The sequence below is a fragment of the Dicentrarchus labrax genome, unplaced genomic scaffold (assembly GCF_905237075.1).
Source record: "Dicentrarchus labrax unplaced genomic scaffold, dlabrax2021, whole genome shotgun sequence".
Classification (NCBI taxonomy): domain Eukaryota; kingdom Metazoa; phylum Chordata; class Actinopteri; family Moronidae; genus Dicentrarchus; species Dicentrarchus labrax.
Genome location: NW_026136707.1, coordinates 28,292,144 through 28,868,859, shown reverse-complemented (window position 1 = coordinate 28,868,859; position 576,716 = coordinate 28,292,144). Strand labels below are relative to the sequence as shown.

General features: G+C 42.6%; 10 protein-coding genes, 3 long non-coding RNA genes and 1 other non-coding gene across 28 annotated transcripts; 5 read left to right on the top strand and 9 right to left on the bottom strand.

The window, feature by feature from the left end:
* The first annotated feature begins 196,316 nt into the window (after positions 1-196,316).
* On the top strand, positions 196,317-299,039 carry LOC127367422 (IgGFc-binding protein). Of its 3 annotated transcripts, XM_051407229.1 has the most exons (37): positions 196,317-196,321; positions 196,441-196,477; positions 212,641-212,691; positions 212,812-212,945; positions 213,584-214,242; positions 214,906-215,339; positions 215,423-215,586; positions 215,870-216,046; positions 218,918-219,143; positions 220,260-220,505; positions 222,535-222,636; positions 225,802-225,949; positions 226,966-227,086; positions 227,749-228,081; positions 231,733-231,904; positions 239,054-239,151; positions 242,147-242,277; positions 243,373-243,542; positions 247,964-248,178; positions 248,296-248,490; positions 249,961-250,149; positions 251,441-251,877; positions 252,193-252,311; positions 252,900-253,096; positions 253,772-253,910; positions 256,706-256,888; positions 259,731-259,876; positions 262,244-262,590; positions 263,225-263,448; positions 263,675-263,816; positions 266,543-266,879; positions 267,406-267,522; positions 267,947-268,048; positions 275,139-275,334; positions 276,046-276,309; positions 290,288-290,430; positions 297,865-299,039. In XM_051407229.1, exons 2-37 carry the CDS (start codon positions 196,453-196,455, stop codon positions 298,099-298,101), a joined length of 7,320 nt encoding a protein of 2,439 aa, XP_051263189.1. In that variant the 5' UTR covers positions 196,317-196,321; positions 196,441-196,452; the 3' UTR covers positions 298,102-299,039. The 3 variants fall into 3 exon arrangements, with proteins under 3 accessions (XP_051263189.1, XP_051263188.1, XP_051263187.1); XM_051407228.1 differs by lacking the exon at positions 196,317-196,321 and having other exon boundaries at positions 196,369-196,477; XM_051407227.1 differs by lacking the exons at positions 196,317-196,321; positions 196,441-196,477 and adding an exon at positions 204,364-204,409.
* Positions 299,040-306,323: 7,284 nt separating this feature from the next.
* On the bottom strand, positions 306,324-315,111 carry LOC127367461 (dysbindin-A). 3 transcript variants are annotated; one of them, XM_051407341.1, is made up of 10 exons: positions 314,923-315,100; positions 314,007-314,060; positions 313,416-313,466; positions 313,214-313,274; positions 312,086-312,218; positions 310,878-311,010; positions 309,014-309,036; positions 308,637-308,783; positions 308,044-308,172; positions 306,324-307,435 (listed from the first exon to the last, which is right to left on the bottom strand). In XM_051407341.1, exons 1-10 carry the CDS (start codon positions 314,925-314,927, stop codon positions 307,167-307,169), a joined length of 1,005 nt encoding a protein of 334 aa, XP_051263301.1. In that variant the 5' UTR covers positions 314,928-315,100; the 3' UTR covers positions 306,324-307,166. The 3 variants fall into 3 exon arrangements, with proteins under 3 accessions (XP_051263301.1, XP_051263300.1, XP_051263303.1); XM_051407340.1 differs by having other exon boundaries at positions 314,795-315,099; XM_051407343.1 differs by having other exon boundaries at positions 307,266-307,435; positions 307,962-308,172; positions 314,795-315,111.
* A 2,638-nt stretch (positions 315,112-317,749) lies between these two features.
* LOC127367434 (uncharacterized) lies at positions 317,750-346,535 on the bottom strand. 2 transcript variants are annotated; one of them, XM_051407281.1, is made up of 8 exons: positions 346,091-346,535; positions 344,632-344,753; positions 342,942-343,641; positions 342,023-342,161; positions 341,253-341,425; positions 323,950-324,102; positions 323,476-323,699; positions 317,750-320,759 (listed from the first exon to the last, which is right to left on the bottom strand). In XM_051407281.1, the coding sequence occupies exons 2-8, from the start codon at positions 344,674-344,676 to the stop codon at positions 319,542-319,544; spliced, it is 2,652 nt and encodes an 883-aa protein (XP_051263241.1). In that variant the 5' UTR covers positions 344,677-344,753; positions 346,091-346,535; the 3' UTR covers positions 317,750-319,541. The 2 variants fall into 2 exon arrangements, with proteins under 2 accessions (XP_051263241.1, XP_051263242.1); XM_051407282.1 differs by having other exon boundaries at positions 342,023-343,641.
* A 2,353-nt stretch (positions 346,536-348,888) lies between these two features.
* Positions 348,889-355,237, bottom strand: LOC127367494 (uncharacterized). The gene is made up of 3 exons (XR_007885492.1): positions 355,052-355,237; positions 352,746-352,825; positions 348,889-352,628 (listed from the first exon to the last, which is right to left on the bottom strand). It is a non-coding gene; the product is annotated as an uncharacterized LOC127367494 (long non-coding RNA).
* On the top strand, positions 355,231-366,289 carry LOC127367435 (uncharacterized). The gene is made up of 8 exons (XM_051407283.1): positions 355,231-355,755; positions 359,206-359,318; positions 361,758-361,861; positions 362,436-362,610; positions 362,712-362,820; positions 363,895-363,980; positions 364,150-364,220; positions 364,507-366,289. Exons 1-8 carry the CDS (start codon positions 355,294-355,296, stop codon positions 365,898-365,900), a joined length of 2,514 nt encoding a protein of 837 aa, XP_051263243.1. The 5' UTR covers positions 355,231-355,293; the 3' UTR covers positions 365,901-366,289.
* trnas-aga (transfer RNA serine (anticodon AGA)) lies at positions 359,035-359,116 on the bottom strand. Its single transcript has one exon. It is a non-coding gene; the product is annotated as a tRNA-Ser (tRNA).
* Positions 366,290-368,414: 2,125 nt separating the features above from the next.
* LOC127367446 (aldehyde dehydrogenase, mitochondrial) lies at positions 368,415-396,193 on the bottom strand. The gene is made up of 13 exons (XM_051407306.1): positions 395,954-396,193; positions 390,764-390,868; positions 387,191-387,331; positions 380,871-380,950; positions 380,469-380,580; positions 377,973-378,101; positions 376,768-376,881; positions 374,917-375,019; positions 373,955-374,139; positions 373,223-373,387; positions 371,987-372,144; positions 370,100-370,214; positions 368,415-368,844 (listed from the first exon to the last, which is right to left on the bottom strand). The coding sequence occupies exons 1-13, from the start codon at positions 396,176-396,178 to the stop codon at positions 368,812-368,814; spliced, it is 1,665 nt and encodes a 554-aa protein (XP_051263266.1). The 5' UTR covers positions 396,179-396,193; the 3' UTR covers positions 368,415-368,811.
* Positions 383,867-387,143, bottom strand: LOC127367483 (uncharacterized). Its single transcript, XR_007885479.1, has 2 exons — positions 386,035-387,143; positions 383,867-384,643 (listed from the first exon to the last, which is right to left on the bottom strand). It is a non-coding gene; the product is annotated as an uncharacterized LOC127367483 (long non-coding RNA).
* LOC127367484 (uncharacterized) lies at positions 389,219-393,825 on the top strand. The gene is made up of 2 exons (XR_007885480.1): positions 389,219-389,555; positions 393,651-393,825. It is a non-coding gene; the product is annotated as an uncharacterized LOC127367484 (long non-coding RNA).
* Positions 396,194-398,823: 2,630 nt separating the features above from the next.
* rbm42 (RNA binding motif protein 42) lies at positions 398,824-415,942 on the top strand. 3 transcript variants are annotated; one of them, XM_051407328.1, is made up of 13 exons: positions 398,826-399,138; positions 400,070-400,126; positions 404,561-404,696; positions 404,865-404,934; positions 405,842-405,931; positions 406,083-406,145; positions 407,859-408,013; positions 409,723-409,893; positions 410,134-410,268; positions 411,537-411,654; positions 412,014-412,111; positions 413,734-413,830; positions 415,704-415,942. In XM_051407328.1, exons 2-13 carry the CDS (start codon positions 400,071-400,073, stop codon positions 415,814-415,816), a joined length of 1,302 nt encoding a protein of 433 aa, XP_051263288.1. In that variant the 5' UTR covers positions 398,826-399,138; position 400,070; the 3' UTR covers positions 415,817-415,942. The 3 variants fall into 3 exon arrangements, with proteins under 3 accessions (XP_051263289.1, XP_051263288.1, XP_051263290.1); XM_051407329.1 differs by lacking the exons at positions 413,734-413,830; positions 415,704-415,942 and adding an exon at positions 413,410-413,712 and having other exon boundaries at positions 398,824-399,138; XM_051407330.1 differs by lacking the exon at positions 405,842-405,931 and having other exon boundaries at positions 398,827-399,138.
* Positions 415,943-416,735: 793 nt separating this feature from the next.
* ppox (protoporphyrinogen oxidase) lies at positions 416,736-446,444 on the bottom strand. 6 transcript variants are annotated; one of them, XM_051407322.1, is made up of 14 exons: positions 446,331-446,406; positions 444,659-444,718; positions 444,226-444,316; positions 442,682-442,816; positions 441,763-441,878; positions 429,509-429,641; positions 428,924-429,068; positions 428,017-428,210; positions 426,490-426,550; positions 426,076-426,194; positions 421,979-422,092; positions 418,195-418,344; positions 417,916-417,958; positions 416,736-417,601 (listed from the first exon to the last, which is right to left on the bottom strand). In XM_051407322.1, the coding sequence occupies exons 3-14, from the start codon at positions 444,307-444,309 to the stop codon at positions 417,465-417,467; spliced, it is 1,431 nt and encodes a 476-aa protein (XP_051263282.1). In that variant the 5' UTR covers positions 444,310-444,316; positions 444,659-444,718; positions 446,331-446,406; the 3' UTR covers positions 416,736-417,464. The 6 variants fall into 6 exon arrangements, with proteins under 6 accessions (XP_051263282.1, XP_051263283.1, XP_051263281.1 ...); XM_051407323.1 differs by lacking the exon at positions 444,659-444,718 and adding an exon at positions 445,433-445,527 and having other exon boundaries at positions 446,331-446,399; XM_051407321.1 differs by lacking the exon at positions 444,659-444,718 and having other exon boundaries at positions 446,331-446,444.
* Positions 446,445-448,267: 1,823 nt separating this feature from the next.
* Positions 448,268-509,774, bottom strand: dyrk1b (dual-specificity tyrosine-(Y)-phosphorylation regulated kinase 1B). Of its 2 annotated transcripts, none has more exons than XM_051407292.1 (13): positions 509,034-509,774; positions 470,377-470,543; positions 466,346-466,465; positions 463,603-463,791; positions 462,752-462,899; positions 462,309-462,458; positions 461,711-461,847; positions 460,946-461,092; positions 460,264-460,404; positions 458,573-458,693; positions 456,668-456,850; positions 455,059-455,162; positions 448,268-451,879 (listed from the first exon to the last, which is right to left on the bottom strand). In XM_051407292.1, exons 2-13 carry the CDS (start codon positions 470,443-470,445, stop codon positions 451,364-451,366), a joined length of 2,025 nt encoding a protein of 674 aa, XP_051263252.1. In that variant the 5' UTR covers positions 470,446-470,543; positions 509,034-509,774; the 3' UTR covers positions 448,268-451,363. The 2 variants fall into 2 exon arrangements, with proteins under 2 accessions (XP_051263252.1, XP_051263251.1); XM_051407291.1 differs by lacking the exon at positions 509,034-509,774 and adding an exon at positions 483,978-487,788.
* A 998-nt stretch (positions 509,775-510,772) lies between these two features.
* On the bottom strand, positions 510,773-520,323 carry fbl (fibrillarin). The gene is made up of 9 exons (XM_051407345.1): positions 520,156-520,323; positions 519,145-519,261; positions 518,460-518,606; positions 518,162-518,256; positions 517,759-517,929; positions 517,186-517,318; positions 516,350-516,462; positions 515,706-515,851; positions 510,773-511,885 (listed from the first exon to the last, which is right to left on the bottom strand). Exons 1-9 carry the CDS (start codon positions 520,163-520,165, stop codon positions 511,861-511,863), a joined length of 957 nt encoding a protein of 318 aa, XP_051263305.1. The 5' UTR covers positions 520,166-520,323; the 3' UTR covers positions 510,773-511,860.
* Positions 520,324-522,719: 2,396 nt separating this feature from the next.
* Positions 522,720-555,475, top strand: sacm1lb (SAC1 like phosphatidylinositide phosphatase b). 2 transcript variants are annotated; one of them, XM_051407298.1, is made up of 20 exons: positions 522,720-522,874; positions 523,371-523,468; positions 524,762-524,836; positions 524,968-525,095; positions 525,975-526,124; positions 528,504-528,563; positions 529,323-529,356; positions 529,713-529,814; positions 532,398-532,483; positions 532,800-532,886; positions 532,999-533,067; positions 534,090-534,169; positions 534,281-534,379; positions 534,481-534,619; positions 536,743-536,812; positions 536,933-537,005; positions 539,590-539,683; positions 549,729-549,821; positions 549,909-549,966; positions 550,549-555,475. In XM_051407298.1, the coding sequence occupies exons 1-20, from the start codon at positions 522,786-522,788 to the stop codon at positions 550,683-550,685; spliced, it is 1,821 nt and encodes a 606-aa protein (XP_051263258.1). In that variant the 5' UTR covers positions 522,720-522,785; the 3' UTR covers positions 550,686-555,475. The 2 variants fall into 2 exon arrangements, with proteins under 2 accessions (XP_051263258.1, XP_051263259.1); XM_051407299.1 differs by lacking the exons at positions 522,720-522,874; positions 523,371-523,468 and adding an exon at positions 523,514-523,998.
* The last annotated feature ends 21,241 nt before the right edge of the window (positions 555,476-576,716 follow it).

The window sequence follows — 576,716 nt, the reverse complement described above, 5'->3', positions numbered from 1 at the left end:
GAAAAAGCTTGTTTTCTCAGACTGAGAAGCTCATTCGGCACACTTAGGTGGAAAAACACCAAAGTCCCACAGAATTGCATGTGAAACAAGAAAAAGCCAGAATTACATGGGAAACGCAAAAAAGTCACTTTTAAAAGTTTTGTGCATTACAGCCTAACTGAGTGAGAGAGCCACACCAAACCACTCTATAATGTACAAGTCGCCGCTGTGAAGCTTCCTGAGGTGGAAACTGGCAGATAGGTGCTTCTGGAAGAGAATGGCAGCTTGTGTGAAAAAGCTTGTTTTCTCAGACTGAGAAGCTCATTCGGCACACTTAGGTGGAAAAACACCAAAGTCCCACAGAATTGCATGTGAAACAAGAAAAAGCCAGAATTACATGGGAAACGCAAAAAAGTCACTTTTACTAGTTTTGTGCATTACAGCCAAACTAAGTGAGGGAGCAACACCAAACCACTCTATAATGTACAAGTCGCCGCTGTGAGGCTTCCTGAGGTGGAAACTGGCAGATAGGTGCTTCTGGAAGAGAATGGCAGCTTGTGTGAAAAAGCTTGTTTTCTCAGACTGAGAAGCTCATTCGGCACACTTAGGTGGAAAAACACCAAAGTCCCACAGAATTGCATGTGAAACAAGAAAAAGCCAGAATTACATGGGAAACGCAAAAAAAGTCACTTTTAATAGTTTTGTGCATTACAGCCAAACTAAGTGAGAGAGCCACACCAAGCCACTTCATCCATCACTTCAAGTATGCCACTGTGAAGCTTTGCAAGTCCAGAATGAATTATTCTGTGGTCAAGTGTGCCCTCTTTTGTCGAAAAAGCGTAACTGCATTTTGAACACAGAAAAAAAAAACACTCTGTAATGTACAAGTCGCTGCTGTGAAGCTTCCTGAGGTGGAAACTGGCACATAGGTGCTTCTGGAAGAGAATGGCAGCTTGTGTGAAAAAGCTTGTTTTCTCAGACTGAGAAGCTCATTCGGCACACTTAGGTGGAAAAACACCAAAGTCCCACAGAATTGCATGTGAAACAAGAAAAAGCCAGAATTACATGGGAAATGCAAAAAAGTCACTTTTAATAGTTTTGTGCATTACAGCCAAACTAAGTGAGGGAGCAACACCAAACCACTCTATAATGTACAAGTCGCCGCTGTGAGGCTTCCTGAGGTGGAAACTGGCAGATAGGTGCTTCTGGAAGAGAATGGCAGCTTGTGTGAAAAAGCTTGTTTTCTCAGACTGAGAAGCTCATTCGGCACACTTAGGTGGAAAAACACCAAAGTCCCACAGAATTGCATGTGAAACAAGAAAAAGCCAGAATTACATGGGAAATGCAAAAAAGTCACTTTTAATAGTTTTGTGCATTACAGCCAAACTAAGTGAGGGAGCCACACCAAACCACTCTATAATGTACAAGTCGCCGCTGTGAAGCTTCCTGAGGTGGAAACTGACAGATAGGTGCTTCTGGAAGAGAATGGCAGCTTGTGTGAAAAAGCTTGTTTTCTCAGACTGAGAAGCTCATTCGGCACACTTAGGTGGAAAAACACCAAAGTCCCACAGAATTGCATGTGAAACAAGAAAAAGCCAGAATTACATGGGAAACGCAAAAAAGTCACTTTTAATAGTTTTGTGCATTACAGCCCAACTAAGTGAGAGAGCCACACCAAACCACTCTATAATGTACAAGTCGCCGCTGTGAAGCTTCCTGAGGTGGAAACTGGCAGATATGTGCTTCTGGAAGAGAATGGCAGCTTGTGTGAAAAAGCTTGTTTTCTCAGACTGAGAAGCTCATTCGGCACACTTAGGTGGAAAAACACCAAAGTCCCACATAATTGCATGTGAAACAAGAAACAGCCAGAATTACATGGGAAACGCAAAAAAGTCACTTTTAATAGTTTTGTGCATTACAGCCAAACTAAGTGAGGGAGCAACACCAAACCACTCTATAATGTACAAGTCACCGCTGTGAAGCTTCCTGAGGTGGAAACTATCAGATAGGTGCTTCTGGAAGAGAATGGCAGCTTGTGTGAAAAAGCTTGTTTTCTCAGACTGAGAAGCTCATTCGGCACACTTAGGTGGAAAAACACCAAAGTCCCACAGAATTGCATGTGAAACAAGAAACAGCCAGAATTACATGGGAAACGCAAAAAAGTCACTTTTAATAGTTTTGTGCATTACAGCCAAACTAAGTGAGAGAGCCACACCAAGCCACTTCATCCATCACTTCAAGTATGCCACTGTGAAGCTTTGCAAGTCCAGAATGAATTATTCTGTGGTCAAGTGTGCCCTCTTTTGTCGAAAAAGCGTAACTGCATTTTGAACACAGAAAAAAAAAACACTCTGTAATGTACAAGTCGCTGCTGTGAAGCTTCCTGAGGTGGAAACTGGCACATAGGTGCTTCTGGAAGAGAATGGCAGCTTGTGTGAAAAAGCTTGTTTTCTCAGACTGAGAAGCTCATTCGGCACACTTAGGTGGAAAAACACCAAAGTCCCACAGAATTGCATGTGAAACAAGAAAAAGCCAGAATTACATGGGAAACGCAAAAAAGTCACTTTTAATAGTTTTGTGCATTACAGCCAAACTAAGTGAGGGAGCAACACCAAACCACTCTATAATGTACAAGTCGCCGCTGTGAGGCTTCCTGAGGTGGAAACTGGCAGATAGGTGCTTCTGGAAGAGATTGGCAGCTTGTGTGAAAAAGCTTGTTTTCTCAGCCTGAGAAGCTCATTTGGCACACTTAGGTGGAAAAACACCAAAGTCCCACAGAATTGCATGTGAAACAAGAAACAGCCAGAATTACATGGGAAACGCAAAAAGTCACTTTTAATAGTTTTGTGCATTACAGCCAAACTAAGTGAGAGAGCCACACCAAGCCACTTCATCCATCACTTCAAGTATGCCACTGTGAAGCTTTGCAAGTCCAGAATGAATTATTCTGTGGTCAAGTGTGCCCTCTTTTGTCGAAAAAGCGTAACTGCATTTTGAACACAGAAAAAAAAAACAGTCTGTAATGTACAAGTCGCCGCTGTGAAGCTTCCTGAGGTGGAAACTGGCACATAGGTGCTTCTGGAAGAGAATGGCAGCTTGTGTGAAAAAGCTTGTTTTCTCAGACTGAGAAGCTCATTCGGCACACTTTGGTGGAAAAACACCAAAGTCCCACAGAATTGCATGTGAAACAAGAAAAAGCCAGAATTACATGGGAAACGCAGAAAAGTCACTTTTAATAGTTTTGTGCATTACAGCCAAACTAAGTGAGGGAGCAACACCAAACCACTCTATAATGTACAAGTCGCCGCTGTGAAGCTTCCTGAGGTGGAAACTGGCAGATAGGTGCTTCTGGAAGAGATTGGCAGCTTGTGTGAAAAAGCTTGTTTTCTCAGCCTGAGAAGCTCATTTGGCACACTTAGGTGGAAAAACACCAAAGTCCCACAGAATTGCAGGTGAAACAAGAAAAAGCCAGAATTACATGGGAAACGCAGAAAAGTCACTTTTAATAGTTTTGTGCATTACAGCCAAACTAAGTGACAGAGCCACACAAAACCACTCTATAATGTTCAAGTCGCCGCTGTGAGGCTTCCTGACGTGGAAACTGGCACATAGGTGCTTCTAGAAGAGAATGGCAGCTTGTGTGAAAAAGCTTGTTTTCTCAGCCTGAGAAGCTCATTCGGCACACTTAGGTGGAAAAACACCAAAGTCCCACAGAATTGCATGTGAAACAAGAAAAAGCCAGAATTACATGGGAAACGCAGAAAAGTCACTTTTAATAGTTTTGTGCATTACAGCCAAACTAAGTGACAGAGCCACACAAAACCACTCTATAATGTACAAGTCGCCGCTGTGAGGCTTCCTGAGGTGAAAACTGGCACATAGGTGCTTCTGGAAGAGAATGGCAGCTTGTGTGAAAAAGCTTGTTTTCTCAGCCTGAGAAGCTCATTCGGCACACTTAGGTGGAAAAACACCAAAGTCCCACAGAATTGCATGTGAAACAAGAAAAAGCCAGAATTACATGGGAAACGCAGAAAAGTCACTTTTAATAGTTTTGTGCATTACAGCCAAACTAAGTGACAGAGCCACACCAGGCCACTTCATCCATCAGTTCAAGTATGCCACTGTGAAGCTTTGCAAGTCCAGAATGAATTATTCTGTGGTCAAGTGTGCCCTCTTTTGTCGAAAAAGCGTAACTGCATTTTGAACATAGAAAAAAAAACACTCTGTAATGTACAAGTCGCCGCTGTGAAGCTTCCTGAGGTGGAAACTGGCAGATAGGTGCTTCTGGAAGAGAATGGCAGCTTGTGTGAAAAAGCTTGTTTTCTCAGACTGAGAAGCTCATTCGGCACACTTAGGTGGAAAAACACCAAAGTCCCACAGAATTGCATGTGAAACAAGAAAAAGCCAGAATTACATGGGAAACGCAAAAATATCACTTTTACTAGTTTTGTGCATTACAGCCAAACTAAGTGAGGGAGCAACACCAAACCACTCTATAATGTACAAGTCACTGCTGTGAAGCTTCCTGAGGTGGAAACTGGCAGATAGGTGCTTCTGGAAGAGAATGGCAGCTTGTGTGAAAAAGCTTGTTTTCTCAGACTGAGAAGCTCATTCGGCACACTTAGGTGGAAAAACACCAAAGTCCCACAGAATTGCATGTGAAACAAGAAAAAGCCAGAATTACATGGGTAATGCAAAAAAGTCACTTTTACTAGTTTTGTGCATTACAGCCAAACTAAGTGAGGGAGCAACACCACACCACTCTATAATGTACAAGTCGCCGCTGTGAAGCTTCCTGAGGTGGAAACTGGCAGATAGGTGCTTCTGGAAGAGAATGGCAGCTTGTGTGAAAAAGCTTGTTTTCTCAGACTGAGAAGCTCATTCGGCACACTTAGGTGGAAAAACACCAAAGTCCCACAGAATTGCATGTGAAACAAGAAAAAGCCAGAATTACATGGGAAACGCAAAAAAGTCACTTTTAATAGTTTTGTGCATTACAGCCAAACTAAGTGAGAGAGCCACACCAATCCACTTCATCCATCACTTCAAGTATGCCACTGTGAAGCTTTGCAAGTCCAGAATGAATTATTCTGTGGTCAAGTGTGCCCTCTTTTGTCGAAAAAGCGTAACTGCATTTTGAACACAGAAAAAAAAAACACTCTGTAATGTAGAAGTCGCTGCTGTGAAGCTTCCTGAGGTGGAAACTGGCACATAGGTGCTTCTGGAAGAGAATGGCAGCTTGTGTGAAAAAGCTTGTTTTCTCAGACTGAGAAGCTCATTCGGCACACTTAGGTGGAAAAACACCAAAGTCCCACAGAATTGCATGTGAAACAAGAAAAAGCCAGAATTACATGGGAAATGCAAAAAAGTCACTTTTAATAGTTTTGTGCATTACAGCCAAACTAAGTGAGGGAGCAACACCAAACCACTCTATAATGTACAAGTCGCCGCTGTGAGGCTTCCTGAGGTGGAAACTGGCAGATAGGTGCTTCTGGAAGAGAATGGCAGCTTGTGTGAAAAAGCTTGTTTTCTCAGACTGAGAAGCTCATTCGGCACACTTAGGTGGAAAAACACCAAAGTCCCACAGAATTGCATGTGAAACAAGAAAAAGCCAGAATTACAAAAAAAAAAAAAAAAAGTCACTTTTAATAGTTTTGTGCATTACAGCCAAACTAAGTGAGAGAGCCACACCAAACCACTCTATAATGTACAAGTCGCCGCTGTGAAGCTTCCTGAGGTGGAAACTGGCAGATATGTGCTTCTGGAAGAGAATGGCAGCTTGTGTGAAAAAGCTTGTTTTCTCAGACTGAGAAGCTCATTCGGCACACTTAGGTGGAAAAACACCAAAGTCCCACATAATTGCATGTGAAACAAGAAACAGCCAGAATTACATGGGAAACGCAAAAAAGTCACTTTTAATAGTTTTGTGCATTACAGCCAAACTAAGTGAGGGAGCAACACCAAACCACTCTATAATGTACAAGTCACCGCTGTGAAGCTTCCTGAGGTGGAAACTGTCAGATAGGTGCTTCTGGAAGAGAATGGCAGCTTGTGTGAAAAAGCTTGTTTTCTCAGACTGAGAAGCTCATTCGGCACACTTAGGTGGAAAAACACCAAAGTCCCACAGAATTGCATGTGAAACAAGAAACAGCCAGAATTACATGGGAAACGCAAAAAGTCACTTTTAATAGTTTTGTGCATTACAGCCAAACTAAGTGAGAGAGCCACACCAAGCCACTTCATCCATCACTTCAAGTATGCCACTGTGAAGCTTTGCAAGTCCAGAATGAATTATTCTGTGGTCAAGTGTGCCCTCTTTTGTCGAAAAAAGCGTAACTGCATTTTGAACACAGAAAAAAAAAAACACTCTGTAATGTACAAGTCGCTGCTGTGAAGCTTCCTGAGGTGGAAACTGGCACATAGGTGCTTCTGGAAGAGAATGGCAGCTTGTGTGAAAAAGCTTGTTTTCTCAGACTGAGAAGCTCATTCGGCACACTTAGGTGGAAAAACACCAAAGTCCCACAGAATTGCATGTGAAACAAGAAAAAGCCAGAATTACATGGGAAACGCAAAAAAAGTCACTTTTAATAGTTTTGTGCATTACAGCCAAACTAAGTGAGAGAGCCACACCAAACCACTCTATAATGTACAAGTCGCCGCTGTGAAGCTTCCTGAGGTGGAAACTGGCAGATATGTGCTTCTGGAAGAGAATGGCAGCTTGTGTGAAAAAGCTTGTTTTCTCAGACTGAGAAGCTCATTCGGCACACTTAGGTGGAAAAACACCAAAGTCCCACATAATTGCATGTGAAACAAGAAACAGCCAGAATTACATGGGAAACGCAAAAAAGTCACTTTTAATAGTTTTGTGCATTACAGCCAAACTAAGTGAGGGAGCAACACCAAACCACTCTATAATGTACAAGTCGCCGCTGTGAGGCTTCCTGAGGTGGAAACTGGCAGATAGGTGCTTCTGGAAGAGATTGGCAGCTTGTGTGAAAAAGCTTGTTTTCTCAGCCTGAGAAGCTCATTTGGCACACTTAGGTGGAAAAACACCAAAGTCCCACAGAATTGCATGTGAAACAAGAAACAGCCAGAATTACATGGGAAACGCAAAAAAGTCACTTTTAATAGTTTTGTGCATTACAGCCAAACTAAGTGAGAGAGCCACACCAAGCCACTTCATCCATCACTTCAAGTATGCCACTGTGAAGCTTTGCAAGTCCAGAATGAATTATTCTGTGGTCAAGTGTGCCCTCTTTTGTCGAAAAAGCGTAACTGCATTTTGAACACAGAAAAAAAAACAGTCTGTAATGTACAAGTCGCCGCTGTGAAGCTTCCTGAGGTGGAAACTGGCACATAGGTGCTTCTGGAAGAGAATGGCAGCTTGTGTGAAAAAGCTTGTTTTCTCAGACTGAGGAGCTCATTCGGCACACTTAGGTGGAAAAACACCAAAGTCCCACAGAATTGCATGTGAAACAAGAAAAAGCCAGAATTACATGGGAAATGCAAAAAAGTCACTTTTAATAGTTTTGTGCATTACAGCCAAACTAAGGGAGGGAGCAACACCACACCACTCTATAATGTACAAGTCGCCGCTGTGAAAATTCCTGAGGTGGAAACTGGCAGATAGGTGCTTCTGGAAGAGAATGGCAGCTTGTGTGAAAAAGCTTGTTTTCTCAGCCTGAGAAGCTCATTTGGCACACTTAGGTGGAAAAACACCAAAGTCCCACAGAATTGCAGGTGAAACAAGAAAAAGCCAGAATTACATGGGAAACGCAGAAAAGTCACTTTTAATAGTTTTGTGCATTACAGCCAAACTAAGTGACAGAGCCACACAAAACCACTCTATAATGTTCAAGTCGCCGCTGTGAGGCTTCCTGACGTGGAAACTGGCACATAGGTGCTTCTAGAAGAGAATGGCAGCTTGTGTGAAAAAAGCTTGTTTTCTCAGCCTGAGAAGCTCATTCGGCACACTTAGGTGGAAAAACACCAAAGTCCCACAGAATTGCATGTGAAACAAGAAAAAGCCAGAATTACATGGGAAACGCAGAAAAGTCACTTTTAATAGTTTTGTGCATTACAGCCAAACTAAGTGACAGAGCCACACAAAACCACTCTATAATGTACAAGTCGCCGCTGTGAGGCTTCCTGAGGTGGAAACTGGCACATAGGTGCTTCTGGAAGAGAATGGCAGCTTGTGTGAAAAAGCTTGTTTTCTCAGCCTGAGAAGCTCATTCGGCACACTTAGGTGGAAAAACACCAAAGTCCCACAGAATTGCATGTGAAACAAGAAAAAGCCAGAATTACATGGGAAACGCAGAAAAGTCACTTTTAATAGTTTTGTGCATTACAGCCAAACTAAGTGACAGAGCCACACAAATCCACTCTATAATGTACAAGTCGCCACTGTGAGGCTTCCTGAGGTGGAAACTGACAGATAGGTGCTTCTGGAAGAGAATTGCAGCTTATGTGAAAAAGCTTGTTTTCTCAGCCTGAGAAGCTCATTTGGCACACTTAGGTGGAAAAACACCAAAGTCCCACAGAATTGCATGTGAAACAGGAAAAAGACAGAATTACATGGGAAACGCAAAAAAGTCACTTTTAATAGTTTTGTCCATTACAGCTGAACTTTGTGAGAGAGCCACACCAAACCACTTCATGCATCAATTTCATAATGCCACTGTGAAGCTTTGCAAGTCCAGAATGAATTATTCTGTGGTCAAGTGTGCCCTCTTCTGTCGAAAAAGTGTAATTTCAGTTGGAACACAGAGAACCACTCTATAATGTACAAGTCACCGCTGTGAAGCTTCCTGAGGTGGAAACTGGCAGATAGGTGCTTCTGGAAGAGAATGGCAGCTTGTGTGAAAAAGCTTGTTTTCTCAGCCTGAGAAGCTCATTCGGCACACTTAGGTGGAAAAACACCAAAGTCCCACAGAATTGCATGTGAAACCAGAAAAAGCCAGAATTACATGGGAAACGCAGAAAAGTCACTTTTAATAGTTTTGTGCATTACAGCCAAACTAAGTGACAGAGCCACACAAATCCACTCTATAATGTACAAGTCGCCACTGTGAGGCTTCCTGAGGTGGAAACTGACAGATAGGTGCTTCTGGATGAGAATTGCAGCTTATGTCAAAAAGCTTGTTTTCTCAGCCTGAGAAGCTCATTTGGCACACTTAGGTGGAAAAACACCAAAGTCCCACAGAATTGCATGTGAAACAAGAAAAAGCCAGAATTACATGGGAAACGCAGAAAAGTCACTTTTAATAGTTTTTTGCATTACAGCCAAACTAAGTGACAGAGCCACACCAAACCACTCTATAATGTACAACTCGCCGCTGTGAGGCCTCCTGAGGTGGAAACTGTCAGATAGGTGCTTCTGGAAGAGAATGGCAGCTTGTGTGAAAAAGCTTGTTTTCTCAGCCTGAGAAGCTCATTCGGCACACTTAGGTGGAAAAACACCAAAGTCCCACAGAATTGCATGTGAAACAACAAAACGCCAGAATTACATGGGAAACGCAGAAAAGTCACTTTTAATAGTTTTTTGCATTACAGCCAAACTAAGTGACAGAGCCACACAAATCCACTCTATAATGTACAAGTCGCCGCTGTGAGGCTTCCTGATGTGGAAACTGGCACATAGGTGCTTCTGGAAGAGAATGGCAGCTTGTGTGAAAAAGCTTGTTTTCTCAGCCTGAGAAGCTCATTCAGCACACTTAGGTGGAAAAACACCAAAGTCCCACAGAATTGCATGTGAAACAAGAAAAAGCCAGAATTACATGGGAAACGCAGAAAAGTCAATTTTAATAGTTTTGTGCATTACAGCCAAACTAAGTGACAAAGCCACACCAAACCACTCTATAATGTACAAGTCGCCGCTGTGAGGCTTCCTGAGGTGGAAACTGGCACATAGGTGCTTCTGGAAGAGAATGGCAGCTTGTGTGAAAAAGCTTGTTTTCTCAGCCTGAGAAGCTCATTCAGCACACTTAGGTGGAAAAACACCAAAGTCCCACAGAATTGCATGTGAAACCAGAAAAAGCCAGAATTACATGGGAAACGCAGAAAAGTCACTTTTAATAGTTTTGTGCATTACAGCCAAACTATGTGACAGAGCCACACCAAACCACTCTATAATGTACAAGTCGCCGCTGTGAGGCTTCCTGATGTGGAAACTGGCACATAGGTGCTTCTGGAAGAGAATGGCAGCTTGTGTGAAAAAGCTTGTTTTCTCAGCCTGAGAAGCTCATTCAGCACACTTAGGTGGAAAAACACCAAAGTCCCACAGAATTGCATGTGAAACAAGAAAAAGCCACAATTACATGGGAAACGCAGAAAAGTCACTTTTAATAGTTTTGTGCATTACAGCCAAACTAAGTGACAGAGCCACACCAAACCACTCTATAATGTACAAGTCGCCGCTGTGAGGCTTCCTGAGGTGGAAACTGGCACATAGGTGCTTCTGGAAGAGAATGGCAGCTTGTGTGAAAAAGCTTGTTTTCTCAGCCTGAGAAGCTCATTCGGCACACTTAGGTGGAAAAACACCAAAGTCCCACAGAATTGCATGTGAAACAAGAAAAAGCCAGAATTACATGGGAAACGCAGAAAAGTCACTTTTAATAGTTTTGTGCATTACAGCCAAACTAAGTGACAGAGCCACACCAGGCCACTTCATCCATCAGTTCAAGTATGCCACTGTGAAGCTTTGCAAGTCCAGAATGAATTATTCTGTGGTCAAGTGTGCCCTCTTTTGTCGAAAAAGCGTAACTGCATTTTGAACACAGAAACAAAAAAAAAACACTCTGTAATGTACAAGTCGCCGCTGTGAAGCTTCCTGAGGTGGAAACTGGCAGATAGGTGCTTCTGGAAGAGAATGGCAGCTTGTGTGAAAAAGCTTGTTTTCTCAGACTGAGAAGCTCATTCGGCACACTTAGGTGGAAAAACACCAAAGTCCCACAGAATTGCATGTGAAACAAGAAAAAGCCAGAATTACATGGGAAACGCAAAAATATCACTTTTACTAGTTTTGTGCATTACAGCCAAACTAAGTGAGGGAGCAACACCAAACCACTCTATAATGTACAAGTCGCTGCTGTGAAGCTTCCTGAGGTGGAAACTGGCAGATAGGTGCTTCTGGAAGAGAATGGCAGCTTGTGTGAAAAAGCTTGTTTTCTCAGACTGAGAAGCTCATTCGGCACACTTAGGTGGAAAAACACCAAAGTCCCACAGAATTGCATGTGAAACAAGAAAAAGCCAGAATTACATGGGAAATGCAAAAAAGTCACTTTTACTAGTTTTGTGCATTACAGCCAAACTAAGTGAGGGAGCAACACCACACCACTCTATAATGTACAAGTCGCCGCCTGTGAAGCTTCCTGAGGTGGAAACTGGCAGATAGGTGCTTCTGGAAGAGAATGGCAGCTTGTGTGAAAAAGCTTGTTTTCTCAGACTGAGAAGCTCATTCGGCACACTTAGGTGGAAAAACACCAAAGTCCCACAGAATTGCATGTGAAACAAGAAAAAGCCAGAATTACATGGGAAACGCAAAAAAGTCACTTTTAATAGTTTTGTGCATTACAGCCAAACTAAGTGAGAGAGCCACACCAAGCCACTTCATCCATCACTTCAAGTATGCCACTGTGAAGCTTTGCAAGTCCAGAATGAATTATTCTGTGGTCAAGTCTGCCCTCTTTTGTCGAAAAAGCGTAACTGCATTTTGAACACAGAAAAAAAAACACTCTGTAATGTAGAAGTCGCTGCTGTGAAAGGTGGAAACTGGCACATAGGTGCTTCTGGAAGAGAATGGCAGCTTGTGTGAAAAAGCTTGTTTTCTCAGACTGAGAAGCTCATTCGGCACACTTAGGTGGAAAAACACCAAAGTCCCACAGAATTGCATGTGAAACAAGAAAAAGCCAGAATTACATGGGAAATGCAAAAAAGTCACTTTTAATAGTTTTGTGCATTACAGCCAAACTAAGTGAGGGAGCAACACCAAACCACTCTATAATGTACAAGTCGCCGCTGTGAGGCTTCCTGAGGTGGAAACTGGCAGATAGGTGCTTCTGGAAGAGAATGGCAGCTTGTGTGAAAAAGCTTGTTTTCTCAGACTGAGAAGCTCATTCGGCACACTTAGGTGGAAAAACACCAAAGTCCCACAGAATTGCATGTGAAACAAGAAAAAGCCAGAATTACATGGGAAATGCAAAAAAGTCACTTTTAATAGTTTTGTGCATTACAGCCAAACTAAGTGAGGGAGCCACACCAAACCACTCTATAATGTACAAGTCGCCGCTGTGAAGCTTCCTGAGGTGGAAACTGACAGATAGGTGCTTCTGGAAGAGAATGGCAGCTTGTGTGAAAAAGCTTGTTTTCTCAGACTGAGAAGCTCATTCGGCACACTTAGGTGGAAAAACACCAAAGTCCCACAGAATTGCATGTGAAACAAGAAAAAGCCAGAATTACATGGGAAACGCAAAAAGTCACTTTTAATAGTTTTGTGCATTACAGCCAAACTAAGTGAGAGAGCCACACCAAACCACTCTATAATGTACAAGTCGCCGCTGTGAAGCTTCCTGAGGTGGAAACTGGCAGATATGTGCTTCTGGAAGAGAATGGCAGCTTGTGTGAAAAAGCTTGTTTTCTCAGACTGAGAAGCTCATTCGGCACACTTAGGTGGAAAAACACCAAAGTCCCACATAATTGCATGTGAAACAAGAAACAGCCAGAATTACATGGGAAACGCAAAAAAGTCACTTTTAATAGTTTTGTGCATTACAGCCAAACTAAGTGAGGGAGCAACACCAAACCACTCTATAATGTACAAGTCACCGCTGTGAAGCTTCCTGAGGTGGAAACTGTCAGATAGGTGCTTCTGGAAGAGAATGGCAGCTTGTGTGAAAAAGCTTGTTTTCTCAGACTGAGAAGCTCATTCGGCACACTTAGGTGGAAAAACACCAAAGTCCCACAGAATTGCATGTGAAACAAGAAACAGCCAGAATTACATGGGAAACGCAAAAAAGTCACTTTTAATAGTTTTGTGCATTACAGCCAAACTAAGTGAGAGAGCCACACCAAGCCACTTCATCCATCACTTCAAGTATGCCACTGTGAAGCTTTGCAAGTCCAGAATGAATTATTCTGTGGTCAAGTGTGCCCTCTTTTGTCGAAAAAGCGTAACTGCATTTTGAACACAGAAAAAAAAACACTCTGTAATGTACAAGTCGCTGCTGTGAAGCTTCCTGAGGTGGAAACTGGCACATAGGTGCTTCTGGAAGAGAATGGCAGCTTGTGTGAAAAAGCTTGTTTTCTCAGACTGAGAAGCTCATTCGGCACACTTAGGTGGAAAAACACCAAAGTCCCACAGAATTGCATGTGAAACAAGAAAAAGCCAGAATTACATGGGAAACGCAAAAAAGTCACTTTTAATAGTTTTGTGCATTACAGCCAAACTAAGTGAGAGAGCCACACCAAACCACTCTATAATGTACAAGTCGCCGCTGTGAAGCTTCCTGAGGTGGAAACTGGCAGATATGTGCTTCTGGAAGAGAATGGCAGCTTGTGTGAAAAAGCTTGTTTTCTCAGACTGAGAAGCTCATTCGGCACACTTAGGTGGAAAAACACCAAAGTCCCACATAATTGCATGTGAAACAAGAAACAGCCAGAATTACATGGGAAACGCAAAAAAGTCACTTTTAATAGTTTTGTGCATTACAGCCAAACTAAGTGAGGGAGCAACACCAAACCACTCTATAATGTACAAGTCGCCGCTGTGAGGCTTCCTGAGGTGGAAACTGGCAGATAGGTGCTTCTGGAAGAGATTGGCAGCTTGTGTGAAAAAGCTTGTTTTCTCAGCCTGAGAAGCTCATTTGGCACACTTAGGTGGAAAAACACCAAAGTCCCACAGAATTGCATGTGAAACAAGAAACAGCCAGAATTACATGGGAAACGCAAAAAAGTCACTTTTAATAGTTTTGTGCATTACAGCCAAACTAAGTGAGAGAGCCACACCAAGCCACTTCATCCATCACTTCAAGTATGCCACTGTGAAGCTTTGCAAGTCCAGAATGAATTATTCTGTGGTCAAGTGTGCCCTCTTTTGTCGAAAAAGCGTAACTGCATTTTGAACACAGAAAAAAAAAACAGTCTGTAATGTACAAGTCGCCGCTGTGAAGCTTCCTGAGGTGGAAACTGGCACATAGGTGCTTCTGGAAGAGAATGGCAGCTTGTGTGAAAAAGCTTGTTTTCTCAGACTGAGGAGCTCATTCGGCACACTTAGGTGGAAAAACACCAAAGTCCCACAGAATTGCATGTGAAACAAGAAAAAGCCAGAATTACATGGGAAATGCAAAAAAGTCACTTTTAATAGTTTTGTGCATTACAGCCAAACTAAGGGAGGGAGCAACACCACACCACTCTATAATGTACAAGTCGCCGCTGTGAAGCTTCCTGAGGTGGAAACTGGCAGATAGGTGCTTCTGGAAGAGAATGGCAGCTTGTGTGAAAAAGCTTGTTTTCTCAGACTGAGAAGAACATTCGGCACACTTAGGTGGAAAAACACCAAAGTCCCACAGAATTGCATGTGAAACAAGAAAAAGCCAGAATTACATGGGAAACGCAGAAAAGTCACTTTTAATAGTTTTGTGCATTACAGCCAAACTAAGTGAGGGAGCAACACCAAACCACTCTATAATGTACAAGTCGCCGCTGTGAAGCTTCCTGAGGTGGAAACTGGCAGATAGGTGCTTCTGGAAGAGATTGGCAGCTTGTGTGAAAAAGCTTGTTTTCTCAGCCTGAGAAGCTCATTTGGCACACTTAGGTGGAAAAACACCAAAGTCCCACAGAATTGCATGTGAAACAAGAAAAAGCCAGAATTACATGGGAAACGCAAAAAGGTCACTTTTAATAGTTTTGTGCATTACAGCCTAACTGAGTGAGAGAGCCACGCCAAACCACTCTATAATGTACAAGTCGCCGCTGTGAAGCTTCCTGAGGTGGAAACTGGCAGATAGGTGCTTCTGGAAGAGAATGGCAGCTTGTGTGAAAAAGCTTGTTTTCTCAGACTGAGAAGCTCATTCGGCACACTTAGGTGGAAAAACACCAAAGTCCCACAGAATTGCATGTGAAACAAGAAAAAGCCAGAATTACATGGGAAACGCAGAAAAGTCACTTTTAATAGTTTTGTGCATTACAGCCAAACTAAGTGACAGAGCCACACAAAACCACTCTATAATGTACAAGTCGCCGCTGTGAGGCTTCCTGAGGTGGAAACTGGCACATAGGTGCTTCTGGAAGAGAATGGCAGCTTGTGTGAAAAAGCTTGTTTTCTCAGCCTGAGAAGCTCATTCGGCACACTTAGGTGGAAAAACACCAAAGTCCCACAGAATTGCATGTGAAACAAGAAAAAGCCAGAATTACATGGGAAACGCAGAAAAGTCACTTTTAATAGTTTTGTGCATTACAGCCAAACTAAGTGACAGAGCCACACCAGGCCACTTCATCCATCAGTTCAAGTATGCCACTGTGAAGCTTTGCAAGTCCAGAATGAATTATTCTGTGGTCAAGTGTGCCCTCTTTTGTCGAAAAAGCGTAACTGCATTTTGAACACAGAAAAAAAAAAACACTCTGTAATGTACAAGTCGCCGCTGTGAAGCTTCCTGAGGTGGAAACTGGCAGATAGGTGCTTCTGGAAGAGAATGGCAGCTTGTGTGAAAAAGCTTGTTTTCTCAGACTGAGAAGCTCATTCGGCACACTTAGGTGGAAAAACACCAAAGTCCCACAGAATTGCATGTGAAACAAGAAAAAGCCAGAATTACATGGGAAACGCAGAAAAGTCACTTTTAATAGTTTTGTGCATTACAGCCAAACTAAGTGACAGAGCCACACAAAACCACTCTATAATGTACAAGTCGCCGCTGTGAGGCTTCCTGAGGTGGAAACTGGCACATAGGTGCTTCTGGAAGAGAATGGCAGCTTGTGTGAAAAAGCTTGTTTTCTCAGCCTGAGAAGCTCATTCGGCACACTTAGGTGGAAAAACACCAAAGTCCCACAGAATTGCATGTGAAACAAGAAAAAGCCAGAATTACATGGGAAACGCAGAAAAGTCACTTTTAATAGTTTTGTGCATTACAGCCAAACTAAGTGACAGAGCCACACCAGGCCACTTCATCCATCAGTTCAAGTATGCCACTGTGAAGCTTTGCAAGTCCAGAATGAATTATTCTGTGGTCAAGTGTGCCCTCTTTTGTCGAAAAAGCGTAACTGCATTTTGAACACAGAAAAAAAAAACACTCTGTAATGTACAAGTCGCCGCTGTGAAGCTTCCTGAGGTGGAAACTGGCAGATAGGTGCTTCTGGAAGAGAATGGCAGCTTGTGTGAAAAAGCTTGTTTTCTCAGACTGAGAAGCTCATTCGGCACACTTAGGTGGAAAAACACCAAAGTCCCACAGAATTGCATGTGAAACAAGAAAAAGCCAGAATTACATGGGAAACGCAAAAATATCACTTTTACTAGTTTTGTGCATTACATCCAAACTAAGTGAGGGAGCAACACCAAACCACTCTATAATGTACAAGTCGCTGCTGTGAAGCTTCCTGAGGTGGAAACTGGCAGATAGGTGCTTCTGGAAGAGAATGGCAGCTTGTGTGAAAAAGCTTGTTTTCTCAGACTGAGAAGCTCATTCGGCACACTTAGGTGGAAAAACACCAAAGTCCCACAGAATTGCATGTGAAACAAGAAAAAGCCAGAATTACATGGGAAATGCAAAAAGTCACTTTTACTAGTTTTGTGCATTACAGCCAAACTAAGTGAGGGAGCAACACCACACCACTCTATAATGTACAAGTCGCCGCTGTGAAGCTTCCTGAGGTGGAAACTGGCAGATAGGTGCTTCTGGAAGAGAATGGCAGCTTGTGTGAAAAAGCTTGTTTTCTCAGACTGAGAAGCTCATTCGGCACACTTAGGTGGAAAAACACCAAAGTCCCACAGAATTGCATGTGAAACAAGAAAAAGCCAGAATTACATGGGAAACGCAAAAATATCACTTTTACTAGTTTTGTGCATTACAGCCAAACTAAGTGAGGGAGCAACACCAAACCACTCTATAATGTACAAGTCGCTGCTGTGAAGCTTCCTGAGGTGGAAACTGGCAGATAGGTGCTTCTGGAAGAGAATGGCAGCTTGTGTGAAAAAGCTTGTTTTCTCAGCCTGAGAAGCTCATTTGGCACACTTAGGTGGAAAAACACCAAAGTCCCACAGAATTGCATGTGAAACAAGAAAAAGCCAGAATTACATGGGAAACGCAAAAAAGTCACTTTTAATAGTTTTGTGCATTACAGCCAAACTAAGTGAGAGAGCCACACCAAACCACTCTATAATGTACAAGTCGCCGCTGTGAGGCTTCCTGAGGTGGAAACTGGCAGATATGTGCTTCTGGAAGAGAATGGCAGCTTGTGTGAAAAAGCTTGTTTTCTCAGACTGAGAAGCTCATTCGGCACACTTAGGTGGAAAAACACCAAAGTCCCACAGAATTGCATGTGAAACAAGAAACATCCAGAATTACATGGGAAACGCAAAAAAGTCACTTTTAATAGTTTTGTGCATTACAGCCAAACTAAGTGAGGGAGCAACACCAAACCACTCTATAATGTACAAGTCGCCGCTGTGAAGCTTCCTGAGGTGGAAACTGGCAGATAGGTGCTTCTGGAAGAGATTGGCAGCTTGTGTGAAAAAGCTTGTTTTCTCAGCCTGAGAAGCTCATTTGGCACACTTAGGTGGAAAAACACCAAAGTCCCAAAGAATTGCATGTGAAACAAGAAAAAGCCAGAATTACATGGGAAACGCAAAAAGGTCACTTTTAATAGTTTTGTGCATTACAGCCTAACTGAGTGAGAGAGCCACGCCAAACCACTCTATAATGTACAAGTCGCCGCTGTGAAGCTTCCTGAGGTGGAAACTGGCAGATAGGTGCTTCTGGAAGAGAATGGCAGCTTGTGTGAAAAAGCTTGTTTTCTCAGACTGAGAAGCTCATTCGGCACACTTAGGTGGAAAAACACCAAAGTCCCACAGAATTGCATGTGAAACAAGAAAAAGCCAGAATTACATGGGAAACGCAGAAAAGTCACTTTTAATAGTTTTGTGCATTACAGCCAAACTAAGTGACAGAGCCACACAAAACCACTCTATAATGTACAAGTCGCCGCTGTGAGGCTTCCTGAGGTGGAAACTGGCACATAGGTGCTTCTGGAAGAGAATGGCAGCTTGTGTGAAAAAGCTTGTTTTCTCAGCCTGAGAAGCTCATTCGGCACACTTAGGTGGAAAAACACCAAAGTCCCACAGAATTGCATGTGAAACAAGAAAAAGCCAGAATTACATGGGAAACGCAGAAAAGTCACTTTTAATAGTTTTGTGCATTACAGCCAAACTAAGTGACAGAGCCACACCAGGCCACTTCATCCATCAGTTCAAGTATGCCACTGTGAAGCTTTGCAAGTCCAGAATGAATTATTCTGTGGTCAAGTGTGCCCTCTTTTGTCGAAAAAGCGTAACTGCATTTTGAACACAGAAAAAAAACCACTCTGTAATGTACAAGTCGCCGCTGTGAAGCTTCCTGAGGTGGAAACTGGCAGATAGGTGCTTCTGGAAGAGAATGGCAGCTTGTGTGAAAAAGCTTGTTTTCTCAGACTGAGAAGCTCATTCGGCACACTTAGGTGGAAAAACACCAAAGTCCCACAGAATTGCATGTGAAACAAGAAAAAGCCAGAATTACATGGGAAACGCAAAAATATCACTTTTACTAGTTTTGTGCATTACAGCCAAACTAAGTGAGGGAGCAACACCAAACCACTCTATAATGTACAAGTCGCTGCTGTGAAGCTTCCTGAGGTGGAAACTGGCAGATAGGTGCTTCTGGAAGAGAATGGCAGCTTGTGTGAAAAAGCTTGTTTTCTCAGACTGAGAAGCTCATTCGGCACACTTAGGTGGAAAAACACCAAAGTCCCACAGAATTGCATGTGAAACAAGAAAAAGCCAGAATTACATGGGAAATGCAAAAAAGTCACTTTTACTAGTTTTGTGCATTACAGCCAAACTAAGTGAGGGAGCAACACCACACCACTCTATAATGTACAAGTCGCCGCTGTGAAGCTTCCTGAGGTGGAAACTGGCAGATAGGTGCTTCTGGAAGAGAATGGCAGCTTGTGTGAAAAAGCTTGTTTTCTCAGACTGAGAAGCTCATTCGGCACACTTAGGTGGAAAAACACCAAAGTCCCACAGAATTGCATGTGAAACAAGAAAAAGCCAGAATTACATGGGAAACGCAAAAATATCACTTTTACTAGTTTTGTGCATTACAGCCAAACTAAGTGAGGGAGCAACACCAAACCACTCTATAATGTACAAGTCGCTGCTGTGAAGCTTCCTGAGGTGGAAAGTGGCAGATAGGTGCTTCTGGAAGAGAATGGCAGCTTGTGTGAAAAAAGCTTGTTTTCTCAGCCTGAGAAGCTCATTTGGCACACTTAGGTGGAAAAACACCAAAGTCCCACAGAATTGCATGTGAAACAAGAAAAAGCCAGAATTACATGGGAAACGCAAAAAGTCACTTTTAATAGTTTTGTGCATTACAGCCAAACTAAGTAGAGAGAGCCACACCAAACCACTCTATAATGTACAAGTCGCCGCTGTGAAGCTTCCTGAGGTGGAAACTGGCAGATATGTGCTTCTGGAAGAGAATGGCAGCTTGTGTGAAAAAGCTTGTTTTCTCAGACTGAGAAGCTCATTCGGCACACTTAGGTGGAAAAACACCAAAGTCCCACAGAATTGCATGTGAAACAAGAAACATCCAGAATTACATGGGAAACGCAAAAAAGTCACTTTTAATAGTTTTGTGCATTACAGCCAAACTAAGTGAGGGAGCAACACCAAACCACTCTATAATGTACAAGTCACCGCTGTGAAGCTTCCTGAGGTGGAAACTGTCAGATAGGTGCTTCTGGAAGAGAATGGCAGCTTGTGTGAAAAAGCTTGTTTTCTCAGACTGAGAAGCTCATTCGGCACACTTAGGTGGAAAAACACCAAAGTCCCACAGAATTGCATGTGAAACAAGAAACAGCCAGAATTACATGGGAAACGCAAAAAAGTCACTTTTAATAGTTTTGTGCATTACAGCCAAACTAAGTGAGAGAGCCACACCAGGCCACTTCATCCATCACTTCAAGTATGCCACTGTGAAGCTTTGCAAGTCCAGAATGAATTATTCTGTGGTCAAGTGTGCCCTCTTTTGTCGAAAAAGCGTAACTGCATTTTGAACACAGAAAAAAAAAACACTCTGTAATGTACAAGTCGCCGCTGTGAAGCTTCCTGAGGTGGAAACTGGCACATAGGTGCTTCTGGAAGAGAATGGCAGCTTGTGTGAAAAAGCTTGTTTTCTCAGACTGAGAAGCTCATTCGGCACACTTAGGTGGAAAAACACCAAAGTCCCACAGAATTGCATGTGAAACAAGAAAAAGCCAGAATTACATGGGAAATGCAAAAAAGTCACTTTTACTAGTTTTGTGCATTACAGCCAAACTAAGTGAGGGAGCAACACCACACCACTCTATAATGTACAAGTCGCCGCTGTAAGGCTTCCTGAGGTGGAAACTGGCAGATAGGTGCTTCTGGAAGAGAATGGCAGCTTGTGTGAAAAAGCTTGTTTTCTCAGACTGAGAAGCTCATTCGGCACACTTAGGTGGAAAAACACCAAAGTCCCACAGAATTGCATGTGAAACAAGAAAAAGACAGAATTACATGGGAAATGCAAAAAAGTCACTTTTACTAGTTTTGTGCATTACAGCCAAACTAAGTGAGGGAGCAACACCACACCACTCTATAATGTACAAGTCGCCGCTGTGAAGCTTCCTGAGGTGGAAACTGGCAGATAGGTGCTTCTGGAAGAGAATGGCAGCTTGTGTGAAAAAGCTTGTTTTCTCAGACTGAGAAGCTCATTCGGCACACTTAGGTGGAAAAACACCAAAGTCCCACAGAATTGCATGTGAAACAAGAAAAAGCCAGAATTACATGGGAAACGCAAAAATATCACTTTTACTAGTTTTGTGCATTACAGCCAAACTAAGTAAGGGAGCAACACCAAACCACTCTATAATGTACAAGTCGCTGCTGTGAAGCTTCCTGAGGTGGAAACTGGCAGATAGGTGCTTCTGGAAGAGAATGGCAGCTTGTGTGAAAAAGCTTGTTTTCTCAGACTGAGAAGCTCATTCGGCACACTTAGGTGGAAAAACACCAAAGTCCCACAGAATTGCATGTGAAACAAGAAACAGCCAGAATTACATGGGAAACGCAAAAAAGTCACTTTTAATAGTTTTGTGCATTACAGCCAAACTAAGTGAGAGAGCCACACCAAACCACTCTATAATGTACAAGTCGCCGCTGTGAAGCTTCCTGAGGTGGAAACTGGCAGATAGGTGCTTCTGGAAGAGAATGGCAGCTTGCGTGAAAAAGTTTGTTTTCTCAGCCTGAGAAGCTCATTTAGCACACTTAGGTGGAAAACACCAAAGTTCCACAGAATTGCATGTGAAACAAGAAACAGCCAGAATTGCATGTGAAACAAGAAAAAGCCAGAATTACATGGGAAACGCAAAAAAGTCACTTTTAATAGTTGTGTGCATTACAGCCAAACTAAGTGAGAGAGCCACACCAAACCACTTCATCCATCACTTCAAGTATGCCACTGTGAAGCTTTGCAAGTCCAGAATGAATTATTCTGTGGTCAAGTGTGCCCTCTTTTGTCGAAAAAGCGTAACGTCATTTTGAACACAGAAAAAAAACCACTCTGTAATGTACAAGTCGCCGCTGTGAAGCTTCCTGAGGTGGAAACTGGCACATAGGTGCTTCTGGAAGAGAATGGCAGCTTGTGTGAAAAAGCTTGTTTTCTCAGCCCGAGAAGCTGATTCGGCACACTTAGGTGGAAAAACACCAAAGTCCCACAGAATTGCATGTGAAACAAGAAAAAGCCAGAATTACATGGAAAACGCAAAAAAGTCACTTTTAATAGTTTTGTGCATTACAGCCAAACTAAGTGAGGGAGCAACACCAAACCACTCTATAATGTACAAGTCGCCGCTGTGAAGCTTCCTGAGGTGGAAACTGGCAGATAGGTGCTTCTGGAAGAGAATGGCAGCTTGTGTGAAAAAGCTTGTTTTCTCAGCCTGAGAAGCTCATTCGGCACACTTAAGTGGAAAAACACCAAAGTCCCACAGAATTGCAAGTGAAACAAGAAAAAGCCAGAATTACATGGGAAACGCAAAAAAGTCACTTTTAATAGTTTTGTCCATTACAGCCAAACTAAGTGAGAGAGCCACACCAAACCACTTCATCCATCACTTCAAGTATGCCACTGTGAACCTTTACAAATCCAGAATGAATTATTCTGTGGTCAAGTCTGCCCTCTTTTGCCGAAAAAGCGTAACTGCATTTTGAACACAGAAAAAAACCACACTGTAATGTACAAGTCGTTTGGTGTTTTTCCAGCTAAGTGTGCCGAATGAGCTTCTCAGGCTGAGAAAACAAGCTTTTTCACACAAGCTGCCATTCTCTTCCAGAAGCGACTATCTACCATTATAGAGAAATCATGCAATTTTGTGGGACTTTGGTGTTTCACATGCAATTCTGTTGGGCTTTGGTGTTTTTCTACCTAAGTGTGCCGAATGAGCTTCTCAGGCTGAGAAAACAAGCTTTTTCACACAAGCTGTCATTCTATTCCAGAAGCACCTATCTGCCAGTTTCCACATCAGGAAGCTTCACAGCGGCGAGTTGTACATTATAGAGTGGTTTTCTGTGTTCAAAATGCAGTTACGCTTTTTCAACAAAGGAGGGCACACTTGACCACAGAATAATTCATTCTGGACTGTCAAAGTTTCACAGTGGCATAATTCAAGTGATGGATGAAGTGGTTTGGTGTGGCTCTCTCACTTAGTTTGGCTGTAATGCACAAAACTATTAAAAGTGACTTTTTTGTCTTTCCCATGTAATTCTGGCTTTTTCTTTTTTCCCATGCAATTTTGTGGGACTTTGGTGTTTTTCCACCTAAGTGTGCCGAATGAGCTTATCAGGCTGAGAAAAGAAGCATTTTCACACAAGTTGCCATTCTCTTCCAGAAGCACCTATCTGCCAGTTTCCACCTCAGGAAGCTTCACAGCGGTGACTTGTACATTATAAAGCGGTTTTCTGGGTTCCAACTGCAGTTACGCTTTTTTGTAATTTTTGCTTTTTTCATTTTCACATGCACATGCCAGTTTCCACCTCAGGAAGCTTCACAGCGGTGAATTGTACTTTATAGAGTTTTTTTGGTGTGGCTTTCTCACTTAGTTTAGCTGTAATGGACGAAACTATAAAAAGTGAGTTATTTGTGCTTCCCATGTTATTCTGGCTTTTTTCTTTTTCACATTAAAGTCTGTTGGATTTTGGTGTTTTTCCACCTAAGTGTGCCAAATGAGCTTCTCACAGTCAAAGAAAGGAAAATTAATGTAGTACACCTTAAGTAATGTATTTATGTTGAAAATACTAAATAAATTCATTTTTAGTAATAAAAAGAAGAGAGTTACATTACATCTTAACAATAAGAAAAGTTTTCGGAATATTCAAAATTGTTTAATAAAATTTAATCAACACACTTTTAAAAAAAAAATTTAGTTTTTCCCAACACGTTTTCCGTCCACCTGTCATATGCGCACTGCGCAGTAACACTCGGCAAGGAAAGAGCGGCGGCCATTTCTGGACGATTTACCTTTCTGCATGGTGTGCCCTTGCAATCTTTCGTAGACTTTCTGGTAAGTACATTAATTAACATGTAAAAACGATGTATAAACTACATAAGATGGTGATTATTTCTTCTGTACGATCAATCATAGTTATATACAGTGTGCAATTTGTGAAAAAACAGGAAGGCGGCATACTTTTGAAACTTTTTTATTCATGCAAATACAACATAAATAACAGCGTGCATATATTTAAGCAACTACAAAGAACTTGCATATTGTGAGGACTTTATTGGCTGGCTGAGTGTTACACGCCTTCTGATTGGTTGCCTAAGTGTCAAAGGCCTCCTGAATGGCTGCCTGGGTGTTACACGCTTCCTGATTGGCTGGCTGAGTGTTACACGCCCCCTGATTGGCTTTCTGAGTGTGATAGGCCTCCTTATTGGCTCGCTGAGTGTTACATGCCTCCTGATTGGCTGGCTGAGTGTTAAACGCCTCCTGATTGGCTGGCTGAATGTCAAAGGCCTCATGATGGGCTGCCTGAGTGTTACACACCTCCTGATTGGCTGGCTGAGTGTGAGACGCCTCCTTATTGGCTGGCAGAGTGTTACAGGCCTCCTGATTGGCTGGCTGAGTGTTACACGCCTCCTGATTGGCTGGCTGAGTGTAACACATCCCCTGATTGGCTGTCTGAGTGTTAAACGCCCCCTGATTGGCTTTCCGAGTGTTACACGCCTCCTGATTGGCTAGCTGAGTGTTACACGCCTCCTGATTGGCTTGCTGAGTGTTACACGCCTCCTGATTGGTAGCTGAGTGTTACACGCCTCCTGATTGGCTGGCTGAGTGTTACAAACGTTCTGATTCGCTGGCTGAGTGTCAAAGGCTTCCTGATTGGCTACCTGACTGTTACACCCCTTCTAATTGGCTGTCTGAATGTGACACGCCTCCTTATTGGCTGCCTGAGTGTGACACGCCTCCTTATTGGCTGGCTGAGTGTTACAGGCCTCCTGATTGGCTTCCTGAGTGTGACACGCCTCCTGATTGGCTGGCTGAGTGTTACACGCCTCCAGATTGGCTAGCAGAGTGTTACACGCCTCCTGATAGGCTGGCTGAGTTTACACGCCCCCTGATTGAATAGCTGATTGTTACATGCCTCCTAATTTCCTTCCTGAGTGTGACACGCCTCCTGATTGGCTGGCTGAGTGTTACACGCCTCCAGATTGGCTAGCAGAGTGATACACGCCTCCTGATTGGCTGGCTGAGTGTTACACGCCCCCTGATTTGCTGGCTGAGTTTTACATGCCTCCAGATTTGATTAGCAGAGTACTACCGACTCCTGATTGGCTGGCTGAGTGTTACAACGCCCCTGATTTGCTGGCTGAGTTTTACATGTCTCCTGATTGGCTAGCTGAGTGTTACACGCCCCCTGATTAACTGGCTGAGTGTGACACGCCTCCTTATTGGCTGGCTGAGTGTTACAGGCATCCAGATTGGCTAGCAGAGTGTTACACGCCTCCTGATTGTCTGGCTGAATGTCAAAGGCCTCCTGATTGGCTGCCTGAGTGTTAAACGGCTCCTGATTGGCTGGCTGAGTGTGACACGCCTCCTTATTGGCTGGCTGAGTGTTACAGGCCTCCTGATTGGCTGGCTGAGTGTTACACGCCCCCTGATTTGCTGGCTGAGTTTTACATGCTTCATGATTGGCTGGCTGAATGTCAAAGGCCTTATGATTGGCTGCCTGAGTGTTACACACCTCCTGATTGGCTGGCTGAGTATGACACGCCTCCTTATTGGTTGGCAGAGTGTTACAGGCCTCCTGATTGGCTGGCTGAGTGTTACACGCCTCCTGATTTGCTGTCTGAGTGTTACACACCCCCTGATTGGCTGTCTGAGTGTTGCACACGTTCTGATTCGCTGGCTGTGTTTTACATGCCTCCAGATTGACTAGCAGAGTACTACCGACTCCTGATTGGCTGGCTGAGTGTTCAACGCCCCCTGATTTGCTGGCTGAGTTTTACATGTCTCCTGATTGTCTAGCTGAGTGTTACACGCCCCCTGATTAACTGGCTGAGTGTGACACGCCTCCTTATTGGCTGGCTGAGTGTTACAGGCATCCAGATTGGCTAGCAGAGTGTTACACACCTCCTGATTGGCTGGCTGAATGTCAAAGGCCTCCTGATTGGCTGCCTGAGTGTTACACGGCTCCTGATTGGCTGGCTGAGTGTGACACGCCTCCTTATTGGCTGGCTGAGTGTTACAGGCCTCCTGATTGGCTGGCTGAGTGTTACACGCCCCCTGATTTGCTGGCTGAGTTTTACATGCCTCATGATTGGCTGGCTGAATGTCAAAGGCCTCATGATTGGCTGCCTGAGTGTTACACACCTCCTGATTGGCTGGCTGAGTATGACACGCCTCCTTATTGGTTGGCAGAGTGTTACAGGCCTCCTGATTGGCTGGCTGAGTGTTACACGCCTCCTGATTTGCTGGCTGAGTGTTACATGCCCCCTGATTTGCTGGCTGAGTTTTACGTGCCTCCAGATTGATTAGCAGAGTACTACCGACTCCTGATTGGCTGGCTGAGTGTTACACGCCCCCTGATTTGCTGGCTGAGTTTTACATGTCTCCTGATTGGCTAGCTGAGTGTTACACGCCCCCTGATTAACTGGCTGAGTGTGACACGCCTCCTTATTGGCTGGCTGAGTGTTACAGGCATCCAGATTGGCTAGCAGAGTGTTACACGCCTCCTGATTGTCTGGCTGAATGTCAAAGGCCTCCTGATTGGCTGCCTGAGTGTTAAACGGCTCCTGATTGGCTGGCTGAGTGTGACACGCCTCCTTATTGGCTGGCTGAGTGTTACAGGCCTCCTGATTGGCTGGCTGAGTGTTACACGCCCCCTGATTTGCTGGCTGAGTTTTACATGCCTCATGATTGGCTGGCTGAATGTCAAAGGCCTTATGATTGGCTGCCTGAGTGTTACACACCTCCTGATTGGCTGGCTGAGTATGACACGCCTCCTTATTGGTTGGCAGAGTGTTACAGGCCTCCTGATTGGCTGGCTGAGTGTTACACGCCTCCTGATTTGCTGTCTGAGTGTTACACACCCCCTGATTGGCTGTCTGAGTGTTGCACACGTTCTGATTCGCTGGCTGAGTGTCAAAGGCTTCCTGATTGGCTACCTGACTGTTACACCCCTCCTAATTGGCTGCCTGAATGTGACAAGCCTCCTTATTGGCTGCCTGAGTGTGACACGCCTCCTTATTGGCTGGCTGAGTGTTACAGGCCTCCTGATTGGCCAGCTTAGTGTTAAACGTCTCCTGATTGGCTGGCTGAATGTCAAAGGCCTCCTGATTGGCTGTCTGAGTGTTACACGCCTCCTGATTGGCTAGCTGAGTTTTACATGCCTCCTAATTTGCTTCCTGAGTGTTGCACGCCTCCTGATTGGCTTTCTGACTGTGATAGGCCTCCTTATTGGGTCGCTGAGTGTTACATGCCTCCTGATTGGCTGACTGAGTGTTAAACGCCTCCTGATTGGCTGGCTGAGTGTAACAAGCCTTCTGATTGGCTGGCTGTGTGTTACAAGCCTCCTGATTGGCTTCCTAAGTGATACACACCTCCTGATTGGCTGGCTGAGTGTGACACGCCTCCTGATTGGCTGGCTGAGTGTTACACACATAGTGATTCGCTGGCTGAGTGTCAAAGGCTTCCTGATTGGCTGCCTGAGTGTTACACGGCTCCTGATTGGCTGGCTGAGTGTCACACGCCTCCTGATTGGCTGGCTGAGTGTTACACGCCCCCTGATTGGCTTTCCGAGTGTTACACGCTTCCTGATTGGCTAGCTGAGTGTTACACGCCTCCAGATTGGCTAGCAGAGTGTTACACGCCTCCTGATTGGCTGGCTGAATGTCAAAGGCCTCCTGATTGGCTGCCTGAGTGTTACACAGCTCCTGATTGGCTGGATGAGTGTGACACGCCTCCTTATATGCTGGCTGAGTGTTACAGGCCTCCTGATTGGCTGGCTGAGTGTTACACGCCCCCTGATTTGCAGGCTGAGTTTTACACGCCTCCTGATTGGGTAGCTGAGTGTTACACGCCCCCTGATTAGCTGGCTGACTGTGACACGCCTCCTGATTGGCTGGCTGAGTATTACACGCCTCCAGATTGGCTAGCAGAGTGTTACACGCCTCCTAATTGGCTGGCTGAATGTCAAAGGCCTCCTGATTGGCTGGCTGAGTGTTACACGGCTCCTGATTGGCTGGCTGAGTGTGACACGCCTCCTTATTGGCTGGCTGAGTGTTACCGGCCTTCTGATTGGCTGGCTGAGTGTGACACGCCTCCTTATTGGCTGGCTGAGTGTTACAGGCCTCCTGATTGGCTGGCTGAGTGTTACACGCCCCCTGATTTGCTGGCTGAGTTTTACATGCCTCATGATTGGCTGGCTGAATGTCAAAGGCCTTATGATTGGCTGCCTGAGTGTTACACACCTCCTGATTGGCTGGCTGAGTATGACACGCCTCCTTATTGGTTGGCAGAGTGTTACAGGCCTCCTGATTGGCTGGCTGAGTGTTACACGCCTCCTGATTTGCTGTCTGAGTGTTACACACCCCCTGATTGGCTGTCTGAGTGTTGCACACGTTCTGATTCGCTGGCTGAGTGTCAAAGGCTTCCTGATTGGCTAACTGACTGTTAAACCCCTCCTAATTGGCTGCCTGAATGTGACAAGCCTCCTTATTGGCTGCCTGAGTGTGACACGCCTCCTTATTGGCTGGCTGAGTGTTACAGGCCTCCTGATTGGCCAGCTTAGTGTTAAACGTCTCCTGATTGGCTGGCTGAATGTCAAAGGCCTCCTGATTGGCTGTCTGAGTGTTACACGCCTCCTGATTGGCTAGCTGAGTTTTACATGCCTCCTAATTTGCTTCCTGAGTGTTGCACGCCTCCTGATTGGCTTTCTGACTGTGATAGGCCTCCTTATTGGGTCGCTGAGTGTTACATGCCTCCTGATTGGCTGACTGAGTGTTAAACGCCTCCTGATTGGCTGGCTGAGTGTAACAAGCCTTCTGATTGGCTGGCTGTGTGTTACAAGCCTCCTGATTGGCTTCCTAAGTGATACACACCTCCTGATTGGCTGGCTGAGTGTGACACGCCTCCTGATTGGCTGGCTGAGTGTTACACACATAGTGATTCGCTGGCTGAGTGTCAAAGGCTTCCTGATTGGCTGCCTGAGTGTTACACGGCTCCTGATTGGCTGGCTGAGTGTGACACGCCTCCTGATTGGCTGGCTGAGTGTTACACGCCCCCTGATTGGCTTTCCGAGTGTTACACGCTTCCTGATTGGCTAGCTGAGTGTTACACGCCTCCAGATTGGCTAGCAGAGTGTTACACGCCTCCTGATTGGCTGGCTGAATGTCAAAGGCCTCCTGATTGGCTGCCTGAGTGTTACACAGCTCCTGATTGGCTGGATGAGTGTGACACGCCTCCTTATATGCTGGCTGAGTGTTACAGGCCTCCTGATTGGCTGGCTGAGTGTTACACGCCCCCTGATTTGCAGGCTGAGTTTTACACGCCTCCTGATTGGCTAGCTGAGTGTTACACGCCCCCTGATTAGCTGGCTGACTGTGACACGCCTCCTGATTGGCTGGCTGAGTATTACACGCCTCCAGATTGGCTAGCAGAGTGTTACACGCCTCCTAATTGGCTGGCTGAATGTCAAAGGCCTCCTGATTGGCTGGCTGAGTGTTACACGGCTCCTGATTGGCTGGCTGAGTGTGACACGCCTCCTTATTGGCTGGCTGAGTGTTACCGGCCTTCTGATTGGCTGGCTGAGTGTTACACGCCTCCTGATAGGCTGGCTGAGTTTTACACCCCCCTGATTGGCTGTCTGACTGTTACACGCCTCCAGATTGGCTAGCAGAGTGTTACACGCCTCCAGATTGGCTAGCAGTGTGTTACAGGCCTCCTGATTTGCTGGCTGAGTTTTACACGCCCCCTGATTAGCTGGCTGAGTTTTACACGCCTCCTGATTCGCTAGCAGAGTGTTACACGCCTCCTGATTGGCTGGCAGAGTGTTACAAGCCTTCTGATTGGCTGGCTGTGTGTTACAAGCCTCCTGATTGGCTTCCTAAGTGATACACACCTCCTGATTGGCTGGCTGAGTGTGACACGCCTCCTGATTGGCTGGCTGAGTGTTACACGCCTCCTGATTGGCTGGCTGAGTGTTACACGCTCCCTGATTTGCTGGCTGAGTTTTACAAGCCTCCTGATTGGCTCGCTGAGTGTTACACGCCCCCTGATTAGCTGGCTGATTGTGACACGCCTCCTGATTGGCTGGCTGACTGTGACACGCCTCCTGATTTGCTGGCTGAGTGTTACACGCCTCCAGATTGGCTAGCAGAGTGTTACACGCCTCCTGATAGGCTGGCTGAGTTTTACACACCCCCTGATTGGCTGTCTGAGTGTTACACGCCTCCAGATTGGCTAGCAGAGTGTTACACGCCTTCTGATTGGCTGGCTGAGTTTTACACGCCCCCTGATTAGCTGGCTGAGTTTTACACGCCTCCTGATTTGCTAGCAGAGTGTTATACGCCTCCTGATTGGCTGGCTGAGTGTTACACGCCTCCTGATTGGCTGGCTGAGTGTTACACGCCTCCTGATTGGCTGGCAGAGTGTTACAAGCCTTCTGATTGGCTGGCTGTGTGTTACAAGCCTCCTGATTGGCTTCCTAAGTGATACACACCTCCTGAATGGCTGGCTGAGTGTGACACGCCTCCTGATTGGCTGGCTGAGTATTACACACATAGTGATTCGCTGGCTGAGTGTCAAAGGCTTCCTGATTGGCTGGCTGAGTGTTACACGCCTCCTGATTGGCTGGCTGAGTGTTACACGCTTCCTGATTGGCTAGCTGAGTGTTACACGTCTCCTGATTGGTAGCTGAGTGTTACACGCCTCCAGATTGGCTAGCAGAGTGTTACACGCCTCCTGATTGGCTGGCTGAGTGTTACACGCCCCCTGATTTGCTGGCTGAGTTTTACATGCCTCTTGATTGGCTAGCTGAGTGTTTCACGCCCCCTGATTAGCTGGCTGACTGTGACACGCCTCCTGATTGGCTGGCTGAGTGTTACACGCCTCCAGATTGGCTAGCAGAGTGTTACACGCCTCCTGATTGGCTGGCTGAATGTCAAAGGCCTCCTGATTGGCTGCCTGAGTGTTACACACGTAGTGATTCGCTGGCTGAGTTTCACAGGCTTCCTGATTGGCTGCCTGAGTGTAACACGCCTCAGTATTGGCTTGCTGAGTGTTACAGGCCTCCTGATTGGCCGGCTGAGTGTTAAACGTCTCCTGATTGGCTGGCTGAATGTCAAAGACCTCCTGATTGGCTGCCTGAGTGTTACACGCCTCCTGATTGGCTGGCTGAGTTTGACACGCCTCCTTATTGGCTGGCTGAGTGTTACAGGCCTCCTGATTGGCTGGCTGAGTGTTTCACGCTTCCTGATTGGCTGTCTAAGTGTTACACGCCTCCTGATTGGCTGGCTGAGTGTGACATGTCTACTTATTGGCTGGCTGATTGTTACAGGCCTCCTGATTGGCTGGCTGAGTGTGACATGTCTACTTATTGGCTGGCTGATTGTTACAGGCCCCCTGATTAGCTGGCTGACTGTGACACGCCTCCTGATTGGCTGGCTGAGTGTTACACGCCTCCTGATTGGCTGGCTGAATGTCAAAGGCATCATGATTGGCTGCCTGAGTGTGACACCCGTCCTAATTGGCTGCCTGAGTGTGACATGCCTCCTGATTGGCTGTCTGAGTGTGACACGCCTCCTGATTGGCTGGCTGAGTGTTACACGGCTCCTGATTGGCTGACTGAATGTCAAAGGCCTACTGATTGGCTGCCTGAGTGTTACACACGTCCTGATTGGCTGGCTGTGTGTTACACGCCTCCTGATTGGCTGGCTGAGTGTTACACGGCTCCTGATTGGCTGACTGAATGTCAAAGGCCTACTGATTGGCTGCCTGAGTGTTACACACGTCCTGATTGGCTGGCTGTGTGTTACACGCCTCCTGATTGGCTGCGCAAGTGTTACACGCCTCCTGATTGGCTGGCTGAGTGTTACATGCCTCCTGATTGGCTGGCTGAGTGTTACACGCCTCCTGATTGGCTGGCTGAGTGTTAAACTGCTCCTGATTGGCTGGCTGAATGTCAAAGGGCTCCTGATTGGCTGTCTGAGTGTTACACGCCTCCTGATTGGCTGGCTGTGTGTTACACGCCTCCTGATTGGCTGCGCAAGTGTTACACGCCTCCTGATTGGCTGCCTGAGTGTGACATGCCTCCTTATTGGCTAGAAGAGTGTTACACGCCTCCTGATTTGCTAGCTGAGTGTTACACGCCCCCTGATTGGCTGTCTGAGTGTTACACGCCTCCTGATTGGCTGGCTGAGTGTTACACGCCTCCTAATTGGCTGGCTGAGTGTTACACGCCTCCTGATTGGCTGGCTGAGTGTTACACGCCTCCTGATTGGCTGGCTGAGTGTTACACGCCTCCTGATTGGCTGGCTGAATGTCAGAGGCCTCCTGATTGGCTGGCTGTGTATTACACCCGTCCTAATTTGCTGCCTGAGTGTGACACGCCTCCTTATTGGCTGCCTGAGTGTTACATGTCCCCTGATTGGCTGTCTGAGTGTGCCACGTCTCCTTATTGGCTGACTGAGTGTTACATGCCTCCTGATTGGCTGGCTGAGTGTGTACGTCTCCTGATTTGCTGGCTGAATGTCAAAGACCTCCTGATTGGCTGGCTGAGTGTGACACGCCTCCTGATTGGCAAGCTGAGTGTTACACGCCCCCTGATTGGCTGGCTAAGTGTTACATGCCCCCTGATTGGCTGTCTGAGTGTTACACGCCTCCTGATTAGGCTGGCTGACTGTGACACGCCTCCTGATTGGCTGGCTGAGTGTTACACGCCTCCAGATTGGCTAGCAGAGTGTTACACGCCTCCTGATTGGCTGGCTGAATGTCAGAGGCCTCCTGATTGGCTGCCTGAGTGTTACACACGTAGTGATTCGCTGGCTGAGTTTCACAGGCTTCCTGATTGGCTGCCTGAGTGTAACACGCCTCAGTATTGGCTTGCTGAGTGTTACAGGCCTCCTGATTGGCCGGCTGAGTGTTAAACGTCTCCTGATTGGCTGGCTGAATGTCAAAGACCTCCTGATTGGCTGCCTGAGTGTTACACGACTCCTGATTGGCTGGCTGAGTTTGACACGCCTCCTTATTGGCTGGCTGAGTGTTACAGGCCTCCTGATTGGCTGGCTGAGTGTTTCACGCTTCCTGATTGGCTGTCTAAGTGTTACACGCCTCCTGATTGGCTGGCTGAGTGTGACATGTCTACTTATTGGCTGGCTGATTGTTACAGGCCTCCTGATTGGCTGGCTGAGTGTGACATGTCTACTTATTGGCTGGCTGATTGTTACAGGCCCCCTGATTAGCTGGCTGACTGTGACACGCCTCCTGATTGGCTGGCTGAGTGTTACACGCCTCCTAATTGGCTGGCTGAATGTCAAAGGCATCATGATTGGCTGCCTGAGTGTGACACCCGTCATAATTGGCTGCCTGAGTGTGACATGCCTCCTGATTGGCTGTCTGAGTGTGACACGCCTCCTGATTGGCTGGCTGAGTGTTACACGGCTCCTGATTGGCTGACTGAATGTCAAAGGCCTACTGATTGGCTGCCTGAGTGTTACACACTCCTGATTGGCTGGCTGTGTGTTACACGCCTCCTGATTGGCTGGCTGAGTGTTACACGGCTCCTGATTGGCTGACTGAATGTCAAAGGCCTACTGATTGGCTGCCTGAGTGTTACACACGTCCTGATTGGCTGGCTGTGTGTTACACGCCTCCTGATTGGCTGCGCAAGTGTTACACGCCTCCTGATTGGCTGGCTGAGTGTTACATGCCTCCTGATTGGCTGGCTGAGTGTTACACGCCTCCTGATTGGCTGGCTGAGTGTTAAACTGCTCCTGATTGGCTGGCTGAATGTCAAAGGGCTCCTGATTGGCTGTCTGAGTGTTACACGCCTCCTGATTGGCTGGCTGTGTGTTACACGCCTCCTGATTGGCTGCGCAAGTGTTACACGCCTCCTGATTGGCTGCCTGAGTGTGACATGCCTCCTTATTGGCTAGAAGAGTGTTACACGCCTCCTGATTTGCTAGCTGAGTGTTACACGCCCCCTGATTGGCTGTCTGAGTGTTACACGCCTCCTGATTGGCTGGCTGAGTGTTACACGCCTCCTAATTGGCTGGCTGAGTGTTACACGCCTCCTGATTGGCTGGCTGAGTGTTACACTCCTCCTGATTGGCTGGCTGAGTGTTACACGCCTCCTGATTGGCTGGCTGAATGTCAGAGGCCTCCTGATTGGCTGGCTGTGTATTACACCCGTCCTAATTTGCTGCCTGAGTGTGACACGCCTCCTTATTGGCTGCCTGAGTGTTACATGTCCCCTGATTGGCTGTCTGAGTGTGCCACGTCTCCTTATTGGCTGACTGAGTGTTACATGCCTCCTGAATGGCTGGCTGAGTGTGTACGTCTCCTGATTTGCTGGCTGAATGTCAAAGACCTCCTGATTGGCTGGCTGAGTGTGACACGCCTCCTTATTGGCAAGCTGAGTGTTACACGCCCCCTGATTGGCTGGCTAAGTGTTACATGCCCCCTGATTGGCTGTCTGAGTGTTACACGCCTCCTGATAGGCTGGCTGAGCGTTACACGCCTCCTGATTGGCGGAGTTTTACACACGTTCTGATTGGCTGGCTGAGAGTCAAAGGCTTACTGATTGGCTACCTGAGTGTTACACCCCTCCTCATTGGCTGCCTGAGTGTGAAACTGCTCCTTATTGGGTGCCTGAGTGTTACACGCCTCCTAATTGGCTGGCTGAGTATTACACCCCTCCTAATTGGCTGGCTGAGTGTTACACGCCTCCTGATTGGCTGGCTGAGTGTTAAACTGCTCCTGATTGGCTGTCTGAATGTCAAAGGGCTCCTGATTGGCTGTCTGAGTGTTACACGCCTCCTGATTGGCTGGCTGTGTGTTACACGCCTCCTGATTGGCTGCGCAAGTGTTACACGCCTCCTGATTGGCTGCCTGAGTGTGACATGCCTCCTTATTGGCAAGAAGAGTGTTACACGCCTCCTGATTTGCTAGCTGAGTGTTACACGCCCCCTGATTGGCTGTCTAAGTGTTACACACCTCCTGATTGGCTGGCTGAGTGTTACATGCCCCCTGATTTGCTGTCTGAGTGTTACACGCCTCCTGATTGGCTGGCTGTGTGTTACACGCCTCCTGATTGGCTGCGCAAGTGTTACACGCCTCCTGATTGGCTGCCTGAGTGTGAAACGTCTCCTTAATGCCTGGCTGAGTGTGAAACGCTTCCTGATTGGCTGGCTGAGTGTTACACGCCTCTAGAATGGCTAGCAGAGTGTTACACGCCTCCTGATTTGCTAGCTGAGTGTTACACGCCCCCTGATTGGCTGTCTGAGTGTTATACAACTTCTGATTGGCAGGCTGAGTGTTACATGCCCCCTGATTTGCTGTCTGAGTGTGACACGCCTCCTTATTGGGTGCCTGAGTGTTACACGCCCCCTAATTGGCTGGCTGAGTATTAAACGCCTCCTGATTGGCTGGCTGAGTGTTACACGCCTCCTGATTGGCTGGCTGAGTGTTAAACGGCTCCTGATTGGCTGGCTGAATGTCAAAGGACTCCTGATTGGCTGGCTGTGTGTTACACGCCTCCTGGTTGGCTGCGCAAGTGTTACACGCCTCCTGATTGGCTGCCTGAGTGTTACATGCCCCCTGATTTGCTGTCTGAGTGTGACACGCCTCCTTATTGGGTGCCTGAGTGTTACACGCCTCCTAATTGGCTGGCTGAGTATGACACGCCTCCTGATTGGCTGGCTGAGTGTTACACGCCTCCTGATTGGCTGGCTGAGTGTTAAACGGCTCCTGATTGGCTGGCTGAATGTCAAAGGCCTCCTGATTGGCTGGCTGTGTGTTACACCCGTCCTAATTGGCTGCCTGAGTGTGACATGCCTCCTGATTGGCTGGCTGAGTGTGACACGCCTCCTGATTGGCTGGCTGAGTGTTACACGGCTCCTGATTGGCTGACTGAATGTCAAAGGCCTACTGATTGGCTGCCTGAGTGTTACACGCGTCCTTATTGGTTGGCTGAGTGTTACATGCCTCGTGATTGTCTGGCTGAGTTTTACACGCCTCCTGATTGGCTGCGCAAGTGTTACAGGCCTCCTGATTGGCTGCCTGAGTGTGACATGCCACCTTATTGGCTAGAAGAGTGTTACACGCCTCCTGATTTGCTAGCTGAGTGTGAAACGCCTCCTTATTGCATGCCTGAGTGTGAAACGCCTCCTAATTGGCTGGCTGAGTGTTACATGCCTCCTAATTGGCTGCCTGAGTGTGAAACGCCTCCTGATTGGCTGGTTGAGTGTTACATGTCCCCTGATTGGCTGTCTGAGTTTGCCACGTCTGCTTATTGGCTGACTGAGTGTTACATGCCTCCTGAATGGCTGGCTGAGAGTGTACGTCTCCTGATTTGCTGGCTGAATGTCAAAGACCTCCTGATTGGCTGGCTGAGTGTGACACGCCTCCTTATTGGCAAGCTGAGTGTTACACGTCCCCTGATTGGCTGGCTAAGTGTTACATGCCCCCTGAATGGCTGTCTGAGTGTTACACGCCTCCTGATAGGCTGGCTGAGTGTTACACGCCCCTGATTGGCTGGCTGAGTGTTAAACGGCTCCTGATTGGCTGGCTGAATGTCAAAGGCCTCCTGATTGGCTGTCTGAGTGTTAAACGGCTCCTGATTGGCTTGCTGTGTGTTACACGCCTCCTGATTGGCTGCGCAAGTGTTACACGCCTCCTGATTGGCTGGCTGACTGTGACACGCCTCCTTATTGGCTGGCTGAGTGTTACACGCATCCTGATTGGCTGGCTGAGTGTTACACGCCTCCTGATTGGATGGCTGAGTGTAACACGCCTCCTGATTGGCTGGCTGAGTGTTAAACGGCTCCTGATTGGCTGGCTTAATGTCAAAGGCCTCCTGATTGGCTGTCTGAGTGTTACACGCTTCCTGATTGGCTGGCTGTGTTTTACACGCCTCCTGATTGGCTGGCTGAGTGTTACACGCCTGCTGATTGGCTGGCTGAGTGTTAAACGGCTCCTGATTGGCTGGCTGAATGTCAAAGGCCTCCTGATTGGCTGGCTGTGTATTAAACCCGTCCTAATTTGCTGCCTGAGTGTGACACGCCTCCTTATTGGCTGCCTGAGTGTTACATGCCTCTTAATTGGCTACCTGAGTGTTAAACGGCTCCTGATTGGCTGGCTGAATGTATAAGGCCTCCTGATTGGTTGCCTGAGTGTTAAACGCGTCATGATTGGCTGGCTGTGTGTTACACACCTCCTGATTGGCTGCGCAAGTGTTACACACCTCCTGATTGGCTGGCTGAGTGTAACACGCCTCCTTATTGGCTGGCTGTGTGTTACATGCCTACTGATTGGCTGCCTGAGTGTGACACGTCTCCTTATTGGCTGACTGAGTGTTACATGTCTCCTGATTGGCTGGCTGAGTGTGACACGCCTCCTGATTGGCTGGCTGAGTGTTAAACGCCTCCTGATTGGCTGGTTGAGTGTTACATGTCCCCTGATTGGCTGTCTGAGTGTGCCACGTCTCCTTATTGGCTGACTGAGTGTTACATGCCTCATGATTGGCTGGCTGAGTGTGTACGTGTCCTGATTGGCTGGCTGAATGTCAAAGACCTCCTGATTGGCTTGCTGAGTGTGACGCGCCTCCTTATTGGCAAGCTGAGTGTTACACGCCCCCTGATTGGCTGGCTAAGTGTTACATGCCCCCTGATTGGCTGTCTGAGTGTTACACGCCTCCTGATAGGCTGGCTGAGCGTTACACGCCTCCTGATTGGCTGGCTGACTGTGACACGCCTCCTTATTGGCTGGCTGAGTGTCAAAGGCCTCCTGATTGGCTGGCTGTGTGTTACACCCGTCCTAATTGGCTGCCTGAGTGTTACACGCCTGCTTATTGGCTGCCTGAGTGTTACACGCCTCCTGATTGGCTGGCTGAGTGTTACACCCCTCCTAATTGGCTGCCTGAGTGTGAAACAGCTCCTTATTGGCTGCCTGAGTGTTACACGCCTCCTAATTGGCTGGCTGAGTGTTACACGCCTCCTGATTGGCTGGCTGAGTGTTACACAACTCCTGATTGGCTACCTGAGTGTGAAACGCCTCCTGATTGGCTGGCTGAGTGTTACACGCCTCCTGATTGGCTGGCTGAGTGTTAAACGCCTCCTGATTGGCTGGCTGAATGTCAAAGGCCTCCTGATTGGCTGCCTGAGTGTTAAACGCGTCCTGATTGGCCGGCTGTGTGTTACACACCTCCTGATTGGCTGCGCAAGTGTTACACACCCCCTGATTGGCTGGCTGAGTGTGACACGCCTCCTTATTGGCTGGCTGTGTGTTACACGCCTCCTGATTGGCTGCGCAAGTGTTACACACCTCCTGATTGGCTGGCTGAGTGTGACATGCCTCCTTATTGGCTGGCTGAGTGTTACATGCCTCCTGATTGGCTGGCTGAGTGTTACACGCCCCCTGATTGGCTGTCTGAGTGTTACACGCCTCCTGATTGGCTGGCTGAGTGTTACACGCCCCCTGATTGGCTGTCTGAGTGTGACATGCCTCCTTATTGGGTGCCTGAGTGTTACACGCCTCCTAATTGGCTGGCTGAGTGTTACACGCCTCCTGATTGGCTGGCTGAGTGTTACACAACTCCTGATTGGCTACCTGAGTGTGAAACGCCTCCTGATTGGCTGGCTGAGTGTTACACGCCTCCTGATTGGCTGGCTGAGTGTTAAACGGCTCCTGATTGGCTGGCTGAGTGTTAAACGCGTCCTGATTGGCTGGCTGTGTGTTACACACCTCCTGATTGGCTGCGCAAGTGTTACACACCTCCTGATTGGCTGGCTGAGTGTGACACGCCTCCTTATTGGCTGGCTGTGTGTTACACGCCTCCTGATTGGCTGTCTGAGTGTGACACGTCTCCTTATTGGCTGACTGAGTGTTACATGCCTCCTGATTGGCTGGCTGAGTGTGACACGCCTCCTGATTGGCTGGCTGAGTGTTAAACGGCTCCTGATTGGCTGGCTGAATGTCAAAGGCCTACTGATTGGCTGCCTGAATGTCAAAGGCCTACTGATTGGCTGCCTGAGTGTTAAATGCGTCCTGATTGGCTTGCTGTGTGTTACACGCCTGCTGATTGGCTGAGCAAGTGTTACACGCCTCCTGATTGGCTGGCTGACTGTGACATGCCTCCTTATGAGTGTTACACCCCTCCTAATATGCTGCCTGAGTGTGAAACGGCTCCTTATTGGCTGCCTGAGTGTTACACGCCTCCTAATTGGCTGGCTGAGTGTTACACGCCTCCTTATTGGCTGGCTGAGTGTGAAACGCCTCCTGATTGGCTGGCTGAGTGTTACACGCCTCCTGATTGGCTGGCTGAGTGTTACACGACTCCTGATTGCCTACCTGAGTGTTACACGCCTCCTGATTGGCTGGCTGAGTCTTACACGCTTCCTGATTGGCTGGCTGAGTGTTACACGACTCCTGATTGGCTACCTGAGTGTTACACGCCTCCTGATTGGCTGGCTGACTTTTAAACGCCTCCTGATTGGCAGGCTGAGTGTTAAACGGCTCCTAATTGGCTGGCTGAGTGTTACACGCCTCCTGATTGGCTGGCTGAGTGTAACACGACTCCTGATTGGCTACCTGAGTGTTACACGCCTCCTGATTGGCTGGCTGAGTGTTACACGCCCCCTGATTGGCTGTCTGAGTGTTACACGCCTCCTGATTGGCTGGCTGCGTGTTACATGGCCCCTGATTGGCTGTCTGAGTGTGACACGCCTCCTTATTGGGTGCCTGAGTGTTACAAGCCTCCTGATTGGCTGGCTGAGTGTTACACGACTCCTGATTGGCCACCTGAGTGTTACACGCCTCCTGATTGGCTGGCTGACTGTTACACGCCTCCTGATTGGCTGGCTGAGTGTTACACGACTCCTGATTGGCCACCTGAGTGTTACACGCCTCCTGATTGGCTGGCTGACTGTTACACGCCTCCTGATTGGCTGGCTGAATGTTAAACGGCTCCTGATTGGCTGGCTGAATGTCAAAGGCCTCCTGATTGGCTGGCTGTGTGTTACACCCGTCCTAATTGGCTGCCTGAGTGTGACACGCCGGCTTATTGGCTGCCTGAGTGTTACACGCCTCCTAATTGGCTGGTTGAGTGTTACATGCCCCCTGATTGGCTGTCTGAGTGTGACACGTCTCCTTATTGGCTGACTGAGTGTTACATGCCTCCTGATTGGCTGGCTGAGTGTGACACGCCTCCTGATTGGCTGGCTGAGTGTTAAACGGCTCCTGATTGGCTGGCTGAATGTCAAAGGCCTACTGATTGGCTGCCTGAGTGTTAAATGCGTCCTGATTGGCTTGCTGTGTGTTACACGCCTGCTGATTGGCTGCGCAAGTGTTACACGCCTCCTGATTAGCTGGCTGACTGTGACACGCCTCCTTATTGGCTGGCTGAGTGTCAAAGGCCTCCTGATTGGCTGGCTGTGTGTTTACACCGGTCCTAATTGGCTGCCTGAGTGTGACACGCCTGCTTATTGGCTGCCTGAGTGTTACACGCCTCCTGATTGGCTGGCTGAGTGTTACACGCTTCCTGATTGGCTGGCTGAGTGTTACACGACTCCTGATTGGCTACCTGAGTGTTACACGCCTCCTGATTGGCTGGCTGACTGTTAAACGCCTCCTGATTGGCTGGCTGAGTGTTAAACGGCTCCTAATTGGCTGGCTGAGTGTTACACGCCTCCTGATTGGCTGGCTGAGTGTTACACGACTCCTGATTGGCTACCTGAGTGTTACACGCCTCCTGATTGGCTGGCTGAGTGTTACACGCCCCCTGATTGGCTGGCTGAGTGTTAAACGGCTCCTGATTGGCTGGCTGAATGTCAAAGGCCTACTGATTGGCTGCCTGAGTGTTAAATGCGTCCTGATTGGCTTGCTGTGTGTTACACGCCTGCTGATTGGCTGCGCAAGTGTTACACGCCTCCTGATTGGCTGGCTGACTGTGACACGCCTCCTTATTGGCTGGCTGAGTGTCAAAGGCCTCCTGATTGGCTGGCTGTGTGTTACACCGGTCCTAATTGGCTGCCTGAGTGTGACACGCCTGCTTATTGGCTGCCTGAGTGTTACACGCCTCCTGATTGGCTGGCTGAGTGTTACACGCTTCCTGATTGGCTGGCTGAGTGTTACACGACTCCTGATTGGCTACCTGAGTGTTACACGCCTCCTGATTGGCTGGCTGACTGTTAAACGCCTCCTGATTGGCTGGCTGAGTGTTAAACGGCTCCTAATTGGCTGGCTGAGTGTTACACGCCTCCTGATTGGCTGGCTGAGTGTTACACGACTCCTGATTGGCTACCTGAGTGTTACACGCCTCCTGATTGGCTGGCTGAGTGTTACACGCCCCCTGATTGGCTGTCTGAGTGTTACACGCCTCCTGATTGGCTGGCTGCGTGTTACATGGCCCCTGATTGGCTGTCTGAGTGTTACACGACTCCTGATTGGCCACCTGAGTGTTACACGCCTCCTGATTGGCTGGCTGACTGTTACACGCCTCCTGATTGGCTGGCTGAATGTTAAACGGCTCCTGATTGGCTGTCTGAGTGTTACACGCCTCCTGATTGGCTGGCTGAGTGTTACACAACTCCTGATTGGCTACCTGAGTGTGAAACGCCTCCTGATTAGCTGGCTGAGTGTTACACGCCTCCTGATTGGCTGGCTGAGTGTTAAACGGCTCCTGATTGGCTGGCTGAGTGTTAAACGCGTCCTGATTGGCTGGCTGTGTGTTACACACCTCCTGATTGGCTGCGCAAGTGTTACACACCTCCTGATTGGCTGCGCAAGTGTTACACACCTCCTGATTGGCTGGCTGAGTGTGACATGCCTCCTTATTGGCTGGCTGAGTGTTACATGCCTCCTGATTGGCTGGCTGAGTGTTACACGCCTCCTGATTGGCTGTCTGAGTGTTACACGCCTCCTGATTGGCTGGCTGAGTGTTACATGCCCCCTGATTGGCTGTCTGAGTGTGACATGCCTCCTTATTGGGTGCCTGAGTGTTACACGCCCCCTAATTGGCTGGCTGAGTGTTACACGCTTCCTGATTGGCTGGCTGAGTGTTACACGACTCCTGATTGGCTGGCTGAGTGTTACACCCCTCCTAATTGGCTGCCTGAGTGTGAAACGGCTCCTTATTGGCTGCCTGAGTGTTACACGACTCCTAATTGGCTGTCTGAGTGTTACACGCCTCCTGATTGGCTGGCTGAGTGTTACACAACTCCTGATTGGCTACCTGAGTGTGAAACGCCTCCTGATTAGCTGGCTGAGTGTTACACGCCTCCTGATTGGCTGGCTGAGTGTTAAACGGCTCCTGATTGGCTGGCTGAGTGTTAAACGCGTCCTGATTGGCTGGCTGTGTGTTACACACCTCCTGATTGGCTGCGCAAGTGTTACACACCTCCTGATTGGCTGGCTGAGTGTGACACGCCTCCTTATTGGCTTGCTGTGTGTTACATGCCTCCTGATAGGCTGTCTGAGTGTGACACGTCTCCTTATTGGCTGACTGAGTGTTACATGCCTCCTGATTGGCTGGCTGAGTGTGACACGTCTCCTGATTGGCTGGCTGAGTGTTAAACGGCTCCTGATTGGCTGGCTGAATGTCAAAGGCCTACTGATTGGCTGCCTGAATGTCAAAGGCCTACTGATTGGCTGCCTGAGTGTTAAATGCGTCCTGATTGGCTTGCTGTGTGTTACACGCCTGCTGATTGGCTGCGCAAGTGTTACACGCCTCCTGATTGGCTGGCTGACTGTGACACGCCTCCTTATGAGTGTTACACCCCTCCTAATTGGCTGCCTGAGTGTGAAACGGCTCCTTATTGGCTGCCTGAGTGTTACACGCCTCCTAATTGGCTGGCTGAGTGTTACACGCCTCCTGATTGGCTGGCTGAGTGTGAAACGCCTCCTGATTGGCTGGCTGAGTGTTACACGCCTCCTGATTGGCTGGCTGAGTGTTAAACGGCTCCTGATTGGCTGGCTGAATGTCAAAGGCCTCCTGATTGGCTGCCTGAGTGTTAAAAGCGTCCTGATTGGCTGGCTGTGTGTTACAAACCTCCTGATTGGCTGCGCAAGTGTTACACACCTCCTGATTGGCTGGCTGAGTGTGACACGCCTCCTTATTGGCTGGCTGTGTGTTACACGCCTCCTGATTGGCTGCGCAAGTGTTACACACCTCCTGATTGGCTGGCTGAGTGTGACATGCCTCCTTATTGGGTGCCTGAGTGTTACACGCCCCCTTATTGGCTGGCTGAGTGTTACACGCTTCCTGATTGGCTGGCTGAGTGTTACACGACTCCTGATTGGCTGGCTGAGTGTTACACCCCTCCTAATTGGCTGCCTGAGTGTGAAACGGCTCCTTATTGGCTGCCTGAGTGTTACACGCCTCCTAATTGGCTGTCTGAGTGTTACACGCCTCCTGATTGGCTGGCTGAGTGTTACACAACTCCTGATTGGCTACCTGAGTGTGAAACGCCTCCTGATTAGCTGGCTGAGTGTTACACGCCTCCTGATTGGCTGGCTGAGTGTTAAACGGCTCCTGATTGGCTGGCTGAGTGTTAAACGCGTCCTGATTGGCTGGCTGTGTGTTACACACCTCCTGATTGGCTGCGCAAGTGTTACACACCTCCTGATTGGCTGGCTGAGTGTGACACGCCTCCTTATTGGCTTGCTGTGTGTTACATGCCTCCTGATAGGCTGTCTGAGTGTGACACGTCTCCTTATTGGCTGACTGAGTGTTACATGCCTCCTGATTGGCTGGCTGAGTGTGACACGTCTCCTGATTGGCTGGCTGAGTGTTAAACGGCTCCTGATTGGCTGGCTGAATGTCAAAGGCCTACTGATTGGCTGCCTGAATGTCAAAGGCCTACTGATTGGCTGCCTGAGTGTTAAATGCGTCCTGATTGGCTTGCTGTGTGTTACACGCCTGCTGATTGGCTGCGCAAGTGTTACACGCCTCCTGATTGGCTGGCTGACTGTGACACGCCTCCTTATGAGTGTTACACCCCTCCTAATTGGCTGCCTGAGTGTGAAACGGCTCCTTATTGGCTGCCTGAGTGTTACACGCCTCCTAATTGGCTGGCTGAGTGTTACACGCCTCCTGATTGGCTGGCTGAGTGTGAAACGCCTCCTGATTGGCTGGCTGAGTGTTACACGCCTCCTGATTGGCTGGCTGAGTGTTAAACGGCTCCTGATTGGCTGGCTGAATGTCAAAGGCCTCCTTATTGGCTGGCTGAGTGTTACATGCCTCCTGAATGGCTGGCTGAGTGTTACACGCCCCCTGATTGGCTGTCTGAGTGTTACACGCCTCCTGATTGGCTGGCTGAGTGTTACATGCCCCCTGATTGGCTGTCTGAGTGTGACACGCGTCCTTATTGGGTGCCTGAGTGTTACACGCCTCCTAATTGGCTGGCTGAGTGTTACACGCTTCCTGATTGGCTGGCTGAGTGTTACACGACTCCTGATTGGCTGGCTGAGTGTTACACCCCTCCTAATTGGCTGCCTGAGTGTGAAACGGCTCCTTATTGGCTGCCTGAGTGTTACACGCCTCCTAATTGGCTGGCTGAGTGTTACACGACTCCTGATTGGCTGGCTGAGTGTGACACGCCCCCTGATTGGCTGCGCAAGTGTTACACGCCTCCTGATTGGCTGGCATAGTGTTAAACGGCTCCTGATTGGCTGGCTGAATGTCAAAGGCCTCCTGATTGGCTGCCTGAGTGTTAAACGCGTCCTGATTGGCTGGCTGTGTGTTACACACCTCCTGATTGGCTGGCTGTGTGTTACACGCCTCCTAATTGGCTGGTTGAGTGTTACATGCCCCCTGATTGGCTGTCTGAGTGTGACACGTCTCCTTATTGGCTGACTGAGTGTTACATGCCTCCTGATTGGCTGGCTGAGTGTGACACGCCTCCTGATTGGCTGCGCAAGTGTTACACGCCTCCTGATTGGCTGCCTGAGTGTGAAACGTCTCCTGATTGGCTGGCTGAGTGTGACACGCCTCCTTATAGGCTGGCTGTGTGTTACACGCCTCCTGATTGGCTGCGCAAGTGTTACACACCTCCTGATTGGCTGGCTGATGTGTGACACGCCTCCTTATTGGCTGGCTGAGTGTTACACGCCTCCTGATTGGCTGCGCAAGTGTTACACGCCTCCTGATTGGCTGCATGAGTGTGAAACGTCTCCTTATTGCCCGGCTGAGTGTGAAACGCTTCCTGATTGGCTGGCTGAGTGTTACATGCCTCCAAATTGGCTGGCTGAGTATTACACGCCTCCTGATTGGCTGGCTGAGTGTTACACGCCTCCTGATTGGCTGGCTGAGTGTTAAACGGCTCCTGATTGGCTGGCTGAATGTCAAAGGCCTCCTGATTGGCTGCCTGAGTGTTAAAAGCGTCCTGATTGGCTGGCTGTGTGTTACAAACCTCCTGATTGGCTGCGCAAGTGTTACACACCTCCTGATTGGCTGGCTGAGTGTGACACGCCTCCTTATTGGCTGGCTGTGTGTTACACGCCTCCTGATTGGCTGCGCAAGTGTTACACACCTCCTGATTGGCTGGCTGAGTGTGACATGCCTCCTTATTGGCTGGCTGAGTGTTACACGCCCCCTGATTGGCTGTCTGAGTGTTACACGCCTCCTGATTGGCTGGCTGAGTGTTACATGCCCCCTGATTGGCTGTCTGAGTGTGACACGCCTCCTTATTGGGTGCCTGAGTGTTACACGCCTCCTAATTGGCTGGCTGAGTGTTACAAGCTTCCTGATTGGCTGGCTGAGTGTTGCACGACTCCTGATTGGCTGGCTGAGTGTTACACCCCTCCTAATTGGCTGCCTGAGTGTGAAACGGCTCCTTATTGGCTGCCTGAGTGTTAAATGCGTCCTAATTGGCTGGCTGAGTGTTACACGCCTCCTGATTGGCTGGCTGAGTGTTACACAACTCCTGATTGGCTACCTGAGTGTGAAACGCCTCCTGATTGGCTGGCTGAGTGTTACACACCTCCTGATTGGCTGGCTGAGTGTTAAACGGCTCCTGATTGGCTGGCTGAATGTCAAAGGCCTCCTGATTGGCTGCCTGAGTGTTAAACGCGTCCTGATTGGCTGGCTGTGTGTTACACACCTCCTGATTGGCTGCGCAAGTGTTACACACCTCCTGATTGGCTGGCTGAGAGTGACACGCCTCCTTATTGGCTGGCTGTGTGTTACACGCCTCCTGATTGGCTGCGCAAGTGTTACACGCCCCCTGATTGGCTGTCTGAGTGTTACATGCCCCCTGATTGGCTGGCTGAGTGTTACACGCCCCCTGATTGGCTGGCTGAGTATTACATGCCCCCTGATTGGCTGGCTGAGTGTTACACCCCTCCTAATTGGCTGCCTGAGTGTGAAACGGCTCCTTATTGGCTGCCTGAGTGTTACACGCCTCCTAATTGGCTGGCTGAGTGTTACACGACTCCTGATTGGCTGGCTGAGTGTTACACCCCTCCTAATTTGCTGCCTGAGTGTGAAACGGCTCCTTATTGGCTGCCTGAGTGTTACACGCCTCCTAATTGGCTGGCTGAGTATTACACGCCTCCTGATTGGCTGGCTGAGTGTTACACGCCTCCTGATTGGCTGGCTGAGTGTTAAACGGCTCCTGATTGGCTGGCTGAATGTCAAAGGCCTCCTGATTGGCTGCCTGAGTGTTAAAAGCGTCCTGATTGGCTGGCTGTGTGTTACAAACCTCCTGATTGGCTGCGCAAGTGTTACACACCTCCTGATTGGCTGGCTGAGTGTGACACGCCTCCTTATTGGCTGGCTGTGTGTTACACGCCTCCTGATTGGCTGCGCAAGTGTTACACACCTCCTGATTGGCTGGCTGAGTGTGACATGCCTCCTTATTGGCTGGCTGAGTGTTACACGCCCCCTGATTGGCTGTCTGAGTGTTACACGCCTCCTGATTGGCTGGCTGAGTGTTACATGCCCCCTGATTGGCTGTCTGAGTGTGACACGCCTCCTTATTGGGTGCCTGAGTGTTACACGCCTCCTAATTGGCTGGCTGAGTGTTACAAGCTTCCTGATTGGCTGGCTGAGTGTTGCACGACTCCTGATTGGCTGGCTGAGTGTTACACCCCTCCTAATTGGCTGCCTGAGTGTGAAACGGCTCCTTATTGGCTGCCTGAGTGTTAAATGCGTCCTAATTGGCTGGCTGAGTGTTACACGCCTCCTGATTGGCTGGCTGAGTGTTACACAACTCCTGATTGGCTACCTGAGTGTGAAACGCCTCCTGATTGGCTGGCTGAGTGTTACACACCTCCTGATTGGCTGGCTGAGTGTTAAACGGCTCCTGATTGGCTGGCTGAATGTCAAAGGCCTCCTGATTGGCTGCCTGAGTGTTAAACGCGTCCTGATTGGCTGGCTGTGTGTTACACACCTCCTGATTGGCTGCGCAAGTGTTACACACCTCCTGATTGGCTGGCTGAGAGTGACACGCCTCCTTATTGGCTGGCTGTGTGTTACACGCCTCCTGATTGGCTGCGCAAGTGTTACACGCCCCCTGATTGGCTGTCTGAGTGTTACATGCCCCCTGATTGGCTGGCTGAGTGTTACACGCCCCCTGATTGGCTGGCTGAGTATTACATGCCCCCTGATTGGCTGGCTGAGTGTTACACCCCTCCTAATTGGCTGCCTGAGTGTGAAACGGCTCCTTATTGGCTGCCTGAGTGTTACACGCCTCCTAATTGGCTGGCTGAGTGTTACACGACTCCTGATTGGCTGGCTGAGTGTTACACCCCTCCTAATTTGCTGCCTGAGTGTGAAACGGCTCCTTATTGGCTGCCTGAGTGTTACACGCCTCCTAATTGGCTGGCTGAGTGTTACACGCCTCCTGATTGGCTGGCTGAGTGTTACACAACTCCTGATTGGCTACCTGAGTGTGAAACGCCTCCTGATTGGCTGGCTGAGTGTTACACGCCTCCTGATTGGCTGGCATAGTGTTAAACGGCTCCTGATTGGCTGGCTGAATGTCAAAGGCCTCCTGATTGGCTGCCTGAGTGTTAAACGCGTCCTGATTGGCTGGCTGTGTGTTACACACCTCCTGATTGGCTGGCTGTGTGTTACACCCGTCCTAATTGGCTCCCTGAGTGTGACACGCCTGCTTATTGGCTGCCTGAGTGTTACACGCCTCCTAATTGGCTGGTTGAGTGTTACATGCCCCCTGATTGGCTGTCTGAGTGTGACACGTCTCCTTATTGGCTGACTGAGTGTTACATGCCTCCTGATTGGCTGGCTGAGTGTGACACGCCCCCTGATTGGCTGCGCAAGTGTTACACGCCTCCTGATTGGCTGGCATAGTGTTAAACGGCTCCTGATTGGCTGGCTGAATGTCAAAGGCCTCCTGATTGGCTGCCTGAGTGTTAAACGCGTCCTGATTGGCTGGCTGTGTGTTACACACCTCCTGATTGGCTGGCTGTGTGTTACACGCCTCCTAATTGGCTGGTTGAGTGTTACATGCCCCCTGATTGGCTGTCTGAGTGTGACACGTCTCCTTATTGGCTGACTGAGTGTTACATGCCTCCTGATTGGCTGGCTGAGTGTGACACGCCTCCTGATTGGCTGCGCAAGTGTTACACGCCTCCTGATTGGCTGCCTGAGTGTGAAACGTCTCCTGATTGGCTGGCTGAGTGTGACACGCCTCCTTATAGGCTGGCTGTGTGTTACACGCCTCCTGATTGGCTGCGCAAGTGTTACACACCTCCTGATTGGCTGGCTGAGTGTGACACGCCTCCTTATTGGCTGGCTGAGTGTTACACGCCTCCTGATTGGCTGCGCAAGTGTTACACGCCTCCTGATTGGCTGCATGAGTGTGAAACGTCTCCTTATTGCCCGGCTGAGTGTGAAACGCTTCCTGATTGGCTGGCTGAGTGTTACATGCCTCCAAATTGGCTGGCTGAGTATTACACGCCTCCTGATTGGCTGGCTGAGTGTTACACGCCTCCTGATTGGCTGGCTGAGTGTTAAACGGCTCCTGATTGGCTGGCTGAATGTCAAAGGCCTCCTGATTGGCTGCCTGAGTGTTAAAAGCGTCCTGATTGGCTGGCTGTGTGTTACAAACCTCCTGATTGGCTGCGCAAGTGTTACACACCTCCTGATTGGCTGGCTGAGTGTGACACGCCTCCTTATTGGCTGGCTGTGTGTTACACGCCTCCTGATTGGCTGCGCAAGTGTTACACACCTCCTGATTGGCTGGCTGAGTGTGACATGCCTCCTTATTGGCTGGCTGAGTGTTACACGCCCCCTGATTGGCTGTCTGAGTGTTACACGCCTCCTGATTGGCTGGCTGAGTGTTACATGCCCCCTGATTGGCTGTCTGAGTGTGACACGCCTCCCTTATTGGGTGCCTGAGTGTTACACGCCTCCTAATTGGCTGGCTGAGTGTTACAAGCTTCCTGATTGGCTGGCTGAGTGTTGCACGACTCCTGATTGGCTGGCTGAGTGTTACACCCCTCCTAATTGGCTGCCTGAGTGTGAAACGGCTCCTTATTGGCTGCCTGAGTGTTAAATGCGTCCTAATTGGCTGGCTGAGTGTTACACGCCTCCTGATTGGCTGGCTGAGTGTTACACAACTCCTGATTGGCTACCTGAGTGTGAAACGCCTCCTGATTGGCTGGCTGAGTGTTACACACCTCCTGATTGGCTGGCTGAGTGTTAAACGGCTCCTGATTGGCTGGCTGAATGTCAAAGGCCTCCTGATTGGCTGCCTGAGTGTTAAACGCGTCCTGATTGGCTGGCTGTGTGTTACACACCTCCTGATTGGCTGCGCAAGTGTTACACACCTCCTGATTGGCTGGCTGAGAGTGACACGCCTCCTTATTGGCTGGCTGTGTGTTACACGCCTCCTGATTGGCTGCGCAAGTGTTACACGCCCCTGATTGGCTGTCTGAGTGTTACATGCCCCCTGATTGGCTGGCTGAGTGTTACACGCCCCCTGATTGGCTGGCTGAGTATTACATGCCCCCTGATTGGCTGGCTGAGTGTTACACCCCTCCTAATTGGCTGCCTGAGTGTGAAACGGCTCCTTATTGGCTGCCTGAGTGTTAAATGCGTCCTAATTGGCTGGCTGAGTGTTACACGCCTCCTGATTGGCTGGCTGAGTGTTACACAACTCCTGATTGGCTACCTGAGTGTGAAACGCCTCCTGATTGGCTGGCTGAGTGTTACACGCCTCCTGATTGGCTGGCTGAGTGTTAAACGGCTCCTGATTGGCTGGCTGAATGTCAAAGGCCTCCTGATTGGCTGCCTGAGTGTTAAACGCGTCCTGATTGGCTGGCTGTGTGTTACACACCTCCTGATTGGCTGCGCAAGTGTTACACACCTCCTGATTGGCTGGCTGAGAGTGACACGCCTCCTTATTGGCTGGCTGTGTGTTACACGCCTCCTGATTGGCTGCGCAAGTGTTACACGCCCCTGATTGGCTGTCTGAGTGTTACATGCCCCCTGATTGGCTGGCTGAGTGTTACACGCCCCTGATTGGCTGGCTGAGTATTACATGCCCCCTGATTGGCTGGCTGAGTGTTACACCCCTCCTAATTGGCTGCCTGAGTGTGAAACGGCTCCTTATTGGCTGCCTGAGTGTTACACGCCTCCTAATTGGCTGGCTGAGTGTTACACGACTCCTGATTGGCTGGCTGAGTGTTACACCCCTCCTAATTTGCTGCCTGAGTGTGAAACGGCTCCTTATTGGCTGCCTGAGTGTTACACGCCTCCTAATTGGCTGGCTGAGTGTTACACGCCTCCTGATTGGCTGGCTGAGTGTTACACAACTCCTGATTGGCTACCTGAGTGTGAAACGCCTCCTGATTGGCTGGCTGAGTGTTACACGCCTCCTGATTGGCTGGCATAGTGTTAAACGGCTCCTGATTGGCTGGCTGAATGTCAAAGGCCTCCTGATTGGCTGCCTGAGTGTTAAACGCGTCCTGATTGGCTGGCTGTGTGTTACACACCTCCTGATTGGCTGGCTGTGTGTTACACCCGTCCTAATTGGCTCCCTGAGTGTGACACGCCTGCTTATTGGCTGCCTGAGTGTTACACGCCTCCTAATTGGCTGGTTGAGTGTTACATGCCCCCTGATTGGCTGTCTGAGTGTGACACGTCTCCTTATTGGCTGACTGAGTGTTACATGCCTCCTGATTGGCTGGCTGAGTGTGACACGCCCCCTGATTGGCTGCGCAAGTGTTACACGCCTCCTGATTGGCTGGCATAGTGTTAAACGGCTCCTGATTGGCTGGCTGAATGTCAAAGGCCTCCTGATTGGCTGCCTGAGTGTTAAACGCGTCCTGATTGGCTGGCTGTGTGTTACACACCTCCTGATTGGCTGGCTGTGTGTTACACGCCTCCTAATTGGCTGGTTGAGTGTTACATGCCCCCTGATTGGCTGTCTGAGTGTGACACGTCTCCTTATTGGCTGACTGAGTGTTACATGCCTCCTGATTGGCTGGCTGAGTGTGACACGCCTCCTGATTGGCTGCGCAAGTGTTACACGCCTCCTGATTGGCTGCCTGAGTGTGAAACGTCTCCTGATTGGCTGGCTGAGTGTGACACGCCTCCTTATAGGCTGGCTGTGTGTTACACGCCTCCTGATTGGCTGCGCAAGTGTTACACACCTCCTGATTGGCTGGCTGAGTGTGACACGGCTCCTTATTGGCTGGCTGAGTGTTACACGCCTCCTGATTGGCTGCGCAAGTGTTACACGCCTCCTGATTGGCTGCATGAGTGTGAAACGTCTCCTTATTGCCCGGCTGAGTGTGAAACGCTTCCTGATTGGCTGGCTGAGTGTTACATGCCTCCAAATTGGCTGGCTGAGTATTACACGCCTCCTGATTGGCTGGCTGAGTGTTACACGCCTCCTGATTGGCTGGCTGAGTGTTAAACGGCTCCTGATTGGCTGGCTGAATGTCAAAGGCCTCCTGATTGGCTGCCTGAGTGTTAAAAGCGTCCTGATTGGCTGGCTGTGTGTTACAAACCTCCTGATTGGCTGCGCAAGTGTTACACACCTCCTGATTGGCTGGCTGAGTGTGACACGCCTCCTTATTGGCTGGCTGTGTGTTACACGCCTCCTGATTGGCTGCGCAAGTGTTACACACCTCCTGATTGGCTGGCTGAGTGTGACATGCCTCCTTATTGGCTGGCTGAGTGTTACACCCCCTGATTGGCTGTCTGAGTGTTACACGCCTCCTGATTGGCTGGCTGAGTGTTACATGTCCCCTGATTGGCTGTCTGAGTGTGACACGCCTCCTTATTGGGTGCCTGAGTGTTACACGCCTCCTAATTGGCTGGCTGAGTGTTACACGCTTCCTGATTGGCTGGCTGAGTGTTGCACGACTCCTGATTGGCTGGCTAAGTGTTACACCCCTCCTAATTGGCTGCCTGAGTGTGAAACGGCTCCTTATTGGCTGCCTGAGTGTTAAATGCGTCCTAATTGGCTGGCTGAGTGTTACACGCCTCCTGATTGGCTGGCTGAGTGTTACACAACTCCTGATTGGCTACCTGAGTGTGAAACGCCTCCTGATTGGCTGGCTGAGTGTTACACACCTCCTGATTGGCTGGCTGAGTGTTAAACGGCTCCTGATTGGCTGGCTGAATGTCAAAGGCCTCCTGATTGGCTGCCTGAGTGTTAAACGCGTCCTGATTGGCTGGCTGTGTGTTACACACCTCCTGATTGGCTGCGCAAGTGTTACACACCTCCTGATTGGCTGGCTGAGAGTGACACGCCTCCTTATTGGCTGGCTGTGTGTTACACGCCTCCTGATTGGCTGCGCAAGTGTTACACGCCCCCTGATTGGCTGTCTGAGTGTTACATGCCCCCTGATTGGCTGGCTGAGTGTTACACGCCCCCTGATTGGCTGGCTGAGTATTACATGCCCCCTGATTGGCTGTCTGAGTGTGACACGCATCCTGATTGGCTGGCTGAGTGTTACACACCCCCTGATTGGCTGGCTGAGTGTGACACGCCTCCTTATTGGCTGGCTGTGTGTTACACGCCTCCTGATTGGCTGCGCAAGTGTTACACACCTCCTGATTGGCTGGCTGAGTGTGACACGCCTCCTTATTGGGTGCCTGAGTGTTACACGCCTCCTAATTGGCTGGCTGAGTGTTACACGCTTCCTTATTGGCTGGCTGAGTGTTACACGACTCCTGATTGGCTGGCTGAGTGTTACACCCCTCCTAATTGGCTGCCTGAGTGTGAAACGGCTCCTTATTGGCTGCCTGAGTGTTACACGCCTCCTAATTGGCTGTCTGAGTGTTACACGCCTCCTGATTGGCTGGCTGAGTGTTACACAACTCCTGATTGGCTACCTGAGTGTGAAACGCCTCCTGATTGGCTGGCTGAGTGTTACACGCCTCCTGATTGGCTGGCTGAGTGTTAAACGGCTCCTGATTGGCTGACTGAGTGTGACACGCCTCCTTATTGGCTGGCTGTGTGTTACACGCCTCCTGATTGGCTGTCTGAGTGTGACACGTCTCCTTATTGGCTGGCTGAGTGTGACACGCCTCCTGATTGGCTGGCTGAGTGTTGAACGGCTCCTGATTGGCTGGCTGAATGTCAAAGGCCTACTGATTGGCTGCCTGAATGTCAAAGGCCTACTGATTGGCTGCCTGAGTGTTAAATGCGTCCTGATTGGCTTGCTGTGTGTTACACGCCTGCTGATTGGCTGCGCAAGTGTTACACGCCTCCTGATTGACTGGCTGACTGTGACACGCCTCCTTATGAGTGTTACAGCCTTCCTAATTTGCTGCCTGAGTGTGAAACGGCTCCTTATTGGCTGCCTGAGTGTTACACGCCTGCTAATTGGCTGGCTGAGTGTTACATGCCTCCTGATTGGCTGGCTGAGTGTTACACAGCTCCTGATTGGCTACCTGAGTGTGAAACGCCTCCTGATTGGCTGGCTGAGTGTGACACGCCTCCTTATTGGCTGGCTGTGTGTTACACGCCTCCTGATTGGCTGTCTGAGTGTGACACGACTCCTTATTGGCTGACTGAGTGTTACATGCCTCCTGATTGGCTGGCTGAGTGTGACACGCCTCCTGATTGGCTGGCTGAGTGTTAAACGGCTCCTGATTTGCTGGCTGAATGTCAGAGGCCTACTGATTGGCTGGCTGAGTGTTACACACCTCCTGATTGGCTGGCTGAGTGTGACACGCCTCCTTATTGGCTGGCTGTGTGTTACACGCCTCCTGATTGGCTGCGCAAGTGTTACACACCTCCTGATTGGCTGGCTGAGTGTGACATGCCTCCTTATTGGCTGGCTGAGTGTTACACGCCCCCTGATTGGCTGTCTGAGTGTTACACGCCTCCTGATTGGCTGGCTGAGTGTTACATGCCCCCTGATTGGCTGTCTGAGTGTGACACGCCTCCTTATTGGGTGCCTGAGTGTTACACGCCTCCTAATTGGCTGGCTGAGTGTTACACGCTTCCTGATTGGCTGGCTGAGTGTTACACGACTCCTGATTGGCTGGCTGAGTTTTACACCCCTCCTAATTGGCTGCCTGAGTGTGAAACGGCTCCTTATTGGCTGCCTGAATGTTAAATGCGTCCTAATTGGCTGGCTGAGTGTTACACGCCTCCTGATTGGCTGGCTGAGTGTTACACAACTCCTGATTGGCTACCTGAGTGTGAAACGCCTCCTGATTGGCTGGCTGAGTGTTACACGCCTCCTGATTGGCTGGCTGAGTGTTAAACGGCTCCTGATTGGCTGGCTGTGTGTTACACACCTCCTGATTGGCTGCGCAAGTGTTACACACCTCCTGATTGGCTGGCTGAGTGTGACACGCCTCCTTATTGGCTGGCTGTGTGTTACATGCCTCCTGATTGGCTGGCTGAGTGTGACACGCCTCCTGATTGGCTGGCTGAGTGTTGAACGGCTCCTGATTGGCTGGCTGAATGTCAAAGGCCTACTGATTGGCTGCCTGAATGTCAAAGGCCTACTGATTGGCTGCCTGAATGTCAAAGGCCTACTGATTGGCTGCCTGAGTGTTAAATGCGTCCTGATTGGCTTGCTGTGTGTTACACGCCTGCTGATTGGCTGCGCAAGTGTTACACGCCTCCTGATTGACTGGCTGACTGTGACACGCCTCCTTATGAGTGTTACACCCTTCCTAATTGGCTGCCTGAGTGTGAAACGGCTCCTTATTGGCTGCCTGAGTGTTACACGCGTCCTGATTGGCTGGCTGTGTGTTACACACCTCCTGATTGGCTGGCTGTGTGTTACACCCGTCCTAATTGGCTCCCTGAGTGTGACACGCCTGCTTATTGGCTGCCTGAGTGTTACACGCCTCCTAATTGGCTGGTTGAGTGTTACATGCCCCCTGATTGGCTGTCTGAGTGTGACACGTCTCCTTATTGGCTGACTGAGTGTTACATGCCTCCTGATTGGCTGGCTGAGTGTGACACGCCCCCTGATTGGCTGCGCAAGTGTTACACGCCTCCTGATTGGCTGGCATAGTGTTAAACGGCTCCTGATTGGCTGGCTGAATGTCAAAGGCCTCCTGATTGGCTGCCTGAGTGTTAAACGCGTCCTGATTGGCTGGCTGTGTGTTACACACCTCCTGATTGGCTGGCTGTGTGTTACACGCCTCCTAATTGGCTGGTTGAGTGTTACATGCCCCCTGATTGGCTGTCTGAGTGTGACACGTCTCCTTATTGGCTGACTGAGTGTTACATGCCTCCTGATTGGCTGGCTGAGTGTGACACGCCTCCTGATTGGCTGCGCAAGTGTTACACGCCTCCTGATTGGCTGCCTGAGTGTGAAACGTCTCCTGATTGGCTGGCTGAGTGTGACACGCCTCCTTATAGGCTGGCTGTGTGTTACACGCCTCCTGATTGGCTGCGCAAGTGTTACACACCTCCTGATTGGCTGGCTGAGTGTGACACGCCTCCTTATTGGCTGGCTGAGTGTTACACGCCTCCTGATTGGCTGCGCAAGTGTTACACGCCTCCTGATTGGCTGCATGAGTGTGAAACGTCTCCTTATTGCCTGGCTGAGTGTGAAACGCTTCCTGATTGGCTGGCTGAGTGTTACACGCCTCCAAATTGGCTGGCTGAGTATTACACGCCTCCTGATTGGCTGGCTGAGTGTTACACGCCTCCTGATTGGCTGGCTGAGTGTTAAACGGCTCCTGATTGGCTGGCTGAATGTCAAAGGCCTCCTGATTGGCTGCCTGAGTGTTAAAAGCGTCCTGATTGGCTGGCTGTGTGTTACAAACCTCCTGATTGGCTGTCTGAGTGTTACACGCCTCCTGATTGGCTGGCTGAGTATTACATGCCCCCTGATTGGCTGTCTGAGTGTGACACGCCTCCTGATTGGCTGGCTGAGTGTTACACACCCCTGATTGGCTGGCTGAGTGTGACACGCCTCCTTATTGGCTGGCTGTGTGTTACACGCCTCCTGATTGGCTGCGCAAGTGTTACACACCTCCTGATTGGCTGGCTGAGTGTGACACGCCTCCTTATTGGGTGCCTGAGTGTTACACGCCTCCTAATTGGCTGGCTGAGTGTTACACGCTTCCTTATTGGCTGGCTGAGTGTTACTCGACTCCTGATTGGCTGGCTGAGTGTTACACCCCTCCTAATTGGCTGCCTGAGTGTGAAACGGCTCCTTATTGGCTGCCTGAGTGTTACACGCCTCCTAATTGGCTGTCTGAGTGTTACACGCCTCCTGATTGGCTGGCTGAGTGTTACACAACTCCTGATTGGCTACCTGAGTGTGAAACGCCTCCTGATTGGATGGCTGAGTGTTACACGCCTCCTGATTGGCTGGCTGAGTGTTAAACGGCTCCTGATTGGCTGGCTGAGTGTTAAACGCGTCCTGATTGGCTGGCTGTGTGTTACACACCTCCTGATTGGCTGCGCAAGTGTTTCACACCTCCTGATTGGCTGTCTGAGTGTTACACGCCTCCTGATTGGCTGGCTGAGTGTTACACAACTCCTGATTGGCTACCTGAGTGTGAAACGCCTCCTGATTGGCTGGCTGAGTGTTACACGCCTCCTGATTGGCTGGCTGAGTGTTAAACGGCTCCTGATTGGCTGACTGAGTGTGACACGCCTCCTTATTGGCTGGCTGTGTGTTACACGCCTCCTGATTGGCTGTCTGAGTGTGACACGTCTCCTTATTGGCTGGCTGAGTGTGACACGCCTCCTGATTGGCTGGCTAAGTGTTGAACGGCTCCTGATTGGCTGGCTGAATGTCAAAGGCCTACTGATTGGCTGCCTGAATGTCAAAGGCCTACTGATTGGCTGCCTGAGTGTTAAATGCGTCCTGATTGGCTTGCTGTGTGTTACACGCCTGCTGATTGGCTGCGCAAGTGTTACACGCCTCCTGATTGACTGGCTGACTGTGACACGCCTCCTTATGAGTGTTACACCCTTCCTAATTTGCTGCCTGAGTGTGAAACGGCTCCTTATTGGCTGCCTGAGTGTTACACGCCTGCTAATTGGCTGGCTGAGTGTTACATGCCTCATGATTGGCTGGCTGAGTGTTACACAGCTCCTGATTGGCTACCTGAGTGTGAAATGCCTCCTGATTGGCTGGCTGAGTGTGACACGCCTCCTTATTGGCTGGTTGTGTGTTACACGCTTCCTGATTGGCTGGCTGAGTGTTACACGACTCCTGATTGGCTGGCTGAGTGTTACACCCCTCCTAATTGGCTGCCTGAGTGTGAAACGGCTCCTCATTGGCTGCCTGGATGTTAAATGCGTCCTAATTGGCTGGCTGAGTGTTACACGCCTCCTGATTGGCTGGCTGAGTGTTACACAACTCCTGATTGGCTACCTGAGTGTGAAACGCCTCCTGATTGGCTGGCTGAGTGTTACACGCCTCCTGATTGGCTGGCTGAGTGTTAAACGGCTCCTGATTGGCTGGCTGAATGTCAAAGGCCTCCTGATTGGCTGCCTGAGTGTTAAACGCGTCCTGATTGGCTGGCTGTGTGTTACACACCTCCTGATTGGCTGCGCAAGTGTTACACACCTCCTGATTGGCTGGCTGAGAGTGACACGCCTCCTTATTGGCTGGCTGTGTGTTACACGCCTCCTGATTGGCTGCGCAAGTGTTACACGCCCCCTGATTGGCTGTCTGATTGTTACATGCCCCCCTGATTGGCTGGCTGAGTGTTACACGCCCCCTGATTGGCTGTCTGAGTGTTACACGCCTCCTGATTGGCTGGCTGAGTGTTACATGCCCCCTGATTGGCTGTCTGAGTGTGACACGCCTCCTGATTGGCTGGCTGAGTGTTACACACCCCCTGATTGGCTGGCTGAGTGTGACACGCCTCCTTATTGGCTGGCTGTGTGTTACACGCCTCCTGATTGGCTGCGCAAGTGTTACACACCTCCTGATTGGCTGGCTGAGTTTGAAACGGCTCCTTATTGGCTGCCTGACTGTTACACGCCTCCTAATTGGCTGTCTGAGTGTTACACGGCTCCTGATTGGCTGGCTGAGTGTTACACAACTCCTGATTGGCTACCTGAGTGTGAAACGCCTCCTGATTGGCTGGCTGAGTGTTACACGCCTCCTGATTGGCTGGCTGAGTGTTAAACGGCTCCTGATTGGCTGGCTGAGTGTTAAACGCGTCCTGATTGGCTGGCTGTGTGTTACACACCTCCTGATTGGCTGCGCAAGTGTTACACACCTCCTGATTGGCTGGCTGAGTGTGACACGCCTCCTTATTGGCTGGCTGTGTGTTACACGCCTCCTGATTGGCTGTCTGAGTGTGACACGTCTCCTTATTGGCTGACTGAGTGTTACATGCCTCCTGATTGGCTGGCTGAGTGTGACACGCCTCCTGATTGGCTATCTGAGTGTTGAACGGCTCCTGATTGGCTGGCTGAATGTCAAAGGCCTACTGATTGGCTGCCTGAATGTCAAAGGCCTACTGATTGGCTGCCTGAGTGTTAAATGCGTCCTGATTGGCTTGCTGTGTGTTACACGCCTGCTGATTGGCTGCGCAGGTGTTACACGCCTCCTGATTGACTGGCTGACTGTGACACGCCTCCTTATGAGTGTTACACCCTTCCTAATTGGCTGCCTGAGTGTGAAACGGCTCCTTATTGGCTGCCTGAGTGTTACACGCCTCTTATTGGCTGGCTGAGTGTTACATGCCTCCTGATTGGCTGGCTGAGTGTTACACAGCTCCTGATTGGCTACCTGAGTGTGAAACGCCTCCTGATTGGCTGGCTGAGTGTGACACGCCTCCTTATTGGCTGGCTGTGTGTTACACGCCTCCTGATTGGCTGTCTGAGTGTGACACGTCTCCTTATTGGCTGACTGAGTGTTACATGCCTCCTGATTGGCTGGCTGAGTGTGACACGCCTCCTGATTGGCTGGCTGAGTGTTAAACGGCTCCTGATTGGCTGGCTGAATGTCAAAGGCCTACTGATTGGCTGCCTGAATGTCAAAGGCCTACTGATTGGCTGCCTGAGTGTTAAATGCGTCCTGATTGGCTTGCTGAGTGTTACATGCCTCCTGATTGGCTGGCTGAGTGTTACACGCCCCCTGATTGGCTGTCTGAGTGTTACACAGCTCCTGATTGGCTACCTGAGTGTGAAACGCCTCCTGATTGGCTGGCTGAGTGTGACACGCCTCCTTATTGGCTGGCTGTGTGTTACACGCCTCCTGATTGGCTGTCTGAGTGTGACACGTCTCCTTATTGGCTGACTGAGTGTTACATGCCTCCTGATTGGCTGGCTGAGTGTGACACGCCTCCTGATTGGCTGGCTGAGTGTTAAACGGCTCCTGATTGGCTGGCTGAATGTCAAAGGCCTACTGATTGGCTGCCTGAATGTCAAAGGCCTACTGATTGGCTGCCTGAGTGTTAAATGCGTCCTGATTGGCTTGCTGAGTGTTACATGCCTCCTGATTGGCTGGCTGAGTGTTACACGCCCCCTGATTGGCTGTCTGAGTGTTACACGCCTCCTGATTGGCTGCGCAAGTGTTACATGCCCCCTGATTGGCTGTCTGAGTGAGACACGCCTCCTTATTGGGTGCCTGAGTGTTACACGCCTCCTAATTGGCTGGCTGAGTGTTACACGCTTCCTGATTGGCTGGCTGAGTGTTACACGACTCCTGATTGGCTGGCTGAGTGTTACACCCCTCCTAATTGGCTGCCTGAGTGTGAAACGCCTCCTTATTGGCTGGCTGAGTGTTACACGCCTCCTGATTGGCTGGCTGAGTGTTACACAACTCCTGATTGGCTACCTGAGTGTTACACGCCTCCTGATTTGCTAGCTGAGTGTTACACGCCCCCTGATTGGCTGTCTGAGTGTTACACACCTCCTGATTGGCTGGCTGAGTGTTACATGCCCCCTGATTTGCTGTCTGAGTGTTACACGCCTCCAAATTGGCTGGCTGAGTATTACACTTCTCCTGATTGGCTGGCTGAGTGTTACACGCCTCCTGATTGGCTGGCTGAGTGTTAAAAGGCTCCTGATTGGCTGGCTGAATGTCAAAGGCCTCCTGATTGGCTGCCTGAGTGTTAAACGCGTCCTGATTGGCTGGCTGTGTGTAACACACCTCCTGATTGGCTGCGCAAGTGTTACACACCTCCTGATTGGCTGGCTGAGTGTGACACGCCTCCTTATTGGCTGGCTGTGTGTTACACGCCTCCTGATTGGCTGCGCAAGTGTTACACGCCTCCTGATTGGCTGCCTGAGTGTGAAACGTCTCCTTATTACCTGGCTGAGTGTGAAACGCTTCCTGATTGGCTGGCTGAGTGTTACACGCCTCTAGAATGGCTAGCAGAGCGTTACACGCCTCCTGATTTGCTAGCTGAGTGTTACATGCCCCCTGATTGGCTGTCTGAGTGTTACACACCTCCTGATTGGCTGGCTGAGTGTTACATGCCCCCTGATTTGCTGTCTGAGTGTGACACGCCTCCTTATTGGGTGCCTGAGTGTTACACGCCTCCTAATTGGCTGGCTGAGTATTACACGCCTCCTGATTGGCTGGCTGAGTGTTACACGCCTCCTGATTGGCTGGCTGAGTGTTAAACGGCTCCTGATTGGCTGGCTGAATGTCAAAGGCCTCCTGATTGGCTGGCTGTGTGTTACACCCGTCCTAATTTGCTGCCTGAGTGTGACACGCCTCCTTATTGGCTGCCTGAGTGTTACATGCCTCCTAATTGGCTGCCTGAGTGTGAAACGCCTCCTGATTGGCTGGTTGAGTGTTACATGTCCACTGATTGGCTGTCTGAGTGTGCCACGTCTCCTTATTGGCTGACTGAGTGTTACATGCCTCATGACTGGCTGGATTAGTGTGTACGTGTCCTGATTGGCTGGCTGAATGTCAAAGACCTCCTGATTGGCTGGCTCAGTGTGACGCGCCTCCTTATTTGCAAGCTGAGTGTTACACGCCCCCTGATTGGCTGGCTAAGTGTTACATGCCCCCTGATTGGCTGTCTGAGTGTTACACGCCTCCTGATAGGCTGGCTGAGCGTTACACGCCTCCTGATTGGCTGGCTGAGTGTTACACACGTTCTGATTGGCTGGCTGAGAGTCAAAGGCTTACTGATTGGCTACCTGAGTGTTACACCCCTCCTAATTGGCTGCCTGAGTGTGAAACGGCTCCTTATTGGCTGGCTGAGTGTTACACGCCTCCTGATTGGCTGGCTGAGTGTTACACAACTCCTGATTGGCTACCTGAGTGTTACACGCCTCCTGATTGGCTGGCATAGTGTTAAACGGCTCCTGATTGGCTGGCTGAATGTCAAAGGCCTCCTGATTGGCTGCCTGAGTGTTAAAAGCGTCCTGATTGGCTGGCTGTGTGTTAAACACCTCCTGATTGGCTGGCTGTGTGTTACACCCGTCCTAATTGGCTGCCTGAGTGTGACACGCCTGCTTATTGGCTGCCTGAGTGTTACACGCCTCCTAATTGGCTGGTTGAGTGTTACATGCCCCCTGATTGGCTGTCTGAGTGTGACACGTCTCCTTATTGGCTGACTGAGTGTTACATGCCTCCTGATTGGCTGGCTGAGTGTGACACGCCTCCTGATTGGCTGCGCAAGTGTTACACGCCTCCTGATTGGCTGGCATAGTGTTAAACGGCTCCTGATTGGCTGGCTGAATGTCAAAGGCCTCCTGATTGGCTGCCTGAGTGTTAAACGCGTCCTGATTGGCTGGCTGTGTGTTACACACCTCCTGATTGGCTGGCTGTGTGTTACACCCGTCCTAATTGGCTGCCTGAGTGTGACACGCCTGCTTATTGGCTGCCTGAGTGTTACACGCCTCCTAATTGGCTGGTTGAGTGTTACATGACCCCTGATTGGCTGTCTGAGTGTGACACGTCTCCTTATTGGCTGACTGAGTGTTACATGCCTCCTGATTGGCTGGCTGAGTGTGACACGCCTCCTGATTGGCTGCGCAAGTGTTACACGCCTCCTTATAGGCTGGCTGTGTGTTACACGCCTCCTGATTGGCTGCGCAAGTGTTACACACCTCCTGATTGGCTGGCTGAGTGTGACACGCCTCCTTATTGGCTGGCTGAGTGTTACACGCCTCCTGATTGGCTGCGCAAGTGTTACACGCCTCCTGATTGGCTGCCTGAGTGTGAAACGTCTCCTTATTGCCTGGCTGAGTGTGAAACGCTTCCTGATTGGCTGGCTGAGTGTTACACGCCTCTAGAATGGCTAGCAGAGTGTTACACGCCTCCTGATTTTCTAGCTGAGTGTTACACGCCCCCTGATTGGCTGTCTGAGTGTTACACACCTCCTGATTGGCTGGCTGAGTGTTACACGCCTCCTGATTGGCTGGCTGAGTGTTAAACGGCTCCTGATTGGCTGGCTGAATGTCAAAGGCCTCCTGATTGGCTGCCTGAGTGTTAAACGCGTCCTGATTGGCTGGCTGTGTGTTACACACCTCCTGATTGGCTGCGCAAGTGTTACACACCTCCTGATTGGCTGGCTGAGTGTGACACGCCTCCTTATTGGCTGGCTGTGTGTTACACGCCTCCTGATTGGCTGCGCAAGTGTTACACGCCTCCTGATTGGCTGCCTGAGTGTGAAACGTCTCCTTATTGCCTGGCTGAGTGTGAAACGCTTCCTGAATGGCTGGCTGAGTGTTACACGCCCCCTGATTGGCTGTCTGAGTGTTACACACCTCCTGATTGGCTGGCTGAGTGTTACATGCCCCCTGATTTGCTGTCTGAGTGTGACACGCCTCCTTATTGGGTGCCTGAGTGTTACACACCTCCTAATTGGTTGGCTGAGTATTACACGCCTCCTGATTGGCTGGCTGAGTGTTACACGCCTCCTGATTGGCTGGCTGAGTGTTAAACGGCTCCTGATTGGCTGGCTGAATGTCAAAGGCCTCCTGATTGGCTGGCTGTGTGTTACACCCGTCCTAATTTGCTGCCTGAGTGTGACACGCTTCTTATTGGCTGCCTGAGTGTTACATGCCTCCTAATTGGCTGCCTGAGTGTGAAACGCCTCCTGATTGGCTGGTTGAGTGTTACATGTCCCCTGATTGGCTGTCTGAGTGTGCCACGTCTCCTTATTGGCTGACTGAGTGTTACATGCCTCATGACTGGCTGGATTAGTGTGTACATGTCCTGATTGGCTGGCTGAATGTCAAAGACCTCCTGATTGGCTGGCTGAGTGTGACGCGCCTCCTTATTTGCAAGCTGAGTGTTACATGCCCCCTGATTGGCTGTCTGAGTGTTACACGCCTCCTTATAGGCTGGCTGTGTGTTACACGCCTGCTGATTGGCTGCGCAAGTGTTACACGCCTCCTGATTGGCTGGCTGACTGTGACACGCCTCCTTATTGGCTGGCTGAGTGTTACACGCCTCCTGATTGGCTGGCTGAGTGTTACACCCTTCCTGATTGGCTGCCTGAGTGTGAAACCGCTCCTTATTGGCTGCCTGAGTGTTACACGCCTCCTAATTGGCTGGCTGAGTGTTACACGCCTCCTGATTGGCTGGCTGAGTGTTACACAACTCCTGATTGGCTACCTGAGTGTGAAACGCCTCCTGATTGGCTGGCTGAGTGTTACACGCCTCATGATTGGCTGGCTGAGTGTTAAAGGCCTCCTGATTGGCTGGCTGAATGTCAAAGGCCTCCTGATTGGCTGCCTGAGTGTTAAACGCGTCCTGATTGGCTGGCTGTGTGTTACACACCTCCTGATTGGCTGCGCAAGTGTTACACACCCCCTGATTGGCTGGCTGAGTGTGACACACCTCTTGATTGGCTGGCTACGTGTGATATGCCTCCTTATTGGCTGGCTGAGTGTTACATGCCTCCTGATTGGCTGGCTGAGTGTTACACGCCCCCTGATTGACTGTCTGAGTGTTACACGCCTCCTGATTGGCTGGCTGAGTGTTACATGCCCCCTGATTGGCTGTCTGAGTGTGACATGCCTCCTTATTGGGTGCCTGAGTGTTACACGCCTCCTTATTGGCTGGCTGAGTGTTACACGCTTCCTGATTGGCTGGCTGAGTGTTACACGACTCCTGATTGGCTGGCTGAGTGTTACACCCCTCCTAATTGGCTGCCTGAGTGTGAAACGGCTCCTTATTGGCTGCCTGAGTGTTACACGCCTCCTAATTGGCTGCCTGAGTGTTACACGCCTCCTGATTGGCTGGCTGAGTGTTACACAACTCCTGATTGGCTACCTGAGTGTGAAACGCCTCCTGATTGGCTGGCTGAGTGTTACACGCCTCCTGATTGGCTGGCTGAGTGTTAAACGGCTCCTGATTGGCTGGCTGAGTGTTAAAACGCGTCCTGATTGGCTGGCTGTGTGTTACACACCTCCTGATTGGCTGCGCAAGTGTTACACACCTCCTGATTGGCTGGCTGAGTGTGACACGCCTCCTAATTGGCTGGCTGTGTGTTACACGCCTCCTGATTGGCTGTCTGAGTGTGACACGTCTCCTTATTGGCTGACTGAGTGTTACATGCCTCCTGATTGGCTGGCTGAGTGTGACACGCCTCCTGATTGGCTGGCTGAGTGTTAAACGGCTCCTGATTGGGTGGCTGAATGTCAAAGGCCTACTGATTGGCTGCCTGAATGTCAAAGGCCTACTGATTGGCTGCCTGAGTGTTAAATGCGTCCTGATTGGCTTGCTGTGTGTTGCACGCCTGCTGATTGGCTGCGCAAGTGTTACACGCCTCCTGATTGGCTGGCTGACTGTGACACGCCTCCTTATGAGTGTTACACCCCTCCTAATTGGCTGCCTGAGTGTGAAACGGCTCCTTATTGGCTGCCTGAGTGTTACACGCCTCCTAATTGGCTGGCTGAGTGTTACACGCCTCCTGATTGGCTGGCTGAGTGTGAAACGCCTCCTGATTGGCTGGCTGAGTGTTACACGCCTCCTGATTGGCTGGCTGAGTGTTAAACGGCTCCTGATTGGCTGGCTGAATGTCAAAGGCCTCCTAATTGGCTGCCTGAGTGTTAAAAGCGTCCTGATTGGCTGGCTGTGTGTTACAAACCTCCTGATTGGCTGCGCAAGTGTTACACACCTCCTGATTGGCTGGCTGAGTGTGACACGCCTCCTTATTGGCTGGCTGTGTGTTACACGCCTCCTGATTGGCTGCGCAAGTGTTACACACCTCCTGATTGGCTGGCTGTGTGTTACACGCCTCCTGATTGGCTGCGCAAGTGTTAAACGGCTCCTGATTGGCTGGCTGAATGTCAAAGGCCTCCTGATTGGCTGGCTGTGTGTTACACCCGTCCTAATTTGCTGCCTGAGTGTGACACGCTTCTTATTGGCTGCCTGAGTGTTACATGCCTCCTAATTGGCTGCCTGAGTGTGAAACGCCTCCTGATTGGCTGGTTGAGTGTTACATGTCCCCTGATTGGCTGTCTGAGTGTGCCACGTCTCCTTATTGGCTGATTGAGTGTTACATGCCTCATGACTGGCTGGATTAGTGTGTACATGTCCTGATTGGCTGGCTGAATGTCAAAGACCTCCTGATTGGCTGGCTGAGTGTGACGCGCCTCCTTATTTGCAAGCTGAGTGTTACATGCCCCCTGATTGGCTGTCTGAGTGTTACACGCCTCCTGATAGGCTGGCTGTGTGTTACACGCCTGCTGATTGGCTGCGCAAGTGTTACACGCCTCCTGATTGGCTGGCTGACTGTGACACGCCTCCTTATTGGCTGGCTGAGTGTTACACGCCTCCTGATTGGCTGGCTGAGTGTTACACCCTTCCTAATTGGCTGCCTGAGTGTGAAACCGCTCCTTATTGGCTGCCTGAGTGTTACACGCCTCCTAATTGGCTGGCTGAGTGTTACACGCCTCCTGATTGGCTGGCTGAGTGTTACACAACTCCTGATTGGCTACCTGAGTGTGAAACGCCTCCTGATTGGCTGGCTGAGTGTTACACGCCTCATGATTGGCTGGCTGAGTGTTAAAGGCCTCCTGATTGGCTGGCTGAATGTCAAAGGCCTCCTGATTGGCTGCCTGAGTGTTAAACGCGTCCTGATTGGCTGGCTGTGTGTTACACACCTCCTGATTGGCTGCGCAAGTGTTACACACCCCCTGATTGGCTGGCTGAGTGTGACACACCTCTTGATTGGCTGGCTACGTGTGATATGCCTCCTTATTGGCTGGCTGAGTGTTACATGCCTCCTGATTGGCTGGCTGAGTGTTACACGCCCCCTGATTGACTGTCTGAGTGTTACACGCCTCCTGATTGGCTGGCTGAGTGTTACATGCCCCCTGATTGGCTGTCTGAGTGTGACATGCCTCCTTATTGGGTGCCTGAGTGTTACACGCCTCCTTATTGGCTGGCTGAGTGTTACACGCTTCCTGATTGGCTGGCTGAGTGTTACACGACTCCTGATTGGCTGGCTGAGTGTTACACCCCTCCTAATTGGCTGCCTGAGTGTGAAACGGCTCCTTATTGGCTGCCTGAGTGTTACACGCCTCCTAATTGGCTGCCTGAGTGTTACACGCCTCCTGATTGGCTGGCTGAGTGTTACACAACTCCTGATTGGCTACCTGAGTGTGAAACGCCTCCTGATTGGCTGGCTGAGTGTTACACGCCTCCTGATTGGCTGGCTGAGTGTTAAACGGCTCCTGATTGGCTGGCTGAGTGTTAAACGCGTCCTGATTGGCTGGCTGTGTGTTACACACCTCCTGATTGGCTGCGCAAGTGTTACACACCTCCTGATTGGCTGGCTGAGTGTGACACGCCTCCTAATTGGCTGGCTGTGTGTTACACGCCTCCTGATTGGCTGTCTGAGTGTGACACGTCTCCTTATTGGCTGACTGAGTGTTACATGCCTCCTGATTGGCTGGCTGAGTGTAACACGCCTCCTGATTGGCTGGCTGAGTGTTAAACGGCTCCTGATTGGCTGGCTGAATGTCAAAGGCCTCCTGATTGGCTGCCTGAGTGTTAAAAGCGTCCTGATTGGCTGGCTGTGTGTTACAAACCTCCTGATTGGCTGCGCAAGTGTTACACACCTCCTGATTGGCTGGCTGAGTGTGACACGCCTCCTTATTGGCTGGCTGTGTGTTACACGCCTCCTGATTGGCTGCGCAAGTGTTACACACCTCCTGATTGGCTGGCTGTGTGTTACACGCCTCCTGATTGGCTGCGCAAGTGTTACACACCTCCTGATTGGCTGGCTGAGTGTGACATGCCTCCTTATTGGCTGGCTGTGTGTTACACGCCTCCTGATTGGCTGCGCAAGTGTTACACACCTCCTGATTGGCTGGCTGAGTGTGACATGCCTCCTTATTGGCTGGCTGAGTGTTACATGCCTCCTGATTGGCTGGCTGAGTGTTACACGCCCCCTGATTGGCTGTCTGAGTGTTACACGCCTCCTGATTGGCTGGCTGAGTGTTACATGCCCCCTGATTGGCTGTCTGAGTGTGACATGCCTCCTGATTGGCTGGCTGAGTGTTATACGCCCCCTGATTGGCTGTCTGAGTGTTACACGCCTCCTGATTGGCTGGCTGAGTGTTACATGCCCCCTGATTGGCTGTCTGAGTGTGACACGCCTCCTTATTTGGTGCCTGAGTGTTACACGCCTCCTAATTGGCTGGCTGAGTGTTACACGCTTCCTGATTGGCTGGCTGAGTGTTACACGACTCCTGATTGGCTACCTGAGTGTTACACGCCTCCTGATTGGCTGGCTGAATGTCAAAGGCCTCCTGATTGGCTGGCTGTGTGTTACATGCCCCCTGATTGGCTGTCTGAGTGTGCCACGTCTCCTTATTGGCTGACTGAGTGTTATATGCCTCCTGATTGGCTGGCTGAGTGTGTACGTCTCCTGATTGGCTGGCTGAATGTCAAAGACATCCTGATTGGCTGGCTGAGTGTTACATGTCCCCTGATTGGCTGTCTGAGTGTGCCACGTCTCCTTATTGGCTGACTGAGTGTTACATGCCTCCTGATTGGCTGGCTGAGTGTGTACGTCTCCTGATTGGCTGGCTGAATGTCAAAGACCTCCTGATTGGCTGGCTGAGTGTGACACGACTCCTTATTGGCAAGCTGAGTGTTACATGCCTCCTGATTGGCTGCCTGAGTGTGACACGCCTCCTTATTGGCTGGCTGAATGTTAAACGGCTCCTGATTGGCTGGCTGAATGTCAAAGGCCTCCTGATTGGCTGGCTGTGTGTTACACGACTCCTGATTGGCTACCTGAGTGTTACACGCCTCCTGATTGGCTGGCTGACTGTTAAACGCCTGCTGATCGGCTGGCTGAGTGTTAAACGGCTCCTGAATGGCTGGCTGAATGTCAAAGGCCTCCTGATTGGCTGGCTGTGTGTTACATGCCCCCTGATTGGCTGTCTGAGTGTGCCACGTCTCCTTATTGGCTGACTGAGTGTTACATGCCTCCTGATTGGCTGGCTGAGTGTGTACGTCTCCTGATTGGCTGGCTGAATGTCAAAGACCTCCTGATTGGCTGGCTGAGTGTTACATGTCCCCTGATTGGCTGTCTGAGTGTGCCACGTCTCCTTATTGGCTGACTGAGTGTTACATGCCTCCTGATTGGCTGGCTGAGTGTGTACGTCTCCTGATTGGCTGGCTGAATGTCAAAGACCTCCTGATTAGCTGGCTGAGTTTGACACGACTCCTTATTGGCAAGCTGAGTGTTACACGCCTCCTGATTGGCTGGCTGTGTGTTACACCCGTCCTAATTGGCTGCCTGAGTGTGACACGCCTGCTTATTGGCTGCCTGAGTGTTACACGCCTCCTAATTGGCTGGTTGAGTGTTACATGCCCCCTGATTGGCTGTCTGAGTGTGAAATGTCTCCTTATTGGCTGACTGAGTGTGACACGCCTCCTGATTGGCTGGCTGAGTGTTAAACGGCTCCTGATTGGCTGGCTGAATGTCAAAGGCCTACTGATTGGCTGCCTGAGAGTTAAACGCGTCCTGATTGGCTTGCTGTGTGTTACACGCCTCCTGATTGGCTGCGCAAGTGTTACACGCCTCCTGATTGGCTGGCTGACTGTGACACGCCTCCTTATTGGCTGGCTGAGTGTTACATGCCTCCTGATTGGCTGGCTGAGTTTTACACCCCTCCTAATTGGCTGCCTGAGTGTGAAACGGCTCCTTATTGGCTGCCTGAGTGTTACACGCCTCCTAATTGGCTGGCTGAGTGTTACACGCCTCCTGATTGGCTGGCTGAGTGTTAAACGCCTCCTGATTGGCTGGCTGAGTGTTACATGCCTCCCTTATTGGGTGCCTGAGTGTTACACGCCTCTTAATTGGCTGGCTGAGTGTTACACGCTTCCTGATTGGCTGGCTGAGTGTTACACGACTCCTGATTGGCTACCTGAGTGTTACACGTCTCCTGATTGGCTGGCTGAATGTCAAAGACCTCCTGATTGGCTGGCTGAGTTTTACATGTCCCCTGATTGGCTGTCTGAGTGTGCCACGTCTCCTTATTGGCTGACTGAGTGTTACATGCCTCCTGATTGGCTGGCTGAGTGTGTACGTCTCCTGATTGGCTGGCTGAATGTCAAAGACCTCCTGATTGGCTGGCTGAGTGTGACACTACTCCTTATTGGCAAGCTGAGTGTTACACGCCTCATGATTGGCTGGCTGACTGTTACACGCCCCTGATTGGCTGTCTGAGTGTTACACGCCACCTGTTTGGCTGGCTGGGTGTTACATGCCCCCTGATTGGCTGTCTGAGTGTGACACGCCTCCTTATTGGGTGCCTGAGTGTTACACGCTTCCTAATTGGCTGGCTGAGTGTTACACGCTTCCTGATTGGCTGGCTGACTGTTACACGCCTCCTGATTGGCTGGCTGACTGTTAAACGCCTCCTGATTGGCTGGCTGAGTGTTAAACGGCTCCTGAATGGCTGGCTGAATGTCAAAGGCCTCCTGATTGGCTGGCTGTGTGTTACGTGCCCCCTGATTGGCTGTCTGAGTGTGCCACGTCTCCTTATTGGCTGACTGAGTGTTACATGCCTCCTGATTGGCTGGCTGAGTGTGTACGTCTCCTGATTGGCAGGCTGAATGTCAAAGACCTCCTGATTGGCTGGCTGAGTGTTACATGTCCCCTGATTGGCTGTCTGAGTGTGCCACGTCTCCTTATTGGCTGACTGAGTGTTACATGCCTCCTGATTGGCTGGCTGAGTGTGTACGTCTCCTGATTGGCTGGCTGAATGTCAAAGACCTCCTGATTGGCTGGCTGAGTGTGACACGACTCCTTATTGGCTGGCTGAGTGTTACAAGACTCCTGATTGGGTGCCTGAGTGTTACACACCTCCTAATTGGCTGGCTGAGTGTTACACGCTTCCTGATTGGCTGGCTGAGTGTTACATGCCTCCTGATTGGCTGGCTGAATGTCAAAGACCTCCTGATTGGCTGGCTGAGTGTTACATGTCCCCTGATTGGCTGTCTGAGTGTGCCACGTCTCCTTATTGGCTGACTGAGTGTTACATGCCTCCTGATTGGCTGGCTGAGTGTGTACGTCTCCTGATTGGCTTGCTGAATGTCAAAGACCTCCTGATTGGCTGGCTGAGTGTGACACGACTCCTTATTGGCAAGCTGAGTGTTACACGCCTCCTGATTGGCTGGCTGAGTGTTACACGCCCCTGATTGGCTGTCTGAGTGTTACACGCCTCCTGATTGGCTGGCTGGGTGTTACATGCCCCCTGATTGGCTGTCTGAGTGTGACACGCCTCCTTATTGGGTGCCTGAGTGTTACACGCCTCCTAATTGGCTGGCTGAGTGTTACACGCTTCCTGATTGGCTGGCTGAGTGTTACACGACTCCTGATTGGCTACCTGAGTGTTACACGCCTCCTGATTGGCTGGCTGACTGTTAAACGCCTCCTGATTGGCTGGCTGAGTGTTAAACGGCTCCTGAATGGCTGGCTGAATGTCAAAGGCCTCCTGATTGGCTGGCTGTGTGTTACATGCCCCCTGATTGGCTGTCTGAGTGTGCCACGTCTCCTCATTGGCTGACTGAGTTTAACATGCCTCCTGATTGGCTGGCTGAGTGTTAAACGGCTCCTGATTGGCTGGCTGAATGTCAAAGGCCTCCTGATTGGCTGGCTGAGTGTTACATGTCCCCTGATTGGCTGTCTGAGTGTGCCACGTCTCCTTATTGGCTGACTGAGTGTTACATGCCTCCTGATTGGCTGGCTGAGTGTGTACGTCTCCTGATTGGCTGGCTGAATGTCAAAGACCTCCTGATTGGCTGGCTGAGTGTGACACGACTCCTTATTGGCTGGCTGAGTGTTACAAGACTCCTGATTGGGTGCCTGAGTGTTACACGCCTCCTAATTGGCTGGCTGAGTGTTACACGCTTCCTGATTGGCTGGCTGAGTGTTACACGACTCCTGATTGGCTACCTGAGTGTTACACGCCTCCTAATTGGCTGGCTGACTGTTAAACGCCTCCTGATTGGCTGGCTGAGTGTTAAACGGCTCCTGAATGGCTGGCTGAATGTCAAAGGCCTCCTGATTGGCTGGCTGTGTGTTACATGCCCCCCTGATTGGCTGTCTGAGTGTGCCACGCCTCCTGATTGGCTGCGCAAGTGTTACACACCTCCTGATTGGCTGGCTGAGTATGACACGCCTCCTTATTGGGTGCCTGAGTGTTACACGCCTCCTAATTGGCTGGCTGAGTGTTACACGCTTCCTGATTGGCTACCTGAGTGTGAAACGCCTCCTGATTGGCTTGCTGAGTGTTACACGCCTCCTGATTGGCTGGCTGAGTGTTAAACGGCTCCTGATTGGCTGGCTGAGTGTTAAACGCGTCCTGATTGGCTGGCTGTGTGTTACACACCTCCTGATTGGCTGCGCAAGTGTTACACACCTCCTGATTGGCTGTCTGAGTGTGACACGCCTCCTTATTGGCTGGCTGTGTGTTACACGCCTCCTGATTGGCTGCGCAAGTGTTACACGCCCCCTGATTGGCTGTCTGAGTGTTACATGCCTCCTGATTGGCTGGCTGAGTGTTACACGCCCCCCTGATTGGCTGTCTGAGTGATACACGCCTCCTGATTGGCTGGCTGAGTGTTACATGCCCCCTGATTGGCTGTCTGAGTGTGACACGCCTCCTTATTGGGTGCCTGAGTGTTACACGCCTCCTAATTGGCTGGCTGAGTGTTACACGCTTCCTGATTGGCTGGCTGAGTGTTACACGACTCCTGATTGGCTACCTGAGTGTTACACGTCTCCTGATTGGCTGGCTGAATGTCAAAGACCTCCTGATTGGCTGGCTGAGTGTTACATGCCCCCTGATTGGCTGTCTGAGTGTGCCACGTCTCCTTATTGGCTGACTGAGTGTTACATGCCTCCTGATTGGCTGGCTGAGTGTGTACGTCTCCTGATTGGCTGCCTGAATGTCAAAGACCTCCTGATTGGCTGGCTGAGTGTGACACGAATCCTTATTGGTAAGCTGAGTGTTACACGCCTCCTGATTGGCTGGCTGAGTGTTACACGCCCCCTGATTGGCTGTCTGAGTGTTACACGCCTCCTGTTTGGCTGTCTGGGTGTTACATGCCCCTGATTGGCTGTCTGAGTGTGACACGCCTCCTTATTGGGTGCCTGAGTGTTACACGCTTCCTAATTGGCTGGCTGAGTGTTACACGCTTCCTGATTGGCTGGCTGACTGTTACACGCCTCCTGATTGGCTGGCTGACTGTTAAACGCCTCCTGATTGGCTGGCTGAGTGTTAAACGGCTCCTGAATGGCTGGCTGAATGAAAAAGGCCTCCTGATTGGCTGGCTGTGTGTTACATGCCCCCTGATTGGCTGTCTGAGTGTGCCACGTCTCCTTATTGGCTGACTGAGTGTTACATGCCTCCTGATTGGCTGGCTGAGTGTGTACGTCTCCTGATTGGCTGGCTGAATGTCAAAGACCTCCTGATTGGCTGGCTGAGTGTTACATGTCCCCTGATTGGCTGTCTGAGTGTGCCACGTCTCCTTATTGGCTGACTGAGTGTTACATGCCTCCTGATTGGCTGGCTGAGTGTGTACGTCTCCTGATTGGCTGGCTGAATGTCAAAGACCTCCTGATTGGCTGGCTGAGTGTGATACGACTCCTTATTGGCTGGCTGAGTGTTACAAGACTCCTGATTGGGTGCCTGAGTGTTACATGCCTCCTAATTGGCTGGCTGAGTGTTAAACGCTTCCTGATTGGCTGGCTGAGTGTGACACGACTCCTTATTGGAAAGCTGAGTGTTACACGCCTCCTGATTGGCTGGCTGAGTGTTACATGTCCCCTGATTGGCTGTCTGAATGTGCCACGTCTCCTTATTGGCTGACTGTTACATGCCTCCTGATTGGCTGGCTGAGTGTGTACGTCTCCTGATTGGCTTGCTGAATGTCAAAGACCTCCTGATTGGCTGGCTGAGTGTGACACGACTCCTTATTGGAAAGCTGAGTGTTACACGCCTCCTGATTGGCTGGCTGAGTGTTACACGCCCCCTGATTGGCTGTCTGAGCGTTACACGCCTCCTGATTGGCTGGCTGGGTGTTACATGCCCCCTGATTGGCTGTCTGAGTGTGACACGCCTCCTTATTGGGTGCCTGAGTGTTACACGCCTCCTAATTGGCTGGCTGAGTGTTACACGCTTCCTGATTGGCTGGCTGAGTGTTACAAGACTCCTGATTGGCTACCTGAGTGTTACACGCCTCCTGATTGGCTGGCTGACTGTTAAACGCCTCCTGATTGGCTGGCTGAGTGTTACATGCCCCTGATTGGCTGTCTGAGTGTGCCACGTCTCCTCATTGGCTGACTGAGTGTTACATGCCTCCTGATTGGCTGGCTGAGTGTGTACGTCTCCTGATTGGCTGGCTGAATGTCAAAGACCTCCTGATTGGCTGGCTGAGTGTTACATGTCCCCTGATTGGCTGTCTGAGTGTGCCACGTCGCCTTATTGGCTGACTGAGTGTTACATGCCTCCTGATTGGCTGGCTGAGTGTGTACGTCTCCTGATTGGCTGGCTGAATGTCAAAGACCTCCTGATTGGCTGGCTGAGTGTGACACGACTCCTTATTGGCTGGCTGAGTGTTACAAGACTCCTGATTGGGTGGCTGAGTGTTACACGCCTCCTAATTGGCTGGCTGAGTGTTACACGCTTCCTGATTGGCTGGCTGAGTGTTACACGACTCCTGATTGGCTACCTGAGTGTTACACGCCTCCTGATTGGCTGGCTGACTGTTAAACGCCTCCTGATTGGCTGGCTGAGTGTTAAACGGCTCCTGAATGGCTGGCTGAATGTCAAAGGCCTCCTGATTGGCTGGCTGTGTGTTACATGCCCCCTGATTGGCTGTCTGACTGTGCCACGCCTCCTGATTGGCTGCGCAAGTGTTACACACCTCCTGATTGGCTGGCTGAGTATGACACGCCTCCTTATTGGGTGCCTGAGTGTTACACGCCTCCTAATTGGCTGGCTGAGTGTTACACGCTTCCTGATTGGCTAGCTGAGTGTTACACGACTCCTGATTGGCTGGCTGAGTGTTACACCCCTCCTAATTGGCTGCCTGAGTGTGAAACGGCTCCTTATTGGCTGCCTGAGTGTTACACGCCTCCTAATTGGCTGTCTGAGTGTTACACGCCTCCTGATTGGCTGGCTGAGTGTTACACAACTCCTGATTGGCTACCTGAGTGTGAAACGCCTCCTGATAGGCTGGCTGAGTGTTACACGCCTCCTGGATTGGCTGGCTGAGTGTTAAACGGCTCCTGATTGGCTGGCTGAGTGTTAAACGCGTCCTGATTGGCTGGCTGTGTGTTACACACCTCCTGATTGGCTGCGCAAGTGTTACACACCTCCTGATTGGCTGGCTGAGTGTGACACGCCTCCTTATTGGCTGGCTGTGTGTTACACACCTCCTGATTGGCTGGCTGAGTATGACACGCCTCCTTATTGGGTGCCTGAGTGTTACACGCCTCCTAATTGGCTGGCTGAGTGTTACACGCTTCCTGATTGGCTACCTGAGTGTGAAACGCCTCCTGATTGGCTTGCTGAGTGTTACACGCCTCCTGATTGGCTGGCTGAGTGTTAAACGGCTCCTGATTGGCTGGCTGAGTGTTAAACGCGTCCTGATTGGCTGGCTGTGTGTTACACACCTCCTGATTGGCTGCGCAAGTGTTACACACCTCCTGATTGGCTGTCTGAGTGTGACACGCCTCCTTATTGGCTGGCTGTGTGTTACACGCCTCCTGATTGGCTGCGCAAGTGTTACACGCCCCTGATTGGCTGTCTGAGTGTTACATGCCTCCTGATTGGCTGGCTGAGTGTTACACGCCCCCTGATTGGCTGTCTGAGTGTTACACGCCTCCTGATTGGCTGGCTGAGTGTTACATGCCCCCTGATTGGCTGTCTGAGTGTGACACGCCTCCTTATTGGGTGCCTGAGTGTTACACGCCTCCTAATTGGCTGGCTGAGTGTTACACGCTTCCTGATTGGCTGGCTGAGTGTTACACGACTCCTGATTGGCTACCTGAGTGTTACACGTCTCCTGATTGGCTGGCTGAATGTCAAAGACCTCCTGATTGGCTGGCTGAGTGTTACATGTCCCCTGATTGGCTGTCTTAGTGTGCCACGTCTCCTTATTGGCTGACTGAGTGTTACATGCCTCCTGATTGGCTGGCTGAGTGTGTACGTCTCCTGATTGGCTGGCTGAATGTCAAAGACCTCCTGATTGGCTGGCTGAGTGTGACACGAATCCTTATTGGTAAGCTGAGTGTTACACGCCTCCTGATTGGCTGGCTGAGTGTTACACGCCCCCTGATTGGCTGTCTGAGTGTTACACGCCTCCTGTTTGGCTGTCTGGGTGTTACATGCCCCTGATTGGCTGTCTGAGTGTGACACGCCTCCTTATTGGGTGCCTGAGTGTTACACGCTTCCTAATTGGCTGGCTGAGTGTTACACGCTTCCTGATTGGCTGGCTGACTGTTACACGCCTCCTGATTGGCTGGCTGACTGTTAAACGCCTCCTGATTGGCTGGCTGAGTGTTAAACGGCTCCTGAATGGCTGGCTGAATGTCAAAGGCCTCCTGATTGGCTGGCTGTGTGTTACATGCCCCCTGATTGGCTGTCTGAGTGTGCCACGTCTCCTTATTGGCTGACTGAGTGTTACATGCCTCCTGATTGGCTGGCTGAGTGTGTACGTCTCCTGATTGGCTGGCTGAATGTCAAAGACCTCCTGATTGGCTGGCTGAGTGTTACATGTCCCCTGATTGGCTGTCTGAGTGTGCCACGTCTCCTTATTGGCTGACTGAGTGTTACATGCCTCCTGATTGGCTGGCTGAGTGTGTACGTCTCCTGATTGGCTGGCTGAATGTCAAAGACCTCCTGATTGGCTGGCTGAGTGTGACACGACTCCTTATTGGCTGGCTGAGTGTTACAAGACTCCTGATTGGGTGCCTGAGTGTTACATGCCTCCTAATTGGCTGGCTGAGTGTTAAACGCTTCATGATTGGCTGGCTGAGTGTTACATGCCTCCTGATTGGCTGGCTGAATGTCAAAGACCTCCTGATTGGCTGGCTGAGTGTTACATGTCCCCTGATTGGCTGTCTGAATGTGCCACGTCTCCTTATTGGCTGACTGAGTGTTACATGCCTCCTGATTGGCTGGCTGAGTGTGTACGTCTCCTGATTGGCTTGCTGAATGTCAAAGACCTCCTGATTGGCTGGCTGAGTGTGACACGACTCCTTATTGGAAAGCTGAGTGTTACACGCCTCCTGATTGGCTGGCTGAGTGTTACACGCCCCCTGATTGGCTGTCTGAGCGTTACACGCCTCCTGATTGGCTGGCTGGGTGTTACATGCCCCCTGATTGGCTGTCTGAGTGTGACACGCCTCCTTATTGGGTGCCTGAGTGTTACACGCCTCCTAATTGGCTGGCTGAATGTCAAAGGCCTCCTGATTGGCTGGCTGTGTGTTACATGCCCCCTGATTGGCTGTCTGAGTGTGCCACGTCTCCTCATTGGCTGACTGAGTGTTACATGCCTCCTGATTGGCTGGCTGAGTGTGTACGTCTCCTGATTGGCTGGCTGAATGTCAAAGACCTCCTGATTGGCTGGCTGAGTGTTACATGTCCCCTGATTGGCTGTCTGAGTGTGCCACGTCGCCTTATTGGCTGACTGAGTGTTACATGCCTCCTGATTGGCTGGCTGAGTGTGTACGTCTCCTGATTGGCTGGCTGAATGTCAAAGACCTCCTGATTGGCTGGCTGAGTGTGACACGACTCCTTATTGGCTGGCTGAGTGTTACAAGACTCCTGATTGGGTGGCTGAGTGTTACACGCCTCCTAATTGGCTGGCTGAGTGTTACACGCTTCCTGATTGGCTGGCTGAGTGTTACACGACTCCTGATTGGCTGGCTGAGTGTTACACGCCTCCTGATTGGCTACCTGAGTGTTACACGCCTCCTGATTGGCTGGCTGACTGTTAAACGCCTCCTGATTGGCTGGCTGAGTGTTAAACGGCTCCTGAATGGCTGGCTGAATGTCAAAGGCCTCCTGATTGGCTGGCTGTGTGTTACATGCCCCCTGATTGGCTGTCTGACTGTGCCACGCCTCCTGATTGGCTGCGCAAGTGTTACACACCTCCTGATTGGCTGGCTGAGTATGACACGCCTCCTTATTGGGTGCCTGAGTGTTACACGCCTCCTAATTGGCTGGCTGAGTGTTACACGCTTCCTGATTGGCTAGCTGAGTGTTACACGCTTCCTGATTGGCTGGCTGACTGTTACACGCCTCCTGATTGGCTGGCTGACTGTTAAACGCCTCCTGATTGGCTGGCTGAGTGTTAAACGGCTCCTGAATGGCTGGCTGAATGTCAAAGGCCTCCTGATTGGCTGGCTGTGTGTTACATGCCCCCTGATTGGCTGTCTGAGTGTGCCACGTCTCCTTATTGGCTGACTGAGTGTTACATGCCTCCTGATTGGCTGGCTGAGTGTGTACGTCTCCTGATTGGCTGGCTGAATGTCAAAGGCCTCCTGATTGGCTGGCTGAGTGTTACATGTCCCCTGATTGGCTGTCTGAGTGTGCCACGTCTCCTTATTGGCTGACTGAGTGTTACATGCCTCCTGATTGGCTGGCTGAGTGTGTACGTCTCCTGATTGGCTGGCTGAATGTCAAAGACCTCCTGATTGGCTGGCTGAGTGTGACACGACTCCTTATTGGCTGGCTGAGTGTTACAAGACTCCTGATTGGGTGCCTGAGTGTTACATGCCTCCTAATTGGCTGGCTGAGTGTTAAACGCTTCCTGATTGGCTGGCTGAGTGTTACATGCCTCCTGATTGGCTGGCTGAATGTCAAAGACCTCCTGATTGGCTGGCTGAGTGTTACATGTCCCCTGATTGGCTGTCTGAATGTGCCACGTCTCCTTATTGGCTGACTGAGTGTTACATGCCTCCTGATTGGCTGGCTGAGTGTGTACGTCTCCTGATTGGCTTGCTGAATGTCAAAGACCTCCTGATTGGCTGGCTGAGTGTGACACGACTCCTTATTGGAAAGCTGAGTGTTACACGCCTCCTGATTGGCTGGCTGAGTGTTACACGCCCCCTGATTGGCTGTCTGAGCGTTACACGCCTCCTGATTGGCTGGCTGGGTGTTACATGCCCCCTGATTGGCTGTCTGAGTGTGACACGCCTCCTTATTGGGTGCCTGAGTGTTACACGCCTCCTAATTGGCTGGCTGAGTGTTACACGCTTCCTGATTGGCTGGCTGAGTGTTACACGACTCCTGATTGGCTACCTGAGTGTTACACGCCTCCTGATTGGCTGGCTGACTGTTAAACGCCTCCTGATTGGCTGGCTGAGTGTTAAACGGCTTCTGAATGGCTGGCTGAATGTCAAAGGCCTCCTGATTGGCTGGCTGTGTGTTACATGCCCCCTGATTGGCTGTCTGAGTGTGCCACGTCTCCTCATTGGCTGACTGAGTGTTACATGCCTCCTGATTGGCTGGCTGAGTGTGTACGTCTCCTGATTGGCTGGCTGAATGTCAAAGACCTCCTGATTGGCTGGCTGAGTGTTACATGTCCCCTGATTGGCTGTCTGAGTGTGCCACGTCGCCTTATTGGCTGACTGAGTGTTACATGCCTCCTGATTGGCTGGCTGAGTGTGTACGTCTCCTGATTGGCTGGCTGAATGTCAAAGACCTCCTGATTGGCTGGCTGAGTGTGACACGACTCCTTATTGGCTGGCTGAGTGTTACAAGACTCCTGATTGGGTGGCTGAGTGTTACACGCCTCCTAATTGGCTGGCTGAGTGTTACACGCTTCCTGATTGGCTGGCTGAGTGTTACACGACTCCTGATTGGCTGGCTGAGTGTTACACGACTCCTGATTGGCTACCTGAGTGTTACACGCCTCCTGATTGGCTGGCTGACTGTTAAACGCCTCCTGATTGGCTGGCTGAGTGTTAAACGGCTCCTGAATGGCTGGCTGAATGTCAAAGGCCTCCTGATTGGCTGGCTGTGTGTTACATGCCCCCTGATTGGCTGTCTGACTGTGCCACGCCTCCTGATTGGCTGCGCAAGTGTTACACACCTCCTGATTGGCTGGCTGAGTATGACACGCCTCCTTATTGGGTGCCTGAGTGTTACACGCCTCCTAATTGGCTGGCTGAGTGTTACACGCTTCCTGATTGGCTAGCTGAGTGTTACACGACTCCTGATTGGCTGGCTGAGTGTTACACCCCTCCTAATTGGCTGCCTGAGTGTGAAACGGCTCCTTATTGGCTGCCTGAGTGTTACACGCCTCCTAATTGGCTGTCTGAGTGTTACACGCCTCCTGATTGGCTGGCTGAGTGTTACACAACTCCTGATTGGCTACCTGAGTGTGAAACGCCTCCTGATTGGCTGGCTGAGTGTTACACGCCTCCTGATTGTCTGGCTGAGTGTTAAACGGCTCCTGATTGGCTGGCTGAGTGTTAAACGCGTCCTGATTGGCTGGCTGTGTGTTACACACCTCCTGATTGGCTGCGCAAGTGTTATACACCTCCTGATTGGCTGGCTGAGTGTGACACGCCTCCTTATTGGCTGGCTGTGTGTTACACGCCTCCTGATTGGCTGCGCAAGTGTTACACGCCCCCTGATTGGCTGTCTGAGTGTTACATGCCTCCTGATTGGCTGGCTGAGTGTTACACGCCCCCTGATTGGCTGTCTGAGTGTTACACGCCTCCTGATTGGCTGGCTGAGTGTTACATGCCCCCTGATTGGCTGTCTGAGTGTGACACGCCTCCTTATTGGGTGCCTGAGTGTTAAACGCCTCCTAATTGGCTGGCTGAGTGTTACACGCTTCCTGATTGGCTGGCTGAGTGTTACATGCCTCCTGATTGGCTGGCTGAGTGTGTACGTCTCCTGATTGGCTGGCTGAATGTCAAAGACCTCCTGATTGGCTGGCTGAGTGTTACATGTCCCCTGAATGGCTGTCTGAGTGTGCCACGTCTCTTTATTGGCTGACTGAGTGTTACATGCCTCCTGATTGGCTGGCTGAGTGTGTACGTCTCCTGATTGGCTGGCTGAATGTCAAAGACCTCCTGATTGGCTGGCTGAGTGTGACACGACTCCTTATTGGTAAGCTGAGTATTACACGCCTCCTGATTGGCTGCCTGAGTGTTACACGTCTCCTAACTGGCTGGCTGAATGTTAAACGGCTCCTGATTGGCTGGCTGAGTGTTACACGCCTCCTGATTGGCTGGCTGAGTGTTAAACGGCTCCTGATTAGCTGGCTGAATGTCAAAGGCCTCCTGATTGGCTGGCTGAGTGTTAAACGCGTCCTGATTGGCTGGCTATGTGTTACACGCCTCCTGATTGGCTGCGCAAGTGTTACACACCTCCTGATTGGCTGGCTGAGTGTGACACGCCTCCTTATTGGCTGGCTGTGTATTACACGCCTCCTGATTGGCTGCGCAAGTGTTACACACCTCCTGATTGGCTGGCTGAGTGTGAGACGCCTCCTTATTGGCTGGCTGAGTGTTACACGCCTCCTGATTGGCTGGCTGAGTGTTACACGCCTCCTAATTGGCTGGCTGAGTGTTACACGACTCCTGATTGGCTACCTGAGTGTTACACGCCTCCTGATTGGCTGGCTGTGTGTTACACGCCTCCTGATTGGCTGCGCAAGTGTTACACACCTCCTGATTGGCTGGCTGAGTGTGACACGCCTCCTTATTGGCTGGCTGAGTGTTACACGCCTCCTGATTGGCTGGCTGAGTGTTACACCCTCCTAATTGGCTGGCTGAGTGTTACACGACTCCTGATTGGCTACCTGAGTGTTACACGCCTCCTGATTGGCTGGCTGACTGTTACACGCCTCCTAATTGGCTGGCTGAGTGTTAAACGGCTCCTGATTGGCTGGCTGAATGTCAAAGGCCTCCTGATTGGCTGGCTGTGTGTTACACCCGTCCTAATTGGCTGCCTGAGTATGACATGCCTCCTGATTGGCTGGCTGAGTGTGACACGCCTCCTGATTGGCTGGCTGAGTGTTACACGGCTCCTGATTGGCTGGCTGAATGTCAAAGGCCTACTGATTGGCTGCCTGAGTGTTACACGCATCCTGATTGGCTGGCTGAGTGTTACACGCCTCTAGAATGGCTGTCTGAGTGTTACAAACCTCCTGATTGGCTGGCTGAGTGTTACATGCCCCCTGATTTGCTGTCTGAGTGTGACACGCCTCCTTATTGGGTGCCTGAGTGTTACACGCCTCCTAATTGGCTGGCTGAGTGTTACACGCCTCCTGATTGGCTGGCTGAGTGTTACACGACTCCTGATTGGCTACCTGAGTGTTACACGCCTCCTGATTGGCTGGCTGAGTGTTACACGCCTCCTGATTGGCTGGCTGAGTGTTAAACGGCTCCTGATTGGCTGGCTGAATGTCAAAGGCCTCCTGATTGGCTGGCTGTGTGTTACACCCGTCCTAATTTGCTGCCTGAGTGTGACACGCCTCCTTATTGGCTGCCTGAGTGTTACATGCCTCCTAATTGGCTGCCTGAGTGTGAAACGCCTCCTGATTGGCTGGTTGAGTGTTACATGTCCCCTGATTGGCTGTCTGAGTGTGCCACGTCTCCTTATTGGCTGACTGAGTGTTACATGCCTCCTGATTGGCTGGCTGAGTGTGTACGTCTCCTGATTGGCTGGCTGAATGTCAAAGAACTCCTGATTGGCTGGCTGAGTGTGACACGCCTCCTTATTGGCAAGCTGAGTGTTACACGACTCCTTATTGGCTACCTGAGTGTTACACGCCTCCTGATTGGCTGGCTGTGTGTTACACGCCTCCTGATTGGCTGCGCAAGTGTTACACACCTCCTGATTGGCTGGCTGAGTGTGACACGCCTCCTTATTGGCTGGCTGAGTGTTACACGCCTCCTGATTGGCTGGCTGAGTGTTACACCCTCCTAATTGGCTGGCTGAGTGTTACACGACTCCTGATTGGCTACCTGAGTGTTACACGCCTCCTGATTGGCTGGCTGACTGTTACACGCCTCCTAATTGGCTGGCTGAGTGTTAAACGGCTCCTGATTGGCTGGCTGAATGTCAAAGGCCTCCTGATTGGCTGGCTGTGTGTTACACCCGTCCTAATTGGCTGCCTGAGTATGACATGCCTCCTGATTGGCTGGCTGAGTGTGACACGCCTCCTGATTGGCTGGCTGAGTGTTACACGGCTCCCTGATTGGCTGGCTGAATGTCAAAGGCCTACTGATTGGCTGCCTGAGTGTTACACGCATCCTGATTGGCTGGCTGAGTGTTACACGCCTCTAGAATGGCTGTCTGAGTGTTACAAACCTCCTGATTGGCTGGCTGAGTGTTACATGCCCCCTGATTTGCTGTCTGAGTGTGACACGCCTCCTTATTGGGTGCCTGAGTGTTACACGCCTCCTAATTGGCTGGCTGAGTGTTACACGCCTCCTGATTGGCTGGCTGAGTGTTACACGACTCCTGATTGGCTACCTGAGTGTTACACGCCTCCTGATTGGCTGGCTGAGTGTTACACGCCTCCTGATTGGCTGGCTGAGTGTTAAACGGCTCCTGATTGGCTGGCTGAATGTCAAAGGCCTCCTGATTGGCTGGCTGTGTGTTACACCCGTCCTAATTTGCTGCCTGAGTGTGACACGCCTCCTTATTGGCTGCCTGAGTGTTACATGCCTCCTAATTGGCTGCCTGAGTGTGAAACGCCTCCTGATTGGCTGGTTGAGTGTTACATGTCCCCTGATTGGCTGTCTGAGTGTGCCACGTCTCCTTATTGGCTGACTGAGTGTTACATGCCTCCTGATTGGCTGGCTGAGTGTGTACGTCTCCTGATTGGCTGGCTGAATGTCAAAGAACTCCTGATTGGCTGGCTGAGTGTGACACGCCTCCTTATTGGCAAGCTGAGTGTTACACGCCCCCTGATTGGCTCGCTAAGTGTTACATGCCCCCTGATTGGCTGTCTGAGTGTTACACGCCTCCTGACAGGCTGGCTGAGCGTTACACGCCTCCTGATTGGCTGGCTGAGTGTTACACACGTTTTGATTGGCTGGCTGAGAGTCAAAGGCTTACTGATTGGCTACCTGAGTGTTACACCCCTCCTAATTGGCTGCCTGAGTGTGAAACGGCCCCTATTGGCTGCCTGAGTGTTACAAGCCTCCTAATTGGCTGGCTGAGTGTTACACGCCTCCTGATTGGCTGGCTGAGTGTTACACAACTCCTGATTGGCTACCTGAGTGTGAAACGCCTCCTGATTGGCTGGCTGAGTGTTACACGCCTCCTGATTGGCTGGCTGAGTGTTAAACGGCTCCTGATTGTCTGGCTGAATGTCAAAGGCCTCCTGATTGGCTGCCTGAGTGTGACAGGCCTCTTTATTGGCTGGCTGAGTGTTACATGCCTCCTGATTGGCTGGCTGAGTGTTAGACGCCTCCTGATTGGCTGGCTGAGTGTTACACGCCCCCTGATTGGCTGTCTGAGTTTTACACGCCTCCTGATTGGCTGGCTGAGTGTTACACGCCTCCTGATTGGCTGGCTGAGTGTTACACACGTTCTGATTGGCTGGCTAAGAGTCAAAGGCTTACTGATTGGCTACCTGAGTGTTACACCCCTCCTAATTGGCTGCCTGACTGTGAAACGGCTCCTTATTGGCTGGCTGAGTGTTAAACGCGTCCTTATAGGCTGGCTGTGTGTTACACGCCTCCTGATTGGCTGTGCAAGTGTTACACACCTCCTGATTGGCTGGCTGAGTGTGACACGCCTCCTTATTGGCTGGCTGTGTGTTACACGCCTCCTGATTGGCTGCGCAAGTGCTACACGCCTCCTGATTGGCTGGCTGAGTGTTACATGCCCCCTGATTGGCTGTCTGAGTGTGACACGCCTCCTTATTGGGTGCCTGAGTGTTACACGCCTCCTAATTGGCTGGCTGAGTGTTACACGCTTCCTGATTGGCTGGCTGAGTGTTACATGCCTCCTGATTGGCTGGCTGAGTGTGTACGTCTCCTGATTGGCTGGCTGAATGTCAAAGACCTCCTGATTGGCTGGCTGAGTGTTACATGTCCCCTGAATGGCTGTCTGAGTGTGCCACGTCTCCTTATTGGCTGACTGAGTGTTACATGCCTCCTGATTGGCTGGCTGAGTGTGTACGTCTCCTGATTGGCTGGCTGAATGTCAAAGACCTCCTGATTGGCTGGCTGAGTGTGACACGACTCCTTATTGGCAAGCTGAGTGTTACACGCCTCCTGATTGGCTGCCTGAGTGTGACACGCCTCCTTATTGGCTGGCTGAATGTTAAACGGCTCCTGATTGGCTGGCTGAATGTCAAAGGCCTCCTGATTGGCTGGCTGTGTGTTACATCCGTCCTAATTGGCTGCCTGAGTGTGACACGCCTGCTTATTGGCTGCCTGAGTGTAACACGCCTCCTGATTGGCTGGTTGAGTGTTACATGCCCCCTGATTTGCTGTCTGAGTGTGACACGTCTCCTTATTGGCTGACTGGGTGTGACACGCCTCCTGATTGGCTGGCTGAGTGTTAAACGGCTCCTGATTGGCTGGCTGAATGTCAAAGGCCTACTGATTGGCTGTCTGAGTGTGACACGCCTCCTGATTGGCTGGCTGAGTGTTACACGCCTCCTGATTGGCTGCGCAAGTGTTACACTTCTCCTGATTGGCTGGCTGACTGTGACACGCCTCCTTATTGGCTGGCTGAGTGTTACACGCCTCCTGATTGGCTGGCTGAGTTTTATACCCCTCCTAATTGGCTGCCTGAGTGTAAAACGGCTCCTTATTGCCTGCCTGAGTGTTACACGCCTCCTAATTGGCTGGCTGAGTGTTACACGCCTCCTGATTGGCTGGCTGAGTGTTAAACGCCTCCTGATTGGCTGGCTGAGTGTTACACGCCTCCTGATTGGCTGGCTGACTGTTAAACGCCTCCTGATTGGCTGGCTGAGTGTTAAACGGCTCCTGAATGGCTGGCTGAATGTCAAAGGCCTCCTGATTGGCTGGCTGTGTGTTACATGCCCCCTGTAGGACCTTGTCCTCGTCTTCCTCTACAAGAGACGCTTTATCTGTCTCTTAATTCAACAATCATCATATTATTTTGATTTTGTTCCACCAGGAGAGTTTTCAAGGCCTCCTCTTTCCCTTTGACCTTTTTGACCCAGGAGGGGAGGTGAGACTGTGGCGCCGACAGTCTCCTGCACAGAGAGCCTGGTTCTTTTCAGATTCTCAGATGGGATCTCTAAGGTGTCAATATGTTTTATCCTCTTTAACAGAACACTGACTTCTCCACAGATCAGAACGACACCCTACACCTAAAGTGGATTGTGTGTGATAACATAAATGCCTTTTTGATTGTAAATCAGGGTTAGATATCCCTGAAATGTGTTTACATCTCTTTTAGTCTGACAGGTCCACCTCCAGAGAGAAACTCCTCTGGAATCCACATCTGGCATTCTGACACCCCTTCCTCTAAAGTGTAAATTACGATGTTTTCTTTTGATAGTGGACATTCCAATCTAGGAAGCAGTAACAGCAGTTGCACAGATATAGATTTAGTTCTGTTGGAGTATTATGGTAAAATTTCATCTCCTCCTAATTAACAGATTGCCATCCAGCATGAGAAGGACGCAAATGTAATGTTTGTCTGATGTTTCTGTCATCAGATTGGACTAAGTTACAAAATCATGTGTAAAATCTCTGAATGTTTGATGGAGCCACAGTGCCACCTTTTGGTAAGGTTCTGGTATAGCGTAAGGTACTTTCAAAACGAACTTTGTTTGATAACTGTATAGTAATACAATAAGTAAATGCCTGACACATATTTGTTATAACAAGGATTAAGCTGGCACTATACAAATTATGTACAGTCCATCAGTGCTGTTTTATGTGTGTGTTTAATGATTAATGATTTAATGACTTTAATCAGTTCCACTTTTCTTTTACATTAAGTAATTTCGGTTATGTTATGTTAAAACATGTGAACTATGTATTAAGTCATGGTGGGTTCTGTGAACGGTGAATTATGATCTCGAAAACCTTGAGTTCCGCCTCAAGAATAAAAGCTATAAGAGATAGACTCCGGTCACTCTTCACTCTTCTTTTTGCTCTCTCGCTTTTCTTCTCTCTCTTGTATCAACTCGTTATTTATTCTCGCTTTTTCTTTAATATCCGTACTTTATTTTACTTCGTTTGCGACACGTGTTAATTTTTCCTCAAGTAATAACTTGCCGTGCTGAAGTACTTTTCAAGTACTTCCCTCAGCCTGTTGGATCAGTGACGCAAAACCGCAGTTGAGCTGAAAGCCAAGGGCCTGGAATCATTCCAAGTTCCATCTACAAACAAAGTAGGCTGACTCTCCGGTACACGGCCGGATTCACACACATGAAGAAGAGCTGGTGTCTGTCTATAAGCTTTGATTCCCATCTTTTAAGTTTAAGAGAATTTTGGATTAGGGCCTCTCAGTTCTAAAATTTACTCTCGTAATATTTTAAACTTACTGCCGCATCGCAAAATCCACCATCGCTCCTGAATCACCTAATAGTAATAATTCATATATTGTCCACATATTCTGTTACTTGTTGTCATTTGTTTGTTTATCATTTCATGCTATTTACTCTGCATTAGTTTAATTCAATTCAATTCAATTCAATTCAATTTTATTTGTATAGCGCCAATTCATAACAGAAGTTATCTCAGGACACTTTTCAAATAGAGCAGGTCTAGACCGAACTCTTTAACATTAATTACAGAGACCCAACAGTACCACCATGAGCAAGCACTTGGCGACAAGGGCAAGGAAAAACTGCCTGTTAAAAGGCAGAAACCTAGGACAGATCCTCCGGCTCTAGGTGGGTGGTCGTCTGTCTCGACCAGTTGGGGTGAGAGAGAGAGAGAGAGAGAGAGAGAGAGAGAGAGAGAGAGAGCGACAGACAGACAGACAGGTGCACAGCAACAACAGTATTGGCAATGGCAGTCAAGCAGGACCATGGCAGGAGGCTCCACCAGGATCCATGAGAACCTGCGAGACGAGAAAGCACAAGAACTCCGGGGAAGAAGTGAAGTTAGTAACATGCATTAAAGGGACATGAATGAGTGCAGAAAGAGAGAGGAAGAGAGTAGCTCAGTGCACCATGGGAAATCCCCGATAGTCTAGGCCTATAGCAGCATAACTAAGGGATGGTTCAGGACTCACCTGATCCAGCCCTAACTATAAGCTTTATCAAGAGGAATGTCTTAAGCCTACTCTTGAAAGTGGTGAGGGTGTCTGCCTCCCGAACCACAACTGGAAGCCGGTTCCACAGGAGAGGAGCTTGGTAACTGAAGGCTCTGGCTCCTGTTCTACTTTTAGAGACTATAGGAACCACAAGTAGCCCAGCATTCAGAGAACGTAGTGTTCTAGTGGGGTAATAGGGTACTATGAGCTCTTTAAGATATGAAGGGGCCTGACCATGAAGAGCTTTATAGGTGAGGAGGAGTATTTTAAATTCAATTCTACATTTTATAGGGAGCCAATGCAGAGTAGCTAGTACAGGAGAGATGTGATCTCTTTTTCTAGTTCCTGTCAGTACTCGTGCTGCAGCGTTCTGAATTAATTGGAGCGTTTTAATGGACTTATTGGGGCAACCTGATAATAAAGAGTTGCAGTAATCCAGCCTTGAAGTAACAAATGCATGGATTAGTTTTTCTGCATCTGTCTGTGATAGTATGTGTCTAATTTTTCTAATATTACGTAAATGAAAGAAGGCAGTCCTAGAGGTCTGCTTTATGTGGGAGTTAAATGACAAATCCTGATCAAAGAGAACTCCAAGATTCCTGACAGTGGTGCTAGAGGCCAAGTTAATGCCATCTAGAGTGACTATATCTTTAGACAATGAGTCTCTAAGGTTTTTGGGGCCAAGAACAAGAATTTCGGTTTTTTCTGAGTTTAACATCAGAAAATTGCAGGTCATCCAGGATTTTATGTCCTTAAGACATGTTTGTAATTTAGATAATTGATTAATTTCATTGGGTTTGATTGATAGATATAACTGCGTATCATCTGCATAACAGTGAAAGTTAATGGAGTGATTCCTAATAATGTTGCCTAAAGGGAGCATATATAAAGTAAATAGTATTGGTCCAAGTACAGAACCTTGTGGAACTCCATGACTAACTTTAGTATTTATGGAGGATTCATCGTTAACATGTACAAACTGAGTACGATCTGATAAGTATGACTTAAACCAGGTTAGGGCAGTTCCTTTAATGCCAATTTGATGCTCAAGTCTCTGTAAAAGAATATCATGGTCAATGGTGTCAAATGCAGCACTAAGATCTAATAATACAAGTACAGAGACAAGTCCATTGTCAGAAGCAGTCAGAAGGTCATTATTAACTTTAACCAGAGCTGTCTCTGTGCTATGATGAACTCTAAATCCTGACTGAAAATCCTCAAATAAACTATTGTTATGTAGAAAGTCACACAACTCTTTGGCGACTACTTTCTCCAGAATCTTAGAGAGGAACGGGAGGTTAGAAATCGGTCTATAGTTGGCTAAAACCCCTGGGTCAAGAGTAGACTTTTTAAGAAGGGGTTTAATTACAGCTACTTTAAAGGACTGTGGTACATATCCTGATAATAAAGAAAGATTAATCATATCCAGTAAAGAAGTGCCAATTAAGGGAACAACTTCTTTAAGCAGCCTAGTTGGGATCGGGTCTAACAGACAGGTTGATGGCTTCGATGAAGAAATGATTGAAGTTAACTGATGAAGATCGATAGCAGAAAAACAGTCTAAATATACATCTAAGTTTACATTGACAGAAGTCCCTGAACTTGGAGAGCCACTGATAACTGTTGATGGCAGTTGGTGATTAATTTTTTCTCTAATAGTAATAATTTTATTATAGAAGAAGCTCATGAAGTCATTGCTACTTAAGTTTATGGGGATATGTGGCTCGATAGAGCTGTGACTCTCTGTCAGCCTGGCTACAGTGCTGAAGAGGAACCTAGGGTTGTTCTTATTTTCTTCTATTAGTGCTGAGTAATAGGCTCCTCTGGCATTACGGAGGGCCTTTCTTAAATCTTAAGATCATCTTGCCAATTTGAGCGATATTCTGATAATTTGGAAGAGCGCCATTCCTTTCAGATTTCCTAGCTATTTGCTTTAACTGGCGGGTTTGGTGGTTATACCAAGGTGCTAGTCTCCTATGTTTTAATAATTTCCTTTTATAGGAGCGATAGAGTCTAATGTTGATCGTAGTGAGCCTGTAGCACTATCGACAAGATTATCAATTTCAGAGGGACTAAAGTTGTTATAGGACTCTGTTAAATTCAGACATGGCATTGAATTAAACACTGAAGGAATCTCCTCCTTAAATTTAGCTACAGCACTGTCAGATAAACATCTGCTGTAGGAAGTTTTGCCTAATGGCTTATAATCTAATAGTATGAATTCAAAAGTTACTAAATAATGGTCAGATAGGAAAGGATTATGTGGGAAGACTATTAAATGTTCAATATCAATGCCATATGATAAAACAAGGTCAAGAGTGTGATTAAAACAATGAGTTGGTTTATTTACACTCTGACAGAAGCCAATTGAGTCTATTAATGATATAAATGCATTACTAAGGCTGTCATTGTCAACATCCACATGAATATTAAAATCACCTACAATAATTACTTTATCTGATTTAAGGACTAAGCTTGATAGAAACTCTGAAAATTCAGATATAAAATCAGAGTACGGTCCAGGAGCGCGGTACACTATAACAAATAGAACTGGCTGCAGTGTTTTCCAGTTTGGGTGAGAAAGACTAAGAACAAGGCTTTCAAATGAATTATAATTTAGTTTAGGTTTAGGGTCCATTAAAACGCTCGAATCATATATAGCTGCTACTCCACCTCCTCGGCCTGTGCCTCGAGGAATGTGAGTATTAATATGACTGGGGGGTGGATTCATTTAGGCTAACATACTCCTCGTGGGACAACCAGGTCTCAGTAAGACAAAGTAAATCAATATCATAATCTGATATTAATTCATTCACTAGAACAGCTTTAGAGGACAGAGACCTGATATTTAACAGCCCACATTTCATTCTCTTATTTTGTGCTACTGAGGAGTTGGTTTTAATTTTTATTAGATTTTTATGTTGAACTCCTCTTGTTTTTATTTCTTTAAATAGTTTAGGTGGTCGGGGGACAGACACAGTCTCTATGGGGTTTTGGGTGGGTGACTGTTCTAAAGAAAGCGCAGAGGGTGTGTAAGACAGCAGCTCTGCTTCCTGGTCCTAACTCTGGACTGTCAGGTTTTAGAAATAAACTTCGCCATATTTCTAGATAAGGCCGCTCCATCCAAAGTGGGATGGATGCCGTCTCCCTAATCAGACCAGGTTTTCCCCAAAAGGCTTCCAGTTATCAATGAAGCCCACATCGTTTGCTGGACACCACCTCGACAGCCAGCGGTGGAATGACGACATGCGGCTATACATGTCTCACTGGTCACATTGGGCAGGGGTCCGAGAAACTACGGTGTCCGACATTGTCTTAGCATAGTTACACACCGACTCCACATTAATCTTAGTGACCTCCGATTGGCGTAAACGGGTGTCGTTACCGCCGACGTGGATAACAATCTTACTGTATTTACGTTTATCTTTAGCCAGCAGTTTTAAATTTGATTCAATGTGCCCGCTCTGGCCCCAGGGATACATTTGACTATGGCCGCTGGCTTCGCTAACTTCCGTTTCTGACTATGGAGCTGCCAATAACCAGGTTGGTTCCTCAGCGGGTGTATGCTGAGAGGGGAAATGTATTAGAAACGTGAGCGGTTGGTGGTGACCTGTGGGCTTCGCCGTTCTAGTCTTCCTTCGCTCAGTCACCCAGCCTCCTGTCTTCCCGGCTGCTCGGGAACTACCGGGGAACTACAGAGCTAACAGAAGCTACCTTCGGTCGGCCGCACCGGCTACCGGGGGCTGGCTAACTATAGCGGCTAAAGATATCTCTGTGGTGCGGTGCCGTTCCTCTAACTCACTAAGCCTCGCCTCCAGCGCAGTAAATAAACTACATTTAATACAGGTACCATTATCTTTAAAGGAGGCAGAGGAATAACTGAACATCTGACACACTGAGCAGGACAGAGGAGAGGGGAGGGAGAAGCCATAGCTAACTGCTAATGCTAATGAAACTAGAGTGTATGAAAACTTTGAAGTAGTGAAAGTCCCTAAAAGAGGGAGAAACTCCAAGTGTTTAAGTAGAACTAGTCTACGTTTAAATGTTAAGCGGGTAAATAACCGCTGTAACGAGTAAAACTAATTTATATTTAGCGTTAATAAACATATATAACCATATGTCCTTGTTGGTGCAGGTTTGATTTGATGCGGGGAAATCGATGAATCGTGTAAAAGAAATCACTACTTCAGAAATATGAGATTAAATATAGATTTTGAAACTTAATAAATTGATTTAAAATTGATTTGATTAGATCGGCGGAATAATTTCCTCCGGATTATTCCAGTAGCTAAACAAGGAGGTGGTGCCCCATTTACGAGTGTATTATTAATCACTAGTGATTAAATACTAATAATAATGAAAAAGTAGTGTATCCCCTACACCCCTGATTGGCTGTATGAGTGTGCCACGTCTCCTTATTGGCTGACTGAGTGTTACATGCCTCCTGATTGGCTGGCTGAGTGTGTACGTCTCCTGATTGGCTGGCTGAATGTCAAAGACCTCCTGATTGGCTGGCTGAGTGTTACATGTCCCCTGATTGGCTGTCTGAGTGTGCCACGTCTCCTTATTGGCTGACTGAGTGTTACATGCCTCCTGATTGGCTGGCTGAGTGTGTACGTCTCCTGATTGTCTGGCTGAATGTCAAAGACCTCCTGATTGGCTGGCTGAGTGTGACACGACTCCTTATTGGTAAGCTGAGTATTACACGCCTCCTGATTGGCTGCCTGAGTGTTACACGTCTCCTAACTGGCTGGCTGAGTGTTACACGCCTCTTGATTGGCTGGCTGAGTGTTACACGCCTCCTGATTGGCTGGCTGAGTGTTACACGCCTCCTAATTGGCTGGCTGAGTGTTACACGACTCCTGATTGGCTAGCTGAGTGTTACACGCCTCCTGATTGGCTGGCTGTGTGTTACACGCCTCCTGATTGGCTGCGCAAGTGTTACACGCCTCCTGATTGGCTGGCTGAGTGTTACACGCCTCCTTATTGGCTGGCTGAGTGTTACACGCCTCCTGATTGGCTGGCTGAGTGTTACACCCTCCTAATTGGCTGGCTGAGTGATACACGCCTCCTGATTGGCTACCTGAGTGTTACACGCCTCCTGATTGGCTGGCTGACTGTTACACGCCTCCTAATTGGCTGGCTGAGTGTTAAACGGCTCCTGATTGGCTGGCTGAATGTCAAAGGCCTCCTGATTGGCTGGCTGTGTGTTACACCCGTCCTAATTGGCTGCCTGAGTATGACATGCCTCCTGATTGGCTGGCTGAGTGTGACACGCCTCCTGATTGGCTGGCTGAGTGTTACACGGCTCCTGATTGGCTGGCTGAATGTCAAAGGCCTACTGATTGGCTGCCTGAGTGTTACACGCATCCTGATTGGCTGGCTGAGTGTTACACGCCTCTAGAATGGCTGTCTGAGTGTTACAAACCTCCTGATTGGCTGGCTGAGTGTTACATGCCCCCTGATTTGCTGTCTGAGTGTGACACGCCTCCTTATTGGGTGCCTGAGTGTTACACGCCTCCTAATTGGCTGGCTGAGTGTTACACGCCTCCTGATTGGCTGGCTGAGTGTTACACGACTCCTGATTGGCTACCTGAGTGTTACACGCCTCCTGATTGGCTGGCTGAGTGTTACACGCCTCCTGATTGGCTGGCTGAGTGTTAAACGGCTCCTGATTGGCTGGCTGAATGTCAAAGGCCTCCTGATTGGCTGGCTGTGTGTTACACCCGTCCTAATTTGCTGCCTGAGTGTGACACGCCTCCTTATTGGCTGCCTGAGTGTTACATGCCTCCTAATTGGCTGCCTGAGTGTGAAACGCCTCCTGATTGGCTGGTTGAGTGTTACATGTCCCCTGATTGGCTGTCTGAGTGTGCCACGTCTCCTTATTGGCTGACTGAGTGTTACATGCCTCCTGATTGGCTGGCTGAGTGTGTACGTCTCCTGATTGGCTGGCTGAATGTCAAAGAACTCCTGATTGGCTGGCTGAGTGTGACACGCCTCCTTATTGGCAAGCTGAGTGTTACACGCCCCCTGATTGGCTCGCTAAGTGTTACATGCCCCCTGATTGGCTGTCTGAGTGTTACACGCCTCCTGACAGGCTGGCTGAGCGTTACACGCCTCCTGATTGGCTGGCTGAGTGTTACACACGTTTTGATTGGCTGGCTGAGAGTCAAAGGCTTACTGATTGGCTACCTGAGTGTTACACCCCTCCTAATTGGCTGCCTGAGTGTGAAACGGCTCCCTATTGGCTGCCTGAGTGTTACAAGCCTCCTAATTGGCTGGCTGAGTGTTACACGCCTCCTGATTGGCTGGCTGAGTGTTACACAACTCCTGATTGGCTACCTGAGTGTGAAACGCCTCCTGATTGGCTGGCTGAGTGTTACACGCCTCCTGATTGGCTGGCTGAGTGTTAAACGGCTCCTGATTGTCTGGCTGAATGTCAAAGGCCTCCTGATTGGCTGCCTGAGTGTGACAGGCCTCTTTATTGGCTGGCTGAGTGTTACATGCCTCCTGATTGGCTGGCTGAGTGTTAGACGCCTCCTGATTGGCTGGCTGAGTGTTACACGCCCCCTGATTGGCTGTCTGAGTTTTACACGCCTCCTGATTGGCTGGCTGAGTGTTACACGCCTCCTGATTGGCTGGCTGAGTGTTACACACGTTCTGATTGGCTGGCTAAGAGTCAAAGGCTTACTGATTGGCTACCTGAGTGTTACACCCCTCCTAATTGGCTGCCTGACTGTGAAACGGCTCCTTATTGGCTGGCTGAGTGTTAAACGCGTCCTGATAGGCTGGCTGTGTGTTACACGCCTCCTGATTAGCTGTGCAAGTGTTACACACCTCCTGATTGGCTGGCTGAGTGTGACACGCCTCCTTATTGGCTGGCTGTGTGTTACACGCCTCCTGATTGGCTGCGCAAGTGCTACACACCTCCTGATTGGCTGGCTGAGTGTTACATGGCCCCTGATTGGCTGTCTGAGTGTGACACGCCTCCTTATTGGGTGCCTGAGTGTTTCACGCCTCCTTATTGGCTACCTTAGTGTTACACCCCTCCAAATTGGCTGCCTGAGTTTGACACGCCTCCTTATTGGCTGCCTGAGTGTTACACGCCTCCTGATTGGCTGCCTGAGTGTTACACGCCTCCTGATTGCCTGGCAGAGTGTTACACGCCTCCTGATTGGCTGGCTAATTTTACAAGCCCCCTGATTGGCTGTCTGAGTGTGACACGCCTCCTGATTGGTAGCTGAGGGTTACATGCCTCCTGATATGTTGGCTGAGTGTTAAACGTCTCCTGATTGGCTGCGTGAGTGTTACACGCCTCCCGATTGGCTGGCTGAGTGTTGCACACCTCCTGATTGGCTGGCTGAGTTTGACACGCCTCCTGATTGGCTGGCTGATTGTAACACGCCCCTTGACTGGCTGGCTGAGTGTTACATGTCTCCTGATTGGCTGGCAGAGTGTTACACGCCTCCTGATTGGCTGGCTAATTGTTACACGCCCCTTGATTGGCTGGCTGAGTGTTACATGCCTCCTAATTGGCTAGCTGAATGTGACACGCCTAATTATTGGCTGCCTGAGTGTTTCACGCCTCCTTATTGGCTACCTTAGTGTTACACCCCTCCAAATTGGCTGCCTGAGTTTGACACGCCTCCTTATTGGCTGCCTGAGTGTTACACGCCTCCTGATTGGCTGCCTGAGTGTTACACGCCTCCTGATTGCCTGGCAGAGTGTTACACGCCTCCTGATTGGCTGGCTAATTTTACAAGCCCCCTGATTGGCTGTCTGAGTGTGACACGCCTCCTGATTGGTAGCTGAGTGTGACACGCGTCCTTATTGGCTGGCTGAGTTTGACACGCCTCCTGATTGGCTGGCTGAGTGTTAAACGGCTCCTGATTGGCTGGCTGAATGTCAAAGGCCTCCTGATTGGCTGGCTGTGTGTTACACCCGTCCTAATTGGCTGGCTGAGTGTTACACGCCTCCTGATTGGCTGGCTGAGTGTTACAGGCCTCCTGATTGGCTAGCTGAGTGTTACACGCCTCCTGATTGGTAGCTGAGTGTTACACGCCTACTGATTTAATGGCTGAGGGTTACATGCCTCCTGATATGTTGGCTGAGTGTTAAACGTCTCCTGATTGGCTGCGTGAGTGTTACACGCCTCCCGATTGGCTGGCTGAGTGTTGCACACCTCCTGATTGGCTGGCTGAGTTTGACACGCCTCCTGATTGGCTGGCTGATTGTAACACGCCCCTTGACTGGCTGGCTGAGTGTTACATGTCTCCTGATTGGCTGGCAGAGTGTTACACGCCTCCTGATTGGCTGGCTAATTGTTACACGCCCCTTGATTGGCTGGCTGAGTGTTACACGCCTCCTAATTGGCTAGCTGAGTGTGACACGCCTCATTATTGGCTGCCTGAGTGTTTCACGCCTCCTTATTGGCTACCTTAGTGTTACACCCCTCCAAATTGGCTGCCTGAGTTTGACACGCCTCCTTATTGGCTGCCTGAGTGTTACACGCCTCCTGATTGGCTGCCTGAGTGTTACACGCCTCCTGATTGCCTGGCAGAGTGTTACACGCCTCCTGATTGGCTGGCTAATTTTACAAGCCCCCTGATTGGCTGTCTGAGTGTGACACGCCTCCTGATTGGTAGCTGAGTGTGACACGCGTCCTTATTGGCTGGCTGAGTGTGACACGCCTCCTGATTGGCTGGCTAATATTACAAGCCCCCTGATTTGCTGTCTGAGTGTGACACGCCTCCTGATTGGTAGCTGAGGGTTACATGCCTCCTGATATGTTGGCTGAGTGTTAAACGTCTCCTGATTGGCTGCGTGAGTGTTACACGCCTCCCGATTGGCTGGCTGAGTGTTGCACACCTCCTGATTGGCTGGCTGAGTTTGACACGCCTCCTGATTGGCTGGCTGATTGTAACACGCCCCTTGACTGGCTGGCTGAGTGTTACATGTCTCCTGATTGGCTGGCAGAGTGTTACACGCCTCCTGATTGGCTGGCTAATTGTTACACGCCCCTTGATTGGCTGGCTGAGTGTTACATGCCTCCTAATTGGCTAGCTGAGTGTGACACGCCTAATTATTGGCTGCCTGAGTGTTTCACGCCTCCTTATTGGCTACCTTAGTGTTACACCCCTCCAAATTGGCTGCCTGAGTTTGACACGCCTCCTTATTGGCTGCCTGAGTGTTACACGCCTCCTGATTGGCTGCCTGAGTGTTACACGCCTCCTGATTGCCTGGCAGAGTGTTACATGCCTCCTGATTGGCTGGCTAATTTTACAAGCCCCCTGATTGGCTGTCTGAGTGTGACACGCCTCCTGATTGGTAGCTGAGTGTGACACGCGTCCTTATTGGCTGGCTGAGTGTGACACGCCTCCTGATTGGCTGGCTGAATATTACAAGCCCCCTGATTGGCTGTCTGAGTGTGACACGCCTCCTGATTGGTAGCTGAGTGTTACACGCCTCCTGATTATTCTGGCTGAGTGTGACACGCGTCCTTATTGGCTGGCTGAGTGTGACACGCCTCCTGATTGGCTGGCTGAGTGTTACATGTCTCCTGATTGGCTGGCTGAGTGTTGCACGCGTCCTGATTGGCTGGCTGAGTGTGACACGCCTCCTCATCGGCTGGCTGAGTGTTACATGCCGCCTGATTGGCTGGCTGAGTGTTACACGCCCGCTTATTAGCTGGCTGAGTGTTACACGCCTCCTGATTGGCTGGCTGAGTGTGACACGCCTCCTTATTGGCTGGCTGAGTTTTAAATGCCTCCTGATTGGCTGGCTGAGTGTTACACGCCTCCTGATTGGCTGGCTGAGTGTTACACGCCTCCTGATTTGCTGTCTGAGTGTTACACGCCCCCTGATTGGCTGTCTAATTGATACATGCCTCCTGATTTGCTGGCTGTGTCTTAAGCTGGCTGAGTGTTACACGCCTCCTGATTGGCTGGTCTGAGTGTTAAACGCCTCCTGATTGGCTGGCTGAGTGTCAAAGGCCTCCTGATTGGCTGGCTGAGTGTTACACGCCTCCTGATTGGTAGCTGAGTGTTACACGCATCCTGGTTTGCTGGCTGAGTGTTACACGCCTCCAGATTGGCTAGCAGAGTGTTACTTGCCTCCTGATTGGCTGGCTGAGTGTCACACGCCCCCTGATTACCTGGCTGAGTGTTACACGCCTCCTGATTGGCTGGCTGAGTGTTACACGCCCCCTGATTTGCTGTCTTGAGTGTTACACGCCTCCTGATTGGCTGTCTGAGTGTTACACGCCTCCTTATTGGCTGGCTGAGTTTGAAAAGCCTCCTTATTTGCTGGCTGAGTGTTACAAGCCCTCTGATTTGCTGGGTGAGTGTTACACGTCTCCTGATTGGCTATCAGAGTGTTACACGCCTCCAGATTGGCTAGCAGAGTGTTACACGCCTCCTGATTGGCTTGTCTGAGTGTTACACGCCACCTGATTTGCTGGTTGAGTGTTACACGCCTCCTGATTGGCTGGTCTGAGTGTTTCACGCCTCCTGATTGGCTGGTTGAGTGTTACATGCCTCCTTATTTGCTGCCTGAGTGTTAAACGCCTCCTGATTGGCTGGCTGAGTGTGAGACGCGTCCTTATTGGCTGGCTGAGTGTTACACGCCACCTGATTTGCTGGTTGAGTGTTACATGCCTCCTGATTGGCTGGTTGAGTGTTACACGCCTCCTGATTGGCTGCCTGAGTGTTAAACGCCTCCTGATTGGCTGGCTGAGTGTGACACGCGTCCTCATTGGCTGTCTGAGTGTGACACGCCTCCTTATTGGCTGGCTGAGTGTTACATGCCTCCTGATTGGCTGGCTGAGTGTTACAAGCCTCCTGATTGGCTGGCTGAGTGTTACACGCCCCCTGATTGGGTGTCTAAGTGTTACTGGCCTCCTGATTGGTAGCTGAGTTTTACACGCCCCCTGATTTGCTGTCTTAGTGTTACACGCCTCCTGATTGGCTGTCTGAGTGTTACACGCCTCCTGATTGGCTGGCTGAGTTTGAAAAGCCTACTTATTTGCTGGCTGAGTGTTACAAGCCTCCTGATTGGCTGGCTGAGTGTTACACGCCTACTGATTGGCTGGCTGAGTGTTACACGCCTCCTGATTTGCAGATTGGCTAGCAGAGTGTTACACGCCTCCTGATTGGCTTGCTGAGTGTTACACGCCACCTGATTTGCTGGTTGAGTGTTACACGCCTCCTGATTGGCTGGTTGAGTGTTACACGCCTCCTGATTGGCTGGTTGAGTGTTACATGCCTCCTAATTTGCTGCCTGAGTGTTAAACGCCTCCTGATTGGCTGGCTGAGTGTGAGACGCGTCCTTATTGGCTTGCTGAGTGTTACACGCCACCTGATTTGCTGGTTGAGTGTTACATGCCTCCTGATTGGCTGGTTGAGTGTTACACGCCTCCTGATTGGCTGCCTGAGTGTTAAACGCCTCCTGATTGGCTGGCTGAGTGTGAGACGCGTCCTTATTGGCTGGATGAGTGTGACACGTCTCCTTATCGGCTGGCTGAGTGTTACAGGCCTCCTGATTGGCTGGCTGAGTGTTACAAGCCTCCTGATTGGCTGGCTGAGTGTTACACGCCCCCTGATTGGGTGTCTAAGTGTTACTGGCCTCCTGATTGGTAGCTGAGTTTTACACTCCTCCTGATTGGCTGCCTGAGTGTTACACGCCTCCTGATTGGCTGGCTGAGTGTGACATGCCTCCTTATTGGTAGCTTAGTGTTACACTCCTCCTGATTGGCTGGCTGAGTGTTACACGGCCCCTGTTAGGCTGGCTGAATGTCAAAGGCCTCCTGATTGGCTGGCTGAGTGTTACACGGCCCCTGTTAGGCTGGCTGAATGTCAAAGGCCTCCTGATTGGCTGCCTGAGTGTTACACGCCTCCTTATTGGCTTCCTGAGTGTTACAACCCTCCTAATTGGCTGCCTGAGTGTGACACGCCTCCTTATTGGCTGGCTGAGTGTTACATGCCTCCTGATTGGCTGGCTGAGTGTTACACGCCTCCTGATTGGCTGGCTGAGTGTCAAAGGCCTCCTGATTGGCTGGCTGAGTGTTACAAGCCTCCTGATTGGCTGGCTGAGTGTTACACGCCTCCTGATTGGCTGGCTTAGTGTTACACGCCCCCCTGATTGGCTGGCTGAGTGTCAAAGGCCTCCTGATTGGCTGCCTGAGTGTTACATGCCTCCTGATTGGCTGGCTGAGTGTTACACGCCTCCTGATTTGCTGGCTGAGTGTTACAAGCCTCCTGATTGGCTGGCTGAGTGTTACACGCCTCAATGATTGGGTGTCTAAGTGTTACTGGCCTCCTGATTGGCTAGCTGAGTTTTACACTCCTCCTGATTGGCTGCCTGAGTGTTACACGCCTCCTGATTGGCTGGCTTAGTGTTACACGCCTCCTGATTGGCTGGCTGAGTGTTACATGCCCCCTAGTTAGGCTGCCTGAGTGTCAAAGGCCTCCTGATTGGCTGGCTGAGTGTTACACGGCCCCTATTAGGCTGGCTGAATGTCAAAGGCCTCCTGATTGGCTGCCTGAGTGTTACATGCCTCCTGATTGGCTGGCTGAGTGTTAAACGCCTCCTGATTGGCTGGCTGAGTGTCAAAGGCCTCCTGATTGGCTGGCTGAGTGTTACATGCCACCTGATTGGCTGGCTGAGTGTTACACGCCTCCTGATTTGCTGGCTGAGTGTTACACGCCTCAAAATTGGCTAGCAGAGTGTTACTTGCCTCCTGATTGGCTGGCTGAGTGTTACACGCTTCCTGATTGGTTGGCTGAGTGTTACACGCCTCCTGATTGGCTACCTGAGTGTGACACGCGTCCTGATTGGCTGGCTGAGTGTGACACGCCTCCTTATCGGCTGGCTGAGTGTTACACGCCCCCTGATTGGCTGGCTGAGTGTTACACGCCTCCAGATTGGCTAGCTGAGTGTTACACGCCTCCTAATTGGCTGGCTGAGTGTTACACAGGTTCTGATTGGCTGGCTTAGTGTCAAAGGCCTCCTGATTGCTGCTTGAGTGTTACAACCCTCCTAATTGGCTACCTGAGTGTTACACGCCCCTGATTGGCTGTCTTAGTGTTACAGGCCTCCTGATTGGCTAGCTGAGTGTTACACGCCTCCTGATTGGCTGTCTGAGTGTTACACGCCTCCTGATTGGCTAGCTAAGTGTTACACGCCTCCTTATTGGTAGCTGAGCGTTACACTACTCCTGATTGGCTGGCTGAGTTTTACACGGCTCCTGATAGGCGGGCTGAATGTCAAAGGCCTCCTTATTGGCTGCCTGAGTTTTACACGCCTCCTGATTGGCTACCTGAGTGTTACAACGCCCCCTAATTGGCTGTCTGAGTGTGACACGCCTCCTGATTGGCTGGCTGAGTGTTACATGCCTCCTGATTGGTTGGCTGAGTGTTAAAGGCCTCCTGATTGGCTGCCTGAGTGTCAAAGGCCTCCTGATTGGCTGCCTGAGTGTTACAACCCCCTAATTGGCTGACTGAGTGTGACACGCCTCCTGATTTGCTGGCTGAGTGTTACATGCCCTCCTGATTGGCTGGCTGAGTGTTACAAGCCTCCTGATTGGCTGGCTGAATTTTACAAGCCCCCTGATTGGCTGTCTAAGTGTGACTGGCCTCCTGATTGGTAGCTGAGTTTTACACGCGCCCTGATTTGCTGTCTTAGTGTTACACGCCTCCTGATTGGCTGTCTGAGTGTTACACGCCTCCTGATTGGCTGGCTGAGTTTGAAAAGCCTACTTATTTGCTGGCTGAGTGTTACAAGCCTCTGATTTGCTGGGTGAGTGTTACACGTCTCCTTATTGGCTGTCTGAGTGTTACACGCCTCCAGATTGGCTAGCAGAGTGTTACACGCCTCCTGATTGGCTTGCTGAGTGTTACACGCCACCTGATTTGCTGGTTGAGTGTTACACGCCTCCTGATTGGCTGGTTGAGTGTTACACGCCTCCTGATTGGCTGGTTGAGTGTTACATGCCTCCTAATTTGCTGCCTGAGTGTTAAACGCCTCCTGATTGGCTGGCTGAGTGTGAGACGCGTCCTTATTGGCTTGCTGAGTGTTACACGCCACCTGATTTGCTGGTTGAGTGTTACATGCCTCCTGATTGGCTGGCTTAGTGTTACACGCCCCCTGATTGGCTGTCTGAGTGTTACACGCCTCCTGATTGCCTGGCTGAGTGTTACACGCCCCCTGATTGGCTGTCTTAGTGTTAAACGCCTCCTGATTGGCTAGCTGAGTGTTACACGCCTCCTGATTGGCTGGCTGAGTGTTACACGCCTCCTGATTGGTAGCTGAGTGTTACACGCATCCTGATTGGCTGGCTGAGTGTTACACGCCTCCAGATTGGCTAGCAGAGTGTTACTTGCCTCCTGATTGGCTGGCTGAGTGTCACACGCCCCCTTATAAGCTGGCTGAGTGTTACACGCCTCCTGATTGGCTGGCTGAGTGTTACACGCCCCCTGATTTGCTGTCTTAGTGTTACACGCCTCCTGATTGGCTGTCTGAGTGTTACACGCCTCCTGATTGGCTGGCTGAGTTTGAAAAGCCTACTTATTTGCTGGCTGAGTGTTACAAGCCTCTGATTTGCTGGGTGAGTGTTACACGTCTCCTTATTGGCTGTCTGAGTGTTACACGCCTCCAGATTGGCTAGCAGAGTGTTACACGCCTCCTGATTGGCTTGCTGAGTGTTACACGCCACCTGATTTGCTGGTTGAGTGTTACACGCCTCCTGATTGGCTGGTTGAGTGTTTCACGCCTCCTGATTGGCTGGTTGAGTGTTACATGCCTCCTTATTTGCTGCCTGAGTGTTAAACGCCTCCTGATTGGCTGGCTGAGTGTGAGACGCGTCCTTATTGGCTTGCTGAGTGTTACACGCCACCTGATTTGCTGGTTGAGTGTTACATGCCTCCTGATTGGCTGGTTGAGTGTTACACGCCTCCTGATTGGCTGCCTGAGTGTTAAACGCCTCCTGATTGGCTGGCTGAGTGTGAGACGCGTCCTCATTGGCTGGATGAGTGTGACACGTCTCCTTATCGGCTGGCTGAGTGTTACAGGCCTCCTGATTGGCTGGCTGAGTGTTACAAGCCTCCTGATTGGCTGGCTGAGTGTTACACGCCCCCTGATTGGGTGTCTAAGTGTTACTGGCCTCCTGATTGGTAGCTGAGTTTTACACGCCCCCTGATTTGCTGTCTTAGTGTTACACGCCTCCTGATTGGCTGTCTGAGTGTTACACGCCTCCTGATTGGCTGGCTGAGTTTGAAAAGCCTACTTATTTGCTGGCTGAGTGTTACAAGCCTCTGATTTGCTGGGTGAGTGTTACACGTCTCCTTATTGGCTGTCTGAGTGTTACACGCCTCCAGATTGGCTAGCAGAGTGTTACACGCCTCCTGATTGGCTTGCTGAGTGTTACACGCCACCTGATTTGCTGGTTGAGTGTTACACGCCTCCTGATTGGCTGGTTGAGTGTTACACGCCTCCCTGATTGGCCGGTTGAGTGTTACATGCCTCCTAATTTGCTGCCTGAGTGTTAAACGCCTCCTGATTGGCTGGCTGAGTGTGAGACGCGTCCTTATTGGCTTGCTGAGTGTTACACGCCACCTGATTTGCTGGTTGAGTGTTACATGCCTCCTGATTGGCTGGTTGAGTGTTACACGCCTCCTGATTGGCTGCCTGAGTGTTAAACGCCTCCTGATTGGCTGGCTGAGTGTGAGACGCGTCCTTATTGGCTGGATGAGTGTGACACGTCTCCTTATCGGCTGGCTGAGTGTTACAGGCCTCCTGATTGGCTGGCTGAGTGTTACAAGCCTCCTGATTGGCTGGCTGAGTGTTACACGCCCCCTGATTGGGTGTCTAAGTGTTACTGGCCTCCTGATTGGTAGCTGAGTTTTACACTCCTCCTGATTGGCTGCCTGAGTGTTACACGCCTCCTGATTGGCTGGCTGAGTGTGACATGCCTCCTTATTGGTAGCTTAGTGTTACACTCCTCCTGATTGGCTGGCTGAGTGTTACACGGCCCCTGTTAGGCTGGCTGAATGTCAAAGGCCTCCTGATTGGCTGGCTGAGTGTTACACGGCCCCTGTTAGGCTGGCTGAATGTCAAAGGCCTCCTGATTGGCTGCCTGAGTGTTACACGCCTCCTTATTGGCTTCCTGAGTGTTACAACCCTCCTAATTGGCTGTCTGAGTGTGACACGCCTCCTTATTGGCTGGCTGAGTGTTACATGCCTCCTGATTGGTTGGCTGAGTGTTAAACATCTCCTGATTGGCTGGCTGAATGTCAAAGGCCTCCTGATTGGCTGGCTGAGTGTTACACGCCCCCTGATTGGCTGGCTGAGTGTTACACGCCTCCTGATTTGCTGGCTGAGTGTTACACGCCCCCTGATTGGCTGTCTGAGTGTTACATGCCTCCTGATTGGCTGGCTGAGTGTTAAACGTCTCCTGATTGGCTGGCTGAATGTCAAAGGCCTCCTGATTGGCTGGCTGAGTGTTACATGCCAACTGATTGGCTGGCTGAGTGTTACACGCCTCCTGATTTGCTGGCTGAGTGTTACAAGCCTCCTGATTGGCTGGCTGAGTGTTACACGCCCAATGATTGGGTGTCTAAGTGTTACTGGCCTCCTGATTGGTAGCTGAGTTTTACACTCCTCCTGATTGGCTGCCTGAGTGTTACACGCCTCCTGATTGGTAGCTTAGTGTTACACGCCTCCTGATTGGCTGGCTGAGTGTTACACGGCCCCTGTTAGGCTGGCTGAATGTCAAAGGCCTCCTGATTGGCTGGCTGAGTGTTACACGGCCCCTGTTAGGCTGGCTGAATGTCAAAGGCCTCCTGATTGGCTGCCTGAGTGTTACATGCCTCCTGATTGGCTGGCTGAGTGTTAAACGTCTCCTGATTGGCTGGCTGAATGTCAAAGGCCTCCTGATTGGCTGGCTGAGTGTTACATGCCAACTGATTGGCTGGCTGAGTGTTACACGCCTCCTGATTTGCTGGCTGAGTGTTACACGCCTCAAAATTGGCTAGCAGAGTGTTACTTGCCTCCTGATTGGCTGGCTGAGTGTTACACGCTTCCTGATTGTTAGCTGAGTGTTACACGCCTCCTGATTGGCTGCCTGAGTGTGACACGCGTCCTTATTGGCTGGCTGAGTGTGACACGCCTCCTTATCGGCTGGCTGAGTGTTACACGCCCCCTGATTGGATGTCTGAGTGTTACACGCCTCCAGATTGGCTAGCAGAGTGTTACTTGCCTCCTAATTGGCTGGCTGAGTGTTACACAGGTTCTGATTGGCTGGCTTAGTGTCAAAGGCTTCCTGATTCGCTTCTTCAGTGTTACAACCCTCCTAATTGGCTACCTGAGTGTGACACGCCCCCTGATTGGCTGTCTTAGTGTTAGACGCCTCCTGATTGGCTAGCTGAGTGTTACACGCCTCCTGATTGGCTGTCTGAGTGTTACACGCCTCCTGATTGGCTAGCTGAGTGTTACACGCCTCCTTATTGGTAGCTGAGCGTTACACGACTCCTGATTGGCTGGCTGAGTTTTACACGGCTCCTGATAGGCGGGCTGAATGTCAAAGGCCTCCATATTGGCTGCCTGAGTTTTACACGCCTCCTTATTGGCTACCTGAGTGTTACAACCCTCCTAATTGGCTGTCTGAGTGTGACACGCCTCCTTATTGGCTGGCTGAGTGTTACATGCCTCCTGATTGGTTGGCTGAGTGTTAAACGTCTCCTGATTGGCTGGCTGAATGTCAAAGGCCTCCTGATTGGCTGGCTGAGTGTTACACGCCCCCTGATTGGCTGACTGAGTGTTACACGCCTCCTGATTTGCTGGCTGAGTGTTACACGCCCCCTGATTGGCTGTCTAGTTGTTACATGCCTCCTGATTTGCTGGCTGAGTGTTACACACCCCCTTAAAAGCTGGCTGAGTGTTACACGCCTCCTGATTGGCTGGCTGAGTGTTAAACGTCTCCTGATTGGCTGGCTGAATGTCAAAGGCCTCCTGATTGGCTGGCTGAGTGTTACACGCCTACTGATTGGCTGGCTGAGTGTTACACGCCTCCTGATTTGCTGGCTGAGTGTTACATGCCTCAAGATTGGCTAGCAGAGTGTTACTTGCCTCCTGATTGGCTGGCTGAGTGTTACAAGCCTCCTGATTTGCTGGCTGAGTGTTACACGCCCCCTGATTGGGTGTCTGAGTGTTACACGCCTCCTGATTGGTAGCTGAGTGTTACACGCCTCCTGATTGGCTGCCTGAGTGTGACACCCGTCCTTATTGGCTGGCTGAGAGTGACACGCCTCCTTTTCGGCTGGCTGAGTGTTACACGCCCCCTGATTGGATGTCTGATTGTTACACGCCTCCAGATTGGCTAGCAGAGTGTTACTTGCCTCCTAATTGGCTGGCTGAGTGTTACACAGGTTCTGATTGGCTGGCTTAGTGTCAAAGGCTTCCTGATTCGCTACTTCAGTGTTAAACCCCTCCTAATTGGCTACCTGAGTGTGACACGCCCCCTGATTGGCTGTCTTAGTGTTAGACGCCTCCTGATTGGCTAGCTGAGTGTTACACGCCTCCTGATTGGTAGCTGAGTGTTACACGCCTCCTGATTGGCTGGCTGAGTGTTACACGCTTCCTGATTGTTAGCTGAGTGTTACACGCCTCCTGATTGGCTGCCCGAGTGTGACACGCGTCCTTATTGGCTGGCTGAGTGTGACACGCCTCCTTATCGGCTGGCTGAGTGTTACCCGCCCCCTGATTGGATGTCTGAGTGTTACACGCCTCCAGATTGGCTAGCAGAGTGTTACTTGCCTCCTAATTGGCTGGCTGAGTGTTACACAGGTTCTGATTGGCTGGCTTAGTGTCAAAGGCTTCCTGATTCGCTTCTTCAGTGTTACAACCCTCCTAATTGGCTACCTGAGTGTGACACGCCCCCTGATTGGCTGTCTTAGTGTTAGACGCCTCCTGATTGGCTAGCTGAGTGTTACACGCCTCCTGATTGGCTGTCTGAGTGTTACACGCCTCCTGATTGGCTAGCTGAGTGTTACACGCCTCCTTATTGGTAGCTGAGCGTTACACGCCTCCTGATTGGCTGGCTGAGTTTAACACGCCTCCTGATTGGCTGTCTGAGTGTTACACGCCTCCTGATTGGCTAGCTGAGTGTTACATGCCTCCTTATTGGCTACCTGAGTGTTACAACCCTCCTAATTGGTTGTCTGAGTGTGACACGCCTCCTTATTGGCTGGCTGAGTGTTACATGCCTCCTGATTGGTTGGCTGAGTGTTAAACGTCTCCTGATTGGCTGGCTGAATGTCAAAGGCCTCCTGATTGGCTGGCTGAGTGTTACACGCCCCCTGATTGGCTGGCTGAGTGTGACACGCGTCCTTATTGGCTGGCTGAGTGTGACACGCCTCCTTATCGGCTGGCTGACTGTTACACGCCCCCTGATTGGCTGTCTCAGTGTTACACGCGTCCAGATTGGCTAGCAGAGTGTTACTTCCCTCCTGATTGGCTGCCTGAGTGTTACTTGCCTCCTGATTGGAAGCTGAGTGTTACACGCCTCCTGATTGGCTGGCTGAGTGTTACATGCCTCCTGATTGGGTGTCTGAGTGTTACATGCCTCCTGACTGGCTGCCTGAGTGTGACACGCGTCCTTATTGGCTGGCTGAGTGTGACACGCCTCCTTATCGGCGGGCTGACTGTTACACGCCCCCTGATTGGCTGTCTCAGTGTTACACGCGTCCAGATTGGCTAGCAGAGTGTTACTTCCCTCCTGATTGGCTGCCTGAGTGTTACTTGCCTCCTGATGGGTAGCTGAGTGTTACACGCCTCCTGATTGGCTGGCTGAGTGTTACACGCCTCCTGATTGGCTGGCTGAGTCTTACACGCCCCCTGATTGGCTGTCTTCGTGTTACACGCCTCCTGATTGGCTAGCTGAGTGTTACACGCCTCCTGATTGGCTAGCTGAGTGTTACACGCCTCCTCATTGGCTGGCTGAGTGTTACACGCCTCCTGATTGGCTGGCTGAGTTTGAAAAGCCTATTTATTGGCTGGCTGAGTGTTACAAGCCTCTGATTGGCTGGCTTAGTGTTACACGCCCCCTGATTGGCTGTCTGAGTGTTACACGCCTCCTGATTGCCTGGCTAAGTGTTACACGCCCCCTGATTGGCTGGCTGAGTGTTACACGCCTCAAGATTGGCTAGCAGAGTGTTACTTGCCTCCTGATTGGCTGGCTGAGTGTTACACGCCTCCTGATTTGCTGGCTGAGTGTTACACGCCCCCTGATTGGGTGTCTGAGTGTTACACGCTTCCTGATTGTTAGCTGAGTGTTACACGCCTCCTGATTGGCTGCCTGAGTGTGACACGCGTCCTTATTGGCTGGCTGAGTGTGACACGCCTCCTTATCAGCTGGCTGAGTGTTACACGCCCCCTGATTGGATGTCTGAGTGTTACACGCCTCCAGATTGGCTAGCAGAGTGTTACTTGCCTCCTAATTGGCTGGCTGAGTGTTACACAGGTTCTGATTGGCTGGCTTAGTGTCAAAGGCTTCCTGATTCGCTTCTTCAGTGTTACACCCCTCCTAATTGGCTACCTGAGTGTGACACGCCCCCTGATTGGCTGTCTTAGTGTTAGACGTCTCCTGATTGGCTGGCTGAATGTCAAAGGCCTCCTGATTTGCTGGCTGAGTGTTACACGCCCCCTGATTGGCTGGCTGAGTGTTACACGCCTCCTGATTGGCTGGCTGAGTGTTACACGCCTCCTGATTTGCTGGCTGAGTGTTACACGCCCCCTGATTGGGTGTCTGAGTGTTACACGCTTCCTGATTGTTAGCTGAGTGTTACACGCCTCCTGATTGGCTGCCTGAGTGTGACACGCGTCCTTATTGGCTGGCTGAGTGTGACACGCCTCCTTATCAGCTGGCTGAGTGTTACACGCCCCCTGATTGGATGTCTGAGTGTTACACGCCTCCAGATTGGCTAGCAGAGTGTTACTTGCCTCCTAATTGGCTGGCTGAGTGTTACACAGGTTCTGATTGGCTGGCTTAGTGTCAAAGGCTTCCTGATTCGCTTCTTCAGTGTTACACCCCTCCTAATTGGCTACCTGAGTGTGACACGCCCCCTGATTGGCTGTCTTAGTGTTAGACGCCTCCTGATTGGCTAGCTGAGTGTTACACGCCTCCTGATTGGCTGTCTGAGTGTTACACGCTTCCTGATTGGCTAGCTGAGTGTTACACGCCTCCTTATTGGTAGCTGAGCGTTACACGCCTCCTGATTGGCTGGCTGAGTTTTACAAGCCTCCTGATTGGCTGTCTGAGTGTTACACGCCTCCTGATTGGCTAGCTGAGTGTTACATGCCTCCTTATTGGCTACCTGAGTGTTACAACCCTCCTAATTGGTTGTCTGAGTGTGACACGCCTCCTTATTGGCTGGCTGAGTGTTACATGCCTACTGATTGGTTGGCTGAGTGTTAAACGTCTCCTGATTGGCTGGCTGAATGTCAAAGGCCTCCTGATTGGCTGGCTGAGTGTTACACGCCCCCTGATTGGCTGGCTGAGTGTTACACGCCTCCTGATTTGCTGGCTGAGTGTTACACGCCCCCTGATTGGCTGTCTAATTGTTACATGCCTCCTGATTTGCTGGCTAAGTGTTACACGCCCCCTTATAAGCTGGCTGAGTGTTACACGCCTCCTGATTGGCTGGCTGAGTGTTAAACGTCTCCTGATTGGCTGGCTGAATGTCAAAGGCCTCCTGATTGGCTGGCTGAGTATTACACGCCTACTGATTGGCTGGCTGAGTGTTACACGCCTCCTGATTTGCTGGCTGAGTGTTACACGCCTCAAGATTGGCTAGCAGAGTGTTACTTGCCTCCTGATTGGCTGGCTGAGTGTTACACGCCCCCTGATTGGGTGTCTGAGTGTTACACGCCTCCTGATTGGTAGCTGAGTGTTACACGCCTCCTGATTGGCTGCCTGAGTGTGACACGCGTCCTTATTGGCTGGCTGAGAGTGACACGCCTCCTTTTCGGCTGGCTGAGTGTTACACGCCCCCTGATTGGATGTCTGATTGTTACACGCCTCCAGATTGGCTAGCAGAGTGTTACTTGCCTCCTAATTGGCTGGCTGAGTGTTACACAGGTTTTGATTGGCTGGCTTAGTGTCAAAGGCTTCCTGATTCGCTACTTCAGTGTTAAACCCCTCCTAATTGGCTACCTGAGTGTGACACGCCCCCTGATTGGCTGTCTTAGTGTTAGACGCCTCCTGATTGGCTAGCTGAGTGTTACACGCCTCCTGATTGGTAGCTGAGTGTTACACGCCTCCTGATTGGCTGGCTGAGTGTTACACGCCCCCTGATTGGGTGTCTGAGTGTTACACGCCTCCTGACTGGCTGCCTGAGTGTGACACGCGTCCTTATTGGCTGGCTGAGTGTGACACGCCTCCTTATCGGCTGTCTGAGTGTTACACGCCCCCTGATTTGCTGTCTTAGTGTTACACGCCTCCTGATTGGCTGTCTGAGTGTTACACGCCTCCTGATTGGTGGCTGAGTGTTACACGCCTCCTGATTGGCTGGCTGAGTTTGAAAAGGCTACTTATTTGCTGGCTGAGTGTTACAAGCCTCTGATTTGCTGGGTGAGTGTTACACGCCTCCTGATTGGCTGGCTGAGTGTTACACGCCTCCTGATTGGCTAGCTGAGTGTTACACGCCTCCTGATTGGCTGGTTGAGTGTTACACGCCTCCTGATTGGTAGCTGAGTGTTACACGCATCCTGATTGGTTGGCTGAGTGTAATGTAACCCATATGGTTACTAAGCCCATATATGTTGTTTGAATGTAGTTCCCATGCCCCACCACTAGTGGCAAACCAGCCCGTATTAATTTTTACTGTCATTGAGCACGTCATGCTCACGCCCATATACCGAGTCATGCTCACTGCGGATACACCGATCCGAGAGCAGCACACCTGCTGAGTGAGCTGCCGGACCTAGGTATGAAAAGTGATAAACTCACAAATTCACAAATAATCTTCGCACAGTGTGTTGATAAACCTTTCGTTATTAGGAGAGAGTCTGTGAATGTTGAGAGAAAGAGAGGAGCAGCTACGACCGTGTAAGCCCCTTGTTGGACTCCGGTAAGCACAGAGCTACATGCTAAGATGCTAGGCTTCGGTATTAGCCTGTTTATATTAGCCCATTTGAAGATGTTGCTTACTGAAACACTTTAATAAAACCAGTCGGAGTTATTATCCAATGTTTTTACCCACTGTGGTACTATTGTATCATTGTGTTATGTGAGAAAAACAACTTTAAAGAGATCGTTAGCTGCCGTGCTAATGCTAATCGCGGTTAGCTCCGCTATGCTAGTTCAGGTAGCCTGCCACGTGGGCAGTATGGATGCTAATGGTGTAGCCGGCCAAGCTACTGGGCCATTACTATGTTGAATGAAGTAGAGATGGAATATGATGATAAGCTGTAAAATGCTGTTCTATTGTACTGTTTTGTGTACATAAGGTGATTTATCGCATTGTGGTTATTTAATAACTCATGATGATTTAAAAATAGTGAATTAATAAAATTCATTTATGGTTTAAAAGGAAGTTAAAAGATAAATATTCATTTAAAAAGCTGTTTAAAAATATTAACGTTGTTTAAAAAGACAATTAAGTCTATTTATGTAAAAATATGAGTTCATAATGAATAGTTGTGTTAAAATAACTACTATAAGTGTGTACACTATCATTTACAATGATTTAAACTGTGTATGTACTGAATTTGATTATAAATATTCAGAGAATCAGAGCAGGAGAAGTAGAGACTCAATATAAATATGGTATTAATGGAATGTGCTTTCTGCACCGTGTGTGTAGATTGGTTTTATTTTCTGCCGGATCAGGGATTGATCAGCACGAATTCTGAACCTTTTGGTTCAGTGGCGAGCCAGGCGATCGACAGGGATGGAGAACGGGATCCACTCTGAGGACCACAGACTTCTACTCATTGCACCCTGACACAGATAAGAACGTTCACCACAAAATCTACCCGGGTAGTAGGAGGAACTGATAGATATATACACACACCAAACACAGAACTGAACTTCTTTCTTCTGATACAGAAGAAAAGACCACTTTTATTTGAACTTTGTTTTATTTATTTTTTTTATTTTTATAAAAGAGCTCTATTTTGTTTTGGGGTTTTCCATTTTATGTGCTGCGAAATAATATTGTTGGATGCAATAAATGTTCACTGTTCAACTTTCATTCGAGTCCAACTTTCTGAACCTAGAGAATGTGGGTTCTTTCTAACATTGAGGTTAAAAGTGCTACATAAAACTTGGCGAGCCAGCCAGGAGTTGGTTTAAATTCTTGAACGTGAAGTTGAGCAGTGTGATATTTTGTTGCATTTTTTCTGTAAACATTAATACCACTTAATTTACATACATTTACATTGTGGTACAAAACCAAACATGGATACAGTTACAAGGGAAAATGTTAAAGTACCTAATTCACTGCTAGTTTGTAATGTAACTGGTTGTGAGGTAGACAATGAAGTATTTGAGTACTTGGGACAGTATGGTAAGATCGAGAGGGTAATTAAAGTTACCAGCAGAGAAGCTAAGTTCCAGAACACAGCTATAGTGGAATATAGTTCAGGTGGAGCTATTGAGCATCTTAAAGACACATTACCTATTGATAGGCCCTCCAGTAACCCGGATATTGTCCACCACATTGAGCTCTTGTCAGAACTGTACACAGCAGACAGAGGTTCCACTTTAACGCAGACTTACTTAAGTGAACTGAAAGGTGTCGCTCAGCTTAGTGGAGCAGATTTTGAAAAAGTTTTGCTAGGTGAGCTAGCTAGGATTCAGGAGTACACAAAACCTGAAAGAACTGAACCAGAAGCATCAGTAATTGATCAAGAATCTCAGCATGCTAGTCCCATACACACAATTGATTTAAATCCTATTGATATAGGTGACAATCACTCTGCTGAACGTAGTACACCCCCACTCGAAGTAGGTGCAGCGGTATCATCCCCATCTAGAATCCCGACCCAGTACTTACCTTCTGAGCATCTCTCCACTCCAGAGATACAAAAAGTAGTGGTTGAGCATGTCATCAAGAGCAGTGATCTTCCTCTCCACTATCATGGCAATGCCCGACTCAGACCCTTCTCAGGAAGAATCCCCTGTCACAGTGCAGAGTCAGATTATGACACGTGGCGCAGCAACGTTGAGTTTTTTCTTGCGGACCCTGCCATGTCTGCCACGCATACAACGAGGAAAATGGTTGAGAGCCTCTTCCCGCCTGCGGCCACCATTGTGAAACATCTTGGGCCCAACGCTTCTCCCCAAGAATATCTTGCCCTCCTTGACTCTGCTTATGGTATCATTGATGATGGCGATGAGCTTTTTGCAAAGTTCTTAAACACAAACCAAGACTCTGGAGAAAAGCCTTCTGGCTATTTGCAGCGCTTGCAGACAATCTTGAGCAAAGTCATCAGACGAGGTGGGTTAGCTGCTAGTGATTCAGACCGCCAGCTGCTTAAGCAGTTCTGTAGAGGCTGCTGGAATAATGGTCTACTTACCGGTCTTCAGCTTGAACAGAAGAAGAATAACCCCCCTCCCTTTTCAGAATTACTTCTTTCAGTACGCTCTGAGGAGGACAGACAAGCTGCCAAGTCCAGCAGGATGAAGCAGCATTTTGGGGCTAATAGAACAAAAGTTCAGTCAAACACACTCTCAGTGGAAGACTACGCCACTGATGATGACGAAGCAACGGCTACCCCCTCTGACCCACGAAAACTTGAAAAACAAATGGCGAAGCTACAAGCCCAACTAGCTTCTCTGAAAGCATCCTTAAGCTCAAACCAAGCGTCTGCTAAGCCAAGTAAGAAACAAAAAGCTATGCCCAAAGCCCCTGCTGAAGGAAATCCATCGCTTTCTCCAGAACCAAAACTTACCAACAGGAAGCCCCGCCCATGGTACTGCTTCAGGTGTGGCGAGGACGGCCACATCGCGCCTTCCTGCAACAATGAAGCAAACCCTGAATTGGTCGAAAAGAAGCGCAGAGAGCTAAAGCAAAAACAAGAAGCCTGGGAACAGAGTTTAAACTGAATGCAGTTCCTGCTGAGGGACAACCAGGAACTGGAACTGAGAATGACAGTCCCAACCCAAAACTCAGGACAAAAACATTCATTTGCTCACACAGAGTAGACCCCCAAGCTAAGCTCCCTCGAGGGCTTGTAGGACAGAAATGTGTAGCAGATGTCAGTGTGTCAGGAGTTAACACTAGGTGTCTCCTAGATTCAGGGTCCCAGGTGACCACAGTGACCGCTTCTTTTTCTAAAACTCACCTGTCAGAGCACCCCATTCAGCCCATCCAAGCCCTGGATGTTGAAGGTGCTAACGGTCAAAATGTCCCCTATTTAGGCTATGTACCCATCACTCTCAAGTTCCCCAGAGAATTTGTTGAAGCTGAGCCCGAAATTTCGACTTTAGCCTTAGTGGTGCCAGACCGCAGTAGTAATTGTGACTTACCTGTACTCATTGGCACAAATGCACTAGACATTTTATATGAAGAACATTGTACTAACAAAAACCCAAGTGACTCGTCCCCTGTCTATGGTTATAGGCAAATCATTCGTGTACTCAAGCTCAGAAACAAAGTTAACTCTACAGGGAGAGTAGGGTTAGCAAAGCTAAAAGGTAAAGTACAGCAGGTCTTACCTGCTAAAGAGAGAGTCTGTTTAGAAGGGTATGTGAAGGTTGACATCCCCAGTGACTGTGTTATGGTCGAGCAGCCTCAGTCCTCTGCCTTACCTGGTGGGGTGTTTGTAGAGTGCTGCCTCGTCACCTTGCCCCACCGCCGTCCTCACAAGCTATCTCTATGGATGAGAAATGAGAACGAGCACGATGTCACACTTCCCTCAAACTGTGTCATTGCTGAGCTCCACACACCCGAAGAGATCCATGACAACTTACCTGACTCAAACAAACCTGCTGACCCTGTGAAATGCTGTGCTGGCATTCCCAAACCAGCCGAGGAACCAAACCAGTCAAGCTTCACCATTGACTTTGGTGACTCACCCCTTTCAAAAGAGTGGAAGGACAGAGTAACCTGTAGTTTGCACGAGTATTGTGATGTTTTTGCCTGCAATGAGACTGATTTTGGGCATGCAACCAAAGTAAAGCACCACATCAATCTGAAAGACGACAGACCATTCAAACAAAGACCCCGACCAATCCACCCAAACGACTACGAAGCTGTGAGAAAGCATTTGCGTACACTGCTAGACGCAGGAGTGATTCGTGAGTCCGAGTCCCCTTACGCTTCTCCAATTGTAGTAGTTCGTAAAAAAAATGGAGAGGTCCGTCTTTGCATTGATTATCGTAAACTGAATTCACTGACAATCAGAGACGCATACGCATTGCCCAATCTTGAGGAAGCTTTTTCAGTTCTCGCAGGATCTAAATGGTTTTCAGTAATGGATCTAAAATCCGGATATTACCAAATAGAGATGGAGGAATGTGATAAGCCAAAGACCGCTTTTGTTTGTCCGTTGGGGTTTTACGAATTCAATCGCATGCCCCAAGGCATCACAAATGCCCCCAGTACTTTCCAGCGGTTAATGGAGAGGGTCATGGGTTCCATCAATCTGAAGGAAGTACTGGTATTTTTGGATGACATCATTGTGTTTTCCAGCACGTTAGAGGAGCACGAAATCCGGCTCAAGCACATCCTCCAGCGGCTGAGGGAGAACGGCCTGAAACTCTCACCCAAAAAATGCCATTTCTTCCAGAGCTCAGTGCGGTACCTAGGCCACATCGTTTCAAGCAGAGGGGTAGAGACTGACCCAGACAAGGTCAGTGCTCTCCGCACCTGGCCTACACCCCAAACCCTTGGCGAGCTCAAATCCTTTTTGGGCTTCGCAGGATATTACCGTCGCTTTGTCTGTGACTATTCAAAAATAGTCAAACCCCTGAATGATCTCACCGGCGGCTACCCACCTTATCGGAAGGGCCCCAGAACACCTAGCCCTGGAGGCTACTTCAACCCCAAAGAACCCTTTAACGAGCGGTGGACGCCTGAATGTCAAAGGGCATTCGACATGATCATTGAAAAACTTACCTGCGCCCCTGTCCTTGGTTTCGCAGACCCAAAACTACAATACGTGCTCCACACTGACGCCAGCACTTCCGGTCTAGGGGCTGCCCTGTACCAAGAACAGGAAGGCGAAATGCGAGTCATCGCTTATGCGAGCAGAGGTCTTTCATCCAGTGAAAAGCGATATCCCGCACATAAGCTCGAGTTCCTAGCGCTCAAGTGGTCGATTGTGGAGAAGTTTCATGATTACCTTTATGGTAATACATTCACTGTCATAACGGACAACAATCCCTTGACGTATGTTTTGAAGTCTGCCAAACTAGACGCTGCCAGTTATCGCTGGCTAGCAGCTCTTTCGACCTTTGACTTCAACATAAAGTACCGTGCTGGTAAAAGCAACCAGGACGCGGACGGCCTCTCAAGACGGCCGCATGACAGTTCGGCTGACGATCCTGCATCTCTTGAGGAGAAAGAGCGAATCAAAAGATTCACTTCACACCATCTTTCCTCGTCTTCTGACCAACAAGACTTACCTGTAGACGCAGTCGCTGTCTTGTGTCAACACCGTCTTCTAGCCGAGGCAGACAACGACCTACCTTCCATCACCTTGGTCGAGTCCCTTGCTATCCATCCTGATGCAATTCCAGACTCCTACGAGAATGATGATGTGTTAGGTTGTTCCACCATACCTACCTACGATCCCGAAGAGCTCCAGCAGCATCAAAGGTCTGACCCGATCATTGGACAGGTTGTCCAAATCTTGGAGGGCGGAGACGAAGCCAACCTTGTCCCTGACTCTCCGGAGCTCAAGCTGATGCTCAAAGGAAGGAAAAGGTTGGAGATGAGAAATGGTCTTTTGTACAGAACACGTCAGTCTGGAGATGATGTTACTTACCAGTTTGTGGCCCCAAAGTCTCTTCGTGCTTCCATTCTGAAGTCCTTACATGAGGATATGGGACATATGGGTTTGGATAGGACCCTGGACTTGGTTAGAACAAGGTTCTATTGGCCGAAAATGGCAGCGGATGTGGAGAAAAAGATCAAGTCATGTGGACGTTGTGTCAGAAGGAAGACGCAACCGGGAAGATCAGCACCTCTTGTGAACATCCATACGACTCGCCCTATGGAATTGGTGTGCATTGACTACTTGTCGCTAGAGCCCGACAGTCACAATACAAAAGACATTTTGGTCATCACAGACCATTTTACTAAATATGCGGTCGCCATACCGACCAAGGACCAGAAGGCTACAACAGTCGCCAAAACTCTTTGGGAGCAGTTCTTCGTTCACTACGGCTTTCCCGAGCGGTTGCTGAGTGATCAGGGAAGGGATTTCGAGTCCCAACTCATCAAAGAACTCTGCGCCTTAGCAGGCATCACTAAGGTGCGCACTACGCCCTATCACCCTAGAGGAAACCCCGTAGAGAGGTTTAATCGAACCCTGTTAGGCATGTTGGGAACCTTAAGGGACAAAGAGAAAAGTCATTGGCGAGATTTTGTAAAACCACTTACCCATGCCTATAACTGCACCAAGAACGATGTCACAGGTTTCAGTCCATACGAATTGATGTTTGGACGCCAACCTCGATTACCTGTTGACATTGCCTTCTGCTTACCTGTGAAAGATGGCTCTCCCAAATCCCATTCTCAGTATGTCAAACACCTGAAAGCACGCCTCGAGGAGAGTTACCAGATTGCCACTAGGAACTCACAAAAAGTTGCTGACCGGAACAAGCGCCGTTTCGACAAGGCAGTGCGAGAGTCGACGCTAGAGGAAGGAGATCTAGTGTTGGTGAAAAATCTGAGGTTCCGGAGTAAACATAAGCTTGCAGACAAGTGGGAGTCTACCATGTACAAAGTCCTGGAAAAAATGGGAGACCTACCTGTGTACAAAGTACAGTCCATCAGTGGTGACGGTCCCATCCGTACTTTACACAGGGACCTGCTGCTTGCTTGTGGTGACCTCTCTGAAGAGGAGGAAACTGAGCCTGTCAAGTCTAAGGTCTGCAGGCCAAGAACTAGACAGAGCCCCCCTGAACCCTTGGAGGAACTCTCAGAATCTGAGGATGACTTGCTCATCTATCCTGCCCAGTCCTCTTTTGCCCCTGAAGAAAGGTTCAATCAGGTGTGTGAGATTCCAAGGTGGAAACAACCAAATGAAAACCCAGAGGGAGAAGGCTCACTGACTAGGCCATCGGGTTCCTTGACCTCCCAGCCTCAGGATGGTCCTGATGACAGCAATCTCCCTGCTGAACCTGTCGGAACACCTCCTGAGTTGGTAGAAGGAGAGGAGGCTGAGGTCATGGTTGAGCAGTCCCTTGCTGGAGAGGACAATACACGAACGGATATGACAAACAAACTGGATGTGACGAATGAAACGGATATGGCAAATGGAAATGAACTGGACACTGAGACTGATGTGGAAAAGAATCCTGTGGAAGTTCTACAAGGTCCTGAGCCAAACCACACTCAGGCATCTGAGACGTCTGACAAAGAAAAGGAAAGTGAAAGTGAAACAGGAAGAAACCCACCTGAATCAACACGAAGGTCAGAAAGGTTACGACAGCCCCCTGATCGGTTTCACTACATTCAGTTGGGCAAACCTTTAATATCTTTTGCACAGAGTATTTTACACAGCTTTAACCAAGCACTAGACACTATTTATTATGACAACCCCCATATGAACGAGAGACTAGCTCATGAAGGGACTCATGTCGATTCAAGAGGGGAGGGTGTAACCCATATGGTTACTAAGCCCATATATGTTGTTTGAATGTAGTTCCCATGCCCCACCACTAGTGGCGAACCAGCCCGTATTAATTTTTACTGTCATTGAGCACGTCATGCTCACGCCCATATACCGAGTCATGCTCACTGCGGATACACCGATCCGAGAGCAGCACACCTGCTGAGTGAGCTGCCGGACCTAGGTATGAAAAGTGATAAACTCACAAATTCACAAATAATCTTCGCACAGTGTGTTGATAAACCTTTCGTTATTAGGAGAGAGTCTGTGAATGTTGAGAGAAAGAGAGGAGCAGCTACGACCGTGTAAGCCCCTTGTTGGACTCCGGTAAGCACAGAGCTACATGCTAAGATGCTAGGCTTCGGTATTAGCCTGTTGATATTAGCCCATTTGAAGATGTTGCTTACTGAAACACTTTAATAAAACCAGTCGGAGTTATTATCCAATGTTTTTACCCACTGTGGTACTATTGTATCATTGTGTTATGTGAGAAAAACAACTTTAAAGAGATCGTTAGCTGCCGTGCTAATGCTAATCGCGGTTAGCTCCGCTATGCTAGCTCAGGTAGCCTGCCACGTGGGCAGTATGGATGCTAATGGTGTAGCCGGCCAAGCTACTGGGCCACTACTATGTTGAATGAAGTAGAGATGGAATATGATGATAAGCTGTAAAATGCTGTTCTATTGTACTGTTTTGTGTACATAAGGTGATTTATCGCATTGTGGTTATTTAATAACTCATGATGATTTAAAAATAGTGAATTAATAAAATTCATTTATGGTTTAAAAGGAAGTTAAAAGATAAATATTCATTTAAAAAGCTGTTTAAAAATATTAACATTGTTTAAAAAAGACAATTAAGTCTATTTATGTAAAAATATGAGTTCATAATGAATAGTTGTGTTAAAATAACTACTATAAGTGTGTACACTATCATTTACAATGATTTAAACTGTGTATGTACTGAATTTGATTATAAATATTCAGAGAATCAGAGCAGGAGAAGTAGAGACTCAATATAAATATGGTATTAATGGAATGTGCTTTCTGCACCGTGTGTGTAGATTGGTTTTATTTTCTGCCGGATCAGGGATTGATCAGCACGAATTCTGAACCTTTTGGTTCAGTGGCGAGCCAGGCGATCGACAGGGACGGAGAACGGGATCCACTCTGAGGACCACAGACTTCTACTCATTGCACCCTGACACAGATAAGAACGTTCACCACAAAATCTACCCGGGTAGTAGGAGGAACTGATAGATATATACACACACCAAACACAGAACTGAACTTCTTTCTTCTGATACAGAAGAAAAGACCACTTTTATTTGAACTTTGTTTTATTTATTTTTTTTATTTTTATAAAAGAGCTCTATTTTGTTTTGGGGTTTTCCATTTTATGTGCTGCGAAATAATATTGTTGGATGCAATAAATGTTCACTGTTCAACTTTCATTCGAGTCCAACTTTCTGAACCTAGAGAATGTGGGTTCTTTCTAACATTGAGGTTAAAAGTGCTACAGTAACACACGTTCTGATTGGCTGGCTGAGTGTCAAAGGCTTCCTGATTGGCTACCTGAGTGTTACACCCTTCCTAATTGGCTGCCTGAGTGTGACACGCCTCCTTATTTGCTGCCTGAGTGTTACACGGCTCCAAATTGGCTACCTGAGTGTTACATCCCTCCTAATTGGCTGCCTGAGTGTGACATGCCTCCTGATTGGCTTCCTGAGTGTTACATGCCTCCTGATTGGCTGGCTGAGTGTGACACGCCTCCTCAGGGCCGGCCCAAACCTCCATGGGGTCCTAAGCAAAATTTGATTTTGGGGCCCTCTATCACTGTCAATAATAATGATTATTGATCATTCACACACCTACTATAAACGTATTCTACTTATTCTACTCTGTCATTACGCATACACTTGTAAAACTAAATGTGAGAACTTTTTGTTGTAGTTAGATTGTAATCCACAGTGATTAATGCCATGGAAGCAGACACCAGATTTGCAAATTTATAGAAAAATCTTTCAATTAATATTTAGCAAAGTCAGCAACTCCCCCTACTGGCCACACAGAGAATCAATACATAAAACCTCAAAGAGCAGCCCGGCATGTCTTACCCATCTATGGTTTTTAATCTGAAATGGTAGTAAATTCAGCTACAAGAGCAGCCTGGGGTTGATTAACACTTAATATTCAAAATGATATAGTACTAAGTGGGATACCGAATGTCATCTAGGCCAATTAAAAGTAACAAAATAAACTAATCATTTACTGTAAACACAATCTGCTTTATTATTATTTTTTTAAATAAACTGCAACACCAAATGTACAAAAACAGACAGTATTAAATAAAATAAATTAAAAAGATATCAGACAATACTTAAATAATGATGTAAATCAACAGGCACCTAAAACAAGGTAACACAAATGGTAAATATAATTTGCATATAATTTATTTTTTGAATATGTGAGCCAGCTCCGCTCTACTTTTTCCCCATTTACTAGGTTTCTGTATGTGTAATGTTAGTGGAAGCTTCGGCCATTGTGTCTTTTTGGGAATGTGAATGTGTCCTTTATAGGCAGTGGCCCTCTTAATACCTGTTCAGTCCTTTCTGAGTCTGACAGGAAAGAGGGACACTCAGCTGGGTCAACTGGCGGAGCTGCTGATCCCTGCTCCAAACTGGATGCTGAAGAAGACACATCAATCTCCATGACCAAAGATGAAGGACCTATAGGGAAATTAAAATAATATTTTTGGACAAAATTATTCATCTCAGAATATTCTGCAGTACACTGAGCAATTATAAAGGTTGTTCTGTTGTTAACTTACCAGGTACAGCTGAGGTTGCAGAGAGGACAGTGGGCACAGTGGATGGAGCAGAGGATAGAGATGGACCTGAGATGAAAAACATGTCCCTTGTCATATGATTATATCTTATATTAGTATATCTTTATGAGATCATTTGACTAGAAATTAAATATATATGGTAACAGTTTCTGATCACCTGATTCATCAGCCTTGGCTGCTCCTGAGGAGGTGGATTGCCCCTGGGCTGAGTCAGTGCCTCCTCCTAAATACTTTAACAGTGCTCCTGGGGAAGTTTCATATAACGTATGAGCATAATAGGGGGTTGATGTAAAAGGAATATGTTTATTTACTCACATAAATTACTGTGCTCTGCAGCAAACAATTGCAAACAACATACCTCAAACTATAAGTTAACTAAATGAATTCATTAATGTAAAACCATATTGCTAACAAACGTCACCGCGTTTGTAATTAACGTTAGTTATTAAACATTTGCTATCAAACGTTATCAAAAACGTTGTTTTGATGCCAAAAAGTGACCCAGAATAATATATATACACTGAGAATCAAATTATTCAAGTATTACACAAACACAACAACGTTAGCTTGAATAGTAACGTTAAACTAACGTTATCTAACCTAGTAAGACGTTTTGAACTAATGTTAGCTAGCAAATTTTCTATTATAGGCTAATGTATTTGGCAGAAAATATCAATAAATGTTACATTACCAAGACATACCTTTCTCGTTGTTTCTCCTCTTTCTCTTCCTTCCTCTCCCTCTTTCGGCCCCTAAAGGTAACGTTAAGTCCTTTCTTGCCACTTCATTCACCTGCTCCTAGCTCCTAGATGCTCAGTGCACACGGCACTGCACGGTTGGGAGCTCTGCACACGTTACTAACGGAGCTCTGACAGTTCGAGCAGAGAGTCAGTAGGATCTACACTCTGTTAACATCATATTGAGTGTGACACGCCACCTTATTGGCTGGCTGAGTGTTACATGCCTCCTGATTGGCTGGCTGAGTGTGACACGCCTCCAGATTGGCTAGCGGAGTGTTAGATGCCTCCTGATTGGCTTGCTGAGTGTTACACGCACCCTGATTTGCTGGTTGAGTGTTACACGACTCCTGATTGGCTGGCTGAGTGTTACACGCCTTCTGATTGACTGGCTGAATGTCAAAGGCCTCCTGATTGGCTGCCTGAGTGTTACACGCCTCCTGATTGGCTGCCTGAGTTTTAGATACCTCCTAATTGGCTGCCTGAGTGTGACACGTCTCCTTATTGGCTGTCTGAGTGTTACACGCCTCCAGATTGGCTAGCAGAGTGTTACACGCCTCCTGATTGGCTTGCTGAGTGTTACACGCCACCTGATTTGCTGGTTGAGTGTTACACGCCTCCTGATTGGCTGGTTGAGTGTTACATGCCTCCTAATTGGCTGGCTGAGTTTTACACGCCTTCTGATTGACTGGCTGAATGTCAAAGGCCTCCCGATTGGCTGCCTGAGTGTTACACGCCTCCTGATTGGCTGGCTGAGTGTTACACGCCCCCTGATCAGCTGACTGAGTGTTACACGCCTCCTTGTTGGCTGGCTGAGTGCTAAAAGCCTCCTGATTGGCTGGCTGAGTGTTACACGCCTCCAGATTGGCTGGCTGAGTGTGACACGCCTCCAGATTGGCTAGCGGAGTGTTAGATGCCTCCTGATTGGCTTGCTGAGTGTTACACGCACCCTGATTTGCTGGTTGAGTGTTACACGCCTCCTAATTGGCTGGCTGAGTGTTACACGCCTTCTGATTGACTGGCTGAATGTCAAAGGCCTCCTGATTGGCTGCCTGAGTGTTACACGCCTCCTGATTGGCTGCCTGAGTTTTAGATGCCTCCTAATTGGCTGCCTGAGTGTGACACGTCTCCTTATTGGCTGTCTGAGTGTTACACGCCTCCAGATTGGCTAGCAGAGTGTTACACGCCTCCTGATTGGCTTGCTGAGGGTTACACGGCACCTGATTTGCTGGTTGAGTGTTACACGCCTCCTGATTGGCTGGTTGAGTGTTACACGCCTCCTAATTGGCTGGCTGAGTTTTACACGCCTTCTGATTGGCTGGCTTAGTGTTATACGCCTCCAGATTGGCTAGCAGAGTGTTACACGCTTCCTGATTGGCTGGCTGAGTGTTACACGCCCCCTGATTAGCTGACTGAGTGTTACACGCCTCCTTGTTGGCTGGTTGAGTGTTACACGCCTCCTGATTGGCTGGTTGAGTGTTACACGCCTCCTAATTGGCTGGCTGAGTTTAACACGCCTTCTGATTGACTGGCTGAATGTCAAAGGCCTCCTGATTGGCTGCCTGAGTGTTACACACCTCCTGATTGGCTGGCTGAGTGTGACACGCCTCCTTATTGGCTGGCTGAGTGTTACACGCTTCTGATTGACTGGCTGAATGTCAAAGGCCTCCTAATTGGCTGCCTGAGTGTGACACGTCTCCTTATTGGCTGGCTGAGTGCTAAACGCCTCCTGATTGGCTGGCTTAGTGTTACACGCCTCCAGATTGGCTAGCAGAGTGTTACACGCTTCCTGATTGGCTGGCTGAGTGTTACACGCCCCCTGATTAGCTGACTGAGTGTTACACGCCTCCTTGTTGGCTGGCTGAGTGATAAACGCCTCCTGATTGGCTGGCTGAGTGTTACACGCCTCCAGATTGGCTAGCTGAATGTCAAAGGCCTCCTGATCGGCTGGCTGAGTGCTAAACGCCTCCTGATTGGCTGGCTAAGTGTGACATGCCTCAAGATCGGCTAGCAGAGTGTTACACGCCTCCTGATTGGCTGACTGAGTGTTACACCCCCCCTGATGAGCTGACTGAGTGTTACACGCCTCCTTATTGGCTGGCTGAGTGCTAAACGCCTCCTGATTGGCTGGCTGAGTGTTACACGCCTCCAGATTGGCTAGAAGAGTGTTACACGCCTTCTGATTGGCTAGCTGAATGTCAAAGGCCTTTTGATTGATGGCTGATTGTTAAACGCCCCCTGATTAGCTGGCTGAGTGTTGCCCGCCTCCTGATTGGCTGGCTGAGTGTTACACGCCTTCTGATTGGCTGGCTGAGAGTTACACGCCCCCTGATTTGCTGGTTGAGTGTTACACGCCTCCAGATTGGCTAGCGGAGTGTTAGATGCCTCCTGATTGGCTTGCTGAGTGTTACACGCACCCTGATTTGCTGGTTGAGTGTTACACGCCTCCTAATTGGCTGGCTGAGTGTTACACGCACCTGATTGGTCGCTCAGTGTTACACGCCTCCTTATTGGCTGGCTGAGTTTTACACGCCTCCTGATTGGTCACTGAGTTTTACACACCTCCTGATTGAATGGCTAAATGTCAAAGGCCTCTTGATTGGCTGCCTGAGTGTAACATGCCTCCTGATTGGCTGGCTGAGTGTGACATGCCTCGTTATTGGCTGGCTGAGTGTTAAACGCTTCCTGATTGGCAACCTGACTGTTACACGTCTCCTTATTGGCTTGCTAAGTGTTAAATGCCTCCTGATTGGCTGTCTGAGTGTTACACGTCCACTGATTGGCTGTCTGAGTGTTACACGCCTCCTGATTGGCTGTCTGAGTGTTACACGCCTCCTGATTGGCTGGCTGAGTGTTACACGCCTCCTAATTGGCTGCCTGAGTGTGACACGTCTCCTTATTGGCTGGCTGAGTGTTAAATGCCTCCTGATTGGCTGTCTGAGTGTTACACGCCTCCTGATTGGCTGGCTGAGTGTTACACGCCCCCTGATTGGCTTTCTGAGTGTTACATGCCTCCTGATTGGCTGCCTGAGTGTTACACAAGCTATGGAATGGCGCCGGCGACAACGGCAGCCTGTCATGGCAGCTCCTTTCATTGTTGTAGTTTTAGTGTGTTTTCAGTGTGTTTTTACTATTTTGAACTCTTTTCTTACTTTCTTACTCTCTTATTAGTTTGTTCATGTCGCCTAAATACTTTTTTGGCGTTTTTGAGCACTTTTTTTTTTTTGTTTACGCTGGTCTCCATGGCGACGGGGAGTCGCATTATTTTCACCCGCGGCCAGATGATCGCCCTGAGGCACCCTAGCATCCTGACCGGAGAGAGACCCTCCATACCGGAGCAGCTGAGGAGGAGACGGTGAGGCTGCAGAGCTGGGGTTAAACGGAGGATGAAGAAGAGGAGCTTTAAACTCTACATCCCTGCAATCATCGAGCAGATACCGGACTCCATCGTCACCATTCCCGGCTTCCAGACGGTTTGAGCCGACAGGGACACCACCGCGACCGGCATGAAGAAAGGAGGGGGACTGTCCGTGCTCATAAACAACAGGAGGTGTAACGCCGGGCACGACTGTGTGAAAGAGCGTCTGCAGCCCGGACATCGAGCTCATCGCCGTCGGACTTCGTCCGTGTTGTCTGCCACGGGAACTTTCCAGTGTTGTCGCCATCACTGTCTACATTCCTCACAGTGGTCTTCATAATCACCATCACTGTTTACATTTATGATGTCCTATTTATTCTCCTGTACAGCACTTTGGTCAACTTTGGTTGTTTTTAAAGTGCTTAACAAATAAAGTTGGATTGGATTGGATTGGATACACGCTTCCTGATTGGCTGGCTGAGTGTGACAAGCCTCGTTATTGGCTGGCTGAGTGTTAAACGCTTCCTGATGGCAACCTGACTGTTACACGTCTCCTTATTGGCATGCTAAGTGTTAAATGCCTCCTGATTGGCTGTCTGAGTGTTACACGTCCACTGATTGGCTGTCTGAGTGTTACACGCCTCCTGATTGGCTGTCTGGGTGTTACACGCCCCCTGATTGGCTGCCTGAGTGTTACACGCCCCCTGATTGGCTGCCTGAGTGTGACACGTCTCCTTATTGGCCGGCTGAGTGCTAAACGCCTCCTGATTGGCTGGCTTAGTGTTACACGCCTCCAGATTGGCTAGCAGAGTGTTACACGCTTCCTGATTGGCTGGCTGAGTGTTACACGCCCCCTGATTAGCTGACTGAGTGTTACACGCCTCCTTGTTGGCTGGCAGAGTGATAAACGCCTCCTGATTGGCTGGCTGAGTGTTACACGCCTCCAGATTGGCTAGCTGAATGTCAAAGGCCTCCTGATCGGCTGGCTGAGTGCTAAACGCCTCCTGATTGGCTGGCTAAGTGTGACATGCCTCAAGATCGGCTAGCAGAGTGTTACACGCCTCCTGATTGGCTGACTGAGTGTTACACCCCCCTGATGGGCTGACTGAGTGTTACACGCCTCCTTATTGGCTGGCTGAGTGCTAAACGCCTCCTGATTGGCTGGCTGAGTGTTACACGCCTCCAGATTGGCTAGAAGAGTGTTACACGCCTTCTGATTGGCTAGCTGAATGTCAAAGGCCTTTTGATTGATGGCTGATTGTTAAACGCCCCCTGATTAGCTGGCTGAGTGTTGCCCGCCTCCTGATTGGCTGGCTGAGTGTTACACGCCTTCTGATTGGCTGGCTGAGAGTTACACGCCCCCTGATTTGCTGGTTGAGTGTTACACGCCTCCAGATTGGCTAGCGGAGTGTTAGATGCCTCCTGATTGGCTTGCTGAGTGTTACACGCACCCTGATTTGCTGGTTGAGTGTTACACGCCTCCTAATTGGCTGGCTGAGTGTTATACGCACCTGATTGGTCGCTCAGTGTTACACGCCTCCTTATTGGCTGGCTGAGTTTTACACGCCTCCTGATTGGTCACTGAGTTTTACACGCCTCCTGATTGAATGGCTAAATGTCAAAGGCCTCTTGATTGGCTGCCTGAGTGTAACATGCCTCCTGATTGGCTGGCTGAGTGTGACATGCCTCGTTATTGGCTGGCTGAGTGTTAAACGCTTCCTGATTGGCAACCTGACTGTTACACGTCTCCTTATTGGCTTGCTAAGTGTTAAATGCCTCCTGATTGGCTGTCTGAGTGTTACACGTCCACTGATTGGCTGTCTGAGTGTTACACGCCTCCTGATTGGCTGTCTGAGTGTTACACGCCTCCTGATTGGCTGGCTGAGTGTTACACGCCTCCTAATTGGCTGCCTGAGTGTGACACGTCTCCTTATTGGCTGGCTGAGTGTTAAATGCCTCCTGATTGGCTGTCTGAGTGTTACACGCCTCCTGATTGGCTGGCTGAGTGTTACACGCCCCCTGATTGGCTTTCTGAGTGTTACATGCCTCCTGATTGGCTGCCTGAGTGTTACACAAGCTATGGAATGGCGCCGGCGACAACGGCAGCCTGTCATGGCAGCTCCTTTCATTGTTGTAGTTTTAGTGTGTTTTCAGTGTGTTTTTACTATTTTGAACTCTTTTCTTACTTTCTTACTCTCTTATTACTTTGTTCATGTCGCCTAAATACTTTTTTGGCGTTTTTGAGCACTTTTTTTTTTTTGTTTACGCTGGTCTCCATGGCGACGGGGAGTCGCATTATTTTCACCCGCGACCAGATGATCGCCCTGAGGCACCCTAGCATCCTGACCGGAGAGAGACCCTCCATACCGGAGCAGCTGAGGAGGAGACGGTGAGGCTGCAGAGCTGGGGTTAAACGGAGGATGAAGAAGAGGAGCTTTAAACTCTACATCCCTGCAATCATCGAGCAGATACCGGACTCCATCGTCACCATTCCCGGCTTCCAGACGGTTTGAGCCGACAGGGACACCACCGCGACCGGCATGAAGAAAGGAGGGGGACTGTCCGTGCTCATAAACAACAGGAGGTGTAACGCCGGGCACGACTGTGTGAAAGAGCGTCTGCAGCCCGGACATCGAGCTCATCGCCGTCGGACTTCGTCCGTGTTGTCTGCCACGGGAACTTTCCAGTGTTGTCGCCATCACTGTCTATATTCCTCACAGTGGTCTTCATCATCACCATCACTGTTTACATTTATGATGTCCTATTTATTCTCCTGTACAGCACTTTGGTCAACTTTGGTTGTTTTTAAAGTGCTTAACAAATAAAGTTGGATTGGATTGGATTGGATACACGCTTCCTGATTGGCTGGCTGAGTGTGACAAGCCTCGTTATTGGCTGGCTGAGTGTTAAACGCTTCCTGATGGCAACCTGACTGTTACACGTCTCCTTATTGGCATGCTAAGTGTTAAATGCCTCCTGATTGGCTGTCTGAGTGTTACACGTCCACTGATTGGCTGTCTGAGTGTTACACGCCTCCTGATTGGCTGTCTGGGTGTTACACGCCCCCTGATTGGCTGCCTGAGTGTTACACACCTCCTGATTGGCTGGCTGAGTGTGACACGCCTCCTTATTGGCTGGCTGAGTGTTACACGCTTCTGATTGACTGGCTGAATGTCAAAGGCCTCCTAATTGGCTGCCTGAGTGTGACACGTCTCCTTATTGGCTGGCTGAGTGCTAAACGCCTCCTGATTGGCTGGCTTAGTGTTACACGCCTCCAGATTGGCTAGCAGAGTGTTACACGCTTCCTGATTGGCTGGCTGAGTGTTACACGCCCCCTGATTAGCTGACTGAGTGTTACACGCCTCCTTGTTGGCTGGCTGAGTGATAAACGCCTCCTGATTGGCTGGCTGAGTGTTACACGCCTCCAGATTGGCTAGCTGAATGTCAAAGGCCTCCTGATCGGCTGGCTGAGTGCTAAACGCCTCCTGATTGGCTGGCTAAGTGTGACATGCCTCAAGATCGGCTAGCAGAGTGTTACACGCCTCCTGATTGGCTGACTGAGTGTTACACCCCCCTGATGAGCTGACTGAGTGTTACACGCCTCCTTATTGGCTGGCTGAGTGCTAAACGCCTCCTGATTGGCTGGCTGAGTGTTACACGCCTCCAGATTGGCTAGAAGAGTGTTACACGCCTTCTGATTGGCTAGCTGAATGTCAAAGGCCTTTTGATTGATGGCTGATTGTTAAACGCCCCCTGATTAGCTGGCTGAGTGTTGCCCGCCTCCTGATTGGCTGGCTGAGTGTTACACGCCTTCTGATTGGCTGGCTGAGAGTTACACGCCCCCTGATTTGCTGGTTGAGTGTTACACGCCTCCAGATTGGCTAGCGGAGTGTTAGATGCCTCCTGATTGGCTTGCTGAGTGTTACACGCACCCTGATTTGCTGGTTGAGTGTTACACGCCTCCTAATTGGCTGGCTGAGTGTTATACGCACCTGATTGGTCGCTCAGTGTTACACGCCTCCTTATTGGCTGGCTGAGTTTTACACGCCTCCTGATTGGTCACTGAGTTTTACACGCCTCCTGATTGAATGGCTAAATGTCAAAGGCCTCTTGATTGGCTGCCTGAGTGTAACATGCCTCCTGATTGGCTGGCTGAGTGTGACATGCCTCGTTATTGGCTGGCTGAGTGTTAAACGCTTCCTGATTGGCAACCTGACTGTTACACGTCTCCTTATTGGCTTGCTAAGTGTTAAATGCCTCCTGATTGGCTGTCTGAGTGTTACACGTCCACTGATTGGCTGTCTGAGTGTTACACGCCTCCTGATTGGCTGTCTGAGTGTTACACGCCTCCTGATTGGCTGGCTGAGTGTTACACGCCTCCTAATTGGCTGCCTGAGTGTGACACGTCTCCTTATTGGCTGGCTGAGTGTTAAATGCCTCCTGATTGGCTGTCTGAGTGTTACACGCCTCCTGATTGGCTGGCTGAGTGTTACACGCCCCCTGATTGGCTTTCTGAGTGTTACATGCCTCCTGATTGGCTGCCTGAGTGTTACACAAGCTATGGAATGGCGCCGGCGACAACGGCAGCCTGTCATGGCAGCTCCTTTCATTGTTGTAGTTTTAGTGTGTTTTCAGTGTGTTTTTACTATTTTGAACTCTTTTCTTACTTTCTTACTCTCTTATTAGTTTGTTCATGTCGCCTAAATACTTTTTTGGCGTTTTTGAGCACTTTTTTTTTTTTTGTTTACGCTGGTCTCCATGGCGACGGGGAGTCGCATTATTTTCACCCGCGACCAGATGATCGCCCTGAGGCACCCTAGCATCCTGACCGGAGAGAGACCCTCCATACCGGAGCAGCTGAGGAGGAGACGGTGAGGCTGCAGAGCTGGGGTTAAACGGAGGATGAAGAAGAGGAGCTTTAAACTCTACATCCCTGCAATCATCGAGCAGATACCGGACTCCATCGTCACCATTCCCGGCTTCCAGACGGTTCGAGCCGACAGGGACACCACCGCGACCGGCATGAAGAAAGGAGGGGGGACTGTCCGTGCTCATAAACAACAGGAGGTGTAACGCCGGGCACGACTGTGTGAAAGAGCGTCTGCAGCCCGGACATCGAGCTCATCGCCGTCGGACTTCGTCCGTGTTGTCTGCCACGGGAACTTTCCAGTGTTGTCGCCATCACTGTCTATATTCCTCACAGTGGTCTTCATCATCACCATCACTGTTTACATTTATGATGTCCTATTTATTCTCCTGTACAGCACTTTGGTCAACTTTGGTTGTTTTTAAAGTGCTTAACAAATAAAGTTGGATTGGATTGGATTGGATACACGCTTCCTGATTGGCTGGCTGAGTGTGACAAGCCTTGTTATTGGCTGGCTGAGTGTTAAACGCTTCCTGATGGCAACCTGACTGTTACACGTCTCCTTATTGGCATGCTAAGTGTTAAATGCCTCCTGATTGGCTGTCTGAGTGTTACACGTCCACTGATTGGCTGTCTGAGTGTTACACGCCTCCTGATTGGCTGTCTGGGTGTTACACGCCCCCTGATTGGCTGGCTGAGTGTTACACGCCTCCTAATTGGCTGCCTGAGTGTGACACGTCTCCTTATTGGCTGGCTGAGTGTTAAATGCCTCCTGATTGGCTGTCTGAGTGTTACACGCCTCCTGATTGGCTGTCTGAGTGTTAAATGCCTCCTGATTGGCTGTCTGAGTGTTACACGCCCCCTGATTGGCTGTCTGAGTGTTACATGCCTAATATTTGCTAGCTGAGCGTTACACGCCTCCTGATTGGCTGTCTGAGTGTTACACCCCTCCTAATTTGCTGCCTGAGTGTGACACACCTTCTAATTGGCTGCTGAGTGTTACACGTCTCCCTATTGGCTGGCTGAGTGTTAAATGCCTCCTGATTGGCTGGCTGAGTGTTACACATCCCCTAATTGGCTGCCTGAGTGTAACACGTCTCCCTATTGGCTGTCTGAGTGTTACACGCCTCCTGATTGGCTAGCTGAGTGTTACACGCCCCCTGATTGGCTGTCTGAGTGTTACACGCCACCTGATTGGCTGGCTGAGTGTTACACGCCCCCTGATTGGCTGTCTGAGTTTTACACGCCTCTTGATTGGCTGTCTGAGTGTTACACGCCTCCTGATTGGCTGTCTGAGTGTTACACGCCTCCTGATTGGCAAGCTGAGTGTTACACGCCTCCTGATTGGCTGGCTGAGTGTTACACGCACCTGATTGGTCGCTGAGTGTTACACGCCTCCTTATTGGCTGGCTGAGAGTTACACGCCTCCTGATTGGTCGCTGAGTTTTACACGCCTCCTGATTGAATGGCTAAATGTCCAAGGCCTCCTGATTGGCTGCCTGAGTGTTACACGCCTCCTGATTGGCTGGCAGAGTGTGACACGCCTTGTTATTGGCTGGCTGAGTGTTAAACGCTTCCTGATTGGCAACCTGACTGTTACACGTCTCCTTATTGGCTTGCTAAGTGTTAAATGCCTCCTAATTTGCTGCCTGAGTGTGACACGTCTCCTTATTGGCTTGCTGAGTGTGACATGCCTTCGTTATTGGCTGCCTGAGTGTAACACGCCTCCTGATTTGCTTGCTGAGTGTTACACGCCCAATGATTTGCTGGTTGGGTGTTACACGCCTCCTGATTGGCTGTCTGTGTGTTACACACCTCCTTATTGGCTGGCTGAGTGTTATACGCTTCCTGATTGGCTAGCTGAGATTTACACGCCTCCTGATTGGCTGTCTGAGTGTTACACGCCTCCTGATTGGCTAGCTGAGATTGACACGCCTCCTGATTGGCTGGCTGAGTGTTACACGCCTCCTGATTGGTCGCTGAATGTTACACGCCTCCTTATTTGCTGGCTGAGTGTTACACGCCTCCTGATTGGTCGCTGAGTGTTACAAGCCTACTGAGTGGCTTGCTGAGTGTTTAACGCCTTCTGAGTGGCTTGCTGAGTGTGACACGCCTCCTTATTTGCTGGCTGAGTGTTACACGCCTACAGATAGGCTAGCAGAGTGTTACACTCCTCCTGATTGGCTGTCTGTGTGTTACACGCCTCCTTAGTTGCTGGGTGAGTGTTACATGCCTCCAGATTGGCTAGCAGAGTGTTACATGCCTCCTGATTTGCTTGCTGAGTGTTACACGCCTCCTGATTGAATGGCTAAATGTCAAAGGCCTCCTGATTGGCTGCCTGAGTCTTACACGCCTGCTGATTGGCTGGCTCAGTGTGACACGCCTCGTTATTGGCTGGCTGAGTGTTAAACGCCTTCTGATTTGCTGGTTTGGTGTTACACGCCTCCTACTTGGCTTGCTGAGTGTGACACGACTCCTTATTGGCTGGCTGAGTGTTACATGCCTCCTGATTGGCTGTCTGAGTTTTACACGCCTCCTGATTGGCTGGCTGATTGTTAAATGCCTCCTGATTGGCTGTCTGAGTGTTACACGTGCACTGATTGGCTGTCTGAGTGTTACACGCCTTCTTATTTGCTGGCTGAGTGTTACACGCCTCCTGATTGGCTGCATGAGTGTTACACGCCTCCTAATTGGCTGGCTGAGTGTAACACGTCTCCCTATTGGCTGGCTGAGTGTTAAATGCCTCCTGATTGGCTGGCTGAGTGTTACACATCCCCTGATTGGCTGTCTGAGTGTTACACACCTCCTGATTGGCTAGCTGAGTGTTACACGCCTCCTGATTGGCTGTCTGAGTGTTACACGCCTTCTGATTGGCTTGCTGAGTGTTACACGCCACCTGATTGGCTGTCTGAGTGTTACACGCTTCCTGATTGGCTAGCTGAGATTTACACGCCTCCTGCTTGGCTGTCTGAGTGTTACACGCCTCCTGATTGGCTAGCTGAGATTGACAAGCCTCCTGATTGGTTGGCTGAGTGTTACACGCCTCCTGATTAGTCGCTGAGTGTTACACGCCTCCTTATTTGCTGGCTGAGTGTTACACGCCTCCTGATTGGTCGCTGAGTGTTACACGCCGACTGATTGGCTTGCTGAGTTTTTAACGCCTTCGGAGTGGCTTGCTGAGTCTGACACGCCTCCTTATTGGCTGGCTGAGTGTTACACGCCTACAGATAGGCTAGCAGAGTGTTACACGCCTACTGATTGGCTAGCTGAGTGTTACACGCCTTCTGATTGGCTTTCTGAGTGTTACACGCTTCCTGATTGGCGAGCTGAGGCGTGTAAATGCCTCCTTATTGGCTGGCTGGGTGTTACACGCCTCCTGATTGGCTGTCTGAGTCTTACACGCCCCCCTTATTGGCTTTCTGAGTGTTACACGCCTCCTGATTGGCTAGCTGAGATTTACACGCCTCCTGATTGGCTGGCTGAGTGTTACACGCCTCCTGATTGACTGGCTGAGTGTTACACGCGTTCTGATTGGCTGGCTGAGTGTCAAAGGCTTCCTAATTGGCTTCCTAATTGACACCTCCTTATTGGCTGCCTGAGTGTTACATGTCTCCTTATTGGCTGGCTGAGTGTTAATGCCTCCTCATTGGCTGCCTGAGTGTAACACGCCTCCTGATTTGCTAGCTGAGTGTTACACCCCTTCTCATTGGCTGCCTGAGTGTGACACACCTCCTTATTGGCTGGCTGAGATTTACACGCCTCATGATTGGCTAGCTGAGTGTTACACGCCTACTGAGTGGCATGATGAGTGTTTAACGCCTTCTGAGTGGCTTGCTGAGTGTGACACGCCTCCTTATTTGCTGGCTGAGTGTTACACGCCTACAGATAGGCTAGCAGAGTGTTACACGCCTCCTGATTGGCTAGCTGAGTGTTACACGCCTCCTGATTGGCTGTCTGAGTGTTACACGCTTCCTGATTGGCTGCCTGAGTGTTACACTTCTCCTTATTGGCTGGCTGATTGTTAAATGCCTCCTGATTGGCTGTCTGAGTGTTACACGTGCACTGATTGGCTGTCTGAGTGTTACACGCCTTCTTATTTGCTGGCTGAGTGTTACACGCCTCCTGATTGGCTGCATGAGTGTTACACGCCTCCTAATTGGCTGGCTGAGTGTTTAACGCCTTCTGAGTGGCTTGCTGAGTGTGACACGCCTCCTTATTTGCTGGCTGAGTGTTACACGCCTACAGATAGGCTAGCAGAGTGTTACACGCCTCCTGATTGGCTAGCTGAGTGTTACACGCCTCCTGATTGGCTGTCTGAGTGTTACACGCTTCCTGATTGGCTGCCTGAGTGTTACACTTCTCCTTATTGGCTGGCTGATTGTTAAATGCCTCCTGATTGGCTGTCTGAGTGTTACACGTGCACTGATTGGCTGTCTGAGTGTTACACGCCTTCTTATTTGCTGGCTGAGTGTTACACGCCTCCTGATTGGCTGCATGAGTGTTACACGCCTCCTAATTGGCTGGCTGAGTGTAACACATCTCCCTATTGGCTGGCTGAGTGTTAAATGCCTCCTGATTGGCTGGCTGAGTGTTACACATCCCCTGATTGGCTGTCTGAGTGTTACACACCTCCTGATTGGCTAGCTAAGTTTTACACCCCTCCTTATTGGCTTTTTGTGTTTTACACCCCTTTTTTTTGGTTTTTTAGGGTTTGCCACCTGATTGGCTAGCTAGATTGAAACATTGGTTGGTGAGGGTTTAACCCCCCCTTATTGTGGGGTTTAAAATTTTGGGGGGGAGTTTAAAACTTTTGTTTAGTGTTACATGTCTCCTTATTGGCTGGCTGAGTGTTAATGCCTCCTCATTGGCTGCCTGAGTGTAACACGCCTCCTGATTTGCTAGCTGAGTGTTACAGGCCTCCTGATTGGCTGGCTGAGTGTTACACCCCTTCTCATTGGCTGGCTGAGTGTTACATGCCTCCTGATTGGCTGGCTGAGTGTGATACGCCTCGTTAGTTGCTGGGTGAGTGTTACATGCCTCCAGATTGGCTAGCAGAGTGTTACACGCCTCCTGATTTGCTTGCTGAGTGTTACACGCCTCCTGATTGGCTGGCTGAGTGTTACACGCCTTCTTATTGAATGGCTAAATGTCAAAGGCCTCCTGATTGGCTGCCTGAGTCTTACACGCCTGCTGATTGGCTGGCTCAGTGTGACACGCCTCGTTATTGGCTGGCTGAGTGTTAAACGCTTCCTGATTGGCAACCTGAGTGTTACACGTTTCCTTATTGGCTTGCTGAGTGTTAAACGCCTCCTGATTTGCTGATTTGGTGTTACACGCCTCCTACTTGGCTTGCTGAGAGTGACACGCCTCCTTATTGGCTGGCTGAGTGTTACATGCCTCCTGATTGGCTGGCTGAGTGTTACACGCCTCCTGATTGGCTGTCTGAGTCTTACACGCCCCCTGATTGGCTTTCTGAGTGTTACACGCCTCCTGATTGGCTAGCTGAGTGTTACACGCCTACTGAATGGCTAGCTGAGATTTACACGCCTCCTGATTGGCTGGCTGAGTGTTACACGCCTCCTGATTGGTCGCTGAGTGTTACACGCCTCCTTATTGGCTGGCTGAGTGTAACATGCCTCCTGATTGGTCGCTGAGTGTTACACGCGTTCTGATTGGCTGGCTGAGTGTCAAAGGCTTCCTAATTGGCTTCCTAATTGACCCCTCCTAATTGGCTGCCTGAGTGTGACACCTTCTTATTGGCTGCCTGAGTGTTACATGTCTCCTTATTGGCTGGCTGAGTGTTAAATGCCTCTTGATTGGCTGCCTGAGTGTAACACGCCTCCTGATTTGCTAGCTGAGTGTTACACGCCTCCTGATTGGCTGCATGAGTGTTACACGCCTCCTAATATGCTGCCTGAGTGTAACACGTCTCCTTATTGGCTGGCTGAGTGTTAAATGCCTCCTGATTGGCTGTCTGAGTGTTACACGCCTCCTGATTGGCTGGCTGAGTGTTACACGTCCCCTGATTGGCTGCCTGAGTGTTACACTTCTCCTTATTGGCTGGCTGAGTGTTAAATCCCTCCTGATTGGCTGTCTGAGTGTTACACGTCCACTGATTGGCTGTCTGAGTGTTACACGCCTTCTTATTTGCTGGCTGAGTGTTACACGCCTCCTGATTGGCTGCATGAGTGTTACACGCCTCCTAATATGCTGCCTGAGTGTAACACGTCTCCTTATTGGCTGGCTGAGTGTTAAATGCCTCCTGATTGGCTGTCTGAGTGTTACACGTCCCCTGATTGGCTGCCTGAGTGTTACACTTCTCCTTACTGGCTGGCTGAGTGTTAAATCCCTCCTGATTGGCTGTCTGAGTGTTACACGTCCACTGATTGGCTGTCTGAGTGTTACACGCCTTCTTATTTGCTGGCTGAGTGTTACACGCCTCCTGATTGGCTGCATGAGTGTTACACGTCTCCCTATTGGCTGGCTGAGTGTTAAATGCCTCCTGATTGGCTGGCTGAGTCTTACACATCCCCTGATTGGCTGTCTGAGTGTTACACGCCTCCTGATTGGCTAGCTGAGTGTTACACGCCTCCTGATTGGCTGTCTGAGTGTTACACGCCTTCTGATTGGCTTGCTGAGTGTGACACGCCTCCTTATTGGCTGGCTGAGTGTTACACGCCTCCAGATTGCCTAGCTGAGTGTTACACGCCTCCTGATTGGCGAGCTGAGATTTACACGCCTCCTGATTGGCTGTCTGAGTGTTACACGCCTCGTGATTGGCTTGCTCAGTGTTACACGCCCCATGATTTGATGGTTGAGTGTTACACGCCTCCTGATTGGCTGTCTGAGTGTTACACGCTTCATGATTGGCTAGCTGAGATTTACACGCCTCCTGATTGGCTGTCTGAGTGTTACACGCCTCCTGATTGGCTAGCTGAGATTGACAAGCCTCCTGATTGGTTGGCTGAGTGTTACACGCCTCCTGATTGGTCGCTGAGTGTTACACGCATCCTTATTTGCTGGCTGAGTGTTACACGCCTCCTGATTGGTCGCTGAGTGTTACACGCCTACTGATTGGCTTGCTGAGTTTTTAACGCCTTCGGAGTGGCTTGCTGAGTGTGACACGCCTCCTTATTGGCTGGCTGAGTGTTACACGCCTACAGATAGGCTAGCAGAGTGTTACACGCCTACTGATTGGCTAGCTGAGTGTTACACGCCTTCTGATTGGCTTTCTGAGTGTTACACGCTTCCTGATTGGCAAACTGAGATTTACACGCCTCCTTATTGGCTGGCTGAGTGTTACACGCCTTCTTATTCGCTGGCTGAGTGTTACACGCCTCCTGATTGGTCGCTGAGTGTTACACGCCTCCTGATTGGCTGGCTGAGTGTTACACATGTTCTGATTGGGTCGCTGAGTGTCAAAGGCTTAATGATTGGGTACCTGAGTGTTACACCCCTCCTAATTGGCTGCCTGAGTGTGACACACCTCCCTATTGGCTGCCTGAGTGTTACACGCCCCCTGATGAGCTGGCTGAGTGTTACACGCCTTCTGATTGGCTGGCTGAGTGTTACACGCCTTCTGATTCGCTGGCTGAGTGTTAAATGCCTCCTGATTTGCTGGCTGAGTGTTACACGCCTCCAGATTGGCTGGCTGAGTGTTACACGCCTCCAGATTGGCTGGCTGAGTGTTACACGCCTTCTGATTGAATGGCTAAATGTAAAAGGCCTCCTGATTGGCTGCCTGAGTGTTACACGAATCCTGATTGGCTGGCTGACTCTTATCGGCCTCCTGATTGGCTGGCTGAGTGTTACACACGTTCTGATTGGCTGGCTGAGTTTTGAAGGCTTCCTGATTGGCTACCTGAGTGTTACACCCCTCCTAATTGGCTGGCTGAGTGTTACATGCCTCCTGATTGGCTGGCTGAGTGTGATACGCCTCCTTATTGGCTGTGTGAGTGTTACACGCCTCCAGATTGGCTAGCAGAGTGTTACACGCCTCCTGATTTGCTTGCTGAGTGTTACACGCCTCCTGATTGGCTGGCTGAGTGTTACACGCCTTCTGATTGAATGGCTAAATGTCAAAGGCCTCCTGATTGGCTGCCTGAGTCTTACACGCCTGCTGATTGGCTGGCTCAGTGTGACACGCCTCGTTATTGGCTGGCTGAGTGTTAAACGCTTCCTGATTGGCAACCTGAGTGTTACACGTTTCCTTATTGGCTTGCTGAGTGTTAAACGCCTCCTGATTTGCTGATTTGGTGTTACACGCCTCCTACTTGGCTTGCTGAGAGTGACACGCCTCCTTATTGGCTGGCTGAGTGTTACATGCCTCCTGATTGGCTGGCTGGGTGTTACACGCCTCCTGATTGGCTGTCTGAGTCTTACACGCCCCCTGATTGGCTTTCTGAGTGTTACACGCCTCCTGATTGGCTAGCTGAGTGTTACACGCCTCCTGAATGGCTAGCTGAGATTTACACGCCTCCTGATTGGCTGGCTGAGTGTTACACGCCTCCTGATTGGTCGCTGAGTGTTACACGCCTCCTTATTGGCTGGCTGAGTGTAACATGCCTCCTGATTGGTCGCTGAGTGTTACACGCGTTCTGATTGGCTGGCTGAGTGTCAAAGGCTTCCTAATTGGCTTCCTAATTGACCCCCTCCTAATTGGCTGCCTGAGTGTGACACCTTCTTATTGGCTGCCTGAGTGTTACATGTCTCCTTATTGGCTGGCTGAGTGTTAAATGCCTCTTGATTGGCTGCCTGAGTGTAACACGCCTCCTGATTTGCTAGCTGAGTGTTACACGCCTCCTGATTGGCTGCATGAGTGTTACACGCCTCCTAATATGCTGCCTGAGTGTAACACGTCTCCTTATTGGCTGGCTGAGTGTTAAATGCCTCCTGATTGGCTGTCTGAGTGTTACACGCCTCCTGATTGGCTGGCTGAGTGTTACACGTCCCCTGATTGGCTGCCTGAGTGTTACACTTCTCCTTATTGGCTGGCTGAGTGTTAAATCCCTCCTGATTGGCTGTCTGAGTGTTACACGTCCACTGATTGGCTGTCTGAGTGTTAAACGCCTTCTTATTTGCTGGCTGAGTGTTACACGCCTCCTGATTGGCTGTATGAGTGTTACACGCCTCCTAATTGGCTGCCTGAGTGTAACACGTCTCCCTATTGGCTGGCTGAGTGTTAAATGCCTCCTGATTGGCTGGCTGAGTGTTACACATCCCCTGATTGGCTGTCTGAGTGTTACACGCCTCCTGATTGGCTAGCTGAGTTTTACACGCCTCCTGATTGGCTGGCTGAGTGTTACACCCCTCCTCATTGGCTGCCTGAGTGTGACACACCTCCTTATTGGCTGGCTGAGATTTACACGCCTCATGATTGGCTGTCTGAGTTTTACACTCCTCTTGATTGGCTGCCTGAGTGTTACACTTCTCCTTATTGGCTGGCTGATTGTTAAATGCCTCCTGATTGGCTGTCTGAGTGTTACACGTGCACTGATTGGCTGTCTGAGTGTTACAAGCCTTCTTATTTGCTGGCTGAGTGTTACACGCCTCCTGATTGGCTGCATGAGTGTTACACGCCTCCTAATATGCTGCCTGAGTGTAACACGTCTCCTTATTGGCTGGCTGAGTGTTAAATGCCTCCTGATTGGCTGTCTGAGTGTTACACGTCCCCTGATTGGCTGCCTGAGTGTTACACTTCTCCTTATTGGCTGGCTGAGTGTTAAATCCCTCCTGATTGGCTGTCTGAGTGTTACACGTCCACTGATTGGCTGTCTGAGTGTTACACGCCTTCTTATTTGCTGGCTGAGTGTTACACGCCTCCTGATTGGCTGCATGAGTGTTACACGTCTCCCTATTGGCTGGCTGAGTGTTAAATGCCTCCTGATTGGCTGGCTGAGTGTTACACATCCCCTGATTGGCTGTCTGAGTGTTACACGCCTCCTGATTGGCTAGCTGAGTGTTACACGCCTCCTGATTGGCTGTCTGAGTGTTACACGCCTTCTGATTGGCTTGCTGAGTGTGACACGCCTCCTTATTGGCTGGCTGAGTGTTACACGCCTCCAGATTGCCTAGCTGAGTGTTACACGGCTCCTGATTGGCGAGCTGAGATTTACACGCCTCCTGATTGGCTGTCTGAGTGTTACACGCCTCGTGATTGGCTTGCTCAGTGTTACACGCCCCATGATTTGATGGTTGAGTGTTACACGCCTCCTGATTGGCTGTCTGAGTGTTACACGCTTCATGATTGGCTAGCTGAGATTTACACGCCTCCTGATTGGCTGTCTGAGTGTTACACGCCTCCTGATTGGCTAGCTGAGATTGACAAGCCTCCTGATTGGTTGGCTGAGTGTTACACGCCTCCTGATTGGTCGCTGAGTGTTACACGCATCCTTATTTGCTGGCTGAGTGTTACACGCCTCCTGATTGGTCGCTGAGTGTTACACGCCTACTGATTGGCTTGCTGAGTTTTTAACGCCTTCGGAGTGGCTTGCTGAGTGTGACACGCCTCCTTATTGGCTGGCTGAGTGTTACACGCCTACAGATAGGCTAGCAGAGTGTTACACGCCTACTGATTGGCTAGCTGAGTGTTACACGCCTTCTGATTGGCTTTCTGAGTGTTACACGCTTCCTGTTTATTGGCTGGCTGAGTGTTACACGCCTTCTTATTGGGTACCTGAGTGTAAAAAACTCTTAATAATTCGATAAAAATGAGTTCCCTATTGGCTCCTGAGTGTTACACGCCCCTGATTGGCAAACTGAGATTTACACGCCTTCTGATTCGCTGGCTGAGTGTTAATGCCTCTGTTTGCTGGCTGAGTGTTACACGCCTCCAGATTGGCTGGCTGAGTGTTACTGCTGGCTGAGTGTTACACGCCTCCTGTTTGGAAATGTAAAAGGGATTCGCTCCTGAGTGTTACACGCCTGTTGGCTGGCTGACTCTTATCGGCCTCCTTTTTGGCTGGCTTGAGGTACCACCTTTCTTTTTGGCTGGCTGGTTTTTTTTTCCTTCTTTTTTGACTGGCTAGTTGTTACCCCTCCTTATTGGCTGTGTGAGTGTTACACGCCTCCAGATTGGCTAGCAGAGTGTTACACGCCTCCTGATTTGCTTGCTGAGTGTTACACGCCTCCTGATTGGCTGGCTGAGTGTTACACGCCTTCTGATTGAATGGCTAAATGTCAAAGGCCTCCTGATTGGCTGCCTGAGTGTTACACGCCTGCTGATTGGCTGGCTCAGTGTGACAAGCCTCGTTATTGGCTGGCTGAGTGTTAAACGCTTCCTGAATTGCAACATGAGTGTTACACGTTTCCTTATTGGCTTGCTAAGTGTTAAACGCCTCCTGATTTGGTGGTTTGGTGTAACACGCCTCCTACTTGGCTGGCTGAGTGTGACACGCCTCCTTATTGGCTGGCTGAGTGTTACATGCCTCCTAATTGGCTGGCTCAATGTTACACGCCCCCTGATTGGCTGGCTGAGTGTTACACGCCCCCTGATTGGCTGTCTGAGTATTACACTCCTCCTTATTGGCTAGCTGAGTGTTACACGCCTCCTGATTTGCTGTCTGAGTGTTACACGCCTCCTGATTGGTAGCTGAGTATTACACGCCTCCTGAGTGGCTGGGTGAGGGTTACACACGTTCTGATTGGCTGGCTGAGTGTCAAAGGCTTCCTGATTGGCTACCTGTGTGTTACACCCCTCCTAATTTGCTGCCTGAGTGTGACACGACTCCTTATTAGCTGCCTGAGTGTTCCACGCCTCCTAATTGGCTGCCTTAGTGTGACACATCTCCTTATTGGCTGGATGAGTGTTAAATGCCTCCTGATTGGCTGGCTGAGTGTTACACACCTCCAGATTGGCTAGCAGAGTGTTCCATGCCTCCTGATTGACTTTCTGAGTGTTACACGCCCCCTTATTCGCTGTCTGAGTGTTGCACGCCTCCTTATTGGCTACCTTAGTGTTACACGCCTCCTAATTGGCTGCCTGAGTTTGACACATCTCCTTATTGGCTGGCTGAGTGTTAAACGCCTCCTGATTGGATGGCTGACTGGTAAACGCCTCCTGATTGGCTTCCTGAGTGTTACACGCCTCCTTATTGGCTTGCTAAGTGTTAAACGCCTCCTGATTTGCTGGTTTGGTGTTACACGCCTCCTACTTGGCTGGCTGAGTGTGACACGCCTCCTTATTGGCTGGCTGAGTGCTACATGCCTCCTGATTGGCTGGCTGAGTGTTACACGCCTCCTGATTGGCTCGCTGAGTTATACACGCCTCCTAATTGGCTGGCTGAGTGTTACACACCTTCTGATTGACTGGCTGAATGTCAAAGGCTTCCTGATTAGCTGGCTGAGTATCAAAGGTCTCTTCATTCGCTGACTGAGTGTTACATGCCTCCTTATTCACTGGCTGAGTGTTACACGCCTTCTGATTTGCTGGCTGAGTGACAAACGCCTCCTGATTGGCTGGCTGAGTGTTACATGCCTCCTGATTGGCTGCAGGAGTTTCATACACCGCCTTATTGGCTAGCTGAGTGTTACACGCCTCCTGATTGGCTGCTTGAGTGTGACACGTCTCCTTATTGACTGGCTGAGTGTTACACGCCTCCAGATTGGCTAGCAGAGTGTTACACGCCTCCTGATTGGCTTGCTGAGTGTTACACGCCCCCTGATTTGATGGTTGACTGTTTCACGCCTCCTGATGGGCTGGCTGAGTGTTACACGCCCTCTGATTGGCTCGCTGAGTTTTACACGCCTCCTAATTGGCTGGCTGAGTGTTATACGCCTTCTGATTGACTGGCTGAATGTCAAAGGCCTCCTGATTAGCTGGCTCAGTATCAAAGGTCTCTTTATTCGCTGACTGAGCGTTACATGCCTCCTGATTCACTGGCTGAGTGCTACACGCCTTCTGATTTGCTGGCTGAGTGACAAACGCCTCCTGATTGTCTGGCTGAGTGTTACACAACTCCTATTGGCTGCAGGAGCTTTATAGACCTCCTTATTGGCTGCCTGAGTGTGACATGCCTCCGTATTTGCTGGCTGAGTGTGACATGCCTCCTAATTGGCTGGCTGAGTTTTATACGCCTCCTGGTTTGCTGGGTGAGTGTCAAATGCCTCCTAATTGGCTGCCTGAGCGTGACACGATTCCTGATTTGCTGGCTGAGTGTGACATGCCTCTTTATTGGCTGGCTGAGTTTTACACGCCTCCTTATTGGCTGGCTAAAATTATTACTATTAGAGAGAAAATGAATCACCAACTGCCATCAACAGTTATCAGTGGCTCTCCAAGTTCAGGGACTTTTGCTAATGTAAACTTAGATATATATTTAGACTGTTTTTCTGCTATCGATCTTCATCAGTTAACTTCAATCATTTCTTCATCGAAGCCATCAACCTGTCTGTTACACCCGATCCCAACTAGGCTGCTTAAAGAAGTTGTTCCCTTAATTGGCACTTCTTTACTGGATATGATTAATCTTTCTTTATTATCAGGATATGTACCACAGTTCTTTAAAGTAGCTGTAATTAAACCCCTTCTTAAAAAGCCCACTCTTGACCCAGGGGTTTTAGCCAACTATAGACCAATCTCTAACCTCCCCTTCCTCTCTAAAATTCTGGAGAAAATAGTCGCCAAAGAGTTGTGTGACTTTCTACATAACAATAGTTTATTTGAGGATTTTCAGTCAGGATTTAGAGTTCATCATAGCACAGAGACAGCTCTGGTTAAAGTTAATAATGACCTTCTGATTGCTTCTGACAGTGCTGCATTTGACACCATTGACCATGATATTCTTTTACAGAGACTTGATCATCAAATTGGCATTAAAGGAACCGCACTAAGCTGGTTTAAGTCATATTTATCAGATCGTTCGCAGTTTGTACATGTTAACGATGAATCTTCAATAAATACTACAGTTAGTCATGGAGTTCCACAAGGTTCTGTACTTGGACCAATACTATTTACTCTATATATGCTCCTTTTAGGTAACATTATTGGGAATCACTCCATTAACTTTCACTGTTATGCAGATGATACGCAGTTATATCTATCCATCAAGCCCGATGAAATTAATCAATTATCTAAATTACAAACATGTCTTAAGGACATAAAATCCTGGATGAGCTGCAATTTTCTGATGTTAAACTCAGAAAAAAAATAAATTCTTGTTCTTGGCCCCAAAAACCTTAGAGACTCACTGTCTAAAGATATAGTTACACTTGATGATTGATTCAGTTACCAAGCTCCTCTCCTGTGGAACCAGCTTCCAGTTTTTGGTTCGGGAGGCAGACACCCTCTCCACATTCAAAAGTAGGCTTAAGACATTTCTCTTTGATAAAGCTTATAGTTAGGGCTGGATCAGGTGAGTCCTGAACCATCCCTTAGTTATGCTGCTATAGGCCTAGACTATCGGGGGATTTCCCATGGTGCACTGAGCTCCTCTCTTCCTCTCTCTTTCTGCACTCATTCATGTTCCATTAATGCATGTTACTAACTTCACTTCTTCCCCGGAGTTCTTGTGTTTTCTCGTCTCGCAGGTTCTTATCGATCCTGGTGGAGCCTCCTGCCATGGTCCTGCTAGATTGCCATTGCCAATACTGTTGTTGCTGTGCACCTGTCTGTCTGTCTGTCTGTCTGTCTCTCTCTCTCTCCCTCTCCCTCTCTCTCTCTCTCTCTCTCTCTCACTCCAACTGGTCGAGGCAGATGACCACCCACCTAGAGCCAAAGGATCTGTCCTAGGTTCTGCCTTTTAACAGACAGTTTTTCCTTGCCCTTGTCGCCTAGTGCTTGCTCATGGTGGTACTGTTGAATCTCTGTAAATAATGTTTCAAAGAGTTAGGTCTAGACCTGCTCTATTTGAAAAGTGTCCTGAGATAACTTCTGTTATGAATTGGCGCTATACAAATAAAATGTAATTGAAGGGAATTGAATTACACGTCTCTTGATTGGCTGGTTGAGTGTTACCTACCTCCTGATTCGCTTGCTGAGTGTCAAAGGCCTCCTGTTTGCTGGCTGACTGTGACATGCCTCCTGATTTCCTGGCTGAGTGTTACAAGCCTCCTGATTGGCTTCCTCAGTGTGACACGCCTCCGTATTTGCTTCCAGGGTGTAACACGCCTCCTTATTGGCTGGGTAAGTGTTACACGCCTCCTGATTTGCTGGCTGAGTGTCAAAGGCCTCCTGATTCGCTGGCTGAGTATCAAAGGTCTCTTTGTAGCGGCCCCTTGGATTTATTGATCAAGACGCAGAGAGTTTCAAACGGGTGTCGATTTATTTCTTCCTCTCAACGAGCACCATGCACCATAAGCACCATGAACACCGTGAAAACTACAGAATAAAACAGAAGAAATACAAAATGCTTCTCTGTAGTTTCACAAATAATTTGCACATAAATCATGTTCACATATTAATCATGTTTACACCCAATACAAATCATTTTAACTAATAATGAAATATGAAATGAAATATGTTTTTAACTATTATGACTGTATGACTGAAATGTATCACGTTTCTTTTAAATGAAATACAACATATTATAATTGTTCACAAAAAGAATATATTGCTTTTATCCTGATGACATGAGCAATTAACTCAAAAACAAATTAAGTAATGACATTCTCTTTTTCCTTAAACAAAATCCTATCTGATAATTATACACACTCCACATTTTTCATACCTCATTCCGCTCTCCAAGGGCGCTAATCAAAGAGTTTCCGCCATCAGCTAGCATGGTCTCTAGCTCGACACATCCTCACAGTTCGGAGCTCTTAGAAATAACAGGTACGAACAATACAAAAATAATAAAGTAACTCACAATGTAAACTCTTTCCTTACAGGATTCAAATTGGATGAACATGATGAATAACTAATGTGTTTACAAGTTTTTACCGTTCCTCCGACAATGCATGAGCACCACATTGTGAAGAGAGAGTAGCAGGAAGTTTAGCGTCACAAAAACATCAGAAGAAGAAAACGGCGCTTTTCAAAATAAAAGCAGAACAGACCACAAGGTGGCACTGTAGAACTACAATGTCTTGTTAACACATAAAAAATAATACTGTGTAGGAGAATATTAATGCAATTTATCAGACATTCACACTCCCACCAAATCCTAGTACGATGAATGAACAAATACAAATGAATTGTACAGGATTTCTGGACTCTAAGAAATGAATAGCCTCACGTTAAGCTATCAGAGGTGCAACTATATAGCATCATGCATAATAAAGCAGTGTGTGCAGTGTTGTCAATCGCTTTCTTCTAATCAGTTCTCAAGGAGGAGCACCAATTTTTGGATTAGTCTCTCAATAACTGAGGGCTTGGAGGGAAGATCTTGTTTTTTGTGAGGTTTTCCTCTCCCCAACTCGACAAACTAAGCCATCGCTGCTTTGAACAGTCTCAATCACTCGTCCAAGTTGCCACTGATTTCTTGGGAGGTTATCGTCTTTATAATGACAATATCATTCACTTTGAGGTTGCGCTGAGGTAAGTGCCATTTCTGTCTCATGGATATGTTCAGCAGATACTCCTTTTTCCAGCGGCTCCAAAACTGTTCGATAAGATACTGAACTCTTCTCCACCTCTTTGTCGCATACAGGTCCTCCTTGACAAATACTCCAGGAGGAGGAAGAGCAACTTTAGATTTCATCATAATGAGGTGATTTGGTGTTATAGGCTACAGTGCCTGAGGATCATTGATTCCATCCACTGTTAATGGGCGGCTGTTAACAATAGCCATGGCCTCATATAGCAGTGTTCTGAGGGAAGTGTCATCAAGTCGAGCTGGGCACTGTGCAAAGGTGGCATTCAGCACATTTCAAACAGTTCTGATCTGGCGTTCCCAGACACCGCCTGCATGACTGTCAGAGGGAGCATTGAAGACAAATTCGCACTGCTTCTCGGTCAGGAAGATTTCCAGTAGCTTAGTGTCACATTGTTTAAGTGCTTCCTTGAGCTCATTTCTGGCACCAACAAAATTAGAGCCTTGGTCACAGTGTAGTGGTTGAACAGCTCCTCTCAGTCTAATGAAGCATCTCAATGAGTTGATGAATGAGTCTGTTGACAAATCTTCGAGCATTTCGATATGAACAGCTCTAGAGTACAGACATGTGAAAATCAAGCCGTATCTTTTGTATTCTTTGCGGGATTTCTTCACAATGAAAGGGCCGAAACAGTCCATGCCGCTGTATGTGAAAGGTGCTGAGGCTTCGATGCGTTCTTTGGGAAGTTCGGCCATTTGCTGCCTCTCTGTCAGCCGTCGCAGTTTCCTGCAAAACACACAAGTGTGTATCAGCTTAGCAACCAGCTTGCTCCCACCAATTACCCAGAATCCATTGGCCCGAAGCTCCATTAAAGTCTGGCTTCGACCCTGAGGGCAGCGTGGAAATGGGACACAATCAGCTTGGTGATGTGGCTGTTATTTGGTAAGATGACTGGGTGTTTGACTTTGTGACAGAGCGATGACTGTTTCAATCTCCCACCAACACAGAGGAGTCCTTCAGACCAGATAGGATCGAGACGGAAAAGAGAGCTTGAGTTTGGAAGGTCTTTTTTACCCTGAAGCATCTTTATCTCATGGGGGAAGGCTTGCTGCTGTACGATCTTAATCACTTCGTCAGCAGCCTTCTCACGCTCCTTAACAGTCACATACTGACTGTGTTGTTTCTGTTTAGACCCCAGCCTCTTGATTCTTGCAACCACCTTAAGAATTGTTGTCCAGTAAACTGACTCAGACGCGTGAAGATGTCATTGCAGTTTTTGACTTCAGTTGCAAGCACCTGAATTGTCTTGACTTCAGGATCACCAACGAGTAATTCTGATGGAGCGCTGGGTGTTAGATGTAATTCACGCTCCCAGAGAAACTTCGGTCCTCGCAGCCAGTTTGTTGAATGAATGTCTGAAGCACGAAGCCCTCGGGATGCGTGATCGGCCGGGTTTTCTGCGGTGTCCACATAGTGCCACTGACTGGAATCGCTGTTATCCCTTATCAGCTGAACGCGGTTTGCAACAAATATGTGGAACCTACGTGCATCATTGTCAATGTACCCAAGCACAACTTGTGAATCTGTCCAGAAAACCTCTTCATCAATCTTTATGTCAAGTTCACCTTTTAACATTTTGTAGAAACCACAGCTGCCGCGAGTTCTAGTCTCGGGGTGCTTGTGACCTTTGAGGGTGCAACCCTTGCTTTCGCCAACACGAGACTGCAATGGACTTCATCCTTGTCATTTTTGTACCTGAGGTAAGAACATGCATCGTATCCCACGCAGCTGGCATCCAAAAAATGGTGCAACTCTACTCTGACAATGTTGGAAGTCATATGGGTGGTAACATCTCGGAATTGAAACCTCTTTCAACTTGTGAAGACCATTTATCCACTCCTCCCACCGTGGCCTCATATCTTCTGGGAGTTGATCATCCCATCCAATGCCTCTGTGACACAGCTCTTGAAGTATACGCTTTCCAGTTAGGCTGAATGGAGCGATGAATCCAAGTGGGTCATAAAGAGAGGCAATGACAGACAGGCAACAGGCTGATCTTTCAAGCTGATGTTAAAGCTGAAAGTGTCTTTTTGGTGTCGTTTTAATCGACCATTGAATGCACGCTCTGATAGGATTGGATCCAGTCCTAGAGGTTCGATAGTTGCTGCTCTTTCTGAGGGATCTAAGCAGGTGAGGGCTGCTTCCTCATTTGAGTTGAATTTATGAAAGGCGTAGGCCTCCTTTTTGCACAACTCCTGTGACTCAGTGATCAGTTTCTTGGCTTCCTCGACAGATGGGACGCTGACTAGCCCGTCATCAACATAAAAGTTTTTCTCCACAAATGTTGATGCCAGTGGATAGGTAGCTTTGTGTTGAGTTGGCAGATGTTTCAAGCCAAAATTGGCACATCCTGGAGACGAGGCGGCTCTGAAGAGATGAACCGCCATCCTGTATTCCTGTGGTTCCTTCTCCAAATCTCCACCTTTCCAGCAAAGGAATTTCAGATAGTTCCGGGATTCAGGAGTGACGGAAAACTGATAAAACATTCTTTCGATATCACAGATGATCGCTACGGCCTCCTTCCTGAAGCGGCAAAGAACTCCTACCAGAGCATTTATAAGATCAGGCCCAGTTAGTAGAGCGTCGTTTAGAGAAACACCATGGAATTTGGCCGAACAGTCGAATACGACTCTCAGCTTGTCTGGTTTTCTGGGGTGATAGATGCCGTGATGCGGAAGGTACCACTCCGTTTCTCCCTCAGATGTTGTAGGGGCGGGCTCTACATCACCTTTGTTAATTGTTTCTTCCATGAATGTTTTGTATTGATCATAATATTGTTTATTGGTCTTTAATTTCTTCTTAAGACACTGCAGGCGAACTGTGGCTAGCCTCTTGTTGTTTGGTAGGTTGGGTGGACTGTTGCCCTTGAAAGGGAGGGGCATCTCATAATGTCCGTCTTTCTTCTGCGTGATGTTGTCACTGAGGAACTGTATGAAATGAACATCATTCTGGGACACATATTTGTCTTCATAAGTTCTCTCTGTGAAGTCTGATTCTAGGGCCTTTAGAACATCTGTCGACGATGGAATTGGCAATTCTTTTACTGTGAGCCGATGCACAAATTCAATTCAATTCAATTTTATTTGTATAGCGCCAATTCATAACAGAAGTTATCTCAGGACACTTTTCAAATAGAGCAGGTCTAGACCGAACTCTTTAACATTAATTACAGAGACCCAACAGTACCACCATGAGCAAGCACTTGGCGACAAGGGCAAGGAAAAACTGCCTGTTAAAAGGCAGAAACCTAGGACAGATCCTCCGGCTCTAGGTGGGTGGTCGTCTGTCTCGACCAGTTGGGGTGAGAGAGAGAGAGAGAGAGAGAGAGAGAGAGAGAGAGCGACAGACAGACAGACAGGTGCACAGCAACAGCAGTATTGGCAATGGCAGTCAAGCAGGACCATGGCAGGAGGCTCCACCAGGATCCATGAGAACCTGCGAGACGAGAAAGCACAAGAACTCCGGGGAAGAAGTGGAGTTAGTAACATGCATTAAAGGGACATGAATGAGTGCAGAAAGAGAGAGGAAGAGAGTAGCTCAGTGCACCATGGGAAATCCCCCGATAGTCTAGGCCTATAGCAGCATAACTAAGGGATGGTTCAGGACTCACCTGATCCAGCCCTAACTATAAGCTTTATCAAAGAGGAATGTCTTAAGCCTACTCTTGAATGTGGTGAGGGTGTCTGCCTCCCGAACCACAACTGGAAGCTGGTTCCACAGGAGAGGAGCTTGGTAACTGAAGGCTCTGGCTCCTGTTCTACTTTTTAGAGACTATAGGAACCACAAGTAGCCCAGCATTCAGAGAACGTAGTGTTCTAGTGGGGTAATAGGGTACTATGAGCTCTTTAAGATATGAAGGGGCCTGACCATGAAGAGCTTTATAGGTGAGGAGGAGGATTTTAAATTAAATTCTACATTTTATAGGGAGCCAATGCAGAGTAGCTAGTACAGGAGAGATGTGATCTCTTTTTCTAGTTCCTGTCAGTACTCGTGCTGCAGCGTTCTGAATTAATTGGAGCGTTTTAATGGACTTATTGGGGCAACCTGATAATAAAGAGTTGCAGTAATCCAGCCTTGAAGTAACAAATGCATGGATTAGTTTTTCTGCATCTGTCTGTGATAGTATGTGTCTAATTTTTCTAATATTACGTAAATGAAAGAAGGCAGTCCTAGAGGTCTGCTTTATGTGGGAGTTAAATGACAAATCCTGATCAAAGATAACTCCAAGATTCCTGACAGTGGTGCTAGAGGCCAAGTTAATGCCATCTAGAGTGACTATATCTTTAGACAATGAGTCTCTAAGGTTTTTGGGGCCAAGAACAAGAATTTCGTTTTTTTCTGAGTTTAACATCAGAAAATTGCAGGTCATCCAGGATTTTATGTCCTTAAGACATGTTTGTAATTTAGATAATTGATTAATTTCATTGGGTTTGATTGATAGATATAACTGCGTATCATCTGCATAACAGTGAAAGTTAATGGAGTGATTCCTAATAATGTTGCCTAAAGGGAGCATATATAAAGTAAATAGTATTGGTCCAAGTACAGAACCTTGTGGAACTCCATGACTAACTTTAGTATTTATGGAGGATTCATCGTTAACATGTACAAACTGAGAACGATCTGATAAGTATGACTTAAACCAGGTTAGGGCAGTTCCTTTAATGCCAATTTGATGCTCAAGTCTCTGTAAAAGAATATCATGGTCAATGGTGTCAAATGCAGCACTAAGATCTAATAATACAAGTACAGAGACAAGTCCATTGTCAGAAGCAGTCAGAAGGTCATTATTAACTTTAACCAGAGCTGTCTCTGTGCTATGATGAACTCTAAATCCTGACTGAAAATCCTCAAATAAACTATTGTTATGTAGAAAGTCACACAACTCTTTGGCGACTACTTTCTCCAGAATCTTAGAGAGGAACGGGAGGTTAGAAATCGGTCTATAGTTGGCTAAAACCCCTGGGTCAAGAGTGGACTTTTTAAGAAGGGGTTTAATTACAGCTACTTTAAAGGACTGTGGTACATATCCTGATAATAAAGAAAGATTAATCATATCCAGTAAAGAAGTGCCAATTAAGGGAACAACTTCTTTAAGCAGCCTAGTTGGGATCGGGTCTAACAGACAGGTTGATGGCTTCGATGAAGAAATGATTGAAGTTAACTGATGAAGATCGATAGCAGAAAAACAGTCTAAATATACATCTAAGTTTACATTGACAGAAGTCCCTGAACTTGGAGAGCCACTGATAACTGTTGATGGCAGTTGGTGATTAATTTTTTCTCTAATAGTAATAATTTTATTATAGAAGAAGCTCATGAAGTCATTGCTACTTAAGTTTATGGGGATATGTGGCTCGATAGAGCTGTGACTCTCTGTCAGCCTGGCTACAGTGCTGAAGAGGAACCTAGGGTTGTTCTTATTTTCTTCTATTAGTGCTGAGTAATAGGCTCCTCTGGCATTACGGAGGGCCTTTCTATAAATCTTAAGATCATCTTGCCAATTTGAGCGATATTCTGATAATTTGGAAGAGCGCCATTTCCTTTCAGATTTCCTAGCTATTTGCTTTAACTGGCGGGTTTGGTGGTTATACCAAGGTGCTAGTCTCCTATGTTTTAATAATTTCCTTTTTATAGGAGCGATAGAGTCTAATGTTGATCGTAGTGAGCCTGTAGCACTATCGACAAGATTATCAATTTCAGAGGGACTAAAGTTGTTATAGGACTCTGTTAAATTCAGACATGGCATTGAATTAAACACTGAAGGAATCTCCTCCTTAAATTTAGCTACAGCACTGTCAGATAGACATCTGCTGTAGGAAGTTTTGCCTAATGGCTTATAATCTAATAGTATGAATTCAAAAGTTACTAAATAATGGTCAGATAGGAAAGGATTATGTGGGAAGACTATTAAATGTTCAATATCAATGCCATAGGATAAAACAAGGTCAAGAGTGTGATTAAAACAATGAGTTGGTTTATTTACACTCTGACAGAAGCCAATTGAGTCTATTAATGATATAAATGCATTACTAAGGCTGTCATTGTCAACATCCACATGAATATTAAAATCACCTACAATAATTACTTTATCTGATTTAAGGACTAAGCTTGATAGAAACTCTGAAAATTCAGATATAAAATCAGAGTACGGTCAAGGAGCGCGGTACACTATAACAAATAGAACTGGCTGCAGTGTTTTCCAGTTTGGGTGAGAAAGACTAAGAACAAGGCTTTCAAATGAATTATAATTTAGTTTAGGTTTAGGGTCCATTAAAACGCTCGAATCATATATAGCTGCTACTCCACCTCCTCGGCCTGTGCCTCGAGGAATGTGAGTATTATTATGACTGGGGGGTGGATTCATTTAGGCTAACATACTCCTCGTGGGACAACCAGGTCTCAGTAAGACAAAGTAAATCAATATCATAATCTGATATTAATTCATTCACTAAAACAGCTTTAGAGGACAGAGACCTGATATTTAACAGCCCACATTTCATTCTCTTATTTTGTGCTACTGAGGAGTTGGTTTTAATTTTTATTAGATTTTTATGTTGAACTCCTCTTGTTTTTATTTCTTTAAATAGTTTAGGTGGTCGGGGGACAGACACAGTCTCTATGAGGTTTTGGGTGGGTGACTGTTCTAAAGAAAGCGCAGAGAAGTGTTTAAGACAGCAGCTCTGCTTCCTGGTCCCAACTCTGGACTGTCAGGTTTTAGAGATAAACTTCGCCATATTTCTAGATAAGAGAGCCGCTCCATCCAAAGTGGGATGGATGCCGTCTCTCCTAATCAGACCAGGTTTTCCCCAAAAAGGCTTCCAGTTATCAATGAAGCCCACATCGTTTGCTGGACACCACCTCGACAGCCAGCGGTGGAATGACGACATGCGGCTATACATGTCATCACTGGTCACATTGGGGAGGGGTCCAGAGAAAACTACGGTGTCCGACATTGTCTTAGCATAGTTACACACCGACTCCACATTAATCTTAGTGACCTCCGATTGGCGTAAACGGGTGTCGTTACCGCCGACGTGGATAACAATCTTACTGTATTTACGTTTATCTTTAGCCAGCAGTTTTAAATTTGATTCAATGTCGCCCGCTCTGGCCCCGGGGATACATTTAACTATGGCCGCTGGCTTCGCTAACTTCACGTTTCTGACTATGGAGCTGCCAATAACCAGAGTTGGTTCCTCAGCGGGTGTATCGCTGAGTGGGGAAAATGTATTTGAAACGTGAAGCGGTTGGTGGTGACCTGTGGGCTTCGCCGTTCTAGTCTTCCTTCGCTCAGTCACCCAGCCTCCCTGTCTTCCCGGCTGCTCGGGAACTACCGGGGGATCTACAGAGCTAACAGAAGCTACCTTCGGTCGGACCGCACCGGCTACCGGGGGCTGGCTAACTATAGCGGCTAAAGATATCTCCGTGGTGCGGTGCCGTTCCTCTAACTCACTAAGCCTCGCCTCCAGCGCAGTAAATAAACTACATTTAATACAGGTACCATTATCTTTAAAGGAGGCAGAGGAATAACTGAACATCTGACACACTGAGCAGGACAGAGGAGAGGGAGAGGGAGAAGCCATAGCTAACTGCTAATGCTAATGAAACTAGAGTGTATGAAAAACTTTGAAAGTAGTGAAAAGTCCCTAAAAGAGGGAGAAACTCCAAGTGTTTAAGTAGAACTAGTCTACGTTTAAATGTTAAGCGGGTAAATAACCGCTGTAACGAGTAAAACTAATTTATATTTAGCGTTCACTGACAGAGCTACAGCACCAAACAGTGTACACAGAGCAGGAAGTAAACCGGAAGTGAGTCAGTACGCTTACTCACTTCCGGTGAGCTCTGACTTCCTTGTCTGTCTAGGTGGGGGTTTGATGAGCCTATGATACTCCATCCTAGTTCTGATCTCTGTGCAAATGGTTGATTTTTGTCACCAATGATAACCTCAAGAGGAAGTAGTGCTGTCGGGCAGTCACATCCAATCAGGAGCCCTACATCACAGTCTTGAAGGAGTGGTAGCTTATCTGCCAAGTGTCTGAGATGAGGCCACAGTAATGCTGTTTCCTTTGTTGGGACGTAAGACTTGTCCACTGGGATAAAGTCACGGCTGTAGGCCTGCTGTATTTGGATGTGGTTCTTAGAGTGCAGTCCTCGAACTTGTAGACCATGGATGTTCTTGCTAGATATGATTGTGTCAATAGCCGTCATAGTACTAAGTTTCAGTTTTACTGGTTGGGCATCAACATTCAGTTTGTCAAGTACATCTTCTAAGACAAACGTTGAGTCACTCTGTGTGTCCAGTATTGCATATGTAAGTACTTCTCTGTGTGGCTCTTGTATTGAAGACACAAGGACTGGGACGATACTTGAGGTAGCAGAAGCACGTTGTGTTGATGTATGGGATACGACCTTATGCGTTTCCAAGCTTGCGTGGTCTTCTGTGGAAGTGGAGCTATTCGTTGTTACTTCCACAGGTCTTTGTTTCCTGTCTTCGTGCAAGCAGGTTGGGTGACGACGGCTGCATACGTTGCATGTGTGTCGCCTCTTACAATCTTCGGTCATGTGACCCTTCCTCGGGCACCCAAAGCAGAGCCGATTTTCATGGATGAATGCCTTTTTGTCTGCACCACTCTTCGCTGCGAAGGTGGGACACTTGGTGATGTTATGAGCTTCACTTTTACAGACGGAGCAAGGTGATTTTGGTTTACTGCCGTTTGTTTCTTGTTTCTCCTGAGCAAAACTTTGTGTATTTGTGTTGAGAGCTTTGGCTCTCTTTCATCTGTGGCCTTGAAATTTATCAACAATGGAGAATAGGGTTGCAGGCTATCCGTGCCTCTTTGCTCAGGAACTTTGTGAAGCATGCAAGATCTGGATAGCTTCCAGATGTGTCAAGTTCCTCTACAACAATTCGATTCCACTTACGCACGATCCATTCTGGTAGTTTTTTGAGCAACTTGTGGTTTTCCTCACAATCGTTAAGGATAGCTAGTCCTTTGACGTGTGGGATCACCTCAGTGCAGCCTTGGAGGAAGTCAGTGAACTCTTGTAGTGCTAGTGGGTCATTTGTGTTGATCTTTGGCCATCTCATGAGCTTATCTAGGAAGGCCTTTTGTATGATGAACGGGTTCCCATATCTGTCCTGTAAGACTTTCCATGCTCCATTATATGCGTTCTCTGAATCTCGATAAAAGAAACCTTCTACAGCTTTACGCGCCTCTCTAGCAAGATAATTTTTGAGATAAAACATCTTCTCACTTGGTGGCAGAGGTTTGCTGTCAATAAGAGCTATGAATGACATCGTCCAATCTGTAAACCTTAAAGGGTCACCACTGAACGTGGTTGGTTCAGGGACCGGCAAGCGGTTCATGCTTAATGAGCTGGCGATTGCTTGGGCTAGTCTGTCAGACTCCTGGGTCATTGTCACTTCAGGAGCAGCTTGGTGAGGTTGGAATGATGCAGCATCTGGATTTAATCGAGGTTTAGTTTCCATTCTGTAGCAAGCAGAGTTAGTTCTGTCATTAATCGCCTCATCATGGTTCTCAAAACCTTCAAAATCGTCATATGCTCTCACACGAGCTGCTGCTATAGCAACGTCTTTTTCTGCTTGTAACTGCTGCAATTTTGCTCTCTCTTGTTCCAACTGTTGTTTTCCACCTCTTTTTCTTTCATTGTTTTACAGTTTTGCCTCTTTAAGTTTCCATTCACCCTCTAACTTGTGAAGATGTGCTTGCTGTGCTTGGATTTCTTTCATGGCTTTTGATTGTTCCAGCTTAGCCGCAATCTCTGCTTGTGCATCTACTCTACTGCTGTGGGTACTGGCTGAGTTGGAGTGGTTGCTCAATCACTCCGGTGACTCTGCTGAGCTTACCGTTTCAGTTTTGGTGTGGCCAAAGACGGACCCATATTCATCTTTGTTTAATATTGCTCTTACCCTTTCCTTCTCAAGTTGGTCATTATAATCTTGATTAATAGTCTCTAGACGGTTACTTATGAGGTCACAAATTTCCTTTGTTAGTGTAACACAGGCATCCATTTTTTTTACAATCTCTGGTGTGGTGTTACTTTTACGTAGGATAGGTTCATACTGCTGGCCTAAGTCATCATGCTTTGCTTGAATGTCTTGCTGTAATTCATTAAGGTCTTCTGATGAACAGAGGGTTTTTAGTTTTGTCCTAGTCTCCCTTGCTACCAGCTTCTAAGAGTCATAGGTCTTGTTAAATGCTTTCTCACGTTTTTTGGTGTCTTGGTCATGCATCTCTTGGCCTTTCTCTGTTCACTTTCTTTCACGTGAACTGGACCTGAATGGTATATCTTTAAGATCGTCTGTATTCTCTGTCGGGAGTGACATCTTGTTTGTTTTTGCTGCTGCTTTAAGTCGAGTGTAGCCTTTGATTGTCCTATGCCTGAATTTACACTTGTAAGCTGTAGTTATCTTTTACCACAGAGTAATATTTATGTCAAGCATTAACAGATTATGGACATCCAAAAGGATTTTTAGCATAAAACAGTAACAACAAACTTCACCCTTCAAACCTTTTCATAAATAGACATGACACAAGCACATAGGCCAGTTTCTTGAAATAGTCACCATTTTTAGAAGTGTTAGGAACTGAGAATTAGCTCGCAAATTATTTTGACCTTACAATACCATGTTATTATTTAAGTCACTTCAGTTATGCTGTAAGCTTGCGTGTGTAGAAATTGTCCTTTTTTAGCCTTTTTGCTCCTTGGCATCCAGTGTCTCTTTTTGCATCTGTAGTTAAGCATGCCGTCCATTTTAAGTCCTGCCTGGGTGCAGGAGTTGGATGCAAGCAAAGTAAACTGGCTGGTATCAGGTTGGTAGTTGGACCTCGGATGTGATGCCGTCAGCTTCTCACCAGGGGATGGCAGGGCTGCTGCAGCGATGAGTTTTCACTGTAGCAGCCCCTTGGATTTATTGATCAAGACGCAGAGAGTTTCAAACGGGTGTCGATTTATTTCTTCCTCTCAATGAGCACCATGCACCATAAGCACCATGAACACCGTGAAAACTACAGAATAAAACAGAAGAAATACAAAATGCTTCTCTGTAGTTTCACAAATAATTCGCATTGTAAATCATGTTCACATATTAATCATGTTTATACCCAATACAAATCATTTTAACTAATAATGAAATATGAAATGAAACATGTTTTCAAACTATTATGACAAATGTATCACATGCTTCTTTTAAATGAAATACATATTATAATTGTTCACAAAAAGAATATATTGCTTTTATCCTGATGACATGTGCAATTAACTCATAAACAAATGAAGTAATGACATTCTCTTTTTCCTTAAACAAAATCCTATCTGATAATAATACACACATTTTTCATACCTCATTCCGCTCTCCAAGGGCGCTAATCAAAGAGTTTCCGCCATCAGCTAGCATGCTCTCTAGCTCGACACACCCTCACAGTTCGGAGCTCTTAGAAATAACAGGTACGAACAATACAAAAATAATAAAGTAACTCACAATGTAAACTCTTTCCTTACAGGATTCAAATGGATGAACATGATAAATAACTAATGTGTTTGCAAGTTTTTTCCGTTCCTCCGACGATGCGTGAGCACCACATTGTGAAGAGAGAGTAGCAGGAAGTTTGCCTCCAGATTGGCTATCCGAGTGTTACACACCTCCTGATTGGCTGACTGAGTGTTTCATGCTTCCTGATTGGCTGGCTGAGTGTTACATGTCTTTTGATTGGCTGGTTGAGTATTACCTACCTCCTGATTCGCTTGCTGAGTGTCTACGGCCTCCTGGTTGGCTGGCTGAGTGTTACACGCCTCCTGTTTGGCTGGCTGAGTGTTACACGCCTCCTGATTTGCTGGCTGAGTGTCAAAGGTCTCCTGATTTGCTGGCTTAGTGTTACACGCCTCCTGATTTGCTTGCTGAGTGTTACATGCCTCCTGTTTTGCTAGCTGGGTGTTTCACGCCTCCTGATTTGCTGGTGGAGTGTTATACAACTACTGATTTGGGGGCTGAGTGATCATCCAATACATATATACATACATATATCATCCAAATTTCTTTCCAGTTAATGTCGTTTACAGTCAGGCCCAACCCTAACCAATTTGGCGCCCTATGCAAGATTTGAGGTGGCACCCCCCTTATATCGCAGTAAATTCAACTGCCAGTTATATACATACATATACTCACGTGAGAAACTGAACAGCTTTGTCTTTGACATTTTATTTTATTTTTAGAGAAACAAGTTGCTCAATCAAAACAGTTAACAAGAAAATAATAAATTAGAAATAAATAATACAAGAAATGTAATGTAAATATCCTACACAAAGTATCAAATTGAAAATTTATAAAAACTGTAAACAAGTTTCAGATTAGAATATATTTAGTCTTATTGTCATTACAGTGAAATGCTGATTAGCAGAATGCAAAGAAGCAGTAAACTGCAGTATAATATAACATATGGGAATGTATTAACATTAATTATGTGCACTTTAACATGGATGTAAAGTTTAACAATATAAACACACTTTAGACGATACTTAACTGTAACACAATAAACAAACAACAAGGCTTACAACTCTAATATATAAAGGTGTGTGAAAGGAATAGCATTTTACTGACTGTTACAAGCAGAGCAAACATTAGCTAACCAATAATAAATAAAAATAAAAATGTAGACAAATGTAAACACCTGGGGCCCCATGTACTGAGACTTGCGTGGATTTCCTACTAGAATGTGGTGTACAGTACAGAAAGTTCAGTACGCACAAAAATATTCAGATGTATCAAAACGTGCGTATGCAGAAACCCACGCACATTGTCTTTGTACATCGCAACCAACGTGAAATTGAGCGCACATGCACGAGCACAACGCTCCACCCTGTCCCCTCCCTCAATTACACCGATTTGAATATGCTAATTAGTATAAATAGGCCTAGATAGTGCTGTCTTTAGGAAAATGGCAAAAGCCAGGGAAAGAAATTTTACGAAGTGTGAATTGGAGGTGCTGCTGACAGAGGTAGAGGCACAGGCAGTAAACTCGGTAGGGTCGGAGAACCGCACGGCAGCGGAGTTGAAAAAGAAGTGGTCAGATATGAAGACATATCGCCAGAGCCTTCAGGCCACAGGTGGTGGAGTCCCTGTATTACGGTTGACTGATATACTGTACTGTTGTATTGTGAAAGGGTTACTGTACGTACAAGACGTGACGTCACCACGCTCCCAGTGAGCACTAGTAGTTGTTGTGTGTGAGCCATGCTGATTAGTGATGGATCGGTTGCGAACGATCCGGCTCTAAGAGCCGGCTCTTTGAAGTGAACGACGGGAGCCAGCTCCTGATTGGGAGCCAGCTCCTGATTGGGAGCCAGATCCAATTTTTTTTTCTGTTAATACCACGTGATTGGTTAAGATGTGTGGCGGCGTCTGTGTATCTACACTCAGCAGGAGGGGGGAGGGAGGGGTAACAGACGCACAGTGACCATGTGAACAGGTGGGAGGGAGGCTTGACAGAGCGAGAGAACTTGCTACATAGACAGAGACTACACACTGGAAAGGTGAGGAAAATGAGTGACAGAAAACGTAGTACAGTTTGGACATATATGTCCATATATGTGATAGACTGTTCAAAGGCAGAGTGTAGACTGTGCAAAGTTCAAAATTTCATATTGAGCAGCTTTTTGTCTAATTGAGATGGGTCTTTGTTTTTGTATTTTATAATTTATTTTTGTAGCACTCTGTTCCATGTTGAGTATATTAATAAATCCATATAAATAATAAACATGATATGATGTATGTATTTACATTAGATATTCATTTTACACATAATTTGGTAATAAATTAATTTAAGCAACAAAAAATCTGAGGAGCCACCTGGGAGCCGAAAGAGCCGGCTATTTTAAGTGAGCCGAGCCAAAGGAACCGGTTCTCTAAAAAGAGCCGGAATTCCCATCACTAATGCTGATGAGACGGCGGCACATCGGTCCGCACTTCATTGTTAACTGTTAAATAAATATGCCAAGAGCCTAAAGATTATTTGCGTGTGTTCTACTTCCTCCATATGCAGTAGAGGACTGCGCGCTGCAGTAAATAACCCCTTAACATAAATAATCTGCAAATGATTTAAAATTGTGAAATTGATAATAATAATAATAATGACTTTCGCATGCAGTGCAACTGTCCCTAGAGCAATTATTAATTTCGGCTATGCGATTTCAATGCATCGCCTCTGAGTGTCGCCAACTGACAACTGACATAAGCAAAAAATATGTCAGTACGCCAGCAATGAAGCTGCCGTGGAGGACCGCACATTCTCACGTTCATTTCACTTTTAGTACATCCGAACGTGAATGTGAAAAATGGCGTATGCACGAATTTTGTGCGTACCCAACGTTAATACATGAGGCCCCTGCTGAATAGATCTAATCTTTACAAATGTCCCTGAGAAATATAAGGTGGGAGTTTTAGTTTTTTTCATAACAGCTATTATTCAATTCAATTTTATTTGTATAGCGCCAATTCATAACAGAAGTTATCTCAGGACACTTTTCAAATAGAGCAGGTCTAGACCGAACTCTTTAACATTAATTACAGAGACCCAACAGTACCACCATGAGCAAGCACTTGGCGACAAGGGCAAGGAAAAACTGCCTGTTAAAAGGCAGAAACCTAGGACAGATCCTCCGGCTCTAGGTGGGTGGTCGTCTGTCTCGACCAGTTGGGGTGAGAGAGAGAGGAGACAGACAGACAGACAGACAGACAGACAGACAGGTGCACAGCAACAACAGTATTGGCAATGGCAGTCAAGCAGGACCATGGCAGGAGGCTCCACCAGGATCCATGAGAACCTGCGAGACGAGAAAGCACAAGAACTCCGGGGAAGAAGTGAAGTTAGTAACATGCATTAAAGGGACATGAATGAGTGCAGAAAGAGAGAGGAAGAGAGTAGCTCAGTGCACCATGGGAAATCCCCCGATAGTCTAGGCCTATAGCAGCATAACTAAGGGATGGTTCAGGACTCACCTGATCCAGCCCTAACTATAAGCTTTATCAAAGAGGAATGTCTTAAGCCTACTCTTGAATGTGGTGAGGGTGTCTGCCTCCCGAACCACAACTGGAAGCTGGTTCCACAGGAGAGGAGCTTGGTAACTGAAGGCTCTGGCTCCTGTTCTACTTTTAGAGACTATAGGAACCACAAGTAGCCCAGCATTCAGAGAACGTAGTGTTCTAGTGGGGTAATAGGGTACTATGAGCTCTTTAAGATATGAAGGGGCCTGACCATGAAGAGCTTTATAGGTGAGGAGGAGGATTTTAAATTAAATTCTACATTTTATAGGGAGCCAATGCAGAGTAGCTAGTACAGGAGAGATGTGATCTCTTTTTCTAGTTCCTGTCAGTACTCGTGCTGCAGCGTTCTGAATTAATTGGAGCATTTTAATGGACTTATTGGGGCAACCTGATAATAAAGAGTTGCAGTAATCCAGCCTTGAAGTAACAAATGCATGGATTAGTTTTTCTGCATCTGTCTGTGATAGTATGTGTCTAATTTTTCTAATATTACGTAAATGAAAGAAGGCAGTCCTAGAGGTCTGCTTTATGTGGGAGTTAAATGACAAATCCTGATCAAAGATAACTCCAAGATTCCTGACAGTGGTGCTAGAGGCCAAGTTAATGCCATCTAGAGTGACTATATCTTTAGACAATGAGTCTCTAAGGTTTTTGGGGCCAAGAACAAGAATTTCGTTTTTTTCTGAGTTTAACATCAGAAAATTGCAGGTCATCCAGGATTTTATGTCCTTAAGACATGTTTGTAATTTAGATAATTGATTAATTTCATTGGGTTTGATTGATAGATATAACTGCGTATCATCTGCATAACAGTGAAAGTTAATGGAGTGATTCCTAATAATGTTGCCTAAAGGGAGCATATATAAAGTAAATAGTATTGGTCCAAGTACAGAACCTTGTGGAACTCCATGACTAACTTTAGTATTTATGGAGGATTCATCGTTAACATGTACAAACTGAGAACGATCTGATAAGTATGACTTAAACCAGGTTAGGGCAGTTCCTTTAAAGCCAATTTGATGCTCAAGTCTCTGTAAAAGAATATCATGGTCAATGGTGTCAAATGCAGCACTAAGATCTAATAATACAAGTACAGAGACAAGTCCATTGTCAGAAGCAGTCAGAAGGTCATTATTAACTTTAACCAGAGCTGTCTCTGTGCTATGATGAACTCTAAATCCTGACTGAAAATCCTCAAATAAACTATTGTTATGTAGAAAGTCACACAACTCTTTGGCGACTACTTTCTCCAGAATCTTAGAGAGGAACGGGAGGTTAGAAATCGGTCTGTAGTTGGCTAAAACCCCTGGGTCAAGAGTGGACTTTTTAAGAAGGGGTTTAATTACAGCTACTTTAAAGGACTGTGGTACATATCCTGATAATAAAGAAAGATTAATCATATCCAGTAAAGAAGTGCCAATTAAGGGAACAACTTCTTTAAGCAGCCTAGTTGGGATCGGGTCTAACAGACAGGTTGATGGCTTCGATGAAGAAATGATTGAAGTTAACTGATGAAGATCGATAGCAGAAAAACAGTCTAAATATACATCTAAGTTTACATTGACAGAAGTCCCTGAACTTGGAGAGCCACTGATAACTGTTGATGGCAGTTGGTGATTAATTTTTTCTCTAATAGTAATAATTTTATTATAGAAGAAGCTCATGAAGTCATTGCTACTTAAGTTTATGGGGATATGTGGCTCGATAGAGCTGTGACTCTCTGTCAGCCTGGCTACGGTGCTGAAGAGGAACCTAGGGTTGTTCTTATTTTCTTCTATTAGTGCTGAGTAATAGGCTCCTCTGGCATTACGGAGGGCCTTTCTATAACTCTTAAGATCATCTTGCCAATTTGAGCGATATTCTGATAATTTGGAAGAGCGCCATTTCCTTTCAGATTTCCTAGCTATTTGCTTTAACTGGCGGGTTTGGTGGTTATACCAAGGTGCTAGTCTCCTATGTTTTAATAATTTCCTTTTTATAGGAGCGATAGAGTCTAATGTTGATCGTAGTGAGCCTGTAGCACTATCGACAAGATTATCAATTTCAGAGGGACTAAAGTTGTTATAGGACTCTGTTAAATTCAGACATGGCATTGAATTAAACACTGAAGGAATCTCCTCCTTAAATTTAGCTACAGCACTGTCAGATAGACATCTGCTGTAGGAAGTTTTGCCTAATGGCTTATAATCTAATAGTATGAATTCAAAAGTTACTAAATAATGGTCAGATAGGAAAGGATTATGTGGGAAGACTATTAAATGTTCAATATCAATGCCATAGGATAAAACAAGGTCAAGAGTGTGATTAAAACAATGAGTTGGTTTATTTACACTCTGACAGAAGCCAATTGAGTCTATTAATGATATAAATGCATTACTAAGGCTGTCATTGTCAACATCCACATGAATATTAAAATCACCTACAATAATTACTTTATCTGATTTAAGGACTAAGCTTGATAGAAACTCTGAAAATTCAGATATAAAATCAGAGTACGGTCCAGGAGCGCGGTACACTATAACAAATAGAACTGGCTGCAGTGTTTTCCAGTTTGGGTGAGAAAGACTAAGAACAAGGCTTTCAAATGAATTATAATTTAGTTTAGGTTTAGGGTCCATTAAAACGCTCGAATCATATATAGCTGCTACTCCACCTCCTCGGCCTGTGCCTCGAGGAATGTGAGTATTAATATGACTGGGGGGGGTGGATTCATTTAGGCTAACATACTCCTCGTGGGACAACCAGGTCTCAGTAAGACAAAGTAAATCAATATCATAATCTGATATTAATTCATTCACTAAAACAGCTTTAGAGGACAGAGACCTGATATTTAACAGCCCACATTTCATTCTCTTATTATGCCCCTCCATAACATGAACTGACGTTAAAACGAGGTAACGTTATGTATTGATTAGCAAACTGTGTTAGGCAAAGGTTACTATCGTTCTGCAACAGACAAATCATTTCATGACATTATCTTTACTCTACCTCTGTCTTGGTCGCGTTTTTCCTCCTTTTCTTTTTTTCCTTCCCTGGGCACCGGAAAGTTTTGGTCATTTTGACATTATTAATGGTTTCTAGGGTCACGTCAGAAAACTCAACCATCTCTCAGAGAACAGGTAGAGTCTAATCAGTCAGAGAAAGGGGGGGCTTAATAAAGTCTTATTATTATTTAATAGGCTTTGCTATGCACTTACATTAACGTGGGCTTATTTTTTTCATACTAAGAAATAATAGCACCAACTAGTTTTAGTATAAAAATATTGGAAGGTTGTTTTTTTTTCCCACATTGTGGCACCACCTAGATGGATTGCGCCCTTAGCATTTGCCTATACTGCCTATGCCACGGGCCAGCACTGTGTTTACATATCGGTTCCAATAAAACATCAGAATCAGAATCAGAAATACTTTAATAATCCCAGGGGGAAATTACTTAAAAAAACATAACATTTGGAATAGATACAATTTCTTTCTGAAACAAGGCACGAATGTTATTATTATTTCGAGGAAGTTTAGAATAACAGATTTTTCCAACAGGTGATTCAGCCACAGCGAGGGGGGAGAAAGGATGCTGGTGATTGTTTTCATGTTGCTTTTTGTGTAACTTTCTACTGATGTGTCAACGTTAGCTCAGCTTGCTAGTTGAAGGCCGGTCTTCTCTGTTCAGGTGTGTGTGTTTTGCTGTATGTAAATTTACGTGATGGACATGCACCGGAGGTAAAGACAGCTATTTGTAAGGCAGAAAAGTTCAAACTGTAGGAATTCATTTGTTTAGTAAGGCTGTGTAACTTTGAGTAGCACGGAGAAGCTGTAGTGCAGTCAACGTCAACTGGCGGTCCACGGGCCAAATCCGGCCCGCCAGAGATTTCCATCCAGCCCTCAGAATATTACTGAATTCAGGAAAAAGTGTATGTTTTTATATTTCTTTATTGTTAAATCAAATGAAAGAAACGCCTTCTGAAAAGTAGCTTGTGCCATAGCCTGCCTTCATTCAAAAATGATTATAAACTTGTTGCTCTCATTTAACATCTTTTATTGTTTTACATGCCTATTTTATCCATAGTCGTTTTTAACAAATGTCAAAATTGTCCTTGCCTGGACTTTGCGCACAATTGCGATGTCTCAATACCAACCATCAACAGAGCATGGTAATTGCAAGCCTTGCACATCAGCAAATAGTTCTAATGACAAATAAAAGCGACAGGCCTCAGTTATTAGAAATGTTACTCTTTACATCAAATTAAAGTAGCCGTGGAGTAAGAGGTCATCATGAGAAGCTTCAGATTCCTGCACAAATTTTCAGAATAAACGGTGCTGTGTGCTTGAATTCCCCCGATGAAGTTAATTAATTTCATTGTTTTGTCCATAACCTCTTTAAGATCGCCACTTAATTTTACGCACAGCACACTTTGGTGAATGAGACAGTGAAATGCATTAATGCTGGGAGCGACAGCCTTAATTCTGCTCACTAGTCCCCTGTTTCTGCCAGTCATGGCAGGAGCACCATCTGTGACAACCAGGTTGACTTCTTCAAATGACACTCCATGCTTTTGAAATAGTTCCTCCAGCTTACCAAAGATAATAGCGCCAGTGGTCAGGCCCTCCAGTGGAATCAAGGCCAGCAGCTCCTCTTGAAATTTTTGCCATCAAAATATCTGACGAAAACGCACATTTGTGAAATGTCAGTATTGTCGGTGGACTCATCAATAGCCAGTGATAGGTATCTGGCTTCTTTGATCTCATCAATTACAAGTCGCTGGACATCCTCTGCCAAAACATGGACACGGCGAGCAGCAGTTTTAGCAGACAGAGGTATCTGCTTAACAGACGCAATCATCCTGTCCATAGATTTGTCAGTGGCAAGTTCCTCCAGAACAGCCACCATGCATTCCTTTAAAACCTCAGCATCAGTAAATGGCTTGTTATGCTTGGAGAGTACCCAGGCAGCCTGCAGAGATGCACTTGTTGCCCTCTCTTGTTCAGTTGAGGTTCGGTTAATAATTCCGCTGGCATGGGAGTACTGAGATTTCAAAGCAGCAATTTTTCTCTGACGGGCCTCCGACTGTTCAGGATAGGACTCCTTGAAGCTTGCATTCTTTGTGTTGTGGTGATGCCTCAGATCGTATTTTTTAGCAACAGCGACAGTTTCGTTGCAAATGAGGCACACAGGTACAGCATTTCTAAAAGTTGGCACTATGAATACATACTTATCAGTCCATTCTTCATTAAAGCTACGGTTCTCTGCATCAACTTTCGGCTTAAGGCTCTTTGAGAGTGCCATTTTTCATGCAAATATATTCAGAAGGCCTTTCTTCTGCCAGTGTTCTCCACAAACTACGACCCTGCATGTGACAGTGATGGACAGCTTGACAGCCTCACAAATATGAAGCCTAAAATATCGCTATCGCCCCCTAGTAGCTTGCTGCAGTACAGGTAATATGAGTCTGTTAACACTGACAGAGGCTAAATAATAACATAAATTTGGAATGAAAATTAGTATGTCAAATAATAACATATTACTTGAGATACAATACTATTTTTTGTTATTTTACAAGCATCTGGCCCTCACAGTGTCTGCAGAGAAAAATTCTGGCCCGTGGACAAATGTAGTTGATGATCCCTGCTGTAGTGGCCGCAAAGCTCCATTACTAGCTGACACTTCAGTATACAATAAACCATATACCTTGATGGAGGACATGATCTGCACAGCTCACATGAAAGTTATGGCTTTGTTACTTGCAACATACACACAATTTATATTTCTGTGTAACTGGAATATGAATTAAACATGAATTGTTTATTTTAGGTTTTTTTAGATTTTTAAGAAGAGTTTGCGTAATTTTAAACACATTCAAACTTTATTATGTTGACAGATAAATTCAATTCAATTCAATTTTATTTGTATAGCACCAATTCATAACAGAAGTTATCTCAGGACACTTTTCAAATAGAGCAGCTCTAGACCGAACTTTTTATAACATTATTTACAGAGACCCAACAGTACCACCATGAGCAAGCACTTGGCGACAAGGGCAAGGAAAAACTGCCTGTTAAAAGGCAGAAACCTAGGACAGATCCTTCGGCTCTAGGTGGGTGGTCGTCTGTCTCAACCGTCTCAGGGAAGCTCATCTGCATGTTCGTCATCCTCATCGGGGTCTTGACCTGACTGAAGTTCGTGGTGTCTGGCACTTTGGAGAGGTGTTCTCTTCACGGATGAATCCCGGTTTTCACTGTACAGGGCAGATGGCGTCTGGATCGCAGTATACGACAGCGTGTTCCAGGTCCTGCCAATATCCAGCAACTTTGCACAGCCATTGAAGAGGAGTGTACATTCATTCCACAGGCCACAATCAACAACCTCTTCAACGCTATGCAAAGACGTGTTGCACTGCATGAGGCAAATGGTGGTCACACCAGATACTGACTGGTTTCCGGACCCCCCCCTCCAATACAGTGAAACTGTACATTTTTGTGTGGCATTTATTGTGGCCTTAATCAGACTTCCTCCTACCATAACAATCACTAACCCCCAACCCAAACTCAATATCTCCCACAAGAGATAAAACAACTACAACTGTATTATTTGACTAAAACAACTGTTTTGTGATAGCAAAGCCTCACTCGAAACTAAATTTAAAACCATTTCACCTGTGTTGTTTGACCAAAAGAACATATTTTTTGACAATACTGTCTGACTGAGCTGAGACTCCGGTTACAAAAGTAAAATCACCAAAACTATGTTTTGTGACCAAAAGAAGCTGTTTCATTAGATTGCAATCTGACTTAGCTGAAACTCAGTCCAATTGTTTTAACCAAAACAAGTTATTTTTGTTACATTTATCTGTCTGAGTTTAAACACAGTACAATTACAAAACCTCTAAAACAGTGTGAGTACCAAAATAAGTTGTTCTGTCATATTGCAGAGCTGGAAATTTTGTAGGGTTACAAATCTAGATCTAATTAATTTTTTTTTCTCCAATTTTAATTGTATAGCATGTGCATTTGTTTAAGAAAGCATACAAAGTATGATCTTGTCTTTCTGTAAGGTTTTATTCAAGTCATCCATGTATGGGATGACTACGGTAAGCGTACTGACTCACTTCCGGTTTACTTCCTGCTCTGTGTACACTGTTTGGTGCTGTAGCTCTGTCAGTGAACGCTAAATATAAATTAGTTTTACTCGTTACAGCGGTTATTTACCCGCTTAACATTTAAACGTAGACTAGTTCTACTTAAACACTTGGAGTTTCTCCCTCTTTTAGGGACTTTTCACTACTTTCAAAGTTTTTCATACACTCTAGTTTCATTAGCATTAGCAGTTAGCTATGGCTTCTCCCTCTCCCTCTCCTCTGTCCTGCTCAGTGTGTCAGATGTTCAGTTATTCCTCTGCCTCCTTTAAAGATAATGGTACCTGTATTAAATGTAGTTTATTTACTGCGCTGGAGGCGAGGCTTAGTGAGTTAGAGGAACGGCACCGCACCACGGAGATATCTTTAGCCGCTATAGTTAGCCAGCCCCCAGCAGCCGGTGCGGTCCGACCAAAGGTAGCTTCTGTTAGCTCTGTAGATCCCCCGGTAGTTCCCGAGCAGCCGGGAAGACAGGGAGGCTGGGTGACTGAGCGAAGGAAGACTAGAACGGCGAAGCCCACAGTTCACCACCAACCGCTTCACGTTTCTAATACATTTTCCCCACTCAGCGATACACCCGCTGAGGAACCAACTCTGGTTATTGGCAGCTCCATAGTCAGAAACGTGAAGTTAGCGAAGCCAGCGGCCATAGTTAAATGTATCCCTGGGGCCAGAGCGGGCGACATTGAATCAAATTTAAAACTGCTGGCTAAAGATAAACGTAAATACAGTAAGATTGTTATCCACGTCGGCGGTAACGACACCCGTTTACGCCAATCGGAGGTCACTAAGATTAATGTGGAGTCGGTGTGTAACTATGCTAAGACAATGTCGGACACCGTAGTTTTCTCTGGACCCCTCCCCAATGTGACCAGTGATGACATGTATAGCCGCATGTCGTCATTCCACCGCTGGCTGTCGAGGTGGTGTCCAGCAAACGATGTGGTCTTCATTGATAACTGGAAGCCTTTTTTGGGGAAAACCTGGTCTGATTAGGAGAGACGGCATCCATCCCACTTTGGATGGAGCGGCTCTCTTATCCAGGAATATGGCGAAGTTTATCTCTAAAACCTGACAGTCCAGAGTTAGGACCAGGAAGCAGAGCTGCTGTCTTACACACTCCTCTGCGCTTTCTTTAGAACAGTCACCCACCCAAAACCCCATAGAGACTGTGTCTGTCCCCGACCACCTAAACTATTTAAAGAAATAAAAACAAGAGGAGTTCAACATAAAAATCTAATAAAAATTAAAACCAACTCCTCAGTAGCACAAAATAAGAGAATGAAATGTGGGCTGTTAAATATCAGGTCTCTGTCCTCTAAAGCTGTTTTAGTGAATGAATTAATATCAGATTATGATATTGATTTACTTTGTCTTACTGAGACCTGGTTGTCCCACGAGGAGTATGTTAGCCTAAATGAATCCACCCCCCCCCAGTCATATTAATACTCACATTCCTCGAGGCACAGGCCGAGGAGGTGGAGTAGCAGCTATATATGATTCGAGCGTTTTAATGGACCCTAAACCTAAACTAAATTATAATTCATTTGAAAGCCTTGTTCTTAGCCTTTCTCACCCAAACTGGAAAACACTGCAGCCAGTTCTATTTGTTATAGTGTACCGCGCTCCTGGACCGTACTCTGATTTTATATCTGAATTTTCAGAGTTTCTATCAAGCTTAGTCCTTAAATCAGATAAAGTAATTATTGTAGGTGATTTTAATATTCATGTGGATGTTGACAATGACAGCCTTAGTAATGCATTTATATCATTAATAGACTCAATTGGCTTCTGTCAGAGTGTAAATAAACCAACTCATTGTTTTAATCACACTCTTGACCTTGTTTTATCATATGGCATTGATATTGAACATTTAATCCTTATATATACATAATCCTTTCCTATCTGACCATTATTTAGTAACTTTTGAATTCATACTATCAGATTATAAGCCATTAGGCAAAACTTCCTACAGCAGATGTCTATCTGACAGTGCTGTAGCTAAATTTAAGGAGGAGATTCCTTCAGTGTTTAATTCAATGCCATGTCTGAATTTAACAGAGTCCTATAACAACTTTAGTCCCTCTGAAATTGATAATCTTGTCGATAGTGCTACAGGCTCACTACGATCAACATTAGACTCTATCGCTCCTATAAAAAGGAAATTATTAAAACATAGGAGACTAGCACCTTGGTATAACCACCAAACCCGCCAGTTAAAGCAAATAGCTAGGAAATCTGAAAGGAAATGGCGCTCTTCCAAATTATCAGAATATCGCTCAAATTGGCAAGATGATCTTAAGATTTATAGAAAGGCCCTCCGTAATGCCAGAGGAGCCTATTACTCAGCACTAATAGAAGAAAATAAGAACAACCCTAGGTTCCTCTTCAGCACTGTAGCCAGGCTGACAGAGAGTCACAGCTCTATCGAGCCACATATCCCCATAAACTTAAGTAGCAATGACTTCATGAGCTTCTTCTATAATAAAATTATTACTATTAGAGAAAAAAATTAATCACCAACTGCCATCAACGGTTATCAGTGGCTCTCCAAGTTCAGGGACTTCTGTCAATGTAAACTTAGATGTATATTTAGACTGTTTTTCTGCTATCGATCTTCATCAGTTAACTTCAATCATTTCTTCATCGAAGCCATCAACCTGTCTGTTAGACCCGATCCCAACTAGGCTGCTTAAAGAAGTTGTTCCCTTAATTGGCACTTCTTTACTGGATATGATTAATCTTTCTTTATTATCAGGATATGTACCACAGTCCTTTAAAGTAGCTGTAATTAAACCCCTTCTTAAAAAGTCTACTCTTGACCCAGGGGTTTTAGCCAACTATAGACCGATTTCTAACCTCCCGTTCCTCTCTAAGATTCTGGAGAAAGTAGTCGCCAAAGAGTTGTGTGACTTCCTACATAACAATAGTTTATTTGAGGATTTTCAGTCAGGATTTAGAGTTCATCATAGCACAGAGACAGCTCTGGTTAAAGTTAATAATGACCTTCTGACTGCTTCTGACAATGGACTTGTCTCTGTACTTGTATTATTAGATCTTAGTGCTGCATTTGACACCATTGACCATGATATTCTTTTACAGAGACTTGAGCATCAAATTGGCATTAAAGGAACTGCCCTAACCTGGTTTAAGTCATACTTATCAGATCGTTCTCAGTTTGTACATGTTAACGATGAATCCTCCATAAATACTAAAGTTAGTCATGGAGTTCCACAAGGTTCTGTACTTGGACCAATACTATTTACTTTATATATGCTCCCTTTAGGCAACATTATTAGGAATCACTCCATTAACTTTCACTGTTATGCAGATGATACGCAGTTATATCTATCAATCAAACCCAATGAAATTAATCAATTATCTAAATTACAAACATGTCTTAAGGACATAAAATCCTGGATGACCTGCAATTTTCTGATGTTAAACTCAGAAAAAACCGAAATTCTTGTTCTTGGCCCCAAAAACCTTAGAGACTCATTGTCTAAAGATATAGTCACTCTAGATGGCATTAACTTGGCCTCTAGCACCACTGTCAGGAATCTTGGAGTTATCTTTGATCAGGACTTGTCATTTAACTCCCACATAAAGCAGACCTCTAGGACTGCCTTCTTTCATTTACGTAATATTAGAAAAATTAGACACATCCTATCACAGACAGATGCAGAAAAACTAATCCATGCATTTGTTACTTCAAGGCTGGATTACTGCAACTCTTTATTATCAGGTTGCCCCAATAAGTCCATTAAAACGCTCCAATTAATTCAGAACGCTGCAGCACGAGTACTGACAGGAACTAGAAAAAGAGATCACATCTCTCCTGTACTAGCTACTCTGCATTGGCTCCCTATAAAATGTAGAATTGAATTTAAAATACTCCTCCTCACCTATAAAGCTCTTCATGGTCAGGCCCCTTCATATCTTAAAGAGCTCATAGTACCCTATTACCCCACTAGAACACTACGTTCTCTGAATGCTGGGCTACTTGTGGTTCCTATAGTCTCTGAAAGTAGAACAGGAGCCAGAGCCTTCAGTTACCAAGCTCCTCTCCTGTGGAACCAGCTTCCAGTTGTGGTTCGGGAGGCAGACACCCTCACCACATTTTAAACACATTCAAACTTTATTATGTTGACAGATAAATTCAATTCAATTCAATTTTATTTGTATAGCACCAATTCATAACAGAAGTTATCTCAGGACACTTTTCAAATAGAGCAGGTCTAGACCGAACTCCTTATAACATTATTTACAGAGACCCAACAATTCCCACCATAAGCAAGCACTTGGTGACAGCGGCAAGGAAAAACGTCCTTTTAAGAGGCAGAAACATTGGACAGACCCCTCAGCTCTAGGTGGGTGGTCGTCTGCCTCGACCAGTTGGGGTGGAGAGAGAGAGAGAGAGAGAGAGAGAGAGAGAGAGAGACACAAAGAGAACCACTAAACCTGTGTTATTTGACCAAAATAAGGTTTTTTATTAGATTACAGTCTGACTGAACTGAAAACTCAGTCCAGTTAGAAAAGTAGAGCTAAAACCACAACAAACTGAGCTGAAAACTCAGTTACAAATCTAGACTTAAAACCACTAAAACTTTGTTATTTTACTAAGACAATATATTATAGTCTGACTGACTACAACTGTGTAATTCTAGTCTAGTTAGAGAACTGGAGCTAAAACTTTGTTATTATTTGTTACAATTTGTTAGTACAATCTGATTTAGTTATTTGTCCAAAAGAAGTTATATTAAAACCACTAACTTACTACGATTTTTATTCATACATATATATTTATTTATTAGAGCTGGGCAATAAGGTGTTTTTTAACAGCAGTATTCCCTTTACACAGTAGCAGTTAAAATAATTCTTGCACTGTGCTTGCTCACTTTATTTAAAATGTTCTAGTGCTGTGCCAGCAAAATGTCTCTGTTTTCATTACAGACTGTCCATCAAAATAATGCACTGTAACTCCAAGGTAATTATGGCTACCCAGCGATGTCCACTATTCTCCAGTGAGAGCAACAGTTGGTGCACGTTGTAACACTGTCGCTTTCGTAATACTCTCCTTTTCATACAACTCGTGCATTCTTCTTGTGATGGTGGGTCTTGAGGGAGGCTCAAACATCATTCATTGCAATCCTATCTTTCACAATCGGCCTGCAGTTTGAAGCTATCCACTTCGCTATGGCATTTGTAAGCTTGTCTTGCTTTTGTTTATCTATACTTCTCCCACACGCTGCGTCCAACGTAGTCTGCCTTAGCCTCCCCCACTCCCCTCCTGTGACCCATGGTTTGTCTGGATGTGTATTTAGAGCCAGTGAGCAACGGACTCTCAAAATAATAGTATTAGTAAAAAAAACTGCGTTAACGCAAGATAAAATAATTGTCAGTCATTAAAAAGGTACAGTCTCTTGGTATCCATATCGACAGCACATTTACCTGGCAAGTCCATGCTGACAGCCTGTGCTCCACATACAGCAGAGGTTTTACTTGAGTACTCTGAGAAGGCTCAGAGTGTATCGGGTTGACCAAAAGTGGTAACACTTTATAATGAGTACACACTATTAAGCATTAGTTAAGCATGAATAAATAATGAATTCATCATTTATTACGCATGAATACACATTAGTATGTAGTTTATAAACACAGTTAAAAATGTCTTATTCATCATTGATAAGCACATTAGTTATGGATTAGTAAATACTGAATTCATCATTTATAAAGCATGATTCTGCTGTAAATAGTCATTACTATGTGGTTTATAATCACAGTTATAAATGTTTTACTCTTCATTGTACTGTACATTTCTGCATGCACTTGCACATCCACTATGCAGACGTGTATTAATGATTAGTGACTGTGTTAGCAGATGTTCTATAAAACTCACAACAAATTCATTTTCTAATGATGGCCTATAAACAGTGATTAATGCAGGAATTCACAGTTACAAAGCACTTACTACTCGTTAATTAAGTATTTTGCACGAGCTTATCTAAAGTGAGCACTATCTATGGCTTATTAAGCATTTACAAATGAGATATAAAGGCTGACAATGCCTCGAGACTCACAAAATGTTCAGTTATCTTAACAGACGAAGAAGAGAAACAACACAAAGGGATATAGAACATATTCAATTGATATTTACTGCAACTTCCCAACATATTGTATGAAGACGAACAAGGGTGGTTTATGAAGACATGCTATTGTTGTGATCTTATCTGTTTGGGACGTGTACGTTGAGCTCCCGCTCTCAGCACGTCATCAACGTGATGACGTGCTGAGAGCGGGATGTTACGTCAGTGCAGCAAAGAGGAGCATGGAGAAGCACATTGGAGTCTGCGGCCGTCAGCGGCTCTAGAGGTGAGTATGTGTCTTTGTTTGGTAGCACACATTATGGTTGAAAGATAACGTTAGCTTATCACTTGACACTAATGACTAACGTTACTACCGTTACTACCATTACCGACCCGCCCGCGGTGGCTAAGCCGACCTGCCGCTGCTAGGCACTCACCTCGCCCGGCTAGACGAGACTAGGCTAGGTCGGCCTAGCCACCGCGGGCGGGTCGGTAACGTTAGTAACGTTAGTAACGTTAGTCGGGGAGCGAGGGCAAACACCTGCAGCTGCTGACAAGCTAACGTTATCTTTCAACCATAATGTGTGCTACCAAACAAAGACACATACTCACCTCTAGAGCCGCTGACGGCCGCCGACTCCAATGTGCTTCTCCATGCTCCTCTTTGCTGCACTGTCAGAAACTTCTGAGAGTTAACGTAAATATGACGTAACATCCCGCTCTCAGCACGTCATCACGTTGATGACGTGCTGAGAGCGGGAGCTCAACATATACGTCCCAAACAGAGAAGATCACAACAATAGCATGTCTTCATAAACCACCCTTGTTCGTCTTCATACAATATGTTGGGAAGTTGCAGTAAATATCAATACAATATGTTCTATGTCCCTTTGTGTTGTGTCTCTCCTTCGTCTGTTAAGATAACTGAACATTTTGTGAGTCTCGAGGCATTGTCAGCCTTTATATCTCATTTGTAAATGCTTAATAAACCATAGATAGTGCTCACTTTAGATAAGCTCGCGTAAAATACTTAATTAACGAGTAGTAAGTGCTTTGTAACTGTGAATTCCTGCATTAATCACTGTTTATAGGCCATCATTAGAAAATGAATTTGTTGTGAGTTTTTATAGAACATCTGCTAACACAGTCACTACTCATTAATACATGTCTGAATAGTGGATGTGCAAGTGCATGCAGAAATGTACAGTACAATGAAGAGTAAAACATTTATAACTGTGATTATAAACCACATAGTAATGACTATTTACAGCATAATCATGCTTTATAAATGATGAATTCAGTATTTACTAATCCATAACTAATGTGCTTATCAATGATGAATAAAACATTTTTAACTGTGTTTATAAACTACATACTAATGTGTATTCATGCGTAATAAATGATGAATTCAGTATTTATTCATGCTTAACTAATGCTTAATAGTGTGTACTCATTATAAAGTGTTACCCCAAAAGTTTATGTATCTGCTCTATGGAGAGCCTTATCAGATAGGGTGGGAGGGAAATTATAACAATTAACATGTGTATTACATTTAAACTACACTTAATATAATATAGGTGATTTTAAAAGAACATTATGTATTCAATGCTTGTGTACCATTTAAAAACAGCTGACACCCAGAAAATGTGTTTGCTACATAATTAGTGGACTATTGTTAGATGTATAGAGTGTGATGGAAACTGCTAGACAAGAAAAAGTAAGACCAATGCATAGCACGGGTCAATTACATGAAAGGGAAGTAAAACAGTTGTGTGGCTCAATTAGGGCCCAAGAAAAATTTCCCTGAAGGCTGTTTTATATCTGTGCACAGCAACTGCCTACCTGTAAGAGAGTTCCACCAAAAAGCAGAGTGTAAAAAGAGGTTTTTGCTGGCTTCAAACCCTACTGCAGTCACCCTCTGCCAGCTTTCCCTTATTGCAATTACTAACATTGTAATAACTAACAGTTAACAATTAAGTATATCTTATTGTTATAATATATAATAATTGTATGTTTTCATGTTAGAGAAAGGACATTAGAGATTAGAAATGTTAGACAAAAGAAACCTTACTTCTCACCAGGTGCTCATAGAGTTTCCTAATTTCCTGTAATATCACTGATTTAACAAATAATGTTACATTTCTTTTTTCTTAGCTTTGATCATAAGGGTTTAGGAATGACCTGAAACCTTACCTTAACCCTATGTTAAGTAACATCTAAGATATTGAATGAATTCACTGCAGGGAGACTGAAACGCAAAAAAGATATATTTGAATAATCAAAAATAACCAAATGGAAATTAGTTTGAATGAGAGGCCTGTTCATTTATTTGTGATGGGACTGGGGTTGAGGATCTTGCTCAAGGATACTTCGACAGGTGGTGGCAGGTGCCAGTAATGGAACCAACAACCTTACAATTGGTTGATGACTCATTCTACCTCTGAACCACAGCTGCACTAATCTGTTGTTGATGTTATCCTTTATTTGAAGTAGTTATTCATTTAATCTCTAAACCACCCTGCCATCCTAGATATGAAACACAACATATTTAAAGACACCATTCACTCTCTTGCTATACTAAAACCACTGCTTCTCTTAGTTTTCAAAAGCTAATGCTACCCTCACTGATTCAGCACATGAATCAACATCATCACAGTGTTGTGTTGTGACTCTGAGAAGGAAGTGGCACTCTCCTTTGTCCTATGTTTACAGCAGCGAATGAAAAAGCCTGTTAGCCCCTTCACTAATGCATAGAAAGCAAAAGGTTTAATGTGGTTAAAGCAGGAAAGTAGGTAAAACAGTCACTGTTCTATGAATGAATGTGGGTGATTCTTACAGTATCTGCTGTCCACAATGGCTTTATATTGTATAAAAAGCTTCTCCTTCAGTTCATGGAGTCCCTGCTGCATCTGTAGTCATGGACGGATATGTTAAGTTGTTTTAAGCACCAGAGCGCAGTGTCTTTATGTACAACTGTTTGTTGAGTAGGCTGCAGGCTGCTACAATATAAACATACAGAGCTCTATACACATCAGACTGGTTGGATATAACTCCATATTCTGCTATTTTATGAAGGAGACATCCAGTTACCAGGGCTTATCATAGCCTCATTCAACCTTCGGTTTTGGCAAATATAGCATTTCATGTTTTATCTGTGAAATACAATGCAATGCAAAGGCTGTTGTGTAACATTAATGACTTACTACTGGATCACCATGAGGTGAGATACAAGATAATTATTACTAAAAGAGCACCATTCTATATATTCAATTTTCATTCTATATATTCAAAGTTTTATTCCACATATTCAAAGTTTTATTCCACATATCCAAGTTTCATTCCATATATTCAGACTTTCATTCAATATATTCAGACTTTCATTCCATATATTCAAGTTTCATTCAATATATTCAATATTTGAGTTACATAACAACTTTTTATTTGTGTTCTTCCTAATTGTCCTTGAAATAGTGGTCAAGAACCCCCCCACCCCCAACACAAAAATTTGGCCACTGATCGAAATTTGATGTTGTTGATTTGAAGTTCAGTACGCTAAAAAAGTCTGGTCAGCACAAGTCCGGTGCTCAGAAAAGGAAAGAAAAGAGAAGAGAAGAAGAAAATAAAGAGGCCTTAGAGATTTTAAATATTTAAAAAAAGGTGGTGACGGTGAAGCTGGAACTGGTAAAGTTAACGTAGAGCAAGGTAAGAAACAGCGCAGCCAACGTTTACCAGCCTTGTAATGTAACCTAACAGGCCAGCTCTAATGTTAACGTCCATCAGCTTGTATAAAAGCCTGACACAACACGTTATCTTTGACAGAAACAGTTGAGTTTGGTAGCTCCGTCAGAGAGGATGAGACAGAGAGGAGAGTGATCCAGCTGCAGGCAGGTGACAGAGAGAGTAATGTGGGAGGGGCCCGCATAACTTTTTTTCGTCGCGAAGGCATTTTCTCCGTGATTGATTATTCTTGGCTTTCGGTGAAGCGAGCGGTGGAAAAACAGGTAGGCGACAGTACTGTTTTGTACAGTTTCTGCACAAAGTATGAGTTGAAAAGGCATGTTGTTGTCACGTCAGGGCCCTGATTATGTTGCACAGACATTTTAATTGCATTTTGTGTCTGTTAAGAGGAGCAAAAGGCACTCTTTAGGATATGCCCCCAAAAAGTGTATTATAACTAACTGGGAGCTCTGGCCATTAGCTGCAGGATCTCCAGTTTGCCAGAACCAATTCTGGTCATTGTTTTTCCTATCGACAGTACTCGGTGACCTCTAGTGATCAAGACTAGGGTAAAAATCTGCCGAAGTTCCCCTTTAATTTCAGCAATCCTGCATTATGGCCAACTAGAATGACCAACTCTGATAGAGTGAACCTCGTACGCATGATGGCGCCTTTCTCAGAGAGGGCAAAGGAATTGCTAGCAGATGCAGAGGGCAGGGAATTCCCAAACTATCTGACATATTCCACATCCCACAATGGAAGGGAAAAAATCGATAGGGACTGGATAGTATAGCAGCTCAAAATAGGCCTTATTTTGCCTACCATGCTTGCTGTTCTCCTTTGAAGTAGAGAAAAAGTCAACTATTGCACTAAATTTCAGAAATTTACAGAAAGCTTTATGAGAGATTTCCAGAACATGAAAGAAACCGTGCACACAAACATTGTTATTGGAAGGAGAGGCAGAGGAGAGGGAAAGGAGAGATCTGGGCATGGGGGGGCCCATCTAAGATTATCTCGTCCCGGGCCCAGGCAAGACTGTCAGCTGGCCTGTTATATACATATAGTATATAAGTATATACCCTGCTACTGCAGACCAGACTTAAGGACAGCTTCTTACCTCAAGCTGTAAGTCTGCTTAATTCACCCTTAGCACTTCATTGTGTAAATTTTTTTTGTTTTTTAATGTAATAACAATAGGGACTTTGACAGCATGGGAAAATCACAAATGACTATATTGGAACAGGGGGAATCGTTTTGTGCAGTTATAATGACGGGACAGTTATCCATTCATCCATGTGATACAAGCATGGTAGCCAGCTTATATAGAGGGTGGATTAGTATGCATGACCTAGTGTACTTAAGCAGTGGGCTTACCCATCTCCACCTTTAGTACATGTTTGTTTTACATGCAGTCAACTCATGCCACGTTGTTTGGTGATACAAAAAAGAAGAAAAGAACAAGCAACAAATGAACTGCCTTTTACAACAGAGGCAGAATGTAAGGGGGATGCAGCCAGGGCCAGAAATGGATGTAAGGTTAAAAAAAAAAGAGATAAGAAATTTACAGAAGAATATTTTACTGTTGGTCATTAGACAGGTATGTGATTCACAAGGAGAGCAATTTAGAGTACTGAATCTTGAATTCAAAGTGATGAAGTGCACAGCAGGTAAAAGGATTGCAGACAAAAGGTATCTTCCTGTCATAAGCACTCATGAAAACAGAAAACAACTACTAATTGTCTAGCACAAGTAGTGCTCAATTGTGGAGTAAGAACCGTGACTTTGATTATGGCATTGAAAAAAATATAATATGTAAATTGGTATTGGAGTTTAGAATTGTGATGAACTGAAAAGAAAGGAAAAAATTGCCGAATCTTCATACTGACAAGATGCTGAGTTGGGTACAGCCCCATGGCAATGAAAAACTTTGGAAAACATAATTGAAAACTGGAAAAAGTACATAGAAAATGTCACTCCTCTGGAGCAAGTATGTTCTGTCTGTTTCTCTCTGTTGCTCTTTCACATAGAACAGGACTAAAATTCCATTTTAGCTGATGTTATTCTGGTCTGGCAGAGGTCGGCGGTGAAGTCAGGTATCATAGCTAACATTACAGTTTTTCTCAATTGTTTACACACAAATACTGGTACTTGAGACGCAATGACCACAACATGTAACTCATGCACCAACCCCCTGAACCAATTCTGCTAAACTACAAGCACAATTCCTGCTTTACACTCAAATTGCGGTTCTAAAACACACTTTTTTCAAAACACTACACACAATTCTCTGAATTTGGCACAATTTTCATGAATAAAAATATCTTGTTTTCACAAGGAACACACTGTCATTCAAAATTCTAAAGTTCATTGCCCTACTATGCACACTGACTCATCACATGGGCAAACACTTGTCACACAGTTTTAAAATTAGCAATCAGAGCTTTAGCATAAAAGGGCAACAGGTGAGCTCTTTTGTTTTGGAGCAATGGATGCCAACATTGGAAACAGAGGCAGAGCCAGAGCCAGAGGAGTGAGAGTAAGAGTAAGAGGAGGAGGACGGGGAGGACGAGGACGAGGAAGGCCATGGACCGTAATCTCTGATGAGATCCGAGCCACTTTAGTTGACCATGTGGTCAACCATGGTCTAACAATGAGGGAGGCTGGGTAAAGAGTACAGCCAAATTTGAGCAGGCACACTGTAGCATCCATCATCCAGACTTTCCAAAATGAGAATAGGTAAGAAATCTACTCTCACTAGAAAATTGCAGTACTGCATATCAATACAGTACTCAGTGAGTACAGTAGTACAGTATTGCCTGTGGACTGTTCTGTAGGACTGTAAAAAATAAAGTATGTTTCAAGTATTTGGGAAATGTATTCCTACACAGTATTCCTACACAGTATTTACAGTATTTTACTATTTGTATGGCAGAACTGAAAGATTACCAACACAAGGTGGTCGGGAACATCTTCTCTCTCCTGAACAGGAAACTGAAATCATGAACATGGTCCTAGAAAATAACGGCATAACATTACGGCAAATGCAAAGAAAAATAATAGAAAACAATGAGATATTACAAAATATTGATAGGGTAAGCTTATCAACACTGGACCGTGTCTTGTGCAGAAATAATCTGAGGATGAAGCAGGTCTACAGGGTGCCATTTGAACGCAATTCAGAAAAAGTCAAAGAATTGCAATATATCTATGTGCAAGTGAGTCCTATACAATCCCACAATTGATGCATACACTCAACACTGTATAAATTATACATATTTCAGTATTGTAATCATAATGATTGTGCTTCACAATAGTGACCACTCCATGTCTATTTCTGATATTGTCATGTGTGTTTCAGAGAGTCCTTGAACTAGAGGTGGCTGCAGTGGAGCACCAGTTCATCTTCATTGATGAGGTTGGATTCAACCTCACAAAAACACGAAGGAGGGGAAGGAATATCATCGGCCAGCGTCGGCGTCATCCATCACCATACTACCCTTGGCCCCTACAACACTGCCTATCTGATCACATTCCTGGACACCCTACTCAACACACTCATTCAACCAGATCAGATAGACGGCCCAGAGCAGCTCAGGTAGGCTTAGGCTTAAGTTTCCACCGGGCTGCTCTGGTTTGTAACTGGTTCAATGCCCACCCACGCTTTTTAGTTGTTTATCTCCCTCCATATTCTCCATTCCTCAATCCTATTGAGGAATTTTTTTCTGCCTTGAGATGGAAAGTGTATGACCGAAATCCACAAACGCGTATACCCCTTCTCCAATCTATGGAAGACGCATGTGGAGATATAGCAGTTGATGCGCTTCATGGCTGGATTCGCCATGCGAGGTGATATTTCGCCCGCTGCTTGGCCAGGGAAAATATTGCTTGTTATGTGGATGACATGCTGTGGCCAGACCGAAACAGAAGAGAGGATGCAGCATAGTTTTTTTGTTTTTTTTGTTTTTTTACTGTAACTGTATACAGTAAATTCTTCTGTTTTGTATGTAGACCACTGTATGTGCAACTTTGTGTTGGTTGGGATGTACACTGTGTACATTGTTTTTGTGGGAAAAATAAAATATATTTGTTACCGTGTATTTGTGTGTTCTGAGTATAAAAACAATATTCTCAAATATTTTACAACACACACGTATGTACTGTCTGTAGTAAGTGTACAAACAAAGGCCTAAGTCATTATGATGAATGGAGAAGAAGTGTTTTTCATTCATTATAGTGTTTTACATTGAGCACATCAGTGTTCAACTGGTTCTTATAAATGTCTATTCATATGATGGTTTGTGTGTGTCATTTGAAAACAAAATACCATTTTGAGAAGAAATAACATTGTTTTGAATGTAAAGTTTCATTTTGCAGGAGAATTGAGGGGTTTTGCCCATTGTGTATGTGTTTTTCTATTTGTGTGTAGAGTTCTGAGAGTATGAGGCATGCTTTCAGAAAATGTGTGAAAAGAAAAACTGTAAGCTATGTGAAAAACAACAGCAGAGAAACAGACTTACTTCTGGTTCGGAAATTCTCATGAAAGCTGTGAAAATGCTGTAGGCGTGTCAGAGATGTCAGTATGATTTTGGGTGGAGTTTAGCATTTGCAGTTCAGATGCATTGCATTAATCCACTGGGGAGACATGTAGAGTCATATTGTTTTTATTACCTTTCTGTGCAAGTACAACTTTTTGAATCACTTTTTTACACTTAAACCTAAATTTTAAGTCAAGCAGTTATTGGTTTGGGTTTGACCTGCCCTTTCAGAGTTGAGATGGTTACTTTAAAAATGTATTCCTATACAATTACTAATTACCTTTTAAAAATATAGTCAGTAACCTAATCCAAGTAATAACAATATTAAAGTAATGTAATTTGATTATTTCCTCTTACTTTTGGATTAAACAAAGATTTTTCGCATAGAAAAAATGTGCCTTCTGCTCTGTGTATTTTTAAAGATTCAGGCAGTAGCTTGAAAACCTTTTCCATCACTGGAAAGCAGAACTATTTTTTTCTGGTAAAGGCCGTTATAATGAATTAGCGACTGTCAGATTATCTATGGTTTCACTCGAGACTAAAGTGGTGTTGTGAGACTACTGAGGACTCGTGCATGTAGTATATTGTTTTCAAATGTATTGCAAAATTGTAATTCTGCTAAAAATCTCAATTCTTACTAAATGTAACTGTAAACTCATTACATATTTTTTTCTGTAACTGTAATCGATTACAGCCTGAAGTGGTCATAAATTGACTTGTTATCCTGCTTTAAACCACCTTTTCATGATACACTCTTTAGATCTTGGTGGTTTTTAACAATATATTTGAACCAGATGAGGGATTTTATTCTTCTGATTTATGGATCTTGATATATCTTGATTTAGATCGATAGATAGATAGTGTGGTATCCGAAGGCCTATAAATTTAAGTTACAGTTTGTTATAAGTTCAAGTGATATTTTTGTCAACATATGCAGTGTTAGTAAGACATGAGGTTCAATGTCGTAATTCTTACTATGAAATGTTTAGGCTAGGGGCCTCTCAATGGCCTCTGACCTTTATCTTAATAAATCCCCCATCTCCCTGTTTTACCTCACATATCTGTACTAGAACCAGATGTTTCTTTACTATTTTCTTGAATAAACAATAGACCTATATAAAGCCTATGTTCGACGCATATAGACAGAGTTGTTCATTTGGCAGGATGCTCTCCAAGCTCCCGGGGCTTGAAATGATGCTGTACCTTTTTGTAATAAACCTTTATATACAATCAAGATGGTGTCAGCGGACTTCTCTTCAATACATCTTCACATCATCGCTACTTAATATACCACAATAGATAGATAGATAGATAGATAGATAGATAGATAGATAGATAGATAGATAGATAGATAGATAGATAGACTTTATTAATATTATGGGTCATCATAGCAGCCAGGTACATTTAAATACAATAAAATACAACAATAGAATAATAATAATAATATATTGTATAAATATGATATATAATCACATACACTGAAAAAAATAACTCATAAGATTTACTTAAAAAATATATTGTAAGTATTTGCACGCAAATGATTCAAGTAAAATTTAATGCTTCAATATCAAGCAACACTAACTTGCCAGTATCAAGTAAATTTTACTTACCATAAAACATAACAGTTGTGAAGATATTAAGTAACATTTACTTAATTACATCCAGTTTTAAGTTATATTTATTTAAACAAATTAAGTAAAGTCTACTTGTTTTTCATAGGCAAGAACATCATTTTCCTCAAAATTTTAAGTAAATTTTATATATCTGTAGTATTTGCTGTTATGACGTAATTTAGTAGATTTTAATTATTTGCTTGTGCTTGACATTTTAATTTACTTGGTTGCATTACGTTACATTACTCACTAAAATTAGGTAATCATTGCCAGTTTTCTTTTGATAAATGTTACCAAATAAATTTAACCAATACTCTATGCATTTAATATATATTTATCACATATCACACAACTAAATTACAATGTTTATTTTTCATTTTAAACACACAAACATGCTCTAAACAACTTCAGGGAGAGGGTCAGGATAGAAACAACTGAAAGTGTAGAATAATGAAACACAGGAACACACACGTCAACAGTGCAGGCATAACCAGTGGTGTAAGGATTATGTATACCTGAATGTACAAGTACTGCATTAAAAGTAAACGTGCATTATATTGTATTGCATTAATATGTACGAACAGTAAATTAAAGATATATCTCTAGCAAAAGGTAAAGGTAAAGTAAGACTAAATATATTTTTTAAAGAAAAATATCCAAATTTATATCATACTACTGAAAGGTTGGTATGACTGGTAAACAACAAATACACAGTATTACACATTATACACCACATCCAACATAGATCTGGTAACATAGTCACTTCTCAAATATGCAATTAAAATCTTACAAACCTACACTCTGAAACAGTGCAATTTCAACATTTAAACCAGTCCTCTAGACTAGTGCACTTTTAAGAATGCAATTAAAACATTAATAAAATCAACAGAATAAATTAAAAATTAACAGCTTAAGGTGTCTAACCATTCTAGATGAAGAATAAAATCTTTACTGTAATTAACAGATACCTTATTTGACAAAAAATTAAAAACATTTATGACAGGCAACTTCCCACTAGTAAACCAAGATGAACTGGAACACTAATTCTTGGCATTTCTTCACAAGGGTCCATGCATGATGCTACGTCCTCAACAAGGGTCCATGCATGATGCCACATTTTTCTCCTCTAGGATGACAAAGTCATGACATGCATTTAGGAAAGCAACTTCAACTTCAAGGTGTTTACTTTTGGGGACAGTTTAAAGCCATCCAGCTCCAGCAAGAGTTTTCGGAAAACTTCAAAAGTGTATCGCAAAGTGGGAGGGTATGCCAAGTTAAGGGCATAAATTAGTCCCATGAGCAGTGAGCAAGCTTTCGCAGTACTGTTGCACCCTGGCAAAATCTCATGGCCTTCGACAAGGATGGAGACATCAACTGGATCCTCATCAGCACCATGGACGACGAGTATTTTGAGGATGTGGTTACTGACATCACTTCGGCTGTCCTCCTGCATACAATGTACAACAAAAAAGAAGAATGTTATTGAGAAACAAATAATAGAACTGCATGAATCATTAAAAGTGACTTCATTATCAGGGAAGAATGAACACAAGAATATCTCTGTTCCTTTGTCTGCTTTCCTCTTAAATTTAACATTAAATTAACCTGGGTCATTAAACATTATTTTTAAATGATTAAAATCATGCTATACCAAGCAGTCTTCAAAAAGTTCCTCTTCCTTCTCGCCAAGGTACAGTATAAGGCTGCGGATAACGGTTTCACGCCTCATCTCAATGCTCTGTTTCTGTGAACAGATTAAGAACATGAACATAACCATTATACATAAACAATTAACTGTCAAGTGAAAACACAAGTACATGTGTTTGCTCTTGTCTTGACCCAGAGCGTGCAAGGGCATTGAACCAAGTGTGAGGCTTGTGCTGTATATGTGTATGTGTGTGAGAAAAAAAGTAGGCCCATCTCCCTGTAAAACATATGAATAAGCAAAACAAGTACACCTGACTCAGTCTGTCCAGGAGCGGCCTCATCTGCCTCATCTGATCATCAGCGTAATAAGTTTTGGTATGTATTCATCAAGTTTGTGCATGAAGGTTCGCTCCAGGGGAATGGTAGTTATTCTCCTGAATTTCTCCTTGATCTGAATGGACAAAAGATTTACAAGTACATCAATATTTTTATATAAATTTACATGTTCGAAAAGAAAATTAATTATTATAACAGCTCAATAAAGCAAGTGAAATGTTTAAGGCTTTATAGATTCACCTACCTCGGATTCACAAAACAAAGCAGGCCATCTCTCTTTGAAGTCAGCAGCAGCAGGACTATCACTCACAACCTCGAGTCTTCGATAGGAAAATGTGTTGGCCATTTTTTCTTAAATTAGTTTAGCGTTGTTCTTCTTCTTAACCTCGTTAAGGAGCTCCTGTCTGTCCCTCTCCAGACTGTCATTGGTTTCTCCACTTGGATGTGGAGGAAGGAAGTTCACCTCGGCTTTCTTCGGTTTCTTGCATTTTTTTGCAGGATGTCTCTCGCCAGGGGCCTTCCTTTTGATGTGAAGCTCAGGACAAGGGACATTGCGCCTTTTCAGTTTACTTTGGTAATTGGCCATCTTCATTTTGAGACGATTCTGCCACCCGTATGTGCCTGAATATGAGGTTCCAGGGTCCCTCAAGCATGGGTGCTTGTCTAGTAGAGCTTCTACAACTTCCAGTTGTTGAAGAGCACTGGGATAGGCCTGGTAGTGGCAGATTGCTTCTGCAGGTTTCTCTAGTATGTCAGAGTAGATACTTGGATCCTGAAGGAGTGAACCATCACGTTTATAAGCTTGATTTCCAGCTTCAAGAATCATTTCGACACCATATGAAAAGATGGGTATCACAAAATTGGTTGGCCAAGGCTCTGATCGATACTCCGCTGAAGGTTGTAAAATAATGGTGTCAGATGAGCTAGCTGAGGAACTCTCATCTTGAGGAGGCTGATCCAGCGCCACTGGATTGGAGGAAGCTGAAGGCTCACGGATAGGAGTCAATGTCAAAATAACAGATGGTTCTGTTTGAACTAGTTTGATTGTGTCCTTGTCATTAACCACATCGGTTGATGTTAGTGTGAAGAATTGATTATCGAAATCTTTGTCCATGTGCATTACAGTATAAGTCCCTTCTAGTTGAAAATGATTCTGCGCAGCTGACAAAAGTTCATCTACAGTGCTAGGGATTCCATCTGGTAGGGTTAACTTGTAAACTTGTGTCTCTTCAATAACAACACGTAGTTGAGTTGGGGCAGACATGATCACAGTCTTGGGCAAGCAGAACTGCAAGAGAGAAAAAAAGAAGACATGGTGTGATAAAACAACAAATAATAAACAAAATACTAAAAAACAAATAATATATTTTCACATCCTGATTAATACATGCCCTACACAAATCAGACAAAGTATAAAATAAATATTTTTACAAAAGAGGAATTATTTAGATTTTTGATTTAATGAAAAGGTGATAACTTTTTTTATGTTGATTATTGAGGCTGTAAAGAAAGAGTGGTGCTGGTGTGCACTATGACATCAATAATAAACTTAAAGTAGAACTATCACTATCAGGAGCCATATACCAACATCATGCCAACACTGTAACTGGTGCCCTGAAATTCTGCCTGGTTGGTCAAATTAACACCTGTCTCCTCAGGAAATTTCTGTGATAGAAATTCCTGTACGTTCTCATTTACAACTTCTAATGGAACTCTTGACATCTTTGATACAGACACGGCAGGCTTTTTTACAACTGAAGCATGGAGATGGCATGCGATCATGGACTGGTGTTTGTTTGCCATAGACTAAAATGTTACGAAAGCAACTAGTCTGTCTTACAATCTTCTTAAAGAAGCGGTGCTTTCCTTCAAACCTCATTGTCCATAAGGACACTAGTGGGCCAAATGATTTAATGAGCTGGGGATAGTGCTCTACAAATTGGTGTTTTGGGATCAGGTTTGTGGAAGAACACTGGTAAATCTATGTCTGTGCTCAGAAATCAGGCTATCGAGGAAACCAATGCTTTCATCTGTGTGAGTAGGTGACATAACCAGCTCAACAAGATCTTTCGTGTCATCAACAACTGCCATGCTTGTTCTTCTTCCTGTACTTTGGAGCCAATCATAAGTGGAAGTAGCCTCAATAAGCACCAATTTTCAGTTGCATTACCACCAATGGTTTTACGGGAGGCAAAGGTTGGTGGTATGGCTTGGGGACAATTTGTCCTGTCTTTCCACTTGTATGGAAACTGTTTGATTATTCTATTGAGCTCTTCAAGAGATAAATATTTTTTCTTTATCAAAATATCTAAACACAATGCCAGTTCTAAAGGTACAATACCCTCAAGTAAATCATGAAGTACATCAGGTGGGTAACCTGTTGTCACATGAAAATGATTTAATCTTTCAGGAATTGTACAGTCTTTTAACTCCACGACTATTAGTGTTACTAGCGAATGCTGCTTCAATGTCCAACTTGTGATGCTCTTTTGTTCTACCTGGGAATGCTCCTGTCCTGACCTCAAATGAAACTGGGATCTCTCGCCTACACAAAATCTGCAAATGTGTGACCCACTGAAACTTTCAATAAACCTCCCAACTGAGTGGGCACCAAGGTTATCAGCAATCACAGAAAATACAGTGCCCTTTATTATTTTTCCTAAACAGGGGACAAAAAGACCATCTTCTTCAAGTCTTTTCAAATTACTTAACAATGGATCTAGCACTTGGGGATAACCAAATTTCTTAATGTCGTCTGCCTTGCACAAAACAGATAAGTAAAGAGAAGATAATGTAGACCTCAATACAGATGGAATATCAGCAAACACCCAGTAAACACCTGTTACCTTGTGCTTCTTACGAGAGGTTCCTAATGGATTGCATATTTCGAAATCATCACAGTAAAGTAGAAGTGAAAGCCTAAACTCTTCTCCACAAAGAAATGTGTTTTCCTTGAAGTGGGTACCATCATGAAAACTAGTGTACTGACATGAAGAACCACAATGTTTTACACTTTTCAAAACCTTCTCCTGGATGTCACTATTTTTCAGAACTTGTGACAAGGATTGCAAAATAGGTATATACTGAAAGGTCTTTCCTTCTTTCGCATCTAGTATATACTCAACAGGTTCAACAATAGAGAAATGTTCTTTTAAATAACGATTTCTCTTGTATGCCGTGCCAAGAGGACCTTCTTCACTAAAGGCTACACTAAGAGGATTTAACTGGCACAGGCTTTTTACTAAATCTGTGATCACCGCTTCTTCAACAGTGCAGTTATGGTTTTGTAATGTATTATGGACAATATTTTTAATAACAGGTGCGGATGCTGAACAAGTAATAAATTGAAGCTCCTCTACAATCTCATCTATACATCTTCTAGGCACACTGAATATACAATCTAATTTAAGCAATAAGGAACCAAGCTCATCAACAATAACCTGGACTAAATCTACACCCTCTTGGACAAATGTTTCATCAGAAGTAACTTCACTTTCAATCAAACTACTATCCTCTGTTACCTCACTTGCCTGACTTGAATGTGTCTGGAATACAGTATTTTTAAAATCTTCAATTCAGTGAGGATTGTGCTTCCTACTTTTATGTGAAGCAAAAGTTGAATATATATTCGTACTGTAGTCACAATCTTTAAAAACACAATTAACAGTTTCGTGCTTTTTCAGATGAGTCCCGAGGTGTTCAAAATATTGCTTCTGTGTTAAAACTACATAAATTACATACAAGACACGAAAATCTGCCCTGACTGTTGATTCTGTGTATGATTTCTTGACTAATGTGCATGAAGTGCCCCCCAACTTTTAAATAAACAAGGACAATCTGAGTACAAGCAGGGTAGTGACCGTCCTTGACCAGTGTGTGGATGCTTCAACCTAAAATGTTTTATCAAATCTAAATGTTTTGATGACCTAAAATTGCATCTTTTGCATGACCATCTCATATCTCATATATCTATTCTCACATATCTCTTATCTCTATTCTCACTCTGATATCCTACTCTTTCTCCCTGGATTTCTCCTCCTCCTTAGACCTCAACCCCAACTGTCCACAAAGTGCACTGGCTCCTCCAAAGGGCACCCTGAAAGTGAAGACACACAATTTGTGGTATTAAAACAATGGTCTAAAATATTCAGCCACAATTTTAATATTATGTTATGATGGATGAATAAGGGAAAATAACAAAACAATATTATATCATGCATACATTATTTTATTGTTGCCTGAATGAGAATAATTTCTGATTTGCTTCCTGTTGATAGATAAAAAAATATTTTAATAAACTGTATCATGATCAAACGTAAATGAACATTTTGTTTTGTCTATGCTAAATAAAGCAATTAATACATGACATTTCAACAGATTTATTTGGGAGTAGAACTTGTAATGAACAATCGATTCTTTCATTGAACTACAAAAACATGAATGCTGAGTAAAATTGGTATCGAAAGTATCGGTCCGCACGGTCACGAAGTTGCTGTGGGCTTCACACCGCAAGGCACAGCCATGCTACTAGCCGTGCTAACTAGCTTCTTGTCAAAAAAAGAAAAGAAAGAAAACTGCCAGCGGAGTTTCTTTGTATACCAATCATTGGCGTCCTCTTGAGCTGATGTCGACAAACTACCTTCCACCTTCCGTGTTTAAACTCAAGAGAAACAAAAGCTATCGCAAGCCAAAGTATTCACTATTACACCTATTTTTAACACGTTTTCGATTATTTTGCGCCGTTTAAATGCCGTGAGATCGTCTCCCCTCTCTCACGTTCACTCTGCGTTGTGTTGTTAGTGATGGACGCCACAACCGTCCTGGTTTTCAATGTTTTTATTGCTGATCAAATAAAAAAAAGCACATCAGGCATGGAGCGAGCCAGGCGCGTCACAACTACTGCCGAACACAGGTAACCACACTTAACACTGGACACAAAATGGGATAGCCCGCACGTGACTGATAACATTAGTTATAGCGTACTGCACCTGCAGCCACGCTAACTTACTTCAGTGTCTCCACCAAAAGTTTTACAGAGAACAAAACCATGTTCTACTATGCTGCCGTCAGTTGATTAACGTTATACCGTTACGTTGGTGCTTTTTTATATCCTAACTTTAGTTATTTTTATCTGGAAAAACTGCAGCCCTCCCACTTACATGCCAGCACGGACCAATGTGGCGTAATGCTAACTTTAAATTAACTTATGAACAGTAACATATCTTGCGTCAAACTATCAAAATACATGCAGACTTATATATTATCACAAATTTAAAACAGAACGGTAATAACTTACCTGTGAAATGACTGTCGTACGTACTACACCCAAAAATTGTCTCTGCTACACCTTGCTCTGTGATCCTGTAACGTCCGGAGCGGGAGCCAGTCCTGTTGTAGTGTGCGCATGCGTCGTGCATGCGTTTCAAAATACACTACACTTTCAGAGTAAAGTTTATGTAGTATTTCTAAGTTTATGTACACACAACTATTAAACATTTAAATAGTATGAGGAAACCGAAGTAATGTATTACGTTAATAAAATGTTTAATTTTACTTAAGAAACTCTAGTTCTCACTGAATCTTAAAAATACAAGGTAGAAATTATGACAGTTACTCTAATAGAGTTTACTGCACCAAAAAGTCACTTTTTTCAGTGTATGATATGAAGTTTATGTTTTAGTCCAGTTCTGTAATTGTGGATCTGACAGAGGCAGACGATTTTCTGTATCGTTCCTTAGGGCAGCGGGGTTGAATGAGTCTGTTGCTGAAGCTGCTCTTTAGCCTGTCCAGTGTCGTGTGGAGGGGGTGAGAGGGGTTGTCCATGATTGCCAGCAGTTTTGCCAGCATCATCTCCTCCACCACCTCCTCCAGGGTGACTTAGATCTTAGGGCCAACGACAGACTCGGCCTTCTTAATGAGTTTGTTCAGTCTGTTGGTGTCCTTTGCCTTGATGCCTGCACCTCAGGACACAAACAAGATGGTGCTCGCCACAACAGACTGATAAAACATCTGCAACATCGTGTCTTGTAGATGGCCTCTGAATTTGTGGACCAGTCCAGTTTAATCAAATTCCATTCAATTTTATTTGTATGGCGCCAATTCATAACAGAAGTTATCTCAGCACACTTTTCAAATAGAGCAGGTCTAGACCGAACTCCTTAAACATTTACAGAGACCCAACAGTTTATTGTCCAGTGTGACACCCAAGTACTTGTATGCAGACACCATATCCACGTGTCCCACCGATACTGACAGGAGAGGGCAGAGGGTTGTTCCTCCTAAAATCCACCACCATCCCCTTTGTCTTTGCTACGATTAGCTGCAGGTGGTTCCCCCCCACACCACTTCACAAAGCGGTCGACCAGGTCCCTGTACTCAGCCTCCCTCCCACCCTCAACACACCCCACGATTGCCAGGTCATCAGAGAATTTCTGAAGATGACACGACTCAGTGCAGTACTTAAAGTCTGCAGTGTAGGTGGTGAAGAGGAAGGGAGACAGTACAGTTCCCTGGGGGGCCCAGATGTTACTAATCAGACAGTCAGACATGCAGTTCTTTAATCTCACAAACTGTGGTCTGCCCGTCAGATAGTCATCGACCCATGTGATGAGGGGAGCACCCACCTGCATGTTCTCCAGTTTGGCCTTCAGCAGTCTGGGCTGGATGGTGTTGAAGGCGCTGGAGAAATCAAAGAACAATGACGCGGACTGAGGTGTTGGGTCTGTCCAGTGAGGAGTAGGCCTTCTGCAGCAGGTAGATCATGGCATCATCAACCCCCACATGGGGCTGATATGCGAACTGCAGGGGGTCTTGCGATGCGCACACTAATGGTCTGAGGTGTGCCAGGACCAGTCTCTCCATTACCTTCATGACATGAAAGGTCAGTGCTACTGGCCTGTAGTGTAGTGTCGCGACCGCCACGCGCAAGTATAAATAGTTACGGCGCTCCCGTGACATCACAAAGTCGCGCTACAGGTCAGGAACGGCGAGTATATAAGAGCCTTTAGAGTTGAACCTATTGAAGAACTGGTTCAACTCGTTGGCTCGTTGTTCTTTCCCCCCAGCTGCTTTACGCATCTTTAACATTTGCTTACAGCAGGTCCAAGGTCTTATTGTCTCTGGTGGTGCATGTGACAAACTGGTAGAAGGTTGGGAGTGTGGATGACAGAGAAATGGGGTTGAAGTCCCCTGCGATTATGATGAAGGCCCCATGGTGTTTTGTATTTAGTCCTGCAGTCACAGTGTGGATGACGTCACACGCTGCTTCTGCTTTCCCAGAAAGAGGAATGTAAACAGTGACAGCGATAACACTGGAAAATTCCCTCAGCAAATAAAATAGACATAGTCCGACAGCGACGAGCTCGATGTCCGGGCTGCAGATACACTCTTTCACAGAGACTCGCCTGGGCTTACACCACCTGTTGTTTACGACCACGGCAAGTCCCCCTCCTTTCTTCTTGCCGGTCCTGGCGGTGTCTCTGTCAGCTCAAACTGTCTGGAAGCCGAGAATGGTGACGTTGGAGTCCGGTATCTGCTCGTGTAGCCACGTTTCCATGAAACACAAGATACTACACTCCCTGTACTCCCTCTGTGTTCTGGTGAGCGCTTCCAGTTTCTTTCTTTCTTTTCTTTCTTTCCAGGCACTTTATTTGCCAAAGTGCCTTACGTTTCCTGTGATGACTGCAGAGATGTAGGGTTTAAACTTCCTCTTCTTCATCCTCTCTTCTTCATCCTCCATTTAATCCCCGCTCTGCAGCCTCGCTGTCTCGTCTTTAGCTCCTCTGGTATGACGGGTCTCTCTCTGGCCAAGAGTCTCGGGTGCCTCAGGGCAATCAGCTGGTCGCCGGTGTAAACAATGCCTGCGGTGTTGCAGGCATGGCTCCCAGTCATCCGGAGACACCAAAGTGCAATCAACAGTGGTAAAAAGTGCCTGAACTACTGAAAAAAGCATCTCTGCGTTGTGTGGTGCGAAGATGCACAGAGCAGTGTATAAAAATAAAAAACAAGCTACAAAACAACTAAAAACACTTAAAACTGACAGTAATACCCGGAGCTACTACAACAGGCTCCCGCTGGGACGGCACCATTTTGCAGAGAAACAAACTGAACTAACGTTAGTGGCAGCTTGGCTCGCACCTCCTGGATCTGCCAAAGAGCATCTAACAAACTTTTAAGGTGAAACTGCTCAATTCAGTGTTTTCTCCAGTTTTAGTCAACGGGTCTTGTTTGTTTTTGGAGAGGAGGAAACCTCTATGGATAATTTGGCCCCTCGCACTATTTCACACTGTCATAAAACTTGTCTTTTGTTATTATCCTATTTTTAATAGGACAAAGGGTGAGGGAGTTTTAACTTTGTGCCTTATTGCAATATTGCAATTTAAAAACAAATTTTACGAGGACCTTACTTTACATGTACAGCCTGACAAAGGTGAAAGGCTGGAAATGGGAGGGCCTTGAAAAACACTGTCTTGAATATCCTGTGGGGGTTATGAATGGTAACAGTAACTTGAATGACAACTTGGCTTGCTCTGGGATGAAGTGTTAAATGGACTGATGAACTGACAGATAAACAGCTGAGGGTGCTAAGCTAGCAGAGCAAAAAGACTACTTCAACAACAGATTTCAAGAACTGTCATCTCAGCTAGGCAGAATCAGATGACAGAGACGAGTGAGGACAGAAGAGAAGAAATGGAGGAGAGAGATTACAGTGACTCAAGAATGGGTGAAGAGACAAACAGGGGAGAGCAAGCAAGAAGTTGGTTCAGTTATTTGGCAGATGTCTGTGTGACTGTCTTGTCAAACACATCCACGTCAGGCTTCCACATTTACCATTCTCACTGTTATTCCTACAGTAATCGTACAACAAACATAAACACACCAATATTCAATATGCTTTTCATTCAGCCAGAACGGAACACCAGCATGTGGTTTTTCCGCTCTACATGTCTCCCACACCCTAACACCCACACACTGATATAAGTGTTCTTCCATCCTGCCTCCTTCTATCAGAATCCTTCATGGTCAGCAACAGGTACAGTTGGATACCTCTGGTGATACTTGTTGTGGTTTGGGACATAAAGTACAGGTGTTGTTTGCCATAGACAAGAATGTCTAAAGTTTTATTTCTTATTTATTTCTGAACTCTTTGAGATACGTTTGAGGATGTATGTGCAGCACTCTGGATCAGGCATGTAGTTTTTCATTTTTTATGGTCTAATATTACCCGTGCATGTAGTATAGTGTTAAAATGTCTTTATCTTTATTTTAAAATGTATTGCAAAATTGTAATCCTGCTAATAATCTCCATTTTAACCATGTGTAACTAGTGTAGGTTTTTTTGTTATATGATGAGCTGCTGTTAACTTCACATTATTGCTGTTAATGGTAAAAATCACAGCTGTACAGCTATTGCAACTATTACTAATGCTTGTACTATTTCTACCAGATCTAACACTAACTTATTTCTGACTTGCCATAATGTTAGTTTATCTGTTATTACAATTAATTATCAAAATGAAAATTTTATATTCCTGTAATTACATATTGAGAACACATCAAATGCAGTGATTTAGGGTTCAAAATATCGGCAAGATATTGAGGTCCAATTGCTTGATTATTCAAGTTATCTCTAAATGATTTTACCCTTTAAAATATAAACAATAAAGTTATCAGCATTATCAGGCTGTAATAACATATTAGTTTGATTCATAATACAGACATATGTAATACATTTCTGATTATTCAAAACACAATTGAAGGATGTATTTATTATACGTGCTGATTAAAAAATAATACATTATGACGTAGTATTTAACAGAATGTAAAACATTTTAATCCTTTAAGGGCCAAAGTTGCAAAATTGTGACACGACACGGTACTGAATCAAACAGCTGTTTTCTCCGAATAGAGTGTTATATCTCATTCATACTCCCCTCCTCTAGTTGGCAGACATCCTGTACTTAGACCTTAGCTCAGAAATATGTCATGCTTCAATGCAAAATGTTCGAGGAAGTCCCATCCAAACTGTTGGGTGAGAAACCGGACATAGTGTACCACGGCACTATTTATGCTGAAGCGGTATTGCTGGATTTAGGAGTTATTGAGACAAAATAAACGAAAATGATAAGCATGACGCTTAGGGAAGTTATGGGTCTCCTATTTGCTGATCCTGATTCTGAAGGGGAAAATCTACCTTTGGGAGATGACGGTCGTCACAGTGCGTCTTTGCATAGCAATGGCAAAAAAAAAAAAAAAAGTCACTAAATTAGTTACTCAGTTACAAATTATAAAAGTAACTAGTTACTTCAGAAAGTAACTATTGCATTACTTTCAAGTACATTTTTAAATGCTTAAATGTGACCCCACCTCCACCCCTCTTCAACTGAACTCAAAATACATGTGCATGTTCAATTATTTATGATAAATCTGAATATTATAATGAGATGGACATTTAATACAAAACATTATTAACAGAAACAATGTACACAAGTCTAAACTATTTTAATGTTGCTGTGGGACAAAGTGAGACTAGCCTCCAATCAAATGCCATGTATGTAGATATTATGTTTATATAGTGGTTCGATACAAATAACACAATAGATGTTTTGGAACTTTTGATATTTATTGCCCCTCAACAGGCCACAACTGGGCAAAATTAAATTATGCTTGTTAAGCACTATACCAAAAATAAATAACAAATATATACACTCTTTGTAGTGCAAATAAAACAAAAAAAAACTTCAGACAATTGGTAGATATACTGTACTTCAAGTATTTTCTTCCTCGAAAAAGTAGAACAGTGTAACAATATGAGGTGCTTTCAATCTAACTGAAAAGTACAATGTATAGCAAAAGTAAGGAATCCAAATATAAACAGGTAATACATAAGAAATAAAAAATACATCTTGATAAAAATAAATCTCTTTCTCTGGCCATTGACAATCTCACTTCAAGAGGCTGCAGCCAGCCAACAAATAAATCTAAATTAAATTATGCCCTTTAAGCAATGTACCAAAAATGTATAGAAAAAATATATACACTCTTTTTAGTGCAAATGTAATAAGATACAACACAACTCGCCATACCTGTCTCTCGTTGACTGACTCGCTTGTGTTGTTCGTTGTGTGTCCGACTATGCGTGCTTTCGAACACCCGCCCAACTCTTCCTCTGATTGGCTTACCATGAAATTTTACCCAACCTCAGCCAATCGTCAGCATTTATGCACTTGTCTCGTGTACTGCCCACTAACAAAGAAAGAACAGTAAAAAAAAAAGTATTTGCCTCTCGGCTCAGGGATCTAGTTGGTCTGATAAAAAAAACAGCTTCAATTATAGTAACGCGCCACATTTTTTGGCAGTAACGGTAATGGTGTTATTAAGATGGGAAGAGTAATCAATCAGATTACTCGTTACTGAAAAAAGTAACGCCGTTATTTATAACGCCGTTATTTATAACGCCGTTATTCCCATCACTGAACATGACAAATGGATGGAGGGGGGTGAATCTGATGAAATAAGTTCAACTCTCTATCAAAATATCAGGTATTTCATGGAAATTACATAATCCAATATGGCTGCCGCCATATGATGTCATAATATGCAAATTAGATGGGGAAATTTACTCCCTAGATAAACTTTAGGTCATTCTCAATATTTGTCTCAATTACACTCTGTCTCTATCTCAAACCACTTTCAAGCCAGAGCCTTCTGAAATTTAGATGTCAAAATCTAGTATTTTTAAAAATAAAACCCGGCGCCTAAAGGATTAACAATTTTTTGTAATTAACAACCTGAACCAAAATAGTAATAGATTTTCCTACATTATTATTATTGAAGACAGTCAGGAACACTTTTGTCATAATAACTTTATTCCAAAGCAGAATTTTCCATTTGCCCTCCTTGCCCTTCCACATGCCCACGTGGAAAACCTTAAGGCAGGGAGAGCACACCTCCCTGCCCTTCCATGTGCATCTTCCCTCAGCATCACCGTCACCTTTGAACACCACCTCCAGAATCGACTACTGCAACAGCACCCTGTACGGCACACCATCCAAAACCTTAAATAAACTCCAGTACATCCAGAACTCTGCTGCTCGTCTGCTCACCCACACCCGCACCCGTGACCACATTACCCCTGTCCTCCAGAACCTCCACTGGCTCCCGGTCCCACAACAAATTCAATTCAAAATCCTCCTCCTCACACACAAAGCCCTCCATAACCAGGCCCCTTCCTACCTCACTGACCTGCTCCACCGCCACAATCCATCCCGTAGCCTCTGCTTATCTGACGCAAACCTCCTGTCTCCACCACCCAGGACCAAGCACCGAACCTGGGGCGACAGAGCCTTCTCTGTTGCTGCCCCCTCCCTCTGGAACTCTCTCCCCAAACTGCACCGACCTTACAGCGTTTTTAAAATTGCTTTTAATGTTTAGCTTAGTCCGATGTGTTTTTAGTGTTTTTACTATTTGATGTTGTTTTTCGCTGCTTTTATGATTTAATGTAAAATGTCTTTGAGTATTCAGAAAAGCGCTTACAAATAAAATGTATTATTATTATTATTATACATGGAAAAGTTTAAGACAAGGAGAGCGGCAGCAGAGACCCCCCAGGGTACAGAACAGAGCAAGCATCAATGGCAATCAGAAAATGACATTGATTAATTAGATACAAAATAAAAGGAGGAGCTGGCATGGAGGTGGGTTGCAAAACGGCTTGTAGAGGAATCAGCAAAGAAAGGCAGGCTAAAGCAGCTTAAATAAGGTGCCCTGAATGATATTTGCCAATTGGATGCTTGAGGGAATCAGCTGAGCTGTCAGCTGACTGTGTATGGTTTCCAATAGGAAGCTTAGCAGGAATCAGCTGAGCCATCAGCTGATGTGTGTTTAAGATTAGCTTTAATCAGTTGATATAGCTGGAATTGAGAGCTGAGCCTTACTTCGTGGCCTGCCTGAACTTATGCTATGCTTAATTTTTGCTGTCTTTTTACAAAACTTGGGAATTGCACTTTTTTTAGAAACTGCATTTTGAATAAGCTGGAGTTTTTTGAATGCCTTTTAATGGAGCCCTGTCAAAAGAGGACTGTAGCAGTCAATATTGCTAGAATGTTCAGTCACTACTATTTGTGTAGTTGTTGCTACTGTTGTTGCTGTGCACCTGTATGTCTGTCTCTCTTTCTCTCAAATTCAATTCAAATTGGGCTTTATTTGTTAAGTTCACTTGTGACTTGGACCCCAAAGCAAAGACACACTCTCTGGTGAGTGGGAACCGAAGATATTTTAATAGAAATCCAAAACCGGAACTGAAGCGGGCAGGTGAGGCAGGGAGCTGGCTGGCAGGAGGATGTCTTCAGCAGACTTGCACAGGCAAAACTAGACTCGGGAAAGTAGGTGAACATCATGCCGGGTTGGAGCATGGAATCTTCTGACAGCGAGCAGGAGTGGAGACCGGGCTAATGAGTGAAGGGAATGGGCTGAGTGAAAACAGGTGTGCCAACAGGAGGAAGCCAGCCACACCCCCTGCCCCACACAAGCTCTGCAAGAAAACAGAAAGGGGAGGGCGAACAGAGAGAGGACAAAAAGAAAAGCACAACAACAAAGGCATAATAAACCAAACCATAACATTATTGGCATGAAAGTTTTTTAAAAAACAATATGCCAAAGCAAAGCATTCAAATACAATACAATAAATCAAAGATATATACATTATGAACATTATATTAGTTATACAGTGTGTGTCTGTGTGTCTGTGTGCCTCGATCATTCACTGTCCCTCGGGTTGTGGCATGTTAATATATACTGGGCAGCAAGGTGTGCCCGCTCTCCTTCTCCAAGGAGTATTTTTAATTTGGAGAGGTCGTTCAGCTCTTTGAAATCTGGTACTAAAGAGCTGAACTTGTTCAAATACATTTTTCTAGTATTATTTAATTTTGTACATTGTAGGAGAAAATGCATCTCTGTCTCAACCTCACCTGTCGAACAGTGACCACATTTTCTGTTTTCTTTTGGTTGCCATGATTTTTTGTGTCTTCCTGTTTCGATTGCCAGTTTGTGGTCACTGAGCCTGTACTTGGTTAGGATCTCTCTCTGCTTTCTATCTCTGACAGTAGAGAGATATTCTGCTAATTCATAATCTCTTTTAAGGGCAAGATAACATTCCAATCTACTTTGGCTTTTAGTTGTTTCTTCCCAAGCTCTGATGACTGAGTGGACCCCATACTTCACTACCGTACAGCGCAATGGGCTGGATGACACTATCAAATATTTCAAGCCAGATTCTTATTGGAATATGGAAATTATAAAATGTTCTCTTAATTGCATATAGAGCTCTTCGAGTTTTTTCTTTTAGTGCATTCACTGCCATGTTGAAACTCCCTGATGCTGTTATGGTTACCAAGGTAGGTATAACTCATGCTGTGTTCAATGACATGATTATTGATGGTAAATTGGTGTTTGTTCTCATGACACCTTTTGAAAGATCATGACATTGGTTTTCTTCATGTTTACTGCAGGGCCCAGTTCTGACAGTACTTTTCTACTACGTCCAGCTGTAGCTGTAGTCCTTGTTCAGTAGGAAACAGTAGGACAAGGTCATCAGCATAAAACAGAGACTTCACCTCTCTATCTAGTAGGGAGAGGCCCGGAGCAGCACATTTATCTAACTCAACAGCCAGTTCATTTATATACACATTAAATAAAGTCGGACTTAGATTGCAACCCTGCCAAACGCCTCTTCTCTGGGGGAAGAAATCAGTTAGTTTGTCTCCAATTTTAACAGCACACATGTTTTCCAAATACATCGATTTAACCAGATCATCCATTTTGCCACCTATACCACATTTTAAAAGTCTCTAATAGAGCCCTTCATGCCAAATAGAGTCGAAAGCTTTCTTGAAATCAATAAAGCAGGTGAATATTTTTCCAGTCTTAGTTTGTTGTACATGTTTGTTGATTAAAGTGTGAAGGGTATATACATGGTCGGTGGTGCGGTGTTTTGGGAGGAAGCCAATCTGGCTTTTACTTAAGATTGACTGATCCTCGTGGAAGTCTAGTATTCTTGTATTAAGAATACTACAGAATAGTTTACCTAGACAGCTGCTGACACAGATGCCACGGTAGTTATTAGGGTCTGATTTGTCCCCACTTTTATGAATTGGGGAAATGAGCCCTTTGCACCAGATGTTGGGAAAACATCCTGCCTGTAGTATAACATTGAACAAATGTAACATTGCACCCTACATTTCTGGGGTGCTGCTTTTGAGCATTTTGTTTCTAATGCTGTCTGGACCACAAGCTTTTCTTGGCCTCAGACATTTTATCTGTGTGGTTATTTCTTCCCAAGTAATTTCAAAATCAAGGGGGTTTTGGTTTCAAAATGTGATCTCCAGATGTCACCGTTTTGGATGGGTAATGTCTGCTGTTGCTTTGTGTTGAACTTGTTCCACATATCCCAGAATTGATTTTGGTTAATGGCATTCTCAATATCATCAAGTTTCAATTGGGTATAATTTAGTTTTTTGTTCCTAATTATGTATTTATATGTATTTAAAATTTCATTGTATCGAATGTGCAGGGCTGGGTTTGCTATTTTTCTCAGCTCTTTTCTGATTGTTTTGCATTCTTGATCAAACCATTTGTCAGTATTTTGCAGGTCTCCGTCTTTGCTTTATGAGGTCAGCCCTAATAGCTGCCTCATGGAATATCATATTGATATCATCAATGGCCTTGTTTACCCCATCTCTGGTAGGGACATATTGATTTTGAGTATATATTGATATGTAATTCATCAGATCAGGGGAGTTTAAAACCTTGATGAATTTGTCTCCACTGTCTGGGGCCCATCTGTAAGAAGGATTTAATTTATACAGCTTACTGGGTTCCCTTTTTGTGTCACTAATTTGACCTGACAATTTAAAGAACACATTAATTTGGTTGTGGTCTGAAAGGGGGGATTGCTGTCTGACAGTGAATTCACTGATAGTTGAGGGGTCCATGTCAGTGATTGCATAGTCTACAACACTAGACCCAAGAGCTGAGGAGTATGTGAACCTCCCTAAAGAGTCCCCTCTGAATCTCCCTGCCACTTTGATTTAATATTGAGTCAAGGTTATTCCGACGGGGGATGTTTGGTATGGTAAACAGGGGGGCCTGTCCGAATACATGGTTGTTGCCCTGTGTGTCAATCATATCAGGTTCAATTCCTGTACGTCCATTCAGATCTCCAGTTAGAAGTACATTTCCCTGGGCCTGGAAATAGGCGATTTCTGAATTTAGGGTGTCAAAAATGTCCTCTTCAAAATAAGGAGAATCCACTGGGGGTATGTAAATTGCACAGAGGTATAGATCCCTATCGGTTATGCCTAGGGTTTGATCTAACCTCAACCAAATGTGCGATTTTACTGGTGAGATCTGATTGCAAAGATCTCCTTTATACCACACCAAAATCCCCCCCGATGTTCTGCCCTTGCGTATGTTTTTTAGTTTTATGGAGGGCACCATGACTTCATTATATCCTGGGGGACAGTGAGTGAGCAAATCATCTTGACACCATGTTTCTGTCAATACAATGATATCAACGTCTTTGATAGATTTCATGAACTGAGGGTTTCCACTCTTCAGCTCAAAGGTTGAGGAGACCCTGAATATTCCAATAGCTTATATGAAATGAACGCATCAAAAAAGAAAACAATCAAAATGAACCTGTATAGTGAGACAAATATTTAAAAAACCTTCTATCTATACATTTATAATAATAATTTATAGCTCTGCTGTTGTGGGTGGGGAGGGGGACGTGTTGCTCCATGGCTCTGCGAGGAGGGGGAAAGTGGCCTCAGCTGGTTCTGTTTCACAGTGATGAGGGGGTGGGCGTGTGGGTAGTGTGGGGTCTGGGCTGAGCTGGTGTGTCTCCTCACAGCAGGGGGGATGATCCGGGCCTGGTGATGGGGGGGAGGAGGTCTGTGATGGTCTCTGAAGCTTCTGGTAGAAGAGAGGGTGGAAGGGCTGCTTCCTAGGGCTGTGTCTTTGAGGGTCTTTGTAAAGATATTCACCTTCTCTCTGTGTAGATGGAGTCCATCATAGAGGTCCCAGGTGCCAATGGTTGGATGGAGGGCCAGGTGGACGTTGGGTAAGGTGGCACAACCTCTTCTGATCTCCATATTGATGTCATGGATGACGTGAGGAGGGGTGTCTGTCCTAGGCAGCAGGGTGGAGATCACGATGCGGGTGTTAGGGAATTCCTTGGTGGCCTGCTCCGCCATCTTCCTCACTGCCTCAGCAGTGTCCCTTCGGAGGTTGTGCAGGTCGTTTGTTCCTGTGTGGATCACCAAGCATTGAGGGCTCTCGAGGGTCTCCTTTCTCAACAGCTTTATTGCCTGGCCTGTGGTGCTGCAATGTTTAGACAGCACTTTCTAAGAAGGAAAAAGCTTGTTGGTGTCCAGGAATTTCCCATTTGAGTCAGCCAGCAGGACCACTAGTGGGGCTTGTTCTTCAGGCTGAGTGGATGGCAGCTGGGATGGACAGAGTTGGCTGTTGGGAGCTGGCTGTGTGGGTGTTGGTAGGGTGCAGAGCATAGATGGTGGGACAGAGACAAGGCAGGGGTTTGGAAGACTAGCAGGGAGAGTCTGTGTCTCTGTCTCTGTAGTTGTCTTTGTGGGGACTGTTGAGAGTTGGTCTGTCAGCTGTCGGACTTGCCTGGTGAAGTTCCTTTCTCTGTTCTCAGTGTCCTCCTTCACTTTGGCTAACTGAGCCCGGAGCCCACTGTTCTCCTGTTTTAAAGCCTCTACACTTCCTCTTAGCTCAGATGTCGAGGCCTGGTTGTCTGTCTTGAGCTGCTGGAGCTCCTCTTGAAGCTGCTGCACAATGTTGTCTAGGGGGGCAGACAAGCTGGCCTGGGTCAGATCTTTGAATTCGGCAAAGTCCAGCTCCAGCAGGGCCATACTCTCCTTCAGCTGGTTGGTGGAGCTGGCAGGTGTGGGAGGGGCAGAGATGGACAAGGTGGTGGGGTTCTCTGTTGGCCTCTCATCGTCTTCACTGTCACATGGAACATTGCACCTCTTGGTGTCCACCTCAGCTTTGATCAGGGAGAAAACTTCGTCCCCCTGGACCATCACCTTTCCCTTTGTGTAGTAGGTGATGGTGAGCAGGGGGTCATCCTTGTTCATGTGTTTATCCTTACAAATCTTCAATGGGCCTCCTGAGCCGATGCCCTCACTGGAGATGTAAGGATATTTCATGCACAGACTTTCCTTCAAGATGTATATGGAGTCTGTGAAGAATATGAGGTTGTTCTTCTTCCTCCCTTCTTTGTGTAGTGCATAGTCCGTGAACAAGACTTCTTTGTTCTCCTGAAGTGTCTTTTCCTTCAACTTCTCCCTGGCTGCTGCACTCTTACAGAGAGCAGGCTATTTAACCTCCCTGCTCTCTGTTCTCTGCTTGGCTGTTTCCATGGCGACCGCTTTGTTTGTTTACTAGTGGGCTAACTCTTTACTGTTGCTAGCTTTTTTAGCATTTAAACACAGTTATTAATGTTATGATTTTTGGTTTGTTCTTTTCTTCCCCTTCCTATCTTCATAAAACACCCTTTCTGTTATCTTACTTAGTCTGGTTCCTCCTTAGAAATGTTCTACACTGTGGCAGGTGGTAGCTTACAGCAGTTGATACACAGTTGCCAGCTAGCTTTTGACAGTCAGCTGGTTGTTTTCATTTAAAAAATATATCCAAAAATGGTATTTTCTTTCTTCTGTTTTGCTGATAAAGTATTTACCTTTTCTTTAGAGTCCTTTTTGAAGAAAATTCTATGTTTTTTTTTAAAAAATGTCCCACTGTTTAGGTCCATGTTTGAGATGAAATCAGAGCACATTTTTCATGCAGCCTTCTCTCTATCTTTATATATCTGTCTTTCTCTATCTCTCTCTCTCTCTCTCTCTTTCTCTCTCTGCAAGGGGTCGAGTCTCCGTCTCTCTCTCTCTTTTACCCCAACTGGTCGAGGCAGACGATCACCCATCTAGAGCCGAAGGGTCTGTCCTAGGTTTCTGCCTCTTAAAAGGCAGTTTTTCCTTGCCCCCGTCGCCAAGTGCTTGCTTATGGTGGTACTGTTTGGTCTCTGTAAATAATGTTATAAGGAGTATGGTCTAGACCTGCTCTATTTGAAAAGTGTCCTGAGATAACTTCTGTTATGAATTGGCGCTATACAAATAAAATTGAATTGAATTGAATTTAATAGAAATAAGAGCGGGAGTTTTTCCAGGTCGGCATTTAACAGGAAGTCCCTGAGTTGGCCTGTGACAACAAGCTGATCTTGTTACTGCTTTTATGTTTATGTATTTCAACTAATTTTTAAGTTTTTTAAGTAGACTAAGATCAGAAAGGTCTTAGTCATAGGACTTTAGAGTCTAATTAGGGACCGAGCCAGCGACCGCTGGAGGTCCCTATTGTTTTTGCTTCGTTTCTTATTATTATTATTTTAAGCCCCTTTGGACTGCATTTTCCCCCCCTGAATATATACCAAAAGTCAATTTTATTTGGCAAAGTTGTCAGGCCTGGTGAAAAATTTGATATTCTGTGTGTCTTTTTCGGGTCGGCCACTAGGTGGCGCTACTATTTTGGGAAGTATTTTCACTTTTTGGTTACTTAATAACTTTTGTATATTTTGTCGCACATTCAAAAAACTTATATCCACGCGTTCGGTGAATGATGCTGAATCTCTCCATATAGGCCCCACCCACTTATATCCACGCGTTCGGTGAATGATGCTGAATCTCTCCATATAGGCCCCGCCCACTTCCGCCTATAATTTTTTTTCGTTAGAGCGCTAAATGGCCTTAAAGTACCTTTTCGTGGTCCTCCTACACACTTTGTCCGATTCACACGAAATTTTTCACCTAGCACCTGGGGACCGCCCTGGCAAAAAACGTAATTTGAACCTTTTTGAAATTTCAAAAAATAAGCGCACTATAAAATTAAGACTTCCTGTAGATTTTTCATCAAAAAAGGAAGAGGACCATTTCTTAACATTGGTATGTTCGATTGACATCAAACTTGGGTCCATAGTTCCTCATGTCCTCCTTAGGCACCGTGCACAATTTCAGACCATTACCACTAGGTGGCGCTCTTTAAAATGAAGGACTTTATATCTCTGCAACGGCAGGTGTGATTAAAATGAAACTTGGTAGGATGCTTGCCCATGGGTCCCTGAGGCTCACCTAAAAAGGAAAAAAAATCAGGCCACTGGGTGGCGCTCTGGTGGCAGGATAAATCACTGTGCGAATACCGTAATAGTTATGAATATCAAATTCACAGGGCACGTGTAGAGTAATGCCTGAAGCTCACATACCAAAAATCGTGTCGTGTGTGTAGCGCCCCCTACAGGATAAAAAAACAGCAGCCCCGGCGCCACATTTCACCGATATGTACGAAACTTGGTAGGCATGTTTAACATGCTGAGACGTACAAAAAAGCCTCTTGGACCCATACCCGACACCCCACAGGAAGTCGGCCATTTTGATTTAAAGTTTCGATTTCGGCGAACTTTTCGCGTTGTATTTGAATGAACTCCTCCTAGGGAATTTATCGGATATGCTTCAAAATTTGTGAGTACACTCAAAAAATGGTCCTGATTAAAAGTTGTGCTATTTGTGCATGTACGTTGAAGGGCGTGTCCGTGGCGTGGCATCAAAGTCAGCCATTTAGATTTTTTTGGTCATTTTCTGTGATTTTTCGCGTTGTATTTGAACGAACTCCTCCTAGGGAATTTATCGGATCTACTTCAAATTTAATCAGCGCAATCTAAAGACATTCATGATTAAAAGTTGTGCTAATTACGACATTCCGTCAAACGGCGTGTCCGTGGCTTGGCATCAAAGTCAGCCATTTTGCATTCAGTGCTCATTTTCTGTGATTTTTTGCCTTGTATTTGAACGAACTCCTCCTAGGGAATTTATCGGATCAACTTCCAATTTAATCAGCGCAATCTAAAGACATTCATGATTAAAAGTTGTGCTATTTACGACATTCCGTCAAACGGCGTACCCGTGGCGTTGCGTTGAATTTCGACCATTCACCATAAACAGATAGTACTCCACTTCAGTGTACAGTCCCACCCTGAACACGTCCTCATAACTTCAGCGTTCATGATCCAATCTCAATGAAACTTCACGTGTTTGATAACAGTCCCACTCTGAACACGTCTACATGACAATATTCAGACATAGTGATAGCGCCACCTACTGGCAATAAGAAGTAAGCGCTGCGTGGCGATTTTGGGCTGCGTTACGATTTTGAGCTGCGTCACGTGAAAGGACCGTGCCGGTGACGACTTGTCGAATTCAGTGGATTCGCCATGAAATAGCACTCATAACTTCAGTGTGCATTGTGCAATCTCCAGTAAACTTCATATATTCTGTAACAGTCTCGCCCGGAACACGTCCTCGTAACTTCAGCGTACGTGGTCCAATCTCAATGAAACTTAATGTGTGTTACAACAGTCCCGCCCTGAACTTGTCTACATGACAATATTAAGACATAGTGATAGCGCCACCTACCCGCAACAGGAAGTAAGCGCTGTGTGGAGATTTTGAGCTGATTTACGTGAAATTTCATGTTTTGGTCCGCACGTGTAACGACGGCATGCGACGCGGCCGCAGCACGCCCCGAGTTGCGTGGAGTGCGAGGTCCCGCTCAACGCTGCTTGCAGCTTTAATTCAATATTTGGGTTTAATTTAGGTTAATTGCTAAAAATGTCCAGATGAAGACATTAATTTTGGTATTACATAATGCACCATGTTATTAAATTTTACCACAAAATGTAATAATTTATTTCAAAATGCTGGGAAATGTATAACATATTTGTCATTTTGTGTTTCATAAGATATGCCAAACAGTGGATCTTCAAACCTACAAGGTTTCAGTCTTGTGTATTCAAAGTCTGTTTGTTTTTTTATTTTTACTTAGACCTCCCTGTTTTTACTTCATCCTGCTTTGGATGTCTTTCCATCACCTCACTCTGGGCTGCTTCTGCATGTGTTTTGTCCAGATGAAAAAAAAAGTCTGCATCCTCAGTCATATTATACTCCTATTTAGCAATGTATTTTGTATTTTTATGTCAATCTGATCTTTCCTTCTTTCTGTAAAACGAAATGTGACGCGTGCTTACATCAGCATTTACTTACTGATTTAGATTAATAATATCATGACATTCACCTGTTAATAAATATTGAACTTTTAGCGACACAGAGAAACAGCGACATTTAGCCATCTGGAAAATTACCTTGCTACCGCTGTCACCAAACTGTCCTGAAGTTGTGTTCACTGGGAGGCAGCTGAGCCCCAATCGATTACATGCTAAAAGCAGCTATATTAGTCGGAGGACATCAGAGGGAAAACCAGAATATATTTCCTCCATTGAATATGATCCAGTTACACCCAAATCACTGATAAAGTTGTGCTTTTATACAAGTGATAACACTGTGTTTTTATACAATATTCAGTGAGGTCCAGCCCCCCAAAACACTCTTACACTCAGGTAGCAAGCCATACTGTTGCTAATCAGCTAACTAATTAACCTTTGCTCTGCGTGCTAAAAGTTGATTATTGATTGACAGGTGAATGTCATAATATTATTGGTCAAAATCAGTTAGTACATGCTGATGTAAGCACCAAGAGTGAACCTCTCATCTTGTCACCCATTGGTTAGTGGAGTACCATTTTGAAGCCTCGAGTTTATTATTTTGGCTGCCACCATGTTAGATGGAGCCAGTACAAGCGGAGGTGACTAAGGCGCCCGGTATACTCGCCGCAGTCGACATGTCGCGCAACAATGTGACTTCAAAATGATGTAGATCTCGCTGGTGCGCCAGGATTTTGGCCCGGTCGCGCGATGTCGCGCCTCACCGCAAACAGGAAGATGGACGATCTGTACGATCCTTTAATGAAGGAACACAGAGATGCCCTAGAGGTGCCAGAATTCATGGCGAGAAATCGCCATGAATGTTGGAAAAGAGGAGGACATATGCTGAAAAATTTGGAAGAACCTCCGCAACCGATTTTGAAAAAAAAAAAAAATTATTTTCTTCTTCTTCTAGTGAGTAGAAATAGCAAAGTCGGTAGCCTTTCCTCACTAGCGACATCTCTGTTCAGGAGAAGACTGCAACTAGGGCTGATACCACCACGCGCAAGTATATAGTCACGGCGCTCCCGTGACGTCATGTTGTCATTGGTCTGCGGCGAGTATACCAGGTGCTTTACTGCGGGTTGATCTGCACTCACTGTCTGTGCAGTTGTGACTTGTCAGTAACAGGAAACAATGGCAGCTCGCCCAGTCACACACAATCTCGTATTACAGCTAAACAGTACACTAAAATAAGACACATTTAAGACTTTGATATAAAAATACAAAGAAATTTAATTTTTATAATTTTTGTTTCTCAACTATTACTGTAGACTAACAATAATTGCTATTGTGGATTAACCACAAACCTTGGTAGTGTATAAGCAGTGAAGCTCCCACACACACACACACACACACACAGCATATACATATACAAACGCTGCAAAACATTTAATAAAAAAAAAAATTCAATTAAGTTCAACAATTTTTGTTGTAATTGTTTTAACTCGCTGATGATGGAGATTTTTGAGGTTGTAATTTATTTAGTAGTTTGTATTTAGTCCATCACATTTATATGAATAAGGGCACTGTCGGGCTCTACGACGTAGGGTGTTAGAGTGGTCTAACTGTAATAGTTTAATCAATAATGGTTATCAAAAATTATAATTATCAAAAGATAATAGAAAATGACTTTAATTAATATTAAAGATCCTCGGGGCACCACCCTTAAATAAGGGAACGATAACCAATAATCGATTGATCGGTCTCATAAAAATTACACTAAACTATTAATTCAGAAATCAGATTAATAATAAACTACACCCAAAATCATTAATAATAGCTAGAGTGGGAGCTTTGGAGTTCTACATAGAAGAGGTTGGTATCACTCACTCTTGTACGAAATTATATAGGCCAGCATATGTAAACACAAACATTTATTAACCAGATATAATAAAATGTGTGTGTGTGTGTGTGTGTGTGTGTGTGTGTGTGTGTGTGTGTGTGTGTGTGTTTATGGGGGTCATAAAGGGCTTATGTCCTGTGTCCTCCGACCAGATGTTTCAGGGTGTGAAACACGGGTTGGTGAGAGACAGAGCAATAGAGATGCGGGAGGTTTTGAATCGCTCTCCACGTGTATATACCTAGACCAAATATGTGAAGCATTAAACTAACATCACCTTAGACTACAGTTACTACAGTAACCTCAGTTAATCACATCAACGTCACAATACCACAGTAACCTAAATAAAACACATCAGCAACATTAATTAACATTAACAATAATTAAACAGTCCTTGTTTAGCCGTTAACTCTGTTAATTGTCTGTCTATGCCCAGTACGTTACCAACAGTCCAATGGAGATGAAAAAGAGTTTCGGGTGAGCAGCATAGGTCAGCCAGTGGTCCTGTGAGCCAGGCTGATCAGAATCTGAAGTCCAAAACTGTCTCTGTTGTGCGATGTCCGCTGGTGCAGGTATCGCAGGAAAAAGCAGACTTTTGTGCCGTGCTAAAATCCTTTTGTCGTGCGTCGTCGGTGTGTCAGGCCGAGGTCTCTGACCAATGACGGGCTGGTGTTTGGCTGTTTTATTGCCTTTATGACACACCCTGGCCGCATTCCGGGACCCCTCCGCAGAGGGGTCTGTTATCTGGTGGGCGTGTTCCCTTTGTCTTTAGACTACTACAAGAAAAGTTTTATGGCTTACATACAGGAGAATTCCTTATTTTCTGAGCACATAGTCAGATTCCAACATGTTCCTTTGTGTTTCAGTTAAACACTTCAAATGAACAAGTTCATATTGAAAGATATCCTTGGATCCCAACAGCACTCTAAACAGTATTTATATAAGAAATACATGTCAAGAAAGAAAAAAAAATGTCTTGAGTGCAGTGACTTAGTGCAAAACAATACGTGGTGAAAAAGTTAGTGTTGCGCATTGTAGTATAACTCTCATGCATCCTGCTGTAAATATATGCCCAAATTTCCAATAGAACAGAATAAAATTACACATGATCTGTCTTTGTTTTGATATCGGCATTATACATCAGCCATTGCCTCTGCCTTTAAGTTTCAGCTTTCACACTACCATAGACATATTTGCTTCTAAAGCATTTCAGAATTGTGTGTGTGCTGTAAAATTGGGAAACACTGAAAACTGCCCAATGAAATATGCTGGTTTTTGTTAAGAAAATATGCACAACACATAATGTTCAACATTATGTACAAATATATTTATTTCTCTTTTTCTTTCTTAGCTATGAAAATAAAACTTCTCATGATGTGCTTGGCTGCTGCACTCATGGCAGGTATGACTGTCGCAGGCCAGTAATATTATTACTGAGTTCTATCATGGTTTATTTAAGTTTATAAAACCTCTCTTCTCTTCTCTTCTCTTCTCTTCTCTTCTCTTCTCTTCTCCTCTCCAGTATGTCATGGTTGTGCTACAGGAAAGGAGTTCATCACAACATTTCTTCCTAACTACCAGCGTACTGCTGAAAAAGACCACCGTCTCCATGTGGTTTTGACTGCTCACGGGTCTGAAGCCAGTGTTCATATACAGGTGACTGATATTTTTAATCAAAGGTCGACACTGCAACACTGCAACACTGCAAAAAAAGGTTTTACAGGTTTAATTTTTAAAATCCTTTTGCACGTTTCCTGAAACCTGTCTGTTCGAATCAAACTATAGCCTCAAAACTATTTATCTGTGCAAACAATGCTTTAATACATACAGCCACTACTGAGCAGTCATTATACACTACATCAATTACATGTAGTACATGTACACATGATTACATGATTTTGTAAATTAAATTTTTGTGCTACACACTAACTTGGAAATTTCTGAACTGCATTGTTATACGTTTTTTTTTATCATATGTGGACTGCTCATATGATTGTATTTTCTTCCCTTTGATAAATCAGGACTGATATTTGCATAAAAGACATGGTTACCTCCTACATTGTGTAGTACTATATAACAATAATTGTCTGCACCGGTACGCTGCAGACAATTATTATTTGTATGTTATGGAGCTAACTTAAATAACTCAAGACCAGAAATGACCCAGGATACCTACAGCGTGATTATTCAAAGCATAGGGCCACTGAAAAGCTGTATTTAAGTTGGGAGTGACAGTGGGCTGGTATGTTTTAAGGTTGCCTCTGATTGTTTAACAAATCCAGGCTAATCTGCAGGTGGCTTCAGTGGATTTCTCCAGGCAGCTGACCCTCTCTGCAGGTGAAAGCCGGTGGGTTTCTCTTCCATGTGGATCTGAGCTGCAACAGCAGTTTGTTACTCCAAACTCAGCAGTACGAATCTCATCTAGTGCTGAAATCTCTGTGGTCTCTTTCAACCGTCGCCACGCCACGGGAGATGGCACAGTGGTTTCCCCAACAGCAGAGCTTGGTACTGACTACTTTGTGTTCACACCCTCAGGAAGCATTAAGTACATGGACAGGCTACTGGCTATCGTTAATGGCAATAGCTACAACCAGATCACCATCTTACCTGGTGCTGATGTGTTGCTAAGAGGTGGATCTAGGTGGCAGCGTGGAAAAGCAGTGACTGTTATCCTGGCACCCTATGCATCCTACCTTGTACGAAGTCATAAAACATTGACAGGCATGCGGATTCAATCTCAGAATCCTGTAGCGGTCTTGGCAGGCCACCAGTGTCTGTCTTTGGGTTTGAAGTGTGAACATGTGTATGAACAGCTTCCTCCTTTGGCAAGCCTTGGTAAAGAATACATGGTACCCACGACCAGCAACTGTAAGGCCATAAACTGGGCAGTGATAGTAGCTACTGAAGACAACACTGAGGTGACACTGCACAAGGGAAAACTCTTAAACAAACAGTTAAGTTTCTATTATATTATAATTCTATTATATTCATTCTAATATACTGTTGAAGCCACATGGTCTGGTATGTCCACCTATCCATCCAAATGCACACATACTCATCATCCATTTATCCATCTAACATATAATGACACTGTGTACGCTGAAAAATATAATGTAATATAAATGTTTTAATACATCAATTAACTCTCCTAAAGCACATGTGAGAAAACTGTCCCATTTCATGTTTTCCAACATGCAAAGGGAGCTCAATGCAGTGCAACAGGAAAATACAACCAAAACACAAGCAAATGCAGAAACATCTTCATCACTTTATCAACACACATGAGAAACAGTGCACAGACACACCACAGAACTGAGTTACATTAAAAGTTTCCATGCTGGTAATTACAAAAGGCCTAGTGCTCAGCATGCTGTATGTCCTGTAATACTGGAAGCACACAAACTAAAATAAACATGATTTGCTAGTTTCACAACATCATTGACAAGTAGCCGAAGAGTCCTGAAACTTCTGTTGTGTTCTTTTGGATGTAATGTGCTTCTATGTCTTTCCATCTAATTATTTATTATAAATGAATCAAATTATTTTTCTCAGTTCATCTAAACTCAAACTACACTTCTAATCTAACCAACTAATTATATTACACTTACACCAACAGGAAACTAAGGATGGCTGGAGATGTCACCTTGCAGAAAGTGATCTTCAAACATCCACTGGTTGTCGAGAGTGACAAGAAAGTAATGGTGCTGCTTCTTAGCAACAATAAACCAAATGACCCTTTTCTGATAACGCTGACTCCTACCTGCAAGCTTGCTACTGATTGGGCAGTTGAGACAGTGGGCGGGATTCCCAGTACTGTTGCCATCCTGTCAGAGAGGGAGGGGGCAGGTAGTGTGAAGGTGTGTCTTAAGGCTCGGTGCCTTTCACCTAAGTGGATAAACTTCTTGTCAGATAAGCGCTGGGTGTGGTCCAATGTACCAGTGGGGAAAGAGCAGAGTCATGTGACAGTGGAAGGTGATGCCCGTATGGCAGTCTACGTCTACGGTGGGAAATACCGCCATGCGTATGGCATTGCTGGAATTTGTTCTGAAGGTATACATACAAACTCACGTAGATTCCTGCTATAGTGCAGATACAGTATATGTATGTCAAGGGTGTGTTTATATTTCCTGTAGGTCACTCCACCCCTGCACCACCCACTGATCCATGTGAACAGGTAAAATGTCAAGTAAAGGAACGCTGTGTGAACGGAGCGTGTGTCCATATTTCCACATCAACCTGCCGTGTGATAGGTGACCCACACTACTTGACATTTGATGGCAGACGCTATGACTTCCAGGTAGAGTTGGCAGAGCTCACTGTCACTATTGCTTATACCAACTCTCATGCACTGTGCTGTCCACTTAGCAGGGGGTACAATTGGACAGTGTTGGACGATTGCGATTATCTATAGTTGTATAAAATTAAGTTTTTTTGTTATTTTGCTTGTCTGCTGGGTTAGCTATGGTCTGATACTGTAAATCCAACTCACTGTTCCTGATTCCTTTGTGGCTTTGAGAGATGAGGAACCAAAAATGTTTTTAATTTTCTTTGCTTCAGTTGTCTAATAACATGCCTTTCAGGGTTCCTGCACTTACATTATGGCAACAGTTGCAAAGACGGCATCTGACATTCTGCCTTTCACTGTGATGACCAAGAATGACCACAGAGGTAATCGGCGAGTTTCATTTGTGAGGACTGTAACTGTCAGTGTTCACAAGCAGACGATTGTCATAGGCGGAAACAGAAGACAAATACAGGTAAGAGATTCTATATTAAATCTTAATTTAATATTTAGTTTAAAAATAAACTAAACTAAACTATTAAGGTAACAAACTATACTTTTCATTAATATTTATGCAAATGTTACTTATATTCACACACATGTTTAAGTCACTTTTTAATTTTTACAGTATAGTCTATTGTCTATGTTTTTTGTCATTCTTAATGTGTGGCTCTATGCCCAGCAAAAGACATCCATCAGCTCTGTTAAGAATGTTTGCTCAAGAAATTTCTGATAATGAAAAGGAAAAATAATTATTTTATATAAAAGGACAACAAACATTATCTTCAGTTGTCATTCCTTATTGCAATGTGTCCACTTTGTGAAAACCCCTAAAATGATGAGATGAGAATGAGCTCTAATTTTACTTCCACTTGCTATACAATAACACTATTGTAGCTTGCTCAGCCAATAGTGGTTGGCCTGGCAATAAAGATGCTAGCAGGTGCTAATGCTAGCTTAGCTACCCTATAAGTCACATGAGCCTTGCAGGTCATGGGGGGACTTTAAATATTTCTCTGTTTAGAAATCATTTGCTGAGTTTTGTGCTGTGTGCTTGACAGACTCATTGAGAGTGACTTGTCGAGATAGCTACGCCCAAAAGCACATGTCTATTTTACTCTAAATTGGACCATAATTTACTCAATGAACATCATAATGTATCGAAGAAGACTTGAAACTACAATTGAGACCATAAACTCATTAGCAAACTGTTTACTACGGGAGGCTGTGGCTCAGAGGCAGAGCGGGTCGTTCCTTAATCGGAAGGTTGTGGGTTCGGCTCCTGGTGCCACATGTCGAAGTATCCTTGAGCAAGATACTGAACCCCAAATTGATGCCGTGCATCGGTGTGTGAATGTGTATGAATGTTAGTTTCTGTTCGATGGACAGGTCCATTTACCATTTACTAAGCTAATAAATCAAGTGAGAAGTCAGGACATTTCTCTATTAGAGTGCATGGTATAATTTTTTTTATTGCAGCCAATGGAGCTATCCATGTCGTCTTTACATAGAATTCAGGTTGCAGACACCTCTGCGTCAATTAAATAACCCATAAAAATGCCAAGAAGAAATCTATCCTCACCTTCTTTGTTTTGCTGCCCCTCAGTTGATGTCATGCCTCCCACACCATATCAAGGCCATAAGTCTGAAAAAGATACAAACCAAAATTATAAGATTTGAAAATGTAAAAATCTGAATCTGAATACATAATATCGACAACTGAAAATTAAATAAATAATCAAATTTCAACGTAGTGTAAAAGTGCTTTGAGTGGTCGGAAGACTAGAAAGGCGCTATACAAGTACAGGTCCATTTACCATTTACCATTTCCTGATATTTTCTGGGCAATCATGAAAGAATTTTCCAAACAAAAGAATTTACAAAACGACAACAGAAATACAGGGAAATGGATAAAATGCACAAACATAAAAACTCTCACAATATCTGAATATTGTCACATAGACGTGTTCAGGGCGGGACTCTTATCAAACATGTGAAGTTTCATTGAGATCAGATAATGTACACTGAACTTGTGAGGATGTGTTCAGGGTGGGACTGTTACAGAATGTGTGAAGTTTAGTGTAGGTTGGACATTGTACACTGAAGTTGAGTACTGTCTGTTTTGTAGTAAATGGTCGAAATTCAACGCAACACCACGGGCGCACTGTTCGATGGACTGTTGTAAATAGCACAACTTTTAATCATGAATGTCATTAGATTGATCCGATAAATTCCCTCGGAGGAGTTTGTTCAAATACAATGCACATCAAAATTTCCCGCCATGCCACAGACACGCCTCCTTCACCACAGTCAACACATATCATCAACAATGTGTTTTGCATTTTCTAAGTAAATTTCAGGTGGATCTGATCATCCTGCTAGGAGTAGAACATGAAAGTATAAAACATGATACTTCCCATTGCCACTAGGCGGTGCTCTCACTATTTCTGAATATTATCAAATAGACGGGTTCAGGGCGGGACTCTTATCAAACATGTGAAGTTTTGTTGCAGTCGGATCATGTACGCAGAAGTTATGACGAATCCCTCTTTCATGACGAAGGTTTGAAATTGCATGCCATGGGACGCCACGACACGGAGACAATGTTTGACGAAAAAAACTGAATAGCACAACTTTTAATGATGAATGTGTTTAGATGGCTGTGTCTAAATCTGAAGTCGGTCCAATAAATTCCTAGTTAGTTAGGAGTTAGTTCAAATACAACATGTGTAAATCGCCAAAATTGCGTACCAATTTTCGTACATGGCGACCTTACGTGTCGGCCTTACGTGTCTTATTTTCGCTCCGTTTGAAATTTGTGCAATTTTCCATGACTTTTCGAGCATGTTGCGGCCGCCAAATATGCGGTCGAAGGCGGCAAAAATAATAATTCCTTGCATTACAATAGGGCCTTGCACTGGTCAGTGCTCGGTCCCTAATAAGAAAAAGAAGAATTCCTTCAGTTACAATAGGGCCTTCGCACATTCAGTGCTTGGGCCCTAACTAGCATTGCCAAACCTTAGTACATGAGGGGGAGTTTGGTGTGGGGCTGGTGGACTGTGCTGGCAGAAACATATCATGAGTAATAGTGAAGACAGGTTTTAATGGCCATTGCTTACACCAGAATTAATATGATTGGACAAAATAGGTAGCTAGTAGTCAAGTGGCTGGTGAAGCATGAATGATGCAGCTGATGCCAATTAGCTAATAAAGCACAACTTCACAGTTCTGCTTGAATGTTGTGAACTTTTTAGAATTTCTGGTGCTTTTCACAAACTATCAACAGAAATTTCTCACAAGCTGACCTTGTGTTGCAATACAGTTACAGTTTTGTTATTACCTACAGGTGAATGGAGAACTCCAGTACTTGCCTGTCAGTTTGTTGGGTGGCCAGGTCTCCGTAAAGCAGAGTGGAGCCTATGCTTCCCTCAACACTGACTTTGGTCTAACTGTAAAATATGACTGGAACATGAGGCTGTATATCACAGTGCCATCCTCCTACTATCAACATCTCAGAGGCCTCTGTGGAAACTATAATGGGGACAGGAAAGATGACCTGCCTGAACCAAAAGGTGCGAGAGGGGCTTGAAAGGACAGTAGAAACAGAAGTGGTTGGATGGAACAAGTTGACGGCAGTAGCTTCACTAGTAAAAGTCGGTGGAGATTTATAAGTGACTGAGGACAATATTGCTGTTAAAGAAAATGCAAAAGCAACAGAGTGGTATATAAACATGACATGACTGCTGTTGTGCTGCTGGATACAATATCAAAATTTGCCATATACTTGATATATATCAATACAAATGTAAATTAATGAATTAATTTAATAAAGAAAGAAATAATAATTTGATAAAACAGGAGTAGATCAGAAAATGTGGCTTCTCACTAAAATATCAATTAAAGCCACATATTGTTTTGTATGGGTTCCAAGCACATCATTTGACATACAGTATATGTGCCATCTGTGTGAATAGACAATTAATTTGCAGATAAAACTGGCTTACATATATGTAAATGGGAAGCATTTTTGTACAGTACATGTTTGTGCAACCTCAATTTTGAACATATTTGAAACTGTTTTTTTACAACATTTTATCTCCAGAATCTAAACAAGTTGTTAATTAATATTGGTAGCATTTGTACAAATCATTCATCATTATTTGAGTTAACTGATTATGCAAATGTTGCTTGTATTGAAGCAAAGTTTCTTCACTGTAAGATATGTTGCAAAGAGAAATAAAATATTAAAAAATATATTTTAAGGCCCTCCCACAAACTCAATAACACCTGCTGACTGAGACATGAACAGAGATCACATTCATTTTAGAAAAAACATTAAGAAATTGAACTTTTGGTGCATGGTGTGTGTTGGGGATTAAAATGTTTTAAAGGGCCAAAATGTAATATAGCCTTCAATTTTCTGTCATGATCTACAATACATATTACTGACAAACTACTACAGTATGCTCTTTTCCACTCATGTTGGACATCATGCTTCCCAATTTCAATTTAATATCTCAATACACTTTAGAAGTAAATACCTTTAAAAGACATTATACTAAAATAAATGTAATCTGAAGTTCTGAACTGAGCTGAATGTCATCTTAAATTGTTCACTCACCCAGAAGTCCAAATTGTGTGATTTGGAATCATTAAAAAGCTTTCAGCAGCTGTTTTGTCTCTTACAGGATCCCGTTTCTCAGCTGTGCTGAAGATGATCCAGCAGTGGAAAGTGAATGATTCTGATTTGTTCTGTCATGATAACTGTGCTGGTCGCTGCCCCACATGTTCACTGCAGCAGCAGGCCCACTTCCGCCAACCCAAACTCTGTGGGATTCTGACAATGGCAGATGGACCATTTTCAGCCTGTCACAAAAAAGTTGACCCCACTTTGTACTTGGACAACTGTGTTTATGATGTCTGTGTCAATAAAGGTAAGTAATAACTGAAGCTCACAATTTTGGCACACTGTTTTGCTAGATGGAATTCACTTAGTACCTTTACATTGTAACAGGTAGTAAATATCTAGCTTCTGGAGTTGTGAGAAACCTACTATGGAAGCCCATTTCCACGTATATGAGGGAAAAAAAGGATTATTTATAGAAACCTTTTTAAAATAACTTAGTATCTCAATATTTTGACTTAGTATTTCAAAAAAATGAGAAACTGTCAAAATTTTTTGACTTAGTATTTCAAAAAAATTAGAAACTGTCAAAATTTTTTGACTTAGTATTTCAAAAAAATGTATCTAAATATAATGAGAAGCCTAAATTAGAATAGGCCTGTATGTTGTTTCCTCATATGCTCCAAAGCAGAAGAAACAAGTGAATGAGACAAAGTTTGGTAGACCAAATGGATACTGTCATTGAAGACTACTTCAGATGTGGATTCACAAATTGCTTTAGCCGTTTTGGAGGAATACATAATATCAGAATCAGAATCAGAATCAGAATTTGTTTATTGCCAAGTAGGTTTTTATGCCTACGAGGAATGTGACCTGGTGCAGTTGGTACATAAAAATATATACATATACAAATACAAATATACAAATATACAATTATTCAAATTTAAATCACACAGAAATCACACAGAAATCACAAAGGAAAATAAAGTACTTTCAAAAAATAAATAGATAAAGATAAGAAGAGAAAGAGAAAGCTGAGCAGAAGAACGTAGGTGCATTAATGTAATGCATACTGTATATACAGGGTGGGTATAAGAGTCAATGACAGTGGGTAATCTGGGCCTTGTTAAGGAGGCCAGCTGCCGACGGGAAGAAACTGTTTTTATGGCGAGACGTTTTAGTCCTGATGGACCGCAGCCTCCTGCCAGAGGGAAGTATCTCAAAGAGATTGTGACCGGGGTGGGAGGGGTCAGCCACAATCTTACCTGCACGCTTCCTGGTCCTAGAGGTGTACAGGTCCTGGAGGGATGGCAGATTGCAGCCGATCACCTTCTCAGCTGATCGAATGATACGCTGCAGTCTGCCCTTGTCCTTGGCAGTGGCAGCAGCGTACTAGATGGTGATGGATGAGGTGAGGATGGACTCGATGATGGCAGTGTAGAAGTGCACCATCATTGTCTTTGGCAGGTTGAACTTCTTCAGCTGCCGCAGGAAGTACATCCTCTGCTGGGCTTTCTTAGAGAGGGAGCTGATGTTCAGCTCCCACTTGAGGTCCTGGGTGATAATGGTACCCAGAAAGCGGAAGGACTCCACAGAGTCAACTGGGGAGTCACACAGGATGATGGGGGCGGGTGGGGCTGGGTTCTTCCTAAAGTCTACAACCATCTCCACTGTTTTCAGAGCGTTTAGCTCCAGGTTGTTCTGGCTGCACCAGGTCACCAGATGGTCAATCTCCCATCTGTAGGCGGACTCATCTCCACCAGAGATGAGCCCAATGAGGGAGGTGTCATCCGCGAACTTCAGGAGCCTGACGGACTGGTGACTGGAGGTGCAGCTGTTAGTATACAGGGAGAAGAATATCAAACGAAGTCTCCGGACCCTTGAGAGAAAGTTAAGAAGAAGAAGTGTATGTATGATTACGTATAAAAAGATTGAAAACGTTTTTCATTATTTTGAGATACAAAGTCAAAATGTTGAGATACTAAGTCATTATTTTGAGGAAGTTTCTCATTATAATGACTTTTTTTGGGCGGCTGTGGCTCAGTGGCAGATAGTCCATAGTCCATAGTAACCACATGTCCACTAGTTAAAAAATAAAGTTGCTATTCTTCTGTGCATTCACTGTCACTATAACTGTTGCCCGACATAGAAAAACCCTTCTGGATTTGATGCAATCGGATATTGCTTTATCATTTACTTTTTTGCAGGATTGGATATTTTCAGTGGAATAATGGCATATCTTTTTTTTTTCAGCAGTTACACTACAGTCTACTAGTCTCTACTACATTTTTAATTATTTAATATTAATTATGTGTTAATGGGTCTGTTTTTTTGTCCAGGTGCAAGACAGATTCTCTGTGACAACTTGAAGAGTTATGATGATGCCTGCCTGTCAGAAGGAGTAAAAGTCAGCCCTAAGTGGAGAAAGGTTTCCAAATGTTGTAAGTCAGTTAGCAAAATATTATTCCTTGTCACAACACTGTCACAACTGCGAGTGCTATAACTATCATAAACCATGATGCAAAATGAAGAGGCTCTAGTTTCACAACAGTGTTTAAAAGTCAAGGTAGATCCAGTAGTAAAGGACTGAAAAGGTGGGGCTGATTAAATAAGCTCTGTCGAGGTACACTCATCCCATCATTTGAAAAGAGGGATGAAAAAATATGACACCTATATAGTAAGGTTATTATTGTCTACCTGGAAGATGCACACCCTAACTGAAGTACACTCTCATGGTATCTGTGTAGCAGAGTGATGAGAATTTTTCCTCCTTACTCACAGAGATGCTGGGCCCTCTGTTCCATGATTTAAAGATCACAAATGCAAAAAAAATACTTTTACCAAAAAGATCTTCCCGAAATTAATTTAGAATTCAATTCAATTCAATTTTATTTGTATAGCACCAATTCATAACAAAAATCTCAGGACTTTTCAAATAGAGAAGGTCTAGACCGTACTTCTTATAACATTATTTACAGAGACCCAACAGTTTCCACCATTAGCAAGCACTTGGCAACTGTGGCAAGAAAAAAACTTCATTTTAAGAGGCAGAAACCACACATGGCAAAAGCCGTCACGGACAAAAACTAAGTCATTGACATGCATATGCCGATGCACATCGGAAGCAAATTGGGGTTCAGTTAATCTTGTTCAAGGAAACACCAACAAGCAGCGGGATGAGCCAGGGATCAAACAACCAACCTTCTGATTAGTGGATAACCCGCTCTACCTCCTGAACCACAACCCCACCACTGGCCCCAACTAGCTAGTGGCAGCAAGTGACTCCCTGTGAGAGAATAGGTCTCTGTTGCAACAATCCCCTGATACTTTTATCAGAGCGAGAGAGAGTGCAGTCATGTGCTGTTTCCTGTCAGACAGGAAGTCTGTGATCTACCTGCAGGTGGAGTCAGGCACTGTGAGCTGGGAGAGCTTGTCCTGTAACAGAGCTGGGATGCTGGTGTTGAAAGCAGAGCTGAGGTCCACAAACAGGATCCTAGCAAGAAGAGGAGTTATTAACAATTCATATTTTAACTTTTAATTTTTGTTTGGCATGTCAAATAAAACACAGTTACGTTTCACTATGTCACTGATTTCTGGCTTAATGCCCCCTCACAGGGGGATATGGGATTGTTCCCCCCATAGCCTCTGATCTGCGAAGTCCAGTGTGTGTTTTGTGGACCTTTGTGAGTCTGGCTAGATATTCTGCCAGTCTGTGTCGGGATTCTGATAGAGTCTCTCCTGCGCCTGAATCCTGGATGGATTCTGTTGGTTGCATCTGTTGTTGTTGAGGCTGTTGCGGCTGCTTGTGGTGCCGGGTGGTCTTTTCATAGTGCCGGCTGCTGTCTTCTGGGTAGAGCCGAGTCCAGATCAGGATCTAGTTTGAGGCACTGAGACGTAGAGGTGTTTAGTGATGATTAGATAATATACTATTCTGCTCTGAGAACATTTCCTTTTTTCTTTCTTTTGCTTTGTTCCTCTATCCCTTCTCTTTTAGTTTTTACATTTGTAAATGTTTTATGCTAAAGCTGTCAGTGTTTGGAAATCTACTTTCTTTAACCCACATGTCAAGTTGGTCAGTACTTTGTTTACAGTTGGTTATAACTGAATGTCAAAAGGAGTAATAACGATGGAGCTATTGCTATTGGTTGAACTAATTTTCCCATTTAATCTCTTAAAACAAATTCCCCAAAAGGGATTCAGAATCATGCCTTTGTTGTTCTCTCAAAGTGATGTTGGTTTCACAACTTTTCTTTAAATTTAGAATTTGTCCATCTTCCAATTTACATGGACCTTGAAGCTCACTGTTTCAGAAAATACTTTTACAGGTCCAAAATGAATGTCCTTTTAATGTCCTCTTTTCTTTTCCTCTTAATTTTCTGCAGTTAAATATTCACTCTCTCTCCTTCCCCCCCCCCAATCCTTTCACACACATGCATGCAACTTAATGCAGCAGACCAATCCTTTACCTGCCCTGCTCACACATCTGTCACAACTCACACTCTAGTTGGTGAGAATCGATTACCCTGGGCCCCCCTGAATGCATTTACCAGAAAGACAGTCATCTAGGCCACCTGGTTCTTTGGATCACTGCGGTGAGCGAGCCTCAGTTCTCAGGCGTCAGGCCCTCACTTCTATACCCTTGTTTGGCGGGGAGGTTGAGGTCAGAGTCCAAGACTCTAGCCATGCACAGTCTTTACCTTCAGCCCTCAGTGACCGAAATCCTGTCACAGGAGTGATCCTGCCGACAACGCCAAAATGTGGTGGCAATTTGTTTAATAAAGCATACAAAGTATGATCTTGTCTTTCTGTAAAGTTTTATTCAAGTCATCCATTAATGGTTTCAACGCAACAGTCACACACTGTCATATTTGAAAGTTCGAAAGAGCCAAGATTGTAAAAAGTAGTATGGTTTAATCCCTGTTGGAGCATCACTCTAACACAGTTACACATTCCTGAGTTCTGGGACAGTAAACAGACAGATAGTGTGGTGCGATGATCATGTCCTTGGCTTCTTAGTGAAGTCTCAACATCCCACTGTTTACTTGAACATAGAGTGTAATTAGAAACAGGGCTAGAGGTTATATGCATATAATAGCCTCTTTAACAGTTGCGTATGGTTTTACAATGACCAGGTCAAAGAGTTGTTTAGGTTCTTAAAAATGTCCATTACAACACATAATAATTGGAGACAATAATGTTATAATATACTTATATGGCTTTATTGAAAGTTGCTGGTCCAATATGCAACCTCTACATGTGTGATGAGACTTGAAGCCACCAGTGCACATACACGGAAAATGGACAATAGGAAACATCTTGTGTCCAGCAGGAAAACTTTTAAATGAATAACATTTGCATATTCATAGATGAGGTAGAAGGAGTAGATGTCTTTTGAAGGATTTTAATGTTGAAATTATACTTTTTGCATAACATATCAGACACATTATTGTTGTGTGTGAGTATGTGTCTTATTACATATCTGGAGAGGAGTTTTAGTTAACATATACTGACTTTACCTGTCACCTTTTAATCAATTACATGTGGATATAAAAACTACACAATGGGAGCGTGATTAACAAAATGATCTGCCCTCTCCCTTGTCCCAGTCCTTTCCTGTCCAGCAGGTAGCCACTATGAGGCGTGTGGTTCAGCTTGCCCTGGCTCCTGTGTGTCCCCAGACAGTGAAGCGCAATGTAAAACACTCTGTGTGGAGGGATGCCAGTGTAATAAAGGACTGGTGCTTAGTGGAGACAGGTAACATAGCAATGATGCTACTCTTACTAATATGAAAATACTTACCCAAAAAGCCTTTAGAAGTTAAAGATTTCAGAACATTTATGCATGAAAACAGGTTGCCAGGTTTATGTTATGCAATCCTATATCCATACTAAGGCAGGCCATTGGTTTCCCCAAAAGACACCAGGTTCTTCGTGATCTTAACGTAACCCAAAATGTTTTTTAGTGTTCAGACAAAAATACATACAATTCTGAAGCATGACACAAAAGACAAAAGACAAGACAAGACAAGACAAGCAGCCATTTTGATCAGTAAAATCAAAGAAGTTTTAAGTCACTGTAAGTCACTGGTTTTCATAGAGAACCAGTGACTTACAGTGACTCCTCTCCTTGCTCAACTCAGTTTTCAGGGAAGCTGGCAAGTGCTGAGGACTCTCTGCATTTTATATCTGCATCATGATACAGATTGATTGGCTTAACCTGACAATTACATTTTAACCATAGCCCTGCTGTTTTGCCACTGAGATGCACCAGACCCTTTGTAGATAAAAGAGATGCAAAGAAGCTAGCAATCAATCACTGAACAACAAGTACAGCCACCACAACTAGTCACATTGTGGTCACAGGCGTTGGCTGAAGTTTCATGAAATGATCATTCTAGGGCTCCCTCGGGATAAATAAAGTATCTATCTATCTATCTATCTATCTATCTATCTATCTATCTATCTATCTATCTATCTATCTATCTATCTATCTATCTATCTATCTAGAGTTGGTCAATGCATTAAAACACACACATTTATTAAAGAGAACAATATGCCTGAAATCAACAATAGAATTCACTGTGAAAATATACCTAAAACATTACTGGACAACAGCAGAAGTCATACACAGGAAAAAGATCCTCAGTTAGCAGAACTGACTTATTAGCTGGTTAAGCCATAAAATACAAGAGCACAGTCTTGGGTGTGTGTTTCATGCATGTGGTGTACTCTATGTTTAATTACAATTAATTGTATGTTTGTGTATTTCAGATGTGTTTCTAAGTCTAACTGTGGATGTCAGTATCTGGGCAGATATTATCCATCAACCACTATTTTCTGGGGTGATAACACCTGCACCACCAGGTGTCAATGCCTTAATGGGAAAGCTGAGGTGTGTGTGAGAGAGAGACATATTTAAGGTCTCAGGATGATCTGTGTGAAGACCTATCACTATCAGTCACTATGCACAACACATATTGTGTACATAAGCTGCAGTGGACATGGCTTCAAATCCAACTTTCTTCTCATCCCCTCTTATTGTCTCATCTCATATACCTTACCATGTCTGTGTGGGCATTGGGAGTCCAATAAAACATGTTCACGAGCAAATTATGTTATTATACATGCAGATACTAACTGCTACTCCTACAGTGTAAGTCTTTCCGCACACCAGTGGTAAAACACTGCCCTTCAATCCACTTCCGGAAATTCTCTCACAATTTGAAGTCGGGTTTCATAAAAGATTACTGCAGTGCTAACTTTGAAAAGGAAGTTTAAGCTGTTCTGAAATATGTGGATATGGCTACCAATAGACGTCACATTACAGTAATTATTTCTCAGATTATATTACACATCATTGTCTGTTGAGGATGACCAAATAAGTTATTTTATGTGTTTATTATATATAATATAAAATAAAGTTGTTTAAAAAAGTTAACAAAAGCTCTCAATCAAGGTACATGGAGGTCCATAATAAGACATTTTTTCAGTATTTGGTGCAGTTCTTGTTTTCATTTATAGTGATCTGAAATTTTGTTCTGTTCTCCCCTGAAGTGCACATCAGTTACCTGTATGAAGAACGAGCACTGTGCCTTGAAGGGGGGTGTAAGGGACTGCTACCCAGAATCCTACGCATCATGCCAGGGCACTGGAGACCCCCACTACAGAAGCTTTGACAATCGGAGATTTGATTTTCAGGGCACTTGCACCTATATCCTGTCACAGCTCATCAAGGGATCAGAGCAGAGCCTGGTACCATTCCAAGTGCTGGTCCAAAATGAGAACAGAGGGTCTAACAAGGCTGTGTCCTTCACCAAGTCTGTCTCTATTAGTTTATTTGGTAACTTCACTGTCAGCATGAGTCATACCAGTCCAGGACAGATACTGGTAAGATCAATTGTCCTACTAGAGTGTTTACTTCTAGTTCTCCTCACCATATTTTTATAGTATCATATCAAGTAGAAACAGTCCAAAGAAACTTTTTTTGGTTCAATTCAGTTTACATTGAAAAATGCATTTTTATTTATTTAATAGTCATCCATGACCCTGTCACCGGTTCACCGCTTTTCCTTCCTTGTACTACTTTTGATGTAATGACATGTACAAATATGGGGAAAAAAGACCATCAATATGGGCTAAATTACAAACATATTCTAAAAGTGTGTCTTACTCCAGCAGGTGTTTTATTCCAGTGATTCCAAGTGATAGCTTACATTTAGCTTATGGGATCCTAGTCTCTTTCGTAGTAATATGGGTAATGGGTTATCCCAACAGTAATACTGTTCAGGCTGCAATGGTGGTTAGCAGCTTTGTGTGTTTGTATGCCAGCTCTCAGGAGAGTTTGAAGCACTAAAAATAAAGGAAAACTAATATATACTATAAAGCTAAGAAAGCAAACATTGTAAAAAAAAAAAAGACTCAAAGAAGTTGTAGTAGTCTGGTGAATAGATCAGACTTAAAGTAATACATATAATTTTTAGTGTTATTTTGGAACACTGCATGCAGCCTCTGTGCTGGGGGTATTGTGCAATAGCAGCAAGATCATAATTTCAAACCAACAACAGCGTTCTCTGTGCTTCTGAACTGAGTTAATTGAACCTCACTGTTTCAGTGAGTTAAGGACAACACTACCACTCTGCTCTTTGTATTCTTGATTTTGAGAAGAAGGCCCATACCTTTTCACACTCTTCATCAAGAACTAGTGAATTTATGAATTTTAGCCAAAGCAAAGCACTTTTACAAAGATTAAATGTTTTAAATGTGCCTCTCATTAGCCTGTGCACTAAGCAATGGTGTTGGAGCTGCCATTCAAGGCACTGGCATTATTTTTGCTCAAGGACATGGATATGGGGACAGTAGAAACTCAGGATCAAACCACCAACCATTGGTTTAAAAGAAGTCCTGCAATCCTGAGCCACAGCATACCTGTTTATCCTGTTTATCTAAAGCCGGTAACACTTTATAATGAGTACACACTATTAAGCATTAGTTAAGCATGAATAATGAATTCATCATTTATAACGCATGAATACACATTAGTATGTAGTTTATAAACACAGTTAAAAATGTTTTATTCATCATTGATAAGCACATTAGTTATGGATTAGTAAATACTGAATTCATCATTTATAAAGCCTGTTTCTGCTGTAAATAGTCATTACTATGTGGTTTATAATCACAGTTATAAATGTTTTACTCTTCATTGTACTGTACATTTCTGCATGCACTTGCACATCCACTATTCAGACATGTATTAATGAGTAGTGACTGTGTTAGCAGATGTTCTATAAAAACTCACAACAAATTCATTTTCTAATGATGGCCTATAAACAGTGATTAATGCAGGAATTCATGAATTGAGGCAGTTACAAAGCACTTACTACTCGTTAATTAAGTATTTTGCACGAGCTCATCTAAAGTGAGCACTATCTATGGCTTATTAAGCATTTACAAATGAGATATAAAGGCTGACAATGCCTCGAGACTCACAAAATGTTCAGTTATCTTAACAGACGAAGGAGAGACACAACACAAAGGGATAGAACATATTGTATTGATATTTACTGCAACTTCCCAACATATTGTATGAAGACGAACAAGGGTGGTTTATGAAGGGCATGCTATTGTTTTGATCTTATCTGTTTGGGACCTGTACGTTGAGCTTGCAATCCCGCTCTCAGCACGTCATCAACGTGATGACGGTGGGAGGCGGGATGTTACGTCATATTTACGTTAACTCTCAGAAGTTTCTGACAGTGCAGCCGAGAAGCACATTGGAGTCGGCGGCCGTCAGTGGCACTAGTGGTGAGTATGTGTCTTTGTTTGGTAGCACACATTATGGTTGAAAGCTAACGTTAGCTTGTCAGCAGCTGCAGGTGTTTGCCCTCGATCCCCGACTAACGTTACTAACGTTACCAACCCGCCCGCGGTGGCTAAGCTGAAAAACACCTGCAGCTGCTGACAAGCTAACGTTAGCTTTCAACCATAATGTGTGCTACCAAACAAAGACACATACTCACCACTAGTGCCACTGACAGCCGCTGACGGCCGCCGACGGCCGCCGACTCCAATGTGCTTCTCTATGCTCCCCTTGGCGGTCAGAAACTTCTGAGAGTTAACGTAAATATGACGTAACATCCCGCCTCCCACCGTCATCACGTTTATGACGTGCTGAGAGCGGGATTGCAAGCTCAACGTACACGTCCGAAACAGATAAGATCACAACAATAGCATGTCTTCATAACCACCCTTGTTCGTCTTCATACAATATGTTGGGAAGTTGCAGTAAATATCAATACAATATGTTCTATATCCCTTTGTGCTGTGTCTCTCCTTCGTCTGTTAAGATAACTGAACATTTTGTGAGTCTCGAGGCATTGTCAGCCTTTATATCTCATTTGTAAATGCTTAATAAGCCATAGATAGTGCTCACTTTAGATGAGCTCACGCAAAATACTTAATTAATGAGTAGTAAGTGCTTTGTAACTGCCTCAATTCATGAATTCCTGCATTAATAACTGTTTATAGGCCATCATTAGAAAATGAATTTGTTGTGAGTTTTTATAGAACATCTGCTAACACAGTCACTACTCATTAATACATGTCTGAATAGTGGATGTGCAAGTGCATGCAGAAATGTACAGTACAATGAAGAGTAAAACATTTATAACTGTGATTATAAACCACATAGTAATGACTATTTACAGCAGAATCATGCTTTATAAATGATGAATTCAGTATTTACTAATCCATAACTAATGTGCTTATCAATGATGAATAAAATATTTTTAACTGTGTTTATAAACTACATACTAATGTGTATTCATGCGTTATAAATGATGATTTCATTATTTATTCATGCTTAACTAATGCTTAATAGTTTCTACTCATTATAAAGTGCACTATCCAAATATACTCACTAGAGCACCCAGTGTGTGTTAATCCACAGCTGAAAATAGTCCCCAGCAAATTAAAAACCACAGTGCCAAGCCTTTTAACAAATAATTGAACATCTTTTTAATGAAACTATATTTGTGTGCTGTTTTCAAGACTTACTTCTTCAAAAGGAGCCAATGGGCTTGGGGCTGAGAGCCACAGACAGGGTAGAGAAGCCAGACTGTATTTAGACATAGACTACAAACTACAGACTACAGATTTGTTGACAATAAGGAAAAGATAGACTAACCGCTGTTGTTGTACTTTAACATCATCTCATAATAGTACATAGGGGGAAAAAAACGACATACCAAAGGGACAGCATTTTGTGGCAACACATGGTAGCTGGGCTATAACGTTTCTATGAGAAGCAAAAGCACAAAGCTCATATAATGTCACATTTCTTTCTTACCTTTTAGAAAGAAAGTAAGTAGTATCTAAGTATATCTTAAATATTATTATCAGTGCTGTGGAATCACTGAATCTGATGTTGTAGGATAAGGTGTAAAAGCTGTGCCTTTTGCAATGATGAAGCACATGCTGGTACATACCAATTCTGTCTATATATTTTTTGTAACATGTCCATGACTGCCCCCTCTCCAGGTAAACACTCAGTCAGTGAACCTGCCCTACTCCATGGAAGATGGCAAGCTTTCCTTGTTCCGGCGGGGTTACTTTGGCATTGTGACGACATATTTTGGTTTGACGCTCAGGTTCAACTGGAACAGCCACATCAGCTTGACTTTACCTAGTTCATACTCTGGTTCTACAACTGGTAAGTTGGGTTTGCCTCACTTGTAGTTGTTTTGTTTATTCAGATTTTTTTATTTTTTAATCAATCAATATAAGACAGTAGCACTGTGTTTATAAAGCATACATGCAAGCTATGTCAATATGGTTTATAGCAGTTTATGACAGCAGTTGAAATGCTGGGGCCTGTATGAAGCAAGATCAAGATGTTACTCTGTTACTTTGAGCTAAACCTACTTTTTTCCAGTATCACAAAGCTACCAGAGTATTTATCACCATGATAAACAAGGTGAGTCACCATGGTAACCTATGCTGCATGGCTAACCTGTTCCAGACCAAATTGATGTCAGAAAGGTATCAGAACACACAGTGCATCCCAGTTTGTTGTGTACGGGGCTGCGTATCCGCAGACAAGTAAGGGTGGCCAGCTGTTCATAATGTTATAGATGATCAGAGTAAGTTTTAGGTTAACCATATCTGGAGGTAGGTTTGAAGTGGAATAGTAGTGAAAATGCATTGTGCTTTCTTAATATACTAAATCAGGGGTCTGCAAGTAAGTTTTCAAAAATGGCGGGCCAGAACACAATCAAAAGATCATTTGAATTCCATTCAATTCAAATTTAATGTATAGCACCGATGCATAACAGAACAGGACACTTTTCAAAAAGAGCAGGTCTAGACCATACTCCTTATAACATTATTTACAGAGACCAAACAGTTCACACTATGAGCAAGCACTTGGTGACGGCGGCAAGGAAAAACTACCTTTTAAGAGGCAGAAACCTCAGACAGACCCTGGCTCTAGGTGGGTGGCCGTCTGCCTCGACCAGTTGGGGTTAAAGAGAGAGATAGAGGGAGAGGGAGAGAGAGAGAGAGACAGAAAGAGAGAGAAGAACAGAGGTAACGACAGAAGGACAGAGACAGAGACAAATGTGCACAGCAACAAAAGTAGCAGCAACTACACCAATAGTAGTGACTGATGGTGATGATGAACATGAAGAAGATGATGACGATGACAGCAACAACGATGGGGGACAATCAGCAGTGATTATAGTAATAATAGTAACTGTAGTAATAATAATAGTAACTAGAAAATTCCTAAAGAAATTTTGATTGTGCCTTGCTCCGGCCCATATGTTAATACCATGTCTTGCTCTCTAGCACGCTAGCGCTAGCATATTAATGCCATGTAATCCTCCCTATAGCATATTGATAACCTGTCATCCTCCTTAGCTAGCGCTAGCATATTAATACCATGTCATTCTCTTTAGCTAGCGCTAGCATATTAATACCATGTCATTCTCTTTAGCTAGAGCTAGCACACATAAACACATTAACCAAAGCTAACGCTTAGCTATGTGCTAATCGCTAGCTATGTGCTAATCGCTAGCTAAGCGCTAATCACTAGCTAAGTGCTAGCTTTGGTTAATGTGTTTAATTGTATTATGCTCCTGAAGGAGTGCTAATGTAAATTAAGGAACAGCTCATAGTAGGGTAAAATATTTAAGGTGTATTGTTCTTATTTTGTGTTAATATTAAAATCATTCAGCTTTAAATTGTTTGCTTGTTAGCCACCTTCTAATTATCTTAAGCTAGCCAGCTAGCGCTAGCTTATTAATGCTTTGTCAGCCTCTGTAGCTAGCTGTGTGTGTGTGTGTGTGTGTGTGTGTGAGAGAGCCAGGCTTTGGTTGTCATGGCAATCAGGGGAGCCCACAGCAGCTGCGCGCGCTCTCTCTCTCTCTGTCTCTAGCTCTTGAGAGAGACAGAAACATTTAAAATGAATCCCCTCTAACCCAGGCCAGGAACGACCGAAATGAAAACCGAAAAGACTGTGAGCGTCGTCATCTTGTTGACTATAGGACTGCCGAGTTTCAGTGGCTAAAGTTAAAAAATGTGACCTGGGGAGATTGAGAGAGAAGAGGTTCAACGAGCGTCTTTCAAGATTCCTCCTCTGCATTTTAACATGGGAGTAGATGGGGCCGTGAGAGGGTGTTGCTGGCGCATCAGTGCGTCTCCCGCCAAAACTATTTGTCTGACAGCTTCAGCAGTGGTATCACTGCGACCCCAACGAATTTACCTACGTTTCTATCTACAAATTATTTCTGTAGAGTGACATTTGTGGCCTTGAGAGCAGTTTACAAATTTATTTTTCCACACATTTTTCTCTCTCCCCACACTCTAGTGATGATGTCACGCACTCTGGCAGTTGAACATTCTCGCAATACACACCCATTCATTTTTTGGACCGGTTTTTGGCGATTTACCGGCAAACCGTTTGGCGAAACGCTTAGAAAAGTCATAGCACTAATGTCCTCACCGAGCCGCACGTTTTGATACCTTTTTTTAAGCTGCGGGAGGAGTAGCACGCCGAAAAACGTACGGAAGAATAATAAGCCCGAGGGATAGTAGTATTGTGCTTGCTTATGCAAGGCACAATAATTAAGCTGCAAGCAGCATTGAACAGGCCCTCAATCCGATAAATTCGGATCATATATGTTTTAAGATAATCCTAAAACATATAGAAAGGCCCTCCGTAATGCCAGAGGAGCCTATTACTCAACACTAATAGAAGAAAATAAGAACAACCCCAGGTTCCTCTTCAGCACTGTAACCAGGCTGACAAAGAGTCACAGCTCTATTGAGCCACATATCCCCATAACCTTAAGTAGCAACGATTTCATGAGCTTCTGTTATAATAAAATTATTACTATCAGAGACAAAATTAATCACCAGATGCCCTCAACAGGTATCATAGGGTCTACAAGTTCAGGAACTTTAACTAATGTAAAATCAGATATATATTAAGACATGCCATCGATCTTCCTCAGTTAACTTCGATAATTTCTTTAATCATCCTTCTTTCGTTCATCACAGCACAGAGACAGCTCTGGTTAAAGTTAATAATGACCTTTTGATTGCTTCCGACAATGGACTTGTGTTTGTGCTTTTATTATTAGATCTTAGTGCTACATTTGACACCATTGACCATGACATTCTTTTACAGAGACTTGAGCATCAAATTGGCATTAAAGGAACCGCACTAAATTTAGGTCATACTTATCAGATCGTTCTCAGTTTGTACACGTTAACAATGAACCTTACATAAATACTACAGTCATGGAGTTCCACAAGGTTCTGTACTTGGACCAATACAATTTACTCTATATATGCTTCCTTTAGACAACATTACTAGGAATTACTCCATTAACTTTCATTGCTATGCAGATGATACACAGTTATATCTATCGATCAAGCCCGATGAAATTAATCAATCATCTTAATTACAAACATGTCTTAAGGACATAAAATCCTGGATGAGCTGCAATTTTCTGATGTTAAACAAAAAAAAAAAATGAAATTCTTGTACTTGGCCCCAAAAACCTCAGAGTCTGCCTCCCGAACCAAAACTGGAAGCTGGTTCCAGAAGAGAGGAGCTTGGTAGCTGAAGGCTCTGGCTTCTGTTCTACTCTTAGAGACAACAGAAACCACAAGTAGCCCTGCATTCAGAGAACGCAGTATTCTAGTGGGGTAATAGGTTACTATGAGCTCTTTAAGATATGAAGGGGCCTGACCATGAAGAGCTTTGTAGGTGAGGAGGAGGATTTTAAATTCTATTCTGAATTTTACAGGGAGCCAGTGCAGAGAAGCTAATACAGGAGAAATAGGATCTCTTTTCCTAGTTCTTGTCAGTACTCGTGCTGCAGCTTTCTGAATTATTGGAGCGTCTTAATAGACGTATTGGCCTGATAATAAGGAGTTGCAGTAATCCAGCCCAGAAGTAACAAATGCATGGATTAGTTTTCCTGCATCCGTCTGTGACAGGATGTGTCTGTGATGGTTAATGGTGTCGAATGCAGCACTAAGATCTAACAATACAAGTACAGAGACAAGTCCATTGTCGAAAGCAATTAAAGCCTCTTGGAGCTATACCCCAAACCCAACAGGAAATGCGCCGTTTTGGATTTAGCTGTCATATTTGGCGTTCTATTTTCTCCGTAGGAAAATGTATCAGCTCGACTTCACATTTGGACACAGTCATCTAAAGACATTGCTGATTAAAAGTTGTGCTATTTGTGACTGTGCATTAAACAGGCTGTGGCTCAGAGGCAGAGCGGGTCGTTCCTTAATCGGAAGGTTGTGGGTTCGATCCCCGGCTCCTGGTGCCACATGTCGAAGTATCCTTGAGCAAGATACTGAACCCCAAATTGCTCTGAATGAGTTAGTTTCTGTTCGATGGACTTTGCCATCACTGAGTGAATGTGTGTGAAAGGGTGAATGTGGCGCGTAGTGTAAAAGCGCTTTGAGTGGTCGGAAGACTAGAAAGGCGCTATACAAGTACAGGTCCATTTACCATGAAACAGGAAGTTGTCGTAACTTACCCAAGACACGTACAACCGACATGTATGGAAATTGTTACGCATGTGTATCATAATCGGACAAGCTAGGACCCATAACCCAAACCCAACAGGAAGTCGGCCATGTTGAATTTTGTGGTGATTTTCAGCGTTCTTTTTGCGTTGTATCTGAACGACATCCTACTAGGGAATTTATCAGATCAGCTTCAAAATTGGTCAGTACAGTTAAAAAATATTGCTTTTCAAAAGTTGTGCTATTTGTGACTATACATAGAACCACGTGCCTGTGACGACATGTCGAATTCCGCAAATTGACCGATAAACAGATAGTACAGAAAACTTCAGTGTACAATGTCCAATGTCCACTAAACTTCAAATATTCTGTAACAGTCCCACCCTGAACACCTCCTCACAACTTCAGTGTACATGGTCCAATCGCAATGAAACTTCACACGTTTGACATTTTTTATACTTCCATGTTCTACTCCTAGCAGGTTGATCCGATCCAGCTGAAATCTAGTCAGGAAATGCAAATCATGTTGTTGATGATATCTCATGATTGTGGTGAGTTTTTGTCAAAGGTGTCCATTTGTCGATGGCGTGGTGTAAAATTTTGATGTACCGTCAGAACACACAAAGTTGCTATAACTTAAGTATACATTGTCCATTAGTCTCCAAACTTAATTTGCCTGATAAGAGTCCAGCCCTGAACACATCTATGTGATAATATTCAATAATAGTGAAAGCACCACCTAGTGGTGAAAGGAAATGCCATTTTTATGCTTTTATGTATATCTTCCAGCAGATTGACCAGAACCAGCTAAAATTATGTCAGAAGTTCCTTAGGAGGATGACAATGACATTTTATGAATCTTAAGAATTTGCATTGAACCATGTTACCATGGTGATGCTGCAAAAATCTGCTTTTCTGTCAACATTTGAACAATTTTTGGGGGGCTAAACATGCATGAAAACTCATGAAACTTTGCACAAAAAAGCGAAGTCATGGCGAAGGCTAAGGTATTGTCTTGGTCCCGTGGATGGGTGTTGCTAAATGGCTTAGCCACGCCCCCAGAATCAGACCCCAAGACACGTATGGCCGACATAAACGGAAATTGGTAGGCATGTGTATCGTGATGGGACAAGCAAAAAAGCCTCTTGGACCCATAACCCAAACCCAACAGGAAGTCAGCCATTTTGAATTCTGTGGTAATTCTTAGCGATTTTTTTGCGTTGTATTTGAACAAACTCCTCCCAGGGAATTTATCCGACCAACATCAAAACTAGTCAGTACACTTAATAAATAATGCTGATTAAAAGTTGTGCTATTTGTGACTTTACGTTAAAGGACGTGTCTGTGGCGTGGCGTCAAAGTTGGCCATTTTGAATTTTGCGGCCATTTTCAGCATATTTTTGCGTTGTATTTCGAACTCCTACAAGGGAATTTATCAGACCAACTTAAAAAATTGGTCAGTACAGTTAAAAAATGTTGCTGATTAAAAGTTGTGCTATTGGTGCATGTACATTAAAAGGCTTGTCTGGGCGCCCGGTTAGCTCAGTGGGTGGAGCTGGCAACCCATGTACTGAGGTTGCGTCCTTGCTGCAGCAGCCCAGGGTTCGAATCCGACCTGCGGCCCTTTGCTGCGTGTCATCCACTCTCTCTGCCCCCTATCCTGTCTATCTCTAGCTGTCGCTATCATAAAGGCAATAAAAGCCACAAAAAATACTTAAAAATAAAAAAATAAAATAAAAATAGGCTTGCCTTTGGCTTTCCATCAAAGTCGACCATTTTGAATTATTTAGTCATTTTCTGTGATTTTTCGCGTTCTATTTGAACGAACTCTTCCTAGAGAATATATCTGATCAATTTCAAAATTGGTCAGTACAATCAAAACAAACTGTATATGAAAAGTTGTGCTATTTGTGACTGTACGTCGAACCGTGTGCCCGTGACGACGTGTCAAATTCGGTACTCAACTTCAGTGTACAATGTTCAGTCTCCACTAAACTTCACATATTCTGTAACAGTCCCACCCTGAACACGTCCTCATAACTTCAGTGTACATGGTCCAATCTCAATGAAACTTTGATAAGAGTCCCGCCCTGAACACATCTACATGACAATATTCAGATACAGTGATAGCGCTACCTACTGGCAACAGGAAGTAAGCGCAGCATGGCAGCTTTGATCTGATTTACATGAAATTTTGAACGCGTAAGTCTTTTGCACAGTGTCTGAAACGCGTGACGATGTTGAGCGGTCTCCCTTCGCTTCCAACGATGAGGGCTTGGGTGGGGGGCAACCGCCGTGCAGGCCCCAACGTAGGTTGATGGCGAGGTCCCGCCCAATAATGCTTGCAGCTTTAATTCAGATTGTGACCATATTTCATACTTGGTTGGACTCTCAATTGGTGAAACTTGTGTCTCAAAATAGGGTTTTATTATTAATAATAACTAAAAACAATGCAATATGCAAAGCAATGTTCGTGAAATCAGACATTTTAGGCTGCTACAACCCTGTGAAAAAACTGTAAGTTTTTAGGTTTGTGTTCACATATACATTAAAAGAATTAAATTTAGAAAAATAAAAAGACATGTTGATCCTGCTTTGGAAATGTTGTTATAGTTTAAATGCCAAGGCTAACCATGTCTTCATTCCAGCTCTGTACTTGCATGCACAGAGGAAAGAAAGCAAATCGGTGTATTTCTACAAATGTTTAAGTATTCCTTTAACAGTGGTTCCATAAAAGATGTGAAGTGAGTTGTTTATCTAATTTGTGATTACTGTTGTTTGGTTGTTGCCTGTGTTTCTTTATCAGGATTGTGTGGAAATTACAATGGAAAACCTGCTGATGACTTACTTAAATCTGATGGCACCCAGGCTAAGCACATAAATGCTTTTGGACACAGCTGGAAGGTGTGTATATAGTTGAGAAAATACTTTTTTGTCGGTCTAAAAACACAAAACAAGCACATACTCCATCCAAGCCCAGGCTCAGTGATGCACATATACATTAAGTATACAGCTCTTTCTCCAGCTCAATACATCAGAAAACATGTGTGCCTACTGGGTGAACAGGTGGGCAGGAGAATAAAGTCATGCATGCAACTCCAAACTGAAAAAGGTACATTTCAGTCATAAACTTTCATCAGAAGCATTTGTTAGTGCTCTGGCCCTCTATGTTAGTAATATTGGCTGTGGGGGTCAAGAAGGACCACGGCTGCAGACACAGTCAGGACAACCTGTGAGACGAGAAAGCACAAAAACTGGAAAAAGTGAAGTTAGTAACATGCATCAATGGGGCATGCATGTGTGCAGATAGAGGGAGAGGAAGAGAAGAGCGCAGTGCATCATGAGCTCTGTATGGCTGTTCCTGCTACACTGAGCTGTAGTCAGTGTGTCATTACATCCTGCATTACAGTCTATGCAGCCATGAGGTCATGCCCCCTACAGTGCTTGTCCTGTGCACTCCTTTGTTGCATTTTTAGGGACAGCGCCAGTGTCAACACTGTGAGGTCTCTATTGTTTTTGCTAAAATGATTAGGGCCCGAGCACTGACAAACGCATATTTGGAGGCTTTCCCGTGCTCGAAAACTGTGTGACACACATGTCAGTCGTGGCAACATTTTTTATATTCTATGTGTTGCTTTCGGGTTGGCCACTAGGTGGCGGTACTATCATGAAAAGTGCGTTTGGGCTAATAACTTCTGCATAGTTTGTTGCATGTTCAAAAACCTTATATCCACAGGTTCGGTGAATGGAGCTGAATCTCCCTATATAGGCCACGCCCACTTCCACCTATAGTTTTTTTTTTCCGCGGAAGCACGAAATGTCCATAAATCAATTTTTCTTGTTCCTCCTATGTGCTTTTTCCGATTTGCTCAACATTTTTCACGTAGCACCTGGGGACCGTTCTTGCAAAAACTTTCAAAAAATAAGCACGCTATAAAATTAACACTTCCTGTATATTTTTTGTCAAAAAAGGAAGTGGAGCATTTCTCTACATTGGTATGTCCGATTGACCCCAAGCTTGGGTCCATAGTTCCCCATGTCTTCCTTAGGCATCGTGTACAATTTCAGGCCATCGCCACAAGGTGGCGCTCTTTAAAATGAAGAAGTTTATATCGCTGCATCAGCACGTGTGATTAAAATGAAACTTGGTACGACGCTTGCCCATGGCTCCCAGAGACTCGCTAAAAAATCTGGTGGCAGGGTAAATCACTGTGCAGAGACTGTAATAGTTATGAATATGAAATTCACAGGGCACGTGTAGACTGGTGCCTGTAGCTCACATACCAAAAGTAGTATTTGTAGCGCCCCCTACAGTATTTAAAAAAAGCCATCAAAGTTGGCCATTTTGAATTCCGTGGTGATCATTTTCGGTGAATTTATTGTCTTGTATTTGAACAAACTCCTCCTAGGGAATGAATCGTATCTACTTCAAAATTGGTCAATACAGTCAAAAAACATTGCTTATTAAAAGTTGTGCTATTTGTGATTGTACGTTGACCGTCAAATTCTGCCATGTTGAATTTCGCAGCCATTTTTGGTGATTTTTTGCGTGTGCATGTACATTAAGGGCGTGTCCGTGGCGTGGCATCAAAGTCAGCCATTTTGATTTTTTTGGTCATTTTCTGTGATGTTTCGTGTTGTATTTTAACTCCTCCTCCTAGGGTATTCATCGGATCTTCTTCATAATTGGTCAGTACAGTCAGAGTATGTTGCTGATTAAAAGTTGTGCTATTTGTGCACGTACATTGAAGGGCGTTTCCGTGGCGTGCCGTCAAAGTTGGCCAGGTTGAATCGAATGTCAAACTGTGATGCCATTTCCAGCATTTCAGGGCTTCAGTTTTAACTAACTCCTCCTACAGATTTTATCGGATTGACTTCAAATTCGATCACTGCAATGTAGACACATTGGTGATCAAAAGTTAATCAAATATTCACTGTGCGTCAAACGACGTGTACGTGGCGCTGAACTTCCACGTTTCGCAGTTATGAGTCTTGCTATGAAAGCGTAAGTCTTTTGCACAGTGTCTGAAACGTGTGACAACATAGACCTCAGCTTCTGGCGATGAGGGCTTGGGAGTGGGGTGACGTGGCGTGGCGTGGCGTGGCGTGGCGTGGCGTGGTGTGGCGTGGCGTGGCTTGGCGTGGCGTGGCTTGGCGTGGCTGCGGCAGGCGACCGCCATGCAGTAGGTTGATGGCAAGGTCCCGCCCAGTGCTGCTTGCAGCTATAATATATATTTGATGTAATAACTCAATAAAATGTAATGAATATCCCGACATATTGTAATAAACTATTAAGAATTGTGGTGGCTATTACAAAATATGGAAGTAAACTTTGGAGTTAATTTTTATAAGCTGAATCTTTTTGATATTTTTTTGGGGAGCCCTGTCAAAATACCATTGCAGTCATCTACCCTGCTAGAAATAAAAGCGTGAATAAGCAAGAACAAATATATGTTTTTCCACGTCGGCATTTGAAATAAAGTCCCTGAGTGTGGCTGTGTCTAAGATAATAAGTTGATCTTGTTACTGCTTTTATCAAGATCAGAGTGAACGATAACAATCAATTTAATTTAATTGTTAAAAATATTCACTTGAGTACAATTAAAGATTAATTGAAGTTGGTTGGTGACATAATGCACCATGTTATTACATTTTCATCATAAAAAAGGGCATTTAATAACCACCACAATATGTAATGAATTATTACAAAATGTATAGGAATGTATTACATATTACATTCATACAGTTTATATGCAATGTATTACAAGGGAATTTGTGGAATTTGTGTGTACAGTTGAACATATATGAACTCACAATAACAAAGAACATCTTTATATTATTATTATTCATTTTTTAAGCAGATAACCTCTGCATATTTTCACAATGTCATTGAACTCAGGCAGGGGGAGATCCTGGCTGCACTAGTGACTGTCCTGATGGTAAATGTCCTGAGTGTGAGCCTTCACTGCTACTGCATTACCAACAGGGGCACTACTGTGGCATCATCGCTGACAAGTCTGGACCGTTTAGGTGGGTACTTCTGCACAGTTGCCATGGGATACATTAAAAGATTGATGAGTAGTTAAAGCAGTTTAAAAGAAGAAAAATTGAATTATAATTGATCATACTGGTCATAGTAAAACTGCAAACCTAATTAAAGCTGTATGTGGCTATGAACTTGTGAAATCAGAATTTACAAAATAATTTAAGAATTGTTAGAAAACACAGAACAGGGTGCACCACGAACCGAACCACGCTTAGGCAGGCAGGGAAAACAGCACAACAAAACACTCAATACTAATTATGACTCAGGGTCATAACAATCTTCACATAGTTTATGTTGTGAAATGGTTGTAGTTTCTATTATAGGCACAAAAAATACTTGCTGATGTTTAGAAAAAGCTCATGGTTTGGGTTGAAATAAGTTGTTATGTAACCTAAGTAAGTTAAATAAGTCAATGTTGACTTTGAGTTTCACACAGAACACAACATCCATCCTCCCCAACTTCGTCCCCATGCAGACCTTTTTGCTCTTTATACTACTTGACATCGGCCTTTGCCCCCATCACAATTACTACCACTAGAGGTTTACTACCACTAGATGTTGCCGCCTAACATTAAATGTAAATATGGATTGTAGTCATGCAACATACATGGTTGGAAGTTTACAGCCTGGTACCTAGTTCATGTTCATGACAACTGTTCAGGCGACACATTTATATATAACTCACCCGTTTAAATTATGATGGTTTAAAGTTAAGCATAATTAATGGTCGCTTTAAGTGACAGGTGATATTCACAACAGCTCTTCAGAAACCTATGGATGATGTTATACAATATGATATATGACCATTTTTGTGGTGAAGATGGGCTAGTTAATTAAAATACACCATGTCTCATCTCTACCTTTGGAATTCAGATTAAATTAATTATATAACCTCCTCCTGGGTGAAAAAACAACAATATACATTTGCTTGATAAGAAATGTGATACATTTTAAAAAACAATAGCTAGATGAAGTTAGGTATATTGACCATCAATGCTCATTCCTAAAACTGATGAAATGGTGTCTACAGACTGTGCCCTCTCTTTCTCTGCTCTGTTTCTCTGTCTCTGCTCATACAGGCAGTGTCACAGTAAACAGGACCACACTCCCTTCCTCAGAGACTGTGTTTTTGATTTGTGTATGTACCAAGGCCATTCCTCTGCCCTATGCAACAGTCTGTCAGCTTTCAGCACCTCTTGTCAAGAAGTAGGAGCTACAGTGGAGAGTTGGAGAACTGAACAGTTTTGTCGTAAGACATGCACACACACAAACATTGTGAAAATTGTGAACTACACTGCCCATTTGTCCATCCATTTGTCCGTGCATCCAGGAGTAACTTTTGTTTTATTAAGAATTAAAGGTCCAGTGTGTAGGATTTAGTGGCAAATTGCTGTGTAGTTGCAGATTGAAATTGAAAGCTTTATACCTGCAGTGGGTTTTGCCGCCTGTTAGGTCCCGTTCTTTGCATCTACACTGACTGTTGTGGATTACTGAGACTGAACGAGTCCAGACCAAGTCTGTTCCGGTCTGAGGAGATCTGGATACGTGAGGACAACAAACTGGAATCGGAATCTGTGGATGTTCGTCTGTAGCTAGCTGCTACACCTTCAAACACAACCTCATTTGGCCATCCATGAAAAAGCTACTTAACCTCCCACTTTTCTATAGCAATACATAGTTCCTACGGGCACTGCACTAGTTTGTCAGAAATAACAAGCGACCTGTCTTCTTCAGAAACTTTGTAAAAGTCCCACATAATTGACGCAGTGTTGTCTGTTTTCAAACGTAAGCACACTGTGCTGCATTCACGGTGTAACGGAAATTCCCTGTTCCCACATTTGGTAGTCGTTCTTTCGGCCTTGTTAAGTTTGTGTTTCTATTGTTTATTTGTAACATGTGGAAAAATACTGTGAATATCAATTCAAGTCAGCAACTACCGAAATTATGACCGATAAGAAGTTTTTTTCCCACATTGAGGGGGTATTCTTGAATTTTCCCAGTCAGAAAGAGTTTTGCTGATTGTGTCAAATTCACTTGAACGCAACATTCACTGCGGGTCTCATAGTGAGAGCGGGGCACTGCCGTGCTGACAAAATTATATATGTTATCGGGGCTATTTGTCATGATATCGGACTTATCGGAATGACCTAATAATTTCCTGTTATCGGCCCGATTACTATCAGCCCGATAACTATCGTGCACCCCTAGTCAAAACAAAATGCCGAATATCGGCGCCTATAATCGGCCCGGCCGGAACCTCTCTTTCTTACACCGTGGGTGTAACCGTCTGCTGCTGAAGGAGCTACTCAGGGACCCCACAGTGTCATGTAGGGGGTGAGAGGTGTTGTTCATGATGGATGTCAGCTTCACTAACATCCTCCTCTCACCCACTTCCTCTATGGAGTCCAGAGGACAGTCCAGGACAGAGCTCGCTCTCCTGATCAGTTTATTGAGTCTCTTCCTGTCCCTGTCTGTACTGCCCCCTCTCCAGCAGAGCACAGCATAGAAGATGGCTGAAGCCACCACAGAGTCATAAAAAGTCTTGAGGAGAGCCCTGCTTACTCCAAAATCCTCAGTCTCCTCAGCAGGTGGAGGCGAATCTGGCCCTTCTTGTACAGAGCATGGGTGTTGTCAGTCCAGTCCAGTTTGTTATTGAGGTGAACACCCAGGAATTTGTCATTTTCTACCACCTCAATGTCCAATCCCTGGATGTTCGGTGTGAAATGGGATGTTTTCCTCCTGAAGATAACAATCATCTCCTTCGTCTTGCTAGTGTTTAGCTGAAGCTGGTTGAGCTTACACCAGCTGACAAAGTCCCTGATGACAGTCCTGTATTCCAGTTTGTTCCCCTCAGAAACGCATCCAACAATGGCTGTGTCATCTGAGAACTTCTGGATATGGCAGTGTGTGGAGTTGTGGGTGAAGTCTGAGGTGTATAGGGTGAAGAGGAAGGGAGAGAGCACTGTACCCTAAGGGGCACCTGTGTTCCAGAGCACAACGTCAGACACACAGTATTGAAGCCTCACATACTGTGGTCTGTTGGTGAGATAGTCTATGCAGCCAGGTGTTGGTCCACTCCCACATTTTCCATCTTCACTCTGAGCAGTGATGGCTGGATAGTGCTGAAAGCACTGGAGAAGTCAAAAAACATGACCCTCAATGTGCTTCCGCTGTCCTCCAGGTGCAGCACGGATCTGTGCAGCAGGCAGATTACTGCATCATCCACCCCAATACCAGGCTTGTAAGCAAACTGTAGGGGGTCCAGCTGTGTGCCCACCAGGGGTCGCAGGTGTCTCAGGATGATCCTCTCCATGGTCTTCATCAGATGGGAGGTCAAGGCAACAGGCCTGAAGTGGTTATGCTCCTTAGGTTGCGGCGTCTTCGGTAACAGGACCACACGGGATGTCTTTCACAGGGCTGGGACTTTCTCCAGACTCAGGCTAAGATTGAACAAGCGCATGACCACACCCCAGAGCTGGTCTGCACAGTCCTTGAGCAGTCTTGGGCTGATGCCATCCGTGTCCGCGGCCTTCCTTGCCTTGATCTTGATCAACTGTTATGGAGAGCGGGGTGGAGGATGACTGGGGTGGGGGTATGGTGGGTGGTGAAAGTCTCAGGGGGAGTAAGAGGGGGGTGGTGAACTGGTGAGGGGGAGGGGGTGAACTTGTGGAGGTCAGGTGTTGAAGATGGCAGGTTAAGGAGTGGAGGGGCAGGGGGAGCTGGCCAGGGGAGTTGTGAAGTGGGAGCAGGGTGGGTAAGGGAGGGAAAGGAGGCAGAATCAGACCTGTTGAAAAACATATTAAGTTTATCTGCCCAGTCCTTGTCCCCGCTGGCTTGGTTTCTTCCCACTCCTTTACCATGGCCTGAGATGTTCTGCAGCCCTCTCCAGACATCCCTGGTGTTGTTGGGCGGCTGTGGCGTAGACGCAGAGCGGGTCGTCCCCTAATTGGAAGGTTGTTGGTTTGATCCCAGGCTCCTGGTGCCACATGTCAAAGTATCCTTGAGCAAGATACTGAACCCCAAATTGCTCCCGATGCCATGCATCAGTGTGTGAATGTGTATGAATGTGCTAGCTTCTGTTCGATGGGCTTTGCCATCACTGAGTGAATGGGTGTGAAAGGGCGAATGTGGCCCGTAGTGTAAAAGTGCTTTGAGTGGTCAGAAGACTAGAAAGGCGCTATACAAGTGCAGGTCCATTTACCATTCTGTTCTAGCCGCTTCTCCAGTTTCCTCCTTCCCCTTCCTGATCTTTTGCCGGAGTTCCTTCTGGACCCTGCGCAGCTCCTCTTTGTCCCCCGATCTAAAGACAGTCTTCTTCTCATTCAGCAGGGCCTTAATCTCAGAGGTCACCCAGGGTTTGTTGTTGGGAAACACCTTATCAACTTGGAGGGCACAGTGTTCTCCACATAGAAATTAATATAGTCCATAATGCAGTGGGTCATACTGTCAGTGTCATTTCCGTGGGCTGCAGAGTGCATCCCAGTCTGTTATCTCAAAGCAGTCTCTGAGCCTAGCACTGGTCTCCCCAGACCACTCCTTCACAGGCCTCTTCTCAGGTTGTCGTTTATTCACCACAGGGGTGTAGTCTGTGACCAGATGGACAAGGTTGTGATCTCAGCGACCAAGCTGGGGGGAGGGGGATGAGGCGTATGCATCCTTGATGTTTGCATACAAGTCCAAAGTTGTATTGACCCTGGTTTGGCATTTCACGTGTTAAGGTGGGGAGAGCAGAGGACAGGGAAGCATGGTTGAAGTCACCGGAGAGGAGGAGGAAGGATTGGGGATGCTGGTTTTGAAGCTGGGAGACGACAGTGTGGATCTGATCTGTACCTGCAGCAGCGACGGCTGAGGCAGGGATGTACACAGTTACAGCAATAACATGTGAAAACTCTCGGAAGGTAGTACGTCCGCATGATGTTTGCATACAAGTCCAAAGTTTTATTGTCCCTGGTGTGGCATTTCATGTTCTGGGTTAAGGTGGGCAGAGCAGAGGACAGGGAAGCATGGTTGAAGTCACCAGAGAGGAGGAGGAAGGATTGGGGATGCTGGTTTTGAAGCTGGGAGACAACAGTGTGGATCTGATCTGTAGCTGCAGCAGCGGCGGCCGAGGGAGGGATGTACACAGTTACAGCAATAACATGTGAAAACTCTCAGAAGGTAGTACGTCCGCATGATGTTTGCATACAAGTCCAAAGTTTTATTGTCCCTGGTGTGGCATTTCATGTACTGGGTTAAGGTGGGGCTCAAGGACACTTTGACATGCAACAGGAGGAGCCAGGGATCGAACCACCAATCCTCTGATTAATGGACATTAATGGCTCTCTCAACCTCCAGAGCCACAGAAATAGCGGCAATGCTCCCTAAACTGAAATGTCAATTTTAATGTACATGAACATCTAAATGCCTTTACAATCTTTAAAATAAATAAGACAGTAAATGTGACGATCTTCTCAATTGATTCTGCATAAGGTGACGAACAAGCATCTTTCCCAAAATGTCCCTTAAATGTTCTTAGCTTCTTATCCCTCTGTTGTTTGGCCATCTGTCTTGATAGTCTGCTGTCCTTAATGTTTGAATCATGAAAGCTCTGAAAATCCTGACAAGCTAAAACACAAGTATGTTAATAATGTTTGTAAGGAACATTATCATTTATGTGTGTCACTCTGCCAGCTCCATCGTGTGGTGCAAACAGTCACTATGAGCTGTGTGCCTCTCCGTGCCAACTTACCTGCAGTGGTCTTACGCCCCCGGAGGGCTGTGATGCCAGTGCTTTCTGCACAGAAGGCTGCGTGTGTGATGATGGATTCATGTTGAGTCATGACAGCTGTGTACCTCTAGCAGAGTGTGGTTGTCAGTATGAAGGACAGTATTATCAAAATGGACAGGTACTACAGTGGCAATAATATAGCAAATGCCACTTCTACTTGTACAATTAATGCTGCTATAACTACAGCTTCTGTCACTAATATTACTGCTTCTGATATTTCTTCCTCTTTCCTCAGGTGTTTTATCCAGGAGAGTCCTGTAACACTCGTTGTGTTTGTTCAGATGGTGGAAAAATACAGTGTGATCCTAAATTTCATTGTTCAGCCAATGAAAAGTGTGTTGTGAAACAGGGTTTTGCCTATTGTTCTCCCAGAAGTGTTGGTTCCTGTTCTGTGAGTGGGGTCCAAACAGTCAGGTCCTTTGATGGACAGGTAAAGTATTTTTTTCCTGAATAATAAAAGTAAGAATATTATGAGTGGTGTGTAACAACACGATAGTGATTTTTAAAATACAGATTTCAATAATAACCTTTTTAATACTTTTCATAATTATTGTATTATGGAAATAGGTTATTTCATAGATTATAATTTTTTGGTTTATATTTATATTATCTATTTCAAAAATTACATTGTTTATCAGACATCATGAATTGTTTGACACATGTAACAATATGCAGTTTTTCATGTTGGATTTAACAAAACAATAGGTTAATAAACGTATAAATTAGGTTGCCACACACATACACAGACTCTTTTCTTAGTCTTAGTCATAGAAATTACTCTATGGTCATTCTTCCATAATATCTCTTCTTGTAGAAGTTTCTTCAAAACAATTTTTCAAACTGAATAAAATAATCTCCAGATTTATTTGGCTCTGGAAAAAACCCAAGCTTAAACTTGAAATGCTGAAACTCCAAAGCAAAGAAGGAGGAATGGCTCTACCAGGTTTTAAAGATTACTTTTTTTTCAGCCATTAAACCTTTAATAGTATTTAACATGTGTTTCCCAACATATCACGCCATGTGGAAAGATATCAATGACTAGAGCATAACTCGGCGTCTGTGGCTCAGAGGCAGAGCAGGTCGCTCCTTAATCAGAAGGTTGTGGGTTCGATCCCCGGCTCCTGGTGCCACATGTCGAAGTATCCTTGCGCAAGATACTGAACCCCAAATTGCTCCCGATGCCGTGCATTGGTGTGTGAAAATGTATGAATGTTACTTTCTGTTAGATGGACTTTGCCATCACTGTGTGAAAGGGTGAATGTGGTACGTAGTGTAAAAGCACTTGAGTGGTTGGAAGACTAGAAAGGCGCTATACAAGTACAGGTCCATTTAACTAGAGCATAAATTATAAATAATTCAACAATCCTTGGTTCAAGCCTAATAAAATGCATTACAGATTTATACCGTGGATCTTAAAAGGGATAACAACATTCTATTCCCTTACAGAAAGGGGACAATTAGAAGAACCTGAAGAAAAAACATGGTCTTGATGAATCGGATTTTTATAGATATCTGTAAATCAGTGTGGCAATATTTTGAAGATAACATATAACATTATGGAAAAACAGACTTTGATCAGCCAATACTGAAAATATACTTCTAAGATTGCTATCTCTAAATTTAAGGACTTATGACCAAAAAAAAAAGCCACACACATGAATAAATGAATACAGATTGCAAAAATGGTAAAGAGAAAGTAATCTTTCAGTATAAAATGAATACTGGCTAGATGTGTGTAAATTTCTATGGGATTTTTGATGCAACACAGATACCTAAATATAGATAAGGAGGAACGTTGATTCATAATTAAGTTATCTGTACCTTTAAGACAATCACAGTGGATGTTCTGACATTATATTTTATAATCTCTCCACCTTTCCTCGCTCCTCCCATCCTCTAGGAATATCCCCTGTGGGGAAACTGTGTGTTCAAATTGTCAGAAGTGGAGGAGAACGAAGGAGGGATGGCAGCCTTCTCTATATTGTTACAACAGCAAACCCATAAGGATGATGTCCTCTCTCGCAGTGTTGAGCTCCTAGTTTATGACATGGAAATCACTATGGAGACTGGGGTTGTTTGGGAGATTAAGGTATGTGTGAGGTTTTTTATTGGCTGGGTGTAAAACACTGAATAAAGCAGTTCCACCCTTCTCCAGCACTGTTCAGCAGACAAAGTTGAGCTGAGCTGCTGTAAACATTAGCTCAGCCTGTTTCTCTGATAACTTAAAAGGTCCAGTGTGTGATCGATTTTTAGAAATGGAATATAATGGGGTGCCTGGTAGAGCTGGCGTCGTCGATGTTGTTTCATTTATATCTGATTCTGTGCCGGTTAAATTTACACAAATGCTGTGATGGTTCATGTGCACAGCGGCACAGACAATAACCAACTTCTGTCACAGCCACAGAAGCTAAATCATCTTATCGCCATGGATTTGTTTTACAGTGAATGAAGAAGACATAACAATTAACAATAAAAAAATTTGGTCCTCTATTAAACATACTGCTGACACCAAAAGTCAACAGATTAAACACATGCTGGGAGAGAGAAAAATAAAGAGAAGGGAAAGGGAAGCTGCTGTGTGAGAGGGAAAAGCAAGGTGGTCACATTAAAGAAGCTTGTGAGTAAACGCTAAAATAAGTTGAAAAATGAAGTGGAATTGAAAAACATTTTTTAACAAACAATTTAATTTTCCATGAAAGAAAAATTAGAAAATTACTCACGATTGGTGTCAATTATAGTTCTAGAAGCAGGACTGACTTTTAAAATCTGAATCGGCTGTACAGGATTCAAACCCATAGGAAGCAAGGACTTAGCTTTGGTAGATGGGGTGCCAGCTCTACTAGGTGAGCTACCAGGGCACCTGTTTATAGACATTTTAATGCAGACATGTTACATATTATAGCTTTGATTGAAAACAGCTCAGTCTTATTCCTAATATTCCTTATTTCTAAGTCCATTTGGTTGGTTTAAAATTATCTGCCCTTTTAACTCTTAATGGGTGAGTTGAAGTGTTACACTTCTACTAAAAAAGAATAGTAATATTTCTGTTGTACAACAGGGAGGGCAAGGGGCAATTATAAACTTGATCTTGATACAAATAAACCACATTCTAATAACATCTGATGTGGTTACATTTGATTTCTGTGAGGCTTGCGGGGGGATCTTGCGATGATGCTGTGGTGAATCCTACGTAGACCATTTCATTTTGAGAGGAAGAACACTAGCCCTCAGTACTGGACACATCTTCATAAGCTAACGCGGCTCCTAAAATGGGACAAAGCCAACGTGTACATCTGAAAATACTTGTGTGTGTGTGTGTGTGTGTGTGTGTGTGTGTGTGTGTGTGTGTGTGCGCATGCCTGCTTTTCTTTATATTTCAGGTTGATGACATTAGAGTCCCCCTTCCTGTGTCGCTGGCTGATGGAAAAGTACGGGCACATCAAAATGGCATCAACATCATCATTGAAACTGATTTTGATCTGACGCTGTCCTATGACACTGTGGCAGCTGTTTTCTTACAAATCCCATCGACCTATCGCAACTCACCAAGTGGTCTCTGTGGCAACTATAATGGTGAACTGTCTGATGACCTGGCATTAGCCAGTAAGAAGCCAGCAGACGTAGCAGCGGTGTGGGTAGTAAAGAAGGACAACACTACCTGTGAGACGAGCTGTGGGGCCAGTTCCTGCCCTGAGCCAGATGGACAAAAGGTCCCTGAAGCCAAAAAGGCCTGTGACATCATCAAAGCTCAGCAAGGCCCATTTGCAGGCTGCCACGCAACAGTGCCACCCCAGCCAGATTATGACGCTTGTGTCAGGTAAGAAAATATCTGAAAATACATCTAATGTGAAAGTGATACAGTTAAATCTGATAAAGCTCCTGCTTTCTGAGCATGGAGACAAGGCAGTGACTTAACATTTTTGCACTGACCCATTGTATTTACTGTATTTGTGTACAGTTTTTCTGTAAAATGAGGGATTGTTAACATTTCTTAGCATATCCCTTTCACTCTTACTTGCAATCAGAGTGGTTTAGGTAATCTGGATAAGCTATTAGCTGTTTGATCAAATGACCGCTTTCTTGTCTTGACCAGTCAGGTGTTTCCTGTAATTAATTGAAAGTTTGTTTTCAGGGAGCTATCCACAGGTAAAGGGGGCACAGAGGTCCTGTGCCGTCACATCCAGAATTATGTTACCGCCTGTCAACTAGCTGGTGCCAAGATAAGCAAATGGAGGAGCGACAGCTTCTGTGGTAAGTCTGATCTGACTTGCTGATGCTCACTGGTGCTGAATGTGGCTTAACCTATTTTAGAAAACTTTTGTTGTTGTTCCCCCTTTTGTGTTGTCACATTTGATACATATAATGTCTGATACATAACCTCTCAGACAAGGACATGCTAGATACTACTGCATGCCATTGTTTTGAGATGCTACATCATTATTTGAAAACTTTTCTCATTATTTTGAAATTTTTTCATTACATTGGCTGATTGGGTTAGGGTAATGCCTATTTGCAGATGGTAGAATGGATCTCAGCCTATAACATATAATAATCTGGGCTGGGCTCTTTAGTTCATCAACAGGGGATGGATGTGGTTCAGTAGGTTGAGCAGGTTGTCAAGGGTTGGTGGTTTGATTCTCTAGTTTCCCCCTGTCTGTATGTCTTTAAACAAGACACTGAACCTTAAGTTGTTCATTCACTAGAGCTGTAGGATGACCCAGTATGCTCTATCTTGATAAAATATTTTTTCCTGCTCTAGAAAGATTTGTTGGTTTTGGCTATTTGATTTTATTATATTGATTTGAGTGCTCAGTGTCTGGACCTTTCTTGTCCTTGCAGCTGTGACGTGTCCAGCAGGGAGTCACTATGAGCTGTGCGCCACTGCCTGCTCCTCCACCTGCTACTCTCTGCAGAGGTCAGAGCCCTGCCCAGTGTGCCAGGAGGGCTGCCAGTGTAATGACGGCCTCATGTCTGATGGAGTCGACTGTGTTCCTGTGGCGAACTGCGGCTGTGTAGTGGATGGACAATATTATAAGGTGATTACCGTCATCCACATCATAATGCTTATTCAGTATAGTATAGCTTACTAAGCGGGTAGCTGTTTAGTTGTCCCCAGCTAAAGATTTTCCTAGTTGACAAGTAGTTTTTCAAGCCGTTAGGTGACTAGTTGTTGAACATCTTTGATATTAATTTAATTATTGAAATAGATAGATATTTTTAACAATGGCCTGCTAAAGGCTAACGACAAAACAGTAATTATTCTGAGTGTGTCAAAACAACTAGCAAGGAGACTAAACATTTAGTTAATGTAGTTTAAACTGCACTAATCTTAGAGGCTATGTTGCTTGCATGCCCCTCTCTGGCTATGTTGTGCATACTTGCCTCAGAAGCAGGCTAATGTGGTAACAAACCTCTCCCAGTACTTCGAGCTCGCAGTCCGGGTACGGTCAGCTTATAAGAATGCTAATAAGCTAGCAGCAGCAAACAGAAAGAGACTTCCTGTGTTATAAGAAAAAAGGTTTGTGCTGCAACAGTCCCCTGATACTTTCATCCTGGTGACAAGGTGCAGCTTGAACAGAGTTGAACATTGTTTTTGGTTTTCTGTGACTATCTGACTAATGGAAATTTAGTTGACTAAGTTTAACAGTTTAGTGGGCAACCCTAAATATTCACAATTAAATTTATTTAGATTTTTATTTATATCTTTTCAGTCGAGTAAAACAGTATTCCTGGAAAACTGCTCAGAGCGCTGTCTCTGCCAGTCTGGACAGTTCAGCTGCAACTCCACAAACTGTCAGGAGGGGGAGGAGTGTCGCAACAAGGATGGAACAGTTGGCTGCTATTCCACAGGTAATTCAAGATTCAAGAGGTTTATTATCATATGTACAGTATAAACACAAGGCTAGCACGCACAATGAAAATCTTACTTTGCCCGACTCCCCAAGGTAACACACAAGTACAGTAAGAACATAATAATCAAAAAAATATAAAATTTTCAATATTACAATTTTCTATATAAAATATAACAAAAATATAACATATAACTTACAACTTAAAAGTGCAGAACATTTGTACCGTAGACAAAGAAAGAAACCTGAGTAGAAAGGTGCTCTGTGCCTCACAGTTACACTTCAGGTGCTGAGTGACATCACATCACAGTGGGAGTAATAGACTTACTAAGTGACTGTGATCTTTTAATGCTATCTGACCCCAACTGAGAGGTGTTTTAGGCGTTAAGGCGTTTTCTGTTTTGTTCTCCCATGTATGTAGGTAGAAGCAACCAATTACATTAACTGTTGTTACTGTAACAAAATATTTTTTTTATATCTCTATAAGTAGTATTAAAAATATGATTTCATGGCAGCTTTACTTAAAAAATTGGTATGAATGTTGCGTTGTTGCAGATTTCTAATCTTTGTTTGCCATGAGATTGTGGGAGAAAGTGAAAATTGCAAAAATAGTAGATATTTTAATAGATTTTTTTGTATAATTCATAAAGAATCGAAGGCAACTTGTTCCAGTGAGAACAAAATCATTAGTTTTTAGGGGTGGTATAAAAAATGTATTAATGTAGGAATCGTGTTTCTTATCTTTTACAATCCTGAATCAATTTGCAACTTCCAAAGACCTTTTTTCAACATTTTCTGTTGCAGTTGCAGCAAGCAATGTACCTACTGGCTAATTGTCCTTGCTAATGTTAGTCCGATCATATTGAATGAGTCATGTCAAAGGCAAGGCTTTCTGAGCACAAAGCAGGCTGGAGCAGATCTTGAAATTAGCAACCCTATGTACTGAATCAGCAGTCGTTTTGAATCAAACTTTGATTCTAAGAATCAAAATCGAATTAAATCCTGAAATACTAAAGCGTCACACCCCTAGCAGTTTGGTGACATATGGCTTAACGTTTTGCTTGGGGAATCATGGATCCATTCAGAAGAACTGGATGCAGAATTGGCGGTGGGGTCTGTTCATTCCTATGGAAGCTACTCAGTGGCACATGCAGCCAAATAAGGTTCAACAAATTACCTGGATCTTCCAATTATGCTTCGGCATTGTGTGGCCTATAGCGCACTTTATAAATTGCAATTACTGGACAAATTTTCAAGGACACACAAAATTCAAAAGGATTGGTTTAATTTTGAGGGACTAGTATTTTGTACTACAATTTAAGTCACATCTGTTACAGAGTGCAAACAAAAGTCACATATAAATGTCCTGATTGACTGTGTGAGAAAGAAAGGAGCAACATCAGCAGTTGTAGCAGAAAAGAACCTGCTGGTGTCTGTGGCTGCAGGAGGGCAGAGCTCCAGAGAGCTCCATGTCCAGAGAGGTGACACTTAGGCAGTAGTTGAGGCTGTAAGGACTTGGGAACTGGTCCAGCATGGACCACAGTATGAAGTTTTGACTGGTAGCTCAAGAAGGTGCCACATAATTTTCACACAAAAATTAAGTACTTTTTAAAATATAAATAAATAAAATAAGGACAAAGATAGAAAGATCCGAACTTTACAGGACAGATATTTACAATGTGCAGGACAGAAAAACCAACGGGAGTGCATTAATGTAATGCATATATACAGGGTGGGTTAAAGACACAGTGTCAATGGGGGTTCCGGGCCTTGTTAATGAGGCCAGCTGCAGACGGAAAGAAACTGTTCTTGTGGCGACCGCAGCCTCCTGCCAGAGGGAAATGTTTCAAAGAGTTTGTGTCCAGGGTGGGATGGTCAGCCACAATCTTGCCTGCACGCCTCAGGGTGCTAGAGGCGTACAGGTCCTAGAGGGATGGCAGATTGCAGCTTCTCTTGCTCCTCCTCCTTCTCCTTCTCAGCGAATCAAATAATACGCTGCAGTCTGCCCTAGTCCTTGGCAGTGGCAGCAGCGTACCAGACGGCGATGGAAAAGGTGAGGATGGACTCGATGATGGTGGTGTAGAAGTGCACCATCATCGTCTTTGGCAGGTTGAACTTCTCCAGCTGGATGTGCCTGGATGTGCAGCTGTTTGTGTACAGGGAAAAGAGCAGAGGAGAAAGAACGCAGCCTTGGGGGGATCTGGTGCTGACGGTCTGGGAGTCAGAGACATTTTTCCCCAGCTTCACATGCTGTTTCCTGTCAGACAGGAAGTCTGTGATCCACCTGCAGTTGGAGTCAGGCACAGTGAGCTGGGGGAGCTTGTCCTGTAACAGAGCTGGGATGATGGTATTGAAAGCAGAGCTGAAGTCCACAAACAGGATCTTGGCATAGGTTCCTGGGGAGTCCAGATGTTGAAGGGTGAAGTGCAGGGCCATGTTTACTGCATCATCTAGAGACCTGTTGGCCGGGGGTCCAGGAGTGGGTCCATTATGGCTTTGAGGTGGGAAAGCACAAGGCACTCAAAAGACTTCATGACCACAGAGGTGAGGGCAACAGGTCTGTAGTCATTGAGTCCTGTGGTCCTTGGTTTTTTGGGGACAGGGATGATGGTGGAGATCAGCCAACTAACATTACTTTTCTTTCTTTTCAGACATTCAATGCCACGTCCATAGTTGGTCCACAGACAGAACATTTTACTAGGAGCCTGTCTGTGTCTGCTACTCCTCAATGTTTAATAAACTGAATAAATAATTTTTAGACTCAAAGGATAATTGACCAATACGTGTGTCTTCCAGACCCTTGTTCTGAGGTTGAATGCAGGGTTAAGGAGCACTGTGAGGCATCAGAAGGCCAAGGAGTGTGTATTCCTGATTCCAAGGCCTTATGTTGGGCTTTTGGTGACCCACACTACACCACATTTGATGGCTGGAGCTACTCATTCCAGGGAACCTGCACTTACATCCTTGTCAACACCACAGGTTTGCAGTTTGCTCTATCCATTACTTCAGTTTTCTTTAGAAGTATCAAAGACACACAGACACATAACCCTAACCAGGTGACATGTAGCGTATTTTTGTAGAGGCATAAATCAAAGATTTTTCATGTGAAGCATGGGAAGATACCACTTAAGTAAAATATATATAAATTGGTACAAACAACAAAATTTGATGCACTTTGTCGTCTGTTGTGAATCATGTTTTTCCAAATCAACCAAAGCTGGGCTACAGGATATACAAAACTCAATAAATAAATTGCATGACACATACACATATCATGCAGTTAATAAAAATGGACACACTTCGAGCACCATGGCAACTCACCTGCCAGAGAGTCACAGATAATTGAGGCGGAGTAGTCGGAGGACATCAGAGGGTAAACCAGAAAACATTTTTTTTATAAACAATTATTCAGTTTCACAAGAAAAATTTGTGATGTAGATGGTGGTGTGTGACTTACTGCCGTAAAGCGCTACGCACTTGTTCCAACCTAGAGCCAAAAGAACACGTGTATTCAATTCAATTCAATTCAATTTTATTTGTATAGCGCCAATTCATAACAGAAGTTATCTCAGGACACTTTTCAAATAGAGCAGGTCTAGACCGAACTCTTTAACATTAATTACAGAGACCCAACAGTACCACCATGAGCAAGCACTTGGCGACAAGGGCAAGGAAAAACTGCCTGTTAAAAGGCAGAAACCTAGGACAGATCCTCCGGCTCTAGGTGGGTGGTCGTCTGTCTCGACCAGTTGGGGTGAGAGAGAGAGAGAGAGAGAGAGAGAGAGAGAGAGCGACAGACAGACAGACAGGTGCACAGCAACAACAGTATTGGCAATGGCAGTCAAGCAGGACCATGGCAGGAGGCTCCACCAGGATCCATGAGAACCTGCGAGACGAGAAAGCACAAGAACTCCGGGGAAGAAGTGGAGTTAGTAACATGCATTAAAGGGACATGAATGAGTGCAGAAAGAGAGAGGAAGAGAGTAGCTCAGTGCACCATGGGAAATCCCCCGATAGTCTAGGCCTAAAGCAGCATAACTAAGGGATGGTTCAGGACTCACCTGATCCAGCCCTAACTATAAGCTTTATCAAAGAGGAATGTCTTAAGCCTACTCTTGAATGTGGTGAGGGTGTCTGCCTCCCGAACCACAACTGGAAGCTGGTTCCACAGGAGAGGAGCTTGGTAACTGAAGGCTCTGGCTCCTGTTCTACTTTTAGAGACTATAGGAACCACAAGTAGCCCAGCATTCAGAGAACGTAGTGTTCTAGTGGGGTAATAGGGTACTATGAGCTCTTTAAGATATGAAGGGGCCTGACCATGAAGAGCTTTATAGGTGAGGAGGAGTATTTTAAATTCAATTCTACATTTTATAGGGGAGCCAATGCAGAGTAGCTAGTACAGGAGAGATGTGATCTCTTTTTCTAGTTCCTGTCAGTACTCGTGCTGCAGCGTTCTGAATTAATTGGAGCGTTTTAATGGACTTATTGGGGCAACCTGATAATAAAGAGTTGCAGTAATCCAGCCTTGAAGTAACAAATGCATGGATTAGTTTTTCTGCATCTGTCTGTGATAGTATGTGTCTAATTTTTCTAATATTACGTAAATGAAAGAAGGCAGTCCTAGAGGTCTGCTTTATGTGGGAGTTAAATGACAAATCCTGATCAAAGATAACTCCAAGATTCGTGACAGTGGTGCTAGAGGCCAAGTTAATGCCATCTAGAGTGACTATATCTTTAGACAATGAGTCTCTAAGGTTTTTGGGGCCAAGAACAAGAATTTCGTTTTTTTCTGAGTTTAACATCAGAAAATTGCAGGTCATCCAGGATTTTATGTCCTTAAGACATGTTTGTAATTTAGATAATTGATTAATTTCATTGGGTTTGATTGATAGATATAACTGCGTATCATCTGCATAACAGTGAAAGTTAATGGAGTGATTCCTAATAATGTTGCCTAAAGGGAGCATATATAAAGTAAATAGTATTGGTCCAAGTACAGAACCTTGTGGAACTCCATGACTAACTTTAGTATTTATGGAGGATTCATCGTTAACATGTACAAACTGAGAACGATCTGATAAGTATGACTTAAACCAGGTTAGGGCAGTTCCTTTAATGCCAATTTGATGCTCAAGTCTCTGTAAAAGAATATCATGGTCAATGGTGTCAAATGCAGCACTAAGATCTAATAATACAAGTACAGAGACAAGTCCATTGTCAGAAGCAGTCAGAAGGTCATTATTAACTTTAACCAGAGCTGTCTCTGTGCTATGATGAACTCTAAATCCTGACTGAAAATCCTCAAATAAACTATTGTTATGTAGAAAGTCACACAACTCTTTGGCGACTACTTTCTCCAGAATCTTAGAGAGGAACGGGAGGTTAGAAATCGGTCTATAGTTGGCTAAAACCCCTGGGTCAAGAGTAGACTTTTTAAGAAGGGGTTTAATTACAGCTACTTTAAAGGACTGTGGTACATATCCTGATAATAAAGAAAGATTAATCATATCCAGTAAAGAAGTGCCAATTAAGGGAACAACTTCTTTATAGGGTGCAGAGTATGAATGACAGCGGCAGCATTCACCCTATTACAGCTCAGTGTAACATCAAAAGGATTTTAAAGCTGGTATTTTAAAAGATAGGAAAATTACAATAGGGGTTTTAACGTAGCAGTTCGATTCCAACCTGTGGCCCTTTGCTGCATGTCATGCCCCCCCTCCATCACCAGCACTGAATAAAGGCAATGAAAGCCAAAATAATCTCTTTTTTATAGTTGACATCATCTTGCCAACATTAACATGAATTATTCCTACTTTCTCAGGTCTTGATCCCTCCCTGCCAGAAGTAACTGTGACTACTAAGAATGAGCTCCGTGGTAACGCTGAAGGTTCCTTTGTACGTTCAGCTACTGTGGAGATGTTGGGCTACCATATAACCATTCCAAGTGATGACAGGGGTGTCGTATTGGTGGGTCTAACTTCTTCTACGACTTCTTCCTCTTAATGTGACCTAGTGCTACTCAATGCACAAGTGCCAGAATAATCTGGAACCAGAGACTGCTGTATCAAAATATAGAATTTATTTATACTGCATAAGAAGTTAGGAAAGGGAGCAAATATAATTCATACATTAAATAATAATAATAATAATAATAATAATAAATCATACATTAATCAAAACTAAGTCAACAAAAGAAAACTCAAAACAGCTTATTTCAGTTAGTGGGTAGGTTATGGTTTTCACAGATGGATGATTTTTTCTATACAAAAAGAATATTAAAGAAATACATACATTTGAATAATTACTTACAAAAACTACTAATAAGAATTAAATTAGATCATTTAACTTACATCATTAATGCATCCACAATCTGGTGTTATTTTCTCTTTTCTTTCTTCTTTCTTCCTTGCATTTAAACACATTAAATCATATTTTAAAGGTGAACAAGTCTATGTTAAACTCACAGCAGGTTCTCTTTGTTCTTATCTGTGTGGTTTGGGGGGAAAAGAGGGAAATTAGATCTGAAGGGTGGAGCTTTATAATCTTGGGGGAGGGGTTTAGAAAAAAGTGGCTCAGAGCCCAATCAATAAATAAGTTAAGGCACACTAAAATGCATATGGGAATAACAGTGATTGGCTCTTCTGATAATGTCATTTTAAAAACTAAAAAGAAACAAAAGCAGATTCAAAATACAAAAATAATAATAACATTTTACAAAACATGTGCAATATGGAGAAAATGTTATACCTTGCTTAAATGGAAACACAGTCCCCTCCCTCAGTTGGAGACTGGAATCTATATTTATAAATAATCATGTTAATATTGTATTAAAAATGCGAAAACCCTATTTAAAACCATCCCAGCATTGCTTGAGCATACCTATTCGTTGGCTGGTGTGTTTTAACAATCACTCCAAGCTTTAGACCCTCACCAACATGAAGGATCTAATAAGTAACAGTTTTAACAAATCTTTAATTCAACAAAATAAACTAAAGAAATATTTCACTATTCTAAACATACAGTATTGACATTGTGTTTTTAAAAATGGAGCCTACCAAATCAAACACCAAACAAAGGCTGGTCTCAGCTGCTCTCTCAGGTGTGTCTCACTGCAGGAGGAAAAGTGCCAGGTGAGCTTCCCTCCCCTTTTTATAAACTCTGCCCCTTTGACTGGGTCCTAGTGTTTGCTACGTATTGCCTTCCCTTCCACATTAACAATGCACAATTCTTAGTTACACTTAAATCTGATTAATTCTTTCTCACGGAGTGACAATTTGACAAGGAACAGGATGAGTTGGGGACGGAACCTTCTGATTAGTGGACAACCCACTCTATCACCAGAGCCACAGCCACCCAATATACACAGACAACCATATACAAAAAATTCCATTTCACCTGACTTGCATAGCTTAAAAATAGATGTAGTCTTGATGCAGCCTCAGATGGCCGTTGGCAACGGAAGTTGCCACTTGAGGTGACCAGAACATGAGGAGATGGGACATGGGAAGAATCCTTCAAGATAACCACCCATCAGATCATCATCATCTCAGAGCGCACAAACCAAACACTGGCTCTAGACAGGAGAGCAATATATGGTCTGTCTTTGGGGGAATGATTGTAGTGGATGAGAACCAAAAGGCACTGGCAGAAGGGGATAAGGGAATCTGTGGGGGGATGAAGCAGATAGCAGGGGCTGGTGGTGAATGTGGCTGCATTATGTTTGTTTCTGTCACACCTACAACCACACTGGGCACTGCTTAAGTCTCTCCCTCCGACCACCCACCTAGAGCAGAGGGGGCTGTCCTAGTTTTCTGCTTCTTAAAGGGAAGTTTTGCCTGCCGCCATCGCCAAGTGCTTGCTCATGGTGGTACTGTTGGGTCTCTGTAAATAATGTAATAAGGAGTTCAGTCTAGGCCTGCTCTATTTGAAAAGTGTCCTGAGATATATTCTGTTATGAATTGATGCTATACAAATACAATTGAATTGAATTAAACTGAATAATCTGGCAGGTGGGCAGGCGGGATGATCCTAAACAAACAGGAGAGCAGGAGTAGATATACTGCAAGGTTGTTTTGTGGATTGTGTAGTTTGAGCAGGTATGGAAAGTCAGTACCATTGACAACCTTCCGATAAGTGGACAACCGCTCTACCTCTGAGCCACCGACGCCCCGACCCTTAACTATGCCCACTGCTCCCAATTTGTATAGGATGGGTCAAATGCAGAGGGCAAATTTTGTTTCAGGTATATGCTATATGTACTGTGAAATGACAATAAAGACTTATTATTGTTATAATTAGATTTCAGTACCACATACTCTCTCTTTCTCTCTTTAGGTGAATGGTATTAAGACAGTTCTTCCTGTCTTTCTTGAAGGGGGCAGCATCTCCATATCAGAATCAGGAATAAAAGGCATACTTCAGAGTGATATCGGCGTTGAAGTCACTTTTGATTGGTCCACACTTGTCATGGTGTCCATCAGCAGCAGTTATTATGGCAATGTTGCTGGCCTCTGTGGCAACTACAACGGCAACAAGGAGGATGAGGTAACAGCTGCCGGAGGCAACATAGCTGTTAATGTGACAGAGTGGGTAGGGACATGGAGCATTAATGATGGCGACCCATTTTGTTACCATTACTGTGAGGGCCTTTGTCCTCAGTGCTCTGAGGAAGACCGCATAAGGTAATGTTGTGTCATTTCTTTATAATAACCTAAATAATAACCAGTAAGATAAGGACTGTGTAAGTTATCTTGCATTGATGAGAGTGTGGTACATTGTAGAATTATATTTCTAAAAAGGAAAAGAAAAGAAATTCGGGGAAAAAAAACATTGAAAAAGAAATTGTTTGTCTAGAGTCACTTTTTATAGTTGGAATGTAACAACATTTGTCATTTTTTATTGATTGCTCAATATCAAGCAGATGGGTCTTTAATATGAGAGAACAACTAAATAACTTTATAAGAAGTACAGTATAGACCTGCTCTAACACAAGTCCCATTTGGTCACCCTTTATTCTGTTTCAACGGTGGTATGAACCAAAAGAAACAGATTTTGCAGTGATTTAATTACAATAAATGGATTGAAATGATGCCAATTCATATCAAAATGTATCTCTGGACACTTTTCAGATAGAGCAGGTCAAGACCATACTCCTAATAAAATTATTTAAGAAACCCAACAGTTTTCCTGAGCTATGAGCCACAACACTAGCATGGCTGTTAAAAACTAAATTGATACCCAGTTATCATATTTTCATGCAAGTAAATTGACCATAAAAGTCAAATATTGCATCTTTTATCCTCTGTTCCTCTTCAGGTTCACAGGTCCAGAGTACTGTGGGATTCTGAGCGATAAGAAGGGACCATTCTCTGGTTGTCATAGTAACCTGCCAGTAGCAGAGTTTGTGTTAGACTGTTTGTATGATGTCTGTATTAATGAAGGACGGCTTGAAGTACTGTGTGAGGCCCTGAGCAGTTACATGACAGAGTGCCAGGAAGCTGGAGTGTCAGTATTACCATGGAGACAACTAGCCAACTGTTGTGAGTTACTGTACATACAGTACACTTATATAGACTAAAATACCACAGACAGACATAAAGGTACTCACTTATGTGATTCTGCCATAGTGTGCATTATTTTGAGATAATCTCAAACTTTAAGCTAGTTTCAGCCAGCATTTATGAGATAGTAATAATCTTATTCATCATTAACATCTCTCTGTTTTTCCTTTTTCTAATATTTTTCTCACCCCTGTTGAGCATGCAGCTGTTACCTGTCCAAGCAATAGTCACTACAAAGTTTGTGGTTCAGCCTGTCCATCCAGCTGTAGTCCTCAGCCAGAGCTGTGCCCTAAGGTCTGTGTGGAAGGCTGCTTCTGTGACACAGGATATGTGCAGAGTGGAAGAGAGTTAGTATAACATTTTTCACCAAGTATTTAAGGATATAATATTAATATAACAAATGTCTTCCTCAAAGACCTCTTTCCTGCACTCACATTGACATAATTCTGTTCCGTTTTTTGTTTCATCTCATGCAAGAACTGATACAATGACTGCAAATCATAATAATTACAATTATTATTATTAATGCCTGAGCACAAAATCGTGCAAGGCCTACCGTATCTGTAGGAATTATTAGGGCCCGAGCACAAAATCGTGCGAAGGCCCTGTTGTATCTGTAGGAATTATTGTAATTATTATACAGACATTTCAAATGGCTTTTAGGAGGCTTTATCATATTTGAAAAGTCCTGAAAACCTGCACGCAGGTCAGTCGTGGCGAAACTTGGTAATTTTATGTGGCTCTGACATATGCACGTAAAAATGGCTCGACAGCACCCCCTATTGAGCAGCCCCAAATGTTTCACCTATGAGTATGAAAAGTGGTACACATGTAGATCACGTCCTGACGTACAAAGAAATTACTCTTGGGGCCATATCCCAAACCCAAAAGGAAGTCGGCCATTTTGGATTTAGCTGCCATTTTTGGCATTGTATTTTAACAACCTCCTCCTAGGGAACTTATCGGATCAACTTCACATTTGGACACTGCCATCTAAAGACATTCATGATTAACAGTCGTGCTGTTTGTGACTGTGTCAAATGGCAGGAAACAGGAAGTTGTCACAACTTCAGTGTACATGGTCCAATCTCAACGAAACTTCACACATTTGATAAGAGTCCCGCCCTAAATGCCTCTATGTGATAATATTCAGTCATACTCATAACGGCCCTTACTGGCAACAGGAATTAAATGTTTTATACTTAATGTTCTACTCCTAGGTTCATCAGATCCAGCTGAAATTTGGTCAGAAAATGCAAAATATATTGTTGATGATATGTGATGAATGTGGTGAGTTGTTGTTAGCGTGGCGTCAAACGTGTACGCTCATGAATTTGGTGGGTAAAAGAGTCAGTGACAAAGGCGGTACCAGGCCTGGTTAATGAGGCCAGCTGCAGATGGGAAGAAGCGAGAGGTTTTGGTCCTGACGGACCGCAGCCTCCTGCCAGAGGGTAGAATCTCAAAGAGTCTGTGTCCAGGTGGGACGGGTCAGCCACAATCTTGCCTGCACACTTCAGGGACCTAGAGGGGTACAGGTCCTGGAGGGATGGCAGAGCATTCGCTGTGCCTCCTGCATGTTGGCCTGCGGTGGAATGTAAACACCGACCAGAATGACTGAAACGAACTCACGGACACACCTTTGCCCACAATGTCCAAAATTTCAAAGGAAGAAATAGAAAGAGTTTCAGGTATCACAGCCGAAAACTGAGTTAACAAACAAAACAAGAATAAACAAAGCGCACCAACACACCGAGGCGACTGTCCATAGCGCTATCTTAGATGTAAATGGCTCGATAGCGCCCACTACAAACTTGAATATAAATAAATATAAATTTGAATATAATGTAAAATTCTGCCGCTATTTCCAGGCCTTGTTTTCATTAGAACTGGGACACTAGTTAAATACTAGTTATTTAACTACGATAATAATTGGATGGGGTGTGTTGTTGACATTTTTAAAAATTGTTTACTAAAACCTTTTTTATTGAATGCAGTTTTAATATGCTATGCATTAGTTAAAAGGTGTGTGTTTACATATTCTTAATCATTTTGAAGCTCTTCATTTTTATTATGGTGAAGCAGGGTAACTTAACAGGATTCAGGGGCCCATAAGCACATTTTTCCCCTTTGCCCCCATTAGTTAATCTGGTCACAGGATAATATTAGACTTTTGATTTGTGAGATACCAGTCGGAATTATTAAGGTAGATGTATTAAAGTAAAACTAAAACGCAAAATATCCAATCCAATCCAATCCACTTTATTTATATAGCATGATTTTAACAAAAACAAGGTTTCCAAAGTGCTGCACAAAAAGATTCAATGTTCAATTTACTGTTATTTGTATAGCGCCAGTTCATAACAGCTTTTCAAATAGAGCAGGTCTAGACCGAACTCCTTATAACATTATTTACAGAGACCCAACAGTACCACCATGAGCAAGCACTTGGCGAGAAGGGCAAGGAAAAACTGCCCGTTAAAAGGCAGAAACCTAGGACAGATCCTTCCGCTCTAGGTGGGTGGTCGTCTGCCTCGACCAGTTGGGGTGAGAGAGAGAGAGAGAGAGAGAGAGAGAGAGAGAGAGAGAGAGAGAGAGAGAGAGAGAGAGACAGACAGGTGCACAGTCAAACAGGACCATGGCAGGAGGCTCCACCAGGATCAATGAGAACCTGCAAGACGAGAAAAGCACAAGAACTCCGGGGAAGAAGTGAAGTTAGTAACATGCAGTAATGGGACATGAATGAGTGCAGAAAGAGAGAGGAAGAGATTAACAGAGTAAATAGATAACACAATAGAAGCACAATAGAAAGATGAAGTACACATTAGAAAAATAAAAGCAATAAAATAAATAAGTAAAATAAATAAAATGCACTGCCCGCACACAAGAAAATATATATGTATACACCTAAAATCAACATAAAATATTCAGCTGTCAATTTGTTGACAGTCTGTGAAGTCATTGTTTCATCACACCTCCATAAAGCATTTGTTATAAAGGAAATGGAGAAGTCATGAAAAATCTTCAACTTGGACTGGGAATACTTATTCTCTTACTAACCTTTTTTTTTTGTCAGGTGTGTTGTCAAGGAGACTGGCTGTGGCTGTAACCATGATGGCAGATATTACCTGCCCGGTGAGGTGTTCTGGGCTGACACACAGTGTGACAAGAAGTGTGTGTGTGATGCAGCAACACAAAAGGTGCAATGTGAGCGGACTGCCTGTCGAACCGGACAGATATGTGGTGTCGTAGATGGAGTCCGAGGCTGTTACCCAATCAGCTTTAAGATTTGCACTGCACACGGAGATCCACACTTCTACACCTTTGATGAACGCAAGTTTGACTTTCAGGGCAACTGTGTCTACAAGCTGGCCAGTGTGTGTGGAGATAGCAAAGGTCTGACGCACTTTGAGGTGAGCTGACACTATGCACCAGACTTTTTTTGGGATTGCATTGCGATTTTTTTCACAAAATTTGAAGGCAACTTGTTATTATTTATACAGACTAAAATACTACAGATAGACATAAAGTTTCTCACTTGTGTGATGATTGTGTGTATTATTCTGAGATGGTTTCAGCTGACTCCGTTTTGGGATTTTTTTGGAGCGAAAACAGAAAAAGTATAAATATTTTCATTTTACAGCAGAAAAAGATTGGAGCAAAGATGCTGATGAATTGAAAGATAAATTGATAAAAGACATTTCAATATGTTTGTCAAAAATGTAACTTTTTTAAACCAGCATTTATCCAGCCCAGCACAGAACAAGCCTTTCTACAATCACAAACCTATTGTGATTGTAGAAAGGGGGTATAAGTCAAAAGAACAAAATATTACTCTTATAATAATTAAAAAATCAAATGTATTGGTCTTCTTCATTCCTTCCATGTTCCCCTCTCCTGCCTTCTATCTGTCTCTACACTACTTTTGGTGAATTGTAGGTGAACCTGGAAAATAACAACCGTGGCAACAAAAGAGTGTCATACGCTAAAGTGGTGACTGTTAAAGTCTATGGCAACACCTATACACTTTCACTGGACTATCCAGGCAAAGTGCTGGTGAGAAACATGCATAAATACACATGCACACACACATACCATGAGTGTTAACAGAGTCAGCCCACTACCAAGCACATTTATGTTGCTGCGCGCCTTTGCGCATGCTAGTGCTTCATTTGCATTCATCCATGAATTGAAGTGAATTGAATTGAATTGAAAATGTGGATCACAAATGAGATATCACTGGAAAGAGCATGTCCTTTACACAACACTATGGGTTTCATTACTGTATGGTAATTGAAGTGTAGAGGAGACATACACCAGCCATAACATTATGACTACCTGGGCACCCTGGAATTAAAATCCAATTTTTGTGTGCACAATATAATTACAGTGACTGTGACAGTGATTTATATGTATGTTTGCTGCCTCTCTCTGTGTGTGTGTGTGTGTGTGTGTGTGTGTGTGTGTGTGTGGTCTGTAGGTGGATGGGCTTGAAAAGTCTCTACCATTCTCATCCAATCAATCACTGGTCCAGGTTTATCGCAGACACAGACTGGCTGTCCTTGAGACACACTTTCTTAAGGTATAAACACACACATCCACATATACAGTAAACCGTAATTTAGGTGCATCCAACCCAACTACACTAACCTTGGTCTTAACCTTAACCTGATTATATCCAAATACATATTTTTTTAACAGAGCGTATTTAAAATGGACTTTGAATCTGAGAAAAGTCTCTGATTTTTTACAGGTCACATAATTGCCTCCAAATAGCTGCATAAGCTACTGTTGTACATGTCTGACTACAATGAGTGTACAGAAGGTGCTGACAGTTTAGAAATGATGATAAAGGGTAAAAACTCGAACAACACTTCTGGTATTAAAGGTGGGCTCAGTTGTTCTGGAGTGTCATTCCCAGGTTGTCGCTTTCGGTTATGGTAAGCAGGAGAGAAACAAAGTGAGTGGGTCAGAGCAAGCCATACCACATTGTCAAATATCTCTACTCAATAATCAATCTTCAAGTCACCAACCCAAAGTCAGCCTTTGACGAACCTGGGAATGATACTCAACAATCAATTATCTTTATTCAGGATGACTGACCCTATCTTCAAGACCAGGGATTAAATTGAGATTTGTTATGTATGGAAGCTGTGCAGTTTCAAGGTTGGCATGGATTTTGTTGAGAGATTTCAATACATGCTAGCTTGTTTGACAGTTTAACTTAATCAATCATTTGAAGCTAGCTTAATGTAACAGTCAGCTAACAAAGACTGACGGCAACCTGCTACAAACTGCTAAAAAAGTATCATTTTGCAAAACTGCTAAGGAGGGAAAAACAACAAAACAAGAAATGCCTGTGAAAGGTATAGTTTTTGCAAGTTGTTATACCACCATATTTAGGCCTATGTCCATTACCGCTACAAAGAAAACATATTTTCGACATTATTTGAATATTAAGACCAAAAAAAGTGTAAAAATTTATACATTGTTGGGTGCCTGGTTCGCTCAGTCGGTAGAGCTGGCGACCCATGTACGGAGTTGCTGCAGCGGCCCAGGTTCGAATCCGACCTGCGGCCCTTTGCTGCGTGTTATCCCCTCTCTCTGCCCCCCTTTCCTGTCTATCTTTGGCTGTCACTATCGAATAAAGGCAATAAAAGGCCAAAAAAAAAACTATAAAATATAAAAATATATATATATATATACATTGTTGAAGATGTGCAAAGTTGTGCATCCCCTGATGATACAGAAGAGCATAGGTCTATGTGCCCAATTAACTCCCTGATTAAGACCAATTTAGTTGTGAAAATAACACATTTTGGCTTGTGGCCCTTGTAAATAATTCTGTTACAAGACATTTTATAAAATAAAGGTTATTAAGCTGAGCCATTAAGGTGGCAATGGCAATTTTCTGATAAAAAGCACAAATAAGTGCATATGGAAAATCACTTTCAAATTTGTGAAACGTGTGCACCAGACAATTTTGTTCTTATCACAATGCCTATGTTAGTGAATCAGAATCAATATTTTAAGTTTATTGGAGATTGGACACACACTGAAGTTATGAGCACTATTTTATGGCGAATCTGCTGAAATGGACAAGTTGTCACTGGCACGCGGTTTAATGTACAGTCACAGCTCAACTTTTCAATCAGTTTGTATGACGACAGAATTCAAAGTGGCCAACTTTGACCTCACGCCACAGACACGCCGTTCAACGTACAGTCTCAAATAGCACAACTTTTAATCAGCACCATTTTTTGACTGTACTGACCAACTTTGAAGCAGATCCGATAAATTCCCTAGGAGGAGTTTGTTCAAATACAAGGCGAAAAATTCACCGCAAATGCGCACGGAATTCACTATGGCCAACTTTGAGGGCACGCCACGGACACACCCTTCAACATAGATGCACAAATAGCACAACTTTTAATCAGAACCATTTTTTGACTGTATTCACAAATTTTGAAGCATATCCGATAAATTCCCTAGGAGGAGTTCGTTCAAATACAACGGCAAAAGTTCGCCGAAAGTGAAACTTTAAATCAAAATGGCCGACTTCCTGTGGGGTTTCGGGTATGGGTCCAAGAGGCTTTTTTGTACGTCCCGGCATGTTTCACGTGCCTACCGAGTTTCGTACATATCGGTGAAACGTGGCGCTGGGGCTGCTGTTTTTTTATCCTGTAGGGGGCGCTACACACACGACAAACACGATTTTTGGTATGTGAGCTTCAGGCACTACTCTACACGTGCCCTGTGAATTTCATATTCATAACTATTACGGTCTCCGCACAGTGATTTATCATGCCAAAAGAGCGCCACCTAGTGGCGTATTTTTTTTCCTTTTTAAGGGAGCCTCAGGGAGCCATGGGGAAGCATCGTACCAAGTTTTATTTAAATCACACATAACTATGCAGAGATATAAATGTTTTACTTTTAAAGAGCGCCACCTTGTGGCGGTGGCATCAAATTGTTCAAGACTATGCACAATGCCTAAGGAAGACATGGGGAACTATGGACCCAAGTTTGGTGTCAATCGCACATACCAATGTGGAGAAATAGTCCACTTCCTTTTTTGACGAAAAATCTACAGGAAGTCTTAATTTTATAGCGCGCTTATTTTTAGAAATTTCAAAAATGTTCAAATTACTTTTTTTACCAGGGCGGTCCCCAGGTGCTAGGTGAAAAATTTTGTGCAAATCAGACAAAGCGTGTAGGAGGAACATGAAAAAGTAATTCACAGACATTTCGCACTGTAGCGAAGAAAAATTATGGGCGGAAGTGGGCGGGGCCTATATGGGGAGATTGAGCTCCATTCACTGAACGCGTGGATATAAGTTTTTTGAATGTGCGACAAACGATGTGGGAGTTATTAAGTATCAAAAAAGTCGTTGCTATTTCCTTAATAGTAGCGCCACCTAATGGCCGACCCATAAGTGATACATAGAATATCAAATTTTTCACCAGGCCTGACAACTTTGCCAAATAAAACTGAGTTTTAGTATATGTAGGGGGGGAAAAACGCAATCAATGTTCCTAAAAATAATAATAATAGGTAAGAAATCGAGCAAAAACAATAGGGACCTTGCCGGTCGCTGGCTCGGTCCCTAATTATGAAAAACTATACAAAATAAATGTATATAGTAAAACATTAAAATGTTAATAACCTATTTATCTAGATATAATATAATGAATAATGATAATAATTATTTAAGTATAAATATTAAAATCATAAAATTATAAATCACTACATAAAAGTCAGACTGAATAGATGTGTTTATTTTAGTGTAAAAATATAAAAACTTCTCCCAGGACCTGAGCTCATACGATCTCATACTTGGTGGCGATTTTAATTGTTGGCTCGATCCTGTGCTCGACCGATCTTCTCCAAACCCTGGTTTAATGAGTTTCCTAGACAACTATGGTGCCACAGAAATTATGGCGATATCTCCATCCAAACGAGAGGGAGTACTCATTCTTCTCTCATTCCCACCATACCTTCTCTAGGATTGACTATTTTCTTGTTGACAATCAACTGATCCCATGTGAGTATCAGAGTATAGTGATATCTGACCATGCCCCGGTGGTACTGCCCATGACTCTGCAAGACCTCCCGTTTGTAGAGAGACATTGGTTTTAATTCAACTCTACTGTCCAATAATGACTTCGTCAAATTTATGGAGGAGCAGATAACCCTCTTCTTTGATACAAATACATCATCTGAAACGTCCAACCTGACCATTTGGGATGCTTTGAAAGCCTACCTTAGGGGACAAATTATTTATTTTACTGCAAATATGAAAAAGAGAGCTCAGAAAGAACGACTAGAGTTATCTAATATAATTAGAACCCTGAACTATACAAAAAACGTGTGGGACTCCTAAACTACTTTTACCTCCTCTCAACGCATTCAGTTGAACACCAACTATTGCGGAGCAAGAGTCTGTTTTATGGTCATGGCAACAAATCTGGTAAAATGTTAGCCAATAAGCTGAAGGGATTTAAAGCAAAACAGCACATCTCAAAAATCCAGATGGATGACGGTAACATCAACTCAGATCCCTCTAAAATCAATGACACATTTACAGACTTTAACACTTCTGATCTCCCAAATGACAACACACTGATGGAAAGTTTCCTAAGTGTGTTGTTTACATCTCCCCACCCTTACCCATGACAATAGGACTAGGTTGGACGAGCCTATATCGCAGGGGGAGATAGCAGCCGCTATTTTCAATTCAATTAAATTTTATTTGTATAGCGCCAATTCATAACAGAAGTTATCTCAGGACACTTTTCAAATAGAGCAGGTCTAGACCGAACTTTTTATATCATTATTTACAGAGACCCAACAGTACCACCATGAGCAAGCACTTGGCGACAAGGGCAAGGAAAAACTGCCTGTTAAAAAGCAGAAACCTAGGACAGATCCTTCGGTTCTAGGTAGGTGGTCGTCTGTCTCGACCAGTTGGGGTGAGAGAGAGAGAGAGAGAGAGAGACAGACAGACAGACAGACAGGTGCACAACAACAACAGTATTGGTAATGGCAATCTAGCAGGACCATGGCAGGAGGCTCCATCAGGATTGATAAGAACCTGCGGGACGAGAAAGCACAAGAACTGCGAGGAAGAGTGAAGCTATCTCCTCATTGCAATCTGGGAAATCTCCAGTTTTTCAAAACGTTTTCTTTGTTACTTTCCCCTCACCTAAGTTCAGTGCTATCAGAATCCTTCAACGGGGCAAACTGCCAGCATCACTATATGAGGCATGCATCACTCTTATTGTAAAGAAGGGTAAGGACCTAACGGAGTGCTCCTCCTATAGGCCAATCTCCTTATTAAATAACGATTTTGGCAAAAGTTTTGGTCCCTACCATTGATCATATCAGAGGATCAAACTGGCTTTGTAAAAAAACTGCACCTTATTTCAATATACGTAGTTTATGTGACATTTTGTACTCACCCTCTGAGGCAGTTCCAAAATGTGTCCTTTCTCTAGACGCAAAGAAAGCGTTTGACCGCATGGAGTGGAAATATTTATTTGCAGTCTTAGAAAAATTTGGCTTTGGACCAAACTACATTAGGTGGATTAAACTGTTATTTACAAGACCAACTGCTTCTATCCGTACCAACTCTCAACGGTCCCAACCTTTCAATCTTCATAGAGGAACCCGTCAATGATGCCCTTTAAGCCCATTGCTTTTTGATCTGGCCATAGAGACTCTAGCAGCATTTCGCAGCTGTCAAATATTTCAGGGATTTTGAGGAAAGGAATTGAACATGAAGTGTGTGGTGTATTTTCGTGGCTGCCAAAAGTTGGTCTGTGGATGACTGAAAAAGAAAAGGTCTGCCACTCTTCTTGCTTTAAGTTAGGAGTAAATGTTCAGACTCTACTAAATCACGTGAAAGAGCGCTTGATGCAGTCCTTCATTCTGTCCAACCCTTTCTTTCAACCTTCACTATCTGATTCTGTATTCCAAGAATGGCACAGAAGGGGCATCGATAAGTTCAAAGATCTTTTTATTGGTAATCATTTTGCATCATTTGCACAATTGTCTGAAAAGTTCAGCCTACCAAATGCATTTTTCAGATACTTGCAGGCGACACACTTTCTCCATTCTCAGATACCTAGTTTACCTGAAGCAACCACTGTGACCACTGCCGATGTGTTGCTTGGTCTGCACCCATCGCGCAAGGGCTTAATATCGGCCATCTATGACAAATTGATGGGCATAAAACGGGCTCCTCTGGACAAAATTAAAACTGCTTGGGAGCAGGATTTGAACCTCTCACTGTCAAACGATATATGGGATTACATTTTCACGCTGCTAAATTCAACATCTCTCTGTGCACGTCACTGCCGGTTACAGTTTAAGGGGGTGCACAGGGCTCATATATCTGAAGTCAAATTATCTCATATGTACTCAGATGTTGATTCCTTGTGTGACAAATGTAAGAGAGGTGAGGCTTCACTTACTCACATCTTCTGGACGTGTCCCAGCCTGGAAAGATACTGGAGAGATGTTTTCCAAACCATGTCCCTCATTCTTAATCTTGAGCTAGAACCCAACCCACTTATTGCCCTTTTTGGCACCACTGGTGAGGATGACACACCCCTAACCCCAACCAAAAGTCACACACTGTCCTTCCCCTCTCTTTTGGGTAGCCGAGCAGTACTACTAAGATGGAGAGATGCTGCTCCGCCCACACAAGCTCAGTGGCTTAGGGACATCATGTCCTGTCTAGACCTTGAAAAGATCCGCTACTCAGTTCAGAGGGTGTGGGGGCGGCTGTGGCGCAGAGGCAGAGCGGGTTGTCCCCTAATCGGAAGGTTGTTGGTTCTATCCCCGGCTCCTCCTGTCACATGTCGAGGCATCCTTTGAGCAAGATACTGAACCCCGAATTGCTCCTGATGCCATGCATCGGTGTATATTCATACACCGATGCATTTGACTGGAGATTCTCAAAGTTTTTTTTTAGTTTCTCAAACAGAAACTAACTCATTCGAGTTAGTTTCTGTTTGATGGACTTTGCGATCACTGAGTAAATGTGTGTGAAAGGGTGAATGTGGCACGTAGTGTAAAAGCGCTTTGAGTGGTCGGAAGACTAGAAAGGCACTATACAAGTACAGGTCCATTTACCATTTACTTTTTAGAAAAACTTTGAGAATCTCCAGTCAAATTGAAGGATTTTCCTTTCCTCTGTTCTTTGCTTGTCTCTCTGTCAGTTACATAGTCTATATCAATCAATGTCTAAATTTGCCTTCTTCTACTTATCTATCTTTATTTATCTATTCATTCTGTTTTTTTTTTATTATTGTTATTTACTTATCTTGCAATTTAATACTTGACTTCCAACTGTTTCCTACAATACTCCAGGAACAATACTCAGTAGGAAATATGGTTTGTAGATGTGGCTAGTGGGAGGGGAGCAGGATTTGTGTTTTATCACTTTTATACTTAATACTGTTGTCTATTAAAGCTTGTGATATTATGTGCCTAGACAGCTGGGGTTTCATCATTTAATGCATACACATGGTCTGAGACTATACTACACTACTATCCAGTGTCTGTCAGTGATGTGTTTTTACCCTTAAATACTGCTAATATGTTTCACCTTGAACCTTTAAACATTTATAGAAGTTCTCTTTTATATATTTATATACTGTTCAAGGTCTCCTTTGACTTCGCAAGTGCAGTGAGGGTGGAGCTGGCATCTAGTTATCAAAATGCAACCTGTGGTCTCTGTGGAAACTTTAATGATGATCCTGCTGATGACCTAATGCTGCCCAATGGACAGCTGGCTTCCAATGCCAATGAGTTTGGAGTGAGCCAGTGGCTGGCAAACGTAAAGGGCTGCTCCCATGAGTGTAAGCAGCTGATAATAGTGTTATTTATCTTTAATATTGTGCTGTGCATGGTTAGTCTTGATGGCAATCTTACTAGGCTAAATGTAGTAACATTTTAGTGACACTTTTATAAAATTTTATAAATTTCTTAAATGCTATTGAACTCAAACTTATCTGTACTACAAGAACTTGTACCCACTTTCCACAAACTTAAACCTAGTGCTAGTTCTGGGCTGGTGGAACCAGTTGGCTTTTCCATGGGCTAGAGAGCCGATATAAATCATTACATAAGGCTAAGCTAGCTGGCTAGCTAGCTAGCTGTCGGTGAACTAACATTACCCCAAGCAAGCATGCTTTTTTCTCGCATCAATGTTACTAACCTCAAACATTACATTAATGTTACAAACATTAATATAACTAACCTCAAATATAACATTAATGTTACAAACAGCTATGCTTGCTTGGGTTATGTTAGCTGAGCCGGTTCTTTGCCTGTCGAAATCCAACATAAAAAGAACTGGTTCAAGATTAGGCACCAGCTCTGAACCACTGCCTTTGTGGATATGGGGTAGGTGTCAGTGAATTACCTACAATTTCGATTTTTATAGCCTCACCCGCTGCATATTATGTAGGCAAAATCAGATGTATAGAATTTATACACTTCATTTGCACACACAAACATGACTGTAATGTATAATGCTTTTAATAATATTGATGTTTTCCTGCTGCCAGGTAAAGACTGTGCTCAGCCTCTCCCTCCTGACTTCACACCACCAAGCTACACATCAGTTTGTGATGTTATAACAGCAAAGGATGGACCCCTGGCTGACTGCGTCGGCCGAGTGGATTCCAGGCAGTACCACGACGACTGTATCTATGACATGGTGCTTAATGATGACAAACAGAAAGCAGCTTGTGACATCATCAGCGACTATGTGGAAGAGTGTCAGAGAAAAGGAGGCTGTGTGAAGTCATGGAGGACGAGACACTTCTGTTGTAAGTGCTTTCTAAATGTGTATTTGGTAGGTTTTTGTCGTGCTCTGTCATAGATAATATGATTATGTTGGGGGAAGGAGCGTGACGTAATTGCATTGCACTGAGAGTGTGTCAGCTTGCGTGGCTGCTGCAGAGCTGCTACTGCCCCACTAGAACCCTACTTTAAAATACCAAAACTATCCTCTTTGAAATACTTCCCCCTGGCAATAGGCTGCGGTCTATCAGGACCAAAACTTCACACCACAAGATCAGTTTCTTTCCGTCTGCAGCTGGCCTTATAAACAAGGCCTGGAACCCCCACTGACACTGACACTGACTCTTAAACCCACCCTGTATATATGCATTACATTAATGCACTCCCGTTGGTTTTTTATCCTGCACATTGTAAATATATTTCCTGTACAGTTTGGATCTTTCTATCTTTATCCTTATCTTTATTTATTTAAATTTTTAGAAAGTATTTTATTTGCTTGTGATTTTTATGCACCAGTGCACCAAGACAAATTCCTTGTACGTGTAAAAACGTACTTAGCAATAAACCCGATTCTGATTCTGATTCTGATCCCTTTGATTTCTAAATACTTAATATGTACATAGAGCTATCATGGCATTGTGGCAACATGTTTTCTACTCCCCTGCTGTCGTCCATCCTGGATTGTTTGTGAACAGAAAACCTATTGTCTATTGTTGCCCCAGCTGGTGGAACACATATGTCTTAATATTAGGGCTGTCAATCGATTAAAAAATGTAATCTAATTAATTACATACCCTGTGATTAATTAATCTAAATTATATATAATTTTTGCTGTGAAAGTATTTTAAATATTTCAATTCAAATGAATCAATGAATAATCAGCATTAGAGACATTAAAGTTCAAAAACTATTTTATTATTATTTTCACAGCTCAAATAATGGCCATAATAATCTACAATATGACCTAATATGCTGAGGAAATGAATTCAAAAGTGCTTCAGGAAGAAGTTTTTTTTGTCACAAAACCCACTGTCTGCGAGGCAAACAATTCAATTCAATTCAATTCAGTTTTATTTGTATAGCGCCAATTCATAACAGAAGTTATCTCAGGACACTTTTCAAATAGAGCCGACCGAAGTGATGCTTCTCTGTAACATATGAGCAACACAAGGCATGTGCTCATATGGAAGTTTCTCGCGGCAGCAATCATGTTTCAGGCGCTGTCTGTGCCAACTGTGGTGATCTTTTGTTGAACTCCCAATGCCTCCGCCACAGACAGAAACTGCTGGGCGCAGGCATCGGCGTAATGCCTGTTGCTGTTTTTAGCATTAGTAATGCAAATGACTGGAGTTTCCACTCACAGTCAATGGTGTGTGCCGTAACACCAAGGTAATTGTTTAGTGTTTTTTTTAAACTTTGTTTAATGGGGTTTTTTTCACAACAGAACAAAGACATACAGACACACTCAGAACAGAATTCCCACCCCAAAAAGTAAATAAAAAAATAATAATAAAAAAAAAAAAAATGAGTAAATCTAAGACAATGCATGTTAAATTTGTTGTAAGAGAGGACATATATACACATGATGACAGAGAGAGAGTCTTACCAAAGAAAAAAAAATTAGAAAAGTACATACAGAGTAAAATCCAAGCGGGTTGTCACCTAAATAAAGTGAAGCCAGCGGTTATCCTAATTAGATTGTTTCATGCAGCTCTGATTTCTCTTCCACGTATCTCAAAAAAGGTTGCCAAATCTCATAAAATTTGCCAGATGAACCTCTAAGTGTATGTTTTATTTTTCCAATTTCATATAAAATAAAATACTCCTGATCCATAGTGTGTGGGATGGAGGGATGGCATCTTTCCATTTCAGAAGGATTAGGCGGCGGGCAAGCAAAGTACAGAAAGCCAGAAAGTCACACTGAGAGTTATTCAAACTGTAGACAACAGAAGGTACTCCAAAAAGGGCTATGACGGGACAGGGGGCTATAGACACCTCTAGGAGTGTTTTAAACATCAAAGTCCAGTAAGTCGTCAGCTTGGGGCAGCTCCAAAATGTGTGTCAGTATGAGGATGGGTTCATTTTACAACGATTGCACGCTGGATCTATGTCTGGGAATCTCTCTGATAACTTCTCTTTGGTCCAGTGAGCCCGATGCAATATTTTACACTGTAGTATTCCGTGCCTTGCACAGATAGGACTCTTTTTAATATTGCATCCCAAGTTTCATCATGTATGATCTCACCTATATCCTGCTCCCATCTATGTATAATAGTGGCAAGGGACAGGGTTCTTTGGGATGAAAGTGCACTATATAGGTTAGATATTATACCTTTAAACGACTGGACAGGTGCCAATAGAGAGTCAGTATCAGAGCTTGGGGGAATTTCTGGAAAGTGAGGCAGCTGTTTACGCATGAAATCACGCAACTGTAAGTATCGAAAGAAGTGTGTATGTGGGATAAGAAATTTAGTGCGCAATTGCTGAAAAGAGGCAAAGAAACCATCTATAAAAAGGTTATGCTGTGTGCGCAATCCCCTGTTTTGCCACTGCAGAAACACACTGTCCTGAAGGGAGGGAGGAAACATGATTTGCATGGATTGGGGATTTCAATGAGAAACTATGCCATCCATAGTGCCGGCGAACCTGCTTCCATATTTTAAGTGTTGTTCTGACCAAAATATTTCTTGTATACAGGGCGGTGTCTGAGGCTAGAGGTGCATAGATTAATTCTGACAATGTGGACGGGGCACAGAATCTAGCTTCAAGAGTGCACCATGAGGGGGCGTCGGCACCTGGATCCTCATATAGCCAATGGAGAACAGGTCGAATATTAGCAGCCCAATAATACAACTGAAAATTGGGCAGAGCCATACCACCTAGCACCTTTGGATATAGTAAATAGGCTCTGCTCAGTCGCAGACTTTTATTATTCCAGATGAAGCTGGACATAAGTCCCAGATAGCAAAACGTGATTGAATCAACATTGAGACAACTTTTATTTTTAGCACACACCTTTTCATCTGGTGGGCTGTGGCTCAGAGGCAGAGCGGGTCGTTCCTTAATCAGAAGGTTGTGGGTTCGATCCCTGGCTCCTGGTGCCACATGTCGAAGTATCCTTGAGCAAGATACTGAACCCCAAATTGCTCCCGATGCCATGTGTATGAATGTTAGTTTTGGAAGACTAGAAAGGCGCTATACAAGTACAGGTCCATTTACCATCTTGTAAGGTTTCCTGTCTGGCTTGGGTGGAGAATTATCTATTTGCCCTGAAACTCCAGGGGACACAAACATGGCAAATGTCCTTCAGAAATAGGACCACACTTCAACATGAACAAACATCTTAATGAATTATCTGGCTACCTTTGCCCTGAAAATCCAGGGGACACAAACATTATAAATAGGACCCCAGTTCAACATGAACTGAACATAAGAGCATAGTAGCTTTAAATATTCAACTCATTTGTCCTTCTTTGCCTTTTCTTTTCTTGGTACCCCGCCACTCCTCTCATCAGATCATATTTTCGGCGTTGGTCACTATTGGTGACTAATGCCAAGCGGGTAATCTTAACAGATCAGAGAGAAAATGGTTAGTTTGCTAAAATGTACAATGTGCCGTGTCAAATGGACAGAGTATTGCATTTAAAGGGATAGTTCAGATTTTTTTGACATGAGGTTGTATGACATCCTCACCATCATTTTCAGGCATCAGCAGTGACTTTTCCCCCACTGCATCCTGTGAGCGGAGTTCTGGCCGGTTTCGGTGTTGCAGAAAGTAGTTCTGGCTAGTTGCTGGGGTCACGGAGAGAGGTCTGTTGACTCTAGCTCTGCCAAGAAGTTTCCACAAAAGCCTAAATGAGATAACACAAAACATCAACTATGTATAAACTATGAATATGCTATAACTCAGACAAAGCGCATTTAAAATCTGTCCACCCTGAGGTAGTAATGTGAAGTGGTTCACTTTCCATTATAAGGCTGATCAAATGACTGAGTAGCTTCCTCTAGAGGCTAAAAGAAGGGAACACAAGACAGGAATAGAGCTTTAACTTTTCAACACATATCACATGACTGATATGTTTGCATGTATTGACAGAGGAACTAAATGCTTGCTCACATGCAATTACATTTTGTTTCTGCCATTGTAATAAGAAATGACATACCACTGCTTGCATCTGGGGTTGGTAGAGAGGGGTACTGGTTGGAGTCTGGCAGCACTGTATTAACAAATAAGTAGAATTATATATGGCAATAAATAACAATAAAAATATTATATATATATTATAATAATTATTTTATTACTCAGGCTCTTACAAAATATTTTAAAAGATCTTAACTTAACAAGAAAGAGAAAAAGACAGAACAATAATTTCCCGTGTCCTTTCCAGTTGCAATGTTCAGCTATACTATAGCTACACTACAGGTAGCCCTGTTGAGGGATTTTTCAGTAAAGGCTTGTTGTTTTCACCATTTCCCCAGGCTAAATCCCCCCACAACATGCCTCACTGTAGTAAAAGTTTCCATAACGTTATTCACTAGAGGTGGGCGATATATATCGTTTACAATAATATCGTCATTGTTGTTTTGACGATGTGCAAATTTCCATTATCGAGTATTTAAATTACTTCGACAAAAACAATGAAACGCCCGCGGAAACTCCTCACATCCATTAATACACGGTGCAGCAGCGCTCTCTACAGCATGGCAGGATTCAGTCACACAACTAGTGGGCCTACGTGATCACATGACATGATCACATGACCTCTCGCTAGCATCCTCCTTGCAACAGTTTAGCAGCGCGTTGTGATGGTAGAGAGAAAATGCAAGCACATCCAGTCCCTGAAGCTACCGGTATGTCAGATGATTTAGTGCCGAGACGTGGGTCCTATGGGCTTCAGCGTTCAGAGCGCTAAGCGCCTTCAGCGGTAAAAAGATGTCAGCGGAGACGTTTTTTTTAGCGCAGCGCTCAGAGTGCTTCAAGTTGAAATCTGTTCAACTTTTAACACCGCTGGGCGCTCGGAAAATGAGTTTTTGAGCGCTCTCAGCGCTGTAAACGCGTTTGGTGGACACAAGTACAGCTCAGACAATTCTAATCACATTTTAAAGGATATCGACTGATTATCGTTATCGCCAAAATCCCAAAAAATATTGAGATATTATTTTTTGCCCATATCGCCCACCCCTATTATTCACTCTAACGTTACACCGGAACTACTACATGCAAAGCCAATTGATCCAGTCTATATACACTAGCTAGCTATTAGCTCCATGCCGCTAGTTTTCTTAGTTCACCATTATAAATAAACAAACTGCTTCACCGTGGTGCTGGTTACAACATTGCTTATGTAACTATTAAAAATGCTAATAATACTGAATGGGACAATAAATTATATTCCATAAGGACTTACCAGTTTGTCTCACACACAGAAGGACGAAGTTTATCTGCCGTTCTGTGCTCAAATTCCCGCTACAGTTTGAGCTGAAGTCCCGTAAGATCTCGCTGGTATCGTGAGCCCCTGTTCCCCCCTCTCCTCCCCGCACCCCATCAGCACCATTGAAACGATGTGGATTCATTGTAGGGCATTTCAACATTGAAAAATCATCACCTATATTACATTGATTCAACAGTTTTTCAAACGTTGAAATGGTAACTATAATTAAACATTGAATCAACATAGATTTTTCAAAAATAACCAATCTGACCAAAATCCAACATTGAATTAATGTCTTTTTCAATTCAATTCAATTTTATTTGTATAGCGCCAATTCATTACAGAAGTTATCTCAGGACTCTTTTCGAATAGAGTAGGTCTAGACCGAACTCTTTAAAACATTATTTACAGAGACCCAACAGTACCACCATGAGCAAGCACTTGGCGACAAGGGCAAGGAAAATCTGCCTGTTAAAAGGCAGAAACCTAGGACAGATCCTTCGGCTCTAGGTGGGTGGTCGTCTGCCTCGACCAGTTGGAGTGAAAGAGAGAGAGAGAGAGAGAGAGAGAGGCAGAGAGAGAGAAAGAGAGAGAGACAGACAGACAGACAGACAGACAGACAGGTGCACAGCAACAATAGTATTGGCAATGGCAATCTAGCAGGACCATGGCAGGAGGCTCCACCAGGATCGATAAGAACCTGCGAGACGAGACAGCACAAGAACTCCGGGGAAGAAGTGAAGTTAGTAACATGCATTAGTTGAACATGAATGAGTGCAGAAAGAGAGAGAAAGAGAGGAGCTCAGTGCACCATAGGAAATACCCCGATAGTCTAGGCCTATAGCAGCATAACTAAGGGATGGTTCAGGACTCACCTGATCCAGCCCTAACTATAAGCTTTATCAAAGAGGAATGTCTTAAGCCTACTCTTGAATGTGGTGAGGGTGTCTGCCTCCCGAACCACAACTGGAAGCTGGTTCCACAGGAGAGGAGCCTGGTAACTGAAGGCTCTGGCTCCTGTTCTACTTTTAGAGACTATAGGAACCACAGGTAGCCCAGCATTCAGAGAACGTAGTGTTCTAGAGGGGTAATAGGGTACTATGAGCTCTTTAAGATATGAAGGGGCCTGACCATGAAGAGCTTTATAGGTGAGGAGGAGGACTTTAAATTCTATTCTACATTTTACAGGGAGCCAGTGCAGAGAAGCTAGTACAGGAGAGATGTGATCTCATTTTCTAGTTCCTGTCAGTACTCGTGCTGCAGCGTTCTGAATTAATTGGAGCGTTTTAATGGACTTATTGGGGCAACCTGATAATAAAGAGTTGCAGTAATCCAGCCTTGAAGTAACAAATGCATGGATTAGTTTTTTCTGCATCTGTCTGTGATAGTATGTGTCTAATTTTTGTAATATTACGTAAATGAAAGAAGGCAGTCCTAGAGGTCTGCTTCATGTGGGAGTTAAAAGACAAATCCTGATCAAAGATAACTCCAAGATTCCTGACAGTGGTGCTAGAGGCCAAGGTAATGCCATCTAGAGTAACTATATCTTTAGACAGTGAGTCTCTAAGGTTTTTGGGGCCAAGAACAAGAATTTCGTTTTTTTCTGAGTTTAACATCAGAAAATTGCAGCTCATCCAGGATTTTATGTCCTTAAGACTTAACTTAAGACTTTTGCTATCTGGGGTGTGTCTAGGCATTTTAAGAATGACATGGGGATATACACTGGCAGACATTGAAAAAGATAACTAAATTTGGACAACACATTCATTTTTATAGCATTTATTCTAACAGCAAGTGACAGATGTAGAGGCATCCAACGTTTAAGATTCTGTTCTACCTTAGTTACTAGTGGGTTGAAATTTTCCTTGAAGAGTTATACTGTTTGTAATTTGCACCCCTAAATATGTAAACTGATCACAAGTAACCTTAAAGGGAAGTGTGTGAAAAGAATAAGTGTGGGCAAGGGAATTGATAGGAAACACCTCACTTTTCTGAAGGTTTATTTTGTACCCTGAGATTTTACCGAAATTCTCAAGGATGGAGAGGGCCCTGGGCATAGAGATGTCCAGGTGCGAAACATACAGTATCATATCATCCGCATAGAGCGAGATTCTTTGCTCTAGCCCCTCTCTGAAAAGGCCAATCATTGTAGTGTCCTGCTTTATTGCGATTGCTAAAGGCTCTATGGCCAATGCAAAAAGTAACGGTGATAGGGGGCAGCCTTGCCTTGTTCCACGAGAAACCGCAAAACGCTCAGAATACATCCATTGGTACAGACTGATGCTACTGGCATGGTATATAATAGTCTAATCCATTTAATACATTGTTTCCCAAAGCCAAACTTATCTAATACATAAAACAAATATCATTTATCATGATTCAGACCCTACCATCCCAGAGCTTATTATGTCCATGGATGCCGAAAAAGCTTTCAATAGGCTGGAGTGGGGGTATTTAAGAGTCGCCTGATATTAAAAAAAGAAAATCTATCTTTTATAAATCCTGTTTGGTCAGGGGAAATTATCTGGGGTAAAATCGCAGTGCTAACACCTTGGCTAAAATCTTGACATCTACATTCAGTAGTGAGATTGGACGGTAAGATTCACAATGGCTAGGATCCTTATTCTTTTTCAAGATTAGGGATATAGATGCCTCTCTTAAAGATTGGGGTAGTACACCTAACTCAAGGGATTCATTATACATGTTCAGCATGTGAGGGATTAGGTGGGTGGAAAATTTCTTAGAATCTTGTAAGAACTCAGATGGGTTCCCATCTGGCCCCGGACTCTTGCCACTCTGAAGTGTTTTAATTGCCACATTCAGTTCTTCAGCAGTAATAGGATTTTATAATATGTTCTTGGACTCTTCACTAATAGTGGGCATGTTCAAAGTTTGAAAAAAACTGTCAAATGTGGGACAAGAATCATGCTCAGAAGAATAAACGGAACTATAGAAATCCCTGAACATATAATTTATTATTTTATCATCATATGTATAACCCTCAGCTGTTTTCAATCTTTGTGATAAATTGTGAGGCAGCTGCTTGTTTAAGTTGATGGGCAAGAATCTTACTGGCTTTGTCGCCAAATTCATAATATTTATGTCGGGATCTCCAGAGCATATTCTCTGCTACACTGGTTGATAAGGTGTCAAATTTATTTTTCTCAAGCAGAAGCTCCTTCAATAAGTCAGGTGAGGGGGAGCTTGTGCATGTCAGTTCTAATTGTGAAACCCGGGCAGTTATGTCTGACAATTTTTGATTAGCTTGCTTTTTATTATAAGATATGTGAAATTATCTGGCCTCTCAGGTACGCTTTTAGTGACTCCCACAGAGTTGTACAAGAGATGTCCGGAGAGGAATCAACCTTGACAAAAAATCCTATTTGGTCAGCTACAAAGTGCACATCCTGGGACAATGTAATGGAACTAAGTCTCCAGCGAGGTCTAGGAGTGTTGTGAGCAAACCTAAAAGTGGCTGTAAGGGGGGAGTGGTCTGATATAACTGTGGCATTGTATAAACAGGCTTCGGCTGATGAGAGTAAACAATTATCTACTAAAAAATTAAAGCTGCAAGCAGCGTTGAGCGGGACCTCGCACTCCACGCAATTCGGGGTGTGCTGCAGCCGCGTTTGCGGGCCATCGTTACACGTGTGGACCAAAACATGAAATTTCACGTAAATCAGCTCAAAATTGCTACGCAGCGCTTACTTCCTGTTGCCGGTAGGTGGCGCTATCACTATGTCTTAATATTGTCATGTAGACAAGTTCAGGGCGGGACTGTTGTAACACACGTTAAGTTTCATTGAGATTGGATCACGTACGCTGAAGTTATGAGGACGTGTTCAGGGCGAGACTGTTACAGAATATATGAAGTTTACTGGAGACTGGACATTGCACACTGAAGTTATGAGTGCTGTTTTATGGCGAATCCGCTGAATTCGACAAGTCATCACTGGCACGGTCATTTCACGTAACTCAGCTCAAAATCGCCACGCAGCACTTACTTCCTGTTGCCAGTAGGTGGCACTATCACTATGTCTGAATATTGTCATGTACACGTGTTCAGGGCGGGACTGTTATCAAGCATTTGAAGTGTGGAGCCGATTGGACAATGTACACTAGCGAATTTGTGTTTTGTGGCGGTCCATCAAAATTTCTCGCCACCCCACAGACACGCCCCCTCACAACAGTCAACACATATCATCAGCAATGTGTTTTGCATTTTATAAGTAAATTTCAGCTGGATCTGATCATCCTGCGAGGAGTAGAACATGAAAGTATAAAACGTGATACTTCCTGTTACCAGTATGTGGCGCTATCACTATATCTGAATATTGTCATGTAGACGTGTTCAGGGTGGGACTGTTATCAAACACGTGAAGTTTCATTGAGATTGGATCATGTACGCTGAAGTTATGAGGATGTGTTCAGGGTGGGACTGTACACTGATGTATATGATATGAGTACTATCTGTTTGATGGCCAATCGGTGGAATTCAACACGTCGTCACGGGCACACGGTTAAACATACAGTCACAAATAGCACAACTTTTGATAACCAATGTATGTAGATTGAAGTGATCGAATTTGAAGTCAATCTGATAAAATCTGTAGGAGGAGTTAGTTAAAACAGAAGCCCTTAAATGCCGGAAATAGCATCACAGTTTGCCATTCGATTCAACCTGGCCAACTTTGAGGGAAAGCCACAGACACGCCCTTTAACGTACAGTCACAAATACCAAAACTTTTAATCAGCACCATTTTTTGACTGTACTGACCAATTTTGAAGCAGATCTGATAAATTCTCTAGGAGGAGTTCGTTCAAATACAACGCAAAAAAACGCTTATAATAGCAGGAATAGAAAAGGGAGAGAGAAACATACCTGTCTGCTGTCAACATATCTAACGGCAGTTGTACAGTTTCATAGCCTTCAAAAAGTGATGTCCAAAGGAGACGACCAGCACAAAACATCTGTGATGCATGGCTTGTTTTAATTAGCGGCTGTATTTCTTACCCCGATGAAGAAGATGCAGGTGTTTCATTCGCTTGGGTCGGCAACGTGTGTCTCACGGTTAATGAAGTCCAGTGCCAGGGTGGGATCCTCGAAAGTACGTTCTTTACTTCCCAGGAGAGTGACACGGAGTGTAGCCGAAAATCGTAGCCCGTACTTTGCTCCCTCTATGGATCTCAGCCTCCTTTTCACGTCTCCAAAGGCTGTCCTTTTCTTCATCACCGTGGTGGTGTAGTCAGGATAAATATGGAGCATCTCCCCTTTGTACATCAGGGGGCCCTCAGTATCTCATCCCTCATGTGTGTAGTGCACGTGCCTGATAAACACACGCGGGGGTTCCCCGGGTTGTGGTTTTGCTCGTAGTGATCTGTGAGCTCTGTCCAGCAGCGGAGCGGAGTTGAGACACAAACTGCGTAGGCTGACCATTCTCCAGCCCTTCCTCAACACCAGTAAGCCGCAAATTGTTCCGTCTGGAACAGCCTTCCAGGTCTTCACATTTTGCCTGCAGCTCCCTCACACCACCTTGAAGTTGGGACACTGAGCTCCGCCAGTAGTGCAGTCGCCAGGATAGTCGACAGCTTTCTCCAGCTCCTTCAGTCAGGTATCATGTGATGCTAACGAGGCCCGCAGGCTAGTGACCGCCGCGGATAGCTCGCTCCTCACCGAGTCAATATCCACTTTGATATCATCCCGCAGAGTCTGAAAGGCCGCCCCAATCTTTGTGCAGACAGAATCAGAGTTGAGCGAGTCAGAGAGCATCGTCGGTGTTAGCATATTGCTGCTAGTCGAGGCCTCAGGGCTAGCCGAGCTAGCCGCAGCGGCCGCCGCCGTGCCTGACTGAATGCTGCGTTGTTGTTTTGCCGACTGGTTTCGAGTATTTGAAGCCTCCATTATGGTCTCAAAACAGTTTCAACTTGTTGTTTGACGTTTAAATTACTTTAAGACATATGAGTTAGGTCTTGGCACTTGTTTTGACAGAATTATATTAAGTTTTAAAAATCGACCTTGTAGGAGCTTGCAAGAGACGTGTCTACATTCTAGCTTGCGCCACACCAAGGTAATTGTGATTGCTAACTGAAGTCCAGTGATCCCCTGTCAGCGCGTTATATTCTGCTCCCACCAGTACATCTCGTTTTGGGTTTTTTTTCAGTGTTGTACAGCTGCTGGATTTTTGACATAATCGTGTTTCGTGATGGCGGGTTATATGTAATGTCTGAAGAGGCTATTTGCAAAACCTCTGCTAACCCCCGTCTTCTATCACCGAAACTGGACTGCAGGACATTGCGATCCATTTAGCAAGGGAATTGCTCGTTCACATACAGATTTGCTAAGTTTACATTTCAGTGTTTGCTCCAGTGTGGTTTGAAGATGAGGTTGACTGTTAGAGTTGGTATCACGGGACGTGCTAGGTCGTAGGCCTACCTCCGGATTAACTCCTGGATGCTTTGCATTGATGTGGTACTTTAGAGTTGACGAACTCCGGTGATATGCAAATTCCTTGCTACAGACATTGCAGAGGACTTTATTTTTATTAACACTTCCATCAGGCCGTTTTTTATAAGTAAATGTTCCAATCAATGATCCAGGCAGCGCGTTCTCGTCTCCTTCCTTCATTTTACAGTCTAATGGTGGTGAGTGACTGACTGGAACGACTCCGGGTTAAAGGTCAATACGGAATCGATTAATCTGCGTTATTTTCTTTAATCCGTTATTTTTTCTCAAATTAATTAATCGAATATTTTGACAGCCCTACTTAATATTTAGTATTATCATTTTATAACACACCCTGTTTCGTTCAGAAACAGTCTGTTTTGTAAGTCAGAGCCACTGTGTGTAGAATTTGAAAATTTCCAACTTTGGTGCCCATTCAACACCAACTGCCAATATTAAACATCTCTAAATTAAACCTTGGCATTCAAATATCTTAAGTCTCTTTATTACCCTCAACTAAGTGCTTCCTTTATTTCATGACCTGAGGGTTCCAGGTGTGCTTATTGCTGCCACAGTCACAGCTGTAGTCAGGCAGGTCAGATATGTATGCTGAGTCAGTAAAATGCCATGCAGCTACAAACCGGCACACACGTGTACATTTACATAACCAGTACATACAATTCCTGGACTTCTGCTGTACTAAGGGCCAGATTGTACACGAAATGAACACGTTTGTTTGAAGGGTTGTCAGACCTGTCTGTAGTAACTTTTGCTTTCTGATGTGACCTGACCCCCAGTCACACTTGAAGGTAGGGTGAAAAGCCAAGTCATACAGAGGGTGGATATTGCACATTTTCAGATGGAAGACATTCATAATGTTGCCCTAGTTTTCCACATTAAAAAGTTGCTTTTAAGAGAGGGGGGTTGAGGGTTTCTAAAGTTGTTCTATCTGACAAGCACTTCTGATGAAGTATAGATGAGAGTAGCCCATCCAAGCACTTTGTCCTTGCGTCCACTTTTGGCTGAAAGCAGTCCTGGTGGTAAATTTAATTGCATAAAATAAGAATACTGTATTGTTTTTTGCTATTAAGAGCCCAAATACTATGGCCTCTCAGGCAAACAGTTATGTTATGTTGTTGCTGATTAACGGCTGGCTTTGTTATATAGGTAAAAAAAGAAATAAAATAATAATAGAAATAGTGCTAGTCTCCATCAAAATGGAGGAACCTGACGTATACAACTACCTTACTGAATGTCGTGTTTCTGACATCTGTCACTTTTCCCGTCCTTAAGATTGTCTGTTTTGGTCATTTGTCTAATGTGATGTTACTTTAAACTAATTATATTGCTATAGGGAAGCAGAACTGCTGTGTCTGTTTTGGATAGCAGTTTGTTAAACAACCTTTTGCTATGAGCTCAGAGAAGTAGATAACAGGTTGGTTTTATCTCCACTTCCTATGTTACTTTATACTGTTTACAAGGTTCATTATTAGAAGGTAGGCCAGCTCAATTTATGTGAATTATTAAGGTTAAGATATCGTCTGGTCTTTTGAGTGGATAGAGTGTCAATCCAAACTCCATTTTAAAAGCAGGTGTTTTATGATAGGGTGTTGTTTTTACAGACAAAACTTCACTAAAGACACCTTTTTCATTTGCTTCAATCTACAGGCACAACTGGCACACATGTCATTTACTCAGTAACATCATTAACTAACCTGTGATTAAGTGTTTACCACAGACACATTAGTGACTGCCAGTGCCCTACCATTATTATTCTCTTTGTTGATGGCGTGAAGCCACAGAGCTCTTCTTTTCTGCCTTTTGCTCTTCAGGGAAGCAAAGAAAATCATGAACTGGTATTTTTTTATTCTTTGATTTGTCTGTGATGTAGCAGCTTTTAGGAATTGTGCCAATAGGCACTCACACCTAAAAGGGGGGGTGGTCATTCTGAAGACAGGAAAGTGACGTATGCCTGCTTTCATCTACTTACTTACTTACTTGCACCTTTATATATACACAGAGAGAACACACACATTCACAAAGACATATGCTCACAATTGAAGTGACATGATCACATTGTATTTGTGCGTGCAATCTGAGTGATATTGTGTTTGTATGTGTGTGTTTCAGGGATGCAGTGTGCAGCAAACAGTATGTACAGCATCACAGCTCCTGGCTGTCCAATCAGCTGCTCCTCTCTGTCTCCACCCGTTCAGTGTAAAACCCCACCCAGTGAAGGCTGTGTCTGTAACCCTGGTTTCCTGCTGAGTCAGGTAATATTTTCCACACTTTCCTGTCTTCTTCCACTTATGTCTGATTTTGTTCCTCTACTACTCGCTGTTCTTCTTTAAATTATTCTTTTATCTAGGGCTGTCCTGAGCCCGTCCTAAAGACTGGTATCTGGGCCGATCTGGGCATATTTTTATGGATTGCTATCAGCTAAATAAAGCTGATCAAATGCTGAACTCCCAGACAGCTCTACAGTGCAAATTAGATGAAAAATGATTGCGTATCTGTGCGGTTGTGGTTGCTTTCACTGGTTGATAAATGACAAAGTCTGTGACAACAGATAATATCAGCTGTCACTAATTAATGTTAATTCCAAAAGTATCTTGAAGACGAGCAAAAATCAAACCTGTCTGTAGTGTGACTAGATAAGCAGGGTTGAATTTCGGGACAAGGGAGTTGGTGGTGGACGTAGTAACAGCATTAAGAAGACACATGAACCATTTATAGAAGAAGAAGAAGAAGAAAAAGAAGAAGATTTATGCACAGGTGACAGGTATGTTATAGTCATTTTAAATATCTTTTCAACTGCTGAGATTGTCATTAAATTGTAGGAGCTGTAGGATTCCTCCCACAGTGGCCGCTGCACTCCATAATCTAATTTGAAACAGGTCCAATCAGGGCCAGACTGGGACAATAATTCAGGCTGGGAATTTGATAACATCCCAGGCCACCACCACCCGATTAACACAAAACACCAAGAGTGAGTTAGGTTGGGCGCCTACTGATGTGAGAGTGTAAAATAATAAAGCAAAGGCTCCACATGCGCCCACACACAGATTTTTGTTTCTTTCCCCTACAAAATAAATGTTTCTGTCTAAAATCACATAACTGAAATTATGTTCACCTGCATTATGCAGGTGTTAATTTACTACTACACTTCAAATGTGCAGGCTGCACATTTAACAGTGTAGATACACCATCATCCACCTAAACTTGAGACCATATACTAATCATCATAAGTGAAGCACAAATTATTCTAAAAGCATAGCCTGCATGTTTGGTTTGTACTTGAATTTTACCTGAAGGTTCCTGGTCTGACTCTTCAATGCTGCTATCCACCACTGCCATGACAGTGCTGCTAACTGTGCTGACACTGCTCCCTTCTCCACCTTTGTAAAGAAAAATCCAAAAGCCACCAATAATTTCACAGCTATTCAAATTCACTAATTGACCATTTCTATATGCATTGGCTATGTTCATATAACAACAAATATGTTCTTAATCTCAATGGGATTTTACCTGGTTAAATAAAGGTTAAATGAAATAATATAATACAAGGATTTCAATATTCATATAATTTATTATGTTGTGTCTATGTTAGTTAACCATATTCTAAAATTTGCAATATCCTTTGTTACAACTTAAAACATTAGTTTTATTAAGTCAGTTTTAGCCCCATCAGCTTCCACAAAGTGGATCTAACCTCCTCATGAAACTAGTCGTGCTGGATAGGCTATGGTTGTGCGTCTGTTGTCACCACTATTCAATTCAATTCAATTCAATTTTATTTGTATAGCGCCAATTCATAACAGAAGTTATCTCAGGACACTTTTCAAATAGAGCAGGTCTAGACCGAACTCTTTAACATTAATTACAGAGACCCAACAGTACCACCATGAGCAAGCACTTGGCGACAAGGGCAAGGAAAACTGCCTGTTAAAAGGCAGAAACCTAGGGACAGATCCTCCGGCTCTAGGTGGGTGGTCGTCTGTCTCGACCAGTTGGGGTGAGAGAGAGAGAGAGAGAGAGAGAGAGAGAGAGAGAGAGAGAGAGAGCGACAGACAGACAGACAGGTGCACAGCAACAACAGTATTGGCAATGGCAGTCAAGCAGGACCATGGCAGGAGGCTCCACCAGGATCCATGAGAACCTGCGAGACGAGAAAGCACAAGAACTCCGGGGAAGAAGTGAAGTTAGTAACATGCATTAAAGGGACATGAATGAGTGCAGAAAGAGAGAGGAAGAGAGTAGCTCAGTGCACCATGGGAAATCCCCGATAGTCTAGGCCTATAGCAGCATAACTAAGGGATGGTTCAGGACTCACCTGATCCAGCCCTAACTATAAGCTTTATCAAAGAGGAATGTCTTAAGCCTACTCTTGAAAGTGGTGAGGGTGTCTGCCTCCCGAACCACAACTGGAAGCCGGTTCCACAGGAGAGGAGCTTGGTAACTGAAGGCTCTGGCTCCTGTTCTACTTTTAGAGACTATAGGAACCACAGTAGCCCAGCATTCAGAGAACGTAGTGTTCTAGTGGGGTAATAGGGTACTATGAGCTCTTTAAGATATGAAGGGGCCTGACCATGAAGAGCTTTATAGGTGAGGGGAGTATTTTAAATTCAATTCTACATTTTATAGGGGAGCCAATGCAGAGTAGCTAGTACAGGAGAGATGTGATCTCTTTTTTAGTTCCTGTCAGTACTCGTGCTGCAGCGTTCTGAATTAATTGGAGCGTTTTAATGGACTTATTGGGGCAACCTGATAATAAAGAGTTGCAGTAATCCAGCCTTGAAGTAACAAATGCATGGATTAGTTTTTCTGCATCTGTCTGTGATAGTATGTGTCTAATTTTTCTAATATTACGTAAATGAAAGAAGGCAGTCCTAGAGGTCTGCTTTATGTGGGAGTTAAATGACAAATCCTGATCAAAGAGAACTCCAAGATTCCTGACAGTGGTGCTAGAGGCCAAGTTAATGCCATCTAGAGTGACTATATCTTTAGACAATGAGTCTCTAAGGTTTTTGGGGCCAAGAACAAGAATTTCGGTTTTTTCTGAGTTTAACATCAGAAAATTGCAGGTCATCCAGGATTTTATGTCCTTAAGACATGTTTGTAATTTAGATAATTGATTAATTTCATTGGGTTTGATTGATAGATATAACTGCGTATCATCTGCATAACAGTGAAAGTTAATGGAGTGATTCCTAATAATGTTGCCTAAAGGGAGCATATATAAAGTAAATAGTATTGGTCCAAGTACAGAACCTTGTGGAACTCCATGACTAACTTTAGTATTTATGGAGGATTCATCGTTAACATGTACAAACTGAGTACGATCTGATAAGTATGACTTAAACCAGGTTAGGGCAGTTCCTTTAATGCCAATTTGATGCTCAAGTCTCTGTAAAAGAATATCATGGTCAATGGTGTCAAATGCAGCACTAAGATCTAATAATACAAGTACAGAGACAAGTCCATTGTCAGAAGCAGTCAGAAGGTCATTATTAACTTTAACCAGAGCTGTCTCTGTGCTATGATGAACTCTAAATCCTGACTGAAAATCCTCAAATAAACTATTGTTATGTAGAAAGTCACACAACTCTTTGGCGACTACTTTTCCAGAATCTTAGAGAGGAACGGGAGGTTAGAAATCGGTCTATAGTTGGCTAAAACCCCTGGGTCAAGAGTAGACTTTTAAGAAGGGGTTTAATTACAGCTACTTTAAAGGACTGTGGTACATATCCTGATAATAAAGAAAGATTAATCATATCCAGTAAAGAAGTGCCAATTAAGGGAACAACTTCTTTAAGCAGCCTAGTTGGGATCGGGTCTAACAGACAGGTTGATGGCTTCGATGAAGAAATGATTGAAGTTAACTGATGAAGATCGATAGCAGAAAAACAGTCTAAATATACATCTAAGTTTACATTGACAGAAGTCCCTGAACTTGGAGAGCCACTGATAACTGTTGATGGCAGTTGGTGATTAATTTTTCTCTAATAGTAATAATTTTATTATAGAAGAAGCTCATGAAGTCATTGCTACTTAAGTTTATGGGGATATGTGGCTCGATAGAGCTGTGACTCTCTGTCAGCCTGGCTACAGTGCTGAAGAGGAACCTAGGGTTGTTCTTATTTTCTTCTATTAGTGCTGAGTAATAGGCTCCTCTGGCATTACGGAGGGCCTTTCTATAAATCTTAAGATCATCTTGCCAATTTGAGCGATATTCTGATAATTTGGAAGAGCGCCATTTCCTTTCAGATTTCCTAGCTATTTGCTTTAACTGGCGGGTTTGGTGGTTATACCAAGGTGCTAGTCTCCTATGTTTTAATAATTTCCTTTTTATAGGAGCGATAGAGTCTAATGTTGATCGTAGTGAGCCTGTAGCACTATCGACAAGATTATCAATTTCAGAGGGACTAAAGTTGTTATAGGACTCTGTTAAATTCAGACATGGCATTGAATTAAACACTGAAGGAATCTCCTCCTTAAATTTAGCTACAGCACTGTCAGATAAACATCTGCTGTAGGAAGTTTTGCCTAATGGCTTATAATCTAATAGTATGAATTCAAAAGTTACTAAATAATGGTCAGATAGGAAAGGATTATGTGGGAAGACTATTAAATGTTCAATATCAATGCCATATGATAAAACAAGGTCAAGAGTGTGATTAAAACAATGAGTTGGTTTATTTACACTCTGACAGAAGCCAATTGAGTCTATTAATGAGATAAATGCATTACTAAGGCTGTCATTGTCAACATCCACATGAATATTAAAATCACCTACAATAATTACTTTATCTGATTTAAGGACTAAGCTTGATAGAAACTCTGAAAATTCAGATATAAAATCAGAGTACGGTCCAGGAGCGCGGTACACTATAACAAATAGAACTGGCTGCAGTGTTTTCCAGTTTGGGTGAGAAAGACTAAGAACAAGGCTTTCAAATGAATTATAATTTAGTTTAGGTTTAGGGTCCATTAAAACGCTCGAATCATATATAGCTGCTACTCCACCTCCTCGGCCTGTGCCTCGAGGAATGTGAGTATTAATATGACTGGGGGGTGGATTCATTTAGGCTAACATACTCCTCGTGGGACAACCAGGTCTCAGTAAGACAAAGTAAATCAATATCATAATCTGATATTAATTCATTCACTAGAACAGCTTTAGAGGACAGAGACCTGATATTTAACAGCCCACATTTCATTCTCTTATTTTGTGCTACTGAGGAGTTGGTTTTAATTTTTATTAGATTTTTATGTTGAACTCCTCTTGTTTTTATTTCTTTAAATAGTTTAGGTGGTCGGGGGACAGACACAGTCTCTATGGGGTTTTGGGTGGGTGACTGTTCTAAAGAAAGAGCAGAGAAGTGTGTAAGACAGCAGCTCTGCTTCCTGGTCCTAACTCTGGACTGTCAGGTTTTAGAAATAAACTTCGCCATATTTCTAGATAAGAGAGCCGCTCCATCCAAAGTGGGATGGATGCCGTCTCTCCTAATCAGACCAGGTTTTTCCCCAAAAGGCTTCCAGTTATCAATGAAGCCCACATCGTTTGCTGGACACCACCTCGACAGCCAGCGGTGGAATGACGACATGCGGCTATACATGTCATCACTGGTCACATTGGGGAGGGGTCCAGAGAAAACTACGGTGTCCGACATTGTCTTAGCATAGTTACACACCGACTCCACATTAATCTTAGTGACCTCCGATTGGCGTAAACGGGTGTCGTTACCGCCGACGTGGATAACAATCTTACTGTATTTACGTTTATCTTTGCCAGCAGTTTTAAATTTGATTCAATGTCGCCCGCTCTGGCCCCAGGGATACATTTAACTATGGCCGCTGGCTTCACTAACTTCACGTTTCTGACTATGGAGCTGCCAATAACCAGAGTTGGTTCCTCAGCGGGTGTATCGCTGAGAGGGGAAAATGTATTAGAAACGTGAAGCGGTTGGTGGTGACCTGTGGGCTTCGGCGTTCTAGTCTTCCTTCGCTCAGTACCCAGCCTCCTGTCTTCCGGCTGCTCGGGAACTACCGGGGGATCTACAGAGCTAACAGAAGCTACCTTCGGTCGGACCGCACCGGCTACCGGGGGCTGGCTAACTATAGCGGCTAAAGATATCTCAGTGGTGCGGTGCCGTTCCTCTAACTCACTAAGCCTCGCCTCCAGCGCAGTAAATAAACTACATTAAATACAGGTACCATTATCTTTAAAGGAGGCAGAGGAATAACTGAACATCTGACACACTGAGCAGGACAGAGGAGAGGGAGAGGGAGAAGCCATAGCTAACTGCTAATGCTAATGAAACTAGAGTGTATGAAAAACTTTGAAAGTAGTGAAAGTCCCTAAAAGAGGGAGAAACTCCAAGTGTTTAAGTAGAACTAGTCTACGTTTAAATGTTAAGCGGGTAAATAACCGCTGTAACGAGTAAAACTAATTTATATTTAGCGTTCACTGACAGAGCTACAGCACCAAACAGTGTACACAGAGCAGGAGTAAACCGGAAGTGAGTCAGTACGCTTACCGTAGCGTCCAATCCAAAGCCAATCTTGGCAAAGCCAAGCCACCACTAGTGTTTAATGTCTTACCTGCTCCCTTAATGTCATTATAAACATGTATTTTACAGCACTTCGCCGCATCTGTGGCCAGTGCTTTTAGCTTTGTAAGCCTCTCCCTCTCTGCTCCACCTTTCCTCTTGGGCTGTCGATCTCGCTCAATTTTTCAAGCATGTAGAACTACAGGAGGGGGGCACAACTTGGTGTGTGTGTGTGTGTGTGTGCCTGTAGTGCTGTACAGAGAGGCTCAGAAAAAGAGTGGAGGTGTGCCAAACGTTGCTGCTCAGTCTGTGTGAGCTTCAGCAAGGCAGATACCCTAATGAGCCGCACGGCGGATTGTTTATTTAAAAATCAAGCGCACCAGTTCAGCAGCCAGGCCACCGGGAAACGTCCCTGTGCTCCCGATGGCCAGCCCGCCACTGGGTCCAATTACATCACCAGTCCGTTTAGATTGGCATATTTCATGAAAGAAGGATTTATAGCCTACATTAATGATTAGGGGCGGCTGTGGTGCAGAGGCAGAGCAGGTCGTCTCCTTATCAGAAGGTTGTTGGTTCAATCCCCAGCTCCTCCTGCCACATGTCAAAGTATCCTTAAGCAACATACTGAACCCTGAATTTTGTGAATGTGTATGGATGACTAGTTTCCGTTCGATGGGCTTTGCCATCACTGAGTGAATGTGTGTAAAGCGCTTTGAGTGGTCAGAAGACTAGAAAGGCGCTATACAAGTACAGGTACTTTTCTATATTCTAACATATTTTCAATTTGATATGAAGATAATATCAAAGTCCAACTTGTGTAACTGTACAATGTTGCACACAAATTATAAATTCCCACAAATAATACAGAGAGTGATATCTTTGTTCTCAATTGGGCCATTTAACTGTTTACTAGTTAAACAGAGGTATCACCTTTTGTTCAATAACTTCATTATTACATTAGTAAATTCTGTCAAAACTGCTGCATATTATATAATACCAAGTGCTTAATGCATTTCCTTCTTTCTAGTTAGTCTGGCATTGAAAGCACATGCTTCTGAGGCACATGCTTTAGTAAGAATAGATATAGCCAGAATAATTACATTCAGAAGGACTATGTACAACAATGTGACTTGTCCTGATTGTTGAACCTTCTAGGATCGCTGTGTGCCACTGGCTGAGTGCGGCTGCCACTTCAATGGTCAGTACATTGTTTCTGGACAGAAATTCTACGTTGACGCTGAATGCCAGAGCTTCTGTGTCTGCCGTGGAGGGGTGGTGACCTGTAAGAACAAACCCTGCAAAAGACAGCAAAGATGTGGAGTGCAGAAGGGAGTAAGAGCTTGTTACGCCAAAAGACGTTTCCCCTTCAGACATCATGGGAGAAAAGGATAGATACATGCAGAGTGCCATCTTCTCTTAATTAAAGCAATTCTTTAGGGAGCAATGTTGTGTTTAGACTCTAAGCCTTAATTTTTCAATTATAATTATAGATTTTTCTGTGGTAACAGTCCATGTATTTAATTCATTGATCTAAAATGGTGTTTCACAATTAAAGATAGAAATAGCTCAGTTGTCAAAAATCTGATCTTAAAGGTTATTAATAAAAATAATACATAATATAATGTTTCTTTTAAGTCACTCTGCTTACAAACTGCTGTTATTGCATTAACAATTAATGTTAATGTAACCTGAAATAGATTGTTACATAGTACTTTAACTACTGTGTATTGCTGTTGCAGCTAAAACTACTTCAACATACACTCAGTCAGTTTATTCAGGTACACCTAGCTGATAATGATAAACTAGTGCAGTCTCATATAACAGTCCTGCAATAAATCATTATCTTTCCTAAGGTCCTAATGTTGTGTTTTCGTTGAAACTGAGAGGTATTGATTCAATTCTATGGTCATTTTGGAGGTTGCTGTTTGTGGTGATGTTGAATTATATTGGATGTACTGTTGTTGTAACTGTACTGAGAAGTGTTTCTATTATTTTGTCCACACCATTTATATCAAAAGATCTAAAATGATGATGAAGAATGAAGTTTCGACAGCACCTTTATAAAATTCAACATCATACAGTGTGTAACAATAATTTTATCATGTGACTTAGTATCTTATAAAATAAAAGTTTTTATACTCTGTTTATTTTCAATTTAAAATGTTATTGCTAGTCTTTACAAAACCAATGAAGATTTTTACTACTCTGTGGAGGACTACAGTAACATTTTGTAATCAGCTTCATTAGTCTGTTCCTTCCACACATATAGTATACAGTAACGTGTACATCTAAGTGTTTCTAATGATCATTAAACGTATTTCAGCAGCAAACATTTGTTGTGTCTGTGTTTGACTTACATTCCTATTGACCATCAACTTACACATAAAATTTAAAAGATACTTAGATACTGATCACTGAGCATGTCGACTGTGAGCTGTACAGTGTGTTGTAAAATGGCAAAGGAGAAGCAGGTTGACAACAATCACTGACAACAGTATCACCATAACGGGTTAGAGGTAGAGCAGGTCATCCACTAATCAAATTGCTCCTGATGCTGTGTGTATGAATGATACGTTTCCGTTTCTGGTTTCTGGTTTCTGGTTGGCACCTTGCACGGCAGACACTGCCATCAGTGTGTGGGTGTGGCATGTAGTGTACAACGCATTGAGTGGTCGAAATACAGTCCATTTACTATTTACCATAATGCAGAGGAAGAAGAAAAGAATGCTGTATAATGACTGCAGCTTTAGCCATGTGAACATGGAAAAAACCTACAATGCATTTTTTTTCCCATATCCATCCAAGTTATGATGCAGAAACCTTCTTGGACTTGGAGTTCTGCACAAAATTAAAACAAATTAAACCTGTGAATTCAATTTTCAATTCAATTCAATTCAATTTTATTTGGACACTTAAAAATAGAGCAGGTCTAGACCGTACTCCTTATAAAACTATTTACAGAGACCCAACAGTTCCCACCATGAGCAAGCATGAGCAAGGAAAAACTTCCTTTTAAGAGGCAGAGACCTCGGAGAGACTTTAGGTGGGTGGCCGTCTGCCTCGACCAGTTGGGGATAGAGAAAGAGAGAGACAGAGACTGAGACAGAGACAAAGACAGAGAATGGGGTAAAGACAGAAGGACAGATAAGAGGTAACGACAGAAGGACAGAATTCTGTGTGACTTTGTAAATTTCACAAATCATAGCATTCCCCATGCAAAACAATGAGCCATACATGTGGCTCAGAGGCAGAGCAGGTTGTCCACTAATCGGAAGGCTGTTGGTTGATAAAGCTTATAGTTAGGGCTGGATCAGGTGAGTCCTGAACCATCCCTTAGTTATGCTGCTATAGGCCTAGACTATCGGGGGATTTCCCATTGTGCACTGAGCTCCTCTCTTCCTCTCTCTTTCTGCACTCATTCATGTTCCATTAATGCATGTTACTAACTTCACTTCTTCCCCGGAGTTCTTGTGCTTTCTCGTCTTGCAGGTTTGCATCGATCCTGGTGGAGCCTCCTGCCATGGTCATGCTAGATTGCCATTGCCAATGCTGTTGTTGCTGTGCACCTGTCTGTCTGTCTGTCTCTCTGTCTGTCTCTCTCTCTCTCTCTGTCTCTCTCTCTCTCTCACCCCAACTGGTCGAGGCAGACGACCACCCACCTAGAGCCGAAGGATTTGTCCTAGGTTTCTGGCTTTTGACAGGCAGTTTTTCCTTGCCCTTGTCGCCTAGTGCTTGCTCATGGTGGTACTGTTGGGTCTCTGTAAATAATGTTTTAAAGAGTTCGGTCTAGACCTACTCTATTTGAAAAGTGTCCCGAGATAACTTCTGTTATGAATTGGCGCTATACAAATAAAATTGAATTGAATTGAATTAAATTGAATCCCCGGCTGCTCCCACTGTGTGTCAAAATTTTCTTGAGCAAGATACTGAACCCCAAATTGCTCTTGATGCTTTGCCATGTGTGAAAGGCGAAAGTGATAGTGTAAAAGCGCTTTTAGTGGTCGGAAGACTAGAAAGGTGCTATGCAAGTACATATCCAATTACCATTACCATTACTATTACATCACCAAACCACCAGTGATTGTATTCTCACTGAAACAAGTTACCTTAGATTTTCTAATTATTAACTATTTTTTGCAATTTTCACCCTCCCCCACAATTTCATTGCAAATATTGCAATACGCATCACACATTTAGTTTGTTTTTTTAAGAGCTGAAATGACATCAGGCATTTTAGGCCACATTAATCCTTCAAAAAATATTATAAACAGGTTGGTTCAAAGCACTAAACCTTGCATTAAAACCTGCAGTGGTTTTCTGCAAAGGCATTGATGTTCATCCTCTGTTCAAGTAACAGTATTAGTAGTCATAATAACACAGATTTTTAGGGAATGAGCCAGTGTCAACACTGGGAGGCCCCTATTGTTTTTGCTATGTTTCTTAGGGACCGAGCCAGTGTCAACACTGGAGGTCCCTATTGTTTTTGCTATGTTTATTATTATTTTTCAGAACATTGACATCATTTTTGACCCTCTGAACATATATGAAAGCTCAATTTTATTTGGCAAAGTGGTCAGGCCTGGTGAAAAATTTTATATTCTATGCGTTGCTTTCGGCTCAGCCACTAGGTGGCGCTACTATTAGGAAAAGAGGTCTCCCTCGGCTTCCGGCGATGAGAGCTTGTGCATGGGGCGACGTGGCGCGGCCCCAACGTGGGTCGATGGCGAGGTCCCGCCCAACGCTGCTTTCAGATTTAATTAGGGACCGAGCCAGCGACTGCTGGAGGTCCCTATTGTATCTCTAGGAATTATTATTACGCCGCGCCCACATCGAACAGCGTGGGCTGGGCGTCCAATTTCAATCCTTCGCCATGAAAAGATAACGTTGTCATAACTTCTGCGTACATGATCCGACTGCAACGAAACTTCACATATTTGATAAGAGTCCCGCCCAAGCCCCCCAGAATCAGCCCCAACGACACGTAAGACCGACATGTATGAGAATTGGTACACATGTGTATCATGATGGGACAAGCAAAAAAGCCTCTTGGACCCATAACCCAAACACAACAGGAAGTCGGCCATTTTGAATTCTGTGGTCATTGAATTCATGTCGCATATCAGCCCCATGTAGGGGTTGATGATCCACTGATCTACTAGACAGACACAACACCTCAGTCCATGTCATGTACTTTGATTTTTCCAGCGCCTTCAACACCATCCAGCCCGGACTGCTGAAGGCCAAACTGGAGAACATGCAGCTGAGTGCTCCCCTCATCACATGGGTCGATGACTATCTGACGGGCAGACTGCAGTTTCTGAGATTATAGAACTGTGTGTCTTACCGTCTGATTAGTAACATCGGGGCCCCCAGGGAACTGTACTGTGTCCCTTCCTCTTCACCACCTACACTGCAGACTTTAAGTACTGCACTGAGTCGTGTCATCTGCAGAAATTCTCTGATGACACAGCTATTGTGGGGTGTGGAGGCTGAGTACAGGGACCTGGTTGACCGCTTTGTGAAGTGGTGTGGGGAGAACCACCTGCAGCTGAACGTGGCAAAAACAAAGGAGATGGTGGTGGATTTTAGGAAGAACAAGCACCTGTCCTCTCCTGTCAGTATCGGCGGGACTGATGTGGATATGGTGTCAGCTTATAAGTACATGGGTGTCACACTAGACAATAAACTGGACTGGTCCACAAATACAGAGGCCATCTACAAGAAGGGTCTGACCGGGCTTCACTTCCTGAGGAGGCTCAGGTCCTTCAATGTCTGCAACGGGATGTTGCAAATGTTCTATCAGTCTGTTGTGGCGAGCACCATCATCTTTGCTGCGGTGTCCTGGGGTGCGGGTATCAAGGCAAAGGACACCAAAAGACTGAATAAACTCATCAAAAAGGCTGAATCTGTTGTTGGCTTGAAGCTTGTCACCCTGGAGGAGGTGGTGGAGGAGAGGATGCTGGCAAAACTGCTGGCAGTCATGGACAATACCTCCCACCCCCGCCACACAACACTGGACAAGCTAAAGAGCAGCTTCAGCAACAGACTCATTCAACCACGCTGCTCTAAGGAACGATATAGAAAATTATCTGTTATAATACTGTATAACTCATCTGCCTCTGTCAGAGCCACAATCACAGAACTGGACTAAATCTACCTGTGGAACATATACTATCATATGTGATATGTGTTATTGTTATTATTGTGTGATATTAACCATGTTGATATTATATATCATATTTATAAAATTATTTTTTAATTATTATTATATTAATAATATTATATTATTATTATTACTATTATTATTATTATTATTATTATTATTATTATTATTATTATATATCATATATAAGAGGCAGAGGCTCAGAGGCAGAGCAGGTTGTTCCTTAATCGGAAGGTTGTGGGTTCGATCCCCGGCTCCTGGTGCCACATGTCGAAGTATCCTTGAGCAAGATACTGAACCCCAAATTGCTCCCGATGCCATGCATCGATGTGTGAGTGTGTATGAATGTTAGTTTCTGTTCGATGGACTTTGCCATCACTGAGTGAATGTGTGTGAAAGGGTGAATGTGGCACGTAGTGTAAAAGCACTTTGAGTGATCGGAAGACTAGAAAGGCGCTATACAAGTACAGATCCATTTACCATTTATGTATATCTTTTTGTATAGTCAAGTATCTATTATACATATGCTTTATATCATATCATATCTTGTGTGTATATATATATGTGTACATATATATATTGTGTATTTATATTATAGTATGTATGTATGCACACCTTGCACAGGCTGAATATATGACACATGTTTACATCATATCAATATTAATGTATAATATCTATGTGTATACATGTATATCTCTTCAGTCATCATATTATATATACATATTATTATTATTATATTATTATAAATATTATTATTATATTATTATAAATATTATTATTATTATCATTATATACTGTTATTATTATATACTGTTATTAACAATAACACTACCATCATGTCATCATTACTATTACCACCATCTTGCAACTACAACTCTTTGCACCTTACCTACCTATTAATTTTTTAAAATCTTTTCTAAGTATTTTATTCTATTGCTGTATTTTATTCTATTGTTGTATTTTATTCTATTGTTGTATTTCATTGTATTTTAATGTACCTGGCTGCTATGACGACCCAATTTCCCTCTGGGGATTAATAAAGTCTATCTATCTATCTATCAATCTATCTATCTATCTATCTATCTATCTATCTATCTATCTATCTATCTATTTTCTGAGATTTGCACACGTTGTATTTGAACGAACTCCTCCTAGGGAATTTATTGGATCAACTTAAAATTTAATCAGCACAATCTAAAGACATTCATGATTAAAAGTTGTGCTATTTACGACATTCTGTCGAACGTGGCATGGCGTCCAATTTCGATGATTCGCAATGAAAAAGGGAGTTGTCATAACTTCTGCATGCATGATCTGATCTCAATGAAACTTCACGTTTGATAAGAGTCCCACCCTGAACATGTCTATGTGATAATATTCAGTAATAGTGAGAGCGCCACCTAGTGGCAACAGGAAATATCACGTTTTATACTTTCATGCTCTACTCCTAGCAGGATGATCAGATCAAACTGTAATTTACTTATAAAATGCAAAACAAATTGTTGATGATATGTGATGAATGTGGTGAGTGGGCATGTCTGTGGCGTGACGTCAAATTTTGATGTCACGCCACAAAACACTAGTTTGCTGTAACTTGAGTGTACATTGTCCATTTGTCTCCAAACTTCACTTGTCTGATAAGAGTCCCCTCCTGAACACATCTATGTGATAATATTCAGATATAGTGATAGCTCCACCTACTGGCAACAGGAAGTAAGCACTGCGTGGCGATTTTGATCTGATTCATGTGAAATTTTCAGGTTGTGCTCGCACGTGTTATGGCGGCACGTGACGCGGCCGCAGCACACACTGAGTTGCGTGGAGTACGAGGGCCCGTTCATCGCTGCTTGCAGCTTTACTTATTATTATTCTCTTCACGTATGTGTAAAAATATGGAGAAATATATATACGATTTATAATGATGGGAAGGTGGGGCTGGAGTGGCTTGGCGGAGGGAGGTTGTAGGCGGTGGCTCCCTGCTTGGCCCTGTGGCTGTGCGGCTCAGGTGGGGGCAGGGCTTTCTACCCTCAACAAAGGGAGACTGCTACTCCTCAATAGACAGACTCCTCAGCAGTCAGAGAGCGGTCCTAACAGGAAGAAATACAAGAACTGCACTGGGCAGGTGTTGTCCCCTGGGTCTGGGCACAACTCAATTTATTGTCTTCTTTAAAACTGAAACCATTTTCTTTTTTTTTAACGTATATTTGTGGGTAGGCTGATCCCGCTTTTCTCCCGCTGTAGCTTTTGGCCGTATTGCTGGGGGGCTGAGTGGTGAGGGGCCTCTTGCCTCCTCCTATTTGAAATATGATTAAATGTAAAGTATTAGAATGATTAATAATAATAATAATAATAATAATATATATTAAATATATAATATTAATTATGATGTTTATTTAATATTTAATTACCATAATGTGTATGTGTGTAAGTTAAATAAATAAGTGGAACAAATATTTCTTCCACTTAGACACCTATTTGGTTATTTATTTAATACACGATACAATTATTGACATTATAATTATTGTCTTATAATATATACTTTTTTCACTCTCCTTTTGCCCTTTAATTATGTTAGTCCTCTTCTCCATACCCCCACAGACACTTTCATGTTTTGTCTTGCTTTATGTTGCTTGTATGTGTATTCAGTTTAATGTCGCACAGTAATCACTTGTCACCAATGTATCATGTATGTCTCCAATAAATAAAATAAAAAAATCCTCTCACATCTACACACACAGGTTAAGAAAGCACATAAATGAATGCATTTTGCAATTATATGTTTTTAATTAATTACAAGCTTAAAACCAAGAGCACAACTTGTTTTTTTTTTTATTTAACAATAAATAAAAATATAGAAAATACATTAAAAAAAAAACCAAACCCCTCCTCTTCTTGGGCATAATAGCACACATATAAGGGATATTCACTGATATTATTCTGTTGGTTAACATTTTTCTGTAAAATGCATTCCAAGACAATTATTTTAAAAGATATTTTAGTGAATTAGCTGCAGAGTGCCTATTGTTTAAACTAGTATTTTTTAGCCCCATCAATTCTGGCAGCTTATAAATCCAGATAAACTTTTTTTTAAGGCTAGGGGACACATAGCCATGCATTGTCTCACTAGAGCTCACTGGAGGCTGGAAGAAATCACTGGAAGTCACGTGCCCCTGAAAAAGGGTGAGAGACCCACACAAGTTCATCATAGTTGATAATACTGCATTGCAATAAGGATACAGACGTTTCATAAAAGAGACAAGTGTATAACACAGATCTGTATGTATTTGTCACTGAGAACAGACTTCACTCTGCAAAAGCCTACACTCTGAGCCATGGGGACATACCACACCTCCCTCCCTCTGGGTACTAGGAGGATAGGCAACACAGAGTCCTGCATGGGCCTGCTGGAGTTTTGTGGAATTACAAATAAACCTCACAAGACACAGCTCAGTGATATACAGACATATTGATATTTTTATTGAATGGGTAAGGAACAGACTTGTTTATCTAATTGTCAGACTAAAACAGTTTAAATAAAACACAAAGCAGAAATGCTAAAGTATTAGTCGAGTGTCTTTTTGTCAGTAAATCCAATGAAAAGGCCCAAACCAATGTGTTTGTGAGTCTTAATACTGACTGTGAATTTTAAACAGGTATTCTACAGTTTACCTAAAAATTATCACAACTGAGAGTGAAATAACTATCGCCATGATAACTCTAAAGAATTGTAAAACCCTTACTCATAGTCTTAGAAACAGCTGTGCAGTGTTTTGGTCTCTGATAAGCCTTTAGATTTGTCACACAAACCAATGTTTTTGCATGTGAAAGCAGCTCAGCCCCTTGCATATTTGCAGAGCTGTTTTTGGTATAAATGTCTCATCATTGATGTTTTTAATAGTTTTGGGACACCAATTCAGCTTGAAGTATTGGATATAGCTTTGAATAAACTGACAAAACTTTCATTTTTGTTTTTCTTGGTATTTGATTACAAAAAGAAAATCATTGAATATCATCCACCTTATCATTTATAATGAAAGACTAATCAATTGCTGGGTATAGTGAAACAATGTATCCGTTAGTTTGCATTACTGACTCTGATCACATTTTCTCACAGCACAAGTATCCACACCTTATAAATTCAGGATTTGTCTTAAAGCATTGGTTTCAAATCATATCTGTTTTTGACATCAGACTTCAGTGGGAAGAGGCACTTTGATGTTGGCTGGAGATAGGAGCTGTGTCAAGTCACAGTAGTACCCAGTATTTAAGGAGTTTCAAGGGCCTGATTGTTGGGTTACCCAGAGGGCACGTCCCCACTAGGGTCACTCTCATCACAGCCCTGCACTGTGCCAACATCCTGTAGTCCAACCAATGACATGTCTGATTGAATGTCTTCCTCGTCTGACTGCACCAAAGGCTCATCACTCTCCTCACTGGCGACTTCCTCTACTTGCTCCCATACTGCATCCTGGTTGGACAGTTGGTTGATTGTGGGAGGGGTTTGGGTCACTTGGGTCATTTGGCTTCTCACAGATTCAGAGGAGCAGGACTCAAGGTCTGGACCTGTTAGAAAAGACAACTCTTATTTCACTGAGTAACTAAAGCTTAATTTGCTGTGGACTAGTATCTGTAGACCTAATTTGATTGAGGAGTTTCCCTGTCACATCTGATTTTTGAATAGAGCATTCACACAAGAGATAGATCAGGTCACGTTTTTTTGTCCCACCGCTGTACAATTCAGCAGGTGTTTTTCATTGCAGTAGTTGATCCTCCCATAATTTATGTCCCACCCGTAGAAAAGATTTGTATATTAAAAGTTACTGAGGAAAAAGCCAGTGACGAAATAGCACAAATTAGCCATAACAACTTCATAAGCCTGCAAAATGGTGATGGATGTGTATCCTTCAGGTTCTTGTGGTGTTTTTCTGCCAAAAAATGAATGATACAGTTTTACTGACCACTGCAGAGCAGGAATACCCAACAAGAGCTGCAGTTTTGGAGATGCTCTGACCCAGCCGTCTAGCAATAACAATTTGGCCCTTGTCAAAGGTGGTGCCATGGTAACCAGATAATGTGTGATTCACTTCACCTGTCAGCGGTCATAATGTTATGGCTGATCGCTGTATGTCTTGAATTTTCTTCAGGTTGTAGAGAAACTGAGTTGGAGTTACCAGAGGTCAGTGATGATCCAGTACTGATGTCATCACCAGTGGAGTTGAGGAAGTCATCCAAAGCCTCCTGGTCTGATATGTTAGTTACAGTCATCTCATCCAGGGCACACAGATCAGCTCCTGTTGGCTCTACAAACACACACTTAATTAACACAATTAATATTACATGCAATTTACGCATATATATTTAAATACTCAACCTACACTGAAGGAATCCTAATCGGAAGAAGCTGACTGCAATGATGACCATGGCAGTGAAGACAACAACAAGTCTTTTGTTATTGTTCTGATGTAGGAGACTCAAGTAGTTATTTTGATAAATACCTTTACACTATATTTACTTGCTTTGTCAAAGTAACTCTTCTCTAACACCTCTGACACAGGCCTGCTTTTCTCAAGTCGGGAGATTTATTTTTGAAAAGCTGCAGCATTTTGTGGATGAATGCAGATGCATTTTCAAACATTAGTGTGAAAATGGTGAGCATATCCCTGTAACTTTACCTTGCCATAAAAATCTGTATTTCTACTAATGATTTTATAGGCTAATAATTACAGTAAGTAAAACATTGTTGCTGTAAATAATAGTGACTTGCCTCTGTGCTGCAGATATCCGGTGGACAGGTATTGCTTCATGTCTTGGTTAAAGGCTTCTTCATACACTTTTTGTCGTTCTTTCAGTTTCTGCTGCATGCCCTGCTCCAGCTCTGCCAGCTTCTGAGCATGCTGAGAATTCAGTTCCACTACAAACAGAAGACACATCATTTTTAGAACATCCTCTAATATCCATAACAAGGATGGGGCAACATATTAATCCTATGATGATTTCCTAAATTTATTTTGAAGTCCTGGGGGGAGCCCGCATCTTTCCCGTCATTCCAAAATCCGAAGCTTGTCACCATGGCTTGTCCATTGTATCCCCACAAAAAAAGTTACACCAGATGTGTGGAAATATGACAGTACAGCAGCTCACCTTCCAGTACGTCCAACTCCCTCCTGTTACAAGATAAACATAAGACAAGTTCCCATGAAAACACAAACATCATCAGACAAATTAGCTTTATGTCAATCTATTACTCTGACTAAATGAACAGTATCAAGAAAACTGGGTCCAGTCAAATGGTCTTTTTCATGCTTTTTTAGTAGGAAGATTCCTAATGGAGTGAAAGGACACAAAACTATTTGAGTGATAGCCATGATAAGAGCTGTTCCAATTCTCTAAACACTAAGGAAAGGTTTCCTTTATTATCTCATTTAGCATAGGATACTCTGAACCATCATTTAGATATCAAAGGAAATAATGCCAACCCACAATTCCTTGCAGCAGCATTTAAAAAGCAGCCCACTTACGAATATGATCAATATTACCAAGAAAGGACACACGTTAACTTCTAAGTTACCAATGTTTTTATCTTATGTCATAACTTGTTAATATGCTTCTATATTTTGAACTTTGAACATATGATACATTGGCTGCAAATAATAAACCTATTATAGGTGAGCTACTTGTTATGAAATGTTATGTAATGTATAAAGATTATTATATTAAAATGATCCAAGTGAAGTTTATAAGTCAATGCATAACGTAGCATTAGCATTAGTTATTACTCATTTTGGGCTTTGTATTGCCAGCCTTTAGGAATATAATTGAAATATTTGAATTGTTCTTCACTCCCAGATGCTGAAACTTAAGAATGATCAGAGTCAGAATGAGTTTTCACATAATGGAATCTGCCTCGGTATATTGGTACATAACAATAAGCATAGGACAAGGAACAGTTTGTGCAGGACTGTGCCAAAGTTCACAGTATTAAGTATGAAGAATATTTGCAATGTGCAGTAGAAGATTATGAAATGTACAGTTGTAGATTTGTAGGCCTATTAAACACATAATAACTGATGTACATCACCTACATGAAATAACGCAGTAAGAGTGCAAAGTATCTAAAATGCGCTTTTTGTAGTCTTATCTTCAGATTGTTGTAGTTTCACTACAGCTGACACACATCATCAACATCCACCGTCGCATTATTACGTAGATAAAGTGTAGTTGGATTCTCTCAGTACCGCGGTTGTCTTTTCTTAATTCCTTTCTCTTTCACATCTTTCCTTGACGTCATGACGTTTTTCCCTCGAGGTCAAGGAAAAGTGTTTAGAAAGGACATTGGATCTACTTTTGACAATTCGACTGGACCCACTTATTGATGATGACATAACATCAAAGCGGAGAGGCTCCAAGTTGAATCTGGCATATTCATATTTGTATGCCTAATTGTGTCAATTGGAATTGGGAGAAATCCTCTCTTCACAAGCGTTCATGTCTCAAACTCAGTCTTCCTGCAGGTTTTGATGGGGGTTTGATTTTGCTTTCTAACCAGCATAAGATGCTGCAGTTCACTTAAGAGAGTTTTCTTGGTCTTCCAGATCTTTGAGTGAGGGTTGTGTGTGTGTGGCCAGAAAACAATTTTTAACGTGACATTTAGCTGACATACAGGAAACACAAGAAAGGACTTGTGGAAAATTGCAACAGCAAGAAAATGGTTAAGTATGGTGATTTTTCTGCTATTCAGTGAATTCAGGTGGTAATTGGGGAAACAAAATTACATACATGATTAGTACAGTTTTGTCTGAAGTTCCAAAGGCAGCTTTAGTCAGAAGTTCTGCCAAAAAATCTCTTTTAATAATCCTGCTGTCTACACTATTTCATTTCAAGTGCATAAAAAGAGATGTTCTCTTTGGTATACTACTATACCACACTATCTCACATTCAAAAATTATTGATTGAAAAGAGAAAAAAATCTGCCTCATAAGACACCTGTGAGTAAGTGATCTGATACCTCTTCTTTTTCTTATAGACTTCAAGTTCGTTGATATGATGTTGTTTGAATGTCTGTTGTTCACACTGACAACACAGAGTCTCCAGGTATACCAGTCTGCTCTCCATCTCCTCAAAGTCACCTTCCAAATGTGCTGGAGACAAATCACACACACACACACACACACACACACACACACAATACAGTTTTTTACAATCTGAAAACAGAATTTTGAGAAACTAATTTTGTTAAAAATTTGTTAAAAAGTAAAATTCAATTTCAAACCATAAGATTCCATTTCTGTGAATACAATTTCAAATGTGCCATAAAATACTCGGGTTGAACATTTCAAATTCAAATTGATAAACACATGCAGCAGAAGCTGAACACAAATACAACACAGTTGTCATTTTTTACACAGGACTCAAAACTGTTCATCCTACATTCATACACAATTATACAGTGATGCAGAGCATCTTTGACACTGCGGTAGAAGCCCAAACTTCCAACTTTCTGATTAGTGGATGACCCTCTCTGTATGATTCAACATCAACCAGTGATTCATAAAGGTTTGCCCTCCACCAGTATAGAATACTGAATAAAAAAGTTCTTATCTGCAACTTTGACTAACAATAAGCAGCTAAGTTACCTTGCTCGTAGCAAGACACAAAAACTTGAGCTGGAGCTGAGCTGATGCTGAAACATGGCAGTGGGGTGCCAGCCCAGGCTTGTGGGAGCTGACCAAACTGTGCAGACTGGTCTACTCATGAGGTTGGCAGCAATAGCCATTATGACAAAAAATAATGCATTATTTGAACATTAAAGCATGTAAACCTGTTAAAGTAGAACCCCCAAATATGAAAAGACAACCTTCTAAAGGAAAAGTATTTAATGTCAGGTATGAACTTCTTTCTCTAGTTCTTTATTTTCATGTGAACAACTGAGGGCACTACTAAGAGGGTTTTCCAGGAAAGACTGAAAGGGAAAGTCCGCAATATTATGCCCATATAAATTATATATCTCTCCTGCCGCTAATATCTAGCTGTTTGAAAAAAACAAAACACTTTTGATTTCCAACCAAAATATCTATAATTAAATGAAAATGACATCCAATAAAACTGCTACTATGAAAATGATGAAATAACATTTCATAATATTGAATTGAGTTTCAATTATTTCTTCAATAATCATTGAACTTTTATTGGACAGGAATGAAACAGACTCCATACCTATGTTAGCTGTGATGGCATCAAGTTCACTGATGAAGGCCGGCAAGCTCTGCAGCTGTTCTTGTAGTTGTGTCAAAGCTGTTCTTCTTCTCTCCCAGTGTGCTGAGAGCATCACTATGTCCCCATCTACTGCCTGACAGACACAGAGGGGCAGATTTAAGACAGCTGTAGTAAATATAGCAACAAAGCAATCACTATTAAGTCATTCGCTATTACATTTAAAGCATTATAACATAACGTATCCTGTCAGTGTTCAAGTTACTGACATTTGAAAACGCTTACTCCTCTGTGTGTGTGAAAGTCTGCTAAAAGATACAGACATTTTCTCATAAGTAGGGAAGAAAAAAGCAGTAACCACAGTCAGCTGATCAAGTGTTGCATATGACTGAAGCTTACTACACTGCTTTACAAAGCCAAACCACAGTAACTACAATTTTGGTCAAAATTAAGTTATGGCTGAAATAAGTTCTCTTCCTCTATCTTTGAGAAAAAAGTATGTAGAAGTTGCAATAACTACAATGTCCAACAATAAAATGCCTGAAAAATCTGTATCTTTCTCTAAACATTGGCTGCAGTTACTGTGGTCTGTGACAACTGTTTATGAATGAAACTTCAGCAGGCACATGCACACATTGACCTCAAAGGGGGCTTGAGCATGTGCACTTTGAAGGGCCTTGAATATTGTCTTTTGTGTATTTATGTTAGGCATGTGTATTTATGTTGTCTTTTCTGTGATGTTGCAAATTAAGCTGATGTGATGCCAAAACAATTTAAGACTGGATCTGACAATCTTGAATTTGGAAGTGATAAAGCTGTGTTTTTGTGCAGTAATCAGTGAGGCCCGACCAGAAACACTCTGCTACGGTGGAAAACCATGCTGTTGCTAGCTAGCTAACTAGCCCTTTGTCACTAAAAGTTAAAGATTTATGGATAGATATGATTATCTTATCGGCTGAAATTGGTTGGTTCATGCTTACGTAAGCATGCGTCACATTTTGGTATAACATTGTTAAATATGGGTGCAATATGTCAGGTTAAAATTTTCATTTGTTCTAGAATTTAATGGTATCTAAAGAAGTGGTGTTGTTGCAACTCTAACAGAGCAGAACAGAGAAATACTGATCTTACCTCTGCAGCCTGAGCACAGTCTTTGGTTCTTTTATGGAGCAGAAACCAACTCTCCTCATACCTACAGAAACAAATTTTACAACATAAACAAATCCTCTATACATCAAAGCTTTTTGTAAATTCAATGTGTGTGTGTGTGTGTGTGTGTGTGTGTGTGTGAGAGTGAGAGAGAGAGAGAGAGTATATGTGTGTGTAGAGAGACCTGCTGAGGATTTCCAGTCCAGCACTGAAATGAGGAAAGCTTTCTTCAAACCTGAACAATAAACAGGAGAATTGCAGAATGTTTCTGGGGGCAGTATCGAAGACATAATGACCAACAAGGTTATCAGGAATTAGTAAGAGATGCTTTGCTGAAGCAACGATGCAAATCATAATGTTAGTGAGAAATGTAAAAATGTTTTAGATTCATTATGCTCACATAAAAAGTCCACTAAAAGTGCAATTCAATGTGTGAAGTAATAATCAGTTTCAATAGGGCCACCATCACGGATGCTGCTCAGGCCCCTTATAACACTATGTACAGTTGACCAGCAGTAAATATAATTTAAATGCATGTTTCACAACAAGACTAGCTAGCTATCCAGCCATGTCACTGTTCCCAAGTAAATGTCAAGATTTTCAAATGAAAGGGCATGTGTAATTTACTATTAAATTCTGTGCTTTTGTGTACTGAAAGCTGTCGCTGGCTGATCAGGCTAATTATCATATTATGTTTCTACATTTCTAATGTCAGTATGCTGTAAATGGTTGCCCTCACAATCAACACACATACACACAACTGTTTTTTGCGCACCTGGGTCGCCGCCTGATTTTGGTGTCTCTTGATTTGTCTCCAAGGGTCTTAAAGCTTGGGGGGTGGAGAGAGAGAGAGAGAGAGAGAGAGAGAGAGAGAGAGAGAGAGATATTTCACACTTGCTTTGCCACTTAAGCCCCTCTGAATTGAATTCAACTGAAAATTGAGAGATTATGAAAGAGAGAGAGAGAGAGAGAGAGAGAGAGAGAGAGAGATTGACAACTAACGTATAAAAGTTGGCAGTTGTAGAACATAGCGGCTTTTGTACACAAAGCTAAAAGACTAACTTATATAACGTTAGCAACGGATTTTGAACAACCCTTTCAGCAACAGTACTATACACACACGGCAGCGAGGTCAGAGTGAGCAGGGAAATCAACGAAAAAACAGTGATCACATGATCGTCAGCTGAAAATAATAACCAGGAACAGCTACGACAGAGCAAGTTAGGAAGACTAAACAGAAACTCGAACGTAGTTAACACTGACAATACATAACGTTATAACTAACGTTAACTAACGTTATATTTAAATTTAGGGAGGGTAACAAGACGAGGTGCACCATAAATTGACGCTACAGCTATCCACAAAGACAACGTAAAGGAAGAAATATGTTTGTAACTTAGCTGGCATATCCACTATAGCTGATAATCACACCTCTACAACTGAAAGAAGGTTTACACGTAACGCTACATGGCATAACGCACACATCACAGGCTAGTTAATTATAGCTGAGGTATGAGGTTTGCCACAGCTAGCAGGGGTTGATACATCGGAAAGTAGACCAACCCCGTTGTGAAATCCTGCTGGACCATATGAAGTCTTTCTCTGAAGGTTTCAAACATGACTCTTTTCAATTTCAGCTTGCCAACAACACTGAAGTGTTAACAAGTCACTCTGGCCTATTTGCTCTGTACCGCATTCGTTGTGTTTTTAAAGTGTTTCTATTCGTCCTGAACCAAAGCCTCACAGGCAGCCCCCCTACTCGTCTTCGTCTATAGACCTCGGTGACTCCTACACAGCAGGCTCAGAGTTAATACAATGCGTTATAGAAGATTCAGGATGGGGTTACGTAAGCTGTAGCAAACAGGAAATGACTTTTACGCAACATGAGAAAGCCTGCATGAGAGGAAAAGTCTGCCTGAAAGACTTTCCTTAGGGCAAAAATCACATGTCACACCTTCTTTGGTTTTACTGGCAGGCTACAAACCGACGTTAAAGATGCATGCCGCCACCTACTGCACCGGAGCTCTACATAGCGTTTGATTTGTCCATTGTATAGCCTAACTCATAACTTTATAATAAAGTTAGATAATACATTTCATTTGAGTATTTTAATAAATCCATTCTAACCTGAGTTTGTTGGTGCCCTATACTCTTCCCCACTTCCACCACCCTGTCTCGGCTACTGTAGAAATGTGGCGGTTTAACACATCTCATTCTAAGTTAACAAAAGACAACAGTTCTCATTTTCAGGTGATTATACATTAATGTAAACATACCTATGAATATTATATTACATTTCTGGCAGTAGAGCCTCCTAAATGTTTGGTTAGCATTTTCAGGAGGGTATTTAGTTTGGTCAACACTTTGTGCAATGTGTGGAAATAGTCTCTGTTTAAATTAGGTAAATGCTCTTGGCAGATATACACAAAGTGATTTTATTGTAATTTTTTATTCAAATCATTCACATTTATACAGACTTTTGCAGTTAGCTTAGATGTCACTGCTCAAATAGAAAAGGCTATTCCTACCTATGTCTGTCACTCTTCCACTAATCCAAGTTCCATAGCCGTTGTTCGTCCACATGAAATGTCAGTATCTGCGTGGAGGAGCACACATATATTGGACATTTTTGGACTTTGGAGATTTGCAGCACAGCTAATACATCTAGAATAGTGGAGATACTCAGTAAAGTGGTACTCCACTCCATGTTTTTCAAATGAACTTCAAACCACTGAGTCCCTGGTGAAACCCAACACATTTAGCCAACAAATGCACTACAGTAGTAAATGTTAAAGAATAATGGCAGATGGTTATTTTTATGCACCCATAAAAGACATAAGGATTGTATGAAACACTGCTTGCTGTAATATGAGTGAGAATTAATTAGTTGTTCAATAAACTGGTAATCACAAGTCACTGTATCAAGAAGCCAGATCGTTCAATTGTTTGCAGTGACTTATTTGTCTATCGATACTTAGCAATATGTGCCTATCTAACCTGATAGCTAGCTCATTAATTAGTGATCAATGATAAGACAAGGGGTACTTTTAATAGCAGAAAGCATTACATGCTTAAAAAGGAGAGATGTGGTAACTTTTTCAAAATACCAACCAAGAGAAAATTGCTGATACGTAAAACACTAGTAAAAAGCATACCTTTGTTCAATTCAATTTTTATTTGTACAGCGCCAATTCATAACAGAAGTTATCTCCGGACAATTTCAAATGGTCAATTCAGGTCTAGACCGAACTCCTTATAGCATTATTTACTGAGACCCAACAGTACCACCATGAGCAAGCACTTGGCGATGGCGGCAAGGAAAAACTGCCTTTTAAGAGGTAGAAACCTCGGCAGGCCCCCGGCTCTAGGTGGGTGCTCGTCTGCCTTGACCAGTTGATGTGAGAGAGAGAGACAGACAGAAGGCAGAGTTAATGACAGAAGGACCACAGCCACCCCGTCATCATATCTCTCCTGTATTAGCTTCCCTGTAAAATTCAGAATACATTTAAAATCCTCCTCCTCACCTACAAAGCTCTTCATGGTCAGGCCCCTTCATATCTTAAAGAGCTCATAGTACCCTATTACCCCATCTAGAACACTGCGTTCTCTGAATGCTGGGCTACTTGTGGCCTAGGCCTAGACTATCAGGGGATTTCCCTGATGCACTGAGCTCCTCCCTTCCTTTCTCTCTCTTTCTGCACTCATTCATGTCCCATTAATGCATGTTACTAACTTCACTTCTTCCCCGGAGTTCTTGTGCTTTCTCGTCTCGCAGGTTCTTATGGATCCTGGTGGAGCCTCCTGCCATGGTCCTGCTTGACTCCCATTGCTAATATCACTGATGTTATTGTTATCATTATTATTACTATTATTACTATAATCACTGCTCATTGTCCCCCATCAATGTTGTCGTCGTCGTCATCATCAGTCACTACTATTAGTGTAGTTGTTGCTGTGCACCTTTGTCTCTGTCCTTCTGTCTTTACCTCTCTGTCTCTCTCTCTCTCACCCCAACTGGTTGAGGAGGATGGCCACCAACCTAGAGCTGGGGTCTATCCGAGGTTTCTGCTGTTTCTGCCTCTTAAAATGTAGTTTTGCTTGCCGCCGTCGCCAAATCCTTGCTCAAGGTGGGAAATGTTGGGTCTCTGTAAATAATGTTATAAGGCGTACGGTCTAGACCTGCTCTATTTAAGTGTGCTAGAGGCCAAGGTAATGCCATCTAGAGTAACTATATCTTTAGACAGTGAGTCTCTAAGGTTTTTGGGGCCAAGAACAAGAATTTCGTTTTTTTCTGAGTTTAACATCAGAAAATTGCAGCTCATCCAGGATTTTATGTCCTTAAGACATGTTTGTAATTTAGATAAATGATTAATTTCATTGGGCTTGATCGATAGATATAACTGCGTATCATCTGCATAACAGTGAAATTGTGTAATTATTGCATTATTGTATTATATCTCTCTACAAACAACAACCGACAAATCCTACTTATTCCCCTTTAAAGACTAACTCATTCAATCCAGTGAATCACTTTATTCAAATTGAGCATTTTGTTCCAGAAATTTCTGTTTTTAGGGTGATTACATCATAAAATATCACAGAAGGAATTTGAAAACGTAAAAAATAAATAAAAAACACATTCGGTACAGCCCTAAACCCATACTAGTATCCTTATATTTCTACAAATGTTAATCAATTGATGCACATGGAGGTAAGCATGTAAAATATCAATACCGACTCCCGCTACACTCCAAGTCTGTCGTTTTGTTATTTTTTTCATGTTTAGTAAAGCATACACAAAAACTTCTTATCGGTACTTGCGTACAGGCATAAAAGGCTTCAGTGGCAGGGGGAAATAAAATAAATAAAATCAGTAAATAAAAACACCACCACTTTTTGACCAGTAGATATTACAGTAGATGTTACACAGGCTGGTGAAGACTAGTGCTAGACCAATGAATTGGTTGGATGATTAATCTGGCCGATTATTTGGTATTTTGAGATTATTGGCATTGGCCAATGTCTGCACTAACAAGGTCGATAGACTAAAAATTTCTTCAGAGACATCTGTAGGCAGCTTTGTCAGTGTGGCTGTCAGCGCTTTGTGAGTTTTGGGAAGGTGGGGAAAAAGCTGGTGTCAAGCCCTGTACTATAACTCTCATGCATCCTGCTGTAAACATATGCATGTATTTCTTATAGGACAAAATCAAATTACACATGATTTTTCTTTGTTTTGATATCAGCATCATATATTGTCCACTGGCAGCCTTGCTCTCAAAATCTTGGCATTGGCATCAGCTAGTGAAACACCCATATCAGTCAACCACTAGTGATCAGTTTGGCTGGTGGCTGTGCAGCTGGTTTTACACAGACAAATGGTTCTGGTGGCTTTAGTTCAGAGAAGGTGTGCATAGAATGGAAGAATGTTTCCATGTGCTTTCCTGCCACTGATTTCTTAGAGTATAGGTTCCATTTTTTTCTTTCTTAAGTCTTTCTGAAAACAATACTCACATGCCCATATGCACATTAGAACAAATCTGTAATCATTTCTCCTGTTCATACTGTTAAAATAAGGGGGGGGCACTGTCCAGGTAACCAGAAAGGAGGAATCTTGAATAAAAATGGCTTCAAGTTTGGAAAATCTCCACTTCATTTGTCTTACTTAGACTCGCTTTTTTTAAGTCAGGTGTATGAGGTACTTAGTGTACATAGTGTGTAACCTGCAGTAAACAGACATTAGTGTGAGTTTGGAGAAGCAGACAGGGGTCCCGGCAGGAGACTCAGTATGAAAGAAAAAACTATAATTCTTTAACTTTAATTCTGGTGAGGCTTCTAGGTGAGAAATCCCTAGGACTTTTATGTAATCGATTGTTGAACAGAGTATTCCTGTTAAAATGAAATGACAGTAAATAGGTATAGTAACATGGCTGTCAAAAAACTCCAGAGCAATGGCATCTTGCCTTGGCCATGGCATCTTTCTCTAGGTAAGCTACTGAAAACTGTTCAGCATACTGACTGAAGTTAAACTATGTGCTTTGATAAAACCTCATCAATGTGATATAATAATACAAAAATATCAAGCTGTAATTTCAGATTCAGAAGAGAAGCATCTGAAATCACTATACTGTCCATTATCTATTTGACATATAGAATTCAAATTCTATACAAAATCCCCAAATTATGGACAGATTTAGCATACATTACACAGTCACTATGTCACTTTCCAACCAGCCAGCAACCATCATCATGCCTTGACTTCAACATTAATTCTCAATATAGCAAATAGTGAATCTGTAGGTGAAGGTGAATGTTAGCGCTTCTGAAGGATTCTAGGGCTGGTCCTGGTCTTAATGGCTGAGGTAGGCGACTTGGTTTGGGTAAGGGCCTTTGTGGAGCCCTTGGAAGTGCTACAATTGTTACTGACAGTTGCACTCAAGTCCTCTGTGGTGCCCTTGGAAGAGTCCTTTGCAGCACCTTTGGAATTGTGGATGGAGTAACTGCAGGCTGGTGAAGTACACTTGGTAATGTTCTTACTATTACCTTTGTAAGTACCCTTAGCAGTGTGCTTGGCAGAATAATTTGCTGGTTGGTCAGTGTGTACATGCGCAGATGTCACTGAGCTGATATCAGCTTCAGTTACAGTAGTCCTAGCAGTAGCAGCTCTTGCAAAAGTCCTGGAAACATTAGTCCTGATATTTGGCTTAGGGATTGTGGATGACGCAGACTGCTTTCTCTGAAGCCTTTTTTCTCTCACATGTCTGCATATGACCTTACTGACAGGGCTGAGGTCATAGTTTGTGATGACGTTGGTATTGCTCTCCAAACTTAACTTTCCGACATTTACCTTGTCCTGTAGGTCTTCGCTGATACAACTGCCCCTCTCTAGTGTCATCTCTCCAATGTGGCCACATTTGTCTTGTTTAAATACTTCATCATGACTACCAGTGATTTTATCCATGTGGTTAACATACACCGCTCTCACATCTTTCTCACTATCGGCTTCCGTCTGTGGAATCTCAGCAATATGACAGTCACTCTCCAAAAGGACATCACCATCATTGTATTGCAATGTCCTGCACTTGTTTAAAGAGTTGTTGTCCAAAGGAACCCGATTCAGAGGGCTGGTGTCTGGTGGGAGGCCTCTCCTCCTTCTGGACAACCTTAGGACTCCAGGGTTTTCACTTAGCTGTCTGATGACAGAGCCATTATTCAATGGTATTTGAGCTGGACTCCTGATTAAATTTCTTCCTGAGTTCTGGAGACTAATGAAGGTCTTGGGGTTGCTACAATAGTTAGGGACCGGCCGGTGGTGGGGAGGAAGGTGCTGACTGCGAGGCAGCTCTTGGTTGCTATGCCGGGAGAGGTGTTTGTTGTTAATTTCCCGGGGTCTGCTTTGGGGATGGCCTAATTTACAGGTACTGCTAGGCCTGGGGGATTGTCTGCTGCCAACCCCTGTGCAAGGCTTTACGGGAGGAATGGATCTGACATAGGAAGTTCTTTGTTCAGAGAATCCTGTCACCATGGCAACCTGCAACAGAAAGAGACCATGATAGCTTGTGTTAAGTGCTGGGAATAACTACACACACAACAATGCATAGTGTATAGAACAATGCATAGTGTATATACTTTAATTTATAGTTTAATATCTTCTAATATTAATAATATTAGTAATATTTTTATTGTGATATTCTTTGTTTGTGTTTTTGCACTACTTTGCCCTATTGCTGCTGTGTCAACCTGAAAAAGGGGGATAAATAAAGGAATATCTTATCTTATCTTATCTTATCTATCTATGATATACATCACGATATTCAGCCAACGATACGATTCGATACGATTCGATACACTTACATCATTTTGTGAAAGATTTTAAAGGGACAGTATGATTTAGGTGACATCTTGTAAGTGTTCCATTGACTTGGATTGAATTAATTGAACTGAAAACTGAAAGCATCAATTACACAATATATGGCTCTGACTGGACAGAGAGTCTACAGCTTGCAAATGCTGGACAAAATGAATCAAAGATGTGGTGAGAAAATTAGTTTCATTTATTGAAACAGTGCAAACTGAAGCTTACAAGCCTTTGAAAAGTAAATAAAGTGCAGTATTACAATGAACAATGGAGAGTTAAAAAGTGCAGCAAGTGGCCTGTTCTGAACAGATTCTTTGACAGCTTTTTTAGCTTGACACTGAACATATGAGGTAGCCAGTCTAGCCACCAAGTAAACATAGTACCATGGCTTCTCCAAAACAGCCAATAATTCAAGTCACTAAGAACAACATTTAAACATTTAACTTAAAATGTACCTGTCTTAGCCGAGTAGTTTAAGGCCTGTAGGCCTACAAGTATGTGAGGTAGCCAGTCTAGCCACCAGGAAAGTAAAAATAAACCATGGCAGCCAATAATTCAAGTCCATTGCCTTATACAACCTCTTATTTAAAAGGGTCCAGTGTGTTACATTTAGGATCTATTATCAGAAATGGAATATATTATTCATGGACATGTTTTCATTAGTGTAAATCACCTTAAAATAAGACTTGTGTTTTAGTTACCCTAGAATGAACTGTTTTTATCTGCAGAAAAGTCATGTGTGGCAAGTAGTGTAAAAGCGCTTTGAGTGGTCGGAAGACTAGAAAGGCGCTATACAGGTACAGGTCCATTTACCATTTACATTCAAAACCATTACTGCTTTTTCTTTTATCATTTAATAGGTGGCTGTTAAAAGATAGATAGATAGATAGATAGATAGATAGATAGATAGATAGATAGATAGATAGATAGATAGATAGATAGATAGATAGATAGATAGATAGATAGATAGATAGATAGATAGATAGATAGATAGATGTGTTGTAGAGTGCCAGTATAACGGCTCACACACAGAAGAAAAAGGCAGTGGTATTATAGAATTGCCCGATAATATAAATTAATAAAGAAATACAAAGTCTGCAGTCTGTCAGTAAGTCAACAAGTACTGCCATCAATAAACAGCAGGCATCATGTATGTATGCTGCATCAACCTATCAAAATGTAGCTATTGAATAAAAAAATATATTTCTCACATTGATCTACAATTGTATCTGCTGTATCACAATATGGCAAATACAATTAAAGCCATTTATAAATTAACCTTTTAGTTTATTAGTGCACAAATGAAATGATAAAACATTTTTGAGATTATTTTGAATTGTATGACTACTGTCAAATGTTGGTGGGTTGTATTGTTTTGTGTCATCAAGAGTTGTATCACCCTTAACAGTTGAAAGAGACTTTGTGCCTTGAGGATGTTGCCTTATACGACCTGTTATTTAAAAAGGTCCAGTGTGTAACATTTAGGATCTATTATCAGAAATAGAATATATTATTCATAGACATGTTTTCATTAGTGTAAATCACCTTAAAATAAGACTTGTGTTTTAGTTACCCTAGAATGAACTGTTTTTATCTGCAGAAAAGTCATGTTCTATGCAGTGTGGCACGTAGTGTAAAAGCGCTTAGAGTGGTTGGAAGACTAGAAAGGCTGTGGCTCAGAGGAAGAGCGGGTCGTCCACTAATCGGAAGGTTGGTGGTTTGATCCCCAGTTCCTCCCGCCACATGTCGAAGTATCCTTGAGCAAGACACTGAACCCCAAATTGCTCTTGTTGTGAATGCGTTAGTTTTTGTTCCATGGCCTTTGCCATCCCTGAGTGAATGTGTGTGAAAGGGTGAATGTGGCACGAAGTGTAAAAGCACCTTGATGGGTCGGAAGACTAGAAAGGCGCTATAAGTACAGGTCCATTTATCATTTACCATTCCAAATAAAACAAGGTATTAATATAAATAATATAAAGTGTTATGTTTTGTGTGTGGCCCATGTAGTCACATATCTTAGTGCTGATTTTGAATCACTGGGTCTCATAACATGAAAGCTTCTAAACAATAAAATAATGTAAAAGTAATTGTTGGTCATTGTCAATGATAAAATCCTGTTAGCTTAAGTTTTGATCATACTGGATGCTGGATGTTTTGTGCTGTGGATAAACTGCTAGTAGACCCTGCATCCAGGTCTTTCCATGATAGCCCTTTGCTTTTACTGTTTATGTTCTGCAATTTTAAATGTGTGATCAACATGATAAAGAGAATACTGCTCCACAATTCACTGAACTCTCCAATGTGTACTATTTTCAAATTCAGTCTTCATAATTGATGATACAACAAGACATCTTTCAAACAGAGAAGCATGTAGAAAGGATTATCAGACCTTGTTTGTCCTCCTGAACTGTAGGGAGAGCTCGCTAGGTCTCAGGAGGTGTCCCTCAGCTTCCTCTCTCCTGTCTTCCTCCATCCCCTCTTTCCTCATCCTCTGCAGTTCCTCCTCTCTCCTCTCCCTCTCCTTCCTCCTCTGTGCCCGGGAGGTTAGAGGGCAAAAGGAGTTGACCGCTGCAGAGCCTCCACTCCCTCTCAGAGATCTAGAGTCTTGCTGTACTGCAATGCGAGAGAGATACAGAGGCACAAACACAGACAGATGGAGAGGCAGAAAAATATATTTATCTGAGATACAAACAAAGAAACAAATGTGAGTGCAGCATTTTGTTTGATAAATTAATCCTCTATTTCATTTAAAGTTTCTTCAATCATTAAGAAATTACACACTCAAAAAGATTGATACGATGATATGTGTACTTAACTAAATACTCCCCCCCAGCCCTGAATTACTCTCCTCACAGATAAGTACCTCTTGCTACTCTACTGAAAATGCTCATGTTCTTCTCCTCAGTAGCAGTCCTGTGATTGGTCGAAAGACAGGAAGTAACATGCTGAGTGCCACCTGGCTCTTTTGCTTGTCCACTCGCTAGGAAGGCCATGTTGCTGGGCAGTGCTGCCGAGCCTGAAAAGAAAAAGGATATGCCTTCATTCATTTTAATGTAAAAAAATTGAAAAAATTATTTCCAGATGTACTAACATGAAATAACAGAAAGTATGGACCTGGGTTTTACTTTTCCATTACCCTAATTTGAATAACTTTCTACAAACAATAGTTTTCAGTTGATCGACCAATGTTATCCATGGCGGTTTCAATGGGTGATGCTCATTGATTATGTCCAGGAAAAACAAAGGAATTTCTTAAGATGTACCACTATATAAATATATATATAAAATATACTATATCTATAAGTAGATATAAATACACTAAACATTATATACATTTGTGAAAATCTGGAGTTGTGTGCAATAGTGACAAAGCCCAGTGGGCTGAAGCAGCAGACAGGTACTTGGATCACCAGAAGGGCTGTAAGTTTGGCAGTTACAGAAGCAAAAGCCTGGGAGCGGGAGGAGTTTGGAGATGAAGATTTAGGGGAAGCCTCACCCATATCCCTGGCAGAGGTTGCTGAGGTAAATGGTAAATGGTAAATGGACCTGTCTTCCGACCACTAAAAGTCCTTTTACACTACGTGCCACATTCACCCTTTCACACACAGTGATGGCAAAGCCCATCGAACAGAAACTAATGCATTTATACACATCCACACACAGCATCAGGAGCAGTTCGGGGTTCATTATCTTGCTCAAGGATAATTCGACATGTGGCAGGAGCAGCCGGGGATCGAACCAACAACCTTCTGACGACCCGCTCTGCCTCTGCGCCACAGCCGCCCGTAGTCAAGAAGTTCCTTAACACCAGGTGCGGATGAGATTGGCCCTTTATCAGGCTGCCCCAAACAAGTCCATCAAGACGCTACAATTAATTCAGAATGCTGCAGCACGAGTACTGACAGGAACTAGGGAAAGGAAAAGTAAATATTTCTCCTGCATTAGCCTCTTTGCACTGGCTCCCTGTAAAAGTCAGAATAGAATTTAAAATCCCCTTCACCTACAGAGCTCTTCATGGTCAGGTACATTCATATCTTCAAGATCTCATAGTACTCTATTACCCCACTAGAACACTGCACTCTTTAAATGCAGGGCTACTTGTGGTTCCTTTAGTTAAATTAAGTTGAGTTTAGTTAAAAGTAGAACCAGCTGTGCTTGCACATAGTGGGAACTGTTGGGTCTCTGTGAATAGTGTCCTGAAATAACCTTTGTTATGAATTGGCACTATGCAAATTGAATTGAACTGAAATGGCTCTGGTTATTGCCGGGGTGTCTTGGCAGCGGAGGTGCAGTTGTTCCCATTCTTAAAAAGGGGGACCGGAGGGTGTCCTCCAATTATTTGGGAATCATACTCCTCAGCCTCCCCGGGGGAAGTTTTTCCAGAGTGCTGGAAAGAAAGTCCAACCATCCAGTCTACATTTGTTCCTGTAATGGGCGTGAGAAATTCCTCAGAGGCAGCAGAGTCCACGTCCTCCGCAGCAAAAGAGGAAGATGAGCAGGAAGAGGCAGCCACACCGGTGCCCCCCCCCCACCACCAGAGGATCAGAAGGTCCATCAGCAGATGGGCCCGCAGAAGGCGGGAGTGAGGACGGGGCAGGCTGGTCAGGATGCAGACGGTGAAAGTCAAAAATGAGCCGAGGATCCACAATGAACCGAGCCGGCACCCAGGAACGCTCCTCCGGACCGTACCCCTCCCAATCCACAAGATACTGCATCCCACGTCCACGGCGGCGAGAGCGAAGGAGGTGCCTGACAGCATACACCGGACCGCCATCAACGAGCTGAGGAGGCGGAGGAGGCGGCATGGGAGGAACCAGAGGACTCTCTCGGACTGGCTTGATCCTGGAGACATGGAACGTCGGGTGAATCTTCATGGACCGGGGAAGCCGAAGACGTACCGCCTCAGGGTTGATGATGCGAGCAATGGGAAAGGGCCCAACAAACCTGGGAGCCAGCTTGCGGTTCTCCACCTTTAGGGGCAAGTCACGGGAGGAGAGCCAGACCCTCTGGCCAACCTGGTAGGCGGGAGCAGGCGTGCGGTGCTTGTTGGCGGCAGCAGCGTAGCGGTCAGCAGACCTGAGGAGAGCAGTACGTGCCTGGTCCCAGGTGCTCCGGCAACGGTGAACAAAGGCTTGTGCCGATGGGCAGGCAGTCTCCCTCTCTTGGTTGGCAAATAGTGGAGGCTGATAGCCATAGGCGCACTTGAAGGGAGAAAGTCCAGTAGAAGAGCAGGTGAGGGTGTTGTGGGCATATTCTACCCAGATCAGTTGTTCAGACCAGGAAGCAGGGTTGTGGTTGATCAAGCAGCGAAGAGTGGTTTCCAGGTCCTGGTTCATTCTCTCTGTCTGCCCATTGGACTGGGGGTGGAAGCCAGAAGACAGACTGACAGAGGCCCCAACTAGACTGCAGAACTCCTTCCAGAACATGGATGTGAACTGGGGCCCCCGGTCGGAGACAATGTCAGTGGGCAGTCCATGGAGACGAAAGATGTTCTTGAGAACCAGTTCAGCTGTCTCTTTGGCAGAGGGAAGCTTGTGAGGATGGCAGTGTGACCTTTGGAAGTAGGTAGGCCAGTTACAAAGTCCAGGGAGATGTGTGACCATGGGCAATGAGGAACAGGTAATGGGTGCAGGAAGCCGGCTGGTGGACGACGAGAGGTCTTGTTCTGGTTGCACACAGGACAGGCGTTGACATAGCCTCGGACGTCCTCCTCCATTGATGACCACCAGAAGCGCTGCTGCAGGAAGTCTCGGGTCCGCTGAATGCCAGGGTGGCAGGTGAGCCGGGAAGCATGCCCCCACTGGAGCACATCGGAGCGGAGGTGAGCCGGAACAAACAAACGGTCAGGGGGACAGGAACTAGGACCAGGCTGGTCCTCAGTGGCGGCCCGCACCCTCTCCTCTATCTCCCAAGTGACCGAAGCATCAAGACAGGAGGCTGGGACGATGGTGGAGGGCTCAACCGTTTCATCAGGACACTCAGGAAACTGCCGGGAAAGTGCATCTGGTTTGATGTTACGAGACCCGGGTCGATAGGACAGTGTGAAGTTAAACCTGTCAAAGAACAGTGACCAGCGGGCCTGTCTGGAATTCAGTCTCTTGGCAGATCGAATATATTCCAGGTTGCAATGATCAGTCCACACAATGAATGGCACCTTGGCTCCCTCTAGCCAGTGGCGCCACTCCTCCAAGGCCAGTTTCACCGGCAGAAGCTCCCTGTTACCAATATCATAGTTCCTTTCCGCGGGAGTTAGGCGGCGAGAGAAAAAGGCACAGGGGTGGACCTTCTGGTCGACGGTGGATCGCTGTGACAGAACCGCCCCCACCCCCACGCTGGATGCGTCCGCCTCCACAATGAACTGGCGATCAGGGTCGGGGATCTGGAGGATGGGAGCAGTGGAAAAGCGAGTCTTGAGGGTGTCGAAGGCGCCTTGTGCTTCGTCAGTCCAGCGGAAGGATGTCTTGGATGAGGTGAGGGCCGAGAGGGGAGAGGCAATGGAGCTGAAACCTCTGATGAAACGCCGGTAGAAATTGGTAAACCCCAGGAAACGCTGCAGTTGCTTGCGTGTCTCCGGAACTGGCCAGGAGGTCACTGCAGAGACCTTAGCTGGATCCATCTGCAAGCAGTCCTTGGCAATGATGTATCCCAGGAAGGAGACTGAGGGTACATGAAATTCACATTTCTCTGTCTTGACATACAGGGAATTGTCCAAGAGGCGGCGGAGGACAGATCTGACGTGAGTGACATGCTCCCCCTGGTTACGAGAAAAATCCAGGTAAACGAAGACAAACTTGTTTAGCATATCCCGGAGCAGGTCGTTGACCAAAGTTTGGAAGACGGCGTTGGTCAAACCAAAGGGCATCACCAGATATTCATAATGTCCAGTTGGTGTGTTGAAGGCCGTCTTCCACTCATCTCCCTCCCTGATGCGAACCAGATGATAAGCATTCCTCAAGTCGAGCTTGGAGAACACTGTTGCCCCCTGCAGCAGTTCAAAGGCTGTGGAGAGGAGTGGGAGGGGGTAGCGGTTCTTAACTGTAATATCATTAAGTCCACGATAGTCTATACAGGGCCGCAGAGACTTGTCCTTCTTATCCACAAGGAAAAACCCTGCACCAGCAGGTGAAGAGGAAGGACGGATGATCCCTGCCGCTAAGGAGTCTTGTATGTACTCCTCCATGGCCTTTCTCTCAGGAGCAGAGAGAGAGAACAAGCGTCCCTTGGGAGGCGAAGTGCCCGGGAGTAGGTCTATGGCACAGTCATAGGGGCGGTGAGGTGGCAGAGAGGTGGCCTTAGCTTTATTGAACACCTCTCTCAGGTCATGATAAGCTGCTGGAACTCCGATGAGATCTGGGGCTGGAGCAGGAACAGGAGAAGCAGATGACAGCGATGGTATCCTGAGGCAGGTCCGCTGGCAGGTCTCTCCCCACTTCTGGATGGAACAGGTAGTCCAATCAATGTTGGGGTTGTGCCTGCGAAGCCAGGGATACCCCAGGATGACAGGCTGGCTTGGTGTAGACAGGAGCAGGAACTGGATGGTCTCACTGTGGCCCCCCGGCAGGAGCATGCGCACAGGGTTGGTTTGTGATGTAACCCTCCCCAGCACATGTCCATCCAGGGCGCTGGCTGAGATGGGCAATGACAGTTTCTCTGGGCGAAGACCAAGCCGGAGAGCGAGGGCCTGGTCCATAATGCTCTCGTCGGCCCCTGAATCGACGAGGACGGCGATGGAGTGGGAGCCAGAAGGCAGCAGGAACTCACCAGTGAGGCTGGGCCTTTTAGGGGAGGCAGGACCAAGGATGGAGCTCACCAGTATGCCTCCGTTCACTGGTGAGCTCTGGCTTTTACTGGACACCGGCTGACAAAGTGTCCTGGCTGACCGCAGTACATACAAAGGTTCAGTCTCTGCCTTCTCTCCCTCTCTTCAAGTGAGAGGCGGGTGTGACCCAGCTGCATAGGCTCAGGATCTTCCACACTTACAGGAGCGGTTGAGGCAAACGAGGAGGAGGCAGGAGTTACGGGAGACTTGGAATGGAGGGAGCTGTGTGGCCGGGCAGAACGTGACTGGAACTCAGAGCGTCTCTCCCTCCTGCGAGCCTGGATGCGCAGGTCGAGACGGGTGGCGAGCTCAATTAGACCCTCCAGGGTAGACGGCAGTTCATAAGCTACAAGTTCATCTTTCATGTACCCAGCCAGCCCCCGCATAAAGACATCACGGAGAGCGGCCGGGTTCCAGTCACACATGGGGGCCTTGGTGCGGAAGTCTATGGCATAATTCGTGACTGAGCGGCTCCCCTGGATCAGATCCAACAACTCTCGTCCAGCGTCGGCCCCCAGAGATCCGGTTCCGAAGACCCTCCTGAGCTCGTTGGCAAAGGACTGGAAAGAGTGGCAGGCAGAGGTCCCCCTCAGCCACTCAGCGGTGCCCCAAAGACGCGCCCGCCCAGTGAGATGGTTAATAGTATAAGCCACCCTGGCTTCCTCGGAGGAAAAGGTGAGCGGCTGCAGGGAAAAGATGATGGAGCAGTTGCAGAGAAAGGCGTTACAGGTGACAGGATCGCCATCATAACGCTCAGGTGCTCCCACATTAGGTTCACGGGGCGAAGGGAGAGGAGCACCAACTCCTGCTGAGACAGGTGGCGGAGCAGCAGCGCTTGCCGAAGCCGGTGAAGAAGATCCGGCCTCCAGCAAAGCCGGTGATTGCTCCAGAGCCTGGGTGCGGGTGTGGATGTTCGCCATTTCATCCCGCACCTGTGCCAGGCCCCGCCGATTCTCTGCTGAGGCAGCCGCAGAGGCAGGCAGGTGAACAGGAAAAGTACTGGCAGAACTGGCAGTAGGACGGAAAGCCAGGAACGGATCATGACAGTTCCATCAGTCAAAACACTGTGGTGTAGACAGTTTGGTGTTGAATATTGAGAGACATTTACCCGGGTTCATTCTCAATAACTTTTGCGTGAGATCATCAATACACAGTAGAAATATTCAGGAATCTGACAGAAATGATTCATTTAATAATCTGGGGTGGAATTTACAAGCTACCCACCAACATTAAAGTGATGTACATTCATCAATAATTGTAATACAACAATATAATTAAATAATTTAAAATGGGTCACTTGGCATTATGAGTACAACCAGAAGTAAACAAAGAAAAAACCCCGCTGGACATTACACCAACACAGTACCTCTTTGGTACGGAATTGGACAATTTTTTCAATTCAATTCAATTTTATTTGTATAGCGCCAATTCATAACAGAAGTTATCTCAGGACACTTTAAAAATAGAGCAGGTCTAGACCGAACTCTTTATAACATTATAACATATATATTACAAGACACTGGACACCACATGCAGGAAGAGGATTATCATAATGTCTTATATAGCAAAGAAATGCATCTTGCTCAATTGGAATCAACAAAGACCCCCATCATTTAATCTGTTTAAACAAAACCTAAATGAAACTTTAAGACTGCAACAACGCACATACGCCCTAAAGAATAAGGGGGATGCCTCCCGAAGGATATGGGAACCGCTTATGGACCTCTGACACTACCATATCATAACAGGGTTTGGCATGTTTACATAACATTCACAAAGGATGAACTGTGATCTGTGACCATGGACTGATTTGATTTAATTTGCTGTATTTTATTTTCATTTTTTATTTTTTTTCTCTTCTGTCTGTTATGTTACTGAAATTATAAAAATAAATAAAAAGATAATTGAAAAAAAAAAAAGAAGTAGTTTATGAACTTAACTTTGAATAATTTGAGACTGCATGAATAGCAAACAGGTTTGGAGAGTATGAGTACATGTGATATAAAGATATACCTAATGTAACTACTGTAAATACATTTCTTTTTTACCAGTCTCTTCAGGTTGACTGCGTACCGCCAGTTTACCCTTTGGGCCAGGGGGCATCTGGGGAGGAACAACCGGGTTCCCATTTCAGCCTGTGCTGCCAGCGTCATCAGGGCTGTTATTCCGTCCACGGAATATTATGGTTTCGAGTACGCCTTTGATGAATTTTAATTGTTTAATGTTTGCCATTAAATAGTTGTTCAATGTGCATTTATATTATTTAGTTGTTTGTTTTTGGGGGGGGTGTTTGCATCCTTAACAACAATGTAGGATAGTATGAATAATGTGTCTGTTTTATGCAATGCATAATGGAAAATGGTTATTGCTGAAGGCTCAGTTGCTCTTATACACAAATAGAATTAATAACACAAATTTACCATCAAACAAATAATAATTTATAAGCATATTGATTTAATGACTAGAGCTTCTATGACACTGAACTGAGCTATGACTTGGTGCTAATATTGTTATTGCTTATGTTATGGGAAATTCAAACTCACAACAACCTCTGAAAAAGACTAATTCCAGGTGGGATAGAGAAACTGAACTACAAAATTAAATATTTACCATATATACATAGGTGATTTTAACAGTAAGAATAGAATGGATGGTGGATAAGAACAATCTAAAAACAGAAATGATCCCAACAATAAAAACCATCTACATTATATCAATAACATTCTGTAGGGTTCCTACAGAAATGCAAATCCATAGAACTCTGTATTCCTTATATTCCTTATTATATTATTATGTAATTTCATTTTTGAAAATGAATAGAAACCCTGGATTATTATTTTGTCAATTTAATGAATTTATTAAGGAACTCATCATTTAGTTTTGTCCATTAATTTAGTTCTTCGTCAGTGACCTGTTTTACGGGCTGTGAGGGTGCAAATCTGCTCAGATGCTTGTCAACAGACAGCACTTTGTCTGTTTTTTTCACACCTTTGTGCTGGGCCAGGGTGACAAGCTGGATGTCGATTTATCACTCCTGCCACAATGTTTTTCCAGAAGGTATAATCCTTGTCCACCTTCAGCTGGGTCACCACATACTGTTGAGCAGCCTTGAAGTACTTGTGTTTATGTTGCTCCTCACCTTCCTTTGTTTTGGCTGTCTTCCTGTTCACATTACTGTTGTGATCCAGTGCAGCAACCCACAGATGTGCTTCAAAGCTATCCTGCAGAGACTTCTTTCTTTTTGTGGCGTACTTTGTGTACAAGGAGTGAAGACTTTTCAGCTGTCCTCTGTGAATGCCCAGTGTGGATTTTTCCAGTTTCTTCAGGAGCTGCTTGTCAAGCACTATCTTCTGCAAGTGCTGAAAGCTAGTTAGGGCGGAGCCATGGACACATACTCTCTTCCTCAGGGGTGTGGGTAGGGTGCTCACACTTGGTCATTGTCTCACCAGACACCCAGTAATGCACATTAGTAATAGGGCTGTAGCGATACACTTATCTTACGATGCGATACAATACACGATATTCAGCTCACAATATGATATATATATATTGCGATATTCAGCCAACGATACAAGCCTACAAGCCTTTGAAAAGTAAATAAAGTGCAGTATTACAATGAACAATGGAGAGTTAAAAAGTGCAGCAAGTGGCCTTTTCTTAACAGATTCTTTGACAGCTCTTTTAACTTGACACTGAACATATGAGGTAGCCAGTCTAGCCACTAGGTAGGTAAACATAGTACCATGGCTTCTAGCCGCATGGTGAGGACATAGAGGGACACATTGTCTGACGGAGTACCTGAACTTCTGCGCAGACGTGGTCTCCCCTGTCGAGACTGTCCGCTGTTACCCTAATAACAAGTCATGGGTAACGCGGGAAGTCAAGGCTGTCCTCAACAAGAAGAAGGCTGCCTTCAGGAGCAGGGACAGGGAGGCCATGAAGGCAGCACAGCAGGAGGTGAAACACTGTGTGAAGGAAGCTAAGGACAGCTACAGGAGAAAGGTGGAGCAGAAGCTGAGAGAGAACAACATGAGGGAGGTCTGGGAAGGTGTGAGGACCATCACAGGTCACAACACAAAAACCAGAGCTACAGGGGGACAATGGAGAGGGCAAACGAGCTGAATAACTTCTTCAACAGGTTTAACCAGCCCTTGTCACCCCCACCCTCACCGCAGCCATCTCTCCTTCTTCCCTCTACACACCTCCCCCCTGACACCACAACACCCCCCTCCTCCTCCCCCACCTCAACACAATCCCCGCCTCACATCACCACAGACTAGGTCAGAGGACAGCTGAGGAAGCTCCGGCCCAGGAAAGCAGCAGGCCCGGAAAAAGTGTGTCCGAGACTACTGAAGACCTGCGCTGCAGAACTGGGGGAACCACTAAAACGGATCTTCAACCTTAGCCTGCAGCTAGGGAGAGTGCCCACCCTCTGGAAGACATCCTGCATCGTTCCGGTTCCCAAGAAGAACAGGCCCAGCGAGCTGAATGACTTCCGACTGGTGGCACTCACTTCACACTTGATGAAGACGTTGGAGCGGCTCTTCCTCCGCCTCCTCAGACCCCAGGTACAACACGCCCAGGACCGCCTGCAGTTTGCGTACCAGCCAAATGTTGGTGTGGAGGATGCCATCCTCTACATGCTACATCGAGTCCACTCCCATCTGGATAAGGGAAGCCGCACAGTGAGGATTCTCTTCTTGGACTTCTCCAGTGCCTTTAATACCATCCAGCCCCCTGTGCTTCAGGACAAACTGAACAGGATGGGAGTGGACCCCTATCTGGAGGACTGGATCAAAGATTACCTCACTGACAGGCCACAGTACGTCAGGCTGAAGGACACCACGTCTGACACTGTGGTCAGCAGCACTGGAGCCCCCCAGGGCACAGTGCTGGCCCTTCTTCTCTTCACCCTGTACACCTCAGACTTTTGTTACAACTCGGAGCTGTGTCACATACAGAAGTACGCCGATGGCACAGCCATCGTTGGATGTATCACGGGTGACAGAGAGGAGGAGTATCGGAGTCTGGTGGGAGACTTTGCTCTCTGGTGTCACACTAACTGCCTACAGCTCAACACCTCTAAGACGAAGGAGCTGGTCATTGACTTTGGGAGGTCCAGACCAAGACTAGTCCAGACCAGTCGTGCTAGAGGGAGCTGAGGTGGAGGTTGTGCAATCATACAAATACCTCGGGCTGTGGCTGGATAATAAACTGGACTGGACAACACACACCAGCCACCTGTACGGGAAGACACAGGTTGTACTTCCTTAGGAGACTGTGGTCTTTTTTTACCAGTCTGTAGTTACCAGCGTCCTCTTCTACACTGTGAAGAAGGACACCTCCAGACTGGATAAACTGATCAGGCGGGCCAGCTCTGTGGTCGGCATGAAGCTGGACTCACTGGTGATGGTGGCAGAGAGGAGGACACTGGACAAACTGCTGGACATTATTGACAATGCCAGCCACCCCCTGCACACCGTCATCAGCAACCAGAGGAGCCTGTTCAGTGAAAGGCTGCTCCTTCCCAAGTGTAGGACCAACAGACTCAAGAACTCGCTTGTCCCTCATGCCATCATACTATACAACTCCTCACTCAGGGGGAGGAGGAAATAGGGTAAAGAGGACAGAAGGAAAGGAGTGGTAGCCACTCACTGTGCAATAATAATCTACTCACATACATACCTGGACACTCTTCTTTTGTGTGCAATAACTTAATCCACCTTTTATTTTATATACAAGTGTTTTGTAAGCTGCTGGAAATTCAATTTCCTTGCGGGAGTCATCCCAAAGGGATCAATAAAGAGAAGTCTAAGTCTCTAAGTCTAAGTCTATTCTCTTTAATCTCCTCGCTCTGACTGCGTAAACAGGAAGAGGAAGACGTCGGTGTCTGTGTAAAGGGAGTATCTAGACGGGTTACTTGCTAGAAATGCTGTACAGCGACACTAGCGGCTGGCTAACCTAATAGCTCTTCCTGCAAAGCGAACGGGGGGAAATGGGCAGCGAACAGAGTGCCAGGCGGAACACGGGGGATTTGAATGAGAATGTATCTGATACTCGCGGCTGAAATATTGATACTTTCTGGGGAAACAAAATATCGGTATATATATCGCAGGATCGATAAAATTGCTCAGCCTTAATTAGTAATGTGATGAGATCCACTTCTCTTTCAGCTTCATCACACTTCCCTCACATGTTGTGACACAAAACCAGAGGTGGTTTGAGATCATTCTGATCCACTCAAACAGCTCCTCGTTGTGACACTGCAGCAGTCGCTTTTTGACAGACTTCACAATGTGCCAGAGGTCATACTCATGCTGTATGGATTTATATTCCAGGCTGATGACTCTCTGCACTGATGGGTTGCAGTCGGTTGCCAAAACAGATATGGTGACATCATACTCTTCCAAGTGGGAAAGGCACCTCTCCCGATCTTCTACCTCAAGCAAATAACTGTTCTTCACCTGTGTGACTTTTACGGTTTCCTGTGCCACCAGGTTCGACTTGATGTCCAGGAGTAATTATGTTCCATATGAGGCGTTGTGACCTGGACTGTCATATCTGGAGTCTCCTGACACAATGAGCTGCTCATCACATAGGAGGTTCAGTACAGGCTCACTGTGTACTGTCCAGACATTAATGACCTCTGGGATGACATAGGCCTTCTGTATGTTGAACCACTACTTTTTGGAGATGGTTTCCAGACCAATGGTGTCACATACCTCCATGAATGGACTGCACTTGTTTCCAGTGACAAATACAGCAGCAGGGAAAGAAACATTGCATTCCATTATACCTCTAATTAAAGGCTGAGAATGCCACGTATAATCATGGCCATCAATACATTCTGTGTTAACCCTAAGCCCAAATCCAATTTTGGACACTGTAGGTTGTCTTATCAAACATTTACCTTGCCAATGGCACACGTGAAAGAGCTTTAATAATTCCACTGTCGTCAAAATGCTTTTTCTCTCCTGTGAGACATTGGCTTCTTCATCATCAACATCACTGACACTTTGATCCTCATCACTGATGCTTCCCTCACCACTAAGCTCAAACTCATCATCAGAGGCATTATCTTGACTCCTCCTCCATTAGGAATTCTTCCTCAGAATCTTCACAGTCCTCACTGCTAAGGTCAAGATCTTGCTGAGATGATGATGCCCTAGCTAGCGAGAGGCCTTCTGCAGATGTGCAATAGGAGTGGTCATTGTTTATTATTTTTTTGGTCAGTACGTCATCTGGTGCCTGTGCTGATGTATTGCTTATTGCCTCCCTCTTCTCTATCATGTTCAAATGCGTAAGTCTGTGTGCTGACTGACTTTCTAAAACCTGACAGTCCAGAGTTGGGACCAGGAAGCAGAGCTGGTGTCTTACACACTTCTGTGCGCTTTCTTTAGAACAGTCACCCACCCAAAACCCCATAGAGACTGTGTCTGTCCCCCGACCACCTAAATTATTTAAAGAAATAAAAACAATAGGGGTTAAACATAAAAATCTAATAAAAATTAAGACTAACTCCTTAGTAGCACAAAATAAGAGTATGAAATGTGGACTGTTTAATATCAGGTCTCTGTCCTCTAAAGCTGTTTTAGTGAATGAATAAATATCAGATTATGATATTGATTTACTTTGTCTTACTGAGACCTGGTTGTCCCACGAGGAGTATGTTAGCCTAAATGAATCCACCCCCCCCCAGTCATATTAATACTCACATTCCTCGAGGCACTGGCCGAGGAGGTGAAGAAGCAGCCATATATGATATGATATATGAGTGTTTTAATGGACCCTAAACCTAAACTAAATTATAATTCATTTGAAAGCCTTGTTCTTAGTCTTTCTCACCCATCCTGGAAAACACTGCAGCCAGTTCTATTTGTTATAGTGTACTGCGCTCCTGGACCGTACTCTGATTTTATATCTGAATTCTCAGAGTTTTTATCTAGTTTAGTCCTTAAAGTAATTATTGTAGGTGATTTTAATATTCATGTGGATGTTAACAATGACAGTCTTAGTAACGCATTTATATCATTAATAGACTCAATTGGCTTCTGTTAGAGTGTAAATAAACCAACTCATTGTTTTAGTCACACTCTTGACCTTGTTTTATCATATGGCATTGATATTGAACATTTAATAGTCTTCCCCAGAATCCTTTCCTATCTGACCATTATTTAATAACTTGAATTCATACTATTAGATTATAAGCCATTAGGCAAAACTTCCTACAGCAGATGTCTATCTGACAGTGCTGTAGCTAAATTTAAGGAGGAGATTCCTTCGGTGTTTAATTCAATGCCATGTCTGAATTTCCTATAATAACTTTAGTCCCTCCGAAATTGATAATCTTGTTGATAGTGCTGCAGGCTCACTACAAAGAACATTAGATTCTATCGCTCCTATAAAAAGGAAATTATTAAAACACAGGAGACTAGCACCGTGGTACAACCACCAAACCCGCCAGTTAAAGCAAATAGCTAGGAAATCTGAAAGGAAATGGCGCTCTTCCAAATTATCAGAATATTGCTCAATTTGGCAAGATAATCTCAAAACCTACAGAAAGGCCCTCTGTAACACCAGAGGAGCCTATTATTCAGCACTAATAGAAGAAAATAAGAACAACCCTAGGTTCCTCTTTAGCACTGTAGCCAGGCTGACAGAGAGTCACAGCTCTATTGAGCCACATATCCCCATAAACTTAAGTAGCAACGACTTTATGAGCTTCTTTTATAATAAAATTATTACTATTAGAGAGAAAATTAATCACCAACTGCCATCAACAGTTATCAGTGGCTCTCCAAGTTCAGGAACTTTAACTAATGTAAACTTAGATATATATTAAGACTGTTTTTCTGCTATTGGTCAATAATTTCTACATCGAAGCCATCAACCTGTCTGTTGGACCCGATCCCAACTAGGCTGCTTAAAGAAGTCGGCACTACTTTACTGGATATGATTAATCTTTCTTTATTATCAGGATATGTACCACAATCCTTTAAAGTAGCTGTAATTAAACCCCTTCTTAAAAAGCCCACTCTTGACCCAAGGGTTTTAGCCAATTATAGACCAATCTCTAACCTCCCCTTCCTTTCTAAGATTCTGGAGAAAGTAGTCGCCAAAGAGTTGTGTGACTTTTTATATAACAATAGTTTATTTGAGGATTTTCAGTCAGGATTTAGAGTTCATCACAGCACAGAGACAGCTCTGGTTAAAGTTAATAATGACCTTCTGATTGCTTCAGACAATGGACTTGTCTCTATACTTGTATTATTAGATTTTAGTGCTGCATTTGACACCATTGACCATGATATTCTTTTACAGAGACTTGAGCATCAAATTGGCATTACCGCACTAAGCTTAGTGTTTAAGTCATATTTATCAGATTGTTCGCAGTTTGTACATGTTAACGATGAATCTTCAATAAATACTACAGTTAGTCATGGAGTTCCACAAAGTTGTGTACTTGGACCAATACTATTTACTTTATATATGCTCCCTTTAGGCAACATTATTAGGAATCACTCCATTAACTTTCACTGTTATGCAGATGTTACGCAGTTATATCTATCAATCAAGCCCAATGAAATTAATCAATTATCTAAATTACAAACATGTCTTAAGGACATAAAATCCTGGATGAGCTGTAATTTTCTGATGTTAAACTCAGAAAAAAACGAAATTCTTGTACTTGGCCCCAAAAATCTTAGAGACTCACTGTCTAAAGATATAGTTACTTTAGAAGGCATTACCTTGGCCTCTAGCACCACTGTCAGGAATCTTGGAGTTATCTTTGATCAGGATTTGTCATTTAAATCCCACATGAAGCAGACCTCTAGGACTGCCTTCTTTCATTTACGTAATATTACAAAAATTAGACACATCCTATCACAGACAGATGCAGAAAAACTAATCCATGCATTTTTTACTTCAAGGCTGGATTACTGCAACTCTTTATTATCAGGTTGCCCCAATAAGTCCATTAAAAAACGCTCCAATTAATTCAAAACGCTGCAGCACGAGTACTGACAGGAACTAGAAAAAGAGATCACAGCTCTCCTGTACTAGCTTCTCTGCACTGGCTCCCTGTAAAATTTAGAATAGAATTTAAAATTCTCCTCCTCACCTATAAAGCTCTTCATGGTCAGGCCCCTTCATATCTTAAAGAGCTCATAGTACCCTATTACCCCACTAGAACACTACGTTCTCTGAATGCAGGGCTACTTGTGGTTCCTATAGTCTCTAAAAGCAGAACAGGAGCCAGAGCCTTCAGTTACCAAGCTTATAGTTAGGGCTGGATCAGGTGAGTCCTGAACCATCCCTTAGTTATGCTGCTATAGGCCTAGACTATCGGGGGATTTCCCATGGTGCACTGAGCTCCTCTCTTCCTCTCTCTTTCTGCACTCATTCAGGTCCCATTAATGCATGTTACTAACTTCACTTCTTCCCCTGAGTTCTTGTGCTTTCTTGTCTCGCAGGTTCTTATCGATCCTGGTGGAGCCTCCTGCCCGGTCCTGCTAGATTGCCATTACCAATACTGTTGTTGCTGTGCACCTGTCTGTCTGTCTGTCTGTCTGTCTGTCTCTCTCTCTCTCTCTCTCTGTCTGTCTGTCTCGCTCTCTCACTCAACTGGTCGAGACAGACGACCACCCACCTAGAGCCGAAGGATCTGTCCTAGGTTTCTGCCTTTTAACAGGCAGTTTTTCCTTGCCCTTGTCGCCAAGTGCTTGCTCATGGTGGTACTGTTGGGTCTCTGTAATGTTATAAAGAGTTCGGTCTAGACCTGCTCTATTTGAAAAGTGTCCTGAGATAACTTCTGTTATGAATTGGCGCTATACAAATAAAATTGAATTGAATTGAACTGAATTGACTGATTGACTGTCAGGGTTACGACACTGCCTCTCTCCTGCTCTCTCTCCTGCTCTGGCTCCTCCTTTTAAGTACTACAGGGACTATGTCAGATTTCAAAAAATGTTTATTTTAAAAATATGTCGTTAATGTATGTAAATTAATGTATTGACAGACGGTGAGCACTCAGGGTTTAAAAAGATATAATTCAAAAAGTAAATAATTGTGCCTTACGTTGTTTTCGTGATTATTACGAAATATTTTTATTTGCCACTAGACACTTGTCACGACTTTTCAGCTGTTGTACCATGTGAAACAATCAACACATGGTAAAAAACTTTATTGCACCCATTGCAAGAAGAAACAAGAGGGAAAGTAGATAATGGAATTGGAGATAAAGTTTGTGGATTATCTTTGACGTGACCCTGACGTGGAAAACGTAGAGTCACTGTAAGAAATAACGTTATTTATTTGGATGTTTGCTGTGATGACCTCTGCTGAGGAATGAAAAAATGTATGGTGTGGAATAACTCGATTTTGAGGTGCATACTTTCAGGCCTGGGTGTTTGTGATGGTTGCAGCTGTTTGTTTTTTTCCTGACAGTCGTTTTGGCTGCTATATTGTGTAGCTGCTATATTGTTAAGCCATCCCCCAACAGATAAATCCTGTGCAGCAGAGATGCTATGGAAATCTTTCGACTAGAGGACATGATTCAGACTGGTTGTCGGGAGGTTGATGCTAGTACCTGTTAACGGATGTGGATTGCTAGATCCCTACCTGTCTTCCCTGCCCGGCTGGCGCGTTCTAGCGCCCTTTCCCTACGGCAGACTGATGCCTCTGTACTACTATGTGTTGGGCGGTCAGTAGAGTCCGGGTTATAGTAGGTAAAGTTAAAACAGACGGAGCAGCTTCAGGTTTAAGTCTGTTGGTCTGGTGAACCACTAGTTTACCGCACTCAAAGGTCTTCTCCTCTATATAATCTTCCACCCGAAAATGGTCGCTGCAAACGCCGGAGTCATCGCTCATGGGTAGGCTCGTTCTCTTCAGTGCCGCTAGCCAGCGCAGCAGCACCGTTCTCTGTTTCAGCGGCACTTTATGAAAATTTACTGTTTTGTCCTTGGCTTTCACCCTATAAAACTCATTTTTACAGCCTGGAGCAATACAATAGTGGCCTCCCTTTTGTCTTCTTCTGTGCTGTGGCTCTTCAGTCTCCATCTTTAAGTGTCTTTGTCTTTCCGTGTCTCTGTCATTCAGTGTCTGTCTTTCCGTGTCTCTGTCATTCAGTGTCTGTCTTTCTGTGTGTCTGTCTTTCACTCTATGTTGGGTCTGTGGAACATATACAACCAACCCTCTGATGTTGTAGGTCAGAGTGCTACAAGATGGCGGCGCCCTTGCCTCAAAAAACAAAACAGGACTCCTTTTTTATCTAATATGCTTACATTTGTCACTTTTGTTATAAAATTATTGAGTAGAGGTTAAATCCATTTAGTAAATCAGCTTACCTCTCAAACAGAGAAAAGACAAGAAGTCCTCAGTCTTGGGTCGACGTCTAGTCAGACAGGAGACTACAGCCAGGTTGTGGGTGTGGTTACTTCGTGCTGAAGTCATCAACACTGGTGGTCCTGGAGAGCTTGGAGGCGACTGGGCAAACTTCCTCTGTGCTTGCAGCCTTGGTCTGCACATGCATGTGCATCAGTTTATTAGGAACACCTAGCTGAAACGAATGTAATCTAATACGTCCTAGTAGAATCAGTCCTGTAATACATCCTAACCTCATGGAGTTTTTGATTCAACTGTATAAAGTGTTTATTGCATTAAACTAAACTAAACTATTATTTTGTCCATCCCATTTATATCAATGGCTAAATAAGAGAAACACATCTGTGTCTCTAATTCAGTACAATTGCACAGCACCACAGACTTTCTAATAGCAGGACTATTAAAACTACAACTGGCAGGGTCAAATTTTTTCTTTTAGAGAATATCACAAATGCAATCACAGTTTTTCCCTGCCCCTGATGCCAAGTGCTTGCTCATGGTGGGAATTATATATATGTATATGTATGTGTGTGTGTTGTGTGTGTGTGTGTGTGTGTGTGTGTGTGTGTGGGCGCATGTATATATAGATATATATATATATATATACACACACACACACACACACACTTGTGTTGGACGACACAAGTAGTTATCATGACTACTGCTTGATTTGCATTTGTCATCTGATCAGCACATAGGAATGAACATGCAAAAACACACTACAGCAGCAGACCTCTTGGTGGCAGGGTCATCCTTGTCATGATGGATGCTAGCAGGGCAGCACTGTTGAGGGTGTGTTCGTGAGTGCCAGCTCCAGCTTGGACTAGCTGACAGGAGGGACTGACACCGGTTGATGCCATTAACCAGGGAGCCTGGAGCCACAGAACAGTTGAAATGTGAGTTACTTACATGAAACAATTTTAGTACTTTGAAAAATGATCTACACATACAATGTCAATGTATATCTGCATGGATAAAACTATAACAAAAACAGCAAATGACATACTAAAAATAATGACAGGAAAGAGCTGGTGTTAACAGCTAAGCGAATATCAAAGCCTCATTTCATGGACACTTCAAATAAACCAAAGAAGTACATAAGCTTCAGCCCCAAATACATCTAAGTTGCAGCTGTGTATGTTTGTTGAACACAAGCAGTCAATTAGACAAGCTGGAAAACAGACTTATTTTAAGAAAAAAATATGGTTAAAATTAAATGTAAAAAAAAACAACTGTACATTGTAAACCTCAATCACAGCTTACAGACTCACTTCCTGACTTAACTGACAGAATTTACTTAATGTAGTTGTATGCACAGTTTTCCTGTGCAATGAGGAATTCTTAGTGAAATTACAAGTATGTTCACTTTCTGTTTGACCTCCAAGTAAAGTGGTTTGGATAGTTTGGATAAACCGTTGCCTAGTTTCCAACCTATCTGACACGTCATGTTTTATGTCACGTCAGACTCTTTTTAGTTATGCCACGATGTTCCCATATCTCAAACTTAGTGAGTACAAGGCTGTGATTACTGATTTATAAAAAAAATTAAAATAAGAGCAGGTAACTATCTGGAATTATCTTTAGAAGGAACTTCTACAGTAGCGGCAGTACTACTTAATTACTAACAGAGGAGGAGTATTGATGGTACTGACCACTGAGGCTTGTGGGAGTGTGTGACCTCAGTGTCCTGGACGGGACAGGAGTGCTCAGCAGTGTCTGTGTGTTTCTCACTGAGTGTTTGTTTTGAGTACTATGCATGTGTTTTGCAGTTTCTATATATGTCGAGTTCAGCAGCGACAGTCTATTTTGTGATTTCTGTGAGCGTGTCCTGGTTGATACAGACTTCTTCAGGAACATGTGTGTATTTTCTTGTAGGTGTGTGTGCTGTTCAGTGTGTGTAATTTTCCCTGTACACATTTTTGATTTTACTTGCATGTTCTGTAGTGTGTGAGTACATTTATTTTTTGGTGTGTGCGAGTCCTGAGACAAGTTTGTTTTTTGTCCTTTGTTGTTGTGTTCATGAGGGCGTAGGTGTTTGGACATGTGCATAGTTTGTGCACTGTGTGTGTTTTTTCGTGTGTGTACATTCTGTGGTCTGTGTGTGACTTTTTGTTGTGACGTGTGCACACTCTGTCTTGTCTGTATGCTTTTTTGTCTGTGCGTGTTAGGTAGTGTCTGCGTCTTTTGCAGTAAAAGTGTATTTTTTGACACGCGTTTGTGTGTGTGTGTGCGTGTGTGAATGTGTGAGTGATTGTGTGTGGTGCGGTGTGTGTCTCTGAATTCCCTGAGGGACAGGAAAAGAACTTTCCGGACCAGACGTTCTTCACACCATGGCATCCCATCACTGATGTCCTGCAGAGTCAGACACAAACACCATCAGCTTTGTTCACACTGCCAGCTGTGGATTATTTCTGCTCAAATTATATAAATTTCATCAAACATGATCATACTACAGTAAAATGTACAAAATATCTTTTCATGCACAGTGCTTCGCCGTCAACTCTCTCTGTCTATGTCACTGTGCTGTGTGTATGCATGAGCTCAGCCCCTGGTCAGAGGCAAGCTTGGTTGCAGGCAATTTTTTTTCTTAATGGTAAAATGGTAAATGGTCCTGTGCTTGTATAGCGCGTCTTCCACCCAAAGCGCTTTTACACTACATGCCATATACACTCTTTCACACACACTGACTCAGCGATGGCAAACCCTATCGAACAGAAACACATTCATACACATTCACAGCAATTTGGGGTTCAGTATCTTGCTCAAGAATACTTCGACATGTGGCAGGACGAGCCGGGGATCGAACCAACAACCTTCCAATTAGTGGACAACCTGCTCTGCCTCTGAGCCACAGCCGCCCAGCAGAGCTATTCACCTGTATTATTAAGGAAAAGTATTGGATCGGGGATCGGGATCGGTATCCGCAGAAACTCAAGTATCCTTGAGCAAAAGACTGAACCCCAAATTGCTCACGATGCTGTGCATCGGTGTGTGAGTGGGAGAATGTGGCATGTAAGTGATAAAGCGCTTTGAGTGGTCGGAAGACTAGAAAGGCACTATAAATGGTAAATGGACCTGTACTTGCATGGCGCCTTTCTAGTCTTCCGACCACTCAAATCGCACACTACATGCCACATTCACCCTTTCACACACATTCATACAGTATGCCACATTCACCCTTTCACACACATTCATACAGTGATAGCAAAGTCCATCGAACAGAAACTAACGCATTCATACACCGATGGAGCAATTTAGGGTTCAGCTCAAGGATACTTCGACATGTGACAGGAAGAGCCAGGGATAATGTTTAAAATAAAAGTAGAAAGAAACTTCACTTACATATTTTTTCTTGATGATATTCCGTTTGGGTCTGTCTGTACTCATCTTGCCCAGTAGACACTAAGGGGCACATGAATTATGGAAGCCTCGTTCCTTTGAATTTGGCTGTTTTGCTTTCTTTTCTGAAAGAAAACATTAGCAGTGTTCAAAATAAGATCACAACACAAAATATCAATATTCTGTCCCATAGTGTTAGGTTTTTTTTAAAAGTGGTAATACTTCCTTCAAGTACCGCCTTACTGGCTCTGTACAATATATTTGAAATTTCAGATAGACATGGTGGAAAAAAGCATGATGTAAAAACAAAGCAGAAGTCCACACAAACTAAGTAGGAAGCCTCAAGAATTGAAAACAGTTTGATAAAAAACTCTTGCCTCCTTGTTCACTTACTAGCCAAGTAAGTATAATGACCATGGCCATTTCTATGACAACTGAACAAACTCCCTCCACTGGGAGTTTGTTCAGCTAGTAAGTGGACCTTAAGTTACACGAGGTTTTTTTGTTAAAATAAATACATCATCTAGCTATTACCTAGCTGTAGATAATGTAAACTAGCTGCCAGCGAGTTTTGGGATTTTTCTTCATCAGTACAGTCAGTATCATGATATCTAACCATAATCAAATCTAAATGTGATTTACAATAGGAAATATAACCTTATGTTAAAAAAAAAAATACTTTCCAAATGCAGAGTTCTGATTCATGTACTTTTCATTGAAATTCACATTAGAAATTGCCCTTTAACCAGCCTTGCTCAAGGGCACCAAGATGGAAGCTGGTGATGTGGGATATCAGCAGGATATTGATTGCATCTTAGTTTTCCCATGTCTATAATCATCTATGTTAACATATATATATATATATATATATATATATATATATATATATAAGAAAAAATCACTGATTCAATTCGGCTGCACATACTGACTAATAATGCAAGCTGCGGAAAAAGTGATTGTGTTAATAACCTTAAGGCCTACAGACCAAGTCATTCAATTACCAAATAACCCTCCAGATCAGGTGTTACATGTAGATTTAACAAAAATGCAGTTATAGCCTATACACTAGCACAACATTTGAATGGATTTACATAATGCCGCGTATTTATGCTCGAATTAGTCCTCATTTGTGCTTAATTAAGTATCAGGAAGAAGCTTCCTCATTAAATTGTATGCCGTTACTACAACCAACTAGCGACGAATTCGCCACCAGTTAAATTAATATAGTCAGATTTATCTGGAACAACGGCCTACAGCCAGCTCAGCCAGAGCCGCTCATCAACATTTGAACAGATATTAGTGAAGGGTGTACCGGTAAATGTGGATCGCAGTCTACAATTCTGACTACGCTGTAACGTTACATGAATACACATGTTGTACACAAACATTACAACGGACATCTCTATTATAGTCATATTAATCCTTGAACAAAGAAAATATGAAACAATAATCGATCACCCACCTCCAACAGGATTACCACCGGCCTACATCATGAGCACACCAACAACCTGAGGGAATGGCACACGGACTCACACATTTTACCAAACCCTGAAGCAATGAGTCACGTAAAATATCCAACCGGTACCGGAGTCACCTTACTGAGCCTTTAGACTCGGTGTGCCGCTTTAAGTCGGCACCTGCAGGGGTGTTCAGTGCAGGAAGGCAAGCACCACTGCGGTTCTGTGAGCCGCCGTTTAAGAACCAAGCCAGCCCAGGTTATATTTCAGTGCGCATGTATTGTTTTAACTACGGTTGGTTTAGGCAACGATTGATTTGCAGTTGGCTAATTATGCGTTTACCACGTGACAGGGAAATCACTCATGGTTCATCCTCGGGGTTGGCCTCGCTCAAATTCCATTTGTCCAATACATCGTTTGTCACCCCGTCGGGACACCGAAACAAGTATGCTCTGCTTTGCCGTAGTTACCAAGAACCGTCCCTGTAGCCGACGTTTAGATCCTAATGCGCTTCTATTCGTGCAATTAAGGTACAGGCGTTGCGCAGGGGCAGATCTAGAGGGGTGGCCTAAAAATGCCTGGCCACCCCATCTTCCATCCCAGTTTGTTGTCAAATACTGTCAAGTTTAACACAATAATTGGGGCCCGAGCACAAGCAATCCTGCAAAGGCCCTATTGTAATTGTAGGAATTGGCTATTATTTTATTGCCTCTTACCCGCCCCCCCCCCACAATCAGCCCCCAAGACACGAATGTCCGACATACACAAAAATTGGTATGCATGTGTAACATGCTCAGACAAGCAAAAAAGCCTCTTGGCGCTACACCCCAAACCCAACAGGAAGTCGGACATTTTGGATTTAGCTGTCATTTTGGGCGTTGTAGTTTTCGTGATCGGATTAACTTCAAATTTAATCAGCGCAATCAAAGACATTCATGATTAAAAGTTGCGCTATTTACAACATCTAGTCAAATGGCGTGCCCGTTGCGTCCAACTTCGACGATTTGCCATGAAAAAGGAAGTTGTCTTCACTTCAGTGTACCAATCCAATCCAATCTCAACGAAACTTCAAGTGTCTGATAAGAGTCCTGCCATGAACACATCTATGTGATAATATTCAGTAATAGTGGTAGCGCCACCTTGTGGCAAAAGGAAATGTAATGTTTATACTTTTATGTATTTCTCCAAGCAGATTGATCAGATCCAGCTGTCAGAAGTCTCTTAAGATGACGATGATGACATCTTGTGAATCTTAACAATTTTCACTGAACCATGTTTCTATAGCGATGCGGGGCTAAACATGCCCGAAAGCAAAAATTCAGTCATGGCGAAGGCTTATGTATTGCCTTGGTCCCGCAGATGGGCGTCGCAAAATGGCTTAGCCACACCCCCCAGAATCAGCCCCCAAGACACGTACGACCGACATGTATGAAAATTGGTACGCATGTGTATCATGATAAGACAAGCAAAAAAGCCTCTTGGACCCATAACCCAAACCCAACAAGAAGCCGGCCAATTTGAATTCCATGGCAGTTTTTCCTTGCCCCCTGCTCTATTTGAAAAGTGTCCTGAGATGGTGTGTTTGTGCCCAACGTTGCTGCTCAGTCTGTGTGAGCTTCAGCAGGCAGATACCCTAATGAGCCGCACAGGGGATTGTTAATTTAAAAATCAAGCACGACCCGAACCGAGCCTTTCGGCAATCGCCGAGCGGGCCAGTTGGCCCAATGGCCAGCCCGCCACTGATTCAATCAAGAAAAAATAATCAAAAAAATGAATGCAGTAATATCAGAGAAAGAACTAATTTACCCATCAGGTAAAGACTTTACCTTCTTTTCATCCCCACACAACATACACAAAAATGTATTATTTCTTGATAGTCAGAATGGATAGCAGGAGGGTGCAAAAACTGTCACATTGGAACAATGGATCTTTCCAATCACTGCCCATTGTATCCGTCTTTAGCAAGGCATATAGAAAGAAGCTATAATGCCCTCACAAGGAGTAGTCCTAATCCACTGCTAGACAGTTAACAGACCATTGTAGTCCTCCAATAAACACAAGGCGTAACTTTTCTTGTTGGTTTAATAAGGAGCCACAATTAATCATCTGTAAAACTGCAAAAACACAAAATACAAACATAAATCTATATTTTAGCAATTCTATTACACTATTATACTACACAGTGTACATAATATAACAAATGCTGCATCAGAGTGGGCTAACTATTACTACAGCTATGCCAGCAACCAATTAAGGAATCTCTTGATCTCTTTTTTAGAAATAAAATGTATACAGAGAAAATATATGATAGATATAACATTGAAAACTTAAAAATCCACAATACTCATGGACAAATAGTGTCCAAGGCAACAATGTGAAAGCTAACTGCAGCAGGAGAGGCAGGCCCAGGTGCTCTCTGTCTTGGCTAGTTACACAAAGAGAAATACCCTGCTCTGCAACTGTTGCTGCTAAATTAACCAAAAGGGAGCACTGCAGTGCATAAAATTATGTTAATACTCAAACAAAAGGCAGAATAGAAGCTTACACATTGGAGATTTAATTCTAGCATATTGAATAAACTAAGAATTGAACAGTTTGGTAAAGAAATATGCGAAAATAATGACAATGGAGAGGTGTCTCCACCTGTGATCTGGAATGCCTGTAAAGCAGTAATGAGAGGGAAGCGATAGCAATGACATCCTCCCTTGAGAAACAAAGAGCAGAAAAACACCCATTCATCTCAATAGATCTGTTAAGTTAGATGAAGGTGTGGACCCAAATGAAAGACAGATTCAGAGTTAAGTGTAGTTAAGTTGCTTTATTTCCAAAAAGTGTGATGGAGATGATAATGAGAGGGTTGAGGAGATGTCTTACTGAAGATAGCAGGCTTGCAGGCAGGTACAAAGGCAGGCACGAAGGCAGGTGAGGTGTAAGAATTGAAGACTGAACGATCTGGCAGAGAATAGATGGCATACTGGGGTAGATACATTCATCAAGAAGGCCCAGCAGAGGTTGTACTTCCTGCACCAGCTCAGGAAGGTCAACCTGCCTAATTTCTTTTCTTTTTAAAACATAAAACATAAATACTATTCTAATACGTCCCCCCCACGCCCAGATCTCTCCTTTTCCTCTGCTCTTCCTCTCCTTCCAATAACAATGTTTGTGTGCACGGTTTCTGTCATGTTCTGGAAATCTCTCATAAAGCTTTCTGTAAATTTCTGGAATTTAGTGCACTAGTTGACTTTTTCTCTACTTCAAAGGAGAACAGCAAGCATGGTAGGTAAAACAAGGCCTTTTTGAGCTGCTATACTATCCAGTCCCTATCGATTTTTTCCCTTCCATTGTGGGATGTGGAATATGTCAGATAGTTTGGGAATTCCCTGCCCTCTGCATCTGCTGGCAATTCCTTTGCCCTCTCTGTGAAAGGCGCCATCACGCGTACGAGGTTCACTCTATCAGAGTTGGTCATTCTAGTTGGCCATAATGCAGGATTGCTGAAATTAAGTGTGATCTCTGATCCATTCTGCTCAGACTCTCAGGCAGGGCAGCGGGCCCCTCCCGCTCCACTGTGACTCTCTCTCTCTCTCTCACCTGTAGCCTGACTGTCCCTCCGTTGCGGGGCAGTGGGCCCCTCCCGCGTTACTCTCTCTGTCACCTGCCTGCAGCTGGATCTCTCTCCTCTCTGTCTTATCCTCTCTGACGGAGCTACCAAACTAAACTGTTTCTGTCAAAGATAACGTGTTGTGTCAGGCTTTTATACAAGCTTATGGACGTTAACATTAGAGCTGGCCTGTTACGTTACAAGGCTGGTAAACGTTGGCTGCGCTGTTTCTTACCTTGCTCTACGTTAACTTTACCAGTTCCAGCTTCACCGTCACCACCTTTTTTTTTAAATATTTAAAATCTCCAAGGCCTCTTTATTTTTTTCTTTTCTTCTCTTTTCTTTCCTTTTCTGAGCACCGGACATGTGCTGGCCGGACTTTTTTAGCGTACTGAACTTCAAATCAACAACAACATCAAATTTGATCAGTGGCCAAACCATTTTTGTGTTGGGGGTGGGGGGGTTCTTGACCACTATTTCAAGGACAATTAGGAAGAACACAAATAGAAAGATGTTATGTAACTCAAACATTACACTTTTTTTCCCCACAAATAGGGCTATTTAAAAAAAATGTAAAAAATGATTCCATAATTTAATAAGGGCCCAGTTCTGGCCCCCCGCCCCTACCCTGGGCCCGGGACAACAGACCTGTTTGTCCCCCCCTATCGGCGGGCGTGCGTCTACCTATGCTGCGCATACTGTATGTACTACAGTAGTCATATCTACCTAGCCCATGTACATAAAGATACCTGCACGTAAAATATTTATTTCAGCATCCATTGCACTATTGTCTACTGTCTACAAATGTTTGTTTATATATATGTATAAACGTGCACTTAAGTCTATGTCTTTTTTGTTGAACTTGTTCTATTTATTGATGCTGTTAGTCTGTGTTTGTACATTGAGAGCAACGTAATTGGTAATGGTAAATGGACTTGTACTTGTATAGTGCCTTAATAGTCCGCTGACCACTCAAAGCGCTTTTACACTACGTGCCACATTCACTCTTTCACACACATTCACTCAGTGATGGCAAAGCCCATCAAACAGAAACTAACACATTCATACACATTCACACACTTATAACAAAAGAAGAAATGTACTCTGCTATATCCAGATTGAAAGCTAACAAGTCCCCAGGCACAAACAGATTCACTTTGGAATGTTATAAAAGTCTAAAGAGGCCCTGACACTTATTTTACTGAGAACATTCAACTGGGTTCTGACAAAAGGGGAAACTCTAGCATCATGGAAAGCCATTATTTCAATTATACCCAAGGGGGGAAAGATACATTGGAATGTGCAAACTACAGACCAATTAGTGTTCTAATATCTTGACTGCAAATTGTTTACATCAATCATTGCTAAAAGACTACCCAAAATAATTCATATGGACCAAACAGGTTTTGTTCTGTCACGTCACACTCATGATAACATAAGAAGATCCTTCCAAATCATAAGACAAAATCAAAACAAAATACAGACTATGCTGTTGACTCTGTTAGATGGACATTTCTGGGGTTATGGAGACATTTGGGTTTAATCAAGAAATTATTTAAAAACTAGAAGCCTCAAGCAGGCTCAATCAAATCAGCTCAATTAAAAATCAATGGAGAGCTTACTGGCTTTTCTGTTAGAGAGATCTACAAGACAGGGTTGCCCACGTAGTTTTGTTTTTTGATTTTCCTTGAACCAGTGGCACAATGGATTAGATAAAACAATACCATTAAAGGCATAAAATTGGCTGCAGGGGAACAAAAACTGGCCCTATTTGCGGATGATATTCTTGTGTACCTGTCGAGCCCAACAGATTCTCTATTTGAGCTGATGTCAGTGCTTGATGAATACGGGTCATACTCAGATACTTAATATCCACCATAATCCTCCTGAGTATCTTCGCTCTAGCTATCAGTTGGGCTGGGACAAGAAATTTGTAAAATGTATTTTTGCCTATTGACTTACCTAGATTAGAAGAAATTATTTAAATTTTTTTTGTGGAGTGGGATAAAGTTATCTCTAGATGTAACTGGACTGGAAAACAGAGTAAAATATAAGATTTTATATTATATATGGATTAGCCTTTCTATGTTTGAGGGTCTACTATCCCACATTAACTTGTTATCTTTCAGACCCCAACAACCCCTGGGTAACAGGCCCCCTAAAGATTTGGAAAAAAAAATATTATATAGTTTTATATATATACTTTATATAGATAGAAAGTTTCTGTGCTTTCTCGTCTTGCAGGTTCTCATGGATCCTGGTTGTGCCTACTGCTATGGTCCTGCTTGACTTCCAGTGCTAATATTATTATTATTATCTCCACCAGAGATGGGCCCAATGAGGGAGGTGTCATCTGCAAACTTCAGGAGCCTGATGGACTGGTGACTGGAGGTGCAGCTGTTGGTGTATAGGGAGAAGAGCAAAGGAGAAAGAACACAGCCTTGGGGAGATCTGGTGCTGATGGTTTGAGAGTCAGAGACATTTTTCCCCAGCTTCACGTGCTGTTTCCTGTCAAGCAAGAAGTCTGTGATCCAGCTGCAGGTGGAATCAGGGAGCTGGGAGAGCTTGTCCTGTAACAGGATCCTGGCATAGGTTCCTGGGGAGTCCAGATGCTGGATGGTGAAGTGCTGGGCCATGTTTACTGCATCGTTTAAAGACCAGCTGGCTCTGTAGGCGAACTGCAGGGGGTCCAGGAGTGGGTCTGTGATGGCTTTGAGGTGGGAAAGCACAAGGCATAGAAAGGTTTGCAGTTAATGAAGAAAGATTAAAGATTAGGAGAGCAGTGCTGTTGGATCACTGTCACATCATTACACCAGCTACTGTTGGTGTTAAAACAGATACATCCACCCTTTGTTTTGCTGGAGAGTTCTGTGTCACGATCCGGAGTTGGAAGCCTGCCAGCTGCAGCGCAGAGTCCGGTATCGATCCACACAGCCACGTCTCTGTGAAACATAAAACAGAAGATGAGGAAAAGTCTGTTTTTCCCTAGAAGTAGCTGAAGTTCGTTGGAGAGGAATATTCCAGGTAACGGTGTGCGATGTCTGTGTTGGCGGACACACCGGCATATTTTCCTCTCCTCCTGCTTTTCACTGCGCGAGCAAAGGTGAGCGCACCTTTGACCACTATTTCCAATAATTCCCTGGAAGAAAGAAGAAAAGTGGGAAAGAGATCAGCTGGAGTTATTCCCCTGATGTGCATGAGCTCCTCTCTTGTGAAAGTGCTCCGGGTATCACAGACGAAAACTGAATTAACAAACAAAACAAGAAAAAACAATGCACACCAAGACACCGAGACGACTGTCCGTGGCGCCATCTACAAAGTCTATAGGAATGCTCGGGTAGTAAAGGAGGTGGGGTTGCCATGTATGGTAAAACTAGGCTCATTAGCTCTGTAACTCTGTCAGTCACTAAAGCTAAACAATTTGAGGTCTTGGCCATCAAAGTAGATGTATCAAAGGATTCTTCCATCACTGTGGTTGGCTGCTATTGACCCCCATCTGCCACTAATGATGTTTTCAAATCTATTTCAGATATTTTACATGATTTTAATGGCTTTGAAATCATCCTTATGTTTGATCTAAATTGGAAGTGGCTTTCATGTAACTGTAAAGATTGTTTTAAAGAACTTATTGACTCCTTAAACCTTGTGCAGCTCATTAATACACCAACAAGGCCAAATCCTAAAGCACAAAAAAATCTATCTGGCTTGATTTAAATATAACAAATACACCTCACAAATACAACTCAACTGGCATATTTTGTAATGATGTCAGTGATCATTGTGCGATTGCTTGTGTCAGGAATGCCAAAATCCCTAAAAGCCCATCTCATTTTTAAAAGATATTTTAAAAGCTTTGAAGCGCAGGGCTTTTTTGTATGATTTGTACAACAGTGATCTTAGCAGAGTTACTCTGATTCCGGATGTTGAACTGGCATAGGATTATTTTCGTTAGATTGTCCTTTCTCTTTCTAATAAAATAATGAATTCCCATTAAGAAGTTTAGGATCAGTGGTAGGGACGATCCCTGATTCTCAGATGATCTTTCTGAGCTAATTCACTTAAGAAATAAGTGCTAGATATTCAAATTCTTCTGCTGATTGGACTACATTTAAAACCACGAGGAACAAGTGCAACTCAATGACCAGAAATTCCAAATCAGAGTTTTATCTAAAATCAGTTACAGAGAATAACCCATCAAAATTATGGAAATTAATTAAATCCTTGTCAAGTACACATGTTGCTTCAGACCTCCCTAATCACAGTCAGGTTGGCTCAGATGAAATATAGGACAAAGCTGCCATTGTAAATGGCAAATGGACCTGTACTTGTATAGTGCCTTTCTAGTCTTCTGACCACTCAAAGGTCAAACAGAAACTAACATTCATACACATTCACACACTGATGCATGGCATTGGGAGCAATTTGGGGTTCAGTATCTTGCTCAAGGATGCTTTGACGTGTGGCACCAGGAGCTGGGGATTAACCCACAACCTTCTGATTAAGGAACGACCCACTCTGCCTCTGAGCCACAGCTGCCCTTGTGGCAGTCAGTTTAACAAACACTTTATTCATGCTGAGTCTATATTTGACAACTCTAAATTAAATACATCAGTCCCATGTTCCACCACTACTGCAACTGATGGAAATCTGGATTTGTTTGATTTTAAATGCTATGCAAGTACAGGTCCATTTACCATATATTCATTTTGGCTGAATGTTAAATATATCCTGACAGACCTAATGTTAAATGCACCCCGATTGGCTGAATGTTAAATAGGGTAAGATAAGATAAGATGTTCTTTATTGATCCCCCATAAAAGAAATTCAAATCAGACACAGTAGCTCAGTTGGTAGAGCTGGCGTCCCATGTAACAAGGCTGAGCTGCCCATGGTTCAAATCCAACCTGTACCCTTTGCTGCGTGTCATCCCCTCTCTCTGCTCCCTGTCTGTCTTCAGCTGTCACTACCTTAAGACAATAAAAGCCCCAACAAATACTTTTTAAAAAGTACATAAGTTGTGTGGTGGTCACGGTGTCCACATCCCTGCACATTGTTTATAGATAAAAGCTAAACTAAGGCAAAAGAATAAAAAACTAAAACTACCAACACTGTCAGTCCTATTTAAAACAACAATATACAGTGCTAGTTAGAAGGGATGAAAAGAAAGTAAAGCTTAAAAGAAGGCCTAAAATGTTAAATGCTTTCTGATTGACTTCTTGTTAAATGCATCCTGATTGTCTCAATCAGGAATAAATAATAATTGATTGGCTTGTAAAATGGAAAAAGATTGACATGTTGAAATATCAATACATATCAATAAGTGTAATATTATGTGCCTGAGTAGTGGGAAGAATTTGCAACCCACCTGCCAATTTTGGTGTTTATAGATCCAACAGTTTTTGCTGCACAAATACCTTTAGCTGAGAACAGAAGAAGAAGAAGAAATACAAGAGGGCTCCAGCAGGACCACTAAATATTCTAACCCGGCTGTTCCACTTCAATCAGCAGGGTAGCAGGTGTGATAATGAAGGTGAGACGTAATATCAAACAAGAGCAGGCTCTCCACTGTTCCTCCAGCACTCGCCCTGTTGCTCCTGTTTTCACATCATGCCAGTGTTCCCGTGGCTTCTTTTGACATTTTTCCGTGGTACACTGGCAGGTCCGGTTCAGCGCGCGGCATGGTCTGAATGGGGAAATCCGGTAAAGACAAAACAGGATGGAGTCCCGCGCCCTCCATTCTACCATCTGCCCGTGTTCTTACAGGCACCAGGGCCACTTGTGGCACGAGACCTGTTTCGACCGGGACTTCATAAAAGACCGCTTCCCGCCGGATTGACTTCGCTGCTGTTACCACCAACACAACAACACCAGAGCGTCCGAGGGACAGGTGCTCGTGCTGTGGAAGTCTGGTGTGGTATTGATAAAATCTCTGTGCGCATGGACCGCCTTCAGCTGCGTGCTTGGACCGTGCCATCCCTGTTCCGACTGGGCTCATGCGAAGCCAGCAGAATCAGCCCCCGCTTCCTGTATTTTCACTACAAACTGACAGATTGTGATGGAGAATCTAAGGTCGGGATTCCACTAAACGTCAAATATCTCTTCACTTACTTTGCACACTACTTCTGTGGTTTCTAACCATTCTGATAGAGCTATAAGTAATTTGAGTACAATGTTATCAAAATATTTGCTGAAACTTTTATGTCCTGGCCATAGGGTTATGGTAAGAGTTATGCAATCTGGCATTGCAAGAATCCACTGAGCCTGAATGAAAACCAGAGCCAAGAAAGGTTCAAAGACACTTTGAGTTGATGGCTTGACCATAGTTGATTGTTGAGTCTCATTCCCAGCGTCAGTATTTAACATAAATAACCTGGGAATGTCACTCAACAATGAATATTTGTGAAGTTTTGTTTGTCTTCTACCATTTAATACAGATTTTACATCTAAAACAAGAGACTCTACTTTTTTTCACTAGCTAGAATTGTGTTCTCCCAAAATATCTACTATTTTTACCATTGATCAACATAAAAAAATATGACTAAATGAGGTATTTTCACTAAAACCCTATGAACATTTTCATCTTAAAACTTTAATTTTAATGTACTACACCATCCCTAACTTCAGTTTTGGCTCCTTATAGACTGGCAAGGTACGACCACTCTTCAGCACTGCCTCCAAAACCACTTAATCTAACTAATACAGGTGCATCTCCAATAAATTAGAATATCATGACAAAGTTCATTTATTTCAGTAATTCAATTAAAAAAGTGAAACTCATATTATATAGATTCATTACACACAGAGTGAAATATTTCAAGCCTTTATTTCTTTTAATTTTGATGATTATGGCTTACAGCTAATGAAAACCCCAAATTCAGTATCTCAGAAAATTAGAATATTTCATAAGACCAATACATTTTAATACAGAAATGTCAGCTTACTCAAAAGTACACTACTCACAAAAAATTAGGGATATTTGGCTTTCGGATGAAATTTCAGAATGTAAATAAAATGCACTATAACCTTTCCAGGTGATCTTAATTTGACCTTCTACTTAAATGCCCTACTTTCATGATATAATATCACTGTAGCATCAACTTTTTCCATTTTCCATAAATTTCACCTGAAAGTGGAATATCCCTAACTTTTTGTGAGTAGTGTATGTGCATATATATGCACTCAATACTTGGTCGGGGCTCCTTTTCCATGAATTACTGCATCAATGCAGTGTGGCATGGAGGCGATCAGCCCGTGGCACTGCCGAGGTGTCCTGCTGGAAAATGAAATCCGCATCTCCATGAAGCTTATTAGCAAAAGGAAGCATGCTCTAAAATGTCCTGGTAGATGGCTGCGTTGACTTTGGACTTGATAAAACACAGTGGACCAACACCAGCAGATGATATCTGACTGTGGAAACTTCACACTGGACTAAAAGCAACTTGGGTTCTGTGCCTTTCCACTCCTTCTCCAGACTTTGGAGGAAGATCTTGATTCCCAAATGAAATGCAAACTTCACTTTCATCTGAAAAGGGGACTTTGGACCACTGAGCAACAGTCCAGTCCTTTTACTCCTTAGCCCAGGTAAGACGCTTCTGACAGTTGTAGCCCATGTCCTGGATACATCTATCATACATGGATCATATGTGTGTGTGTGTGGTGGCTCTTGATGCACTGACTCTAGCCTCAGTCCACTCCTTGTGAAGCTCCCTCAAATTCTTGAATGGATTTTGCTTGACAATCTTCTCAAGGCTGCGGTTATCCCTGCTGCTACCACACCTTTTCCTGCCACTCAACTTTCTATGAATATGCTTGGATACAGCACTCTGAACAGCAAGCTTCTTTAGCAATGACCTTTTGTGGCTTATCCTCCCATAAGGAGGATGTCAATGACGGTCTTCTGGACAACTGTGAAGCCAGCAGTCTTCCCCATGGTTGTGTATCCTACTAAACCAGACTTAGAGACCGTTAAAGGCTCAGGAAACCTTTGCAGGTGTTTTGAGTTAATAAACTGATTTAGAGTGGGAAATTGTGAGTCTACAATATTGAACTATTACGAATATTCTGAGATACTGAATTTGGGGTTTTCATTAGCTGTAAGCCATAATCATCAAAATTAAAAGAAATAAAGGCTTGAAATATTTCACTCTGTGTGTAATGAATCTATATAATATAGGTTTCACTTTTTGAATTGAATTATTGAAATAAATGAACTTTGTCATGATATTCTAATTTATTGAGATGCACCTGTATGTGCATTACCCTTACTATCTGCCATTTTAATTTGAGGGTATGAAGTTTGTACGGAGCCCCTAAAGGGACATGGGGGGGGGAAATGAAACGTTTCTAGTGCGCACTAGATCCTATCCATATTGTGGTGAATCAACACATGGCTAATTTTAATATTCAAATGAGTATTAAACTAATTTGTCTGTAAGTAAAAAATGTAAATTAATCTGTAACCTTTTTTGTTACAGTCCGCATTTAAATGCCTGTCCTCTTTTTGAGAAAATAACAAACAGTCCACCTTTTGACACATTACCTTGTTAGTTTAATAGGTATTGGCTTAAAATGTGTGTCAAAATAAGTAATTTCATTGGTTACATTTTCGTGTTGTGACCTATTAACACATGGCTAATTTTAATATTTAAATGAGCCATGTGCTGATTTGCCACAACACTTGATCCATATATAGTGCTCACTAGATACAGATCTAGTGCTCACTAGAAACGTTTCATATATATATATATGCTATCTATATATATATTTATATATATATATATATATATATATATATATATATATATATATATATATATTTTTTTTTTTTTTTTTTTTTTTTTTTTTTTTCATGTCCCTTTAGGGGCTCCATAAAGTTTGGGTATTTAAAAAATAAATTCATAAAATAAAAATCCATTAAATAGTGGCCTAAAAAAATCCCACAATAAAACAACTAAAGTTATTGTTGTGCTACTCTACAGCTGTTAATATTGATGAAAAAATTATGATTAGTAGGTGACCAAAATATAAATGTTCTGCTCACTATTGATTTAACTATGGAGTGTATACAGTTAGTAGAAGTAAATTAGTGAACAAAGGGGTTGACTTTGGACATAGCCCAGGGCTGTGAGGGAATTTTGTACCAAAAAAGGAAAATATTCACTTTATTTTACTAACATGGACTGCTGAAATTCTCATTAGTTTCAGATGAACTTTGTAACTTAGTGGCTGCTGTGCTTGAGTGAATGAATGGGAGTAATGCCCCAATGGGTTAATACAATTCCTCCATCCTTGTCTCTTTCCCACATCTCTCTTCTGGAGAGAGAGAGAGAGAGAGAGAGACTGACTTCGCGTTGTCGGCAGGATTCAAACCTGGGCGGGGAGACCCCAATTGATTTCTAATCCATCGCCTTAACCACTCGGCCACAACTACTTCTACTACTATCTAGATGAATTTCAACTGCTTTAAATGTATATGGAATAAAAAAAATTACTTCATATTTAATCTCTCAAATTTCTCAGGTTGTTGGTGGTCAGCTGATGTATACCTTTTCACTGTACTATACTCCACCTCCACAAGGCTACGTCATCAGAGTTCTACCACTTAACCTCCCCGTCCACTGCCATTACAACAGGTAATGAACACCTCCCAAACACTGTCATTTAAAAGGCTGTCTGTGACTACCTGTCTACTCTGTTTCAGGGTTTTAAGTAGCACTTGGCTAAGAATGCTCTCTCTTGTCCCCGCTCCATTCTGTGACCAAAGTCCACTCGCTTTGTTAGGTTTCATGATCCATTTAAAAAAAATAATAACACCACTCTTTGACTCAAAAACTCTGAAAATTGAGTATGTAATACCTGTAATGTAATATTTGACTAAATGTGACAAAGTAAGTTTTCATGAAAAACAAATTCTGCTCTTTTTAACTGAATTAGAGATACACCACCGTTCAAAAGTTTGGGGTCACCCAGACAATTTCATGTTTTCCATGAAAACTCACACTTTTAGTCATCAAATGAGTTGCAAAATGAATAGAAAATATAGTCAAGACATTGACGAGGTTAGAAATAATGATTTTTATTTGAAATAATAATTTTGTCCTTCAAACTTTGCTTTCGTCAAAGAATCCTCCATTTGCAGCAATTGCAGCCTTGCAGACCTTTGGCATTCTAGCTGTCAATTTGTTGAGGTAATCTGAAGAAATTTCGCCCCACGCTTCCTGAAGCACCTCCCACAAGTTGGATTGGCTTGATGGGCACTTCTTACGTACCATACGGTCAAGCTGCTCCCACAACAGCTCAATAGGGTTGAGATCTGGTGACTGCGCTGGCCACTCCATTACAGACAGAATACCAGCTGACTGCTTCTTCCCTAAATAGCTCTTGCATAGTTTGGAGGTGTGCTTTGGGTCATTGTCCTGTTGTAGGAGGAAATTGGCTCCAATCAAGCGCTGTCCACAGGGTAAGGCATGGTGTTGCAAAATGGAGTGATAGCCTTCCTTATTCAAAATCCCTTTTACCTTGTACAAATCTCCCACTGTACCAGCACCAAAGCAGCCCCAGACCATCACATTACCTCCACCATGCTTGACAGATGGCGTCAGGCACTCCTCCAGCATCTGTTCACTTGTTCTGCGTCTCACAAATGTTCTTCTGTGTGATCCAAACACCTCAAACTTAGATTTGTCTGTCCATAACACTTTTTTCCAATCTTCCTCTGTCCAATGTCTGTGTTCTTTTGCCCATCTTAATCTTTTCCTTTTATTGGCCAGTCTCAGATATGGCTTTTTCTTTGCCACTCTGCCTAGAAGGCCAGCATCCTGGAGTCGCCTCTTCACTGTGGACGTTGAGACTGGCGTTTTGCGGGTTACATTTAATGAAGCTGCCAGTTGAGGACATGTGAGGCGTCTATTTCTCAAACTAGAGACTCTAATGTACTTGTCCTCTTGCTTAGTTGTGCACCGGGGCCTCCCACTTCTCTTTCTATTCTGGTTAGAGCCCGTTTGTGCTGTTCTCTGAAGGGAGTAGTACACACCATTGTAGGAAATCTTCAGTGTCTTGGCAATTTCTCGCATGGAATAGCCTTCATTTCTCAGAACAAGAATAGACTGTCGAGTTTCAGAAGAAAGTTCTCTTTTTCGGGCCATTTTGAGAGTATAATCTAACCCACAAATGCTGATGCTCCAGATACTCAACAAGCTCAAAGGAAGGCCAGTTTTATAACTTCTCTAATCAGCACAACAGTTTTCAGCTGTGCTAACATAATTGCAGAAGGGTTTTGTAATCATCAATTAGCCTTTTAACACGATTAGCTAACACAATGTACCATTAGAACACAGGAGTGATGGTTGCTGGAAATGGGCCTCTGTACACCTATGTAGATATTCCATTAAAAATCAGCCGTTTCCAGCTAGAATAGTCATTTACCACATTAACAATGTCTAGACTGTGTTTCTGATTAATTTAATGTTATCTTCATTGAAAAAACAATGCTTTTCTTTCAAAAATAAGGACATTTCTAAGTGACCCCAAACTTTTGAACGGTAGTGTACCTCCAGCAGGCTCTCCATGCCCAGGGCTGACTTCCTTAACACTGGGTCTCCAGCAAGCTCCAGCGTGCATGCAGGAAGGGTGGTTGGTGTGGCACAATGCCACACACGGGAGGACAGCAGAGAGCAGGCACTCATGAAGCCTAATACAACTCTGTGGTTTATAAGTGAACTGTGGCTTATGAATTACTTGGCTTATTAAATTATTTCTCAAGTAAATGCAATATGCTTCTGTAATATCTGTTCTCAATGTGAGAATAGATATTTACCGCTCAATGTCAGTTGCTACAGATGTAAAACACACTAACATTAGCATTTTATTAAGTGACATCATTTGTATGTTGGGTTCAGGCTTTATGAAGTGCCTCAGTGTTGTTCTTTCTGATAGAACCTGTTTCTATTTAAGTGTCTGAACCACAAAATGTCCTCTGACATAAGGGCTTTTATCAGCCTCTGGAGTGATGAGTGATATGAGAGATCTCAAGTTTCCTTTTTGTCATGAGAAAATCCTTTCTTCTGTCTCAGGTTTCATTACTCTTACCAAGTTGGCTTCAGACCTCACGTTCTGCACTCGACCTTTATGAAGAACATCAGGAGTAAACTCAGCTTCAGCCTCTCTGTTTGCAATGGTAACCTATGCCTACAGTATCTAAAGGATTCAGTGTTTTTGCACAAGATGACATGTTAACTGTAAATATCTGAAATGATCTGCTCAAATTTGCCATCACGTCTTGTTTCAACAAGAAATAACTTCTTACTCATTTAACAATGACTTGATGTGAACTGTTCACATTAGAGCTGCAAGTGTTGAAAGTTCTACGGTGATTCTACAGTTACGTTATTTAGCCATTCTGAAACTAATTCAACTCAACACTGTTAGTGTAATTCTACAGCTTCCAGTTTTCAGACCAAATAATTTTCCTGTAACTTCGGCTTTAATATATTTCGAAGCAATCCCGAAGTCATTTGTAATTTATCATTTTGAATTTATTTTTAAAAAGGTGTAGCCTGGAAAATGTGTGTATTCTATGTGGGTACAAGTTGAACTGTATAAATATGAAAGCATAAATCCAAGCTAATACAGTGAAATCCTATAGTATAGTTTGATCATGACAATAAAGACAAAATACAAAAGGAAACACAATTTCAGTCAATGTGTTTTGTTTGCCTTGAATATGAACGTGTATGTTTGTGTTTTAACAGCCAAGTGGGAGCCCCTTCCTTCAGGCCACTGGTTCTTTTTGGGGGATCCGGTGTATTTTGTGGCCCAGACAGGAGCTTTATTGGCTGGGGAGAGGCTTTACGTTGACTCATGCTATGCCACAAGCTCCACAGACCCAAACTCTGTGCCCAAAGTGGATATTATTTCTAACTATGGGTGTGTCTCTAGTAAGAAGTCACACATTTGTATTCACAGTACTTAGTTTGTCACCTTATACATCTTGATTGATGTGTTTGTGCTCTGATTTTTGATTACAGCTGCATGACAGACAGCAGGAGGGAAGGCAGCAGCTCCAGGTTCCTGATGGGAGAACGCAGAGTGTTAAAGTTCTATGTGGATGCATTTTTCATCGGAGCAGTCTCTCAAGTAAGCTCAAAACCAGGCCTCTGCTCCGGTTGATGTTCGTCATTAATAATTACCTGAAGTCACCAACATCATGCAACAACAGAAAGTTTATGCTATGAGACACAAGGAAATTTCCAAATCCAGTGTTGGGCAGTAAGACATGCACTAGCAATAATATTACTTTCCTCAGTAACTAGCGATGTAACTAATAATACATTTCAGTAATATTAGTTTACAACCTGATTGTTAACTTACTTTGTTGTCACCCCCCTACTGATTTGAAATCCAATCACATCAAAACGCTTACATTCAGCGGTTGTAAATATTTCCAATACTTTGAATTTAACAAACAAAACTGGATTTTAATCATTGAATTTGGGAGAGAAGGGATGCAGTTACCAATTTTATGGGGAGTATCAGAAAAGTAATAAAACTTGTAGGGTAACTAATTACTGATAGGAGATATAAGTAAAGTAATATTACTGAAAAGAGTAACGAATGAGTAAAACTTTCCTGATTTTGTTTTTATCCTTGTGCTAGTGCTTATTTTTGTTGTTTTTATCATAGCCTGTGTGCCACGGTTTGTATAAGCATTTTAAAGAAATGTTTACATGTTGTTCCTGATTATATAACCATTACCTATTAGGTAACACCAATGATTATTCCTAACCTGATTTATTTAAATAATGAAGAAAAGCTTAACTTAAACATTCATAAATTCATCTTAAGGAAACATTTCTTATTTAAATTATACAAAAACTGTTTGCAAAATGTCTCTACCAGAAATAAAAATGTAACTACACACAGTGAAAGTCATAATGACGAGTCAAGCACTATACAGTGTCCATTTTTATTTTCGTCACATTTAGTGTTTGGGGCAGCTGTGGAGGTAGACTGGGCCACAAATGAAAAGGTTGTTGGTTCGATCGCCGGCTCCTCCTGCTACATGTTGAAGTGTCCTTGAGCAAGATACTGAACCCCAAATCACTCCTGATGCTCCACCATCAAACTAGAAAGGCGCTATATAATTACAGTCCATTTACAAGTAGAGACAGCAGTGTATTATGTTTTTTTTTACCTGCTGTTTGTGCATAGGTGCTGTACCTCCACTGTTCAATGTCAGTCGGTCTCACCACTACCCACAACTCAAAGTCGTGCAACTTCAACAAGGCTGCTGGAAGGTAAACAACCAATGCTATTAAAATATCCTTTACAAGTGTAACACAGTTGGTACTTTAATGTAAAATGACAATGTAGAATGATAATGATATTCAGATGAAAGGAATATGAATCAATATGAAAACAAATAATTTCAACACTTTATATGACTGCTTTTTATAATGTGTTTAGGTGGGAGGAGCTGGAAGCCCCACCCCCAGTATGCTCCTGCTGCGATTCCACGTGTACTAACATACAGGATAGTAAGTTCTGAGAATGTAGTCATATGGAACAAACAAAGGGCTGTCTACACCAAGAACTATAACTATATTTTGGTAAAATAAAAAAATTAAAAAAGGGTATCTGTATGGCTCCACTTTTATTTGCATAGTGCCAAAGTATAACAAAAGTCATCTCAGGACACTTTTGTTCAAATGGAGCAGAGACCCTATAGACACTGAATACCATTGGCAGTATGTCTCAGGTAAAATTATGTTGTGTTTTTTACTTGTTTCAACTTGTTTACTTTTTTTTTTTTTTCCCCCTCAGCTATGAAGAACACAGTCAGTAGTCCAGGCTGGTTCATTGGACAAAAGGACGAAGAGAAATCAAGGATGAGGGCGGTGTCTTTCCAAGCAGAGGAGGGAAGAGAATTGTTTGATCAAGAAGAGAGAAGGGAAAATAGTATAGATGAGCACCTTAAAAATGTCCAGACCTTTCCACAGGAGTCAGAGATTGGACATGAGGAGGAAAAAGTAGAAGCCATTCCTGAGAAGCCTTCCGTGCTCCTTGTTGCCAGAAAAAAATGGAGGCACGGTGTTGCTGTCAGCCAGCAAGGAAAGAAAGAAAAGGAGGAAGGTGAGACAGAAGAGGTAGTGAAGGAAAAGGTAGACAGCCAGCAGAAAGAAATAAAAATGGATGACATCAGTATTTCTGACCAGACAAAACAAGAGGGAAATGAGACGTTTCAGGCCAGGGAGGAGGTCTCTAGCACCAAAAATGGCTCAGAGAATGGTTTATCCAGTGAGAACAGAAGCACTAATGCTTTAAGACATGATTTTGGTACCACCACTATTACAAGAAATTCCAGTTTTGGTATTTATTCTGATAATGGAAGTAATCATGGTTTTGCTGAAAATATTTCTACCACTGTAATTCCTATGATTAAACCTTGTACTGATGGTGATAAAATGAGTTGTAGTGCCACCAACAGTACAATCAGTGTTTGGGATTCAAGAGTTCATGAGAGTCTGCATGGCAATAGACTTGAGCCATTATCTGCCAGCAGTAACATTGAAATTGACTATGCTGGTTTTCCTGATATCAGAAAGTCAAGAAAGAGCAGACTGGAGTCAGATACGTCTGACACACTCCCGTGGTCAAAACAGGTCAAGTCTGCTAATAACTCAGTGGACACCAAGTCCAACAGGATACCAGGACAATCAGGCATTAGCAGTAAAGGACCACATGGAGGAGGAGATGATGATGATGATGATGATGATGATGATGATGATATGCTTCACAGTCTACAGATCAGAGGGTTGGAATCAGGCTGGTCTGCTCACCCAGCTGCATCCAGGGATCCAATCTGTATAGATAAGTTAATTTGTGAGTCTGATTTTGATTCTGGAAATGAAGGTGAAGCTCTTCATCGGAGTCAGTTAACTGGAGCAGCAAAGACAAATAAGGAAGTACAAGAAGTTCCTGGTAACATTACAAGACTACACAGTTCTGATTCTGTTAGTTCAGAGCAAATGCATCAAGACAGCCCCAGTCATTCTGCTGTGGTGGCAGTTACTACAACTCTGCATGGCTCTGACAGCAGTCAGATGTCTGTCAGGGATTCAGCTGAGTCAGGATGGGGCCTGCAGATTTTGGGGTTTGTGGCGGAGCAGCCAAATGAGTTGAAACAGGAGGCAATGGATACTTCTAACAAGAGATAAGATTACTAGACTTATACTTAGAAATTTTTTGTTTTGTGTTTGAGAAATAGATTGAAATACTTGTACTGCGATCCAATTCAATGGCCTGTCAAAACATTAAGCTTATCAAATACATTTTTTGACTTCATATGCTGCGCTGTTGTATTGGAATGTGTTGTACAGGTGTTTTTATTGAGGTATGTCAATGTAGCTAAGGGAAAGGGAGCCAGATGAGATGAGATGAGGTTAAGGCGTAGTGGGGTCATGAGTTGAATTTGTACAAAATCTGGACCTAGGGCAGATATTCAGGCAAACCTTATCAGGACTAGAGCCGACTAAATAGTTTCATAACCTGGTGTTCACCTGGCTGTATCCATGTTGACAAATAAACTCCTCTGACCAAGCCTTTACCTATTTTTGCCTTTTTTCATTAGTGTAGTCCAGTATGAAATGATTTACATATACTGTATTGGGAAAGTTTTTTGTTTTTTTGTCTGAAATGACTATATTCTCATAGCAGTCTGAATGTATGTTTGCTATTTAAATGCTGTGTTTTGGAAAGAGTTAATCTGCCTAACTGGGTGGTCCACAGTTAACTATAGCCATAAGAGCACTCATTCAATCTGTTCTTAGTCAATACTGAATCACAATTGTTGTAAATACCTTTTTTAATGTAAAGATAAAAATGTTTGAACATAGTTAGCTCAGAATGTTTGAAAATCCTGAAACCACACCCATGTATGCATACTTAATGCACATCAATAGACTGACTAGCTATGGTGGCAGGTGTGGTTAATAATCACAATCAGGGTGATAATCATCCAAAAACAATCCAAATTGCTGTAGGTAATTTTTATAAAGATTTTTTCAAATATTTGCTGAAATGTTAACTATATCCTGACAGTAGTACATAAACCAGATAATCCATGAAAAAATCTGGTTCCTCTGGCTGATTCTGATTCTGATCCTAATGGCATATGCAAGAATCCATAAGCCTTAATGAAAACAACCAATCAAAGTTAAGAAGGATAGACACTGGGTTGGAGGCTTGAAGAGAGTTGATAGTTGAGTCTCATTCCCAGAGTCCTAAAGCATCTGTATTTGATGCCCTAGGACTGAGACCCAACAATCAACTATCTTCCTTGGCCACTGCCATCAGTGTATGCATGTATGCGAATGGGTACGGCCATGTAGTATACAGCGCATTGAGTGGTTGAAAATACTAGAATAAGTACAGTTTACCATTTACACCAGCAGTAGGTACACTGAAACCTTATCTGCAGGCTCACACAAGAACGACAGCTGCATGGAGTTTTGTCATTTTCAAGTTCTTCATGTCAACACATCTTGGGTTGAGCTGGGATGGGATGACGGAACGGGTGTTCTTATTTTCCTCCCCATCGGAAGCTGTGGGACTTTATCTATTAGCCAGCAGAGCAGCGTGGTAGCCTCCCCGTTGCTCTGTGGGAAATGGGGAGTGGATGTCACATGGCTGAATTCCCAATCCTGCGAACTGTCTAAAGGGCTCAGATGTAAAGTGTAGTCCGTAGTCTGAGCACACAACTTCAGGTATTTTATGACACGCAAAGATGGACTTGAAGTACTAAATCACAGCTTCAGATGTTGTGGATGATAGTTTGGCCACTTCAAAGTATCTTATAAAGTAGTCCATAATGATCAGGTAATATTTGTTTTCAATCTGAAACAGATCTGCTCCTACAGTGGACCATGGCCTTGGTCGGAACTCAGTAGGCATCATTGCTTCTCTGTGGTTTGTTTTCTTATGGCTAAAAGTGTCACAGTTCATTTTTGTCAGCTCTCTTAGGCCTGGCCATTACACGGATTACTTAGCTCTCTCTCTGCATTTTGTTATTCCCAATAATGGCCCTCATGCAGCTTGGACAACACGTCTGCACTGAGTGCTGCTGGGATGACTATCCTGCTGCCATATAATAGCAGACTATTTTAGACTGTGAGCTCACCTGAGAATGGTAGATAGGGCTGGAACAGTCTTTTAATCAAGAACTTGTTTGGCCATCCTTCAACACAGTACTTCTTTAACTGCTGTAGTATGGCGTCATCTTGATGTCTCTGGATTTCAAAGGCTCGCTATGACAGAGTCAACATACAGGTTGATTTCCTCCTCCTTCTCAATCTGGGAATATTGCTGTTCAGTGCTGGTGTGGTCTCTCGAAGCATATGACATAGGTTTTCACTTGGTGTCTGCTTGCTGCTGGAGAAGCACTGCGCCCATCCTGTAGGACGAGTCAGCAGAGACAAGCGTTTCAGCATTTGTGTCATACAATTTCAAGCCCTGGGGGTGTTGTCACTTCTGTGATGCTGTCAAAGGCCCGCCGCTGTTGTGATCCCCAGGCCCACATGTTCGACTTTCTCGACAGGTCTCGTGAGCGGATGCGTTTTCTTTACGTTTGTCACATTTAAATAAAAGTAAAAGAACAAGAAGCCGTGATGAAAATTTTCACTGAAACATAAGTTAGTTCCAGCTTTAATAATACACAAAGATAACAGAGCAAGGCGAGTTCCTCAAATGCATTTATTGTGAAAATTTTGAGATCTTAAAGCCCATGTATTACAAACAGAGACTGTGACTATATAGTTTTTAAGATTACCTCAAATCAGGTGGAAAATGTAAATTTTCTATATTCTGGTATGGGTATTTGAGAGATCATTGGTAAGTAATGTATTCAAAGGTTGGACAATTCTATCCACTATTTTATTTAAAGATGTACATTTTTAGCCGGTCCAAAAAATAATCTATAGTGCTGAAATGAATGGGACTGATTCAACAGGTATGCATTATGGATATGTGACAGAAAGCAGTAGGAAAACTGCACAGATCACAGGAAAAGCACAGTAACTCAGTTGATTCTTGGTTGACAGCAATCAGTTGTTGATTGGGCTCAATGCACATCTAAGAATTCTTCTGTGGCACCTTGATGGTCACCTGGCAACAGAGACAAAAAGGATTTCAGGATTTTAAGATGTAAAGAATATTTATTTATTTTTAAGTATTTTATGCAGCTTTTATTGCCTTTATAATAGTGACAGCTGAAGACAGACAGGAAAGGGGGGCAGAGAGAGAGGGGAAGGAAGCATTTAACATTTTAAGCCTTCTTTTAATCTTTACTTTCTTTTCTTCCCTTCTAACTAGCACTGTATATTATTGTTGTAAGTAAGACCAACAGTGTTGGTAGTTTTAGTTTTTTATTCTTTTGCCTCAGTTTAGCTTAGTTTTTTATCTATAAACAATGTGCAGGAATGTGGACACCGTGACCACCACACAACTTCTGTACTTTTTTTTTTTTTTCACTTTCTTTTTAAAAGTATTTTTTAGGGCTTTTATTGCCTTTATGATAGTGACAGCTGAAGACACAGAGAGAGGGGATGACACGCAGCAATGGGCCGCAGGTCGGATTCGAACCCTGAGCCGCTGCAGCAAGGACTTGGCCTACATAGGACACCAGCTCTAACGACTGAGCTGACCGGGCACCCATGTAAAGAATATTAATTTAGTAGTTATCAGTGTATAATAATTTATTGAAATAAACACAGTACTAATAGTAATACAGAATTTTAACTTTCAATTTCAGGCTTATATTGTAGTGATAAGTGTAATGTTAAACAATCAGATAAGCTAGACTTATAAAACACAAATCCTTTCAAATACATTAGTGTTCAATCTAGTTGAGGTTCAATTGGATTTTTTTCTTTTTTTTGGACAAGGTATAGTTAGGTTAGGTTAAATTTAGCATGTTTTAAAATAAGTAGTTATACATGAATTAATATTAAATAAGTATACCATTAAAGATTCATATCAGATTTGGAAAAAGCTTTTGTTGGCAGATTAATCTTCACAACCTTGTGAAACCGGAAAAAGAGATCTTACCAGAGTAAAATATGAAAAGTTGAATAATGCATACAGTACTTGACACACTAAGGCAACATATCATTGCACATCCTATTTTGATTTGTATTTATTTTTTGGTAAAAGAAATGTAATATAGATCATTTCATATTAATTGGGCTTAACACACTTCATTTTAAACTAATCTTGCTGCACAGTTATTTATTTAAGTTATTGTATAAAAACAGAAAAGATAATCAAACTTCCACAGCAATACTGACTCTGGAGGTCTTGATTCAGAGAAATTCATCTAAGCTTAAAACATCTATATAAATGGTTTATTTCTAGTAATTACCGTTTTTATTTCTGTGTAGTTGTCAAGACCGTATTCTCCTAGCTCTCTGCCATTGCCTGAAGCTTTGTAACCTCCAAATGGAGCCTGAGCCCCAAACACGTCATAACAGTTAATCCTGCAGAGGAAAACACACAGATGACATTAATAATAAATAAACATAAATGTGGTAAATATGTACTGGGAACGTAAAAATGTATGGGAACCTCAACACTAGGTTACAACTCAAACAACATCTGAACATGGAACAATGAGTACCAATTTAAACATACAGGCCTTTATCATTAGGGAGAAAATACTTTTTTTAACAAGAATCAAAAGTGCTTTAAAATTGATTTTTTTCTAAAATGCTGCCTTGAAACGTGCAGCAACAAGGTATGCATATAAATATACACTGATCAGCCATAATCCTGATTGGGTAGGATATATTAAACCTCAAAGTTGATGTGTTAGAAGCAGGAAAAATGGACAAGCTTAAGGAGCGACTTTGAGCAACTTTGACAATGTGATGGCTAGATGAAGCTCTTACGAGGTGTTCCCGTTCTGCAGTGGTCAGTACCTATCAAAAGTGGTCATGCATCACAATTTGGCCCTTGCCAAAGACGCTCAAATCCTTACACTTAACCATTTTACCTGCTTCTAAAACATCATCTTTGAGGACAAAATATATCCCACCCACTGACAAGTGCCATGACAACGAGTTAATCAGTGTTATTCACTTCACCTGTCAGTGGTTATAATGTTATGGCTGATCATATAGCACCTTTCTAGTCTTCCAACCACTAAGAGTGCTTTACACTACATATTCACACATTAGGAGCAATTTGGGGTTCAGTATCTTGCTCAAGGACACTTAAGCACCACCCAAAGCATACATTAAAGTATAAAACAGTCTACAGGGACTAATCCTAACCCTAGCACATGACTGACGCGTTGCACTGGCAACATCTGGCTCAACAAGCTGACACAGATGAGTCAGATATATAAATGTTAAGGGATCTTCATCGGGGTCTTAATAATTTACACATCCACCATGGGATCTTCTATGAATGATGATGTCATTTTCCAAAAGAACTGATTGGTCAATAGGCTGTGCTTTTATAAAAATAAAAAACGTTTTTGTTACCTTAGAATGAATCATTTATATCTACAGAGTGAGTGGGCCCTCTTCTGCAGAGTCTGCCATGTTGAACTGAACTGAACTGAAATGTTTATTCCGTAGCCCATAACAAATAAATCAAACACTGGCTGCAGATAGGGCCCAACACTGAAACTACACTGCCAGATGGCACCTTAATCCTACACACTGGTTTAAGTGTACACTATATGTAGAATATTTACCATAGTGTCATATCTCTTTATAATGCTGCCTTTGACAAAAACTGTCATTCTACCTTGCACAACACCAGAGTAGCTAGTCTACTCAATTGGTTAGTTTGTGTGTGACTGTGGTGTTTTAAAAGGGTTAGTTTGATCCCAACTAACGTGTTAACTAATGAGCAAGGCAGCCGTAGAACAGCAACTTATATGTTGTGCGAGTTAAAATGACTGGTTTTGTTAAAAGTGTCTGGGAGAGCACAGACTCAGTTCCCTCGTCAAAAAGGGCTGCCTGACAGCAAGGACAAAGGGTGAAAATATTACAAATGCCAAAATGCATTTTGCTGTTGTCTTATCAGATAATGATAAAATAAAATCTTATGTGAAAAAGTTTGCACTGAAACTATACTATAAGAGTATGGGTTTTATTTGACTACAGTAAGACTGAAGACTTAAAGCCATCTAAATCTTGATTTAAAAAAACACAATGAGGTTGACTTAATATAATAAAAACTAACAAGGACATTTATCCCAGGACTAAAAAAAAAATAGCAGACAAAATCAGTACTATACCAGATTGTGCCGGCACGGAGCCCATTGGAGACATAGTTGGCCTTATCAATGTCCTTAGTAAACACAGCGGCTGCTAGACCATATTTAGTATCGTTGGCTCTCGTCACCACCTCCTCCAGTGTTTTAAACTTCAAGATCTGCATCACTGGACCGAAGATCTGCAAGAGAAGACATGACAGAATAGAATAGAAACAAAAATTTAGAACGTAAATTAAATTACATCTTACATACATACAACATAATTTAACATGAGATGCGAAAGCAAACTATTGGAATAAACATTTCCACCTTTTACATATCCACCCCTTTCATCCACACACCCACAGGAACATACAAAATATGTCCTCTTTGTGGCACAACAACGTCTGCGCCTATACATGCAGCGGCCGGTAGCTCCTTCAAACTTGCTACAGTTTTGTTTTAATCTGCATCTCCCCCCCCCACACTTTATTGCTGAAAACATCTTTAAATGATGTCTCGTGAGATTTGATTTCAAAGGGCTACGCCAAATTTGTTGATCAGGAAATTTGGCAACCCCTGCTGCTGGTAGGCTAGCACCTTCAAACTTTTGCTTCAGGTGTTGTCACCCCAGGAGGAGAGGAAGAGAGCCGGATAGGAGCCAGGCTGGCCCAGCTTGGATTTAAGGCTGCTCCTGGCTAATGTCCGGTCTGGACGAAATGGGACTCCTGACCAAAGAACAGGAAATCAGAGACTTCTGTGCCCACATCTTTACAGAGACCTGCTCCATCAACATCCCGGATCCTCGATGGGCCAAGAGATGCATCATCTGGCTGTCGATAATACTTGCTGCTCAAATGCAGTCAAAGTGGTCCAGCTTTAGCTAGCCACAGTACATAAATAGGGTTTTTTTTTTTTAATTAACCGGACATTACTATTGACTGCACCGCCATCAGCCTGAACTACTGCTGCTACTACTACTACTACATTGTAAAATTACAATTAAATTATCTTGTACAAAAATGAAATTCAAGGTTTGAGTGATATTTTATTGTCATTCACAACAAGGCGGGAGAATAAAATTTAGCTATAGCAAAAAAGAAAGATAATTAATTCATACAAACTAATAATATTTTCAAAAAGAAAATATTAATTTGCATAATTAATTGTTGTGGAAGAATTCAATAGCCTCACTGTACAATATGTATTGTATTTCGGTTTATTTCTTTCTTTGCTTTCTTTTTATTTAGGCATTTTAAATCTTCAGTACAATCCTACCTCCTCCCGGGCAATGGTCATGTTGTCCTCGACGTCTCCAAATACAGTAGGTTGGATGAAGTATCCTCTGTCCGCAGCCACTCCTCCTCCACACATAAGCTTGGCTCCCTCTCGCTTCCCACTGCTGATGTAGCCAAGAATCTTGTTGAACTGCTCCTGATCTACCTGCACAGGTTAGAGAGTACATGCCAGGGAATTCACACTTTAGCACTGGATGTTCCTGGTCCAATATGCAACTTATACAGTGGCAACTTATACAAGAATGGAATTTACAGTGAAGTAGGATACATTTTGTGTCCAGCAGGAAAACTTTAAAAATGTACACAATTTGGATTTTTGTGATGGGGTAGAAGGAGTAGATTTTAATGTGGAAATTATTTTTTCTCAGAAAAAACATATCAGACACACATTATGTTAGCCCTCTTTACACTACTGGTGTACTGATTGACATTTATATTTATATATTTATTTCTTTATATTATCATTGTTTAACTTATACTTAGTTAAATAAATATTTAGTTAAAAAGTAATGCGTTGTCATCTCCTCTTTGTCCTACCCTTGAGCCAGGCTTTGACAGTATATAAAAAGGGAAGTGTTTCTTACTTAAGCACCTTTCTAGTCTTCCAACCACTCAAAGCACTTTATACTTCACGTCACATTTACCCATTCACACACTGATGGCACATAAAGTCGCTGTGAGTGTACCAGTGAGTGACAGTGGTGTGTGTTACCTGAGGTCCCTGCTCAGTCTTTAAGTCAAAAGGGTTTCCCACCACTCGTCTCTTAGCTCGTTCAACACTCCGCTCCACAAACTCATCATAGATGTCTGCTTGGACGTAGGTTCGGGAGCCTGCACAGCAACACTGGCCTTGGTTGAAAAACAAAGCAAAGTGGGACTGCTCCACTGCATCTTCCACTGAAAGAGGAAATGACAAAGACAACCTTAATTCTCATAAGGAAGATTCTTAAAAATAAACAATACTAAAACACTTCTCCACCATTATGTCAATGTGTCTTATTATGCATTTCAGGACTTTAAAGAGCTTTTGATAGCAAGTGAAAATCTTGTTTTTACTGACATCCAGTGGTTTAATTTCTCACCTTACTGTAGTGATGGAGAAGTGTACTCAGTTTGACAGTACACTGTGATCACTGTTAGGTAACAATAATCAACATAATAATCAATGCCATATATATGGATTTATATATCCATAATGCATAAGACTGAAGTCAAGATTTGAGGGGTTGACAGTACATTTAAAGTGTAACTAAATCCCTAAATTATGCTACATCTCTCCCTCCAAGCAAATTTTAAAAATACAGCGAAGGATGACGGAGGAGAAGACGGCCTTATGGCTACAGAATGTGTGATGTGGTTGTTAGCATCAACCAGAGGGACAGTAACCACTGAAAAGTTTAGCAGGGATACAGTTGCGGGTAGTCAGAGCTAACCAAGCTAACCAGCCATGAGCTAGTCTTCTGACACCAGGCGATTGGTAAGCGTTAGGGCTGTGCGTAAAATTTCAATAATATTCCAATTAATTGTGCAGCCCTAGTAGGCACTGAGTAGAGAGTAGTTCATGGGATTTCTAAAAGCAAAGTATGCCTGGATGGTAATTCAGCCTCTGAAAGCACAGTAAAAACAGTAGCATACAGTATCTTTCCACTTTAGAAACACAGACAGAATACATACTGTTGGCATCAGAGAGGATGATATTAGGACTCTTTCCTCCCAATTCCAGAGTGACTTTCTTCAGGTTACTACTGCCTGAAGCCTGCTGAATTAGATGACCTACCTGATGGACATACAGACAGGATGCAGGTGAGTTGTGACATTTCTCTCTTCTTGCATTTACTTCTTTTGCTTCATTCAGTGAGATAAATAAGATGTTTGTCCTTAACTCAAATTCATGTCTATTTCTTATTTTTAAAATGTGTTAATTAATCATCATTTGCTCTTTTTTCTCTCTGACAGTCACAGCTGACTCATAGCAAAGATAACATACAGGCAGAGAAGCACAGTGACCACACATACTGTATATACAGAGTGCCTAGAAACAGTATTCAAGCCTCACCCAGATAAAACACAAAACTCTTCACCCTTTAAATCAACTTAGTTTAAGATAAAGTAAAAATTACAGTTCAGTATACAGTCTGTGTCAGAGGTTTCATTCTGGCCAGCGGGATGTGTGAAAATTACAGAGAAGACAGAGTTAAACAAGGCGAACAAAGCACAATGCTTTATTGAACTTTATTCACCAACAACTGTAACTCACACTGTACATTTACTGCTAGACCTGATAACTTACCTCTCTGCTCTTCTGCCGTTAACCGCCCCGCTCACTTACGCTCTCTCTTTCTCGCTCTACCACACACACGTTACGCTGCTCTATTCCTCTTATAACACTCATTAGTCAAAATGACTTTGTCAAAAAGGAGACTAAACTTAGCAAACCAAACAGTGAGTAAACCTACTTCATGTAAAATGCTGCTTCAGACACTTTTGCTCTGTCAAAATGCATACTTACTGTGTCTAAATATGCATTTTGACAGATGCACAGATGTGAAAATGTATGTAAATTTTAAATAATTTCTAGATCTTGACAAGTTGTGAAAATTTTCACAGAACCGTTTTCTTCAGTTTGCAAAAGTGTCTGAAGCAGCATTTTACATGAAGTAGGTTTACTCACTATTTACTGAACATTGTGCACTAATATGTCAGTCAGCAGCTTTAGTACAAAATAGTTTGGTTTGGTGGAACTCTATTGCTCATGCACTGCCACAACTTTCATGTATTTTTATGTATACATTTTATACATTTATAAGGATAGGTTAAGTAGAATAACTGAACCTTTCCTAATAGCTCCCACTTTAGTTTGTATGCTGCAGTGAGTCAGTTCAGGTGGTCAGGATTACTGCACAGATGTTAAAATGTATGTACATTTAAAATAATTTCTAGATCTTGACAAGTTGTTTTAATTATTATTAACTGTAAGAGAAATTTACCCTGATCTCCACATCCACTGATCTTTAAATTGTAATGCACATGTGTAAATGAAATTAATATAATATATTGTTGAAATTGCACTTATTAGCAAATTCAGGTTGTTCATAATGTTTTGTGAAAAGGTTTATTAAATGTGATCATTTTCAGAATGTATTACTATTTAATTGCAATAAAACAAAGAGAATAATAAGGGGTTGTTGCTATTTATAGGTAATTATGCCTTAATTTTACTGGTCCAGCCCACTTAAGGTCAAATTGGGGTGTATGTGGCCCCTGAACCAAAATTAATTTGACACCCCTGGTCTATGTGGATAGTTGCATATCAGCAATTTATAATGGGCTGTGAGTGAACCTCCAGGAATGAAGTGAGTCTGAATAGTCGCTTTTCTGTCACAGAGTAATCTGTTACAGAGTAAAAACAAAACTCAGATGAAAAAGTCCTGAATAACTGCATGAACAAAAGAAAGGCGTTAAATCAGCAATTGCAACAGAGTAGAAGCTGCAGAGTGCAGAGCTCTGTGCAGACAATTGTCCCACCTCTGTGGAGCCAGTGAAGGCCACCTTGTCAACATCCATGTGCCTTGCAATAGCAGCGCCAGCTGATGGTCCCATGCCAGCCAAGATATTCACAACACCTTCGGGAAAACCCACCTGGAAACAGAACCACAACAACATCAACAAAAGCTTGAGAGAATTTGGTCATTATTTAGTTCATCTTTGAATCTCCTGTCTGACGAAATCTCAACAAAACACGATATTTTATATGTCAGTTCATTCAAAATATAATGTCATCTTCACCATATCATTATTAGAAATTATCTGAAAAAGGTAATCAAATGCAAAAAGGAGCATTCTGAGTGTATGATGTGTCCATTGGAGTGCACTGAAACACAAAAGGCCCCTTCTACAGCCTGTGTTTGATTTGTCCATTCTGGGCTACTGGAGAAACATGGAAATTCAACATGACTCGGACCCCATAGAAGGCCACCCGCAGTGTCTGTAAAAAAACAGCTCATGTATTGTGATTATATTCCATTTCTGTCATTAGATCCTTCTAAATGTTACACACTAGACATTTAAGAAGGGACATATTTGTGCAATGTGGCCATATTTCTTCTTGGTAAAACTCTAATTTCAGCATTATCAATGAACTGCAGTCTTCTCAGACAAAGAGAAGAAGAGATAAGTAGGCTATTGTAGTAACTATCCGGAGATCAATGCAAGGACAGATTTTTCCACTGCAAAACTGCTCAAATAGTACAAATAGTTTCAAGAACCTTTATGTTAAAGTTTTGAAGGTTCATTGCTTGTATCAAGCCTTTGTAACTCTGATTGTATTTGTAGTGGCCTAAATCTTATGCTGTAGTAGAATTATTTGATTACCCAGCTTTTACATAGTTCTAACATTTTCCACATCTGATTAGGGAAGTCAGAGGAAATCTTTCATTCCCCATAATACTGAGGCTAACAACTTTTATACATCACCCTGATAAACAAAGAGAGAGTTTAAAATCATACAATCTTAGATAGCATTTTCTAATTTGGGAACACAGCAGACCAGTGCAAGCTCTGGAGAAGAGAAAGACCATTAAAATCAAAGGCTAAATAAGAACAGAATTTTCTACTTTGAGTCCATCTTTTTACCCACTGAATGGTCAAGTGTAAATATTGTATTTGTAAAAAAGAAAATACTTTTCTGGTAAAGTCACATTAATTGATGTAGTATAAATTATGAAAAGTACCTCTTTAATCAGGCTGGCTACATAGAGTGCTGTGAGTGGTGTCTGCTCTGCAACTTTCATCACCACAGTGTTCCCAGTCGCAAGGGCAGGGCCAAGTTTCCAGGCCTGCATCAAAAGGGGAAAGTTCCACTGCAGGGAGAGAAGGAGAACTTTATTTCTATTTCCATTTCCATTTGAATTCCGTGCTCATACAAACTGTAGACGAAAAGTTGAGCTATTTGTGACTGTACGTCAAACTGTGTGCCAGTGTACTCATAACTTCAATGTACAATGTCTAATCTTCACTAAACTTCACATATTCTGTAACAGTCCCACACTGTACATGTCCTCATAACTTCAGTATACATGGTCCAATCTCAACAAAACTTCACATGTGATATGAGTCCCACCCTGAACATGTCTACATGACAATATTCACATATAGTGAGAGCGTGACCTACTGCTAACAGGAAGTAAGCACTGCGTGGCAATTATGATCTGATTTACGTGAATTTTTCATGTTGTGGTCCGCACGTGTTACGACGGCACGTGGCGCGGCCGCAGCACACCCCGAGTTGCGTGGAGTGCAAGGTCCCGTGCAACGCTGCTTGCAGCTTTAATTCTAGTTTGTTTTTCTTCACCATTTTTAGTTCATTATCACACGACTAGACTACAAACTGTAGTGTGACTCATTGTTTATAGTTTCCGATTGCTCTGATCAATATTCATTACCCACATAAGAAATGTGACATCACTTTTTTTTTTAGGAGCCTAATGCAGGCAATTTTCATTGAACTGACTTTTTTTTAATCACTGTGCACCTTGGATGATTTCAGCGTTCTGGCTGTGTTATGGCTGCGTTCACATCAACTTGAGCCCTTTGTGAAAAAATGCAGCCCTTTCTAGAGTAGAATTTTTGCTGCAACACAACGTCATTCAGTACAGCAATCCATTAGCCAATCAAGTACAAGCAAGCGTGTGATTGCTGTGTGTGCATCCTAGTAGATTACTTTGTAACAAGAACACTATTTCTACCATTTACCTCACAATCATCATCATGAAAGATTAAATGTTACCTTGTTGTGAAATCCTGTCTGCGTGCACAAACTGTTATCTTATCAGACGCAACTGTTTTGGCATCTGATAAGCCCTTAAATACATTAATCTGCAACTCCAACTGTCATCAGCTGACAGCTTGTTTAAGAGTTCTGTCCCTTACAAATTAACCATGAGAGACATAGAAACAACTGAAGAACTCAATGGAAGATAAACATCAACAACATCTGCAGAGAAGTCTGGGCAACACTGTATTAACATAACAAGCTATTGTGCCTTAAAGTACAACCTACAGTATCATCAAAAAGCAACCTCTGTGCAAATAGTCCCCACTGATGGCATGTGCTGTTTGTTCTTATGTGTGGGTTGGAGGGACTACAGCAGATAGGCACAGCTACTGCTTCCCAAGTTAAGATACTTCCAGTGACACTGAGTAAAGAAGCCTTAAGTTGGGGGAAGAGGCATGCATGTTTACATACCATATCTCTACAAACTAGTGTAGACATAATTCAAGATTGAGCAAGTCAACTAGCTGAAGAGGAACATGATTTGTCTCTATACAGAAATCTAATTTGGACCTTCAATTTGCATTTCAGGTGTGTCACATGGGTCATACTGTTATCTAGTCAGATACCTAAATATCTATAACATTCTACAATTTTAATTTCTGAACAGAACGGCTCTGAACATGGGCAGTAAGTAGGGCGCTCTTTAGTGACCTTACTATGTAATTTGCATTAGAGTGAACCATAAAAAAAAGTAGAGTGAAGTAATAAAAGTATATGTGAAATAGATTTTTCCCAAAGATGGTTTCGGTCATTTTAGGTAGTTCTTATCTTATCTGCCAGGCATATGGTCGGGAATTTGATATCGCAGCACCAAACCCTGATCACTACTGCGCAGACTCTGAATGACAAAAGATGGTAGTGGCCATATCCAGAATATTTTGGCTTAATTTTTGTACATTGGGAGGAAGTGTGAGACACGATGTCCATCTGTTTTATGTCAATGGAGCTGAGTGAGTGATTGGATCTCCATGCGTCCTCAGTGCATCTTGGGTGTATTCACACCTGCACATAGAGCTGTCCGCTTGAGATCGGCTCAGCCAAGACGCACTTTACACCAGGTCTAAACTGTTCCTTTTGTACAGAGATCTGATATGTATCAAAATCCGACTGTAGGTTTGTAATGGCGAGATTAGGACCTCATGCGTTCACTCAGTTTCCCTCCCTCACTGTCTAGTCTCTAGATAGTCTTTTTAAGGAAACTATGCTATGCTAAATTTAGTTTCCTCTTGTAGTTGTCAGTCAGCTGTGAAAAATCTGCAATGGTCATTTGTGTGCACTTCCATCCTCTCCATCCATGTTTTGTATATTTATTTTTATTTGATGGGATGTACAATATTTTAAACTTTTTCTCCCTGCTATTTTCTCCCTCCATCCCACTCCCCACCTCTCTCACCGGTATGATCTGTCCACAGACTCCAATAGGTTCATGTCTGGTGTAGCAGAAATAATCTCCATCGATGGGAATTGTCTTTCCTTCCCATTTGTCAGCCCAGCCTGCGTAGTACCTAAACACAACAACAACTGGTTTAGACACCTTAACAATATCTGTGCTTACACCAAAAGTGTTTTTTTAACTTCATCTTATTAATGTCTTACCTGTGAGATTACGGTAAAGAGCTAGATGTAACAGTATCGACCACCAAGAAAAAGGCAGCTGAAGGCATCAGTAAGATACTTCTTACTGATACTGATGCAGGGCAATGTTCTATTAGGGTTGTATTTTGGACTTTGTTTCCCTGTGGCCACACAATGAAGCTTTAAAATGCCATAAAAACCTGTGTTGTGCATTTGTTACCTGAAGCATTTCACCACATTGGGCAGGTCCACAGTGTAAGAAACAGCATATGGCTTCCCATTGTCAAGGGTTTCCAGCTCCTGTGTCAACAATAGCAAGTTTACATGTAAAACACTAATTCAAGTTTTGCAATATTATGTGAAATGTATTTCCAAATTTAAAAAATGCTGAAATTCGTCTTAGGCAGGTATAGAAGAGACCTGTTGAGGAAGTGTTTCCCTGACAATCTGGAAGAAGATATGATATAATATAAATAATGTATATGATTATTAGCGGGTCGTTCTTTAATCAGAAGGTTGTGGGTTCGATTCCCGGCTCCTGGTGCCACATGTCGAAGTATCCCTGAACAAGATACTGAACCCCAAATTGCTCCTGATGCCGTGCATCGGTGTGTGAGTGTGTATAAATGTTAGTTTCTGTTCGATTGGGCTTTGCCATCACTGAGTGAATGTGTGTGAAAGGGTGAATGTGGCACGTAGTGTAAAAGCGCTTTGAGTGGTCGGAAGACTAGAAAGGCGCTATACAAGTACAGGTCCATTTACCATTTACCATTACAGTATTTGCCTCACCGGAGAAATATTTTAGCAGAGAAAGTTTAAATTTGCTGGCCTCATTCTAATACTACTATTTCATCATATGCACTGATCAAACATCCTATGGGAAGTAAGCAGGTATGATTTATGTATAAACATTCACTTTGTTACACACAAAGCTTGATAAAATTACTTAATGTGGGGGGTGAACTTTCAAATAAAAAAATATATATTTAGGCCAAATTAGCATATTATTGTTTTTTCGATGATTGGGGGACACATCATCCAAATCCACATGATGTGCAAATAACACAAAAGGAAAAACGACAAAATCTTAACTTTTGTTTTATGTGGTTTCAGCGAAAGGACTGCCTAACAGCAAGTGTAGCTAGGAATTCACTTTTCTGTTTCCCATGTTTGCTTTTTGGAGGAGACACCGCTTGGACCCAACAAGGAATTGTGGATTTGAAACATTTATCCAACAAAATTAGGAAACATGAATACAGCAAGAGCCACATTGGAAGTAGCGTAACGTTGTCATTGCTGGGTAAAGTGAACATCGCCTGTCAGCTTGATGAGGACCACCGCATCGCTGTACAGAGACACAACGAGCTCGTAAAGAAAAACAGGAATTCACTATCCCGGATTGTGGACTGTATTACATTTTGTGGGGGACACGAGCTTGCTCTACGGGGGTCCGATGAATCTCCCACTTCACTCCAGCGGGGCGTGTTTCTGGACCTCGTCGACCAGTTCCCTTTTTTAGACAGTCAATTAGCCGATCACAACACACTGGTTGCAAAGAACACATCTAAGACTAGCCAAAATTAGTTGCTTGACTGTATGTCAGATATTTATGGACAAAAACTGGCGGATGTGGCTGTGCAAGCTGACGAGACAACAGATATGGCCTGTGTAAGTCAGTGCGTGTATGGGCTCAGGTACATCACTATAGCCTACGATGGTGGAAAGATTCCTCACTTTCTCCCCGTAAGTGGACAGAACTGCTGCTGGACTCGAAAAAGTGCTGCTGGAGAAGCTGCAGCCATATAAGTTGGAGAACAAACTGATCGTGCAGACATATGACGGGGCAGCTGTAATGAGTGGTGCATAATCTGGCCTACAGGCCAGGTTAAAGGAAACATTCCCTCACGCACACTCTGTGCACTGCTATGCCCACCACTTAAACCTGATCATGCAACAGGCCTGCTCATCTCGCACACGCGTCAGAATATTTTTTGCCTACATCTCAGCTTTTGCGACGTTTTTCTCCAAGTCCCCCAAAAGAACTCCAGCCCTGGATGGAGTGTGTGGCAGGAGGATCCCAGAGTCAGAACAAACACGGTGGAACTTTAAAAGTCGCACCGTTCACACCATGTTTGACCACCAGGACACTTTGAAACGGACCACAGATTCTCCCAAAACAAGACAGGCCCTGGAGAATTTTCCGTGCTCCATATCTTAACTGAAGGACAAGCTGACCACATATGACAATTGGCCACATCCAGATGCGGACACAGCATGGATGCGGCGCTCTAATAATGTGTCAGCCGCACAGTGCTGTGACATAATGGTCAAGCAGTCAAAGGCTCGCTTTGAGAAAGCCAGGCACTTGGTGTCTTTGAAACTTATTGACCCTCAACTCTTTCCGCTGGTTAAGAACACCTGCAGAAGCAGCTGGACTGGATTGCATGTGAACATTACCCAATGATCCGCAGAGAGAAAGAAAGGTGAAAGGTAAGCTGATAGTGATGTACAGCAGTGTGGAGTTTGCGGGCCTAACGTCCGCAATGTCACTTTTGAGGATGCTGACTGAGAACAATCTTCAGAGCACTTTTTCTGAAACACTGAAAGTAACGCAAATAGCCATCACAACCCCCATTACATCTGCAGAGTCAGAGAGGTGTTTAGTACACTGAAGAGGATCAAATACTTTCTAAACGCACTGGCTATGCTGTCCTTCTAGTGGGACCAAAAATCACCGGACTTCAAGATAGATAGATATATACTTAATGACATGGTGATTAACCTGTTTGGGTCACAGAAAGGCCGCCGATGTGAGCTGCTTTTAAAATAACGTATGCCCAAGCACTGAAAAAACTCTCTTCTACAAATACTGTCATTTTTACTTTTGTCAGGCTCTACGACGTAGGGTGTTACAGTGGTCTAACTGTATTAGTTTAATCAATTAATGGTTATCAAAAATTTGAATTATCAAAAGATAATAGAAAATGACTTTAATTAATATTAAAGTTCTTCGGGGCACCACCCTTAAATAAGGGAACGATAACCAATAATCAGTCTCATAAAAATTACACTAAACTATTAATTCAGATATCAGATTAATAATTGAATTAATAATTACAACCAAAATCATTAATAATAGCTAGAGTGGGAGCTTTGGAGTTTTACATAGAAGAGGTTGGTATCAGTCACTCTTGTACGAAATTAAATAGGCCAGCATATGTAAACACAAACATTTATTAACCAGATATAATAAAAGAAAACAGAGGAAAAATACACAATATACAATCTAACTTAAAAGGAGAAAGGAGTGTGTGTGTGTGTGTGTGTGTGTGTGTGTGTGTGTGTGTTTGTGTGTGTCTGCGTGTGTGTGTGTCTGTGTGTGCATGGGGTCATAAAAGGTCCTCTGACCAGATGTTTCAGGGTGTGAAGACTGTGTTGTTGAGAGACAGAGCAATAGAGAGGCGGGAGGATTTGAATCCCACCCCATGTGTATGTGCTTAGACCGGGTATGTGTGTGTGTGATTTTTAGATAAACGTGCCGTAAAAAGGTAGTTAGTGTATTCAAAGACGATGTCTGTGTGAAGCATTAACCTAACATCACCTTAGCACTGTCTCAAAGACTACAGTTACTACAGTAACCTCAGTTAATTAAATCAACATCACAATACCACAGTAACCTGAATAACACACATCAGCAACATTAACAATACTTAAACATTCCTTGTTTAGCCGTTAACTCTGTTAAGTTGTCTGTCTATTCCCAGTACGTTACCAACAGTCCAATGGAGATGAAAAACAGTTGCTGGTGAGCTGCGTGGGTCAGCCAGCAGTCCTGTGAGCCAGGCTGATCAGAATTGGGGTTCTGAAGTCCAAAGAGTCTCTGCTGTACGATGTCCGCTGGTGCAGGCATCGCAGGAAAAAGCAGGCTTTTGCGCCATGCTATAATCCTATTGTCATGCGTCGTCGGTGGGTCAGGCCGCACCGAGGTCCAAACTTATCACCGGGGGGGGGGTGTGAGCAGGAGCGAAGGTAGATGGGAAGAGAGAGAGAGATGATCATCTCTCTGGCTTAAATAGCCGTGATGACAGGTCTGGTGTCAGAGCGAATCTTGACCAATGTTTGCCGTTTTATTATTATTTAACACACACCCTGGCCGCATTCCAGGAAGGAATTACTATTATTCAGACATTTCAAATGGCTTTTTGGAGGCTTTATCATATTCGAAAAGTCCTGAAAATCTGCGCACTGGTCAATCGTGGCGAAACTTGGCAAATTTTATGGGTCTTCGGGGAAAAAATGGCTCGACAGCGCCCCCCCTATTGAGCAGCCCCAACAGCACAGTTCACCTATGAGTATGAAAAGTGGTACACATGTAGATCACCTCATGATGTACAAAAAAATACTCTTAGAGCCATATCCCAAACCCAACAGGAAGTCGGCCATTTTGGATTTAGCTGCCATTATTGGCGTTGTATTTTAACGGACTCCTCCTCAGGAATTTATCAGCTTGACTTCAAGTTTGGACACTGCAATCCAAAGACTTTCACGATTAAAGAGTTGTGCTGTTTGTAACTGTGCGTCAAACGAGGTGCCCCTGGCGTGGTGCCAAAATTTGAAGCTTATCCATGAATCAGGAAGTTGTCACAAGTTCTGCGTATATTGTCCAGTCTCAGCGAAACTTCACACGTTTGATAAGAGTCCCGCCCTGAACACGTCTACATGACAATATTCAGTCTTACTTATAGCAACCCTACTGGCAACAGGAATGAAATGTTTTATACTTTTATGTTCTACTGCTAGCAGGTTGATCAGATACAGCTGAAATTTGGTCAGAAAATGCAAAACATATTGATTGATGATATGTGATGAATGAGGTGAGTTGTCAGTGAAGGCCGTGCCGTGGCATGGTGTCAAACGTGGACGCACATGAATTTGCTGTAACTCGAGTGTACATTGTCCAATCGACTCCAAACTACACTGATAAGAGTCCCGCCCTAAACACATCTATGTGATAATATTCAGTAATAGTGATAGCGCCACCTAGTGTCCCCCCTCCTTCACCACAGAGACAACTCTCTGCCTCCAGGAGAGGGACGTCAACAGACTCTTCAAGAGGCAGAACCCCCGCAAAGCAGCCGGACCAGACTCTGTCTCACCATCCACCACTCACACACAGCACTGTGCTAACCAGCTGTCTCCAGTGTTCACTGACATCACCTCACTGGAGACATGTCATGTGCCAGCCTGCTTCACAGCCTCCACCACCATCCCCATCACCAAAAAAAAACCTCAGGACTCCATGACAACAGATCTGTCACCCTCACCTCTGTGGTCATGAAGTCTTTTGATATACATATACAAGTACAGGTCAATTTACCACCAACCTGCAGTTCCCCTACAGAGCCAACAGGTCTGTAGATGATGCAGTAAACATAGCACTTCATCCTCCAGCATCTGGACTCCCCAGGAGGAGTTTTACGCTCTAAAAACAGTGGAGATGGTTGTGGACTTCAGGAAGAACCCAGCTCCCATCATCCTATGCGACTCCCCAGTTGACCTTGTGGAGTCCTTCTTCTTCCTGGGTACCATCATAACCCAGGACCTCAATCTCACCAAGAAAGCCCAGCAGAGGATGTACTTCCTGCTTCAGCTGTGGACGATCAACCTGCCAAAGACGATGATGGTGCATTTCTACACCGCCATCATCATCATCGAGTCCATCCTCACCTCTTCCATCACTATCTGGTACGCTGCTGCCACTGCCAAGGACAAGGGCAGACTGCAGCGTATCATTTGATCTGCTGAGAAGGTGCTTGGCTGCAATCTGCCATCCCTCCAGGACCCTAAGGCATCTTTTTCTTTATCTTTATCTGTCTTTATTTATATAGTACTTGATTTTTTTGTAATTCTTGTGAACCAATGGAAATTCCTCATATTTGTAAAACTTACTTGGCAATGAACCTGATTCTCACTTTATAAACCTTGTTATAAGTTGTCATAAATGATTATAAACATTTATAGAGCTTTATAAATCCTTAAATTATAAATTATAATAATCCATTATAGACAGGACCTTAAAGGGTTACAGTAAAAACTTAATTGGCAATAAACCTGATTCTGATCAAATGCACAAATGTCAGCGAGGCCTCTTTAGTGTGCAATAGCAATATTTTCTTAAAGGTAGTTCCATCTTTATAGTTCCATCTGTTAAATTATTCAAGTAATTTCTAATTATGTAAGCATTTTTATTCTATTCAAGCAAAAGAGTAGTATTTCATCGTAGTTAGTTTTGATTCTTTATCTATCTTTTATTTTCTTGACTGAAAGAAAAAGCAGTAATTTAAATACTGGATGTATTGTGTGGATGTATGTTTTGTGAATATTATCTGATCATTAATGTCAATAGTAAAATATGTAAAATATGTGTGCACGTTCTTGTGAACATACCTTGTGGAGCAACAACAAATCATTAAATTAATAAAATCAGCACTCCCCCCCAAATGCTGTTGTGTAATGTTTTGACATTTAATAATGACTCACAGCAAGATAGGCAGCATCCCTCTCAATGGCATCAGCCAGTCGGTAAAGAAGCAGGCCACGATGAGAGGCATCCATCCGTCGCCATGGTGACCCCAACCTAAAGGCATCACGTGCTACTTTCACCGCCTTGTCTACATCTGCCTGGAAACATAACACCACAACGTGATTAAATTAGTTAGTTGGTGGTTTTAAAAGGAATACTACTGTGAAAATGGCTTTTTCAGATCATTTGAAACTGTGCGTAGAGATAGATTTAGCAAACTGGCACAGCACTTAATTGACATCGGAGTCCAGCCTGTCGTGTGGATGCAGCAGCATCAAAGTGGGTAGCAAAAATTGTTGATCGACTTAACTTAATTATGATTTGAATTGATGTTTTTACATGTTACACTTCTAATTACCCAAGTAAAAATATGTGTGTTGCACAGGGTCGGGTCGTGGGTATTATACTAACAGGTCCAGATTTGACTTGGAGATAGATGTGGATAAAGGGTTGGTTCCGGTACTGAGCTCTGCAAATGCAGGTTTGAAAAATTGGAGCCATGCAGAGCTCTGCTTTCGAGTATCAATCGGTGTAGGTTAAAGCAGACCGATTATGCTCATTTCCAGCTCTGTATTCTTAGTCTGAGACTCCACTATTCAATTCAATTTTATTTGTATAGCGCCAATTGATAACAGAAGTTATCTCAGGACACTTTTCAAATAAAGCAGGTCTAGACCGAACTCCTTATAACATTATTTACAGAGACCCAACAGTACCACCATGAGCAAGCACTTGGCGACGGGGGCAAGGAAAACCGGACAGACCCTTTGGCTCTAGGTGGGTGGTCATCTGCCTGGACCAGTTGGGGTGAGAGAGAGAGAGAGAGAGAGAGAGAGAGAGAGAGAGAGAGAGAGAGAGAGAGAGAGAGAAACAGACAGAGGAGGGAGAGAGACAGACAGACAGGTGCACAGCAACAACAGTAGCAACAACTACACTAATAGTAGTGACTGATGAAGAAGATGATAATGACGACAACAACGATGGGGGACAATGAGCAGTGACAATAGTAATAATATTAACTGTAGTAATAATAATATTAATAATAATAATAACAATAATATCAGCGATATTAGAAATGGCAGTCAAGCAGGACCATGGCAGGAGGCTCCACCAGGATCCATGAGAACCTACGAGACGAGAAAGCACAAGAACTCCGGGGAAGAAGGGAAGTTAGTAACATGCATTAATGGGACATGAATGAGTGCAGAAAGAGAGAGAGAGGAAGAGAGGAGCTCAGTGCACCAGGGGAAGTCCCCCGATAGTGTAGGCCTATAGCAGCATAACTAAGGGATGGTTCAGGACTCACCTGAGCCAGCCCTAACTATAAGCTTTATCAAAGAGGAACGTCTTAAGCCTACTCTTAAATGTGGAGAGGGTGTCTTCCTCCCGAACCAAAAGTGGAAGGTGGTTCCACAGGAGAGGAGCTTGGTAAGATAAGATAAGATAAGATAATTCCTTTATTTATCCCCCTAAGGAGAAATTCATTTTGACACAGCAGCAATAGGGCAAAGCAGCACAAAATCACAGTCAATATTATTCATATTAGAAGATATAAAAACTATAAATTAAAGTATATACACTAAAACTAAACTAAAACTAAAACTACTAAAGTGGAAATCAAATATAAACAGTGCAAAAGGTTTGCACGTTGTAGGTAGGAGTTCTAAACCAGTCTTTATCTGCTGGGGTTTGAGGAACTGGGAGCTGTGGAGTTGTGGAGTCTGACTGAAGGCTCTGGCTCCTGTTCTACTTTTTGAGACTATAGGAACCACAAGTATCCCTGCATTCAGAGAACGCAGTGTTCTAGAGGGGTAATAGGGTGCTATGAGCTCTTTAAGATATGAAGGGGCCATACCATGAAGATCTTTGTAGGTGAGGAGGAGGATTTTAAATTCTATTCTAAATTTTACAGGGAGCCAGTGCAGAGAAGCTAGTACAGTGTGAGATTAGTTTTTCTGCATCCGTCTGTGAAAGGATGTGTCTAATTTTTGTAATATTACGTAAATGAAAGAAGGCAGTCCTAGAGGTTTGCTTTATGTGGGAATTAAATGACATGTCCTGATCAAAGATAACTCCAAGATTCCTGACAGTGGTGCTAGAGGCCAAGGTAATGCCATCTAGAGTAACTATATCTTTAGACAGTGAGTCTCTGAGGTTTTTGGGGACAAGTACAAGAATTTGTTTTTTTCTGAGTTTAACATCAGAGTTTCTCTCTCTCTCTCTCTCTCTCTCTCTCTCTGTCTCTCTCTGTCTCTCTCTCTCTCTCACCCCAACTGGTCGAGGCAGACGACCACCCACCTAGAGCCGAAGGATCTGTCCTAGGTTTCTGCCTCTTAACAGGCTGTTTTTCCTTGCCCCCGTCGCCAAGTGCTTGCTCATGGTGGTCTGTTGGGTCTCTGTAAATGTTATAAGGAGTTCGGTCTAGACCTGCTCCATTTGAAAAGTGTCCTGAGATAACTTCTGTTATGAATTGGTGCTATACAAATAAAACTGAATTGACTTGAACAGGTCCCTTTACCATTTACCCTATATATATATATATATATATATATATATATATATATATATATATATATATATATATATAACAGAAACTAAGAAACTTAAAAAAACCTTTAAAGAAAGGTACAATTCAAATGACCATGGATTCCAATGGTGAAAAATAGTTAAAACATCAAATTCAAAAGTGTCAAAAGTACAATCCACTTAACTGCACTCATTCATGTCCCATTAATGCATGTTACTAACTTTACTTTTTCCCTGGAGTTCTTGTGCTTTCTCATCTTGCAGGTTCTCATGGATCCTGGTGGAGCCTCCTGCCATGGTCCTGCTTGACTGCCATTGCTAATATCACTAATATTACTGTTATTATTATTATTAATATTACTATTACTACAGCTACTATTATTACTATTGTCACTGCTTGTTGTCCCCCATCGTTGCTGTTGTCATCGTCATCATCTACTATTGGTGTAGTTGTTGCTACTGTTGATGCTGTACAACTGTCTGTCTATCTGGCTGTCTGTCTCTGTCTCTCTCTCTCTGTCTCTCTCACCCCAGCTGGTTCGAGGCAGAAGACCACCCACCTAGAGCCGAAGGTTCTGTCCTAGGTTTCTGCCTCTTAGGCAGCTTTTCCTTGCCCCCGTCGCCAAGGTCTTGCTCATGGTGGTACTGTTGGGTCTCTGTAATTAATGTTTTAAAGAGTTCGGTCTAGACCTGCTCTATTTGAAAAGTGTCCTGAGATAACTTCTGTTATGAATTGGCGCTATACAAATAAAATTGAATTGAATTGAATTATCCTCTGGTGATTCATATATCAATATTCAAACCATAACTAAAAAGACAACGTTGGTGACGTGCTTTTAACTTTTCTTTTCGTTGAATTAAATTTTATTTGGACGTTAATTTGCAGTTTAATGTTACTTTGCAGTTCCAACAAATGTTTACCACAAGTGCTCCCACCTTTGCTGGAGAATAAATCAATTTGAATTAAAGCTGTATGTATGAGATCAGAAATCAGATTTGGTTACCTCATCAGCCTCTGCAATTTGACAGATAACTTCACCAGTTGCTGGGTTGATGGTAGGGAAAGTTTTCCCACTCGCTGCATCCTGCCACTGGTTGTTGATAAATAGCTGAAATATTAAAATGGATAATTACAAAGGTTTCACAACATTGTATTCACTGCTGAATAAAACAACTTAACAGGAGTTATTGAAAGACAGAAATTTTAAAACTTCAACTTTCATTTTTTAAATAAACAAGAAATCACATACTTCCACCTCTGTTCATCATGCTACTGTGAATCTTCCCCCTGCAGAGCAATAAACTCTTATCTTCAATAAGGTCTTAGTCTGACCTCTTGCCATATAAAGATGAGGTTTTGTCTTAGAATTGCCACACCTGACATTTCTCGAAACTTTTGCACTAAGCTTTTAGGGAGGTTTTAACCCCAGACCCTAATGGCCCATGACTGACAGCGGCTCCAAAAAAGGTTGGTATTCTTTACAATATCAAATTAACCATTAATCATTAATAATAGAATATTGTATGTAAAATGCACTAATAAAACTTAAAAAAAAAGTAAGACCCCAGATTGTCTCTATATTGCCCAAACACCGGACCCCATGCACATAAAATGTGTCCTGGCCCCTGACTGTGATGAGCTTTCAAAAGTGTAGTGAAAGAAAAGAAAAGAAGGGGTAACAGAATGTGACCCGATTTTTCACAAAGAAAGGTGGGTATAGTCTGTAAGTGGTGTGGCTCAGGAGGTAGAGCGAGTCATCCACTAATCAGGTTGCCGGTTCAACCCCCCAGCTCCTTCTGCTGCATGTTGAAGTGTCCTGAGCAAGATACTGAACCTACAACAATGGATTAGTTTTTGTTTGTGATGGGTGCCAACACTGTATTAAAATGGGGGAATGTGTCATGTAGTTCAAAAGCGTGTTGAGTGGTCACAAGACTAGAAAGGCACGATACAAGTACAGACCACTTACCATTAACCTGTTAGCAAGTGTTTACATTTTATTCCTCTTTTAGCTGACATTTAATCAATGCAGGCAAATCTTTAGCAACTATTTATACTAAATCATGTGTCCACAATATTTATTGGCAATAAATCTTATACCATTGGAAAGCCTGTTTATTTCCCTTTTAAATGGTGCCACATTTGTAAGGAACATGCATGCATTGTCTTTGCTGTTAACTCTTGTTTGGTGTTGTTTGGTGGATTGGATGATTGAAGTCTGAAGAAACATGTTGGCAATTTAACAATTTATTAATTGAACAAACAGGAGCCTCAGTAGCGTTACTGAGGTAAGTTAAATATATATGATACTGAGGTTAGTTAAATATAAATATATATTATATATATATATATATATATATGATTTTTGAATGCATTGCACTGACACACCGTCTAATCAAATGTACAGATTTTAATAAAGTAACATCCTGAACTTTCTCTGGATTGTTCTCACCAATTTTGAAGTTGTTCTGATCAATTCACTAGGAGTTTGTTAAAATAGAAACTTATCGTAAATGGCGTGACAGTTTGACATTAGATTCAAAATGACCGACTTTGATGGCATGCCACGTACACGCCCTTCAACGTACAGTCACAAAAAGAACAACTTTTAATCAGCAATATTTCTGACTGTACTGAGAAATTTTGAAGTAGGAGATTCAAGGAGATTGTTCAAATACAATGCAAAAAAATTGCCGAAAATCAACACAAAAGTCAAAATTGATGGCATGCCAACGGCTTCAACGTACAGCCCAATATTAAATCAGCAATGTTTTTTAATTTTCTATATATTGTTGTATATTGAAGTATAATGTACATATCTTTACGCACAATATGGTATACAGTGTTATACACGGATCAGCTATAACATTATGACCACCTGGGCACCCTGACTGGTCTATGGCTACGCAGCCCCATACAACAAACTGTGATGCACTGTGTGTTCTGACACCTTTCTGTCAGAACCAACAGTAGCTTGTCTGTTGGATCAGACCACATGGGACAGCCTTGACTCCCCACATGCATCACTGAGCCTTGACCACCCATGACCCTGTCACTGGTTCCTTGGACCATTGGTCATAATGTTATGACTCATCAGTTTATGTTGTAATATAATGGACATATTTCAATGTTCTTATTTTTTTTATTCTTATACTGTCTTGTCTAGCAACTTTAGCAACTGTAGCAATCAATTTTCCCCAAGGGAACAATTAAGTATTTCTGATTCATTCTGATTTCTGTTTTAGCAAGACTACCAGCTGGGTCCGTGTATGTTTTGGTCATTGGATTTTCCTTTCAGAAACGGATATTAAAAAACAGAAAACGAGTGGTTATTTGTTTTTTTTTTTTAAATACAAAAATTAAAATTGAAATACAAGGCGTTTTTCTTTTTCATGGTCAAAAAGGGATGAGCGAAATTTAAAAAATGATTCGATTTTCATTTTCTATTTCATATAACAAAAAATAAAATCACTAGAAAACAGAAACGGAAAAAAGGCCTGTTGTTTCATATTCTGAGACCGGATGTTGTCATTTACAGGACGGTGCTGTGTAGAAGAAACAGTAGGCTAGTAAACTGCGGTCAATCCAGCCGTGAGTCCGATCTCCGTGGTCAAATCAGCCGCACTTAAATTTAGAGTGTACAAGTATTCTCAGCATTATGGTAAATGCGGAGAAACGCCGTATTTACTTCCGGTTTTCAAAATAGAGGTATTTAGAGCCGTAAGCTATAATTAAAATATGTTACATTAAAGTGTTGTGCCCCTGATGAAAAAAAAACCACTTTATATCAAGTATCTTTACTGCACCAGTGTGGAGAAATGCCAAAATAAAAGTCTCATATTTGGTCGAGACAGACGACCACCCACCTAGAGCCGAAGGGTCTGTCCTAGGTTTCTGCCTTTTAACAGGCAGTTTTTCCTTGCCCTTGTCGCCAAGTGCTTGCTCATGGTGGTACTGTTGGGTCTCTGTAATTAATGTTTTAAAGAGTTCGGTCTAGACCTGCTCTATTTGAAAAGTGTCCTGAGATAACTTCTGTTATGAATTGGCGCTATACAAATAAATAAATTGAATTGAATATTTATGCCTCCAGAGATTGCATATTTGAGGTACTGTAAAAACATATTGCTCAGTGTTTCCTGGCTACTGACTTTTACACATATGAGACTACAAACATACTTAATATCAAGCATTTTTACTTACCAATTTGGACCTCCAAGTGGTATTTTCATATATTTGAGCTACTGTAAAAACACTTTGCTCAATAATTCCTGGCTATGGATGATATATTTGACTTCTACACATCTAAGACTACAAGTATACTTAATATCAAGCATTTTTACTGTACCAATGTGGAGAAATTGAAGAATAAAAGTCCCATATTTATACTTCCAGATTCCATATTTTCTTATATTTGAGCTACTGTAAAAATATAAACTGTATGTGGAACCACCTGCAACAGCTGTCACACTGAATAATATAAAAAATAATATGTGAGGAAGAGACAGTAGGTACAATGGTGTTTTGAAGTTAAAACTAATTATTTTTCCCTTTTACCTACAAATGGACACAGCAGAGCTGCAAAATAAGAAGAATGTGGACTGGCATTGCATTTTGTGTGAAAAGTAAACAAATTAGAATTGTGTAGGATTTTGTGTTTAGTGTTTAGTGTTTATATTATCAAGATGTTATTAAACATTTGTGTGAAATTTTGTCATGATTACTGCAGCATTATTGAAGTATAATGAAAATGCTTCACCCATAGCCTGGAAATATTGAGCAATGTGTTTTTACAGTAGCTCAAATATATGAAAATACCACTTGGAGGTACAAATATGGACTTTTATTGTTGAATTTCTCCAAACTGGTACAATAAAAATGCTTGACATTAAGTATGCTTGTAGTCTCATATGTGTAAAAGTCAAATATACCATCAGTAGCCAGGAGACACTGAGCAATATGTTTTTACAGTACCTCAAATATGGTCAAATATGCAATCTCTGGAGGCATAAATATGAGACTTTTATTTTGGCATTTCTCCACACTGGTGCAGTAAAGATACTTGATATAAAGTGTTTTTTTATTCATCAGGGGCACAATGGTGTACAAGTATTCTCAGCATTATGGTAAATGCGGAGAAACAGCGTATTTACTTCCGGTTTTCAAAATAAAGGTATTTAGAACAGTAAGCTATAATTCGAACCTACATTTAAAATAAAATATGTTACATTTAAGTGTTTCATGCGCCCCTGATGAATATAAAACACTTCATATCAAGTATCTTTACTGCACCAGTGTGGAGAAATGCCAAAATAAAAGTCTCATATTTATGCCTCCAGAGATTGCATATTTGACCATATTTGAGGTACTGTAAAAACATATTGCTCAGTGTTTCTTCTTCGTTTTCTGTTTTTTAATACCCGTTTCTGAAAGGAAAATCCAATGACCAAAAGATACACGGACCGAAGGCCCATCCAAAACTGAAATCCTGGCACTGTGCCTGCTCCAGCTAAACGATTTACTTGGCACATTCACGAGTTGTTGGTTGAAAAAACAACAATTCAGACCTGACAGGAGTCAGGACGCAGTGGTTTCCTGGCACAGAAGAGAACCAGACCCTCCAGAAAAACCAACCACTTTTTAACAAGAAGGACGCACTGTTAATAATTAACGTTATCACCTCACCACGTGAATCATTTCAAAGTAGGATTTCGCAATGGTTGTTTTTCTGGATTGCTTTCTACAAAAAAGTTCTTTAGTTACTTCACTATGCTGCACACCTGATACAGTGTTTGTGGTAACTGTTTTGGTACAGCATTGTAGCTCCAGTACACAAAGAAGGAAAGAGAAAGACAAGAAAACAGCTCTAAAACCCCTTACACAACACACAAAAGGAAACAAACACGTCCAGTTGAGTTCAGCTGTCCCTCGTTTCGTTAGCAGGAACTAATGCATATAACTGGTGCGTCTGGATCCTAGACGTCAGCTTTAATCGCGAACGTTTTCCATGCCGAAGAAGTCATTGAACGTCACTTGAAGTAGTGAAAATTAGCTAATCGCTGGAGCATTTACACTGTCAAACAGTGTAACGGTTGATCCGCGGCGCAATAAAGTAACGTTAACGTTACACACTTGTTGATTGCGCAGTTGGCCGATGTCCAGCTCTTACGGTCTGTGTGGCTAACTAACGTTATACCTTGTTATAGTGAACGTCGGGCTGGGTGCTGGGTGTCGGGATGGCAACCGCAGAGTAGTGACACACCGATAGTCGGTTCAGTCTGGGAAAAGTCCGAGACAGCACGGTACGGATCATCTTGTTCTTCTTGCACACCAAAGGACACTGACACCGTCCGCTTGCAGCCAAGGCAACGGCTAACTGGGCAACCCTACCCCCCCCTTCTGTTGCGTCATTACGCAACATTACGAATAGACGCCCATTTTTTTTTTTTTTTCTTCTTCTTCTTCTTCTTCTTCTTCTTCTTTTAGATTTGATTGGCGGCTGGCATCCAGCTTATAGGTGCATTGCCGCCACCTACCGGACAGTTTTTCTTCTTCTCTACGTTGCATTAATTAAAAAATGTAATTTTAATTCAGATATAAGTGTCTTTTTAATAAAACCCCAAGAATTATGTTTATTTATACCATGTGTTTAATGTTTACATGAGACAAAAAATGGCTGCAGACGGATGAGCTTTTTTTATGTTATATAGCCTACTGTCAATGGTTATGACGCACACAATATCTTGTGTAGGCTTTATGAAGACATAGTTCTAACACAACCCAGTTAGATAAGACCACATGGAGTTAATGTACTAAGCAATGGTTAGTTTGTCGTACTTGTTTCACTAAAGTAACAAATAATGCTGAAATTAATTTAAGAATTTAACAAAAAATCAGTTAAATTGTACTTAGCATACAACATTCTGAACCATCTGTGTTTTGTGGCCACTGAAGTAAAGTGGGGGGCCCTTTTCACTTCGTCATACTTTTATTTTTATATTTATATTTATATTTTTTATTTATGTATTTATTTGTTTTTTATCATTTTAACAATCATACATACTTAATAGTTTTTTTGTCAGGTTCAGTGTTTTCTTCTCATTGTTCTATTAGCTCTTTGGTTGTTTGAACTTTTCTAATGCAGGACAAAACTGTTTATTAGAGAGTAAAGGCTCTGTGAATATAGCTTTTGTTCATCTCTTCCAAAGTTTAGCTATTAAATAATCATCTAAACTTTAAAAAAAACTATTTCATTTAGTTTTCTTCACAGATATGAATTAAATGCTCAGATATAAGCCATAGTTTTCTTCCATATCTTAAAATTAAGAAGGCTTGTGACCCCCTGTGAAGCTTTGGCGACCCCCAGGTTGGGAACCACGGATTTATAGTCATCCATTAGCAACTTTTAGGGAAGTACTTAATACTTGTTTCTTAATCAACTAGTCTTTCACTATTTATTAGCTATGCTAATTACTCATTAACTAATGGTTCACTACCAGCTGGTTCCTCATTCATTCCTCATTTGTTCCCGGGTGGGACGGCAGTAGCTAACCTGCAGGGACTTGGCTTGGGAACCAGCGGGTCGCCGAGTCAAGTCCAGCACAGATCACAGTATGGAGTGTGGACTGGCAGCTGGATCCCTAACTATAAGCCCTGCATGTGCATGATTGTTTTTCGGCCGTGTGTAAAGTAAGAGTGAAAAAAGAATTTCCCCTTAATAAAGTAGCCTATATCTTCTTTTTCTTAACTACTCAAAATTGTGCATCCCTTATTGTAAAGTGTTACTGAGAACCATATTTTCAACCATCAAATTTACCATATTGTCATAATTGAACCACAACAGAATAATGCATCCATAGTGCTTGGCTGTGGGTATAATTCTATTTATATCTATAGATTTCAATAGGGATAATGCATTTTATTATCTTTTATTTTGGTAACAAACACATTTTGACAACATACGACCTTTACAGATTGTTATCACTTGAAATTGTTTATCTTTCCTTTTCAGTGTTCATGAATAGACTCCCAAAAACTATTGTCCGATATTGTCGACAAGGTATTGACCCATAACAATATTGTTATGGGTAAGCCCCATAACAATATATTTTACTTTTTTCTACTAAAACAGATAATGCACTAAATCCTACCTTTTTTTCCTTCCTATGCGTTTTATTTATTTCATTATTTGTGTTTTGCCTATTTCGGTTATCGTTAAAGGGCGGCTGTGGTGCAGAGGCAGAGCGGGTCGTTCCTTAATCCCCAGCTCCTGGTGCCACATGTCGAAGTATCCTTGAGCAAGATACTGAACCCCGAATTGCTCCCGATGCCGTGCATCGGTGTGTGAATGTGTATGAATGTTAGTTTCTGTTCGATGGACTTTGCCATCACTGAGTGAATGTGTGTGAAAGGGTGAATGTGGCACGTAGTGTAAAAACGCTTTGAGTGGTCGGAAGACTAGAAAGGCGCTATACAAGTACAGATCTGTTTACCATTTAAACTATGGTGTGTGTGTTTTTTTTTAAATGAAATAAATTAATTTAAAAACATATAATACTATCAAAATATTACAAAATTTCGAATACAAGTACTTAAACTATGAGATCGCTGGATATTTGAATGTATTGTTTGATTCTGTATTGTGAATAACTTTGTAAAGTCTGTTTCAAGATGAGGTGCATAAATGAATCATTGATCATCCTTCTTCATTTAAAAATAATGATTGAAGTATTACTGTGATAATGCTTAACATGTACATGTATTGAATCAGTGGCAAGGGTGCTATATATCGCCACAACCGTGTGTGATGGCCACGCCTAAATGAGAACTGTTCTGATACTGTTGCGACATGATCACTTTTTCCATTTTGCTCTTTATTTAATTGACAGATCTAATGAGTGATGGAGCGGGCACAAGCAAACGTACGAACGGATAATTACTGTGTGAGTGGAAATGAAGCTGTGCCCACAATGATTTAGATGTATAAAGCAAAACCAGGAGTGCCCTCATGGGGGGAAAAATATCGCCTCCGGTACGCTAGGTGGCGAACTTTAACATTTGAGATTGCAATTCGCCAAAAAACGCAAAGAAGACGATGATACCCCTAGGTCGTACAATGCAGTTAACTTAGCTTGTTGATAATTATTTAATTTGTAAACATGTTTATTCCTCGTATGTAATTAGCAGTAGCGTAGAAATCAGTAAAATAATTTCACAGCGGTAAACGCTAACTTTAGTGATACAGTAAAGCTAGGCTTATTGCTAGTTTAGCAAGCTTCTAGCTAACGCTACCTAGCTTAGTTAATAGCCCTAACGTGTTAGGGTAACTTGGCCAGCAAGAGGCAACAATTCATATCGAAAGCGTCGGAATTGTAGATAAAGGTAAGTTTATCTTATCACGATCGTGCAAACAATGTTAGATTAAAACACACTATGGTCCACGGTGCTTTAGAAATCGCAATGCAAATGACTAATAATGTCACTTTTCAGTGTAAATCACTTAACGTTAAGGAAGTTTAAAGCTAACGTTATAACGTTTATGCAGAGTTATATTATTAGGCTAAAGAATAAGAGTGGGGCCTTTCGCTAATGTCGTGTTCTTTGTTTTGAGAAGGAAGTGACATAAAAGGAAGTTTTGTCCTCAACTTCTTTCATTTGAGAGAAGTACATAACACAGCTGTGGGTCCGATCTGCTTCATTCGAAAGCTCCGCTGGATCAGGGGCCCGGAGCACAGTCTGCTCCCTCTTTTTATACGTTTGTTATTCTGGGTGTCATCCTTTCTGATTGCTACATGAATCACTACTCTCATTGAACCTTGTTTTGGGCAGAGGCAGTTCTCTGTAAATAATTATTTAAAGACCATTGTCTATATTTTGCTGCACTGTGTAATATCATAGAGTAAACACAAAAACAGATCACTTCCCAGGCTTGAGGTACTACTCAGAGTTGGATCCAAGGGCAAAAGGTGCACTTGCTTGTGCACCATTAGTTATTGATTCTTTGATTTGATTGAGTGAGTGATTATAGCTCAGTATGTTTATATCAGGGAGACTGTTCAGAAATCCTGCAGACTAAGGTCATAAAGATGAACAGGAAGGATTTGTGATCGTGTCAGCAGAATATCTCTTTGTATAGTGTTCTTTAGGTTTTCACCACACCCTGTATAACACACAATTTTCACATATGTTTTGTTAAAAAAATATCTCACACTAAGAGGTTATTTTATCTTGTATCTGAAGTATCCAGTTGCTGCATTGTTCTGTCATTTCACTATATTCATAGCTGTCTTTGATCAATGTTTTTGTCTTATAGTATGACGCTCAAGTCAGGAGAGGAGCGTCTGAAAGAGATGGAGGCTGAGATGGCTCTGTGAGTACCACCTCTTAAGTTTGGCTAGCTCATCCATATCACAACATCCTAACATAAACACTTAACTCTGGAAACACAAGTTACAGAGTTTAAATTTTGTTGCTTCAACATGTATCAATCCTTTGTAGCTGCACTCTTTCAGTGGGATTTTAAGAAGAAATAAAAGCTGCAAGCAACAATGAACAGGCCCTCGCACTCCATGCATGTCGGGGTGTGCCTTGGTTGGGTTATGCACCAGTACATCATGCTAACACCAAGCTATGAAAATGGAAATCTCATCAAAATGCCACACAAGACTTATTTCACCTTGCCAGTAGGTGACACTATGACAGCGACTGAATATTGGCACTTATATGTGTTTAGGCCAGGGCTCACAAATTTGTGAAGTTTGGGTTCAACTGGAGAATCTGTACTGCAGTTAGGTTTAGCGTCGGTGTTTCCATTGTCATGTCAACGCTGATTTTTGAAGGGGCGTCACAGACACACAATTTGAACCGAATGTAAAGATTTTGATAACGTGTCTTCCTGAACTTCTCTTAATTGTATTCACCAATTTTAAGGTCATTCTGATAAATTTCCTAGGAGTTTGTTAAAATAGAAGCCCGGAAATTGCCAGAAATGGCGTCGGAAATTGAGATTAAATCCATAATAGCAGACTTCCTGTTGGATTTAGCATATGACTCCAAGAGGCTTTTTTGTAGACCCTGACATATTCCCATATGTACCAGTTAAATGGGATGCTGGGGCTGAATTTCTAAGTGTTTTATTTTACAACAATGCCTATATCATGGAAAAATGTAATCTTTCACACCATGTCACAGCTTAAAAGTTGTGCTCCTCATTGAATTTTCATTTTTATTCATGAGTAGCACAAATTTTAATCCTGGAGGTCTTTAGAATGGGATCACCAAGTTTGAAGTCGTTCTGATCCATTCCCTAGGAGGAGTTTGTTTAAAATAGAAGGCCTGAAATTACCAGAAATGGTCACAGTTTGAGATTAAATTTAAAATGGCCGACTTCCTGTTTTGGTTAGGATATGGCTCCAAGAGGCAATTTTCATACATGTCCATGAAACAGGACACCGGGGCTGCCTTTTTGAAAGTTTGTAGGGGGCGCTATGGAGCCATTTTGACACACCCACATGCGAGACCCAGATGAAATATAAAATTCTGACATGTTGGAGTCAGAGTCGCTACAGCAACACGTCTGATTAGACGATGTACACTCAAGTTATACCAAATGAATGCGTTCTGGTGGTACATAAAAATTTGATGCCACGGACATGCCGTTCAACAACAACTCACCATATTCATCAGATATCAACAATATGATTTGCGTCTTCTTACCAGACTTCAGCTGGATCTGATCAATCTGCTAACGTGATAGTTTGAAACATGACATTTCCTGTTGCCAGTCAATGGTAAATGGACCTGTACTTGTATAGCGCCTTTCTAGTCTTTCGACCACTCAAAGCGCTTTTACGCTACGTGCCACATTCACCCTTTCACACACATTCACACAGTGATGGCAAAGCCAATCAAACGAAAACTAACTCATTCATACACATTGGGAGCAATTCGAGCCACAGCCAAACCAGTAAGGGGCACTTTGAGTATGACTGAATATTGTCACGTGGCTGTGTTCAGGCTGGGACTCTCATTAGACATGTGCATTATGGTGCAGATCGGACAAAGCCTTTGCGTGGTTAGTGTTCGGGCCCTAATTGAGATTTCTCACTAAACTAAGTTCTGGTTGGTTTATCGGATACAGAATTGAACACCAACTCACAACGCTGTTTATTCACCATCAGTTATTAGAGTTTTTGTCCACTGTTACCAAACTAACTACAGGTTTACAGCTTCCTGTCTCGTGCTGGAGAGAGAGGCTACCCGTGTCTGCTCTCACTGGCTGTAGCGTCTTGCATGGCTCCCCTAGTCATCTCCAACACAGATATTTAGCTTGCTACATATTTTTCTGGTGTCGGTGGGGCATCAGCTAGCTCTTGTTGAGTCTGCATGTCATGTCGTTGAACAATTCACACAACTCGATCCTCCTCACGGCAGCTAGTGCCAATTTGCCTCTGACCTGTGGGCATTTGTCTGCGTTCTCCCTAAATAGTCAGGAAGTGAGAAATTAGAACTAAATTCACGTTGTGTAAATTGGGCTTAAATGGAACAGAAGCTTAATAAGTATGATTGGGTGTTATGAAAAAGGTCTGTTACCAAAATGTTACTTGTTAAATCACCTGTGTTTATTTAAGTTGACTGAGCCTACAGTTGGACTAGGTTGTTAGTGGGCTGTGTACAGTTTCACTTGACTAAATGGACTCACTATAGGAAGCGTTGAACCCCCCCTTCCATTCACTGTTTAATCTCTCTGGGAATTAATGCTTAGCTTTTGTCATCTGCACCATTTTTAAAAAAAAATTGTTTTTGGTCCATTTATTATTATTATTACGCTTAGGATCTTTCACTGCATTTTTGACTCCCTGAACATATACGAAAAGTCTATTTTATTTGACAAAGTTGTCGGGCCTGGTGTAATCTTGGATATTCTATCCGTCACATTCAGATTGGCCAGTAGGAAGGCCACTAGGTGGCACTACTTTTAGGCAAAGTTCGATAGGCTAATAACTCCTGCATCATTTGTCTCACATTCAAAAACCTCATATCCACGCATTCGGTGAATGGAGCTGCATCTCCCTATATAGGCCACGCCCACTTCGTCTAGATTATTTTTTTGCTAGAGCGCGAAATGTCTTAAAACTACGTTTTCGTGTTCCATCCATGCGCTTTTGTCCGATTCGCATGAAACTTTGCACGTAACATCTGGAGACCGTCCTGGCAAAAAAAGTAATTTAAACTATTTTGATATTTCAAAAAATAACCACGTTATAAAATTAGCACTGTTGATTTTTCGTCAAAAAAGGAAGTGGGGTATTTCTCCACATTGGTATGTCCGATCAACACCAACCTTGGGTCCATAGTTCCTTATGTCTTTATTAGGCATCGTGCACAATCGTGAACAGTTTGAGGCCACTGCCACAAGGTGGCGCTCTTTGAAAGGAGAATGTTTATATCCCATGGCTCCCTGAGGCTCCCTAAAAAAGGTGTCAACAGTCCACCACCGGGTGGCGCTCTGGTGGAAGATAATTAGCTGTGCGGAGACCGTAATAGTTATGAATATGAAATTCACAGGACACGTGTAGACTGGTGCCTGTAGCTCACATACCAAAAATCGTGTTTGTCATGTTTGTTTTTAAAAAGCAGCCCCGGCGCCACGTTTTGCCGATATGTATGAAACTCGGTAGGCACGTGTAACGCGCCGAGACGTACAAAAAAGCCTCTTGGACCCATGCCCCAAAACCCACAGGAAGTCGGCTATTTTCATTTTTAATTTTCACTCTCGGCGGCATTTTGTGGTCATATTCACTTTTTGGGCTTGTATTGGAAGGAACTCCTCTAGGGAATTTATCGGATCTGCTTCAAAATTGGTCAGTACAGTCAAAAAATGTGCGAATGAATGCCGTGCTATTTGCGACTGTACGTTGAAGGGTGTGTCCGTGGCGTGCCGTCAAAGTTGGCCATTTTGAATCGAATTTCACACTGATGCCATTTCTGGCATTTCAGGGTTCTATTTTAATTAACTCCTACAGGTTTTATCGTCTCGACTTCAAATTTGGTCAGTACAGTTAAAAAATGTTGCTGAATGAGCGCCTTGCTTTTTGGGACTGTACGTTGAAGGGCGTGTCCATGGTGTGCCGTCAAAGTTGGCCATTTTGAATTCCGTGGTCTTGTATTTGAACAAACAAACTTCTAGGGAATTTATCAGATCTGCTTCAAAATTGGACCGTACATTCAAAAAATGTTACTGATTAATTTTGTGCAATTTGCGACGTATGTTGAAGGGCGTGTCTGTGGCGTGCCGTCAAAGTTGGCCAGCTTGAATCGAATGTCAAGCTGTGATGCCGTTTCCGGCATTTCAGGGCTTCAATTTTAACTAACTCCTCCTTCAGATTTCATCGGATTGATTTCAAATTCGATCACTGCAATCTAGACACATTGGTGATCAAAAGTTAATCAAATATTAACTGTGTGTCAAATGGCCTGTCCGTGGCGTGGCGCTGAATTTCCAAGTTTCGCAGTGATGAATTTTGCTATGAAAGTGCAAGTCTTGGCACGGTGTCTGAAACGTGTGACAATGTAGAGCGGTCTCCCTCAGCTTCCAGTGATGAAGGCTTGGGCGTGGGGTGACGTGGCATGGCGCCCGAGTTGCGTGGAGCGCGAGGTCCCGCCCCAACCCTGCTTGCAGCTTTAATCTGTCATTCTTTCTTTTCTATTTGTTTTTTAGTTATATAAATAAAAATTTTTAAAATCTGTTGTCTCCAGCCTGGGTAAAACAGTCAGCCTTGTCCTTATACCTCTCTTACTGTAGTTTTGAGCAGGAGGTCCTTGGTGGTCCAGTACCAGTATCGGGAACCCCACCTGTTATGGAGGCAGTACCTGTAGCTCTTTCTGTATCTGCAGTTCCAGTAGTGCGACCCATTATAGGCACCAACACCTACAGACAGGTTTGTACTATTCTAGTAGTATCCAGGTGGTGATCACTACCCACTCTCTACTCTTAAAAGTGCTACTGATGGAGGAAATGACTTGAATTTTTTTCTATTCCATTGCATACCATTCACCCTGTTTGTAACATTTCTCTGCCTCACACTGTTTGCCGTTCTTTCTCTTAGGTCCAGCAGACATTAGAAGCCAGAGCTGCTACTTTTGTAGGTCCTCCACCACCAGCCTTTGTGGGACCAGGTGAACATAAACTCTCACACATAATGACTAGGGTTTGACAATAATACACTATGTATTATATACTCTGTCCATCATCATTTAGAGTCATTTCAAGTTAAACTGTCAGCTCATGTTTTGTAACAATACACAATAGGGCTGTCACTTCAAGTTCAAGTCAAGTTTGTACGAATCTGAAATGACCCGGAATGAATTAGAATAAATAATCTCAAAATGCATAGTATGAAATCTCTAACTCTGAGACTACACAGGAAAAATTTGCTCTTACCATACTAATGAGTCACATATCTTTATATATATATCTTGCTAGCTTATTGATGATTTTTACAAGCTTCTGGCAAGGGCCCTGCTGAGTGCGTCAAATAGTAGACACAGTTGTACACCCTTGCTCTTTTAGTCTGTGGTGCCTCCACTCCATTGCGTCACTTGGGTGGCAAGCTAATTTTATCAGGTCAGTCTTCAGATATGTTGTCGTTGTAGAGTTAGACAGCTGCTTTGTATGAAGACGACAGAAGCACACTGCTTCTCAGACACTTTTGCGTCACGATTGTCCGCTCAGGACAGCTTTGCTCAATGCTTTGCTCACTAGTGTCCTTACCAGTGTGCTCCCTATTTTCATGGTAAACAACATATTAGCACTTTTAATTTTGACACCATGGCCACTGCCAAAGATCTAATGCGATTCTGTGAATCCTTCCCTTGCTGTCCACAGCTATCAAGCAGCTACCCCATGTTTCTGTTGGTAACATTTATCAATGCATTTCGCAAAACTCTGCTGTGAACAGCAAGGAGAACGCATGAACAGGGACTTTTTATTTCTTCTGTAACAGCAAACACAACACACAGCCTTTCAGTAACTATTGTGCTTATCTGTTACAGCTGACTAAAGTAACTTTATTACCATTTATAGCATGCACCTCCCACAACAAACGTGCTAGTCTACATCACATTAGGGTTCAGGTTACACCTTCCTTAAAAGGGGGCTGGTGGCTCTTTGCAGGTGAGAAAAATCAGCTGTTTAACAGTTTGAAATAAGTTATTGTCACATTTTAATTATTTAAATTTGACCATATGGCCCTAGTATGGTGCATTCCAAATCAAATTGTGGGTTTGGAGAATTACACTTACTGTGTGACTTGTGTCTGTCCCAGTTCCTCCAGTACGTCCTCCCATGATGAGACCAGCCTTTGTCCCCCATATACTGCAGAGACCTGGTAAGGTTACCTTTAGACTGCTAGTTTACTGGTTTATTCACTTTTCACTATTCATAGAAATGTGTTGGTGCACGTTGTAGTAATAATAATAGTTAAAGCTGCAAGCAGCAATGAATGGATCCCCGCACTTGTTGTGCTGCGGCCACGTCACGTGCCGGCGTAACACACGTGGACCACAACATGAACATTTCTGGTAAATCAGATCAAAATCGCCCCCCAGTGCAAAGTTGATCCGATAAACTTTTTGGGAGGAATAATAATAAGAATTCCTGCAGTCACGGCCAGTGCTCGAGCCCTAATTAAAACTGCAAGCAGTGATGCGCACTCGTTGCACATTGGGGTGTGCTGCTGTCAGGTCAAGCACCAGTACATCATGGCAACACCAAGCTACGAAAATTTCACAGAATTCACATCACAATCGCCACACAAGGTTTACTTCCTGTTGCCAGTAGTTGACGCTATGACAGCAACTGAATATTGACAGCTAGATGTGTTTAGGCCAGGGCTCTTAACTAACTTTTGAAGTTTTGAAGTTTAAGTCCAAATGGAGAATCTGTACTGCAGTTAGGTTTAGCAGTAGGGTTAGGGTTTCAATTGTCATTTTTGAAGGCACGCCAGGGACACACTGTATGACCGAATGTAAAGATTTTAATAATGTAACATCCTGAACTTCTCTGGATTGTACTCACTAATTTTGAAGTTGTTCTGATCAATTCACTAGGAGGAGTCTGTTAATATAGAATCCTTGAAATTGCCTAACATGGCGTCACAGTTCGACATTCGATTCAAAATGGCCGACTTTGACGGCAAGCCACGGACACGCCGTTCAATGAATATTTATGAGGAGCACAACTTTAAATCCTTAGGTGTTTAGAATGTGCTCACCACATTTGGAGTTGTTCTGATAAATTCCCTAGGAGAAATTTGTTAAAATAGAAGCCCTGAAATTGCCGGAAATGGCGCCAGTTTGACATTTGATTCAAAATGGCCTACTTTGACAGCACGCCACGGACACGCCCTTCAATGTAAAGTCACAAAAGCACAACTCTTAATCAGCAATATTTTGTGACTGTACTGACCAATTTTGAAGTAGATCCGATAAATTCCCTATGAGGACTTTGTTCAAATACAACGTGAACATTTTCTGAAAAATTACAGCGAAATTCAAAATGGCTGATTTTGACAGCAAGCCATGGACATGCCGTGCAACATACATTTACAAATAGCACAACTTTTAATCATGACTGTACTGACACATTTTGAAGGAGTTCATTCAAATACAACGCGAAACAATAGCCGAAAATGACCATGTTGTTGATGATATTTCGTGATTGTGATGAGTTTTTGTTAAAGGGCATGTCACCACCTACTGGTAACAGGAAGTAAGCGCTGCGATGCGATTATGATCTGATTTCCTTGAAATTTTCATGTTGTGGTCCACACATGTTACGATGGCACGTGACGCGGCCGCAGCACACCCCGAGTTGCGTGGAGTGCGAGGGCCCGTTCATCGCTGCTTTAATTATATTTGAATCATATTTCTGTCAATACTATATTCAATGTTTTTTTCATTTACAAAATATTGACTACATGGAAATAATATTTATTAAGTTTGTGATATGACTGAATTTAGAGAGTGAAATGATCTTTGCTCTTATCTGGTAACCTGCTTGATTGAGGAGTATATATTTTAATATAATACTGTGTTGATAGGTGGTCAGAGGCTGCAGGTGATGCGTGGTCCTCCGATAGCACCTCCTCTGCCCCGACCTCCTCCACCTCCTCCCATGATGCTCCCTCCCACCCTGCAGGGCCAGACACCTCAGGGTCCTTCTCAGCCTATACAGCACATGGCTGCGGTACCTCAGGTCAGAGCTCAAAGACACAAACAGGGTTGGCACGACTTTAACCCAGGCCATTGCTCTATGTGCACAGTATCGCTTTATGTCTTAACTGTGATATTGTCAGCAATTACTGTTCCTATAAACAGAAATAATACAGGTGTAAATTTACTATCCCTCTTGTGTTAACATTTATAATAGGCTCAAACACTAGTTACATATTGTAACTCCATATTCTATGAGTATAGGCACAGCCCTCAAAGGTTCTATTCAATTCAATTTTATTTGTATAGCGCCAATTCATAACAGAAGTTATCTCATGACACTTTTCAAATAGAGCAGGTCTAGACCGAACTCCTTATAACATTATTTGTCACTAGTGGCTTCATGTAGTGACTTTTAGTCTACACCCACTTACAACGTAGACCCCACCTCAGAGCCATAGGGCCCATAGCCCCATAGAATCTGCAGTTATGTAAGTAACTTTCTAGTTACTGTTGTTGCTGTGCACCTGTCTGTCCGTCTGTCTCTCTCTCTCTCTCTCTCTCTCTCTCTCTCTCTCTCTCTCTCTCTCTCTCTCTCTCTCTCTCTCCCTCTCCCTCTCTCTCTGTCTCTCTCTCTCTCTCTCTCTCTCTCTCTCTCTCTCACCCCAACTGGTCGAGGCAGACGACCACCCACCTAGAGCCGAAGGATCTGTCCTAGGTTTCTGCCTTTTAACAGGCAGTTTTTCCTTGCCCTTGTCGCCAAGGTCTTGCTCATGGTGGTACTGTTGGGTCTCTGTACATAATGTTATAAAGAGTTCGGTCTAGACCTACTCTTTTTGAAAAGTGTCCTGAGATAACTTCTGTTATGAATTGGCACTATACAAATAAAATTGAATTGAAATTCATTTAGGCTTTGTTCTCAAAGGTTAATGCTAGTGGGATGCAGGTGTGTCCTTCTGCACCAGGTCCATCCGGTAGCCACAAGCAAAAACACACGCGCACACACACTTGGTGACAAATCAGTTTCCTGTCCTGTCACAGTATATCATACATGCATAGATGGCACAGAGATAGTACAATACCTATGGCGTGAGGGAGAGCGCACAGTTAGAGCACCCCAAATTAACAACTGACAACTCTGACAAAACACTCAATACAGTGAGTCATAGAAAAACGTTCTCAAATCAAAACATCTTAAAGGTCCAGTGTGTAGGACTTGCTTTGTGCAGTGTAGTTGAATATTGCAACACCCTCACCTCAACCCTCCTTTCCAAGTGCGAATGAGAAACTGCAGTGGCCGTAAAACGTTAGAAAAATGCGAACGCCTCTATCTACAGCCAGTTTTTGGTTTGTCCCTTCTGGGCTACTGTAGAAACATGGCAGTTCCAGCTGCCGAACTGCTGCTTCTGTAGATAAAAACGGCTCATTCCACAGTTCTTATTTTTAATTGATTATACACTAATGAAAACATAGTTATGCATATTATATTCTATTTCTGCCTTTAGAAATGTTACACACTGAACCTTTAGCTTAACCATCTCATATTCTGCTTTAGTACACCTTAAGAACAAATATTACCGGGACCACTACAGAAAATTGCAGATGAACACTAAATGTCTGTGAATTCACATTCTAGACACTACTAATGACAAAACACATCCAGCTAAATACTAGTCTTGTTTCCACATTGGTTAACTTGAGACCTACCTTGTGTCTGTTAAATTCTTGTGTCTGTTGGCGTGTGTCACTCAGGTCGGTGAGATGGTTGCGATGGTGTCTGCCCCGAACTCGAGACAAGGACCCCCGCCTCCGATTAAACCAACACCATCAATCATCCAGGCTGCACCAACTGTGTACTCTGCTCCTCCTGTCCCCCCTGGACATAAAAGAAATGATGTTAGAGCTCAGAGACAAGCCAGAATGGTATTTTCATTTTGACTTATATCTAACAATACAATGTCTAGGTGCTCTGTTGAAGTATTATGTTCTGAGAGCTTTTTGTGCACTTGTCTCTTTCTTCTTGTGATTTTATGTTCTGCTTTTATTTCCTGGACGTGTGTTATAACACTAGTGACAGTGTGACTACATGAACAGGCAGAGTACTAATATTGTACTATTAGGTGGTCTGAGCCAGTCTTACTGTGTCTAATGTGGATCTTTCAGGAGGAACTGGCAGCCCGGGTTGCAGAGCAGCAGGCAGCAGTGATGGCAGCAGGTCTACTGGACAAGAAGGAGAGTGAAGACAGCAGCACCGTAATTGGACCTAGCATGCCTGAGCCTGAGCCCCCCCACACTGAGGTACATTTAAAAGCAGTAGTCTGCTTTTTTGGAGAGTCAGGAAAGGCAGGGGAGGAGAGAGGGGATGATATGCAGTTAATGCCACAGGAAGGACTCAACTTTGACACATGGTACAGGTTCTTACCAGTGAGTAGTTTCACCTCTTTGTCCTATTTCCTGCCTAAAATTAAATAATATTATAATGGTAAAAAAGACATTACTAGATGAGTCATAGCTCTGGAGATTGCCATTTTAGGTGAACTTAAATTGTGGTGTCCACACATGATTTTAAGCTAATGTCCTGGTTGACATTTTATATAATACAGTTAGGGTTCAGGTTACATCCTGCTAAATGAGAGGACAATGCCACCTGCGGTTATAAATTTGTACCAGCATTGGGTAGTAATAGTACAGATTTGCTGTTATACCACAAGCCTGAACCAGCTCTGGGCGATTGAGACATGTAATATGATGCACCGTGACACTGCAGTGCCGGTGTTTTAGCCTTTATGCTTTGGAAAGGATTTAGTAAAGATGCAAACTGCACTATATGGCCAAAAGTAATTAGACACAAACATTACCACCACATGTGATAGTTGAACATATCATCGGCGGCTGTGGTGCAGAGGCAGAGCGGGTCGTCCCCTAATAAGGTTGTTGGTTCGATCCCCGGCTCCTGGTGCCACATGTCGAAGTATGCTTGAGCAAGATATTGAACCCTGGATTGCTCCCAATGCCGTGCATCGGTGTGTGAATGTGTATAAATGCGTTTCTGTTCGATGGGCTTGAGTGAATGTGTGTGTGAAAGGGTGAATGTGGCACGTAGTGTAAAAGCGCTTTGAGTGGTCGGAAGACTAGAAAGGCGCTATACAAGTACAGGTCCATTTACCATTTACCATCTAAAAACTATGGGTGTTATATATATGTTACATATTGTGCTTCTGTAACAGCCTCCACTCTTTTGTGAAGGCTTTCCACCAGATTTTGAAACCTGCCTGCAGGGATTATAATATACAACTAATAATTTACTAATGCGTGGCCAAATGTATTAAATAAACATGGACTAGTGCCATGAAACTGTGCATATGTAACCACTGTGTATTGGTAGTTGGTTAGCAGGCATGCAGAGTGTATAAAATATTGGGATTTACCTAAGATGGCTAAAGTTTGTTTTAAAACAATAACAACACGTGTAAAAATATACTTTTCCCTTTGAAAAATATGTATTTGTGACTTTTAGGTAATTGTGTGTGTGTGTGTGTGTGTCTGTGTGTCTCTCTCTCTTGTAGCCTGTGGAAAGTGCTACAGAAGACAAAAAGAAAGCAAAGGTGGAGAAGGTGAAGAAGTGTATCCGTACTGCAGCAGGGACCAGCTGGGAGGACGCCAGTCTGTTGGAGTGGGACGCAGGTACAAACTGCTGGAGGGGCCGAAGGACTGTGATAAAGTCATCAGTCAAAACAGCCTTAGACCCCTTCTAAAGATTATTTAACATAAAATGTCAGCATTTTGTCAATTGTTTCTAGCAAAGCCATCACTAACACTGTCCTCTGTTGTTTTTACCATCCTCTCTTGTACCTTGTTTGGTCTGATTTATGATTGATCGCAGTTCTTTAACCGCACACACCATTGTTTAAATTTACTTGGTGATTTGATGATAAAGCTTTTCTTTATTGATTACCTGCTGCAGGATAAAGGTAACATTGTCTCAATCTTTGATAATGTTCTTGTCATGTTTACGTGAATCCTGTATCCTCTCTTTGTTGCAGATGATTTCCGTATATTCTGTGGTGATCTTGGTAATGAGGTCAATGATGACATCCTGGCCAGAGCCTTCAGCAGATACCCGTCTTTCCTCAAAGCTAAGGTTGGCTTGTATTTCTGCTTAGTTTGAAGTCATTAGTGTCTTAAAGTGATTACAAGAGTCAAAGAAAATTGTACAGCCATGGTCTTTGTAGTTTTTAATCATCATTCCTATACTTTCTGAGGACATTTAAATGGACACCCATTTCTGCCAATTTAAAAAAAAAAAAGAAGGATCCGGGAAATCATTATGAGAAACTTTCTCAATATTTTGACTAAGTATCTGAAAAGATTGACTTAGTAGCTCAAATAATGAGAACTTCCTCAAAACAAAGACTTAGTATGTCAAAATATTGACAAACAGTCTTCATATTTTGAGACTCTCTACCTGATAATTTGAGACAGACACAGAGGTACATTTCATTATACTACATCAATAAAAATTTGAGTAATGCAGGATTGGCGGCTATGGCTCAGAGGCAGAGCAGGTCATCCACTAATCGGAAGGTTGAAGTATCCTTGAGCAAGATACTGAACCCCAAATTGCTCCAGATGCTGTGCATCACTGAGTGAATATGTGTGAAAGGGTGAACAGTGTTTCCTCTAGGATTTTTTTTAGCAGTGGGGGCAGGCCCGTCCGAACACCCCCCTCCCGTCATGCCCCCCGTCCCGTCGGCAAACGTTTCCTGTATGAAACAGAAGTGACACTTGGCTGCGACACAAACAAATATATTTACCGTTTTGATGTATCCAGATGTTTCAGGATGTTGAGCTGAGAACTGACAAGTTGAACGTTGTCCAATTAAAACGGACCCACCGCGGTGACGTTTTTGGTGGAGCTGCGAACGTTTTGACAATAAACTACATCAACACAACAGTATGTGGAGTTAAACTGGACAGCCCCAATAACCTCTGAATAGTTCTACTTGTTGTTAAATTGCAGCCAACAAGGGTGCATTATGTCGGCAGGATCATTTAAAAGGCAACCGTGACTACATTGTGCGTCTGCCCCATTTCTGATACCATGGCGGCAGAAATTTAACAGCGGCAGGCCGCAGCTCCAAAGTCAACATAGAGGAGACACTGGTGAATGTGGCACGTAGTGTAAAAGCGCTTTGAGTGGTCGGAAGACTAGAAAGGCTATACAAGTACAGGTCCATTTACCATTTACCAAGCTGCTTACTTCAAAAACAGGATATATATTTTATTGTATTGTATTACTTTATTAATCCCACAACGGGGAAATTCCCTTGTCACAGCAGCAATTACTTGAAATAAATAAATACAGATATAAAAAACTATGATAAAAACTAAAACTATGGTATGGTGGTAATTTGAAAAAGAAACTACAACCTTCATCAGGTGTTGCAGATTCTGACAGCGGCAGGGATGAAAGACCTTCAGAACCTCTCCTTCTTACACCGTGGGTGTAACGGTCTGCTGCTGAAGGAGCTACTCTTAACTATTCAACAATGGGGCAATAATGTTTGGGTAATGCCTAATTTGAGGATCATAATAGATGTTTAACAATGTTCTAAATTTGTCATAGAAATTGACATTCATAAAGGTGTTAATAATGTTCCTTTCAATACACAGTGGACAATGGTGTACAAATGAAACACTGCTGTAGGTATAAAAGCTGTGTATGTGTGGTGCACAAATGAAATCATTGATTGTTGTCATCAGGTGGTGAGAGACAAACGCACAGGAAAGACCAAAGGCTACGGCTTTGTCAGCTTCAAGGATCCAAATGACTACGTCAGAGCCATGAGAGAAATGAACGGTCAGTCTCTTTACAGACACACTAAACCTCTTTCAAACTTCTTTGTCTAATGTATTTTATCCTTTGTTAATATGTTCTATTTTATTATATTTTATGTATTCTAGTATATTCTATATATTCTATTCAGTGTTTCCCAACCTTTCTCCCTAAGGGGAGCTCATTTTTATCGTTAAACTGACACCCCCAACTAATATTTTATGGATATTTAGGGCCCGAGCACAAATCATGCGAAGGCCCTATTGTATCTGTAAAGGTTATTATTATTTTAGTAACAATTAAATCGCATATTTGGAGGCTTTCCCATGCTCGAAAAGTCATGCACATTCAAAAACATTATATCAACGCGTTCGGTGAATGGAGCTGCATCTGCCCATATAGGCCACATCAACTTACTTCGCCTGTAATTTGTTTATGTAAGAGCGCGAAATGTCTGAATAAACTCCTTTTTCGTGTTACTCCTGTACGCTTTGTCTGATTCGCGCAGAATTTTTCACGTAGCATCTGGGGACTGTCCTGGCAAAAAAAGTAATTTGAAGAATTCTGATGTTTCAAAAAAATAAGCATGATATAAAATTAGGACTTCCTGTAGATTTTTCGTCAAAACAGGAAGTGGGGCATTCATCCTCATAGGTATGTCCGATTGACACCTAGCTTGGGTCCATAGTTCCCCATGTCTTCCTTAGGCATCGTGCACAATTTCAGGCCATCGCCACAAGGTGGCGCTCTTTAAAATGAAGTTTATATCTCCGCATCGGCACGTGTGATTAAAATTAAACTTAGTACGACGCTTGCCCATGGCTCCCTGAGGCTTGCTAAAACATATGTCAACAATCTGCCACTAGGTGGTGCTTTGGTGGCATGTGCAGAAACCGTAATAGTTATGAATATGAAATTCACAGGGCATGTGTAGAGTGGTGCCTGTAGCTCACATACCAAAAATCGTGTTTGTAACTACTCCTAGGAAATTTAGCGGATCTGCTTCAAAATTGGTCAGTACAGTCAAAAAATGTTGCTGAATGAACTCTGTGCTTTTTGTGACTGTACATTGAAGGGCGTGTCCGTGGTGTGACTTCAAAGTTGGCCATTTTGAATTCCGTGGTCTTGTATTTGAACAAACAAACTCCTAGGGAATTTATCAGATCTCCTTCAAAACTGGATAGTACACTTGAAAAATGTTACTGATTACAAGTTGCGCTATTTGTGACTGTACGTTGAAGGGCGCGTCCGTGGCGTGCCGTCAAAGTTGCCCATTTTGAATTCTGTGGTCATTTTTGGTGAGTTCTTGCCTTCTATTTGAATGAACTCCTCACAGGGGACTTATCGGATCTACTTCAAAATTGGACAGTACAATCAAAAAATGTTGCTGACTGAACGCCGTGCAATTTGTGACTGTACGTTGAAGGGCGTGTCCGTAGCGTGCAATCAAAGTTGGCCATTTTGAATCAAATGTCTAACTGTGAAGCCATTTCCGGCATTTCAGGGCTTCTATTTTAACTAACTACTCCTACAGGTTTTATCGGCTCAACTTCAAATTCGATCACTGCAATCTAGACACACTGGTGATCAAAAGTAAATCAAATATTTACTGTGCATCAAACGGCGTGTCCGTGGCGTGGCTCAGAATTTCCCATTTTTGCAGTGAAGAATCTCGCTATGAAAGTGGAAGTCTTTTGCACGGTGTCTTAAACATGTGACAATGTAGAGCGGTCTCCCTCAGCTTCCGGCGATGAAGGCTTGGGCGTGGGGTGACGTGGAGTGGGGTGTGAGGTCCTGAATAATATTTATCTTTGGCTGACAGCCTTGGATATTTCTGTACCAGGGTGTAAATGTGACTGGTTAATTGCTGCCTTTGTGAATCCCTCTCTTTGTGCAGGGAAGTATGTTGGAAGTCGTCCTATCAAACTGAGGAAAAGTATGTGGAAGGACCGCAACATCGAAGTAGTTCGCAAGAAACACAAAGAGAAGAAGAAACTTGGCCTCAGATAGTGTTTATGGCACTGTGTATGTTGTGCTCCCCAGTGGACAGGCAACATGACTTTTATTTTGATCTGTCCAGATATATTTGTATAGGTGATTTCTTTTTTCTTCATTAAATAAAACCATTGTTCCTAAGTTGTTGACATGGTCATTGTTAAATTTGACTGGGTGTGTTTATTTGGTCATTTTCAGGTTTGTATTTGGTGGGGTTTACATGCTTCAATGTTTACAGGGTTGCCACGGGTCTGGAAAGTATGTGAAAATGCTTGATTTAAAATAAATAAATCAAGACCTTGAAAGTGCTTGCATTTACAAGATACTGAACCCCAAATTGCTCCCAATGCTGTGTCATCGGCGTGTGAATGGGTCAATGTGGCATGTAGTGTAAAGTGCTTTCAGTGGCCGGAAAGACTAGAAAGGTGCTTTGTAAGTGCAGTCCATTTAGGTTCTGTTATTTCTGTGTATTCGTGTCTTTTCAGGTAGGCCTATTTTCTCTAAATTTTGCTTACTTAAAACCAAAACTCTCAGATCACAGTAGGTATAGCTACCAAATTTTACACTGATTACTGGCTTACACTGAGCAATAATGGTTTTCAGCCTTTTTTGATATCTTTCATCTTTTGAGGCATTCTATGTGAAAAAGATGTTTTTCTGCATATATGACATTTTCCAACACACTAAAACAAACTATATTTTGACAAATACCTTTGACTATAACCAGCTATAGATGCATTCTTTTTCTCATACTAGCCATTTCTGCAGCACCTCTATTCATCCCATCTGACACACTCCATTTTCACCACTAAAGGACCCCAAAAAGCATAATACAGCCTCTGTAATACATTTGTTATATGTATTCTCATTAGAACTAGGCCACTGTTGCTCCTTCTGTAGTGCCTCCCACCGGACAGCATTGAAGTCAGTTCAGTCATTTCAAGTTAATTTTATTTATATCAGTGTGCAACCTTTTTGACCTTTGAACATTTACATTTATTTGTCATTAGTCTGGTCTTAGTTGATGTCAATAAATGCAGGTCATATATGCTCAGAATAAAACCTTCATGAAATCTTTACTACAGAACAGACAGGTGAGGAAAGAAGATTAAAAGCACTTTATAGGCAGAATAAGGCTTAAAGGTCCAGTGTGAAGAAATTGACTATAATATTGATAGCTGTGTTTTCATTACCTAAGAAGGAGCTGTTTTATCTACAGAGGTAGCGGGTCCTTTTCTACAGAGTTCGCCATGTCAAACTGCAATGTTTCATGTACAGCAGTCCAGAAGTGACAAACCAAATACTGGCTCTACATACAGACTCTGGCAAGTTTCACAGCCCCTTTAGTTTCTCCTAGGTGCTTGGAATGGGAGGGTGAGGCGATGGGCTTGTAATCTGCAACTACACCTTTAGGTGCCACTATATCCTACACACTGGACCTTTAAAAAGTGCAAGTCACATCAGTAGGCAACAGATGTACTGGCAAGCAATAATAATAATGTCAGCCTGTGAAGATAATATTTGAAAGTAAAATCAAACTAAAATTATGGTAAAGACTCCCTATTCAGCATCTATAGTGACTAGTCTTGACATTTCCTGGCAAGTCTTAAAGCTGTTCAAACCACTACACCCTGCAGAATGACATTAGTGCTGACCAGCTCCATCAAACTCCAGTTCCCAACAACTCCGATACAGCTGTCTGTCCATTAAAGATGACATCATTCACTGATACGCCATCATAGGAGGAACCAACCAGAGATAGTGAGAGATTATTCTGCCTTATGAAGCTACGCATAGACTCTGAAAAGACAGAAAGACGCAGTCAGTAAGGAAATTTATGATTCATTTACAGCTGAATTCAAATCTACTGTTAGCCAGCAACAGTGATACACAACTCAGACAAATTTATTTATTATACAATTTAAATTACTTTCTATGTAAAAGTGCAACTCCTTGTGCGTGGGATGTCTGTGAGTGACACGCTGATGAGTTAACTGGCTGTTGGGTGTTAACTTGTAAGGCATCACAAGCACATTTCAACACTCTGAACACTTTACTCCAAATTATGTTTCTCTAAACCTTGTAATTTTGGGGATGTAGAAGTCAGTACTTACTTAATTTCTGAAAGTGTCCTTTATAATACTGAGGTATACAGTCCTGACGAGAGAAAAACATCCAACATTTAAGCACTATTATAACATGCCAATAATACAGTCAAGATATATTATTAGTTTGTGGTTAGGGGACATAAATACATATATGTCCCCTATATACAGTTTGCTAATAGATGACAAATATATTAAGTTACAACTTCATAAACTGTATCATATCAGATGTTACCAGAGAACACTCACACACTCACTCTCTCTCACACACACACACTCCTGTCATACCCTCTGCAGAGCAACCCGACTCCAGCTGGGGGCCTTGGTGACTCCCAGATGGCAGCGCACTGCCTCATTGGCTCTTGCTAAAAGATGCTCCTCTGTTACTGCTTCTGGGTCCCCAAACACTTCTTGGAACCAGGCTCCACCCATCATCACCTGGAAGACATGGTCATGACTTTGGGTCAGAGGAGTGGACTCACTTTAATGGACCAGAGCCTTAGGACTGGAAAGGGTCTTCACTGTAAGAGTTGCATACCTGCTGTCACTGTATATCGTTACAAGCCAAGTGCTGATGCTTTTAACGATATACAGTTGCAGTGCTATGAGAGACAGTATTTGAAAAAAAAAAAAAACCCATCAAGCTAATTTCTAGCATTAACAGGAAGCTATTATCAGTGAAACAGCTTTGAGCTGCAGAACTATATAAAAGGTGATAATACCGTTGTGTGCTTAAAATAATAGCAGTGTGTTTAAAAACGTTATGTGTTGGGAACACTGCACATTATATTCTACATCAAAACATGAAGAAAAATGTATCAATATTTTTATTACTCTACAGGGCTGTTCAAAAAAATAGCAGTGTCTGCATTTTTCATTACGAACTCAAATATTCACTGTATAAACTGTATAAAATCTAGTTGATTTAGCATTCCTATGAATCACTAAACTAAACTAATATTTAGTTGTATAACCACTGTTTCTGAGAACTGCTTCACATCTGTGTTGCATGGAGTTGAGGTATTCCAGCCCAGGATGATTTGACAACATTCCACAATTCCTCTGCATTTCTCGGTTTTGCCTCAGAAACTGCATTTTTGACTAACTTTAATTTTGTTGGTCTGGAACCAAGATGCTGCTCGCTTACTGGTGCGTTTGGGGTCGTTGTCTTGATGAAACGACCATTTCAAGGGCATTTCCTCCTCAGTATAAGGCAACCTGACCTCTTCAAGTATTTTGATATATGCAACTGATCCATGATCCCTGGTATGCGATAAATAGGCCCAACACCATAGTAAGAGAAACACCCCCATATCATGATGCTTGCACTACCATGCTTCACTGTCTTCAGAGTGTACTGTGGCTTGAATTCAGTGTTTGTTTTATCAGTCCACAAAATGTTTCTCCATTTCTCTTTATGCCAGTCGATGTGTTTTTTGCAAATTGCATTCTCTTCAGCACATTTTCTTTTTTTTTTTACAGTGGGACTTTGCGGGGGCTTCTTGCCGATAGATTAGTTTCACACAGGCGTCTTTCAATTGTCACAGTACTCACAGGTAACTTCAGACTGTCTTTGATCACCCTGGAGCTGATCATTGGCTGAGTCTTTGCCATTCTGGCTATTCTTCCATCCATTTGAATGGTAGTCTTCTATTTTCTTCCACGTCTCTCTTGTTTTGCTTTCCATTTTAAAGCATTGGAGATCATTTAAGCCGAGCAGCCTATCATTTTCTGCACTTCTTTATACGTTTTCCCCTCTCCAATCAACGTTTTAATCAAAGCACGCTGTTCTTCTGAACAATGTCTGGAATGACCCATTTTTCTCAGGTTTTCAGAGAGAAATGAATGTACAACATGTGCTGGCTTCATCCTTAAACAGAGGCCACCTGATTGACCCCTGTTTTTTCACAGAATGAATGACCTCACTATTTGAACTCCACACTGCTATTATTTTGAACACGCCCCTTTCAATTAATTATTCAATTACACAGACTCAGGAGCATGCATATCATGAATGTTGGGTTTGTTGGTTTTCTATGACTCTACTGGTAAATTATTTGCCATGTAGTAATATAATTTCTACCAAAAACAGTGATTGATCTGGCTAGGACAGAACACAACTGTATGTTAGATATTTCTTGTTTTTTTTTTGTTTGTTGCGCTGTCCCCAGGTGGCTAAAAAATGATGAAAGCTGCAGTATGTAACTTTTATAAAAATACTTTTTTGTCCTATTTGCTGAAACTTTCACTATATCCTGACAGTAGTGCACGAGACAGATAATCTGTGGAAAAAATCTGGTTCTGGGGAGCCCAAATGGCTCATCTGGTGGAGCTGGCACCCCATGTGCTGGAGCTGGGTCCTTGCTGCAGCAGCCCAGAGTCTGAGTCTGACTTTCAGCCCTGTGCTGCACGTTGTCCCCATTTCCTGTTTATCTTCAGCTGTCCTATTCAATAAAAGGCAATAATGGTATAATAATGGTTCCTCTGGCTCCTCCTAGTACTCCTAATAATATTTGAATCCACCAGTCCTGGACGATAACACCCAATCAGAGCCAAGGAAGATAGTTGATTGTATTTGATTCCCTGAGACTCAACAGACACATACAGACATACAATTATCTTTCTCGGCTAATTGGTTGTTCTTGTTCAGGCCTGGTGCCATTAGAAGAACTAGAACGAGCCAGAGGAACCAGATTTTTTTCACGGATTATCTATCCCATGCAGTACTGTCCGGATATAGTGAAAGTTTTAGCAAATATGACGTATAAAAAATAATTTTTCAAAAAAATTACCTACTGCAGCTTTAACTGTGATGAGTCTTCTGATTTGCAAACAGTGTGTAACATTTCGGATGATCTATTGGAAGGAATGGAATATAATATTTTAATTAGCTATGTTTTCATGTCATACATTAAAATTAGTGCTGGGCAACGATTAAAAATTAAATCGCGATTAATCGCAGTTACGCAAAATTCTGTAATTAATTCAAAAGTAGTGTATTCCGCACTTTTATTTTAAACGTACTGCTATATTAACAAACGTGCAATAACATTTGGTTTGCACTTATACACAACTTTTCACTTTAAACAAATAAGGTGCTTTTTAACAGCAGTATCCCTTTAAACGATAGCAGTTCAAATAAGTGTGCTGACTTTATTTGAAATGTTCTACTGCTCTGCCAGCAAAATGTCTCTCTGTTTTCATTACAGATCATGTGAATGCAGCTCCCATTGTCCATCAATGTAAGGCACTTTAACTCCAAGGTAATTACCCAGTGATGTCCAGTAGTCTCCAGTGAGAGCAACAGTTGGTGCACGTTGTAACACTGTCGCTTTTGTAGTACTCTCCTTTTCATACAACTTGTGCATTCTTCTTGTGACGGTGGGTCTTGAGGGAGGCTCAAACATCATTCATTGCAATCCTATCTTTCACAATCGGCCTGCAGTTTGAAGCTATCCACTTCCCTATGGCATTTGTAAGCTTGTCTTGCTTTTGTTTATCTATACTTCTCCCACACGCTGCGTCCAACATAGTCTGCCGAAGCCTCCCCCACTCCCCTCCTGTGACCCATGGTTTGTCTGGATGTGTATTCAGAGCCAGTGAGCAACGGACTTTCAAAATAATAATAATAATAATAATAGTAAAAAAAACTGCGTTAACGCAAGATAAAATAATTGTCTGCATTAATTAATTAATGCGTTAACACAATAATAACGCGTTAACTTGCCCAGCCCTAATTAAAATCATTCAAATGTAGCACAATGCTACATTTGAACCATTTTAATGAATGTTTGCTGTTAAACAACTGAAGATCTAAAACATGCAGTTAGTGTAACAACAAACCATATGATATGTTTTATTAGCATATCAGAGACCTTGTCCAAATGAACTGGTCAACATGTAGTGAGTTGTGCTAATACTTGTCACATTACATGACAATTCTTTACAATAACAGCTGCTTAATGGCAAAGTGGAGTAAAAGTATACTATATTTATATTTATATTTTATTTAGGAAATGTAGTGAATGAAGTAATGAAGTATGCATTTATGAGAGAGAGTGTGTGTTTGTACCGTCAATCTAGTAGTCTGTCCATTAGGTCTGTTGTGTTGAGGGAAGGGTACAGAGTCATAGACCACCCCTAATATACCCAGATCCTCTGATGATGGAAGGAGGTGACCAAAACCCTGACAACACACAGATGGTTGCATATTAGAACCAGCTTTAACCTTTTCAGCAGTTTGAGCTAGAGTAGCTCATCTGTTGGATCAGACCACATCGGCCAGCCTTCACTCCCAACGTGCATCAATGAGCCTTCATGACCCTGTCTCCGGTTCACTGCTTTTCCTTCCTTGGACCACTTTTCATAGGTACCGACCACTGCAGGCCGGGAACACCCCACAAGAGCTGCAGTTTTAGAGATGCTCTGACCCAATCGTCTAGCCATCACAATGTGGCCCTTGTCAAAGTCGCTCAAATCCTCACACTGTCCATTTTTCCTGCTTCTTACACATCAACTTTGAGGACAAAATGTTCACTGGCTGCCTAATATATCTCACCCACTGACAGGAGCCATGATAACCCCATAGAGACTGTGTCTGTCCCGCGACCACCTAAATTATGTAAAGAAATAAAAACAAGAGGAGTTCAACATAAAAATCTAATAAAAATTCAAACTAACTCCTCAGTAGCACAAAATAAAAGAATGAAATGTGGACTCTTAAATATCAGGTTTCTGTCCTCTAAAGCTGTTTTAGTGAATGAATTAATATCAGATTATGATATTGATTTACTTTGTCTTACTGAGACCTGGTTGTCCCACGAGGAGTATGTTAGCCTAAATGAATCCACCCCCACAGTCATATTAATACTCACATTCCTCGAGGCACCGGCAGAGGAGGTGGAGTAGCAGCCATATATGATTTGAGCGTTTTAATGGACCCTAAACCTAAACTAAATTATAATTCATTCGAAAGCCTTGTTCTTAGTCTTTCTCACCCAAACTGGAAAACACTGCAGCCAGTTCTATTTGTTATAGTGTACCACGCTCCTGGACCGTACTCTGATTTTATATCTGAATTCTCAGAGTTTTTATCTAGTTTAGTCCTTAAAGTAATTATTGTAGGTGATTTTAATATTCATGTGGATGTTAACAATGACAGTCTTAGTAACGCATTTATATCATTAATAGACTCAATTGGCTTCTGTTAGAGTGTAAATAAACCAACTCATTGTTTTAGTCACACTCTTGACCTTGTTTTATCATATGGCATTGATATTGAACATTTAATAGTCTTCCCCAGAATCCTTTCCTATCTGACCATTATTTAATAACTTGAATTCATACTATTAGATTATAAGCCATTAGGCAAAACTTCCTACAGCAGATGTCTATCTGACAGTGCTGTAGCTAAATTTAAGGAGGAGATTCCTTCAGTGTTTAATTCAATGCCATGTCTGAATTTAAGTCCTATAACAACTTTAGTCCCTCTGAAATTGATAATCTTGTCGATAGTGCTGCAGGCTCACTATGATCAACATTAGACTCTATCGCTCCTATAAAAAGGAAATTATTAAAACACAGGAGACTAGCACCGTGGTACAACCACCAAACCCGCCAGTTAAAGCAAATAGCTAGGAAATCTGAAAGGAAATGGCGCTCTTCCAAATTATCAGAATATCGCTCAATTTGGCAAGATAATCATAAAACTTATAAAAAGGCCCTCCGTAATGCCAGAGGAGCCTATTACTCAGCACTAGTAGAAGAAAATAAGAATAACCCTAGGTTCCTCTTCAGCACTGTAGCCAGGCTGACAGAGAGTCACAACTCTATTGAGCCCCATAAACTTAAGTAGCAATGACTTCATGAGCTTCTTTTATAATAAAATTATTACTATTAGAGAGTAAATTAATCACCAACTGCCATCAACAGTTATCAGTGGCTCTCCAAGTTCAGGGACTTTTACTAATGTAAACTTAGATATATATTTAGACTGTTTCTCTGCTATCAACCTGTCTATTAGATCCGATCCCAACTAGGCTGCTTGAAGAAGTTGTTCCCTTAATTGGCACTTCTTTACTGGATATGATTAATCTTTCTTTATTATCAGGATATGTACCACAGTCCTTTAAAGTAGCTGTAATTTAACCCCTTCTTAAAAAGCCCACTCTTGACCCAGGGGTTTTAGCCAACTATAGACCAATCTCTAACCTCCCCTTCCTCTCTAAGATTCTGGAGAAAGTAGTTGCCAAAGAGTTGTGTGACTTTCTACATAACAATAGTTTATTTGAGGATTTCCAGTCAGGATTTAGAGTTCATCATAGCACAGAGACAGCTCTGGTTAAAGTTAATAATGACCTTCTGATTGCTTCCGACAATGGACTTGTCTCTGTACTTGTATTATTAGATCTTAGTGCTGCATTTGACACCATTGGCCATGAGAGACTTGAGCATCAAATTGGCATTAAAGGAACCGCACTAAGCTGGTTTAAGTCATATTTATCAGATCGCTCGCAGTTTGTACATGATAACAATGAATCTTCAATAAATACTACAGTTAGTCATGGAGTTCCACAAGGTTCTGTACTTGGACCAATACTATTTACTTTATATAGGCTCCCTTTAGGCAACATTATTAGGAATCAGTCCATTAACTTTCACTGTTATGCAGATGATGCGCAGTTATATCTATCGATTAAGCCCAATGAAATTAATCAATTATCTTAATTACAAACATGTCTTAAGGACATAAAATCCTGGATGAGCTGCAATTTTCTGATGTTAAACTCAGAAAAAAACGAAATTCTTGTTCTTGGCCCCAAAAACCTTAGAGACTCACTGTCTAAAGATATAGTTACTCTAGATGGCATTACCTTGGCCTCTAGCACCACTGTCAGGAATCTTGGAGTTATCTTTGATCAGGATTTGTCATTTAACTCCCACATAAAGCAAACCTCCAGGACTGCCTTCTTTCATTTACGTAATATTACAAAAATTAGACACATACTATCACAGATGCAGAAAAACTAATCCATGCATTTGTTACTTTAAGGCTGGACTACTGCAACTCTTTGTTATCAGGTTGCCCCAATAAGTCCATTAAAACGCTCCAATTAATTCAGAATGCTGCAGCACGAGTACTGACAGGAACTAGAAAAAGAGATCACATCTCTCCTGTACTAGCTTCTCTGCACTCCCTGTAAAATGTCGAATAGAATTTAAAATCCTCCTCCTCACCTATAAAGCTCTTCATGGTCAGGCCCCTTCATATCTTAAAGAGCTCATAGTACCCTATTACCCCTCTAGAACACTACGTTCTCTGAATGCAGGGCTACTTGTGGTTCCTATAGTCTCTAAAAGTAGAACAAGAGCCAGAGCCTTCAGTTATCAAGCTCCTCTCCTGTTGAATCAGCTTCCAGTTGTGGTTCGGGAGGCAGACACCCTCACCACATTCAAGAGTACGCTTATCGATCCTGGTGGAGCCTCCTGCCATGGTCCTGCTAGATTGCCATTGCCAATACTGTTGTTGCTGTGCATCTCTCTCCCTCTCTCTCTCCCTCTCTCTCTCCCTCCCTCTCTCCCCCCAACTGGTCGAGGCAGACGACCACTCACCTAGAGCCGAAGGATCTGTCCTAGGTTTCTGCCTTTTAACAGGCAGTTTTTCCTTGCTCTTGTCGCCAAGTGCTTGCTCATGGTGGTACTGTTGGGTCTCTGTAAATAATGTTACAAAGAGTTCGGTCTAGACCTGCTCTATAGATAAGATAACTTCTGTTATGAATTGGAGCTATACAAATAAAATTGAATTGAATTGAATTGAATAACCAGTGTTATTTACTTCACCTGTCAGTGCTCATAATGTTTTGCTGATCGGTGTATACTGCAGTAGTTTATGTCTTTTTTGTTGAGCTTGTTTATTTATGCTCATTCTGTGTATATACATTGAGAGCAATGTAAAACCAGAGTCAGTTCCTTGTATGTGTGCACATACCTGGCTAATAAAAGTGAATCTGATTCGGATTCTGTTAAGTTTCACAGCTGCCGTATTTCTACACCCTTGGAAGGCTGAGTTGTATTCAAATGGTTGCAATCTGTAACTTCACTGCTATCCACTGAATCCTACACACTGGTCCTTTAAAACATAAAGTGTGTGAGTCCTACTGTAGTACTCACCGTTACAGGCAGGATGGAACCCTCATACTCCAGATTTACAACAGCAACGGTTACCGTGGAGATGTGCTGCAGCTGTTGGATGAGAGGTTCACAGGAGGAGGGCAGGGCTGAGGAGAGGGCTGGGGTTCAGGTAGGGGGGTGCACAGAGAAACAAGACTTCATAAAAACAAAAATGTTTTTCTTTTGTTTTTCTTATTGATTATTTTAGAATGAGTTCTAACAGCAAGTGTGAGACATTTAGAATTAACATTTTAAGTTAAAATATACAGATAACCTTTTAAATTGGGTAATTTCCAGTTGTATTAAATACGTTATGCATATTGAAGGACATTAAGAGAGCTGAGAGCGTATTCTTCTCTGTCCCTGCCATGTAAAACAAAACATTCCCATCATATTTTGTAAACCACCACTTGCCTTTAGCAGGTAGTGCAGAGATGATGTGGTCAGCTGATATAACTCCATCCTCCAAATGGACCTACACACACAGACAGACACATGTATTATGAAAGCAGCCAAATAACACAAGAATGAAAATAAAAAAGCCAAGCATGTTTTTGTTTTCCAGCCTGGTAGATCCACTTAGACATGCTGACATTTAGCAGGTGTATGGCACATCACACTAGCCTTTGTCCAACTGTTCACCATCAAGAAGGCAGGTCTTAGATAATACGAGCCTGTCAGAAGGCAGACGCGTAAAGGAGGGGAAGAGACAGAGGCTAGATGAGGGTTCCCACTCTTTTTAAGAAACCATTTTCTAGGACCTTTTCCAGGAGTTTTGCTTGCTTACAAACCGGTAGGCCTAGCACTGACTTTAGCTCTAGATTTATCCTTCCTTTTTAATGATGAATTGTCTCAAGTTCATGATGACGCTGCAAGTCTGTTCTACTCTGCATCTGGTGTGAATAGATTGACTCACATGGCTGAAAGGAAATGGGAAAAATTAAAAAGTTTTTACATTCCACTTCACGTGTGGTTAACGCACTTTAAGTGCCATACCGTGTAGCTATGCATATGCACCTAGGTTTATGTAAGCAATCTGAGTAAGGGGCTAAAATTCAATAATCATTTTTCAGGACAACACAGATTATTTCTAGGATATTTGGTCATTTTAATACGAACTAGAAACAATAATTTATCGTATAATCTTGAGAAAGTGGATAAGTGAAAAGTTTCACCCGTGTTGTTAGAGGAAAAGTCAAGGGATCACAGAATAAGGATTCATTGTCTGTGGACCACAAATGTTTCAGTGTTTTCAAATAACCCCATAGCTCTCAAAACATTCACTAAAAAACTAAAATGTCACTAAAGAAAAGTGAATCAAAGATGATGTACATCATCCTCTGGAAAGCATGAACCTTTTACAAAGTTTAAATTAGGGTTCCCACTCTTTGTAAGAAATAATTTTTCAGGATATTTTCCAGAATTGATGATGTAGATATGGCCATCTAAAGCATTTTCACTGGACTTCTCTGAGAATTCCGTTCACAGGATTTCTGTTCTGTATCTGGTAATACTTAGGTGATACTTACTAAGCAGTCTGAGTGAGGGGTTAAAATACAAGTGAAATTTCCAGGACAAAATAGTTTATTTCCAGGATATTTGGTAATTTTAATCGATTTTCAGGTGTTTCCATTACTGGAAAATTAGTCTCTTCACTTCCAGTTTTTCCAGGATGCATGGGAACCCTGTTCAGTCTACTTAACAGTTGTTCAGTGGTAGACTGACCAACACCACCATCCTAGACCCACAGTGTTAGCACACCTTAAATGGAGTCATACATTTTAGAACTACAGTTGAGTTAAAATGCATAATTTCCATTATAAACATTATTTCCATTACAAGTTCTGCAGGCAGAGGGAATAACACACTATGCTAAATTAGTTAAATTTTAACATCACATTTGTACAGTCAAGTTCAGGTAAATTTAGTTTCCACACTAACCTTCCAACCCAAGGCTGAAGGACTGATCTGTTTAACAGCTGCCTCCCTGTGAAGCTGCACTTTTCCACTGTGTTGAAGGTACTCAGTGATGGCTTCTGGGAGGGATTCCATTCCCCTGCTCAGGGACCACTGGGCCCATGACTCTTTAATAGATCTCTGTGCCAGAGGGCCAGGAGGGACCACAGGAGTGGGACCTGTTGGTTTTCACACAACAACTTTAGTCCTGTCAGAGCACACGGATTACAGACAATATGGAATAACCATTATTCTTCACTATTCACTATTTGGTTCTGATTACAGGTCCTACAAGCTGACTATTCTGCTTTTTTCTGGCTCTGGCATAAAATGGTGAGAGCAACATTCTCAATCCCACCTACAAAGCTATGATTGGTCTACAACTGGGGAACATTTGTCAGTGAGCACAACACCAGAACTACTGGCATCACAGAAAAATCAGAGCTGCTAGTGATTCAGAGGTCTGGTGCCAAGCTAATGAATTACTGCATATCCTAGCAAAGTGCATTCATGCCCTGCACCTGTAAGTGACTTACCAACTATCATCAGGAAGAAGCCAGTGTTAAGATATTACAACAGGAGGAATGTGCTCAGTTGAGCTTGTTGTTAGAACAGAGTTGTCTAAGGGTCTTTTTGTAAGGACAGACAATAGAGTGTTGCAGCAATCCTGTCACTAAAGTACTCACAATGTTCAAAAAGGGTACTCCTTTTTGATTCAAATTACTTCCACCTGCTCGGGAACCCTACCACAAATATTTTTACTAAATGATGCCTATTTATATGTAGGGAGAGAGTCTTGTTTGTCAAGATTAACTCAGCAAGTGTTATGGGTCATTCTACAAAACTGTGTAATTTGTAAGAGTCTAAAACAAAAAGGTTTGCTGGAGTGTACCTGAACCCAGCAGCATGCCCAGTGTCAGGGAACCTCTGTGCTGTTCTGCGTTGTAGAGGACAGGAAAACAAGAACGTACACTCAACTTCCTGCAGTCCCCTGCAAACACGCCACGACACAAACTGTCCACAGCTATGTCAGCCAGCTAGACACACACAGGAAGAATTTTTTTAATCGCAAGAATTATAGTATCTTTCATCCAAGTATGGTGTAAGAAATTGTAAAAAAAAAAACCCATTGTTTTGTGATATTGTATCAATTCTCAAAAACACTATCTAATTCTGTTATTGAACCCCTATCACTAGTCAAAACCGAGCTATTCAGAACTGCTTTTAATGTGTAATTTGTTGTGTGTCATTCACAAACAGAATGAATGAACAAACGAATGAATGAATGAATGAATGAATTCAAAAGATAATCTCTGCCTTCACTTCCTACATGACATCTCTCCCAGGCAGAAATTGTGTAACTACTACATACAGAATATAGGATATCTATAATGCAATACTGCCATTCAGGAAATGCTGTGGTTCATAGCTGTATATCCCAATCACAATAAAGAAAGTTCTGAGAGCTTCCTCACACCTCCTTTCCCAGCCTCCTAGTAACAAATGAATGGATGGACTCGTCGTCCTCCTTGCCTTTCTTCACCAGTATCTCCATGGCAACACTCAACAGGAGGGGACGAGAGAAGGGTGGGACAGTCCGCAAAAGTCCACTGAAAAAAAGACAAAGAGACAGACAGAAAGAGAAGGAAACAGATATACAAATAGTTAATGCAAAAAACTAAATTATCATAATGTGGGAATTCCTGTAGTTATAGCTGAACTGAAACTAAATACAGCTCATACTCACATTTTACACAAAATATTCCTTCACAAATAAAATAAACTCAGTGGCCTGCAGGCCAACACACATGACAGAGAAGACACAACCGTAGCAGACCTTTGTGATAATAGTGTGTGCGGCTGACAAAAGAATAAAGTTGTCTTGTTCATTAAACCCTGCTGTTGGTCTGTGTCCTGAGAGAACCCTCCATCATATATCTATCAATTAAGCCTGATGAACCTAAACATGCTGCAATTTTAATGTTTATGTTAAACTCAGACAGAACTGAAGTTCTTGTACTTGTCCAGCACCGCCATAAGGGATCTTGGAGTGATCTTTGATCAGGATATGTCCTTTAACTTTCACATAAAACAAACCTCTAGGACTGCCTTTTTTCACTTACGTAATATTGCAAAAATCGGACACATCCTGTCACAGACAGATGCAGAAAAACTCGTTCATGCATTTGTTATTTTAGGCTGGATTACTGCAACACCTTATTAACAGGCTGCCCCAATAAGTCCATTAAGACGCTACAATTACACTGAAGTAAATTAGAAACGCAACAATTTTGTTTTTGCCCCCATTCATCATGAGCTGAACTCAAAGATCTAAGACTTTCTCTATGTACACAAAAGGCCTATTTCGCTCAAATATTGTTCACAAATCTGTCAAAATCTGTGTTAGTGAGCACTTCTCCTTTGCCGAGATAATCCATCAACCTCACAGGTGTGGCATATCAAGATGCTGATGAGACAGCATGGGTATTGCACAGGTGTGACTTAGGTTGGCCACAATAAAAGGCCACTCGAAAATGTGCAGTTTCACTGTATTTGGGGGGTCTGGAAACCAGTCAGTATCTGGTGTGACCACCATTTGCCTCATGCAATGCAACATATCTCCTTCGCATAGAGTTGATCAGGTTGTTGATTGTGGCCTGTGGAATGTGGAATCTCATCACGGTATCTCTGTGCATTCAAAATGCCATTAATAAAATTCAATTCAATTCAATTTTATTTGTATAGCGCCAATACATAACAGAAGTTATCTCAGGACACTTTTCAAATAGAGCAGGTCTAGACCGAACTCCTTATAACATTTACAGAGACCCAACAGTACCACCATGAGCAAGCACCTGGCGACGGGGGCAAGGAAAAACTGCCTTTTAAGATGCAGAAACCTAGGACAAATCCTTTGGCTCTAGGTGGGTGGTCGCCTGCCTCGACCAATTGGGGTGAGAGAGAGAGAAGTTCCAAAAGTCCGCTAGAGAAGGCTGCATGAAAAATGTGCTCCTGAATTCTAAACATAAACAGTGGGACATTTTGCAAAAAAACCATTGCATTTTCTTCAAAAAAGGACTCTAAAGAAAAGGTTAATGCTTTATCAGCAAAACAGAAGAAAGAAAATACCATTTTTGGATATATTTTTTAAATGAAAACAACCAGCTGACTGTCAAAAGATAGCTGGCAACTGTGTATCAACTGCTGTAAGCTACCACCTGCCACAGTGTAGAACATTTCTAAGGAGGTACCAGACTAAACAAGATAACAGAAGAGGTGTTTTATGAAGATAAGGAGGAGAAGAAAAGAACAAACCAAAAATCATAACATTAATAACTGTGTTTAAATGCTAAAAAAGCTAGCAACAGTAAAGAGTTAGCCCACTAGTAAACAAACAAAGTGGTCGCCATGGAAACAGCCAAGCAGAGAACAGAGAGCAGGGAGGTTAAATACCCTGCTCTCTGTAAGAGTGCAGCAGCCAGGGAGAAGTTTAAGGAAAAGACACTTCAGGAGAACAAAGAAGTCTTGTTCAAGGACTATGCACTACACAAAGAAGGGAGGAAGAAGAACAACCTCATATTCTTCACAGACTCCATATACATCTGGAAGGAAAGTCTATGCAAGAAATATCCTTACATCTCCAGTGAGGGCATTGGTTCAGGAGGCAGATTGAAGATTTCTAAGGATAAACACATGAACAAGGATGACCCCCTGCTCACCATCACCTACTACACAAAGGGAAAGGTGATGGTCCAGGGGGACATAGCAAACTTGAAATCCTTTGAAGAAGTTTTCTCCCTGATCAAAGCTGAGGTGGACACCAAGAGGTGCAATGTTCCGTTTGACAGTGAAGATGATGAGAGCCCAACAGAGAACCCCACCACCTTGTCCATCTCTACCCCTCCCACACCTGCCAGCGCCACCAACCAGCTGAAGGAGAGTATGGCCCTGCTGGAGCTGGACTTTGCTGAATTCAAAGAGCTGACCCAGGCCAGGCTGTCTGCCCCCCTAGACAACATTGTGCATCAGCTTCAAGAGGAGCTCCAGCAGCTCAAGACAGACAACCAGGCCTCGACATCTGAGCTAAGAGGAAGTGTAGAGGCACTAAAACAGGAGAATAGTGTGCTCCGGGCTCAGTTAGCCAAAGTGAAGGAGGACACTGAGAACAGAGAAAGGAACTATCTCTGTCCCACCATCTCTGCTCTGCACCCTACCAACACCCACACAGCCAGCTCCCAACAGCCAACTCTGTCCATCCCAGCTGCCCTCCACTCAGCCTGAAGAACAAGCCCCACAAGTGGTCCTGCTGACTCAAACGGGAAATTCCTGGACACCAACAAGCTTTTTCCTTCTAAGAAAGTGTTGGCACCTGGGACCTCTACGATGGACTCCATCTACACAAAGAGAAAGTGAATATCTTTGCAAAGACCCTCAAAGACACGGCCCTAGGACGCAGCCAATCCACCCTCTCTTCTACCAGAAGCTTCAGAGACCATCACAGACCTCCCCCCCCCCATCATCAGCCCCGGATCATCCCCCCTGCTGTGAGGAGACACACCAGCTCAGCCCGGACCCCACACTACCCACATGCCCACCACCTCACCACTGTGAAACAGAACCAGCTGAGGACACTTTCCCCCTCCTCAGTCCCTGCCCAACAACCCCTTATACAGCATCGGCAGCAGAGCCATGGAGAAGCACCTCCCCCTCCCCACCCACAGCAGCAGAGCTATACTGCAGCTGTAGCCCGGCCTGCTGTCACAGCCCCACCCCATGCTACCTGTGAGCTGAGAGACATCAGGGAGATGCTGCACACCCTGTGCACCTGGCTTCTGTCCAGCTAAGATATATTTACTCAGAGCACTTTCCCATTTGAGTGACAAAACAACATGGACATATATTTGTTAGTTAGTAATAGTAATAGCAATAGTAGTAGTCAGTACAATGGTAATATTATTGAAAATAGTACATCTCCATGGAATTAATATCAAATTATTATTATAAATATATAGACAGAGCTGAAGAGTGGAAACCCTGAGTTAATGAAATCTATCAAAGACGTTGATATCATTGTATTGACAGAAACATGGTGTCAAGATGATTTGCTCACTCACCGTCCCCCGGGATATAATGAAGTCATGGTGCCTGGATCAGGTGAGTCTTGAACCATCCCTTAGTTATGCTGCTATAGGCCTAGACTATCGGGGGATTTCCCATGGTGCACTGAGCTCCTCTCTTCCTCTCTCTTTCTGAACTCATTCATGTTCCATTAATGCATGTTACTAACTTCACTTCTTCTCCGGAGTTCTTGTGCTTTCTCGTCTTGCAGGTTCTTATCGATCCTGGTGGAGCCTCCTGCCATGGTCCTGCTAGATTGCCATTGCCAATACTGTTGTTGCTGTGCCTCTCTCTCTCTCTCTCTCTCTCTCTCTCTCTCTCTCTCTCTCTCTCTCTCTCTCTCTCTCTCTCTCTCTCTCTCTCTCTCTCTCTCTCTCTCTCTCTCTCTCTCTCTCTCTCTCTCTCTCTCTCTCTCTCTCTCCCCCAAAACCAACCAAAACCCCCTTAATTTTCTAAATTACTTGGGAAGAAATAACCACACAGACAAAATGTCTGAAGCCAAGGAAAGCTTGTGGTCCAGACAGCATTAGAAACAAAATGCTCAAAAGCAGCACCCCAGAAATGCAGGGTGCCATGTTATCATTTGTTCAATGTTATACTACAGGCAGGATGTTTTCCCAACATCTGGTGCAAAGGGCTCATTTCCCCCATTCATAAGAGTGGGGACAAATCAGACCCTAATAACTACCATAGCATCTGTGTCAGCAGCTTTCTAGGTAAACTATTCTGTAGTATTTTTAATACAAGAATACTAGATTTCCTTGAGGATCAGTCAATCTTAAGTAAAAGTCAGATTGGCTTCCTCCCAAAACCCCGCACCACCGACCATGTATATACCCGTCACACTTTAATCAACAAGCGTACAACAAACTAAGAATGGAAAAATATTCACCTGCTTTATTGATTTCAAGAAAGCTTTCGACTCTATTTGGCATGAAGGGCTCTATTACAGACTTTTAAAATGTGCTTCTCCGGGCCTCTCCCTACTAGATAGAGAGGTGAAGTCTCTGTTTTATGCGGATGACCTTGTAATACTGTCTCCTACTGAACAAGGACTACAGCTACAGCTGGACGTAGTAGAAAAGTACTGTCAGAACTGGGCCCTGGCAGTAAACATGAAGAAAACCAATGTCATGATCTTTCAAAAACACCCCAGGTGTCATGAGAACAAACACCAATTTACCATCAATAATCATGTCATTGAACACAGCATGAGTTATACCTACCTTGGTATAACCATAACAGCATCAGGGAGTTTCAACATGGCAGTGAATGCACTAAAAGAAAAAGCTTGAAGATCTCTATATGCAATTAAGAGAAAATTTTATTATTTCCATATTCCAATAAAAGTCTGGCTTAAAATATTTGATAGTGTCATGCAGCCCATTGCGCTGTACGGTAGTGAAGTATGGTGTCCACTCAGTCATCAGAGCTTTACCCATATGGACAAACATCCAACAGAATCTCTACATGCAGAATTCTGCAGATACATTTTACACGTACACAGAAACACACGCAACAAATGCATGTAGAGCAGAATTAGGCAGATACCCACTGATAATTAACATTCAGAAGAGAATGCTCAACTTTTTTAACCACCTGAAATCCAGCCCCAGAGACACCCTCCAGAGCTGAGCCCAGAAAAGAGTCCCCTATGTCAGTTGGTACTGAGGCTAACTGCCCCCTCTCAGACACACTCTGACCAGCCTCACAACAACAGTAATCAGAGTAAAGCAAATTACAGCACAATGTAAAGAAAGCTATCTGGACCATTGGGAAGAAACAACTAAAAGCCAAAGTAGACTGGAATGTTATCTTGCCCTTAAAAGAGATTATGAATAAGCAGAATATCTCTCTACTGTCAGAGATAGAAAGCAGAGACAGATCCTAACCAAGTACAGGCTCAGTGACCACAAACTGGCAATCGAAACAGGAAGACACAAAAAATCATGGCAACCAAAAGAAAACAGAAAATGTGGTCACTGTTCGACAGGTGAGGTCGAGACAGAGATGCACTTTCTCCTTCAATGTACAAAATTAAATAATACTAGAAAAATGTATTTGAACAAGTTCAGCTCTTTGGTACCAGATTTCAAAGAGCTGAACGACCTCTCCAAATTAAAAATACTCCTCGGAGGGGAAGAGCGGGCACACCTTGCTGCTTAGTATATATTAACATGCCACAACCTGAGGGACAGTGAGTGATCGAGGCACACGCACACACAGACACACACACACACACACGCGTCACGTGCCATTGTTACACGGGCGGACCAAAACATGAAATTTCACGTTTTTCAAATTTCAGCTCAAAATTGCCACGCAGCGCTTACTTCCTGTTGCCAGTAGGTGGCGCTATCACTATGTCTTAATATTGTCATGTAGACAAGTTCAGGGCGGGACTGTTATAAAACACGTGAAGTTTCATTGAGATTGGACCACGTACGCTGAGGTTATGAGGACATGTTCAGGGTGAGACTGTTACAGAATATATGAAGTTTATTGGAGACTGGACATTGCTGTTTTATGGCGAATCGGCTGAATTTGACAAGTCGTCACTGGCACGGTCATGTCACGTAACTCAGCTCAAAATCGCCACGCAGCGCTTACTTCCTGTTGCCAGTAGGTGGCGCTATCACTATGTCTGAATGTTGTCATGTAAACATGTTCAAGGCGAGAGTGTTATCAAATGGTGCTATCCATTTGTCTCGTGAACTCGGAGCCCGAGTTGTTCTGCCGCGAGAACGTGACGTCATTGCCTGGCTTGTACCACTTATAGCGTTCCAGTTGTCTTTAGGCATTATGAGTCGGAAAGAGGTGTAGCAGCTGTGTTGTTATTGCTTGTGGCTCTTCTAAACAAGCTCAATGTGAGATAATGTTTTTCTACAGAAACACATTTCAAGTAATTCCGTTATTGCACGCACAGCAACACCGTGCAATGCATAAATTGGTGACCGGACTAAAGCAGCAATGTAAACAAGTGTGTAGGAGCATTTGAAATTGACATTAAAATGACCAACATAGTACAAATACAAAGAAAATACATGGCGCTGCCATCTTTGTTTTGCGGGTCGTACCTGCCCCCCCCCGTCCAGCTTGGGGTACTGTGAGGTACCCCGAGCTGGACGGCTGAAATTCCGATCAAAAGGGGGTGTGTCTCGGTGAAATGTCGCGAGATAGCTGCGAGATTTACACTTTCCAACTCGGGTTCCGAGTTCACAAGACAAATTGATAGCACCAAAACACGTGAAGTTTCATTGAGATTGGACCACGTACGCTGAAGTTATGAGGACGTGTTCAGGGCAAAACTGTTTCAGAATATATGAAGTTTATTGGAGATTGGACATTGCACACTGAAGTTATGAGTACCATTTTATGGCGAATCTGCTGAAATCGACAAGTTGTCACTGGCACACGGTTCAACGTACAGTCTCAAATAGCACAACTTTTAATCAGCACCATTGTTTGACTGTACTGACCAATTTTGAAGTAGATCCTTAGGAGGAGTTCGTTCAAATACAACGCGAAAAGTTCGCCGAAAGTGAAAATGAAAATGAAAATGGCCGACTTCCCGTGGGGTTTCGGGTATGGGTCCAAGAGGCTTTTTTGTACGTCCCGGCATGTTACACGTGCCTACCGAGTTTCGTACATATTGGTGAAACGTGGCGCCGGGGCTGCTGTTTTTTTATCCTTTAGGGGGCACTAGAAACACAACAAGCACAATTTTTTGTATGTGAGCTTCAGGCACCACTCTACACGTGCCCTGTGAATTTCATATTCATAACTATTACGGACTCCGTACAGTGATTTATCATGCCAAAAGAGTGCCACATTTTTTTTGTCCTTTTTAAGTGAGCCTCAGGGAGCCATGGGCAATCATCGTACCAAGTTTCATTTTAATCACACGTGCCGTTGCAGAGATATAAACTTCTTCATTTTGAAGAGCGCCACCTAATGGCGATGACCTGAAATTGTGCACGATGCCTAAGAAAGACATGAGTAACTATGGACCCAAGTTTGGTGACAATCGGACATAGCAATGTGGAGAAATGGTCCACTTCCTTTTTTGACGAAAAATCCACAGGAAGTGTTAATTTTATAACGTGCTTATTTTTTTTAATATCAAAATTCTTTGAATTACTTTTTTATTAGGACGGTCCCCACATGCTACGTGAAAAATTTTGTGAGAATCGGACGGAGCGCATGGGAGGAACACGGAAAAGTAGTTTATGGACATTTCGCGCTCTAGAAAAAGAAAAATTCTAGGCGGAAGTGGGCGGGGCTTACATGGGGAGATTCAGCTCTATTCACCGAACGTGTGGATACAAGGTTTTTGAATGTGAGACAAACTATGCAGAAGTTATTAGCCTAAATGCATTTTTTATGATAGTAGAGCCACCTAGTGGCCAACCTGAAAGCGATGCATAGAATATGCCCATTTTCACCAGGCCTGACATCTTTGCCAAATAAAATTGAGTTTTCGTATATGTTCAGGGGGGCAAAAATGCAGTCAAAGGGGGCTAAAAATAATAGGTAAGAAGAAGAAATCGAGCAAAAACAATAGGGACCTCCAGCGGTCGCTGGCTCGGTCCCTAATAATAACACTAATATCAGTGATATTAGCAATGGCAGTCAAGCAGAACCATGGCAGGAGGACGACGAGCATGCAGATGAGCTTCCCTGAGACGGTTCCTGACAGTTTGTGAAGAAATTCTTTGGTTATGCAAACTGATTGTTGCAGCAGCTGTCCGGGTGGCTGGTCCCAGATGATCTTCGAGGTGAAGATGCTGGATGTGGAGGTCCTTGGCTGGTGTGGTTACACATGGTCTGCGGTTGTGAGGCCGGTTGGATGTATTGCCAAATTCTCTGAAACGCCTTTGGAGACGGCTTATGGTAGAGAAATGAACATTCAATTCACGGGCAACAGCTCTGGTGGACATTCCTGCAGTCAGCATGCCAATTGCACGCTCCCTCAAAACTTGCGACGTCTGTGGCATTGTGCTGTGTGATGGAACTGCACATTTTCGAGTGGCCTTTTATTGTGGCCAGCCTAAGGCACACCTGTGCAATACCCATGCTGTCTGATCAGCATTTTGATATGCCACACCTGTGAGGTGGATGGATTATCTCGGCAAAGGAGAAGTGCTCACTAACACGGATTTTGACAGATTTGTGAAAAATATTTGAGAGAAATAGTTTGTGTACAAAGAGAAAGTCTTAGATCTTTGAGTTCAGCTCATGATGAATGGGGGCAAAAACAAAAGTGTTGCGTTTATAATTTTGTTCAGTGTAATTCAAAACGCTGCAACGAGTACTGACAGGAACTAGGAAAAGAGATCGTATTTCTCCTGTATTAGCTTCTCTGCACTGGCTCCCTGTAAAATTCAGAATAGAATTTAAATCCTCCTCACCTACAAAGTTCTTCATCGTCAGGCCCCTTCATATCTTAAAGAGTTCATAGTACCCTATTACTTAGACTTAGACTTAGACTTAGACTTCTCTTTATTGATCCTTTTGGGATTCCAGCAGCTTACAAAACACTTATACGGTATAAAAAATACAGTATAATATAAACAATAAACTCTTAGCTAAATACAGAAAGTATGTATTATTATACCTATATATTATTATAGCTCTGCATTATATAAAATAAATATTTACAGTGAGCTCACTTGGATGTGTGTATGGTATTTCTAAGGACACTACAATACTTTACAATGCTTGGTCAGTTTAGGCACGGACCACAGTACAGAGTGCGGACAGTAGTACTTTACTGTTCCTATGTTCTGTTGTAGCTATGACTCTCTAAATAACAGATTTGTCTCCCAGTCTTCTGTCAAATGTAGTCAAAGTTAAAACAGAGTAACTGGAATATTCATAACACGCTCACATCAAGATCAACACACCCAGCTTTGCCCCCAGGTTAAAACACACCACCGCAGTGCTATCAGCTCTTACTGCCAGCTTACAGACATGAAGCTAGAGAACATATATATTTTCTCCTTGTGTTGTCATTTTATCTTTGATGCCTTTTTTCTGGTTCAGATTTTTTTCCCCACATTTGTGTATTGTCAATACACAACATCCATCTATCTGAAAGGACAGATCACCCACTTTTAAATAGTAAATGGACTCTACTTGTAAAGTGCCTTTCTAGTCTTCGCACCACTCAGTGCTTTTACGCTACATGCCACATTCACCCATTCAAACACATTCACACACAGATGGCAAAGGCCATTACAAACAGAAACTAATTCATTCATACACCGACACACAACATCACTATACAAGCTGATGCCACTAACATGAGAACCACGCTTGCATAGACAAACAAACCTACATACATATGGGAGGAACTCAAAAATAAAAACTAAATCAAATTCGGGGTGTGTTGCCATCGTGTTACACACTAGTACATCATGTCAACACCAAGCTTTGAGAATTTCACAGAAATCACATCACAATTGCCACACAAGGCTTACATCCTGTTGCTAGTAGTTTGTTAAAAAATAAGCCCTGAAATTGCCGGAAATGGCGTCACAGTTTGACGTTCAATTCAAAATGGCCGACTTTGACGGCAAGCCACGGACACGCCCTTTAACATACAGTCACAAATAGCATAACTTATAATCAGCAATGTTTTTTTATTGTACTGACCAATTTTGAAGTGGATTTCGTTCAAATGAAACCCGGAAAAAAATGTCCGACTTCCTGTTGGGTTTGGGTTATGGGTCCAAAAGACCAAAGCCAATGCTTAAATGTTTGCCACTCCTGAATTTTGTGCAAAGTTTCATGAGTTTTTGTGCCTGTTGAGCCCCCCAAAATTGTTTCAAATGTTAACACAAAAGCTGATTTAACTGATTCGTCAATTTGGTGATTCGGCAAAAATTGGTAAGATTCATAAGATGTTATCATCATCATTTTAAGGGACTTCTGACAGAATTTCAGCTGGATCTGGTCAATCTGCTGGGAGAAATACATTGAAGTATAAAAATGACACTTCCCTTCGCCACTAGGTGGCACTACTGGTTTTACTGAATAATATGTTCAGGGCTGGACTCTTATCAGACAAGTGAAGTTTGAGGCTGATTGGACAATGTACACCGAAGTTATAGCAAATTCGTGTGTTCTGGCACTACATCAAAATTTGACACCACCCCCTTCAATGACAACTCACCACATTCATCATATATCATCAACAATATGTTGTATAATAAATTTTCCAAATTTCAGCTGGCGCTATGACGCTGTTCGACGAAATGTCGTAAATAGCACAACTTTTAATGATGAAATGTCGGTCATCTGTGGCTTGAGGGCTGATTCAGGGGGGCTTAGTCATTTTGAGCACGGATCCCAAAGAATACATACATTTTCGGCACGATTGAATTTTTGGCAAAGTTTTGTGAGTTTTCGAGCATGTTCAGGCCTCCAAAAATGCAATTGAGGAGGCAGAAAAATAATAGCTAATTCTAACAGATACAATAAAATGTTCTTAATCTTCCAAAGAGGAAATAAGATATCAAGTTCGATGAAAAGGATTGGAGCAACCCTTGATACTGTACTTGGACATTAAGTCTTTAAGCCTTGAAAATACACCTGCAGGCTACAAGAGAGGCAAAAGCATGAACCAGGTCTATCAAGAGCTTTAGAGGAGAGGGTGTATCATAGAAAGAGGTCCAGAATGAGCCCATGAGGATGGACGGACACACAGACACACACAGACACACAGGTGTGTCCTGTGTAAACTGTGTAACGCCCTGGACACACACCACACATGAGTAGTGCATGATGGCTGCCTTACTGAACACTGAACACACCAGTGCTGTCTACACAGAGACTGCTGCCGCCGCCAGCTCTATATTTCTACACTGAGTTTGCTTTTGATAGTTTACAATACAAAATTCTTGTTAACAAATGAATGAATTCTGTCCATAGAAATAGTGAAAGAGTTTTTAATCTAAAACAGATACAGGAAATGTTGAGTGAAAAAAATATAAAACTATGTATATATATATATATATATATATATATATACATACATACATACGTATATATATAAATAAATATATATATAATATAAATATATGTATATTTTTTTCATGTCATGTCTGACATTTTCTACAGATTTAGACATTGAAACTGTAGTAAAAGATGTATATGTATGCTGGTATAATATCAATATGACTATAAAAACTTTTACTGTATATTTTTACTGGGTATCATTTTCATCACAGAAAAAAAATAGGCCAGACCTCAGCTCTCTAGTGAAGCATCACAGTTTGGCTGCTTAACATGGTTACCCAAATAAAAACCAAGACAATCCCCGACACAGACAAGATGCAGACGTGTGCAGTGTTGCTGGGCTAAAGACTTCAAACTGAATCAGTGTCATTGTTACCTCCATGCAATTAAACATTGTATGGATTTGAACGCCACTTGTTGTAACTCAACATAAGCTGTAATGATTGAGCTACTGAAGGCAGAGTATGAAAACATTTTGAACAATGTGACCCTAGATCAAATTTGCTATTCTTACAGATTTATTCAAACTTGTGTCTCTTCTAACTACTAATTAGCCAATTATAAACAGAATTTTCTTCTAACCAGTCTTACCTTATTCCTGAAGGCATCCTGTGGAGCCTTTGGTTGACATACAGATATCTGTTCTTGGAGGCAATATGACTGTAAGTGACTGGCAGAATCTCCCCCCCAAGACCCAGGTCATCCACCTACAAAAATATACACACCATTACACTTTATAATAATGTAATTTTTTTTATAACCAAAACATAAAATTTCCCTGTGTGAGAGTGTTTTTCAGACTGCCCTATAATAATCCTTCAAACTTGGATGTGCAGTAGTTTCAGTGCAGTCTGTTGAGACATTTCTACATTGTGTACACAGGTATGGTCTGGTCTCCTCTTAACTTTCTATTTAGATATTTCAAAATGTATTTCCAAAATGATCTGAATATTGGCAAGATATACTATTGAGTCCTTACAGTTTCCTGGCTGAGGCAGCAGCAGTGACACAATGGAGAGAGAAGGTTCAGGATGTTTACAAAATTTGCCCCAACAAATGTATTATTATCTTCTGCTTATTCTGGCAGATTAATTATGTGAATATGAATCCTTCAGAATCAGAAGTGGAACTGTCTACTTTCAGTATTTAGAAGTTCTCTTTTAGACCTTTCTAATCAGCACCAAGCTGCATGGGTCATAGTATGTATTTAGTTCTTATTTCTTCAGTTCAGAACGTATTTTCCCTAAACCTGCTGTGGATTTTACAGTCTTCTTATATCTTGGACCTTTTGTTTGAATATGACCATTTAAATCTACTGAGTCTACAGTGTAAGGTCATCATTTGTGAGTATCAGACAGCATTTTCATCTGTAATAATAAACATACAAGTCAGTATAAAGAAAATTATTAATCTTTAAATTGTTTAGCAATGATTTTAAATTGTGTTAATGACAGAAAATCATTAGTTAACACACCACTGACTATAGCCTCATTACTATGGTAGAACTCGCCATATTGAGTGTGTTGCGTCCCACTGCCCCAGCAGGTCGAATCCCTCTAGGGCCATGTTCGAACACTGCCCCATCTGATCTCCTGGTGGACCACAGCCAACCTCCAAACCGACTGCTGGACTCCAAAACAATGACCTGGAGAAAAACAGAAGGAGAGAGGCGACGGTGACCGCATTATAAAAATCTATTTCTTTTATCAGCAATAAGATTTTAAACAATAACGATACCAATTAAAACTGCAAGCAGTGATGATCGGGCCCTCGCTCTCCACGCAACTCGGGGTGTGCTGCGGCCACATCACGTGCAAGTATAACATGTGTAGACCGCAACATGAATATTGGCACTTAGATGTGTTTAGTCCAGGGCTCTTAACAAACGTGAAGTTTAGGTGCAAATGGAGAATCTGTACTGCAGTTAGGTTAAGCAGTAGGGTTAGGGTTGTCATGTCAATGCTGATTTTTTTAACGTACGCCACGGACACACCGTTTGACCGAATGTAAAGATTTTGATAATGTAACATCTTGAACTTCTCTGGATTGTCTGGAGTCGACTGGAAATCGTGCTGATAAATTCCTTAGGAAGAGTTTGTTCAAATAGAAGCCCTGAAATTGCCGGAAATGGTGTCACAGTTTGACATTCAATTCAACCTGGCCAACTTTGACAGCACGCAACAGACACGACCTTTGACATAAAGTCACAAATATCACAACTTTTAATCAGCAATGTTTTTTGACTGAACTGACCAATTTTGAAGTAGATCCGATACATAGATGTGTTCAGGGTGGGACTCTTATCAAACATGTGAAGTTTCGTTAAGATTGGATCATGTACGCTGAAGTTGTGACAACTTCCTGTTTCATGGAAAAAGGTCAAATTTTGGTGTCACAAACAGCACAACTTTTAATCTTGAATGTCTTTACATGGCAGTGTCCAAATGTGAAGTTGATCCAATGGAGGAGGTTGCTAAAATACAACACCAAAAATGACTGCTAAATCCAAAATGGCTTACTTCCTGTTGGGTTTGGGATATGGCTCCAAGAGGATTTCTTGTACGTCCTGACATGATACCTATGCCTGCCAATTTTCATGTCAGCGAAACAGGACACAGGGGTTGCGTTTTTGAAAATTTGTAAGGGGCGCTATTGAGCCATTTTCAAGACCCATGAATTTGCAGAGTGCAGCCACGACTGACCTGTGTGCAGAATTTCAGAACTTTTCAAATATGATAAAGCCTCCAAAAATCTTAAATTTTTGAATAATAATAATAATAATAATAATAATAATAATTCCTACAGTTACAATAAGGCCTTCACATGATTTGTTCTCGGGCCCTAATAATTCTTACAATTACAATAGGGCCTTCACACGATTTGTTCTCGGGGCCCAAATAATCAGAAAAATGCTGAACACTGAATCTGATAATCGACCATGACGATAATTGGTCCATCCCTGCTACTGAGGAGGATGTTTGTAGCATATAACACTGTGTGTGTGTGTGTGTGTGTGTGTGTGTGTGTGTGTGTGTGTGTGTGTGTGTTTGTTACCTTGGTAACCTGAGGGCTTTTGCTGAGGTAATAAGATGCTGCCAAACCCCCTATTCCCCCTCCAAGGACTGCAACTGTTCTCATTGGCTGACTGCAAACACAAATCACACTTAATAACTTGGTTTCCAACCTGGGGATCGGGACCCCCACCAGGGGTTACAAGGCCCTCTTGAGTTTACAGGGTTTAAGAAAGCTTAAACTTAACTTTTTCAGATCTAAACTTTGAACATGTGAACACAAACTATATTCACAAAGCCTTTCACATAGCTTTCCCTCTCTGATAAACATCCTCATCCTGCATTAGAAAACCTAAAACAACGAAGCAACAAAGAGCAAATAAAACAATCGCCAAGAGTCAAGAAAACACTGAATTTGTAAAAACAAAAAAGCCTATTAAGTATGTATGATTGTTATATATTAAAAAAAAACATACCCACAGAGATGCAATATTCAGGGGAAATAATATGAACACAGGTCATAAAAAAGGGGTTCCCTGAAGGAAAAAGAATACTGCAATAACCAATCGAGCTTTAACACAGAACCAAGACAGTAGAGTTGAATATGTAGCTAATGTGCTGTGACAGGGTGTGTCTGGTAACAGAGGCCTGTTGATGATGATATGGAAAACTGAAAAAATGTTTATCAGACACCTCATTCTGTTCCCCAGCAATCTGTCCAACCGTCCACCTTGGGTCTCTGTAATAACATTATAAGAAGTATAGTCTAGACCTTCTCAATATGAAAAGTGTCCTGAGATGTTTTTAAAAAGCCTATTAAGTATGTAGAATTTTTAAAAATATAAAAAATACAAAGAATTGCATAAATAGCTAAAAATATAGGGAAAACTCAACTCTAATCAGTTTTTACAGGAAATAATCTGCTCAAATTACATCCATGTACAGTTTATCAGTTGTTCTGTGCTGTTATTGTTTTGCATTGAATATAATATGAAATATCCATAAAATATGTCACTTAGTCAGGTGTCCAGTATTATTATTATTATTATTATTATTATTATTATTACTACTACAGCTACTATTATTACTATTATCATTGCTCATCGTCCCCCATCAATGTCGTCGTCATCATCTTCTTCATGTTCATCATCATCAGTCACCACTAGTGTAGTTGTTGCTACTGTTGTTACTGTGCACCTTTGTCTCTGTCTCTCTCTCACCCCAACTGATCGAGGCAGAAGACCACCCACCTAGAGCCGGGGTCGGTCCGAGGTTTCTGCCTCTTATAAGGAAGTATTTCTTGCCACCATCGCCAAGTGCTTGCTCATAGTGGTACTGTTGGGCTCTGTAAATAATGTTATAAAGAGTTCGGTCTAGACCTGCTGTATTTGAAAAGTGTCCTGAGATAACTTCTGTTATGAATTGGCGCCATATAAATAAAATTGAATTGAATTGGTAATGTTTGAAATTATTCGTGGAACCTGAAGTCATCAATAATACGTGGCCTGTTCCAGAGTCCATGTCTAAGTGACAGCAACATAATAACTCCAGTTGTCCACAATGTTTGTGTGTGTGTGTGTGTGTGTGTGTATGTGTGTGTGTATATATATATATATATATATATATATATATATATATATATATATATATATGCGGCCCCTTGCTGCATGTCATCCCCCCTCTCTGACCCCCCACCCCTGTCTATCCCCAGCTGTCTCTCTATGAAACAAAGGCATAAAGGCCAAAAAAATAAATAATTGTGCCAATGTGAGAAGATTTTAAATTAAAACTCATGGTCGAATTATCTGAATAGAGCAACATTGTTATGGACCGTAGTCCTTTTATAAGGACTAGGGTCTAGACCTGCTCTATATGAAGAGTGTCCTGAGATAACCTGAGTTATGATTTGGCGCTATACAAAAAAAAAACTGCCTGTGAGCTTTAGCCGGATGGTGCACTGACAGCTTTCACCGGCTAGAAAGACTTTAAGGGTATAAAGAGCAAACATACGGGGACCTCACAGACAGCTGGAAACCAATATACCTACACATCGACAGCGACACTGAGAATGAAGCTAGCTACAAACTGTCTGCTGTTACCTTTGTAAAAATGTTATGTAAACATCGTAATAATAGTATATGACACTACCAGAATGTGGGCTCCGTCTTCCGCGTGCTTGTGTTCCGACCAGGTTCCGACGCCTTCTTCTGGTCATTTGGTGAGGCTTCTTCTTCTTCTTCCTCGGGTTTTAATGGCGGTTGGCAACCAGCTTATAGGTCCTTTACCGCCACCTACTCGACTGAAAAAGGAAGGCTACATCTTAACACCATGATTCTAATGCTGTTTGGTGTCAGTTCCAGTGAAGCGAGATGCATGGAGAAGCAAAATAAAACCCAACATAGCTGTTGTATGTTGTATGACCTTTGATGAAGAAATCCCTCTACCAAATGAAAGAACACAGAGAATAAAGACGTTTTCCAAATTTGTTTAGAGTAGAGTAAAATCTAATTTATGTGAACAAAACTGTTATTTTTTAAAGTTTAGATTATTTAAGATCTAAACTTTGAAGACCTGAACACAAGCTATATTCACAGAGCCTTCACTCTCTTATAAACAGCATTGTCCTGCATTAGAAAAGCATGCAGTCAAAACAACCAAAAATGTCATAATAATAACCGTGGCCAAGGGTCAAGAAAACACTAAATCTTTCAAAAGAGAAAACAAGCCTATAAAATATGTATGATTGTTAAAATATTAAAATGTACATATTTAAATACATAATATAGAATGTATAGAAAGTTCCTAAAAACATCTGGAAAACTCATCTCTGATGTAATATTCACAGGAAATAATCTGCTCAAAATTAATCAGAATCTCTTGTTCTCAGAAGTTGCAGTTATTAGTTTAGTTAATCACTTGTTCTGCTATTGATATACATTGAATATAATATCCAATATATATCCATAAAATATGTCACTTAGTCAGGCGCCATCACTATTTGCCACTTTACTGTAAACTACTAAATTTGTCCCTGTTAGGATCCTGTAGGAAGGATGACTTGATTTATCCAGAAATCAGATCTGATGATCAATGGTTGGGTTGTTGACAGGTTTGGATCTGAAGCGTTATGCAGCATAGATATACAGTGGTTCAAAGTGAGCCAACTTCTTGAAACAAGTAAACCCAAATTAGGTCCAATTAGGCTAACCCATCTTGTGCTACAAGCATCTGCTCTGGAGCAGGTTAGCAGTGCAGCATAAGGTTTCCATGGTGATTTACCCTGGTTACCATGATGATAATCTCTGGTTGTCAGTTAGCAGACTTCTCTCTTGCTGATCAAACACATATACGCATAAAGGAAAATAAAATCCACATAAGGGCTTTCTTGCATAACAGTTGGGTGACCTGGTAAATATGGAATTTTTGTAATATATAATATTAATATTGAGGTCAGTGGCTTCCTACCAAAACTCGTTTATGGAAATCAGTTCACAAGACACAGCCAATTATTTCATGAATAATAATCCACTCAAGTAGATTTCTGCAACAACCAGGATGTATTAGCTGCTAGTTTTGACACATCTTTCTATAAGCAGATAAATTACATTAATTGTGCACATGATGAACTATGCTGCTGGTGTCTTTTTGGGTTGTAGCTGTAAAGATGAACCTCTCTCATAATTCTGATGGTTTGCCAGTAATCCTTGATACTGTTGTGCCCCACAGTACTACATTAATTTCAAACAGAAATCTTGGATTTGCATAATGACAACAATGGACAACCGGTGTTCCTCCACCAAAACAGATCTATGATCTTGTAAATGATTGTTTGCATCTTAAAGTTATTTGTGAATGTCATTATTAATGAAGTATGATGGCCACTCAAACTCCACATATGCATTATTAAGTGTTAAATACACAAAGATTTAGAGCAGCAGCAAACAACTATCTATGGATTTATGGTGTCACACTCCTTCTGCCTGTGTTGCTATCCTAGCTTCTTTGTGGTTTGTTTTCCATAGCTGGTCTACTCTGTGTGCAAACCGGAGTGGTAGATTGTTGGAACAATGGAAAGACTAACAAAGTTGGTTTTGGTGAGTTTTATTTTCTCTGTCCACTTTGAATTAAATTAGGATGTTACAATGATACACAGGGTAAAATAACCATTTGTTTCTATGGAGCCTGGTAGAGATTGATATTGATATGGCTGCCCCTGGTTAAACAAAAGGTCCATGTCTGTAGGGATCCTTCCATAGTGCTGTCAGACACTTAGAATAACAATCTGAGCCTGTCAGTGGCAAAAACAACAACTTTTAGTGGAAATACAAAGACTTATTTTGTTGAGTTTTATTTTGTTTCTCTTCCCATTGAGATGCTGGTTCTCTAGTGCGACATATGGTATTTTTAACCCTACAAAGTGACTCACTAGATTCACTGACATGAACTGTGTCTAAATGTGTAATGCAGCCTTGTCTATGTGCTTGTTTTACTAACTGCTTCTCTGTATTTAATGATGCTGAATCTTGTTTTTGGTTGAAGACAACTTTCCACACAGGTGGAGAATAAAAATATATTTAATTGTCCTCGCCTGCATTGTAATTAATGTCTTTTCTACTGAATGTATTTGTAGCTTCATTAATTTAGTTTCTTTGCACAATAAACAACCAAACACTAAGACCATATGAAGGAAAGAATCATATAAATAAAGAGAAAAAAAAATTGTAAATGAATCCAACACATTTTAAAGCTCAGCTCAATATGATGAAATACTGTTATTTCATCCTGCTTCTATCAACAATGAGTGTTTTGCTGCTCATGTTAATTTAATTATTTTCCAAATTCTATCAATGACATCCCAGTCAGTTTGTAACTTTGTAACAGCCAGTTATTGATCGACTGTCTGCTCATTCAGACAAAGCAACAACAGCCATGGGCCGAGTTGGCGGGCTGGCTTCTGGAGCTCCAGCCCCCAAATGTTTTCTCAAAAGCCCTTTTTTAAAAGCTTTTTAAAATAACTTCAACTTTGTGTAATTTCCACTCAGTCTCTCTGCCTGGACTAGAAAATCAGTGGAACTGCTGGGGAAATATCATGGTAAATGGACTGTCCTTTGAGTAGTCTTCCGACCACTTAAAGCGCCTTTACACATGCCACAATCGCTCTTTCCCACACATTCACCCGTATATCACCATCTATTACAGTATTATGGCAGGGATTTACATATAGATGCAGATGCTTAAAATTAATTCTGTGAATTCTACTCCAGAATAGTGTAACACAAATAGGTTCCAATATTATTAATGCTGTTTATTCCAAATTCTTACGCTATCTATGTTGTGTATATATTATCTAACTTAAAAATAGTTAATAGAAATAGTAATTTTTGCCTTTGTGGCAGGAGTGAAAATTAGTCATCCTCAACACTTAATGTGGTTTCAGAATGATGGAGATGTACAGGATGATTTTTTTTCTTAGGCAACTATCATGAGTTTGCCAAGTGATTTTAGGGATGTCTCAACTGGCTTTAAAAATAATGCATATAGCTGCTATAAATTAGAAAAACTGACCCCAGACCCCCCTAGGTTTGAACTAAGCCCTGAATGTTTACGGCTCTGACGCCCTCTCTAGCCAATCATAGTCCATGGTTACGTTAAATATTTTGAGCCTATTTAAGGCTTCTATTTAGTGAATTTTTAACTCTTTAGGTGTCCATCGGATTTTTTGATTTCCCATAATAGTAACTCTTCATAGGTTCCTATAGAAGGTGTAAAGGCTCGATAGAAGTCCTGTGTGACCTGTGGATGAGCTGGTGGATCAGATTAGTAGGAAGAAAAGCGGAGATCTGATGTTTGTTTGACTTTGGTGTGCAAAAGTATACTCTTTATTCTTATTATATATCCAACTTTATTTTGCCCCAACCCCTCCCCTCCACCCAGCCCCCACAACCGGTGGCATTCCCATGTCACCAGTTACTGTCACTGTTACAATAGCCAATCAGAGCTCACCTGCAGAAAGAAGGCAACCAAACAAAGAAGAGCAGAAAAAAGGGTTACTTTCAGTTTGTTTTTTCATGTTAAATAGTAATAAATACATTGAGATGCAGTGGTTCTTACTTTATCCTTTTCTCTTAAGCAGAAGGGTTAAAAAGTTTTTTTTATTTCTGTTTCTATTTCTTTTTATTTCTTTATTGATCTGTGTTGGATCTTTAGCAGCAATCCGGACCAGTTGTCATGGTGATTAGCAGCACAGAGAGGAGGAGCTGTCTGGAGGAGAAACACAACAGGAGGAGGAGAAGAAGAAGAAGAGAGCAGGGAGGCGGGGAGGATAAGGAGGAGGAGGAGATCCCTATGAGCGCCAGGAAGGCATCAGTGTCCTGTCACCTTCTCCTCCCTCCACCTCCCTCCCTCTCTCTGTACTCTGTCACAACTGAGCGGAGAGCGACAGAGGAAGGACACAAACCCTAAGAAAAGTGAGTTTAACACTGACAGGAGAGAGAATCCATGAGTCCTGAATCACATACATGTTGGTGTTTTCTCCTTTTGAAACCACCTTCTGTCTTCTTGATGCAGCAGTATATATGTGGTTGTATATATATATATATATATATGTGTGTGTATATACATATATATATATATATACACACACACACACACACACACACACATATATGTGCGTGTGTCAAGACTGCTCGTGTCTAGGAGCTGTTCATATGAACATACTAATGTCGTAACTAACCATTGTGAACATGAATATGTGCTCTCCTTCCACTGCCACCATATGGAGAAAGATGGAAAAGCGTGGCTCCTCTCTCTTTCTTCTTCACCCTCCTCCTCCTCTCCAGGCTTAAACAACAACCAAGTAGAACACACAACTCCTCAAACCCGAGAAAATCAAATAATATTAAACAACAATAATAATATTAATAAAAACAAACTTGTCACAATCATTCCTTTCCAATTACAGTCGCAACAAAAGACAACAAACTAAAACAGGATAAAAGGAGAGTTTTCCCAGCATCTTCCTCCTCCTTCCTCCTCCTCCTCCTCCCTCCTCCTCTCATGCAGTACAAACTGTCTCCTTCAGCACAAAGTTCACCTCTTTGTCTCTGAACTCTGGCTGAATGTGTGTAGTTGTAGTAGTTGTAGTTAAAATTGTATGGCTTTAGGGCATGGTTCAGGTTTTATCAAGAGTTGGCTGGCCCCTCATCTGAGTCCGGCCTCCCTCTGCCCCCCGCAGCGGGGTTATTGTTGTTGGAGGCAGGGTAGTAGTCCTCAGGGGGTGGGGCTTGTGGCCCTGGGGCGGTGGGGGCCGTCCGAGTCCGGAAGGCAGACAGTCCGATTGGCAGAGCGAGGGGCAGGGAGGCAGAGCCAAACTGAGAGGCCTCCATGGAAGACACCGCCCCGAGGTGGTGCAGCCCTAGGGACACGCCCACATCCATGCTGTCACTCATCTGGGGCGAGGATCCCTGCTGGCCCCCCCCTCCACCGATGCCCGTCTGTCCGCCCTGCCGCAGGCCACGCCCACCGTTTCCGTGGTGGGAGTAAGTTGGGTGGGGGTGGTGGGGCGGGTCCAGGAAGTGGCGCTGGTGTTGTTGGGAGGCAGCCGGCTTGTGAAGCAGCAACTGGGTGTATGCTGGGTCCTGACCCCCACCTCCACCATCACTGCCTGGCCACATCCTCATCTGCTGCTGGGAGGGAGCCTGGTGGGGGAGAGTCCAGGACAAAAAGGTGACAGAGGTGAGACACATTCAGAGTAACAGAGGAACAAAAACACATGTATTTGTTGTGTCTGGTTCTGTCCAATCTGCTTTGGGGACGGGTTCCTGAAACTAAATCTGGACACTAGTCAAGAGACAAGGTGTTGGCTGCAGTGACTGGTCAAACAGATCGCTCACTCCCATTTTACTACTGCATCTGTGTCAACGAGGACAACAAATCCTTTAAAACACACAGCCAAACAGTGCAGGGTCAGATTACAAAGATAAAAAAAGATTTAAAAAAATTTAAAACATGTATGTTAATCACAGTCCACGTGCATAAGGGTGCGCTAAAGTGGTGTTGTGTGCCAGCATATCAGTGTAGACCACAGCGTGGTGTGATGTGATGTAAATAAGATAATGATTGCCATATAAGGTTTACTTCCTGTTGGCAGTAGTTGGCACTGTGACTACAACTGAGTATTGGCAGGTAGATGTGTTCAGGCCATCGACAAAGATGGATGTCACGTCTCCACTTGCTCCCACTGTACAAAAATGAAGCCAAAACATCCCAGATATAGCCCCTGCTATCTTTCTCCATTCAGAGCCAGAGTCTGTACAGTATTAATCGGGAATGGCACCTGATGTGTAACCACCTTTTTATAGTTTGAAAAAACTAATTAAAACCAAACTTATCAGAAAGAGTTCAAACACTTGAACATACAGTTCAGAAATATTTGGACAGTAACACCATTTTCATGAATTCAAGGGGTTGAACAAAAATATCCTATCAAACGTTTCGAAATTGAAACCGTTTTTTATACAAAGTCTCCTCATTTCAGGGGCTCAAAAATAATTGGACAAATTAACATTACCATAAATACAATTTTCATTTTTAATACTTTGTTGAGAATCCTTTTCAGGCAATGACTGCCTGAAGTCTGGAACCCATGGACATCACCAAATGTTGGGTGTCCTCCTTTGTGATGTTGTGCCAGGCTTTTATTGCAGCTGTCTTCAGTTCTTGCTTGTTTGTGGGTCTTTCTGCTTTAAGTTTTGTCTTAAGCAAATTAAATGCATGTTCGATCGGGTTGAGATCTGGTGATTGACTCAGCCATTGCAGAATATTCCACTTCTTTGCCTTAAAAAACTCCTGGGTTGCTTTCGCAGTATGTTTTGGGTCATTGTCCTTCTGTACTGTGAAGCGCCATCCAATCAACTTTGCTGCATTTGGCTGAATCTCAACAGAAAGAATATCCCTATACACTTCAGAATTAATTCGGCTGCTAATGTCTTCTGTCACATCATCAATAAACACTAGTGACCCAGTGACATTGGAAGCAATGCATGCCCATGCCATCACATTGCCTCCACCATGTTTTACCTTCTCCATACTTTCTTCTTCCCATCATTCTGGTACAGGTTGATCTTAGTTTCATCTGTCCAAAGAACACTGTTCCAGAACTGGGCTGGCTCCTTTAGATGTTTTTTGGCAAAATCTAATCTGGCCTTTCTACCTTTGAGGCTGATTAATGGTTTGCACCTTGTGGTGAACTCTCTGTATTTGCTCTCATGAAGTCTTCTCTTTATCGTAGACTTAGATACTGATACACCTACTTCCTGTTGAGTGTTCTTCACTTGGGTGGATGTTGCGAAGGGGGTTTTCTTCACCATAGAAAGGATCCTGCGATCATCCACCACTGTTGTTTTCTGTGGATGTCCAGGCCTTTTTGAGGTCCTGAGCTCACCAGTGTGCTCTTTTTTTCTCAGGAAGTACCAAACTGTTGATTTGGCCCCTCCTAACATTTTCGCCAGCCCTCTGATGGATTTCTTCTTCTTTGCAGCCTGAGGATGGTCTGTTTCACTTCCATTGAGAGCTCCTTTGACCGCATGTTGTGGGTTCACAGCAACAGCTTCCAAATGCAAATGCCACACCTGGAATCACCTCCAGACTTTTTACCTGCTTAATTGATGATGAATTAACAAGGAAATAGCCCATGCAGCCCATGAAATAGCTTTTGAGTTAATTGTCCAATTACCTTTGGTCCCTTGAAAAAGGGGCGGCTACATATTAAAGAGCTGTAATTCCTAAACCCTTCCTCCAGTCTGGATGTGAATACCCTCAAATTAGAGCTGAGAGGCTGCACTTTAAGCCCATATTGATTATATAACTGTATCTTGAATATGTTTTGGTAAACAGCTAAAATAACAGAACTTGTGTCAGTGTCCAAATATATATGGACCTAACTGTACATCAGTGTGACAAGAACTATCTAAATGGCAGAAATCATCTTCGGGAAAAATGTATTTGCTGTGTTTTTTTTTGTTTGGTCCATGTCCCACCTGCTAGCATGAAGGCAGGCAATTCTTCATTGGCACATAAACTTGTGTTTGATCTTCACATAATTGTGACAGAAAATCACAAATAAAGTCAGCACCACTTTGCTTCCCTTGCCTGCCAAATAGACCATAAAAATTAAGAGGTCGCCTTTTTATTGTCACATATTCAGAAGCCCATATTTTGTCAAACATGGTGGAGACAAAAGTAAGGACCTTGTACCAAAGTCTCAAAAGGTCCATAAAGATCAGGTTTTGGGAAGCTCCAGGTTCTTTTCGTGGAAAGATAACAACTTATGAAGACAGCTCTTGATTTTAACATTGTCATGGATGAAGGAAGATGAAAAGAGAGTATTTTTTAGGCTGTAGATGCTTTTCTATTGTCTTGCACTTCAAAGCTCATTTCTCTCTGTTCCACATGAATATCGTATCCTAGATATAATCAGTCACAGGAGAACACATAGAGTTGTTCTGATACCAATCGGAAATTCCCTGAATATTATCAGGGTTATCAGGTATCTGCAAGTTCTTGTGTCTGTGTACCAATCCAACACCACGTTCCCAGCAGTGTAGTGTTTTTCTCTCTCAGGATAGTAAAATCATGACCCATTACACAACAATGATGGCAATCATGAAGGCTAAGTAGTATATGCTTGTTAAAAAAATAAAAATAAACAGTATATATACACTTTTTTTTTTTTTTTTTACACGAAGTTCAGGTATTGGAATCGGTATCGGGAGAAAAAAAAATGTTTATCATGGGAATATCGCTACACAGGATAGGACTCAAAGCTGCCACAGCAGTGTGTATGTAAAGCTTGGCAATTATACAGTGCTATGTGTACCTGAGGGCTGGTCATCTCATAGTCTGAATGTGTAACAGCAGAGTTGTAGTAGCGGTTACTGTAGCGGTAGTTGCGGTTGTCATTGGAAGAACCACTGGAGCCACCTGGAAGTAAAACAGACCAACATTAAACTTATACTACTGTGGAAACACAGTTCATTCATTTTGCCTTTTAAATGAATGCATTTTAAGATCTATTTCACATCCATACTGGCAAAAAAGTGAAGGAAAATCAGTATTGGTTCCATGTTGCTTTGTTTTATAGTTGTTAGCATAATCAAATGTTTCCCAAAAACACATTTAAAAGAGACTGAAAAATTTAACTTTATACAGGTAACTTCATTAATCCAATCTGTTTAATCAATTTAAAGCCTAAAATTCAGATTATTAGATCTGTCAATATAAAAAGGGCTGGTAGTCTGTTAGAACAGGAATGAATCAAAGTTTTTCTTAGGGATTGTCACACCTGAAGTTTGGTTCACTTTGTTCGGACCAAAGAATAAAAAAAATCATTGCTTAGTTCTGTCACATTGTCTGCTCACCATCACTTATTACAAACAGACCAAGAAGTATAATAATGGACATATGTGAACTGACAGGTAACTCATTCATTGGACAGTTAGGGTCATGTGTCATCCTGCAGAGTTACAGTATGTGGACCCACCAGAGAAAATACAAACAAAGTGTTTCGCAGTTGCTGACAACAAAAATCTGTAAATCTGTTTGCTCATTCGTTTCAACATCTGTCATTTCAATTCAATTCAATTCAATTCAATTTTATTTGTATAGCGCCAATTCATAACAGAAGTTATCTCAGGACACTTTTCAAATAGAGCAGGTCTAGACCGAACTCTTTATAACATTATTTACAGAGACCCAACAGTACCACCATGAGCAAGCACTTGGCGACAAGGGCAAGGAAAACTGCCTGTTAACTGGGCTTCTCAGGCAGGAAGTGCAAGCCATACCTTCATCTGTCAGCTTTTTCACTAGACAACATGGCTGTTATTGACACTTCTGTCTTCCCTTTTCATGGCATCTGTGACACTAACAGTCTGACTCATTTTCTTGCACATCAATAAGGTAAATGAATAACTTAATTATTCAGGACAACTTAATCTTTTTGAGGATTAATCATTTTCATGGAGCTTGTAAACTGTGTTAGAGGATAAGTGAAAGAGCTGGTGATAAACTGCAAAAAGGGAAGAGTCAGCAGGATCCAATGTTTATGTTCGTTTTCACTTGCTCGGTTTAACAAGTGGGTTAGAAATAAATTACTTGCCCGTATTCAAATTTGATTGATTGATTTCAAAGACCCTCTTAGCTGTCATGCGTGCCATGAGATTGTTATGATACTCCAACAATGTTTTTTGGAAACTTGACACAACTTTGAAAAAATGACCCAGTTTTATCCGCCTTTCTCTCAAACCTGCAGTAAACCACCATTTTCACAGGAAGCAGGATGGCTCAATCCATAGCTACTTCTATCGTCACCGCCGAAAAAAACTGTGTTAAATTCAATTGGGCAAGTGAGTTGTTAGATTTACTAGCCTGATGTGCCATTTTAATTGTCCCGGTTAGAGTGTTTGTGGAGCAGACAAGTATTTTACCAGAGCTAGAAACAGAGCTAGTAGTGGAGGTTGAATGGGAGTGGTCCATGGCAGGAGAAGTGGATGTAGATGAACTGGTGTTGGTTCCTTCATCTGTCGTCTTCTTGAAGAAATTGTGCTGCAGGGCGTAGAATGGGGTGATACGGCTTTTAGGGTCGTAGTCCAGCATGCGCAGGATCAGGTCTGGAAGAGGACAAACGTGGCCATGATGATAATGATAATATTTGGCGGTAGCCGGAATGAGATATTTTGTAGTTCTGCCTCACCTCCAGCATATGGCACTTTTTACCACCTCCATGTTACCGTATGTTGGATGAACATTGCTTGGTGAGGTGCATGGTAATAAAGCATTTTGACCAAATTGACTTCTGTTTTGGCTCTTTACTGGGTTAAGAGGTCAGTCATTGCTGGTAATTTTCACCACATACCTTGACCTAGGAAGGTCATTCAAACTTTGAAATGTTCAACTTTTTAAGGGGATGCATGCTTCTATGTGAACATATTATTAAGCATTCTGTTTAGCTACTCCTGCTGCCACTTCAGTATAAGAGCTAATGGTTATACTTTGTAGACAGTTAGCCTAAATGAGGCTTCTACAAGACTATTCAGCTCACACTGATGTGAGACGTTATAGTACACCCTAACCTTTATTAGTGAATTTAGAGTATTTTAGGAGTGAAGAGTGAACAACTGAAGAGAAAGGTTGGATATAATTTTTCACATCTTTCTTGCAGTGAAATGGTGCACATGGATGTTGATGGATTCCCCGGAGCAGTGGTCCTCAAAATGTTGGTGCCAAGGACCCCCAAATAAATACACATCAAGCTGAGGACCGGTTTGATAAGGTGTAGTCTCAGGGGTCCCTGTTAGGGTTGCAAAGGGGCGGACATTTTCCGGTGAATTTCCAGAAACTTTCCGGAAACTTTCCATGGAAAGATAAGCTGGGCAATTTTGGAAACATTCCAATTTGGAAACTTTCATGGGAATTAATGGAAATTATGGGAATTAATGGGAATTCAGGAGAATTAACTGGAAAAGTTGAGTAATTCATACAATATTGAAATGTATTTTCTTTGTATTTGTACTACGTTGGTCATTTTAATGTCGATTTTAAATGCTCATACACACGTGTTTACATTGCTGCTTTAGTCCTTTAGACCAATTTATGCATTGCATGGTGTTGCTGTGCGTGCAATACAATGTAAAGTTTTGTTTTCGAGCTGGTTTGCTAAATAGGCTAATATAGCTAACAATAACACTAGCCTGCTACTGCCCCTGGTGGCTCAAGACAAACGCCACAGCACTTGTCGAAATTGAAATAGGCAAAAATGGCAAAATATTATTGAAATGTAAGACTTGCAATAACGTAATTACTTGAAATGTTAGTGTTTCTGTAGAAAAACATTATTATTATTTCAAATTGAGCTTGTTTAGATGAGCCACAAGCAATAATAAGACAGCTGCTGCACTGGTGGCGTCCATGTTCTTTTCGACTCGTAATGCCCAAAGACAAATGGAACGCTATAAGTGGTAGTAGCCCAAACCATTGACCTTTAGCTTAACATATGATGGTAGCTAGCATGCTGCCTTTGATTTACTATGGCTATAGTTATGATTATATGCGTACAATACAATTAACCCAAATAGGTTAATAGTATTAAGTATTTTCTGAGGACTCCCTTGAATCCGCCCAAGGACCCCTGGACCCCCGGTTGAGAACCACTGCTCTTCTCAATGAGTAAATACCAGATATAAAGGGGACTTTTCATTGTCATGGAATCTATCACTGCCATATTAACTGTGTTTATATCGATGTCAATACATCTCAGAAATATAAATGTAAATCAGTCATGGTTTTGGTGATCCAGTAGTGTCCTGCAGATCAGTGTAAAGTTGTTGGTTTACCTTTAAACTTCAGGTAGTCACAGGGGGCGTGTCCTGGCTCTCCTGACCTCCGCCCCCCTGGGCCGCCAGTCTCTACACCCAAAATCTCATGAAGACGCCGTGTGGCTGGGGGCTTATACTCCTGGAAAACACAAAATATTAAGATATAGAAAAATATTAATTCAAATTACACACACAAATTACAATCCACAACAACCCATGTCCTAACTAGTAGAGTACAGATCTCTACCAAGCAACAGATGGTCAATCACCTACTGCAATGCCGTTACTAACTGCTAGATGCAGAGATTTTGCAAAGTTTCAAGTGTTTTCGAATAGTGCAGTTTAAGTTTTTTTTAATATAGGTCTTTGTATGTATTAAGTTAATATATATATATATAAAGTGTTTTTGTATGGTATAGTCTCATTAAGATGCACAGAATAGTGTAATAGTATTGTAACCGAGCGTTCTTGGTCCAAACCTGTCAACTCCAAACCTGTCAATTTAAACATTGTTATTAATTTAAACATTTTGTTTATTTGTTTACATTTATCTACAACAATGCATGCAACCAGGCGGCTTTATAACAATATAATACATACAGAAATCTAAATTTTAGAAAAAACTTGCAAAAGCTGAAATTCTAAATAATTTACACTTGCATTTGTTGCATTTTCATAGACTGGAGCCTGCCTGTCCCAGAAGGTTAATTTTTTGGCACAGAGCTGATTAGACTGGCCCCCAGTTAGTGAATTTAATTCCAACAAGTAACCAATATCATGTTCAATTTCAACAGCTGATTTTGTAGTGAAGTCTGCCTCTCTCAATATACAATTTTTTTTTTAACTGGCAGATCTTGACCTCTCCAATAGGAGACCGTGCAGACAAATAGCAGTAACATAAGACAGTGGCCCATGAGGTATCTTTTGTTTCCACTTCCTTACAGTCAAGATGGTGAGGATTTGTTCATCTAGTATAGTATCTTACATTAGTGGATCGCAACATATTGGGTATGGAATGAATCTGCAGGTGCTCTGGTTCAAGATGAAACCAAATGTTTCTATGGACATCAGGTTTATGAGGACAAAGGCCAAAATGTGGCATGCAAGAGACTAGGTCAGCCTTTTTTAGCCCAGCAGTTGATCACTTGAGCCCCCAACTGGTCGGTTAAGAGGAGTCAGTAGTTGGTATAAAACAGGCAATGAAATAGGCTTTTCAAACATTCTGAATCGCCGCAACCACAAGTCCTTCAGCATACAGTCATAAATGTACACAAAATAATGAGGCTGAGCCAGTGACTTAAGTCATTCATATGCATATTATTTAAAACACAAGTAAAAGCTGTAGCTGTAGTTTCCTTTACTACTGTGGCTGTTGAGTACATTGTTCACAATAATTCGAAATACCACATTTGATTCTTGTGCATCATGTCACCAGCAGGTGTTAGACGACACAGGTCTAAAGGTAAAAGTTTACTTTTGACTGAAAAATGTCAATGGATCTGGGACCCCGGTTAGCTCAGTCGGTAGAGCTGGTGACCCATATACAGAGTTGCTGCAGCGGCCCAGGTTTGAATCCGACCTGCGGCCCTTTGCTGCATGTCATCCTCTCTCTCTCTGCCGACCTTTCCTGTCTATCTACAGCTGTCTCTATCCAATAAAGCAAAAAAAAAAAATGCTTTAAAAAAGTCAATGGATCTGAAATCAAATACCTTCTTGATGTCCTTGTTCTTCTTCACTGTCCACAGACCATCTGACAGCTTGTCGAAGTACTTCCTAGCTTTAGGAGCTGCATCCAGCATGTGGCTGGGTGGGACCCCCAGAACCTCCACAATCTTATTCATCTGGTCAACCTACACACACGCGCACACACGCGCATGCGCACGCACACACACACACACACACACACACACACACACACACACTTATAATTAGTCTTTGTATCGTGTAACATGCCAATTAAGGCTCCAAACATATATTATACTTACTGTGACTACAATACAGTTAATGCCATTCAGGATACACAGGGTTTAAGACTGGAGGAGACACAGAGTCCCTGCTCTGTCCTGTGTCTTCTGGGGAAGTGGTCTCAACAAGGAAAATAAATAGTTTTTTGTATTATGTATTATGGTACATTTAACTAGATTAATTATTTAAATATTCCCTCCAGACATGTATTGAGACATATATACAAATAGTCCGCTGGGAACAATTATGTGTGTCTGTCCGTTTCCAGATTAAAATCCTTAAAAAGACATCTACTCCTTCTACCTCATAGAGGTAGAGATGTCTCCTACTTCACTTTCCATTCCAAGTACATTCTCAGTGTATGTGCATTGGTGGCTTCAAGTTTCACATCACACTGTAGAAGTTGCATACTGGACTAGGATTTACCTCATTGGAGCCACTGAAGAGAGGCTCTCCTGTGTGCATCTCTACCAGGATGCATCCCAGAGACCACATGTCAATGGCCAGGTCATATGGCATTCCCAACAGAACCTCAGGAGAGCGGTAAAACCTGCTCTGGATGTACTGATAGATCTGAGAGGAGGACCAGGAGGAAGTGGAGAGCAGTTCAAAGATCAGAGAACAATTAAAATACTTGAAGCTTATCTTTATATCTAGTGGTGTACAACCTATTCAAATGTTGCATCTTCAACAACTCTAAAGCTCGCTTCATTTATAGGCTGAGGTATGTCTGTGTGTTGCCTGCTGTTTCAGTAGCTGTCCACTGTGAGGAGCCAAGTTCTTCTAGAGCAGCAGTGTAACCAGTCAACCACAGTCTGTTACCGCCATTCAGGACATTCAACCTTCATACAAAAGCTTAACTAACTTGCACTGGCTTTTTCTGACATTGCTGACAATGTAAGGCAACTAAAACACTGAATTGCATTTAGTGCAAAATTATACATTTTAATTATACAAAAGAATCTTGGTAAAGAGTGGGTAAGTACAATACCACTTACACATGTGTATGACACATTTATTCATCTATTTTCTAAACCCTAGTCACCGAGGGTCGAGCATCTCCCATCAAGCACCACAGATGAGAGGCAATTATAACAAATTATTTTATATGAAGAAAACTGATGAATGTACTGTGGCAGCATTGCTGGAAGGTTTGTGTAACTTCCTTAAACGTGCATGGATGCTGCTCACCCTCTGTCCGAGCTGGCAGGAGGATCCAAAGTCAACTATCTTGATTGCAGATCTCTTGGGGTTACACAGCAGGATGTTCTCTGGTTTCAGGTCGCAGTGGATGATTGACAGCTCTGGAGTGGCCAGGAATAGTAAAGCTGTAGACAAAAAAAACATTGTTTGAGTCTAAATATTTTTTTTGTTATTGTAGTTATGGCAATATGTAAATACAATTTAATTTATTGATATGATTTTAGTCCTTGTGTCCACCTTGTGTTTTATAGTTCAAATTATTTAATTTTATTTATTTTGTAAAACATTTTATTGCATTGTACTACTACTTTGTGGATAAGTAGAGCCACAGGGAGTCTCCTATTAGATCACACCTTTAAAGCTGAAGTAGGTAACTTTATTAAAATTAATCTTTTGTCATATTTGAAACTTTCACTATATCCTGACACTAGTTTATAGGACAAATAATCTGTAAAAAGTTCCACCAGGCAAGCTATGATGGGTCGGACACCAATGTCTATAATTGTCTTCTCTGGTACAGTGACCACCTTAAGAGACAAAAATGTTGTTTCGTCTGAACCCGGCATTAGTGTTCCCATGCACCCACCTGTACAGAGCTGCTGTGCAAATTTCCTGGTGAGATTGAGGGAGACTCCTCTGAAGTTGGTGTTCCTCAGCAGATCATACAAGTTGTAGCTCAACAACTCAAACACCAAACAGAGATGATTCCTAAACATAAAGTGACGCTTCAGGTGGACTGCACAGAGACAAATTGACAGACAGACACACACAGAGACAGATGGGAGACAAGGAGGAAGGTTAAAATATACACTCAAACAAAAATTAGGTCAGGCAAATTACAATGACAATGAATGTCTCTAGTCTTGGCTTTCAGATTCAAGTACCATTCGAACACAAAATACTAGGGGATTAGATACTGTGAATACTTTGGATACCTGTATGTTTGATTTTCTTTAAATTTAATACAACTAAAGAATTCAGTTTTGAAAAATTTAACGTGTATGTGTGAGTGCGTGTTGTCCATCTTACCTATGTAATATTTCATCTCAGTGTCATGCTTGTTCATGAGCTCCAGCAGGCGTAGTTCAATCTGTGCCTGGTTTAGAAATGCCTTTTTGTTCTTAATGATCTTAATAGCAACCCATTCCTGCTCATGGTGGTCATAGGCCTTCACCACCTGCAACAGACATCAACAGACTTTACCATCACATGCCAGGATAGAAACATATGCTTAGACTTTTTCCATTTTCTTCATTAGACAGGGAATGACTCAGACTCTGGTGTCCCAGGCTGTCAGAACATTGGTTTGACATGTCTATAATGTTATGTCTGTTAAGTGGGTCCCAATAAGTACAACTATTACTTTAATTAAAGCTAATGGGGATCTTGATAAATGAGATGAAATCCACTAATTATACCCAGAAACCCAGAAAAATACTTCCAGCAAGCAATGTCCCTCCAAAACCACACTTTACACAGTATACATTTCTGTTTAAGCACAAATTAAACAAACAAGATATAACATGTTAACTAGCACACTTTAGAGGTATTAGTATGGGGATTTCTGAACATCCTGTCTCCAGCTCTGTACCTTATTTAATATTCCTTTAAAAGACACAGAAACTCACTGATAGTATACTCTACTGACAGACATACAAATTTAAATCAATTAATTAACTAAGCTATTTGGTGCAATTTTTTAAACATGCATGGATTTGACTATTGATCAATTCAGACATTATTTATGAGGTGAATATGTTACGTTGTTGGGGTTTATAAGGAAGCTTGACGGTGAAGAAAGGTTGTTTTTTTAATGCTACTTTGGGGTCCACTTAATGTGGATTCAGTTTTAATACCAAAGTTTCCTTTGTCAGTCTCACCTGTCCAAAGGAGCCCTTCCCAATCAGCGAGTCTATCTCATAGCGGTCCAGCCACTTTTCTCCATTTTTGACAATATAGTCATAGTTGTCGTCGTCGTAGCCATCATTGTACACTTTTCTCTCCTTCTTGGTGCTGCTGTCCTCTGGAGGGACCTGCTGGGCCCGCCGCTTCTTCTTAGTATAGTACACCTGATGAAAAAACAAACTTCACATCATCTGCATACCAGTAAATATCCTTATTTCACGATTTCACACCACTATACAGTAGCTATTTGTCCCTGATGTAAAGCAGAGTCCTCTGTTGTTCATACCAGTTATGCACACGTACAGTACACACAAATGTCTCAGTGGTCGCCCCACACAAACCTCTACTGCTCAGGGTCAGGACCAACTCCTGCTAACAATGCTCATACAACTGAATCACAAAGTGGGGTCAAGATTAGCGCTAATCATTAGGGACTGAGCCAGCGACCGCTGGAGGTCCCTATTGTATTTGCTAGAATTATTTTTCTTACCTGTTATTTATAGCCCCTTCGACTGCATTTTTCACCCACTGAACATATACGACAGCTCAATTTTATTTGGCAAAGTTGTCGGGCCTGGTGAAAATTGGAAATTCTTCACGTCGCTTTTGAGTCGGCCACTAGGTGGCGCTACTATCATCAAAAGTGCTTTAGGCTAATAACTCCCGCATCGTTTGTCGCACATTCAAAAAACCTTATATCCATGCGTTGGGTGAATGGAGCTGAATCTCCCCATATAGGCCACTTCCGCCTAGAATTTTTTTCCGCTAGAGCGCAAAATGTACAGAACTACTACTTTTTCGTGTTCCTCCTATGCGCTTTCTCCGATTCGCACAAAATTTTCCACGTAGTATCTAGAAACTGTCCTGGTAAAAAAAGTAATTTGAAGAATTTTGATATTTAAAAAAATAAGCACGCTATAAAATTAGCACTAACTGTAGATTTTCGTCAAAACAGGAAGTGGAGCATTTCACCACATTGGTATGTCCGATTGACACCAAGCTTGGGTCCATACTTCCCCATGTCTTCCTTAGGCATCGTGCACAATTTCAGGCCATCGCCACAAGGTGTTGCTCTTTAAAATGAACAAGTTTATATCTCCTTATCGGCATGTATGATTAAAACGAAACTTGGTATGATGATTGCCCATGGCCCCCTGACGCTTGCTAAAAAATGTGTCAACAATCCGCCACTAGGTGGCGCTCTGGTGGCAGGGTAAATTACTGTGTGGAGACTGTAATAGTTATGAATATGAAATTCACAGGGCACGTGTAGAGTGGTGCCTGTAGCTCACATACCAAAAATTGTGTTTGTCTTGTTTGTAGCGCCCCCTTCAGTATTTCAAAAAAGCAGCCCCGGCGTCACGTTTCACCGATATGTATGAAACTCGGTAGGCACGTGTAACGTACCGAGACATACAGAAAGCCTCTTGGACCCGTGCCCCAAACCCCACAGGAAGTCAGCCATTTTGATTTTGATTTTCATATTCTGCTAACTTTTCGCCTTGTATTTGAACGAACTCCTTCTAGGGAATTTATCGGATCTACTTCAAAATTGGTCAGTACAGTCAAAAATCATTCCTGATTAAAAGCTGTGCTATTTGTGATTATACGTTGAAGGGCGTGCCAATGGCTTTCCGTCAAAGTTGGCCATTTTGAATTCCGTGCTCATTTTCGGTGAATTTTTCGCCTTGTATTTGAACGAACTCCTTCTAGGGAATTTATCGGATCTATGGCATTGATGTCCATGGCGTGGCGCTGAATTTCCAAGTTTTGCAGTGAAGAGTCTCACTATGAATGCAGAAGTCTTTTGCACGGTGTCTGAAACGCGTGCGACGTAGAGCGGTCTCCCTTGGCTTCCGGCGGTGAGGGCTTGGGTGTGGGGTGATGTGGTTTGGCGCGGCTGTGGCAGGCGACCGCCGTGCAGGCCCCGACATGGGGAGATGGCAAGGTCCCGCCCAACGCTGCTTGCAGCTTCAATTTTAATCATTATCTCTGACTTTGTTAGAACTCAGCTCGTTTACATTTTTTGGACTGGCTGTTACTAACAAAATCAAATATTATAATAATACATTTTTTATTACATACAGTTGTGTATTCATAGATAACAGACAATACTAACAGAAACTTGTTGTACTACTTGGCCATGTAGAGATATATCATTCTCTTCTAAAACACTTCAGTGGAGCAACTTCAGCAAGTGTCAGCTGATATTAATTCAGCTCATGTTGCTTTGTTTTCAAAATTATTCAGAAGGCAGCCAGTTAATGCGTGCTTTAACTTTACTGTCCAAAATAATGCAAATATCCTGAAGAAAACCCTGGTACAGGGTGAATTTTTCCCTTAAGGCCAATAATGTCTGAGATTATAAGCTAACAGAAAGCAACTTATTGATATTCATTCTTGTTTGACTTAATTTAAATTTTAAATTGTTTTTAAGTATATTTTTGTTCAGTTCATGTAGCTGATTTAAAACCTGATTAAGCCAGGTTATTAAGTACACCCCTGCTTCAATCCCCAAACAGTAAGTCCCAAAATGATTAACCCTTGGTGGTTATCCCACTGACAGCATTGTTAGAAGTATTTCGAACAATACATTATGATGCTGAAAACAGGCAAATACACTGAAACCCTGAAAAAGTAATTCAAACTAGAAAAGACAAACACATGAAACGGTGTATGTGTGCCTATTGGTGCTGTATAACCTGTTTTGTGTCATACCTCATTGATGTGCTTGTAAGTTTTGATGAGGTCAACAGAGAGTTTCCTTAGTGGGGCGCTGGCAGGGTCTCTGAAACTGGGGGGGATCCTCCGCTGGAGTATGGTCATATCAGACAGCACCTACAGAGAACAGCAACACTTCAGAAACATGTCTAAAGTTTGAATAAATACATTGAAATTTTGATTTATCAAGACATTGTAGATTTTTTTATAATGTGTTTATTCAGTTGAAAAATAATCCCAAAGTCCCAAAAAATGGCTAGGGGAGAGGTCGACATGAACAGATGAAGTCCAGTCCCAAATACAGGCCAGTAGAAGAAAAAAAGGGTGGATAAACTCCCAGTGCCTGTTTAATTAAAGAAGCCATATTTTTTCTGCATGTAAAGTGACAAAACCCTAAGTCCACACCAAAGAGAGTTACTGTCTCCCACAGAAAACACTACTTTTGTACTGCCTGACTCGCCTTGGTGGTATTCAGTCTTTTCTTCCATCATATTGTAACAGGCACCACCTATAGGCTAAGTGACATTCCAGTGGGCGGGACCAGGATTCATTCGGAGAACAGGATTACAAGTACTGCAGTAGGTTCCATTAGTGTAACTTAAACACTGTTTCTTCACACTGGAATTTATTTTGACTGGGCTCAGTAGTAACGTAAATTACAATTGACTATATACTTATAAAGAAAGTTAGAATTATGGTAATATCTCAGTACATCTCTTCTCATTTTAAACTGCTGCCTGTCAGGTTAGTTTAATAGCCAGACCTACAGCAGCAGTTTTTGGGCCTGAACCAATTTGGGCCTGACAAAACCTGCCAGGTTTGGGCAGAGAATCAAAGCTCTAGGAGAGTGTATATTCCTGGCTGAGCAAAGAAGTGCACTTCCTAGAGAAAATGTTATGTATTATGACCATATTTAATCACTGCACTGACTCATAAAATGTCATGCTAATAGATCATTGGTAGCCTTGTTGATGTCAAGCTGAAAAGTTATTGCCTGTTGTTAGCTATGATTTTTCAAGAAAGACCTGACAGGGAATGTTTGAACAATGTCTAAGAAAGAATTGATCTTCACTAAAGCCCTCCTCCAATTAGCGATTGTCCAATTATAGCTTTGCAACCATAAGTACTAGTTTAACAACGGCAGCAGAAAGCAGAGGGACGGTGGCTGCCGCTCTTCAGAAGTTGCCCAGCTCTTTGCATTCATCCAGTTTATGATAGTTCAGCAATTTCAACTTGCCACTGCAGCTTTCTGTGTGACCATGGCAACCACAGAAAGCGCAGCTTTCAGGATTCAGGAGCTGATTTTACTTGTATTTGAGTTCCCTGACTAATAGACCTCTTCACCAGCAGAGAGCAGACAGCTCAATCAAGAGAAAGGGTATTGGAGCAACATCAGCTTCAGTGTGTAATTATCCAGTCTGGGACAATAAAATTTTTTTAATATTAGTTAGCAAACCTTCCTATAATATATTTGTCATGTTGCAAACCATTTTAAGCTACAAGCTGTTGTATTAAGCTGCAAGATGAAGTTATACATGGCAGATAATGGATTGTAGCAGCATATATTGTACAGTCTGGTAGGGTCGGAGGTATCCAGGAGCCACGGTGGCGGCGGCATTGCACTCTGCTGCTGCCGATTCAAAATACAGAACATTGATATGTAGATAATTTATGTTGATAATGTCATGATGACATTGTATATGTGTTTACTAACATATTTTAAAAATAAATTTGCTTGGTTTGAATTCAATAAAAGTGGGTGAGTAAGCTTTAGATACGCAGACATGACTTTCAAAGTGACCAGGATCTCTGTACCGTGTACAACTTTCAGCCTTTTAAATGGGAGTCTTGTTGTTGTTGTTGTTTGGGTTTTCACACAAGCAACAGGGGGGTCACACACTACAAGATCTTTCAAAACCAGTCTGACTGGTCTCCAAACTATATTTTATCAGGAGTCATTAATAACACCATTAATAACATCATTAAACAAAATCTTGTTTAATTAGGAAAGTAGTTTAAAAACACGCACAAAGGGCTACCATTTACACATACTGGCATTAGAGTCCAATTAGCTGGTAATTAGCCTGATCAGCCAGCGTCTGTAATCAATACACACATTATTAAACCATTTATTATTTTATATTTATTACAGTTATTTAACAAATAACTAACAATAATCAACGTCACACAACATTATCATACTGTATGTTACCTAGTGTTTCTGTAGTGGTGACTTAAAACCTTAAAATATATATATATATTTTTTTTTATTGAAAAAACTTTATTAGTAGTAGTAGTAGTTTGAATGAAACTAAAAGCTCCCTTAAAGTCCCTTTAAGAAATATGACATATTAACAATTCCTACAGAGTGCATAAAAGCATGTAACTCTAGAAACACAAGGGAAAAGTTGTTATTTGTCAGCAGTATTTTTGTCAATTCGGCATCAATAATAATAATAATCAATAATGATAAACACTATTCTGTACAAACTTTACATTTTGTCTCCTCAACTTGTTCAGCCTCCGTTGTAAGTGCGCTCTTACAGTGGGAGAAGACAGTGGCAATGAGAGCTAACTAAAGTAAGTGCTAACTAAAGTAAGTGCTAGTTGGGTGATCAAATACATGCCCAACTGAAACACTGACTCACTATACATAGTTCACCGTCTATTATGTGTGTCGGTATCTGAGGCGTTTTTTTTCGAATGTTACCAAAGTAACTACCAGTTCAGTTCCTGACAGGTGCTGGAGAAAGATGCTCTCATTGGCTTTACCTTGTTGCATGACTTCCCGACACGACCAGATATTTAGCTTGCCAAATATTTTTCAGGCGTCTGCGAGGTATCTGCAAGCTCTCAGAGAGCACTCTGATAGCATCTGAACAATTTACACAGAGCGATTGTCCTCATGGGAGAGAGACCAATTTGCCTCTAAACTAGGGGGGTATTTGTCGACAATCTCCAAGTTGGCCAGTGGAATTTCAGAGCTTAAATCATGTAGTGTGAACTCGGCAATAATCATTAATGACCATTGAAAAATGTGGGTCCCAAGGTGAGCCCAGTTGAGAACTACTGGTGTAAAGGATACAGGGGCTACAGAGATATCATGTGGAGAACTTAAAAGCTCCAATCGGTCCCCCTGGCTGTTTGTGTTTTCCTATCTAAGTTCCTGATATTGTTATTGATTGCTGATACTGAAAATAACTTCAAGCAAGTTGAACAAGGGGGTTTAGTCATTTAATAATTTTCAGTAACACTAGATATATTTTGTGATCAAGCAAAGCCACCTCCTCTGCAAACTATTTAGCTCACTGCAATCATCACTCTTTTATTACTTTTTTTAACATCATGGCAGGAGTCTCATTTTCAGTATCTTGACAAGGCAACCACTGTTGTTTTAATCTATGTCAAAAAATTAATTCAAACATGTAAAAGCATCCTCTGGTGTTGCAGTGCTGATAGAAAGCGGATAAAACTTAAAGGCATACTATGCAGTTTTCAGGTTTTGTCAAACAGCTACCCCTAGAGTCGCTGCGGAGTACTTGTATTTAACATTAACTGTCGTAAATACCACTCACCAGAGCCGTCTCTATATACGGCTCTGCACTCACGGCCTGATCCCCTCCCCCCTGTATACCGGTACATGTTCAGTAGGATGGAAGCGTTGGACATTGAACAGGCAAAGATAGACTCTGAAGATGTCTACTGACCAGGTAACATCTGAGTGAATGCCTGCTAGTGTCTTCCATTGAGGCTGCTTCTTGTGTCGCTGATGTATGTGACGTTGCGCCGTAAAGCAATTTGTGATTCTCGCAAGATTTGGCGGGACTAGCATTGCTGGTTCTGCTAGCGGCGTCCCTCTCCTGCTTTGCTATTGGGATGATTCGCTATACTACGATTTCGTTTACAATCGAAATGACTTCGAAGCTGTTATATTAAGGTAAAAATCTTGCATAGTGTGCCTTTAAATAAGTTCCTGTGCCATAGATCCTGTGTGTGTGTGTGTGTATGTGTGTGTGTGTGTGTGTTACCTGCTGCTGCTCGGCCATGGAGTGGATGGAGCTGAAGGAGGGGTGTGTATGTGTGTGCTGGCTGGTCATGGCTGGCTCAGCGAGGGAGAAGCCCTGGGCAGTGGAGGAGGAGGAGGAGGAGGAGGAGGAGGAGGAGGAGGTGGGCGGACATCCTGAGCTGCTTACACCTGAGAGAGAGAGAGAGAGAGAGAGAGAGACACACACACGCTTACTATTTTATTTATTCATTTTATTTTAATATATTATTTTCATTTTTTAACACACACACACACACACACACACACACACACACACACACACACACACACACACACACGCTTACTATTTTATTTATTTATTTTAATTTTTGATATATTACATTTTCTAACTTTCTTTCTTCTTCTTTGTTTTTACTGTTATATTGACAACAGACTACTTGTTTTAACTGTAGCCTGTTACTTTACTACTGTTTTAATGACATTTTTAGTTGACAAACATCTTGCAGTTTCTGAGTTCACTATTTGGGTTCATTGTACAGTTTTGAATATAATACAAAATATCCATAAAATATGTCACTCAGTCAGTGGTCGTCAGTTTACTAAATGATACAAACGGGGTCCCTTCAAGAAAAAGGCTGCAAACGACTGCTATAACGTATTTGTTGAATACAAACATTTCACTTTGCCAATAACATTGAGATCCAAGCAGGGTGAGACTGTTCTATGTTGCGCCGGTTGCCAGCAGAATAAATAAAACAAGAGAAACATGATCATGTCCAAGTTTTTTTCTGTTACAAGTTGCACTTGAACACACCACTAACGCAACCAACATAAACCTCCAAACAGAATAAACGAGTCAACTATTTTCATACCACTATGACTATGATTAGTAGTCTTCTGGAAATGAAATTAAACTACAACTGGTACTGCAAAGGTTTTGCTTGGTTTGATGGTATTTTGATTAATCATGCAGCTCTACTATAGCGGTAAAATCACTGGTAATGCTCATGAAGTCCTCTCATCATTTGGAAGAGAGAGATAGTGAAGTTACAGTTTTGCTTTGATCGGGTTTCTGCAGGTTTTAACATGTTTAATTAAGACTTCTTTGGAATTTTTTAGACCATTTTGGGGATGGGAAAACATACAACTTAACTATCACATCGCGATAAAAACACTCAAGTTTAGGGGTTGTGAGGTGAACTTCCATTATCAGGATAATCGTGAATATCGTCACGTGCCTTGCTCATTAACGTACAGTTCTATAATGATTTCATGCATGCTTGTGTGGAAATACTATGGATTACAAATTTTGTGTTCTGTCTGTGATGCAATAAAAATATTTGTTTCTTAGCTAAATGTAAGGTAAAGCAATTCCAGTATATTTAAGTGCCATTTGTTTGGGCAAAGTTAAAAAAACACATTGGAATTATTACACTTTTTTTCTTAGAATCCTACTTAATATAGATTTATAAAAACTTGTAATCTAGATTTCCTTTTCTTCCTGTCCCTCTACTCCCAGTTTTCACTTTCACCTGTACTTTTATCTATACACATGTTCAAACTCACACCCCTACAGATAATGTACATCTTCATTTCTACCCTCATCCACCACCCTCACCCTTATCATCAATTCATCACTCCCATCAGTCCATCCAGAATCAGTGTTGTAATGCCATTTTTAAAGTTTTAGGCATATTTTGATGATTATCGCAATAATTTCGCAAATCAAAATTTAAATTTTTATATTGTCCCATGCATGAAACACTGTCAGGACAAAGTTGATTTTCTTTTTCAACTGTGATGAAGCAATTTCATGAAAGTGACTCAGCACACAACAAGAAGAGAGTGCTTACATTTATCAACACTATACAGCCTGTGTGTAGTTCAACAGCTTCATTGGGATTTGTGACTGCTGGATGTAATCATGGAGACAGGCGTACAGTAGGTGTAGTGGTGAGAGAAGTCAGTTACAGTATGGGCTAACTTTAAACTACTAAAGCTGGTGGGTGATGCCTTCCCCCTTACAACTGTGGTTGCACGTCTGGAACTATGCCGCGTCAGAGTTTTTAGAGAACGTAGATTCTACACCTGTACTGCAAAGAACATTGAAGAGAAACAAATTAGCCAACCAATTTTCATTTTAGTCATGATTCATGATTATGATTAAGTAGTCTTGTCATTTACCCTGAATTAAATTGAGACTATCATTTGATAATAAATTGCAACTTGTACTGCAAATGTATTTCCTTGCTTAGGCCTCGTCAACCTGTGGTATTTTACTAGTGGAGAAAAAAGGAAAACTGCAGATGTCAAAAATCTGCACTGAATGGGTGAATCACAAAAGCTAATCAAGAGAGCTCTCTACTGACTTCTTCTGATGACAGTTCAGCTTGCTCAGTCGGCTAGAATATGGGCCAAAATGTGGGCCAGACACACTTCATAAGCTACAACTGGTGGTCAGCACAACAATACGACGAGTGACTGTTGAGGTTAGGCATCTGTCAGTCTCACAGCATTTCTGAAAGAATCCACTCACTTGCCAAACTGATATTTCTGTTTATGACAATCAATCAGTGTGCAGCATCAGTTGCTCTTTGACCTTTCAATGTAAACAAATGCTGGTATAAAATCATGGCTCAAGGGCAAGTGAGTAATGCTAAGCTGTTGGATTGATTTGTTGTGATATTATTCTGGTTAAATTATCTTTCAGCTGTCTTAAGCACCTACTGCAACCTCACATAGCAAGTGAGCCAGGTACCAAAACAAGGACATGTGTGGGTCAGAATACAGCTAGGCTTACTGCATTATTATTGAGGGTCGGGTTTTCAATGGACAGAGGGTGGCTCAGCTGCTGACCATGTCTCTTCCTCCAGTTCAGCCGCGGGAATGATTAAGTTTGCAGTTCTTCTTATTTGACAGGCTCTTTCAGAATGACCAACCAGTGGAATACTGTGAAAGTGTTTTGCCAGGTGGGTAATGTCAACAGAAAAATGGAATACCAGTATTTATCAATGTGATTAAAAAGAAGACATTATTATGTCAAAGATGTTTTGAATACCAACAGGTGTACTAACTCAGTTTCAAATAGTTTCTGTCTGTTCAACGATTGATTGCTGTATTACAGCAGCCTTGTAATACAGACTATACTATATATTGTGTAAATGGCACTACAAGTCCCATCATTTGTATCTAATGTAGCTAACCTACCAACACATTCAAACAACCTCACCTTCTCAGCTTAAACCCATCATTTGTCATGCACAGGTGTTTTAGGTTTTAGGTACTTTCACATAGAGAAGGTTAAGGGGTTGCATGCCTGTCCCTCACATGTTCTACCCCAAACACCTGTGGATCTGGATCACTGACATATATAAAGATGGATGACATGACAGCTTTCCAAGCCAAAACATCTCAATCACCCTCTGGTGGCTGACTGCAGTAGGTCATAAAGCCTGCTGCCTCCATGTTAGCACTACTAAAAAATCAAAGTACACGTTAAATAAACTTTTCACAAAGATGATAGGTTTGGTTTTAATTAGTTATTTGAAGCTATAAAAGGAGGGTTTTACACCATGATTGACAGCTGAGTCCTGCTCGTGATTAGGTCAGCCGTGTATATGGGCAGGACTTTTATACCACAGCATCAACCCTGATCACTACTGCGCAGACTCACTCTGTCTCTAAATGATGTCACCAGCGCAAGATGGCAACGGCTGTATCTGGGGTATTTTGGCTTAATTTTTGTACAGTGGGAGGAAGTGAAGAAATTACATATTTTATATGTCGATATTCTGGACCTTTTGGATTTTGTGTCACCAGCAAACAGCCTTCATCTGTGGACTAGAATAAAATAGCATAGAAAAGAATAGAATAGCCAGACTTTCCTGATCAGTCCAGTCAACAGACAAAATCAAAAGACCAAACTAATGATTCACTGTTGATTATATCCATAATAAGTTTTCCATAACAGAAGAAGGGAATTAAATAAGGCTATAGCATAATGTGAAAAATGAGGAATACTGTTTGGTTGTATAAAGCAATGCATGTGATAAAACATACATGTTTTCTTACTCAACAAGAATGATTGGGTTTGTGTCAATGCAATATCAGCAACAAGAATATATGTTGTGAAGAACAGTTGGATCTATTTATAAGTAGTAAATGTCACCAGTTAAAGGGTTCCTATCACTATTATTATTATTCTCCCTCTTAAAAGGAAGTTTTTTCTTGCCGCCGTTGCCAAGTGCTTGCTCATGGTGGTACTGTTGCGTCTCTGTAAATAATGTTATAAGGAGTTCGGTCTAGACCTGCTCTATTTGAAAAGTGTCCTGAGATAACTTCTGTTGTGAATTGGCGCCATATAAATAAAATTGAATTGAATTGAATTATTATTATTATTTATTATTCTCCTGCCTATCGCCCTATTTTTCATTGAACCAATTGTAGGAGCTTAACTATGATTGTACCTGTATGATCATCAGACTGCAGAAATGCCATTACAGTATTAAATCTATATCTGTACGTCTAAAACTTTTATTGTGAAGAAGCAGCAGGAAATACAGTTTGCATCAGCAATAGTAATGGGAGTAGGAGAGCACATCAGAAAACAGTGAAGCTCCTCAATTCAATTAGATGAAAGTCAGAACTAAAAGCATGAAGTTAATTCAGAGATTCAGTTACAAGCTACTAAAATACTGAGAGCTATGCAGTGCTACTACTCTATACCTACCATTGTAAAAGAGTTTTCAGGGGTGAAAAATTAGGTTTATTTTTATATCACTATAACATAATTCAGGGCAGACATTCTCAGTGAACATGTAAGAATAACCCTAACCTTTGTAATTATAGGTTCCTCACCACTATTATCTATGATATACGATACACAACTATTCAGTACATCTTTTGCCAAATGGCTCCCTCATTTTTTTAAACAAAGCTCTGTGGCTAAATAAGGCTTTATCTGTGAACTTAAAAAAACATTCACAGCAGCTTTGAACCTCTGTGTTGAACCTATGCGCTTGTGTTCTGTTGTGTGATAAGGAAGAGAAAGTAATCCAATCATTGTCTGGGACTGTCGTGGCGCTCTGGGTCCTGGCCTGTTAGATATGACAGTGCTAGAGAGAGAGAGAGAGAGAGAGAGAGAGAGAGAGAGAGAGAGAGAGAGAGAGAGAGAGAGAGAGAGAGAGAGAGAGAGAGAGAGAGAGAGAGAGAATATCTGCCTAGTACTGAAAAATCTGCACTGTCTCTTTAAGAGACAGAGAGGCACTCACAGCACTTCCTCAATCTGGCATCCCCCTTCTTACGCTGCCATTGGTCGGGGCCCCCTCCTTCTCTATCAGCTGATTCGCTGTTGGTATCTAAGGGCTGGCTGGCCAGCACTCTATAAATAAACCCAGTGCTGTCTCAGCAACCAGCCTACAATACTCATTAGCTACTTCTCTCTCTCCTCTTCCGCCTCTCTCCTGCTAAGCAAGTAGCTTCCAATAGCAGGCCTGGCTCCCAGCAGCAGCAGTCTGACATACTCTCCCCTAGCAACCCAACCCACCCTACCAGCCACTCTCTCCTCCCCCTTTCCTTCATCATCCTTCCTGCTTTCTCAAACCTCTGTACCTATGAATGTGATTCTCTCTTATATTTATCCATATATCTCTCACTCCTGACTTCAATCAGATGACTGCTCAATATGTCTCAGTAAGAGAGACATTTTCTCTTTATCTGCCAACTGTTTAATCTCTCTATTAGTGTTGTGTTGATGCACAATGATGTAAAAATATTTAGGGTAAAAGTGAGTAGTCATTCCAGGAAGCACAGCAAAAGTACAGTCAGAAACAAATGATTCCTGCTCTCAAATGATGAAGAACAATACTAAGCCAACTGTGTTCCCACCAGAGCATGAGAGTGAACCAACAGTTGTGTAACACCACCTTGAAGAAGGGTGTCTTTGCTAGCAGTGTGTACACACAAATCTGTTTAAACACAACGATACTCAAGACCACTAAAGCTGAAAGTCATGACTTGACCTATTGCACCTGAGCCAGGCCATACAGCAACGATAGCAAACGCTTGTTGAACGCAAAGTTCAGGTACTAGAATCTGTATCAGGAAGGAAAAAATGGAATCAGAACATCTCTATGCTGCCATCAATATGGTGCTAAAGCTAACTTGGGCTTCGTGCCCCAAACCCAATAGCACAGCAGGTCCAGTTGAACAGTTTTGAACATGATAATACAGCAACACAAAGAAGTGACAGAGATTCTAACATTGTGTGTTTAAAAATGCTGCTGTTAGTAAGTTGCAAAGAGCATGTGTAAGTTTAGAGGCATAATGATGGTGTTATATAAAACTTACTGACCTGATGACCAAATGATATGTTTAACTTAAAAACAGCAGCCAATCTGAACTTAACACACATACATGGTGTCCACGGTCACAACTGAAATATCACACAATAATAACATGTCAAACACACATGTATAACTTCCACAACACAAGAGCAGTAGAAGAATTTTTTTCTTTTACTTCTGCTCACTGTTGTGAACACAGGTAAATGCTCAGTATGTTTTTTTTCTTATCAGATTGAAAACGAATTATGAATTATTAGGAACAAGGAGAAACAAGGAGACAAAGAAAGACACTTTATGGACTAAAGTTTACTATAGGTTTTGAGTAAGCTAATATTGATAACCAACAATTACTTCCTTGTAATTTTTGCATAACAATTTTCAATTTCATGAAGAAAACTATTAAAATGATAATTATGAAATTTCTTGGGATCTGAACAAAATAAACATGTTTTCTTAAGTCTGTGGAATGTGTAGCCCAGCTGTACAGTATTTATAATGCTGTTTGTCAGACATTTTACCTTTACCAAAAAATTACGGCTTCTAGGATTTAGTTGCACTTGGCCATATTGCGATTTCAATATTATTTCCTGTATGTCACAATCACTGCAGATGCACGCATGTAATCGAAGAAAATAGACTTCTAGTGTAAAAATAAGCTATGCTGCATATAGCGAGAATAAAACACAAGCTATTTTATCATTAAAATAGGAGTGTACGTGTCACATAGTAAGCATATATACTTATATTTATTCGATGCTGTTTTTGCTGCTTTTATGATTTTATGTAAAGTGTCTTTGAGTATTCAGAAAAGCGCTTACAAAATAAAATGCATTACTAAACTGGCTGCAACTCAAATAAGTATACTAAGCTGACTGCAAGTCACGATTAAGGTTAAAATCAAATCTCAAATGATGATGCAGACAAATTAACATATTACAAAAGGTTTATACAACCATACAACTACTGACCCCATGTCTCTTTAAAACTAGAAAGTTGGAGAGATAACACACAGATCCCAGTCACTGCGATAGTGCTTGGCAGGTACGTGATCAAAGTTCGTATCCTGGCCCCTCATAACTGATGACACTATATGAACACTGATCAGATACTATCTTTACTTTAAGATAACTCTTCAAAATAAGTCACAAAATGAGATTAAAAAATTACAATCCTAAAAATTAAGTGTAAAACATCAACAAATCATGTCAAAAGGAGAAACTCCCTGATAAAACTTATTTTACTGGTCATGTTGATCTAAAGCCTCTGGGACAAGGACTAGAGCTCCTTACTTTTAATCCCGGAGTCTAAAACAGATGAAGACCTCCGCATAGGCTCATATGCGGTTGAAAGATCTGAAAAGCAACAAGCAAGACCACAAAGCCTTACAGCTAATCAATAAGATGCCGAAATCCATCCTGCTAATACAAGAAACAAGTGTGGTGTGGTCTTAGTTCTGATTAAAGGCCTGGAAGATGCAGCGGCTAACATTTTTTGGTTTAGAAATAAACCCAACGTACAGAGAAAAAAAGCATGTTAGTTATATCAGCAAACTTCATATGTTGCCACAGGTGAAGAGTAGATGGCAGGATCGGGCTTCTGATATGCTGCGAACAAATGGCAACAAGGACTTAAGATCAACCAAGCAATGATATAGAGACCTCAGCCTCACTGAGGACAGTGGGCTTAAAAGTGCAGTGTGTAACATGTAGGAGGATCTGTAAGCAGAAATGGAATATTCATAGGTATGTTTTTTTAAGCACCTGAAAAGAAAAAACATATTTTTTATCAACATTAGCACAAACTGTTTTTACCTAAAGATGTCACAGGTCGCCTTCCATGGAAGCCACCATGTGTCTGCAGTAGCCCACAAGAGACAAACCAAAAATATATTCCAGATAGGGGGTGTTCATGTTTTTCGCAAACATTGTAGTTTGTCCATCACGTTTGTAAAGGCACAATGAGTTGCAATCTGAAACTACACCACTAGATGCCACTAAATCCTACACACTGGAACAATGAAACAGTCCATTGATGTCCACAGAGGGATTTAATAATTTCCTCTGCAGTATTTAACATAGTAGTTGAACTAAGAACACATCTACTGAAATTTTTCAAAATTGTTCCAAGTATGAGACTGTAAACACTTGTTTTAATAGTTAGATATTTCCACTAGAATGATAGGGATGGAAGGAGTAACCCCCTAGTGACTAAATATAGTATGATACAGAAATGGCTATATCTCAAAAATGAAAAGGAGTTGTGTCAAACTTTTGGTACCATTGGATTCAGTTTCGGTAATATGTGCTTTGAGTGTAAATAATATTTTATATTTTTAACATGTTAAATTGAACTTATTTTTATGAATTTTTGCAATTAAAAATCTACTTTTTCTACCAATAAAAGAATGTGTAGCCGCATATCTAGACAGTTTTCACAGCAGATGTTGTGTTTCCAAATCTAACAGAAAAAAACCTCTGTGGGGATTTTTTAAAAATATACTAAAAGTTAACTAATTCATGCAGTGTTCAATACAGCCACCTAACACTTAAATGTGTCAAAGAGACTGCTGTGATCAGTTGTGTCTAAGGCTACAATAAGTCAAGCAGCACGCTGTTGGTGACTTTAAGAGTGTTTCAAGCTGCGATGCTGCCATAAGCTACACTGAAAATTTTTTAAGAAACTGCTGTCTTCCACAGCCTAAAGACGTTGACTTGATATAAACTGACCATTCCTAAGCCCCATTTTGCTCTGTGCTCCAATAACAGTTGAGCAAACCTCGGTCAGAACCATACAACTCCCTCCTTTCTTGCAATTAGAAATGCCATGTGCTAGGCTTATCTTTGTTGAAAAGACAACCACATTTTGAAGATGGTTAAAAGATAAAAGCAACATATAGTCACATCTTAAGTTTGCTAAAGTTAGCAAAACCCAGGCCAGCAATTGATGTAGATTAGCTAACTAGTTACTAATTTCACTTCTTCCCCGGAGTTCTTGTGCTTTCTCGTCTCGCAGGTTCTCATGGATCCTGGTGGAGCCTCCTGCCATGGTCCTGCTTGCCCCCGTCACCAAGGTCTTGCTCATGGTGGTACTGTTGGGTCTCTGTAAATAATGTTATAAATAGTTCGGTCTAGACCTGCTCTATTTGAAAAGTGTCCTGAGACAATTGTTTAAATAATTTCACAAAGGTAAGTTATATTTTTTAAGGAATTAGTGAGCTGAGTGACACATGGTAGACTGATCATAAAGAACCTATACAACAAATAATTACCAACATAGAAACAAGTATGAAAAATCCCATCAGAGCCTGTTTTACTAAATATCTTTAAAGAATTACTAAGAATCCTCATAAAACTGACACTATTACGTGACATCTTAAATGACTTATAGAAGTTGATTAGTGTGTGGATGTCTCATGTTTATTGAGGTTGGCTATTTTTTCTATTGAAATAAAATAAAAAAATCGTCTCAGCAGTGCAGTAACATGCTAACTGATCAAACTCACAGTACTGGAAGAGCACATGGTAGAAATGAAGAATCACAAATAGACTGCAATAGTCACCATCACAGCAAACTAAATGTAGATTACACAGGCCTAATAATGAAGGAGGGGGACACCTGGTTAAATAGTGCCTTGCAGGTGCGTGATCAAGGTTCAAAACCTGACCTCTCATAACTGATGGAACTATAGGAAAACTGATCAACACAGATAATATCTTAACTTTTAGAGGACTCTTCAAAATGCTTCACAAGAAGAGATTAAAAACTACAAACCTAAAATCAACAAACCATGTCAAATGGAGAAATTCCCTGATAAAAGCAATGAGAAAAGCTTAATAAATGTGAACATACCTTGGTTACAATACTGATTTCGGTAACATAGATGAACCGTTTTTAAGTGCTCAAAAAAACGACAAAATGTATACATTTGCAATTCCATGACAACTAGGAAAATGCTGTCTGCTAATGATGATCATGTGATATAATCAAAAGCTCTAGAAAAGCTACAAAACAGACCTTATGGTCATATTGTTTCGTAAATTTAGGCAAATCTTCAGCACTATTGATATCTACTTTCTCGTGTAATGTATGTGTTCATGTGAAACTGTTCAGATAAAAACTGAACTTGTATAAACATGAAGATTAGTTCATATGACAGTCTGCTGATTTTACTAGTATTAAAGGGACTGTTTGTCCCTTACAAAACAATTTGCAAATGGTGAACAATGGTGCAAAAGAAACTGACTCTGACCCACCTTCATTTCATCTAACAATTCCCCACCACACAGGACATGCAGAATATAGAAGCATGAGTGGAAAACACACAACCTGTTAATAAATGCTTCTGAAACCAAAACTCTGTCTGTCAGAATTTGACTACTGAAGACAGCGTTGTCAAATGTTCAGACATTTACACACCGATTACACAGCATCAAATTAAGGGTTTAGTATCTTGCTTAAGGATACTTCAACATGCAGCCGGAGCAGCTGGGGATGGAACCAACAACCTTCCGATTAGTGGACGATCTACTCTACCGCCAAGCCTCTACCTTTAGGAAATTAAATCACCTTACAGTAATGCAGCCTTTAAAACCAAGAAAAAACTCTTATTCCATAATACGATATTACCATCTCCAAAATCTAAGACAATACCTGGTCTCATATCTATATAATATTGATATACTGCCTTTTTACATATATACTACTATATATGTAAAAAGGCAAATAACACTTATGCTTGTATTACAATATTCAACTATTTACAACAGGAAGTAGTGGCACAATTATATGCCTTTAAGCTCAGTATTTAAAACACGGGATAGTGCAAAGGTTAAAATAAGCAACTGTCCTTATGCTGAATTTCAGGTGATGTGTTTATGCCTGTGCACAAAACGTATATGTAAAAATCACTTTTTCATATGTCAACAGACTAATTTGTCTAGTCTTCGCGGTGGAAAAGCAGACAAAGGGCTGAGGGAATTGCTTTACATATAAACATTATTTGTAGGAACTACTGTGGCTGACCTTTTTAAGTGACAGAAGGGCCCAGTTTTGCATGCCCCCCCTTATGTCTAAATAAACTTTACCGCTCACTCCTCTTAAGTCTGTCGCTGACTTTTTAAGCCATTTGTGCACATTTTTTACAAGTTACTTAAGTAACTAACTAAGAGTTTGGAGCCTACACACTCTTCTGCACTCACAGAGGTGCATGGTGTCATAGTTGATGTCAATTAAAGTCTGTGAGGGTAGCAGGGACATGGACTTCTGACAAATAGTAATAAAATACATTCAACTAGGGTTGTGACAGGTCACATTTTTCTATACAAGTTCTTGATTTATTCATAATATACATGTTATTTTTTCCCCAGGAAATTATTGATTTTCTATTAATGGGCTTTTACCAAGCAGAGTTACACTGTTACAAGACAACAGAGTTAAAAAATGATTGAAACTAATACAGAAGGAGGAAAGGCAAGTGATAAGTGAGCAACAGTGCTGGTAGGGAAAGCTGAAGTAGGAAGCCACAAAGTGTCAGGGCAACATTAGTAGTCAACATTAAGCAGAAATAAATACACAATTTCCCCTCTGGGCATCAATAAAGGCTTATCTGATCTCAAAATGTTCCAACAATTAACTGCTGTATGGTACATCATATAACAGACAGCAAACCTCTTTGGAGTCCTGCATCCAAATGTGTATCCACAAATCATGTGTTAAGAGTATTAAAAACTTAACACAGCCTGTGCCATATAAACCATACAAATTCTCACAAACTGTAGCTTCAGATCATCTCAATCTCTAAATGAACCCAAACTCATTCAGAGTGCTGCAGCAGAGAATGCCGTCAATTATTATTATCATTATTGTTTTGGTACTTTATCAACTATCATTATTGGCTGTAAGTATTCCCAAAACACAAAAAAACACAAACTATCAACACTGACATGTCAATTTGTTATATATCATATCAATAAAGTCCAGTCAAGTGGACTTGAACAATATATGAAAGGTGTCTTGTCCTCATGCTTTCTCTCACAAACACACACACAACCAGTCATAACACAGTAACATGAACTGGCCATTATATTATTATAGACAATGTATATTTTGTCATATGAGATACACACACTCAACTCATTTGCATCCATCCATTCTGCCTATCTGTGTATCTGAACCCAGGACCTTCTTATTGTGAGGATAACTCACAACTCAATTGAAGATAAACACTGCAGCAACATGCAGACATCAAAATTAAAACATTTGCAGCAGCCGTTACTGATTCAGGCTTATAACATGTAAATATAAAGAACCATGTGATAAACAGCTGCTTGGTAAAGAAAAGTTAAAGTCAGGCCAGTACTTCTTTTCACAAAACACACCCAGTGTTTTCCCCATTTCTGAGTTGAATATATTCTGCGTAAACTTCTGTTTGTTGTGGAGCAAGCTAGCTACTTCTCTATCATTATGAGCAGTATAGACCAGGGGTTCCGAAAATGTTTCATGTCAAGGACCCCCACAATAGATGAACATTGGAACATGGACAACCAATTTCAGAGGATGTTGTTTTAACAGTTCCTCCAAGATTTAGTAGGCTTTTGATGGGGATTTTGTGGCCTAAAATGACCCATTTCATGGTAACTATTCTAAAGAAAAATGTATGCATGTTGCAATGTTTTTATGATTTCTTTTTGCAATGAAATTGCAGCAGAAAGTGAAAATTGAAAAAATAGTTGTAATAATTGTTGCAGTCACAACTTTCTAGGGGGACTGTCTTTTTTATTTTTAGGTTTGAAGATTATAAAGTATTTATAGTCAATCAATGATCAAACTGGGATCACTATAAAGTACAATCAATAAAAACATCCAACCCTATTTCTTCCCTTGCTGTTCCAACTTCCAAAGGATATGATGTTGATACAAGTTTAAATATTATATTCCTAATTTTTCTGGGGAGTCAATGGAGATGCAGGCCAATGATCACCTGGCAAAGAGAGGCATTGACAGACTGCTTGTGACACTTTTAAGTGTTTTCCACATGCTAACAATTCACATCAAGAGCTGCCAGGATTCTGACCGTTCAAGTATCAATACACAGATTACTATGAAAGTAGAGTCACATACACTTGTGGCTATGCTATGAAGTAAGAAAGAGCTTACATTATTTAATCAGTGGGATTTTTGTGTGTGTGTGTGTGTGTGTGTGTGTGTGTGTGTGTGTGTGTGTGTGTGTATACGTGTGTGTGTGTGTGTGTGTGTGTGTGTGTGTAAGCTGTGTACTGACTCTTGTTCTTGCGCAGCAGGGCAGAGGTGATCCAGGGTTCTGATTGGACCATCCTGCAAGAGGGCACAGTCTTCTCCTCCACGGATGAGGATGTGATCACCATGGAAATGCTTGGCAATTGTTCAATCCAGCAGGGAAATACTGTCAATCAAAACAACTTTGACAGATGCACAGAGTTTGTCGGGGTTTAGGTAACTGTCATTGGATGCGTTTTCAATCCTAGACTTCACTTTTAACCGTTTACATCCAAATAAATCAATGAATCTTGAAATGGTGGGAAACCGACCAACCAATCAAAAGGCACCGTCTTCTCTGGCTTTTTTCTTTTTTTTTTATTATTTTGTGACTGTGGTTTCTAAGGCAACCAACTGGTATACAGGCAGCTTGTCTCTCTTAAGTAAAAATATAAAGGAAGTAATCTCTGTGTTCTGTGGAGTTACACTATAGATATAAATATCCCATTCTACATATATTGGGTTTCTCTGTCTAGGGAGTGGGGGGAAATAGAATATTTGGTTAGTCAGGTTAGCTTTTTGTTACGTTGGTTTCGGCAGTTTCATGCATTCTTTCTGGGTGCTGTAGGTCTGTACTGCTGCAGATCGCTGGTGACTGATATTTTAAGTCAAAAGTAGGCCTTTCTTCTCTAACAGTATGTTAAAGAGTGGCCACTCTGATTAAGAGTTTGAGCGAAATGTCCCAGGAGTAAAGGCATATACTCTACTTGCTTATGCTAGTAGTTCTTCAGACATCTTAGTAGTAATCCAGTACAGTTTATGTGTCCAGTACAGTACAGTTAGTATTCCCAGTTTACTAAGACTCCATGGCCAGTATATGGATCCAAGAGATCAGCGGAATAAGTTCATCCAGTTTTTCTTTTTTTCTTCAAGACTACATGCAAAACACCTTAACTAGCTGTAAGTCAAGTCTGTGCTAACCAGACTCGCCCAGCATACTGCCAGGTGGGCTGAGCGAGGTAGTGTGACAGAAGGGGTGGAAGAAAAGGAGGTGGAGGGGAGTTGGGTTTCCAGCTGCCTGCTTTTACCCCATCCTACGCTAAAAATAGCTCCAATTACTGCCGCTTTCTGGGGGGACTCGTCACTGGACAGAGTAGAGCAGTGTATAGTGATGTTATCACTCAGATAATCCAGTGACACACACAGCCCTCCACTGGCAATGTTACACAACCTGTGTGGATTGCTCCCCTTCACCCGCCTACAGGAGGAGGTGGTCGGCCTCTGCTGGGGTGAGAAGGAGCACGTTCAAAAAGACAAACAATAATGCATTGCCCATACACCATACAGGATGTCTCTGTGACAAGAAACACATGTAAACAACCCTGTCCCCTGCAACGTGTTGATTTCGCAGAGAGTGTAGTTCCAGAGAAAGTTACTCTAACTGGATATCCACAGTCCAACAGGTCTGTCTGCAGAGACAACGCGACGTAGAAGCAGGGACACTGCACTTCATCTGCACGCTGCCGAAAGAAAGCGATCGGGAGACAAAGGTTTAGATCCAGTATCTGGGGTTAGATACCAGATGTTTCCCCGTGCTGAAGAGACAGGAGAAGCCGCGGACGGCCTGCATTGTACTTCCAAACTTGTACTTCCGATATTGTCCTCTGTTTACCAACTCGATCCAGGAAGAAGTCCGCGTCTGAGGTAATCACACTAAAGTAAAAGTCTCAACTGCAAAACCCAAAACTTGAGAGTCGCCTCGAAGTAAAGAAACCAAATCCAGTGAAGTTCCTGAGCTTGCTGTCGGGCGCCTTTGATCGCTCGTTAAGGCGCCTCTTCTTCCGTCTCCTTCCGCTCTTTTCTCTAACACTAACGTCCTCCTCCACTCGTCCCTCTCAGCAGTGAGGGAGATTTTTTATTCCTTCAAGATGGAAACCATCACAAGGGCGATTTCGACTCATGTTTCTCGCCCGTTTCCCTTTCCGTGCTTCTCCGTTAGACGGAATCCGTGCTCCTCTCCCACACGGTCCCCCCAACCCTGCCATAGGGACTATACCATATGCCTGTGGCGGGGGTCGGAGCTGATCTGTCTGGCGCAGACTCACATATAAGCTACCGGTAAAACCACAGTAGATACACATACGGGACGAAAACGTGACATTAACGACATTTTACAAGGAATGTTATCGAGCAGCAGTCAGAGGCCGACTGCTTTAATGAAACAACGTCGACGAGCCGGGTGAGTTAGCGGGACAGTAACCTTCCATCTGACCGCAGTAGTCCGCTCCAGGATCTCTCATGTCCTGTCCATTTATAGTAACAGCGGGATATATATACTGGAACTTTATATACACGCATGCATAGACAACCTTTACTTAAACCCATGATAGCATTTTATGGATGAAGACCGATTGATAAATACTTAAAAAAAAAAAAAAATCCCACCAACTCAAAAAAGTCTTACTTTTCTAAACCTATTCCAAGCCCCATTTCCTTAAGGTTTGCAAAAGTAACTGTAAATTAAGTACAGCTTATGGTCTGAGCAAGCTCATTGTTAAATGTTTGTGAAGAACCGGGCCAGAGGGCGGTAAAATGAAAAAAATTAAAAATAAATAAGGGACATAGGTCTATATTGATAAGCGCCATTAAAATGTACTCCCTTATACAACAGATATGTGTATTAATACATAGGCTGCCCCCGCAACAAACATTCAAAATACACTCACAGCAGTTTTTAATATTATATTTTATAAATATGGCAAATCAGCATTAAATATATGAGCTTGTATTACTGCTACCATGTAACACGTAAAGGCTGTTTGTTCATTCAGTCTTTCAACATGTTCCAACTTCTCTGTGCTCGGGTAAAGGCAGCCTCTACCCTCACTCAGCAGGCACCCTCTACGGGCTCTGTTGCTACCCGACGCTACGGCAGCTGTGATCTGATTGGCTACATAAAGTCCCGTCCCTGTGTGTGATAGGGTAGCGGACGGGTCTGTGGGAGGGGCGTTGGCTTAGTTTCTCAGTGTGTCTTCAAACGGCGCGAGGCAGGAATGACGCGGAAATAGTTTGAAGATGTCAGGTAGAAATGGAAAGAGGGGGGAGGGGTGGAGATGGAGCCGGGGGAACGGGGCAAAAGGCTTCCAGAAGCACATGGTCACTGAGTGACTCTCTACAGCTGAGATGTCTGACTTCTCCTCATAACCCCAGCCAAAGCTAAAAGTTGCTGTTGCTATCCGAGCATTCTGGCTAAATCAGGCACAATGCTGCCTGGGAACAGCTCAGCACACAAACAGTGTCATAAACCAGCTGACAGCTCCTTAAAGGAAAATCTACCCTCAAATACAGCTCACTGAGAAATGTGTGTCACTTGACTTCTCCCTTTTTCATGTAATTTTAAACTTTAACCTGTGCAGATTAATCAGTCAGTATGTGAGCTTGCTTACTGTAATTGCCTGCTGTACCATGGTATGGTTTCCCCTGATAATCCTGGATTCATTCTGGGGACAGGGATGAACCAGCAGTACACTTTCAACAAGACTGCTTATTCTGTTGTCATTGCTGCAATTTAACCGCTGCATTGTCATATTGAACTATGCTCTCAGCCTTCCATATCTTTTTCTATTATGTGCAGTAACAACAAATTTGGTTATTTATTTTGCAAAACAGAGCTAAATTCCAAGGCAACCCTCAGCAAGTGTAGTTACTGCATTCTGGCTTTGTAGTGTACCTCTGACTACAGTTTCTGCAGCTTTCCATGGTAATCTACAGAGACTCAAGAACCTATGGTTCAAATCACTGTTACTCCCACACACTGAAAACAGCTGACCACAGTGTAAACCGGTCACAGCTAAAAATAATATAGCATGGCCTAATAAATGTATTTATACATGTCCATAATAACATGCTATAATTATAGAGCTTGCATTAAAATGATCTTTCTCAGACATGAGCCATGAACAAGCAGGAAGCAACGTTATAAAGCAAAACAAGTCATCACATGTAGATGTATCAGTAAAGGTGATCTGCTTCAAAAATTCCTAATGCCCAACTCTGAGTGGGAGCCAGGAGCATGTGCAAAGGAGGAGTGCATGTCACACTCACAGTTCCACAGGAAGACAATGGATGGTGTCACGCTTTTAGTGACTATTTTCTGTATGATTGCCACCCTAGGGGCTCCACTTTGATCCAAACCAAACTGAACTTGTTGTGGTAAAAGGTTCAAATACAGTGCTGGGAGTAAATATTAGTAGTCATTAGTCATTGGAAGTCTGTCCATCCATACCACTTTTTACATAGAAAAGGATGGTTTGTGCCCTAAACCAAACATTGAGAGGGGAGGGGGAGTTTTTCCTCAAAACATATGAAAAGCATGAATGACAAGGTGCAAGTAACAACTTTCATTAAGCAAATATCATCTGTCATATTCAAAAAGCAATCCATCATATCTCCACTTGCATCACAATTAACAGTCACTGCATGTGCAGAAAACATAAGCACCACAGGCACCTGCCTTTTTCATCAGTACAGTCATGATGAAAAAGGCAGGAACTAGCATGTAGGGAATACAATGTAAACAAATAAAACTGATCTAGAATAGATTTTCACCAATTTTCACCTGTGCATGTACACTAATTTCTATTTTATGTCAAGTATATATGGGTAGGCATGCAAGGTGGCTGGGCACCTGCAAATACAAAAAGATAAGGAGACAAAGTTTAACTCTACTTTTCACTATGGCCGACTGTGTGCATATGAGTGTTTGCACTGAGGAGAAACATGGAGTGTAGCGCATTTCTGTTCTCATCATGCCATGCATACCCCACAATTATCTCAGCTCCACAATTACAGACAGATGAGCAACAGGTGAACAAGTGTGTGTCTGTGTGCGCTGGGAATGACAGAACATTCATATAGTACAAACACATAGAACAGCTAACCTACAAAACTCTTTTGTAGTTTCTCTGCTAGTTATAAGGGGGTTTGTTCACTATAAGGACTATATTAACTGTTACCCACCAAAGGCACTTCAACACAAATTATTATTAGTATTATTTTAGATATGCCATTAACAAACAAACAAATATGACTGAAAATAAAATCCCATGGAGCAAGAACATTTCAATCAAAAAACATTTAATGTTGGCACCTATTTTGGCCTAATATATATGTTGACTCAATGCCATGTACAGAAATCTTACTTCAAATCACATTTTTCCTCAGATAGTATATTTATCAGTATCAACCCAATAATGTAAACATGGTCCATATTTAAATTCAAGTTTAAATGCTGTCATTAAAACATGGGCTTTTTGAATATACACACAACATCACTATTTTGTCCATTCATCAGTACTAAAATCCATTTGTCTTTTTGAGTTTTGATCTTTAAATTTTTGGTACTAAAACATGTTTTTGTTTGTTTGTTGTTTTTACAGCAGTAGGTTTGTTAAAATGTTTTATTTCTTCATATATTTTTTTATCATTGATTTTTGATTTAAAATACTAATGATAGGTATGATATATTTTAAACCTCCCTCAAACCCTGCTTCAGTACATTGGTAGGTTGTGATACAGCATATTGCATTGGCAGAAAAGCACCGACTTAAACTGTGCATAGATGCAGTCGTTTCCCACTCGTATACTTCGCCGTTTTTCTTTCTATCTGTTGATAGTTCTCAAACCCAAGTGCTGTGGCTCTATTACTAAATATGCGAATAAACGTTAGTAATTCGCTTCACAGAGTTACTGACTGGCTTCCACTAAATTACGTTCATCTGTGCTAACGACGAGACAGTGGAGATTACAGCGGCAGCACGAGGAGGCAAGCAGACTCTGAGACTCACGTGCCTTGCAGCAAAATTCCACCCGGCAACTACACACCGTACCATGGCAACAGCCTTGCCATTGGTCCCCGGTGCGTTTTCAAATGACCAATGGGATGGCCAGCCGCGGTGATGCTTGTTGCTAGGTAAACATGATGCAGAGGAAAGATAGAGGAGCAGAATTACCATGCTGCTACTGCAGGGTGCTTTCAGCAAGGAGTGGAAGAGCACTTCACACTCGGAGATACCCTTCTCACTTGGCGGTGCCAGAGAGACAAAAACAAAAGGAAGCAGGAATGACACAGGCAAAGAGAAATCAAATAGAAGACTTGGTGAAAGCCTGTGGGAATGGTGCTGCCAAACGCACAACTTAACTTAATGTAAGCTAGCCAGTAGGGAAAGTTAACTTCAAAATCCAATGAGCATGTACAATTACATTTTAAAAATTAAAGTTTTTGCTCTATTTTTCTGACACTCAATTTAAATTTAAAAAATGCTGCCCTCACACTATTCAATGCAAAAGAACACATAGTCTGCATTAATTTAGTTATTTTATTAATTTAGTTCAGTTACTTAGCAGCATCAGCCTGACAGACATCATGACACACAGTACATTGTATGGGTGACAGTACTGCCATACACACTCATATGACCCTCCTTGGCAGCATTGTTTGTAATGGCGATGTAGTAACTTCAAAGTCTCTGTTCGTGAACCGCTTGTGTGTAATAATTGTTTAGATAGGAACATGATCCTGGATTTCTGACAGACCAAAAACTATTCAATATTATGTTTCAACTATAGGTTGCAGTTTCTCAACCTGAACTAGACATGACCTCCTATCAGGGTACTACAGTTCTCTTGACCCTAGCAATGAATTCTCAGGTTATCATTTGAGTATGGCATATTTTGTATTCCATTTAATATACACTGATTGGTTAAAATGTGTATCAAATATCTGATAGATCTGTATATGTATTTCTATATACACACGTGGTAAATTTAACCTTTTAAATAGTGCTGCACAACTGATTCAAATATTATCAAAATCGCAATTTTTTGGATAAAGGTAAAATGTGTGACAGAATAGCCTTGTAATGAGGTACTGTAGTTTTTCAGAGATACCTACAAATCTTGTTCTGCAGATTTAAGAAAACATGTTTGTTTGGTAGACCCCAAAAACTGTTACATTATCATGATTCTAAACGTTTTTTCAGTTAAAATTTAATTTGCGACGTAAAGTGATCACACTGAGCATAAATAATGCAATCAAAATATCTGTCAAAACAACATCCCTAACATCAGTGACAACTTCTGCTTCTTTCATTCCTTTGGTCTGAGATCTGGCAGGACTATGGCAGCTCTCTGACGTCCCTCTATCACACTATAGACACTGATGTGTGTATGTGGTATATAGTGTTTAGTTATAGTGTATGGAGTTATATAGCGTTTCCTCCCCAGTTTACTCTCACTGTGATGTGAACCTACACACACACACACACACAAGACCCTCCTGCTGAACACCCTCAGTGATCAATTAAAAAAATAAAAGTGGCTGGTGACTCCAAGGAGCACAGAGCAGAGGAAACTGGTCTTTCCAAACTGAGAGAAAAGGTCAAGTTCATTACACTTCTACATCACTACAATTTAAATGATAATATTATCCTTTTAACCCTAAATGGAGCCAGTTTTATTCAACAGAAGTGCTTGTCAGATGGTTGAACAACTTTGGATATTACAAATATGTCAAAAAGTTACCTCCTGCAGCTTTAATACATGTCTGGAGGAAAACTTTAAACATCCCTCCAAATAATGTTAGTGTAGAAAAATAAACACAAATACAAATAAGGCAAAACCACATTTTTCACTTCAAAAGTACTCTAAGCATGTCATTGGAAGGCCTTAAGCTTACATTTAATAAAATGCTTGTAAATGAGCCCACAGCTGGTAAATGATCAGGCATTATGGTTGAGTATATATTTATATATATATATATATATATATATATATATATATATATATAGGGTGTCACGCAATATCAGACAAGCTCACGTGTCCACAAACAATAAAGAATTCTACTTTTTAACAACCACATTTTTATTTTTGTACTTTTACCCATCTTTACTATAGGGACTATTATATCGTTATATATATATATATATATGTTATATAACACAACCAGTGGAGGGGGTTATTAGTATAAACGTGTAATCACGTTTTCCTGGTAGGCTTTTTATGTGGAACATCTACAGAATGTGTCCTATTATTGTCATATCAGCCATATTAAGACAGACTGTCCACACTGCATGATTTTAACCCTGATTTTCCACTCAGACAGCTTTTGGAGATCGCAGACAAATGCCTCCAGATCAGAGGCAAATCAGCACTCACTCCCGTGATTGTGTAAACTGTTTAAAGAAGTGACCTGAGGACTCACGTAGAGCTCACAGATGCCTCGCACACACCCAAAAAATCATCTAGCAGGCTAAATATCTGGTCGTGTTGACTGCAACAATATACAGCCAGTGAAGGCAGACATGGCCTTCTCTCAAACACCAGACAGGAAACACACACATAATAGATGGTGAATTAACAGTATTATAGTCGGTGTTAAATTCAGCATGCATCTGATCCACCATCCAGCACTTATTTTAGTGAGAACTCTTAATTATTGCAATGGTTCGCCTTTCATTCCCACGGTCTTCTGTCTGAAAGACCACAGCTACAATGGAGGGAAGCTGGGTGGCTGGAAGATGCCGTGTGCATTGGTTGTCTCAAGACCTGCTGCTCTTTAATCCAAACTCTGTGCTTCCTTTTCAGATGACGATTACTGTCATGGGTAATAATAATAATAATAAAAATTAAAACAAAAATGTACTTTGAAGGAGCTTCCGGTTGCTGCATCTGCATGCACCATCGTTGCCATGGTGAACATGGTACCACCTGCAAAACATGTCATGGTTTAGATCTGTGTGCCTAAAACCTTTTACACCACCTCAGAAAATATCAGCCTCTCCAAGTACCACCGTTATGACTGACATTAAATATATACAGTAGCAGAAACGGTTCAAGACCCAGTGCTAATTTGGTGGAAAAGGGGTACTCCTAGTCCACACTTCTATTATAGTTCCTGTTTGGAGCCACAATTGCAGTGCTTTTGAACCATTCAAATGACCTCCGCTTACCATCACATTTTACTTCTAACTATTCATGGATGTATGCATGCACTACGTTCATGAACCAGACTAGGATATTGAAACAAAATATTACAGGAAATCCAAAACTTATCTGAAATTACATTTCAGTGCTCTAAAAGTTGAAGTATTTCCATTTGAAATTTTGTATTTTCCTTTATTCGATAGGACAGCTCAAGAGAGAAAGAGAGGGACACAGGTTGGAGTCAAATCCATGGCCAGTGCAGCAAGGACTCAAGCCTGATCTGCCATGCGCTTCTGCACCGCATGGCAGATCTTGTTTTTTTCCAGCGAGTGAAAATGAAATGATCTGTTCATTGTCATATTATTGACATTATACCAGCAACATATACACCTTTCATTACAGTTTCAATGAGTACAATTAGGGTTGCAAAATTCCGGCGGCTGTGGCGTTTTTCTCGAGCCACCAGGGGCAGTAGCAGGCTAGTGTTATTGTTAGCTATATTAGCCTATTTAGCAAACCAGCTCGAAAACAAAACTTTACATTGTATTGCACGCACAGCAACACCGTGCAATGCGTAAATTGGTCTAAAAGGACTAAAGCAGCAATGTAAACAAGTGCGTAAGAGCATTTAAAATCGACATTTAAATGACCAACGTAGTACAAATACAAAGAAAATACGTTTCAATATTGTATGAATTACTCAACTTTTCCAGTTAATTCTTCTAAATTCCCATTAATTCCCATAATTTTCATTAATTCCCATGAAAGTTTCCAAACTGGCATGTTTCCAAAATTGCCCAGCTTATCTTTACATGGAAAGTTTCCGAAAATTTACTGTAAAATATCCGCTCCTTTGCAACCCTAAGTACAATATGTCACAGACATGGAAAAAAAATATAAATGTATATTTCAAATTCAACAACTCCTGTATGTGTTTGAGACTAAAAGCTCTCTCACGTTTCTGTGGACAGAATCGAAATCCATGTTAACAGGGCTTTTATTGTACTGTATTTTTTAAAGGTAAACTCAATATAGAAAGTTAGGGCTGGCAGCAGCAGCTCTGCAGTAGAAATGCTTTTGGTGTGATCACCTCAGATCGGAGAGCGAGCCGCAATAGTTCAGCGAGGCAGCCGTCACACCCTGCTCAGGTAGGCAGTATCAACAGGGTGTCAGCCTTGCTATATGGGGTGCCAGCTCAATCAGGTGAGCAACCAGGGCGCCCGTACTTTGTATCTTACATATACAGGTGTTTACATATATAGTACTTAATCTACTAATGTAAAACTAACACTAAAAACATATTTCTCCGCTTTTTGCACATTTATTGTGCACCAATCAATCAATACTAAACTAAAACAATACCTCAAATTATGTTTTTCATAGATTCTGTATGTCCTTCATACTTTAAAATCACGTATCAAAATCTACCCTAAACACATTCCATTATCCATATATCACACTCCTGGTAAAGTAGTGCAAACTAAATCCAGTCCCCATGCTAATAGACAACATACAAGACAATGTCTGTACAGTACAGTCAAGTACAGTAAAAGTTTACATAACAATTATTATTCAAGCATCATGTACACAGTTACCCAGCAAACACCAGTCTCCTTTAGGCATGCAAGTTCATTCTTGACCATTGGGAACAGTATCTGTAACAAAATAATCTAATAATCTAAACTCTAAGACCCAGTTACTAGCATTCAACCACATGCTAAGGTGGTTGTATATGGGGGGAGAGGGTAATCTCTGCCTCTGTTCAAAGATGGTCTCTTTTCAGTGTTGATGTCATCCTTTATCTTTCTCTGGCACTGACTCCTGATCCATGGCTTTTGATTTATTCCCAGTTGATCCTGTGACTGGGTTTAGTCTGATGAGACTGCAGCATGCGGATGACAGTTCTGAAAGCTAGTATGTGGACGTTTAAGCTTAGAATCACCATCATTGGCCTGTCAATGTGGGAAACATTTTGCTCCAAGATCTTATGATGCAGGGTTCTGGAACACTTGGTCAAAGATGAGGTCCATGAACTTATCAAGGTAACACGTACAGCAATGCTGTTCCAGAAACATTGACTAAGCTTACATGCACACTCATTTTCCACTATAATTTCAAATATGAAAATATTCTGTATTTGATTAGGGTAATGAAAACAGCATATTCCTAATTCAGCCTAATTCTAAATGGAATAATTTCAAATTAAGACATGGGGGTATGCCGAAATTATTTGGGTTTTAGGAGCATATTTTGGACATGTATATAGCACATTTGGAATATGTTTCTGACTGTTTTTTTTTTTTAACCGTAGGTTGCCTGTTTACAGTCAGCTCTTGCTCAGCGTTGTAAACAAACAAACTAGTCAACAGTTTGCATTGCTGGAGCTGAAGCCTACATTTCTGGTCCTAAGGAGAAATACCTACTTTTTAACATTATGAAAGACTTGGACATTAACAGGTTGTTGGGTATGTGCAAATGCCACAATGCTGAATTTCAAGAAGGGGGTTGAATAAATGAAAGAGGGAGACTGTTGACCACCAATGGAAAACGTTGGGGAAAAAACATCCTCTTATGACGTAAACAGAACATCATTAACAGTTACGTTAATAAGAGTATGCACAGCTGCACATATATGGGAATATAAGTGGAATCTCTATTTTGCCATGTAAACAGCATATGAATATTTTATGCATGTTAACATGGATAGGGTTAGGGTTAAGGGTAATAAATACATGACATTGCTTTGAATGGGAGACAGAGCAAATGACTGACTGCTAGCATGAGAACTTATTAAATTATTCAACATGCATAATAACTAGCTGAATGTTAAAGACATATTTTTTGTTAGTATGGGTGTTGCTTAGTAGTTGACTATGTACTAGTTATTAGTAAATGGACCTGTACTTGTATAGCGCCTTTCTAGTCTTCCGACCACTCAAAGCGCTTTTACACTACGTGCCTTTCACACACATTGATGGCAAAGTGCATCGAACAGAAACTAACATTCATACACATTCACACACCATGCACGGCATCGGGAGCAATTTTGGGTTCAGTATCTTGGTCAAGGATACTTCGATGTGTGGCATCAGGAGCCGGGGATCGAACCCACAACCTTCCAATTAAGGAACGACCTGTTCTGCCTCTGAGCCACAGCCGCCCCATTAGTCATTTTGTAACCTTGAGACAATACCAATCCAACCATGTGTCCAAGCTATCACACACAGCTGTAATACCAACTCCATGGATCCAGCTTGGTGTAAGGTTTTCCTGTTACATGTATTTTAGTAGACGGTAATGTTCAACTGAATTAATGTGATTTAGAGCCGACCAATATAATGGCCTATCACAGACATACCAGTATCACTATCGTCATCCAATATCTGCCAATGTGAAATCAGTTTATCCTGGATATAATGAAAAAATGCTTGTAGTTTTTACAGTGCAGATGTTTAGCTATTTATTTTCTTGTTATTTATTCTTTATTTTCTCAGTGTTTATTTCTTCATAACTTTTGTTATGAATTGGTCTTATACAAATACAATTTTAGAATTGATTTTTTTTTTTACATAAATATTCTTTCATAAAAGTTAAGAGACTCCCTTTCCAGAGTCATATCGGTACAAAATTGGTCTATTTTAAAAAAATCACTTAATTTGTAATCAGCTAACTTTTGCCTTCTAAAATTGTAATCAGTTGGGCTCTAATGTGATTACATGTATGTGATTTTGATTGCTAGAAAACAGAACCGAAGACGAATGAGTCAGACAACAGATACCCATCAGATCATTCAACAACAGAACATGATGAAAAACAACCTGTATCAGACCAACAATGTCACATTTATTAAAGCGATAAACCTTTTGCCAGTATTAGCTTCATCCCTGTTATGGCAAAAGGGTAATTGGGTCAGTGTTCTGCTGTTACAGCCCATCCATATGAGCCTATACAGCTTTGGTCCAGCTATAGTCAAGACTGGAATAACACACACACACACACACACACACACACACACACACACACACACACACACACACACACACACACACACACACACACACACACACACACACACACACACACACAGAGTGCATACATATACAGGCACTGTTGCCAGGCGAGACATAGTCAAGTTCAATGTGAGACCCAGAAATAGAGTCCCAGTAAGGACAGGTGGAGGGGGCACATGCAACAACTCCCTCGTCCAAATTACCACGGCACATACAGTACAGAGAGACAGACTGACAGACCTGAAATGAGACAAATAAACCATAAAGACAGTGGCAAGTGGATGTGAAGTCTATCACATTGCAGTGTATGTAACAGGGCTGACTGTTAATGTAATTGGCCTTTAGTTGTCGATGTTTGGACTAAATGAAACATGTTTGTGAGACAAGAGACAGACATGGATATGAATCATTCTTCATAGTTTGAGTTCCTGTGTGTGTGTGTGTGTGTGTGTGTGCGTGTGTGCGTGTGTCACTGGTCAGATTCAGGACCTAATACGTACCATACCTAGCTGACTGGAGACATTTTGTCTAATTCTGTAAAGAATTGTGGCCTCCAATATCAGCTTCAGTATGATGTTAGAATAAATTAATGGTTAGGATTAGGCATGTCTCAAGGAAGTTCACTGGGCTTTGAAGCCAATTTGAAATATTGGCCAAACCATATCAAAAAAGACTTTACTCCCGCACACAATCATGCAGTTCCTTCAGGATTTTGCAGGGTTTTTTTAAAGCTCAGTGTGGTTGGCTCTTTTTAATTTTATCTGGATTTTAAATATGGGGGTAACGGCACACATTTTATTGTGACATTCATAGTGTTGCAATTAGCTGTTCATGTGAAGCGCTTCAGACAGTATACTGGCTCCTTTACACTTAAATTACTTTGAGTGGTTACAGCAGTTTAAGTCATTGGTTACACAAACTGACTTAACCAGCTTTTGTGCTTTCACTTCAACTGAAATGTGAACTGCTTTTATCGTTTACACTTCACTTTACGCCTCCTTTCAATACTTCCAACACTTGACTCTCTTGCAGTGTTCAACTTCAACAAACATTTCAACTTCTCTAAGTGCTTCAACTGCAACTGCAATTTTTAGCATAAGCAGGCTCTCTTAAATGTTCTTCAGATACAAAAATAAATATTATTGTTATTCATATCACACACACAGAGCAAAGTCAACGGGCAGCAGGTCAGAGAGGCTGGGGTGGGGACAGTGAATTGAACCAGTAAGGATAACTTGAAGATTACTCGAGTTGACAACAACTACACTCGTTACTATAAGCGCTTTAAAACCAATACCAAGCCAATACTTTATAAATGCACTTTTTCAAAAAGCATAAACATGTAGAAAAGGGATATTTTAATCTTCTCTGTACGCAGTCTCATCCACCGCAGCTATGTTTTACACAAACACACTAACTGTTTAGCTTAGTCTGACATGTATCTTACATTTTTTCCAAATTCTCATAAAGCTGTTGGATGAGAAACCAGGCCCTCATCTCTCTACCAGTGGATCAGAGGAGGAAAGATAAATGACTACTGATACATTCTTTCTAAACTTCACTCACTATTTTGATGTCAGGAATATGATTTCCTTTATTGCCATTTTAGATTTGTTTGCAGTGAGATATTCTGAGTTTACACAGGGTTTTTGCTGTGACATTACTGTTGCTGCTCTAGAAACAACATTCAGATTTAAACTATTAAATTCCAACAACAAAGCACTTTCCACCTTTGACTCCTCATTCAGTATGATAACTTTCAAATTAAATCGTTTTGCGGTTTAGTGTGTGTTTATGGTAATGCTAGGGTGATGATGTCATCAACAAAGGAGAGGGCTGTGTCAAAACAAAAAAGACTAAACTGAAACTGCTGTTGGCAATAATGTTCACTCTTTACACATATAGTATAATGTAAATATATATACATACATATACATATATAAACATATATGGGCAACTGTGGCTCTTTCCACACCACTAATCGGAAGGTTGTCGGTTCAATCCCCAGCTCCTGCACACATGTCGAGGTAACCCTGAGCAAGATACTGAACCCCAAATTGCTCCCGATCATGTCAAATAATGCGACTGAGTGGCACAATTCACCATACTTCATCTGGAAAGTGGGGATGGGGGTTGAATGAGGTGTGTGGAGAATGTGAGTACAACCAAGTTCAGACATTGCTCTGAATTATGGTTGCAATGGTATAAGATTTTCAGGCTACAATAACTATCTCAGAAAATATCACGGTTTCATTATATACATAGTTACACAATTCATATAATTATCAGTCACAAAGACCCTTACATGAATACATTTTTTAAAAAACAAATATAACATAATACTGTAGAATTCAATACTTTATATAAATAAATATAAATGTACAGTGTATGATAACCATCCATTTTAATACCATTGTATACCATGGTATTGGTATCCCACTGAGGGCGACTGTGGCTCAGAGGCAGAGCGGGTCGTCCACTAATCGGAAGGTTGTTGGTTCCTTGATCCTCCCACCAAGTGTCCGAAGTATCCTTGAGTAAGATACTGAACCCGAAATTGCTCCTGATGCTTTGCATCGGTGTGTCAATGTGTATGAGTGAGCTAGTTTCTGTTTGATGGGCTTTGCCATCACTGAGTGAATGTGTGTGAAAGCGTGAATGTGGCACGTAGTGTAGAAGTGCTATGAGTGGTCTGAAAACTAGAAAGGCGCTATACAAGGACAGGTCCATTTACCATTTACATATATAAACATATACAAACATATATGTATATATATATATATAGGGGTTACAGTTGTAGAACTCTGTCCCTTCGTTGATTGGGAGATACGCACTCTGACACAGAGGACTGACTCTTTCCACACTGCAACCTACTGTCTCTCCCATAATTAAAACATCACATCACTGTGTGAAGGAGCTGCTGTATGTGTACACATATGTTAAGTTTCAGGATCTAACAGCTACAAGTGATAGTTAATTATGTATTGCCTGAACAATGGCTGTCACTTGCGAATAATCCCATCACAGCTATTCAGCTCACACAGGTGTTTAGTGTTTGGCTTGATCTACTGAGGAAACGCAACTCATTTTTGTTAACATTGGTGTCATAAACTTTTCTTTGAGCAGTTATCTGTATACAGGTCATGGAAGGGTGACAGATTGGGTACTTCCTGAAATCCACAACCATCTCGACTTTCTTTAGAAGCACTGACCTCCAAGGTGTTTTCATTTTCATTATTTCCTATAGGCAGACTTATCCCCACCAGAGATGCGAGGATGTGAGGGAGTGCTGTCTGTAGCACAGTGGCTCAGTGGTTAGCTCTGTTGCTGGCCCATCAAAAACATTATGTTAGGTTAGATCTTCAATGAGTGCCCTTGACCAGTGCACTGGCTTAGATCTGGAGTTGGTCCCAGGGTGCTGTACAGTGACTGTCCAATGGTCCTAGTACTTGGGATGGGTTAAATACAGAGAACAAATGTAACTATCCGGTGTACTGTGTATGATTGTAAATGTGACAATAAAGTTGATTCTATTCTTTTCTAAACTTCAGGAGCTTGGCAGACTGATGACTGGAGGTGCAGCTGCGGGTATACAGGGAGAAAAGCGGCACACACACACCTTAGAGCTTGTGCTGTAACATGGCAGGGATGGTAGTGTCAGATTCACAAACAGGATCCTCGCATAGGTTCAGTGGGCTGGAGGAGGAAGTGGAGAGCCATGTTTAAAACATCGTCTACAGACCTGCTGGAGCCCCTGCAGTTTGCCTACAGGGCCAACAGCAGTTGCCAGTGATGGTTTTGAGGTGGGAAAGCACAAGGCGCTAAAATGATTTTATCACAGAAGTCAGGGCGACAGGTCTGTAGTCTTGTGGTTCTTGATTTTAGGGGGATGGGGGTGATGGTGGATATCTTAAAGCAGGCTTGAACATTGCATTTCTCCAGTGAGGTGTTAAAGTTGTGTGTGGACACCAGAGATGAGCGCAGTGCTTCAGGGTAAAGTAAGTCTGGTACGGCTGCTTTGCAGGAGTTTTGTTTCTTGAACAGTTTTAACTTAACTTTACAGTTCTCAATTTAGCTGTCTAGGACAGCCACTGATGCTTGTGTGTAGCCACTCCAAATCATAAAGGCTGACAATATTTAGCAAGTCATGCCCATTGACTTTTAACATCTCCTTTTATACATGATGATGTTCATTTAGTAAATTATGGTGCAATTTATAGTAAAAAAGAGGTTAAAGTCGTGAATGCTTTTGGGTGGGGCTACCTTATGATTGACACTTTTGAACTAGGCAGCGCTGATCAAATACAAATCAAGATTGTGTGTCATTTTATATCACAATAGTAGGGCTGCATAATTGAAATATTATTGAAGTCGCATGGCCAAGTGCAATATTCAAATTGTAGAAGCTGCCATTTTTTGATAAAGGCAAAATGTGTGACAAAACAGTATAATAATAAAAGTTCTGTCGTGCTGAAGAGATGCACCGGCCTACACACTTTGTTTTCCAGATGTAAGAAAACATGTTTGTTTGGTACTACTATGTGTAGTTGTTGCTACTGTTGTTGGTGTGCACCTCTGTCTGTCTTTCTCTCACCCCAACTGGTCGAGGCAGACGACCACCCACCTAGAGCCGAGGGCTCTGTCCGAGGTTTCTGCCTCTTAAAAGGCAGTTTTTGCCACCATCTGTTAAAATAATTGCAATATGACTAGTGGGTGTGTAAAACAATATTAGGGATGGGGCCGATCTGATCCAGTATCTGTATCGGGACCGATACCAGCGTAATTCACGTATCGGATTTTCCTGACCCAACCTGCGGAGATATCCGATATCCATGAGCCATGTCTGCGCTTTAACGTTGTCTGCTGAAATGACTCCACAAGTGATTCCTGCCCGCTAGTCTGCTAGGAATGGAATGGATGTGGAATGGATTTCCTGAACGGAGGCGCGGCTCAATGAGACACGGAGTTATGAGACACGCCCCCGCTCAGGAAAATCCATTCCGCAGTTTGCAGCCCGCTAGCAAAGCTGTGATCCAGAGAGGCGGAAGCTCCCTCGCGTCGTACAACACTACGAACGCAAACATTTAAAAAAGCACCACACAAAAGGGCACGAGGATTATTGGGTCAAAATGAGAACCACCACTTGATTGTTAGAGTAGTATTACAGTTCTTACACGATACAGGGCTATATATGAAAATTTTAAGCAGTAACATTATCCTTAGTGAGACTTCCTGAGAAGGGCAGTAATACGCCTAGAAGTGTCTAATCTGTCGGAAATCCATATGAAGAAGAAGAAGAGCAGGGGCAGAAAGACAAAAGGAGCTGTCAGGAATCACTTCCGGAGTCATTCCAAAAACAAGGTAAACTCCAGGCAGACAACGTGAAAGCTAAAGAGATTAGCACGTGTGTGTGTGTGTGTGTGTAAGATGTTTACACTTATTGCACTTTTCTTATATTTCAAATATTTGACATTTCGGGAATTTAATAAATATTGACATGACAATCATTTTGAAACCCTTACAGTTGTATATTTGTTTTCAGGATGGGATTTTTCCTGTTTACAGGATTTCCTGTTTTTCTGACTTCCTTTTCTGACCTTATACTTACCTCAAGTTGCCTTTTGGGACATACATGTCTGTGTATGTATATACGTACATATCATACTTGCCTGTTGAGGAGTTTATTTCAGCCTCATATAAAATCAACAATAATGATAATAATATTAAAGCAAACAGGGCTCTGGTATCAGAATAGTATCGGTAGCAGCTGATATCCAAATTCAGGTATCGGGATCGGATCGGAAGTGAAGAAATGTGGATCGGTGCATCCCTTAACAATAGCTTTAGTGTATAATACAACCAGACATTACAGTCTGTTTTTGCTAATCCAGCAAACTAAATACTAACATTGATGCAAAGCAAATAGCAGTTTAGCACACTGATTTGCAGTGTTGCTAATAATGGCCTAAAATACCCACAATTATTTGGTTGGTAGATATTGGTCTAGAGATCAGTCACCACTGTTTCTCACTTTTTTTAAAGTTATTTTAAAGTTATTTTTTTGGCCTTTTATTGCCTTTATGATAGTGACAGCCAAAGACAGACAGGAAAGGGGGCAGAGAGAGGGGGGATGACACGCAGCAAAGGACTGCAGGTCGGGTTCGAACCCTGGGCCGCTGCAGCAACTCCGTACATGGGTCGCCAGCTCTACCGACTGACCTAACCGGGCATCCGTGTCTCACTTTTGAACAAAGAAAAACCACACACAGTCCACTGGCAGTTGTACAGCAGTGTTACAGTGTCTTTTTACTCTAACTTCTGCTGCAGACAGCACATCAAACATTCAGCTTGGGTGCTGCATTATAGCCTTATAATGGAAAGAAAAACCCTATTAAATTAATTATTATAGATTATTCAGGATTATTCTTCTTTGCATTTTGTGTCTTAATTTAGAGATTTTTACATTTATCTGTAGACATAAATATCAAAAAAATCAAATGCCACATCACAGAATTTGAAGACATCGACAACAAACCCTTTCAGTTTGATGGACGTCCTTATCTTTTCGAGGCGGAATATACAGACGAAGAGTTGCGGGAGCTCCTAGAAAGGGCTACGCGAGAGAGCTACCGGTAGTCAATGCCGCAACACAGCCTCTTACTTCAGGAAACTGGTGGTGTACCTGCGGACATTGTGAAGCTTTGGCCACCGAAGAGGAGTGCCTGTGTTGCACGGAGTGGGACCTGTTGCGTCGCGACACCCAAGAGACGCAGTGTTTTGTACAGTCTTAAGATTTCCCCTCTCTGATAAACAGGGCTGTACTTGAAACTTTTTTTCCATGTCCCGAAAATAAATTGGAGGCGACGACTCATACCGCAGGGACCAGATGGACAGTTATCCACTGAGTAAGTACACTAGACAAGTTGTGTTATACATTGGTGCGATTATTTCTGATATATTGAGCAAATTACGTTTGTTTTAGTTCACATCGCCAGCTGTAAGTCTTGATCATTGATCTGCATGAATGACCTAACCCCTGACTGTTTTCCCAAGATGGCGCCCGCCTGTATACGTGAACGTTACTGTGGTTCTAAACCATCTTTTTAATAAACTGTCTGTACACTTACAAAGTTCTCAATGCTTCGGTTTATAGGTAGGGACCCTCATTATGCTACTGTGTAAGTGTGGTGCTATTTTGAGCCCTGTTAGTGGTATAAAAAGCGATTTCTTTTCACGTTACTCTGTGCCTCGTTGGCTAGCGTTATAAGCTAATTAGCGGTTTGTGCTTAAACCGGTCACGGTCGATTAGCATGAAAACATATCCAAGAGAACAGACCAACTCTGTACACGTGTTATTCACCCCAGGTTCATTTGCGCCGGAATTGTCCTTTAACACTGGGCATGTATTTAGTAATGACAACAGCTAAGTCAACATTTCATAGTAGTCAAACTGCAGTCTGAAGCACAGGGGAGATGTATGCTAGAGCTAACGGTGCTATCCATTTGTCTCGTGAACTCGGGAGCCGAGTTGGAAAGTGTAAATCTCGCAGCTATCTCGCGACATTTCACCGAGACACACCCCCTTTTGGTCGGAATTTTAGCCGTCCAGCTCGGGGTACCTCACAGTACACCGAGCTAAACAGGGGGCACGTACGACCCGCAAAAACAAAGATGGCAGCACCCATATTAAGATGTATTTTCTTTGTATTTGTACTACGTTGGTCGTTTTAATTTCGATTTCAAATGCTCTTACACACTTGTTTACATTGCTGCTTTAGTCCGGTAACCAATTTATGCATTGCACGGTGTTGCTGTGCGTGCAATACAATGTAAAGTTTTGTTTTCGAGTTGAAATTGAAATAGGCGAAAATGGCAAAATATTATTGAAATTATTGGAATTACTTGAAATGTTAGTATTTCTGTAGAAAAACATGTTATTATTTCACATTGAGCTTGTTTAGAAGAGCCACAAGCAATAACAACACAGCTGCTGCACTTCTTTCCGACTCGTAATGCCCAAAGACAAACTGGAACGCTATAAGTGGTACAAGCCAGGCAATGACGTCACGTTCTCGCAGCAGAACAACTCGGGCTCCGAGTTCACGAGACAAATGGATAGCACCATAACCCCATCTCTTTTCAGCACAGGGTTCCTATTCTTCATCATTTTCCAGGACCTTTCCAGGATAATTTACCGGTAGGCCTAGCATTGACTTTAACTCTGGTTTTCTGCCTCTCTTTCTGCAGTACGCTGCAGTGCGCTGGTTCTGTCTGTCATGGCGGCGGCCAAAACACAGAATTCAAGGCCTCAAAATGGTACTCCACAAACCAATTGGGGAAGTCACAATAGGTTCACTTGGTTTAAACACAAAAATGGATACAGAGGTTTTGAAAATTGATACAAATCACAAAATGTTCCATATTTTCTTACACCCCTACCTTTGAGTCAAACATGTCACAATTCAGTGCCCGACCAACTGTGAAATATGGTCACTGTTCCTGAGTTATGCTGTGTAATAATTTCCAGTACATATGATGTAACAGTGAAGTTGACCTTTGATCTTTTGGGTAAAAAATTTTATCACTTTCACATCTTTGTATCCTATTAAACATCTGTATGAAATTTTGCCATTACAGCATCAATTCTTGAGTTATGACCAAAATGTGTTTGACAAGGTAATTTTGAGGTCACAGTGACCTTAAACCTTTGAGGCATAAGTGTCACCAATTCATTGTCTTACCAATTGTGAAGTATGGTCATCAGTTCTTTAGTTATGTTCTTGAGTTTAAAAAAAAAAAAAGTTGGTATATTTACAAGTAGTTATTGACACATTTTACTCGTTTGATACTATGATAGTGTGGTATTGGCATACTGCTGGTAACCCTGTGACAGAGGTTACTAAAATGTAGTAAGTACACCTTTCCTACCATCTTTGACATCTACAGGGAGTGTTATAACCTTGCATTAAATAGGGTTGCATTGCTAAATGGTAAATGGACCTGTACTTGTATAGTATACTTGCCTTTCTAGTCTTCCAATCACTCATAGCACTTCTACACTACGTGCCACATTCACGCTTTCACACACATTCACTCAGTGATGGCAAAGCCTATCAAACAGAAACTAGCTCACTCATACACATTGACACACTGATGCACAGCATCAGGAGCAATTTCAGGTTCAGTATCTTACTCAAGGATACTTCGGACACTTGGTGGGAGGATCAAGGAACCAACAACCTTCCGATTAGTGGACGACCCGCTCTGCCTCTAACCACAGTCGCCCTCAGTGGGATACCAATACCATGGTATACAATGGTATTAAAATGGATGGTTATCCTACACTGTACATTTTTCTTTTTTTATATAAAGTATTGAATTCTACAGTATTATGTTATATTTGTTTTTAAAAAAATGTATTCATGTAAGGGTCTTTGTGACTGATAATTATATTAATTGTGTAACTATGTATATAATGAAACCGTGATATTTGCTGAGATAGTTATTGTAGCCTGAAAATCTTATACCATTGCAACCATAATTCAGAGCAATGTCTGAACTTGGTTGTACTCACATTCTCCACACACCTCATTCAGCCCCCATCCCCACTTTCCAGATGAAGTGTGGTGAATTGTGCCACTCAGTCGCATTATTTGACATGATCATCATTAAGAGGAGGCATGAATGCACATGGTCAGATGTGAATAGTAGCTAACAGATAGAGCCATACTAGGTGGCGGCAGCTGAAAGACGCTTCTGCTTAAATTCAAAAAGTTTCAGCTTGAGTAACAGTGCTGCTATTCCAAGTTGACTCCATGAATGTAAAGAGATGGGAGAAGAGAGAGACCATGAGAGAAAGTATAAGATGAAGAGAAAAATAAGCGACACAGGAGTTCATGTTAATTTTTGGAATTAGTTTGGAAATTGATGTGTCAGAGCTGTCACACACAGTCTGAGCTTATTTTTACAGCTGTGCTGTCAGTCAGGGAACAAGTCCATTGGCTGCTTGTGGCCAAAAGACACAGACTGTAAAACCACTCTAGCAGTAAAAGCAAGCCAAAAATTTACTTAACATTGTATCAGTGGGATGGAGTTATCTTGGAGTGAGAAAGAACACTGAAAGTCTGGCACTGAAAACAGCCACTCCTAGATGCTCCACCCCCACTGTGCACCCAGTCTGGGATCTAATTGACAAGATTTGACTTGATATTACAAGCTATTTTTGAGTTGGTGACGCATATCCACATGCATATTGTGTATAATACTTTGCAGTTTTGCACAGTATCATGCCACAGTATATACTGCTTCACCATAACTTGTAAGATATCAGTGTCACATAACCTTCCCCTAAACACCAAGACATTCATTAATTTTGCATTTAAATAAAAATTAAGTATCAAGAGTATTGTGATAGCTTTGTTAGTCTATGCCTTTTTCTGTCCAATTGTAAAATGTGGTAACAGCTACAGATGATAAGCATAATCACATAAATCTTAGCATTCATATACGCTCGGGGTGGTGGTCATGGTTAAGCGGCTGAGGCACACTGACAATGGGTCTGAAAGGGGCTAATCTTCCAACTGGGCACAGGTGCTTTCCCACTTAAACCTACTTGTGGCTGACTGGAAATAAGCAGTAGGTTCAGCTTGAACAGGTTTCATGAAGAACAGAGCTAGGTGCCTTTACAGGTAGCCAGCACAAATGGAATGTTTTCACTGTATGGTCTGAGACTGTGAAAGGATATCTACAAAACTAACAATCAGCACATTCAGACTTATTTCAGTCACAGACAAACTAGTATAGAAGATGTAAGGAACTTCTGATAGAGGCTTCAACTTAAGGAAATCTGTGCTTCCTTCCCTCTGAAAATTCCAATGCTTTTAGATGAAGTGGTGTTTAATGGTTAAACAGTCATGCATACTAGTGGTTCAATATTGCCACAATGTGATTTGAGAAGGCAAATAATGAATTACAAGAATTGAGTGAAGCAGAAGTACTTTGGGAAAAAGGTCCATTTTGGGACTAAAAAGAAAACCCCAACTTCAGCTAGGTGGGGGCAGGGTGGAGGGTCTGTGACAAGCCTCCCTATTTCAATCGGCAGTATTTTCAGACCTCATCTTCTGTTGAGCAACGACAGAAAGAGGACCATAGCAACCCATGTAGACAGATGACAAGTGACGTTTCTTCCAGCTGCTCATCAGCACCGGTCTCATCACAGTCCTGTTCCTAACTAGGGGCATCCATCTCCTGGCAAATTAATGCCTATGTCCCTCTACTCCAGGGCAGGGTAGGGGCTGGGGCTGATGCGGTAGCTAAGCTAGCGGCTAGCGTTAGCTGCCATAGCAGATGAAATGCTGCAGATCTACAGAGGACAGTCGGGGGTTGCTGGCTGGGTGCTTTGACACTTGAAGTCATCGCTACTCATACGCCACACCAGGATTTAATCACCTACTGTATATATGATATTAACACGTTTAATGCAGCAACACATCCATTCATCCCATTTCTCCCTCCGTTTTGGTCCGCCGGCATCCTCTCCCATTCGGTGTCGCGCTTTAACTGAAGGCAGGTCGCGATACCACTGCTACTGAAACTTGCCTAGATACACACACTGTGATCGCATCCATCATTAGCCTCTTCACGTCCAACCCAACACTTTATGAATTCGCCATATGATTAGCTTTTCAAAACGACTCAGTCACAAGGTAAACTAGAAGGGCAGTGGGTTGATAATGGTAGATATGGAGGACATTGCATGGTACTAAAACGGAGTAACGTTATGATGTCCATCATCATAATGCACGTCTCAGCTACTGTAGATGCGACAGCCAAACCTTAATTGTTAAATACGGTCCATTGTCCTACAGACATTAACCCACCTATTTCACAGCAGCCTGCCCCTTGCCCGATTAGCCATCTTAATGGCAGTGGCAGAGGAATGGGGACACGAGGCCGGGTGACAGTGGCGAATAACGTACTAACGGGTAACATTCTGCAATACCGATTGACAATGAAGCCTCTAACACATATTTGATACGAGAGCCAAGTAATGCTAGACCCAAATGTATACATATATGAGAAAAAGACGACGCCGACCGGCTATTTCTTACCTCAGGCGGTGTGTCGAACCAAGTTCCGCGTAGCAGCCATGTTCGGAACCCCTATCTCCCTCCGTCCACACGAACCGAGCCCCCTCCCCCGGGTCTGTCGTCCCCTTTCCACAGCAGAAATCCAAATAATGTGTAGTAGAATTGTTTGCCGATAAAAAAATCCCGATTATATTAGTTCCCAGTAAAAATGCGTTATTCTCCGGAGCTCAGGGAGCGGGTTGTCGATGGGGGCTGATTGCCGGCGCAGCACAGCTAGCCGTGCCTAAGGGGAGGTGGGCAGCCCGCCGCCTAAACCACGAACACCTCAAACTCAGTCTTCTTTATATTCAGCCAACGTAATTCACTTGTTCGAATTCTATTCTTAGGTATATAAGATACAACCGTACAACTACAGCGTGGGTCAGTTGGATAAGCAAGCCCGTCAGCTTTTTTAATTAATTTAAAGGCAATAAGCTAACATAAGCTAGCTAGCTATTAGCTAGCATGCTAACAGCTAGCTGTCTAATAAAACACTGCCATTGGAATTTGGAGGAAGACAGTCCGCACACGGCAGGCTGTTTGGCGGGCAACGGTCAGCCGATGGACCGCTGGACAATACAGACAGACGCTATGAAAAACTTAATATATTTTAGCAGCCACAGCTGCAGATAGCTCTAAACTGGCCAGCCCCTCCGTGATGTTAATATCGGTCAAAGGAGAGGGGCTGCATTGAGAGCGCACTCCCGACACCAGGAAAGTACGGCCCAGCGCGTTCCAGAGAAATTTCCCACAAAATGGCTGCCAAAACAAATCCACCGCGGACAGTCACAAGTGACTTCCAAAAGTTACGCTTTATATGAGAACATGGTTGCGTAATTGTTTTTCATGTAGCAAACACGTACTATACGATCGCACATCAAGGTATTTGTGTACAGGTACGGAAAAAAGAGGCAGTTTGGAGTGAGCTGATGAAGTTAACTGTGTGAAACCTGGTTGAATTCCGCTGTGGTTACATTTGACCAGAGTCTAAAGCCAACAGCGAGTCTCAGAAGTCAGTTGAAACTGAGGACTGCAGCCGGACATCCCCGAGTTCTAAATCTAAGCTTAAAAAAACAATAGGAAATTTGGCCATCATCTCCGATACAAGTACAGGTGCTGGTCCTGCACCTATACTATCTCCCTAGGGCGTTCAATACTTTTTAAGAACCAGATTCACAGTGAATCCTTTTCAATGTCATAAGCAGGGATTGGATGATCTACAAAATACTTATCGCGATAAAAATACATACATTTATTGTGAATTTCCATTATTGAAATGATCATGAATATCATATAGCCTAACTTAAAAAGTTGTCAAGCTCGCCAGTGCAATGTGTTAGAATGTAAGATAAAGTGATTCCAGTACGTTTTCATTCCATTGCAACAGTATGATGTTTATTTTCATGATTATCTTATTGCAATTATTTTGGTCAACATAATGACACTTTTTGTACCAGCCAAATAGACCTTTACACAGCAGCCATTTTGACATAAAATAGTAGGGCAAACAGTTAGCAATTATACTAAGAAGCTTCCATTACATTTAGTGTTGCAGACTTTCAGTGAGCCAACATGCACAATACCAGCACCCACCAGCGTTAACCCCACTATTTCATGTCAAAATGGCTGCTTTAAAAAAAAAAAAAAAAGGTCTATTGCTAGTGAATATTAAAATTTTAATATGCAAGGTTATTTAGTGAAAGATTATAACCAACGAAAAATAAGAATCAAACATTTTATTAAAACAAAGTTGACGTTAAAAAGTTATAATAGTATCAAGTGAAAAAGTCACCATCTATTAATGTCTTTACACATTACACACAGGGTCAAGTTTACCACTAAACAGGTCAGCATAAGTTCCTGACATACAAAGTGGGTATTGTGCAGACATGACATGGTATCTCATGCGAATAGACTAAGTCCACACACAACATTCAAGACAGACAAGTTTATTTACCATACATAAGTTCTGACAAACTTATTATACACTAAAAATACTAGGCATCTGGGGTGTATGATGTGTGGATACTTGGAATATCCCTAACAATATGGGGCTTATGCAGTCTGAAATCAAAAGCACCTGGATAAAAGCAGTAATCAGAGGAGCACACTGCTTCATTTAAAAAAACAAACAAACAAACTTTAAGTAAAAGAAAGATCAGGAAACCGAAGCAAAAAGCACTGAAATAAAAAGTTACTGACTAAGCCAAAGAAACAAACACCTCACTGGAGCCAAAAATCAAACCAGGTAGTAGTTATTCTAAACAAAGTCTTTCAATAAAGCTATTCAGATAAACACTTGATTCCATCTTTTGAAATACTCCTCAGGTTAGAAAGAAACTTGATCACGGGTCAGGTGAATTCAAAAATCCCCAGCTTACTCATGTAAGGTCGGGGACACCCTACACAATACTGGATATTTACACATAATTTACATGTGACTGTTTGTCGTTGCACAGGAACACAAACCTGATAGATATACCAATCATTTGTGCTTAACAGATGTGAAATAAGGGTGGTCCAACCAGATTTGAACCATAACATATTATGAACCGCTAACATGACTTACCAGCAACCAGTGTGGCTGTAAATTGACTCCCAACCATATCAGTAATAGAAAAGGCCCTCCAGCAGTTGGTCAGTTAACTGTCAAAAAGGTACAAGGAAGCCAAATTTTACCCTCAGTGCTAGATATGCTTTCACCCTGTGTGAAGTCTGCAGACAGGCGGAGGTGGATAGGAGCGCAACAAACAGTGACAGTACGAAAATTAGATGGTGGTAATCGTTTCCCCGAGCTTTCTTCCACACCTCATTTCTTCTGTTTAGGTGGAGGTCTGAGAAGAGAAAAGAGAACGTTAACACAATATACATAAAGAGCAGGGACTTTATATGTAGAGCTGACTGCAGCAGTTTGGGAGGGTCTGGATGTATGCCACCATAACTGAACTCTTGGAACACAAGTAAGAAAGGTGAGTTTTGCACAATCCCAAAAGTACTAAGCTATTACTACTGTACAGTGGTGGAATCCCCCCCTTCTCCCTATGGTTAACTTGCTCATTGCGCACAGAAATAAAAAAAAAAAAACAGAACACAGAAGTATGGCTGCAGATTGCAAACTGGCCGTGGCGTACTGCATCTCAACAGCCCGGTTGGTTAACAGGGTTGCCAAAAGAAAGCGGGGTGGTGCTTCTACCTCCTGTGTGTCACTGGCGATTGGTTACAAAAATGGCAAATGAAAGGTTTGGATACAATTCAAATTGTAGACCTAATCCATAGCAAATGAAGGTTTTAAAAAGTAGTGAAGTAGATTACATAGTATAATTCATACAAAAATAAATAGTACAAGTACACGAAAAATAAGTAATGTCTTTGTGACATTAAAGGTGTGCTTTTACTACTGCTGCCAAATTAAGTGCCATCAATCATTCCAACCCGCCTGAATGTCTACTGCTTATGTTTATTGACCAAGTCACTATTCTACCAGACCATGGCAATTTACTTCTGACATTATAAATTATGACCAAACTATGAAAATAAGACCTTTAAGCAGTGATGCCCGACATTGTATTCAGGGGTGTATATGCAGGTATAGATTTTTATTTTTTATTATTTTTTTAAAAGTATATTTTTTGGGGCACTTTGGTTCAGTCCCTCCAGAAGAACGCGATTGTGCAATCGCATAATTCAATGCATAATCAGCCAAAGTCCGCATATTTATGCGGGGGCTGCATTTTTTCCAGATACGCCGCACTTTCGCCGCATAAACTGCTGATTTCCGCGCAAAATATGCAGGGCTTGCATGATTTGATAATCCATGCATTTTTGTTGCAAAAACGTCACATATATCTTAGAAACATTGAAAAGCTGCAAATCCCACGATGAAAACCGTACAGTTGTAAGTATATTAGTAGTATGTAAATTTACGTTACAGTAAGAGATTGCACTTTGTGCATTGGAAGCACTTATTTTAACAGAATGTGTTTTGTATAGCTACCTCTGTAAAACAGGAAGCACACATTTTATTTTTTTTTATATTTTATTTATTGATTTATTTTCACAGAAGTTGTAGCATATTCCTTTTGTAAAGCTACAGAACTTGTTTGACTCATCAATGTTTTGTAAGTTTGAGCCATGTGTTTATTAAGGTCTGAAATAAAAGATGAGAACTTAAATATTCCCAGCACTTTCTGTGATGCTTGCTTATCATAGGAAGTAATAAGAAATGACTCTTTACATTAAGGTAGTAGCCTAGTGAGAACAGGGTGTTGGGAATCACTTTTTTTCTCTTTTTCATCAAACCGCAGTTTTTGCAAGTTCCCGCATATTCCAACGCATTTTTTAAGAAATCGTGCCGCATAATCAAGGAGTCTTGCCCGCAACAATCACAAAAAAAAGCTCTGCATTGTTCTGGAAGAACTGTTTATTGCCTTTAATTGGTAGAGACAGCCGAAGGTAGACAGGAAAGGGGGGCAGAGAGAGGGCGGATGACACGCAGCAAGGGGCCGCAGATCGGACTCGAACCCTGGGCCACTGCAACAAGGAATCAGCCTCGGTACATGGGATGCCAGCCCTACCCACTGAGCTAACCGGCGCCTAGGTTAGATTTTAATTACAATAAATACAGTGTGTAGTAAATTAATATCTTCAACCAACACTTCTGACTGAATGGACACGAGTGCTGCACTACATTTACATAAACACACGATTGGGTGAGACAGCCAAATGGAGTAAAGAGATTACTACAAGCTGTGTGCCCTTTAATAAAACTTTGCTATTATGCCGTCAGTTTATTTTCACATGTATTATGTCGAACATTTAACTTTTTAGAGAGTCCAGATGTAGCAGTTTTACACAGTTTGTATAAGATTTATATTAGGTGTTGGCTCTGCCGCCATATTAAACTCCAGCTGCAATGTACTTATCCTCTTTCAACCACAGACACCATTGAGCTTCAGAAAATACAACTCCCTTTTGCACATTCCTGCTTGCAAATTATAAATAAGATTAAATAAAACAAAAGGTAGCAATTACCAGCTAGGTTAGAATGAAAAGACTGATACTTAACGATTTGTCAAGGCTAGCAGAACACCATCTTTATACACATGATCTATTAAGATACCAAGGGTTTGTGTCAATGCTAGGAATACGCCGATTATCTGCCTGATAAGTGTAGGTAACTTGCGTGAGCCACACCGTTCACTTGACGTAGAGCCGATGTACAATTTAAGAAAAAAAAGTTGAGTGTGAAACATTTAGGAGGATCTATTATCAGACATGGAATATAATATTCATAGGTATGTTTTCATTAGTGTATAATCACCTGAATATAGGGATAATTTTAATCTACACCAGCTGGGTCAGCATGTTTCTACAGTAGCCCATAACGGACAAACACTGGATCTAGATAGGGACTTTCGTGTTCTTTGTTGCCACCCTCTTATTCCAAGGTCAAAGTCAGACATCAGCAGTGTTCTTTTAGTTACAATATGAAACTTCACTGCTAGGTGCAACTCCAGCCTACACACTGGTCCTTTAAGGTAAAAACTATATAGTAAAACAAAGGGGGGTTTAGTTTTATATGGTAGCCCAACTTAGTCCTTTAACTTGCTGATGTACACCTAACTATAAGCTAACTAAGGAAATTGAGCAAGCAACGAGAAAAGGAATATCACATAAAGTAGATATTGACAAAACAGCTGGCAGTAATTTCACTTTAAAATGTTCAAACTCAGCCACACAGCAATTGGCTGATAGTTTCCCACCCTGGTAGAAAATGAGCTACTTCAAATATCTATGGGAGAATATGAGGTTGGACCTTATAAAAAAGGTCATTTCAAAATTATACTTAAGCCTCCAGCAACTTCAGGGAAGTGAGAGGCGATATTGGACAACAGTGGAAAACAAGCTCTCCTTATTGGAGATTATTCAGAAGAATGTTATTGTTATTTCTGTACTCCTGCCCTGTGTAATTTATGTAAATCAGGCTGACTGTGGGAGATCTTGTGGGCACAAATGTTCATATATTCTGGAGTTGTCGCTCTGCTTCTATTTTGGACTCAAATTCATAATATCTTGGTCACTTGAACTTGAATGGAGGAAGGATGATAAGTATTTGTTAGGATAACACTGGTGGCTTCTAAGAAAAGTCTGAAGAAAGAAATTGCTACCGTTAGTAAATGGATTGACAATATTTATGTTATGGAGAGAATTACTTACAACTTAAGAACCCTGGGTACATCTGTTGGGAACTGGCCTAAACAGGTCTACTAACATTCCACCTTTCAGACCAACCTAAAATATGCTTGTTCATGTATGTTAGGTTATTTATTCACTTATTAATCTCCCTTGGATCAGTAACAGGGTATGTATCAAGAAACCACAGTTAATCGATTGCACACCTATAAGATTTAATTTTATGTAATAATAATAATTTATTTAACGATCATTTTATACGTTTCCTACCAACAGTAGAAAAATTACAGGAAGATAGGGGACAACTGGATGTGTTAGAGCTATAAGCGACTTTACCTAAAAACGGGCCTGAAATATGAATTGAGGCAAAGTTGCCAGTGACAGTTTGTGTGCGTCATGGCAAAGGCAGTTGACACTTGAGCTGGCCAAGGCAGGGCAGAGAGCAGTGTGATGTTGATGTACCTGTAGATGCCCACCACCACAGCATGGTCTCTCTCATAGGGCTCCAGTGTGAGCTGTTCCTGTGGTTTCATGTTCTCAGCGCTCATCTTCTTCACTTCTGAAGCAAACACTGCCTCTGGAGCCGCTGTTGAGTCTATACAGTTAGCCTAAAAGTAAAACAAAACAAAACACTAATCTATAAAGCTGACATTACACTGTACAAATTCAAACTAGTCACAAGAGGCAGTGTGTTTCATCACAGTACTATACTGTGCAATTATACTGCAACAGCAGTATCAGCTTTTACAAATCCCTGTGAGCAAAAAGCCAGTAAGAGTCCTTTATTAATGTAATCCACGTAAAAAGATGGACAGACGGAAATAAACACTAAACTGAATACAGTTCATTCAGGTAACTTAGGAAAAGGCTGCACCTAAGCAATGAAGGCAGGAGAAACTCCCTCAAGACAGCGACAGGTCCAAAAGATTACAAAGGGTTTGCCGTTTTATACGTTATCATTTTGTAGAAGATACTCAATATTAAATGACTCCAACTGGGGACAAAACACTCGACATCCCTGCAGTCACACAATTGGCTTTGTTATTGTGCACCACACAATAACTGGAATTTGTACTTTGTGTTAAAGGTTGAGGTGGAGGTTGTACCTTGATGGAGATAACAAAGTGCCCTCCATTCTTCAGAAAGTTGTGAGCGTTCAAAGCAACAATCCTTGTCTGGTCAGGCTGGGCAACATCAGCAAAAATCACATCCACCATACCTAGGGAGAGACAGACCACATAGCATCTGTTGAACATTTATGTTGCTATGCATCCAGTCTGACTTCAGTCTTTTCCAATTTTTCTGGGTTTCTGAGACTGATTATGAACTGTATTAATTGGCAGGGAATTCGTTCAACATGACACAACTTAAATCTATTCTGGGTTATTGGGAGCAGGTTAGAGCTTAACAGTGATTCCACAGAATGACGGTGGAAGGTATCTTTCTATAGCACATTTCTTATTCTCGCATTTTAATTCTACTCAATTATCCACCTTATTTTGGCATTTTATTTTTCACTCGATATTTTTGCTTCTCTCACCATGCATCACACAGGCTGTTAACGAGCCTACAAAGTAAGAGGGCAGACACATAATCGGTTACTTTGTATGCTAGTTAATGACTGATGTGAGAATTGGTACCTAGCTTAACAATATTGACCCAGTCCCTGTCAGTGGTTCTTGGTTCTAGACCACTACAAAAAGGTGTTTTGTGGCTGTCAAAACTGAAGAACTGGTTCGAGATAAGGCACCGTCTCCGAATAAACCCTAAACTGTCTTTGTGGAAAAGGAGCGATTGTGCTCCTTAAAAAAGGGCTCTAAAGTCTACATGGCTCTGGTAAACACTGACCAAAAATATGGTAAAAACAGTATTCATGGTTCCGTTTGTTCTTCCAGAAAAGACAGGTATTAGAACCATGACGACTTCCATCAAGACTACCTACCAACCAGCATGCGGTATTTGTGTGGGTGCCGAGCGTCTTCGATGATTGGAATGATGTTGGTGCGTTTCTTTGCCACATTGAGAAGGTCCCGACCTGATCGATGGGAGAACTCCACAGCATAAACCAGCCCTTCCTGTAACACACAACACATTTACCCTCAGGAAAATAACACCAAGTCATCATTAAACTAATGTAAGGCTATGCTTAATGTTACTTTTAGTTTCAACTGTGCCTTACAAGACTCATTTAAAGTGTTACGTGTGTTTTGCAGACCCATAGATCAATCAGTTTAACACTAAAACCATGGCTTTTTTTTTTTTTACTTTTCACTGACTGGGGGGGCTTAAAATAATTTTTTGTTCACCTGTATTCCACAGATTTTCTTTATAAGAATAGATAGTGCTAGAACCACTTGTTAGGACATACAGAGCTTTAATTTCACAGATTAAACTGATTGTAAAATAGTATAAAGTTTCTGTGAATATTTGGTGGGAAAATGGCCAGGTGGTGGATGTGTTGTTTTAAATGATAATCAATTAAATCTTTGAGAACTAAAGAGGGTGTAGTACTCACTGGTCCAACAATGTCAGAAACATGGGACACTGTAGTGCCAGACGCAGCTCCCAGGTACATGACCTTTGCTCCGGGCTTGATATGGATCTGGTCTACTCCTCCCAAGATGGCTGCTGCCAGCTTGGAGCGGAACGGATTCCAGGCTCTGTATTCAATCTTAGTCTCTCCTTCCTAACAGATAAAGAGAGAAAGAGAATCCGAATCCTGCTCTCACCTCTGGCCAAAACACCAGAGACAATAGCTGCTGATTTCACAAGACCAGGACTCAAGCTTTAAAACTGATGCAGAGCATCGTATTTGACACATAATTTAGCCATTATGTAACAAACGACTTAGTAATTATGGATTGTAATGCGATATCTACACTGTCTGACCTCTGTGCTACTGTCAAATACAATCTCACCTCCACACTGATCCTCTTCTCTCCATAGACTGACTCTCCTACCACCATGTTCTTGGTCACCAGGGCATCCTCCTTCCCTCTGGAAATGAACACTCCTGAGTGTATACACACACACACACACACACACACACACACACACACACAGTGGACAAATTGTACTTGCATAATTGTACTTAGTGTCAAAATTTAGAATATCCAGTGGTGCTGTATAACTAACATTTTCATTGTTACTGCAAATTTTTATTGGTTTAAAATATTGGCTTCAGCCCCAAGAGATTAATCCAGAATAACAACAAACCTTCGTGTCTGTGGGGCTCAACCAAGACCTTCTTCCCTCCTCCAAAGCCTCCTCTTCCGGCACCCCTGCCTCCTCTTCCTCTCGGGGTGCCTCTGCCACCCCCCCGGCCCCGAAATCCTCCACCGTCTGGGGACTTGAATCCTCCACCTGAAAAAAAACCCCGAAACAAACATTTTATTAGGAGGTACTGAGGTCAAAATTAGAAACAGTGTGTACCCTGGTAATAAAAAATGCTGATGCTTTTATTGGAATTGACAGGTTACACTCAAATTTGTTCAGTTCATAATGGTAACTTGATAACTAATACATGTGTCTTTCATGAGAACAGTCTGTGGCTCAGACACAGAGCGGGTCGTTCTTAAATCGGAAGGTTGTGGGTTCGATCCCCAGCCCCTGGTGCCACATGTCGAAGTATCCTTGAGCAAGATACTGAACCCCAAATTGCTCCTGATGCTATGCATCGGTGTGTGAATGTGTATGAATGTTAGTTTCTGTTCGATGGACTTTGCCATCACTGAGTGAATGTGTGTGAAAGGGTGAATGTGGCACGTAGTGTAAAAGCGCTTTGAGTGGTCGGAAGACTAGAAAGGTGCTATACAAGTACAGGTCCATTTACCATCTTCTTGTGCCACATTTGATCAGTTACAATAATTTGGATGATGTGATGTTTACAACACAGCCTTACCTCTTCCTCCTCTGAATCCTCCTCGTCCTCCCCGGTCTCCAAATCCTCCTCCAAATCCTCCTCTACCCCCACCTCGTCCTCCACCTCGTCCTCCTCTGTCCCCACGAGGACTGAACCCTGACAAACAAACAGATAATACGCAATTCAGCTGAGTTTATAACATGTGTATAAGGTGGCTACTAGGGCTGCCCCCTAATAGTTGACTAAACCGCTGAAAAGAGTCTTGGTCAGCCCACTTTTTATCAATAGTCAAACTGTTGCAGAAAAACTAAAGAAACTCCCTTTGGGAGCTGCGCTGTGCCACTAGGACTTAACAAAATCGGTACACATGTGTCGTATTCAGCCTCTTGGGCCCAAACCCTCAACAGGAAATGGGCCATTTTATTTTTTTGCAATGTACAGGCTTTTTAAAGATGGAGAACATAAGCTAGTTTGATGACACATGGCCGCAGGGTTGAGAACTTTTTGCCCTAGATCTGGGAAATACACATGGTTCCATACGGGCTAAAGTTAGCAGGAGCTACAGTTCACTTTCGAGCCTCGTGGTGCAAATTAGATGAAAACAGCTCCACCTAACACCTCCGTTTAGCTCGTAAACAGCGCCGATACATGCTAAAGTGTCACACAAATACGTATTATAGTTGTGTCGCAGTTGGTCGTGGCTAGTTCGTCTGGTTTCTGCTGCTGGACGGTAGCGCAACACGTGGGAGACTCCACAGCGTGCTGCTGGCGAACAGCTCCCACTCTTATACCATTAACGTAACGGGAACGTTATCGTTCGGCTTACATGTCACCCGTATTAAGGGAAAAGGCGTACACATACTTGGCAACAGTTTTCTTTCTAATGAGAACTGTTTTCTGTGAGGTTAGCAGGGCACATGGCGGCGCAGGCCGAGCACGCCGAGCACGCAGCACTTTTAACTTCCAATACACGGCGGACAGGTTGAGCATACAGTACACCGTCTAACTGTCCTTAAACACACCATCACAAGCGCTGTGCTGTTACTGTACCTGGTCTCATGTTATCTGCTTTAAAGCGTTAAATCGGTGCTGCCAGTGGGATGATGGGGATGATTCTTCTTCTTCTTCTTCTTCTTCTTCTTCTTCTACTAAAACTCCCTCTGAACGGACTGTGTGTGACCACATGTGCAGATGCGACACTGCTCTTCTTCTTCTTTTCGTTAGTCTTCTTCTTCTTCTGGCTTCATACACGGGTTGCAACCACGAGTAAGATGCATACCGCCACCTACTGTACCGGAGTAGTAGCATGTGTTATAGTTTTACGGGACTACTTTACAACATTAAAATTAATTAATTAAATTATTAAACTAAATCCTATAATATAACCCAATATCCTTCAAATATTCAACAATACAAGCTTTCTGTATATCCCAGTGTTCCAAATACACTAAATGTTTCCCTTTTCTTCCTGCCTGACTTATCTTTTGATTTAACCTTATCCTCACTTTCCCATATTTTCTACCATGTAACAGTATTATGTTCTACACTTTGTGTGATTTTACATTCCAAACATTTATCTGATTGACTTTTACCTAACAAAAACAATGTTTTATTTAACCCTGTGTGGTCAAACCTCAGGCTGGTTAAAACGGTCTCCTCCCTTATATTCTTTCTAATCACATCCTGTGCATTGATAGATTTCTGCACCCTGCCATTTCCTCATCATTTACTTTTTGATCGTCCTGGTTAATTTTTTTTGCTATTTTGTCTGCCCTCTTATTCCCTTTTATGCCTACATATGCCGGTACCCAGCAGAATCTATCTGAAGCCTCCACAATCTAAATAAACTTTAAAAGATTTCTAGCATTAGATGTTCTCTATTACATTTAATATTTTGAATATTAAAAAGGGCTGCTACAGAATCAACACAACACAACACAACCCTCTGTCTGGTTTTAGTTCCTCCACCCACTGCAACCCTACAATAATCACCATCTTTTCTGCCGTGCAAACTTACAGCTGATCAGGTAATCTTTTCCCAATACATTCATTGTTGGTATGTATATTCCTATGCCTACCCTATCTTCTTCATCTTTAGACCCCATATACATATCTAAATAATTATATTTACTTCTTGCCAGGTATCCTTTCCCACTCTCTTCCCATTGTCTCTTTAATTATATTCAAATCTAGCTTAGGTTTTGGAAACAGCCAAATAGGGATATTACTAATAGGAGTAGGGGAGATAAAACAAATATTCTGTATTCTATATTCCTCTGATTTAGCTTTTGTTACCCAGCATAAGCCATTACCTTGAAAATAATTATACTCCCAACATTCCTGAACAACACTAGGCAGGGTTTTTATTACCACACCCATGTAGATGACTCCAGTATGTAAGCATGAGTTTATATTTTCTTAGGTCTAAGAGCCCTTCTAACTCAACCTGAATTGCCTTAGTCGGTGTTGATCTCATTGCACCAGCACAAATCATCAATGCTTTATTAATTACTCTATCCTTTTTAATTAAATGTGTTTTAGCTGCTGCTCCGTACACAAAGTACCCATTATCTATTACTGACCTCATCAGAGCCCTATCCCCAGTCTACTGCTAGTTTATAACTTTCTTACATTTTGATTCCACCTTTCCCATATGTATTTTCCATGTACCCTTTTTGTCTAACCAAATACCCAGATATTTAAAATGATCTACTTACTTACTCCATATTTTGGCCATATATATTTTCAGGTTCTGTTTGTCTATCCCTTTCTTCTTGGTAAATAACATATGACAAGACTTACTTGGAGAAAGCTTAAAGCCCCAATTAAATGACCATTGTTCTACTTTTCCTATTGCTTCCTTTATTTTACTTATCACACTTGTGGGATCTCGTCCTCTTGCCCAGATGGCCCCATCATCTGCATACAGAGCTGCCCCAATCCTTCTGTCCAGATTCATAAAAAAAAAAAAAACCTGAGTCTAACTGGGACTCAGCTATTGATTTAAGTATTATGGTATACACAAAATCACAGGTAACACACATCACAGGACATGATCCTAAAAGAACACAGCTGGCGTCTGACTTTGACCTCGGAATAAGAACGGGTGGCAACAAAAAACACGAAAGTCCCTATGTAGAGCCAGTGTTTGGTTTTCCTGTATGGGCTTCTGTAGGAACATGGCGGACTTCATGGAAGCTGACAACAGCTGGTGTAGATTAAAATTATTCCTATATTCAGGTGATTATACACTAATGAAAACATACCTATGAATATTATATTCATTTCTCACAATAGATCCTCCCAGAATGTTACACACTGGACCTCAGTACGCTGAGGTCTCTATATCATTGCATGGCCGAGGAAACTCCTGAATACCTCACCACTGTCAGACTCTGTTCTTGATGCCTGCTAGTTATTGATCCCTTTCTGTTTGGTTTTTGTGGTCTTGTTTTTCTTCACTGGCCGCCTGTTGCTAACCTCTGCTTTAGAAATTGGCCAGTGGTCACTGGCATGAGGTTTGTCAGATAAATAAACCTTGGCCCCTGCGCACACAGCCTTTGTATTCCACATGGCGCTGTTATCAGGATGGAAGTTGTGTTGAACTCTTGCATGGCGAGGGCGCCATCTAAGTTAGCGTCTGTCTTCGGCAGTGTCCCATACATATATATTCCCCACAGATGATACCGGAAGTAGCCGATGTGTCATCGCCACGTCACTGTCGTCAAACAGGAGGAAAGATGGCGAGCGCCTATGAGAGTTTCAAGTTGTAAGTGCTATTGGTCAATATCGCAACAGCATTTAGCTTTACTGTACTTGGATAGTGAATAAAGAGGCGGGAGTCTGTGTACAGACCTCAGACTGACACGGCTAACGATAAACCTTCTAAATACGTGACGTTAAATTGTACCTTGTCTGCGCGGACATCGTGTTACTACTCCTGCAGCCAATGCTATCTCTGATTACAGAGAAAGTTTCCTTCTGTAGTCATCACTTGTAATTGGGTGGATCTGAAAGCATGAAATACGTAATAGGCCGTAATTTAACCGGGTTCTCGTGCTCCCGAAGCTAACGTTAGCTACATTTGATGATACTTAAAGCAGCTGCTTCAAGTTAGTTGCAGTTAGCCCAAATAGCTAATAGGTGTTTTCTGTCCGCTCCCAAACCCGGTTTGTGCTCAGTGTTATCCGCCTCCAGCTGTCTCTGTATGGTCCGTTATTTTCTATGAGTGCAGCTGAAGTTGAAGTTTGCCTCTGTGTTACCAGGCGAACTACACCAGAGAAGTTTTACATAGAGGCTTGTGATGATGGTTCCGAGGATGTCCTGGCTATTGACAGAGTATCCACTGAGATGACTCTTACAGGTAAGAGAGAGGTTGTGTGACTGAACCTCTGCACGCATTTTGTTGAATGAAAACACACTGATCAGATACAAAATCTACACACTACAAGCCGTAGCCTGATTTATTGGTCAGATGTGTTTTTTTGTTTTTGATTGGCTGTTATTATTTTTAAATGTGGCCCAGAACAGATTTGAGTGTGAACAGGATGACAACGTCTCACTAAGTGACATATTTTATGGATATTTCATATTATATTCAAAACTGTGCTATGAATCAATCAAAACAGTGGACTCAGTAACAGAATGAACTGTATGATGTATTTTTTTTATGATTTTTAACAATCATAAATACTTAATAGGGTTCTTTTTTGACAAATGCATTTTTTTTTCTTGTCCCTGACATTTTGCCATTGTTCTATTAGACAATTTACTTAACCAAATGTTGAGATAAAGGCGTACATATTTTTTTAGGTTCCCTTACTTTAAAATGAAGAAGGCTTTGCGACCCCCCATGAAGCTTTGGCAACTCCAAGTGGGGGTCCCGACCACCAGGTTTGGAACCATTGCTCTAGACCAGGGGTTTTCTAAGTCTGAGACTGTGGGCCTACCCTCAGACAAAGATTATTACAAGGTCTAATGTATTAATGATGTGCACAAAACCATGCGCACACCTATTCCCACAGATAAACTGGCTTTGTCTGCTAAACTGCATCGGAGAAACATAAGTATATATAAAACTGTGTACACATAAAGACAGAAATATGCATACATATTCTTTTATGTACTTTAATAAAGCTGCACATATTTCTGACTTTGTTTTATAAATCTCAATCCTTGTGGATGAAACATTTAAACAACTATTTGCATATTGATACTTGTGTCTACTTCACCGCTGCTTAAAGCACCCATATCACTAATTCACCATATGTAGCTGTAAACTAGCATCACAGTAATATATCAATCATCATTATTAGACATCAGAAGGATGATTATAGCGCTTCTATTGAAACTGATTCACAATCCAGGATCAAATAAATAGAAGATCATTTACAGGAAATTTATGAATGATAAAATTCACCATCATAAATAATTCAAAATCAGGTTTATAAATACACCAATGAGTGATAGCTCAGCTTGTTTCACTGATAACTTAAGATCCAGATGTCCAATGACTAAAATCCTTCATCCAGTTCAAATATAGAGTAAAAAACCACCAAAAAAAACATGGCGTAATGTAGCTCAGATGATTCTACTGTTGTTTGTCTTCTGAACACACTGTCACAAACTATTGTTGCATTCCTGCTGTGGTCCTCAGTGAGGAGGGACATCCATGCATCCGCAGAGACCAGGCCAATATATGGACTCATGGGGACTATACGATTGGTGGCAGGTAAGTTCAGTATGTAATGCAGGAAGATTATAGTATATTCCAGCCAGCAACCATCAGCTATTAAATAACTGTGAGATTCCAGCCGTGTGTTATGTTCTGCTGTCTGGTTTCTAACAACGGGTTTGTGTTAGGCATGTACCTGGTTGTCATCACAAAGAAGAAAAAGGTGGGAGATTTGCTGGGCCATGCTGTGTGGAAGGCTCTGGACTTTGACATCATCTCCTATAAGAAGACAATACTACACCTGACAGACAACCAGGTAGGATATTATGTATTTTTATGGTAAGTCTCTGGCAGGTTATCTCCCTGCTAAATAACTGCACAGTGCTGTGTTAGACCTGGAGAAAGGTCTGCCTACACTCATTATTATTCTGCTATGGGGGAAAATCCTCTGGCTTGTTGGTATTTGTTTAAAACAATCACAATCATTTTGGGTGGCACTAAGACCAGGATGCAAAGCTGGTGCCCCTGCAAAATAGAGTTAGGGGTGAACTTGTTTTGAAGAACATTTGCACGTGGTGAAGCAAGCACGGCCCTTAAAATGGCTAATTAAGAGAGTCCCACTGGTATTCTTCTGGTGGTCTCCGTTAGGGGTGTTGCGATATACCCGTACTCACAGTAACCATGATATTTAACTATTGATTAGTTATTAAATTAAATGTTGATGTTAATAATGCACATGTGATCATCCCTTTGTACTAAGCCCAGTGCCTTTAAACCTTTCTGTTTCTTTCAGTTCAATCTTTGTGGTTAACACCTTTCCACCAAAGTAGCTCTGGTTCTTGACAGAGGACGCTGCTCAATGCACAACGACCTATAGAATATGACAAGCCTACTGTCGTTCCCAAGGGAAACCTGCTTTTTTGGGGGTTTCAAAAACACTCCAAATAGGTGCTTGAACCACAACAGAGCTTGTTCCCTGTTAGTGGAAAAGGCCAGAACCTTGGTCAACTTTCTCTTTCCTGTGCTTAGATATGCTCTGTGCTAGGCCAATTGATGTTGGAAAGACAAACACATTTATGAACCCTGGTTGCGCAAAACCAGGAAACCTCCAATTACTAGACACCCTACCACCTGCCCTTCTCCAGTCAGTGTGTTTATCTCTCACCTCTGGTCCTGGATCTGTCTCTTGTTTCAGATGCAAGACAACAAGACTTTTCTGTCCATGATCAACAATGTGCTTCATACAGATGGCTACTACTTTGCAACAGACTACGACCTGACCCACACTCTGCAGCGCCTGGCCAATACTAGCCCTGAGTTTCAGGAGATGAGCCTTCTGGAGAGGGTAAGACATACTCATAGAGCTACAGAGCATGTTCTGTAATCTCAATCCTAATCTTAAATACTTTTTTTCATAACACTTCCAAGGTGTTTGTGTTCCATTGTGTTTAATTAAATTATTGATGTGTTGCAACAGTACACTCAACTCACGATTCAATACGATTGATGATACTGGGTTCAAAATAGGACTTTCTCACAATTTTAACAAAATAAGGCTTCTGTTCCTATTCATTACCAGGGTTCCAATGTATCCTGGAAAATCTGGAAAACCTGAACATTTAGAGACTAGTTTTCCAGTCATAGAAATACCTGGAAATTAATTAAAGTGACCAAATATCCTGCAAATAATAATTTCTGCTCCCATTCAATTGAATTGAATTCCATTTTATTTGTATAGCGCCAATTCATAACAGAAGTTATCTCAGGACACTTTTCAATTAGAGCAGGTCTAGACCGAACTGTATAACATTATTTACAGAGACCCAACAGTACCACCATGAGCAAGCACTTGGCGACGGGGGCAAGGAAAAACTGCCTGTTAAGAGGTAGAAACCTAGCACAGACCCTTCGGCTCTAGGTGGGTGGTCGTCTGCCTTGACCAGTTGGGTTGAGAGAGAGAGAGACAGAGAGAGAGACAGACAGGTGCACAGCAACAACAGTAGCAACAACTACACTAATAGTAGTGACTGAGGATGATGAACACGACAACAGCAACGATGCAATAATAATACTTATAATAATTAAAGCTGCAAGCAGCATTGGGCGGGACCTCGCACTCCACGCAACTCGGGCGCTACGCCACTTCACCCCACACTCAAGCCTTCATCGCCGGAAACTCAATTCAAAATGGCCAACTTTGACGGCACACTACGGTCACGCCCTTCAACGTACAGTCACAAAAAGAACGGCGTTCATTGAGAAAACATTTTTGACTGTACTGACCAATTGTGAAGCAGATCCGATAAATTCCCTAGAGGTGGTTCGTTCAAATACAAGGCGAAAAAGTGAAAATGACAAAGAAATTGGCTGCAGAGAGTGAAAATGAAAATGAAAATAGCTGACTTCCTGTGGGTTTTGGGGCATGGGTCCAAGAGGCTTTTCTGTAGATCTCTGCCTACCGAGTTTCATACATATTGGTGAAACATGGCGCCGGGGCTGCTTTGTTGAAATACTGTAGACACCAGTCTACACGTGTCCTGTGAAATTCATATTCATAACTATTACGGTCTCCGCTGAGTTTTACCCTGCCAGCAGAGCGCCACCCAGTGGCATGGTTTTTTTCGAAATCGGACAAAAGCGAATGGATGGAACACGAAAACGTCATTTTTGGACATTTCGCGCTCTAGCGAAAAAGAATCTAGGCAGAAGTTGCCCACACCGGGAGATGCAGCTCCATTCACTGAATGCATGGATATAAGGTTTTTGAATGTGAGACAAACGATGCAGGAGTTATTAGCCTAAACCTACTTTTCTTAATAGTAGCGCCACCTAGTGGCCTACCCCAAAGCAACCATAGCATTTCAGAGACTTCACCAGGCCTGACTACTTTGCCAAATAAAATGGACTTCTCGTATATGTTCAGGGGGTCAAAAACGCAGTCAAAGTTCTGAATAATAATAATAATAAACTGAGCAATTACAATAGGGTCCTCCCAGTGTTGACACTGGCACCAGAATGAGCGCAGAAAGAGAGAGGAAAAGAGGAGCTCAGTGCACCATGGGCATCCATGTCAGTAAAGAGCTGTTAACACCACTTGAAGTAAACGTTCGGTGTCAAGTCTATTGTGAAAATGCGGAAAAAGTGTCCCATAAACACTGACCACTATTGTGAGCCAGTGCTGTCCTGTATCGTCAAGAAAAGGTCCTGGAAAATTATTTCTTAAGAAGAGTGGGAACCCTGATTACATGTTATGAGTTGAAACCTTGCTTCCGTATTCTGCCCTTCTGCATTTGGTGTTCATTTCTTGATTAGGTGAGGAAATGGACTCATAGTCATAGTTCATCAGTAGATTTGTCATAAGATCCTTCAGTGTTAATACCACTACCAGGGCACAAATAACTTCCACACCTGCAACTACAGGTAGTACACAGAGTAGCACATTTTCTCCCTTTTGGTAGCCGTCACTACTCTGTTCTATGGATTGGCAGAGAAATAATGTTAATTTACAGTTTAATTCACAAACACTTGAAAATGTATTTTGATTGTTGTACAGTAGTAAAAACATATTCTATTTCCATTGCTAATTCTAAATGTACAGATGTATCACTGATGTTCAGAACTATGTGTTTGTTTAAGTCTTTTTTTGTTCCTTACAGTCGGCCTGTCCAGGTGTTGGCTATGTATTTGACTCTGAATTAACATGTGGTAACTGTCCTTGTTCCAGGCAGATCAGCGCTTTGTCTGGAATGGCCACCTGTTGAGGGAATTCATTGCACAGCCAGAGGTAAGACAAAATTACTTTCACAGCATTTATTTTTACTTCTCACTATGGGAGTTTTCTCAGTAACATTTCTGAGAATTCTGAAGTTATAGTTTGGCACTGTCGTCAAGTTCAGCTGCCTTCACCACAGGAAGGACAGTAGTCTGGCTTCATGACACCCACTGGTTCGTCTATACCAGTGGGCTATAAACACCAGGAGCCTGAAGCAAATATATGGCTGCTGAAATGTATTGCTATTATAACATGAGTAAAAACACCTTTTCATTGTGTCTCTCTGATGATAATGACAACAACAGGGAGAGGTAATGAAAAAGTGTTATTCTTTATTATGTATATAGTCATTATTTTTGAATTTCTTCAGCAGAGGCCTCTGGAAACTGCCAGCATATTCTTTTTTACTACTGTTAGAAAAATTGGGACCAGCTAATGTCAGCTTATCATGCCTACTCTGCAGTAATCGGCCAGGTGTGTGGGGTTTGAAAATAGGCAGAGTTTAAATATCTCTCTCAAGCTCAAGCTCTAATTTTATTCATCAGTAATGAATGTGAAGGAAGGTCAGTGTTGCTTGGTTCAGTGTAATGATTGATTGTCTCATTAACAGCCTTCTTCCAGGGGCGTAACTTGTGCTTCAGAGAGAACAGGGTGGGATTATCTGATTGTGAGACATCTTGTTTGATTCAGAGAACTGAGGTTACGTTTTATTTCAGAAGAATATCATGACAGTAAAGCATTTCATCGTCTAACACTGTTCCCATCTTACAGTTACACAAGTTTGTGTATCCTGCTGTCCATGGCTGTATCCTTTCCTGTTGTTGTCTAACTGCCACAGTTTACTCCTCCGCTCATAAAATATAAAATTACAATACTATTTTAGTGACTCAACATGTCATCTGAATGTAGAATTACATAAAGTTAGTCCAGTTTATTGGAGCCTTTATGGCGTATTTTTAGTTATACAACTTCTAAAAGTTTTGTCCTTGACTATGATGATTATTAACTGTCTGTCAGATCTAGAAAAACAACAACAGTCCACAAAACAGTGCTATAGTATTTAAAAAAATAAAAAATCTTGCTATATTTTTAATGTATATAACACTGACTCATTGCTATTTCATGTCAGTACTGTTGTTGCTTAACAAATATGTTGACTAGACATCACTATGAAGTCAAGCTGCATCAATGGAAAGGTGTTTGAGTGGAGCATTATCTCCAGGAGGAGCTGTTTCAGAGCTGGTGTCCGCTACCATGTCCGAGGTAACACTACTATTACTCCACTGACCCTCATTTCCACTAGAGAAATACCTATATTCTTTCTGTCAGTATTTCTGAAGTGAACTGTCTTCAGTGTGTTCTTCAGCAGAAGCATTTTCCAATATTGATACCTCAGCTGAGGAGCATTATGTTTACTGCAGTTTGTTTAGTTGTCTGTCTGTCAGCAGGATTATGGCAAAACTACTGGCCAGATGTAGAGGTAGAACAATACAAATACAGTTTAGTACAGCACTACTACAAAACAAAGTTACTAAGTGCCTAACACATGTAAAAAAAAAAGACTAACAGTAAAACAAAATAATAAAACATACTGCAAAATCAATCACACTGCGGCAAAGAATATAATTCAAACAGTTATAAATATACGAATTATAGAATAAAACACTCGTAGCTAATATTTGAAGGATGTAGTCAAGGATGAACCCATTGAAATTTTTGAGTGGATCTGAATCATTATTGTTCATTTTTGTTAAAGCCTTAGACACACTACATGACTTTCAAAGAGGCCAGATCTCTGGACTGTTCACACTACACAACTTTCAGTATTGTAAACGGAAGTCTTAAAGTTGTCGTGATTTTCGCACTACTTGACAGCAAGCAACAGGGGGTCACACACAACAAGATCTTTCACAACTAGGCTGACTGGTCTCCAAACAACGTTACATCAGGAGTCATTCATTGTATTGTATTGTATTACTTTATTAATCCCACAACTAGGAAATTCCCTTGACACAGCAGCATTTTACGTGAAATAAATAAATAAATACACATATTAAAAAAAAAAAAACTATGGTAAAGTGGTAAAGCTATGGTATGGTGGTAATTTGAAAAACAGAAACTACAACATTGATCAGGTGTTGTAGAGTCTGACAGCGGCAGGGATGAAAGACCTGCGGAACCTCTCCTTCTTACACCGAGGGTGTAACAGTCTGCTGCTGAAGGAGCTACTCAGGGACCCCACAGTGTCATGTAGGGGGTGAGAGGTGTTGTCCATGATGGATGTCAGCTTCACTAGCATCCTCTTCTCACCCCATAGACTTCCTCTGTGGAGTCCAGAGGACAGTCCAGGACAGAGCTTGCTCTCCTGATCAGTTTATTGAGTCTCTTCCTGTCTCTGTCTATAGTGCCCCCTCTCCAGCAGACCACAGCATAGAAGATGGCTGAAGCCACCACAGAGTCATAAAAAGTCTTGAGGAGAGCCCTGCTTACTCCAAATCGACTGGTGGAGGTCAGGTGTTGAAGATGGTAGGCTGAGTAGTGGAGGGGCAGGGGGAGCTGACCAGGGGAGTTGTGAAGTGGGAGCAGGGTGGATGAGGGAGGGAAAGGAGGCAGAATCAAATCTGTTAAAAAACATATTAAGTTCAGCTGCCCAGTCCTTGTCCCTGCTGGTTTGGTTTCTTCCCACTCCTTTTCCATGGCCTGAGATGTTCTGCAGCCCTCTCCAGACATCCCTGGTGTTGTTCTGTTCCAGCCACTTCTCCAGTTTCCTCCTGTAGCTGTCCTTTCCCTTCCTGATCTTTTGCCAGAGTTCCTTCTGGACTCTGCGCAGATCCCCGATCTAAAGACCCTTTTCTTTCATTCAGCAGGGCCTTGATCTCGGAGGTCACCCAGGGTTTGTTGTTGGGAAACACCTTATCAACTTGGAGGGCACAGTGTTCTCCACACAGAAATTAATATAGTCTGTAATGCAGTGGGTCATACTGTCAATGTCATTTCCATGGGGGCTACAGAATGCATCCCAGTCTGTTGTCTCAAAGCAGTCTCTGAGCCTAGCACTGTTCTCCTCAGACCACTCCTTCACAAAAACACCATTAATAACAAGCACATCATGTTCTAAGTAAAATAAGATTATAAACAGCCCCATCAGCCTGCGTAAGTAATCAATACACACATTATTAAACCATTAATCAAACAAATAACTATTAGCAGTCAACGTCAGACAACATTATCATACTTTAGCAGCTACCTTGTGTTTCTGTAGTGGTGACAAGACTCTATTCTGTACAGACTTTACATTTTGTCACCTCAGCGCGTCAAATATTAATATTTGTCACTAAAATAATCTCCATAAACTGTTGGCTAGTGTTAATTTAGGGCCAAAATGGTTTAGTGTGAACTCTGCATAACATTGCAAGGGAGATCGCATATATAGTGGTTGCACTTGATATTTGCAGATTTGCATATCATAGACCACTGTACTGTTGGCCTCGGTAGAGGTCTGCACTCTCCAAGTAGTTTAATAATGATTTGTGTGTGTTTTTTTTACTAACATAATGAACACACATTTGCCACTCACTGATGAGAGGAAAAATTAATCATGCTGTGCATACAGACAGACAAAACCTGTTATAAATGAAATGCATCATTACATATTGGTTTCATGTTCATTGTCACTAAATTTGGCATTTATATACATTGAAGTGGTATTCATGTTACCTGCTCCAGCTATAATACTCTAATCAGGCACATCCAGTAAATATTAACTCAATGAAAAGCTAATTGTCTGCATTACTGGAACTTTAGATGTATTACTTCTCAAGCAGTTCTTTGTTTTTCTGTCTGTAGGCGTTGATTCAGAAGGCCATGCAGCTAACTATGTGGAAACAGAGCAGATAGTGCAGTACAATAGTGCCAAGGCTTCGTTTGTTCAGGTGAGTCATAACAGAGATGTTTGATAGTGTCTGCCATTCAGACTGGCCACAAGAAAGAACTGAACTATCATTATTCAATCCCCCCATAGTTGTCTTCACTGTCCACACAGTCCACATTTCTGTTGTGGTCCAGTTGTCACAGGTCTCAGGTCCAATGTGGACTGTGGATAACATGGACTGGTGGTTGCAGGGGGTGCTGTAAACCCACTGCAAAACTGTGGCTTTAATAGTCCTTGTATATATGTTGTAATGAAGTAATTAGTTTATTGAAGCAGGATGATGGTGTGTTTTTGCATTATGCTCTCTTTCTTCACAGACAAGAGGCTCCATCCCCTTCTACTGGTCCCAAAGGCCCAATCTCAAGTACAAGCCAAAACCACAGATCAGCAAAACAGTCAACCATGTAAGCTGTCTTTACTCTTACTTTAGAGAAAACAAGGCCCTCTGTGTGAGTATAATCTTATTTCTCTCCAGTTCTCATGCACTTTTCCTCTTCTCTCTGTTTATCTCTTTAGTTGGATGGGTTCCAGAGACACTTTGACTCACAGATTATTCTCTATGGAAGACAAGTCATTTTGAATTTGGTAAGATGAGAAAATGTGTAATTATTTGAGATATACTTGATATTAATATTTATATTTAGTTATATTGCATCGATTCTTAAAAACACTAGATTTTTATGTGTAAACAGCTAGATATATAGTTATAGTTGTAAAGAACTGAGGGCTGTGATGGTGGATTTTCCAGCAACTGCGATAAAACCAAATGCTGATCACACTGTTGTGATTGCATAAAAAGTTTTGGTGGTGTGTTCTTTATGACAGTTTTCCCAAAATTGGACCTGTATTGTGGTGGTAATAATGATAACAATAATAATAATAATAATAATAATAATAGTAAAAAACAACTTTATTAATATAGCACTTTTCAAAGTTCTGTATAAAATATAAAAGAAAAAGAACAACAAACTAAATGAAAATAGTAGTGAGTTGCTGGTATTAAATGCTTCCTCTTTTTTTTTGGAGCCACAAGCAGAATTCTCACATAAGCCCAGTGAAATTTGTCTTATAAATGCACGCACAGCAGTATTAATTGTACGTGCAACAAACACTTCCTACATTTTTTTAATAGGTGAGAAGATTAATTTTATGTAAACTAAAATAAATTCAACTTACTTTGAACTGTTGAACTTCAACTTAAACTTGAACGTCAAAGTAAAGTTACGGTGAGAGGAAAACTGTAGTGAAATGCAATTAATTCACTGGAGAGTACACAGTGGCGACAAATTAAGCCAGTTAACGCAGAGTGTGTCATGAACACTGACCACCTACCTGTAATGAACCTGTGACACTTCATCATGAACCCTGCATCATTAAAGAAGGAGGAATACAACTGGGGTTAAATGTATCCACACTACTAAGTTATATGACCTTTAGTGAGCAGGTGCTGGACTGTATCCTCCAGAAAACTCCTAAAAAATGTCCTGAAGAGGTCCTGGAAAATTATTTCTTAAAAGGAATGGGAATACTCCATGCCACTAACTAAATAAATAAATAAAATGCCCCTCTCTGATAAGAACACTGAGTCCGTATTGTGTTGTTCACAGATCAACCAAAAGGGTTCAGAAAAGCCACTGGAGCTGGCTTTCGACAAGTTGGTAACTGGCTTGGGTAATGGCATGATCAAGTAAGATTACTACCAGTCCTTCACCCTTCAAATGTGTCTGCATTCTGTGTGTGCCTCATATTTACTCCACCGCAAATTTGATTGAACTACTTTTGACTTGCTTGTCTGCAGGTACATAGCCTTTGACTTCCATAAGGAGTGCAGTCGGATGAGGTGGCACCGCCTGCAGATCTTATTGGACATGGTTGCTGAAATGCAGGATGAATTGGGGTCAGTGTGCTTTTTGCATTGTGTATGAGCCGATACATGAGCCCGCCAGTTAGACTTCTATGTGCTGTACATAAGAAGTAATGGTGTGTATGTGTGTTCAGATATTTCCTGGTGGATGCAGATGGGAAGGTGTTGTTGAACCAGGAGGGGACATTTCGGAGCAACTGCATGGACTGTTTGGACCGCACCAATGTCATCCAGAGCCTGCTGGCCCGACGCTCGTTGCAATCCCAGCTACGGGTAGGACCCAATCATACAGGAGGTGGACACAGCTAAATAATAGGGTTGGGCGATATGGCTGAAAAATGTATCACAATATAAGTGTTTCATATCAGTCGATATTAATAATTATTGATTCGTTTTTTTTAACCTATTCTAATTGAGGACCAGGAGAAAAAAAGGCTGAATTTAAATACTTTTATTTAAAACGTAACCTTTAACCTTTATAAAGAGGTCAACACAACTATGAAAAACAGTCAAATAAATAAACATACTGGTCAATGTGCAAATATAGACATTAAATAAATGCTTAATCCAACAAAATGTGCAAAGTATTTTCTCAATAAAAAATTTGTGTACACCTGAGGTAGAACTAACATCTTTGACATATAACAAACAGTAATATGTCAGTATCAAACCAGCATAAAATTATAAAAATAACACAACACAAATAACCTGAGCATGTCCTTCGCTAAATGATACGCCACTGCATCCGTTATTTCTTTATATCGCTTTGATGTTTTGTCGTATGGCACTGCTGCCGTGTACCTCTCGATGGTGGTCTGTTGCCGCTTGTGTGTTGTTCCACTTGTACCGGCAGATGTCGATGGCTGTGGCTCTTTGAGGCTGCTGTACTCCAGCAGATGAGAGCGGCTGAGGTGATAAATTTGGGGACAACGACCTTGCAAAGTTTGCAGACAACATCGGTCTGACTCTTGTCTGACTTAAAATAACCAAAATATTGCCAAACTGGTGACGTGACCTTTCCTTTTTTATCTACAATTTCCTCTCGCGCTGTCGCACTCATATTCTCCTTTCACTCCACGCCGTCTTTTTTTTTGTTGTTGTTGTTGTTGATGCCACCAACCTGGCCTAGCTGGGCCGTGATTGGTCGAGAGGCTAAAGCCCTTCCTCTGCCTACATCCCCCAGAATGACTTGCGGTTCTGGCTCGGGGTTTTCTTCCTATTTTTCTCTAACGGAGTTCAAGTGAAATTATCGAACATTCTATCGAACGTATTTTCTATTGATATTGATCACGTGTCTATCGCGATAGATGTCGTTATCGGTTTATCACCCAGCCCTACTAAATAAGCAACTGCACCTAGAGAACAGTGGCTCAGTTACTCGATTTTAGTGGCAACACGTTTAATAAAAGGAAGTGTAATTCAAACCACCACCAAATCAAATTATCTGCTTGTCTGAATTGTCTCAGTTTTAGTTTCTCTTGAAATGTCATTGAAAACTATGAGGTTGGTATATATACTGTAAATTCTTGATGAAAATCTGGTGTTCAAGTAATCTAAAGTAATGGTTTGGGGACATGGACAGCATGAACACACAAAGACAGAGTAAAACACACTTAGAAGTGGAGTGGAGTTCAACTATTAAAATGGCTCACATGATAAATTCAGCATAAAGTTCATTTTCACAGGACTTTTTCGATCAGTACAACAGTCTCTGTTCTCTGCTCTCTGGATCTATTAAGCCTTGATTCCACCGGTCAGGCCATTGCAAGATTGTCTTTAGCTTTGCATTTTTGAATAATAAAAACTAAACTGAAATGAGCAAACCAACCCTGGAAACTGACTGAAATGAAACTGAACTGAAAACAAACATTAAAAAGGAAATCAAAATAAAAATGAATAAAAAATACAAAACTACAATAACTCTGCTACAGATGCCACACGTTGTCTTCCACGGAGTCTGTTATGTTGAACCGCCATGTTTCTACAGTAGCCCAGAAAGGATAAATAAAACACTCCCGTTCATTCACGTTTTTCTCGTGTTTCGTGGCCACTGTAGTTTGACCACAACTCCCTTCCTCTCCCAGCATGTTCCTACATACATCCCTACACAGGAAGGGAGTTGCAATCTGAAGCTAAACCACTAGATGCCGCTAAAACCTACACATTGGTCTTTTAAAAAAGAACATGAGAGCAGAAGAGAGCCATTATGATTTGACTGTGTTGCTGCACTGAGGGAGATGATGCTGTGAAAATTATATTGACTGTATAAAAAAGACACGTAAACATTTCAGCATTAACAGCAATTAAAACAGAAGCAGATCAGAAAACAGGCCTTTGACTAATGAGTAAAAATTAATTAATTTTTGGCCTTAACTTAAATGTGTGTCTTCCTGCAGAGAATGGGAGTCCTCCACATGGGCCAGCAGATTGAAGAGCAGGCAGACTTTGAGAAGATGTACAAGAACGGTGGGCTCTTCCTGACACAACAGTGGCCTAATCACCTGGCACATCTACAATTAAAGTCACAGATGTTAATATGATCTTTCTTCTGTTTCTCTTTCTGTTTTGTCTTCTGTCCACATGCAGCCTGGGCAGACAATGCTGATGCCTGTGCCAAGCAGTATGCTGGTACTGGTGCCTTGAAAACCGACTTCACCAGGTCAGTTTCTGCACAGCAATCAGCCAACATCAAGCTAAACACGCACTATCTGCCTGCTAATGACAAAGGAACAGTCTAAGGATGAAGATGTTGGCTAGTCTGTTTATCTGTCCATTTGTCCCTCCCCTTTGGTCCACAGCAATATATCTGAACAAATAATGATGAATCCTGATATTTTTAGGCTATCCTGACCTGTCCTTTAGTTCAGGAGTAACAGGAAAACAGAAAATAAAAAGTAAAATCTGTCCCCAGTATGATAGTCACACACACACATTGCATTAGCAAGCCATCTTTCAGTCACTTGAATACAATTTTCAATTCAAAGAGTAGCAAGCTTTAATGTGAAGTTAGAATACAAGTTAAGCAAGTTTACAGAGAACAGTAGTCAATATTTAGAATACACATCTTTGCTGTGCAAGCTAGATTATAAGCAAACAAGTTCACATGCAAAAAGAAAGCTCCAGAGCCTGGCCCGACACTTGCTACAATCCCAGCTACGGGTAGGACACAATCATATAGGAGGTGGACACAGCTAAATAAGCAACTGCACATAGAGAACAGTGGCTCAGTTAGTCGATTTTAGTGGCAATATGTTTTATAAAAGGAAGTGTAACTCAAACCACTTGTGCAGCTCAGTCCACTTCCCCACTGGATATGAATTAGTCCAACATCATTTGAAATTTACTTGAAACTAAAACTATGAGGTTGGTATGTTTGCTGTAAATTCTTGATGAAAATCTGGTGTTCAAGTAATCTAAAGTAATGGCTTCGGGACATGGACAGCATGAACACACAAAGACAGAGTAAAACACACTTAGAAGTGGAGTGGAGTTCAACTATTAAAATGGCTCACATGATAAATTCAACATAAAGTTCATTTCCACAGGACTTTTTCGATCAGTACAACAGTCTCTGTTCTCTGCTCTCTGGATCTATTAAGCCTTGATTCCACTGGTCAGGCCATTGCAAGATTGTCTTTAGCTTTGCACACTTCCTGCAGTTATTATACACCTAAAAGCCTACCAGGAAAAGGAGGGGTTGTGTCCTTGAAGGGGGGATAGGACACCTGAAGATAGACAGGAAAGGGGGAGAGAGGGGGATGACACGTGGCAATGGGCACAACTCATGGCTGCTGTAAGCCAGGACTCAGCCCTGGACTTGCCCACTCAGCAACTGGAAGACTTTTAGTTTTATCTTTTTAGAAGTGTTAAGTGAAGGAAAATAAGTATTTGTGTTAATGGTCCAGTGTGTAACATTTAGGAGGATCTATTGTCAGAAAAGGAATAGTCATAGGTATATTTTCTTTCAGTACTTTCAATTATGTTTTTGTTACCTAAGAATAAGCTTGAGGAAATGTTGGTACATCACTTTATTTAGACTGGGATGTCTACATGAGATGTGATATCAAAAATTCTGTTCACATGCAAAAAGAAAGCTCGTGGATGTCCGAAGTACCTTTAATAAGTTAGATTGAGATACTTTTGTATGTTACATGTACAGTATGTTATTCCTGCCGCTCGGGGTCTGTCACATCAAAACAAAAAGTTGTTGTTTTCAACACCATCGCCGTCATTGCAATCAGCTTGCAGGAGCCCAACTTTCCGAAGAGGGCGGCTGTGGCTCAGAGGTGGAGCGGGTTTATAATAGTGACCATAACAAAACCTACACACAGTACACATACCCCAACTTTGGGCTACAACTACTAAGTACAGTGTAAAAGGGCGGCTGTGGCTCAGAGGAAGAGTGAGTCGTTCTCTAATTGGAAGGTTGGTTCGGTCCCCGGCTCCTCTCACTACATGTCGAAGTGTCCTTGAGCAAGACAATAAACAACAAATTGCTCCCGATGCTTTGCATCGGTGTATCAGTGTGTATGAATGATTAGTTTCCGTTCTGGTGAGCAGTTGGCACCTTGCATGGCAGCCACTGCCATCAGTGTATGAATGTGTGTAGCATGTAGTGTACAGCACATTGAGTGGTCGAAAGACTAGAAAGGCACTATATAAGGACAGTCCATTTACCATCTCCAAATGGACCCGCTAATTAAAAGCGGTAAAAACACTGAATAAAGAAGTTCCACTTCAAAAATACTTTTCTCACACGCGCCGAGCTGCTGCTAACGTTAGCTCAGCATGTTTCTTAACTTAAGATCGAGACATCACATGACTAAAATCCTTCATCCGTTTCAAATGTCTGAAATGAAACTTAAAAACCACCAAGATCTAAAGTGTGGATGGTAAAGAATTGGCTTCAAACTGGATAAAAACTCAATTTATGATGACAACCACAACGCTGACGCATGCAAAAAGGGGATACGCCATTGACAGCCGACCAGTGAAACGCAGCGTTACCTGCATAAAATGACTTCTCTGAGTTCGAATGTTATTGGAAACATTTGGGATAATGTGAGTAAACAACTACATATAGAACATACCTCTAGTGTTTATAGACATTTTAATGAAGAAATGTTACACATTATAGCTTAAAGTGTGCTAGAGGAACGGGCAGGGGTCACCAGAATGGCTCAGGTTCAGAGGACAGTGGTGATTTTTTTAATATGGTGCTGAACTACATGTTGATCTTTCAGGACAGGGAAGAGGACTCAGTGGGGGCTGCTGATGGACGGCTGGAACTCTATGATCCGATATTACAAAAACAACTTCTCTGATGGTTTCAGACAGGTGGGTCCAAACCTTTATTAATTTGATTACTACAGTATCTGTGTGGATTAGACTGTAATAGTCATAATAATACAATGAGTATATAAAGTATTAGTGACTTCTTCTTGATTACAATTATTGGGCTGCTGCAAATACACTGACTTTACCACCACACAATTGTCCAAGTGGTTACCAAACTATGAATGTCCAGTGGAAAATTCTTTTTTTAATTTTTAATTTAATTTTACTTTTTACATTAACGTTCTTATTGATTCCATTCAGCATTGTCCCATTAGCATTTAACATCTCATACATATGTTTTCCATGTATACAGAGCATACAAATACTTCACACCAGGGATCAAAAATAAAAATAAAAAAGATAAAAAAAAAAAAAAAAAAAAAAAAAAAATTCACAATTAATCACAAAATTCAGTAAGCTAGAAATGAGTACATTTTCCCCTTCAATCTACATTTTCATTCCCCTCTAGTAACGACCTTTCTCACCTGGTGAATGATAATGCCGAACACGATCTTATGAACATTGAACACTTAAAATTTGTAGCAAGAATCAATTCAATTCAATTTTCAATTCAATTTTATTTGTATAGCGCCAATTCATAACAGAAGTTATCTCAGGACACTTTTCAAATAGAGCAGGTCTAGACCGAACTCTTTAACATTAATTACAGAGACCCAACAGTACCACCATGAGCAAGCACTTGGCGACAAGGGCAAGAAAAACTGCCTGTTAAAAGGCAGAAACCTAGGACAGATCCTCCGGCTCTAGGTGGGTGGTCGTCTGTCTCGACCAGTTGGGGTGAGAGAGAGAGAGAGAGAGAGAGAGAGAGAGAGAGCGACAGACAGACAGACAGACAGACAGACGCACAGCAACAACAGTATTGGCAATGGCAGTCAAGCAGGACCATGGCAGGAGGCTCCACCAGGATCCACGAGAACCTGCGAGACGAGAAAGCACAAGAACTCCGGGGAAGAAGTGGAGTTAGTAACATGCATTAAAGGGACATGAATGAGTGCAGAAAGAGAGAGGAAGAGAGTAGCTCAGTGCACCATGGGAAATCCCCCGATAGTCTAGGCCTATAGCAGCATAACTAAGGGATGGTTCAGGACTCACCTGATCCAGCCCTAACTATAAGCTTTATCAAAGAGGAATGTCTTAAGCCTACTCTTGAATGTGGTGAGGGTGTCTGCCTCCCGAACCACAACTGGAAGCTGGTTCCACAGGAGAGGAGCTTGGTAACTGAAGGCTCTGGCTCCTGTTCTACTTTTAGAGACTATAGGAACCACAAGTAGCCCAGCATTCAGAGAACGTAGTGTTCTAGTGGGGTAATAGGGTACTATGAGCTCTTTAAGATATGAAGGGGCCTGACCATGAAGAGCTTTATAGGTGAGGAGGAGTATTTTAAATTCAATTCTACATTTTATAGGGAGCCAATGCAGAGTAGCTAGTACAGGAGAGATGTGATCTCTTTTTCTAGTTCCTGTCAGTACTCGTGCTGCAGCGTTCTGAATTAATTGGAGCGTTTTAATGGACTTATTGGGGCAACCTGATAATAAAGAGTTGCAGTAATCCAGCCTTGAAGTAACAAATGCATGGATTAGTTTTTCTGCATCTGTCTGTGATAGTATGTGTCTAATTTTTCTAATATTACGTAAATGAAAGAAGGCAGTCCTAGAGGTCTGCTTTATGTGGGAGTTAAATGACAAATCCTGATCAAAGATAACTCCAAGATTCCTGACAGTGGTGCTAGAGGCCAAGTTAATGCCATCTAGAGTGACTATATCTTTAGACAATGAGTCTCTAAGGTTTTTGGGGCCAAGAACAAGAATTTCGGTTTTTTCTGAGTTTAACATCAGAAAATTGCAGGTCATCCAGGATTTTATGTCCTTAAGACATGTTTGTAATTTAGATAATTGATTAATTTCATTGGGTTTGATTGATAGATATAACTGCGTATCATCTGCATAACAGTGAAAGTTAATGGAGTGATTCCTAATAATGTTGCCTAAAGGGAGCATATATAAAGTAAATAGTATTGGTCCAAGTACAGAACCTTGTGGAACTCCATGACTAACTTTAGTATTTATGGAGGATTCATCGTTAACATGTACAAACTGAGAACGATCTGATAAGTATGACTTAAACCAGGTTAGGGCAGTTCCTTTAATGCCAATTTGATGCTCAAGTCTCTGTAAAAGAATATCATGGTCAATGGTGTCAAATGCAGCACTAAGATCTAATAATACAAGTACAGAGACAAGTCCATTGTCAGAAGCAATCAGAAGGTCATTATTAACTTTAACCAGAGCTGTCTCTGTGCTATGATGAACTCTAAATCCTGACTGAAAATCCTCAAATAAACTATTGTTATGTAGAAAGTCACACAACTCTTTGGCGACTACTTTCTCCAGAATCTTAGAGAGGAACGGGAGGTTAGAAATCGGTCTATAGTTGGCTAAAACCCCTGGGTCAAGAGTAGACTTTTTAAGAAGGGGTTTAATTACAGCTACTTTAAAGGACTGTGGTACATATCCTGATAATAAAGAAAGATTAATCATATCCAGTAAAGAAGTGCCAATTAAGGGAACAACTTCTTTAAGCAGCCTAGTTGGGATCGGGTCTAATAGACAGGTTGATGGCTTCGATGAAGAAATGATTGAAGTTAACTGATGAAGATCGATAGCAGAAAAACAGTCTAAATATACATCTAAGTTTACATTGACAGAAGTCCCTGAACTTGGAGAGCCACTGATAACTGTTGATGGCAGTTGGTGATTAATTTTTTCTCTAATAGTAATAATTTTATTATAGAAGAAGCTCATGAAGTCATTGCTACTTAAGTTTATGGGGATATGTGGCTCGATAGAGCTGTGACTCTCTGTCAGCCTGGCTACAGTGCTGAAGAGGAACCTAGGGTTGTTCTTATTTTCTTCTATTAGTGCTGAGTAATAGGCTCCTCTGGCATTACGGAGGGCCTTTCTATAAATCTTAAGATCATCTTGCCAATTTGAGCGATATTCTGATAATTTGGAAGAGCGCCATTTCCTTTCAGATTTCCTAGCTATTTGCTTTAACTGGCGGGTTTGGTGGTTATACCAAGGTGCTAGTCTCCTATGTTTTAATAATTTCCTTTTTATAGGAGCGATAGAGTCTAATGTTGATCGTAGTGAGCCTGTAGCACTATCGACAAGATTATCAATTTCAGAGGGACTAAAGTTGTTATAGGACTCTGTTAAATTCAGACATGGCATTGAATTAAACACTGAAGGAATCTCCTCCTTAAATTTAGCTACAGCACTGTCAGATAGACATCTGCTGTAGGAAGTTTTGCCTAATGGCTTATAATCTAATAGTATGAATTCAAAAGTTATTAAATAATGGTCAGATAGGAAAGGATTATGTGGGAAGACTATTAAATGTTCAATATCAATGCCATATGATAAAACAAGGTCAAGAGTGTGATTAAAACAATGAGTTGGTTTATTTACACTCTGACAGAAGCCAATTGAGTCTATTAATGATATAAATGCATTACTAAGGCTGTCATTGTCAACATCCACATGAATATTAAAATCACCTACAATAATTACTTTATCTGATTTAAGGACTAAGCTTGATAGAAACTCTGAAAATTCAGATATAAAATCAGAGTACGGTCCAGGAGCGCGGTACACTATAACAAATAGAACTGGCTGCAGTGTTTTCCAGTTTGGGTGAGAAAGACTTAGAACAAGGCTTTCAAATGAATTATAATTTAGTTTAGGTTTAGGGTCCATTAAAACGCTCGAATCATATATGGCTGCTACTCCACCTCCTCGGCCTGTGCCTCGAGGAATGTGAGTATTAATATGACTGGGGGGGGTGGATTCATTTAGGCTAACATACTCCTTGTGGGACAACCAGGTCTCAGTAAGACAAAGTAAATCAATATCATAATCTGATATTAATTCATTCACTAGAACAGCTTTAGAGGACAGAGACCTGATATTTAACAGCCCACATTTCATTCTCTTATTTTGTGCTACTGAGGAGTTGGTTTTAATTTTTATTAGATTTTTATGTTGAACTCCTCTTGTTTTTATTTCTTTAAATAGTTTAGGTGGTCGGGGGACAGACACAGTCTCTATGGGGGTTTGGGTGGGTGACTGTTCTAAAGAAAGCGCAGAGGAGTGTGTAAGACAGCAGCTCTGCTTCCTGGTCCTAACTCTGGACTGTCAGGTTTTAGAGATAAACTTCGCCATATTCCTAGATAAGAGAGCCGCTCCATCCAAAGTGGGATGGATGCCGTCTCTCCTAATCAGACCAGGTTTTCCCCAAAAAGGCTTCCAGTTATCAATGAAGCCCACATCGTTTGCTGGACACCACCTCGACAGCCAGCGGTGGAATGACGACATGCGGCTATACATGTCATCACTGGTCACATTGGGGAGGGGTCCAGAGAAAACTACGGTGTCCGACATTGTCTTAGCATAGTTACACACCGACTCCACATTAATCTTAGTGACCTCCGATTGGCGTAAACGGGTGTCGTTACCGCCGACGTGGATAACAATCTTACTGTATTTACGTTTATCTTTAGCCAGCAGTTTTAAATTTGATTCAATGTCGCCCGCTCTGGCCCCAGGGATACATTTAACTATGGCCGCTGGCTTCGCTAACTTCACGTTTCTGACTATGGAGCTGCCAATAACCAGAGTTGGTTCCTCAGCGGGTGTATCGCTGAGTGGGGAAAATGTATTAGAAACGTGAAGCGGTTGGTGGTGAACTGTGGGCTTCGCCGTTCTAGTCTTCCTTCGCTCAGTCACCCAGCCTCCCTGTCTTCCCGGCTGCTCGGGAACTACCGGGGGATCTACAGAGCTAACAGAAGCTACCTTTGGTCGGACCGCACCGGCTGCTGGGGGCTGGCTAACTATAGCGGCTAAAGATATCTCCGTGGTGCGGTGCCGTTCCTCTAACTCACTAAGCCTCGCCTCCAGCGCAGTAAATAAACTACATTTAATACAGGTACCATTATCTTTAAAGGAGGCAGAGGAATAACTGAACATCTGACACACTGAGCAGGACAGAGGAGAGGGAGAGGGAGAAGCCATAGCTAACTGCTAATGCTAATGAAACTAGAGTGTATGAAAAACTTTGAAAGTAGTGAAAAGTCCCTAAAAGAGGGAGAAACTCCAAGTGTTTAAGTAGAACTAGTCTACGTTTAAATGTTAAGCGGGTAAATAACCGCTGTAACGAGTAAAACTAATTTATATTTAGCGTTCACTGACAGAGCTACAGCACCAAACAGTGTACACAGAGCAGGAAGTGAACCGGAAGTGAGTCAGTACGCTTACCGTAGCACGAATGGGACCGGTTAGAATGGGACCCTCATGGGACCCCCATCAAGGGGATGCATAATGGTGCTATCCATTTGTCTCGTGAACTCGGAACCCGAGTTGGAAAATGTAAATCTCGCAGCTATCTCGCGACATTTCACCGAGACACACCCCCTTTTGGTCGAAATTTCAGCCGTCCAGCTCGGGGTACCTCACAGTACACCGAGCTCAACGGGGGGGCACGTACCACCCGCAAAAACAAAGATCGCAGAGCCCATATTAATATGTGTTTTCTTTGTATTTGTACGACGTTGGTCGTTTTAATGTCGATTTTAAATGCTCCTACACACTTGTTTACATTGCTGCTTTAGTCTGGTCACCAATTTATGCATTGCACAGTGTTGTTGTGCTTGCAATACAATGTAAAGTTTTGTTTTCGAGCTGGTTTGCTAAATAGGCTAATGTAGCTAACAATAACACTAGCCTGCTACTGCCCCTGGTGGCTCGAGACAAACGCCACAGCACTTGTTGAAATTGAAATAGGCGAAAATGGCAAAATATTATTAAAATGTAAGACTTGCAATAACGGAATTACTTGAAATGTTAGTGTTTCTGTAGAAAAACATATTATCTCACATTGAGCTTGTTTAGAAGAGCCACAAACAATAACAAGACAGCTGCTGCACTTCTTTCCGACTCGTAATGTCCAAAGACAAACTGGAACGCTATAAGTGGTACAAGCCAGGCAATGATGTCACGTTCTCGCAGCAGAACAACTCGGGCTCCGAGTTCACGAGACAAATGGATAGCACCATAAGATACATTGTTTTTACTAAATAAAGTCTGTTCTCACTGGTGTTACAAAATCAACCCAGTTATTGCAGAATTTCTTAAATTTATCTGATTCTAGTCTAACTGAGAAAGTCAACTTTTCCATCATGTAAATGTTATGCATTACTTCAACCCAGTCTTCCATTTTAGGTACCTCTGTCTTCAGCCACTTCCTGGTGATGGCTTTTTTGCCTGCCACTAACATTATAGTGAATAAATATTTGTGGTCTGAATTTGTTTTTCTCTGGTTCCCTTTTCCCAAGTATTCAACAAAAAATTAAAATAGAAGTTGATCTCTTTCCATTCCTCCTTTGACAACATCCTTCCCACCTCCTTCTCCCACTTTTCTTTTATATATAATGTATGATGACCTTTTAAATTTTCCACTTCTTTATATCATTTTTATATTAATTTCTTGCCCAAATCTGATTCATATGCTAAAATAAATAATTTAATAATTCCCGACTCTACCTCATCTAAACTGGACTTTTTTTTATAGTTTGTTCCATATAATCCCTCATCTGTAAATATCTGTTTAAATCCTGATTTTTAAACTAAATTGATTCTTTAGATCTTAAAAACTTAACTTAATTTTTTTCTTCCTCAAAAGCTCCCAGAATATTGTTGATCCCTGGCCCCATCTACTAAAGCTCCCATCTATTGTATTAGGTGTAAAATCTGAATCATGTGCTATCCACCACAGTAACCTACTCTGCTCTGTAAGGGTATTCCTTGACATCCCCCTTATATGTCTATACCTTTAATATATTTGTTTATCTATTGGCTCAGGGGTTCCAAATAGATAGCAAAGAGGAAAGGCTTATTGAGCAGCCTTGGCGACATCCACGTTCTAGTATGAAAGAGTTTGAGAGATTTCAATTGATCTTGATCTTAGCTGTTATAGAGAGATTGAATAGTTTTGACAGAGTCAAATGCCTTTTTTCTGCATCCAGTCCCAGTATTATTGCTTCTAATCTTCTTTTGATTATGTTTTGCATTATTGTATTGTAACTATGGTAAAGTGGTAAAGCTATGGTATGGTGGTAATTTGAAAAGCAGAAATTACAACATTGATCAGGTGTTGTAGAGTCTGACAGCGGCAGGGATGAAATTCCTGCGGAACCTCTCCTTACACCGAGGGTGTAACAGTCTGCTGCTGAAGGAGCTACTCAGGGACCCCACAGTGTCATGTAGGGGGTGAGAGGTGTTGTCCATGATGGATGTCAGCTTCACTAACATCCTCCTTTCACCCACCTCCTCTATGGAGTCCAGAGGACAGTCCAGGACTGAGCTCGCTCTCCTGATCAGTTTATTGAGTCTCTTCCTGTCCCTGTCTGTACTGCCCCCTCTCCGGCAGACCACAGCATAGAAGATGGCTGAAGCCACCACAGAGTCATAAAAAGTCTTGAGGAGAGCCCTGCCTACTCCGAAGGACCTCAGTCTCCTCAACAGGTGGAGGCGAATCTGGCCCTTCTTGTAGAGAGAATGGTTGTTGTCAGTCCAGTCCAGTTTGTTATTGAGTCCCATCCCTGGATGTTCACCGGGGTGAAGTGGGATGTTTTCCTCCTGAAGTTAACAATCATCTCTTTCGTCTTGCTAGTGTTTAGCTGAAGCTGGTTGAGCTCACACCAGCTGACAAAGTCCCTGATAACAGTCCTGTATTCCAGTTTGTTCCCCTCAGAACAACAATGGCTGTGTCATCTGAGAACTTCTGGATGTGGCAGTGTGTGGAGTTGTGGGTAAAGTCTGAGGTGTAAAGAATTAGTTATGGAATTCCTGATTTTATAAATATTATTAATTGTCATTTACTGTTTTAACCTATAGGCCAGCAGCTTTGTAGATTTACTTCCTGCTTCGTAATACCTCTGTTTCAAGTACATCAGCTATTTTTGAATCTCCTGTGCTAGGATGTCATTTATTTCTGTTTTAACCCTTTTGATTTCTTGGTTAAATTTCTCATCCACTTTACTTTTGTGTTGTTTTTCTAGTTTCTTAAGATCTGATTATAGTTTATTGAGTTTTTCCTATTTTTGCCTTTTCAAATATGCTGATTTAGTTTCCCTAATTACAGCTTTACCCGCATCCCACAGCACAGATGGAGACACCTTACCATTATCATTCTCCCTTACATATGTCTGAATTTCTTTAACAAATTCCTCCTTCGCTTGTCCTTTTAGAACATTTATGTTCAGCCTCCAAAGTGTTGCTTTTGTTTCTCTTGACATAGCTAAAGTCACTGGACTATGGTCTGATAGGTCTCTTATCCCAATTTCACATTTTTGAATCTTGTTATTGTCCTTATTGTACATTAAGAAATAATCTATCCTTGAATATATTGAATGAGGTGATGAGAAAAAAGTGTAGTCTCTTCCTTTAGGATTTAGTTCTCTCCATACATCGATTACTCCCAACTCTGCCAATAACTCTCTGAACTTTCTGCTAATTGTGGATTTCTGTATCCCACTGGCCGAACAGTCGAGTTTTGGGTTTATTCTGAGATTTAGGTCTCCTCCCCAAATCAAAATACCTTTCCCCCTCTGATGTCCTCAAATCAAACATTTGCCTGTGAAATATCCAGTCTGACCCTGGGAGTGCATATACATGGAGAATAGTGACCAATTCTCCCTCTAACCTCCCCTTAATTAATATAAACCTTCCCTGTTTGTCTGATTTCCCTGATATTACAATGGCCACTCCTCTCCTATGACCTGTTCTATAAGATGAGGAAAATACTTGATTAAAATCTATTTCTTTTCAGCTTTTCATGCCTCTTCTCTGACAGGTTGGTCTCCTGCAGCAGAGCCACCCCCACCCCCTCTTTCTTCATTTTACCTAGTATCTTCGACCTTTTAATTGGGTTGAGTATCCCATTTACATTATATGATGCTATCTTTAATATTTTTTTCTGGGTTGCCATATTCGCTGATTTTCCGTCTCTTCCATCCTATGCTTACCCCTTATGCTACAAAATTGGCAAACTGCCCTAAACATTAAAGATCCAAAAACAAAACCAATCACTGATGAACTAGTGATTAACCTGAAATCTTCCTTGCGTGGGGCCTGCGTTTTAATTACACTCTGAGGGATGTCCCCTTCCTCCTAGGGGAAGTGGGCCCTCTATGCTGTAGTCAGCTTTGTCCATGTGACCAACAGCTCAAAGAAAAACAAACAGAAAAAACAAAAGGAAATAAACTAAAACTACAGAAAAACAAAAGCCTCCCTGACTTTTTAATAAAATATGTAGAGGAAAATCGCCCTTTTAAAATTAGCATAGTTAAGTAACCCAATACAACGTAAATGAATAGGTGCCGATTTCTCACCTTAATCTTGCAGAACATAATCGAAGTACACAGAAACTATTCAAACCTTGTCCTTGATCCTCTCTAGTCCGCTCTCCGTAGGTTTCACCACATCACCTGAAACCCTCTCCTCACCATGTCCTTAATCGCCTCTTCAGCCTTGTTGTAAACGCAGATTTCTCCCTTGTGAACACCCGTTGTTTCACCGGGAACGATGTTTGGAAGTGTATTTTCTTCTCCCTCAAAACTTACTTTGCCTCTGCATACTCCTTCCACTTTCTCAATACCTCCGGAGCGTAGTCATGATCCAGAAACACCTTCTTCCCAGAGGAACCAGATTTTTTTTTCACAGATTATCTATATATAACCAGAATATAATAAAGTTATATAACAAAAAGTTATTTTCATAAAAACTTACCTGCAGCTTTAATAAAATAATTACTTGTGAAAATAACCAAAACTAAACCTGAACAAAACAGCCTGAACCCGATGGACAGTTTGTGGGAACCCGTCATGTAGCACAACTTGAGTTGCACTCAAGGGCAGACAATAGGGAACAACAGGAACTGTTGAAACAGTAGTTTGATTGTTTTAATTCAGGACTCCATCGATCTGTTCCTGGGGAACTACGCTGTAGATGAAGCTGATTGGACCACCCCTTTGCGTGACCCCAAAGACTGGAAGTTCCTGACGGTAAGAAGGGTTCAGCAAGACAGACTAACAGATGTTTCTTTTCACAAAGTCTATATTTTGATATATATATTTGGTCTTCTTTTTTAGTTGCCTATCATCATGGTGGTAGCATTCTCCATGTGCATCATTTGCCTGCTAATGGCTGGTAAGACAAACTGCAATAAACTCCATTTAAAAGGAATTTTCATACCCACAAACGTAGAGTTAGAGCCCAGATTTTTGAGCCTAGGATTTTTGAGGCTGATACTGATTTTAGAGGGGAAACGGTTACAGATATGGCTGCCAAATAAAGTTAAATACTCTTCAATATGTTAAATAATTTAACTAGTTTAAGTTGACATTGCTGTTATTGTTCTGTGCTGCTTGCCACAGTATTGTAAATCACAGCGCACTCTGCTGGATAAACACCAATATATTACCACAAGCTTTTTTTCTGCATTATATACCGGAAAAACTGTTTTCATATCAGAGCATATTGGTTCAAATCTACTCTGGTACGGATACAGTACTAATGCGTCTATGATATTATTTATTGGCCAGTATTATCTGCTCATCAAAATATTGGTTCAGCTCTGGGTTATTTATCTTAAAATGAATTCCTATAGGGCTCAAAAATGTATGCACTAATTACTATTTTTGGAACGCTCCCCCAATATTTTGGCAGTGGATGCAAAATTTGTTTTAAATTTCCTCTACTGACTCAGTATGACCAGCTGTCCCCTTTCAGGTGACACATGGACTGAAACTCTGGCTTATGTTCTGTTCTGGGGAACAGCCAGTGTGGTGACGGGTGGCCTCATCCTCTTTAATGGACTGGACTTCGTAGATGCTCCCAAGCTGGTCCAGAAGGAGAAGCTGGACTGAATGTGTGTGTGTGGAAAGCAGCTAGGCCCTGGCGAGCTCACCGCCTCCTCCTCTAGCTCTTCATCACTTTACCCCCAGCATCAGCAGGCCTGGAGCCTGTACTGACAGAGGATGGAGTGGAGGAGGGTTGTGGACCCCAAGGCCGGCCTCGTGTACTACAACGGTGGAAAGACAGAGACTGGGAGTGCATGGGCCTGCTGCTGTCCACACTGCAGCGACTGTCATGTGGACAGGACTTGTCTGTCCACAGGTTTTAGTGGACACTGAACCTCTAGGATTTGTTTTTAATGGATGTCGTTGTTCCTGATTTATGGGACTGCTGTGGGACCTACGTGAAATTTCAGTTTGTCCCACTGCATTCCCTTAATGGAAGCATAGGGATCATAGGGAACAACTATTAATGAATTACTGTATAATGTTTTGCCTATTGTCTTTTAATTTTTGCCAATATGTGTCTACCTATGTACAGATGTTCTGTCCTGAAACGCTGCCTGTTTTAAAAACCTGCATTTTAAAGACCAGTATCGGGTCCACAAGACAGTCTTGTTCCAAAGACTCCATCCTTCTTTTGCCACAATTTAATTTACACTGTATCCTAATCCTGTATCCTGGTGCTATCCATTTGTCTCGTAAATCCCCTGCCCGAGTTGCTCTGACGCGAGAACGTGACTTAATTGCCTGGCTTGTACCACTTATAGCGTTCCATTTGTCTTTGGGCATTACGAGTCGGAAAGAACATGGACGCCACCAGTGCAGCAGCTGTCTTATTATTGCTTGTGACTCTTCTAAACAAGCTCAATGTGAAATAATAATAATGTTTTTCTACAGAAACACTAACATTTCAAGTAATTCCGTTATTGCAAGTCTTACATTTCAATAATATTTTGCCATTTTTGCCTATTTCAATTTCAACAAGTGCTGTGGCGTTTGTCTCGAGCCACCAGGGGCAGTAGCAGGCTAGTGTTATTGTTAGCTATATTAGCCTATTTAGCAAACCAGCTCGAAAACAAAACTTTACATTGTATTGCACGCACAGCAACACCGTGCAATGCTTAAATTGGTCTAAAGAACTAAAGCAGCAATGTAAACAAGTGTGTAGGAGCATTTAAAAACAACCCGCAAAACAAAGATGGCAGCGCCCATATTGAGATGTTTTCTTTGTATTTGTACTACGTTGGTCGTTTTAATGTCGATTTTAAATGCTCCTACACACTTGTTTACATTGCTGCTTTAGTCCGGTCACCAATTTATGCATTGCACAGTGTTGCTGTGCGTGCAATACAATGTAAAGTTTTGTTTTCGAGCTGGTTTGCTAAATAGGCTAATGTAGCTAACAATAACACTAGCCTGCTACTGCCCCCGGTGGCTCGAGACAAACGCCACAGCACTTGTTGAAATTGAAATAGGCAAAAATGGCAAAATATTATTGAAATTATTGGAATTACTTGAAATGTTAGTGTTTCTGTAGAAAAACATATTATTATCTCACATTGAGCTTGTTTAGAAGAGCCACAAACTATAACAACACAGCTGCTGCACTTCTTTCCGACTCGTAATGCCCAAAGACAACCTGGAACGCTATAAGTGGTACAAGCCAGGCAATGACATCACATTCTCGCGGCAGAACAACTCGGGCTCCGAGTTCACGAGACAAATGGATTGCACGTTTACCTCGGTGTACTGTGAGGTACCCCGAGCTGGACAGCTGAAATTCCGACCAAAAGGGGGTGTGTCTCGGTGAAATGTCGCGAGCTGCGAGATTTACACTTTCCAACTCGGGCTGGGGGTTTACGAGACAAATGGATACCACCATCTATTGGCAACTTGAACGGTGCAGTTTTTTATCATATAGCTGAGAAATCTTTCAGGTATGTATTTAATGTGTTTGTGATTATGGCCATCAGTCACTGGTAGATATCAATATACAGCAAAAATCATCATATGGAGTTGATCAATGAAAAAGACGCTGCAGAATGTAAATAATAGTGCATAGGGAAGGCAGAAACTCCATGGTTTGTTCTTGTTAGTACCCTGTTCAGCACTACATGTAGGCTGTATGAATTGAAATTGAAAGATCTGGATATATTCCCTCATGACCTGGTAACATTTCTTCCAGTCAATCATCATGTGTTGAATTGTATCATTAAAACTGACTGTAAATGTAGGGCTCATGGAACTTGCCACTTTGAGTTAGCATCTATCAAGATCACTAGTTAACACTACTGAGAGATGCAGACTGCACTACAAAATTGACTAACTCACTTAATTCTGAACCCATTTTCATGGGATTTGGTATGTTAAAATATAAATTTATGTTCATACAGTATTTTTATAAAGCCACCTGGTTGCTTGTCTGCCGTATAGCAGTTGCATACAGCAGTGGCCAATGAGGTATCTATGTTTCTATACATCTATGTAAAACAGTAAGTTATTACAACAGTAGGAACTGGTTGGTCGCAGTTTGTTTCATTCAGAGCATTAGTGGCAGACTAGCCAGTCCTTCCAGAAAAAAGTTTTTTTGTGATTGTTGCGGGCAAAAATCCTTGATTATGCGGCACGTTTTCTTAAAAAATGCGTTGGAATATGCGGGATATTTATGTAATTTTATGCGATGAAATTGCGGGAACTTGCAAAAATTGCGGTTTGATGAAAAAGAGGGAAAAAAAGTGATTCCCCCAACATCGTGTTCTCACTAGGCTACTACCTTAATGTAAAGAGTCATTTCTTATTACTTCCTATGATAAGCAAGCATCACAGAAAGTGCTGGGAATATTTAAGTTCTCATCTTGTTTTATTTCAGACCTTAATAAACACATGGCTCAAACTTACAAAACATTGATGAGTCAAACAAGTTCTGTAGCTTTACAAAAGGAATATGCTACAACTTCTGTGAAAATGAATCCAATCCAACTTTATTTGTTAAGCACTTTAAAAACAACCAAAGTTGACCAAAGTGCTGTACAGGAGAATAAATAGGACATCATAAATGTAAACAGTGATGATGATGATGAAGACCACTGTGAGGAATATAGACAGTGATGGCGACAACACTGGAAAGTTCCCGTGTCAGATAACACGATGTCCGGGCTGCAGACGCTCTTTCACACAGACGTGCCCGGCGTTACACCAACTGTTGTTTATGAGCACGGACAGTCCCCCTTAATAAAATATAAAAAAATAAAATGTGTGCTTCCTGTTTTACAGAGGTAGCTATACAAAACAGACATCACTTACTGTAACATAAATTTACATACTACTAATATACTTACAACTGTACGGTTTTCATTGCGGGGTTTGCAGCTTTTCGATGATGGTCGCGTCGCGTAATTACGTCACTTCATAACGTTCCCATGGCAACAGGGGAAATGGCTGCTCGAGTGAAGTAAACGCAACATTTTTCAACTTTCTGCTAAGATATATGTGACTTTTTTGCAACCAAAATGCGGGGATTATGAAATCATGCAAGCTCCGCATATTTTGCGCGGAAATCGGCAATATATGCGGCGAAAGTGCGGCGTATTTGAAAAAAATGCGGCCCCCGCATAAATATGCGGACTTTGGTTGATTATGCATTGAATTATGCGATCGCATAATCGCGTTCTTCTGGAGGGACTAACTAGCAGCCGGCTCTACATAAACTGAGTTCACACCTTCATAATTATATTGTTGGTTATCACATTATCATTATTTTGGGCGGGTTATTTATTATTTTTGTTATGCCGCGGCTCAAATTGCTGAGAGCTGGAATGTGCTAGAAACATGAAATTTGGCACAATAACTGGAAATGATGTGCAAATGCTTCCCAAGAAACATGAGCCAAGATGGTGGCACTGTAATTAAGCCCTACGTCACACTGTAAGTCCAATTGACTTGAAATTGGACACACAAGTCCAGCTTAATGAGCTCTACAAGGAACCCTCCTGGACCATTATGTGTTCGTAGATTTTTCTACTTTTTTTGATTTTGACTCCAACACCATATTGGGTATTTGCGGCATGGTCGGACTGAGATACACATTTCTATTCTAAATTAACAGATCAAAATACATGGCCGCCTTATCAAAAAAAATTGCGAAGGGCGGGGCTTATCAGGAAGTTAGCCACAACTGATTTACCAGTTTTTGGTAGGTAGGGTTAGGGTTAGCTTTAGTAAATCTACCCAAGCATTTTAAGCCAGACGACTGGGGGGGGCACAAATGCCACAAACGCTTACCGGAAAAAATTGTGAATAGAATTTCTGTGTGCATGGTCTGGGGGCAACTAAAGTCTGAAGCACTGTATTGATTAGTGGAAGTGGCAGTGGCTAATCACATAAGTGCTCATAACTCAAGATGCCTTTGAGTAATACTGATTTAAGTCACTGGAGACACTTTGACATTCTTCATTTATAAATGTTAACAGTACTGTTTAATGTTCTGTTCACTGCTATTTTTTTCCCCTCTAGAACACCTAGAAGTTAAGAATGTTCAATATGATAACTTTTGTCTCTGTAAAGGTAGATTTCTGCTTCTTTATCAACTCTTATGAACAGATTTGTTATTAAGTGGCATGTACAAGTGATTTAAGAGAATTAGTGGCATTCATCAATCTTGTTGTATTTTGAATTTTCTCTAAGGTACGAATGAAATTCATGAATGTTCCCGTCCTGTCGTAGGAGTCATGAACAGATGTCTATCTTTCTCCACAGGGGAAAACGCTTGTTTAACTTACGAATCATAATGCCTTACTCTGAATGAATGAATTTAGTGTTGAAATGATACTGAAACCAACTAAAATAAAATGTATAACTAAGATAGACTTACTGAAAATTATTTTTTCTGTTCACCAGATCATCATCATGGCTTGCCAATTTACTGAGATTTTGTTTTTTTTACCTGACAATACATTCTCTGGTCCAGTATCACCCTCTATTGCATTCAACACTTACCTAATATTCTCTCGTCCAGAATCTCAGGGACTGTCATGTCCCCTTGACCACCTCTAAAATTAGTTATGGACTCTTTACTTAAGAATGATGTTTTGTAGTATCTGCTAAACTTGTTATCTTTTTGTTTGCAGATTTTTAAGGGCTAGAAGCTTTGCAGTGTGAAGTGTGATGTAAAAACTTGAATCCACCAGTGCACATACACTGAGAATATATATCAAATAGTAAGAGAAATCTTGTGTCCACTAGGGAAACTATAGAAATGAACAACATTTACATACTCATAGTTTCTGGATTTTTTTAAATGAGGTTGAAGGAGTAGCTAACGTTTTAAGGATTCTAATCTTTTAAGAGGCAGAAACCTAGGACAGATCCTTCGGATCACCTTTAGTCTTTTTCATATACAGGGTTCAACCAGTTTGATTTGAAGTTGTGGGTGTGAAATAATTTTTTCTCTGGTAGTGATATTAACACTGAAGGATCTTCTCAAATTTCAGATTTGGTATTTGTGTGTTTTGGTGCTCCCGGTTGCAGTTGTAAATATGGACAGCTGTACATTTGTTCTGATTACATTATGATCATAAATCAGCGAGGCAACAACTTTTCTAACCCAGCCAAACATCAAACAAGTGAAAAGAAGAGAAAAGGAGAAAGAAGCCTCTGGACAAAAATGAATCTGTTTTTTAGCTTCCTCCATTGTCTTCTTGGGTCGCTTCTGTATCAAGCTGTTACAGAGTTGTTGTTGTTGCACCAAGTGACTGCTGAGCCTAACCCTAACATCAATGATATCAAGCCGTCAAGATTTAAGATACCACGTCATCAGGCCCCTGAGGGAGAACAGCATATAACAGAATCAAGACATATAGGGTTACAAAAGATACAAAAAAAAATGAACAATGTGAAAAGTTAATCTACGTTCTCATACACAGCTTCATCCACAAGGTTAGACATTTCACGTTGCCACGCGCGAGCAGCAGCACGGTCTCTGCTTTCTTCCATCACCCGCATTAAGGTCATTTGGTGAGAGACAGATTTATCTACAGTGCGCATTATCAAGGCTCTAGCCATTGGAACAACACAACTTATAAAACATAGTATCCCTAAAACTATGGCACAAGCAACCAGACCAGAAACAATGTAGGATTTCCACCTACCCAGCGTGTTATGCACCCAATCACACATGGAGTTATGGTAAATGGTAAATGGACCTGTACTTGTATTCAATTCAATTTTATTTGTATAGCGCCAATTCATAACAGAAGTTATCTCAGGACACTTTTCAAATAGAGCAGGTCTAGACCGAACTCTTTAACATTAATTACAGAGACCCAACAGTACCACCATGAGCAAGCACTTGGCGACAAGGGCAAGGAAAAACTGCCTGCTAAAAGGCAGAAACCTAGGACAGATCCTCCGGCTCTAGGTGGGTGGTCGTCTGTCTCGACCAGTTGGGGTGAGAGAGAGAGAGAGAGAGAGAGAGAGAGAGAGAGAGAGAGAGGCACAGCAACAACAGTATTGGCAATGGCAATCTAGCAGGACCATAGCAGGAGGCTCCACCAGGATCGACAAGAACCTGCGAGACGAGAAAGCACAAGAACTCCGGGGAAGAAGTGAAGTTAGTAACATGCATTAATGGAACATGAATGAGTGCAGAAAGAGAGAGGAAGGGAGGAGCTCAGTGCACCATGGGAAATCCCCCGATAGTCTAGGCCTATAGCAGCATAACTAAGGGATGGTTCAGGACTCACCTGATCCAGCCGTAACTATAAGCTTTATCAAAGAGGAACATCTTAAGCCTACTCTTGAATGTGGTGAGGGTGTCTGCCTCCCAAACCACAAATGGAAGCTGGTTCCACAGGAGAGGGAGAGCTTGGTAACTGAAGGCTCTGGCTCCTGTTCTACTTTTAGAGACTATAGGAACCACAAGTAGCCCAGCATTCAGAGAACGTAGTGTTCTAGAGGGGTAATAGGGTACTATGAGCTCTTTAAGATATGAAGGGGCCTGACCATGAAGAGCTTTATAGGTGAGGAGGAGGATTTTAAATTCTATTCTACATTTTACAGGGAGCCAATGCAGAGAAGCCAGTACAGGAGAGATGTGATCTCTTTTTCTAGTTCCTGTCAGTACTCGTGCTGCAGCGTTCTGAATTAATTGGAGCGTTTTAATGGACTTATTGGGGCAACCTGATAATAAAGAGTTGCAGTAATCCAGCCTTGAAGTAACAAATGCATGGATTAGTTTTTCTGCATCTGTCTGTGATAGGAGGTGTCTAATCTTTCTAATATTACGTAAATGAAAGAAGGCAGTCCTAGAGGTCTGCTTTATGTGGGAGTTAAATGACAAATCCTGATCAAAGATAACTCCAAGATTTCTGACAGTGGTGCTAGAGGCCAAGTTAATGCCATCTAGAGTAACTATATCTTTAGACAGTGAGTCTCTAAGGTTTTTGGGGCCAAGAACAAGAATTTCGTTTTTTTCTGAGTTTAACATCAGAAAATTGCAGGTCATCCAGGATTTTATGTCCTTAAGACATGCTTGTAATTTAGATAATTGATTAATTTCATTGGGCTTGATTGATAGATATAACTGCGTATCATCTGCATAACAGTGAAAGTTAATGGAGTGATTCCTAATAATGTTGCCTAAAGGGAGCATATATAAAGTAAATAGTATTGGTCCAAGTACAGAACCTTGTGGAACTCAATGACTAACTGTAGTATTTATTGAAGATTCATCGTTAACATGTACAAATTGCGAGCGATCTGATAAATATGACTTAAACCAGCTTAGTGCGGTTCCTTTAATACCAATTTGATGCTCAAGTCTCTGTAAAAGAATATTATGGTCAATGGTGTCAAATGCAGCACTAAGATCTAATAATACAAGTACAGAGACAAGTCCATTGTCAGAAGCAGTCAGAAGGTCATTATTAACTTTAACCAGAGCCGTCTCTGTGCTATGATGAACTCTAAATCCTGACTGAAAATCCTCAAATAAACTATTGTTATGTAGAAAGTCACACAACTCTTTGGCGACTACTTTCTCCAGCATCTTAGAGAGGAAGGGGAGGTTAGAAATCGGTCTATAATTGGCTAAAACCCCTGGGTCAAGAGTGGACTTTTTAAGAAGGAGTTTAATTACAGCTACTTTAAAGGACTGTGGTACATATCCTGATAATAAAGAAAGATTAATCATATCCAGTAAAGAAGTGCCAATTAAGGGAACAACTTCTTTAAGCAGCCTAGTTGGGATCGGGTCTAATAGACAGGTTGATAGCTCCGATGAAGAAATGATTGAAGTTAACTGATGAAGATCGATAGCAGAAAAACAGTCTAAATACATATCTAAGTTTACATTAACAGAAGTCCCTGAACTTGGAGAGCCACTGATAACTGTTGATGGCAGTTGGTGATTAATTTTTTCTCTAATAGTAATAATTTTATTATAGAAGAAGCTCATGAAGTCATTGCTACTTAAGTTTATGGGGATATGTGGCTCAATAGTGCTGTGACTCTCTGTCAGCCTGGCTACAGTGCTGAAGAGGAACCTAGGGTTATTCTTATTTTCTTCTATTAGTGCTGAGTAATAGGCTCCTCTGGCATTACGGAGGGCCTTTCTATAAGTTTTAAGATTATCTTGCCAATTTGAGCAATATTCTGATAATTTGGAAGAGCGCCATTTCCTTTCAGATTTCCTAGCTATTTGTTTTATCTGGCGGGTTTGGTGGTTATACCAAGGTGCTAGTTTCCTATGTTTTAATAATTTCCTTTTTATAGGAGCGATAGAGTCTAATGTTGATCGTAGTGAGCCTGTAGCACTATCGACAAGATTATCAATTTCAGAGGGACTAAAGTCGTTATAGGATTCTGTTAAATTCAGACATGGCATTGAATTAAACACTGAAGGAATCTCCTCCTTAAATTTAGCTACAGCACTGTCAGATAGACATCTGCTGTAGGAAGTTTTGCCTAATGGCTTATAATCTAACAACATGAATTCAAAAGTTATTAAATAATGGTCAGATAGGAAAGGATTATGTGGGAAGACTATTAAATGTTCAATATCAATGCCATATGATAAAACAAGGTCAAGAGTGTGATTAAAACAATGAGTTGGTTTATTTACTCTGACAGAAGCCAATTGAGTGTATTAATGATATAAATGCATTACTAAGGCTGTCATTGTCAACATCCACATGAATATTAAAATCACCTACAATAATTACTTGATTTAAGGACTTGATAGAAACTCTGAGAATTCAGATATAAAATCAGAGTACGGTCCAGGAGCGCGGTACACTATAACAAATAGAACTGGCTGCAGTGTTTTCCAGTTTGGGTGAGAAAGACTAAGAACAAGGCTTTCAAATGAATTATAATTTAGTTTAGGTTTTGGGTCCATTAAAACGCTCGAATCATATATGGCTGCCACTCCACCTCCTCGGCCTGTGCCTCGATTGTATAGCCTTTCTAGTCTTCTGACCACTCAAAGCGCTTTTACACTATGTGCCACATTCACCCTTTCACACACATTCACTCAGTGATGGCAAAGCCCATCGAACAGAAACTAACATTCATACACATTCACACACCGATGCACGGCATCGGGGGTTCAGTATCTTGCTCAAGGATACTTCGACATGTGGCACCAGGAGCCGGGGATCGAACCCACAACCTTCTGATTAAGGAACGACCCGCTCTGCCTCTGAGCCACAGCCGCCCAATCAATTATCAATTCCAGAGTTGGCCTGTAACTCATGAGACAAAGTACGCAGTTGGGTAAGGGCTTTAGTGAAAGTACCATCAGGTGCCTTGTTGGGGGTGAAAGTACAGCATGTTTCTCCAAACATAGCACAAACTCCACCTTTTTCAGCTAACAGCATATCTAATGCCATCCTATTTTGCCATGCCATCTGGGTGGTAGCATGAATTGTTCACCTAGAGCTTGGAACGCAGTTTTAGAGAAATTCACCAGTCGCTATTGGTTGTAATATATGTAATTTATCCACTCAGTATTTTGAGTCACCTCTATTGATGCACCATTGGGATTGCTGCTGTAAACCTTCCCGCAACCATGTTTCTGGCTTTGAATTCATCAGGAACCCCCCTTGGTATCCCAATAGCATCTACGTAGACGCCATCTTCAGCCAAGGAACCTAGGGACCGCTTAGACCTACTCAAAGACGTGATATTAGGAGCTTCATCAGTGCGATAAGGCAAAATGGTGGTTTGCTGAATTAACATTACTCTAGTACACAGTCCAGTCCAACGTGGCGGAAGTGCACCATGTAAAGTATTACCCACACATTTCCAAAAAACATCTGCCAGTCATCTGTTTTGCTTTTTAAAAGCCCGGCCCATTGGTCTGGGTGTGTGAAAGGATGCCATGGAGGTCCTTGTGATGACGTCATCTTTGACACGTCGGTTAACCCCCTACCACACTTATATAAACGTGACCTTCTTGCAGCTTGAGAAACTCGGGTTACTACCCTCCTCTCTCTCCCCAGCCACACAAAATAAGTGAGGTGATTGGTTCACAACACGGTCTCCGATACGTTCGCTGGTAGCTTGGCACGCTACTTTCCACCTGTTCCAACAGATGGTTGGAAGTCGTCGTAGGGTTCCGGGATGTGCTTGCAATGGCTAGCGTGGACCCAAGGGACTTTACCAGCAACCTTTACTGCGGTCTGAGTGATGAGGAGGACCTGGAACGGCCCTTGAAACCGCTGCTGCTTCCAGTGTTTTCTCCTGAAGTCTTTGATCACCACCCAGTCACCAGGCTTGAAGTTGTGCTGTGGCTTGTCAGCTGGTGTAGGCAGTATGGCTTTCACCTGAGAGTGGAGAGCTGAAAGGGAAGCTGTGAGAGTTATGCAATTATTCAACATGTTGTCATCAAACAGTTTAGAGTCTAAAGAAGCAGTCCCTGGTCTAAGCCCTGTATTAGGAGGCCTCCAATAAACTACCTCAAATGGACTCAAACCATGTTTGTTTCTTTTTTCGCGTGCGCATGTGGAAAAGCACAAGAGGAAGTGCTTTTATCCAAGTCAAAACATCAAAACAATTTCCTCACAACATTTGCTGAGTTTCGCTTTTATGGTGCCATTCTCTCTTTCAACAGCACCGCCGCTCTGTTGATGGTAAGAACAATGATGTTTAAGGTCATAACCGAGAAATTCAGACATTTCTTTCATAGCTTGATGTATGAAAGCTGGACCATTGTCACTGCTGAGTGGGAATTCCCCACCATGGGATGATCTCCCTGAGGAGTGCCTTGGCCATTGCACCTGCATCTTGTTTGGAGGAAGGAAAAACTTCAACCCATTTGCTGAACATGTCCACCAACACCAAACAATATTTCTTTCCTTCACATGGTGAGAGTTCTATGAAATCCATCATCCAGTATTGAAAAGGGCCTTGGGGAGGAAGATGACTGTGCTGCATAACCTTTGGAGCTCCCACAGCATTATGTGTTGCACATGTGATACACCTTTTACAGTAATCAGAGGCAAAAATTAAAAACCCTCTGGTATACCAGTTAACATTTATCGCTATACTCATACCCCCTTTGCCCACGTGGTCCCATCCATGTGCTAGTTTAGCACTGAATGGAAAAAGGGCACGTGGCAAACATGGTTTTGAATCAGGCCCGAACCAAATTTTTTAGAAAATGTGGCTCCAGCTTTTGACCATTGCACCTTTTATGCGGCGGTAGCCAGTTGTTGGATGGTGGGGAGATCAGCACATGGGGTAACGTCAGGCGGAGGAGGAGGAAAGGAGGATGTGAGACATGTCACTTTTGACAACAGCAGCCTTTGCTGCTGCATCTGCAGCAGCATTTCCTACAGAGAGATGGTTCAGAGTTATTAGTGTGAACATTTCGTCACAGATACTTTTGCTGGCAACATTATAGCACCCAAAAGATCAGAAACAAGGTGGTGATTAGCTACAGGTTTTCCAGAGGAGGTGAGGAAACCTCTGTGTCGCCAAAGGGCGCCAAAGTCATGAACCACCCCAAACGCATAACGAGAGTCTGTGTAGATGTTCACTATTTTGCCCTCAGCGTGTTTGCATGCTTTGGTGAGCGCTACTAGCTCTGCAGCTTGTGCTGAAAAATTAGATGGTAATTTGCCTGATGCTACAATTGCGTGTAGAGTGACAACAGCAAAACCTGTTTGATTGACGCCTGTTTTGTCTCTTGATGCAGAACCATCCACAAACAACTCGAGGTCAGCGTTTGGGAAAGGTGTGTCTGACAGATCAACCCTTGGCAAACACTCTTCCTCCAGAATCTGCACACAGTCATGAAAGTTCTGAGTCATCGCCATCTTCCTGTGTTGGGAGGAGAGAAGCAGGATTTAAAGTAGAGCATCGTTTGACAGTGACATTAGGCATTTCCAACAATGTGGTGTGATATCTCAACCAGCGCAGACAAATGCGATGTCTTTTGTGTGTGCAGAATGTGAGTTATAGCCTGTGGTACCATAAGTATGAGCTCAGAATAGCCTACTTAATCTCTAGAGGCTATCACTGCCTTCTCTGCAGCTGCTACAGCTCTAAGGCAGGGAGGGAGACCTGTTGCCACTGGATCCAGCTTTGTAGAAAAATAAGCAACAGGTTTGAGTTTATCTCCATGTTTTTGGCAGAGGACAGAAGTGGCATATCCACCCTTTTGATCAATGAACTGTACAAATGGCTTGTTTGGATTTGGTAAGCCAAGTGTTGGAGCATTTACAAGTGCACATTTCAAATCTTCAAAGGCCTTTTCTGCTTCTGGGGTCCATGTAATTTTGCAGCCTTATGTTCCATTTCTAGATGTGATTTGTTGATTTGTGATTGTAAATATACCTTGTAGAGTTGTTTCACAGGGAGCTATAGGAACATAAATGACGTTGAATTTCACAGCACCATGTCTACTTAGTGTCATTGTAAGTTGTGGGTCAATGCTGAGGTAAGCTGTGCTGTGGAGGTTGATGGACCTTCTTCCTCATTGTAATTTACAGCATTGCTCTGTTAGAGAGAAAGAAGTTGCAAGTTGTATTGTGGAACAACCCTATTAACTGAAACCAAAGTTTTTTTTTTTTTTTTTTTTTAAAAAAGGTGTAAACCTCAATAGGCCTCTCTGCATCTTCCCTCTCTGTGGCAGCTGATAAGTTGTCTTTATCATCCTCCTGTAATGAAACAGAATGTTTGTGTTATATTCTACCCATTATGACAAATCTGTGGAATATTAACAGTACTTACAACAGCATGGAGGAAGAAGGCTCCACGAGACAGATTACACCATCAGTAACTGGTAGAAGATGAAGATTAGACAGTTGATAATTACCCAGAAAAGTGCCCCACCTAATTAATTTTTTTTTTTTTTTTTTTTAACAATAGTGTGCAGGTCCCATCACAATTTTTCAAACTCTGAGTCACCTTAAAATAGATTGATATCTGAAAGCAACAGCAGCCAATTACAAAGAACTGTAGCCTCCTGCTACAAGAAAAACCAGTGTGCCAAGTTGTGTCTAAGATGAATGGGTGGCCATTACTGAGCGAACACTAGAAAAAGGATTAATGTACATGCCATTCATTTGAATAACTTACCTCTTATGTAGGCCCCTGTGTCCTGGGGTGTGGCTGGGTCTGATGAGCTCCCCCCAGAGATGCCCTCGGCAATGGGTCGCCCACTGTTCTGACTGAGGGCCATCTCTTCAGCCTCTGTGAGAGGTGGTGGTGGACCACCACCTGTTTTGTGGGCCTCAGCCTTTTTTCTGTTGGCTATAATGGAGGTCAAATTTAAACATATCCAGAAAACACATTTGGAGACTTGTATGTATAAAAGGTATTTAGGTGTTGCTTTCATGTAGACAATATTAAATATTATGGGATGTGTCTTTGTTTGGCAGATTTCCCTAATTACTTAAATATATCTATCACATGTTGACTGTAGCCAGTAAATGCTGTTTAATGAGGGCAGGCTAAACAACATCACAATTGCTTGTACTTAAATTATACCTTACCTGTTTGAACTACATTTTTATATTTCATCTTTAGTTGCTGCCAAGTCCGTTTGGTGCCTGTTGGGTTGCACCTGTGCGCACAAACACACATATGGAATATAATTGTTGAATAAGTGGAACATTCAAGACAGAACATTTATTTTTTTCCTCCAATTAATACTCATGCATTGACTCGGTCAGCAATTTTCTGCCACACGAGCTCCCGCTCTTTTGCTGCTGCCACATTGTTGCTTTTTGTTTTTTAAATATTTGCTCACTTTCTGCATATGCGGTCATTAATATTTCCAACTCCACTGGGGAGAAGTAGGAGGATCGAGGCTTTTTATCACTTGTTGCCATGATGAATCATGTTATCTGTGTTCCATTGATGAGGGCTTTTTATATCCTCATCCACGGGCTTCACTCAGGGTTACCTTGACTCAGAGTTGATTGAACTAAGTGTTATCACCTGTTCTGAAACCGAAAACTCAGAGTTTGACAGCTCAGAGTTGGTCTACCTGGACTTAAGGTTTTAACTCAGAGTTTGTTGAACCTGCTTTCTGAAACGGGCTCCTGGTATGTCAGGGCTGTGTGATGGTATGTCTGGGGGTTAACCGATTTAAGTGATTGTAAAACTTTTTCTGTATTTTTAGTAGGAGGGGGTATTGGCCGAGCTCTGTTCTGCACAGATTATTTGGTGTTTTTCTCTGCACCTGCAGGATGCTCTTACAGAACTCGGTGTGGAAAGATTCTATGATTGTTTTGTCCCATTTGTCAAATTCATTATTTAGTTTTGGTGAGCGTAACTCGTGAGGGTAACTCTGTTGATCATGTTCAATCAGAGTGAAAGAGCACAGACAGTATGGCCGCCACAGAGCAGTCACGGCGTACCGGGCGTCCGCTGCTTAACGGTATAAACGGTTTAATCAGCCTCAATCTGAGAGGATCGTCACTTCCTCTCCATCCACACAGTCGCCTATAAAATAGTTGGTGACTGCCGTAATAATTACAAGTCTGGTCATCGTCCAAACCCGGCACATTGCACTGTCATCGGTTGACGACTGCTTCTACATCCCTGCGGCTAGAAGCCAACACGTATTATATTCAAGGATGTTAGTAAATGGCCATCCCACTTCCTCCTCGACTGATAAGAGAAAGAGACACTCCATCAACCAAGGACTTGCTCAGCGTTAATGTTACTACTGGCCGGTGATATGGAGCTGAACCCGGGTCCGCTCTCCTGGCTACCTGCCAGTCAAGGTGCCAACGTCAGCCACCCAGCACAGCAAAGACTGCAGACGGCATCACAAGCCAGTGGTGCTAACAGCGAGCCAACAAACTTCAAGGTCATACCGGCATCAGCGGGGCCGTGCCTACGGCTCCCCGAAGTCCAGCAGCTGCCAGTTGGACACCACACAGCGCCACTGCTTTAACATCCCCGGTCCCCGGCGCCCGGAGCAGCAACACACCGGCCGTCAGCGGGGCCCTGCCTACGGCTCCTCACAGTCCAGCAGCTGATGGCCTGTTGCCGAAGCAGCTAACCTCTTCTGTGGGTTCGCATGGGGCCCCTCAAATCCCTCTATGCTGCAGTGAGCCATCAATAACCACGGCTGCCAGCGGAGCTATGTCCTCCATCCCAGGTCCAGCAACCGGTGAGCATCAACATCTCCTGCACCTGAGTGGGGGTTCCACGGTCACCAGCGGGGCCGTGCTTACGGCCGGAGGTCCAGTAGCTGGTGATCTTCAACCGCTCCCCCTGCTTGGCAGTGGGACCCTGGCATCCACGGTCGCTGCACCCATGCTCCCAGAACCAACAACTGCTAAACGCCACCAACATGCCACTGGTGCGAAACAATCCCCACACAAAAATCCAGTGATGAAAAGGTACCGGTCCTCAAAACTCTTTCAAACATTAAACCATGCAAGAACAATATGGGACCCGAAATATAAAAACAAGGGTTTACTCGATTGTCACTTAAATGTCCGCAGTATGGTTTCTACGCGAGAACAACTAGAACATCTGCTGAATAATTCAAACATTGACTTTTTGAGACTCACAGAAACCTGGCTATCCTCCTCATCACCTGGAGCTGCTATAACAATGCCGGATTATCATGTTTTTAGGAAAGATAGGGACCATGGGAAAGGTAGGGGGTTCTACTGTACGTCAAAAGCACTCTTAACTGTTGCCAGATAGAATTACCTGGAGAAATCGATTTAGAATGTATTGTGGTAAACCTCTCCCTTTCTGACAAAATGTCCTTTACTGTCATTTGCATGTATCGTAAACCCTCAGCTAATACAGGCTTCTATGATCAGCTCAAGGCTTTACTTAAATCAATTAATCACAGAAAGGAGATAATTTTGGTCCGCGATTTTAATGTAAATTGGGACAATAAGAAAGACAGGAAAAATGTTAAGATAATTACAATTAACTTAACACGATTAATTGACCAACCAACCAGGATAACAAACTCCTCTAAAACTAGAATTGACCTGCTGTTCTCAACTAAGCCGGAAAGAATCATTAAGATTCACAACCTTTTCAAAGGACTATCAGATCATAATGTGATTTTCTTTTCCAGGAAACTCAATAAAAATCGTGTCCTAAATTCACACACATATCTGCCTCAGAAATCACCAAATCATAACTTCATCCCTAAGAACCAACAGCAAAATATCGATAAAGCTCTCAGGGAATTAGAATGGGATAATTTAATTTCCTGCGATGACATAAACCAGAGTGCTAACTCCTTCTCTCAAAAAATTAAGGAGGTTCTGTTGTCTTTCTCTAGGACAGGGAGCTCTAGGACCAGGCAATCAAGCTCCCTTCCCTGGTTTAATAATGAGTGTCTTGCACTGTTAAAAGTTAGAGATCAGCTGCTCAAAACTTCACTGAAAACTGGTCTAATCATTGACTGTCAAAAATTCATATCAGCACGAAATAAAATAACATTAGCATTACGAAAAGCTAAAGCAAACTTCTTCTTAAACATAATTGAGAGTGTAAAGGGAAACTCAAAAGTGTGGAAAGAGATTAACTTAACTGGCCGACAGACCAAACAGAGCAGTAAAGGACTGGAACTAAACATAAAGAATCAATTGGTGAACAATCCTGTTACCTTGGCTGCAGAATTACATTTTTTTTTTTATAAATTCTGTTCAAGAAATATTAAGTCTGTTCACTGCACCTGACTGTGTTTACCATCCTGTCAATTGTGAACAGCCTGTTTTTAACATGACTGAAATCTCTGATAGAGAGGTAATGAAAATTATTTGCTCTCTTAACAAATCTAATGCCAAGGATGACTATGGATTTGACAAATTTTTTTTAAAACTTCACATGGAGTCACTGGTTTGCCCCATCATGCAGCTGGTAAATCTGTCTATCAGGCATTCTGTTGTCCCGACTAACTGGAAGGGGCCCCCAAAAAAGGAAACTCTGTGAGTTGGAAAAAAAAAAAAAAAAACAAAATAAAAATAAAAAAAAAAATTTTTTTTTTTTTTTAAAAAAAAAAAAAAAAAAAAAAAAAAAAAAAAAAAAAAAAAAAAAAAAAAAAAAAAAAAAAAAAAAAAAAAAAAAAAAAAAAAAAAAAAATTAAAAAAAAAAAAAAAAAAAAAAAAAAAAAAATAAATTGCTTTTTCTCAAACAAAAAAAAAAAAAAAAAAAAAAAACACTTTTAATGTGGGGAAAAAAGAGGGGAAAAAATTTTTAAAAAAAAAACCCACCCACAAAAAAAAAAAAAAAAAAAAATTATTTAAAAAAATTTATTTTTTTTAAAAAAAAATTATTTATAAAAAAAAAAAAATTTATTTTTTTTAATAATTTTTTTTTAAAAAAAAAAAAAAAAAAAAAAAAAAAAAAATTAAAAAAAATAAAAAAAAAAAAAAAAAAAAAAAAAAAAAAAAAAAAAAAAAAAAAAAAAAAAAAAAAAAAAAAAAAAAAAAAAAATTTATTTGATTCATGACGTTTGTTTGTTTAATGGATTTTTTTTTTTTTGTTAAAACATTGTTGGGCGCTCCTGGTAGAAGGTAGGTGACCTTAAAATTGTGTTGGTGGTTTACAAGTTTGGGACCATAAGTTTTTAACAGCTTAGTTAAAAACAGTGTCATTAGTTGTATTTAAGCTGCGGCAGCAGCTAATGGTAAGCTGTTAGTGACTTTTTTTTTCATGCTAGCGGTGAGTGAGTGGGCGACCAAGAGTGAGGAGCTCCTCAGGACAGACTGCGCTGATCACTCAGAACTGAGTCAGCATTTGCAAAGGAATATAGCTCTGTGTGTAAGTATATTATGGGCCAAATTTTGTGATAAAATATACTATGCAGTCACAGTGCCTTTGAGGAAAACAGAGTTTGAAAATACGTCAGATGTTGCTGTATGTTGTGACGAAAAGTGACTTTTGGACCGTTGTTTAGCCTTAGCCTGAATGATAATACAAAGGAAATTTTAAACTAGTATGATTAGTTTTCCACCACTACGTAACTGTTGCTGCCTGCTTCGAATTGGGGCAGACGCACAATAACGGTCTACTGGTTACCATTCTGTCTTTAGCCTTATGTTCTCACACAGCTGTTTTGACACTACTGAACTACATAGCTGTTAAATGATTGGCTGTTTGCCTGTCTCTCATATCATTCAGGGATATGATAGGCTGTTTGAATGAGCAAGGCAGGGAGCACACGTCGGACTGTCAGATGATTGTACTGCAGGGTTTTAAAACATTACTCATGTAATATATTCCCAAATATTTTAGAAGAACATTAATTTCGCATGTATATGTTTATGAATAAAAGGCTCTTCTGTATCATTAATAATACATAACTAAATGTGGATGATAGAGTCCTGGAAAATGCATGAAAATATTGATAATATTACTAATGAATAGCCAATTATATATAAAACAAGAATGCTCTTTACAACCCAAGCTGGTTATGTGTTGAATGATATAACTTCGGTTTGTGCTATCCCAACTGTAAAACTAAACATGTGTTTGCTCTCAATATGTTCAGTTATAACTGTTTGCTTATCATAGTCTACTGATATTAAATAGACTGTATTTATATTTTAAGGTTTCCATATTTGTGAGCTTGAGGACTGGACAGTCTGATTTGTTTGTGGCTCTTCAGTAGTGGTAGTACAGTTCGTATACATCCACTTAACCTTAAGTATCCACAATGTTCAACTAATACTGTATATGGATGATTTTTTTTTTTTTGGTTGTGTTTTTTCCAGCATTATGAATGTGGAAGTGTAAAGGGTGCTGCAGAGGAAACGACAAGGATGTTATTGAAGCACTATAGGTTAAACATGGCCACTTTGGCCGCAAACACCCTTATCCATGCACATATTCAAATTGCCTGTGACATTTAAAACTTGGAATGCACTGGTCACCTGGGTAGATCACATTTGATCAGACCTCTCAATATCAGTAGATTGCACAACATTCACTGCCACCATTGTAATAGCCACATTGCTCATTGAAGAATTTTTAACTCATGTTAATGCCATCTAAAAACAAATATATGTTGATTTTGAATTGTTCCTTTCAAACAAATATTTACGGAACATATCAAACCCACAGAACAGAAACACAGGACATTACTGAATGATTTAAAGCTGGAATTATGAAAATGCCACAGCAGATCATTAAATTGCTTTTAGATCTTCACAAGGTGAAATTAGAATTATGAATTTATTAAATGCGTGAACTGTTTTATTATGTATGTAATTTTCAAAGATTGTGTAATTTGTTGTACTGAGCATGTGTGGTCATTGGAACTGGGTACAGAATCATATCTGTAAAATTATAACTTTGGGAAAATAACTAAGGATACCTTGTTGTAGTCCTACATTGATTAATTTAATGATCCACACAATACCTGATCATGTGAATTTTCATGAAGTCACAATAACATGTTAGTCGTAATTTGATTATTATTGCTTTGGCTGTATTGTGTTGATATTTTTATATTTGTTAAATGTCTGTAGGTGAAGAGAGTACTCGCATCACCACTGACCACTGGATAATTTGCAACAGCTGATCATCATCTAGGCTGATACACTCAAGAAGGGCAGCAGGGGGAAATAGGACTACATGGCACTTGGATAGGTACTTTATTTAATTTATTTTTTATGATAAGACGACCAGCTGGCACTGTAGGGGAAATTAGAGTCTGACCGTTTGGCTGAGCAGTATATCTGTAGTGGAATCTGCACAATGCAATACCAATAAACTACTCACACCCTTTTCTGCTGTAGAATGATGCTGTTGAAACAAGAGCCTGTGTACTAAGCACTAATGGTTACCTCATAACCCTAAAACTCATAGAGAGTACATGGTAAGTATTTTGGTTTGGTTTCTACTGTACTTTTCCGAAACTGAAATGTGATTGTTATTTTAGAAGTTTTTGAAAGTCTATCACACAGACGAATAAGATATCATGCAGGCTTGGTCACAACAAACTCTTGAGGGTTCCGTGTTTGGATCCAAACATGACATTTATGGACAACAAGAAAATGCATCGATTGCCTGACATTCTAACAGACGAAAGATTTGGGACATGCTTCCATAGTAAAATTCCTCATTAAATCACATTAAAGCAGTTTGTGAACTACTGTCTTAGGTATTATTGGAGCTATGGATAATAAATGGTGTGTATATTGTAACTAGGTGTATTTGTTTTTTTGAGGATGTTGAAGACAACCAGGAGGCTATGGACCAGACAGTCCTGGGAATCTTTGCCATAAAGATGGAAGGTGCAGAGTCTACAGATGGCCTGGCAGATGTTGGAATAATCATTGAAGTGTGAAGTGCTCCATGACCTTGATAACACTGAATGCAGTGCCATTTGTTTGGCCCTGTACCACTGACCTGGCATCCACAAACCTGAAGACACAAGCTGCAAAATAACATGAAAACTAACTGGAAGTGTGAGCAAGGTAAATCCAATCTTCAAATCTGGAAGTAAATCTGAAATCAACAACTATAGACCAATCAGTATTCTTCCTGTCCATGTGTGGGAGCTTCCTGGATCTTAAAAGGGCCTTTGACATCGTTGACCACAGAGTACTGTTAACCAAGCTGTCGAAATTTAATTTCTCTACACAGGCCCTCAATTGGTTCAGATCATATCTTGCAGATAGAGCAGTGTGTGGTGGTCGGCGGTGTCAAATCCCCTTACCTGGACTGTCCAGTAGGGGTCCCTCAGGGATCCATACTTGAACCTATCTTATTTTCTCTTTACATTAATGATTTCATTGACTGTAAGGGTGTTAATGCACAGTTGTATGTGGATGATGTGGTGATTTTCACCCCTGCGAAAAACACGACAGAGGCTGCTCCAATACTCACAACAGCAATGGCTCATGTTCAGGACTGGCTCACTGATTCATGTCTTTCTTTAAATGTTAAAAAAAAGTATCTATGATTTTTGCTAAAAGGCTGCCAAAAATAGATCATTCTGGTTTCTTTCTGGGAGGGGAGGAGCTTGCTTTGGTGAGCAAATTCAGATACTTGGGACTGATTCTGGACTCGACACTCTCAATCAAGAAACTCATCAAAAAAGTGTCTAACTCTGTCAAATACAACCTGGCAAATTTCAGACAGATCAGGAATTCTTTAACCAGCAGTGCAGCTTTGATGTTTTTACACTGTATGATCTTATCTCATATAGACTATTGCTTAACAAGCTGGTCACTGGCATGTACGACAGCACTCAAACCGATAGAATCTCTCTATAAAAAAGCCCTAAGACTCTAGATAAAAAAAACCCTTCTCCTTCCATATCTTTTTTTAAGTTTCCATAATTTTAAAACTTTTAGATTTGCCTGTTTTGTATATAAAAGTCTCCATCGTCTTGCTCCACCTCCGCTGAATGACTTCATAAAGAAAAAGACTGAGAGGTATGAGCACCAGGGCTTGTGATAGAGGAGACTGAGATTCCCCACAGGCGCACCACGTATGGGAGGAACGTGTCGTCTGTTGTGTGTGTGGGGGGGGGGGATATCTGGAATAATCTTCCCTCCACAATAAGGGAATGCCCCACATACTCTTCTTTTAAAGGACAACTAAAACAATGGCTCAAATCCAATCAAAAGTGCGACCACTAACTGGACTTGACACTTATTGAACATTACTTTTTAATACATTGTTATATCCTGTCTGAGTCTGGTATTTTTATGATTGTGTAATGTATTGTGCTGTGTGTTCTGTCTCCTCTATTTGTATTTTATCTATTTATTTGCTGTCTCTTCTATTTGTATTTTTTCTTTTTATTTTATTAGGCACTGCAGATGCAAATTAGCAGCTTTGCTATAATCCGGCATGTTTACAGAGATGTTTTAATATTGATGTTCATTAATGTGCACTGTCCCTATCCAAAAATAAAGCATTATTTTTATTATTATTTATTAAGATGTGGGAGGAGAGGGGGATTTTAACTCTGGGACATTTATTTGATAAAGGAGTGACGCTTACATTTGAACAAATCCAACTCCCGAGAAACCACTTCTTCAGATATCTGCAAATTCGCAGCTTCATTCAGAATCAAAGCAGGTATGACTTTGACTGTCAGACTTCACAAATGGAACGTTTACTTCTTGGTAGAGGAAGAAAGCAGTTCTTGGTTGGGGGTATGCTGAGCTCAACTTTGCTAGCAATATGAACTTAGAGTATATCTTCGATGCAAATGGAATGCTGATTTTAATCTTACAATAGATGAATCAACATGGCTGGAAATATGGTGGTTAGCTAGAGAGATCTCCATATGTAACAGAACCAGAGACTCAGTTTAGAATATTGCATCGCTTGCAGATCACACCACAGCTCATTCACAGGATGAACTCAAGTTTGTCTGAAAAGTGTTGCAAATGTCAAGTAGAGGTGGGAAGCTATAGGCACTGTATGTGGACATGTATCCATATTGAGGAGTACTGGGGTAAAATTGTTAGTAAACTTAAATGCGCTTAGGTACAGTACTTAAGTAAATCTTCTTAGTAACATTCCACCACTAAAGCTAATCCACAGGAACAAGAGGAATGTGTGCAGCGTGTACTTTTTGTAGCAGAACTGCAATGTTGGACATGTCATGTACACTTATCATGAATACCATGATGTTCAGTTTTATGGGCAGGAATTTAGCATTATGTGTGGAAAGCAGCATAATTTTGATTCCACTGAACCCTGTTGTGTTGCAGGAGAAGCAGACTGTATGTAGATATGCTGTATGTTATTTGATTCCAACCTTTGCTCTTCTGTGTTTTCATATCTGTACCTACTCCCTCTCCAGCTTTGCTGTTGCCTGTTCTTTACCTATCAGGCCAGACTGCTGCCTTACAGTACTGTTCATTGAGGAGGCATCTGTTTAACTGTACATAATCATTAACAGCCGCCCCTTTAATGACCTCCTCTTTATTGTCACTATGACCTCTGCTGAACTGACAATGTAAAAAGCTTTTTTATACTTATATTACATAATGCTGTTTATCTTGTTGCCTTATGTTTCTTTCACAAACAATTCCAGACTGCCAATAACATGCCTCCTTTGACATCAGCTGTGGTGGTGCAGTAAAAAACAGGGCAGATGATTACTACTGTAGTGTCCTAGTTTGTCTTTTTGCTTTGTTGTCATGGGTCTAAGTGTCAGCTCAGGGGTGGAAAGTAACACATTACATTTACTTTTATCCAAGTCGTGGTAATTGTTTCTTTTGGCCACTTGGGGGCAGCTGAAAACAAAACATCTCATGTAATATTTCCTTATTCTGAGGGACGTACTATGAAGAAGATTTGTCTGCCTAAAGCCATAGTTTCTAATCTCTCGAAGGTGGCTCTCTTTTCTAACCTAGCGAGATCTTCATGGTAACTTGTGCTGCACATTGAAATCGGCTGTAAAAAAGCACCACCCTTTTATGAATTAATTTCCTGACGATTTATCTATATCAATCAGCCATAACATTATGAGCACTGACAGGTGAAGTGTATAACACTGATTATCTGATTATCATCGGACCTGTCAGTGGTTGGGATATATTAGGCAGCAACTGAACATTTTGTCCTCAAAGTGGATGTGTTAGAAGCAGGAAATGGGCAGCGTAACGATTTGAGCGACTTTGACAAGAGCCAAATTGTGATGGCTAGACAACTGGGTCAGAGCATCTCTAAAACTGCAGCTGTTGTGGGGTGTTCCCGGTCTGCAGTGGTCAGTACTTATCAAAAGTGGTCCAAGGAAGGAAAAGCAGTGAACTGGAGACAGGGTCATAGGCGGTTAAGGCTCATTGATGCACGTGGGGAGTGAAGGTTGACCCGTGTGCTGCTGTAGCTCAAATTGCTGAAAACGTTAATGCTGGTTCTGATAGAAAGGTGTCAAAACACACAGTGCATCACAGTTTGTTGGTATGGGACTGCAGAACATTATGACCACCAGTGTGCCCAGGTGGTCATACTATTATGGCTGATCGGTGTATAAATGATATTGATTCTCAGGTGAGGAAAGATATATGCAAACCTGTAATGTATCGGGTTGTGGTTTTTCAACTCTGAATTATGTTAAAAATTATGTTTGCCTGGATTATGTAATCCATTATAAGGAAGTAGGCGGCATGTATTTGGTCCATTTTGTGCAGAAGCAGTACCAAACGCCAAGGACGTGTCCAAATGTTTTTGACCGGGGTGAAACAAGTGGGCAATGACATGAAGTATATGTGTCTCAGCTTTCCAGTCATTTTCAATTTATTAATTTCCAATACTGGACCACAGTATGCAGAAATATTTAAACACACAAGGTGAAAAATACCACATGCAATAAACTGCATGGTTTTTGCCCCAAACTGCATGGTATTATTATAAAGTACAAAGGAGAGACTTGTAGGTATCCACAGAACCCATTTTCATTAAGATATCTTGAGGTAAAGATGCTTGGAATGTGGTTAGTTATTTTTTGTAGTAAAAGAGCTAAAGAGAAAAAATAAAATATGCATGCATGGTGCTTTAAAAAGTACTTTCAATTTATCTATTTGTTCATAACATGTACTGAAAAAGTGGAAATCAATAATGGAAGTCAATAAAATCTGTAGTGAGATGGTCACAGGTGGTATTTATGGCAGGACTGCCAGACAGAAAGTGCATGAACACATGAATTTGAAATCTGTCCTGAAAAGTCTCAATCCACATGATGTGAGAAATGAAGCACACCTTCCTGCCACAGTCTCAGCTGGAATGAGGCCTTTGTATGTCTCTGTAGCTGACCAATAATATGAGCCTGTTGTGTAAGGTTGTTTTCTATTAGGTTATTTTCTACACCTCCTTGTTTGATGAAAAGTTTCTCCTCCAGCTTCTGAAATAGTGAGCCACGGTTACTGTCAGAGTCTATTTCAGGATCCTTTATCAGCTTCTGTTATATATAAAATGCTGCTATTTATCAGATTAGGTACACCAATGCGTGTACAGCACTGATTAGTACTTTGAACAGCCTTGATCTTACAGTATATAATGCACAAAAGTGGTTACCCCATTTATCGTTTTATTGTATCTTTATTGCACTATATACTCTTTATTGAGTTTTGTCTCTATCTGTATTTGGTGCTTTATTGGTTATATTGTGTAAGAGTCTCTTGCAGTTTTATTTTCTTTTGTACTTTGTAACATTGTTTAAAAAAGTGCTTTGAAAACAATGCTTATCAGCAGCCTGTTATTTGATGCTCATTTAAACCATCCAGCTGAGTTGTGAGGACTGCTGATCATATTGTAAAGGGAACCTGCTAGCCTAACCTCAGCAAAATGTGAAAAGTTGTGAAAGTTGTGATGCATTTATGGTGAAAACAGTTTAGTCATGGTTAGGCAAAGCACCCAAGGGGGCACTTTATCACATTTTGTCCTTTGGAAGGACACCCTAGAGGCACTTAATCATGTTTTGTCCACTGAAAGGACATCTAGAGGTCACTTTATCACGTTTTGTCCACTGGAAGGGCACCCTAGAGGCAGTTTATTGTTTTTCTTCTCCAGTTGACTCTGTGGAGTCCTTCCGCTTCCTGGGTACCATCATCACCCAGGACCTCGAGGACAGCCAAGGACAAGGGCAGACTGCAGCATATCATTCGTTCCGCTGAGAAGGTGATCAGCTGCAATCTG

What these genes read in the sequence shown, in the direction of transcription:
- dyrk1b (XM_051407291.1), bottom strand. Translation starts at nt 484,080, where the DNA reads ATGGTGATCACATCCTCATCCGTGGAGGAGAAGACTGTGCCCTCTTGC. An exon ending in CCATGGCCGAGCAGCAGCAG is followed by an intron (nt 466,466 to 470,376) that starts GTAACACACACA and finishes TGTTCTCTGTAG; the next exon opens with GTGCTGTCTGATATGACCAT. An exon ending in CTTACAAGCACATCAATGAG is followed by an intron (nt 463,792 to 466,345) that starts GTATGACACAAA and finishes TTTTTTCATCAG; the next exon opens with GTGTACTATACTAAGAAGAA.
- LOC127367435 (XM_051407283.1), top strand. Translation starts at nt 355,294, where the DNA reads ATGCCAGTGTTCCCGTGGCTTCTTTTGACATTTTTCCGTGGTACACTG. An exon ending in TTCAACAAGGCTGCTGGAAG is followed by an intron (nt 363,981 to 364,149) that starts GTAAACAACCAA and finishes TAATGTGTTTAG; the next exon opens with GTGGGAGGAGCTGGAAGCCC. An exon ending in GTGTACTAACATACAGGATA is followed by an intron (nt 364,221 to 364,506) that starts GTAAGTTCTGAG and finishes TTTCCCCCTCAG; the next exon opens with CTATGAAGAACACAGTCAGT.
- LOC127367422 (XM_051407227.1), top strand. Translation starts at nt 204,379, where the DNA reads ATGGTTGGATGGAGGGCCAGGTGGACGTTGG. An exon ending in CTTTTGGACACAGCTGGAAG is followed by an intron (nt 239,152 to 242,146) that starts GTGTGTATATAG and finishes CATTGAACTCAG; the next exon opens with GCAGGGGGAGATCCTGGCTG. An exon ending in GAGGAGCGACAGCTTCTGTG is followed by an intron (nt 252,312 to 252,899) that starts GTAAGTCTGATC and finishes TTGTCCTTGCAG; the next exon opens with CTGTGACGTGTCCAGCAGGG.
- LOC127367434 (XM_051407281.1), bottom strand. Translation starts at nt 344,676, where the DNA reads ATGAGTACAGACAGACCCAAACGGAATATCATCAAGAAAAAATAT. An exon ending in ATATCATCAAGAAAAAATAT is followed by an intron (nt 343,642 to 344,631) that starts GTAAGTGAAGTT and finishes CTGACTCTGCAG; the next exon opens with GACATCAGTGATGGGATGCC. An exon ending in GTCTTTTCTCTGTTTGAGAG is followed by an intron (nt 324,103 to 341,252) that starts GTAAGCTGATTT and finishes TTTTCTTTTCAG; the next exon opens with GCTCGGCAGCACTGCCCAGC.
- rbm42 (XM_051407328.1), top strand. Translation starts at nt 400,071, where the DNA reads ATGACGCTCAAGTCAGGAGAGGAGCGTCTGAAAGAGATGGAGGCTGAG. An exon ending in CGTCTTTCCTCAAAGCTAAG is followed by an intron (nt 412,112 to 413,733) that starts GTTGGCTTGTAT and finishes TGTTGTCATCAG; the next exon opens with GTGGTGAGAGACAAACGCAC. An exon ending in AGCCATGAGAGAAATGAACG is followed by an intron (nt 413,831 to 415,703) that starts GTCAGTCTCTTT and finishes CTCTTTGTGCAG; the next exon opens with GGAAGTATGTTGGAAGTCGT.
- ppox (XM_051407321.1), bottom strand. Translation starts at nt 444,309, where the DNA reads ATGAGAACAGTTGCAGTCCTTGGAGGGGGAATAGGGGGTTTGGCAGCA. An exon ending in AGGATGCCTTCAGGAATAAG is followed by an intron (nt 429,642 to 441,762) that starts GTAAGACTGGTT and finishes TCTTTTTTTCAG; the next exon opens with TGGACTTTTGCGGACTGTCC. An exon ending in CTCTGCACTACCTGCTAAAG is followed by an intron (nt 426,195 to 426,489) that starts GCAAGTGGTGGT and finishes CCTGAACCCCAG; the next exon opens with CCCTCTCCTCAGCCCTGCCC.
- LOC127367446 (XM_051407306.1), bottom strand. Translation starts at nt 396,178, where the DNA reads ATGTTGCGTAATGACGCAACAGAAGGGGGGGGTAGGGTTGCCCAGTTA. An exon ending in TAGCCAGCCTGATTAAAGAG is followed by an intron (nt 376,882 to 377,972) that starts GTACTTTTCATA and finishes TTCTGTTTCCAG; the next exon opens with GTGGGTTTTCCCGAAGGTGT. An exon ending in AGACTGAGCAGGGACCTCAG is followed by an intron (nt 373,388 to 373,954) that starts GTAACACACACC and finishes TAACCTGTGCAG; the next exon opens with GTAGATCAGGAGCAGTTCAA.
- sacm1lb (XM_051407298.1), top strand. Translation starts at nt 522,786, where the DNA reads ATGATACCGGAAGTAGCCGATGTGTCATCGCCACGTCACTGTCGTCAA. An exon ending in GACTATACGATTGGTGGCAG is followed by an intron (nt 524,837 to 524,967) that starts GTAAGTTCAGTA and finishes GGTTTGTGTTAG; the next exon opens with GCATGTACCTGGTTGTCATC. An exon ending in TACACCTGACAGACAACCAG is followed by an intron (nt 525,096 to 525,974) that starts GTAGGATATTAT and finishes CTCTTGTTTCAG; the next exon opens with ATGCAAGACAACAAGACTTT.
- LOC127367461 (XM_051407340.1), bottom strand. Translation starts at nt 314,850, where the DNA reads ATGTTTGAAACCTTCAGAGAAAGACTTCATATGGTCCAGCAGGATTTC. An exon ending in CAGCAGGATTTCACAACGGG is followed by an intron (nt 314,061 to 314,794) that starts GTTGGTCTACTT and finishes CCACCCCCCAAG; the next exon opens with CTTTAAGACCCTTGGAGACA. An exon ending in TGCCATCACAGCTAACATAG is followed by an intron (nt 311,011 to 312,085) that starts GTATGGAGTCTG and finishes ATTTGTCTCCAG; the next exon opens with CACATTTGGAAGGTGACTTT.
- fbl (XM_051407345.1), bottom strand. An exon ending in AGGATTCAGAGGAGGAAGAG is followed by an intron (nt 518,607 to 519,144) that starts GTAAGGCTGTGT and finishes GTTTTTTTTCAG; the next exon opens with GTGGAGGATTCAAGTCCCCA. An exon ending in TGAGCCCCACAGACACGAAG is followed by an intron (nt 518,257 to 518,459) that starts GTTTGTTGTTAT and finishes GTATACACTCAG; the next exon opens with GAGTGTTCATTTCCAGAGGG.